Raw genomic sequence first — 576,716 nt, 5'->3', positions numbered from 1 at the left:
TACCTCCAACACCAATTGTGTTCCACAGCTCTCTGCCATGGAGTATGGTGCGACGTAAGTTATATCCCTTTCATGAGTTTTTGATCGACATTACTCGGTTAGTTTTCATTTTCAACTTTACACCTGTCATGGAACTTATTTTATTCCCATGTGAAACACAAGCATGTGAAAGATTAGGTGTTACAAAATGAGCATCACTGTTTTTACTACATGACCGCCACTTCACTTCAAGTATGACTTACGTACGAGTCCAATATATTTTCACTCATTAGTCTTCTTCGTAAAAAGCTGGGTACCACTGTAAGTTATTTAAATACGTCTTTAATCACAAGATAGTAGATGGGCCTTGTTCACACTTTCGCAAACCATCAGCAGTATAATCTGTAACCACCTAAAAGAAAAAAGATGAATAGCATTAGTTTTTGTAAAATAAGCGACTGCAGCCATTTCTAACAGACGCTGTATTGAGATAAAGTACGACTTGCCTTCAGATGTGATGGATCTCCACTTTTCATTCTCTTGTAGTTTGCAGCTGTCACTTGCGGATATATAGCTGCTCTTTTAAACATCAAACCACCACAAGTAGCCTTTTCTTCGTTTCACAAGTCTTTTGGTGTCCATTCGGTATGCAAATGAAAAATGAAAAAAGGGAAATATTAGAATCTACAACCAGATGTCCATTAACGTATTTTTATGAAATACCTGATTTCAAATGTGACCCCCCTGAGTATGGCTATTCTCTTCTGTTTGATCAGCTTTCCATTCCGCTAGAGGGTACATTACACGCTGTACCTGACACCTTAATCCAGACATCAGGAGCAACATCACGGTTTCATGATTCAAATACTACGCTGCCAATGCAACATATATCTGAAAATAGAAAATTAATTATTTAATTTCTAATTCATCATCAACACCAGCGGTGTTTCCTGGGCTACTATCTGTCAAAAATTCGACTTACCTCCAACACCAATTGCGTTCCACAGCTCTCTGCCATGGAGAATGGTGCGACGTATATTATATCCCTTTCACTGAGTTTTTGATCGATATTATTCAGTTAGTTTTCATTTTCAACTTTACACCTGTCATGGACCTTATTTTATTCCCATGTGAATCACAAGCATGCGAAAGATTAGGTGTTACAAAAGTGAGCATCACTGTTTTTACTACATGACCGCCACTTCACTTCAAGTATGACTTACGTACGAGTCCAATATATTTTCACTCATTAGTCTTCTTCGTAAGAAGCTGGGTACCACTGTAAGTTATTTAAATACGTCTTTAATCACAAGATCGAAGATGGGCCTTGTTCTCACTTTCGCAAACCATCAGCAGTCTAATCTGTAACCACCTAAAAGAAAAAAGATGAATAAAATTAGTTTTTGTAAAATAAGCGACTGCAGCCATTTCTAACAGACGCTGTATTGAGATAAAGTACGACTTGCCTTCAGATGTGATGGATCTCCACTTTTCATTCTCTTGTAGTATGCAGCTGTCACTTGCGGATATATAGCTGCTCTTTTAAACATCAAACCACTACAAGTAGCCTTTTCTTCGTTTCACAAGTCTTTTGGTGTCCATTCGGTATGCATCTGAAAAATGAAAAAAGGGAAATATTAGAATCTACAACCAGATGTCCATTAACGTATTTTTATGAAATACCTGATTTCAAATGTGACCCCCCTGAGTATGGCTATTCTCTTCTGTTTGATCAGCTTTCCATTCCGCTAGAGGGTACATTACACGCTGTACCTGACACCTTAATCCAGACATCAGGACCAACATCACGGTTTCATGATTCAAATACTACGCTGCCAATCCAACATATATCTGAAAATAGAAAATTAATTATTTAATTTCTAATTCATCATCAACACCAGCGGTGTTTCCTGGGCTACTATTTGTCAAACATTCGACTTACCTCCAACACCAATTGCGTTCCACAGCTCTCTGCCATGGAGAATGGTGCGACGTATATTATATCCCTTTCACTGAGTTTTTGATCGATATTATTCAGTTAGTTTTCATTTTCAACTTTACACCTGTCATGGACCTTATTTTATTCCCATGTGAAACACAAGCATGCGAAAGATTAGGTGTTACAAAAGTGAGCATCACTGTTTTTACTACATGACCGCCACTTCACTTCAAGTATGGCTTACGTACGAGTCCAATATATTTTCGCTCATTAGGCTTCTTCGTAAGAAGCTGGGTACCACTGTAAGTTATTTAAATACGTCTTTAATCACAAGATAGTAGATGGGCCTTGTTCTCACTTTCGCAAACCATCAGCAGTCTAATCTGTAACCACCTAAAAGAAAAAAGATGAATAGCATTAGTTTTTGTAAAATAAGCGACTGCAGGCTTTTCTAATTGACGCTATTTGAGATAAAGTACGACTTGCCCTCAGATGTGATGGATCTCCACTTTTCATTTTCTTGTAGTATGCAGCTCTCACTTGCGGACATATAGCTGCTCTTATAAACATCAAACCACCACAAGTAGCCTTTTCTTCGTTTCACAAGTCTTTTCGTGTCCACTCGGTATGCATCTGAAAAATGAAAAAAGGGAAATATTAGTATCTACAATCAGATGTCCATTCACGTATTACTATGAAATATCTGATTTCAAATATGACCCCCCTTCAGTATGGCTATTCTCTTCTGTTTGATCAGCTTTCCATTCCGCTAGAGCGTACATTACACGCTGTACCTGACACCTTAATCCAGACATCAGGACCAACATCACGGTTTCATGATTCAAATACTACGCTGCCAATCCAACATATATCTGGAAATAGAAATTTAATTATTTAGTTTCTAATTCATCATCAACACCAGCGGTGTTTCCTGGGCTACTATCTGTCAAACATTCGACTTACCTCCAACACCAATTGCGTTCCACAGCTCTCTGCCATGGAGAATGGTGCGACGTATATCATATCCTTTTCACTGAGTTTTTGATCGATAGTCCTCAGTTAGTTTTCATTTTCAACTTTACACCTGTCATGGACATTATTTTATTCCCATGTGAAACACAAGCATGCGAAATATTAGGTGTTACAAAATGAGCATCTCTGTTTTTACTACATGACCGCCACTTCACTTCAAGTACGACTTACTTACGAGTCCAATATATTTTCACTCATTAGTCTTCTTCGTAAAAAGCTGGGTACCACTGTAAGTTATTTAAATACGTCTTTAATCACAAGATAGTAGATGGGCCTTGTTCTCACTTTCGCAAACCATCAGCAGTCTAATCTGTAACCACCTAAAAGAAAAAAGATGAATAGCATTAGCTTTTGTAAAATAAGCGACTACAGGCTTTTCTAATTGACGCTGTATTGAGATAAAGTACGACTTGCCTTCAGATGTGATGGATCTCCACTTTTCATTCTCTTGTAGTATTCAGCTGTCACTTGCGGATATATAGCTGCTCTTTTAAACATCAAACCACCACAAGTAGCCTTTTCTTCGTTTCACAAGTCTTTTGGTGTCCACTCGGAATGCATCTGAAAAATGAAAAAAGGGAAATATTAGTATCTACAACCAGATGTCCGTTAACGTATTTTTATGAAATACCTGATTTCAAATGTGACCCCCTTCAGTATGGCTAGTCTCTTCTGTTTGATCAGCTTTCCATTCCGCTAGAGGGTACATTACACGCTGTACCTGACACCTTAATCCAGGCATCAGGACCAACATCACGGTTTCATGATTCAAATACTACGCTGCCAATCCAACATATATCTGAAAATAGAAAATTAATTATTTAATTTCTAATTCATCATCAACACCAGTGGTGTTTCCTGGGCTACTATCTGTCAAAAATTCGACTTACCTCCAACATTAATTGCGTTCCACAGCTCTCTGCCATGGAGAATGGTGCGACGTACATTATATCCCTTTCACTGAGTTTTTGATCGATATTACTCAGTTAGTTTTCATTTTCAACTTTACACCTGTCATGGACCTTATTTTATTCCCATGTGAAACACTAGCATGCGAAAGATTAGGTATTACAAAATGAGCATCACTGTTTTTACTACATGTCCACCACTTCACTTCAAGTATGACTTACGTACGAGTCCAATATATTTTCACTCATTAGTCTTCTTCGTAAAAAGCTGGGTACCACTGTAAGTTATTTAAATACGTCTTTAATCACAAGATAGTAGATGGGCCTTGTTCTCACTTTCGCAAACCATCAGCAGTCTAATCTGTAACCACCTAAAAGAAAAAAGATGAATAGCATTAGTTTTTGTAAAATAAGCGACTGCAGGCTTTTCTAATTGACGCTGTTTTGAGATAAAGTACGACTTGCCTTCAGATGTGATGGATCTCCACTTCTCATTCTCTTGTAGTATGCAGTTGTCACTTGCGGATATATAGCAGCTCTTTTAAACATCAAACCACCACAAGTAGCCTTTTCTTCGTTTCACAAGTCTTTTGGTGTCCACTCGGTATGCATCTGAAAAATGAAAAAAGGGAAATATTAGTATCTACAACCAGATGTCCATTAACGTATTTTTATGAAATACCTGATTTCAAATGTGACCCCCTTGAGTATGGCTATTCTCTTCTGTTTGATCTGCTTTCCATTCCGCTAGAGGGTACATTACATGCTGTACCTGACACCTTAATCCAGACATCAGGACCAACATCACGGTTTCATGATTCAAATACTACGCTGCCAATCCAACATATATCTGGAAATAGAAAATTAATTATTTTGTTTCTAATCCATCATCAACACCAGCGGTGTTTCCTGGGCTACTATCTGTCAAACATTACTTACCTCCAACACCAATTGCGTTCCACAGCTCTCTGCCATGCAGAATGGTGCGACGTATATTATATCTTTTCACTGAGTTTTTGATCGGCAGTCCTCAGTTAGCTTTCATTTTCAACTTTACACCTGTCAAGGACCTTATTTTATTCCCAAGGGAAACACAAGCATGCGAAAGATTAGGTGTTACAAAATGAGCATCACTGTTTTTACTACATGACCGCCACTTCACTTCAAGTATGACTTACGTACGAGTCCAATATATTTTCACTCATTAGTCTTCTTCGTAAAAAGCTGGGTACCACTCTAAGTTATTTAAATACGTCTTTAATCAAAAGATAGTAGAAGGGCCTTGTTCTCACTTTCGCAAACCATCAGCAGTCTAATCTGTAACCACCTAAAAGAAAAAAGATGAATAAAATTAGTTTTTGTAAAATAAGCGACTGCAGGCATTTCTAATAGACGCTGTATTGAGATAAAGTACGACTTGCCTTCAGATGTGATGGATCTCCACTTTTCATTCTCTTGTAGTACGCAGCTGTCACTTGCGGATATATAGCTGCTCTTTTAAACATCAAACCACCACAAGTAGCCTTTTCTTCGTTTCACAAATCTTTTGGTGTCCACTCGGTATGCATCTGAAAAATGAAAAAAGGGAAATATTAGTATCTATAATCAGATGTCCATTCACGTATTTCTATGAAATACCTGATTTCAAATTTGACCCCCCTGAGTATGGCTATTCTCTTCTGTTTGATCTGCTTTCCATTCCGCTAGAGGGTACATTACATGCTGTACCTGACACCTTAATCCAGACATCAGGACCAACATCACGGTTTCATGATTCAAATACTACGCTGCCAATCCAACATATATCTGAAAATAGAAAATTAATTATTTAGTTCCTAATTCATCATCAACACCAGCGGTGCTTCCTGGGCTACTATCTGTCAAAAATTCGACTTACCTCCAACACCAATTGTGTTCCACAGCTCTCTGCCATGGAGTATGGTGCGACGTAAGTTATATCCCTTTCATGAGTTTTTGATCGATATTACTCAGTTAGTTTTCATTTTCAACTTTACACCTGTCATGGACCTTATTTTATTCCCATGTGAAACACAAGCATGTGAAAGATTAGGTGTTACGAAATGAGCATCACTGTTTTTACTACATGACCGCCACTTCACTTCAAGTATGACTTACGTACGAGTCCAATATATTTTCACTCATTAGTCTTCTTCGTAAAAAGCTAGGTACCACAGTAAGTTATTTAAATTCGTCTTTAATCACAAGATAGTAGAGGGGCCTTGTTCTCACTTTCGCAAACCATCAGCATTCTAATCTGTAACCACCTAAAAGAAAAAAGATGAATAGTATTAGTTTTTGTAAAGTAAGCGACTGCAGGCATTTCTAATAGACGCTGTATTGAGATAAAGTATGACTTGCCTTCAGATGTGATGGATCTCCACTTCTCATTCTCTTGTAGTATGCAGCTGTCACTTGCGGATATATAGCTGCTCTTTTAAAAATCAAACCACCACAAGTAGCCTTTTCTTCGTTTCACAAGTCTTTTGGTGTCCACTCAGTATGCACCTGAAAAATGAAAAAAGGGAAATATTGGTATCTACAACCCGATGTCCATCAACGTATTTCTATGAAATACCTGATTTCAAATGTGACGCCCCTGAGTATGGCTATTCTCTTCTGTCTGATCAGCTTTCCAATCCGCTAGAGGGTACATAACACGCTGTACCTGACACCTTAATCCAGCCATCAGGACCAACATCACGGTTTCATGACTCAAATACTACGCTGCCAATCCAACATATATCTGTAAATAGAAAATTAATTATTTAGTTTCTAATTCATCATCAACACCAGCGGTGTTTCCTGGGCTACTATCTGTCAAACATTCGACTTACCTCCAACACCAACTGCATTCCACAGCTCTCTGCAATGGAGAATGGTGCGGCGTATATTACATCCCAGTCACAGAGTTTTTGATCGATAGTCCTCAGTCAGTTTTCATTTTCAACTTTACACCTGTCATGGACATTATTTTATTCCCAAGTGAAACACAAGCATGCGAAAGATTAGGTGTTACAAAATGAGCATCACTGTTTTTACTACATGACCGCCACTTCACTTCAAGTATGACTTACGTACGAGTCCAATATATTTTCACTCATTAGTCTTCTTCGTAAAAAGCTGGGTACCACTGTAAGTTATTTAAATACGTCTTTAACCACAAGATAGTAGATGGGACTTGTTCTCACTTTCGCAAACCATCAGCAGTCTAATCTGTAACCACCTAAAAGAAAAAAGATGAATAGCATTAGTTTTTGTAAAATAAGCAACTGCAGGCATTTCTAACAGACGCTGTATTGAGATAAAGTACGACTTGCCCTCAGGTGTGATGGATCTCCACTTTTCATTTTCTTGTAGTATGCAGCTCTCACTTGCGGATATATAGCTGCTCTTTTAAACATCAAACCACCACAAGTAGCCTTTTCCTCGTTTCACAAGTCTTTTCGTGTCCACTAGGTATGCATCTGAAAAATGAAAAAAGGGAAATATTAGTATCTACAATCAGATGTCCATTCACGTATTACTATGAAATACCTGATTTCAAATGTGACCCACTTCAGTATGGCTATTCTCTTCTGTTTGATCAGCTTTCCATTCCGCTAGAGGGTACATTACACGCTGTACCTGACACCTTAATCCAGACATCAGGACCAACATCACGGTTTCATGATTCAAATACTACGCTGCCAATCCAACATATATCTGGAAATAGAAAATTAATTATTTAATTTCTAATTCATCATCAACACCAGCGGTGTTTCCTGGGCAACTATCTGTCAAAAATTCGACATACCTCCAACACCAATTGCGTTCCACAGCTCTCTGCCATGGAGAATGGTGCGACGTATATTATATCCCTTTCACTGAGTTTTTGATCGATATTACTCAGTTAGTTTTCATTTTCAACTTTACACCTGTCATGGACCTTTTTTTATTCCCATGTGAAACACAAGCATGCGAATGATTAGGTGATACAAAATGAGCATCACTGTTTTTACTACATGACCGCCACTTCACTTCAAGTATGACTTACGTACGAGTCCAATATATTTTCACTCATTAGTCTTCTTCGTAAAAAGCTGGGTACCACTGTAAGTTATTTAAATACGTCTTTACTCACAAGATAGTAGATGGGCCTTGTTCTCACTTACGCAAACCATCAGCAGTCTAATCTGTAACCACCTAAAAGAAAAAAGATGAATAGCATTAGTTTTTGTAAAATAAGCGACTGCAGGCTTTTCTAATTGACGCTATTTGAGATAAAGTACGACTTGCCTTCAGATGTGATGGATCTCCACTTTTCATTCTCTTGTAGTTTGCAGCTGTCACTTGCGGATATATAGCTGCTCTTTTAAACATCAAATCACCACAAGTAGCCTTTTCTTCGTTTCACAAGTCTTTTCGTGTCCACTCGGTATGCATCTGAAAAATGAAAAAAGGGAAATATTAGTATCTACAACCAGATGTCCATTAACGTATTTTTATGAAATACCTGATTTCAAATGTGACCCCCTTCAGTATGGCTATTCTCTTCTGTTTCATCAGCTTTCCATTCCGCTAGAGGGTACATTACACGCTGTACCTGACACCTTAATCCAGGCATCAGGACCAACATCACGGTTTCATGATTCAAATACTACGCTGCCAATCCAACATATATCTGAAAATAGAAAATTAATTATTTAATTTCTAATTCATCATCAACACCAGCGGTGTTTCCTGGGCTACTATCTGTCAAAAATTCGACTTACCTCCATTACCAATTGCGTTCCACAGCCCTCTGCCATGGAGAATGGTGCGACGTATATTATATCCCTTTCACTGAGTTTTTGATCGATATTACTCAGTTAGTTTTCATTTTCAACTTTACACCTGTCATGGACCTTATTTTATTCCCATGTGAAACACAAGCATGCGAAAGATTAGGTGTTACAAAATGAGCATCACTGTTTTTACTACATGATCGCCACTTCACTTCAAGTATGACTTACGTACGAGTCTAATATATTTTCACTCATTAGTCTTCTTCGTAAAAAGCTGGGTACCACTGTAAGTTATTTAAATACGTCTTTAATCACAAGATAGAAGATGGGCCTTGTTCTCACTTTCGCAAACCATCAGCAGTCTAATCTGTAACCACCTAAAAGAAAAAAGATGAATAGCATTAGTTTTTGTAAAATAAGCGACTGCAGCCATTTCTAACAGACGCTGTATTGAGATAAAGTACGACTTGCCTTCAGATGTGATGGATCTCCACTTTTCATTCTCTTGTAGTTTGCAGCTGTCACTTGCGGATATATAGCTGCTCTTTTAAACATCAAACCACCACAAGTAGCCTTTTCTTCGTTTCACAAGTCTTTTGGTGTCCATTCGGTATGCAAATGAAAAATGAAAAAAGGGAAATATTAGAATCTACAACCAGATGTCCATTAACGTATTTTTATGAAATACCTGATTTCAAATGTGACCCCCCTGAGTATGGCTATTCTCTTCTGTTTGATCAGCTTTCCATTCCGCTAGAGGGTACAATACACGCTGTACCTGACACCTTAATCCAGACATCAGGACCAACATCACGGTTTCATGATTCAAATACTACGCTGCCAATCCAACATATATCTGGAAATAGAAAATTAATTATTTAGTTTCTAATTCATTATCAACACCAGTGGTGTTTCCTGGACTACTATCTGTCAAAAATTAGACTTACCTCCAACACCAATTGCGTTCCACAGCTCTCAGCCATGGAGAATGGTGCGACGTATGTTATATCCCTTTTACTGAGTTTTTGATCGATATTACTCAGTTAGTTTTCATTTTCAACTTTACACCTGTCATGGACCTTATTTTATTCCCATGTGAAACACAAGCATGCGAAAGATTAGGTGTTACAAAATGAGCATCACTGTTTTTACTACATGATCGCCACTTCACTTCAAGTATGACTTACGTACGAGTCTAATATATTTTCACTCATTAGTCTTCTTCGTAAAAAGCTGGGTACCACTGTAAGTTATTTAAATACGTCTTTAATCACAAGATCGAAGATGGGCCTTGTTCTCACTTTCGCAAACCATCAGCAGTCTAATCTGTAACCACCTAAAACAAAAAAAGATGAATAAAATTAGTTTTTGTAAAATAAGCGACTGCAGCCATTTCTAACAGACGCTGTATTGAGATAAAGTACGACTTGCCTTCAGATGTGATGGATCTCCACATTTCATTCTCTTGTAGTTTGCAGCTGTCACTTGCGGATATATAGCTGCTCTTTTAAACATCAAACCACTACAAGTAGCCTTTTCTTCGTTTCACAAGTCTTTTGGTGTCCATTCGGTATGCATCTGAAAAATGAAAAAAGGGAAATATTAGAATCTACAACCAGATGTCCATTAACGTATTTTTATGAAATACCTGATTTCAAATGTGACCCCCCTGAGTATGGCTATTCTCTTCTGTTTGATCAGCTTTCCATTCCGCTAGAGGGTACATTACACGCTGTACCTGACACCTTAATCCAGACATCAGGACCAACATCACGGTTTCATGATTCAAATACTACGCTGGCAATCCAACATATATCTGAAAATAGAAAATTAATTATTTAATTTCTAATTCATCATCAACACCAGCGGTGTTTCCTGGGCTACTATCTGTCAAACATTCGACTTACCTCCAACACCAATTGCGTTCCACAGCTCTCTGCCATGGAGAATGGTGCGACGTATATTATATCCCTTTCACTGAGTTTTTGATCGATATTATTCAGTAAGTTTTCATTTTCAACTTTACACCTGTCATGGACCTTATTTTATTCCCATGTGAAACACAAGCATGCGAAAGATTAGGTGTTACAAAAGTGAGCATCACTGTTTTTACTACATGACCGCCACTTCACTACAAGTATGGCTTACGTACGAGTCCAATATATTTTCGCTCATTAGGCTTCTTCGTAAGAAGCTGGGTACCACTGTAAGTTATTTAAATACGTCTTTAATCACAAGATAGTAGATGGGCCTTGTTCTCACTTTCGCAAACCATCAGCAGTCTAATCTGTAACCACCTAAAAGAAAAAAGATGAATAGCATTAGTTTTTGTAAAATAAGCGACTGCAGGCTTTTCTAATTGACGCTATTTGAGATAAAGTATGACTTGCCCTCAGATGTGATGGATCTCCACTTTTCATTTTCTTGTAGTATGCAGCTCTCACTTGCGGACATATAGCTGCTCTTATAAACATCAAACCACCACAAGTAGCCTTTTCTTCGTTTCACAAGTCTTTTCGTGTCCACTCGGTATGCATCTGAAAAATGAAAAAAGGGAAATATTAGTATCTACAATCAGATGTCCATTCACGTATTACTATGAAATATCTGATTTCAAATATGACCCCCCTTCAGTATGGCTATTCTCTTCTGTTTGATCTGCTTTCCATTCCGCTAGATGGTACATTACACGCTGTACCTGACACCTTAATCCAGACATCAGGACCAACATCACGGTTTCATGATTCAAATACTACGCTGCCAATCCAACATATATCTGGAAATAGAAATTTAATTATTTAGTTTCTAATTCATCATCAACACCAGCGGTGTTTCCTGGGCTACTATCTGTCAAACATTCGACTTACCTCCAACACCAATTGCGTTCCACAGCTCTCTGCCATGGAGAATGGTGCGACGTATATCATATCCTTTTCACTGAGTTTTTGATCGATAGTCCTCAGTTAGTTTTCATTTGCAACTTTACACCTGTCATGGACATTATTTTATTCCCATGTGAAACACAAGCATGCGAAATATTAGGTGTTACAAAATGAGCATCTCTGTTTTTACTACATGACCGCCACTTCACTTCAAGTACGACTTACTTACGAGTCCAATATATTTTCACTCATTAGTCTTCTTCGTAAAAAGCTGGGTACCACTGTAAGTTATTTAAATACGTCTTTAATCACAAGATAGTAGATGGGCCTTGTTCTCACTTTCGCAAACCATCAGCAGTCTAATCTGTAACCACCTAAAAGAAAAAAGATGAATAGCATTAGCTTTTGTAAAATAAGCGACTACAGGCTTTTCTAATTGACGCTGTATTGAGATAAAGTACGACTTGCCTTCAGATGTGATGGATCTCCACTTTTCATTCTCTTGTAGTATTCAGCTGTCACTTGCGGATATATAGCTGCTCTTTTAAACATCAAACCACCACAAGTAGCCTTTTCTTCGTTTCACAAGTCTTTTGGTGTCCACTCGGAATGCATCTGAAAAATGAAAAAAGGGAAATATTAGTATCTACAACCAGATGTCCGTTAACGTATTTTTATGAAATACCTGATTTCAAATGTGACCCCCTTCAGTATGGCTATTCTCTTCTGTTTGATCAGCTTTCCATTCCGCTAGAGGGTACATTACACGCTGTACCTGACACCTTAATCCAGGCATCAGGACCAACATCACGGTTTCATGATTCAAATACTACGCTGCCAATCCAACATATATCTGAAAATAGAAAATTAATTATTTAATTTCTAATTCATCATCAACACCAGTGGTGTTTCCTGGGCTACTATCTGTCAAAAATTCGACTTACCTCCAACATTAATTGCGTTCCACAGCTCTCTGCCATGGAGAATGGTGCGACGTACATTATATCCCTTTCACTGAGTTTTTGATCGATATTACTCAGCTAGTTTTCATTTTCAACTTTACACCTGTCATGGACCTTATTTTATTCCCATGTGAAACACTAGCATGCGAAAGATTAGGTATTACAAAATGAGCATCACTGTTTTTACTACATGTCCACCACTTCACTTCAAGTATGACTTACGTACGAGTCCAATATATTTTCACTCATTAGTCTTCTTCGTAAAAAGCTGGGTACCACTGTAAGTTATTTAAATACGTCTTTAATCACAAGATAGTAGATGGGCCTTGTTCTCACTTTCGCAAACCATCAGCAGTCTAATCTGTAACCACCTAAAAGAAAAAAGATGAATAGCATTAGTTTTTGTAAAATAAGCGACTGCAGGCTTTTCTAATTGACGCTGTTTTGAGATAAAGTACGACTTGCCTTCAGATGTGATGGATCTCCACTTTTCATTCTCTTGTAGTATGCAGTTGTCACTTGCGGATATATAGCAGCTCTTTTAAACATCAAACCACCACAAGTAGCCTTTTCTTCGTTTCACAAGTCTTTTGGTGTCCACTCGGTATGCATCTGAAAAATGAAAAAAGGGAAATATTAGTATCTACAACCAGATGTCCATTAACGTATTTTTATGAAATACCTGATTTCAAATGTGACCCCCTTGAGTATGGCTATTCTCTTCTGTTTGATCTGCTTTCCATTCCGCTAGAGGGTACATTACATGCTGTACCTGACACCTTAATCCAGACATCAGGACCAACATCACGGTTTCATGATTCAAATACTACGCTGCCAATCCAACATATATCTGGAAATAGAAAATTAATTATTTTGTTTCTAATCCATCATCAACACCAGCGGTGTTTCCTGGGCTACTATCTGTCAAACATTCGACTTACCTCCAACACCAATTGCGTTCCACAGCTCTCTGCCATGCAGAATGGTGCGACGTATATTATATCTTTTCACTGAGTTTTTGATCGGCAGTCCTCAGTTAGCTTTCATTTTCAACTTTACACCTGTCAAGGACCTTATTTTATTCCCAAGGGAAACACAAGCATGCGAAAGATTAGGTGTTACAAAATGAGCATCACTGTTTTTACTACATGACCGCCACTTCACTTCAAGTATGACTTACGTACGAGTCCAATATATTTTCACTCATTAGTCTTCTTCGTAAAAAGCTGGGTACCACTGTAAGTTATTTAAATACGTCTTTAATCACAAGATAGTAGATGGGCCTGGTTCTCACTATCGCAAACCATCAGCAGTCTAATCTGTAACCACCTAAAAGAAAAAAGATGAATAGTATTAGTTTTTGTAAAGTAAGCGACTGCAGGCATTTCTAATAGACGCTGTATTGAGATAAAGTACGACTTGCCTTCAGATGTGATGGATCTCCACTTTTCATTCTCTTGTAGTACGCAGCTGTCACTTGCGGATATATAGCTGCTCTTTTAAACATCAAACCACCACAAGTAGCCTTTTCTTCGTTTCACAAATCTTTTGGTGTCCACTCGGTATGCATCTGAAAAATGAAAAAAGGGAAATATTAGTATCTATAATCAGATGTCCATTCACGTATTTCTATGAAATACCTGATTTCAAATGTGACCCCCCTGAGTATGGCTATTCTCTTCTGTTTGATCTGCTTTCCATTCCGCTAGAGGGTACATTACATGCTGTACCTGACACCTTAATCCAGACATCAGGACCAACATCACGGTTTCATGATTCAAATACTACGCTGCCAATCCAACATATATCTGAAAATAGAAAATTAATTATTTAGTTCCTAATTCATCATCAACACCAGCGGTGCTTCCTGGGCTACTATCTGTCAAAAATTCGACTTACCTCCAACACCAATTGTGTTCCACAGCTCTCTGCCATGGAGTATGGTGCGACGTAAGTTATATCCCTTTCATGAGTTTTTGATCGATATTACTCAGTTAGTTTTCATTTTCAACTTTACACCTGTCATGGACCTTATTTTATTCCCATGTGAAACACAAGCATGTGAAAGATTAGGTGTTACGAAATGAGCATCACTGTTTTTACTACATGACCGCCACTTCACTTCAAGAAGGCCTAAGTACGAGTCCAATATATTTTCGCTCATTAGGCTTCTTCGTAAAAAGCTGGGTACCACTGTAAGTTATTTAAATACGTCTTTAATCACAAGATAGTAGAGCGGCCTTGTTCTCACTTTCGCTAACCATCAGCAGTCTAATCTGTAACCACCTAAAAGAAAAAAGATGAATAGCATTAGTTTTTGTAAAGTAAGCGACTGCAGGCATTTCTAATAGACGCTGTATTGAGATAAAGTATGACTTGCCTTCAGATGTGATGGATCTCCACTTTTCATTCTCTTGTAGTATGCAGCTGTCACTTGCGGATATATAGCTGCTCTTTTAAACATCAAACCACCACAAGTAGCCTTTTCTTCGTTTCACAAGTCTTTTGGTGTCCACTCAGTATGCACCTGAAAAATGAAAAAAGGGAAATATTAGTATCTACAACCAGATGTCCATTAACGTATTTTTATGAAATACCTGATTTCAAATGTGACCCCCTTCAGTATGGCTATTCTCTTCTGTTTGATCAGCTTTCCATTCCGCTAGAGGGTACATTACACGCTGTACCTGACACCTTAATCCAGGCATCCGGACCAACATCATGGTTTCATGATTCAAATACTACGCTGCCAATCCAACATATATCTGAACATAGAAAATTAATTATTTAATTTCTAATTCTTCATCAACACCAGCGGTGTTTCCTGGGCTACTATCTGTCAAAAATTCGACTTACCTCCAACACCAACTGCGTTCCACAGCTCTCTGCCATGGAGAATGGTGCGACGTATATTATATCCCTTTCACTGAGTTTTTGATCGATATTACTCAGTTAGTTTTCATTTTCAACTTTACACCTGTCATGGACCTTATTTTATTCCCATGTGAAACACAAGCATGCGAATGATTAGGTGTTACAAAATGAGCATCACTGTTTTTACTACATGACCGCCACTTCACTTCAAGAAGGCCTAAGTACGAGTCCAATATATTTTCGCTCATTAGGCTTCTTCGTAAAAAGCTGGGTACCACTGTAAGTTATTTAAATACGTCTTTAATCACAAGATAGTAGATGGGCCTGGTTCTCACTATCGCAAACCATCAGCAGTCTAATCTGTAACCACCTAAAAGAAAAAAGATGAATAGTATTAGTTTTTGTAAAGTAAGCGACTGCAGGCATTTCTAATAGACGCTGTATTGAGATAAAGTACGACTTGCCTTCAGATGTGATGGATCTCCACTTTTCATTCTCTTGTAGTATGCAGCTGTCACTTGCGGATATATAGCAGCTCTTTTAAACATCAAACCACCACAAGTAGCCTTTTCTTCGTTTCACAAGTCTTTTGGTGTCCACTCGGTATGCATCTGAAAAATGAAAAAAGGGAAATATTAGTACCTATAATCAGATGTCCATTCACGTATTTCTATGAAATACCTGATTTCAAATGTGACCCCCCTGAGTATGGCTATTCTCTTCTGTTTGATCAGCTTTCCATTCCGCTAGAGCGTACATTACACGCTGTACCTGACACCTTAATCCAGACATCAGGACCAACATCACGGTTTCATGATTCAAATACTACGCTGCCAATCCAACATATATCTGGAAATAGAAAATTAATTATTTAGTTTCTAATCCATCATCAACACCAGCGGTGTTTCCTGGGCTACTATCTGTCAAACATTCGACTTACCTCCAACACCAATTGCGTTCCACAGCTCTCTGCCATGCAGAATTGTGCGACGTATATCATATCCTTGTCACTGAGTTTTAGATCGATAGTCCTCAGTTAGTTTTCATTTTCAACTTTACACCTGTCATGGACCTTTTTTTATTCCCATGTGAAACACAAGCATGTGAAAGATTAGGTCTTACAAAATGAGCATCACTGTTTTTACTACATGACCGCCACTTCACTTCAAGTATGAGTTACGTACGAATCCAATATATTTTCACTCATTAGTCTTCTTCGTAAAAAGCTAGGTACCACAGTAAGTTATTTAAATACGTCTTTAATCACAAGATAGTAGAGCGGCCTTGTTCTCACTTTCGCAAACCATCAGCAGTCTAATCTGTAACCACCTAAAAGAAAAAAGATGAATAGCATTAGTTTTTGTAAAGTAAGCGACTGCAGGCATTTCTAATTGACGCTGTTTTGAGATAAAGTATGACTCGCCTTCAGATGTGATGGATCTCCACTTTCCATTCTCTTGTAGTATGCAGCTGTCACTTGCGGATATATGGCTGCTCTTTTAAACATCAAACCACCACAAGTAGCCTTTTCTTCGTTTCACAAGTCTTTTGTTGTCCACTCAGTATGCACCTGAAAAATGAAAAAAGGGAAATATTAGTATCTACAACCAGATCTCCATTAACGTATTTTTATGAAATACCTGATTTCAAATGTGACCCCCTTCAGTATGGCTATTCTCTTCTGTTTCATCAGCTTTCCATTCCGCTAGAGGGTACATTACACGCTGTACCTGACACCTTAATCCAGACATCAGGACCAACATCACGGTTTCATGATTCAAATACTACGCTGCCAATCCAACATATATCTGGAAATAGAAAATTAATTATTTAATTTCTAATTCATCATCAACACCAGCGGTGTTTCCTGGGCTACTATCTGTCAAAAATTCGACTTACCTCAAACTCCAATTGCGTTCCACAGCTCTCTGCCATGGAGAATGGTGCGACGTATATTATACCCCTTTCACTGAGTTTTTGATCGATATTTCTCAGTTAGTTTTCATTTTCAACTTTGCACCTGTCATGGACATTATTTTATTCCCAAGTGAAACAAAAGCATGCGAAATATTAGGTGTTACAAAATGAGCATCACTGTTTTTACTACATGACCGCCACTTCACTTCAAGTATGACTTACGTACGAGTCCAATATATTTTCACTCATTAGTCTTCTTCGTAAAAAGCTGGGTACCACTGTAAGTTATTTAAATACGTCTTTAATCACAAGATAGTAGATGGGCCTTGTTCTCACTTTCGCAAACCATCAGCAGTCTAATCTGTAACCACCTAAAAGAAAAAAGATGAATAGCATTAGTTTTTGTAAAGTAAGCGACTGCAGGCATTTCTAATAGACGCTGTATTGAGATAAAGTACGACTTGCCTTCAGATGTGATGGATCTCCACTTTTCATTCTCTTGTAGTATCCAGCTGTCACTCGCGGATATTTAGCTGCTCTTTTAAACATCAAACCACCACAAGTAGCCTTTTCTTCGTTTCACAAGTCTTTTGGTGTCCACTCAGTATGCACCTGAAAAATGAAAAAAGGGAAATATTAGTATCTACAACCAGATGTCCATTAACGTATTTCTATGACATACCTGATTTCAAATGTGACCCCCTGAGTAGGGCTATTCTCTTCTGTTTGATCAGCTTTCCATTCCGCTAGAGGGTACATTACACGCTGTACCTGACACCTTAAATCATTCATCAGGACCAACATCAGGGTTTCATGATTCAAATACTACGCTGCCAATCCAACATATATCTGTAAATAGAAAATTAATTATTTAGTTTCTAATTCATCATCAACACCAGCGGTGTTTCCTGGGCAACTATCTGTAAAAAATTCGACTTACCTCCAACACCAATTGCGTTCCACAGCTCTCTGCCATGGAGAATGGTGCGACGTATGTTATATCCCTTTCACTGAGTTTTTGATCGATATTACTCAGTTAGTTTTGAAACACGTATGTTGTGCGGCAGCGATGCTGAGACATTGTAGAATCTCTGACCAGAGCAGTTGCGCTCGACTCGCAGTAGCGAGCAGTCAGTCAGTCTGCAGTAGTCAGTCCTCAGTAGTGCTAGGAGTCGGTTGCTAGCAGTAGCGGAGAGCAGTCGGCGGGCCTCGGCATCGCAATGGTCGAGATTCAGGACGAGGTATAATTTATTTAAATAAATAATCATGCAGCTTTGCGCTCATCAGATAATGTAACGAACAGTCATTGTAATTTAACTTTCAAAAATCGCCCCCAATAATAATTTTGATTTAAAAGCAATTTTAGAGACAATCATTCAAATTTCCTTCCATTTCCTTTTAACAAAGATTTTTAAAAGGTACTTCCAATGCTTTTCATGCAAGCGCCAGAGAACAATAAGAGCAGAATTTTGACATGCAGTTTCACTAAGGTAAGAAATTTATTCTCGTTTCGCACAGGGCAAACACCGACTTTTCGGTTGAATTGAGTTTAGGTTATCATTACAGTTTCATTATCATGGAATTAGCGTTCATTATTTAATGGGAACTTGTACTTGAGTCAGATAGCGAGCTTTCATTTAATTGTCTTTGCCATTAATATTCTTGTGGGGAGTTTACACTTAGCTGTGGCATCATTTCTAATAAATATTATTCTTTTCAAAAATTTTTGCGGGAAGGTTACGCTTGGCTCCATTACTAATAAATATAGTCTTTTTAAAATTTTTGTGGGGAGGTTACACTTGGCGACACCCGGTCCAGGATCGTATTTCGTGAGAATCTTTTGAAAAACAGTCAGATATCTGCTCTTATTTCTTAGATATAATTAGGATTTGGCGCAACGCTTTTACTAATCTTGTGACTTTCTTTCTACAGGTCAACGGCAATTCGTTGCTCTGTTGTATTTGTGTGTTGCTTTTGCATTGTGCTTATTTCTTTTGTGAATATTTGTGTCAATTATGAAAATGCCGCGAAAGACAGTGAATAGTGTATCGCGAGGCATTATGAACGAAATTACCGACTTAAACAACGTGACCAATAGTACTAGTGACACGCAGTGTAATGATGACAATGCTGTGTTCACTAACAGTCAGTGCGTTCCAATCGCGAATGACGACTTTTACCTTAATGATGAACAAACGAACTCGGTTATGTCTTCTGTTGATTTGACGACAATCAATAACGCGGGACGCTCTATTGTAATGAGCGCTGCCCAGCCTAACACAACCGGTTTACTAAATTCACGTGACGAACAGACAAATTTGTCTAATGAAAATGATCAGTGTACGGAAAGTACGCCGGACTTATTTAATTCCGAAATAATGTCTAACAGTGTACATCTGACTGACAAACCTTTTTGTAAAGTACAGAATGACCAGATGGTCACACAAAACGCGACAATTGCAGGTACGCAATCAAATAGCACAGATAATCGAGTAGGTAATATTACTGAGGATGAAATTATAGCATTATTACTACAAATCAAGAAACAACAAGATGACTATTACAAACAACAGAACGAAATTTTCCACAACCATTTCAAACAACTTAGCGAAAGCTTCAAAAAGACGAGTGAAACATACGACAAACTTAATGAAAGTTTCGATAAGCATTTCAAACAACTTAGCGAAACAATTGATGAAAGTTTCGAACTGACGAACAAAAAACAAGACAACATCAACGAACAGAACAAACAAGTTAGTGAACAGATCACAAATGTTACCGTGCAATGTCAGGACACTAAAGAACAATTACGTGTAGATACTAAGGCTTGTGCTAGTAACAGTAATAAAGAAATTGGTACTGTTGCACAAGAATTTAGTACACGTGTAGGCCCAACAGAATCACATAAAGTCGAAATTAATGCAGTCACTGAACAATGTTCAGCAAACGCGACACAGATACACGAAATTAATGCAGTCACTGAACAATGCCCTAAAAACGCAGTACAGATAAGCGACGAGTTTAATTTAGAGTCAGTGGAAGTTTCACACACTCTGAATACGGAAGTCAATAATAAAAGTGAACGTCAGAACAACCAAATTGACGAAGGTATTAAAGTAACAGAAATAACAACTATTTCAGTCACCAATACGTCACAGAATCTGCCACGTTGCGAGCATTTGTCAGAGTCACGCAGCGCGTATAATGTGAGCAATTTACAGAGACTACGCGACTTAAAATCCGAAAAGCTACGCGACTTAAAACCTGAAAAGATACGCAATTTGAAATCCGAAATGACACAGACAAACAGATTCACACACAAAACTGAACGTGCTCTCAAATTTAGTGGCGAGAACGTAGATTACGAGCAATTTTTATCCGTAAGAAAGTGTAAGGAATTTAATAATGACAGAGCACAGATACACGATTTGCACTGTATAAGACAATTTATGTTTGTATTTTCACCGCTATTGCCTGTAATGCGGAAGCTGGCTTTGAACTGGATACGACAATTTATTTTTGTATTTTCATCAACATTGCCTATTTTACAAAAACTGCAATTAGCATGGATACAGCAATTTGCTATTGGATTTTTACCGCTATTGCCTGTAACACAAAAACTAAAATGTATTTGCAGTGCGTAATAGACCTCAGGGGATTCATTACGCTTTAATGAATATGTGCCGTAGCGAGCATAGGGCCCCGAGCTGTAGTAGTGCTGTCTCATCTTTAGTTTTCTGCACTGCTGCCTTCTCTTCTACTATCCTTTATATCTATCAAAACAGCTCTTTAACTTTTGCTCTACCTAGAATTAAGAATATGTACTGAACACCGGATATGACAATTTTACCGAATGTGACAATTTTCATTAGGCACTGCAGAACTACCACCGTAATTTTAATAACATAAAAATCGTAATCATCAGTATATGTAAAATTATTAGTAACAGGAACCACATTTTAGTAACAATAGACGTTTCTCACCACAACAGCATGAAAGTCAGCCGCTTAACATACCTAACCAACAATGCAGTCTACAAGGTCAACATAACTTTAAGGTTTCGCCGCGTGCACGTATAGTCCCAGCTACAACAAATAGTAACGCACGGCAGCAGAGAAATAACTACGTACAGAAAACACAGTATTTCAATTCGTATCGGAATGCGCCGTATAGAAGTGACTATTATGACAGATGTAAAATTAACGAGCACAGTTTTTCAGCGTACATTTCATTACAGTCGATCTTTCCAGCAGCAAGAATGTTAGCAACAACATATAATCATGAATGAAACAGACAATAGGTGTCATCTATAGCGTAACATGTCAGTAAGAAATAACAGAGCAGTTTAAATAGTCAAAATACCACAGCATCGTCCCGTAAATAATAACACGTACGACAGAATTTGACCAGACACAGTACAGGTAGCCTATTCCAGTAACGTAAGCAATACTTATTGACACGCAGAATTTTGTTCACGAGAATGTTATTTGAAATATGCTTTGTTGAATGCTCCACTTTTATCACACCCAGATCTTACCAGAAATTTTTCTATTGCCACCGACAGTTCCAACACAGCTTTAGGCGTACACATTTTTCAGGAAATTGAAGAAGATGGTTCTATAGTAATTAAAAACATCGCATTTGCAAGCCGCATTCTGTCACCTGCTGAACGAAATTATTCCGTCACAGAATTGGAAACATTATGTGTTGTTTGGGCTTTCACAAGATTTCGGCACTTTCTTTATGGCAGACATACCACCGTTTACACAGATCACAGAGCTATACAATTTTTACTTTCAGCTAAATTTACTCACGACAGATTAAGCAGATGGAAACTGTATTTACAGGAATTTAATTTTACGATTGTTCACATTCCCGGCACACAAAATGTTATAGCAGACGCACTTTCTCGTTCTCTCAGCAACAATCAGCAAGACGTAGCAACCAACTTCTGCAAAGCAAATTTCAGCGTCATGTACATTCAACAAGTTGCATTTGAAAATTTTATTTCATCGTCATTACAGGACATAGCACGAGAGCAAAGCAAAGACAATGTGTGGAAAGAAATTAAACACCTTTGGCAAGATAAGAATAATGTTACGATTAGAAACCACTACACTGTACGCAATGACATTCTGTTTCGCCGCTCTCATCCAGACAGTAACAATTGGTTATTATGCATTCCTGTCGAACTGGTTAACAAATTAATCTGGTACACTCATTTAAGTTACGCACATTATGGAGCAAGAAAATGTTTTCTGATACTGAGACAGAACTGTTATTTTTCAAACATGGAAAAACGTATACGACGAGTTTTAGCGTCATGTAAAATTTGCCAGAAAGCTAAGTCTGACACCACTTCACACATTCCTCCATTATATCCCATTGTACCTGTTAAATTAAGACATATGGCCGCAGTAGACATTTTTGGTCCAATTCCGAGAACTAAAAGAGGTTTTTGCTACATCTTTGTCGCTGTTGAACTCACTTCAAAATTTGTTACTTTCACTCCGTTACGTAAAGCTACTGCTAAAACTGTTTCGAAAGCATTTGTAAAGCATTTCTTATTTCATGTAGGGCATGTGATGAAAGTAATTTCTGACAATGGATCACAATTTCGTTCTGTCATATGGACACGCATGTTACGAGCTAGAAACATTTCTCCGATCTATATATCTAAGTACCACGCTTCTTCGAACCCTTGTGAACGACTAATGAAAGAAATTGGCAAACTGTGTAGAATATACTGCCACAAAAGACATGTTAATTGGGACACACACGTACACTCATTTCAAGATGTAATTAATTCCATTCCAAATGAATCCACTATGCTACCTCCGTCTGTTATACTGAAAAACGTTGAACCACCCAACAAAATCAAAGAGTTAATAAATTTTCCTACATCTCGTCGATTACGACACCACGAAATAATTGACATTGCGCTGAACAACATCAAACGTGCCGCAGAGCGCCGGAGAAGACAGCAAAAACAGGTTTGTAGACACCGAGACTTTCACGTTGGACAGAAGATATTAGTACGTACACATTATTTATCCAGCAAATTAAAAGGTAAGTGCAGTAAATTTGAACTTCTATACGCAGGTCCATATCGGATTCGCAGCATTCCTCACCCTAATGTTGTACACGTCGAAACTTTGAGAACCAGGAAAAGTAAGGGGAACCATCATGTGTCAAACATTAAACCCTTTATCGAATGAAACCACTTTACGATGTAACATGCTATGAGGCCGTTTACACATTTTATGACCACTTATGCAATTATATTCACATTACTAATTACTGATGATTATCGTATTTTTTTCTTGGCAAGTGTCCGGCAAGGTAAGGTTAGCAGGTCGCTTTTCTTGTCGTTACACATCAGACCGTGCACATTTTTTCAGATGAACTTACACATTTTATGACCACTTATGCAATTATATTGACATTACTAATTACTGATGATTATCGTATTTTTTCTTGGCAAGTGCCCGGCAAGGTAAGGTTAGCAGGTCGCTCTTCTTGTCGTTACACATCAGACCGTGCATATTTTCCAGATGAACTTACCCATTTCGTGACCACTTATGCAATTACATTTATGTGACTACCTATTGATGATTATCGTATTTTTTTCTTGGCAAGTGCCCGGCAAGGTAAGGTTAGCAGGTCGCTCTTCTTGTCGTTACACACTAGACCGTGCATTTTTTCAGATGAACTTACGCATTTTATGAATAATTATGCAATTCTCTATGATGACGCATTAATTTTATCAAATTCTCTCTCCATTGAAGTCTTTAATTATCGCATCTATTAACTACACTACATATAAGCTGAACACAACGAATGTCACATTTTGTCTTTCTTATGTATGTACGATTGTTTTCATGTTTTGTTTGTATGCATTGTGAACTAGTTAAGGTATAACACACACCATTTGACTTGGACATTTTGCCTTGTGATATCTCAACATCGTGACTGTTTTACATTTTCCTTTTTTGCTGCTGCATTACGATATTCTGTGTACACTTTTTGCCTTTAAACACTGTCTGTGCTTTGAGATGTTACGTTTTCTGTCATGTTATGTTGTATGCTTAATTGAGTCACCATTAACCAGTCACTATTTAATGGGTATATGATTTAAATGCAAGACATTAATCTTTGTTCATCAATTTCAGAAATAAATGATGCGTACAGGAAATGAATTAAACAGAAGTGGGAATTTCACCTATGGAATAAACGAAAGAAGATGCAATAAGCTAATGAAGACGAGTAAATGGATCAGAATTAACAAGCATTAACCAGAATATATTATACACATCACAGAATAGCAGTCTTAACTAATTTTTTCTTTCAGAATACAAAGCGATTGATGCAAGCTGTCAGACAGAACTACACATTTTAGTTTTAAGTGATGAAATATGCTAGGGATAAGGAATAGTTATGTGATGAATAATGAAGTGATTTTTGCAGATGATAATTAATGCTGACGAAGAATAATGATGAAGAATATGGTACTATGAATAATGAAGTTTCTGTTTACAGGTGATGATAATGATGGAGTTATGATGATATGAATAATGAAGTTTTTCTTTACAGATGAGGATAATGTTGAAGTTATGTATTTATGCTATGTAGTTATTTAAGTATTTGTTGCAGTTTACTTTGACAGCAGGTGTTATATTGCGTAGTAGGATGACTGAAGGTTTTGGAAAGGACAGCTATGGAACACATTTTTTATACACATTTCACTACCTGTTAATTCGAAGTTCACTACTTTTCAGCATAGTCTGCGTTTCTTCTTTCAGCTCAATAATCCATTTTGTATTTTTCTTTCAGGAGAAGCTTTTTATGATACTTACTAAACTTGTTACCTATTATACCTGTTCTAGTACTTGCATTTTTTTTACCCACTTGTGTCTATCATTTATAAATGTGATAACCTTGCTACAGCTGACTCATGACGAATGACGTTACACAATCTTTTCATTTATAGGAACAACCTAGAAGCAATTTTTTCTCTTATTTCTTCTTGCTTTCCCTTATAATTACCCAAAGCAATGCATTGCTAGCAGAAAAAACAAAATGTATTAACAGTCCCAGATAATGTCACTAGTTTATGATAATTCTGAATAACACTGATCAGCTCTGAATAGTATGTCACTTGAATAATGACTTCTTAATGATACCAAAACATAATTGCCACTATCTATTGTAATGAGAGTACTTATTATGCCCATGCTTATTAATGCTACTAATGTTTTGTACTATTCAATACGTGCTGGCCACTGAGTGCCAATAATTAATGTAACTTAACGTTTTGTTAGTGTTTTCAATGATGACTTCCCATATTAATACTGAATGATGATAAATATTTTGTACTAATCGAAAGTTGCTAGGCCACTGAGTGTTAATAGTTACTTGTAAATATGTCATTTGAATGAGGAAAAATGTTTTGTAATACTCAATACTTGATGACGATTGATTACCACTCTTGTCTTTAAATTAATTAATGAACATTTTTCTGTAATACTACATTCATGGTACAGAAATGTTCAATGACTAGAGTATGGATACCGCAAACTACTTATGTAATCACTAATCAAGACTTGTGTGTTAGTTAATGTCCTTCACCTTCTGACCTAACTACCTGAAATTATTGTAACATCCATTTGTCTTGTCCATCCTCATTATCATGGAGCACTATATTTGGTTTTTGCACTAATTCTACGTTGGTGTGCCGCCTCTTAAAAGCGTGGTGTTGACACGACATGCTGTCCACCACTGTAGGCGAAGAAACTACTTATGTAATCACTAATCAAGACTTTGTTATGGAGCACTGTGTGCCGCCTCTTAAGAGCGTGGTGTTGACACGACATGCTGTCCACCACCGTAAGCGATGAAGACGTTATTCTGGTCCCACTGTTTGGTGTACCTGGTATACTGCCAAATGATAGTATGGAATACTACTACGACGTTTCACTGTCTTGATACGCTGATAAATACTTCTGGGAACGGAACTGCAGATTGTATCACTTAGTTGTGATTCTGTGGAAAGATATGGACTTTCAGTGCAGCTATGTGCAAACTAAAGTGCTACAACCATGATGCAATCCTTCCTTTCCTATCCTAATAGTGAAAATCATTTTTTTTACTAACACCATTTATGTTCATGGCCTATACATTTTTTCTCGATTTGTTGAACTCTAGTGCGAGTACACTTGTGTCACTTGTCGACATGATTTTTGCCATTTGTTGTCAAAATACTAAAGACATTTTCGATTTGTTCTGAAGTGCAGTATGTGTGCACTCTTGTCATTTATATTGTATATACTTTTGTGATTTGATGTTTTTTTTTGTACACTTGCGTTTATTTCTTATGAAAATGTTCAAAAATTTTCAGTGCATGTGCACTTATGTGAATATGTTTTCAACTGAACTCCAGTGCCTGTGCACTCTTCTCAATTTACGATATGATTTGTGTTCATTCTGTATACCTTTTATGATTTATGTCACTTGTTACTCATTGTATATACATTTCGTCTTTTACTGATATGTTCTCCACTGCAGTGCATGTGCACTCATGACACTTGTCAACATGATTTTTTTTGCCTGTTATGAAACTGCTAAAGAATTTTTCAGTGTGTGTACACTTTGTTATCTGTCAAATAATTTGTATATACATTTTTCCTGATTTGTTTTGTACTTATATTTTGTCTTGTCTGTAATGTTTTGTAATCGGTGCATGCGCACAACATTTAATTCATGTGATACATCTAAATATTTTGTAAATGTTAATTAATTAAAGGAAAAATTTGTTACGATGGCAAGTCCAAATGACTCACCATCGCTGCCAAATTTTTGCCCCCCCAGTGGAGGGTTATGAAACACGTATGTTGTGCGGCAGCGATGCTGAGACATTGTAGAATCTCTGACCAGAGCAGTTGCGCTCGACTCGCAGTAGCGAGCAGTCAGTCAGTCTGCAGTAGTCAGTCCTCAGTAGTGCTAGGAGTCGGTTGCTAGCAGTAGCGGAGAGCAGTCGGCGGGCCTCGGCATCGCAATGGTCGAGATTCAGGACGAGGTATAATTTATTTAAATAAATAATCATGCAGCTTTGCGCTCATCAGATAATGTAACGAACAGTCATTGTAATTTAACTTTCAAAAATCGCCCCCAATAATAATTTTGATTTAAAAGCAATTTTAGAGACAATCATTCAAATTTCCTTCCATTTCCTTTTAACAAAGATTTTTAAAAGGTACTTCCAATGCTTTTCATGCAAGCGCCAGAGAACAATAAGAGCAGAATTTTGACTGTTTTTCAAAAGATTCTCACGAAATACGATCCTGGCAGGGTCGCCAAGTGTAACCTCCCCACAAAAATTTTAAAAAGACTATATTTATTAGTAATGGTGCCACAGCTAAGTGTGACCTTCCCACAGAAATATTAATGGCAAAGACAATTAAATGAAAGCTCGCTATCTGACTCAAGTACAAGTTCCCATTAAATAATGAACGCTAATTCCATGATAATGAAACTGTAATGATAACCTAAACTCAATTCAACCGAAAAGTCGGTGTTTGCCCTGTGCGAAACGAGAATAAATTTCTTACCTTAGTGAAACTGCATGTCAAAATTCTGCTCTTATTGTTCTCTGGCGCTTGCATGAAAAGCATTGGAAGTACCTTTTAAAAATCTTTGTTAAAAGGAAATGGAAGGAAATTTGAATGATTGTCTCTAAAATTGCTTTTAAATCAAAATTATTATTGGGGGCGATTTTTGAAAGTTAAATTACAATGACTGTTCGTTACATTATCTGATGAGCGCAAAGCTGCATGATTATTTATTTAAATAAATTATACCTCGTCCTGAATCTCGACCATTGCGATGCCGAGGCCCGCCGACTGCTCTCCGCTACTGCTAGCAACCGACTCCTAGCACTACTGAGGACTGACTACTGCAGACTGACTGACTGCTCGCTACTGCGAGTCGAGCGCAACTGCTCTGGTCAGAGATTCTACAATGTCTCAGCATCGCTGCCGCACAACATACGTGTTTCAGTTTTCATATTCAACTTTACACCTGTCATGGACGTTATTTTATTCCCAAGTGAAAAACAAGCATGCGAATGATTAGGTGTTACAAAATGAGCATCACTGTTTTATATTACATGACCGCCAATTCACTTCAAGTATGACATACGTACGAGTCCAATATATTTTCACGCATTAGTCTTCATCGTAAAAAGCTGGGTACCACTGTAAGTTATTTAAATTTGTCTTTAATCACAAGACAGTAGATGGGCCTTGTTCTCACTTTCGCAAACCATCAGCAGTCTAATCTGTAACCACCTAAAAGAAAAAAGATGAATAGCATTAGTTTTTGTAAAATAAGCGACTGCAGGCATTTCTAATAGACGCTGTATTGAGATAAAGAACGACTTGCCCTCAGATGTGATGGATCTCCACTTTTCATTTTCTTGTAGTATGCAGCTCTCACTTGCGGACATATAGATGCTCTTATAAACATCAAACCACCACAAGTAGCCTTTTCTTCGTTTCACAAGTCTTTTGGTGTCCACTCGGTATGCATCTGAAAAATGAAAAAAGGGAAATATTAGTATCTACAACCAGATGTCCATTAACGTATTTATATGAAATACCTGATTTCAAATGTGACCCCCTTCAGTATGGCTATTCTCTTCTGTTTGATCAGCTTTCCATTCCGCTAGAGGGTACATTACACGCTGTACCTGACACCTTAATCCAGACATCAGGACCAACATCACGGTTTCATGATTCAAATACTACGCTACCAATCCAACATATATCTGGAAATAGAAAATTAGTTATTTAGTTTCTAATTCATCATCAACACCAGTGGTGTTTCCTGGGCAACTATCTGTCAAAAATTAGACTTACCTCCAACACCAATTGCGTTCCACAGCTCCCTGCCATGGAGAATGGTGCGACGTATATTATATCTTTTCACTGAGTTTTTGATCGATATTACTCAGTTAGTTTTCATTTTCAACTTTACACTTGTCATGGACCTTATTTTATTCCCATGTGAAACACAAGCATGCGAAAGATTAGGTGTTACAAAATGAGCATCACTGTTTTTACTACATGACCGCCACTTCACTTCAAGTATGACTTACGTACGAGTCCAATATATTTTCACTCATTAGTCTTCTTCGTAAAAAGCTGGGTACCACTGTAAGTTATTTAAATACGTCTTTAATCACAAGATAGTAGATGGGCCTTGTTCTCACTTTCGCAAACCATCAGCAGTCTAATCTGTAACCACCTAAATGAAAAAAAATGAATAGCATTAGTTTTTGTAAAATAAGCGACTGCAGGCATTTCTAATAGACGCTGTATTGAGATAAAGTACGACTTGCCCTCAGATGTGATGGATCTCCACTTTTCATTTTCTTGTAGTATGCAGCTGTCACTTGCGGACATATAGCTGCTCTTATAAACATCAAACCACCACAAGTAGCCTTTTCTTCGTTTCACAAGTCTTTTGGTGTCCACTCGGCATGCATCTGAAAAATGAAAAAAGGGAAATATTAGTATTTACAACCAGATGTCCATTAACGTATTTTTATGAAATACCTGATTTCAAATGTGGCCCCCTTGAGGATGGCTATTCTCTTCTGTTTGATCTGCTTTCCATTCCGCTAGAGGGTACATTACACGCTGTACCTGACACCTTAATCCAGACATCAGGACCAACATCACGGTTTCATGATTCAAATACTACGCTACCAATCTAACATATATCTGTAAATAGAAAATTAGTTATTTAGTTTCTAATTCATCATCAACACCAGTGGTGTTTCCTGGGCAACTATCTGTCAAAAATTAGACTTACCTCCAACACCAATTGCGTTCCACAGCTCCCTGCCATGGAGAATGGTGCGACGTATATTATATCTTTTCACTGAGTTTTTGATCGATATTACTCAGTTAGTTTTCATTTTCAACTTTACACCTGTCATGGACCTTATTTTATTCCCATGTGAAACACAAGCATGCGACAGATTAGGTGTTACAAAATGAGCATCACTGTTTTTACTACAGGATCGCCACTTCACTTCAAGTATGACTTACGTACGAGTCTAATATATTTTCACTCATTAGTCTTCTTCGTAAAAAGCTGGGTACCACTGTAAGTTATTTAAATACGTCTTTAATCACAAGATAGAAGATGGGCCTTGTTCTCACTTTCGCAAACCATCAGCAGTCTAATCTGTAACCACCTAAAAGAAAAAAGATGAATAGCATTAGTTTTTGTAAAATAAGCGACTGCAGCCATTTCTAACAGACGCTGTATTGAGATAAGGTACGACTTGCCTTCAGATGTGATGGATCTCCACTTTTCATTCTCTTGTAGTTTGCAGCTGTCACTTGCGGATATATAGCTGCTCTTTTAAACATCAAACCACCACAAGTAGCCTTTTCTTCGTTTCACAAGTCTTTTGTTGTCCACTCGGTATGCACCTGAAAAATGAAAAAAGGGAAATATTAGTATCTACAACCAGATGTCCATTAACGTATTTTGATGAAATACCTGATTTCAAATGTGACCCCCCTGAGTATGGCTATTCTCTTCTGTTTGATCAGCTTTCCATTCCGCTAGAGGGTACATTACACGCTGTACCTGACACCTTAATCCAGACATCAGGACCAACATCACGGTTTCATGATTCAAATACTACGTTGCCAATCCAACATATATCCGGAAATAGAAAATTAATTATTTAATTTCTAATTCATCATCAACACCAGCGGTGTTTCCTGGGCTACTATCTGTCAAAAATTCGACTTACCTCCAACACCAATTGTGTTCCACAGCTCTCTGCCATGGAGGATGGTGCGACGTATATTATAGCCCTTTCATGAGATTTTGATCGATGTTGCTCAGTTAGTTTTCATTTTCAACTTTACACCTGTCATGGACCTTATTTTATTCCCATGTGAAACACAAACATGCGAACGATTAGGTGTTACGAAATGAGCATCACTGTTTTTACTACATGACCGCCACTTCACTTCAAATATGAGTTACGTACGAGTCCAATATATTTTCACTCATTAGTCTTCTTCGTAAAAAGCTGGGTACCACTGTAAGTTATTTAAATACGTCTTTAATCACAAGATAGTAGATGGGCCTTGTTCTCACTTTCGCAAACCATCAGCAGTCTAATCTGTAACCACCTAAAAGAAAAAAGATGAATAGCATTAGTTTTTGTAAAACAAGCGACTGCAGCCATTTCTAATAGACGCTGTATTGAGATAAAGTACGACTTGCCTTCAGATGTGATGGATCTCCACTTTTCATTCTCTTGTAGTTTGCAGCTGTCACTTGCGGATATATAGCTGCTCTTTTAAACATCAAACCACCACAAGTAGCCTTTCCTTCGTTTCACAAGTCTTTTGGTGTCCACTCGGTATGCATCTGAAAAATGAAAAAAGGGGAATATTAGAATCTACAACCAGATGTCCATTAACGTATTTTTATGAAATACCAGATTTCAAATGTGACCCCCTTCAGTATAACTATTCTCTTCTGTTTGATCAGCTTTCCATTCCGCTAGAGGGTACATTACAGGCTGTACCTGACACCTTAATCCAGGCATCAGGACCAACATCACGGTTTCATGATTCAAATACTACGCTGCCAATCCAACATATATCTGTAAATAGAAAATTAATTATTTAGTTTCTAATTCATCATCAACACCAGCGGTGTTTCCTGGGCTACTATCTGTCAAACATTCGACTTACCTCCAACACCAATTGCATTCCACAGCTCTCTGCCATGGAGAATGGTGCGGCGTATATTACATCCCTTTCACTGAGTTTTTGATCGATATTACTCAGTTAGTTTTCATTTTCAACTTTACACCTGTCATGGACCTTATTTTATTCCCATGTGAAACATAGGCATGCGAATGAATAGGTGTTACAAAATGAGCATCACTGTTTTTATTACATGACCGCCAATTCACTTCAAGTATGACATACGTACGAGTCCAATACATTTTCACGCATTAGTCTTCTTCGTAAAAAGCTGGGTACCACTGTAAGTTATTTAAATTCGTCTTTAATCACAAGATAGTAGATGGGCCTTGTTCTCACTTTCGCAAACCATCAGCAGTCTAATCTGTAACCACCTAAAAGAAAAAAGATGAATAGCATTAGTTTTTGTAAAATAAGCGACTGCAGGCATTTCGAATAGACGCTGTATTGAGATAAAGTACGACTTGCCTTCAGATGTGATGGTTCTCCACTTTTCATTCTCTTGTAGTATGCAGCTGTCACTTGCGGATATATAGCTGTCTTTTAAAGATCAAACCAGCACAAGTAGCCTTTTCTTCGTTTCACAAGTCTTTTGGTGTCCACTCGGTATGCATCTGAAAAATGAAAAAATTGAAATATTAGAATCTACAACCAGATGTCCATTAACGTATTTTTATGAAATACCTGATTTCAAATGTGACCCCCCTGAGTATGGCTATTCTCTTCTGTTTGATCAGCTTTCCATTCCGCTAGAGCGTACATTACACGCTGTACCTGACACCTTAATCCAGACATCAGGACCAACATCACGGTTTCATGATTCAAATACTACGCTGCCAATCCAACATATATCTGGAAATAGAAAATTAATTATTTAGTTTCTAATCCATCATCAACACCAGCGGTGTTTCCTGGGCTACTATCTGTCAAACATTCGACTTACCTCCAACACCAATTGCGTTCCACAGCTCTCTGCCATGCAGAATTGTGCGACGTATATCATATCCTTGTCACTGAGTTTTAGATCGATAGTCCTCAGTTAGTTTTCATTTTCAACTTTACACCTGTCATGGACCTTTTTTTATTCCCATGTGAAACACAAGCATGTGAAAGATTAGGTCTTACAAAATGAGCATCACTGTTTTTACTACATGACCGCCACTTCACTTCAAGTATGGGTTACGTACGAATCCAATATATTTTCACTCATTAGTCTTCTTCGTAAAAAGCTAGGTACCACAGTAAGTTATTTAAATACGTCTTTAATCACAAGACAGTAGAGCGGCCTTGTTCTCACTTTCGCAAACCATCAGCAGTCTAATCTGTAACCACCTAAAAGAAAAAAGATGAATAGCATTAGTTTTTGTAAAGTAAGCGACTGCAGGCATTTCTAATTGACGCTGTTTTGAGATAAAGTATGACTTGCCTTCAGATGTGATGGATCTCCACTTTCCATTCTCTTGTAGTATGCAGCTGTCACTTGCGGATATATGGCTGCTCTTTTAAACATCAAACCACCACAAGTAGCCTTTTCTTCGTTTCACAAGTCTTTTGGTGTCCACTCAGTATGCACCTGAAAAATGAAAAAAGGGAAATATTAGTATCTACAACCAGATCTCCATTAACGTATTTTTATGAAATACCTGATTTCAAATGTGACCCCCTTCAGTATGGCTATTCTCTTCTGTTTCATCAGCTTTCCATTCCGCTAGAGGGTACATTACACGCTGTACCTGACACCTTAATCCAGACATCAGGACCAACATCACGGTTTCATGATTCAAATACTACGCTGCCAATCCAACATATATCTGGAAATAGAAAATTAATTATTTAATTTCTAATTCATCATCAACACCAGCGGTGTTTCCTGGGCTACTATCTGTCAAAAATTCGACTTACCTCAAACTCCAATTGCGTTCCACAGCTCTCTGCCATGGAGAATGGTGCGACGTATATTATACCCCTTTCACTGAGTTTTTGATCGATATTTCTCAGTTAGTTTTCATTTTCAACTTTGCACCTGTCATGGACATTATTTTATTCCCAAGTGAAACAAAAGCATGCGAAATATTAGGTGTTACAAAATGAGCATCACTGTTTTTACTACATGACCGCCACTTCACTTCAAGTATGACTTACGTACGAGTCCAATATATTTTCACTCATTAGTCTTCTTCGTAAAAAGCTGGGTACCACTGTAAGTTATTTAAATACGTCTTTAATCACAAGATAGTAGATGGGCCTTGTTCTCACTTTCGCAAACCATCAGCAGTCTAATCTGTAACCACCTAAAAGAAAAAAGATGAATAGCATTAGTTTTTGTAAAGTAAGCGACTGCAGGCATTTCTAATAGACGCTGTATTGAGATAAAGTACGACTTGCCTTCAGATGTGATGGATCTCCACTTTTCATTCTCTTGTAGTATCCAGCTGTCACTTGCGGATATTTAGCTGCTCTTTTAAACATCAAACCACCACAAGTAGCCTTTTCTTCGTTTCACAAGTCTTTTGGTGTCCACTCAGTATGCACCTGAAAAATGAAAAAAGGGAAATATTAGTATCTACAACCAGATGTCCATTAACGTATTTCTATGACATACCTGATTTCAAATGTGACCCCCTGAGTAGGGCTATTCTCTTCTGTTTGATCAGCTTTCCATTCCGCTAGAGGGTACATTACACGCTGTACCTGACACCTTAATCCAGGCATCAGGACCAACATCACGGTTTCATGATTCAAATACTACGCTGCCAATCCAACATATATCTGTAAATAGAAAATTAATTATTTAGTTTCTAATTCATCATCAACACCAGCGGTGTTTCCTGGGCAACTATCTGTACAAAATTCGACTTACCTCCAACACCAATTGCGTTCCACAGCTCTCTGCCATGGAGAATGGTGCGACGTATATTATATCCCTTTCACTGAGTTTTTGATCGATATTACTCAGTTAGTTCTCATTTTCAACTTTACACCTGTCATGGACCTTATTTTATTCCCATGTGAAACACAAGCACGCGAAAGATTAAGTGTTACAAAATGAGCATCACTGATTTTACTACATGACCGCCACTTCACTTCAAGTATGACTTACGTACGAGTCCAATATACTTTCACTCATTAGTCTTCTTCGTAAAAAGCTAGGTACCACTGTAAGTTATTTAAATACGTCTTTAATCACAAGATAGTAGATGGGCCTTGTTCTCACTTTCGCAAACCATCAGCAGTCTAATCTGTAACCACCTAAAAGAAAAAAGATGAATAAAATTAGTTTTTGTAAAATAAGCGACTGCAGGCTTTTCTAATTGACGCTGTTTTGAGATAAAGTACGACTTGCCTTCAGATGTGATGGATCTCCACTTTTCATTCGCTTGTAGTATGCAGCTGTCACTTGCGGATATATAGCTGCTCTTTTAAACATCAAACCACCACAAGTAGCCTTTTCTTCGTTTCACAAGTCTTTTGGTGTCCACTCAGTATGCACCTGTAAAATGAAAAAACGGAAATATTAGTATCTACAACCAGATGTCCATTAACGTATTTTTATGAAATACCTGATTTCAAATGTGACCCCCCTGAGTATGGCTATTCTCTTCTGTTTGATCAGCTTTCCATTCCGCTAGAGCGTACATTACACGCTGTACCTGACACCTTAAATCATTCATCAGGACCAACATCAGGGTTTCATGATTCAAATACTACGCTGCCAATCCAACATATATCTGTAAATAGAAAATTAATTATTTAGTTTCTAATTCATCATCAACACCAGCGGTGTTTCCTGGGCAACTATCTGTAAAAAATTCGACTTACCTCCAACACCAATTGCGTTCCACAGCTCTCTGCCATGGAGAATGGTGCGACGTATGTTATATCCCTTTCACTGAGTTTTTGATCGATATTACTCAGTTAGTTTTCATATTCAACTTTACACCTGTCATGGACGTTATTTTATTCCCAAGTGAAAAACAAGCATGCGAATGATTAGGTGTTACAAAATGAGCATCACTGTTTTATATTACATGACCGCCAATTCACTTCAAGTATGACATACGTACGAGTCCAATATATTTTCACGCATTAGTCTTCATCGTAAAAAGCTGGGTACCACTGTAAGTTATTTAAATACGTCTTTAATCACAAGATAGTAGATGGGCCTTGTTCTCACTTTCGCAAACCATCAGCAGTCTAATCTGTAACCACCTAAATGAAAAAAAATGAATAGCATTAGTTTTTGTAAAATAAGCGACTGCAGGCATTTCTAATAGACGCTGTATTGAGATAAAGTACGACTTGCCCTCAGATGTGATGGATCTCCACTTTTCATTTTCTTGTAGTATGCAGCTGTCACTTGCGGACATATAGCTGCTCTTATAAACATCAAACCACCACAAGTAGCCTTTTCTTCGTTTCACAAGTCTTTTGGTGTCCACTCGGCATGCATCTGAAAAATGAAAAAAGGGAAATATTAGTATTTACAACCAGATGTCCATTAACGTATTTTTATGAAATACCTGATTTCAAATGTGGCCCCCTTGAGGATGGCTATTCTCTTCTGTTTGATCTGCTTTCCATTCCGCTAGAGGGTACATTACACGCTGTACCTGACACCTTAATCCAGACATCAGGACCAACATCACGGTTTCATGATTCAAATACTACGCTACCAATCTAACATATATCTGTAAATAGAAAATTAGTTATTTAGTTTCTAATTCATCATCAACACCAGTGGTGTTTCCTGGGCAACTATCTGTCAAAAATTAGACTTACCTCCAACACCAATTGCGTTCCACAGCTCCCTGCCATGGAGAATGGTGCGACGTATATTATATCTTTTCACTGAGTTTTTGATCGATATTACTCAGTTAGTTTTCATTTTCAACTTTACACCTGTCATGGACCTTATTTTATTCCCATGTGAAACACAAGCATGCGACAGATTAGGTGTTACAAAATGAGCATCACTGTTTTTACTACAGGATCGCCACTTCACTTCAAGTATGACTTACGTACGAGTCTAATATATTTTCACTCATTAGTCTTCTTCGTAAAAAGCTGGGTACCACTGTAAGTTATTTAAATACGTCTTTAATCACAAGATAGAAGATGGGCCTTGTTCTCACTTTCGCAAACCATCAGCAGTCTAATCTGTAACCACCTAAAAGAAAAAAGATGAATAGCATTAGTTTTTGTAAAATAAGCGACTGCAGCCATTTCTAACAGACGCTGTATTGAGATAAGGTACGACTTGCCTTCAGATGTGATGGATCTCCACTTTTCATTCTCTTGTAGTTTGCAGCTGTCACTTGCGGATATATAGCTGCTCTTTTAAACATCAAACCACCACAAGTAGCCTTTTCTTCGTTTCACAAGTCTTTTGTTGTCCACTCGGTATGCACCTGAAAAATGAAAAAAGGGAAATATTAGTATCTACAACCCAGATGTCCATTAACGTATTTTTATGAAATACCTGATTTCAAATGTGACCCCCCTGAGTATGGCTATTCTCTTCTGTTTGATCAGCTTTCCATTCCGCTAGAGGGTACATTACACGCTGTACCTGACACCTTAATCCAGACATCAGGACCAACATCACGGTTTCATGATTCAAATACTACGTTGCCAATCCAACATATATCCGGAAATAGAAAATTAATTATTTAATTTCTAATTCATCATCAACACCAGCGGTGTTTCCTGGGCTACTATCAGTCAAAAATTCGACTTACCTCCAACACCAATTGTGTTCCACAGCTCTCTGCCATGGAGGATGGTGCGACGTATATTATAGCCCTTTCATGAGATTTTGATCGATGTTGCTCAGTTAGTTTTCATTTTCAACTTTACACCTGTCATGGACCTTATTTTATTCCCATGTGAAACACAAACATGCGAACGATTAGGTGTTACGAAATGAGCATCACTGTTTTTACTACATGACCGCCACTTCACTTCAAATATGAGTTACGTACGAGTCCAATATATTTTCACTCATTAGTCTTCTTCGTAAAAAGCTGGGTACCACTGTAAGTTATTTAAATACGTCTTTAATCACAAGATAGTAGATGGGCCTTGTTCTCACTTTCGCAAACCATCAGCAGTCTAATCTGTAACCACCTAAAAGAAAAAAGATGAATAGCATTAGTTTTTGTAAAACAAGCGACTGCAGCCATTTCTAATAGACGCTGTATTGAGATAAAGTACGACTTGCCTTCAGATGTGATGGATCTCCACTTTTCATTCTCTTGTAGTTTGCAGCTGTCACTTGCGGATATATAGCTGCTCTTTTAAACATCAAACCACCACAAGTGGCCTTTCCTTCGTTTCACAAGTCTTTTGGTGTCCACTCGGTATGCATCTGAAAAATGAAAAAAGGGAAATATTAGAATCTACAACCAGATGTCCATTAACGTATTTTTATGAAATACCTGATTTCAAATGTGACCCCCTTCAGTATAACTATTCTCTTCTGTTTGATCAGCTTTCCATTCCGCTAGAGGTTACATTACAGGCTGTACCTGACACCTTAATCCAGGCATCAGGACCAACATCACGGTTTCATGATTCAAATACTACGCTGCCAATCCAACATATATCTGTAAATAGAAAATTAATTATTTAGTTTCTAATTCATCATCAACACCAGCGGTGTTTCCTGGGCTACTATCTGTCAAACATTCGACTTACCTCCAACACCAATTGCATTCCACAGCTCTCTGCCATGGAGAATGGTGCGGCGTATATTACATCCCTTTCACTGAGTTTTTGATCGATATTACTCAGTTAGTTTTCATTTTCAACTTTACACCTGTCATGGACCTTATTTTATTCCCATGTGAAACATAGGCATGCGAATGAATAGGTGTTACAAAATGAGCATCACTGTTTTTATTACATGACCGCCAATTCACTTCAAGTATGACATACGTACGAGTCCAATACATTTTCACGCATTAGTCTTCTTCGTAAAAAGCTGGGTACCACTGTAAGTTATTTAAATTCGTCTTTAATCACAAGATAGTAGATGGGCCTTGTTCTCACTTTCGCAAACCATCAGCAGTCTAATCTGTAACCACCTAAAAGAAAAAAGATGAATAGCATTAGTTTTTGTAAAATAAGCGACTGCAGGCATTTCGAATAGACGCTGTATTGAGATAAAGTACGACTTGCCTTCAGATGTGATGGTTCTCCACTTTTCATTCTCTTGTAGTATGCAGCTGTCACTTGCGGATATATAGCTGTCTTTTAAAGATCAAACCACCACAAGTAGCCTTTTCTTCGTTTCACAAGTCTTTTGGTGTCCACTCGGTATGCATCTGAAAAATGAAAAAATTGAAATATTAGAATCTACAACCAGATGTCCATTAACGTATTTTTATGAAATACCTGATTTCAAATGTGACCCCCCTGAGTATGGCTATTCTCTTCTGTTTGATCAGCTTTCCATTCCGCTAGAGGGTACATTACACGCTGTACCTGACACCTTAATCCAGACATCAGGACCAACATCACGGTTTCATGATTCAAATACTACGCTGCCAATCCAACATATATCTGAAAATAGAAAATTAATTATTTAATTTCTAATTCATCATCAACACCAGCGTTGTTTCCTGGGCTACTATCTGTCAAAAATTCGACTTACCTCTAACACCAATTGCGTTCCACAGCTCTCTGCCATGGAGAATGGCCAGTCACTGAGTTATTGATCGGTATTACTCAATTAGTTTTCATATTCAACTTTACACGTGTCATGGACGTTATTTTATTCCCAAGTGAAACACAAGCATGCGAATGATTAGGTGTTACAAAATGAGCATCACTGTTTTTACTACATGACAGCCACTTCACTTCAAGTATGACATACGTACGAGTCCAATATATTTTCACGCATTAGTCTTCTTCGTAAAAAGCTGGGTACCACTGTAAGTTATTTAAATTTGTCTTTAATCACAAGATAGTAGATGGGCCTTGTTCTCACTTTCGCAAACCATCAGCAGTCTAATCTGTAACCACCTAAAAGAAAAAAGATGAATAGCATTAGTTTTTGTAAAGTAAGCGACTGCAGGCATTTCTAATAGACGCTGTATTGAGATAAAGTACGACTTGCCCTCAGATGTGGTGGATCTCCACTTTTCATTTTCTTGTAGTATGCAGCTCTCACTTGCGGACATATAGCTGCTCTTATAAACATCAAACTACCACAAGTAGCCTTTTCTTCGTTTCACAAGTCTTTTGGTGTCCACTCGGTATGCATCTGAAAAATGAAAAAAGGGAAATATTAGTATCTACAACTAGATGTCCATTAACGTATTTTTATGAAATACCTGATTTCAAATGTGACCCCCTTCAGTATGGCTATTCTCTTCTGTTTGATCGGCTTTCCATTCCGCTAGAGGGTACATTACACGCTGTACCTGACACCTTAATCCAGACATCAGGACCAACATCACGGTTTCATGATTCAAATACTACGCTGCCAATCCAACATATATCTGTAAATAGCAAATTAGTTATTTCGTTTCTAATTCATCATCAACACCAGTGGTGTTTCCTGGGATACTATCTGTCAAAAATTCGACTTACCTCCAACACCAATTGCGTTCCACAGCTCCCTGCAATGGAGAATGGTGCGACGTATATTATATCCCTTTCACTGAGTTTTTGATCGATACTACTCAGTTAGTATTCATTTTCAACTTTACACCTGTCATGGACCTTATTTTATTCCCATGTGAAACACAAGCATGCGAAAGATTAGGTGTTACAAAATGAGCATCACTGTTTTTACTACATGACCGCCACTTCACTTCAAGTATGACTTACGTACGAGTCCAATATATTTTCACTCATTAGTCTTCTTCGTAAAAAGATGGGTACCACTGTAAGTTATTTAAATACGTCTTTAATCACAAGATAGTAGATGGGCCTTGTTCTCACTTTCGCAAACCATCAGCAGTCTAATCTGTAACCACCTAAAAGAAAAAAGGTGAATAGCATTAGTTTTTGTAAAACAAGCGACTGCAGCCATTTCTAATAGACGCTGTATTGAGATAAAGTACGACTTGCCTTCAGATGTGATGGATCTCCACTTTTCATTCTCTTGTAGTTTGCAGCACTCACTTGCGGACATATAGCTGCTCTTATAAACATCAAACCACCACAACTAGCCTTTTCTTCGTTTCACAAGTCTTTTGGTGTCCACTCGGTATGCATCTGAAAAATGAAAAAAGGGAAATATTAGTATCTACAACCAGATGTCCATTAACGTATTTTTATGAAATACCTGATTTCTAATGTGACCCCCTTGAGTATGGCTATTCTCTTCTGTTTGATCAGCTTTCCATTCCGCTAGAGGGTACATTACACGCTGTACCTGACACCTTAATCCAGACATCAGGACCAACATCACGGTTTCATGATTCAAATACTACGCTGCCAATCCAACATATATCTGTAAATAGCAAATTAGTTATTTCGTTTCTAATTCATCATCAACACCAGTGGTGTTTCCTGGGATACTATCTGTCAAAAATTCGACTTACCTCCAACACCAATTGCGTTCCACAGCTCTCTGCCATGGAGAATGGTGCGACGTATATTATAGCCCTTTCATGAGATTTTGATCGATGTTGCTCAGTTAGTTTTCATTTTCAACTTTACACCTGTCATGGACGTTATTTTATTCCCAAGTGAAACACAAGCATGCGAATGATTAGGTGTTACAAAATGAGCATCACTGTTTTTATTACATGACCGCCAATTCACTTCAAGTATCACATACGTGCGAGTCCAATATATTTTCACGCATTAGTCTTCTTCGTAAAAAGCTGGGTAACACTGTAAGTTATTTAAATACGTCTTTAATCACAAGATAGTAGATGGGCCTTGTTCTCACTTTCGCAAACCATCAGCAGTCTAATCTGTAACCACCTAAAAGAAAAAAGATGAATTGCATTAGTTTTTTAAAATAAGCGACTGCAGGCATTTCTAATAGACGCTGTATTGAGATAAAGTACGACTTGCCCTCAGATGTGATGGATCTCCACTTTTCATTTTCTTGTAGTATGCAGCTGTCACTTGCGGACATATAGCTGCTCTTATAAACATCAAACCACCACAAGTAGCCTTTTCTTCGTTTCACAAGTCTTTTGGTGTCCACTCGGTATGCATCTGAAAAATGAAAAAAGGGAAATATTAGTATCTACAACCAGATGTCCATTAACGTATTTTTATGAAATACCTGATTTCAAATGTGACCCCCCTGAGTATAGTTATTCTCTTCTGTTTGATCAGCTTGGCATTCCGCTAGAGGGTACATAACACGCTGTACCTGACACCTTAACCCAGGCAACAGGACCAACATCACGGTTTCATGATTCAAATACTACGACGCCAATCCAACATATCTGGAAACAGAAAATTATTTAATTTCTAATTCATCATCAACATCAGCGGTGTTTCCTGGGCTACTATCTGTCAAAAATTCGACTTACCTCCAACACCAATTGCGTTCCACAGCTCTCTGCCATGGAGAATATTGCGATGTATATTATATCCCTTTCCCTGAGTTTTTGATCGATATTACTCAGTTAGGTTTCATTTTCAACTATACACCTGTCAAGGACCATATTTTGTTCCCATGTGAAACACAAGCATGCGAAAGATTAGATGTTACAAAATAAGCATCACTGTTTTTATTACATGACCGCCACTTCACTTCAAGTATGACTTACGTACGAGTCCAATATATTTTCACTCATTAGTCTTCTTCGTAAAAAGCTGGGTACCACTGTAAGTTATTTAAATACGTCTTTAATCACAAGATAGACGATGGGCCTTGTACTCACTTTCGCAAACCATCAGCAGTCTAATCTGTAACCACCTAAAAGAAAAAAGATGAATAACATTAGTTTTTGTAAAACAAGCGACTGCAGGCATTTCTAATAGACGCTGTATTGAGATAAAGTATGACTTGCCTACAGATGTGATGGATCTCCACTTTTCATTCTCTTGTAGTATGCAGCTCTAACTTACGGATATATAGCTGCCCTTTTAAACATCAAACCACCACAAGTAGCCTTTTCTTCGTTTCACAAGTCTTTTGGTGTACACTCGGTATGCATCTGAAAAATGAAAAAAGGGAAATATTAGGATCTACAACCAGATGTCCATTAACGTATTTTTATGAAATACCTGATTTCAAATGTGACCCCCTTCAGTATGGCTATTCTCTTCTGTTTGATCAGCTTTCCATTCCGCTAGAGGGTACATTACACGCTGTACCTGACACCTTAATCCAGACATCAGGACCAACATCACGGTTTCATGATTCAAATACTACGCTGCCAATCCAACATATATCTGAAAATAGAAAATTAATTATTTAATTTCTAATTCATCATCAACACCAGCGGTGTTTCCTGAGCTACTGTCTGTCAAAAATTCGACTTACCTCCAACACCAACTGCGTTCCATAGCTCTCTGCCATGGAGAATGGTGTGACGTATATTATATCCCTTTCACTGAGTTTTTGATCGATATTACTCAGTTAATTTTCATTTTCAACTTTACACCTGTCATGGACCTTATTTTATTCCCATGTGAAACACAAGCATGCGAAAGATTAGGTGTTACAAAATGAGCATCACTGTTTTTACTACATGACCGCCACTTCACTTCAAGTATGACTTACGTACGAGTCCAATATATTTTCACTCATTAGTCTTCTTCGTAAAAAGCTGGGTACCACTGTAAGTTATTTAAATACGTCTTTAATCACAAAATAGTAGATGGGCCTTGTTCTCACTTTCGCAAACCATCAGCAGTGTAATCTGTAACCACCTAAAAGAAAAAAGGTGAATAGCATTAGTTTTTGTAAAATAAGCGACCGCAGGCTTTTCTAATTGCGCTGTTTTGAGATAAAGTACGACTTGCCTTCAGATGTGATGGATCTCCACTTTTCATTCTCTTGTAGTATGCAGCTGTCACTTGCGGATATATAGCTGCTCTTTTAAACATCAAACCACCACAAGTAGCCTTTTCTTCGTTTCACAAGTCTTTTCGTGTCCACTCGGTATGCATCTGAAAAATGAAAAAAGGGAAATATTAGTATCTACAATCAGATGTCCATTCACGTATTTCTATGAAATACCTGATTTCAAATGTGACCCCCCTGAGTATGGCTATTCTCTTCTGTTTGATCAGCTTACCATTCCGCTAGAGGGTACATTACACGCTCTACCTGACACCTTAATCCAGACATCACGACCAACATCACGGTTTCATGATTCAAATACTACGCTGCCAATCCAACATATATCTGTAAATAGAAAATTAATTATTTAGTTTCTAATTTATCATCAACACCAGCGGTGTTTCCTGGGCTACTATCTGTCAAACATTCGACTTACCTCCAACACCAACTGCGTTCCACAGCTCTCTGCCATGGAGAATGGTGCGACGTATATCATATCCTTTTCACTGAGTTTTTGATCGATAGTCCTCAGTTAGTTTTCATTTAGAACTTTACACCTGTCATGGACCTTATTTTATTCCCAAGTGAAACACAAGCATGCGAAATATTAGGTGTTACATAATGAGCATCACTGTTTTTACTACATGACCGCCACTTCACTTCAAGTATGACTTACGTACGAGTCTAATATATTTTCACTCATTTGTCTTCTTCGTAAAAAGCTGGGTACCACTGTAAGTTATTTAAATACGTCTTTAATCACAAGATAGAAGATGGGCTTTGTTCTCACTTTCGCAAACCATCAGCAATCTAATCTGTAACCAACTAAAAGAAAAAAGATGAATAGCATTAGTTTTTGTAAAATAAGCGACTGCAGGCATTTCTAATAGACGCGGTATTGAGATCAAGTACGACTTGCCCTCAGGTGTGATGGATCTCCACTTTTCATTTTCTTGTAGTATGCAGCTGTCACTTGCGGATATATAGCTGCTCTTTTAAACATCAAACCACCACAAGTAGCCTTTTCTTCGTTTCACATGTCTTTTGGTGTCCACCCGGTATGCATCTGAAAAATGAAAAAAGGGAAATATTAGTATCTACAACCAGATGTCCATTAACGTATTTTTATGAAATACCTGATTTCAAATGTGACCCCCTTCAGTGTGGCTATTCTCTTGTTTGATCAGTTTTCCATTCCGCTAGAGGGTACATTACACGCTCTACCTGACACCTTAATCCAGGCATCAGGACCAACATCACGGTTTCATGATTCAAATACTACGCTGCCAATCCAACATATATCTGGAAATAGAAAATTAATTATTTAATTTCTAATTCATCATCAACACAAGCGGTGTTTCCTGGGCTACTATCTGTCAAAAATTCGACTTACCTCCAACACCGATTGCGTTCCACAGCTCTCTGCCATGGACAATGGTGCGACGTATATTATATCCCTTTCACTGAGTTTTTGATCGATATTACTCAGTTAGTTTTCATTTTCAACATTACACCTGTCATGGACCTTATTTAATTCCCATGTGAAACACAAGCATGCGAAAGATTAGGTGTTACAAAATGGGCATCACTGTTTTTACTACATGACCGCCACTTCACTTCAAGTATGACTTACATACGAGTCCAATATATTTTCACTCATCAGTCTTCTTCGTAAAAAGATGGGTACCACTGTAAGTTACTTGCGGATATATAGCTGCTCTTTTAAACATCAAACCACCACAAGTATCCTTTTCTTCGTTTCACAAGTCTTTTGGTGTCCACTCGGTATGCATCTGAAAAATGAAAAAAGGGAAATATTAGTATCTACAACCAGATGTCCATTAACGTATTTTTATGAAATACCTGATTTCAAATGTGAGCCCCTTGAGTATGGCTATTCTCTTCTGTTTGATCAGCTTTCCATTCCGCTAGAGGGTACATTACACGCTGTACCTGACACCTTAATCCAGACATCAGGACCAACATCACGGTTTCATTATTCAAATACTACGCTGCCAATCCAACATATCTGGAAATAGGAAATTAATTATTTAATTTCTAATTCATCATCAACACCAGTGGTGTTTCCTGGGCTACTATCTGTCAAAAATTCGACTTACCTCCAACACCAATTGCGTTCCACAGCTCTCTGCCATGGAGAATGGTGCGACGTATATCATATCCTTTTCACTGAGTTTTTGATCGATAGTCCACATTTAGTGTTCATTTTCAACTTTACACCTGTCATGGACCTTATTTTATTAGCAAGTTAAACACAAGCATGAGAAATATCAGGTGTTACAAAATGAGCATCACTGTTTTTACTACATGACCGCCACTTCACTTCACGTATGACTTACGTACGAGTCCAATATATTTTCACTCATTAGCCTTCTTCGTAAAAAGCACGGTACCACTGTAAGTTATTTAAATTCGTCTTTAATCACAAGATAGTAGATGGGCCTTGTTCTCACTTTCGCAAACCATCAGCACTCTAATCTGTAACCACCTAAAAGAAAAAAGATGAATAGCATTAGTTTTCGTAAAATAAGCGACTGCAGCCATTTCTAATAGACGCTGTATTGAGATAAAGTACGACTTGCCCTCAGATGTGATGGATCTCCACTTTTCATTTTCTTGTAGTATGCTGCTGCCACTTGCGGATATATAGCTGCTCTTTTAAACATCAAACCACCACAAGTAGCCTTTTCTTCGTTTCACAAGTCTTTTGGTGTCCACTCGGTATGCATCTGAAAAATGAAAAAAGGGAAATATTAGTATCTACAACCAGATGTCCATTAACGTATTTTTATGAAATACCTGATTTCAAATGTGACCCCCTTCAGTATGGCTATTCTCTTCTGTTTGATCAGCTTTCCATTCCGCTAGAGGGTACATTACACGCTCTACCTGACACCTTAATCCAGACATCAGGACCAACATCACGGTTTCATGATTCAAATACTACGCTGCCAATCCAACATATATCTGGAAATAGAAAATTAATTATTTAATTTCTAATTCATCATCAACACCAGCGGTGTTTCCTGGGCTACTGTCTGTCAAAAATTCGACTTACCTCCAACACCAAATGCGTTCCACAGCTCTCTGCTATGGAGAATGGTGCGACGTATATTATATCCTTTTCACTGAGTTTTTGATCGATAGTCCTCAGTTAGTTTTCATTTTCAACTTTACACCTGTCATGGACCTTATTTTATTCCCATGTGAAACACAAGCTTGCGAAAGATTAGGTGTTACAAAATGAGCATCACTGTTTTTACTACATGACCGCCACTTCACTTCAAGTATGACTTACGTACGAGTCCAATATATTTTCACTCATTAGACATCTTCGTAAAAAGCTGGGTACCACTGTAAGGTATTTAAATTCGTTCTTAATCACAAGATAGTAGATGGGCCTAGTTCTCCCTTTCGCAAACCATCAGCAGTCTAATCTGTAACCACCTACAATAAAAGAGACGAATAGCTTTAGTTTTTGTAAAATAAGCGATTGCAGGCATATCTAATACACGCTGTATTGAGATAAAGTACGACTTGCCTTCAGATGTGATGGATCTCCACTTTTCATTCTCTTGTAGTATGCAGCTGTCACTTGCGGATATATAGCTGCTCATTTAAACATCAAACTACCACAAGTAGCTTTTCTTCGTTTCACAAGTCTTTTGGTGTCCACTCGGTATGCATCTGAAAAATTAAAAAAGGGAAATATTAGTATCTACGACCAGATGTTCATTAACATATTTTTATGAAATACCTGTTTTTAAATGTGACCTCCTTGAGTATGGCTATTCTCTTCTGTTTGATCAGCTTTCCATTCCGCTAGAAGGTACATTACACGCTGTACCTGACACCTTAATCCAGACATCAGGACCAACATCACGGTTTCATCATTCAAATACTACGCTGTCAATCCAACATATATCTGGAAATAGAAAATTAATTATTTAATTTCTATTTCATCATCAACACCAGCGGTGTTTCCTGGGCTACTATCTGTCAAAAATTTGACTTACCTCCAACACCAATTGCGTACCATAGCTCTGTGCCATGGAGAATGGTGCGACGAATATTATATCCTTTTCACTGAGTTTTTGATCGATAGTCCTCAGTTAGTTTTCATTTTCAGCTTTACGCCTGTCATGGACCTTATTTTATTCCCATGTGAAACACAAGCATGCGAAAGATTAGGTGTTACAAAATGATCATCACTGTTTTTACTACATGACCGCCACTTCACTTCAGGTATGTCTTACGTACGAGTCCAATATATTTTCACTCATTAGTCTTCTTCGTAAAAAGCTGGGTACCACTGTAAGTTATTTAAATTCGTCTTTAATCACAAGATAGTAGGTGGGCCTTGTTCTCACTTTCGCAAACCATCAGCAGTCTAATCTGTAACCAACTAAAAGAAAAAAGATGAATAGCATTAGTTTTTGTAAAATAAGCGACTGCAGGCATTTCTACTTGACGCTGTATTGAGATCAAGTACGACTTACCTTCACATGTGATGCATCTCCACTTTTCAATTTTCTTTTACTATGCAGCTGTCATTTGCTGGCCTCTCTGCTCCAGCCACACGTGGGGAAGACCGACACATAAATTAAGGACTCAGGACATTTCACTGAGAAGCTGAAGGAACTGAAACTTGCACCAAACGAGATACTGGTCAGCTTTGATGTTGTTTCGTTATTTACGAAAGTGCCACTCAGTGACGCTCTGGAGCACATCGGTTCCACTTTCCCGCAAGACATAAAAAGCTCTTCCATGCATGTCTCACCACGAGCTATTTCACTTGGAATGGTGATTTCTACGAACAGCTGGAAGGCGTCGCCATGGGTAGTCCTCTCAATCCAGTGGTGGCCAACTTCTTCATGGAACAATTCGAAGCACAGGCACTGGACTCGGCGACTTGCAAACCTAAGGTGTGGTACAGGTACGTCGATGATACTTTCGTGGTGTGGAGCCATGGTGAAGAACAGCTCGGTGACTTCCTAAGGCACTTGAACAGCCTCCATGCCAACATAACATTTACCATGGAAGTAGAAAAAGACAAGAAACTGCCATTTGTAGATGTGCTGGTCACAAGGGACGGCGAAAACCTGGGACACAGCGTGTATCGAAAACCTACACACACGGACCGATACCTGCACAAACTGTCAAACCACCACCCGAGCCAGAAAAGAGGCATGATTAGTACGCTCGTAACGAGAGCAGGACGAATATGTGAGCCGCAACACCTCAAACGAGAAATGCAACACCTGGAAACTGTCCTGAGGAGCAATGGGTACTCCACAAATTACATTAGAAGTGTAACAGAGCCAAACACTCGGCGAAGTAAGGAACCAGAAGAAGAAATGTCGGCTACGGCCTTTCTGCCATACATTCCCAGGGTGACGGACAGACTCGGCCGTATATTGCGCAAACATGGCGTAAAGACGATTTTCAAACCGACAAGGAAGATCAAAGAGTGTCTTAGATCGGCGAAGGAGAAAAGAGACCCACTTGCAATGTCGGGAATATACCGTATACCATGCACATGCGGAAAAGTTTATGTCGGAATGACTGGACCATCCATTAACACCAGGATCAAAGAGAAGCCCCCGGACGTCGGCGCGCTAGGTACATATAGTCTGCGGCCGCGAGCTCGGCTCCAGTTCACCACCGGCAATGGAGGGTGAAGCTTTGACAATGCCAGCCACTCGTGCTGGCGAAACGTCGGAAAAATCATTAGATGAACGTCGGCCGAAGAACCCGAGACAGAAGCCAATAGGGAGTTTGTCAACAAGTGGCCACGAAAGCCTTAACAATTTTGTAATTTCTAATTCATCATCAACACCAGCGGTGTTTCCTGGGCTACTACCTGTCAAAAATTCGACTTACCTCCAACACCAATTGCGTTCCAAGGCTCTCTGCCATGGAGAATGGTGCGACGTATATCATATCCTTTTCACTGAGTTTTTGATCGATAGTCCTCAGTTAGTTCTATTTTCAACTTTACACCTGTCATGGACCTTATTTTATTCCCATGTGAAACACAAGCATGCGAAAGATTAGGTGTTACAAAATGGGCATCACTGTTTTTACTACATGACCGCCACTTCACTTCAAGTATGACTGACGTACGAGACCAATATATTTTCACTCATTATTCTTCTTCGTAAAAAGCTGGGTACCACTGTAAGTTATTTAAATTCGACTTTAATCACAAGATAGTAGATGGGCCTTGTTCTTACTTTCGCAAACCATTAGCAGTCTAACCTGTAACCACCTAAAAGAAAAAAGATGAATGTCACTACTTTCTGTAAAATAAGCGACAGCAGGCATTTCTAATTACGCTGTATTGAGATAAAGTACGACTTACCTTCACATGTGATGGATCTACACTTTTCAATGTTCTTGAAGTATGCAGCTGTCACTTGCGGATATATAGCTGCTCCTTTAAACATCAAACCACCACAAGTAGCCTTTTCTTCGTTTCACAAGTCCTTTGGTGTCCACTCGGTATGCACCTGAAAAATGAAAAAAGGGAAATATTAGTATCTACCACCAGATGTTCATTAACATGTGTTGCTGTTGTGGTCTTCAGTCCTGGGACTGGTTTGATGCAGCTCTCCATGCTACTCTATCCTGTGCAAGCTTTTTCATCTCCCAGTACCTACTGCAACCTACATCCTTCTGAATCTGCTTAGTGTATTCATCGTTTGGTCTCCCTCTACGATTTTTACCCTCCACGCTGCCCTCCAATACTAAAATGGTGATCCCTTGATGCCTCAGAGCATGTCCTACCAACCGATCCCTTCTTCTGGTCAAGTTGTGCCTCACACTTCTCTTCTCCCCAAACCTATTCAATACTTCCTCATTGAAACTTCCTGGCAGATTAAAACTGTGTGCCCGACCGAGACTCGAACTCGGGACCTTTGCCTTTCGCGGGCAAGTGCTCTACCACTGAGCTACCGAAGCACGACTCACGACCGGTACTCACAGCTTTACTTCTGCCAGTACCTCGTCTCCTACCTTCCAAACTTTACAGAAGCTCTCCTGCGAACCTTGCAGAACTAGCAAATGGCTCAAATGGCTCTGAGCACTATGGGACTCAACTGCTGTGGTCATAAGTCCCCTAGAACTTAGAACTACTTAAACCTAACTAACCTAAGGACAGCACACAACACCCAGCCATCACGAGGCAGAGAAAATCCCTGACCCCGCCGGGAATCGAACCCGGGAACCCGGGCGTTGGAAGCGAGAACGCTACCGCACGACCACGAGATGCGGGCTCAGAACTAGCACTCCTGAAAGAAAGGATATTGCGGAGACATGGCTTAGCCACAGCCTGGGGGATGTTTCCAGAATGAGATTTTCACTCTGCAGCGGAGTGTGCGCTGATATGAAACTTCCTGGCAGATTAAAACTGTGTGCCCGACCGAGACTCGAACTCGGGACCTTTGCCTTTCGCGGGCAAGTGCTCTACCACTGAGCTACCGAAGCACGACTCACGACCGGTACTCACAGCTTTACTTCTGCCAGTACCTCGTCTCCTACCTTCCAAACTTTACAGAAGCTCTCCTGCGAACCTTGCAGAACTAGCACTCCTGAAAGAAAGGATATTGCGGAGACATGGCTTAGCCACAGCCTGGGGGATGTTTCCAGAATGAGATTTTCACTCTGCAGCGGAGTGTGCGCTGATATGAAACTTCCTGGCAGATTAAAACTGTGTGCCCGACCGAGACTCGAACTCGGGACCTTTGCCTTTCGCGGGCAAGTGCTCTACCACTGAGCTACCGAAGCACGACTCACGACCGGTACTCACAGCTTTACTTCTGCCAGTACCTCGTCTCCTACCTTCCAAACTTTACAGAAGCTCTCCTGCGAACCTTGCAGAACTAGCACTCCTGAAAGAAAGGATATTGCGGAGACATGGCTTAGCCACAGCCTGGGGGATGTTTCCAGAATGAGATTTTCACTCTGCAGCGGAGTGTGCGCTGATATGAAACTTCCTGGCAGATTAAAACTGTGTGCACGACCGAGACTCGAACTCGGGACCTTTGCCTTTCGCGGGCAAGTGCTCTACCACTGAGCTACCGAAGCACGACTCACGACCGGTACTCACAGCTTTACTTCTGCCAGTACCTCGTCTCCTACCTTCCAAACTTTACAGAAGCTCTCCTGCGAACCTTGCAGAACTAGCACTCCTGAAAGAAAGGATATTGCGGAGACATGGCTTAGCCACAGCCTGGGGGATGTTTCCAGAATGAGATTTTCACTCTGCAGCGGAGTGTGCGCTGATATGAAACTTCCTGGCAGATTAAAACTGTGTGCCCGACCGAGACTCGAACTCGGGACCTTTGCCTTTCGCGGGCAAGTGCTCTACCACTGAGCTACCGAAGCACGACTCACGACCGGTACTCACAGCTTTACTTCTGCCAGTACCTCGTCTCCTACCTTCCAAACTTTACAGAAGCTCTCCTGCGAACCTTGCAGAACTAGCACTCCTGAAAGAAAAGATATTGCGGAGACATGGCTTAGCCACAGCCTGGGGGATGTTTCCAGAATGAGATTTTCACTCTGCAGCGGAGTGTGCGCTGATATGAAACTTCCTGGCAGATTAAAACTGTGTGCCCGACCGAGACTCGAATTCGGGACCTTTGCCTTTCGCGGGCAAGTGCTCTACCACTGAGCTACCGAAGCACGACTCACGACCGGTACTCACAGCTTTACTTCTGCCAGTACCTCGTCTCCTACCTTCCAAACTTTACAGAAGCTCTCCTGCGAACCTTGCAGAACTAGCACTCCTGAAAGAAAGGATATTGCGGAGACATGGCTTAGCCACAGCCTGGGGGATGTTTCCAGAATGAGATTTTCACTCTGCAGCGGAGTGTGCGCTGATATGAAACTTCCTGGCAGATTAAAACTGTGTGCACGACCGAGACTCGAACTCGGGACCTTTGCCTTTCGCGGGCAAGTGCTCTACCCCTGAGCTACCGAAGCACGACTCACGACCGGTACTCACAGCTTTACTTCTGCCAGTACCTCATTCTGGAAAAATCCCCCAGGCTGTGGCTAAGCCATGTCTCCACAATATCCTTTCTTTCAGGAGTGCTAGTTCTGCAAGGTTCGCAGGAGAGCTTCTGTAAAGTTTGGAAGGTAGGAGACGAGGTACTGGCAGAAGTAAAGCTGTGAGTACCGGTCGTGAGTCGTGCTTCGGTAGCTCAGTGGTAGAGCACTTGCCCGCGAAAGGCAAAGGTCCCGAGTTAGAGTCTCGGTCGTGCACACAGTTTTAATCTGCCAGGAAGTTTCATATCAGCGCACACTCCGCTGCAGAGTGAAAATCTCATTCTGGAAACTTCCTCATTAGTTATGTGATCTACCCATCTAATCTTCAGCATTCTTCTGTAGCACCACATTTCGAAAGCTTCTATTCTCTTCTTGTCCAAACTATTTATCGTCCATGTTTCACTTCCATACATGGCTACACTCCATACAAATACTTTCAGAAATGACTTCCTGACACTTAAATCTATACTCGATGTTAACAAATTTCTCTTCTTCAGAAACGCTTTCCTTGCCATTGCCAGTCTACATTTTATATCCTCTCTACTTCGACCATCATCAGTTATTTTGCTCCCCAAATAGCAAAACTCCTTTATTACTTTAAGTGTCTCATTTCCTAATCTAATTCCCTCAGCATCACCCGACTTAATTAGACTACATTCCATTATCCTTGTTTTGCTTTTGTTGATGTTCATCTTATATCCTCCTTTCAAGACACTGTCCATTCCATTCAACTGCTCTTCCAAGTCCTTTGCTGTCTCAAACAGGATTACAATGTCATCGGCGAACCTCAAAGTTTTAATTTCTTCTCCATGAATTTTAATACTGTTTTAATACTGTTTTAATACTGTTTTAATACTGTTATTTCACTTCAAGTAGAACTTACCTACGAGTCCAATACATTTTCACTGATTAGTGGCAGAATTGTGAACTAGTTTAAATCCTTTTTTAATCGACAAGGCAGCGGAAATGTGTTCATTTCACTCTCGCAAACCAGCTGCAGTCTAATTTGTAAACATCTACAATACATAACATGAATAAGATCAGTTTTTGCAAAATGAGCAACTAAAGCGATTGTTGTTCACAGTTTTTGAGAAAAAGTACAGCCTAACGTCGGATGCGATTGATTTTCACTTTTTCAATTGTCTTGTAGTTTGTTGGTATCACTTAAGAAAATTCGTCTTTTTTTTTTTTAAAGAAACGAAACAACCACAAATAACTTCTTTTGAGTTTCGCAAGTTTTCTGTTGTCCATTTGGTATCTATCTGAATGGAAAAAAATGGGTGAATTAGTATCTACAGGATTTTCTCCACTACGTGGTTTGCCCACTTGCCTGATTTAAAACGCGACTCCATCGGATAATAGTTCGCTTCTTCCGTTTTGCCGGCCTTACATTCTGCTAGACTGTACTCTGCAGCTGTAGCTGACTCCTTCGTCAACAAATTAGTAACAATATGTCCGCCTGCTTAGGTGGTTGGTAACGTGCTTGCCTCCAAAGCACTGGGCCCGGGTTCAATTCCTGGGCGGGTTAGAGATTTTCTGCGCTCGAGGACTGGGTGTTCCGTTGTCCTGATCATCATTTCATCCTCTTCATCGGCCGCAAGTCGCCCAATGCGTTGCGACTGCAATAAGACTTGCACTTGGCGGCCGAACCCGACTGGGACATCCCGACCAACAATGCCATACGTTCATTTTATTTTTAGTAATAATATCATGTTTTTTTTGGTCAAATAATATGTAGTCAGTTCAAGGAAATGAATAAATTATTTCCTGGTCGATGACCAACGCCAACGGTATTTGCTTGTCAAATATGTGTTACCTTGTACGACTTACCTCTCAGTTCAATTCCTTTGCACATTTCACTTTCGAGCTGCATGGTAGGAGATTTGTAGTTTGAGGTTTTGATCAGAAGTTCACAACATTGAGTTAATTTTCTGCTTTCCACATCTCATGCATTTCATTTTGTACCCATGTGAAACAGAAGCATGAATAAGATTAGTTTTTACTGCATGAGCTTCACGATTTTGTACTACATGATAGTTATATGTTTTGTAGCAGGGCTTACGTACTTTAAGTGCCCAATACATTTTCACTCTTTAATCTGCTTCCCAATGAGCTAGGTAATACTTTAAGATGCATCCATGTACTCGCTATTTAATGGATTTGTGTATTTCTTGCCATTGTTTTCTACAACTATTACTGATGTGTGACTAACCTCTGTTTCCCATTACCATAAGATTAGCATGTACTTGTGTATTTATCTACGCTGGCAAAGGATCCGCATCAGGATGCCTAAATACTCAGCCAGAGTTGATGATGTACCAGACAAAGCTATCAACATAACAGATACTCTCACCCCTGCTAAACATCTCCAATTCGTCACTGTCAAGTGGTATCTTCCCACAGCAGTTAAAAGCTGCAAAAGTGTACCTCTTAACAAGAACGGTGACCGGCAGCAGATGGTCAACTATGGACTTATGTCACTCCTGCAGGCTTTTCAAAAATCAGCGAAAAATTAATTCTGCCACAATTAACCGATTTTCTGAAAAAAAGTATTACCTTGGATGTCATCATGTCTTCAGGCCACGACGCTGTACTGAAACAGTCACTTTCACACACATAAATCGTACTTTAAATGCAGTGGATAGTCGCAGAAAAGTTTCAGGAATTTTCCTAGATTTAACAAATGCCTTTGATCTAATGAAATTCTTCTAAGAAAGTTGGAGTGCTGTATTGTAAGAGGGCTGCCAAGCTAGATGCTGAAATCTTTTTTCGAAAATCGTTCTCTGATAGCAGAGGTCAAAAATATGGAAAAAACCGAACTCCAAGCTTTTCACTCAAAACCATCCACATTAACCCATTGTGAACCATAAGGTTCAATTTTAGATCCTTTTCTCTTCTTAGTTTTCGTAAATGACTTCCCTCAACATGTTTGACACACCCCACCAGTCCTAATTGCAGAGGACACCCACTGGTGTTGATTGAAGGTGAAAATGAAAAAGCTCTTAGTCTGCATGCTAAAGTCACAAATGAAAAGATTTCAGAGTGGACTGTGAGAAATAAGCTACTAATAAACCCTCAAAAAACAGTCGCCATACACTTCCACACACAGCAAAATAAAAACCCATTAAAATCAAATGTGTCCACGGAAAAGCAAAAAGTACCAGTGTCACTGAAACAAACGTTTTTGGCATTTATTTATAAGGCAATCTTAAATGGAACTCCCACATCACTTCCTTAAATTCTAAACTCCCGAAAATGGCCTATGAATTGAGAATTATACAGAACAGCACAAGTGCTGAAACAGTTGGAGTGGTGTATTACGCTCATATACATTCCCTTTAGAGATATGGCATCATATTCTGGGGAAAGTCCCTTTGCAGCGTAACAACTTTCCCGAAGCAAAAAAAAAAAATGTGATGATAGTAAAATGCAAACAGCTGAAAATCATGTAAACCATTCTTTAAAGAACTTAGGGTCCTACCCCTACCACATATATGTACATACTCGAGGTTGTCATGTATGTAAAAAAGAGCATGCTAAGAAAGGAAAATGTATTCATTCAAGGTAAAACTGTACACAGATACTGTACAAGGTCAAGTAGTGACATTCACAGAAATCATTGTTATACCATTCTGCGCAAGAAAAGTGTATACCACTCAGGATCACAACTGCTTAATAAGGTGCCAAGTCGCTTCAAAGCCATCAACAAAGTACTACATATCTTTAAAAAATATGTAACTTTATATCTTCTGGAAAAGTGTATTTTCTCAGTATCAGAGTATCTTCAGAACTGAATTTGTAAATATACTGCACATTTGATGCGAAGAAACTCTCTCCTGGATAATATGCACTTACAAGTACTGTAAAAGGAGAGTACAAAAGTGCCACATTGTGTCAAGTGTTTTTTACTGCATTGTATTAGATGTTAAACATATCCCACTTAACAAAAGAAAATTATGTAAAATGTCCACGTAAAAAAAATTCTCTGTTGCAAATTACGCTTGTACAAACATCATAAAAATGAACGAAGCAAAAATATTCGGTGTAACAACGTTTAAATTAATGAAAGTTTGTCTAACTTCTAAGATATAATACACAAATCAAAAAAAGTTTTGCATCACCTCGGTTCCGAGAGTTCCGGAACCTGCACAGAAAATTGGAATAAAGATCAACATACACATCATTTCCACCATTTTTATTGCTCATGAAAACCTCAAAATGTATGTTGTACCATCATACAGCGAAACCTTCAGAGGTGGTGGTCCAGATTGCTGAATACCTCTAAAATCCTGTACAACGTCCTCTTGCATTGATGTGTGCCTGTGTTCGTTGTGTCATACTATCCACAAGTTCATCAAGGCACTGTTGGCACAGATTGACCCACTCCTCAACGGCGATTCGGCGTACATCCCACAGAGTAGTTCGTGGGTCACGTCGTCCATAAACAGCCCTTTTCAATCTATCCCAGGCATGTTCGATAGGGCTCTTGTCTGGAGAACATGCTGGCCACTAATCGAGCAATGTCGTTATCCTGAAGGAAGTCATTCACAACATGTACACGATGGGGTCGCGAATTGCCGTCCATGAAGACGAATGCCTCTCCAATATGCCGCTGATATGGTTGCACTATCGTTCGGAGGATGGCATTCACGTATCGTACAGCCGTTACGGCGCCTTCCATGACCACCAGCGGAGTACGTCGGCCCCACATAACGCCACCCCAAAACAGCATGGAACCTCCACCTTGCTGCACTCGTTGGACAGTGTGTCTAAGGCGTTCAGCCTGACCGGGTTGCCTCAAAAAATGGTTCAAATGGCTCTGAGCACTATGGGACTTAACATCTATGGTCATCAGTCCCCTAGAACTTAGAACTACTTAAACCTAACTAACCTAGGGACAGCACACAACACCCAGCCATCACGAGGCAGAGAAAATCCCTGACCCCGCCGGGAATCGAACCCGGGAACCCGGGCGTGGGAAGCGAGAACGCTACCGCACGACCACGAGATGCGGGCGGGTTGCCTCGAAACACGACTCAGACGACTGTCTGGTTGTAGGTATATGCGACACTGTTCAGTGAAGGGAACGTGATGCCAATCCTGAGAGGTCCATTCGGCATGTTGTTGGGCCCATTTGTACAGCGCTGCATGATGTCGTGTTTGCAAAGTTGGACCTCGCCACGGACGTCGGGAGTGAAGCTGCGCATCATGCAGCCTATTGTGCACAGTTTGAGTCGTAACACGACGTCCTGTGATTGCACGAAAAGAATTATTCAACATGTTGGCGTTGCTGTCAGGGTTCCTCCGAGCCATAATCCGGAGGTAGCGGTCATCCACTGCAGTAGTAACCCTGGGGCGGCCTCAGCGAGGCATGTCATCGACAGTTACTGTCTCTCTGTATCTCCTCCATGTCCGAACAACGTCGCTTTGGTTCACTCCGAGACGCCTGGACACTTCCCTTGTTGAGAGCCCTTTCTGGCACAAAGTAACAATTCAGACGCGATCGAACCGCGGTATAGTTTAACTACAGACAACACGAGGCGTGTACCTCCTTCCTGGTGGAATGACTGGAACTGATCGGCTGTCAGACCCCCTCCGTCTAATAGGCATTGCTCCTGCACGGTTGTTTACGTCTTTGGGCGGGTTTAGTGACATATCTGAACAATCAAAGGTACTGTGTCTGTGATGCAATACCCACAGTCAACGTCTATCTTCAGGAGTTCTGGGAACTGAGGTAATGCAAAATCTTTTTTGATATGTGTGTTTTGTGGAGGAAGTTGCTTCTTTTGCGGTACTGATTTGATGGTAACACGCGGAGAGGAGAGTCAAAATATTGAGAGAGCCGAAAGTACTTTAGGGAGTTTAGAAAGTAACAGAATGAAGGAAATGCCAGAAATGGGTGATGGCGGCATTGTAATGATTCATTACATTTTACAACGAACATTGATGTTCTGAAGTTTCTAAGGAGGAGAGGACCTGACAAGGGAGAATACGGAATAGAGAAGACAGGAGAGGTAATATTTACCTACACAGGAGCTTTCTCAAAAGAGTCGATGCACAAGATCATCACCAAGAATGAAGAATTCAAGACATGAGCAGAACAGTATTTGTGTGAGTTCACTCAAAGAAGTTTAAGTTTACAGAACAATAGCAGTGACTGTGTGTGGAGAAGGCACCAGCTATTTGTTTTGACTGAGAGAAGTGGATGGGTGGTAAGCTACAGCGGAGAAATGGACTGTATAAATAGAAGTGATTGTTCTACAATCTTTGTGCTAGGAAAAGCAATCTTGAACAGTGAGGTTATTATCATATCATTTATTGTGAGGGACAAGCACAGATTAACTTCGAAAGGGAAAGCTTAAGAAAATGCAGCCACATCACTCAAATACTGTACATTGTTACGTGTGCGTCCACTGTTCTGATTGTAAAACTGCGTGTTCGCGAAATCAATCAGCAAATCCCATTTAAAAATTGTTTGTGTTGCATTTAAAGGTGTTTTAGCAGCAGAAGTGGATGACAAAGCCACAGTTTCAGTCAATCTCATTTTCAACTAGTTCGTCATTTACGAAACTGTTCATCGTCATGGACGTCAGCAATCTATTTCAGATGTCGCCATGAGAGAGAATAACATGTTTATAACAAAAAGACGAATGTTTGTGCATGCGAATTAAACGACTTGCTATTGACAGTATTCCAATAAAGTTCACAGCCAAGTACATTAGAACAATGCTAATTATTGCGAAAGTCGGTAATTTCCAAGAATGATTATCGAATGCCCATGCCCGAATGATTTATATCGAACGTGCGACTACAGTCGACCATGTGGTTGTTTACAGTAGTAACTAAAACAACAACGTTCACTAACTTACAAGCAGTTATAAATAAAAGTAGTTACTTCACTTACTTCACTCATCAGCGACGCTGTCGTCATGGACCAGTCCATCTAAGGTGCAAGCCACCGAAAGCAATCCTTTCTTGCAGTAACGAGGATACACTCTTGCTACGTCACGGAGAAATATCGACACAGTCTCAGCTACATCAACTGTTCCACGCAGCCTGAACTTGTTGTGGAAAGAGAAGTATCGAAACAGTTTGATCTCTATCTTCTGGGCTCTCTCTCTCTCTCTCTCTCTCCTAATCGAAGATCTGACTGATTTCCTCTGGACGTGAACTGACGGGTAGTCCGATGACACATCATCTCCAATTTTTGTACGTCTTCCTCAGTTGCGTGTAATATTACGGTATATTGTTAATTTTTAATTGTTGAGCGTCTAACTAGAACTGAATGAAACCATAACCACCATCCTACAAACATGGAACAAGATATTAAAATAATGAGAATAAACAACCAAAACAAATACCTTATACAAATGCAAGAAAAGTTCCACATCCAGAAATCCATTTCTGGAAACAAACATTTGATCAATGAGCAAACATACATCAGTACAGGTTCCCTATTACACTTACTAAAAAAATAATAAGATAAAAATATCTCTTTTGCACATGCAGCCACATTAAAACAAACACATACCTTCCTCTCTCTCTCTCTCTCTCTCTCTCTCTCCCTCTCCCCTTCCCGCCTTCTGGTCAACCCGCCCCCCCCAAACACACACACACACACACACACACAGAAAAACACCAAAACAAATATCGTTAAACACACACACACACACACACACACAAGCGTACTGAAACAAATACCATTTCACTCGTACACACATACACAAGCATGCACAATCAGATCACAGATATCGCAAACAAAAATAATTACACTCGAAAGTTGGCAATAACATTCGATCTTCCGAATAACATTTGACAGTGGGCAATACAAACTAAAACATAGCATCAAAAGAAGTGTTCAGTTCCTAGTGCTGTGAAGTGTGGAAAACAAAAACCCAAATGGCAGCTATACGAGCGCCAAAAGTGGAACTAAAACACAACATGTAGAAAACCATCCAGGGAACCTGTAATCAGAATTTAAAGTATTACTACGCCATAGGGAAACCAATCACCAGAACTGATTGTAACCTATTTATACATTGTCCCAAAATGTAAACCAAATAGTAAAAATATGTACATATTCCAGGCCTCCGAAGATGCCTTGTAGAGAATAAAGGCGAAACGAAACGCATATGGCACGAATATTGTGTTTCATTCAGTTGTAGTTAGACGGTCAACAAGTAACAATTAACAAAATATCGTAATCGACTGTGCAAATTCCATAGATTGATGAACGAACTTGTGATCAAGTCCTTCCGTCTTCAAGATTTTGTACGGTTTCAACCCGTTTGTAATAACTTTCGTATCTGGCAATATGAGGTGCTTTATAGGACAGACTAAAGTTTGCTTGCCTCTTGAATATACTCACAACGAATCACTTGCTGCACTCTCATTCAACACCGCCCAATACCCAGATATGTTGCACTTCATTTTTTAACGGTTATTCTCTCTGGTTTTTTCTTGTTGCTATTTGCGACTCGTCTAGTTCAACAACCTTGTTTGGTTTACCCATGAGAACACTCTCCCTGGTCGCTATCACGTAACACAATTCTCGCCAGGAGTCGTTGATAGTTGAGTTTCAGAGGCTGTCGCTTGCAGCGTGTAGTCTCTAATCCAGCTAGAAACTAAAAATTATGCTTTTGTCAATTGATAACTTCGAACAGTCTAGCCACGTTGTTTTTTTCTCACGGTTGTTCTTTTTCCATACTTGGTGCACTGAACTTGTAAAGGGATGTCAACGTCAGAACCTTTCTTGCAAAGTTTGACACACTTCACTCCACCGCAATCTACACACTCTTTTCCTCCTCTGGGAAGTAACTCGTATTTCCAACAAAACTGGTAACAACTTTCAATTTTACACAAACTAGAAATTAAATGTCTTCACGACAAAGAATCGGCGGAAGGAACGTCAACGCTATCAACCACTGCTACTCACAAACGAGAACTATTAAATACGTTTCCGTGGCAACGCACTAAACACTTCCGTAATTCGCGCGCCAACAGCTGTGTTGTCTATTTAGAATCGTACGTTCGATATATATCGTTCGTGGCATGCACAGTCGATACGCAATCGTTCTTGGAATTATGCGAAAATCAGTAACAAAAGAAATATTTTATATTAGGTGCATCACAGAGAAACAGAAATATTTCTTGCAGTCGAATATTTTGCATTGCTGTATAAGTCACGTAGGAAAAGATAGCGTGTAATTAGTAAAGTACGTATAGTGTTCCAATATTGTGTGCAATGCAGAAAGTACGATATAATATCGACAGTCGCCGATATTTCAGTAAGTTGCATACGTTGTGATCAAAGCTAAACTGCAGTTGGAATTGAAACCGTCGATTTGCGGAGCACTTCTGTAACATAACCCGAAAACAATGTTTATACCTTATGTTTAAGTTGCATACGTTGTGATCAAAGCTAAACTGCAGTTGGAATTGAAACCGTCGATTTGCGGAGCACTTCTGTAACATAACACGAACACAATGTTTATGCCTTAGTGAAAACTACGATTTATGAATTCGGTCATTCGTTATGTGGTGCGCTAGTGTTTATAATGTGTATTTGTCTTTAATATTCCCTTGCACGATGCTTTCTCGGCGCAGTTTTGTCTAGAAAATGACGGGGTGTGCACCTGTCCCAGAAAATGACGGGTTGTGCACCTGTAGAAACATCGGAGATTGCCGACGACGTCACCCGACTGCTGTACCGTTCAGTTATTTGAGCATTGTATATAGCGGGTGAGATTCAGAAGAAAGATCACACTTGGCATACATAATTATGTACACATCGATAGAAACCTTGTTGTAGGTCTTTCACACCACAGTTTCAGTTCAGTTAAAATTAATTACGCCCATACTGTTTAACTGAGCTTCCATAGATTGACATAGGGCCAAACGTGTATAATTTCGTTGAGAAAAATTTACAACATTAACACTAGTTTTGCCTGAGTAGAGAGGCAGTCAGTTTTACCTACTTAAATGCCGATCATTGTAATATTATAATTGCATCTTTCAATATATGAGTGGTTTTGTGTGTGTGTCAGAGAGAGAGAGACAGAGAAAGAACTTCGCTTCACTTTTTACTTGCTGGTGTAGACGTGAAATATTCCCGCGTATCAGTTCAGTGTAGGCATTTGTTTAATTCTGATTTATTTTGATAAAACAATAGCAAGTATGGATATTACGCATTCGAGTTGTATGTGACGACATTGGTAGTTAGTCCAACATTCTTTCAGTTATAGCGAAAGAACAGTGTTATGAGAAAATCGGGATTAGTCAGGCTTTGGCATCATGCTTCAGGCATATTTTAATCAATTTAAGGCAATTATGTACAATATTCTCTTATATCTAAGAACTTTCTTAATCTATCTCAGCTGATATATTCTACACTATTTATTGATTCATCAAACAGTGTACTTCAGTGGAACGAAAATATTTGCTAAATATTGTGGGCGGGACACAAGCAGCTCCGGAAGGCTAAAAATAGCGCCGATAGTACGACTAACATCCCATCAGGAGTGGTGAGCAAGAAACTATAAGCGCTAGGAGCGTAATGAACCTACAACTACTGTAGTATACGTATATCTAAAGAAAGATTACACTGCCTACACGTTTTCCTTGAAGAATCACTACATAGGTTGTTCGAAATATTTTCGAACTTGTGACCGGGCAAAATTAAGAAAGAGAGGTATAGGGAAGAAAAAAATTTTATGAGAGATCCTCTTGACTAGGATTCGAATATGTATTCTCTCTGCGCGCAGCTGCCTTTAATCGTCATGCATCCGCTTTCTGTGTAAATACTGTAAAGTACTGAAGCAAAATCTAATTTACGATAAACCAAATGAGACTCTGCGGTCGTGAAACAAGATTTCTGCCTCTTGGATTATGTGTTACCACAAATTCTCATCGATCGAGGAAACTACCGTGAGACGTTACCCCGAGCACAGTGTAGCAGTTCTACTCTGATTCTTCATCGGGTTCCGAAGCTTGTAAAATTTCTTGGAAAAAGGAAGATTGAGGTTTAACATCTCGATAATGGCTGTGACATTAGAAACGAGGCACACACTCGACAAGGGAAGGACAGGACAGGGAATCGCCCCCGTCTCTTTTTTTTTTTTTTTTTTTTTTTTTGCAAAGGAATCATCCTGATATTTCCGTTAAGCAAATCTAGTTGTGGGGAAGACAAATTTCACAATGTTAATAGCTGGAAAAGGGAAAAGTATTAAGAATAGAGGTCGCACTTAACATTCTCGTTCTGTCGATTCTAGAGCAAAGGTGTTTTTTTTTTTTTTTTTTTTTTTTTTCAGTATCACTATCACGATTTGTCATAAGATAGCTTAATCAGCCTGAGTGTCACAGAAATATTATACAAGTTCTAATGAGGCACGCAATAGAGCTACAGCATATGACGTAAGACAACCTTAACATTCGGACAGAACGCGTCCCAAAATGAGTCTGTAACGTCTACGCTCGGGCGTACGTTAACTCTTTAAAGCCGGTACTATGGTAAGTTGACGGGCTTCACCTTATAAGAAAGGATTTTAGTAAATATGTTGACCGCGTGTACCTGAATGGAGGCACAATCAGACTTACACCCACTCAGTAACAACAATGATACGTCAAGCATGTCTAAAGTGCAACTACACGTTAGGAAGGGCAAGAAACATACACAGCAGATGCTACCAATTGTTAATAATACGGTCGCCAGCCTAATTAGGCATTAAGTAAGTTTCTTCCTTGTACATGTGGGTGTACGTACAAGCATAACAACACGTAGTAATACTGCATTATATGGAAAATTTTAGAACCAGAAAAATCTACTGAACTAATATTTTCCCTTTCTGTACTAATTTGGACAAGCTATAAATACACAACATTACACTATAATGATTACTACAAACTGCGTTTTGTCTATTGATCCGACTGAAATCGGGCATAGGTTACCCTAGAAATAGCACTTTTGAAACACACATACAATGTCAATTTTAATAAGGTCAAAACACTGACAAATTTAGGTTTTATATTGACTTTAACTTTGCTGGTCAAATCAGTTCAGTACACTTCAGAATTTAAATGAATAGAAAAGAAAAGAGTGGTGGGGGGGGGGGGGACCCTGAAACTGTTATGATCACTGTGTTGAAATTATTAACTATTGGAAGCATTAAGCACTCAAGATTTCCAATATATGAGTTACTACTCTTTCTGTCTTATTACTTCCTCATTTAACTACCATTATTTTTGTCTCAAATTAATTAAGCTTCATTACTAAACCAATTCCAAAATTATCTTCCAACTTTGTCAGACCTTTGTTCTTTGCTTATATTTTCATTAACAATAAAGCTCCTTAAACATCTTTCTAGCATGGATAGGTCTGCAGGTAATTCTTATTAACATAAACTTTAAATCTTCATTTCGGGACACTCGGATTGCACTACATGTAGAAAGGACCCTGTCTAGGTTAGTGATGAGGATAATTAATTGATAGGACAATTCTGGTAAAAGTTAAGTTGTTATTGAACAGTCAGGAACAAAATTAACACTGGTCCACACGAATACAATTCTAAAGATTCAACCTGTTCGTGTCGATGCGGCGGTTGGCGGGCGGCGAGATGGCGAGGCGCACAGCACACATACAATCACAGCTATGGCTCTGGGTGTATCGGCACTTTGCTTCTTCTTAGCGTCGCAATCATTTTCCGTTTAGTGCCTATAGAATATAGCCATGCTGTATAACCCTCGAAAACGGCACATCCGAGGCTCAATGAAATCACGTTTTCCAGGAGAGCCTCCTCGATCCAGAGTCTGCATTTTCCCGCGCTCGCCTGCCATCCACCTTTTACCGCTCCCCTACAGACAGGGTATTCACCAAAGGTTTTACATTCCACATATCCTAATACATTGCCTACGTATGGACCAGGCACACAATTACAATTTTAAACATGTTACAGTAGATTCAACATGGGTTACACTTCAATTCTGTTATAGCATTGCTTGAAATTTGACATAAATATTAATATTCACATCGAAAGTTGCTTACAGCTTCTTTAACATAATGACACGAAAAGAAAAAGAAATGAAATCAAAACATTGCTTACACTAATTTATCGAAAATCAGAAGAAAAAATTATTATATGTACTGTTGTTGTTACACATGCCCCTGTTTCCAGTAAATTTTTACTAAGTATAAATTTAATGGGAACACTAAATTTTACATTTATACAGTGGTTCTGAATCTTTATGTGAATGTCCAAAAAATTTATACCACATACTTCCTTTCACTCACATTATATAGGACTATACTTTTTAACATATCAAGAACATTTACTTGTCATTTACTTAAGTGCCTTTTGCACAGTCCAACCTCCCATCACAACATTATTACACTCCTGGAAATGGAAAAAAGAACACATTGACACCGGTGTGTCAGACCCACCATACTTGCTCCGGACACTGCGAGAGGGCTGTACAAGCAATGATCACACGCACGGCACAGCGGACACACCAGGAACCGCGGTGTTGGCCGTCGAATGGCGCTAGCTGCGCAGCATTTGTGCACCGCCGCCGTCAGTGTCAGCCAGTTTGCCGTGGCATACGGAGCTCCATTCGTCTTTAACACTGGTAGCATGCCGCGACAGCGTGGACGTGAACCGTATGTGCAGTTGACGGACTTTGAGCGAGGGCGTATAGTGGGCATGCGGGAGGCCGGGTGGACGTACCGCCGAATTGCTCAACACGTGGGGCGTGAGGTCTCCACAGTACATCGATGTTGTCGCCAGTGGTCGGCGGAAGGTGCACGTGCCCGTCGACCTGGGACCGGACCGCAGCGACGCACGGATGCACGCCAAGACCGTAGGATCCTACGCAGTGCCGTAGGGGACCGCACCGCCACTTCCCAGCAAATTAGGGACACTTTTGCTCCTGGGGTATCGGCGAGGACCATTCGCAACCGTCTCCATGAAGCTGGGCTACGGTCCCGCACACCGTTAGGCCGTCTTCCGCTCACGCCCCAACATCGTGCAGCCCGCCTCCAGTGGTGTCGCGACAGGCATGAATGGAGGGACGAATGGAGACGTGTCGTCTTCAGCGATGAGAGTCGCTTCTGCCTTGGTGCCAATGATGGTCGTATGCGTGTTTGGCGCCGTGCAGGTGAGCGCCACAATCAGGACTGCATACGACCGAGGCACACAGGGCCAACACCTGGCATCATGGTGTGGGGAGCGATCTCCTACACTGGCCGTACACCACTGGTGATCGTCGAGGGGACACTGAATAGTGCACGGTACATCCAAACCGTCATCGAACCCATCGTTCTACCATTCCTAGACCGGCAAGGGAACTTGCTGTTCCAACAGGACAATGCACGTCCGCATGTATCCCGTGCCACCCAACGTGCTCTAGAAGGTGTAAGTCAACTACCCTGGCCAGCAAGATCTCCGGATCTGTCCCCCATTGAGCATGTTTGGGACTGGATGAAGCGTCGTCTCACGCGGTCTGCACGTCCGGCACGAACGCTGGTCCAACTGAGGCGCCAGGTGGAAATGGCATGGCAAGCCGTTCCACAGGACTACATCCAGCATCTCTACGATCGTCTCCATGAGAGAATAGCAGCCTGCATTGCTGCGAAAGGTGGATATACACTGTACTAGTGCCGACATTGTGCATGCTCTGTTGCCTGTGTCTCTGTGCCTGTGGTTCTGTCAGTGTGATCATGTGATGTATCTGACCCCAGGAATGTGTCAATAAAGTTTCCCCTTCCTGGGACAATGAATTCACGGTGTTCTTATTTCAATTTCCAGGAGTGTAAAATAGCAAATTACTCATTTTTACTAAATTTCTCACAGAAATAATTTCAAAATCTGGAACACAAACATTTAACTACAAAAGCAAATGCAAATATCTATATACACTATAAGACAATTTGTGGCTGCTTGCATTGAATGGCAGTCCATTTCCTTACTTACTAAAAAAAAACACACACAATAATATTTAGAAAATTACTACACTCATTTGCTGCCTATTATTCAGACTTGGGCAGTCCTTTTCACCTCATATTATCACATCTCCTGTATCACACTTATAATTCTCCATTGACTATTTATCTGCCCTCATTAGTGTTTGGCAGTCCTTTATATTATGACTCATATACTGTCCACTTTGGTTTTTGACAGTCCTATCTTTTATCTGGCTAATAGCATTTATCCTTTCTTTTCAGTCCTTTTCTCCATACATTTTTACATTTACAGTACATTTGGTAATCTGAAACTCACATAAGTACATTAGCACACTGATATTGGTACACATATATTTACAAAGATTAGTTACACTTGGAATAACTTAGTTTCAGCATAAGATACAGCATATTTACTGCAAATTGCTTTCTGAGTGTACTTATGTCACTCACTCCTAGGAACATACAGTTTCAGGTCCACAACATTTCTTACACCTAAAGGTTTTTTGGATTTTGGGTAGATCAGGTAGTAAGCATTATCGTGTGGAATGTTCTGTATTATATACGGTCCATTATAAATATATTTAAATTTGGAAATTTCATGGTTTAGTTCACTAGACTTTTCGTGGGTTTTTAAAAGAACATAATCCCCAATTTTAAATTTTGACACTTTCAGATTTTTATCATATATTTTAGATCTAGATTCAGCTTTTTGCTTTGCCCTTTTTCTGACTAATTCTTTCTTTTGACTCAACCCCAAACTTGTACAAGGTGGAAACTCTAGTTTTTCCTCAATTAAACGTTTACTCATGCCGCCTAACAAAATTTCTTCCGGTGGGAATCCAGTAGTTTCATGATGTAATGTGTTCATGACATTCTCAAAATCCTATATAAATCTGCCCCAGACTCTAAATCATGCCCCTTCCTGCTTTTTCCGCAACGCACCTTGGTCGACTGTGACATCGTCCCAAGATACGTTCCTGACCTGTGAACCATTTATATCTGGCGGCTTTTTAGGTTTCTGGAGTTCAAAGTCTTTACTTACTTGAACTCGTTGCAAAATAAACACTGAGTCGTCCGGTGGCTCTTTCTTTCTGTGTTCAGTCTCAACATCTGGATTTTGTTTTGAAACTTCATCATCAATATATACAATATCGCAATTACCTGTATTTCCATTATTTTCACCAGTACCGAAATATTCGTCACTTGAACTATCGTCCGAATCCGACCATTCTGGATCGCTTTCAGGTTCTAAATAAAAGCATTTCTGAGACAGGCACTAAGTTCTTCCTCTGCGTTTTCGTCAGGCTTTAATTTTAACTCGGTATCCTCTTTCGACAAAACGGCCTCATTATCAGCTTTACTCACATCCACTGTTACTTCATATTTAGTGTAATCCTCGTGGACTTCAATCACGTTTAGGTAATCACCTGCCTCTTCCTCACAGTGCCTTTCGGTAGCAGCTTGTACTGTTGGCGGATTGTTAACAGAAGTTACTTCCTCGTCAATGCTAAGGATTTCATCCTCCAATTCCTTCCTATCTTTAACCTTCGACTTATCGGCAGCACGTGTACTTTGCGTGGCGCTATTTACTCTTTCCTCTTTAAACTCGGGCCACGCCACATTATCGACGTCCCTTTTATCTCCTTTTTCACTAATTAACTTCCTGGCCTCATACTCCTTCTTAAAATCCTCCCACTCGCATTGCTTTAGGCCCTTGTACAGATCATCGATCTGCACACGCCAATTACTTACTTCCGCTAATTCATTCTCGCCTTTTACATCATTGCAAACACTGCTATCCGCACCTCTCTGTGTATCCACAGTTTCATATATTATTTCCTTCGCCACGGAATTACCACTCGTAATGTATTCACCAGCCCTTACGGCAACGTTCATATCTAATGCTTCCGTATTGCTAGCGGCTTCTCTCTGAACAGCTGTTCTGCTAGGCTGGGCCGTTGCCCTCTGATGCTCCATTCGCCTGTTAACAAGTATTGCTCTGCGCGGTAAAGATGAGTCATTCGCACTCGCACGTGACGCTTGTCTCGCAACAACACGTTGCGTCGTTCCACGCCTGTCTCTAACCTGTCTCATAACATTACTGTCAGTTCGGTAACTTTTCTTAAATCGGGGCCGGTATATATTGTCCGCTTCCGTTTGGCCCGCAACGTTCGCGGAAATGTTTCCCGCGTCGTTATTATTTTGCGCGGTGTATCTTCTACCGCGACCTGGATAACTTCCTCTTCCTCTGCCTCTACCTCTACCTCTCTGTTTCATATTGACGCGAAACCCTTCGCCGTCATTTCTCTCGTCATTATTACGGTTATTTCGGTTACCAAAATTTTGATAATTGGCACGACTTTCGCGCCAGTGGTTTTCGTCTTCGACCCTTTCGAGAAATGCTTGGAAGCTGCGATGATTGCTTCCCACGAATCTCTTTGAATCTTCTGGAAGCTTTTTATATAGTTCCCAGATGATTTCTGAATCGGAGCTTCTTCCTCTTAAATGCGTTAACTTCCGGTACCAATATTCGCAGAAATCCTTCAAAGAATTCCTGCATCTGTTATCATGAAGCTTGGCCATGATAAACTCGCGCCATAAATGATCCTGTTTTTGTTCGGACCAATATTCTTCCGTAAATTTTTGCTTAAATTCTTCGAACGTCATTCGTTCGGTATTCAGATTAATTCGCCAGCGCTTAGCGTCACCTGCTAAGGCGCTAATTACTACGTTTATCTTTTCCTGATCAGACAAGTGTTCAGGAAATATCCTCTCGCAATTTTTGATGAAATCTAACGGATGCCATCCGTTATGTTTCTTGGCGGGATCGAAGCGTTCCTCACCTTCTAACAGCTTCGTAATTGGTGTGCCATTACAGACAACACCAGGTCTATCTTAAATTTTTCTCTCAAGATCGAAAATTTTGCCTTGAATTTTCGAAGTATTTTGCTCACATTTTTGTACACATCCGGTAATTTTCTCACCTAAATCTCTTTCAGTGTCTGAAACTGCCTTTTTCAACTGTGAGATTCCGTGTTGACATTCGTTTACGATTTCAGTTTTAAGACCGAAAACTTTTTCGTCTACTTTTGTTTCAACCAGAGGCTCTACTTTCTCTTGGATGTTGAGAATTTCAACATCGAACCTACTGTTAATGTTACCAATTTCCCTCTGCATAGTATCCATATTTTTGTTAATGGTGTCAATTTCAAATTTCATATTATTTACCACAGAACTTAAATTACCCACTTTTTGTTCTACCTGTTCTATTTGTTTACTAATTTTAGTTCCTTGATCTTCGACCTATGCTTTAATTTGACCAACTTGTGTTTTAAGCTGCTCGTCAACGTGTGTTTTGAGCTGATTACTTTGTGTTTTGAGCTGCTCGTCAACGTGTGTTTTAAGCTGACTAACCTGACTACCAACTTGTTTTTGAAGCTGATCATTCTGTCCTGCAATTTGTTTGGTTAATTATTCAAATAAATCGTTCATGCTTAAAATTTTCACACTGTTTTGTTCTACGGAATCTGTGTGTTCCGATCCTACTTCAGAAGTTTCTTTCGGTTCTTTCTTTATCTGTGGTGAATCAAACATGTCAGTGGATTCATTCACATACCCACTATCATCTACAAAGTCACCCTCTACTTCCTGTTTTATCCCTTGCTGTGTTCGAGACGATCTCGACATTTCAATCTGTTCGTTAACGTGTTCATGATATTGTATGTACGCCAAATGTCTTCCGCTAACGCCATCTGTTATCTGGCCACGTAAACTCCTGCTACTGCCAGCCGCATTTTCCATTACGCTCGGCACATCTACTGTGTCTACGTTCCTGTCCATACTGAATGCCAATTACACCTCTCCACTGTACTTGACGTTCACTGCTATTTACTTTACTGAATGTTATTACAATTCGTGCAACTGAACATCCACTGTTCGGTATTCACATTAATTTGTGACCGACAACAACTGGATGTCCTGTTACGGTCGCCACTTGTAACGTCTACGCTCGGGCGTACGTTAACTCTTTAAAGCCGGTACTATGGTAAGTTGACGGGCTTCACCTTATAAGAAAGGATTTTAGTAAATATGTTGACCGCGTGTACCTGAATGGAGGCACAATCAGACTTACACCCACTCAGTAACAACAATGATATGTCAAGCAAGTCTAAAGTGCAACTACACGTTAGGTAGGGCAAGAAACATACACAGCAGATGCTACAAATTGTTAATAATACGGTCGCCAGCCTAATTAGGCATTAAGTAAGTTTTTTCCTTGTACAAGTGGGTGTACATACAAGCATAACAACACGTAGTAATACTGCATTATATGGAAAATTTTAGAACCAGAAAAATCTACTGAACTAATATTTTCCCTTTCTGTACTAATTTGGACAAGCTATAAATACACAACATTACACTATAATGATTACTACAAACTGCGTTTTGTCTATTTATCCGACTGAAATCGGGCATAGGTTACCCTAGAAATAGCACTTTTGAAACACACATACAATGTCAATTTTAATAAGGTTAAAACACTGACAAATTTAGGTTTTATATTGACTTTAACTTTGCTGGTCAAATCAGTTCAGTACACTTCAGAATTTAAATGAATAGAAAAGAAAAGAGTGGTGGGGGGGGGGGGGGGGGGACCCTGAAACTGTTATGATCACTATGTTGAAATTATTAACTATTGGAAGCATTAAGCACTCAAGATTTCCAATATATGAGTTACTACTCTTTCTGTCTTATTACTTCCTCATTTAACTACCATTATTTTTGTCTCAAATTAATTAAGCTTCATTACTAAACCAATTCCAAAATTATCTTCCAACTTTGTCAGACCTTTGTTCTTTGCTTATATTTTTATTAACAATAAAGCTCCTTAAACATCTTTCTAGCATGGATAGGTCTGCAGGTAATTCTTATTAACATAAACTTTAAATCTTCATTTCGGGACACTCGGATTGCACAACATGTAGAAAGGACCCCGTCTAGGTTAGTGATGAGGATAATTAATTGATAGGACAATTCTGGTAAAAGTTAAGTTGTTATTGAACAGTCAGGAACAAAATTAACACTGGTCCACACGAATACAATTCTAAAGATTCAACCTGTTCGTGTCGATGCGGCGGTTGGCGGGCGGCGAGATGGCGAGGCGCACAGCACACATACAATCACAGCTATGGCTCTGGGTGTATCGGCACTTTGCTTCTTCTTAGCGTCGCAATCATTTTCCGTTTAGTGCCTATAGAATATAGCCATGCTGTATAATCGTCGAAAACGGCACATCCGAGGCTCAATGAAATCACGTTTTCCAGGAGAGTCTCCTCGATCCAGAGCGTGTTTCTCAGACCGATGCCCAACTCCGATTATTGCTGCTGCTGAGCCCTTTATGCCGTGCCGCGTCCGTGTGCATTTTCCCGCGCTCGCCTGCCATCCACCTTTTACCGCTCCCCTACAGACAGGGTATTCACCAAAGGTTTTACATTCCACATATCCTAATACATTGCCTACGTATGGACCAGGCACACAATTACAATTTTAAACATGTTACAATAGATCCAACATGGGTTACACTTCAATTCTGTTATAGCATTGCTTGAAATTTGACATAAATATTAATATTCACATCGAAAGTTGCTTACAGCTTCTTTAACATAATGACACGAAAAGAAAAAGAAATGAAATCAAAACATTGCTTACACTAATTTGTCGAAAATCAGAAGAAAAAATTATTATATGTACTGTTGTTGTTGTTACAAGTCAAGAAACATACTCCTTCCTCTTACATTCGTAGTATACTTCAAGCAGGTACGATAACGTTAAGTTTAGGGAAATTGAGGTATTCACTGAGTCATACTGACAGTCGTCTATTCCAAGCGCCATCTCCGAATGGTGAAGGAAGTGGCTATAATAGTTTGGATATAATTTTCGCTGTCTGCAACACTTCGTACAGCAGCTTTCAGAGTGCAGAATTCTTTGCTATTATGATTACGCAAGAAAAAAAAATCAGATATATTCACCGAGTGAGGTGGCGCAGTGGTTAGCACACTGGACTCGCATTCGGGAGGACGACGGTTCAATCCCGTCTCCAGCCATCCTGATTTAGGTTTTCCGTGATTTCCCTAAATCGTTTCAGGCAAATGGCGGGATGGTTCCTTTGAAAGGGCACGGCCGATTTCCTTCCCCATCCTTCCCTAACCCGAGCTTGCGCTCCGTCGCTAATGACCTCGTTGTCGACGGGACGTTAAACAACACTAACCTAACCTCAGATGTATTCGTATCATATTTGTAATTTATGTATAAGATAAATTGAAATCAGTGAGAAATATATTTAAAAGAGATAAAGTAGTCATACGAGACTACGGATAATGTAAACTGCAAGTGGGAATGCTTTGTGAAGGAGTGTATTTGATCGTTAGTTTTTGAAAGCGGGTGAGAGTATTAATTCAAATAGAGGAAACATAGGAAAAATAGTAGACTAAGGAAGTGAAGTGTACAAACATTTTATGAAATTAATATTTCTTTCTGGTCCGTTTCTGAATAATGTCTTAATTGCAAAAATTCGTATAAAACTGATGGTACTGCAAATAAGATCAAAACCTGATGACAGTCCGGTAGGTATTGTTCTTAGCCATGTAAGTTTCAATTATTATTTTAGAACAATTTCATCCTAAGACTACAACAACTATTATCAGAACTGTCTAATAGAAGGGCGTTTCCATAAGCGTAACAGACTACCGACCATTTCATTTCATGTGCATCATTTTCTGAAATTTGTAAGGATTTCACGTAGCAAGAAACCGACACTGAAATAATCGCAGTTTGTATTTCAGGGACATCGTTCTGTTAGAGACAGCTACTTATAAAATCACTGATGAATTTTAAAATTTTTAAATAATAAAATACAACCAGTCCCAATCTTAGCCCGGCGGGGTAGCCACGCGGTCTATGGGCCTTGTCACGTTCCGTGTGGAGGTTCGAGTCCTCCCTTGGGCACGGGTGCGCATGTGTTATCCATAGCGTAAGTTAAAGTTAGATTAAGTAGTGTGTAGGCTTAGGGACCGATGACCTCTGCAGTTTGGTCCCATAAGACCTTACCCCAAATTTCCAATTTTTTTCACAATCTTCTGCAATTTATGAAAGGCATGATTTTGTCAACCATAACATCCCGTTATATTTTCTCTATATTTAATGAATTACCATATGACTGATTCAATTCTCATTTATGACACAAGAATGTACAAAGCTATGCTAACTAGTTTGATTAATTCAAAGGGGGACATCAGTTCTCAGTAGCGAGAAATTGCAGGATGTCCATCCATAAAATTCGATTGTGGGCCCCTTCGTGTACTTGCTGTGCATGAGCTTTTATTAAAGTCGGAAGGAGAATGTTATTATTTTGTGGACGATGAAAATACTGATAGTATCTCTTAGCTTCACAAACAAGGAGGTACTAGCGAATGACAATCAAATGGCTCTGAGCACTATGGGACTTAACATCTGAGGTCATCAGTCCCCTAGAACTTAGAACTACTTAAACCTAACTAACCTAAGGACATCACACACATCCATGCCCGAGGCAGGATTCGAACCTGCGACCGTAGCAGTGGCGCGGTTCCGGACTGAAGGGCCTAGAACCGCTCGGCCACCGCGGCCGGCGAATGACAATCCTTTGAATTTCATTAACTTATTCGCGATAAATGGATTTGTTGCACAAGGTGTAAAAGGGTAACTGTTTACAACGTACCACTGTGGTGTAGGTGAAGTGGAAACGAACAACTTCATATGGACACTTAAGGACTGTTAAGCCGGGAAACGACTTAAAAATGGCCCGCAAAACCCACCTAGCCACAGTGCCACATGATCAGTTGGCCTAATTTTTTGAATTTTTTGTTTTGTTTTGTTAACATTAGTAATTTAAACTTCCCCGGGGGTAATGGAAGACAAAATAAATGACTTGTATTCGCAGTTGTGAGTATGAGCGATCATCAGATATATAATGGAATGACGACAATGGAAATTTGTGTCGGATCGGGACTCGAGACCGAATTTCCTGCTTATCGCGAGAAATGGCTCTGAGCACTATGGGACTTAACATCGGAGGTCATCAGTCCCCTAGAACTTAGAACTACCTAAACCTAACTAACCTAAGGACATCACACACATCCATGCCCGAGGCAGGATTCGAACCTGCAACCGGAGCGGTCGCGCGGTTCCAGACTGAAGCGCCTAGAACCGCTCGGCCACTTCGGCCGGCTTATCGCGAGTGGTCGCCTTATCATTTGGCTATTTGAGAAGGACTCACGGCCAGACCCAAACTTCCATCTGTCACCAACCATATGTCCACAACCTGTACTCTGTATATCCAATATGTATATTCCCATACAGGGCAAACATTTTACTTGACAGCCACTTGCCCGGTTTCGGCGGATAAATACGATATTGCAGAGCCTTTATTATTCCGAATTACGATGCAATGTTCCTTCGGACATTCATACATGTCCGAAGGATCAGGCACTCGATGTACGAGTACAGACTGCAAGCACATGGTTGTTGACACAAGGAATTTTCGGTCTGGCTCGGATAGCCTATGGTAAGGTGACCGCTCGCGATGTGCGGGAAATCCGGGTTTGAGTCCCTGTGCGGTGCAAATTTTCACTGTCGTCATTCCGTTATACAGCTGATGGTTGTCCATATTTGCAACTGCGAATACATTTCATGTGTATCATAACGGCTGTAGTCGCCGCAATGCCGCGTTGCGTCGTATTTAGGAATAACACAAGGCACTGCAATATCGTATTTATCCGCCGACACCGGACAAACGACTTTCAAGTGAAATCACTGTCCTATACAGGAACATAAATGGATGTACGAATGCAGGCGGCGAAGTGACGCAAATGGAACAGTTCGCGACCTTGCCACGGAGTGTGCCCAACGGTCGTTTACTTTCATAGCGGTATTCGCACGTGTTACGCCCAACGATAAAATGGCCAACTTCTACCGTAAAACCATACTGAATTTCACCTTTTGGAACGAATACTCGCGACCAAAAGCCCTCGCCATCGAACAGTTCTTACGTGATGAACTGAAGATCCCCCCTGAAGACATGATCGGAATACACCTGTCAGTCATTAGTAGCGTGGTTTGAGCGTAACTGACAAACGAGGGAGCTTGCAACAAAATGTTAGCACGGACGAAAGACGGCCTCAAATTTCAGCTTTGGGATGGCCACATCGGCCCAGTAATTGTTCAACAGGCCGGCCTGGGATTATGCACAGCCCGTATCTTCGAAATTATGTTCGACGTGCCGGCAGAAGAAGTGATGGCAGCACCGCGCCCTTGTGGAACGGTACATGGGCATGTAGCAGAGAAATGGGCACCCTTTACTGCATAGCAAGTTTTGAACAGAGCGCAACAAGTCCACATTGATCTAAAGAAACGTGTCCTGTCCTACCTCTTCATTGGCGGTTGCCGGGGCGCAGTTATATACGGTGGACAGCCAAAGACCTTTTCTGGATGCGATAAAGAAGACATGTGTGAAATGAATTCCTCCAAAGCAGACTTGAAAGCGAACCAGAATGTCAGGAATGGTCACGACCACATGAGAATCCTGTGAAAGACGTATCATACAGTACTCGTCCGTACTCCTGTGGTGAATACAACGTGTAAAGACAGCTGGGTGCAGTGCACTGGTCCAGCATGGCAAGGAACGAATGCAGTTGCACCGAGACAACGGAGATTTTCAACATGATCGTCTGAGACGTTATGGAGCACCCGCCATGCCCAGAACATCTGCTCAAGGTTCACCGTGTCAATGGTAAGATTTCGGCCGTTACTCGGCACTGATTAGGAGGTGTAGTTGTCCAAGCATGATGCCAAGACTGCATCAACGGCGAAACGCTCTCAGTGCATCATGTTGTCACAGATCTCAGGCGCAGTCAACAAGCGCTGATCCATTCTTTAGATTTACCTGTCGGGCGACGACTGGTATCACAGGCAGACATTGCAACAGCCTTCGAAGCTAAGCTATTGTCATTTCTATCTTTAGGAAGACCATAACATTGAGACACTTACAGATATACAACAGACGGTACATTGTACTCTTGATGGCCAGACGATGCACTCGCTCCTAGAGACTCACTTTCAGCAAACATCTCTTCTGAGATATCACTGATGCATTCGCCAAGGAGGCTCTCAACCAATCACCAGAACCATATGGGCTGTCGTTAGAATTTTATAGGACCTTTAAGGACTTCATGCTGATGTGATGGAGGGAAATGTACCAAGAACTTCTGACCTCTACGACACTGCCACCACAGGAATTTCTGGAAGATCTAGTTATTCCAATACCCATACCCTCCGGGGTCATGTGAGCCGACTGCTATTAGCCAATCGCTTTACTGCACTCGGATGTTCAGATTTTTACGTGTTTCCTCCTGTACCAGGTCCTGTCGCCCGCGCGGACGTCCTTTGGAGCAGATACTAACATGCAATCGACGCTAAGTGATTAATAGAGACATTATCACCACTGCAACGTCCATCAACTGCAGGGAGCCATGATTTCTGTGGACTTTGATCAGGCGTTCGACCATGTGAATGACACCTTCGTGGCGCAGGTGATGAAATGTGTGGCTTTCCCACCTGCCTTCATCCTCATAAACATGCGCCCACTTCGTAACGCTTTGTTGGGGATGATGGTAAGTGGACAGATAACGACACCAACATCGATTTCATGGTTAGTCCAACAGGGTTTCCCCCTTTCAATTATCATGTATGCCATCGCACTAGGACCATTTCTCTGCGGCCTTCAACGTCATTTATCAGGGATCACCCTGTGGGGACACATTCAAACGCCGCACTTATGCAGACGACCTCGTCTTCATTGTATGCATCAACGAGAAGGTTCACGAGGCAACACGGTGGGCCAAGCAGTACGACAGTAGAGTGGGCAGCCATTTGAACGTATCCAAATCCTGTGCAATGACAACTGGAAGGGACTCCTGGATGAAAGTGTGGCTCTGTTCGGGGCAGTGGAGACTCTGCACTGTCTAGGAATAGTTTTCACTCGAGGCTTCCGTCGCAATACGGTAATCAACTTTCAGTGTCTTCTCCAGAACACCACGACGGGCGTTCGAAGTCACTTATTGCGAGCAATGGACATTTTACAGAAAGTGCAGCTTATTAAAATTTACATGGCATCCCGCATAACACACATCGCAAAAATTTTACCTTCCTCTTCAGTGCTGGTGGCCTTCTATTATTTTGTCAGTTCCAGTCACATATTCGAAGTCAAGAATGACACCCTGACATTCCCTAAGCGAAGAGGGGGGTCTCGCTCTGGTCAATGTCCGTGCGCGCGCTGTAGCTCTTTACGTACGTACAGTCTTGAGGTTATGGACTCACAAACCCACTGGACTTAAAGTCGACACCTAATTCACTCCAACCGCCGACCGCCCTGGCCCCCATCGCACCAGCGTTATCACATATCAAACTTTTGCTTCTTGCATCCAGTTGTGTCCATGAAGACTTTCCTGGCGCTGGGGCTCCCGCTATGCGAGATATTGATTACCTCTTAAAGCGGACTCACCCCCAGAACGCTGCCGAAGGGCGTCATCCAGAGATCAGGTGGCTGACGGTGTGGCAGGCAGTTCGTCAACCATACTTCACAACATAAGCGAGCGTCACCTGGTACATCGTCGTTAATGGTAAATACCTGACGTGACACAAACTCCACGCGCTCGCCCTGATAGATACCCCCAACTGCCTGAGGTGTAATGTGAACGACAAAGACGCACAACGTCTCACCTGCGGCTCGGCGGCGGACGTAGGGTTCCTTCTCCAGCAGATACTACCCCTTCTTCTCTGGGTGCCAGCGCACGTCATCGTCCGTAATGTCCTCCTCTATTCGGACGACACGTATTTTCCACCATCAAAGATGCATGCTGTCACCTGTATAAAGTGTATGGCCCTCCTTTATCTTTTCAGAAATGGGAGCAAGAACGTCAGCCATTTTTGAACGATTTTGTAACACGACACCATATAATGAGACAACGCGTCAAATACCAGTCCACTTTCGCTAACTACTTAGGGAGCATTTTTTCCAGCCCCTCGTAGATGGAACCTCCCCAGTGAGTGGGATTGATAGGTGCAGCTATGTTCTGATAACCATCAAGGTTGGGCGTTGCTTTCCAAAGCTATGTCCCCAACCGACGTCTTCAAAACGAACGATCGCCGATTTATTTTCGAATATCAGGAACATCTTGGAGTTATTTATTTCCTGTGTCCTATATTAAATAAAGGAGTTTCCTGTTATTCTTTTTACACTGTATGCAAAAGAATAAAAGACCCACACAGAATTATTTCCTTAGTTACCCGAATTCTGTAATTTCTACTCAGTGAATAAAAGTTAATTGTAGAGAAAATACTGTTTCATGAAAAACTAAATAAATGGTAAGGCGACCGTTCGCGATAAGCGGGAAATCCAGGTTCGGTCCCGATTCGAGACAAATTTTAACTTCCATCATTCCGTTATACACCCGATGGTTGTCCACGTTCGCAACTGCGAATATACACTCCTGGAAATTGAAATAAGAACACCGTGAATTCATTGTCCCAGGAAGGGGAAACTTTATTGACACATTCCTGGGGTCAGATACATCACATGATCACACTGACAGAACCACAGGCACATAGACACAGGCAACAGAGCATGCACAATGTCGGCACTAGTACAGTGTATATCCACCTTTCGCAGCAATGCAGGCTGCTATTCTCCCATGGAGACGATCGTAGAGATGCTGGATGTAGTCCTGTGGAACGGCTTGCCATGCCATTTCCACCTGGCGCCTCAGTTGGACCAGCGTTCGTGCCGGACGTGCAGACCGCGTGAGACGACGCTTCATCCAGTCCCAAACATGCTCAATGGGGGACAGATCCGGAGATCTTGCTGGCCAGGGTAGTTGACTTACACCTTCTAGAGCACGTTGGGTGGCCCGGGATACATGCGGACGTGCATTGTCCTGTTGGAACAGCAAGTTCCCTTGCCGATCTAGGAATGGTAGAACGATGGGTTCGATGACGGTTTGGATGTACCGTGCACTATTCAGTGTCCCCTCGACGATCACCAGTGGTGTACGGCCAGTGTAGGAGATCGCTCCCCACACCATGATGCCGGGTGTTGGCCCTGTGTGCCTCGGTCGTACGCAGTCCTGATTGTGGCGCTCACCTGCACGGCGCCAAACACGCATACGACCATCATTGGCACCGAGGCAGAAGCGACTCTCATCGCTGAAGACGACACGTCTCCATTCGTCCCTCCATTCACGCCTATCGCGACACCACTGGAGGCGGGCTGCACGATGTTGGGGCGTGAGCGGAAGACGGCCTAACGGTGTGCGGGACCGTAGCCCAGCTTCATGGAGACGGTTGCGAATGGTGCTCGCCGATACCCCAGGAGCAACAGTGTCCCTAATTTGCTGGGAAGTGGCGGTGCGGTCCCCTACGGCACTGCGTAGGATCCTACGGTCTTGGCGTGCATCCGTGCGTCGCTGCGGTCCGGTCCCAGGTCGACGGGCACGTGCACTTTCCGCCGACCACTGGCGACAACATCGATGTACTGTGGAGACCTCACGCCCCACGTGTTGAGCAATTCGGCGGTACGTCCACCCGGCCTCCCGCATGCCCACTATACGCCCTCGCTCAAAGTCCGTCAACTGCACATACGGTTCACGTCCACGCTGTCGCGGCATGCTACCAGTGTTAAAGACTGCGATGGAGCTCCGTATGCCACGGCAAACTGGCTGACACTGACGGCGGCGGTGAACAAATGCTGCGCAGCTAGCGCCATTCGACGGCCAACACCGCGGTTCCTGGTGTGTCCGCTGTGCCGTGCGTGTGATCATTGCTTGTACAGCCCTCTCGCAGTGTCCGGAGCAAGTATGGTGGGTCTGACACACCGGTGTCAATGTGTTCTTTTTTCCATTTCCAGGAGTGTATTTCATGTATTTCACAACGGCTGTAGTCGCCGCAATGCGTGTTCCTTCACATAAGCATGCAAGTCCGAAGGAGCATTGCATCGTAATTCGGAATAACACTGCCACCGCAATATCGTAAAGACAAAATACATTTGTGACCGTTACGTAAAAATTAATCATCTTTATGAAACTTTTTGGCAGGTTAAAACTGCATTCCAGGTTGAGACTCGAATTAGGGACCTTCGCCTTCCGCGGGAAAGTGCTCTACCGGCCGAGCTACCAAAGCACGACTGACGACAGCTAATGGTAAAAGTAAAGCTATCACGACGGGTGATAGCTCTGAGGTTTGAAAGCTTAGCTGTTAGAGCACTTACCCAAGGAAAGCGAAAGTTCCGAGTTCGAGTCCCCTGCCCAAACACAGCTGTAATCTGTCAGGAAATTAAAGATCAGCGCACGCTCCGCTGCAGCGTTCGAAATTCATTCTATTTACGTTTACAATTTGATCTAAACTTAAGCCTTACTAGATGGTAGTCTAGTAGTAAGAAGGCCAGAGAAACAAAACGATTTATTTGTTAATTTCACTGTTGCTAAAATTCACAAAATTTTCATCTAAAATTTACACAAACGTAGATTTCATAATTTGTAAGTGAAAGAACAAGGTGTGTTTAGTAGTCGAGGACCATTTTGGCGAGGTAAAGAAGTGAGTCTCAAACGGTTAAGACTGACTAAACCGGTGTCGTAAAAGGCAGATAGTATATTCATAATCTGGCGCAGTTCGTCAACTCATACGCGCTAAGCTTAGGTGACTTTTGTTGGCCAATTTGAGGCAGTTCAAAAAATGGTTCAAATGGCTCTGAGCACTATGGGACTCAACATCTTAGGTCATAAGTCCCCTAGAACTTAGAACTACTTAAACCTAACTAACCTAAGGACATCACACACACCCATGCCCGAGGCAGGATTCGAACCTGCGACCGTAGCAGTCCCGCGGTTCCGGACTGCAGCGCCAGAACCGCCAGACCACCGCGGCCGGCTTGAGGCAGTTTCCCCGTTCGATAGACTGCAAGTATCCTGTATCGAACCGTTCTTCTCGACTTCCCATGCACCACTGTGGTGCGTTGTAAATTCGCTGTATACTGTCGAGAGGCACGATTTGCCCAGTTCGTCAATGTAAAAAGTGCAACGCCATAGGTAAATGAAATACGCACACCAACAGAAATTAGTACGGAATACAGTTTAAGAATCTGCTAAAACAATTACGTTTAGAAATTTTCCAGATAGTAATAAAAGCAAATAGAAATAAACCAGTAAGTTAATTTATTTTTCATATTTTCATTCGCTCAGATTCCATGTGTTAGCGTTATTAGGTAATCAAAAATTGTTCCATAATGAAAAGGAAAAAGTTGTAATGCTATGAGAAATACACACAAGTGCATGTTTCATGATTCTCTGTAAGTAGTCGTGCGTACTAGCAGTAGGCTAACAGCACGTTTACTTACATTTCTGTTAAAAATGCACCTCCACAATTTGAAAAATATTGATGTTCACAGACATAGAACTGGAAGGAAAATGATATATAGTGATTTCTGTGGAATCAAATTTCGGCTCAGAAAAAGACAAAAAGCAATGTATAATCCTTTACTCTGAGAATCAGGGAACGGAGAAAACAAATTTACAGATGTGTGACAGCTTCAATGTCATAAATTTCTTGGATAGAAATAAAATGCCGTTTACAGTCGGAACATGATCTCCGAGTATTAATATTTCGATTTCTTATGACACCCAAAATATTATGTAAATTGAAGGTGGAGGGGAGAGAAAGGAAAGAAAGGGGAAGTGGTTACTGATATCAGTTGCACCAGGACTTTGTACGGCATTAGCGGCGGCGAGTGAAAATGTGTGTCAGCCCAGGATTCGAACCTGGGACCTCCTACTTACTAGGCAGCTGCACCACCCGGACTGTCTCGGCCCACCTCTCGTCCGACCCACATTCGTACCTACTGCCTGTCTTTCGGACGTGTCCGACAGAATAGACGTCAAGCGTTCATATAACCCTAAATATTATTGGTGTTTTACTGAACTGGTATTTTATTGTGCGGGCGACATTAGAAATTTCTTATTTATCTAGATATTAGAGCAACAATTGTTTTCAGTGCAATTACAGACTTTTTAATGGAATTTAAAAGTCAGTCAAAATAGTAATTTTGTGTTATAACGCTCATGGAAAGCTATTCGTAAAAACAGTCAGCAAATGCTCTAAATGTGAGGTCTAAGGTATTTCTCCGAATTCCCATATGAGACGTACGCAACGCGGCAGAGATGCGACTTCACTGAGGCGCCTGTTGCAGTAATGGGAGACACTGCTGTCGTAACTTTCATGAGCAGGATATCAAATTAGGGTTGCCTATACGTCGGCATTGATGCTGACGTGTCCGCAGTTTCGACTTTTAATGTAGCGTCCACATATATTTTTACAGCTTCTGCCAATGTCACGTTTTTTTAGTTTTCGTAATCAATTTTTGATGTTGCTGAGCAACAGTCATACAATAATTTTAAATGCACATATCGCCATTTTACTGTATTGTTGTTTATTTAATTACGACCATGGTTTCAGCCTTTCATGTCATTTTCAGGTGGATGAGTTTATGACATTATATGTCATGAGTTTATGTCAATATACGTTGAGGACATAAACTCAATCGCTTGGAAATGGCATGAAAGGTCGAAACTTGGGTCGTAATTAAATAGACAACAATACAGTCAAATGGTGGCGCGTTCCTTTTAATTACATCAGTTGTCATTTGCTTACAATCGATCAGTTATGCTTCTAAATCCGAAAACGGTAATTTATATTGCTTTCAATCGATGTTTCGATCTTTTTAGCTTAGAGATAGCTGTGACGACTTAGCTAGCTCCTCGGCTATGATACTTCCCCTTCTCTACCGTTTTCACTTAACACTTTATTTTTGTGTGGTCCCGGCGGAGGTTCGAGTCCTCCCTCGGGCATGGGTGTGTGTGTTAGTCCTTAGGATAATTTAGGTTAAGTAGTGTGTAAGCCTAGGGACTGCTGACCTTAGCAGTTAAGTCCCATAAGATTTCACACACATTTGAACATTTTTATTTTATTTTTGTGAGATACACGTTTTTTTAGCGAACTAACGTATTCATCCAGCTGCATCTTCTACAAATTACAAATTCCTCATCCCATATATCATCATTAACACAGGCACACTGGACAAAGGAGAGGAAAAGACAGCTGAAACTGTAAAAGGGATTGCAATGGTAAAATTTAATTTGGTCATTTAAATTGCTAAATGCTTTTTAAATATTTGTGTCAACAATAGGAACTTTTAAGAGGGATTTAGTCCAATGCGAAACACACATGGAAAATGGGCTCTAAAGTAATGCAATTATGTGTATAATTTTTTTATTTTGTTTGTTTCATACGTAATATAGTCGTTTGACAACAAAAATTGAAGTAACAGTGTATCACTCGACGGTGCTAAAGAGATTATTCCGGATCTCTAGAGGGGCATGACAGACACTGGTTTACGACAATCTCATTTTCTCATTTAAAAAAATCGAATCTAGCTCCCATTACACGAGCTACGCTACAGATAACGGTATGGCAGTCATACTTTTTCACTTAAACCAAAAAAATTCTAGGACAGCTATATATAATATGACACCAATATTAGCCTTGTTGTGACTTCTTATCGAAATCCAGACGAGAACCGTCCTAAACGCGTATTGACAAATCCCGTTGATGGTGTCCTCAAAAAAAAATGGTTCAAATGGCTCTGAGCACTATGGCACTTAACTTCTGAGGTCATCAGTCCCCTAGAACTTAAAACTACTTAAGCCTAAGTAACCTAAGGACAGCACACACATCCATGCCCGAGGCAGGATTCGAACCTGCGACCGTAGCGGTCGCGCGGTTCCAGACTGTAGCGCCTAGAACCGCTCGGCCACCCTGGCCGGCGATGGTGTCCTCACTGTCGGGTATGACAGTATGGTAATCCTATACCAAATGACTTATTCCAACAGTATATGTCACCCATAGAGTGCGTGTAAGACGTGATTAGGAGACGTACACTTCCATATTAACTTCCAGTCAGAAACATTCGTGAACTGACACAGCACGTGTTTCAGGCATGGCGTGGTGATATTAGGAGGCTGTTTGCTCCAATGACACAACGAATTCGAGGATTTTTCGCTCGCGTGGGGGTCACACCTTATACTGATGCTGGGTAAAGGACATCAGTTTAGAATGACACCAAAGTTTGATCATTCCATGCTTTTTATGTGATGAACGTCGCCACAACGTTTGATAAATGTCGGACTATTTCCGTCAGCGTATGTGCTAACTGTTGTCAAAAACTGTGTCACTAATCTGACCAGCGCATAACGTGAGTAACTCTCCCTATTTGGCAGGATCTCACGTATCATAGCAGTTTCTTTGAAATCTTGCTGGCTCACTTACCGACCGCCAGTTCCTCCCAAAGATTTCGTTAGTGATCAGCGTTATAATTATTAACCCCGCGAAGTACTAACGACGGTTCACATTTCCTGAGGAACAGATCCCCAGAGGTTATCGTATAATAGTCGATATCTGCTAATGATGACATGCACTCTTTTCTCTGTCATTGTGTCTACAAAAGAGGACGGTTTGCCTGAAGGGAATGCGAGGAGCGGAGAAACAATGACGTAGCCTACGCATCTAGAAGGATCGTGAGAGAGGGTCAGTACTGGCAACCTAGGCTGTGCTCGCCTTGTACCAGTTGGCTGCTATGGTATAAATAACACACAAATGTAACAAGACTTGCGAAAGCGGGTTAGAGAAGCATTCATGTTAAAACACAATCGTTACATTATTTATTTTTCAAATGAAATAGACAATGCGACAACGTTTCGCAACCCTTCGAAAGAGATAGATCGCTTAAGTTGGCAGCAATGGAAAACATAGGACGATCAATAGCAAATGTAGCGATTTCTGTAGCCATCTTTCCGTAATCGTACCAACCGTACTGTCAGCGTTCACACGTGTCTACATTTGCTTCTAAAGTGAATCGTTTTCGTCATGCGCTCACGCAGTGAAAATCGAGATGTAAAAACTCTACGAAGCAAGAAGATTAAATACTTACGTTTTTAATTGAATAAATGGGAGGAACAATATTCTTGGTTAAAGGCCCTGTCCTCCAATGTTAACCTAGCTTACTGACTGCTACTTTTGTCAGCAGTTTGTGAAGTTATCCCAAAATATGATAAAAACTAAACTAAAATAAACTCCGCCCGAACAGGTCATGAAGGCCCAACGGTACCAATCGGCCGCCGTGTTATCCTCAGCCCACAGGCGTCATTGGATGGAGATACTGAGGGGCATGTGGTCAGCACACTGCTCTGCCGGCCGTATGTCAGTTTACGAGACCGGAGCCGCTACTTCTCAGTCAAGTAGCTCCTCAGTTTACCTCACAAGGGTTGAGTCAATCCCACTTGCCAACAGCGCTCGGCAGACTGGGTGGTCACCCATCCTAATGCCAGCCCAGCCCGCCAGCGCTTAACTTCGGTGATCCGACGGAACCGGTGTTACTGCTGTGGCAAGGCCATTGACGCAAAAAATGATACTGTATGATGGAGGGTATAAGAAACAAAAGCAAAACGAGGATAATGGAGTGTAGTCGAATTAAGTTGGGTGATGCTAAGGCAATTAGATTAGGAAATGAGACACTTAAAGTAGGAAAGGAGTTTTGCTATTTGGGGAGCAAAATAACTGATGATGGTCGAAGTAGAGAGGATATAAAATGTAGACTAGCAATGGCAAGGAAAGCGTTTCTGAAGAAGAGAAATTTGTTAACATCGAGTATTGATTTAAGTGTCAGGAAGTGGTTTCTGAAAGTATTTGTATGGAGTGTAGCCATGTATGGAAGTGAAACATGGACGATAAATAGTTTGGACAGGAAGAGAATAGAAGCTTTCGAAATGTGGTGCTACAGAAGAATGCTGAAGATTAGATGGGTAGATCACATAACTAATGAGGAGGTATTGAATAGAATTGGGGAGAAGAGGAGTTTGTGGCACAACTTGACTAGAAGAAGGGACAGTTTGGTAGGACATGTTCTGAGGCACCAAGGGATCACCAATTTAGTACTGTAGGGCAGCATGGAGGGTAAGAATCGTAGAGGGAGACCAGGAGATGAATACACTAAGCAGATTCAGAAGAATGTAGGTTGCAGTAGGTACTGGGAGATGAAGAGGCTTGCGCAGGATAGAGTAGCATGGAGAGCTGCATCAAACCAGTCTCAGGACTGAAGACCACAACAACAACAAATGATATAAAACAGTTAAAGGTAGAGAAGTGTGTCTTTTTTTTGTATTTATATCGCCGTTGTCACCCACTCCAAGGCAATGCGATGTAGTCATGCGGTTGAAATTTATTCTGATTGAATCTCCCTTAAACCTCCCTTCAGATCTAAATCACATATCGGCCATCTCCCTCAAAACAATAATGAAATGGTCGCCGTACCTGCGGAACATGTAACTAAGTAATCGCCGTGAAACGCCTGTGTTGCTGAGAGCGTTTATCACGTCACCTTGGAGTTAAGCAATACCAGTTTCGGAGTAATCGCACGCACGGTAACCGCAGCAGTTAGGGCCGGGCGAAGTTTCCGGCGGCGTGCGTTATCGTGGCGAGCGACGCGCGGGGCCGTGCATTTGGCCGAACGACGTCCCGGGGTCGGGGGAAGTGTTGAGGGCGCGCGCGCACCTTCAGCGCCGCTGTTTATCACGGTGCAACCGCCTGCCAGCCAGACGCCACTGCGCGGCGCTTAACACGCGGGCGTTTATCTGCCGAACAGGGCCGCCCAACAAGGGAACGAGCGCCGTAAACCAGCGCCGCTGCCGGGAGAGGCCGTTTTAATTAAACTGCGCGCCCGCTAATAGCGGCGCCATTATGTAAACCCCTGCCGGAGCGGCGCGGCCGCGCTCGCCGGAAATCCCGGGAAGCGCAGAGCGCCCGCTGGCACGCTGACCTCTGCTCTGCGCCGACCGACCACCAGACCACCCGTCCGCACAACAGGACGCCATACGGGAAGAGCGCTTGTCAGTTGTCTGACTAAACCTGCGGCCGACCAAATCATCTCACGCGTAAGCGCACCGGTCAAAGAAGTCAGTCCAGCAGACATAACGTTAGAACCTTGTAACGCCGCCTCTGCTCCTGATAACTGCCTGAATTCGGAAATGAACGGATTTCTCTAGTTTCCTCAGACATGCCATGTCCAGCTGAAACCAATAACTGATGACTAGGACCTGCAGAACCACTGAACAGCGGAATGTTCGCTGTTGTGTTTCACACACTGTTCAAAGTGATCCCCGAGATGTTCTATTGGGACTGAGATCGGGTGATTTAGAGGGCTAGCCGATGTTTCATGGGGTGCCTGCAAGATAACTAGACACTTGCTGGGTGTCTGTCCGACCAGCAACAAACCAGGAACATACGTGTCTGCCCTATCTTGGAGGAAGAGAGTGCCCACAGCATGATCATGAGGAAGATCTGAAAGCGTTCCACAGCGAGAATACTTAAATAAACACCGTGGTTTATGTTCACGGTGCCCTAAATCATGGTCAAAACTCATTGTGCAAAAAACACCCCAAAACATCACGGAATAACATCCGATCTCAACTGCTACACGCTCCGTGAACTGTGGTTTAACCCTTTATTGAATTACTTTCTTTTTAACGCCAAATAATTTTTTATCTGAAATTCTTCAACGATGTCAGAAAAAATGTTCAAAATTATGCTATTATATATATACTCCTGGAAATGGAAAAAAGAACACATTGACACCGGTGTGTCAGACCCACCATACTTGCTCCGGACACTGCGAGAGGGCTGTACAAGCAATGATCACACACACGGCACAGCGGACGCACCAGGAACCGCGGTGTTGGCCGTCGAATGGCGCTAGCTGCGCAGCATTTGTGCACCGCCGCCGTCAGTGTCAGCCAGTTTGCCGTGGCATACGGAGCTCCATCGCAGTCTTTAACACTGGTAGCATGCCGCGACAGCGTGGACGTGAACCGTATGTGCAGTTGACGGACTTTGAGCGAGGGCGTATAGTGGGCATGCGGGAGGCCGGGTGGACGTACCGCCGAATTGCTCAACACGGGGGCGTGAGGTCTCCACAGTACATCGATGTTGTCGCCAGTGGTCGGCGGAAGGTGCACGTGCCCGTCGACCTGGGACCGGACCGCAGCGACGCACGGATGCACGCCAAGACCGTAGGATCCTACGCAGTGCCGTAGGGGACCGCACCGCCACTTCCCAGCAAATTAGGGACACTGTTGCTCCTGGGGTATCGGCGAGGACCATTCGCAACCGTCTCCATGAAGCTGGGCTACGGTCCCGCACACCGTTAGGCCGTCTTCCGCTCACGCCCCAACATCGTGCAGCCCGCCTCCAGTGGTGTCGCGACAGTCGTGAATGGAGGGACGAATGGAGACGTGTCGTCTTCAGCGATGAGAGTCGCTTCTGCCTTGGTTCCAATGATGGTCGTATGCGTGTTTGGCGCCGTGCAGGTGAGCGCCACAATCAGGACTGCATACGACCGAGGCAGACAGGGCCAACACCCGGCATCATGGTGTGGGGAGCGATCTCCTACACTGGCCGTACACCACTGGTGATCGTCGAGGGGACACTGAATAGTGCACGGTACATCCAAACCGTCATCGAACCCATCGTTCTACCATTCCTAGACCGGCAAGGGAACTTGCTGTTCCAACAGGACAATGCACGTCCGCATATATCCCGTGCCACCCAACGTGCTCTAGAAGGTGTAAGTCAACTACCCTGGCCAGCAAGATCTCCGGATCTGTTCCCAATTGAGCATGTTTGGGACTGGATGAAGCGTCGTCTCACGCGGTCTGCACGTCCAGCACGAACGCTGGTCCAACTGAGGCGCCAGGTGGAAATGGCATGGCAAGCCGTTCCACAGGACTACATCCAGCATCTCTACGATCGTCTCCATGGGAGAATAGCAGCCTGCATTGCTGCGAAAGGTGGATATACACTGTACTAGTGCCGACATTGTGCATGCTCTGTTGCCTGTGTCTATGTGCCTGTGGTTCTGTCAGTGTGATCATGTGATGTATCTTACCCCAGGAATGTGTCAATAAAGTTTCCCCTTCCTGGGACAATGAATTCACGGTGTTCTTATTTCAATTTCCAGGAGTATATATATATATATATATATATATATATATATAACTCCGCCAAAGCCGGTCCCAAGCCCGGCTGAAAAAGGTGGAGGGGGGAGGAGTAACACCTCGTTAAAAAAACCTTGGTTTACCCGGCCCGCGTGGTAGAACCTCGCGAGGGTCCCTTGCCAGCGAAACGGTGAAGACCTCAACAGCAGTGAAGGCGGCGATAAAGATCACCAGAACGCAGAACTGGCGGAAGAGGCATGCGTTTTTATAAAGGCAGAAGACTGTAGCGTCTGTTCCCACAGTGGGCGGCTACAAAAGGCGTCTGGCGGCCTCACTTATAATTCTAAGCGAAATGCTTGAATTTTTATCATGGGAAGGTTCTACATCCACATCTACGTGATTACTCTGCTATTCACAATAAGTGCCTGGCTGAGGGTTCAATGAACCACCTTCATGCTGTCTCTCTACCGTTCCACTCCCGAACGGCGCGCGGGAAAAACGAGCACTTAAATTTTTCTGTGCGGGCCCTGATTTCTCTTATTTTATCGTGATGATCATTTCTCCCTATGTAGGTGGGTGCCAACACAATGTTTCCGCAATCGGAGGAAAAACTGGTGATTGAAATTTCATGAGAAATCCCGTCGCAACGAAAAACGCCTTTGTTTTAATGATTGCCACTCCAATTCACGTATCATGTCTGTGGCACTATCTCCCCTATTTCGCGATAATAACTATACTTTAACCTAAGACATGATGGGAAATTTCAAAAGGAAAGCTACTCCAGGAAGTAACAAATCTTCCATCACTATTCATGGCGGTGCAACTACGCCTTTGGATTCTGGAGAGCCTAGACGATCATGTAAGGGAGAGTCGGAGCTTCCTCGAACTTCTTCAAAGATAACATCCAAGTAAAAACACCTACTGAGGACTCTGGACATCAACACACTTACGAAAGTTGGAAAACTGAAACACTTCACAGTCACTCTCAATCAGCGCAACATACGTATTTTAGCACTTCAAGAAACAAGGTATCTGGATGAGAATGCATTTGAGTCAGGTGGATAGAGGATCTACAAAGGGAAATCAGCCATTAAAAAAACCCATAATACGAGTTTATTAGGGACAGCATTTATGGTCAATCAGCAGCTTACGGAATCAATAACTAATTTTAGCTCCGCATCAGAAATAATTTCATTTCTGACGTTCAAGTCAGGCAATAAACGTTACACCATTATAAATGCACACGAACCTATTAACCAACATAACAGAGCAAATGTTGAAAAAGTGGAAAATTTTGGGGAAATGCTAGAATACGAAACATCTATATTACCAAAAGAACATAACAAAATTTTAGTGGAAGACTTAAATGCACAAGTTGGCAAAGAAATTAAATTTAAATCAGTAGTTGGAGATTATCCAGCACCTGAAAGAACCAGCAGAAATTGGGATCGACTCATAGACTTTTGTAAACAATTTAACCTAAAAGTAATGTCGTCATTTTTCAGGAAACTTGCAAGCAAGAAAAAAAAGTGGGTATCACCTAATCCAAATCAAGGTGAATATCAATTAGACCAAGTGGCAATAACGACTCGTAACTACAAGGAAATCTTGGATGTAAGAGTGAGGAAGGGCCTCAACATAGACTCAGACCATTATCTGACTGAAATAAAGACCATGTTCCGACCGAACAAACCTAAAGAAAAACCGAAAACATTTCCAAGAATAAACACTAAATTTCTCATGCAAAATCAGGACAAATTCTGTGATATATTGAACACAAGAAAATGGATGATTGGGAAGAAATTAAAGAAACAATGCTAGAGTCAGTTAAAGAAATGGGACAACCACCAATAATACCAAGACACAGATGGTCGAACGAGCTGTGTGATGAAACAACTTACAATCGACTAAAGCCAAGGAAAAATGGAACAGTAATAAGAAACATGAATACTGGGAAGAGTTTAAGGAAAAAAGGAAAAACACAGGAATAATCATCAGATCAGTGAAAATAAAATATGACACAGACAGATTAAAAAAATGGATCCAGACTTTAAAAGAAACAACACTAGAGACTTCTATAAGACTTTCAAAGAAGTTTTAATAGGATTCCAGCCACCAAGTTTACATTTTAAAGATAAAAATGGTTTTAAGTAATAAAGAGAACTGTCAAATTTTAGCTGAGTACTTTGAAAATCTATTAAATTGTGTGGAGCCTAATGACAGATTACAATTTCAAAAACCACAACATGAAAATGCAGCATCTGAACCACCTACAGTAGAGAAATAGAAAAGATTATCAAAGCATTGAACAATAACAAAGCACCAGGAGATGATGGGACAGTAGCAGAAATGTGGAAACTAGGGAGTTTATCCGCATGGCAGAAAATTCACAAAGCAATTAAAGACATTTTGACAAAAGGAATCGTACCCAGTGACTGGAAACAACCATTGATCCATCCTCTCCATAAAAAAGGAGATAAAACAGACACCAACAACTACAGGGGTATATCCTTGTTTACCAGTAACATACAAAATACTGTCTAAAGCACTTTTAAATAGAATAGAGGAACAACCAGGATCTAGTATAGGAGATTATCAAGCAGGATTTAGAAAAGGTAGATCATTTGGAGAACAGATTCTTAATTAAAAACGATTTTGAGAGTGAGAGCTATACAAAATAAAAATCCAATAGTTACTGTCGTAGACTTCAAGGAGACCTAAGATTCAGTTTACAGACAAAAACTATTCCAGATACTTTATGAATCAGGGATAGGCGAAAACACCAGAAGACTTGTTGAACAAACGCTCACAGATACAAAATCAAGGATTAAGTTTCAAGGCGACATTTCTGAACCACTCAAAATCAAAACATGAGTTCGACAAGGAGATGAACTGTGCCCAATTCTCTTTAACTTGGTTTCAGATAAAATAGTAAAAACATGGGAAAGCACAGCCTTTGCGGATGATATGGCATTGATAACTGAAAACCGAACAGACGCAACAGTTATGCTTGATCTGTTACACGAGATTGCTGAAAAGGCTGGGCTAAAAATGTCCAATGAAACAACTGAGTATATACAACACAAACATAATACGGAAAAGTTTATGAAAACAAAGTATGGAAAAATTAAAAGAGTTGATAAATTCAAATACCTTGGGAAGTGGATCCAAGCCAATGGACTGGATAACACGACAAATAAAGAATAAAAATGTTAGAATTTGCATGTAAATTAACACAAAACTACTGCAATAAGAAATCAATATCCATACAAGCGAAGATTAGACATTACAATTCCCTTATTAGGACACAAGCAACATATGGATCAGAATGCCTAACACTGAATAAGAAAGGCGAATTAAGAGAACTAGAAAAAAGAGAGAGAAAAATACTAAGAAAAATTCTAGTTCCTGAAAACAACAATGAAAATACGTGGAGTAAAAAAGAAATGAAGATTTACACAAAAATACAGAAAAGATCGCGGATACAACGAGGAAGAGACGGCTAAAATTTTATGGACATTTAAAAATAATGGAAGAAACACGGATTACAAACAAAAATTTTAATTATGTTAGTAAGCTGAAAAAAACTATAGGATGGATAGAAGCAGTAAAGAAAGATGCCAACAAAATAAGTGTTTCAGAAGAAATAATATGTGACAGGAATCACTTCGCATTGATAGAAAACGCAAACTATGAAGAAGATGAGCCAAGACCTCGACCCAAGAGAGTGTGGACAGATGAACAGAGACGAGCAGTTGGAAAGAAAATTAAGAACTACTAGGAAGAAAAGAAGAAAAAGAAACACCATAAGTCTTAAGTTGTATGCAGCCCATAGCTGGCTTTACGCAAATATGTGTGAAACTTACCACATTCACTCAAATGTGAAATTTGCACTTATGCAAAACTATGGTAAATTTCTATCATTGATAAACGTTTGTCAAGTATAAAACAATGGTTTTAAACAACAAATGAACAACAGTTATTGTAGAATTAATGGATGGAATACAAGAAAGCAGTTTCAGTCTTTATTTAAACATACATTTACTCTGCACTTCCTGACAAAACTCTACCATGTGGTGAGCAAGATGTATGAGACAGGAGAAATTCCGTCAGACTTCAAGAAGAATATAATAATTCCAATCCCAAAGAAATCAGGTGTTGACAGATGTGAAAATTACGGAACTATCAGTTTAATAAGTCACAGCTACAAAATACTAACGCGAATTCTTTACAGACGACTGGAAAAACTGGTAGAAGCCGACCTCGGGGAAGATCAGTTTGGATTCCGTAGAAACGTTGGAACTCGTGAGGCAATATTGACTCTACGACTTATCTTAGAAGAAAGATTAAGGAAAGGAAAACCTACGTTTCTAGCATTTGTAGACTTAGAGAAAGCTTTTGACAATGTTGACTGGAATACTCTCTTTCAAATTCTGAAGGTGGCAGGGGTAAAATACAGGGAGTGTAAGGCTATTTACAATTTGTGCAGCAACCAGATGGCAGTTATAAGGGTCGAGGGACATGTAAGGGAAGCAGTCGTTGGGAAGGGAGTGATACAGGGTTGTAGCCTCTCCCCGATGCTATTCAATCTGCATATAGAGCAAGCAGTAAAGGAAACAAAAGAAAAATTCGGAGCAGGTATTAAAATCCATGGGGAAGAAATAAAAACTTTAAGGTTCGCCGATGACATTGTAATTCTGTCAGAGACAGCAAAGGACTTGAAAGAGTTGTTGAACGGAATGGACAGTGTCTTGAAAGGAGGGTATAAGATGAACATCAACAAAAGCAAAACGAGGATAATGGAATGTAGTCAAATTAAGTCGGGTGATGCTGAGGGAATTAGATTAGGAAATGAGACACTTAAAGTAGTAAAGGAGTTTTGCTATTTGGGGAGCAAAATAACTGATGATGGTCGAAATAGTGAGGATATAAAATGTAGACTGGCAATGGCAAGGAAAGCGTTTCTGAAGAAGAAAAATTTGTTAACATCGAGTATTGATTTAAGTGTCAGGAAGTCTTTTCTCGAAGTATTTGTATGGAGTGTAGCCATGTAGGGATGTGAAACGTGGACGATAAATAGTTTAGAGAAGAAAAGAATAGAAGCTTTCGAAATGTGGTGCTACATAAGAATGCTGAAGATTAGATGGGTAGATCACATAACTAATGAGGAGGTATTGAATAGAATTGGGGAGAAGAGAAGTTTGTGGCACAACTTGACTACAAGAAGGGATCGGTTGGTAGGACATGTTCTGAGGCATCAAGGGATCACCAATTTAGTACTGGAGGGCAGCATGTAGGGTAAAAATCGTAGAGGGAGACCAAGAGATGAATACACTAAGCAAATTCAGAGGGATGTAGGCTGCAGTAGGTACTGGGAGATGAAGAAGCTTGCACAGGATAGAGCAGCATGGAGAGCTGCATCAAACCAGTCTCAGGAAGGAAGACCGCAACAACAACAACAACAACAACAACATACTCTGCGCTTCTCACACATTACAGAGGTATAGCCAATGCATGTAATATTGTGTATTTTGTTCGTATATTGTGTGCAGCGCTGTTTTTTATTATTTATTTTTTTATTCTGAATGTAATATTGTATACGTTGTCGTTATATTGTTCACAGTACTGTTTGTTTTTCTTCTCTTTTTGCCCATGTAATGTCTTATTGATCACTTATTTCACTTATCCTATTTTACAGTACAATCTTTCTGCAAAACGCAATTTTACAGGGCCAAATAAAAAACATATCAAATCAAATCAGAAAGTGGCAGTTAGGTTGTTTGCACGTTGTTCTCTTCTCATTCCACGCTGGCCAGTGATTAACGAAATCTAATCTTATATCTTTTTGATGTAATTGTGATCCCTTATATTTAAGGCTGTTGATCTGTACTGAGTCTGTGCTAGCTGCTGTTCCTTGCTTTTTTGCTCCAGGATCAGTATGACAAGGGAGATTTAACCAGTTCAGTTCTTAACTTGTTCTGGTTCACTGGTGTGTCTGCTGTTCTTTTTACTGTGAATACCCTTCTGTAGATAATCCACGAACATTTTTACAGTTTTGTCAACCAGATGGAAAAACAAATAAAAATACCATTGTTTTTATTTATCTAATCTTTTTATGATATCTGCTAATGTTGCCATGTAACCAATCTACATTTCCCATATGTGACTTCCAAACAGAAACAACAGCAGAACATAGCATAATTTCGTGTTCCGTCTCCCTTCTTTCAATCCTTTACACATTAGATTTTGGCAGCTCGCCAACAAAAGTAGACAGGAAACTGACAATAGCGTTGTCTGTTTATAAAATGGAGGAAGTGTCCACTTTGTCAATGGTAGTAATTTAGTCTTCAGAAAACCGATGGGATTATTTCTCTATCTCCTTAACATTTTGAAATTTACGAAATGGCTCTGAGCACTATCGGACTTCTGAGGTCAGCAGTCTGAAATTTATAGTTTGGTGTTCCGTTCATTTGGGTTGTTCCTACACACTGAATACCTAGCTTGAATAGGTGTACAGCTAGATCTATAGAGGTATATTATCTGTCAAAATAGATGTTATAGTTTCCGTTACCTTGGTATTTCCCTTACAAAGCGAATCACAACGTTTCCAGAGCTTCAGTGTCTTAGTTATTATCTAACGTGAATTTTCGATTATTCTCTTGTCCACTGTAGATTTCAGTTCTGTGTGCAAAGCCCATTTCTCCACACCGAATGAAAAGTTTATAATCTCATTTGTGTTGTTTGTCTTTATATTCATCTTCATGTAGTGGCTTCCTTTGGATGCACAAATTTGTTCATCAATTGACAAATGCTCACTCATTGCAACTGAAAGACATTTTTTATTCACATGATCAGTAGTAGCAGTTGTTGTTGTGGTCTTCAATCCAAAGACTGGTTTGATGCAGCTCTCCAAGCTGCTCTATCTTTGCAAGCCTCTTCATCTCTGTGTAACTACTGCAACCTACATCCTTCTGAATCTGCTTAGTCTATTCATCTCTTGGTTACCCTCTACGATTTTTAGCCTCCACACTTTTCCTTCAGTACTACATTTGTCATTTCTTGATGCCTCAGAACTTATCCTACCAACTGTCTCCTTCTTCTGGTCAACTTGTGCCACAAATTTCTCTTCTCCCCAATTCTGTTCAATATCTCCTCATTAGTTGTGTGATCTACCCATCTAATCTTCAGCATTCTTCTGTAGCACCACATTTAAAAAGCTTCTATTCTCTTCTTGTCTAAACTGTTTGTCGTCGATGTTTCACATCCATACATGGCTACACTCCATGCAAATACTTTCAGAAAAGACTTAAATATATGATCGATGTTAACAAATTTCTCTTCTTCAGAAACACTTTCCTTGCCATCGCCGGTTTACATTGTTATGTCCTCTCCAATTCGATGATCCTCATTTCTTTTGCTGCCCAAAGAGAAGAACTTATCTACTATTCATTTCCAAATCTAATTCCCTAAGCATCACCTGACTTAATTCGACTACATTCCATTATCCTCGTTTTGCTTTTGTTTATGTTCATCTTATATCCTCCTTTTAAGACACTGCCCATTCCATTAAACTGTTCTTCCAAGTTCTTTTCCGTCTCTGACAGAATTACAATGTCACTGGCAAACCTCAAAGTTTTTATTTCTTCTCTCTGGATTTTAATTCCTACTCCAGACTTTTCTTTGGTTTCCTTTACTGCCTGTTAAATATACAGATTGAATAACATCAGGGACAAGCTACAACCCTGTCTTACTCCCTTCTCAACCACTGCTTCCCTTTCATGCCCCTCGACTCTTTATAACTGCCTTCTGGTTTCTGTACAAATTGTAAATAGCATTTCGCTCCCTGTATTTTACCCCTGCCACCTTCAGAACTTGAAAAGAGAGTATTCCAGTCAACACTGTCAAAAGCTTTCTCTAAGTCTACAAATGCTAGAAATGTAGGCTTGCCTTTCCTTAATCTTTCTTCTGAGATAAGTCGTAGAGTCAGTATTGACTCACGTGTTCCAATATTTCTACGGAATCCAAACTGATCTTCCCCGAGGTCGGCTTCTACCAGTTTTTCCATTCGTTTGTAATGAATTTGTGTTAGTATTTTGCAACCATGACTTATTAAACTGATAGTTCCGCAATTTTCACATTTGTCAGCACTTGCTTACTTTGGAATCAGAATCATTATATTCTTCTTGAAGTCTGAGGGTATTTCGCCTGTCTCATACATGATCAGTTATAGACCTAATTTTGTTATATGTGTTGTGATATCGACCCTCAGGGTCTGGTCGCTTAGTATTGTCGCTGAAACGCAAAGTGGTCATTACACTCTAAAAGTCTCTCTGAGACGCTTTCTGTGTCTACCTCAACTCCAATAATATCAGTCCAGCGATTACGAATAGCGGTAGGAGTAGCCAAAGACAGGGTTGCCATATCTAGATGGGACCGCGTCGGGACACTCTGAGATGATGTGTATAAATGAAGTACAATTTTCATTTAATATAATTACTTTTCGTTTAGAACACAATTACATGGCACCTGTTGTGGCAGAAGTAGTTGCTATACCATATTTTTCGGAAGATTTCATCTTTATCAGCAAGGTTTTTTTCATTTAACGTATTTATAAAACTCCATGTAGTTAAAATGGTACTGTGAGATTGATTCTTCAGTTCCTAGCAGCAACCGATTTCTTGCATCAGGCCACTGGGCCGACATCAGCGAAAATATTGTTTCCACAGTGGCTTTGTATGTGAGAATAGAAAACAAATACTCGCATAATTGTAGCAGTTGGCACTTGCGTTCAGGAGTTTTGGATTCCTTAAGAAAGTAAATCGAACTTTCTTCCATGGAGTGTTTAGACTTCCATTCTTCTGTGTCACTCTTAGTTTCTAAAAAGCCCCTCAGATACATATACTTCTTCTTCTTCTTCTTTAGCTCTACAGCCCTTGGTGAGCCTCGGCTTCTTCAACAATCTTCCTCCACACTTCTCGGTTATTTGCTGCTCTTTTCCACTCCCGGACTCCCATATTGCTGATATCCATTATTACCTCTTCGATCCATCTTCTTCTAGGTCTCCCTTTTCGCCTAACTGAATGGATCATACCTTTCATCATTTTCTTTGGTATTCTGTCCTCTGCCATTCTCTCCAAGTGTCCTAGCCATCGTATTCGCTGTGATTTCACAAATTTTACTATGTCCCTGCCTCGTATTAACTCTTGTAATTCGGCATTGTAGCGTATTCTCCAGCCTTCTTCCTCCCTTATTGGCCCATAGATTTTGCGTAGTATTTTCCGCTCAATGCTTCTTAGAGCATTTTTATCGTGTTCTGTCAACGTCCATACCTCTGAGCCGTATGTGATAACTGGGCGGACTAGGGAATTATATATTAGCAATTTAGTTTTTCTTGTAACAAGGCTACTTTTGAAAAGCTGCATATTTGCAAAGTAAGCTCTGTTTCCTGCTTGTATTCTTTCCCTTATAGCCTTTCCAATACTGTTATCATTTGTTATTAGGGCTCCCAAGTAGTTAAAAGATGACACTCCATTGAAGCATTTCCCATTGATGTTTAGGTTTTTAGGAGTTCTTCTGGCCTCAAATTGTGACATTACCATATATTTTGTTTTGTTTTCATTTACTATGAGGCCAATTTTTAAGGCTTCTGTTTCCATTGCCCGGTATGTTTCTAGGAGTGTATTGGTATTTCTTCCTACAATAGCAATGTCATCAGCATATGCACATATCTGGCTAGTTTGCATAAATATGGTGCCTCTTTTGTTGATTTTATTTACTGCACTATGCAGGGCTATGTTGAATAGGACAGTGGAGAGACTAACCCCTTGCTTCACGCCTTTATTAAAGTCAAAGCTTTCACTTGTTCTGCTAAGCACCTTTACTTTTGCTCTTGTCTCTGTCATTGTTATTCTGATTAGTCTTATTAATTTAGCACATATACCAACTTCTTTCAGTACTCTGTATAGTTCTTGCCGATTTATGCTGTCAAAGGCTTGTTTGAAATCGATGAATAAGAAACGCAGATCTATATCATATTCATAGAACTTTTCCATCATTTGCCTTATCACAAATATTTGATCAGTTGTTCCTCTGCCTGGTCGAAAGCCACACTGATATTCCCCTAGTATGCCTTCTGCACACTTCTGTATCCTTTCGTTTAATATACTTGTGAAGATCTTATAAGCTGTACTTAGGAGTGTTACACCTCTACAGTTTTCACATGCTGTTCTGTCCCCTTTCATATAAATGGGGACTATTATTCCAATTTTCCAATTATCTTGCATAGTTTCTGTTTCCCATATGTCTGATATTAATGTGTGCAGTTCCTTTATTACAGCCTCACCACCAGTTTTTATTAATTCAGCAATTATGCTGTCTTCCCCAGGGGATCGATTGTTTTTTGACTTGTGTACAGCCTGGGAGACCTCTTGTAGTGTTGACTTTCTTGCCTCATTGGTTTCAAAGTCTACTTCCAGCTCCACTCTTCCCTCCTGTGCAGCTGTCTCTTCATCTTCTAGGCTGGTGCTTAGTGTATCTTTGAAATACTCTGCCCATCTTCCCACTATCTGTTCTTCCTCCCTTGTCATTTTCCCATCTTTACTGGAACAGGCCATTGTTTTTGGTTGGAATCTATTCTTCATTTTGCCTATGGCATGATAGAACTTTCTTATTTCACTCTGTTCCTTTAGTTCCAGTTCTTGAAATTTCTTCTTATTCCACTCTCTTTTCATTCTCTTTCTCCTTAATTCTCTATATTGTTCCACATTATTTCTGGTTTCTCTCTGTAGCACTTTTGTTCTTGCCCTGTTCTTTTCCTCTATTGCTGACCAGCAATCTTCATCAAACCACTCCTGGGTTCTTCCTTCTGTGGTCTCTTCATTGCTCAACTTTCTACTTAGTGTTACTTGGTATTTTTTTACTTCATCAGGGATGTTCAGTTTGTCTGTATTCCATTTCATCATCTTTCCCATTCTGTTGCCATTTGTTAGTGACAGTCTCTCTCTCAAGACTGATTTTACCAAAAAGTGGTCTGAATCACAGTTTGGTCCTTTGCAGCTCCGTACATCCGTAACTGACGTGGAGTGGCGTGCAATCACTAAAATATGGTCAATCTGATTGACTACTCCATTGGCTGCAGACTTCCAAGTTCCCAGATGGATCCTTTTATGTGGAAAGCAGGTACTTTTAATAATCATATTATTCCTTGCTGCGAATTGGCATAGTAAGTCTCCATTCTCATTGTTTTCTTCATGTAGTGAATATTTTCCAGAAACTCCATATGGATGTTCATTCCTCCCTATTTTTGCATTAAAATCTCCTATGCTTCAGCCTGGAAAAATGAAAGAAATAGCCAATGAAATTTTAAAATTCAAATATGATATTGTAGGGCTACAGGAAATAAGATGGCAGGGGAATGAGCAGATAGATAAACCTGAGTACTCATTGGTATATAGTGGACCAGAAGAAAGAACAGGCCAACTTGGAACAGGGTTTATAATAACTAGGGAAGTTAGGAAAAGCCTTCTAGAATTTGAACCCATAAATGAAAGGATGTGCAGACTCAGACTAAAAGGTAAATTTAGGAATAGTCGATATTGGTATTGTCTCCACAAAAGTTGAAACAAGGCCTCGGGATTAGACAACATTCCATTAGAACTACTGATAGCCTTGGGAGAGCCAGCCCTGACAAAACTCTACCGTCTGGTGAGCTAGACGTATTAGACAGGCGAAATACCCTCAGACCTCAAGAACAGTATAATAATTCCAATCCAAAAGAAAGCAGGTGTTGACAGGTGTGAAAATTGATGAACTATCAATTTAATAAGTCACGGCAGCAAAATACTGACACGAATTCTTTACAGACGAACGGAAAAATTGGTACAAGCCGACGTCGGGGAAGATCAGTTTGGATTCCGTAGAAATGTTGGAACACGTGAGGCAATACTGACCGTACGACTTATCTTAGAAAGGCAAACCTACATTTCTAGCATTTGTAGACTCAGAGAAAGCTTTTGACAATGTTGACTGGAATAGTCTCTTTCAAGTTCTGAAGGTGGCAGGGATAAAATACAGGGAGTGAAAGGCTATTTACCATTTGTACAGATATCAAAAGACAGTAATCAGAGTCGAGTGGCATGAAATGCAAGCAGTGGTTGAGAAGGGAGTAAGACAGGGTTGTAGCTTATCCCTGATGTTATTCAATCTGTATATTGAGCAGGCAGTAAAGGAAACCAAAGAAAAAACTGGAGTAGGAATTAAAATCCAAGGAGATGAAATAAAGACTTTGAGGTTCGCCAATGACATTGTAATTCTGTCAGAGACGGCAAAGAACTTGGGAGAACAGTTGAATGGAATGGTCAGTGTCTTGAAAGGAGGATATTAGACGAACATCAATAAAAGCTAAACGAGGATAATGGAATGTAGTCGAATTAAATCGGATGATACTGAGGGAATTAGATTAGGAAATGAAACACTTAAGATAGTAGGTGAGTTTTGCTACTTGGGGAGCAAAATACACTCCTGGAAATGGAAAAAAGAACACATTGACACCGGTGTGTCAGACCCACCATACTTGCTCCGGACACTGCGAGAGGGCTGTACAAGCAATGATCACACGCACGGCACAGCGGACACACCAGGAACCGCGGTGTTGGCCGTCGAATGGCGCTAGCTGCGCAGCATTTGTGCACCGCCGCCGTCGGTGTCAGCCAGTTTGCCGTGGCATACGGAGCTCCATCGCAGTTTTTAACACTGGTAGCATGCCGCGACAGCGTGGACGTGAACCGTATGTGCAGTTGACGGACTTTGAGCGAGGGCGTATAGTGGGCACGCGGGAGGCCGGGTGGACGTACCGCCGAATTGCTCAACACGGGGGCGTGAGGTCTCCACAGTACATCGATGTTGTCGCCAGTGGTCGGCGGAAGGTGCACGTGCCCGTCGACCTGGGACCGGACCGCAGCGACGCACGGATGCACGCCAAGACCGTAGGATCCTACGCAGTGCCGTAGGGGACCGCACCGCCACTTCCCAGCAAATTAGGGACACTGTTGCTCCTGGGGTATCGGCGAGGACCCTTCGCAACCGTCTCCATGAAGCTGGGCTACGGTCCCGCACACCGTTAGGCCGTCTTCCGCTCACGCCCCAACATCGTGCAGCCCGCCTCCAGTGGTGTCGCGACAGGCGTGAATGGAGGGACGAATGGAGACGTGTCGTCTTCAGCGATGAGAGTCGCTTCTGCCTTGGTGCCAATGATGGTCGTATGCGTGTTTGGCGCCGTGCAGGTGAGCGCCACAATCAGGACTGCATACGACCGAGGCACACAGGGCCAACACCCGGCATCATGGTGTGGGGAGCGATCTCCTACACTGGCCGTACACCACTGGTGATCGTCGAGGGGACACTGAATAGTGCACGGTACATCCAAACCGTCATCGAACCCATCGTTCTACCATTCCTAGACCGGCAAGGGAACTTGCTGTTCCAACAGGACAATGCACGTCCGCATGTATCCCGTGCCACCCAACGTGCTCTAGAAGGTGTAAGTCAACTACCCTGGCCAGCAAGATCTCCGGATCTGTCCCCCATTGTGCATGTTTGGGACTGGATGAAGTGTCGTCTCACGCGGTCTGCACGTCCAGCACGAACGCTGGTCCAACTGAGGCGCCAGGTGGAAATGGCATGGCAAGCCGTTCCACAGGACTACATCCAGCATCTCTACGATCGTCTCCATGGGAGAATAGCAGCCTGCATTGCTGCGAAAGTGGATATACGCTGTACTAGTGCCGACATTGTGCATGCTCTGTTGCCTGTGTCTATGTGCCTGTGGTTCTGTCAGTGTGATCATGTGATGTATCTGACCCCAGGAATGTGTCAATAAAGTTTCCCCTTCCTGGGACAATGAATTCACGGTGTTCTTATTTCAATTTCCAGGAGTGTAACTGATGATAGTCGAAGTAAGGAGGGTATAAAGTGTAGACTGACAATGGCAAGAAAAGCGTTTCTGAAGAAGAGAAATTTGTTAACATCGAGTATAGATTTAAGTGTCAGGAAGTCTTTTCTCAAAGTATTTGTATGGAGTGTAGCCATGTAGGGATGTGAAACGTGGACAATAAATAGTTTAGAGAAGAAAATAACAGAAACTTTCGAAATGTGGTGCTACAGAAGAATGTTGAAGATTAGATGGGTAGATCGTGAACTGATGAAGAGGTACTGAATAGTATTGGGCAGAAGAGGAATTTGTGGCTCAGTTTGAAGAGAAGACGGGACCGGTTTGGGGGACATGTTCTGAGGTATCAAGAGATCACCAATTTAGTATTGGAGGGCAGTGTGGAGGGTAAAAATCGCAGACAGTGACCAAGAGATGAATACACTAAGCAGATTCAGAAAGACACAGGGTTCACTAGTTGCTTGGAAATGAAGAAGCTAGCACAGGATAGAGCAGCACGGAGAATTGCTTCTAACCAGTCTCTGGACTCAAGACCACAAAAAGCGATTAATTTATCTAATGGAATCTGTCTTAAAGTGTCTAGACAGAACTTTGCAGCCGTTTCCGATGTTTAGTTATTCAGCGAATTCAACTTCCACAACTTCTGTAGGAATCTATCAGTTACAGTAAAGTACTAAATAACTAAAGGAAACATCCTATCAGGGATGTGGTTCGATGCGTCAATGCTGATGCCGTAAAATGAAATGTATTGCGATTGCTTTATGCGTTTGAATACGGAGTGTGGTGCGAAAATATCTTTAACAATCGCTGTAGCTTTGGTCCTGGCTGTAGATTGCTTTGCAGCGATATGGAGTCAGGATACATTGCAGCATTCAGTTTTACGGTACAGTCAGGAGAACTGAAGGACTGATGATGCTTGACAATTTTGTAAGCTGCCTTTAGTTCTGCAGCATCAACGAGCAAGTCTTCCAAGGTATCTTCTTTAATTATGAATACAGAAATGGACTTGATGTCGGTGCTACCGCGAATCTATTTGTATGATTCTTCGTAGAAAGGTGATGCCTCACATCTGCCTTACCTCCGTGAGCTACTGAGATGAAACAGCTACAAATCTCACACAACACTTCCAGATCCGTAAGTCCTTTCTTGATAACAGACCACTCTTTCGTGCAATCATCCGAAAAGGCATTTTCGTAAGGTATGTTAAGTTTATTAGACAGTAAATGCTTCACAATAACACTTTAGTTATCAAAGTACACGTCGCTATACACTTCGCGCCCTATATACCCACTGTAAACATTGCAAACATTGCTGACTCGCACTCGTTCGTATTACGTTTGGAAAGAATCATCTTACCAGATCGCTTTTCAGATGGGAACTGCCAGATTCCTCCGTGTAGCTCTGCTTAAGTAGTTCCAGCCCCATATTGCTGGGGAAGTCTGGTATTTTCTCGAATGATGACGCTAGATCTAGAAGGTGTTGCATCGTCGATACAGGATATGCCACATGCAACGCCATCTGTGAAACGACCTTGTCAGCATAAACTTGTTAATTTAAGTAAAACTAACTGAGGCTGCATTTGTACATTTCGCTAACAGACGGCGTTATTTATAATGGGGACGGTTCCGATATATCGGGATGGATGTCAACCATAGTCAAAGGACTAATAAAGCATATGCCTATAAATTTATCGATGTCATGGACATTGGAATTAATAACTTTGTTTGGGTGCTTCTGTGTGCTGTAAAGATTACTCTCACGTACAATTTTTGCCATTGATTCGTTAGTAAAAAATATTTAACATACTGATACGGCGTAGACAACCCTAGCGTTTATTGGATAAGTGGGGTACTTCCTTTGAGTCTAAAAAGGTCATTTACAATGAAGCACTTTGTTTTTGTCCAAATGATTTGATTTTCTGTATTTTTCGGTGTTTCTTCAGAAGCTTGCAGTACCTGAATATCAGCAACCAGTTCATTATTATCATCCTCCAAACACTTTTTGGATAATGTGTAGTCCCTATCGATAGCTGATTCCAGATCATTTACAGTTATAGTAGGATTTTCATCGGAATCGTCAAAGTTTAACCCATTTCAGCAGTCAGACGGACATTCTAAGGCCACGAAATTTTCGTAAGTCGTCACTTTATGTCGTCCACTTTCAAAATACAAGAATGATTCCATTACAACATTTGAACTAGCACGAGAAACTTGGGGAAGGCAGAATAATGGAGACGTTAATTTGTTATGATTCGAGTATGTGTAAGACCCTCACTACGCACTATTGCACATACGCAAACAAAATTGATTCAAGTAGTACTTACGTATTTTTTAGCAGAATTACAAGCTGAACTGAGCAGCATGCTCTCCAAAGGCTATAAAGCACTTTTTTTTTTTTTTCCTTCACGCGTTCTTGCTTGCAACTACCAACAATCGCCATCAAAAGAGATCAATATGTGCCACACTGACAATGCTACACAGAGCAACACACATTGTCGCGACGTGAACTCAGTAGCGCATTTTATGGGACGTTCATTAATTAGGCGAGGCGCTTACGAAGGGGAGAGAGTCGAGTCGAACCTCACCCAATCTGACGCGGGGTAGAGGGGGTCTCGCCAAATATCACGTAATTTATTTTTTTCCGCAAGAAATGACGTGAAATTGTGAGAAAACTAATTTAAATTAAGTAAAACATGTTTTCCACTAAAATATGGCTTCATCCTACACAATAATATTTATCGCAATTAATGTGAACGCCACAAAGTACCACAGCAGCCTCTCGATTGTTTGGCCGCCGGCCAGCCAAACACGCGACTCGACGAAAGCTCCGGCTTAAGAGCCTGATGGCAGCGACACGCGTACTTGTAAAATAGAAACGCTGCAAAAGTAACTAAACTACGTATTTCTACGATAACTGAAACTGCTACAGAAACTGTTATAAATAAATACGAAAAATATTAAACAGTCTGCTGAGTTTACAACCGTAAATGTTTCGTTATATACATAAATACGAAAAATATTAAACAGTCTGCTGAGTTTACACCCGTATATGTTTCGTTACTCGACGGCTCCAAACATCGTTGTCACTCATTCACAATGAGTTGTTATGATAGTTATGTTACATACGTGAAAAGATACGACTACGAGACCAGTGGCGAAGCGTGGCATTTTTTTTTTTTTTTTTTTTTTTTGTAAGGTAGGTCGAGAATTACGAATTTCGATAAAAGGAAAAACATCTTACAACAAAAACTTGTAAAATAGAAACTCTGCAAAAGTAACTAAGTTACATATTCTAACATAATAACTGAAACTACTACAGAAATTGTTATAAATAAATACATAAAAATATTAAACAGCTACATATTAAAAAAATACAACACATAGTAACTCACTGTTTATCTTTATATAATTAGTTCTATCCTCCTGTCCTTTTTCTGGTCGTAAACACCGATAACGTGAGAAATGGAGTCCTGTCGTTTGGCTGAGATTTCACAGTTCCCTTCTCAATAGCCAAAATCGCAATGTTTTAAAGTCTGTTATGTGTCGCTGTGTTGCGAAGGTAGGTTTTAACGCGTTTTAATGTACTCATGCTTCTTTCACAAGGTGCTGTGTGTTGCTGGAATTGCAAGAACCAGCGACAGTAAATTCATACATTCACAGAAGGTGTTTTTTAATCCATTGTTTATAATGGATTTAAGGGGTTCCTGAGGCTGTAGACGTTTACCTTCACTGCTGTAAATAAACGTTAGTTTCCCTTCAGTTTTTCACTGTTAAAGAAAGGATATATTTTAAAGTAGGTTTTCAACTTCACGTATCGGGATATTTTTGGGTCTACTATACCTGAAAATTTTTCTCATTTACGTGTTCCGTAAAACCTGTTTCACGAAAGTCCTGGAATCTAGTTTCCATGTTTAGTACCACTGTGTCAGTTATTTAGAATCACAGCCTCCATAATTTCTGAATATTTGCTTCTGTTTCGTTAAAATTCATTTCAGATAGTCCAGCTGAATTTATAAGGCTGTTACCTTCCACTACGCGTTTAAGAATAATTTCCTCACATCTTTAGTCTTTCAACAGCCTTAATGCAGTTTCAAGTTTCGAGCTTACAGCGTCTTATGTCCACAGTTTTACTTTGCAAGGTGTAAAACGAGATACTTGTATGCTGGAAAATCTAATTGTACAGCTGCAGTAGAAAAAGAAAAGTGTGATTATCCAGTATACTATTTAGCCCAGTTGTTTGATGTAAAGAATTATCATCCCACCCTTCATTGTTTATCACATTGTTAAATGTTGCTCTCTGGTATGTATAGTGAATAATAATGATTTGTAACAGCACATGAATGAAAATTCCACCTTGTTTCACAAGGACCTGGTATCTTAAATCCACTTTCCCTCAGAAGTTCACTTCTTATACTGGAACAACGAAAAAATGCATGAAATCCTGATAGATTTGCCAAAAAAAATTTTACGTGCGTAATTTACAAGCTTAGAGGAGAACCAAGTTCAACTAATGTGCGTTGTAGTGGATAAAGAGAGCGTGAGCATATGGAATGGACGCCATAATTTTCCCCTGCCATTGCACTGTAGCGACACTAATTTGCTTTTATCAGTATTCCAACTGCTTAGCACTTGCAACAAAACAGTGTCTATGTCTTGTGCACTCCGGTCTTTGGATACGTCATAAAACCCTACGAATCTCTCTTGTATTTCTGCTGATTCGTTATTTGCGAAACGAAAAATTACACTCATTTGACTTCTAGTTGAGACATCCGTTGTTTCGTCGGCTTTTACTGATATAAAAGTACTTGCTTTTAATTTCACTTGAAATTTGTTCTTCAATAACTTCCGTAATACAAGCTATTATTCAACATGTGTGTCAGAGGAAGTGACTTTAAATACTCCATCGGATGCTAAATGATCTTTCATGTATGGTTCTTTTTCTGATAAGAAATCCTTTATTTACTGACTCCCCAGATTCGTCATGAGCTCGAAGACCTAACACTTGCCGTGTTAAAAAGCAGATTGTCAAAATAAGTCTCTTCATATTACTTTTGTTTTGGTCAACTTTCTCATTATGTTTCAAAGCCTCCAGGTGTGTTGCTTCTAAAAGATCATTGCCAGTTCTAACTTCACTGAACTGGTTGTATTTAACAGCTGCTGTGATATGTGAAATGGAACATTCATGCTTTTTAGCTTTCGAAAGGAAATTTTCAAGACTCACTTCGCGTACTCCCCACTTACGCCATTCAAAACCGTCATTAACCATTCCAAACAGTACACAGTAATAATAAAATAGTTTGATCCTTACAACGCTGCCACTTAACCACGGATTTGAACTGTACCATTGTGTTTGGAAGCGTCTTACAAATTTTGGATAAGATTTTCTAATAGACATGGCTTGGCGTCGGCTTTTGTTCTTTCACCAAGAGTTTATCTTCCAAAGAAAGACGAGAGAAGAATGCAGGGTTTTCTATTTAAAAATTCAGTGGATCTTATGATGAAATCAAAGCGTCCATGGCAGTTTGAGGTAGTCAGCAATATCGTGCGTTACAAGATAATGATTTCAATATTAGACAACTTACAGTTTTTCTCTCGACAACATAATGACAAGACAAATTGTCGATAACGCCTCACATGTGACAGGGCACACCGAAATATAGTTCACAATCAGTTAATCACTGCCACTACTTACTACATTTTAAGCACAGGATTCGTGTTCCAGGTTTCACCGTAAGCACGTCTAGTATTGTTGATACGAAAACCTCCAGAACTGGGAATCCCCTTCCGTGTCCGGTAGATTCTTACTGAACTCGACGCTTTCCCTCTACCATCTTTCCTGCAGGTCCACTTACGTACACCTCCATGGTCCATGCCTCGCTCACAGCTTCAACTGAACCTACCGCGAGGCCCAAAAGGCTCAGTTCCACCTGAGGCCCTCCGCCGGCAATTTTTCTCTCTTCTCGGCGAGTTCCAGGGCTCAGATATAGTCTACACCGATGGATCAATGGTCGACGGTCTTGGTGGCTTCGCGCAAGCTCACGTTGGACATACTGAACAGCACGCCTTGCCGGATGGCTGCAGTGTTTTCACTGCAGAGTTGGTAGCCATCTATCGCGCGCTTGAGCATATCCGCTCCTGCGCTGGTGAGTCCATCGACGTCTGTAGTGACTTCTTGGGGAGCCTACAATCTCTCGACTAGTGCTTTCCTCGACATCCCTTGGTAACGACTATCCAGAAGTATGTTTATGCCCTTGACAACAGTGGACCTTCAGTGACCTTTATTTGGATCCCAAGACATGTCGAGATACCGGGTAATGAACTTCCTGTCAAACTAGGTGAGGAGGGAGGAGGGCAGGAGTAATGACCTCGTTAAAAAACCAAGGTTCACCTGCCCCAGGTGATAGTATCTTGTAAGGGCTCCATGCTATGACTACAGTGAAGACCTCAACGGTAGTGAAGGCAGAGGGAATAGTTCTCAGTATGGCGGAACTAGCAGAAGAGGCGACCAAAGACAAAAAATCCACTTGGCATCTGTCTTGAAACAAGCGGCTAAGTGGTCAGCATCTGTCCATCAGTGGTGCGGCTGAAAACCATTCCTCAGAGCTAACAACCTCGAGTAGAACAACCCAACAAACAATCAACAATGGATATGAACCTTGTAAAAGATTTTACCCTAGGGAGTAACCAATCTCCAATTTCTAAGGAAATTAAAAGTAGACATTCGGATTCTGGGGGCCTTCAGCAATGTGAGAAGGATGAGTTGGAGCGTCCCGAAACCTGCCTTAAGCAAGCAACAAATAAAATTAAACACAAAAATATACACTATTTGGCAACTTTCAATGTAAACTCACTTCTAAAAACAGGAAAACCTAAAACGTTAATAAATTTTATAAAACAGAAAAATATAATGATAACAGCACTCCAGGAAACAAGGTATACTGATGAACATTCATTTGATTCAGAGGGTTTCAGAATCTGCAAAAGGAAGCTAGAAAAAAGAATTATGAAGAATGTACTCCAATTTCGAACAGGATTCAACTAAACCAAAATATATTAAACTCGTTGTTGTTGTTGTTGTGGTCTTCAGTCCTGAGACTGGTTTGATGCAGCTCTCCATGCTACTCTATCCTGAGCAAGCTTCTTTATCTCCCAGTACCTACTGCAACCAACATCCTTCTGAATCTGCTTGGTGTATTCATCTCTTGGTCTCCCTCTACGATTTTTACCGTACATACTGCCCTCCAGTACTAAATTGGTGATCCCTTGATGCCTCAGAACATGTCCTACCAACCGATCCCTTCTGCTAGTCAAGTTGTGCCACAAACTTCTCTTCTCCCCAATCCTATTCAATATCTCCTCATTAGTTATATGATCTACCCATCTAATCTTCAGCATTCTTCTGTAGCACCAGAATTTAAATCTATCAATGAAAGACTTTCAAAATTAACCTTCAAATCAGTAAACAAACTGTATATCATTGTAAATACACATGCACCAACAAATGAGAAAAACAGAACACAAAAAGAACAAACAGAATTTTTTTGGCAGGAAGAAGCCCAGAACCAAGCATCAAAAGGCCTTAAAAAGATCAAAGTACAATACATGAAAAACCAACTAGCATCAATAGACTCCAACTTCAAACAGAACAATGCTAGGGACTTTCACAAAACTTTCAGAAGTAACTTAAATAAATACACTCCACCTAGTCTGTTTTTTACGGACCCAAAAACGCAGAAAACTGCATACAATAGCATAGAGAACTGTAGGATACTTGCCGAATACTTTGAAGAACAACATAACTGTGATCCACCGAAATAAAATTTTAATCTCGACATTGTAAATCCAACACCACCGGACTCAAAGCCGCCAACCACAGAAGAAATAAATGAAATCATAAAAGACCTTAAAAATAATAAAGCACCGGGAGAGGATAATATAGTTGCTGAACTATGGAAGTACTCTAGTGACAACATGATACAATGTCTATCAGAAATATTCAAAGACATCTGAAAAACACACAGCTTACCACCAGAATGGACATCTGCACTAATACATCACAACATAAAAAGGGAAGAAAACAGACCCTAGAAATTATAGGGGAATCTCTCTCTTAGCATTGACCTATAAGATTTTGTCTAAGGTGCTTTTAAAAAGAGCAGAAGAAATACTTGAGAAACAGCTAGGAGAATATCAGGCTGGATTTAGGAAGGGAAGGTCATGTGCAGAACAAATATTAAACTTAAATAACATAATAGAGATGAGGAAAACCAGGGACTTAAAATATGTACTTACTTTTGTGGATTTTAAAAAAGCCTATGATTCAATTGACAGAAATACACTGCTTGATATCTTAACTGCTTTTCAGTTGTGTGTTAGAGAAGGTAGTTCAAGAATGGAGTAAGACCATCAATACCAATGGGTTCAACTAGAAAGAAATCCAGACAAGATCACTGTCGGCGGTTTAGCCTTCGCAGATGACATGGCATTGATTGCAGATTCGCTAGATAATGCCCAAGAACAAATAAGAGAACTGCAAAAACAAGCAGCCAAAGTAAGACTACAAATATCTTTTGAAACAACAAAATTCAAGGGAAACGTCTGTGATGCTCCTCAAAATATTGCAGTTGACAACAATACAATACACAAAACTGATTCCTTTAAATACCTAGCAGAGTGGATTACATACAATGCAAGAGAAAAGACATCTATAGAAACTAGAGTGCACAAAATGGAAAGAGTGTTTCATATGACCAAAAACGTTTGTCACAAAAAATCCTTGTCCTGGAACACGAAATGAAGACACTACCGAACAGTGGCCAGACCGGAATTCCTGTATGAGCCAGAAACACTTCAACTAATAAGAAATGGAGATCTTGAGAAACTAGAGAAGGTCGAAAGAAGAATTTTAAGGACAATGCTGAATACAGGTTAAGACCAAACAGAGAGCTATACTTGAAAACTGAAAAACTAACTAATGTAACGAGGAAGAGAAGACTACACTTTTTTGGACATACATTCAGAATGCCGGCCGCGGTGGTCTAGCGGTTCTAGGCGCGCAGTCCGGAACCGCGCGACTGCTACGGTCGCAGGTTCGAATCCTGCCTCGGGCATGGTTGTGTGTGATGTCCATAGGTTAGTTCGGTTTAAGTAGTTCTAAGTTCTAGGGGACTAATGACCACAGTAGTTAAGTCCCATAGTGCTCAGAGCCATACATTCAGAATGGATAACAACAGAATAACCAAGCGGATATTCACATTACTCAATAGCTACAAATCCAAGTCCGCATGGTTCATAGAGACTGAAAACGCTGGAATTACAATAGACGCAATAGAAAACAGAACACATTTCAGAAAGGCAGTTCAAAAGGCAGAATTTCAGGAGAGAAAGAAAACAATTAGAAGAAAGTGGACTCAAGAAGAAAGGGAACAACACTCTAAAAGGATGAAGGAAATTTGGAAACTAAGGAAATCTAATACAATGAAGAGTAGCCAAAGTTGATTCATCGTACCCTCCAAATGGTTTATTCGAAAGAAGAAGAAGAACTTGCTGTCAACCTGGCCAAAAAGGCCACCCGTAAACCAACTCTGGACATCGGCCTTCTGCCGTGAATTTTTCGCGATCTGGAATAATGAAAGGCGTACCTTCAGTACGTCATATAAACTCCATGCCATCAAGCAGACAACAAATGTGTGGCGGTCATCAACGCAAGCCACTCACGGTGACTCTGTTGTCCTTTGCCGGCGTCACATCAGCCATACTCAGCTAACACGTAGTCACCTCCTCCATCGCGAGGACCCACCTCGGTGTCACTGTGGCTCCCACATGACTGTCGTCCACCCCTTGTTGGACTGCCCAATTTTAGCCACTCTGCAGTGAACTTTTAACCTTCCCGACACCCTACGTACGGTGTCGAGCGACGATGCCTCACCGGCTGATTTAGTTTTACGGTTTATTCGTGAGGGAGGAGGGGTTATCATACGACCTAAGGTTGGCCATCTGGCCTTCTCTCCCAGGCATCCATTCTCCCTACATTTTACCTCTTCATCACTCTTTTTGTGCATTTTGTTTGGCTTGGTGATCGTCTTTTCCATATGTGTGTTCATCTCGCATTGTCTTTTAGTCTGGAGGTTTTAGTGTGTTGCAGAGCGGCTGGCTCAGCCTTTCTAGTTTTGCGATCAGCCAACCCAGGCCATTTGCTATATCGTTTTAATACCTTCCACTACTTTTTCCTTTTAGTGCTTGTTTTCTCCTTTGTGTTAGCTTCTGTCGTTTTGCCTTTCATCAGTTTTTTTAAAGTTAGTTTTATGACTTTTATCTTCCCCGACTCCTTTTCGGACTCTTTTTAACTCGATACCTGTTTGAACGAGGAAACAAGAACTGATGACCACGTAGTTTGGTCCCTTTACTCCCCAAACCAACCAGCTAACCTAGAGACATTTTACGGGACTACCAATGTTTGAAATCAGTTATTGTTGTTGTTGTTGTGGTCTTCAGTCCTGAGACTGGTTTGATGCAGCTCTCCATGCTACTCTATCCTGTGCAAGCTTCTTCATCTCCCAGTACCTACTGCAACCTACATCCTTCTGAATCTGCTTAGTGTATTCATCTCTTGGTCTCCCTCTACGATTTTTACCCTCCACGCTGCCCTCCAATGCTAAATTTGTGATCCCTTGATGCCTCAAAACATGTCCTACCAACCGATCCCTTCTTCTTGTCAAGTTGTGCCACAAACTTCTCTTCTCCCCAATCCTATCCAATACCTCCTCATTAGTTACGTGATCTACCCACCTTATCTTCAGCATTCTTCTGTAGCACCACATTTCGAAAGCTTCTATTCTCTTCTTATCCAAACTAGTTATCGTCCATGTCTCACTTCCATACATGGCTACACTCCATACAAATACTTTCAGAAACGACTTCCTGACACCTAAATCTATACTCGATGTTAACAAATTTCTCTTCTTGAGAAACGCTTTCCTTGCCATTGCCAGTCTACATTTTATATCCTCTCTACTTCGACCATCATCGGTTATTTTACTCCCTAAATAGCAAAACTCCTTTACTACTTTAAGTGTCTCATTTCCTAATCTAATTCCCTCAGCATCACCCGACTTAATTTGACTACATTCCATTATCCTCGTTTTGCTTTTGTTGATTTTCATCTTATATCCTCGTTTCAAGACACTGTCCATTCCGTTCAACTGCTCTTCCAAGTCCTTTGCTGTCTCTGACAGAATTACAATGCCATCGGCGAACCTCAAAGTTTTTACTTCTTCTCCATGAATTTTAATACCTACTCCGAATTTTTCTTTTGTTTCCTTTACTGCTTGCTCAATATACAGATTGAATAACATCAGGGAGAGGCTACAACCCTGTCTCACTCCCTTCCCAACCACTGCTTCCCTTTCATGCCCCTCGACTCTTATAACTGCCATCTGGTTTCTGTACAAATTGTAAATAGCCTTTCGCTCCCTGTATTTTATCCCTGCCACCTTTAGAATTTGAAAGAGAGTATTCCAGTCAACATTGTCAAAAGCTTTCTCTAAGTCTACAAATGCTAGAAACGTAGGTTTGCCTTTTCTTAATCTTTGTTCCAAGATAAGTCGTAAGGTCAGTATTGCCTCACGTGTTCCAACATTTCTACGGAATCCAAACTGATCTTCCCCGAGGTCGGCTTCTACCAGTTTTTCCACTCGTCTGTAAAGAATTCGCGTTAGTATTTTGCAGCTGTGACTTATTAAACTGATAGTTCGGTAATTTTCACATCTGTCAACACCTGCTTTCTTTGGGATTTGAATTATTATATTCTTCTTGAAGTCTGAGGGTATTTCGCCTGTCTCATACATCGCGCTCACCAGATGGTAGAGTTTTGTCATGACTGGCTCTCCCGAGGCCATCAGTAGTTCTAATGGAATGTTGTCTACTCCCGGAGCTTGTTTCGACTCAGGTCTTTCAGTGCGCTGTCAAACTCTTCACGCAGTATCTTATCTCCCATTTCGTCTTCATCTACATCCTCTTCCATAATATTGTCCTCAAGTACATCGCCCTTGTATAAACCCTCTATATACTCCTTCCACCTTTCTGCCTTCCCTTCTTTGCTTAGAACTGGGTTGCCATCTGAGCTCTTGATATTCATACAAGTGGTTCTCTTCTCTCCAAAGGTCTCTTTAATTTTCCTGTAGGCAGTATCTATCTTACCCCTAGTGAGACAGGCCTCTACATCCTTACATTTGTCCTCTAGCCATCCCTGCTTAGCCATTTTGCACTTCCTGTCGATTTCATTTTTGAGACGTTTGTATTCCTTTTTGTCTGCTTCATTTACTGCATTTTTATATTTTCTCCTTTCATCAATTAAATTCAATATTTCTTCTGTTACCCAAGGATTTCTATTAGCCCTCGTCTTTTTACCTACTTGATCGTCTGCTGCCTTCACCACTTCATCCCTCAGAGCTACCCATTCTTCTTCTACTGTATTTCTTTCCCCTATTCCTGTCAATTGTTCCCTTATGCTCTCCCTGAAACTCTGTACAACCTCTGGTTCTTTCAGTTTATCCAGGTCCCATCTACTTAAATTCCCACCTTTTTGCAGTTTCTTCAGTTTCAATCTGCAGTTCATAACCAATAGATTGTGGTCAGAATCCACATCTGCCCCAGGAAATGTCTTACAATTTAAAACCTGGTTCCTAAATCTCTGTCTTACCATTATATAATCTATCTGAAACCTGTCAGTATCTCCAGGCTTCTTCCATGTATACAGCCTCCTTTCATGATTCTTGAACCAAGTGTTAGCTATGATTAAGTTATGCTCTGTGAAAAATTCTACAAGGCGGCTTCCTCTTTCATTCCTTCCCCCCAATCCATATTCATATTCAGTAAGGCTACTAAATTTTAATATGAGGAACAAGGAAATGCATCGGCTATTTCCTATCATCTTGTAACAACATCCAATGATGCATTCACATTTATTTTCTATGAATAACGAATGCCTTCTTGTTCTTTGTGTTTTAAGTAAACATTTAAATGAAGTGTTAATGGTTTCTCATTAGGCGTGCTAAACGATGCGAAGTAGGTCTGTCTATTAGGGGAGTGCTGAATAATTTGTCATTCTAAGGTGTGTATCCGCCTGCTGACGATAAGTAGAAACAAATCAAACGCCAGATTTTAAAAACCATATCCATGCTGTGGAAAACCCAGTCCGCCACGTGAAAGAAACGAGCTTACTACGCAAGCTCACAAGAAGCACGGACTTCCGAGCTGCTATTGGCTGCACAGCTAGAGCAGTGATGCCGTGTAATACTGGCTCAAATGGTTCAAATGGCTCTGAGCACTATGCGACTTAACTTCTGAGGTCATCAGTCGCCTAGAACTTAGAACTAATTAAACCTAACTAATCTAAGGATATCACACACATCCACGCCCGAAGCAGGATTCGAACCTGCGACCGTATCGGTCGCTCGGCTCCAGACTGTAACGCCTAGAACCGCACGACCACTCCGGCCGGCCTGTAATACTGGCGAGTACATATACGAAGTTCAAACATAAAATATTTGAAAACATTTACGACCGTACGTGATCAGTTCCTATTCAGTTCAGTTTGAGCGAATTAATTTGTAATTTTTTGGGTAAGTTCAAGAGCCTTAATGGACGCATCGCCACTGGGCGAGACGAAGAAGTGCTACTAGGAAGAAGGGACAAATGTTACGAAAGGCAACGAAGCAGAGTTCTTGGAAAAGGAAGACTTGGTGTTGCACATTCAGCATAAGATCGAACAGCACCTTCGATACCCGGCGGAGATAAAGACCTGGATTACTCTGGCGTTTGTTAATAAGGTAGGCTAAACACATTTCTTTCTATTTTATACAAAGACATCTCGGGAATACTCAAGTACTTTATGTGTGGGTTTTCACCACCAACAATTCCGCTGTGAAAACAGATTTGCACAATACACAGTGCCCACAAAAAATGTCATCTTTAATGGGTCCAATCCAACAACAGAATACTAGATTTTCTTCCCATTCTTTTCGGTACTTCCACTTTCTGTGTAGCGGTTTCGTTAAGCTACCGCCACCCCTCTTTTCTTATTTTCAGGAGTTACGCAGCCTTTTCTCTTGACTATTTCTTCATCATTCTCGCTTCCAGAGTCACACATTTTGGTAAAAAAAATTGCTCAGTCCTAATTTTAAACTGTAATATCCGAACAGAACACATGGTTAGTAACCGAACTGAGAAGTGTTAACGACTAAATTACGTTTTTTTAAAATAAATCTAACGCGGTCAAGCACAGATTTACGTATTTACACCAAAAAATACGCATTTTGAAGAATCTCACGTGAAAGTAGAGGGGGAGGGGGAGGGTCGAACCAGAACCAAGTCTCACGATATCTCGCCCAGGCGCACCCCCCCCCCCCTCCCCTAGTGACAAATTCTTTTTGGTTACCTTCAAAAAGCAACATTGCCCACATGCAAGGCATTTTCCAGTATTAAACTTCAAGGACAACAATAAAAGGAGCACTGAAACTTCTCTTTGCACATTTGCAACTTAGCTCAGTGGAGGGTAAAAGGCCTTATTGGACTGTGGGTGCTTTCAGCATGTTGCATCGTTAAGGTACTCAACTCCAAATGCCCATAGAGTACAGTTCTCTTTGCAATATTCGCTCCTAACCTCGTTGCAATGGACCAACATCACTGAGAGAACCAATTTCTGCAGCGTTTAAAACTGAATGTCACTGATAATGCACGATGAAAACGAAATGTTCTTATGGTGTTACTGTCCGGCAATACCCATGTGACAAAACACACGCATACACATACGCAAGCACGTACGCGCGCGCGCCTGTTCCCCCCCCCCCCCCCCCACACACACACACACACACACAAACACGTACATACCAGTCCCAAGCGAAGAAAATTCCTGACCCGGCCAGGAATTGAACCTGAGACCCTATGTGCTACAGATAGCGCCGCCAATCACTACATCACAGTAAATGAAACTCATCTCCAGCTCCTGTCGTTTAGTATCTTTTATATGACCACTGTTCTTACGCCACGTTACAAGGTTCCAAGACGTACCATTTGGACACTCAATGCTGATACACCAACAAATCGGGAAACTTCATTCGTGCTCTCTGTGATCATGGACGCGTCCAAACATGATAGCTCTTTTCTGTGATTTTAACTCGTCTCCAAGTCGACCCTCCTAAGTACAATGGTTCCATAAAGCGACTGGCATATGTACACTGCCGTGACGTAACCTCAGCGATGGAGGTTCACATGACTGTCTGGCAAAAACTCTACACCGTCTACAGTGCTCAAAAGCGACCAAAATGCTCTTTTAAGGGCGTGACTAATATTTTCTCCGATCAGCTTAGAAGTATCAAAGTATACTGCTAGAAAAGACTAACAGCTCAGCAGTGCACAATCTGCGTATGGACATAACCTACGAGATAACACTAATAATAGTTTCAGTCCACCCAGTGATGATATACTGAATACATTCCTAACTGCTGAGAATGTTGATTGCCTTGTTGGATTTCGCTCAGAGTGCGTTTTTGGAAATTTCTTCATCGCAGATTACTTCATTCACTGTTATGTGTTTCGATACACATGATATTCTGTGAAGCAGGAATGAAGCGTAAAAGGCGCATTCCATATTCCTAGGTTCTCAAAGCATTTGACATGGTGGCACATTGCCGACTGTTAACAAAGGTACAAGCGTATGGAGTAGGTTCCTAGATAAGTCACTGGCTCGAAGACTTCTTAAGTAACAGAGCCCAGTATGTTTGTCCTCAACAGCGGGTGTTCACCAGAGACAAGGGTATCGTCAGGAGTGCCCCAGGGAAATTTAATGGGACCGCTGTTATTTTCTATATACGTTAATGATCTGGCGGACAGGATAAGCAACATTGTGCGTCCGTTTGCTGATAACGCTGTGGTGTATGTGAAGATGTCGCCATTGAGTGACTGTAGGAAGATGCAAGACAAAATTTCTAGTTGGGGTGATGAATGGCAGCTAGTTCTAAATGCGGTAGAATGTAAGTTAATGTGGATGAGTAGGACGAACAAACCCATAATGGTCGAGTACAGAATTAGTAGTTTGCTGCTTGACACAGTCACGTCCATTAAATATCTTGGTATAACGTTTCTAAACAATACGGAACAGAACGAGTACGTGAAGATTGTGGTAGGAAAGGCGAGTTGTCGACTTCGGTTTATTGGGAGAAATTTGGGAAAGTGTGGTTCACCCGTGAAGGAGTCGGCTTATAGGACACTAATGCAACCCATTCTCGAGCACTCCTCAAGTGTTTGTGATGAAGAAATCGAAGCAGTTTACAGGCGGGCTGCTAGATTTGTTGCCGATAGGTTCAAACAACGCGCAAGTATTACGGAGATGCTTCAAGAACTCAAACTGGATTCACTGGAGGGAAGGCGACGTTCATTTCGAGGAGCTCTGTTGAGGATATATAGAGAAGCAGCATTTGAGACACTGCAGAACTTTTCGTGTAGGGACCATGAAGACAAGATTAGAGATATTAGGATTCGTTCCGATGCATATAGCCTGTAGCTTTTTCCCGCGCTCTGTTTGCGAAAGGAATAAGAAAGGAGCCGGCCGCGGTGGGTTCTAGGCGCTTCAGTCCGGAACCGCGCGACTGCTACGGTCCCAGGTTCGAATCTTGCCTCGGGCATGGATGTGTGTGATGTCCTTAGGTTGGTTAGGTTTAAGTAGTTCTAAGTTCTAGGAGACTGATGACCTCAGATGTTAAGTCCCATAGTGCCCAGAGCCAATAAGAAAGGAACTGACCAGTAGTGTTACCGGGTACCCTCCGCCACACACCCTACGGTGGCTTGCGGACTGTAGATGTAGATGTAGATACATTATCATCAGAACACAGCTGTGGCGAGAAGAAGTACAATATAAGAAATTATAATGAAAAATTTTTCATCCACATTATAGCAATTTATATCCATTCTTACTGTAAAATACGAAGCTAAGCTCAGGAAAGTGAGCATGCAAGTCATTGAAAATAAGACCGTTACACCTAAGGAGTCAAGTTCCAAACTACGCACCGATAAGGTATCGATGAAGAAAACATTACAGGCGCCAGATTAACAGATAAACAAAGAAAAAAATGAATATCAAAGAATATGACTACTACGAAAATACTCAAGCAATGCATCGATCAACTGTTACATAAAGTCGCGCCTAAAGAGAAACCATACAGCTGCTGCAACATTTAAAAATGCCGAAGTAACAAAATACAGCATGTCGCAGATTCCAATATTAAGGGAGGAAATATGGCATTATATTCAAGTTGTAGCTAGGAACTGTCCGGGGAAGACAGCGGAAGCGTTGATGCAATCGGTTATTCAAACGGCGACAGGCTACCGACGGATGGCACAGAGACTATACACATACAGGATGTTTCCGTAAGAGCGTGCAACAATTTAACAGGAGACAGAGGATGCTCCAGTGAAAAATCTGAGGTAGGGAACCTGGGGTCGAAGAAGCCAGCTTAAGAAATAAAATCACATTACAGTGTTTTTTTTTTTTTACATTAGTTACCGTTAACTGCAAATACCATCACTGACACAATGAACGTACCATTTGTACTGTGTCTTACAAAACGTGCGGAAACTGACGGCCATCAACCTCAATGCAAGCATGATATCGGCGAACAAGATTCTGACGCACCCTGACAAATGTCCGTTGTGTATTTTGAATCACATCACAGGCAGCTACAATTCCGGCATCTAATTCCATCTTCGTATCCACTGGGGTCTCATACACAAGTGACCTGAGATGTCGCCAAAGCAAACAATCAAGGGTATTCAGATCAGGTGACCTCGCAGGCCGTGGAATAGGACCTCTCCTTCCAATCCAGCGACCAGAAAATACAGCATTTAGATGGTTACAGACATCCACACTGAAGTGAGGCGGTGCATACACACCCTCTCAGCCAAGGGGACATTGTAAATACGATACAACAGAGCCACCTTATGAACAAGTAAAGTAAACTAAACCTGAATCACGATTTCCTAGTAATCAGGCTCAGCCTCCTTGTTTCCCTGCAGGGAATAAAGAATTTACATGTAAATAAACAGCACAGTACGTGTAAACTTGTACCCATGTTACTTGTAAAAAATTTGGAAAACAGTAATGCTAGACAAAGTGGTAGACAAGTTTACTTTTATATCTCCTTAAGCTCTTTGACGCCAGGTTCGCTACCTCAAATTGTTCAGAGGAGCATTCTCTATGTCCTGTTACATCTTTGCATGCTCTTACAGAAACATCCTGTGTGGAAACGGTCTATTGTCAGCCAGTGTGTGAACCAGATCCCGTACATCAGCGTGTCACGTGAAGTAAGTGTATCACGAGTTGCTCCAAATATGGTAATGTACACTCTGTTTTCGTTACTTTTAATATGAGTAAGGGCACTGATTACCTCGCCGTCTAGCGCCCGTAAGCACCAAACACACATAATACACACCGTACACTCTGCCGCCGGCGATGTGCATCAGAGGGAACGTTCCCGCAACTTCGTGAGCACCAGAAAGAGGGGACTCGTCCCGAACCAAAAGGAAAGCACAGCAGGCAGTCATGTGCGACGCCACCCCTATGCCGGTCGTCACCAAGCTGAGGACTTGGAATGTTTAGAGTAGTCTCGGAAACGAGACAGTACTGAGACGATAATCACAGAACGGCGAGATATGAAGCAGCTGAGTGAGCCATATACAGTAGTATCGTGAAATGAACAGATGAGTTAAAGTCAGCAGTGCCACAAGTGAACTGTCATTGACCTTTGTTATTCGGAATTTAATTCAGTGTGTGATTCCTTGAGATTTACACCGAGTTCTGTGTTTCTCTTAGATTGTAGGTTCTTTAGATTGTAGGTTCTCTACAGGGTGGAGTTCTACCTGCTACCCACGCTGAGGTCGCTCTTCGATACGCTCGATCGAAATAAGCCCTTGTAATTAAAACGAGTCCTCCTTACTCCCTCTCGGGACACGACAAGCATTACAAAAGAATTTTCGTCATGTAAATTTTAGCAGTATATATACACACACACATCAAAAAAGTTTTTCATCACCCCAGTTCCCAGAACTCCTGAAGATAGACGTTGACTGTGGATATTGTATCACAGACACAGTCCCTTTGACTCTTCAGAGATGTCACTAAACCTGCCCAAAGATGTATACAAGCACGTATGAGAAGTGCCTATTAGACGGAGGGGGTCCGATAACTGATCAGTTCCAGTCATTCCACCAGGAAGCAGGTACACGGCTCATGTTGTCTGTAGTTCAACCACACCTAGACGGTCAATACCGCGGTTCCATCGCATTCGCATTGTTACTTTGTGCCAGGAAGGGCTCTCAACAAGGGAAGTGTCCAGGTGTCTCAGAGTGAACCAAAGCGATGTTGTTCAAACATGGAGGAGACACAATGAAACAGGAACTATCGATGATTTGCCTCGCTCAGGCCGCCCAAGGGCTATTACTGTAGTGGATGACCGCTACCTATGGGTTATGGCTCGGAGGAACCCTGACAGCAACGACACCACGTTGAATAATGCTTGTTGTGCAGCCACAGGACACCGTGTTACAACTCAAACTGTGCGCAATAGGCTGCATGATCCGCCTTTGCAACCATAACACCATGCAGCGGAGTGCAGATGGTCCCAACAACATGCCGAATAGACCGCTCAGGATTGGCATCACGTTCTCTTCACCAATGAGTGTCGCATATACCTTCAACCAGATAGTCGGCGAAGACGTGTTTGGAAGCAACCTGTTCAGGCTGAATGCCTTAGACAGACTGTCCAGCGAGTGCAGCAAGATAGAGGAGGTTCCCTGCTGTTTTGGGATGGCATTATGTGGGGCCGACGTACGCTGCTGGTGGTCATGGAAGGCGCCGTAATGGCTGTATGATACGTCAATGCCATCCTCCAACCGATAGTGCAACCATATCAGCAGCATATTGGCGAGGCATTCGTCTTCATGGACGACAATTCGTGCACCCATCGTGTACATCTTGTGAATTGCTTCCTTCAGGATAACAATATCGCTCGACTAGAGTGGCCAGAATGTTCTCCAGACATGAACCCTATCGAACATGAATGGGATAGGTACACCAAATCGCCATTGAGGAGTGGAACAATCTGGACCAACAGTGCCTTGATAAACTTGTGGACAGTGTGCCACAATGAATACAGGCATGCATCAATGCAAGAGGATGTGCTACTGTGCTACTGGGTGTTAGAGGTACTGGTGTGTACAGCAATCTGGACCACCACCTCTGAAGGTCTCGCCATATTGTGGTACAACATGCGATGTATGGTTTTCATGAGCAATAAAAAGGGCGGAAATGATGTTTATGTTGATCTCTATTCCAATTTTCTGTACAGGTTCTGGAACTCTTGGAACCGAGGTATTGTAAAACTTTTTTGATGTATGTTGTACAAATGGAGACATCCAAAGAGCATTAGATACAAATTTTACACCATGTAGAGAAACCAAACAATGTACAGTTAATACAAATATAGCAAACATAATTTCTTCCCCTCCTCCCCCCCTCCCCCCAACCAACCTCATACAGTAAAAACGCATTAAAAGCACCACAGTGATAAATTACACCACAGAAACAGAAGAGCGCACTATTATATAAAATGGCAAACACACATCTTTATCGTTTACAATCCAGCTGTGGACAAAGACACCAGGAAATTTTCAACGACGCCAGCTACAACCAAAAACCATGTTGACATATAACATACATATTATGTGACAATAAAACCAATGTGGCTTACTGTGTACATACAGAGTAAAGTGTTGTAGGAAAATGGCACCTAAGATTAGACAAGTACTGAACTGCATATGCCCAGGCCATAGCCAACAAAATAAGCCCCATGTCAAGAAACAAGTAAATGAAATGGTTACAGAATGAAATGTAAAGATGACAGACATGGCACAAAATCAAAAATAAGATAGTAAGAGGATGACCAAGTCCAAATATGGATAGTTATATACTAGTAACCTTAAAGTATCACCCATAGAAGACCAACAAAGATTTATTGGTAGATAAGCACATGAAATGATTCCATCTTTATCAAAAGGGGGAAAGGGACATCAAGGACATAGCCAATTGGGGGAGGGGGTGTCCGTTGGGTCTGGACCCCTCTATCACCCAAATGAAATTACACATGACCTAGTTGCCCTGCTGTGAAAGTGAAAGCTATTTTGATTTTCAGTCACACGACAAGAAAGGGAAATGCACTTTTGATAGTAAACACGGCTGTCGATCATTTCAATTCTTAATTCCGATTCAATTTAATGTTAGTGCTGCTGTTTAAAGTTTTTATGCTCTATGCTGTTGTGATAGTTTGTAAATATTGATATGAAAGAAGAAGAAAACCGGTTTGGATTCGTCCACCAGTGTTATGGTAAGTTAAAAATATGGATCACCTCTCTATAGCAGTGTAATGTTAGCATTGCAGTCTTTATTAGCAGACTAGTAGATCATTGGGGGTTGCAATGTTCCAGTATTTCACAAGGCAGTGAAGCAGCAAACGTCATTGAAAATAAGATTAAATTAGAATTAGAGCATGAAAATAGATGTGTCACTCAAAAATCATGTCAATCAACAAAATTACTGCCCAAATGGCGATGGTTGCAGTTCTTTAAAATATTGTTCATAATTCTGTTATTAGTAACCCAAATGGCAAAATATCACCCAACCTGGGCACGTGAACAGTACTCAATTATGAAAACCATTTCCGATACAGAATAATGGGAAGCAGTCTGTGGAGAGCGGAAGGGGTGAATGATGAAAGCACATTCTATAGTTCGCCCTCTAAGACTATAATAACTGAGCCTGGATTTCCATGCACAATCAAATCTTAAAACATACATGCATTGATGCTCTAACAACTGATAAAACATGCACAATTAAAGGAAAAACATGCAATATTAGAATTCCATCTGTTGTTGTGATGCATTTTATTTTTTAAAAAACAATGTTCAACAACATGCTTTTCCAAAATCGGCACTGACCATTATAGCTCTGCACATTGAGGGCTGTGTTGAGGCAAATCTGTGGATTTGAGAGACGAGGTGTTTTGAATCCATCCATCGTCAAGCTTGAAAATGGTTTTCTGTGGTTTCTTTCTCACTTTCAGTTTAGGAAAGTGTTGGGGTTGATCTCTTACTATAGACCACAGCCAATTCCTTCTGGATACCTTTCTTTTGTCACAGATTCCAATTCCCACAAAGATGCAACCTCTCTGCATAAATGGAAAGAGGTGCATCAAAGGAGAGACAAACATTTCTATGGAGAATTCCAGCACTAAAAGCCACACAATAAATAAATAATAATATAAATTCTCCTCATTTAGGCTTATGAAATGATCTGCTGGAACATTCTTAAATGCAGACAATGAACTTTCCACATTGCTAGAAGTGACAGATGCATACACAAATGAGGAAATTTGGGAAAGTATTCAATAATTTCATATCCTTTTGTATCTTCGCTACCAAAAATTGTTCTAGCATCTCTGTCAAACAGAACAATATCACATCTGTTTATTCCAACAAACTCTGTCAGTAAAATTGACAGTGTCCCAAAAAAATTCGCACTTCCTGTTCCTGGTCACTCCCTTACCTCACGCCCAGGTCGAAAGAAGAAGAATATGGATTGAACTTCGAGGACGAAGGGAAATTGGAGCATGACTGCCAAAACGCAGCCCTTCTAAGAAATGGTGTTAGATTTCTTGTGCAAACTACGAGATCATTATCTAATAAAATGGTTTAGTCTTCTTTGTGGGAATCCCATATTTTATGGAGCAAAAAAAATGCACTGTTATACACAATAGTATAATATTATGCACTAAAGGCAGAAAAGGTGATCAATATGGAGAAGTAAAGTGCAAAATATGTCATATTGCGTATAAAAAATCAAAATTAGTGGTATGCATGCATTTACTACTATAAGGTCAACATATGTAAACACCATCATGAAAACTATGTTTATTTGATATTATTAGGCCATGGAATGGATGATACGAGAGTTTGAGAAGTGTAGCCAACATACACAAAAACATTCATTTGCGTAGAGAGTCTGCTTTTAATACTAACTGTAACCGAAGTGAGTCTGATTGTGGGTTACCCTGTAAATAAGTTAATTTTTTAAATTTATTTACAATCATTTATCATTCAAGAATTTTAATTACTATTTCTGCAATTAAAATACGAGTAGGCAAACAATAATTGACTCAGAGAGGAAAAATAGAGGAGAAAAAAATAATTTCACAAGATATTTGAAAAATCATCAAACTTAGCTAAAGAATTTGTTGAACCTGTTATCGGGGTACCTAGACAAATAAAAAAACAAACTAAAAGAGACACCCCACCATGTCTCCTGAAGTGTATTACAGAAGAGTGAAGACTTACTTGTGCAACACAATGGGCAATGAATGGTTGTCCGGACTAGCGTTAAATGTTAGTATGCTATCCAATTCTTTTTACAGCAGAAGATGTCTTAACTGCTTTGACAAGTGAAGAGACAATTTGACTTTTACTATAGTTATGAAATCAAATTCTGTGGTATGTACAGTCAGACACTTAAGTCTACATACACCCTAAAAATAACACTTGAAGTCAAAATGAATCAAGAAAATCTTATGTATTCACTTTCTGTGACATAAACAAATGTTAGGAACTGCAAAATATATACACTGCATAATTAGTAATAATTCCATATACTGACATCCTGAGCATACAAATGAAACAGGGGTCAGGTACAAAAGTAAACATACACTGTGATGTTCTTCACTTTCAGGCCCAATTTAATATTTTGCATTGCCACCTTCTCCTGTTACAGCTTCCAAACGTCAAGGCATAGATTCCACCAATTTTTTTTGTGTACGCAGGTGTAAAGTTATTCCACTCTTTCACTAAGACTGCTTTTAAATCATATTTGCTTTTGGTGTATTCTTTTATCCTACACTTTAGTTATCCCCAAAGATGGTCAACTGGGTTGATACACTGTAAAGTAGCCATTCTTTTACAACAATGACCGTATGCTTGAGGTCATTGTCTTGCTGAAACACCCAGTCTGTTCTTAGTCCCAGTTTCTCCGCAGATTGCTTCTGATTCTCTTTTAGGATGGTGGGATACTTCCATTTATCCATAATACCTTCAATGAATATAGGGTACGGCAGTCAAACCTGTATTTTTTAAATGAGTGTAAAATAAACACGGATGCAGATATCAAAATTTTACTCATACAATCGTATTCTACATTAAAAAGCATTTAAGAAACAGGAACACTTTTTTTCAATGTTTCAAAATAACATCAGCAATATGGCGTCCTTCTAGAACACAGCATTCTCACAGGTGATTTACGAAGCTGTCCATCACATGACGGAGCATATCCTGAGGAATTCTCTCGATTTCCAGCCGGATTCTTGCTTTGAGATTACCACCATTATGAGGTCTTTCTTCATACACTATGCTCTTACTGTAAGGTCAGGTAAATGGGGGGCGGGGCGGGCAAGCAATCACACATTAGTGCTCGGGTTATGTGACTTGTTCCATCTTGTTGTAGAAATAATTTTTCATCATTCACTGCATATTGACGAAGCTGAGGTGTGAAGAATGACCTTAATAAAATTGTTGAATAGCGCTCAGCTTTCACAGTAACAGGTTGCCCTCTTTCATTCTCAAAAAAATATGGGCCTGTTATTCCCGATGAGGACATTGCATACCAAACTGTTACCTTTGTTGAGTGCAGGGGTTTTTCATGGTGTTGGTGAGGGTTCTGATCGCTCCAATATCTAAAGTTCTGTTTGTTCACATATCCATTGAGGTGAAAATTTGCCTCGTCACTCATCCAGAAGTTGTGAACAAGCTCCTCGTTTTCTTCAATCACTTGCAAAAGACTTTCACAGAAATGCTGTCGGACCACGAAGTCGTTATTATTCAAAGCATTAACCACTTGGATTTTGTATGGGTGGTGATGTAAGTCCAACCTCAAAATCCTTCTGACAGTCCTGTCAGAAATTCCAAGCACAACACTCTGTCTACATGCTGATCTCTGGGGGCTTCTCCCCACATCAGTTCTTACACATTCCACATTCTCGGGAGTATGTACTGTCTTCGCTCTGCCACCTCTTATCCTTGTTGTTTTAGCGACGTTTTTAAAGTTTTTGACCCAAGTTTTTATTGAGTTAACCGAAGGCACTGGTCTTAATTTGAAAATGCGCCTGCAAACGACACTGAGTGAATACATAGCTACCGCTTTGCTAGAACACTTTCACTGCAAATGACTGTTGTTGCTTAGTCCACTGCTCCATGGCTACTGAAATGCTTTATGTTGGGGAACGCAATGGTGACCCTCGTTACTCGCACCCCACTACTTCCAAAGCTTCCATGCACTAATAATTAATGCAGATTTGACTGCCGGACCTTGTACTAAATTCCCAACTCCAGATCCAGACATGCAATCCCACACAAGAATATTTCCACCACTATACTTCACTGATGGGACAAGATTTCTCTTCTTCCAACTTTCATTCATTTTTCGCCACACCTTTTGCTGTCCATCACACTAGAAGATGTTACACTTACTCTCATCCATGAAAAGTACTGTATTCCAAAATTTGAAATCTTTATTTCAGTGCAGAGTTGCAAATTCTAGGCGCTTCTGTTCATTTACCCTGCTTATGAATGGTTTCTTCCTTGCTGTTCTACTTTCAGATCCTTGATTTTGCAGCAGCCTTCGTACTGTTATGGTATGAACATTATTTCCACAAGTATTTGTGACATCTAATGCCAACTTTGTAGCTGTAATACTGGGATCTGCATTCACTTTTCTAATGATGTGTCGGTGCACCCTGTCAGATAATTTTGGCGGTTGTCCACACCTAGCTTTGTTTCCTACATTTCTTCGCTCCCTATAATTTCTTATTACAGTTTGGACACTTGCATGGCCCCTTCTAACAATTTCCCCAATTTTCCGCAATGAAAAGCCAATTTTACTGAGCTCAATAATGTTTTCCCACACCTCCACTGGTATTTCAGTTCTTTCTCAATCCACGTTATGTGATCAAATTACGTATTGCAATACATGTCTGTTATATCAACAAACCACACCACTTGCACTGTGTTCACTGCAACGTCACTCTTGCAACTAACAATTTACTCGAAGTGTATGTTGACTTCTGTACCGCAGTAAACAAACACTGTTGCATCTATCGTGCTTGCAGTGCACGATAGCGGTCTGAAGACCTTGGTTTATGTTATTGCAGACATGGATGCAGGCACAGAGTTGCACGTCTACCACTGTGCATCCAGGCTGTACACAACATGCTACAAAACTGGGTTGTATGTAGACTTTAGTGTCCAGCTGTATACGTGTATAAAGAAAAATTTAGTGTTATTTAAGATAATTAGTGACAAATTTCAATTACAGCAAAAATATTTCTAAATAATTAATTAACCAGTAAGTCCATTTTTCATGTAAATCTTCTATTCTTCAATTAATACTCCAATTTTATAAGACATGTGTGGTGTAAGGAAATAATATTTTCATTTCATTGTACAATATCAAAATATTTTTTTGCTAATTGTTTAACTCAGTTTATAATTTGCTTCTTGCTATCATGTAAAAATAACTGATTTATAAGACATTCACATGATGATTTGTGTGAGTGAAGTACATGTTAAATATTGCTTTAATCTAATTAAAATAATCCAAAATAATTATTTTTACTCATATTCTTTTGTTCAGTAGTTTTTATTCTTTTTCATGTATTCTGTTATCATCATCATCTTCAAACCAATATGTTTTTCAATTACATAAAAAAATAATTTTTTTGTTACTTTCAATCTTGCCTGTCTTTTTCCTTCGCCCGTCTTCCTTGTCCTTCAACTCTTCTGCCAGGAAAAAGAGCCACTGGCTGAAGTGCTCATTAATGGATTTTCCAACAGAAGAAAGGTACTCATTAAAAACATATTTTCTGTGTGCAAACATTTCAAATTCTTTGAGAATATCCTGTATGCACCCGTTAGATGCAATCTGTAGCATTCTCAATTCCTCTGCTGCCAGATATCGCCAACTGTTGTATCAGTTGACTGCTGGAACTGAATGCAGACAGATGCAAAGCTTTTCACCAGCATAGTTCCAGAATCAGTTGTACTTAGCTGCATGGCACTCTATATAGTAATTAGTAAAATAACTAAGGGCTACATCAAATAATTATCAATGTCTGCTATAGGTACACATGCTACTTTCCTAAATAATATATTGAAATTGAATCTCTGGAAAATGTTCTAAAGTATTGTCAGTGACTAAAATTTGGATTTTGTTGTCACTTATGACACAAATACACAAGCACAATTATACAGTCAATTAACAGATTGACAGGCATCTCTCTGAGGTATATAAGGCAATTAAACTCACTTAAAGTGCAGCATTTTAAAATTGCTCATGTCTACATTTTTGTTTCCACATTAAGTAATATAATTTTCCGTTTTTTATGCAGTTTCATTCATTACTAAGAGTAGCTCACCTAAACACAAAAAAAGAATAACAGTGTTTGCAGGCAGCCATGGGCGATCAGTTGGAGCTAACATAAGGCATCAAAGTCATAATAATTTCGTAATCCAAGGAAATGTTATACCAGGTGCACCATTAACTTCAATACTTGAAAGCTGTAACAACTTACAGAATCTCACAATGAATGACACAGTTATAACCTGAGGTGGCACTAATGATGTAGCCAGAAACGAAGCAGACAAGGCATTAAATGCTATAACATCAGCATTAATTAAGCTTCAGCACACAAATGTAATCATAGTAGGGATACGCCATAGATATGATCTTGAAAACTGGTCTTGTGTGAATGATGAAACCAGGTGAACAAATAGGAAAATAGCCAAAATAGTGAAATCTTTCCAGAACACTCAGTTTGTAACAGTCCCTGAGAACAGAGACTGGTACACTTCTCATGGACTACACCTAAATACTAATGGCAAGGAAGAAATGGCCAGAACTTTACTTGCAGTCATCTCTCCAAAAAATCAACTAAAGCCTGCAATACCACTGGAAGGATCCAGATGGAACTGAGCAAATAATACCAGAGCAAGAAAAATTACAGTACCAGAAATCAGCCACAATGTTGTCAAGAGGACATTAACGAACAATGGAGTAGAAAGATCAGTTTGCAGCAACAGGATATTCAAAAGTCCAGAAACACATTGTGCTCCTAGAAGATCCTCAAGACCAATAAAACCCAGAGTTCAAAGTGACATGCTTTTGTGGGAAAGTAAAGCAACTAACAAATTCCCAGGACTGGGTAAAAACAACTTGCCAAGCCAGCTAGTTAAAACAACAGAAGCTGTGGCATCAACTGCAGACTCTTCAGCATCACTTACTCAATCAAATGTGGTGGAGTATACAACTCCAGTTACTGCAACACCAGGCAACTCCTCGGGCTGTACGGAGCAAGAAGGCACCTCAACAGCTACCTTGACAACTACACAGACAGAAGCCAGGTTGGGTAGTAGATCGAGAAATGCAAGATCGCCAAAGAACAGGAACACTTTTAATGCCTGGATCCAGAACTTATGTAAGTGAACCAACTCAGTGCATTTTAAAGGAAGGTAATCAGAGTGACCAGTTAAAAATACCACTAAGGCTCATGCACCTAAACACACAGTACGTCGATAGACACACAAACAAATACAAACATACACACAAAATTCAAGCTTTCGCAACAAACTGTTGCCTCATCAGGAAAGAGGGAAGGAGAGGGAAAGACGAAAAGGATGTGGGTTTTAAGGGAGAGGGTAAGGAGCCATTCCAATCCCGGGAGCGGAAAGACTTACCTTAGGGGGAAAAAAGGACGGGTATACACTCGCACACACACACATATCCATCCACACATATACAGACACAAGCAGACATATTTAAAGACAAAGAGTTTGCCCAAACCTCTTTCTTCTGTACCTTAGGCAGCTTCATCCTGACCCACAACTTCTTCACTTCTGAAGGCCAGACATACCAACAATTAAAGGGAACAGCCATGGGCACCAGGATGGCCCCCTCATACGCCAACCTATTCATGGGTCGCTTAGAGGAAGCCTTCTTGGTTACCCAGGCCTGCCAACCCAAAGTTTGGTACAGATTTATTGATGACATCTTCATGATCTGGACTCACAGTGAAGAAGAACTCCAGAATTTCCTCTCCAACCTCAACTCCTTTGGTTCCATCAGATTCACCTGGTCCTACTCCAAATCCCATGCCACTTTCCTTGACGTTGACCTCCACCTGTCCAATGGCCAGCTTCACACGTCTGTCCACATCAAACCCACCAACAAGCAACAGTACCTCCATTATGACAGCTGCCACCCATTCCACATCAAACGGTCCCTTCCCTACAGCCTAGGTCTTCGTGGCAAACGAATCTGCTCCAGTCCGGAATCCCTGAACCATTACACCAACAACCTGACAACAGCTTTCGCATCCCGTAACTACCCTCCCGACCTGGTACAGAAGCAAATAACCAGAGTCACTTCCTAATCCCCTCAAACCCAGAACCTCCCACAGAAGAACCACAAAAGTGCCCCACTTGTGACAGGATACTTTCCGGGACTGGACCTGACTCTGAATGTGGCTCTCCAGCAGGGATACGACTTCCTCAAATCCTGTCCTGAAATGAGATCCATCCTTCATGAAATCCTCCCCACTCCACCAAGAGTGTCTTTCCGCCATCCACCTAACCTTCGTAACCTGTTAGTTCATCCCTATGAAATCCCCAAACCATCTTCTCTACTCTCTGGCTCCTATCCTTGTAACCGCCCCCGGTGTAAAACCTGTCCCATGCACCCTCCCACCACCACCTACTCCAGTCCTGTAACCCGGAAGGTGTACATGATCAAAGGCAGAGCCACGTGTGAAAGCACCCACATGATTTACCAACTGACCTGCCTACACTGTGATGCATTCTATGTGGGAATGACCAGCAACAAACTGTCCATTCGCATGAATGGACACAGGCAGACAGTGTTTGTTGGTAATGAGGATCACCCTGTGGTTAAACATGCCTTGGTGCACGACCAGCACATCTTGGCACAGTGTTACACCGTCCGGGTTATCTGGATACTTCCCACTAACACCAACCTATCTGAACTCCGGAGATGGGAACTTGCCCTTCAATATATCCTCTCTTCCTGTTGTCCAGCAGGCCTCAATCTCCGCTAATTTCGAGTTGCCGCCACTCATACCTCACCTGTCATTCAACAACATCTTTGCCTCTGCACTTCCGCCTCGACTGACATCTCTGCCCAAACTCTTTGCCTTTGAATATGTCTGCTTGTGTCTGTATATGTGTGGATGGATGTGTGTGTGTGTGTGTGTGTGTGTGTGTGTGTGTGTGTGTGTGTGTGTGTGTGTGTGTGTGTGTGTGTGTGCGAGAGTATACCCGTCCTTTTTTCCCCCTAAGGTAAGTCTTTCCGCTCCCGGGATTGGAATGACTCCTTACCCTCTCCCTTAAAACCCACATCCTTTCGTCTTTCCCTCTCCTTCCCTCTTTCCTGATGAGGCAACAGTTTGTTGCGAAAGCTTGAATTTTGTGTGTATGTTTGTGTTTGTTTGTGTGTCTATCGACCTGCCAGCGCTATCGTTTGGTAAGACACATCATCTTTGTTTTTGGATATATTTTTCCCATGTGGAATGTATCAGATGATGTGACTTACTGAACGAAAGTGCTGGCAGGTCGATAGACACACATAGGCTGTAGGGAAGGGACCGTTTGATGTGGAATGGGTGGCAGCTGTCATAATGCAGGTACTGTTGCTTGTTGGTGGGTTTGATGTGGACGGACGTGTGAAGCTGGCCAATGGTTGTGTAAAATCTGAATATTTGTAATAGGTATGATGTAACACCCAATATTGTGCCTTATTAGGTACAATGGTACATTTGTATCATGTATATGTAAACACATATGTATATATGACTGTAATAAACTTGTAACAAAATGCTATGACATTTGCAAAAGACACCAGTTGGTGTCTCCATGAAAAAAAATACAATAAATAAATAAATGAATCAATAGTTTGTCCTGGAGCAACCAAGACCACCTAAGGTCATCATCAGTTCTTATCTCTAAGATCAAAGGTCTTCCTTATCTTCTAGGTAAAGGTCAGTCTCCTCCCTGACACAAGTGGTCCATTGTTCTCTGAAGGTCTGCCACTTGATCTTATCACTTTTCTTAATGATGCATCATAATTTACAGTCCAACTAGTGTAATTAATTAAATACCACTTTTATCAACATTATTAATAAGCTATCAATTTTATCACAATAATCAATGTCCTGAGGTTCAGTAACATCATTTGGAATCCAGTTGTGATGATTTTTTGTTGTTGTGGTCTTCAGTCCAGAGTCTGGTTTCATGCAGCTCTCCATGCTACTCTATCCTGTGCAGGCTGCTTCATCTCCAAGTAACTGCTGCAACCTACATACTTCTGAATCTGTTTAGTGTATTCATGCCTTGGTCTCCCTCTTCACGTTTTACCCTCCGAGCTTCCCTCCAATACTAAACTGATGATCCCTTGATGCCTCAGAACATGTCCTATCAACCGATCCCTTCTTCTAGTCAACTTGTGCCACAAATTCCTCTTCTCCCCAATTCTACTCAGTACCTCCTCATTAGTTGTGTGATGTGCCCATCTAATCTTCAGCATTTTTCTGTAGCACCACATTTCAAAATCTTCTATTCTCTTCTTGTCTAAACTATTTATCATCCATGTTTCACTTTCATACATGGCTACACTCCATACAAATACACTAGACTCTCACTAATCCGGCACTCAGTAGTCTGGCCTCTGAGTAACCAGCGCACATCCAGAACAACGTGCACAATGAATTATTATATGCATCAATGTTTAGTTAAACAATGCTTTATATACTGTATCTGAAATTGTAGCTTTCTTTACAGTTTGGTGTCATGTCTTCTAAAAGGAAACACATTACGCTAGACCTCAAGCAGAAACTCGAAATTTTAGTTAAGTTAAATCAAGGCTCTTCACAGAAAGCCACTGCTGCTGAGTTGAAAGTTGGATGAGCAACTATTTATGACATCCAAAAGAAAGATCGTATTCGACAGTACTCAACACAAATGGATAGTGAGTTGGGAAACGGAATGTTATGCGAAAGAGTGAGAATGAAGAACTGGACGTAGCTGTTTATAGATGGTTCATACAATAACACAGTGAAGGAATTCCAGACAGTGGCCCAATTATAAACGAAAAAGCAGCTGTATTTAACCTTTAACTGTGGAGATCATTCATAAGATAACTGGGGGCGTGTGGTGTTCACAGCATCCTACATAAATATGATACTCAGGTTTCAATTTTTTCTTAAATTGTTTATTATACTATAAACATTGCATTTAGTCTTTTATTAATTCATGTAAGTACAATTTTAATCACTAAGGTACTCGAATAATCACCCGTAAATGATAAATCAATAACATGTGTGAAATGGTCTCAAAATGTTCGTATACATACTATTTTTCAAATTAATCAAATGAGAAAAGTTTTGACCATTTTAAAATTATAGAGAGATGTTAACAGACATATGTATATAACTTAAAACAATCATTCATGTCAAAAGTCTAGAGAAAAACCACATTTCAACACTGAACATTTTCATCATCACTGGAAGAAGATTCTGAATTGATACATTTACTGTAGATGTTTTTCATATGATTTAAGCACATAAATTGGTTACACTTGCAACAGAAGTACTTGGTTTTTTTTTTGTCAGCATTTCTTGGACAAATTGTGCATTTTCCTGATGTGTGTTTATTACTCTGAACTGCTGGAATAAACTCTTCTGTATTTGAGATCTTAGCTGCCTTCAGCCAGATGGATCTTAGTGCAGTCAACTCTGAAGCTCTTTTTAAAACCTGTGGATGCACAAGCTCCTGCCCCACCTGTCTTACAAATTCCCTTCTTTCCACAGCAAAATTGGGGATGTTGCTCTTCATTATAACTTGAGCATTAATGCAAGCAGTATCTACCATCCACAAGAACACCACTAATGCCCATCGTTTTGTTCTTCTTGCTAAGGTGTATGTTGCACACAACTTGTCAACTGTGTCAACTCTGCCTTTTATCAGGTTGTAGAAGGTCTTGCGGTAGTGTTCTCATTTCCTGTGCGCGGTTCCCCGGTTTTGATTCCCGGAGGGGTCAGGGATTTTTCCTGCCTTGAGATGACTGGGTGATGTTGTGTCATCCGTATCATCATCATTCATCCCCATTACAGTTTGAGGAAGGCAATGGCAAACCACCTCCACTAGGACCTTGCCTAGTATGGCGGTGCGGGTCGCCTGCATTGTCCTCTATGCTCCTTGCAGAATGGGACCTCATCGTCATCAGAAGGTAATGATCTCAGGTTTCTTTCTGTCACCTGTTGTAGTGTCAATACTCTTGGAATTTGGATGCATTGTTGATAGCAGTATAACATTTTTACCTTTTTTAGGTACAAATAAAAGGCAAGTGATGTCCCCTTTATAAGCAAAAATTGTACTTGCAGTTTCTCTCCCTTTTATGACAGTCAATTCAGTAGGAAGCTGAGGCTTATTTTTTCTCATTGTGCCAACAAGTGTTCGCCACTTTTTCAGTAATTCTTCAGCAAGCAAGACACTAGTGTACCAGTTATCTGTTGTTATATTTCACGCAGTTCCTTGAATCCCCACAGTAAGTCTCAAAACAATGTCTTTACCTGAATTGGAAGTTTGGAAAGGCCCTTCAGACTGTTTTCCCACATACGTTTCCATTTGAAATGTTTATCAAGTCCTTGCATCAAATAATGTCTGTATTTTTATTCTGTATTTAGCAGGTTTGCTAGGAATATACATGAAAAAGGGACATTTACCTCTGAAGGGAACCAGTTGGTCATCAGTTGTGATATAACTTCCAAGGCTGTATGCATTTCGTTGAACAAGATGAATACTTCCCATATTTGCAGCCACTTTATCCAGTTCCTTACATTGCCCCCTATCATGCGTATTGTCAAATCTCAAACACCTCATAAGTAACAAAAATCTGTCCAGAGACGTAGTAGTGTGAAACATTTCTATTCCCAGTCCCTGTGAAGAAAACAGATCTTGTAAATTCATTTTAGCTCCTCTATATGAAATAGCAATTATAAGTAGTCCAATGAAAGATTGTATTTCTATTACATCTGTTTTCTGGCATCTATTTTTGTTCTTGTAGAAGGCCTCAGTGCCACCAATATAAGGATTGGTGCACTCTACTATTGAGAAAATTGTTTGCTCTTTTACGAACACATGAAAGCATTCTACAGCAGTCTCGGAGTCTTTAGCTATTATTTTAGTATCAGGAAGCTGAGTTACTATCTTTGCTTCCCTGTTCTGATATTATTAGTTACTTTATCCTTATCAAGCATAAACCTCTCCCTATTTGTTGGAAAGGAGGAAGCCATATCTTCACTAGCAGCATCATCAGATTGATCACTCGCAGTTGCAAGATTGCTTTCTTCACGCTGTTCTTCTTCATTGTCAAATGAATCTTCAAACTCTGGAATCTCTCAGTCTTCATCATCATTAAAAACTTCCTCCAACAGCCTTCTAACACTTTTTGCTCCTCCTCACATGACTAAAAAAAAAAAAAAAAAACGAACAATGGTTTCACAACAATGTGAATCCCTTTGAACAAAGATAAAAAGGCACTGAACAATATTACCAACATGCTTCACTAAATACCAGTAAACTTTTACACCTAGTGTGCTGTGAACACCCCACATCCTCAGTTAATAACAAACAACTTGGCATTAGTAACTTTTTTGCAGTGAGCAAAGTAAGAGTACAGGAAATGCAGGAATTTATTCTATGTAAGAAGTAATGAAGATGTCCCACAAGTTACAGCTTATTTACTGAATTTTACAGAGGACAGAAATAACAAGAGAGACAATTCATAGGGTAGAGCCCACTCAAGATCCTATTGAAAAAATCAGAACAGCTATAGTTAAATAGATGTGAAAGTAAAATTAAAGATAACTTTCTTCAAGTATAGATTTACCACAGGGAAAATTACAGACACGAGATGATTGCAATAGAAGAAGTTATTAGTAACGTAATATGCTGTAAAGGATTCCTTTTGAGCCCTGAGGTAAAAGCATTGGAGTTTTAGAGGCGAGAGTTCCATTTTGCGGCACTCTCCGGATGACACCAAGAGCATACAAGAAGCCTAGAAGCTGCTTTATAGTTCATTCACTCTAAGTCTACTGTAAATAGTGTGTGTCGCTGCCAGTGCTCCACGATGAAAAGTGTTGTGATTTAATCTGCAACCAGGAATGCAAGCCAATGGATGGCTTTGTCCATAAACATTGGAGTGATACCAAGAAATCATAAGATCATGTGTGATTATAGAACTGGTAGAAGTGAGCTTTTGCATGAACTGCAATATTTGAAAAGCTTTTTTTCATTTTGGTCTAACATGAATTTGTGTGCCACCCACCGTATTATCAATCCGTGTGGCAAGTGAAGTAAAGATTTAGCACTTTTAGGCTACCAGTAAGCAGTACTTTGAATTATTAGTTTCAGAACAGTAATTAAAAGGAGATGGAATTTTGAGGAGCTTTAGGCTTTGAACGGTGCCAAGTCAGTACAAAATAATGTGCTTTATAAAAGACTAACTGAGTACTCAAGCAATGCACATGTATGTATTTATTCCAATCTTCTATTAGCCCATCTCCTCCTTCCCCCATTTTAGGTCCATTTCAGCTCTCCCCTCTTTGACCATCTCTTCCTGTCTCCTCTCTCTGTACATCTACTTCTCCCCATCTCTTTGCTCATTTCCTTCTCTTTCCTTTCTATGTCTATATACTCTCTCTCTCTCTATCCATCTCCTCCTCTTCCCATTCTGTCCACTTTCCTCTGCCTCCCCTCTCTGTCCTGCTCCTCGTCCTCTTCTTCTTCCTCCTCCTCCCCCCTCCCCCGACCTCTGTCCATCTCCTCCCTCCCATTCTCCATCTGTCTATCTGCTCCTCACCCCTTCTCTCTCCATATTAACACCCCCACCACTACTGGAGGTTGCCGGTTCTTACCCTGATAGTGGCTTGGCTCACATACACTCGTCACATATATCTAACATATTTCACATGTGTGTACTCTGATAGTATGCCAAAGTAGGAAGTATTAGACACACAATTTTGAACAAAATACACTCTATTAACGGCATCTTTACACAATGCTCATAGTGAACTCAAGAACGACATACAAAACATGGCTGACAAGAACAGACACTGGAAAACAAGTCAAAGACGTTCATCCTCACAGAGGTGGTGCTCGACTCAGACTGAGTTGACTCCCACCATAAAGACCCCCCCCCCTGTTTCACTCCTCCCAGTAGTGTGGAGCATGGTGGAGGTCATTGGGTGAAGGAGCTCCCAATGTGATGAGAGGCGGTGTAACCAGCCCTGTATTAGCTGCCATGAGGGGAAGGCAAGGCTGCGCCAAAGCTCTGCAAGATAGGAGGTGAGGAAAGCCTGTAATCTCAGTGCCAAAAAGTGGGGTGTAGGAGACGACCTGCATGGAATAAGGGAATGTGAGGAGAAGGGGAATAGGTTTAGGACGTGGACAGAAGAGGGATGGCAATAGTAAGCCAGTAAGGTAGTAATGTTGGCCTCAACTGCTGAAGGAGGAATCACTTTTTCTGAGCACAACACTAGGAGTATCACCGTAGCACTTAGGGGGACAAGAGTTGGAAGGGGGTGCAAGAAAAGGCGTGCTTTGAGCAAACAATGAGACATCACACTCCACTGGAGTAGGTTCAGTGGGAGGCAGGTTGTTTGTAGTGGTGTCTTCAATTTTCCAGGCCGCTTTTAACCTGTGCAAGGATAAAGTTTGTGCCATACCATTGAAGAGAATAACAAAGGCCTTGTTAGAGCATGTTAGTATCTCATGAGGGCTCGAAGAAGGGGCTGCAAAGCCGTGTGAACCAATATACCACAGAGATTGACATAGTCACAGGTTGCAAGGTTCTGTGAATAGAGATGCACAGAGTTATATGCACGTGCACAGGGGTCATGTAAATGCATGAGATGTGTGAGCAGATGTGTTTAACGAATGTGGATAAAGAGGAGGGGGGAAGAGGATTGGAGTCCTCAACACACTCTGTGGGAAGGACCAAAGGTTCGCAGTACAGTACCTCAGCCAAAGATGATTGGAGATCCTCTTTGAAGGCAATACGTATTCCAAAAGGACCCATGTTAATGCTTCCATCCAGTCACTCGTGTGACCCATGAGTAGTGCTTTCAGAGTGCAATGCTAGCATTCCCTGTTCCAGCGCAACGACACATGCTGACATGAAGATCAAGAACAATACAGCAGAGAGGGCTATGAGACGATGTTAGCCAATAGCACGCTGTCTAGGACGTAGAAGTGTCACACAACACTGGAGTAGCTGATCCAGGTACAATTCAGGATTCCACTATAAGAGGCTTAGATGAGTCTTGTTACAAGTTCTGTGGCTGCAAGTGAGCCAACTTGTCCAGGTCAAGGGGCGAAGTAATGGAGTTAATTCTTGACATGTAGGCCATGATGATACTGTCACCACATTTGATGTAATGGACATCTGTGGTGTACTGAGAATTGAGTTCCATATGTTGAAAACAACGAGAGAAAGATCGGCAGTAGGGTTATGTAATGTGTCCACAAGGGGGTAATGGTCCATAAAAATCATAACCTCGCGACCTTCAATACTTTGTGGAAGTAGTTGAGCCAACTTGTACAGGTCAAGGGGTGAAGTAATGGAGCTAATTCTTGACACGTAATCCATGATGATATTGTCAGCACATTTGATGTAACAGACACCTGTGGTGTACTGAGAAATGAGGTCCATATGTTGGAAACAACGAGGGAAAGATTGGCAGCAGGATTATGTAATGTGACCGCAAGTAGGCAATGGTCCATAAAAATTGTAACCTCCTGACCTTCAATGTCTTTGTGGAAGTATTTCACTGCCGGTCACTGTGGCCGAGCGGTTCTAGGCGCTTCAGTAAGGAACCGCGCTGCTGCTACAGTCGCAGGTTCGAATCCTGCCTCAGGCATGGCTGTGTGTGATGTCCTTAGGTTATTTAGGTTTATGTAGTTCTAAGTCTAGGGGACTGATGACCCCAGATGTTAAGGCCCATAGTGCTTAGAGCCATTTGAACCATTTTTGAAGTATTTCAATGCCTTGTAAATGGCAAATAGCTCGCTGTCGAAAGCAGACTATTTACCCTGGGATGAGGACAATTATTGGCATAAGAAACGAAGAGTCTGTGAGATGTCGCCTATATGTTGCTGAAGCATGGCACCGGCAGAGGAGTTGCTAGCGTCTGTGGTAAGAGAGATGTGCACAGTGGCGATGGGCTGAACGAATGTGATAACATTTGAAAGAGCGATCTTGAGATTTTCAAAACCTCATAACACAGTGTCAGACGAGTTCACTCTACAGTGTCTACACGATGCAGAAGCGTTCTTGTCTGCTGAAGTGTCCATGAGAGAGGCTTGACGTCAGGTAGCATGGGGTTTATGGTGCCTGAAAAAGTTTACCATAACTAGAAACCTGAAAAGATCACAGTAGGTTTCAGGTAGTGTTAGGTCGGAGATGAAGGTGATGCAATCGGAAGTTGGCCAAACACCATCGGTGGTAACTTCATGACCAAGGAAGGTGATATTATTGTGGAGAAGCTAAGTGTTATCATGATTAATTACGCCACCATTGTTCATGAGGACTTGTTGTTGTTGTTTTGTTGTTGTGGTCTTCAGTCCTGAGACTGGTTTGATGCAGCTTTCCATGCTACTCTATCCTGTGCAAGCTTCTTCATCTCCCAGTATGTACTGCAGCCAACATCCTTCTGAATCTGCTTAGTGTATTCAGCTCTTGGTCTCCCTCTACGATTTTTACTGCCACAAACTCCTCTTCTCCCCAATCCTATTCAATACCTCCTCATTAGTTATGTGATCTACCCATCTAATCCTCACCATTCTTCTGTAGCACCACATTTCAAAAGCTTCTATTCTCTTCTTGTCCAAACTAGTTATCGTCCATGTTTCACTTCCATACATGGCTACACTCCATACAAATACTTTCAGAAACGACTTCCTGACACTTAAATCTATACTCTATGTTAACAAATTTCTCTTCTTCAAACACGCTTTCCTTGCCACTGCCAGTCTACATTTTTTATCCTCTCTACTTCGACTATCATCAGTTATTTTGCTCCCCAAATAGCAAAACTCCTTTACTACTTTAGGTGTCTCATTTCCTAATCTAATTCCCTCAGCATCACCCAACTTAATTCGACTACATCCCATTATCCTCGTTTTGCTTTTGTTGATGTTCATCTTATATCCTCCCTTCAAGATAATGTCCATTCCGTTCAAATGCTCTTCCAAGTCCTTTGCTGTCTCTGACAGAATTACAATGTCATCGGTGAACCTTAAAGTTTTTATTTCTTCCCCATGGATTTTAATACCTACTCCGAATTTTTCTTTTGGTTCCTTTACTGCTTGCTCAATATACAGATTGAATAGCATCGGGGAGAGGCTACAACCCTGTCTCACACCCTTCCCAACCACTGCTTCCCTTTCATGTCCCTCCACTCTTATAACTACCATCTGCTTTCTGTACAAATTGTAAATAGCCTTTCGCTCCATGTATTTTACATCTGCTACCTTCAGAATTTGAAAGAGAGTATTCCAGTCAACATTGTCAAAAGCTTTCTCTAAGTCTACAAATGCTAGAAATGTAGGTTTGCCTTTCCTTAATCTATTTTCTAAGATAAGTCGTAGGGTCTGTATTGCCTCACGTGTTCCCATATTTCTACGGAATCCAAACTGATCTTCCCCGAGGTCGGCTTCTACCAGTTTTTCCATTCGTCTGTAAAGAATACGCGTTAGTATTTTGCAGCCGTGACTTATTAAACTGATAGTTCGGTAATTTTCACATCTGTCAACACCTGCTTTCTTTGGGATTGGAATTATTATATTCTTCTTGAAGTCTGAGGGTATTTCGGCTGTCTCATACATTTTGCTCACCAGATGGTAGAGTTTTGTCAGAACTGGCTCTCCCAAGGCCGTCAGTAGTTCTAATGGAATGTTGTCTACTCCTGGGGCCTTGTTTTGACACAGGTCTTTCAGTGCTCTGTCAAAATCTTCACGCAGTATCGTTTCTCCCATTTCATCTTCATCTACATCCTCTTCCATTTCTATAACATTGTCCTCAAGTACATCGTCCTTGTATAGACCCTCTATATACTCCCAACTTTCTGCTTTCCCTTCTTTGCTTAGAACTGGGCTTCCATCTGAGCTCTTGATATTCATACAAGTGGTTCTCTTTCCTCCAAAGGTCTCTTTAATTTTCCTGTAGGCAGTATCTATCTTACCACTAGTGAGATAAGCCTCTACATTCTTACATTTGTCCTCTAGCCATGTCTGCTTAGCCATTTTGCACTTCCTGTCGATCTCATTTTTGAGACGTTTGTATTCCTTTTTGACTGCTTCACTTACTGCATTTTTGTATTTTCTCCTTTCATCAATTAAATTCAGTATCTCTTCTGTTATCCAAGGATTTCTACTAGCCCTCGTCTTTTTACCTACTTGATCCTCTGCTGCCTTCACTATTTCATTCCTCAAAGCTACCCATTCTTCTTCTACTGTACTTCTTTCCCCCATTCCTATTAATTGTTCCCTTATGCTCTCCCTGAAACTCTCTACAACCTCTGGTTTAGTCAGTTTATCCAGGTCCCATCTCCTTAAATTCCCACCTTTTTGCAGTTTCTTCAGTTTTAATCTACAGTTCATAACCAATAGATTGTGGTCAGTGTCCACATATGCCCTTGGAAATGTCTTACAATTTAAAACCTGGTTCCTAAATCTCTGTCTTACCATTATATAATCTATCTCAAACCTGTCAGTATCTCCAGGCTTCTTCCATGTATACAACCTTCTTTTATGATTCTTGAACCAAGTGTTAGCTATGATTAAGTTATGCTCTGTGCAAAATTCTACCAGGCGGCTTCCCCTTTCATTTCTTCCCCCCAATACATATTCACCTACTACGTTTCCTTCTCTTCCTTTCCTACTATCGAATTCCAGTCACCCATGACTATTAAATTTTCGTCTCCCTTCACTATCTGAATAATTTCTTTTATCATACATTTCTTCAATTTCTTCGTCATCTGCAGAGCTAGTTGGCATATAGACTTGTACTACTGGCATAGGCGTGGGATTCGTGTCTTTATTTGCCACAATAATGCGTTCACTATGTTGTTTGTAGTAGTTTGCCCGAACTCCTATTTTTTTATTCATTATTAAACCTACTCCTGCATTACCCCTATTTGATTTTGTATTTATAACCCTGTATTCACCTGACCAGAAGTCTTGTTCCTCCTGCCACCGAACTTCACTAATTCCCACTATATCTAACTTTAACCTATCCATTTCCCTTTTTAAATTTTCTAACCTACCTGCCCGATTAAGGGATCTGACATTCCACACTCCGATCCATAGAATGTCAGTTTTCTTTCTCCTGGTAACGACATCCTCTTGAATAGTCCCCGCCCGGAGATCCGAATGGGGGACTATTTTACCTCCGGAAAATTTTACACAAGAGGACGCCATCATCATTTATCCATACAGTAAAGCGGCATGCCCTCGGGAAGAATTACGGCCGTAGTTTCCCCTTGCTTTCAGCCGTTCACAGTACCAGCACAGCAAGGCCGTTTTGGTTAGTGTTACAAGGCCAGATCAGTCAATCATCCAGAATGTTGCCCCTGCAACTACTGAAAAGGCTGCTGCCCCTCTTCAGGGGCCATATGTTTGTCTGGCCTCCCAACAGATACCCCTCCGTTGTGGTTGCACCTACGGTACGGCCATCTGTATTGCTGAGGCACGCAAGCCTCCCCACCAACGGCAAGGTCTACGGTTCATGGGGAGGGGGGGTGGGAGGACTTGTAACAGAAGGAATATGTGTTTCTGTGTTTGTCATTAGAAGAGAAAAACATAAGGATGTGATCCAGATATGCATAGCAGAATGGCAACGGGAAAAGTAGAGAATCAATAAAGCGCTGCCAGGTTTCTGTGACATTTTTCAGTCCATAAGGCATGAAACAATACTCAAATGGGTCGAATGATGTAATGGTGGCCATTTTCGGATGTCATCTGCGTGCATAGGTAATTGATGGTAAGCCTTACACACACACACACACACACACACACACACACACACACACACACACACACACACACACACACCATGCAGCTGATGAGCGAAGTCTTGGATGTGAGGAATGGGCTAATTGTCAATTATTACGCACGCTTTCACAGGGTGTATAAGCGGACAAGGAAAAACAATTCCCGAATTATTCCCGGGTAACCCGTTTAAAAAATATACTTTTTCCCGGGCGAAAATACACTTCTTCCATGCAAAGTGACAGTAGGTTTTCTGTAGATTTTTCCCTCGAAACTGTAAAACTTATCAATCCTTTGAATGGTTAACGTTTTATACACTGGCGTAGAACTTAACAAAAAAAAAAAAAAAAAAAAAAGGGGAGAAAAGTTTTGGAAACACTTTTGATGAAAAAAAAAAGGAGAGAAATTTTGGAAAGACCTTTGATGTTCAGTAACATATATGCTGCATATTTTCATATTACGAAAGTATAAATTCGAATTGCACCAAACTCAGCACGTTTGTTTCCGGAGCGTAGAAAACGAGATTGCGGTATCCTTTTGTAAGCCACTCGTATCACATGCCACGTGATCTGGTCAGCCGATGACAGCAGGTATTCAGAGCATGTTGTTGTTGTTGTTGTTGTTGTTGTTGTCTTCAGTCCGAAGACTGGTTTGATGCATAGGACACGTGTTATAGTCAGCCAATAGCAAGATCACTGTTACGTAGCACGCGCACACAAAGAGGAAAAGTTAATGGTTTACATTACTATACCTAGTATACATAACAGTCTAACATAACAGTCGCGACACTTCGCCTCGATTTTGTTGCCTACAGCGCCAGCAGTGCCCCAAGCGGCCGGTAGGTTGAACTGTGAGTTCGTTGCGATCGTGAAAGCGAATACTGATTGTTTATTTTGATTTATACAATGGTTTTTACCATCGGGAGCGTTTGTAGCGCAATAAATTGCAGCAGCAACAGAAAAAAAGACACCACAGCTGTCTTTTTTAGGTTTCCTGAGGATCCTGAGAGGTATATACCATCATGTTACTAAACTGGTGCGTCAGGATTCACTTGCAAACTATATGTGTATAAATGATGAATGTTTCGTTTTAGGAGCAGAAAATGGGTAGTTAATAGCGGACGAGAAGACCTTATGAAGAAAGGCCCAGTTTACCTATGTAATAATATTAGGTTTTGTTCGTTGCATTTCGAACAAAACCAGTTCATGAACGCAGACAATAACAAACTCGCATATTCGGCATATTTCTCCCACTATTTGGTAGTTGCTTGTCCCACTTAGAATAATATAAAGATGAAGGTCGTAGTTGTGGCAACAGGCGACAATGACAAACCCAGTAGGCCTACAGAACGATAAACGATCTGTCGATCGCTTTTGCACGTAGAGGTACATGTCTGTGCTTCTTACAGGTGAATCTGTGTGTTTATATGCTTTTGATGTCAACGTTATAAGCTGCAATTCTGTCCAATGTCACAAGTGTTTCTTTACGAGTGTGTCGTAGCTTGCCACTCTATTCATGGTTTTTGTCCATACTTGTGCTTATTTTAGAATCATTATTAGAAACATATATGCCTTCTGATACTACACAAACTCTTGGAGGCAAGAAAATAACTCGAATAATTCGAAAATTACGTAGGAAATGGATGCAAACAAACATAATGCTTATGACGCGTCTGACGTTCACCTTACCTGCCGCTTGGAGCGCTAGTGTCGTTCCATCTGTCAAACGGCAACAACTTTTACAGCAGTGAGTGTCGCGACTTATGTTAGACTGTGGTACACATATAAGGAAAGCTAACCTTTCACATGTAATATTGATCTTTTTTGCATGTTTTATACTTTTATTTATTTATTTTTATTTATTTATTTATTTATTATCATCCCAATGATCACATTTGTGATATAGGATTTGTCAGGGTACATTTTAACAACTATGTAATATCTTTACAAAATTTGTATCTGTGCTGAAATCATATTAATCTATCTTATGTTTAATACAATATACAACTAATAAGTCTTTTTATAACATAATTTGTTATGCACTGATGTAATTTCATTTTTCACATTAACTTAAACATATATTTTATTCAGTTGCACAGAGATATTCACTTATGCTGTAATAGCATTTGTCAAGCATGTGGTTCTTTAGAACAGTTTTAAATTTATTCTCATTTTCCAGCTCTTTGATATGTTTTGGTAGTGCATTAAAAAGTTTGATGCCTTGATTTCATACATGTTTCTGGCTTCGGGTCCTTGTTACAGCTTGTGTGTGGAGATCTTAACATTGCCGGATATTGTAATTATGGAAGTCTGTATTGGTTTTCATTTTATCCTGATTTCTTTTGATCACAAACAGACATTTCAGAATGTATAATGATGGAATTGTTAAAATTTTCAATGCTTTAAAAAGGGGCCTACAATGTGTTTGAGGTGGGCTGTGGGTCATTATCCGAATAGCACGTTTTTGTAATTTGAAAATCTCATTTAGACGACAATTTGTTTTTCCCCAGAATACTATCCCATAGGATGCAATGGACAGAAAATAGCCAAAATATACTAATCTGGTACAGTCATTACTACAAACTCTTGAAATTATTCGAAGCACAAAACGTGCTGAATTTAGTTTTAGTGCTAAGTTCACCACATGGTCCTTCCAATTAATCTTCTTATCAATGTGCATACCCAGGAATTTTGCACACTGTACTCTTTCAAGTTGTTTGCCCTCCATGGTGGGATTTAGGCCGTTCTGTTCACTTATTTTTCCATATTGCACATAATTAGTTTTTTTTTTTTTTTGCATTCAGTGTTAGCTTGTTAGCACTAAACCATTTTTGTACATCTTGTAGGACATGGTCCACAATACTGTGCAATGACTGCTTCATATCACTAACTATTAAACTAGTATCATCAGCAAATAACATGATTCTAGCTTTTCTCTCTGACACTTGAATATCATTAATGTAAATGAGGAACAGCAAGGGGCGTAATACACTTCCTTGGGGTACTCCTACTGTGATCTCCCTTGGATCTGATCTTAGTTTAATTTTTTGATTAATATTTGGTTCTGTAATTTCAACCACCTGCATCCTCTTTTCCAGATAAGACTCAAACCACTGTTTTACCGGTCCTCTGATACCTATAGCTTCAAGCTTTTTCAAAAGTATGTTGTGGTCAACAGTGTCAAAGGCTTTTGACAAATCTAGATTTATCCCAACTACACTATTTCCCTCTTCCAATTTAGTGATTATTTCTTTTGTGTATTCTAGTACAGCTGTTTTGGTACTTCTCCCAGCTCGAAATCCATGCTGATTACTGTTTATCAGATTGTGCATATTAAGATAATGTGTGACTCTATATTTCATTAGTATCTCTAAAACTTTAGAGAAAGTTGGGAGGAGTGAGACAGGTCTGTAGTTTTCTATTTTATCACCCTTTTTCAACAGGGGAATGACTTTAGAAATTTTCAGTTTTTGTGGAAACATGCCCTCAGCCATTGACAAGTTTGCTATGTGCGCCAATGGTTTCGCTATCTGATTAGCTGTTTTCTTTACTAATATTATTGGCACCTCATCTACTCCAGCTGACATCTTGGACTTCAGACTTTTAATCACTTTTAAAACTTCCTTTTCGTTTGTTGGAACTGCCATCATACTGCTGGCTGCCTTGGGTGCTTTCATCTTAATCTGCTCCCCAAGATTCCTGCTTAATGTCTGGGGTACATTTAAAAAGTAATTATTTATATAATTAGGCGTGGCATATTTATCTACCATTTTATTCTCCTCATCTTTTAGAATAATTTCCTTGTCTTTGGTAGGTACCCTGGTTTCTTTTCTCACAATTTCCCATGCTATTTTAGTTTTATTTCTGGACTGTTTTATTTCCATATTATTACTTAACAACTTTCCATTTGCAATTATTCTGCGGTATATTTTCCTATACCTCTTTACATATTCTATAAAATCAATATTTGTACACTCCCTCAACTCTGAATTCAGTTTTTTCATGTTTTCACATGATTTCTTAATTCCAAGAGTCATCCAAGAACTTGACTTTACGTATCCAGTAGACTTGATTCTGGTCAGTTTCTTTGGAAAACACATCTCAAAGTTCATCATATAAATCGATGCAAATACACTATATGCCTCATCTGTACTTCACTGTTTCATAACATCTAACCAATTTTCATTTTCTAAGATACTTATGAACTGATGACAGCTGTCCACAGAGAAGTTTCTTTTGTAAATATTATTTACACCTTTATCTTCCTTTGACCTGAAAGGGATTTCAATGGTGAGAGCATTGTGGCCAGACAATCCTAAATCTATATTTGTTACCTCTATGTCAGTTTCTGACATATTTGAGAAAATGTTATCTATGAGGCTATTGGAGGTGTTTGTTATTCTAGTTGAATTGTTTATGTGCGGTGACACGTTGAAACTCTTTAATATGTCCAAAAATTGCCTTTTTTGTTGACTTTCAACTAGAAGATTAATATTGAAATCACCACAAAGAATAATCACAGTTTCTTTTTTGTAAATAGTATTTAGCAACAATTCTAATTTATCAAAAAAGACTTCTATGTTTCCACATGGTGACCTATACACTGTTATGACTATGACTTTTTTCATCAGGCCATATAGCTGGACAGCACCTGCTTCAAAAAACTTTTCAATACTTAAGTTCTTTGCTTCACATCTCTTTTTAAATTCTAACTCTTGTCTAAGGTAAATACTGACTCCACCACCTTTTGCAATTTTCCTACTAGAATTATTTGCCAGTTTAAATGGATTAATATGAATACTACTAATTTCTTGGTCCTTACACCAATGTTCAGTAATACACAAGACATCAGGTTGGGTGTTACTTACTGCTATTTCAAGTTCACAATATTTGTTCTTGAGGCACTGAACATTTAGAGTCATAATCTTTAGAACAGGGGAGTGAGCACTGGTGGTATTTCTCCTTTCGTTTAACACTGTTATCTTGGAATTTTCATTATGGCTGGATACCAAAAATCCTGTTGTACCATAGGTTTCTTGTTTCTGTTGCTTTTCCTACTTGAAGTGGATGATGCTGATTGATTGTTTATACTAGCTGTGGCAGCTGATGACATTTTAATATTTACAATAGCAGATGATGATGTTTTTAGTGCTTCAGCAAATGTTGCTCTTGTTACGGTTTTCATTTCTTCTGCTTCTGCCCTCATTTGGAGTGGGATTTTAGGGAACTTTTCTACTGTTATGCGGCTTATTTCTTCTAGTATCTTTTCACCCATCATCTTTTTTCCATAATAGTTCCTGTGCTGTCCATGCCTCGTGAAATGATTTCTCACTGAGCTGTTTGCATCCACAAAAGTTGCACACTTAAAAGCACAGCAGATCTTCCTGAATTTATTATTTGTTGACTTTATTTCTTTGTTTACACATGATTCCTCGATTAGATCATGTCTATGTGGCACACTTACAACAAGAACCTTTAAATTTAGATCTGACAGCTTTTTTAGAGTTGTTTGAAGTGCCCTTGTCGCTAGTTGGCTTTCATTTTTGTATATGTCATTTGCTCCACCTATTAGCACACAGCATGTTCCAGTCTTAACTAAGTTTTCACAATTATTTACTATTTCATTAAGGGGAGCATCAGGTTTGACAATGGCTGTCACTCTGAATTGCGACTGCCGATCATTTATTATTTGTGCCACACCCTTTGCATGACTATCACCTAATACACAGACTTGATATTTGTTGTTCTCCAGGTGCCCTCATTCCGTCGTTTTTATAGTACACTTTGGAGAAACAGTTCTCTCGTTAGAACACACAGATGATCTAGATCCACTTTCACTTGTCTTATTTTTTGAGTTCACATTTCGTCCTGTCGTGTCTTTATTACCCGTTTTTCTTTGCACTCTATTTACTGACGATGTCATACCGCCAGAAAGATTTCGTTTACTACTAGCAGAAGTTTTGTTTGAAACGAAAATTGCCGGTATGTTTTCATTACACTCGTTTTTTTTAAATAGTCATAATTCCGCTGCTTTATCAGTTCCTCTAACTTATTTACGTAACGATTTGCAAGCACAAGGTGTTGCTGAAGCGATGTAGTAACACTTTCTTCTATGCAGTTATCGTATCTTGACAAAGCTACCGTTAGTAGATCGCAGCATTCCATGCCACAGTCACATTTCGCGTCCCATTCTTCCGTTCCCGCGAAACACTTTGTATGAATCCATTTTTGCGACACTGCACATAACTTGATACCTTTCGCGATGTAGTTATTGCACTTTATACAATTTATACTCGACACATCACACAAATGTTCCAGTAAATTTAAAATAATGACATGTCTGGTCTTCCGGGCTCAAAATTCTTGTAAGAGGCTGGCCCTCAAAGTGTTAAGTTTTAAACGCTCTGTGATTTAAGAAATTCGTCTCACTTTCTCACAAATAACATAATTCATCCTGCGTAAAAAGAAATTTACTTTGAAAGTAACGCTTTTCGAACCACCGTTTGCAACACTATCCCGAGACTTAGAAATATGTTCGATTTAGCAGTTGCCAGAGAGCAGGCATTACTGCAAGTACGCAGCTGCGTTGGTGTAGGAAGCCCGCATGTTCGTGTGTATGAAGGACTAAGAGAGCTTACATTACGCCATAAAAGAAACAGGACATCAGGGGATTCTCCAGCAGCATCGGAATTTTGTTAAGCATACTAAAATGCATAATTCGGTTTGAAGTGCACGTTGGTTTTTTTCCAGATTCACAATGAAGTAGGTCCCATCTGATATTTAGCTTTTCGGTGTGGTTTTGGGATGTAAATTTTCTTGGAGTACCAGTACCGTACTATCTCATATTCGGTTCTTTATTATGGCATAATGCCATACATGGCAGAAGATGAAAACGTGCACTTGAAATTCAGCGAACAGTTGGAATTAACCAATACTATGAAATGAAACACTTCGTTTCAAATAAATTGATTGCCTCAGCGGAAAGATTAATAAAGCCAAATTTCTTTAGCAAACTGACAAAAATAACTTCATTGTTCTGCAAGGCGATTAATGCTGGACTGCTAATAACTTGGAAATAAAATAAAACCAGAAAACTGAAACTAATAATATATTTTTTCCCTCCGTAATTATGTGAATGTATTTTAATTCACTTGATAGCTCCCGGCCACAGAAATCCGTTTTGTTTTCATTTGACGTGGGAGCTGTAAACGAAGAGGAAACAGCGAAATCACATAACGCAAACACGGGTCACGTGGAGACTAACCCCTCCCCACTACAACTCGGACAACTCTGCGCATACGCGAATCTGGCAGCTAGGGCGCGCGAGAGAAAATTTTTTCTCGTTAACATCTGGCTGCTTGCTGCTACTGCCGATAGAGCTAACAGCCGCACTTCAAGTAACGGGAAGGGTTAGAACGGAGAAGGTACTAGCTGCTTATACGCGAGTCAACTGCGCATGCGCATGAGCCCGCTGACAACTGGTAAAACAAACAGTTGTGACGTCACCCTTACAGAAAGCAGTTTATTGTTACGAAGTATTACATACTCTTCGCCCTAAGGGCTTTGACATATTTTTGCTGTTTGCAGACGCTTGTGCGTGCACAGTGTTTTGTTGTAAATGGCGCATTTCCTTTGGCACTAAAGTCCCCCCCCCCCCTCGTCTCCTTTATGTTTTATTGCTGCATTAGTAGGATACAGTAACATTCTTAGCTAGAGAATCAATTCTTACCAGTCAAAATTACAAAAATTTAACTGAAAGCTAAAACAATGAAAAATTTCCGAAAAATTCCCCGGTCTTTCCCAGTTGTCCCGGGTCATATACACTCTTGTTTCAATTTACAATAGTCTCCACACAACCCGCAGGTACCGTCTTTTTTAAGGCCCAGGTGGGTAGGCAAGGATCAGTTACCAGAAGAGGGCGAACTACACCTGCATCTAACAGTTCCTGCTAACAGTGGCCTTAGCGTAGTGCAGTTTGTTAGCTATCAGGTGCCTTGCCTTGCCAGATACGGTTCGAAACAGCCATGAGGTGAGAAGACAGGATGGGAGCATGCAACACTGATACAATAAGAGTCATTGACCTTTTGAGTCTGCAGAAAGGCTGTGTGTGTGTGTGTGTGTGTGTGTGTGTGTGTGTGTGTGTGAGAGAGAGAGAGAGAGAGAGAGAGAGAGAGAGAGAGAGAGAGAAAGTATGTAAGTTTGTTGTCAGCCAGAGCTGCAGCAGGCGGTATTGTGGTGGGAAGAGCATCGGCCGCATGACATGTACCTGTCGGGTTGTCGGAAGCATCTGCAACTAGCTGATGGACAGTGTTGTTGCGGATGCGAAGGGCATCTACGTCATGACACTGGAGTAAGAATTTGACGAGGGAGTTGGGCTACAGAAGTACACACTTGGACGCTGGATGGACAAGCATGTCACAGTGAGACATGCTGCTGTAGCCAGTGGAGTGAAGTAACCTGGTATGTGTGTACCAGAAGTACGATGAAACATTACAGCAGATTGGGTGTCCAGTGAGAGGCCAAAGTGCTTAAGGAAGTCAATTCTGAGGACAGGACTCGCAATATCCAGAATATGAAAGCTCCATGGGAACTGCAGATAAGGGGTGAGTTGCAGATGTAGCATGACTGCGCTGAGGACTTTGATGTCTGAATTATGAGCTGCATCGACTAGATCCCGGCATGTCACAACACCTTTGCTATAATACAAGGTGCTCTGCAGTTCAGTGTCTATGGTATATTCCCCAAGGCATTTAGCAGTTTGGAGGTTAGCTGCCTGCTGGGAATTGGAATTTTCCACTAGCAAGGTCCCATTGCGCAAGCGCTTCACTGAATTTAAGGAGCCACAGATTCCCTCCAAACCCTTTTGTATATAGAAGGGTGAAACCTTCTCGAAACTACCCTTCTTCCATTTCACTATGAGAAACACATTCTGAGGACCAGAATGCATTCTATTACTAAAGACTGGACTTGTCAAAGAAGTGCGAGAGTCAGGGGGACTGACCACACTAGCCCTCTTGATAGACTGGGTGTTAGAACCTTTGAGCGGCCCACTCTTTCTGCTGGGAGGAGGAAAAAAAGATTTTGAAGGATCCATTTCAGTCCCACGAGATGCTAGGGAAGTAAAGGTCCACTCAGACAGAGCCCCGCGTGCCTGAGTAAGCCTTATACAACTGAGGTGCGGCAGATTCCCCAGAGGTTGCCTGGTAACGACTGTTTCACCTCAACAGCCATGCATCTCATCAGTGCACAGCACACCTTGAGATTGAGGTTGGTTTTTTTTTACATCCTCGTGATCCGGATGGTCAAGCCAAGATCCTCATTCCCTGAGACACACAATGTTCCACCGCCACACTGCACAGTGGTCGCTGAAGCATGCCCAGAGCTTACAGTGACAGGAGACTGGCAGCCTTACCGGTGCCCAGCTCAGGAACCCCAGGTTGCCAAGCCCATACCCAGAAAATTTCACTTGACAGGACTTACCCCTCTCATTACTTTCTCTTGTGCGCCTTAATGAATAACTGCATTTCAGACTCTAAAAGTGATTAAATTCTCATATCCTATGATACATTTTACTAACATTATATTCATTATTATTCCTACTTCTGCTCCACCTTTATCTGACTGAGTATGAATAATCATTCGATATATATTCCAAAAATATTCCTTTTCTGGCCATTGAATCTCACTGTTTCTAAAATATCTAGCTGCATCCTTGATGTTTCTACCTTACAAATTTTGTATGAGCCATGGACGTTGCCATCAGTGGGGTGGCTTTTGTGCCTCAACAATACAGATAGCTGTACCATAGGTGCAACCACAATGGAGTGGTATCTATTGAGAGATGAGACAAACATGTGGTTCCAGAAGAGGGACAACAGCCTTTTCAGTAGTTGCAGGCACAACAGTCTAGATGATTGACTGATCTGACCTTGTAGCATTGATCAAAACACCCTTGCTGTGATGGTACTGTGAACGGCTGAGAGCGAGGGCGAACTACAGCTGTGATTTTTACCGCAGGTGTGCAGCTTTACTGTATGGTTAAATGATGATGATGTCCTCTTGAGTAAAGTATTCCAGAGGTAAGATAGCCCCCCATTCGCGTCTCTGGGCAGGAACTACTCAGGAGGATGTCCTCATCAGGAGAAACAAAACTGGCACTCTACAGATCAGGCCTTCGAATGATAGCTCCCTTAATTGGTGAGGTAGGTTAGAATATTTAAAAAGAGAAATGGATAGGTTGAAGTTAGATACAGTGGGAATTAGTGAAATTCACTGGCAAGAGGAACAGAACTTCTGGTCAGGAGAATATGGAGTTATAATTGGGGTAATGCAGTAGCAGGTTTAACAATGAATAAGAAAATATGAATGTGGGTAAGCTACTATAAACAGCATAGTGAATACATTATTGTAGCCAAGACAGGCATGAACTCCACACCCAGCACAGTCATGCAAGTTTATAAACCAACTAGCTTCACAATGATGAAGAAATTGAAGAGGACAAGAAAAAATAAATTATTCAGTTAGTTAAAGGAGATGAAAATTTAATAGCGGTTGAAGACTGGAATTCGATAGCAGAGTTTTGCACAGAGAACAATAATTTAATCATTGTTAACACTGGTTCAAGAATCAGAAAAGGTCATATACATGGAAGAGACCTGAGGACATCAGAAGGTTTCAGATAGATTTTGTAATGGTAAGATAGAGATTTGGAAAACAGATTTTAAACTGCAAGACATTTCCAGGGGCAGATGTGGACTCTGATCACAATTTATTGGTTACAAACTGAAGATTAAACCTGAAGAAATTTGAAAAGGGTAGGAAATTAAGGTGGTCAGGCCTGAATAAGTTGAAAGAAGCAGAAGTTGCTGAGAGTTTCAGAGGGAGCATTAAACAACAATGTACTAGAACCAGGGAAAGGAATACAGTAGTAGACGAATGGGTAGCTTCAAGAGATGAAATAGTGAAGGCAGCAGAAGATCAAATAGGCAAAAAGACAAGGCCTAGTATAAATCCTTGCATAGCAAAAGAGATACTGAATTTAACTGATGAAACAAGGAAATATAAAAATGCAGCAAGTGAATCAGGCAAAAGGGAATACAAACATTTTAAAAAATCAATCTGACAAGAAGGGCAAAATGGCTAAGCAGGATTGGCTAGAAGACAAATGTAAGGACTTACAAGCATATTTCACTAGGGGAAATGTAGATACTGCCTACAAGAAAATGAAAGAAGCCTTTGAAGGAAAGAGAGGCAGCCGTAGGAATATCAAGAAACTCAGATGGAAAAACAGCCCTAAGCAAAGAAGGGAAAGCTGAATGGTGGTAGAAGTATATAGAGGGTCTATACAGGGGAGAAGTACTTGAAGGCGATAATAGAGAAAGGGAAGTGAACGTAGATGAAGATGAGATGGGAGATATGATACTGCGAGAAGAATTTGACACAGCTCTGAAAGCTCTTAAGTCCTAACAAGGCCCCGGAAATAGACGATATTCTGTCAGAACTACTGATAGCCTTGGGAGTTCCAATCATGACAAAACTCTTCCATCTGGTGTGCAAGATGTATGAGAGAGACAAAGTACTCTCAGACCAAGAAGAATGTAATAATGCCAAAGAAAGCCATTGCTAACAGGAGTGAAAATTACCAAACTACCAGTTTAATAAGTCATGATTGCAAAATACTAACACAACTATTTACAGAAGAATGGAAAAACTGGTAGAAGCCAACCTTGGGGAAGATCAGTTTGGGTTCCAGTGAAATGTAGGAACATGCAAGACAATACAACTTATCTTAGAAGACAGGTTACGGAAGGAAAGAAAAAACCCACTTTTATAGCATTTGTAGACTTTGAGAAAGCTTTTCACAATTTTGACTGGAATACTCTCTTTGAAATTCTGCAGGTAGCAGGGTAAAATACAGGGAGCGAAAGGCTATTTACAATTTGTATAGAAACCAGACAGCAGTTAATGAGTTGAGTGCATGAAAGGGAAGCAATGTTTGAGAAGGGAGTTATTCAATCTGTACATTGAACATGCAGTAAAGGAAACCAAAGAAAAATTTGGAGGAGGAATTAAAGTTCAGGGAAAAGAAATAAAATCTTTAAGGTTTGCTGACAAAACTCTTCCATCTGGTGTGCAAGATGTATTGTAATTGTAATAAGTTGTATTGTAATTCTGTCAGAGGCAGCAAAGGACTTGGAAGAGCAGCTGAATGGAATGCACAGTGTCTTGAGAGGAGGATACAAGATGAACATCAACAAAAGCAAAACAATAATAATGAAAAGTAGTTGAATTAAATCACGTGAGGCTGAAGGAATCAGATAAGGAAATGAGGCACTTAAAGTAGTAGAGGAGTTTTACTATTTTGGTAGCAAGCTAACTGACATGGCTGAAGTAGAGAGGATATATAAAATGTAGACTAGCAATGTCAAGAAAAGAATTTTTGAAGATAAATTTATTAACATCAAATATGGATTTAAGTGTTAGTAAGTCTTTTCTGAAAGTAAGTGTCTGAAGTGTAACTATGTATGGAAGTGAAACATGGATGATAAACAGTTTAGACAATAAGAAACTTTTGACATGTGGTGCTACAGATGACTGCTGAAGATTAGGTTGGTTGATCATGTAACTAATGAGGAGGGACTGACTGGAATTGAGGAAACAAAAAATTTGTAGCATGTGACTAAAAAAAGGGATCAGTTGACAGGACACATTCTTAGACATCAAGGTATCATGAATTTAGTATTGGATGGAAATGGGGGGGGGGGGGGGGGGAGGAGGGTAGAGTCAGAGTCATCGGAGGAGACCAAGAGATGAACACAGTAAGTAGATTCAGAAGGATGTACGTTCCAGTAGTTATTCAGAGATGAAGAGGCTCACAGGATACAGTGGCATGGAGGGCTGCATCAAATCAGTCTCTGGACTGAAGACGACAACAAGAACAACAGATTTTGCATTGTCCCACACTGTCTTTTTGTCTGCTAGCTCATACAGAGAAGTTCCCACCCACAGATTCTATTGGGGATCTAATTTACCTCGAGAATATTTTACACAGGAGAAAACCATTAGGATTCTTTAGCACAGAGCAGCATGTTCTATACAAATCAATGTGATGGTTTCCCATTACCTTCAACATTGCAGTACTGGAGCTGTATTGAATCCTTCAAAATTCTCTGTGATGTGGCATAGCGTGCAAATTACCAATGAGATTGCCCCACATGGGGTACCAGAAATGTCATGAACTGAGAAATTATCTCCTCTGATATGAAATGACATGTAGTTGGCCAATGAAATCATCCCATGTTGGGTGCCAAAATTGTAGTGAACTGGGAATTCTTTGATCTCTTGCATAAATTGACGTGCAGATTACTTATTATATTCCCCCATGTTGGGAGCCAATAATCAAGTGACATCAATAATTAAGTGAAATCAAAAAATAAAAGATTATGACATTAAGCAATTGATAGGCGAATAGAACTGATTGTTAGGAGAATACAATACAAAATGACTGTATTTATTTCAGTACCTTTTAAATACAAAAAATTACAAATCCCAAGGCCAATTTGACTAGGTGTGGACACGACCCATTTATTAAGGGGAATGAGGAGGGAATGCATCAACTGACCATTCTCCATAGTTATTTGTCATGTGGCAGCAGGTGCTGGGTCGGCACAGCACATCATCTTAGAGCTGTGTGGTGTTGATTCAGTTGCTCTCCTCAGTGACTTGTGGCTGTGCCGCAAGGGCCCTGCATTGACTGCTCGCCATGTGTTGCCATAGTCGAAACAATGAAAGCAGATTTTGGCAGGACAAAATTCTTTAGGCTATACTCTGTCTGGGCCTATAGCATTCAGTGCTGTTGTTATGTGGTGTCACAGTTCACCCAAAGTTGTTGGAAGAGGAGGCACACGGCACATAATAGAGACCCCCACCCCCTCAAAAAACCTGTCAGGTTAGACAACCTAAGGACGACCCATGCAATGCAACATCTGGAGGTGGAGTACCATACTCTGAATGAAAATCATGCCACCTGAATCACACCTGTTGAAACAGAGAACACAAAATTTCTTTTTTGCCATGTTATCACCATCTCAGCTTTATGCATACTGGATAATGAATGGGCGAATAAGCTGCACCAGAGAGACCACTACCAGCAACCACATGAACCAGCAGCTTAAAATGGTGCCAAGTTAAAATTCACAACTTTCTATGTTCACCATGTAGAAGATATAGTGTTCTAAAATTGGATGCATAATCTTTTCAAAACACGCTATCCCCAGTTCATTGTACATCCTGATGGTGCCTTTCAGATGAATGCATATCTTAACAAAGACTTTTGATGTTCTGGTTGAAGAAAAACGAGCAATTTCATCTCCCAAGTGGAGCAAATATAACCAACAAGCTGTTGAGCCAAACAAAAACATTCTCCATAGTTACCATTAATGTGGGCATCATGGTATCACTAACCAGATACGTTCACAAACAGTCACTCCAATAACATGGGGAACTGTTCCATTCTGTTATCAGCAGTATAATCTTCTTTGTTCATTAAAATATATCCTTGGGTACAGCAGTGATGGGATTGTTACCGGATCTGGGTTAAGGCCCAAGTGACTCAAGCCACTGCTTGGGGCACCAAATGTAAAGATTTATGTACAGGACTTATCACAATTAGTAGCTCCTGTTTCGGGCACGTAGCTTTGAGAGGTTCTCAAGAGCAAGATTTGTACACTGCGCATATCAGAATTAGTAACAGAAACTGACATGGTTGAAAGTGTATGATGATAAGTGATTTGTGTGGAAAAATTCTCTCAAACCAACCTGGTTGGTACCATAGTACTAGCACAAAAAATGATGATTCTATCATCTTGCAATTGGTACTTATGGAAATTTTATAGTTGCTTTGTGCTTCTGGATTGATTTGGGTGAGTTAAAACTACATCATCATATAGAAATCACTACTTCCAACATCACATAGGTAAGAGAAGCACACAAAGTAAACTAATTAACATGTGCAAAGAAAAAATTCAAGACACTATTTCAGCCACACACAATTTTTTTCCATTATATTTTACAAAATTACTGACATGTCATAAATTGAAAAGCTCAGTATATATTTCTGCTATCTATGCAGGAATTCACAGAGGAGAGTTCCTTACATACTGCAATACTTATGAAAAAGTTCATGCACAAGATGTAAATGAAGTGTGTCATATAACTACAATTGCCATTGTACCTCTAGTTAAAGATTTCTCTACGTAATTTAATGTCATAATGAAGATGTGTGTCAGAACTGGCAATGGCGGCTGTTCAATCATGGTTTCTGATTCACAGCATAAATATATGATTTTATGAAGACAGCCATTCACATTAAACACTGCTCTTGAGATAACCATTTATTCAAAAACTGCAAAGGTCACCTTTCGTCACAATGCAGTAGCATGAATAACCTAAGTCTTTAGTATTTGCCTAGGCTTCCACAAGAATATAGAGGGTTTTTAAAAAAATCACTTGGTAGAACAGCACACAGTACTTCTAGGGCAATACTTTGCTAAAAGCATGCAGTCCCCTGTACAAGATTCATTGGAGTACAACAGCACAGTGGTATTTGGAAGCCAGGGTCATCAAAGGGCTTTTTGCAGATCTGAAGCCATTATCTCTACCATGGTAAAGGGAATGCATTAGCTTAGTTGTATAAAAATATTTTTTGCTTTTTTCCTTACTTTTTAGAATATAAATTATTATTTTCTTTATCTTTTTTGTATCTTTTTGTACATACAAGGAAAACTGTGTCACTTACTGTTACTTTAAATGTAGAAATGAAACCTTTGAAGAACTCTATAAGGGTAGAACAGACAAAATTTGGATTACTTTCTCTGGAAGTTTTTCTTTGAAGCTAAAGAGATTGCTGAACAAATAAATGCAGAAATGAAAATATTACTCATTTTTTCTTGGCAGATTTACTGAGATAATCACCATATTGTTCAGTCCACTGATTGTCATTTTCATATAACGTTCGTTATCCCACTGTTAGATAACGTTATAGCCGATCTGTAGGAAACTCGCCAAGAACTGACAATCTTCTCAATCTAATGATTCTTCTTATGTGTCCAGCTTATGACAAAAATGATCTTATAGCTGTGTGAGAAGCTGTAGAAGTATACACCAGCTGGATGCTCTGTAGTGCAAGAATTCAGACATTGGATAGCTTGGTGGAAGTGCCTTATCAAGACTCGTTAGAATTTATGAATTTCTTTTCAAGATTATTTTGTCCTTTTATTAACATTGTTCTAAAATTTTACCCAGCAAATGCACACACCCATGGTTGGAGGACAGCAAGATGGTTGTCTGCAGGAGAGTTTTTACTTAAAATGGAAGAAAAATTCTAGCTCAACAGCTGAAGTTTCCATACTGTCACAAATGTAATATATGTAGGTTGGAATTTAAATAGTGGCAACACTGCTGTGGAGACACTATGCAAAGGAATCTACTATTGTTGCTGATATCACACATTGACATACCTACCTTACCTCTGAGCAACTGGACTCGCCCGTCCCACGTCACCGGCGTGTGCACAATTGATGGAAAAACAGTGACTTGTGAGCGAATGGTCTAACGTAATGGTGTCACTGTGTTTTTGAAACAGGAACAACGGAGTTAGATCAAGACTGAATGTGCCAGAGGTCATACAGCACAACAGTGTCATCAAGGTCTTCAGCTTTGCGAAAGAAGCAGCGACACTTTCTGTGCAATCCACCCATCATTTTGCACGACAATGCGCAGGCACATACAGTGCAAGCTGTGGCTGCTCTGTTTGGTCGATGGGACTGGGAAGTACTGTACCATCCAACATACTCCCCAGTCTTAAGTCCTTGTGACTCTGGTTTGATTCTGAAGATGAAGGAACCACTTCATGGCATTCGCTTCAGAATTGTTCCAGAGATTCGACAGGCAGTGGACCGCTCCATTCACACCATCAACAGAACATGCTCTGCTAACGGCATACTACGCCTTCCACATAGCTGGCAACGGGTTCTGCACAATGCTGGTGACTAATTTGAAGGACAGTAACAGATGAAAACATATTACTCTTTTGTATCAGTTCTGAATAAATAGTTGCCACTATTTAAGTTCCAACCCTCATAGTATACATATCTATCCTCACAACAGTGTGCTCAAGCTGAAAAATAATATCTACTTTTCATAAATCTACAGCTCTTTCAAACCAGCAAGCTCATCTACCAAATTACTGCCCTCTGCAATGTTCTCATGAAATAAACTAATTTTTAGCTAACTTGTGAACTAATTTGTATACATGTGTGTTCTGCTGTTTTATTTTGGTCAAAACTGAAATATTACACAAGAGATTGATTTCTGTTTCCAATATTCACAGTAATTTTGCTTAATAGGATAAAGGTCTGTCAAACACTTCCTCTAAGAAGCTCTAGTGATTTGTCTTCCCTTTCTTATTTAGGTGTAGATCATTACTGAGTGGTCCCCATCTCCCAACAGAGCAACAGATATATGCATCCGCAAGGGCAAGAGGGTGGAGGGAGAGGCGGGGGCGGATGGGAGCCACAAGAAGGGACACTTGCCCTCACCTGGAATCTGAGTACAGACTTCTTATTCATTACAAAATTCTCATGTATTTCTTGCAATGAATGTCTGACATCCCACACAACTCACATTCTTCACAGGAAATTATGCTGATTCATTAGAGTGGTGGTGTAGCAACTCCTTCCATTGCCTCCATCTGTAGCAGCAGCTGACAGGCTGCGTAGGCCAGAAACTAGCCCCTAAACATCCTCGCTGGTCACTCTTGCTGGAGGGAAAACTTGGATGGCCACACTTTCTTGATGTGAGGTACACTGAACCATCACTCAAGCAGTGTCTTATTCCGTCCAAACAAGACAACATCCCCAGCTGTGCTTTTGGCAGCTCGCTCACACAATGCCATGTGGCTCATGTCATCGTCTGCCACATTTCGCTGAGGTATGAGCGAACCACAGAATTCTTATTCTGCACTCATTGTTGTTAATCTGTCACAGTCCATTTAACAAGAGAAGTGCTACCATGTTTTTCCATGCTGTCTTCACAAGCTGCATCACCTCAAGGTGCTTCTTTTCACTACGGGTGTTCAAAGCTTGACGCTGGATACCCAGTTTGTCTCCCCAGTATGAGCAATTGGAAAACTGCATGCGATGAAGTGCAAACAGTGCAGCGACGTGCAATGTGTGCCACAACTACCAGGTTGATTTATTATCATTCTATCACCAGTAGTTTTGGCACCCCTTTGCTGACAAGCGGGCCATTAAAGCGGGTTTCCCTGTGCAGCCGGACGCTGCTGAACAAAAGTTGTAAGCAACCCCTGGTACAGAGCCTCCTGGGTTAATAGGTACTAGCTCGTTTTAATTGGAAATAGTCGTTAGATTTTGGGTTAATATGACAGAACCAAGCAGTGTGGCTCTTCCAGCATGCCCTGGCACTTATTGCTGTTTTTCTTAACTAGCACACCGTTTATGCATGTATGCCTTCTACCTGTATAGGAGGGAACATAAATTGTTCCTTCACTTGTGACCCCGTCTAAACCAAAGTACCGAGTCTCATTACTGAAACATGCTGATTTTCCTTTTTTATTATTCAGATTAGCAGAACCCACGTGGTCGTGTAATCAGTTCCTGTTACATTAGCTGGACACATCCTGCTCGCATCCCCCCCCTCCCCCACTCCCACCCCCCGCCATGCATGTATCATCGCACCCCACCCGCATGCCCTCCCTCTGCATATCACCGTTACCATTCCGCACATCTCCCCGTGCCCCTCTGCATATGGTGTCTCACCATGCACACCTTACACAAATGACAGATCCCTGTGCTCCTCCACAAAAGCTGTCTCACCATGCACACCACCACACCCCTCACACAAATGACAGATGTGTGCCTGGACAAGCCGCAGTGTTACCATGCAGCATACTGAACACCCCTTCCCACAACAACACACAGCAGAGATTGTATTGCATGGTCCATGCTGTGTGTGCCCTGCTCACCTTCTTCTCCGCAACACAGCTTGCCCACACCCTCGCGCATAATGCGAAACACTGCCTGCACAGTTAAGTCGCTATGTCTCTGCCACATGTTCCCACCCCTATGGTGGTGAGGCCCAATGGACTCTCCAGCCAGCAGCCCCCTGTTACACCTCCTGCCCCAGCACCTACAAGCACTTTAGAGGTGTCAGAACTCTGCATGCAACTGTCAACACTAATGAACTGTTTGGATCACAAATCTATGTGATCAAGACAGAATTGTGAAAATAAAAGTGCTAAAAATAAAATGATCACAGACTCATATACAGACTTTATGTCTTCAATTGCTAAACTAAAGAACTGCTTGACTCAGCTGACCAACGAGACAGTGCACTCAGTACAAGTCAACTCTGCAGACCTACCAACACTCCCCCCCCCCCCCCCCCTCCCGGTTGCACTGCTGCTCATTTGCATTTGCACCCCATCAACCCACGAGATCCATGCCTGTTGCTTGCTTTCATCAAGGCAGTTTTCACAGGTTGCTCTTTCACGAGCAACGCAACAAAATTTATAATGGCTGTAGGCCACCTCGACCCAACCACCACCGCCCAAGTCCGGGATGTTATTCCACACACACCTCCCTCCAGCAGCTATAGTAAACTAACAGAATGCATCATATCCAGCTTCACACCCTCGGAGCTGCATCCAACATGTAATTTGTATTTATTTGAGCAGTGCGACGACATGCACCCATCCCTACTGTTGGATCACACCCAATCACCAAACCACACATCCTCCCCAAAGGCCTGCTCCTAAACAACTGACTTGTGTGCCTTCCCACCCCCATTCAGGTTGCCCGAGCCTCACATGCCCATTTATTGTTAGGAAACGCATTGATCTTGGCCGATAAACTGTTCAAAACCCCGATCTCCTTTCCCACTGTGGCTACAGCCACTCCGTGGCTCCAGCCGGCTATCCACTTACCCCTACCGCCCCACCCCAAGCCATGACTTGCATGTCGTCACTCATGCCACATGCCGCTAATGACTCTCTGCCCACCCTGGAGGCCCCAGACCTCTACCAGACTCTGGCGCACCTGTGCTCTTACTGCCAGCATTGCCTGCCTGCACCTCATGCACCCACTGCCAGGGGCCAACTGCCTCACAGACGCAGTGCCCAAAACCACTGCAAATTAGGCACAAGTTGCTGATACCATCAGATGTTTGGCAAGAGGGTGACCAACTGCAGACCTCCTTGTTCCTGGTCCCCAAACCCTGACAGCCACCAGCAGTAGGCGCGCCCGGTTGCTGTACCACTTCACAGCGCCTTTTCTTGCGAGATTTGAATGATGCTAGTCCCAACAAGAACTCAGCCATCCTAGTTATGGGTTAGCCATCCTAGTTATGGGTTGCATATCTCCTCACTCGACCTGTGCTTCCAGTGCGAATTCCCATGGACCTTCATGGTCGCACATGTTACCAACCCCATTCTGTGCGCTGACTCCTTGGTCAATACAGCCTATTGACTGTTACAGCGAAGTGCCATTTACTTGACAGCACCTCCAGCAGGATCGTCCACTGCAGCTCCCACCCTGCCATGTGCTTTGGCATGAAACAGCTGGCAGTATCAGGCCCATGTGCTCAGCTCCTTGCAGAATTCCCCCTTGCCATCTACGCAGTGTCCCCAGAATATTAAGCATGATACCATGTATTACATTGCCACTACCCCTGCCCCCCACCCCCCTCCCCCAGTTTTATGCCGTGGCCACTCCCTACCAACTAGCAAGTGCAAAATCTAACAAAAGGAGTTCAAAGAGCTGCTCGCCACCGTCATAGTTCGCCCTTCCAAAAGCTACTGGGCCACAGCCCTTCACCGCACTCCCCCAAGAAGGCTAGCTCCTGGAGCCATTGTGGTGATTACCATAAACTCAATGCCCACATCACTCCTGGCCGTGAGCCAGTCTCACTCCTCTGCACCTACAATGACACCATCTCAGGAGCCACTATCTTCAGTAACATAGATTTCACTAAAGCCTACACACAAATCCCAGCTGCCACAGAGTAATTGACAAAACAGACATAATCACACCTTTCAGCCTGTTCGAGAGTGCATTTATGACATTCAACCTCCACAATGCCGCAAAAATATGGCAGTGATTTTTGGAAACAACCTGCGGGGTGCACCTGGGTCTTTTGCCAACCTAGGCGACCTACTCCAGAGACCCTCTGAGCATCACCAACACCTACACAAAACTTTTTGCCACATACAGAAAGCTGGAATGATCCTCAACATGGCAAAATGTGTTTTTTGGGACAAGCGAAGTCAAATTCTGCGGACACTTAGACTCTGCCCCTGGCTCCCACCCCCTCCCCGAGACAGTACAGGCAGCAGGAGTCTTTCTATGTCCTATTGCCTTCAAAGGCCTTCAGTATTTCATTGGCATGGACAACTTTTTCCATCACCATCTTAAGGATGCCACTGCCACGCAAGAGCCACTACAGCACTCCATGGCAATAAAAACAAAGGGAACAAGCTGGTCCCTTGGATCCAGACCATAATCAAGAGATTCGAAAAAACAAAATGGGACCTAGCTAATGCGGCCCTTCTGGCCCACCCCCACTCCAGATCCCCCCCTCGCAATAGTGGCAGATGTGAGACGACTATTGGAGCTGTCCTATAACAGTACATGGACAATGTCTGGCAACTGCTCGCCTTCTTTTCATCCAAGCTCTCCGATACACAACACTGCTGGGTTGTATATGGCCATGAGCTGCTTGCAGTCCACAAAGCCATCTGCTATTTCTGATCTACAGTCGAGGGATGTGTAGGCTATAGGAGCGTATCACACAACTCACTACCGACATTCAGCACATTGTCGGCATCGACAACATTGTGGCAAATTGTCTTAGAAACTCCTGCACCATCATCCAACTCTTCGACTACAATGCCCTGGCTGCTGCTCTAGAGGGCAACCCAGACCTGGCCCATGCTGACATCCTCCCTTCACAACTTGATGATTCCAGTAATCACCCCCGTCCATTCCTCCTTCCCACCTTCTGAAAGCCGGCATTTGACTCTGTCCATGGCCTCGTACACCTAGGCATCCGTGCTTCTGCCAACTTCATGAAGCAACCCATCACCTGGTTGGTTGGTTGATTTGGTGGAAGGGACCAAATAGTGAGGTCATTGGTCCCATTGGACTGGGAAACAATGGTGAAGGAAGTTGGCTGTGCCCTGTCAAAGGAAACATCCCGGCATTTGCCTGAAACAATTTAGGGAAATCAGGATGGCCAGACACGGGTTTGAACCATAGTCATCCTGAATGCGAAGCCAGTGCACTAACTGCTGAGCCACCTGCTCCGTGCTTCATATGGCCAGGCATCCAATGTGGCTGCAGCAACTGTGCCAGTGCACCAAGGTCAGGGAGCACTTTCATTCCATTGTGGCCACCTCCCTGCCCCCCCTCCCCAAACATCGGAATCGGAACATGCACATTCCCCTCAACATTGTCAGCCCATTACCCTCCTCCAGTGGATACCAATATCTGCTGACAATTACTGACAGGTTTACATGCTGGCCAGAGGCCACCCCTATGCCAGACATTTCAGCCAAAACTGTGGCTGCAGCCTTTGTTCAGACCTGGGTATCCCAACTTCAGTTGCCCACATGACATCAATACAGAACACAGATGCAAGTTCACCTCGGCCCTCGTCTGATCCCTACCAGCCACCTGCGTTCCAATTTTCACCATTGCACCAGCTACCAGCCTGCAGCTAATGGCATAGAGGAACAGTTCCACTGCACACTTAAAGCTGCCCTCACGTTATTCTTCTGCACAGTTTGCTACCCTACCACTGATACTTCTAGGCCTGCATATCACACACAAAACTGACCTGGGAACTTCTGCTGCCGAGCTGGTATACGGACAGCCACTCACCATTCCTGGTGATTTTTTGGAAGTGACCCCCCGCTCCCATCCCAGATTTCGTGCAGCAGCTGCACATAGCCCAACTGTGACCAACATCTCTGTAACGTCACAGTGTGCATCATACCTTCATCCACGTGATCTCACAGTGATAATAACACAAGAAATATGCATATTATTTAGCTATCAAATTTATCTTCCTTACAAATACTAAATGGATAACTATTAATCATTTGAGGTAGTGTTACATTTTGTGGTCTTCTCATCAAATTTTACTCTTGGGCCACAATAGGGTTCCAAACTTGCTTAATCAATTAGTATATAAAAACAAATGTAGATTGTTGGCCCTCTTGGAAAAAATTCTGAGGATCCCTATAGCAACATGTACAAAACTAATTCTCATCTCTGATGTAACAAATCAAACTCCTTGTTCATTGGAAGTTTAAACGTCATCCCTATTCACTCTTAATTGTCATATTTCCCAGTTCCTCTGTTTAACCTGTCAACTTCACTTTTCTAATTCGAACTGGAGAGTACAAAACTGTACCTCCCTAGAAGAAAATTTCTTGTTTCTGTAACACCCCAAATATGGAACCACTAATGAAAGCTCTTTTGTAGTAAAAGAAATAGCAAAATTATTTATCCTGACATTGATGGGAGCCACTGACAACAAAATTAACACTATTGCAAGTTTGACGAACAGGAATACTATGTAACTAATAACATTTATTATAAAGAAAGTTGGTTGACTGGTTGGTTTAGAGGCAGGAGAAGGGTCCAAACTACGAGGTCATCGGTCCCTTGTTCCTAATAAAACAAAGCCACAAGTGTGAGAATAAAATGGGCGAACATATAACACAAAATGGAAAGAAAGGAAAAGCCACAAGAACGAAGTGAAGGCAACGAACACTAAAAGGAACAAAAGAGGACAAGAAAACAACAGAGAGACATAAGTAACAGAAGAGAGTACAACATGAAAGCAGATTACAATGGCTGGCCGACCACGAGAATAAAAAGGGAAAGCCAGAGACTCTGCAATACATTAAAACCTCCACCCTAAAAGCACTAGGGTGGAGAACACAGAGGGACAAAGGACATGCACTAAAACCTACACAGAAGTATAAAACCCACTCTCATGGATGAAACATAAAACTAAAGCTGTTGTGGAAGCACTGTCACCCAACACCAAAGGCAGGGTGCTGGTTAAGTTAAAAGTCTGCCGCAGAGTGGCTAAAAGTGGGCAGTCTAGCAAGAGGTGGACGACTATCATTTGGGAGCCACAGCGAAACTGAGGTGGGTCCTCACGATGGAGTAGGTAACCATGTGTTAGGCAGGTATGGCCAATGCGGAGCTGGCAGAGGACAACTGATTTCCTGCGAGAGGCCTGCATGGAAGACTTCCACACATTCATAGTCTCCTTAATGACACACAGTTTGTTGTGTGTGCTGTTATGCCATTCCGTCTCCCAAAGCCAGAAAACCCTGCGGTGTAAGACAGAATGCTGGTCAGCTTTGGAGATGCCTATCTCCAGAAGTGGTTTCCGCATCGCCTGTTTGGCCAGCCTGTCGGCAAGTTCGTTGCCGGGGATTCCGATGTGTTGGGGTCCACAGAAACACCACAGAACGGCAGGACTGTTTCAGGGCATAGATGGACTCCTGAACAGATGCTACCAGAGAGTGGCAAGGGTAGCACTAGTCGACAGCTTGTATGCTGCTCAATGAGTCAGTACACAGGTGAAATGACTCACCAGAGCATGAGCAGATGTACTCAAGAGCACGAGATATGGCCGCCAGCTCTGCAGCGAAAACACTGCAGCAAACTGGCAAGGAGTACTGCTCAATATGTCCTCCATGAACATATGTAAAGCCTACGTGACCATCAGCCATTGAGCTGTCGGTGTAAACCACTTCAGAATCCCAGATCATGTCAAGAATCGAGAGGAAGTGACAGTGGAGAGCAGCAGGGTTAACAGAGTCCTTAGGGCCATGCAAAAGGTCCAGACAAAGCTGCAGCCGAGGCGTAAACCATGGAGGCAAACATGAACGGACTGCAAGTAGAGGTGGTAAAGGGAAGGACTCCAGTTCGGAGAGTAGGGACCGCACGCGAACCGCAATCATTAGTCCCGATCTGGGCCGCCAATGCGGGAGATGGACTGCCGTGGGCGAGAAAAGAAGATGGGAATTCGGATGCTCAGGGGAACTATGAATGTGTGCTGCGGAACTGGCGAGCAGTTGTGCATGTCTGATCTGCAGTGGAGAGACACCAGCCTCCACCAGTACGCTGGTCACCAGACTCATCCTAAAAGCTCCTGTCACTAATTGAACCCCACAGTGGTGCACAGGGTCGAGTAAATGCAATTCTGAAGGTGCTGCTGAACCATAAACCACACTCCCATAGTCAATTCGGGATTGGACAAGGGCTCTGTAGAGCTGCAGCAGCATACAGTGATCTGCACCCCAATTGGTGTTGCTCAGGCAACAGAGGGAATTGAGGTGCTGCCAGCACTTCTGCTTAAGCTGACGAAGATGAGGGAGTCAAGTCAATCGAGCTCTGAAAATCAGTCCTTGGAACTGATATGTCTCCACTACAGTGAGTGGATCATCATTAAGGTAAAGTGCGGGTTCCGGATGAATGGTACGATGCCAACAGAAGAGCATGACACACGACTTTGTGGCTGAAAACTGGAAGCCGTGGGCTAGAGCCCATGACTGCACCTTGTGGATGGATCCCTGAAGGCGCCGCTCAGCAACAACAGTACTGGAGCAGCAGTACAAAATGCAGAGGTTGTCTGCAAACAGAGAAGGTGAGACGGAGGGCCCGACAGCTGCTGCTAGACCATTAATGGCCCCTAAAAATAGAGACATACTCAATACAGACCCCTGCAGGACTCCATTCTCCTGGATATGGATGGAACTATGGGAGGCAACAACTTGGACACGGAAAGTACAGAGTGACAGGAAGTTTTGGATAAAAATTGGGAGTGGTCCCCGGAGACCCCACTCATACAATGTGGCAAGGATATGATGTCGCCAAGTCATGTTGTATTCTTTATGTAAGTCAAAAAAGATGGTAATCAGGTGTTGCCATCTGAAAAAGGCTGTTCGGATGGCGGACTCTATGGACACAAGATTATCAGTGGTAGAGCGAGCCTGGCAGAAGCTGCCCTGACATGGAGCCAGCAAGCCACGAGACTCCAGGACCCAACCCAATTGCCAACATATCATACGTTCCAGCAGCTTAACAAAGAACATTGGTGAGGCTGATGGGCCGATAGCTATCCACATCAAGTGAGTTTTGACCGGTTTGAGCACCGGAATGATGGTGCTCTCCTGCCATTGAGAAGGAAAGATGCCATCACACCAGATCCAGTTGAAGATGACGAGAAGACGTCGCTTGTAGTCAGATGAGAGAGGTTTTATCATCTGGCTGTGGATGCAATCAGGCCCAGGAGCTGTGTCAGGGCCATGTGTAAGGGCACTGAGGGGCTCCCACTCTGTAAATGGGGCGTTACAGGATTCACTGCAGTGTTTAGTGAATGAGAGGATGTTCCCTTCCAGTCGCCATTTGAGTGTGCAAAAGGCTGGGGGGGGGGGGGGGGGGGTAATTCTCCGACGCAGAGGCTCAAGCAAAGTGCTCAGCAATCGCGTTTGTGTAGGTACATAACTCGCCATTTATGGTAACACCGGGGACAGCTGTTGGGGCCTGGTACCCATAAGACGTTTGAATCTCAATATCGACAAGTATAATGTGCTGCGAATACATAGAAAGAAAGATCCCTTATCATTTAGCGACAATATAGCAGGTCAGCAACTGGAAGCAGTTAATTCCATAATTCCATAAATTATCTGGGAGTACGCATTAGGAGTGATTTAAAATTGAAATGATCATGTAAAGTTGATGGTCGGTAAAGCAGGTGCCAGACTGAGATTCATTGGAGGAATCCTAAGGAAATGCCATCCGAAAACAAAGGAAGTAGGTTACAGTACGCTTGTTTGCCCACTGCTTGAATACTGCTCAGCAGTGTGGGATCCATACCAGATAGGGTTGATAGAAGAGATAGAGAAGATCCAACGGAGAGCAGTGTGCTTCGTTACAGGATCATTTAGTAATCGTGAAAGTGTTACGGAGATGATAGATAAACTCCAGTAGAAGACTCTGCAGGAGAGACGCTCAGTAGCTCGGTACAGGCTTTTGTTTAAGTTTCGAGAACATACCTTCACCGAGGAGTCAAGCGGTATATTGCTCCCTCCTACGTATATCTCGCGAAATGACCATGAGGATAAAATCAGAGAGATTAGAGCCCACACAAAGGCATACCGACAATCTTTCTTTCCACGAACAATATGGGACTGGAATAGAAGGGAGAACCGATAGAGGTACTCAAGGTATCCTCCGCCACACACCATCAGGTGGCTTGCGGAGTATGGATGTAGATGTAGACGTAGATGTAGATCTTTGTCCAGACTTGAGAAGGTGACGTGTGGCACCCAATTGTGGAGACATATCTCTCCCAACACTCCTTCTTCCATTGTTTGACAAGGTAGCAAACACGGGCACGGAGCCATTTCAAGGCTATGAGGTGCTCCAGGGACGGGTGCCACTTATGCCACTGTAGAGCTCGCCATCGCTCCTTAATTGCTTCAGTGATTTCCGGCGACCACCAAGAGACTGCCTTATGCCTCGGGTACCCTAAAGAGCGAGGGATCATGTTTTCTGCCGCAAAAACACTGGGGCAGTGACAGGAAGATGGGGAAGTGGTCACTACCACACAGGTCGTCATGTGCTCTCCAGTGGATAGGTGGAAGAAGTCCTGGGCTGCAAATTGATAAATCAATGGCTGAGTAACTACCATGAGCCACACTGAAATGTGTGGCAGCCCCAGTATTTAAGAGGCAGAGGTCGAACTGCGACAGTAAAATTTCGACATCTCTGCCTTGGCCAGTAAGCACGGTACCACCCCACATGGGGTTATGGGCATTAAAATCTCCCAGAAGTAGGAAAGGTTTAGGAAGTTGATCAATCAGTGCAGCTAATACATTCAGGGGTACTGCACCATCTGAAGGAAGATATACATTGCAGACAGTTATTTCCTGTGTCGTCCTTATTCTGACAGCCACAGCTTCGAGAGGGGTTTGAAGGGGCACATTTTCACTACAGACCGAGTTTAGGCTATAAAGGCAAACTCCACCTGAAACTCGATTACAGTCGCTACGGTTCCTGTAGTTTCCCTTATAGCCGCGGAGGGCAGGGATCCGCATTGCTGGGAACCAGGTTTCCTGGAGGGCAATGCAGATGGCAGGTGTAAAGCTTAACAGTTGCCATAGCTCAGCCAGGCAGTGGGAAAAACTGCCACAATTCCACTGGAGGATGACATCGTGAGACTGGGAAGGCATGGAACAATCAATGAGGCAGTTTACGCCTCAGAGTCACCTGCTGCCACTGATTTATTGCCTAAGCAGTCTATATCCATTGTGTCTGAGGGTCTGGCGAGATCTAAGTCCTCAGCGGATGCCAAAATCTCCACCCCATCCTCAGCCGCAGAGCTTGTAGGTAGCGGTGGTGTGGTTGCACATGGAGTATTGGGATGTGATGGGCGTCAACAATCTCGGCATTTGACGCTGGAAGTACAGCAGGAAGACATATGGCCGAACTTCCAACACTTTTTTAAAGCACCGCATTGGGGGAGGGATATAGGGCTTTACATCACACCGGTAGACCATCACCTTGACCTTCTCAGGCAATGTATCACCCTCAAAGGCCAAGATGAAGGCACCGGTGGCAACCTGATTATCCTTCGGACCCCGGTGGACACGCCGGATGAAATGTACACCTCGCTGCTCTAAATTGGCGCGCAGCTCATCATCGGAGTGCAAAAGAAAGTCTCTGTGAAATATGATACCCTCGACCATATTTAAGCTCTTATGGGTCATGATGGTTACAGAAACATCCCCCAGCTTGTCACAAGTGAGTGACTGGGCAGAGGATGCTGGTTTGATCAAGACTGACCCAGATCTCATTTTGGACAAGTCCTCCACCTCCCAGAACTTGACCTCTACATTCTCAACAAAAAACTGAGGCTTCATCGTCATGAAAGAATTCCCATCAGCTCTTGAACATACAAGGTACTGGGGCGAATAAGATCCACTGCCATCCTTAGCCTGACGTTCCTCCCATGGTGTGGCCAGGGAGGGGAACAATTTGGGGTCACACTTCTGTGCGTTGAATTGGCCTCGTGATCGCTTAGAGACTGCTGGTGTTTCACTACCAGCAAGAGATGATGGACTATACTTCATCTGCCCTGATGCCACCCACTCCGACGACCAGGGGCCCTCCCCATGGGCGCCACCCAGCCGCAGCAAAGGCCACCTGTCAGGATGGCCATTGCCGGGAGTCCCGATGCCCCAGGGGGATGGGCATCTACCCATTGGCATACATGGGGAGTTAATGGCGCAGGCATCAGCAGAGCGATTCCTGTGTGGTCAAGGGGCTACAACCAACACGGTACATGGCAGCCCCACCACAACGGACTGGCTATCGTGCTGGATATCAGGTGCAAAGAAGTCCATTGTCATCGTCAACACAGAAATAGACACTGCATAGTGCATGGTGGAAAACACAGCCAGGAAGGTGTCCTCGCCCAAGATATGGAGAATGGGCAGGACTGCAATGCGACAACGAGAAAGTGGGCTAAAGATCTCAATTCACGATGGACACAATGCATCTTGTAAGGCGCCATTCCCCAATTGGCTCGCTCTTCGGGAAAATTTTTAAGAATGGAGGTCAAACCCTATAGGGGACCATCACATAAAGGCCGAAACATGTGAAACTCCTTTTAGTCGCCTCGTACGACGGGCAGGAATACCTCGGGCCTACTGTAACCCCCATACCCGCTGGGAGGATATAAAGAAAGGACTAAATGAAAGACTATCAGATGCTACATAGCCTGAAACTTTAAATAAGTAATTCAAAATATATTCTTTATGAAGGTTATAAATAGATCAGAGATAACATTTATCTTAGAAGGGAGTTGTAGTCGCATCAAACTGTATGTTCGCTGTGACTACAATGTAACACTGCAATGGAGATTTTAATTCAGTCTCTCTTGTAGACATCGCAAAAGTAGTAAGCCTATTGAACGCTACTAGATTGTTCCATACCGATCTGAAGTTTTAAAAGTTTTACAGTATCGACTTGACGTACTAGTCAGAATTTCGAACTGAAGTAAAATAACATTTACGGTTTAGTCAGACAATGGAGCAGGTATTATATGTGAAAGAAAAGTAAATCGTGTGATACCTGATTAATGCTGGGACTTAGCCTTCATGATCTGTGATTTTCACAAACACCAAAGGACACAGCAATATACCAACCACCGATTTAAACTCTATTATTAGCCTTGAGTAGGGAACAGCTACACAGGATCACGAAGAACTTACAGTTACGCTGTGTTGTTGGAAGCTGCAGTCAATGTCAGAACCGCTGATGCAAATAGATTCAAAACCCTGAATGACAGATCGGTGTGTTTTCAGTGCAGGTTTAAATAATTACGAAGTTCAATAAACACCAATATAACCTTAATGCTTCGTGTTGGCTACATCATTTAATGGATGATTTTGTGATTTTATTAACCGTGAACAGCAAGTTTACACCAAAGTACGAAGTTTTCTGTACTTTGTCAGAAGAGTATTTTATCTCTGGAATTAAGTCATATTAGTTGTTGAATTAACACCATAGCAACGCCTTGACGACTCTATATTAATTAATAAATCAACAGCCTTGCAAAAATATGATGTGGCATTGGCTTGAGTGATGGACTTTATAATTCAAGATATCCTATTATCTGTGTTTGAACACTCATTCGCAAACCGGGCATACGAACTACAGTTATCAAGTTCGCATAAGCTTATCAGCCTGTCTTGAACACGCGAAGTATATTTGGTTAATTGTTTCAGATCGAGGAATTTGTTGCGGTACTGAGTGGTGCAATCGCTGTGGGTTCAAAGTAAAGAAGACCGACAGACTTCGAGCACCAGTGCTTCAATTTTAAACAAGGGCTGCTTACACATTCCGGCGTTCTGCTCCATTGATACACTGATATCAGTCAAAGGGAGATAGTGTCTGAAACTAATCAACCAGGCAAGGAGTTTGTTTTCAACAGTTACAGATTGGAGTCGTCGTAATCGACGGACGCTGTTCCATGTCAACCAGACTGGGGCAACCATCACCATCGAGCCAACACAAATAAAATGCCACATTTCTTTAGAACACTTTGTAGCTTCATGGGAGAGTCTCACTTCAACTTGACTTGCAGTTCATTCAAGAGCCTAAATGTTCTATGTTTACTTATCCATCTCAATCACTGTAGAATCAAATTAATTCACAAACTCCACAAGCTACTCAAAGACTAATTAATCTACAACAACAACACAATTTGTTTCACCATGTAATACAAATCTGGCACTTAGAAGTCAGAAAAAAGTACCTAATGAAAAAATCAGTTCACTTACACTACATTGTATGATTTACATGAATGAAGTTTAGAACTTCAGGCAGAAGGATGTAGTTCAACTGTCGTGTTCCAGATTGGGTCAAATAAGAAATGTAAATTGATATGCAGGTTTCTATAAGCATGAGAGGGATCTAGCGGGTGAAAATACTACGCTGATGCACAAACGCTGTCACACGGCATAATGATGGCATTCCCCCCCCCCCCCCCCTCCCCCAATGGAAACTTGTACTACTAGAGACAGTGTTCTTTTATTCAGAAATTGTTTTATTCAGAAATAGTGCTGTAAAATGTTGAAACTTATTGAAATTTGTTTCATAATGATAGTTCAGTATGGTAGTGTATGTCTGACACAGCAGAAAGTCTGTATATCAAATAGGAAGTTCACAGATAGTGTGGTGACCCTAGCCAACACTCTTCATATGGGTATGAAGATAAGAATTGTGACTCCAGATAACACTGCAGTCATTGAATTCATCGTGATGAACAAAGTCAAGTCTATTATGGCCTTCAATTTTAATTTGGAGATAGTTAACATACTGAGAGCCAAAATGTTGAGAAATTGCACAAAGTTCCACAAATGTTCAGTAAATCTGAGATGTGGTGAGTCTGGAGGCCACCCAAGATGATGAGAAACAAATTATTCCTGGCTGCTCAACTACCTCAATGCCCCCACTGTTTGGGGAAAAAAAGCACTCTCAATGCATCCAATCTACATGATGACCACAAAAAACTGAGCTGTCCCAGTAACTATCAATTTCAGAGAGAAAGTCCCTCAACACAGTGGCAACTAGGAGCCTCTCTGACCCAGAGAAAACTTGAGCAACACCACTCAAGGTAGCTGCAGTGAAAGAAACTAGAAAGAATGCAAATGTCCACAGAGGTCTGTGTTGTGTTTTCTGATGAATGCTGGTTCTGCCTCCATGTGAGTGAGGCCATATATTGGTTGGAAAGAGTCCACTTGAGCACCTGCAACCAACGTGTCTGCATGCTAGATATACTGGACCTACCTTATTTACTCGAATCTAAGCCGCACTCGAATCTAAGCCGCACCTGAAAAATGAGACCCGAAATCCAAGAAAAAAAATTTCCCAAATCTAAGCCGCACCTGAAATCTGAGACTCGAAATTCAAGGGGAGAGAAAAGTTTTAGGCCGCACCTCCAAATCGAAATAAAGTTGGTCTATTGTAATATGAGACACAATTGAGGTCGAATGAATGACGATACAGCTACAGTTTGGTTCGAGTCGTAAGCTTAGCAGTTAAGCTTTACCAGGTAGCCATCACTATGCGTCAGGCGCTCCGTCCGTATTTATACGGATACCAATATAATAGAGGGAAACATTCCACGTGGGAAAAATATATGTAAAAACAAAGATGATGTGACTTACCGAACGAAAGCGCTGGCAGGTTGATAGACACCAAACAAACACAAACACACACACAAAATTCAAGCTTTCGCAACAAACTGTTGCCTCATCAGGAAAGAGGGGAAGGAGAGGGAAAGACGAAAGGATGTGGGTTTTAAGGGAGAGGGTAAGGAGTCATTCCAATCCCGGGAGCGGAAAGACTTACCTTAGGGGGAAAAAAGGACAGGTATACACTCGCACACACGCACATATCCATCCACACATATACAGACACAAGCAGACATATTTAAAGACAAAGGGTACTGCGCACGATACTTATTAAAGCCTGTACTATGGTAAGTTGACGGGCTTCACCTTATAAGAAAGGATTTTGGTATATATGTTGACCGCGTGTACCTGAATGGAGGCAAAATCAGACTTTCACCCACTCAGTAACTTTGTCTTTAAATATGTCTGCTTGTGTCTGTATATGTGTGGATGGATATGTGCGTGTGTGCGAGTGTATACCTGTCCTTTTTTCCCCTAAGGTAAATCTTTCCGCTCCCGGGATTGGAATGACTCCTTACCCTCTCCCTTAAAACCCACATCCTTTCGTCTTTCCCTCTCCTTCCCCTCTTTCCTGATGAGGCAACAGTTTGTTGCGAAAGCTTGAATTTTGTGTGTGTGTTTGTGTTTGTTTGTGTGTCTATCGACCTGCCAGCGCTTTCGTTCGGTAAGTCACATCATCTTTGTTTTTACATATATTTATACGAATACCCTTACTTTTTCAGGTGCTTCGTCTGGTTTGAATCCGTTGCTTTTTTTTCTTTGATCTAATAAGTGCCGTTCTCTTTGTTATAGGTGTTTACGTCACTCTAAGCTGAAAATGCATTATTGTACTGTGTCATGCATTGTTTGACACATTCTGATAATGAGTGTTTACGACCTGTCGCCGCTCACGGCATGGCTTGCTTTTGTGCACACTACCGCCGCTTACAGTAAAAAAAGAGAGGAATTGTCTCATTAGCGAAACAATGGCAAGAGACTGGTATTTGTTGTTGCTTACACTGCTGCTTTCTTTGATAATGATCAACAAGAACCAAATAATAGACTGCGTATGATAGATGTGCTGAACGAGAGTTTAGCTAAAATTTTTCTCCGTTTGAAAATCTTTGCAGACGCGTCTTTTGGTACATTACATTCTGCACAGAAATTAGAGTCATCTTAGATTTAAAAATCTAGTCAATTGCCGTGCTTCATTTCTGATTGTATCACTAAGAGGCATAAGAATAATACGAATATAAACATGAAATGAAATGTATATTCTTCTGCATTTGCTGCTGTCTCACACTAGGTTCGTAGGTTATAAGGCAGACAGGATTTAAATGAGATAGCAGCAAACACAATAGAATACAAGGCAAAATGTTTATATTCACATTATTCTTATGGTTAAGAGAATACTGCATGTGATTCACAATTCATAAAAGTTCCTATTAGCAACCATCTCTTCTCACAGGTAGGAAAAAATTCAGAACGTAGAATTGCCCATATTGACAAACATCGCAAATAGTCTTGCCAGTCGGATTTTCGTAGTACATTGAAATGCTGCTACATTCGAAGATGAACAATATGGAATTTGTATTTACTTCGTTGGATAATGTATGAAAATGCAGTGGTCGAAACTCGGGGCGGCGAAAAAAGCTCGTCTTCCATTTTTTTTTTTTTAATTTATTTACTGACGCAGGGGTTTGGCGCCAGTATTTATCTTTGTGCCTGCAAAGCATGCCTGTGTAGCGCTACATATATTCGATGGCGGAAGTTAGTTGTGGCGGCACCTACCAACATTTTTAAGAACTTCCGCTTACTTTGCACTCGATTCTAAGCCGCAGGCGGTTTTTTGGATTACAAAAACCGGAAAAAAAGTGCGGCTTGGATTTGAGTAAATACGGTATGCCTGGAGGTTTGGTCAGGGATGCGGTTTCGTATGACAGCAGTAGCACTCTCGTGGTTATCCCACTCACCCTGACTGCCAATCTGTAAGTCAGTTGGGTTATTTGACCTGTTGTGCTGCCATTCATGAACAGCATTCCAGGGGGTGTTTTCCAACAGGCTGACTCTCACCCATATACCACTGTTTTAACCCAACATGCTCTACAGAGTGTCAACATGTTACCTTGGCCTGCTCGATCACCCGATATGTCTCCAATCAAGCATATATGGGAGATCATCAAACCTCAACTCCAGACTCATTCACAAACATTAACCGTTCCTGTATTGACCGACCATGTGCAACAGGCATGGAACTCCATCCCACAAACTGACATCTGGCACCTGTACAACACAATGCTTGGGTGTTGTCATGCTTGCATTCAACATTCTGGCAGTTACATCAGTTATTAATGAACTGGCTTTTCACATTTGCAATGGGTAATCTCACACTTACATTAACCTGTGATCTTGCAATGTTAATCACTTAAATATGTTGACTAGATAAAGATATTACTGAAATTTCATTACTCTACGTTAATTATTTTTTGGTATTGCATTTTTTTCCCTTCAGTGTAGAAAACTCTCTGAATCAGTGCCTCAGCTCTGCGGCAAGATGATCTTTGGATCCCATTCGTTCTGAATTTCTGTAGTATGCACATCCATTTTGATGGATTGCTGCCAAGGAATAGAGTGTATTTATTTTATACTTGTAGTCTCAATCATTTTATGTGGCACCCGCACCTGGGTCTTCTCTACAATTCTTTATGAAAACCACATGGCCATAATGCCCGATCTGTAATTGGGTGAGAATATAGTAATTCCAATGTTACTCAGTGCATAACTATGCCACGTAACCAAGAAATAATAAATTCCATATTATAAACAAAATCATGGAAACAATCAATTGAACATGTAACTAATTATAACACTACACAACCATCCAACAGTGATTCCAAATAATATACAGTCCTCTTACTGCTCAGTAATACGTTAAAAGTGTAGAATAAGCATCACAATTCTAGTTACATCACAAATTAAAATCAAGAAAAACCAATCACAAGTATCAAAACAGTCTTCATTTCTCATAGACCATATACAAAAGCAACAAATACTTCCCAGTGCTACTTAATATCAATATAAGTCATAAAATTTTCTGTGCACAGTTGTCAAAAGGTAAATCTGTATTAAAGACAGTATACAATGGCTAGAATTCTTAAAATTGTGATATACCTAATAATCAAAATGATTTGCTTCAACTGCATTATCGTTTCTGAATCCTGTTAATCATATTATCTGGAAAAAAATATCTAAATTCACCTCTAAATTCAATCTGTACACACATCATAAAAAATTCAGTGTAAAAATAAACCACATATAGAAGATTTCCTTTGGAAGAACTGTTAACTCGCAGCACAATCTTAAAACTGCCAGTGCTTATATGAAGATGTCCATGCCACCACTTTGGCATAATCTGGAAATTTACTCAACATATCTCTGAAGATGGGTGATATCTGATGACCAGATGTCATATACTGTCCTGAGAGTGCTAAGTCAAGAATAGTATCATTTGATAATGACTGCACCTGCAAAGAAGTTGTAAACATGTAATCATTATTAATGTTAGAAACTTAACAAAATGACAACAAACATACAATACCTCTACTCAAGTGTGTGACTTCAGGTACAATAAAATATAATATTATATTATATGCAAAAACAGATTAAAAAGTCAGTAACTGAAAATTGCAACAATAGTTTCATCAAGAGTAAATATGACAACTGAAACACTCAGGAAGTATACATAAGTGGCATATAACAACTGAAAATATATTCACATAGTTACAACTCAGTGCATGTAAGCACTCTGTATGAAGTAACTATTGTGATTCCCTGATGACCTCAGTGCTGGTCCCTGTATTGAGGTCCAGGGTAGCATAAAACATATGATTTCAATCGCAAATAGCTCCAGGGAAGCCCCCCACCCCTAATAAAAATCAAAAAGTATGTAACTATCTGTTTTATATCTAAAAACAAAGATGATGTAACTTACCAAACGAAAGCACTGGCAGGTCGATAGACACACAAACAAACACAAACATACACACAAAATTCAAACTTTCGCAACCAACGGTTGCTTCGTCGGGAAGAGGGAAGGAGAGGGAAAGACGAAAGGATGTGGGTTTTAAGGGAGAGGGTAAGGAGTCATTCCAATCCCGGGAGCGGAAAGACTTACCTTAGGGGGAAAAAAGGCCGGGTATACACTCGCACACACACACACATATCCATCCACACATATACAGACACAAGCAGACATATTCAAAGGCAAAGAGTTTGGGCAGAGATGTCAGTCGAGGCGGAAGTGCAGAGGCAAAGATGTTGTTGAATGACAGGTGAGGTATGAGTGGCGGCAACTTGAAATTAGCGGAGATTGAGGCCTGCTGGACAACAGGAAGAGAGGATATATTGAAGGGCAAGTTCCCATCTCCGGAGTTCGGATAGGTTGGTGTTAGTGGGAAGTATCCAGATAACCCGGACGGTGTAACACTGTGCCAAGATGTGCTGGCCATACACCAAGGCATGTTTAGCCACAGGGTGATCCTCATTACCAACAAACACTGTCTGCCTGTGTCCATTCATGCGAATGGACAGTTTGTTGCTGGTCATTCCCACATAGAATGCGTCACAGTGTAGGCAGGTCTGTTGGTAAATCATGTGGGTGCTTTCACACGTGGCTCTGCCTTTGATCGTGTACACCTTCCAGGTTACAGGACTGGAGTAGGTGGTGGTGGGAGGGTGCACGGGACGAAGCAACTGTTGGTTGCGAAAGCTTGAATTTTGTGTGTATGTTTGTGTTTGTTTGTGTGTCTATCGACCTGCCAGCGCTTTCGTTTGGTAAGTCACATCATCTTTGTTTTTAGATATATTTTTCCCACGTGGAATGTTTCCCTCTATTATAACTATCTATTTTGTTTGATAGCTTGAGTAAGCCAATAATACTCTGCAAATATACCTGTTTTACTGCTTTGATTGATTGATTTATTTATTGGTCCGCTCCAACATTTTTGTCCATAGTTACAAACTGATATTGGACAAGTCAATTTTTGATAGATGATGAGATGAGACACCAATTAATGTGATGATTATGAATTGCATATCTACTATGATATAAATAGGTTACATACATAAAACTGTAAGCAAATGTATAAATACAGATTACTGTCTTCATGCCCTTCTCAAGAACTTCCAACAGTCTTCTAGTTAAAAAAGCTAGAGGATTTTTACTATTTTTACATCATTATGTTGACCATCACTTACAATTTTTTTAAAGGAAACAAATTTACATTAAATCATGACACTTTTCTTATAAATTGACAACAATTGATCTTATTAATTAAATTAAAAAAGCAGAGTAATGTTTATAGTTTTGTGGCATCTTCATGACTATAGTTTATAGCTTTTGCATTGGTACAAAAGACACAAATGTAAAGATTAGAAAATATTTACAATTTATATGACATACATTAACAGTGATTATGTTACTGACTGAAGTATTTGACAGAAGCCCACACAGATTTTAGAAGCAGCTAGCTTCTATATATTTAAGATTGTATATGTTCATCAACACTATAATACAGTTTATTTAGATTTTCAGAGTCACTTCAAAATTCCTTAAATTTTTGTGTCTTAATGTGCTGTTGTAACTTTTTCTAAGGTTTTTTCCCTGCTTTAAAGGCTCATCTTGTCTATGTTTTGTTTTTGCATATTCGCTCTGCAGTTCCATTTTTTGTAGAGTATTGTACTCATGAACTGTCATTTTTTTGCGCTAGTTGGTCTTCAGTGTGTGTTATTTTCTTAATGAAACATGTAACTTCCAAAATGTATGAGCAACGTAGTGAGAGAATTTGTAGGTTCTTAAAACAGCGGCCTGCATGAGCTTCTAGTAGTAACATTATGAAAAGATAGGGGTGGGAGATGGTAAAGTGCTGTTTGTGGGAGCATAGAGGGCTGAGGTGGAGAGGGGGTGAGCAGCTACATGCAGCACGGATGTTACACGGTGGGTGAGGAGGGGTGAGGGTGAGGGTGAGGGTGAGGGTGAGGGTGAGGGTGGAGGTGGAGGTGGAGGTGGGGGAAGGGGGTAGCAGAAAAGGAGAGAAGTAAAAAGTCTGTGGATGCATTGGTGGAATAGAGGGCGGTGTAGTGCTGGAAAGAGGACAGGGAAGGAGCTACATGGGTAAGGTCAATATGACTAACGAAGGTTGAGGCCAGAAATATTGTGGGAACATAGGACATATACTACAGAGAGAGTTCCCATCATCACAATTCAGAAAAGGTGTTGCTGGTAGAGAAGATCCAGATGGCAAAGGCTGTGAAGCAGTCATTGAATTGAAGGACGTCGTGCTGGGTAGCATGCTCAACAATGGGGAAGTCTAGTTGTTTCTTGGCCACAGTTTGTTGGTGGGCATTCATGCAAACAGATAGCTCGTTGATCGTGAAGCCCACGTAGAAAGCAGCACAGTAGTTGCAGCTTAGCTTGTAGATCACATAACTAGTTTCACAACTTGCCCTGCCTTTGATGGGATAGGTGATGTTTGTGACTGGACTAAAGTAGATGGTGATGGGAGGATGTATGGGACAACTCTTGCATCTAGGTCTGTTACAGTGATATGGGCCATGTGGCAACAGGTTGGGAGCAGGGGTTGTGTATGGATGGGCGAGGATATTGTGTATGTTCTGTGGTCGGTGGAATACCACTGTGGAAGGTGTGGGAAGGATAGTGGGTAGAACATTCCTCATTTCAGAGCATGGCAAGAGGTAGTCGAAACACTGGTGGAGAATGTGATTCAGTTTCTCCAGTCCTGGGTGGTACTGAATCATGAGAGGAATGGCTCCTCTGTGGCCGGACAGTCAGACACTGGGACGTGGTGGGTGACTGAAGCTATAAAGACACGTGAGATCTGGTTATGTACAAGGTTGAGAGGGTAATTATGGTCTGAAGCCCACAGTGAGACTCACAGTATATTTCAAGAGGAACCACTCGTCACTACAGATGCGATGGCCAGGGGTGGCTAGGCTGTATGGAAAGGACTTTTTGGTATAGAATGGGTGGCAGCTGTCTAAGTGGAGGTATTGCTGGTGGCTGGTGGCTGGTAGGTTTGATATGGATGGAGGTACTGAATTCTGACAGTCTTTTTGTTGCGCCTATCTGTGACTCAGCATCTCTGCTATGTGGTGAGTAGCAACTATCCTTTTCATAATATTGTTATATTCCATATCTTCTAGCAGTTCCATTTGCTATTGTCCTTATAATTCTTTTTTGGACAATAAAATAACTTCTGCTGCCAGGTATGTTCCCCAAAAAATTATGCCATATCTCAACAGTGATTCCACCTGCGTGTAATACATATTTTTTATCATTTGCTGTGTCATACAGCCAGGAAGAATTTTCATGCAATAGCAGGTGGTAGTTAATTTCTTACTGATGATGGTTTTCTTCAATCCACATTCCATGAAATTTAATGCAGTTTACAACTTCTAATTCTTGCCAGATAACACTGTGATAGAGCTTGAAGGGTGTATCCTTTGTGCAGTATGTAAATGAACAGTCACTTCTTTTCTGCATTCATGATAAGAACCAATCAGTTATGTGTAACATGTATGCTACGATTTCATTCTCCAGTTCACCTAAATCTTCCCTTTTATCAGAATGTTGGTGTCTTCCGCAAATTTTATAGAAGTCTGGGAAGGGGTTGCTGACTGTAGGTATTTGTAAACAGCAGGAAGAAAATTGGGCCTAGAATGGAATCTTGGGGCACACCATATTTAACATTCTGTTTCCCAGACTGATACATAAGTTGGTCAATATTGGTGCCTTCTTGATAGTAAATTCCACTACTTGTTGTCTGCTGTTCAGGTATGATTTTATCCATTTCTGTCCCAGTCCCCTGATCTACATGTTCCAATTTTGAGAGTAGTAGTTTATGGCTTATGACATCAAAAGCTTTGGTGACGTCCAAAAATATAGCAGATAAGTGCTGTTTATGGTCTAGTTACATCAGGGTTTCATTTACAAAATCAAAGATGGCAGTTTCTGTGTACCTACATTTACAGAAAACTGATAAAACAGTGTAAACATCACACATCTGGATTTTTATTTATTGTAAAGGAGTACAGAATGATATTTAATGTAAACAAATGTGAGTCCCTGATTACAACTACAAAGAAAGATAGACCAACCAGTGAAATAAGGATTGGAGGTGAACAACTGAAGAAGGGCAGTGTCGAGTACTTGGGAAGTGTGGTAGAGGAAAATGGAAGAAGTCCAAAGAGATCAGTGAATGTGGCAGACATACAGAAACATCCCTGCAAAGTGTTCAGAGTCTGGTTTTGAACAACGAAATCCCACAAAAAAGCAAAGAAGTTATATATGGAAGTTACTACATCCCAATACTGACCAATGCTTGAAAGGAAGTTCCTCAGAAGTAGACTAGGAGTAACAAGTAAAGATATGATGAGAAATAAAAGGATAAGGAAAATCGTGAAAGAGGAACCGTGGCAAAGCAGGACAGAAACATCAGGGGTAAGATGGTATGGGCACTTAATGAGAATGGAAAACAAGAGGATTCCCAACAAGATACATGAAATGGAGATGTGAAGGAAATAACCAAGAGGAAGGCCAAGGAGTACGTGGCTGAAAGGCATGGAGGAGAGTACTGAAAAAGAGAGGTGATGGCCGGAACAGAGTGAACACAAAAAGATGGTGGGAGAACAGGACAAGATGTTGAGGCTTATGTTCCAAACAAACTGAAATTGAAACTGGAAATTGCTCAAGAAGAAGAGGAAGAAGAAGAAGATAACTATGATGATGACGATAATGATTATGTAAGGGAGCATTCACAATTGTGTCATTCAACCATCAAACAAGATTGATCGTTTTTGGCAGGAATTCCAGTCTGCTCATTAATTCTACTCTTTTCACATCTTTAATCTTGTTTCACAGACAACAAAAATAATTCCCTATTTCTATTCCATCTTGCTCATTTTGAATGATAATTTGATTAATTATTTTCAGTATTGTTAATCTTCATTACTTTCCTCTTTAGTATGCTTATTCTTTATCAGAATTCTGTCTTAAGCAGCATTTCCATTCAATGTAATTGTACTAATTGCTATTTGCACTCAGCCAAAGAGATAGCATCCATAGAGAATTTCAATGACGTCAGTTTCCCTTGCTCTTTTATTCTTGTTGTGAATTTTACTTCCACCACTGCCTCTTTGAAACATACTGAACAGCAGATATGATAAACTGAAACCAACTGAAATCACTTTTTCACATTAGTTTCTCATCCTTCATTTCAGACTTTTAAACAGCGTTTCGCAGTTAACCACTGAAATGCTCCTCGGGTTGACATAAGTACCTGTGGAGTTCATAATAGCAGTATGAGAAGAATATAAAGAAAGGGTGTACAAATTCTATAGACTGTAAATTAACAGAAGTTCTAGATAAAGTCTCAAGTACAAAGATCAACATCATTCTGTGTGGGGACATTAACATCAAGACTGATATCGTAAATGAATCCAGCAGCACCTTTCAAAGTTTTGGCATGTCCCTATTGGTCAATAGTGCAACAAGGGTTACTACAATGATGACATCAGTAATTGACCTTGTGGCCACAAATATGGACAGAGAAAAAAGTGATGTAGCTGTAAAAGATCTCAGACTATCAGACCATCTCTGTCAAATAACAACAGTAAAATCAGGCATTGAATCATTCCCTAAACTATAAGCCTTCAAACGACATCCATCAGGAATTAAAATAAAAGATTTTTCAAAAGAATTAGAAAAACAAGACTGAGACGAAGTGTATAAGGAAACCAATGTGAATATGAAGTTCTCTAAATTCTCCACATTGTTTAAATTGAACTTTGAAAAGGCATTTCGAAAAGTATGCATGTCTGTATCAACATCTCACAAAAACAGATAGATAACAGCAGGTATTAAGAAGTCCTCCCAAACACTTAAACACCTCAGTTCCATGAAAAAGATTTGCAATGATCCAGAATTCTTAAATTTCTATCATAGATACAAAAATATCTATGGGAAGGTACTGATTGCTGCAAAAAAGTCGTTTAATGACAAAATAACATGTAATGCAGAGGATAAAAGCAAAGCAGTTTGGGATATTATAAAAAAGGAAACATGGAGAGGCAAACAAACGCAGAATAACATACTGAAAAGGGAAGGGGATAAGGTAATAAATCCACAACACTTAGCAAACTACATAAACGTGCATTTTTTCAAGTATTGCAGAGAAGTTACAGCAAAAATTCCCCAGAACAAACATAACACTTGTAAATAATGTTGCACTAAATACAATGATGTTACATCCAACCACAGAGAATGAAGTCAATAAAACTGTTCAAAAACTAAAAAAATAAAGTCAGTAGGCTTAGATGAAGTACCAAAGTGTGTACTGAAACAATGCATAGGGATTATACAAGGCCCCTTAACAAATATAACAAATGAATCCTTCACATCAGTGATATTTCCAGAGCAGTTAAAACAGGCAAGAGTTGTACCTTTGCTTAAGAAAGGTAATGCAAAAGACACAGAAAACTACCGGCCCTTTTTCCTGCTGTCACCATTGTCAAAAATAATAAAAGCAATTATGAAAGACAGATTAATGAATTTCCTGAATAAATACAATATTTTAAGCAAATCACAGTTTGGTTTCCGAAGTGGCAAAATTACAGAGCAGCCATAGTAGAATTCACAAACGTTGTACTTGATGCTCTTGATAAAGATGAGTGTGTCACAGGCATATTTTTGGATCTTTCTAAGGTCTTTGATACAGTTGACCACAAGATTCTACTAAATAAATTAGAAGAATTGGGAATAAGAGGGGTAGCTAATGACTGGTTTTGATCATACCTAGCAGATAGGGTACAAAGAGTAGAGATAACACATACTTCAAATAGATTCAAACACTTAGTAAAACACTTACCAGAACCAAAATACATTAATATAGGGGTTCCACTGGGTAGCATATTAGGACCAATACTATTTCTGATACACATCAATGACTCTTCCAGAAATGTTACTCATGGTGAAAAAATTCTCTTTGCCAATGACAGCAATATTATAGTCACTGACAAAACAAGAGAACTCCTTGCTGAGAAAGCAAATGAAACTTTCAAGGAAGTTTATGATTGGTGAATAAGCAATAAAGTGACATTGAATAAAGTGAATTTCAGTTTGAAGAGGAAAAATGACAATGTTAAATTAAATGTAGATGACACCTCTACAGACTTTGTAACAAATGCAAAATTTCTAGCAATGAATATTGATTCTCAGTTGAGGTGGTGTCAACACACAAAGGTACTTCCAACCAGAATGTCATCAGCATGTTATGTCCTTTGAATCCCATCATCAGTGTGTAACATGCAGTGTCTTTTAGTTACATATTATTCATATGTACACTCAATTCTTAGCTATGGCGTTCTTTTTTTGGGAACAAATGCACAAACTGTGAACACAATTTTCAAACTCCAGAAAAGAGCCATAAGAATAATCACCAAAAATACTAGTCAAGTTCACTGTAAAGATCTGTTCAAAACACTGGGGATTTTAGCTGCTCCATGTGAATACATTTACCAGTCAGTTGTACACATCAAAAATAACATCGATAATTAATGCTCATTACTGCTCAAACAGCTCTGTTCATGGCCACGCAACTATAGATAGACTCAACTTACATTTACCAAGAAAAAATAAACATAAAACCCAAAACAGCATTTTCTACCAAGGAATAAAACTGTACAATAAATTACCAAGAGAGATTAAAGAAATTGCAAAAATACACTTATTTAAAAAGTCAGATAAAAAGTACCTGTCATGCAATACAGTTTATACATTGAAGGGTTACTTAGATAAAACAGAGTAGGGGTTTGATAAAAAGTTATACAATAAATAATAATAATGATTATATAAAACATCCAACATTCCACATCACACTTTCACTTTATGTTGTTTTTTTCCCTTCTTTTTTCGTTTCTAGGAATACTTACACCCAAGCTATAGCACAATACTAACACCTATTCTCTACCTTCTGAGCTCAACACCTCACTCATAATGGAGGGATGCCGACTCAGCTTTTCAGGATAGCAAATGGGAAGTTGCAGTGAAGAAAATGGCCCAGAGATAACCAGTGTGTGTGTGTGTGTGTGTGTGTGTGTGTGTGTGTGTGTGTGTGTGTGTGTGTGTGTACTGAGTGAGTGAAGTGTTAAGAAACAATGTGTGTACAGTGTGTGCAGTGACTGATAGTGAGATATGAGTGAACAGTGTGGCATTACATTATTTAATAAGTTATCTGTAAAAAAAGTATTGTATACCAGGAGTAAATCTAATGATTGTCTCTAACTAGAAGTCTGTAAATACATGTGTATACGAATTAGCTTATTTTAAATTGGTCTAAACTTGTAAATACTTTGATATGACCTACATCCTTGCAAAATGAGATCTACGGATGAATAAAGCTGCTGCTGCTGGTGGTAGTAGTAGTAGTAGTAGTAGTTGTTGTTGTTGTTGTTGTTGTTGTTGTTGATGTTTTCATACCCAAGAAAACACCACAGAAGACTTGTGCGTGTGCAAAATAATCATTATATTATCACAAAAATGGAAATTCCTGGATGAAATAATACAGGGTGCACATAAAGTCTATGAAAACTTTCAATTATTTATTGCACAACAACCAAACATTGTACAGATATCATACATATGTCATTTTGAAGAGAAACCCTGAAAGATTTTTTTCATGTGTACCGCCACAATGTAATTTGGTAATTTGCCGATAGTCAGCGCTAGTCACAAACACGGTGAGTTCAGATGCGGAGCACGCTGTTTCATGAAATGGCCTCCCCAGTCACCAGATCTCACTCCATGTGACTTTTTTCTGTGGGGACACATTAAAGATCTGGTGTATGTACCACTTCTACCATGTGATGTAGCAGAGCTCCAGGAGAGAATACGGGAAGCAACTGCCACAACTGACGATGCCATGCTGGGACAGAAGAATTCGATTACCATATTGATGTCTGCCGGATCACTCATGGTTCGCACATTGAATGTTTGTAAAACAAACTTTCAGAGCTTCTCTTAAAAATGCAATATGTATGATGTCTGTACAATGTTTAGTTCTTGTGCAATAAATAATTGAAAGTGTCCCCAGGCTTTATGTACACCCTGTATTTCCAAAAAGCACTTGACTTATTACCACACCTATGGTTATTATCAAAAAGTATGATCATGTGGGGTATCAGACAAAATATATGACTGGACTGAGAATTTCTTGGTAGTGAGGACACACCATGTTATTTTGAATGGAGGGTCATCGACAGCTGCAGAAGTAACTTTGAGTGTACCCCAGGAATGCGTATTGGGTCCCTTGCTGTTCATTTTGTACAGTACTCTCCTTGCAAACAATATTGTTAGTAGCCTCGGACTTTCCACAGAGGATGCAGTTATCTACAATGAAGTAATTCACATGAAGCTATATAAGTATTCAGTCAGACCTTGACATGATTTCAAAGTGGGTCAAAGATTGTCAATTTGCTTTAAATTTTCAAAAATGTACACTTGGCACTTCACAAAATGAAGGAAAAAAAGAAAAGAAAAATAACATTGTGTCCTATGAATATAATATTAATGAGTCACAGTTGGAATATGCACATTCATATAAATACTTGGGTTAACACTTAGTAGGGACATGACGTGGAATGATCAGATAGGCTCTATTGTGTGTAAAGCAAGTAGCTGTCTTCGGTTTACTGATAGAGTACTAGCCAAATGCAATCAATCTACAAAGGAGACTGCTTACAAAGCACTCATGAGACCCATCCTGTAATACTGCTCAAGTGTGTGGGACTAGCAGGGGACACTGAACATACACAAAGATGGACAGCACGAATGGTCACAGATTTGTTTGACCTTTGGGAGAATGTGACTGAGATGGAGAAACAACTGAACCGGCAGACTACAAGACAGATGGTAACTAAATCAAGAAAGTCTACTGACAAAGTTTCAAGAACTGGCTTTAAATATTGTCTCAAGGAATATACTACAGTCATCTACATATTGCTCCCATAGGGATCATGAGGATAAAATTAGATTAATTGCAGCACACACAGAGGCATTTAAACTATCATTTCTCCTGTGCTCTGTATGTGCATGGAACGGGAAAATACCCTGACAATTTGTACAATGTGACACTCCCTCTGTCATTCACTTCACAGTGGTTTGCAGAGCATAGCTGTAGATGTGAACTAAACTACCACTGACAGACGTGTGGCATACAGATAAACCTAACAGGAAACAGTATTTATACTAGATTTTGAGCTCTTGCCCTTTCTCTAGTAAAAGTAAGCAAGTTTAAACACACAACCGCACAGACAATCAAATACACAACCTGACAGCGAGATTCTTGCCACGGCTGTGGGTGTGTGAGATTGGGTGTATGTGTGGTTGTGTATGTGTGAGTGTGTGTTCTTTTACTAGAGAAAGAGTAAGAACTCAAAAGCTAGTATAAATGCTGTTTTCTGTTTCGTGTTTCTATGCCCCACACATCAGTCACTTATGGGTGAGTGGACATTATTCTATAAAATACCTCAAACATTTGTGTCTCTATTGCCCTTGGATGGACTGAAGGAAATGTGAAGAACATTTTGACAGAAGATCAACTGATTTCAGAAGCTGTACCTAAGTTACTGCTACCTTCCTTGAACTGATGAGAAAACAGATGAGGAAAGGGAAAGACATCTATACATATTTGTTGACTTAAGAAATGCATGTAGGAAATTGGTGTTAATTGTACCGAAGCATATTCTCAAAACATGTTCAATGCTTGTTTCAATGAAATTAATTTTTCTTCGGGTTTAGTGGCTCATTATTAAAAAAAGATGAGCAAATTTCTTCATCAATAATCCAGACCCATCTCTAACCTCAAAGACAGTTAGACACAAGCTATACAAGCCACCACTTGGGGCACTAAGCTAAGAGGGGCACCAAAGGCACCACAACTGTAAGATTTCTGTACAGTGTACCACAATTAGTAGTGGCAGCTTGGAACGGCAACTGAGTGCAAGATTTGTGTACAGTGTGTTTCACAATTAATTGACAACTAAAAAGGGTAAAAATGTATGCGGAAAAAGGGGCAGGGGGAGGGAGTGGGGTAGGGGCAAATGATAAGTTGTGTGTGTGAAAAACATTCTTTATCCAGTCCTGTCTTGCACAACAGTTCCAGAGTCTCTTAAACACTGTCTGAAATTGGTAAGAGAATGTAAGAAGCATGGAGTTGTATTGGATGCTTTGAACAATGCATTATTAATAGGCCAAAATAGTCAGATAAGTCTAAAATAAAAGCTAGATAAAACAAGATGCTACCAACAAAATAATGCTGTTGCCTGAAAATAAAATTCTCACACAACCAATTGATATGCTACAATGAATTACTGAGATAAAACAATTTTTTTTACCTCAAGATCAAACCAGAACTGCCATGATGAGCTATCAAGCCCACGTCCATAATGAATAAAATATGTTGGACGATCATTCCAATTTGGTTCACCAGATGTAACATCTTGACAAAAACTCCATCCCAGGAGCTTAACTCCAGGTTTAGGTGAAATATGTAGCTGCATATGATCTGGACCTAGGGGAAAAAATGCAAAATATGAAAGAAAACGAAACTAGAAGGATTTGCACCAAGTAAATATAAGTCCTAGGAAAAGTGTGTAACAATTTAGCAAATTATGAAATTCTGAAGCACTGACCAACTCATGTTTAGAAGAAAACAGTTCAAACTCTCTCTGTAGGAGAATTCAATTTCTCAATGTTGATTGAGATAACTAAAATGACCAACAAATTTTAAATGTTTATCAGAAATGCTACCACTCGACCATATACCATACTTAAACTGAATGTTTTCATCATGCAAAATGGCCATTCGTACATTGCAGAAATGTTCAAAACCTCTTAAAAATGTACTTCATCTTAGTTTTATTTCTCCTACCTGTGGCATTGAAAGTTAATCTTCTTACAGATTTTGATAATGATTTTGCAGACAAAAGTTCCAGTTTTGTTGGGTTATGAATAACAGGAGCAGGACTTGGAATCCAAAGTGTATGCTTGCTGTGAACACAGAGATTTTATAATCATGTGGTAAAATACGATATTTCAGAAAGTGTTCAGAAATCACACACTAACAGATGTTTATATGACCATACGGATGTAACAAAAGACACTACAAGGAATCACAAATACCACATGGTTATCATATGTTGACATTTCTAGTTCTTTCAACTATACAAAACAACATTTGGCATAATTCTCTGATAGTTAATAATGTCCTTGTTGTGCAAATATCAGCTGACAATGTTTTGAAAAACTATTGATGAACTGTCACCAATCTGTAATGCACTAAGTAACATTTTTCTCATGAGCTGCCATTTTCACACTCTTTATAATAGATACAACCAAAATTTCCATAAATACTTTACACCAAGTGAATTCAATTTATTTAAATTAACTGGATGGATCCAATGGGGATGAAATCAGTTAAAAGCAATTACATTCAATGATTTCAGTGAAATCCTATTCAGAAGTCCTGAACATACACTGGCACATATTTTCAACAGTCTAACATATGCAATTATTTCATAACCCTTTCAAACAACAATCTGTTTCATAACCTCTCCAATTTTAGTGTACTGAAAAGTACGTACAAAGTAGGACTCTGTGATCATGAATCCAATAAATTAATGTTTTAACATCGTGAAACGTGTTTCAGAAGAAATGAGTGAGACTAGAATTAATTTTTCTCTGGTGAAATTAAATAGATTGTGAGCATATACAGTATTGTTGATATTACAAACTGTAGTTTCCATGGTTTAAATGGAAAGTGTTATTTCATTAATGGAATACACTGATACATGTTACAATGCATACTTCTCTCTATCTGAAATCATTTATAGGGTGTTTGCTTTCAGAATACCGGAAAAATTTCCCTGGTCTTATTTTAATTACTGTGTGATACTGAGCAATGTTGGCATTATTCTTTATTATCTTAAAAATTGTAACTTTTAATTCAGATTTTGGTGTCCAGTTCCCACATGTGATATAATTCTACTGTACTTGCCTTCTTTTCACAAGTTTGAGATTGCTGTGATGACTCAACTTAACATCTAAACAATTGCTTCTGACAAAATTCCTTTGAAAAGTATAACCTAAAATTGTATGTAACAGAAACTGATTCTGATGTAATACAGGGTGTGCCAAAAGTAATAACTTATTGCAACTCATTGAAAATGCTAAGATAATCATGTTTGTTTGTAATGATTATAAATACAGGTGCCAGAGCGCTATGTCATTCTAGGGTTACAAATAACCTAGGATAACTTCAACTCACTTTACTTTCAATATGATGGAGGTCCACCACATCACGCAACAGCTACACAAAACTACATTGATGAGGTATTTAGTGGGAAAGTTATTGGATGGTGAGGGGTAATAGAAATGTGACCCGTATCTCCTGACCCTACAGCACTGGTTTTGTTCTTTTGGGGTTATCTTAAAGATAAAGAGTATGCTACAAAACCACAAACATGAGAAAATGAAAAAAGCAATTTACAACACTTTTTTAAGACACTGCTTGTTTGTAAACAAGTATGCCTCAGTATCCCAGGTCATTTGATGAAATGTATCAACAAAGATGGGAAACACTTCAAGAAAGAATGTTATAAATAATCCTGCAGCTTCAACAAAGTGTTCTGTTCTTTCAGAATTTCAGTTGTTTGCTTTGTATTCAATTAGGTTACTACAGTAGTGCTTTGGGCCTTTGTTGTATTGTTATTGTTATTGTTGTTGTTGCTGTTGTCGTGGTCTTCAGTCTGAAGACTGGTTTGATCCAGCTCTCCATGCTACTCTACTCTGTGCAAACCACTTCATCTGCGAGTAAGTATTGCACCCTACATTCTTCTGAATCTGCTTATTGTAGTCATCTGTTAGCCTCCATCTATATTTTTACCTTCCACACTTCCCTCCAGTGCTAAATTGGCAATCCCTTGATGTCTCAGAATGTGTCTACCAACCAATCCCTTCTTTTAGTAAGGTTGCACCACAAATTTCTTTTCTCGCAAATTCCATTCAGCACCTCCTCATTAGTTACATGATCTACCCATCTTATCTTCAGCATTCTTCTGTAACACCACATTTCAAAAGCTTCTATTCTCTTCTTGTTTAAACTGTTTATCATCCATGTTTCACTTCTGGTTACACTCCAGACAAATACTTTCAGAAAGGATTTACTACACTTAAATCCCTAACACCTAAATCTACATTTGATGTTAATAAATTTATCTTCTTCAAAAATGTGTCTCTTGCCATTGCAAATCTACATTTTATATCATATCTACTTCAACCACATCAGTTATTTTGCTCCCCAAATAGCAAAACTCATCTTCTACTTTGAGTGCCTCATTTCCTAATCTAATTTCCTCGGCATCACCTGATTTCATTTGACTATATTCAGGGTGTGTACGCGCACAAGATAAAAAAATTCCCTGATTTTTCCTGGGTCTCCCGGTTAAAAACTCACTTTTTTCCACATGAAAAAATACATCTTCCAAGGTGAAAATACACTTTTTCCATGATAAGCGACAGTGTACTTTCCCTCAGAGCTTTAAAACCATCAATCCTTTGAATGGTAAAGGTTTTATACACCAGTGAGAACTTCTCTGCACTCTAGAAAACAAAACTCAGCGAGGGGAAAATAAAACACATTTTGGAAAGATCTTTGATGTGCAGCAACATGTACGCTGCGTATTTTCATATTACGAAAGTATAAATTCCAATTCCACGTTAGTTTCCAAAGACTTGAAACAGACATTGCAATGCACTATTGAAAGCCAATCATAGCTCATGTCATGTGATTTCATCAGCCAATCACAGCAGATACTCAGAGCATAGGACACGTGATGTAGTCAGCCAATACAAGAAAAGCTAAGCTTACAAGTATAATATTGGTCTTGAAGATTAATAAAAGAGAAGCTAGGCTTTCACATGCAATATTGGTTTTTCTTTAGTGTTTGACATTATGTCAGATCTTCTGGGCTGAAAATTATTCTAAGTGGCTGGTCATGAAAGTTTTAAGTTTGATTCAAATGCTCTGTGATTTAAGAAATTCATTGCACATTCTCACACACAATATAGTTCACTTTGTGTAAAAGAAAATTTCCTTTGAAAATAATGCTTTTCGAAGAACCATTCGCAATATTTTCCCCAGACTTCTTAGACATGGGTTCATTTCAGCAGCTGCCAGAGAGTGCCGAAAATAGGCGTTACTGTGTGTGGGCAGCTACGATGATATAGGAAGCCCATATGTTCATACACGTACAGCTTTAAGAGATCTTACATGACGTCATAAAAGAAATAAGACATCAGAGGATACTCCAAGAGCATAGGAATTTTGTAAACCATACTAAAATGCATAATTCAGCTTGAAGGACACATTCGTATGTCCAGATTCACGATGAAGTAGGCCCTAACCTGATATTAAGCTTTTCGGTGCACTTTTCGGAATGCAAATTTTCTTGGAGCAGCAGTACTGTATTGTCTCATGTTTGATTCTTTATTATGGCATAATGCCATATGTGGCAGATGATAAAAATGTGCACTTGAATTTCAGTGAACAGTTGAAACTAGTCAATAGTGTGGAATGAAACTCTTTGTTTCTTATAAATTGACTGCATCTGCAGAAAAGATTAATAAAAGCCAAATTTACTTAGCAAATTGATAAAAATAACCTCACTATTGTGCAAGGTGATTAATGCTTGTCTACCAAAACCATGGAAATTAAATAAAATCAGGAAACTGAAACGAATAAACAGCCTTCCATAATTATGTGAATGTATTCACTTGATAGCTCCCAGCCACAGAAATCCCTTTTGTTTTCATTTGACATGTGAATTGTAAATGAAGAGGAAATATGACATCAGGAAACAGCAAAAATCAATAAATGTAAATGCGGGTCACTAGCACCCTCCCCACTAAAACCCAGACTGCTCTGCGCATGTGCAAATCTGGCAGGTCGGGCGCACCACAAAAATTTTCTATGTACCGTGACTGCTTCTTGCTAATGCTGCACCCACACTTCAGGTAGCCAGAAGTGGGAGAAGGCACTGCTCATATGTAACTCAACTTCACATGCGCATGAGCCCACTGGCAACTGCTCAAAACATACTTAATGTGAACAGTTGTGATGTCACGCTCATCGGAAGCAGTTTGCTGTTATGAAGTATTTCACGGCTTTCGTGCTAAAGCCTTTGACACATTTTACTGTTTATCTGTTCTTATCAGTCAAAATTACAAAAAATTAATGAAAGACTAAAACAATGCTAGAAAATGCTCGGATTTTTCCCAGTTTTCTCCCGGATAAAAAAATTAACAAGTTTTTCCTGGATCTCCCGGTTGTCCCAGAGTGTATACATCCTGATATTCCATTACTTTCATTTTGCTTTTGTTGATGTTCATCTTATATCATCCTTTCAAGACAATGTCCATTCCATTCAATTGTTCTTCCAAGTCCTTTGCTGTCTCCTACAGAATGACAATGTCATCGGCAAATCTCATAGATTTTATTTATTTTCTGTGAATTTTAAATCCTACTCCAAATTTTTATTTGGTTTCCTTTACTGCTTCCTCAATATACAGATTCGAATAACACTGGGGATAGGCTACAACACTGTCTCACTCCCTTCTCCATCACTGTTTCCCTGTCGCGCCCATCAACTTTTGTTGCTGATATCTGGTTTCAGTACGAACTGTAAATAGCCTTTCGCTCTCTGTATTTTACCCATATCACCTTTAGAATTTGAAAGAGTATCCCAGTCAACATTGTCATAAGCTTTCCTTAAGTCTACAAATGTTATAAACATAGGTTTGCCATTCTTTAACCTATCTTCTATGAGAAGTCGTGTAGTCAGTATTGCCTCACGTGTTTCTACATTTCTCTGGAATCCAAAGTGATCTCCCCTGAGGTCATCTTCTACCAGTTTTTCCATTCTTCTGTAAAGAATTCATTTTCATATTCTGTAACCATAACTTATTAAACTGGTAGTTTGATAATTTTCACACCTGTCAGCACCTGCTTTCTTTGGAATTTGAATTACGGTATTAAATTCTTCTTGAAGACTAAGGGTATTTTGCCTGTCTCACACATGTTGCTCATGAATGAAATAGTTTAGTCATGGCTGGATCTCCCATGGCTATCAGTAGTTCTAACAGAATTTTATCTACTTCCAGGACTTTTTTTCCACTTTGGCCTACCCTGCATAAAAGACATTTCTGGTTGCAACAGAAGATTGCTTGAAATCTGTCACCTCTATTCATACTAGTCATTTTATTTATATTTATTACTTCAGCTCTCGTTGTAACATGAAAATATTTGCTTTTAGTTTTCTTTTTAGAAATCCTGCCAAACAGTGTTAATATTTTAGCAGAGGTTGAAAACACTGCTTCAGTTGTAATATTCTTTTTATTTTCAGTAGTAAAATCACAATCAGTTTTGGGCTCTTACATGACCATAATCAGATATTATACTGAAAATAAAAAAGAGACTGGAGCTAATAATAGTTTTTACACACAATAGTACACACGAAAAAGCAAAAAAGAAGTTCTATATAACATTTTAGAAAACAGCAGTTGGGCTAGTGACACCAGACAATACAATGGACGACTGTCTGAATAAAAAAATATGCAATGAACACCCGGACACTTACACTTTGTGCTGTGACCCCGAGCACTGCAGTGGACGAGTACAGGACGCAGTGTATCACCAACAAGCCCAGAGCACAGAGTAGTGTACGCAAAGCGGGAAGAAAACTGGTAAACCAGAGTGGCAAAAGTACTGCCATCTGTTGACAGGAAGAACAATGCAGGGCCAACTAGCCTGGCAATTCACAATTTGACTTAGTGATTTATATTCAAAATTAAAACAACCATTACATAGAGAGTTACATGAAAGGCGTTAAAAGTACATTATGAGAGATAATGGAACCTACTGAACAGGGGCAATATAGAGCTGTAGTAAAACTAACTGGAAGCCGGTGATGTAAAATTTGTGTGTAAACCATAAAACGAAATGAAAATTTTTCCCTTTCCATGAATGGCATGCAAGTTTTTAATTTAATAGGGATATATATCACAACATGTAATAATACACCACAGTCATGAATTAAAAGAACATACATTTGCGCCACTCCTATTAAAAAGCATCTTGCTACTGAACAAAATGGAAAGCAACAAAACCTTACAGTCCACACTGTTGAAAACTACTATACCAATTAATAGCTAGCAGCAATAGCACTAAAGGTATGCGTGAACAGCAGGATCAGTTTAAAACCTGTTAACTAAAAGCCAACGACTCAATGAGAGTTATCTACGATAAGACCTGAGACAAATTTTACATCATGAGAGACAGGCAAATTTTAATTTAGTGAGGACACAGATAACAGTGCACAATAATTCATCATAGTCATAGAATAAAGAATGAAGAATGAAAAATATGCAAACTTCTATTGAAAGAGGGCATTTTACAGCTATGTAAAATAAACTGGGTGGACCTTGCAGTCCTCACAATAGGGGATAGACACATGCCATATAGTAGCTATGCCTAATTAAGGGCCATCAAAGCAATGGCGAAAACACTGACCCAGATAAGAAATATACATTTTTGACGTACAATAATCAAAAACCAGAAGGATAAGAAAACAAGGCTGGACGCTGCCTCAAAAAAGAAAAGTTACTCAGCAAGACGGTGTGCTTGAGTGAAGTTTGTTAATTCAAAATGGCCGAAGGATCATGGTTAATTCTGCAGATAATTTCTATTTCCTCTAAAATATGTAAAACTGGGCCCTTACATTGAATATGTAGAATACTGCAATTCATGTTTGTATCTGAAATGGAGTGATTATGAGCCTTCAGGTGCTTACTGAGGGCAGATTTAGGATTGCTAAGGTACTTATGCTCTCTGAACTGTATGCCACGGGAGAGGCCTATGTAGGCGGAAGAACACTCGCTACACTGGATGCTATAGACACCCAATTGTGCATAGCAATTGTCTTCAATAGGTGCCCGACCTTATGGAGAGTGGGTTATAGAATGTGGGTATAATTCTCTCTTTTCTATGCCATTTGATGATCCTATCAGATATAGCACCTATGAATGGGGTCCTGCAAAAAAATTTAATGCCTCGTAGATTATAGGGCAGTACAGTGCCAACTGTTAGAAATGGCTTTCAATTGGACTTGCTGGTGAAGAACATCAACAACATCTGGCTGGTAACCATTAGCATGTGCCATAAATTTAATGATATCCAGCTCATGCTGGTAGTTTTGTTTTGAGAGAGGGACTCTAGCCACATGGTAAAGCACTGAACAAACAGTAGCCATTTTTTGCTGCTTTAGATGAGCTGAAGAACAACTAATATTAGAGTTAGTCATAGTTGGTTTCCTAAATATATTAGACTGAACTTTACTGTCCTGTAATGTAATTTCCAAATCCAAAAATGGGACTGTAAAGCCAGATTGGTATTCTATCATACACTGAATCTTGGGGTGCATTTTGTTAAAGTTATGTTGGAAAGATGCAGCTGGCCATCAGTCTCATTGTACAAATGTATGATGTCATCGACATATCTTTTATAACATAGTACTCATTGAAGGTGTTGGGTGTGTTTAAAAAAACTTATGTTCAATGTGATTGATGTAAATGTTAGCTAATGTACTGGCAGTTGGGGATCCCATGGCTAACCCATCAGTTTGCCCATACATGGTGTCTTTGAAGGCAAAGTAATCAAGGTCCACAACAGTTCTGAGCAAACAAAGGAATTCATTAACTTATTGTGAATCTAGACAAGACTACAGCCGTAAGTTGGATTCAATAATAGGAATCACCTCTTTAATTGGGATATTTGTATACGTGCTTATGATCTCCAGACTTGCTTGATTTGTATCGCTGGTTACAGTCACATGTTTGAGGTGTGTAATGAACTCCTCTCTATTCTTAATGGCATGATGATCTTGGAAAAAAATAATGCTTACTGAGGAAACTTTGCAATTCATAAGCCAATAAGTAATCTGGGGCATTAATAGCGTTCATAATTGGCCTTAAAAACTTGCATGCCACTCGTGGAAAAGGAAAAAAATTTCATTGTGTTTTATGGTTTACACATAAATTTTATGTCAATGGCTTCCCTTTAGTTTGACTATAGTTCTGTACTGCCCCCATTTAGTATGTTCCTTTACCACTCATACTGTACTTTTAAAGCTTTTTATGTAACTTTCTATGTAATGCTTTTTTATTTTGAATGTAAATCACTAATTCAAATTGTGAATGGCCAGGCTAGTTTGCCCCATGTCGCTCTTCTCATCAACAGACAGCAGTGCTTTTGCCACTGTGGTTTACCAGTTTGGTTACCCCTCTGTGTACACTACTCCATGCCCTGCGCTCGCTGGTGATAAACTGCATCCAATGCTAATCCACTGCAGCTCTTGGAGTCACAGCACGAAGTGTAAGTGTCCTGGTGTTCATTGCTTATTTCTTTACCCAGGCAGTCATCCGTAGTATTGTCTTGTGTCACTTTGCCATTGATTTATGTTTTACCACACCTTGCCCAACTGCTGTTTTCTATAATGTTATGTGGAACTTCTTTTTTGCTTTTTTATGAGTACTACTGTGTGTAAAAGCTATTATTTAGCTCCGATTTCTTGTTTATTTTCATTATAATACATGATGATGTGCATGTAAGAGCCAAAAACGGATTGTGTTTTAACTTCTGAAAAATAAAAAGAACCTTACAACTGAAGCAGTATTTTCAATCTCTGCTATAATGCTCAGTTGTATATGTTCCTCAGGCAGGATTGTTAATATTAACATTTATTGGAAGTCTGAGCCACCTCTGTTCGCAGTGATGTAACAGATCTTGTGGGGGCTAATATCCGTGAAACAACCCTGCAAAGCCTGATATGAGAGGATTTCTCATCTTGATTTTTAAACTTTTTCTTAGAAAAATCTTTTGAAACAATTGAGGTATTCAAAGCAAGCATGAGGCCAAATACCTCAATTCTGATGACTGGTTTTACTTAAAAATATGTTTTAATTACTACTAATTAATCCCAAAAATTGATAAAGATACATATAAGCTCTCACCTAGACAAAATCCCATTTCAGTTTTGTAATCCTCTGATAAAATGTAGTCATGGGATAGCAACATTATCACATTCAGATAGCGTTAGTATCACATACACAAGGTATAAAAGGGAAGTGCATTGGCAGAGTTGTCATTTGCACTCGGGTAATTCACATGAAAAGATTTCCAACATGATAACAGCCACACTGCAGGAATTGACAGACTTTGAATTCAGAATGGTAGTTGGAGCTACACACATGGGACATTCTGTATTGGAAATCATTAGGGAATTAAATATTCCGAGATCCACAGTGTCAAGAGTGTGTTGGATTACCTAATCTCATACATTATCTCTCATCATAGACAATGCAGTGGTCGATGTCCTTCATGTAACAACCAAGAGCAGCAGCTTTTGCACAGAGTTGTCAGTGCTAACTTTTGCAAAGAGTTGTCAGTGCTAACATACAAGCAACAGGGAATGCTAAAATCAATGGGGATGTACAATGAATGTATCTGTTAGGACAGTTCAGCTCTTTCAGCCCAGTTCAAACTGTTTGTTGGTTAGTTATGTCTTCCACAGATCATTTGACTGATTCTTTTATTGAAATGATGTGGAACAAGTCAGTTTACAGGATTAGTGTTAACATTAATAAATACATTATAATTTTATTCCCACTCATGCAACTACACTTGAAAACAATTTTTTCTTTTTCTTTTTACTGGCTACCAGTTTTTAAGTAGCAATTTGTCAATGGGATAGAGGGAGTTATCCAGGAGAAATGATTTTAATTTAGATTAAAAACATGTTTCACTACCTGTTAGACATTTTATGTTACTGGGCAAAGGATCAAAATGTATTATAAAAGTTATATGTACGCAACCAGAAACAGTAGTTTGTAAGGGTGTCCACAGGATCATTTAGACACATCATAATTGTGACATAGGGTTTGTTTGACACAAGAATAAAAGAAGCAGCCTCAGCTAAAGGGGGACAAGTTGTAGGGACAGTCCTGGAACAGTATGCTTAGTTAGTTAGTTTCAGGTTCCATGGATCAGTTTGCACAGTAAATTATAACAATGTGAAATGAGTCACTTTTACATTCACATCATAAATGAATTTGTACATTTGATCAAACAATGAAAAATCTAGGATGGATCATAAGAATACTGAGAATGAAAGTTGCTACTCACCATACAGCAGAGATGCTGAGTCACAGATATGCATAATAAAAAGACTGTCACAAATTAAGCTTTCAGCCAGTAAGGCCTTCGTCAAAAGTAGACACCACACACACACACACACACACACACACACACACACACACACACACACACACACACGCACGCGCAAATGCAACTCGCATACACATGACTGCAGTCTCAGGCAACCGAAGTCACACTGCGAGGAGCAACACCAGTGCATGATGGGAGTGGCGATTGGGTGGGTGTAAGGAGGACGCTGGGGTGGGGAGGGGGAGGGATAGTAGGGTAGGGGTGGTGCTCTGTGAAGTGATGAAGGTTACATGGAGGGCAGATGCTCAGCATCTCCACTATATGATGAGTAGCAATTTATGCATATGGTTACATGTTGAACATTTCTAACGTTTTTATTTTATTCGACTTTTTAAGGAAAAGATATACAGGTGTGAGTAAGTAATTCCTACCCACCATCTTTTACACATTACAATACCAGAAATTCTTCTACATGCCAACAAAAAGAGTCAACTTTTGAAAATACAATGTAAATGGAGAGACAAAAAAATCTACTCACCACGCAGCAGCAGGAAAAAAAACATAAAAGGTATTAGAGTTTGCAAGCTTTCGGAGCCAGTGGCACCTTCTTCTGACTCTTGACACTGTGGATCTTGGAAGATTGAATTCCCTGAAGATTTCCAATACAGAATGTCTACCATGTGTTGCTTCAACTACCATTCTGCATTAAAAGTCTGGCAGAAGTGTTAAAGGGGAAGGAAGAGAGGTGGAGGAAATGGACTGATGAGGTTTAGGAAAAGATGTATATTTTGGAAAAGTCACTAAGCACTCTGGGTCATGGGAGGCTAAACAGACAGGCATCTGGTAAGTCTCCTCTGACCCTGGGTTTGCACTGACTTTTCCGAATTCTACCCCCTTCCCTAAACTTCATATCCTTTTCCTTCACCCCAGAAATTCTTCTAATGAATAGATGGAGTTGTCAAACATAAACTTCCTCAGTTTGTTTACAAATTTTACTTAGTTGTCTGTCAGACATTTTATATCACTGAGTTGTTGTCATTGTGGTCTTCAGTCCAGAGACTGGTTTGATGCAGCTCTCCATTCTACTCTATCCTGTGCAAGCTTCTTCATCTCCCAGTACCTACTGCAACCTACATCCTTCTGAATCTGCTTAGTGTATTCATCTCTTAGTCTCCCTCTACGATTTTTACTCTCCACGCTGCCCACCAATGCTAAATTTGTGATCACTTGATGCCTCAGAACATGTAGTACCAACCGGTCCCTTCTTCTTGTCACGGTGTGCCACAAACTCCTCTTCTCCCCAATTCTATTCAATACCTCCTCATTAGTTATGTGATCTACCCATCTAATCTTCAGTATTCTTCTGTAGCACCACATTTTGAAAGCTTCTATTCTCTTCTTGTCTAAACTATTTATCGCCAACGTTTCACTTCCATACATGGCTACACTCCATACAAATACTTCCAGAAACGACTTCCTGATACTTAAATCTATACTCGATGTTAACAAACTTCTCTTCTTCAGAAACACTTTCCTTGCCATTGCCAGTCTACATTTTATATCCTCTCTACTTCGACCATCATCACTGAGTAAGTGATCAAAAATTTTTGTTGCAGCATTGTGTACTAATTTTTGTACTAAAGACTTCTGGTATTGTAATGTACGAGTACATCATTGTCCCTTTTGAACTGTAGTGGATTATTTACAGCAAAATTAATGAGGGAATAAATATACTGTGAAGCAGTAGTCAGAATGCACAGTTCCTTAAACAGATGTCTACAGGATGATCATAAGTAAGCACCACATAATATTCTTACAGGACATTTTTGAGCAACTAACACTTACTTTGTTAATGACAAGTTCCCTCAGAACTTTATTCCATATGACATTATTGAATGAAAATATGCAAAATATGTCAACTTACTGATTTCTCTCTTCCTAAAGGTTTGCAATTATTCTAAGTGCAAATGTGCCTGAACTAAGTTGTTTTAGGAGTTCCAAAATGTGCTTTTTCCAGTTTAAATTCTTATCAATATGGATACCTAAAAATTCTGAAGTTTCAACCATATTTATTATTTCCTCACCATGTGTTACACCTATCATTTGTGTAATACCCCTAGAGGTGCAAAACTGAATATGTCAAGTCTTTTTAAAATCTTGGGCAGAATCAATCACAGAAAAACAGTCAATGACACCTTTAAGAACGTTGTTTACCATTCCTTCTGTTGCTATATGTATGTTTGGATTGATTACAATAGTAGTGTCATCTGCAAAAAGAACTCCTTCTGCTTACTGTATATCACATGGAAGATTGTTTACAGATACGAGAAACAGCAGTGGACCTAAGACTGAGTCTTGGAGAACCCCATGCACGATTCCCCCCCCCCCCCCCCCCCCCCCCGTCAGAATTATGTCCCCGAACTATATTGGCTGGATTCCTAAGTACATTTTTGTGCATTATTTTGGTTAAATATGACATTATTCACTGGTTGGTTACACCATCAATCCCATAAAATTTCAATTTATCTGGGAGAATACTATAATCCAAACAGTCAAATATCATAGATAGGTCACAGAAAATATCAACTGCCACTATTTTATTACTCAATGCTTGTAAAATTTGGTGAGTGAACATGGAAAAGGCATTCTCAGTAGAGCATCTCTCCTGAAACCCAAACTCATTCACATCATCATCATCATCATCATTTAAGACTGATTATGCCTTTCAGCGTTCAGTCTGGAGCATAGCCCCCCTTATAAAATTCCTCCATGATCCCCTATTCAGTGCTAACATTGGTGCCTCTTCTGATGTTAAACCTATTACTTCAAAATCATTCTTAACCGAATCCAGGTACCTTCTCCTTGGTCTGCCCCGACTCCTCCTACCCTCTACTGCTGAACCCATGAGTCTCTTGGGTAACCTTGCTTCTCCCATGCGTGTAACATGACCCCACCATCTAAGCCTGTTCGCCCTGACTGCTACATCTATAGAGTTCATTTCCAGTTTTTCTTTGATTTCCTCATTGTGGACACCCTCCTACCATTGTTCCCATCTACTAGTACCTGCAATCATCCTAGCTACTTTCATATCCGTAACCTCAACCTTGTTGATAAGGTAACCTGAATCCACCCAGCTTTTGCTCCCATACAACAAAGTTGGTCGAAAGATTGAACAGTGCACAGATAACTTAGTCTTGGTACCGACTTCCTTCTTGCAGAAGAGAGTAGATCGTAGCTGAGTGCTCACTGCATTAGCTTTGCTACACCTCGCTTCCAGTTGTTTCACTATGTTGCCATCCTGTGAGAATATGCATCCTAAGTACTTGAAACCGTCCACCTGTCCTAACTTTGTTCCTCCTATTTGGCACTCAATCCGTTTATATTTCTTTCCCACTGACATTACTTTCGTTTTGGAGATGGTAATCTTCATACCATAGTCCTTACATTTCTGATCTAGCTCTGAAATATTACTTTGCAAACTTTCAATCGAATCTGCCATCACAACTAAGTCATCCGCATATGCAAGACTGCTTATTTTGTGTTCACATATCTTAATCTCACCCAGCCAGTCTATTGTTTTCAACATATGATCCATAAATAATATGAACAACAGTGGAGACAGGTTGCAGCCTTGTCTTACCCCTGAAACTACTCTGAACCATGAACTCAATTTACCATCAACTCTAACTGCTGCCTGACTATCCATGTAAAGACCTTTAATTGCTTGCAAAAGTTTGCCTCCTATTCCATAATCTCACAGAACAGACAATAACTTCCTCCTAGGAACCCAGTCATATGCCTTTTCTAGATCTATAAAGCATAGATACAATTCCCTGTTCCACTCATAACACTTCTCCATTATTTGCCGTAAGCTAAAGATCTGGTCCTAACAACCTCTAAGAGGCCTAAACCCACATTGATTTTCATCCAATTGGTCCTCAACTAATACTCGCACTTTCCTTTCAACAATGCCTGAGAAGATTTTACCCACAACGCTGATTAAAGAGATACCTTTGTAGTTGTTACAATCTTTTCTGTTTCCATGTTTAAAGATTGGTGTGATTACTGCTTTTGTCCAGTCTGATGGAACCTGTCCCGACTCCCAGCCCAATTCAATTATCCTGTGTAGCCATTTAAGACCTGACATTCCACTGTATTTGATGAGTTCCGACTTAATTTCATCCACCCCAGCTGCTTTATTGCACTGCAATCTATTGACCATTTTCTCCACTTCCTCAAATGTGATCCTATTTCCATCATCATTCCTATCCCATTCTACCTCAAAATCTGAAACATTACTGATCGTATTTTCACCTACATTGAGCAACTCTTCAAAATATTCCCTCCATCTGCCCAAGGCATCCACAGGATTCACCAGCAGTTTTCCTGACCTGTCCAAAATACTTGTCATTTCCTTCTTACCTCCCTTTCGAAGAGTGCTAATTACACTCCAGAATGGTTTTCCAGCAGCTTGACCCATGGTCTCCAACCTGTTTCCAAAGTCTTCCCAAGATTTCTTCTTGGATGCTGCAATTATCTGTTTGGCTTTGTTTCTTTCTTCAGCATAACTTTCTCTGTCTATCTGAGTTCTAGTATGTAGCCATTTTTGATACGCCTTCTTTTTCCTTTTACAGGCTGCCTTGACTGTGTCATTCCACCAAGCTGTTTGCTTCCTCCTACTTTTACACACTATTGTTCCAAGACATTCTTTAGCCACTTCTAGTACTGCGTCCCTGTACCTTGTCCATTCCTTTTCCAATGACTGTAACTGACCACATTCAACTAACTGGTACCTTTCTGAAATCGCTGTTATGTACTTGTGCCTGATTTCCTTATCATGAAGTTTCTCCACTCTTATCCTCCTACATATGGACCTGACCTCCTGCACTTTCGGCCTCACAATCCCAATTTCACTGCAGATTAAATAATGATCAGTGTCATCAAAGAATCCCCTGAATACACGTGTGTCCCTCACAGCCTTCCTGAATTCCTGATCTGTTATTATATAGTCAATGACAGATCTGGTTCCCCTGCCTTCCCAAGTATGCCGGTGAATGTTTTTATGTTTAAAAAAGGAGTTTGTGATTACTAAGCCCATACTGGCACAGAAATCCAAGAGTTGTTTCCCGTTCCTGTTGGCCTCCATATCCTCTCCAAATTTACCCATAACCTTTTCATACCCTTCTGTTCGATTTCCAATCCTGGCGTTAAAATCACCCATGAGCAGAACACTGTCCTTGTCCTTTACTCTAACAACTACATCACTGAGTGCCTCATAAAAACTATCCATCTTATCTTGATCTGCCCCTTCACAATGTGAATATACTGACACAATCCTAATTTTCTTGCTAGACACTGTCAAATCTATCCAAATCAGTCATTCGTTTACATACCTTATTGCAACTACGCTGGGTTCCATTTCTTTCCTGATGTAAAGCCCTACACCCCATTGTGCTATTCCTGCTTTGACTCCTGACAGGTAGACCTTGTATTCTCCCACTTCCTCTTCTTTCTCACCCCTTACCCGAACGTCACTAACAGCTAAAACGTCCAGCCCCATCTTGCTTGCAGCCTCTGCCAGCTCTGCCTTCTTCCCAGAGTAGCCCCCATTGATATTAATAGCTCCCCATCTCATTACCATTTGTTTGCCAAGTCGTATCTTAGGAGTCCCTGGTTTGTCAGTTAGAGGTGGGACTCCGTCACCTCCAAAGGTCCGAGGCATTTTGCTCTGATTGTTGCCAGCATCATATTTAAAGTACCAGGGAAGCAGGTTGCTAGCCTTACTTGCCCCAAGTCCCATTGAGTTTTACCCCTAACGGCTGAGGGACTAACCGGTGGATTTGGTAGTCTTTGCCGTATGAGCACAAAGGTGACCACGACTCAGAATATGTCCGAGATGCCCAGCCTTATTCCAAAGTAACTGGTATCCCGACTGTCGGGACCACTTACTTAGCCACTCATACGTTGCCCGTGGTTCATGAACTAGGACATGACTACAGGAACCCACACCATGAACCACAAAAACTCATTCACTGAGAACATTATTGATGCTAAGGTGAGATAGTACTCTACAATAGAACACCTTATCCAAAATTTTATAAAATGAAAGGTACATGTATGCATATTTTCAAGATGACTCTGTATTGTTTTTGCCTAGTTCAGAGGTGGCAGCACTGATGCACTAAAACAGGTCAGTATATTTCACTTGTGTTGTTGCTTATGCATGAAAACATACTGCAAAGCTTTCATCTATTACATCCAAACTCAACTACCCTTCCAAACATAATAAAATGGATCTGGGGTCTGCAACCATGGACAAACAATGGCCACAAGATAAGTTAACTCACACAATTAGTGGTTTTGGGATTCTGCACTATCAGTGGGGTCTAACCGACGGGAGGCCCTAGTCACATGACATTCTTTAGTGGGGACTTGTATTAATGCTGTTTCGAATAAACAGAGGTAGAGCTGATACATCAGTGCTTTTGTTTGTGCATATTATGTCATATATTTCAGTTTCACACATACTTGGATGAAGTACTTCCAGATGTGGTTTTGATAAATGGTGTTACAATATTTCCTTTGTTTTATATCGGGAGATGTAAATGTAAAATAAACAGTAATTTATTGTAAGACTTCCAATTCATAAAGAGCAGGGTGAGAACAATGATTGTAAATATTGAAAGTACCACTGAAGTCACGACTTATGCATGTGACCATCTTTAATGATTTTGTAATATGATTCTTAAAAAGCTGACAGGCTACAAAAAGTAGTCATTAGATGTTAATGAAACTCCTTTATTTTCAGGAAGCATTTCAGGTGTAGCCCATCATCTTTTTTTTTTTTTTTTTTTTTTTTTTTTTTTTTTTTTTTTTTACACATACCACGATACAACATAATTACAATGCTGTGAAAAGGAAGTCTTTCAACTTTTAAGACCAGGAAGTTACTATATTCACATAATAACCCGCATCTGATCCTGTATGTGCCTGCATTACTGATTTATCTAATTTTTCATCCATGTAGAAATAAACTAAGTTTTTTCTTTGTACAGAACCCAATCTGCACTTTAGCCCTTCTACAGGCATTTTGTTGCACCAGGGGCAAAAATGTGACATGCAAATATGTGCCACCATGCCTTTAAATGAAATTGTCTGCTTGTCTATTTTATTAAAAATCTTTTTACCCATAACTCAAGTTGTTTTTTCTGTAAAACCTTTAGCTGGGTGACATGAGTCAATTGCAATGCTTAGATCTGCTGCAGTTGACTTATGATGAATGTCTATATTCAGCTTTGAGCCCATCGTTGTGATCTGCAGATCTAGGAAATTTAAAGAACCCTTATTTTCAAATTCTATATAAATTGGATTTTGCTTGCAGGCAATTAAAGGCTTGTGCTAAAACCAGATTTCATCATAATTACACAGATAAATAATCAAAATATTATCAACACACCTGCACTAAAGGATATTTTTTTAGAAAGGTCTTTGTGAGTGTAAAAAAATTATTTTCTAAATTATTAATAAAAATATCTGAAACATCCTATGTCAGTTTCAATAATTATCTTCAAACCTGCTGTAATAGCTCAAAATGTTTGCTAGATTCAAAATTTAAAAAGAAACGATTAATTCTGATCAACACAAAAATGTGAAAATTGCCGTCTCCGGAGGGAAAACGACAAGCAGTGGTACAGGGTACCCTCCACCATGCACAGTGCGGTGGTTTGTAGAGTATCTACGTAGATGTAGATGTAGATGTGGATGTAGAAGCTCCACAAAACAAATCATCCGATCCACCCAGCCATCAGTGCCTGTCAAAGTCCTCACTACTTAGTTAATAGTTTTTATTTATTACCAAGATAAAAGAGTTGTGAACTTCTCATCATTCATACAGCATAAAAAAACAATTACGAAGTGGTGCACATTTTGAAAAGTTTCTAACTTCCAAGTTGTGCAGTACTTGCTTCATTCAGTATCAAGAATCTCTATGCAAATGCTCCCATTTAGAATTTTCTTAAAAACGTTTGTGAAATTCGGAAAAACTGAGTACGCCCAAGCTGTGAGATTGATTAAGCTTACTAGGCTGCCTCTCTCTTTTAACCATTTTACATTCAACCAAAAAATTGTCAGCAGAAAGATTGGTTTGCTATGGGCTATAGCCTTTCCACCATTCTTTCAGATATTTTTTATAATGATTTGGAGAATAAATTTTTTTGGTGCACACAAAGACCTTTGTAAAAAAAAATTCTCCTTTAGTGGAGGTATGTTGATCATTTTTTCATTATTTATCTGTATAATAATGAGAAAGTTCTGGTTTTAGTGTAAGCTTTTAATCTTATGCAAGCAAAATCCAATTTATTGTAGAATTTGAGAATAAGTATTCGTTAAATTTCCCCTATCTGCAGATCACAAGGGATGGCTCAAAGATGAATAGAGACATGTATCTGGTTGAAGAGGTTGATAAGTAATTGCCAAGATGGTTGACATATATTGGGATGTCCTGCTACATACACTGTACAAGAATGAACTGCATTCTTCCTGCACTCTCCACCATGAGCATGTTAGCTTTTTCTGCATTGGGGAATTCCACCATCCACTTATGACCTACTGCTTGGACTGTCACACACTATAACTAGGAAGTCACAGTGCACTCATGGAAGATATAACTGCATTGCAAGCAAACATAACATCATCATACCTAGTAACTATGCGGCAGGATTTCTAAAAAGAACACTAAACATGCACAAGTATCGCAGCCTCCTAACAGACCATCTTCCACAAGTGCTAGAAGATGATCCTCTGAAGACCAGGAGGAACTTGTGGTACTGTTCAGCGTGTAGTGCATGAAGTACTACAGCAAACCTTCACAAATTGTTTACAAATCATTGTATTGGATGCAGAAGACCTGTATCTATACCAGCCCATTCTCCAGATTTTACACCTGTAGACTTCTTTTTGTGGGGAAAGCTAAAAGACCCTGTCTACAATGAAATACTAACTACACCTGATGATATGCAAAGATTTATTATTGTAGCCTGATCGGACATCTTCAATGAAATTCTAGTCCATGTGCACAGTCGTTTCCTACCAGACTGGAAGCATGTATTGCTGCTACCGGTGGTCATTTTGAACACAATCTGTGATGGTCAGTTGTCTCGTAACTGGTCAGAATCCACATAACTAGCGTATGCACTTATGTTGTTCTTTAGTGTGTGCTACCACAGGTATAGTACAAGGGTCAATGCAGGAACTTTTCAAAATACAATATCTCGTAAACGGCTTGTGCTAGAATCCTGCAACAAACACCACTGACTTTATAATTTACCTACATTTAGTTTGTTAATGTCAATAGGCACTGCTCCATTTAAAGAAAGTGTGTGTGTGTGTGCACAAAAAATACACTTCCTAAGTATTACTGCAATCTGTAGATTAGCTAACAAAACAACCCCTGACTACCAACTCATTCTGTGAAAAAAACACACATCAATAGCATTTTCCATTTATGCAATACACACTATGTGATTAAAAGTATCCGGACACCTGGCTGAAAATGACTTACAAGTTCGTGGCACCCTACATCAGTAATGCTGCAATTCAATATGGTGTCGGTCCCCTCTTAGCCCTGATGACAGCTTCCACTCTCACCGGCTCAAGTTCAATCAGGTGCTGGAAGGTTTCTTGGGGAATGGCAGCCCATTCTTCATGGAGTGTTGCACTGAGGAGAGGTATCGATGTTGGATGGTGATGCCTGGCATGAAGTCGGCATTCGAAAACATCCCAAATGTATTCTATAGGATTCAGGTCAGGACTCTATCCAGGTCAGTCCATTGCAGGAATGTTATTGTCATGTAACCACTCCGCCAAAGGCCGTGCATTATGAACAGATGTTCGATCATGCTGAAAGATGCAACTGCCATCCCCAAATTGCTTTTCAACAGTGGGAAGCAAGAAGGTGCTTAAAACATCAATGTAGGCCTGTGCTGTGATAGTTCCATGCTAAACAACAAGGGGTGCAAGCCACCTCCATGAAAAACACAACCACACCGTAACACCACCACCTCCGAATTATACTGTTGGCACCACACATGCTGGCAGATGACGTTCACCCGGCATTTGCCATACCCACACCCTGCCATCGGATCACCACATTGTGTACTGTGATTTGTCACTCCACACAATAATTATGAAAAATCCGCCTCGATTGCACAAACTACCTGGTGTTTACCTAGGTTTCAGTGTGGGTAACCACGCCTTCTTCAGAACAAATATAAAACAGCTTACCTAAATAGGCATAGTCAAAGGCTAAAATCAACACCTACAGCGGTAATATCCCATAAAATTTTTTTACAAATACACGGAACATATGTACCAAGTCAATAACATTACTTATCTCAACACTGTGTATGCTGCCTCGCTCCAGCCAACTTGCGATAGTCACAGACTCTCCACTGAAATGAGGCACCACAGGCTGCTCACATGCACGACTATCGAAATCACTGTGCATGCACGCGGCCAGGAAATGCTCTTCTTATGCATGGGAGCAGGATTACAAAGTTAACACGGATCGGGACCTAACTGATTGCCAAAAGTTGTTGCACAAATAGCAGATTGAGCAAATGATAAAAGTGATGATGTGGTAATTAAGACATATTTAATAGCAACACACGACAAACTTTGTGCACGGATGGTAAATCAGCCACCAGCTAATATGGAGGCCATAGAATTAGGCAGAAATTACAACTAAACTAAAAAGACAGCTATGCTAAGGATGTTATTGTTAATGGATAAAACCGCACTAATAATATCTACAGCAGAAACAACCATAGTCGCTACATCGCCATAATACTAAGTGGCCAACCAGGCCGTAATCAGAAGACGTTAAAGATTTATAACATACCTTGGCTCCATAATCTTATAATTACATAGAAGTCAACGAAGATACATAAAATACCTCCTAAAAGCGCACAGAAATAAGAAAATACAAATGGTGTTCTTCTTGGCTAACCAAACCCACAACACAATAGGAGGGAAAACATACCAAAATGGGGAGGGGGGGGGGGGGGTGTCGTTACCATCTGTGAACAATCAACATCATGCACTTGCATCAACCAACTTCCACGTCATGCAACTTAATGTGAAGAATTAAGTAAGGGACCAAAACCTTCAAAGAAATTTCTGTTTTTTAATTGGAGCTAACCGTTAAAGACATCGTCTTTGGCATACTGCAGGTGTTTAAAAATCTGCATTTTCTCTAAGATGTCCAATTTTGAACCCTTAACTTCAGCATGAAGCAACTCGATATTAGACAGAGGACTCGGTGCATGAGCCATTTGTATAAGGTGTTCTGCATAAGTGGGACCCCTCATGCCATCACCGCTTCTAGTGGGAATGTGCTCTTTATATCTAGTCATGCGAGCTCGGCCTGTCTGACCTATGTAAAATTTTGGGCAGTCACCACAAGTAATTTTATACACTCCAGAATGACATAGGTCAGACAGGCCGAGCTCTCATGACTAGATATAAAGAGCACATCCCCACTAGAAGCGGTGATGGCACGAGGAGTTCCACTTATGCAGATCACCTTATACAAATGACTTAGATTAGATTAGATTAGTTTTCGTTTCATAGATCCGTGCTGAGGAGAACCTCGTGGAGGTGGAACATGTCAATTTTTTTTTAAGCTGAAATAACAATACTAATAGTATGAATATATACAATACATCATTTGTTTTTATTAAAAAATTCGTCAATGGAGTAGAAGGAGTTGGCCACAAGTAAGTCTTTCAGTCTCCTTTTAAACTGATCTTTATTTGTAACTAAATTTTTTATGTTTACTGGCAAATTATTGAAGATGAGTGTTCCTGAGTAGTGGACCCCTTTTTGAACTAAAGTAAGTGCTTTTAAGTCCTTGTGCAGATCATTTTTGTTCCTGGTATTGTATGTATGAACTGAGCTGTTTGTTGGAAAAAGAGATATATTATTTAGAACAAATTTCATTAATGAGTAAATATACTGAGAGGCAGTAGTTAGTATACCCAGTTCTTTGAAGAGGTTTCTACAGGACGTCCGTGAATTTACTCCACAAATAATACGTATTACACGCTTTTGGACTCTGAAAACTTTTGTTTGACTTGAAGAGTTACCCCAAAATATTATACCATATGACATTATGGAATGAAAGTAGGCAAAGTATGCAAGCTTTTTCATTTTAATGTCACCTGTCTGCTAACACTCGAATTGCAAATACAGATTTGTTAAGGCGTTTCTGCAGTTCTGTGGTGTGCTCTTCCCAACTGAATTTATAATCAAGTTGTAATCCCAGGAATTTAAGACTGTCAACCTCTTCTATCTGCTCTTCTTTGTATTTTATGCATATGCTGGGTGGAAACCTCTTACAGGTTCTGAATTGCATATAGTGAGTCTTTTCGAAGTTTAATGTCAGTGAGTTGGCTTTAAACCATTTATTAATATCCATGAAAATATCATTAGCAGATCTTTCTAGAACTACACTTGACATACTATTTATTGCAATACTTGTGTCATCTGCAAACAAAACGAACTCTGCTTCTGGCAGTGTAACTGATGAGAGATCATTAATGTACACAAGAAAAAGCAATGGCCCTACGATGGATCCCTGTGGGACACCACATGTAATTTCTTCCCATTCTGATGATGACTGATGACTTAATTCACTAGTCCCTTGCACTGACACCCTTTGTTTCCTGTTAGTGAGGTATGACTTGAACCATTTTGCAGCACTGCCCATGACACCATAGAATTCTAATTTACTTAAAAGGATGTTGTGGTTCACACAATCAAATGCCTTTGACAAATCACAGAAAATACCTGCTGCTTGTAATTTGTTATTTAATGAATTAAGTACACTTTCACTGTAGGTGTAAATAGCCTTCTCGATATCAGAACCCTTCAGAAATCCAAACTGTGTTCTTGATAATATGTTATTTGTGGTCAGATGGTTGAGCAGCTGCCTGTACATTACTTTTTCTAAAATTTTTGAGAATGCTGGCAAAAGTGAAATCGGTCTGTAGTTTGATGGTATCTCTTTATCCCCTTTCTTGAATAGAGGCTTAACATCTGCATATTTTAGCCAGTCAGGAAATGTCCCAGTTATAATTGACTGGTTACACAAGTAACTTAGAATTGTGCTAAACTCACAAGAACATGCCTTAATTAACTTTGTTGATATTTCATCATACCCACTAGAATGCTTTCTTTTTAAAGATTTTATTATGGACGTTATTTCTTTTGGTGAAGTGAGTGATATATTCATGTACTTGAAGCTATTTGTGAAGGCTAGTTTCAGATAATCATGGGCATTATTTACTGATCCTGAAAGTCCCATTCTATCAGTAACGGATATAAAGTACTTGTTAAATAGATTTGCCACACTATGCCCATCAGTTACTAATGTGTGGTCTACCCTTAGTGCTACTTGCTCCTGCGCCGAGTCCTCTGTCTAATATCGAGTTGCTTCATGCTGAAGTTAAGGGTTCAAAATTGGACATCTTAGAGAAAATGCAGATTTTTAAACACCTGCAGTATGCCAAAGATGACATCCTTAACGATCAGCTCCAATTAAAAAACAGAAATTTCTTTGAAGGTTTCAGTCCCTTACTTAATTCTTCGCAGTAAGTTGCATGACGTGGAAGTTGGTGGATGCAAGTGCACGATGTTGATTGTTCACAGATGGTAACGACACCCCCCCCCCCTCCCCATTTTGGTACGTTTTCCCTCCTGCTGTGTTGAGGGTTTGGTTAGCCAAGAAGAACACCATTTGTATTTTCTTATTACTGCGCGCTTTTAGGAGGTATTTTATGTATCTTCGTTGACTTCTATGTAATTATAAGATTATGGAGCCAAGGTATGTTATAAATCTTTAACGTCTTCTGATTACGGCCTGGTTGGCCGCTTAATATTATGGTGATGTAACAACTATTATTGTTTCTGCTGCAGATATTATTAGTGTGATTTTATCCGTTAACAATAACATCCTTAGCATAGCTATCTTTTTAGTTTAGTTGTAATTTCTACCTAATTCTATGGCCTCCATATTACCTGGTGGCTGATTTACCATCCGTGCACAAAGCTTGTCATGCGTTGCTATTAAATATATCTTAATTACCACATCTTCGCTTTTATCATTTGCTCAATTTGCTGTTTGTGCGACAACTTTTGGCAATCAGTTAGGTCCCGACCTGTGTTAACTTTGTAATCCCGCTCCCATGCATAAGAAGAGCGTTTCCTGGCCGCGTGCATGCGCAATGATTTCGATAGCCGCGCATGTGAGCAGCCTGCGGTGCCTCAGTTCAGTGGAGAGCCTGTGACTATCGTACGTTGGCTGGAGCAAGGCAGCACACACAGCATTCAGATAAGTAATATTATTGATTTGGTACATATGTACTGTGTATTTGTAAAAAAATGTTATGGGGTCTTGCCGCTGTAGGTGTTGATTTTAGCCTTTGACTATGCCTATTTAGGTAAGCTGTTTTATATTTTTTCTGAAGAAGGCGTGGTTACCCACACTGAAACCTAGGTAAACACCAGGTAGTTTGCACAATCGAGGCGGATTTTTCACAATTATTTCGATACTTATGATTGCTGACGCGCTGCAATGCTGAAAGTTCTTACACTCCACACAATGTGTTTCCACTGTTCAATTGTCCAATGTTTATGCTCCTTACACCAAGCGAGACATTGTTTGGCATTTATCAGTGTGATTTGTGGCTTATGAGCAGCCGCTCAACCATGAAATCCAAGTTTTCTCACCTCCTGCCTAACTGTCATAATATTTGCAGTGGATCCTGAAGTAGTTTGGAATTCCTGTGTGATCATCTGGATAGATGTCTGCCTATTATACATTACGACCCTCTTCTTCTGTCGGCGGTCGTTGTCAGTCAACAGACGAGGTTGGCCTGTACGCTTTTGTGCTATACGCGTCCCTTCATGTTTCCACTTCACTATCACATTGTAAATAGTGGACCTAGGGATATTTAGGAGTGTGGAAATCCCGTATACAGACGTATGACACAAGTGACTTCCTATCACCCAAAGATGTTCGAAGTCCGTGAGTTCTGCGGAGCACCCCATTCTGCCCTCTCATGATTTCTAATGACTACTGAGGTCACTGATATGGAATACCTGGCAGTAGGTGGCAGCACAATGCACCTAATATGAAAAATGTATGTTTTTGGGTGTGTCCAGATACTTTTGATCACATAGTGCATGTGGTGCAGGTGTTAGGTGATTCATCCTGTATACAACAGATATACAAAAGTTTCTAATGTATGTAGATTTATGCCTTACGATGACACTGGTCTTCCAAGTTGGCCAATATGACTCAGTTATGTTTTTGCTATCAAGTTTTGATATGCCACTACATCTTCACAATTTGGGAGTCTTTGTACACAATCTAAACCAAGATGTTGTGTTAATACGTTTGATCATATGAAGATAATACTATAAAAACTAGTTATTGAATTAATTAAGTCATACTGCATCTTCCTGGTGGTCATAACTTCCATTTTCAAAGGATTATTTCAGTTACCACCAATTCTTCTAGTCATGTGAATTTCAAATTGGTTCTTTTAATTGTTATTTACCCCGAACAAGCTATAGCAGTTTGTACGATGAAATTTCTCCACAACTTCAGATCAAAACTTGTAACATTTGTGTTGATATCTAAGTTGTACACCTAATAATGCTATTAACAGCCTATTCTGTTAAAATAAATTTTTAGTATGTGTCCATGAAAATTGAAACATGTTATGATTTTTACTCATTTGTCCTGGCTTTTTTCTGCACAATATTTTTAAAATGTCCTATGTTTCTTACAATTAATATGGCAACCCTTTATTAGAGTCAATATGGAACAATCCATGTGGAAAGTATCCTAACTGCAAATATGTCACACACAACTGTTACACTGAAACTTCATGGGAGATTAAAACTATGTGCTGGACCAATACCTTTGTCTTTCATGGGCATGAGTTCTCACAAAGGAACTCCCCAAGCAGAACTCAAGACCTGCCTTCACAGCTCACTTCTGCCAGTACTTCATCTCCTACTGTCCAAACTTCACAGAAGTTCTAAAAAATTTGCAGGAATAGCCCTCCTGGAAGAAAGGATATTACAGACATGGCTTAGCCTGGGATATGTTTCTATAATGCATATTTCACTCTGCAGCAGAGTGTACAATGATATGAAACTTCCTTGCGGAGCTTGGAAGGTACAAGATGAAGCACTGGCAGAAGTAAAGCTGTGAGTACAGGTCTTGAGTCATGCATGGGTAGCTCAGTAGGTGGAGAACTTCCACACGAAGGCAACTTCAAATCACAGTCCTGCACACAAATTTAATGTGCAAGAAAGTTGTATCGGCACACACACTGCTTCAGAGTAAAAAAATCATGCTGAGAACTGTTATACTGCCTACTACCAAAAATGTTAACAGTTTCAGAAACCCACTGGGGGGTTCACTGAAATCTTACATGAAGTACTCGTTATTAATATGAGTAAATTAGCTATAATTTTTATTTTTTTATTTTTCATTTTTTATTTTTACTGGTTTGATGTTATCTACCATAACTTCCTCTCCTGCGCCAATATCTTCATCTCAGAATAGCACTTACATCCAGTGTCCTAAATAATTAATGCCATGGAGGTTATTTGTGATGTCTTAATATGTGTCTTATCAGCTTATCCCTTCTTCTAGTCAAGGTTTTCCATATACACCCAATTCTGCAGAGAAACTTCTCACTTCTTGCCTTGTCAGTTCACTTAATTTTGGGTAAAGCTAAATCTCAAAATACTTCAATTCTCTTCTTTTCCAGCGTTTTTTCTCCTAGAGTGTATGATATTAACACAATGCTAAGCTCCACATATACAATCTCTCAATTTCTTCTTCAAATTAAGGTCTACGTTTGATAATAGTAGACATCTTTTAATCAAGGAATGCCTATGTTTAATAGCAGTAGACTCCTTTCAGCAAGGAATGTTCTCTTTGAATGCACTAGTTTGCTTCCTGTAACCCAATGGCCCTATGAACATGATAATTATATAAGAGAAATACATCCTTGCAGGTCAGGGAGGAAAAAATCTAAACCTGGAATTAGTTACTTGCAACATCTTACAGCAAAATTGTCCAAACACGCTGAATTTTATTCTTGAGTAGGGTTAGTTAATGGAGCATAATTATCCTATAGTCAAAGTATCAGTCACTGAAATACAAGATGATTCAGTAAAGTCTGAAATCCTAATTTTGGCTTCATACTTGTTCCACTGATAAACACACTAAGATTTCCTGTTCGGGTTGTCTAACAAATATGAAAATTACAGAAAAGATATGTGACTGTGGAATCCAAAAGTACCAATAAATGTAGACCAATGCATTTTATGGGGCACCTCTTATGGGGCATCTCAGAATAGCACTTACATCCAATGTTCTAAATAATTAATGTCATGGATGTGATTTGTGGTGTCTTAATATGTGTCTTATCATCCTACATCTATATCTATATGCTGCAAATAATTACTGAATGTCATGATATATTTGTTTCTCATTTCATTCAAAGGGAGCGTGTGGAAAGAACAATAGGCTGAACACCTCTGCAAAGCTGTGATTCATCTAATTTTGTATTCAGAAATTGGATTGTTGTGTAGGGGACTGGAGAATATGTTTGCTTTCCAGTGTGAAAGCCCCTTCTTTAAATTTTCTAAGCAGGTCTTCATGAGATACACAACATTTTTCTTTGAGTGCCTGACAGTTAAGATGTTTCAGATATTCTGTTGAGACCTCCTTGAAGTCAAACAAGACTGCCGCCACTCAATCTTGATGGCATTTCATGTCCCCAGCTTATCTGACCTGATGTGGATCCAATATTCTTGAAAAATGATGTATATAAGCGGACTGAAGCAATGAATGAAAATTTGTAACAAGGCCAGGATGGTTCAAATTTTCATTCATCACTTCAGTATGTATAATATGTCATAGATGTCTGAGACTTGAAAATATCTCTGGAATCACATACTTTCATTTAATACCTGAAAAACATTTCAACAGTGCTAATACAAGTGTTTGTAATCAAAGTTTTTTGTAGTGAAAATTCAGTTTCCCAATATCAATGACGCAAAACTGGGAGCACGTAAGCATTCCACATGACACATATCCACATACTGTTACTCCAAGGCGCTGATGTATACAGTTCTAATAGTCATTCATTAATCATGTGGTCCAATGCTATTACAAATTTAATTATTGCGAACAGCATAACTTTACCTTTCCCTGTGTAAAAAGCTAGTTGCCAGTCTTTGTATCAAGGCGGAGTTTTGTAAAGATTTAGCTCACTATTGATACAACGTTTATCAGATAAAAATCAATGAGAAGTCCAAGGTTGCAACTACACTCCACATCTACATCAATGTCTAATTCACATTTATGTCCACACTCTGAAAACGACTTTATGCAATGTGGCAGAGAGTACTTCTGGTTCCACTAATTTTTTTCCCCATTCCCTGATTCATAATGTGTGGGAAGAATGATTGTCAATAAACCTCCACATAATGCTCTCTAATTTTTTAACTGAAGTCACTTCACGAGATGTGGGGAAGTAAATCTTCCTGCAAAATACTCTCTTGGATTTCATGTCTGAACATGACTGTGATTCAAAATGCCTCTTGTAATGTCTGCAACTACAATTTTTTGAACATGTCCGTATTGCTCTTGCACTGACTAAATGATCCCATTATATAACACAGTGCCCTTTGTTGGATCTTTTCTATCTTGTATATTAACCCACCTTGTTACAGGTCCATACTGATGAGCAATACTCAGGAATTGGTCCTGCAAGTATTTTGTAAGCATGCTTCATGCTACTCTGCATGATGACCATTGGTTGCTCCTTGCTGGAAATGATGAAGTTTCTACTTTTGTTTCATATGTGAATATAATATTTTGATTCAAAATGGTTTGGGATACACAGAAATATTTACAAGACCTCGTGCATATTCAAGTATTTTTTGGAGGGTGTCAACTTTGAACAAACACAGAAACCACACCACATTGTTGTCAACAATCACCTGAACACAGTTTGGATATACAACCCTTCTCTATTTGCCAATGGGTTTTCTTTTTTTTCTATTTAGTTGTTTAACCACAATAATGTCAAATATAAGATGCTGAGTTTACCATCATAGCCATTGCAGGGGAAAAACTCAACTGGAAGGCTTTACTAGTTGCTAATGAATTCTCCCAATGTTTATAAGTGAAGAATTTGTACCACAGTTTCTTTTATGGCTGTAATATATGTGACATTGTGGCCAAGTGTAGTTGACATACCAGTGTGCTGCCACTGTTGAAATGAATGATATGCAACTTTATTTCCACTTTCCAATACAGAATCGCTGCACGTAGGGGACAAGAATCTATCTTTCACAAAGTACTAAAATAGGAAATTGGTGAACATGCAATATACAAGTTGCTCTCAATAAATGAACACTGAAATATATTGTACATTTGCTGCAGTAAATGAAGACTCAAACTGCAATGTGCATTGATTAGCTGGAATAAACTTTTCAGAACAGAATGATGAATTTAAAATACATAAATAAATATGTAAATAAATTTACTAAATAACTTTTGCAGCTGTTTTTGTGGCCATCAACTTAAATCAGCAACAGTTCTACTGCCAAGTGCAAATTTGTTTTAAAGTTTGCGCAGGTGACTCACTGAATTTCTAGACACTCTGAAGTATACTTTGCAGAGTGGAGTGGCACAGCTGTAGAGTATGTTTTATCTTAAAGATCTTGTTCTCTTTAGCCACATTGTTCTCGATAATTACCCCAATAACTTCAATCGCACTGAATTCACAACGTGCCTCAGGCAACCGTACAAGTGCAATATCTTTATCCACTGAGTGTAATACACTCTCCAAATATAATTCTTGTGATGTGAAGTGTGGTTGTACGTGTTCTTGGAGACCTGATTCAGCACATTCCTCAAAATATGTGGCATCAGATAGAAGATTTATGTCACTGTTTTCCATTTTTTCTGTATCAAAATCTATCCATAAATATTTATGAAATAGTGGATTTATCATCATATTATAGGGAGCCTTATTTATAATAATTACAGGTTTATTCGGTATCTTTTTCAGAATCCTCCTGAATTGCAGATAAAAATGGCTATGTACCTTTTTGCCCCCAGTAAAATATAGGTAAGCCTGCAATTTGCACTAATCTATCATTGTTCCCAACACAGCACATTGAAATTCTTATTCCAGAACCAGAAAGTGCCTGACTTCCAATTTTCTAGCTGTTTTTGAAAACTTCCTTTGGGGTAACAACCCAATTTATGATGCATGGGGCACTTTTTGTTGTTGCAATCCAAACATATTGGAGTAATTTGCATCACATCAAGTCTTGTTAATCTAATTAATAGCCCCTCCAGTATTTCACAAGTGTTCCTACTCTCTCACAAAAACCAGTCTTTTCTTTCCTACACTTCGATTATTCTCCATCAGCAAAGGCTTTTTGTTGAATTCTTTGAATCTGAAGCTCAATTTTCAATTAACAGACCAAATGACTAATTCACTTGTATCATTAAAGTCTTCCCCTTCAGTTTCAATGTTGTGCCATTCCATGCCAACAAGTCATTTTTGGAAAAAGTTTCCACTTGACCATCACAGAGTTTGATAAAACTTTGTATGAACATTCTCACATGTTCCCAGTGAACACTGGTACAGAATTACTTTCCCCAATTTAATACTTGCAAAGATATTGTCATCTGTTTGATCGCATAGAGCAGCTTTCAACAGTGCATCGTTGAGTTTTGGCAACTGTGAGCCATAATATCTCTGGCAATAATTTCTTGAAAGAAACAAACCTATGGTATCTTATACAACTTTTTGCAATTTCTTAAGTATAATACTAAAAAAGATTTCATGAGCAATTTTTTTACAGATAATTTATAGCAAAGATGGCCAAAAACATAGCCACTTGAAAAAAAAAAAAGTGAAGTTTAGCTTCTCACATCTCTGTAAGTGACTGCATGATAAACTTGAAACTTTGCATGCAATAACTTACAGCACAAGGCATTCGAATTTAAAATTTAGTTCTTCTACTGCTTTTCAGTAGTTTACAAGTTGGTCGCAAAACTGTCAATTTTTGTACAAACTTTTAAAAAAAAATGGTATTTTCAGCACCCTTTTACGAAAAGATATTTTCTGCAGACTTTTTAGATATATTTTCATTAGAATGACCATGTTCTAAATCACCACCTAAGAAACTACATTTGGTTTGGAAATGCCCTAAAATTAATAATGACAGCAAGGGTGCAGCAAAAATATGCCCTTATTCCACTGGTACTCAAGTCTGACATTTTTGCTATATTTTATAATCGTTTATTAGTGTCTGGGGAAAGTAAAATCAGAAGTCCTAATGTACAATATAAGGACTGAGGGTGAATCAAAAAACTTGAAAAACTTCAATAAAAGCAGTGTTTTTGAGTTTTAAATCTCTCTACAGCATTCAGCTCTATAAAATTTTCTTTATAAAAAATGAAAGGGCATAAAGAATCTAACAATAAGGATACTTTTGTCTTTTTTGTATCTCTAATAATTTGAGGTAATCACCTGAGCTTCTCAGCATGTCAGTTTGGCAATTTAAAAAATGCTTGCTACATAGCTGTGAAAAGTGGCCTGGACAAAAAGCTATAGCATCTGCAGTACACAGCTATTTCATACAAAATAATATATAGGAAATTACTGTGTCCAAGCAATGGATCCATACTGATACGGACACTTTATAAGCAAATCAAATGGCAGTGGATGAATTTATTGAAGAAATAGGAACAGGAATTTCGATTCTGTAATGCCATCATCAAAGTTAAATATGGTCTAAAGGAAGATAATCTTATTGTAGTAAAAGATTTTTTGTGATAATGACAATAGAATTTTTTGATTAATGTCATGGAAAGTTACCTTGGAATGGGATTGGAGATACAACAAAGTGGTTAGCAGCAAGCGCAAGCCCACAACGTCCAGCTGACAGGTAGATTCTTTTACTTATTGATTGTTTTACTTCTGCTCTGAAAGAAATAATGGCATTACATTTGCTTTCATCAGAAAAGAAGAAATTCAAACGCCAAAAGAAGAAAGGCTAAGTATGGGCATACTCTAGCAGGACCTACAGAAAATAATTAAGTTTGGCAACTGATGAAACAACAATTCATGTCAGAAGTGTTTGAAATGATGCACTCTCTTTTCTGGTCAAAATTACTGACATTGGAGGAAGTATATTAACCTCGGACCTCCAACCATGGCAACATAGCCCTGCGAGCACGCCACACATGAGCATGCAAAAAAAGTTAAAACGATTAGGTTTAGCATTTTATGTAGCATTACGAACATAAAAACATAATACCTGTGGAAAGCAACAGCAGACTTTACATTTCCTTTTTCATCTTGTTGATGCAATTCACCATAAGATCAATGGGCAACAATCTACATCTGCCATTATTATGATTAAAGACTAACTGGAAAGCAACATAAATCCAACAGCTAACAGAGAAGGGTTACATTTTCAAACTGTGCACAGGAGATTGTTGACACAAATGCAGCCTGTTATCCACGGTCTTCAAAGTTGACAGATCCAACAAAGAAATGGAGGGTCAGTCATTATAAAATGGATAGCAGTTGAAGGAACTCTTGTTGCATTTCTTGAAGTGTAGCAAAAACTCAAGAAGAATTTAACTCTGTATGTCCAAATGTAGACTTCAATCTAATTCTTTCTAAAAACAACTTCAATGTATTGACCACTGCATTAAGTCGGCAGCAGAATGTTATCACCATTAAATGAAGTGAGACTATGTTCATCTTAATAAATATATATAATAGAGGGAAACATTCCACGCAGGAAAAATATATCTAAAAACAAAGATGATGTGACTTACCATACGAAAGCGCTGGCAGGTTGATAGACACTCTCTGGACCATGTCGATCCATAGGCATCTCGTTTTAATTCTTGTCCTCCCTTTTCATAGAAAACCCGTTCTGTATGCTATAAAGACAGGTGTTTGTGTGTCTAACGACCTGCCAGCGCTTTCGTATGGTAAGTCACATCATCTTTGTTTTTATATATATATATATATATATATATATATATATATATATATATATAACAGAGGGAAACATTCCACGTGGAAAAAATATATCTAAAAAGAAAGATGCTGAGACTTACCAAACAAAAGCGCTGGCAGGTCGATAGACACACAAACAAACACAAATATACACACAAAATTCAAGCTTTCGCAACAAACTGTTGCCTCATCAGGAAAGAGGGAAGGAGAGGGAAAGACGAAAGGATGTGGGTTTTAAGGGAGAGGGTAAGGAGTCATTCCAATCCCAGGAGCGGAAAGACTTACCTTAGGGGGAAAAAAGGAAAAAAGGAGGAAAAAAGGACAGGTATACACTGGCACACACACACATATCCATCCACACATACAGACACAAGCAGACATATTTAAATATGTCTGCTTGTGTCTGTATGTGTGGATGGATATGTGTGTGTGTGCCAGTGTATACCTGTCCTTTTTTCCTCCTTTTTTCCTTTTTTCCCCCTAAGGTAAGTCTTTCCGCTCCTGGGATTGGAATGACTCCTTACCCTCTCCCTTAAAACCCACATCCTTTCGTCTTTCCCTCTCCTTCCCTCTTTCCTGATGAGGCAACAGTTTGTTGCGAAAGCTTGAATTTTGTGTGTATATTTGTGTTTGTTTGTGTGTCTATCGACCTGCCAGCGCTTTTGTTCTATATATATATATATATATATATATATATATATATATATATATATTTTGTCTGCTTGTGTCTGTGTATATGCGGATGGATATGTGTGTGTGTGTGCGAGTGTATACCCGTCCTTTTTTCCCCCTAAGGTAAGTCTTTCCGCTCCCGGGATTGGAATGACTCCTTACCCTCTCCCTTAAAACCCACTTCCTTTCATCTTTCCCTCTCCTTCCCTCTTTCCTGACGAAGCAACCGTTTGTTGCGAAAGCTAGAATTTTGTGTGTATGTTTGTGTTTGTTTGTGTGTCTATCGACCTGCCAGCGCTTTTGTTTGGTAAGTTTCATCACTTTCTTTCTTTTTAATAAATATATAGTTGTTCAAGCTATGCTCTTTACAAGACTACACGAGCATCTTGGATTAATTTGGAAATGTAATGGAATGTCAGTACAACAGACTAATTTAAAAATAAATACTCACCATATTTGCAGTAATCTGACAGTAAAAGCTGGTAAACCACACAGCAATTTATCTTTGCAGTCATTTTCTGTAGTTTGAGCTTCTGGGAATAATGTCTTTATTGTCTCTGGACCATGTCGATCCATAGGCACCATCCAGTAGCCTGCATCTCGTTTTAATTCTTGTCCTCCCTTTTCATAGAAAACCCGTTCTGTATGCTATAAAGACAGATAACTTAGATAGATATTATTTTTTGGGCACATTGTACAATTTGTCATAATGATATCACAACAGGTTTTTGAGCTAACTAATATACAACTTGGGAAACAAAGAACAAGTAGTATTTTAAAGGGGGTAATTAATCATAGTCTAATACATAAACAAAGTTGTGTGAATTATATATTTGCCATTATAAGACGCATTTTGACAGATGAAAGCTTTCCCATTAAGAGATTTTTTTTGTACTTTATTATTCTAGTAACATACATACACATAGGCAGGTACAGTAGGAAAAGGGATAGAAGGAAACATAGTAGGTGAATATGGATTGGGGGGAAGAAATGAAAGAGGAAGCCGCCTTGTAGAATTTTTCACAGAGCATAACTTAATCATAGCTAACACTTGGTTCAAGAATCATAAAAGAAGGTTGTATACCTGGAAGAATCCTGGAGATACTAAAAGGTATCAGATAGATTATATAATGGTAAGACAGAGATTTAGGAACCAGGTTTTAAATTGTAAGACATTTCCAGGGGCAGATGTGGATTCTGACCACAATCTATTGGTTATGAACTGCAGATTGAAACTGAAGAAACTGCAAAAAGATGGGAATTTAAGGAGATGGGACCTGGATAAACTGAAAAAACCAGAAGTTGTAGAGAGTTTCAGGGACAGCATTAGGGTACGATTGACAGGAATGGGGGAAAGAAATACAGTAGAAGAAGAATGGGTAGCTCTGAGGTATGAAGTAGTGAAGGCAGCAGAGGATCAAGTAGGTAAAAAGACGAGGGCTAATAGAAATCCTTGGGTAACAGAAGAAATATTGAATTTAATTGATGAAAGGAGAAAATATAAAAATGCAGTAAATGAAGCAGGCAAAAAGGAATACAAACTTCTCAAAAATGAGATCGACAGGAAGTGCAAAATGGCTAAGCAGGGATGGCTAGAGGACAAATGTAAGGATGTAGAGGCTTGTCTCACTAGGGGTAAGATAGATACTGCCTACAAGAAAATTAAAGAGACCTTTGGAGAGAAGAGAACCACTTGTATGAATATCAAGAGCTCAGATGGCAACCCAGTTCTAAGCAAAGAAGGGAAGGCAGAAAGGTGGAAGGAGTATATAGAGGGTTTATACAAGGGCGATGTACTTGAGGACAATATTATGGAAATGGAAGAGGATGTAGATGAAGATGAAATGGGAGATAAGATACTGCGTGAAGAGTTTGACAGAGCACTGAAAGACCTGAGTCGAAACAAGGCCCCGGGAGTAGACAACATTCCATTAGAACTACTGATGGCCTTGGGAGAGCCAGTCATGACAAAACTCTACCATCTGGTGAGCAAGATGTATGAGACAGGCGAAATACCCACAGACTTCAAGAAGAATATAATAATTCCAATCCCAAAGAAAGCAGGTGTTGACAGATGTGAAAATTACCGAACTATCAGTTTAATAAGTCATGGCTGCAAAATACTAACGCGAATTCTTTACAGACGAATGGAAAAACTAGTAGAAGCAGACCTTGGGGAAGATCAGTTTGGATTCCGTAGAAATGTTGGAACACGTGAGGCAATACTAACCTTACGACTTATCTTAGAAGAAAGATTAAGAAAAGGCAAACCTACATTTCTAGCATTTGTAGACTTATAGAAAGCTTTTGACAATGTTAACTGGAATACTCTCTTTCAAATTCTGAAGGTGGCAGGGGTAAAATACAGGGAGCGAAAGGCTATTTACAATTTGTACAGAAACCAGATGGCAGTTATAAGAGTCGAGGGGCATGAAAGGGAAGCAGTGGTTGGGAAGGGAGTGAGACAGGGTTGTAGCCTCTTCCCGATGTTATTCAATCTGTATATTGAGCAAGCAGTAAAGGAAACAAAAGAAAAATTCGGAGTAGGTATTAAAATTCATGGAGAAGAAGTAAAAACTTTGAGGTTCGCCGATGACATTGTAATTCTGTCAGACACAGCAAAGGACTTGGAAGAGCAATTGAACGGAATGGACAGTGTCTTGAAAGGAGGATATAAGATGAACATCAACAAAAGCAAAACAACGATAATGGAATGTAGTCAAATTAAATCGGGTGATGCTGAGGGAATTAGATTAGGAAATGAGACACTTAAAGTAGTAAAGGAGTTTCGCTATTTAGGGAGTAAAATAACTGATGATGGTCGAAGTAGAGAGGATATAAAATGTAGACTGGCATTGGCAAGGAAAGCGTTTCTGAAGAAGAGAAATTTGTTAACATCGAGTATAGATTTAAGTGTCAGGAAGTCGTTTCTGAAAGTATTTGTATGGAGTGTAGCCATGTATGGAAGTGAAACGTGGACGATAACTAGTTTGGACAAGAAGAGAGTAGAAGCTTTGGAAATGTGGTGCTACAGAAGAATGCTGAAGATAAGGTGGGTAGATCACGTAACTAATGAGGAGGTATTGAATAGGATTGGGGAGAAGAGAAGTTTGTGGCACAACTTGACTAGAAGAAGGGATCGGTTGGTAGGACATGTTTTGAGGCATCAAGGGATCACAAATTTAGCATTGGAGGGCAGCGTGGAAGGTAAAAATCGTAGAGGGAGACCAAGAGATGAATACACTAAGCAGATTCAGAAGGATGTAGGCTGCAGTAGGTACTGGGAGATGAAGAAGCTTGCACAGGATAGAGTAGTATGGAGAGCTGCATCAAACCAGTCTCAGGACTGAAGACCACAACAACAACAACAACAACAACAACAACAACAACATACACATACCATAGAAAACCCAATACCAAATTATCCATTGCTCAAGTTATCATTTCATCCTCCATAAATTCTTCTACTAAATAATAGTATTTCTACCACAAAACCTGTTATAGCCTTAATTTTAGAATTTCTGGTTTCATATTAAATATGTTTTGTCTATTAATTTGTTACACAGGGTGTATAAAAGAATCATCCAGTTTAAAAAAACCATAGCTATTAAGTTAGTTGATACATGTGCATGAACAACATATTGTTGGAAAGAGCAAACTCTTGAGTTTTACGTAGTTCCCGCTAAGTAGCAGCAGTGTGCACTTGCTTCAGTTATAGAAAAAATGGTGTCAGGACAACAGAAAGTGTTTTGTATTCTATGTTTTGCACAGTCCGGGTCAGTAATGACTGTTTAGCATGACTTTCGCACTAATGGTATGGGTCCTGCTACAGCACAGAGCATTAAACAATGGCATGAACAATTCCGAGAAACAGGTCGTTTGTGTAAAGCCAAATTGCTGTGCTGTCCCCAAATGTCTGACACAGACATTGAAACCATCTATCATAGTTTCACGTGGAGTCTGCAGAAATTACAGCTCAACAGCTCAACATGCCCCCAACGTCCGACTGGTGTGTGTTGCGTCAATGTTCACACATGAATCCTACAAAATTCAGCTATTGCAAGCTCTTCATGAGGATGACAAACAACATGTGTAGTTCTGTAATTTCATTCTTGGCAAGATGGAAATGACAGTTTTCTTCCACACTTAGTATTTAGTGACGAGGCAACATTCCATTTAAATGAAAAGGTGAAACACCATAATGTGAGAATATGAGGTATAGAACAACGATATCAAGTTGTACAATGTGAGAGCGAATCTCCAAAATTTAACGTGTTTTGTGCAGTTTCACGGGTAAAGGTGTATGGTCCATTTTTCTTTGCTGAGAACACTGTTACAGGAAGCACATATCTCGATATGCTTGAGAACTTTCTTTTCCCACAGTTGAAGATTGATTTGAATGATTTCATTTACCAACAGAATAGGCCCCACCACACTGGCATCTGGAAATGTGGGAATTTTTAAATCAAAGGACTACTAAACAATGGGTCTATCGCACTGGACCAAATGATTCAGCCTTACATTACTGTCCTCTAAGGTCACCGAACATGACTATATATGATTATTTCTTGTGGAGGTTTACAGAAGGCTATTTATGTGTCTCTGTTACCAACAACAATTAATGAACTGACACATTGTATAGCAGCAGCTTGGAAGCCGTGACTCAAGAGACAGTCACTGCAGTGTGGGAACAATTTGAATACCACACTAACATATGCTGTGCATCTCAAGGGGGGGGCATATTGAGCACAAGTGAAAAGGTATGAAAAACGCTTTTTGGGATTCTTGTTCAACAAAAACAATATTCATTGTATATATTTGTTAGTTTCAGAAATAAAGACATGCCAATATATGTCAAATCAGATGATTCTTTTTCATAAACCCTGTATATTGCCATCCCCATATACCAGAGCTGGCTACAGTGTGCCAAACTTCACAGGGGCCATGTGTGGGCAAAGACTTGGTCTGTACTGGCTTAGCTTGTTCCTTCAAAGAAGTACTCGGCACAGCTGTGGTGCGGCAATTTTCAGTCTATATCTAATATGTATGCATCTATACTCTGCAAGCCATTGTGAGGTGCAAGCAGAGGGTACATTCCATGTGAGTGATATGTAAGGGGTTGTAGTATACTCCTAGAGTAAACATTTAAAGCCGGTTCTTAAAAATTTGTTAACAGACTTTCTCAGTATAGTTAAGTCTATCTTCAAGAGTCTTCCAGTTCAGTTCCTTCAGTATCTCCGTGACATTCTCCCACAGATTAAACAAACCTGTGACCATTCATGCTGTCCTTCCCTGTATATGTTCCATATCCCATGTTAAGCCTATCTCGTACAGGTCCCGCACACATGAGCAATTTTCTACAACCAGTCGCACAAGTGATTCGTAAGCAATCTCCTTTGTAGATTGATTGCAGTACCTCAGTAATCTACTAATAAACCGAAGTCTAACCCTACGCTTTACCCATAACTGAACCTATGTGATCATTCCATTTCATATCCCTACCAAGTGTAACACCCAGGTCAGTGTTATATCCAGGTCCTTGTACGAGTTGGCCAATTCCAACAGTGACTCACTGGCCAATTCCAAAAGTGACTCACTGATACTATAGTCATAGGATACTTCATTTTGTCATTTTGTGAAGCACAAAATTTTACATCTCTGAACATTCAAAGCAAGTTGCCAATCTCTGCACCACTTTGAAATCTTATCAAAATTTGACTGTATACTTTCACATAGTACTTCATTACAGGTAAATGCATCATCTGCAAAAAGCCTGATTTTACTATTAATATTGTTTTCAAGGTCATTTATATACAACATGAACAGCAAGTGTTCTGACACACTACCCTGGGGCACACCCCAAGTTACTTCCACATCTGATGATGACTCTTCATCCAAGATAACATGTTGCATTCTCCCTATCAAAAAGTCCTCAATCCAGTCACAAATTTAATACCCCATATAATCATAGTTTTGGCAATAAGCATAGGTTTGATACTGAGTCAAATGCTTTTCAGAAATCGAGAAATACAGCAGCTACATGATTGCCTCAATCTAAAGCTTTTAGTATGTCATGCAAGAAAAGTGCAAGATGGATTTCACATGATCGATGTTTTCGAAATCCGTGCTGGTTGGCATACAGGAGGTCATTCTGTTCAACATACTTCATTATGTCTGAGCTCAGAATATGTTCCAAGTTTCACAATAAAGCAATATTGGATGGTAGTTTTGTAGATCATTTCTATTACCCTTCTTGTAGAAAGATGTGACCTGTGCCTTTTTCCAAGAACTGGACTTGGTTTTTTGTTTGAAGGCTCTACAACAAATTATAGTTAGAGGAGGGGCCAACTCAGCTGCAAATTCAGTACAGAATCTGACAGGGATTCCTTCGGACCCTGGAGTTTTGTCCAATTTTAATTATTTCAGCTGTTTCTCAATACTACTGACACTAATACTCATCTCATTCATCTTTTCAGTGGTACAAGGATTAAATTGGGGCAATTCTCCTGAGTTTTCCTTCGTGAAGGAACATTTGAAAATGGAGTTAAGCATTTCAGCTTTTGCTTTGGTACCCTCAATTTCAGTTCCTGTCTCATTCACTAGGGATAGGGCACTAACTTTGGTGCCACTAGCAATCTTTGCATATGACAAGAATTTCTTTTGGTTCTGTAAAAGATCATTTGACAGTATTCTGATATGGTACTCACATCACACATTGCTCTCCTGACAGCCAAGCACGTTTCATTGAGTATCTCTCTACCTACAGCCCTATACTTTGTTTTATACCTGTTATGCAGTAATCTCTGTTTCTTTACAGTGACTGTATACCAAGGAGGTTCCCTCTTATTATGAGCTGTTCTACTGGGTACACATATATATAGTGCTTGGCCAACTATTCTTTTAAATCTGAGCCAGAGTTCGCCTACAGCCTCCTGCCCCGTGCTGAAAGTTTCAAGTTCCTCACTGAGATATGACACTATTGATTTTTTTTATCTAGTCTACTGAACATATAGTCTACTGAACATATACATCTTTCTGCTTGTTTTAGTTATCCTTTGTACTTTGGCAACTGTTGTTGCCACAACTGTGTCATGTGGACATCCTCAAAGAGGTCAGTTCTATTTGTTACCATAAGATCAAATACTTTTCCATCATGAGTGGGGTATCTATCTACCTGTTCCAAGTAGTTTTCACATAAAGCATTTAGTAAAGTTTCACAGGATGTCTTTTCATGTCCACCACTAACGAAACTGTAATTTTCCCAATTAATTGTTGGTGATTCCAGTATGATTGGGAAACTTACATACAAGTGAACTGAGGTTTTCTCTAAAGTTTTTGGTTACATCAAGAGATGAGTCTGGTGGGCGATAGAAGCATCCAATTATCATTTTATGTCCACCCCTGATACCGAGTCTTGCCCAAACAATCTCACCTGCTGCTTCAATTTCTACCTCAACGCATCCAAGTTTCTTGTCTACTGCGACAAATACACCACCTCCATTTCATATTTGCCTATCCTTTTGATAGAACCTTAAATTTTCTCCTGAAATCCCACTGCTATCAATTTCAGGTTTCAATAAGCTTTCTGTATTTAGTTTTATGTGAGCTTCACTGCTTTTCATGAGAGCTTCAAACTCTGGCACTTTGTTGTGAATGCTTCGGCAGTTTACCATTAGGATTTTAATACTCTCACCTGTGGGAGGCATATCTTTCGATCTTACACTGATACTTCTGGGTTTCCTATGGCTATTGTTATCTGGATTGGATGGAGAGTTGCCCAATTAGTAAACCCTTGTGTGCACCCCACACACAGTCAGCTACCTGAGTAGCAGCCTCTGAGGGGTAGTGCACAACTGACCCATTTTGGGGGACCCTACAGTTCTCATCCCTAAGGCTGAAGTTAAGGAAGTTGCAGCCCTGTTTGTCACAGAACTTTCAAAGTCTCTGGTTCAGTCCTTCCACTCAACTAAGAACCGATGGTCAATGATCAATTCTGGGGACAATGCTGCAAATTGTGAGCTTCATTGAAACTCCATGTGCAAGACTGATCTCAACTTACCCTGCCAGTCACTGGAATGACCCAAGAATGTCCTCGGAGCCCAGACTACAGGCAATATTTGTTCCAACATGTGCCACAACCTGCAGATGGTTGCATCCTGTTCTCTCAATGGCTGCAGGAATAGCCTCTTGAACACATTGAATGAGGCCCCCATGCATACACACTGAGTGCACCTGCTGTCCATTCCTGTCATTTCCCTCAGGGGTACCATCATTCGCTATAAGTTTGACATGCCGACGATTAACAGACCCCCTAAGCTTTTGTGTTTGCCTCCTCCTGACACCAGAACAAAACAGGTTTCCCCTAGACAAATGAACAAGTTCCTTTGGCTCAGTTTCAGTTTCAGTGAAAGACAGCACCTCAAATTTGTTGATTAGGGGATTGATATAACACTTTGAGTCCTCCCTGATCCCCGTCCTTCCTGTCCAGGACACCTAGATCTACCATTTACACGCCACTCGCAGTCAAGTGGACAATTAATGAGAGTTCCTGTACTTTCTGCAGAGGAGACAGGATCCACGGGATAGTACTTGAAGTACCTCTGATACAAGTATCACAGGTACACGATTCTCGGGAGCTCTTCCAACACAGCAGCTGCCAATCGTTTGACAGTAGTCAGTGTGATTTCCAGTTGCTTACGAAGATCAACCAACTCATCCCTTGTTTGAGAACAGCATTCATAGTGGGGCTGCATTTTGGCTGGTGCATTGTATTTTAAGGCAGTGAATAAATAATTTTAAATTTGTCCGCTGATTATCTTTTACTCTGCTGAGCTGAAAAGTTGCCAAATCCGTATAAGAATTGAAGCAAATACACAAAACACGATTTCTATTAACACAACACAACACCTGGGGTAAAAGCTACGGTTTTGAAGTTAACTGCGTATGTTAGCAAACTCGAAAACAGAGTTAATTTGTGCTAAAAGCAGGCAATATATAGGGCTATTCCTCTTTAAGGGAAAATTAGATGTAACACAATATGTTACTTAGAAAATCTGCTACAGTAATTAAACCACAGACACCAATTTGCTACAAACTGCTCGTAGATTATGCAAAGGAGAATGGCAGCTTCCAAAAATTCTAAAAAACACACGTTTATTTGAAGTTCAGGGGAGATGTATCCTTTGGAGAACTGTGAACCACAAACACTGATCTGCTACAAAACAAATTACATTTCCAAAACACTCGTACCAGTAAGTTACAAAAATACAGTTTTGTAAGTGTCCAAAAATTCTCAAAATAACCCATTTCTCATGTAATTGTACAATGAAATTTGACAACAATTTTTTAAGCAGGATATGCCCACTACCTGGTATTCTCAAAATTTTAAAAGAGAACAATTTAAGTTAAAGCCTATGATTGACAATAACAGTACAAGTTTATCACTGTTCGAAAATTCACAATATATCACAATACAAATGGATATTGACACAATCAATGAAAGATTAGACAGAAAAGATGCAAACAATAAAATATGCTAATCTAGAACTTTAAATCGCACAGAATCTTGTGCACACGGTCTCACACAAAGAAAAATTTCTAAGTTGGCTTTTATATATAAATAAACGAGCATATTGCATGGATTTTTCACTTAGCTGACTCTGCGCACACTTCTACACTGGTGTGCCAAAGAAGAACACTGCAGCATGAGTTTATCTCAGTCAAAACCACTAAAATGTGCAGCACCAACAAAGTATGTCTACTGCATGTTGCAGTTAACAATGTTAGTGGGCACAACTCTTTTCAGTTCAGCAGTATTGTGGTGACAGCACTGTTTACCCTTAGCTATTTGTTTGTGGTAAGGACGTTCATAGTTCCAGTGGCTATTTGTACAAAAAGAGGTAGTCTATTGATCTATCATTAGAAGCCTTTAAAAATGATGGGGAATGGAAGAACAGAGGGGTGAGAATTCTCAATAGATATTACACACTCGCATAAGCAATGCGTACTACAAATTTGTTACGAAACAATATTATAATACCATGCAAGAAGAATTTAAAGATTTAGTCCACATTTAAAGGTCAAAAAATTACAATAATCAACAGATGGGATTCATTTGTCTATACATCAAGAACCATATGTACTGAATTTAGAGGCATCCACCACCTGGAGAAATTATTGGTACCCATCAATAATTTCTGAAGTCACACACATTATTCCTCTGTAAGTTGCAACAGTTTTTGATGGAACTGAAAGGAAAGTATGCAGACTTTATATATTACTGTAAAGTGTGTGGGTTAAATCAAGGGGCAAGCCTGGAACAATTTTTCAATTTAAAAATTGGCATTGTTGAATTTATGAAGGAAAAAAAAAGAGTGCAATAACAAAAAGAATAGACTACCTGCCTTGCATTTTCAGTTGACTGCACACTGTCCACAGTAAGACATTGCAGAGTGAGAAGCAATTTCTTTCTGATTTGATGAGGATACATTTAAAAAGAAAATTGGGTTATAGACGGGACACATTCTGACAAACACAGTCCAGTTTGCTAATCTCACAGTTGTTAATGAAAATGCATGGTTTGAAGAATTCACTGTAGCCTTGAAAGAGCTACAGGAATTGTTTTCTAAACATTTTGAGGGCACTGCCCATCTTAAATCTGTTTTAGAGCTGTTTTCGAAACAATTTGCCATTTCAGTTGAAAATGCCCCTATGTTGAGTAGATGTGATTGACTGACCTGCATGGTAATTCCTGTTTTTATGACAAATCATTTTATGTTAAAGCTGTCAAGGACATCTACATTGCTTTCCTCAAGTACAGTTTCCACATCCCCATCATGAGGTTGTAAAAGTGCTATACTGTCTTTTGTAATTCTTCAGTTGTTATTTACCATGAAGTTTCAAATTGACTGCTGATTCACCACCAGATGGTACATATTTATTGTATGTCTGGAGCCTCATAGATGTCATGTGGGTGTGGCAAGTTGTAAAAATGAAACATGTAAGCAATGAATGTGGCAAAAATTATTTAAATCATGAGATCAATGCTTACATGTTTCATTTGTACATCTTGTCACATCTAAATGACCCCTACAAGGCTCCAAATATTCAATAAATATGTACCATCTGATTATAAATTGCTAGGTGATTCAGAAATGGTCTTGATAAATAAAAACTGAATAATTACAAAAAGCAACTGGTTGCAGCAATTTCTCAAAACTTTTATTCATCAAAGCCACAGTGTCCAACGTCCATAATGGATCAAAGTTTTGAAATGGTATAATATTTTGATCAACAGATTTATGTGAATGACTTTTTTTCACTTGTGAAACTGAATAAGTCATGATTACGTGATAACCCGACTGAAACTGACTGCATCTGTCTGTATGCCAACAGTTTGTAGCAGACAAAAATTATATTATGTCTTCAGCACCCCAAAAATAATTTAGTAATACTGAAAATATGTTTTGTTTGTAGTCCATGTTGTTGAGAAATGTGAAATATAAAACCAAGTTGTGTGCAGTGAGACTGCACTACTATTTAAATGTGGCATGTTCACAGTTTCCCTCTCTTCCCCTCCTCACACTCAGACAGCATGGCATGATGGTGGGTGATGTGTGCAGCGAGGCTAAGCGCTACAGCACTTGGGGAATTCCTGGCCGCTCCTGCCACATACTGTAAAGTCCATGCATATAATTTCAATTCTGAATGGGTAGCATAAAATCCTTTTTATTTCTCGGTTGTATGTGCGGTTAAAATGATTATCCTGAAGTTATTTTTTTCTGCTGTGTAGGGAGATTATAATTTGTAAATGTATATGCAGGGAACAGTTATGACTTGCAGTTTCCAAAATAAGGGCCGACAAAATTCGTTTTCGCTGAGCAGTACATGTGTGTGTTGTGGTGGTCTGGTTTGATGCAGCTCTCCATGCTACTCTATCCTGTGCAAGCTTCTTCATCTCCCAGTACCTACTGCAACCTACATCCTTCTGAATTTGCTTAGTGTATTCATCTCTTGGTCTCCCTCTACGATTTTTACCCTCCACGCTGCCCTCCAATGCAAAATTTGTGATCGCTTGATGCCTCAGAACATGTCCTACCAACCGGTCCCTTCTTCTTGTCAAGTTGTGCCACAAACTTCTCTTCTCCCCAATTCTATTCAGTATCTCCCCATTAGTTATGTGATCTACCCATCTAATCTTCAGCATTCTTCTGTAGCATCACATTTCAAAGGCTTCTATTCTCTTCTTGTCCAAACTGTTTATCGTCCATGTTTCACTTCCATACATGGCTACACTCCATACAAATACTTTCAGAAACGACTTCCTGACACTTAAATCTATACTCGATGTTAACAAATTTCTCTTCTTCAGAAACGGTTTCCTTGCCATTGCCAGTCTACATTTTATATCCTCTCTACTTCGACCATCATCAGTTATTTTGCTCCCCAAATAGCAAAACTCCTTTACTACTTTAAGTGCCTCATTTCCTAATCTAATTCCCTCAGCATCACCCGATTTAATTCGACTACATTCCATTATCCTTGTTTTGCTTCTGTTGATGTTCATCTTATATCCTCCTTTCAGGACACTGTCCATTCCGTTCAACTGCTCTTCCCAGTCATTTGCTGTCTCTGACAGAATTACAATGTCACCGGCAAACCTCAAAGTTTTTATTTCTTCTCCATGGATTTTAATACCAACTCCGAATTTTTCTTTTGTTTCCTTTACTGCTTGCTTATAACTGCCATCTGGTTTCTGTACAAATTGTAAACAGCCTTTTGCTCCCTGTATTTTACCCCTGCCACCTTCAGAATTTGAAATAGAGTATTCCAGTTAACATTGTCAAAAGCTTTCTCTAAGTCTACAAATGCTAGAAATGTAGGTTTGCCTTTCCTTAATCTATTTTCTAAGATAAGTCGTAGGGTCTGTATTGCCTCACGCGTTCCAACATTTCTACGGAATCCAAACTGATCTTCCCCGAGGTCAGCTTCTACCAGTTTTTCCATTCGTCTGTAAAAAATTCGTGTTAGTATTTTGCAGCCATGGATTATTAAACTGATAGTTCAGTAATCTTCACATCTGTCAACACCTGCTGTCTTTGGGATTGGAATTATTATATTCTTCTTGGGGGCATTTCGCCTGTCTCATACATCTTGCTCACCAGATGGTAGAGTTTTGTCAGGGCTGGCTCTCCCAAGGCTATCAGTAGTTCTAATGGAATGTTGTCTACTCCCAGAACCTTGTTTCAGCTTAGGTCTTTCAGTGCTCTGTCAAACTCTTCATGCAATATCATATATCCCATTTCATCTTAATCTACATCCTCCTCCATTTACATAATATTGTCCTCAAGTACATCATCCTTGTACAGACCCTCTATATATTCCTTCCACCTTTCTGCTTTCTCTTCTTTGTTTAGAACTGGGTTTCCATCTGAGCTCTTGATATTCATACAAGTGGTTCTCTTTTCTCCAAAAGTCTCTTTAATTTTCCTGTAGGAAGTATCTATCTTACCCCTAGAGAGAAAAGCCTCTACATCCTTACATTTATCCTCTAGCCATCCCTGCTTAGCCATTTTGCACTTCCTGTCGATCTGTATGTTGAGATGTTTGTATTGCTTTTTGCCTGCTTCATTTACTCTATTTTTATATTTTCTCCTTTCATCAATTAAATTCAATATATATTCTGTTACCCAAGGATTTCTACTGGCCCTCGTCTTTTTACCTACTTGATCCTCTGCTGCCTTCACTATTTCATCCCTCAAAGCTACCCATTCTTCTTCTACAGTATCATTCCCCCATTCCTGTCAATCGTTCCCTAATGTTCTCCCTGAAACTCTCTACAACCTCTGGTTCTGTCAGTTTATCCAGATCCCACCTCCTTAAAGTCCCACCTTTTTGCAATTCCTTCAGTTTTAAAGTATGAAAGTGAAAGTAGGATGGTAAAATAGATGCACAAATGTCAGTGCCAAAAGTTTGTACACTCAGTAAATCACAATAATGAGTAATCTGTGGCAGAACTGAAAATGAAACATAATGACCAGGAACACACAGTTTAACATACACCTTCAGAAATGTGATTCTGCAGTAGCTAGCAATATATTATACGGTTGTTTCACAGTTCCTATTACAGGTTTCAAGGGATTGTAGAGGGGACTTTTTCTACTAAGTTTTGATAAGGATCCCATGTCCAGAAATGGGCAGTTTGGATATAATACAATTCTGAAGACTGGGTCAGTTTCAAATCTCCTGCTTCATAGAATGTGCACAAAAATCACATAACATTTTTGTCCAACTACATTAAGAGCTGCTAGAAACTGGAACATTTGCAACTAGGGTTGACTGTTGTGTTCGAGGGCACACCACATTCTCGAATTTGAAGAGGACATCCTTTGTTATGTACAAGAAAACTCAATGACAAGTACTCGGAACATTGCCCATGTCACAGTACATTTCTGGACATGGGTTCGTTATCAAAACGTTATCTACTAAATTTCCTCTACAATCCCTAGAAGCCTGTAATAGGAATCATGAAATATCCTGAATATGACACCGAGAGGTACAATTTCAATAGGCATAGAAGTATTATCACTTGGCCACACAAAATGGAAATAAATTACATAGTCAGCTTTGTGTTACATTACATCGATGGAAAAAAAAAACACTAAATACCAATTAAATCATAGTTAAAATTATTTATGTCTTTAATCATATATTATACCATCTTCCTTAATTTCACCTAATATAGTACTCTGCATGTAAAGTGAGAGCAAGAAATCAACAACATTAACAAGGTTTTTTCCTTGAAACAAGAAATCAGTTAGCTTTCACTTAGGAATAACTATCAATACTTACAAAAGCATATATCCTCTGTGTTGTGGGAGACAGTACATTGGCACTGTATGGAAATAAGGAAGGAGTGGCAATTGCAGCTAGCAATGCCGCCAAATTCAAGGCTAATAGAACACCGAGAAATGTTCCACCCTTTTTCACCAGCACAATTAGTGGTGTCTGCAAAAGAAATAACATTTTTTTTAATAATGTAAATTTTCATTTATTTGACAACATAAATAGAAATATAAGGCAATACTACTTCTTGCTGCAGCTTTAGTAAGTACTAATAGTACTACGAAAGAGCGTCAAGAATTACCCACACTTTTCTCATAACACTTCTTCATAATTCTAACATTGCCTTCTATGGATGCACACTTATAGTTGGTACCACTGTAGTCATACACATGCCATTTGATTCTGACCACTTTGGCTGCATCCTGTCAGTGACAATGTAAACAAGTCCATTATGCTACCAGTTTGTACCAAGGAGGAACAATGAGCAGTTATTCAATTTCTCTGGTCAGAAGGGGTCAAAGGACCTGAAATTCACTGTAGACTTTCAGCACAGGGGGCAGTGCTACATCATGTTAAAGCATTTATTTGTGGATCAAGATGTCTGAAAGTGGCTGGTTGAGTGTGACATATGAAGACTGATCAGAATGTTCATCCACCAGAGTCCAAAAGATTCAGATGATTTTAGTGGATAAGCAAATTCCTATGACACTGATCATGATTCTGCTTATCATACCTTTCACGAATAACTCAGCTTCCATAAAGTTTCTGCGAGACACCTTACCGAGGAGCTCAACATCAAACATGTGGACAGTTCCATTATTGTAACAGAGAAGGCGAATCATTTCTGACCAGTATAGTCCGGGTTGGTGAAATATGGATTCACCATTATGAGCCAAAATCAACACACCACAGTATGAGTTTTTAACTCTAGATAACCAAAGACAAAAAAATTACAGACACTCTCATTAGCAGGAAAGGTTATGCTAAACATTATTTAGGACACAAATTAGGCCTATAATGGAAAAGTATATGACAAAGGGAACAACCATCAACAATGAGTCTTACAGCAATCTGTTGACAAACACACAAAAGCCAGTAATTTGTAGCAAACAATGAGCTCTGTTGTCAAAGAAACTGTTGCTCTTGCACGACAATGACTGCATGTGACTCACCACACTGTTAAAACTGTCAATAAATTGTGTTCACAGCTGCTACAATGCCCTTCCTACAGCCCACATTTTGCTCCCTCTGACTTTAATTTTTTTTCTTAGGCCACTCAAGGACGTTTTGTGAGGTCATGAATTTTCCTCAGATGCTGTGTGCAGAAAGTATGTCAAAAATGGCTTAATGACCAACAGAAAACCTACTTCTTTACAGGAATATGCAAGCTTATGGACTGCTGGACCAAGTGCATTAAAAAGAAAAGAGAATATGTTGAAAAATAATGTATATGACAAACCAACATTTTTTTGTAAATACATTGTAAAATCAAAAATGTTAATAATATCTGACTCTCCTTCATGCTACAACAACTTCTTCACACAGTAACAGTAAGTCCAAGAGCTTCTGTGTTGTCTCTTGTTTCTCCCCCTCTTTCCACCCTTGTTCCTACCATTTTCTTTTCTTTTCAAGTGTATCATAAGCATCGCATAGAGCTCTTACTTATCAAGTAAGGTAAGTGGCAATGTGATATTTCATTTGTAGTCTAATGTTATTGTTATTGCTGTTATTCTATTATCTCCAAGTAAGTAAAGGTAAGCACTCACTGTATAGCTGAGGTATAGAGCAGATCACAGGCACATAAACATGATTTTAAAGGTTGCTCAACTTCCAAACAACATGCTTATTAAGTGCTGACTGGCAAAAACATAAAACTTTTTGAGTTAACCTGAAGAAGTGCACTGTGCAAAAGCTCACCAATGTTACAGTATTTTTTACTTGCCTGTTCAAAGTCTAAAACCTCAACTACATGGTAAGTAATTTTCTTTACAGATTCTGTTATTTGAATTTCATCCAGGAATTTCCAACATCATATTTGAACTTCGTAAATCAAACAAAACAATAACACATGTGCTGACAGAATCGCTCAAGTAACAGAATGAAGCTTTCATTCTGCAGCACAGTGTGTGCTGTTTTCAAATTTCCTGCCAGATTAAAACTGTGTGCCAGACAGGAATACAAACCCAGAGACTTATCTTCGATGGGTGAAATTCTTTCTAATGGAGCAATTCACTCACAATTCACAGGTGGTCTCCAAGCTTCAATTCTGCCAGTACCACTGTCTTACTATCCAGTTTCTCATAATCTCTCCAGCATCCCTTTTGGACCAGCATTACAAGAAGAAAGGGTACTGCAGAGAAATGGCTCTACCATGGCCTAAGGGTTGCTTCCAGAATGAATCTTTCACTTTGCAATGTAGTGTGTACTGTTTTGAAACTTCCCACCTAGGCTGCCAATAGCCATTTCTCCACAATTAATATGTACACAAACACAGAAAGATAATTTGTTAATGTGAGGGTTTTCTTCCAAATTGAAAAAACATAAATGTTGAATCTCTACATCCAAACATGAGGATATGCGTCAATCTATCTGCAGGCAAGTCACAGGTGGCACATACTCACACATAAAGATTGTAGAAACTCAGCAGTTTTCAAGCAGGGGTAGGTGTGTGTGGTGCCCAATGCATATATATGTATTTATAAACAGTTAAAATTAGAAATAGAGCAGAAGCTGACAAAGTTAATGAGCCTATGTGATCTTTGTGTGTGTCTCTATGTGTCTCCCACCATTCATTGGCAAATGAGAGGTCAGTCATCTTCATTTTGGGACACTATTCCTACCTCTGAGTTTTCATTTTAGCAATGATAAGTGCTTTCCTGTTTTTTCTATGAACCTGGTGGACCTCCACATAGTGGATGAACTATTATTATGAAAGGACAACTACCTTGGCATCACTCAACATATCTAGTCAATGAGAGACTTCACATAGTCGACAAATTGTTATTATGAAAGGACCTGTACTTGGATGTGAGTCAACGTATATGGTTAATGAGAGACTATTAGTTACATGTTCTGTAGACTGCATTCAGTCGCTGAGCTTAGCTGTGGTGCTTCAAAATAGCATAACACATCAGATGAACTCAGCTGCTGCTGAAAAATATATTATTCTTTGTGTTTCACTACTCACACATCAATACAAATCCTTGGACTGAACATTGTGCCACACTAATCTGAGACCAGTCTATTGACTGGGCTCATAAACCTACACTTTCAATTTTTAACCTGTAGTCATAGCTGTAGTAATAACCAAACCAATACTTTTCACTTATTGGTACTAATGTCTAACAAAAAACACCCAATAAGTAATTTTAGCTTGAGATGATACTAAATACTAATTACAAAACAAAACTGGAAATGTCATATGGAAGGATCTAGCAGAATGTAAATGGTTTAAAAGTACAGGAAACGCACGCCTGTGCCCGTGCCCACACACACACACACACACACACACACACACACACACACACACACACCTGTACAGTTACACTGCACTGTCAAAATACACAACACTGAGACTGCAGTTCAGCAGACTGAGCTGATGGGCTCTGACAGATGGAGAAGGCAAGGGGTGAAAAGAGGTAGGGAGAGGAAGGAAGGTGGAGTTAGGGAAGAGTGGCTGGTGGCTTGGAGGGAGGCAGCATGTGTATGAGATAGGAAAATGACACACGGGATGGGGCTCTGCGCCTGCTGCCTCTGCCTCTCGAATTTCTATCTCTACACATCCTGCTTGTGTCTGAGCCATTAGCCACCCTTGGCCAACCTTCTATCCTGTTCCTTTCCTCTTTCCTTCCTTCACCCACTCCATCCGATGCAAACACTTACCACATTCTGCCTGTCAGACTCCAGTCAATGCACTGTTTATTCAGCTGGCACAATGTAGCTGTAATGGTGTGTGAGTGTGTGTGTGTGTGTGTGAGAGAGAGAGAGAGAGAGAGAGAGAGAGAGAGAGAGAGAGATATGAAAGTATTTCTTGTCAGTGATGGAATTTTTGAGAGGATGGGAATGACACATTTGGTAACAGTACAAATTCCAAGAGTATAGTAAGACAAAAAATAATAATTAAGAGGCACTGGTGAAACATGTGAGGAAGAGCTGCAGAATGTAATAAAGATTCAACTAATACTATGAAACTTCTCTTCACAGAACAGGTACAATTTTAGGTGTAACGGATACAATATTAGAGTACTACTTATGAAATCCTGGTCTTACACAAGGAAATATGGTTTCTGGATTCTAGTCCAAACCAGTTTTAAATCACAACATGAAAAAGAAATTTCTCACTAGCGACAGCATTAACAAACCTTCTAAGTTATTATGAAAATATAACAAATAAATTTGTATATAAATATGAGCAATAGTTATAGAACAGAAGAGCAGTGAAGGAAGGAGAAAGAAAATTAAGGTTAGAGGTTAAAACATTTTTGAGTACATCATTAGAGACAGAACACTTGTCCAGTTGTACAACAATGCAGGAGGAAATCCTGCTATTCAGAAGAACCATCATGGCAGTCATATTTAAGTGATAGGACAACACAGAATTTGAATTTGGATGGCTGGATTTGAGCCTCGCCTTCCAAAAATGAGTTCAGTGTCTTACACTCTGTGGTACCTGGTAAAAACAGTGGTGACATTGTCAGTTTATAAATGCGGAGATCTGGACTGGAAATAGAACCTGTTCCTTAAATATGAAGGTTATAAGGGGAGATTTGAAATTCATAAAAATGTATACTTGGACATTTCCCAGTTCACTTCATGTGACAGAAACATAAATATAACACAACAATGGAAATTCCTGGCTGGAGTATGATATTTACATAAGTGGAAGCTCACATTAAGGCAAGCAGTGGCAGCTGCAGGATCACCAAGTGATCAGATAAGTAAAATTTTAAAAATTAAAATTTTAAAAACTAACTGTTGGAAAAAAATTAAGGATTTATATTCAATTACAGTTTCTGAGTGAGAAATCAATGATTATGTTCTGAATTCAACAACTGGAAGCACCTAGCTCATGGAAGCCTCAGGTACAAGTGACCCTGATTCGTGTGAAATAACAGTGATAAAACCAAGCATAGTTTCAGTGACAAGAATGAAAACATAGGTATCTAAGGTAGTATGATCAGATACAGATGACACACACTGACACAAACAGAGGTAACATCAACAAAGTGATGGACATACATAATAGTCTATTTTTAAAGATACTGGATACGTGTCTGGAATGAGGGAATTTCCGAATCCTTTTGGATTATATGTTTTGTGCCTTACAAAAAAATGGTTCAAATGGCTCTGAGCACTATGGGACTCAACTGCTGTGGTCATAAGTCCCCTAGAACTCAGAACTACTTAAACCTAACTAACCTAAGGACAGCACACAACACCCAGCCATCACGAGGCAGAGAAAATCCCTGACCCCGCCGGGAATCGAACCCGGGAACCCGGGCGTGGGAAGCGAGAACGCTACCGCACGACCACGAGATGCGGGCTTTGTGCCTTACAAAGTGCCATGGTCATGTCTTTCTTATTCTTCTCTAGATGACCTAATACCATCAAAATTGTTGCATGTTAAGCACAGCAAACAAATAAAAATGATTGGGTGGGACATGGTGGGATGAATGAACTTTGAAGAATGCTGCAAGCTAAAGATTCAATAAAGGTGCTTTTCAGTCTCTCTCTGTTATAGCAGCTGGCAGATATGTGCTCTTCTTCCATTTCTGATATTATTAATATTCCTACACTGCATTCACTGCACCGGAGTATGTCAGGTAGACATTGCACACCAATAGACAACTAGTTATTCAATATGCTTGCTGTCCAGCGGCACATGGTAATCTCCCGCCCTCCCCCCCCCCTTTCTCTCTCCCCCCCCCTCTCTCTCTCTCTCTCTCTCTCTCTCTCTCTCTCTCTCTCTCTCTCTCTCTCTCACACACACACACACACACACACACACACACACACACACACACACAATACAAAATGCTTAATTTAAATACTATTACTTTTGAACCTCGCAATGTGTTCCACACAAAGGCAGAGAAAACAAAATCTGATTAGAATTATTTTAAAAAATCATAATTTACTATGACTTTTCAACATGTAAATTAAAAAGTTTAACATACCAAATAACTCGTGGCTTGTATGCACATTAAAAAGGATATTCCTCCAATAAATATTTCAGGATTTTTGTCTGGTCCAATTCTTCCAGTTATGGGAATGAATAACTCAAACACAAGCACGGTATACCATAGAACCAAAAATGTCGGGAATGCAAGACTTCCAATCAATGACATCAGCCACACTGACACTGCAAAAAAATAAAGAAACTGTTATAACAGCAAACATTTTAAAAATAGTCTCTAGGTCAAATGTACACTGCATTGTCAAATAGTTTATCATCGATCTTCAAAAGTAAAATGAGGCTCAATAAAGTAAGGTTTAATAAAGGAAAAAGCAGAGAGAGAGACTGGAAAGTCATTTCAAAAGTAAAATTGTGTACTATGAAACAAAAGTATCAGAAAGAGCAAACAAGAATTAGTACAACCAGAAACATTCTGAGATGTATAAAAAAAGGTCATTACTCATTTGATAGAACAGCAATAATATGACAAAACACTTCCAATCCCGAGCCATCGATGGAAACATAGTCATTACATGCACATCAAAAGGATAGTTGCCATATAGAGAAGATGTTGAGTCACAGACAGGCACAATAAAAAAAACTGCAAAACACATGAGTCTGACCCCAGCAGTCAAAGACAGTAATCATATGCATGTGAGTTGTGCTTGCATGAATACGCGTGTATTGTCAATTTTAGAAGGGCTTTTTGTGGCTGTCTGCGACTCAACATCTGCTCTATATGGTGAGTAGCACTCTATCATTTTCATAATATTATGCAAATGGACAGATAAAAAAATCTACTCACCAAGCAGTGACAAGGGAACACACACACAATAGGATTTAACTTTTACGATGTTTTAGTAATAATGTCGTGCATGAGTTAATAAGAGTGAAAAGATGTTTTAGTAGTAATCTCTGTCTTGCATATTACTCTGGTTTCCACCTGTAAGATCTCAGGTTTTTCAAATCTCGTTCGGTGCAGTCCCCTTCTCATCTCAACTGGTAAACCTCCCCTGAACCGGGAGTCCGGGTGACTTTTCTAAACCCCCTAAGACTCTCCAATCCTTTTCCTCCATGCCTCTTCCTTCCCCTTCAGCTCTTCCACAAGAAGAAGGAGCCTCTGGCTCCAAAAGCTTGTAAAAGTTAAATTTGTGTGTGTATGTGTGTGTGTATGTGTGTGTGTGTGTGTGTGTGTGTGTGTGTGTGTGTTTGTTTTCCCCTGTCACTGCTTGGTGAGTAGATTTTTTTTATCTGTCCATTTACATTATATTATCAATAATTGATTCTTTTCATAATATTGTTGTTATTCCATCCTGGATTTTCAGTTGTTTACTTTTCCAAAATAGTCATAAAAATATTAATTAATCAGTAGGAGAAAACAATAGCTATTTAGTGTAAGTGAAGAAGCAGCAGAGTTTTTTTTCCAAAGCAATAGCTTTCCTGTACAATTTTTAGGTTGCATTTAGCTAACATAATTACAAATAGTATCTACAAATACAGTGATATTTAATTGTCAAGACAATGTACAGATTTGACTTCTAAGAGCTGCTACAATTCTTTTAAAGTATACCTTGACTCATTTCATAAATATGAAATGTGATTTATTCATCTTGTAAATGTGATTTATCATCTTGTAACATACAATTCTCAAATCATTTGGTTTTATGTATAGGAAGCATGCCAAGTTTTATGATGATAATGATTTTTATATGAAATACGAAAGTTTATATTATTTTACATACATTTCTGGGATACAGCTTCATAAATATACAGGGCTATTACAAATGACTGAAGCAATTTCATAAATTCACTGTAGCTCCATTCATTGACATATGGTCACAACACACTACAGATACGTAGAAAAACTCATAAAGTTTTGTTCGGCTGAAGCCGCACTTCAGGTTTCTGCCGCCAGAGCGGTCGAGAGCACAGTGAGACAAAATCTCGACAGGAACCGAGAAAGCGTATGTCGTGCTTGAAATGCACGCACATCAGTCAGTCATAACAGTGCAACGACACTTCAGGACGAAGTTCAACAAAGATCCACCAACTGCTAACTCCATTCGGCGATGGTATGCGCAGTTTAAAGCTTCTGGATGCCTCTGTAAGGGGAAATCAACGGGTCGGCCTGCAGTGAGTGAAGAAACGGTTGAACGCGTGCGGGCAAGTTTCACGCGTAGCCCGCGGAAGTCGACGAATAAAGCAAGCAGGGAGCTAAACGTACCACAGCCGACGGTTTGGAAAATCTTACAGAAAAGGCTAAAGCAGAAGCCTTACCGTTTACAATTGCTACAAGCCCTGACACCCGATGACAAAGTCAAACGCTTTGAATTTTCGGCGCGGTTGCAACAGCTCATGGAAGAGGATGCGTTCAGTGCGAAACTTGTTTTCAGTGATGAAGCAAAATTTTTTCTTAATGGTGAAGTGAACAGACACAATGTGTGAATCTGGGCGGTAGAGAATCCTCACACATTCGTGCCAGAACTGCGAGCTCGCATCAACGATGCTTTCGAACTCATTGATGGGGACATGCTGCACCGAGTGTGGGAGGCACTTGATTATCGGCTTGATGTCTGCCGAATCACTAAAGGGGCACATATCGAACATTTGTGAATGCCTAAAAAAACTTTTTGAGTTTTTGTATGTGTGTGCAAAGCATTGTGAAAATATCTCAAATAATAAAGTTATTGTAGAGCTGTGAAATCACTTCAATCATTTGTAATAACCCTGTATATTATAGTTTTCTGAACACAAAAAATTAAAATTTACAATTCACTTTTTCAAACTGTGGAAGTGTTCTCAATAAATTCTTCAACAGAATAATAGCACTTTTCCACCAGAAGGGTGAATAGTAATCTTTTCAGTGAATAACACTCCCTGTTAAATACATTACTGCCTTATATTTTATTGTAAACTTTTAATTTCATCGACTCTGTTGTTTGGGCATAGCATTTTAAACAGTGTGTCAGAAGTTATAAATCCTTCTAATGACAATTGCTGTAGTTGCAATGGAAAGTGTATGTTGCTTTTTGTATCAGAAAATCAACACCTCATACATGTAAAGGGAAGTGATGAATAGTATTTTTAAATTTTTAACAGTAGTTTCCCCTTAGTGATAGGCTCTACATAGCACAATGAACGAATTAGCAATTAGGGACAGCAAATGTAATCATCCTCACTCTTCTCTTTTCTTGCAGCATGTAAGGGTACTACATTGACTGGGGTGGCAAGTTCTTTAATAGGTGGACATCCACTTTGAACTATGAGTAAGAGACAGAGGATACGAGCCAAGGGATGAGCACAGAAGCACAGTGTGACTCGGGATGAGTACAGAAGCATGGTGTGACTGAAGATAGAAATTCATTCAGTGAAGCAAGTACTACTGAACATTGTGATTATAAAAACTGAGATAAATTTCATGAGGATAAGTAGTGAAAGTGTACATTAATTGAAAAATTCAGGGGAAATTAATGTAATAAGATGTTATGAACCAAGTCACGTCAGACATTTTGTGGTTCCAATGTTTAAAACTAACAATTGTTATGTGCATAGTGAGAAATGCTACTTCCCCAAAATGGTGTTCAATTTAAAATTCTGTAAATTTCATGAAAAAATATTCCACACTGATGGTAACCAGAATAAAACGAGTTGTACAGAGGATGACAAGTATGACTGCACAATGAAATATAGTTAGATTGAAACTATGTCTAACAAACATTGTCTTTAATTGGAAATACTTCTTATTACTCATAAGTTACAACCAAGGACATTACATTATTTATTACATTTCAATGCAAAATTTTTCCAGCTATATCAAAAGATCAAGACAGGGACAGGGCACTGGTAACACACACATGGTCACATCTCTTAACATTCCCTTGTTCGTCTGTTTGTAGCATATTCATCCCCTACCATATAAACTCCAACAGCCTTGATTAAATTTGCAACTGCTAAATGGGCATTGTAAATATTGTAAGAAAGGGAGGACTGTTACAAGTGGGGTGTACTTGTATTTAAAGTGCTAAACTCTATGTGTACTTCAGCTGAAGCTTCAAGTATCTGTCAACTTCAGGGGTACTTTGGATTTGGTAATATTAATTGCATCATATGAAGTGGTTACTCCTGGTTTATAATTGAGATTTTTCTTAAACCTACATAAAATACCAACAGCTAAATGTAATGTAGGTTGCTCATACTGCTTAAATATGTGCTCATGTGAAACTGAATTGCAGACTGATCTTCCAATTTCTCTGACTGTTTCAAACACAGTATAAACAATTGCTCCATTTTTGGTGTATCTTCAGTTCCTCTTTTTACACATTCTGGTATTCACCTTTTTTTCCAGCTTGACTGAATTACTAACATGAATGTTGTTCTTATCATGGTGGTCTATCTGAAGACTAGTTTGACACAGCTCTTCACACAAGTCTAATCTCTTCATCTCCGCATAACTATGCAACCCACTTCCTCCTGAATCTGCTTGCTGTAGTCAAGTTTTCATCTCCCTCTGCAGTGCTTACCTCCCACAGTTCTCTCTAATACCATATTAAGTACTGCTTGATGCCTCACAATGTGTATATCAAGCAATAACATCTGTTAGTCCAGTTGTGACACAAATTGTTTCTTTCCAACTTGATTCAGTACCTTTTCTTCATTTTCTGATCTATCCATCCAATCTTCAGTATTCTCCCACAACAACACATTTTAAAAATCTTCTATTGTCTCTGTGACAAAGCAAGCCGGAATATTTTGACTTCCAGTCTTTTTTTGTCATCTACCCCCTTAAAATACATTTTTTTCACTTTTAACTAATTACCATTAACATACATAAGTATAATCTGCATTTTCATAAAAGAGGAAGGTTGGCACTCAGTTTTAAAGAATATAACATCAGATCTAATTTTGCGCTTAGTTTTATGTAATTTTTCTAATTTATTTTGACTATTCCTAGTTAATACCTTTCGTTACAGGGTGAAATCAGTAACTGTTTCATAACTTAAATTCCATTGTTGATGTATAAACAAATATCAATTCTATACTAATCATAAATATTTGGGGGAACAACTAATAGTATCCTTAAAGGATGTATTTGGCTCTAATTGAAAACATGTTAGCAAAGCCAGCCCTTAATTAATTCCAAAGTAATTAATAGTTTTGTCAAAAGTACTGTTTGCATAACGGTAGCTGTTAATTTCATGATTTAAACAAATAATTCGGCCTAACTCATAGTGCATAGTCAATCAATAATTATGGGTTTAGAAACTAAGTTGCCTCAGAAAGTTAGAGAATTGCTTGTACCTGCCCCTAGGGGTAATATTAGGGATTTCTTGAATTATGTTGATAAAGTGGAGAGGGTGAAGCCCTCAGTGGAAGATCATAGGAGGAATTTTGATGACAATTATCAATCAAGGAGAGAATTTCTGGTAAATAGGATGAACAGGGCTAATTACAGTAGAAATTCAAGGAATGGTTGGGTGGTGGATTACCAGAATGGGCATGGAAATGGTGGAAGAAATTCAAGTAAAAGAAATGGAGGAGATGACTTTAATTCTGGATCAAATCATTTAAAGTAGATATTGCCCAAATTTTGGCTTGCACTCCAGCAGGTAGTGATGAAGAGCCACTTGTATATAAATGTGATGTAACCACAGGTAAGGGCAATGAAACTGACAGTAGTAAGATGAGTGTAATTTCTAATTCTAGTGAGATGTTGAATGATGGTGTGGGTAGCAATGTTTATCCCATAGAAGGAGAGGAGGAACTTATAATGAAATCAAGTGATGAAACATAGTGTGTTGCTGTTGCTCAGGATGTCCAAAGTGTCAAAATGTATGTTAAATTTTTAAAAGGACATAAGGAAGTCAGGTGTCTTGCTTTGTGGTCTAACACTGGAAACAAGGATCAACTAACTAGCCAAATATTTGAGGACAGTGAAAGTGACAGTGGGTCTGATTCTGACAGTAATGGTAATGATGATAGCAGTGACGAATCCAGTAGTGATGAGGATAAGGTATTTGAATTTATAATTGATAATGATGGCCATGTGGTAAGTAAAGAAAGAATAAAGGAGGATAATATTAGGCCTAATGAAGAGTTAGAGTGTGAGAGTTGTAGTGAGGACAAGGACCATGCTATCTGTCATTTGACTGTGTGTGATAACCATTTTGGTATGCAGGATGATGGTTTTTCCAGGGAAAGGATTAATGAGGACTTCTTGTATGAAGAAGATCATATGGTAAGTAAAAAGGAAGTGAGGCACCCTGTAATAACAGCAAGGGTACAAGGGATACATGTTAAGTGTTTACTGGACAGTGGTAGTGACGTGACTGGCATTTCACAGGCATTTTTTGAATCTATTAAGAACACTGAGGGTATAGTAGTAATGCATGTTTCTGGAATAAAAATTACACTGAACAACAAATTTGAAGTGAAAGTATGTAAATTGCATGATTTTGAGTCAGTTATGTTTATTTCAGTATAAAATGATACAAAATCATCATCTTCATAAATATTTAGCTCTAGTTTTTTTAAAAATAATTTACATTTTTGTATAAATAAGTCATTAACTAAATATGCATTCATGTTCCAAGATTCAACATAACAAATTTCAAGTGAATAATTACTTGAATTATGTTATGTTTTATGCATTGATAAATTTCAGTGCCATTCTGGAAATGCAGAAGTAAAATATTAAGAAAAAATTAATGAATGAAAATACTTTGTAGTCTACTTTGTACCAGAACTATGTTAAGCACGAAAGAAAATATATAAATTAATTGCTAACAAATGTATATAAAGGATTACAAATGTTAAATGTCCATATGTGCAGTATATACAATTACATATTTTGTTCAGAGATAAATTCAGATGACCGTTTTCACTTGGCTTGATGCTTATACACATACTCGGGAACATCCCTTATGACAGTCCAGCAGTAATCTGCTAAAATAGTAGGGATCCACATTCCGACATACCTCTTCTCAAATGTGGCAACATCTTGAGGAAATCGCTCCCATGTTCATCACTTACCACACCACAATCTTTGGGGAAGAAGTCAAGATGGCTATGTAAGAAATGCTATTTTCAGTGACATGTTGAAACCAAGTTTTTCATAAGACGACAACATGTTATCTACAATCTCCTTGTAATTTGTTGCTTGTTTGTTCCCTAAGAACTGTAAACAGACTGTCATAAAACATTTCCATGCATGCTTCTCATCACATTGTATGTTTCCATCAAAAGTATGGCCTCTAAAAAGCTCTCAAATCTGTGGGCCTACAAAGATGCCCTCCTTTACTTTGGCATCACTTAAGTACAGGAATTTTTGCCCTAATTACTTAAATGTGCCCCCATCTTTGTTGAATCCATTAACAAAGTTTTTCATGAGACCCAACTTGTTGTTGCAAGGGCAGAGGTAGAAACTTTTTAGGGTCTACTAGAGGTTCACTCTTATCCTTTCGTCTTTCCCTCTCCTTCCCTCTTTCCTGACGAAGCAACCTTGGGTTGCGAAAGCTTGAAATTTGTGTGTGTGTGTGTGTGTGTGTGTGTGTGTGTGTGTGTGTGTGTGTGTGGGTTTTTTTTTATTGTCTCCTATCAACATACCAACACTTTCATTCGGTAAGTAACAGCATCTTTATATATATATATATATATATATATATATATATATATATATATATATATATATATATATATATATATATAACAGAGGGAAACATTCCACGTGGAAAAAATATATCTAAAAAGAAAGATGATGAGACTTACCAAACAAAAGCGCTGGCAGGTCGATAGACACACAAACAAACACAAATATACACACAAAATTCAAGCTTTCGCAACAAACTGTTGCCTCATCAGGAAAGAGGGAAGGAGAGGGAAAGACGAAAGGATGTGGGTTTTAAGGGAGAGGGTAAGGAGTCATTCCAATCCCGGGAGCGGAAAGACTTACCTTAGGGGGAAAAAAGGACAGGTATACACTCGCACACACACACATATCCATCCACACATACAGACACAAGCAGACATATTTGTGGATGGATATGTGTGTGTGTGCGAGTGTATACCTGTCCTTTTTTCCCCCTAAGGTAAGTCTTTCCGCTCCCGGGATTGGAATGACTCCTTACCCTCTCCCTTAAAACCCACATCCTTTCGTCTTTCCCTCTCCTTCCCTCTTTCCTGATGAGGCAACAGTTTGTTGCGAAAGCTTGAATTTTGTGTGTATATTTGTGTTTGTTTGTGTGTCTATCGACCTGCCAGCGCTTTTGTTTGGTAAGTCTCATCATCTTTCTTTTTAGATATATATATAATATATATATTTCCCATGTGGAATGTTTCCCTCTATTATATTCATATTCTTTATATCTGGTTGACGAGATTTTCTGGTGGGCCATTCATGTTTACTGCAATGAGATGCACAGACTCGGCTATCCCATTCACAGAGAAAGCAGCAATATTTAGTATACCCTAACTGCATACCTAATAGCAGTGTAGCCACTTTCCAAGTCACCACAAATCTGCCACTGAGAGTCATTTTACTTGATGGCTTCTAGTAAAATTTTCACATTTTGGTATGACTCTTTCACATGCACACTATCCCCAACTGGAATAGAAGTAAGCTCATTGTTGTTGTTGTTGTTGTGGTCTTCAGTCCTGAGACTGGTTTGATGCAGCTCTCCATGCTACTCTATCCTGTGCAAGCTTCTTCATCTCCCAGTACCTACTGCAGCCTACATCCTTCTGAATCTGCTTAGTGTACTCATCTCTTGGTCTCCCTCTACGATTTTTACCCTCCACGCTGCCCTCCAGTATTAAATTGGTGATCCCTTGATGCCTCAGAACATGTCCTACCAACCGATCCCTTCTTCTAGTCAAGTTGTGCCACAAACTCCTCCCCAATTCTATTCAATACCTCCTCATTAGTTGTGTGATCTACCCATCTAATCTTCAGCATTCTTCTGTAACACCACATTTCGAAAGCTTCTATTCACTTCTTGTCTAAACTATTATCGTCCACGTTTCACTTCCATACATGGCTACACTCCATGCAAATACTTTCAGAAATGACTTCCTGACACTTAAATCAATACTCGATGTTAACAAATTTCTCTTCTTCAGAAACGCTTTCCTTGCCATTGCCAGTCTACTTTTTATATCCTCTCTACTTCGACCATCATCAGTTATTTTGCTCCCCAAATAGCAAAACTCCGAATGGGGAACTATTTTACCTCTGGAATATTTTACCCAAGAGGACGCCATCATCATTTAATCATACAGTAAAGCTGCATGCCCTTGAGAAAAATTACGGCTGTAGTTTCCCCTTGCTTTCAGCTGTTCGCAGTACCAGCACAGCAAGGCCGTTTTGGTTAGTGTTACAAGGCCAGATCAGTCAATCATCCAGACTGTTGCCCCAGCAACTACTGAAAAGGCTGCTGCCCCTCTTCAGGAACCACACGTTTGTCTGGCCTCTCAACAGATACCCCTCCGTTGTGGTTGCACCTACGGTACGGCTATCTGTGTCGTTGAGACACGCAAGCCTCCCCACCAACGGCAAGGTCCTTGGTTCATGTGGAGGGGTGAGTGGGAGGGGGGGGAGGGGGCGAGGAGGGGGGGGCGGGAAGCTCATAAGCACTGCTTTTAAGCTCAAATTTGATGAATCAATAAGAGTCTCCACTCATCAGGGTTGTAATTAATTCTGAGAGCCTTCATTAGATCATTTATGTCTACGTATATCACAAGACTATCTTGCATGTTAAAAAAAGAAGTGAATTGTTGCTCTCTTCTGTGGAAGACTGAAACATTTTCATTGATTTCCAGAAAATTGTGCTGCTGCAATCTTGATGCTAAAATCTCAGCCTCAGCTTTAGAGAGCTCCAAATCTCTAATGAGGTCACTTAACTCATTTTGGGACAATTTTTGTGGATCATCAGTTGGTGATATATTTGGAAGAAACTATGGATCTTGTGATGAACATGGTTCAGAACATTCAGAATCCCCATCAGAAGTAATCTCATACTGTGTCAGTGGTTCAGGTATTGGCAATCCTTTCCCATGTAGAACTGGACAGATGGCAGATGGAATGTTTGGATAGATCACTGTCTGCTTCTTCTTCTTCTTCTTCTTAGATATTCCCTTCTTGATATGAGGGACCATACAAAAGTACCAGTCACTGACATGGTTAGTTGGCTCACACCAGATTATGGGTACCAGGCATTGAAAACACACACACACACACACACACACACACACACACACACACACACACACACACATTCTATCTCTCTCTCTGCGCTGCTGTAGCTATGCAAGCGAGTAGGAAAGACCAGTTCCCCCAAGTGACAGATGGTCACACTCTAAGAATCAGGAGTGTGGGAAAGTGATAAGAATAGGCTGAATTGTCCTTGAGCATCAACAGATAGCAACAAGTCCCGTATCAGATTTGGTACCAAGATGCATAGCTTTTCGAGGAACCAATCTAACAGTGCTAAAGACTTTATCCACACTGATGTTTATACAACAATTCCAGCTACTAAAAACTGACCTGCAAAGATTAACAACACAATTAATGTAATGTTACAGATGATTACCAGACTTAACTGACTAACCATGAAAGTGCACCCTTGTGCAGGCAGATTCGAAAGAATTTGAATAGCCCACCCCAGTCTAGTAATGCCAGCCAGAAGATATTGAACAGGTATAGATTACAACTGCTGCATTTCACCTAAAATTTTAGTCTGAAGAGTGTGATGATCTGAACTGTGGAAACAGAAGCAGATTCTGTGCATTGTTTTGTGAATATGATTATGCTTGAAGGTTATCATCAGATTACAGGACTGTTACTGTCATTAATGGGTTCAGACTGGCTCTCATGTAAAATAAATAACTGTACAGACACTTTTTCCACATTTTGGTTTGAATTAATAAATGAGGTGTCCTCATGTGTATCGAGACTTCATTGTAGCACAAAACAGCTTTAGAAGACATGAGGCAATCACACTCCCAATCAAGAGCAGTTTACTAGAATTTACCTTTGTGGTTCATTGAACATAGCCCCTCACATGTAGCCTTCTGCAAAGTACAACTTGTGCGGTTAGTCTGTCATATCGTAATGCATCACAGCAGGAACTACTACTTATTTTAAGAGGGGAAACACTAAAACAGGGCTGGAGGACTGGGATTTTCCTATACAATCTTTGAAAAGTAACTCCTCCTACAAGCCTTTTTTCCCCCACAGACTGAGTGAGTCTTTCATCTTTTAGATGTATGCCTGATCTATCACTGCAACTATACAACAACTCTTATAACTAAAGTAGTGTGTAATAATGTTCTAAATTGGTTCAATGATCATGTAATACTTAGAACAAAAAAATTAAATTAAATATTCTTTAACACCTTCTGAAATACTATTTGCCTTTCCTGTTACTAACAGAATCCAAAGAGGCTAACATAATTTAAGGTCTATTAACTACTTACAGGGTTCACATTTCTTTAACCGCTTGTCAGCTGCAGAATAGCATGATAATTTATTGTACAAAAAATTCATTACTTAGCTGGTATATTCAACATACTTCTTTGGTGGTTCTTGCTCATCATAACGACAAGATTGGCAACTGTGGGAAACAGAACAAAGAGCATGAGCAGAAATGATAGACGCAGTTCGAACATTGTACTCAGCAGCATCAGGAAAGTCCATATGAGCTGCACAAATGTACAATATAGTTGTGCTTGGTGTTCACATGCAAGAAGATTCTGAAAAAAAGAAAGAAAACAAAACTTGAAATGACACTGTCTCACTCTTTTGCACCACATTTTAAAAACTAACAGTTTAGAGATACTACGAGGGTTCAGAAATAATTCAAAATGCAGGAAAAAATAAATATTCCTACCAGAAATTACACGGTTTTGCATGGATACTATCAACCATAGGTGTGGCAGATCACAAGTCTCCCTTCAAAGTCTTAAAAATTCTTGATAACAGTTGCACACAACTTTTGGTCATATGTGCAAGTGTTGGTGCAGTTTGGCTCCTGAAGCATTTCAAATACTAAAGTTTCTGTTCTCACATACTCCTATATTCCTTCATTATTCCCACAAGAGAGCAAACTCCTTGTACATTGAATTGAGGTAGAATGACCCTTCATGCTTTAGGCATAATCCGTATCACTTCAGCAGGGAGGTTACCTTCATAGTCTCAAATGTTATTGAATTTAGCATATATTCAAGAGTAAGTAAGAAACACATATTTTTTTGTTTTCTCCAAAAACATTCCTGCCCTGAGATACAGGCCTCCAAAGATGACACTGCGAACACCATTTTGAAGATGCAAATTTTGTAAAACTTTTTTAAATGCTGTATCTCTGTAACAGTTCTAGATATTTTGTTAGAGTTTTTTATTTGAAAGATAATTGCTTTATGATTACAATTGTATCCTCCATTTGGACTTATCTGTCAAAGTTCTTTTGCTGCCGCCTTTTGAATTTTTTTTGTAATTTACAGAAAAAAATTTTTTTTTCGACACTGCCAATCCAGAAAAGTTAGATATTTTCTGTTGGTTAGTACCATGTAGTACTATATTCTCTGTAAAGGAAAGCTTCCACTTTTAAGTTGAACAGGTGTTTTTTAAAGAGTCATTTTTTTAACTTTTAAGGGTAATTATGTCTTCACTGCAGTTGTTTCTTACTAATTTCTTAGTTATAATGTTTATTTCTTTTGTCTTTTGTGCAATTATTTCTTATCACTTTCTTTGTTGCAGTTATTTCTTCTCACTTTCATTGTTGCAGATATTTCTTACACTTTGTTGTAGTTTCTTGTCTGTTTCTTTGTCATGGTTGTTCATTGCAGGTTTCTGTATTGTAGTTGTTCAGTGCTAATTTGTTTACTGAAGAGGCTTCTAACACATCTGAGACCATCTAGTGAGTTTTGTATTTTCATGAGGAATTTGCCAGTTGACACAGCTGTAGTATATTTTGTGAAAAGGACTGTTTGAAATGTCTTATGACTGCCACAGGAGAGTGAAGTGTGCTGACTATTTGCATATCCATAAAAGAGTGATATATAAGACAAACAAACAAAACAGACTTTGTTGAGGTTGTTTCAAAGTGAAGATGTTTCCAGTGACGACTTTTAGTCTTCTAAATGTTTTGACAGAACAACAACAATGATAGTATCTGAACAAGGTGAAGTCTCCCATGACGCACAATTTTCAACAATAGAGGAAGAATTAAATACGCTGAATCAGTCAACTAGTCCTGTTAACAAACCATGGTCAGTGAAGTGGAGTCATAAGCTCTTTGCATCAAGAATGTACAGAGAAGTTACTAAAGCTATCGATGAATACACTACAGCAAAACTGACCACACTCTTCAAAGTTGAAATGCCATCTTCAAAAGAAAATGAACCAAAGCACTCTTGCATCTCTTGCCAGGAATTTTTCACAAATACCAATTCAGCTGTTGAATATTGTGCATCCTACAGTCAAAATGTACAAGTTTTAACTATTATTCCAGAGACATTTTCAAAGAAAACAATTTTGAACCATGTTCCATCAGTATCAAAGTACATGCTAGACAAACCAAAAAATGTGAGGTCTGACAAAGGAGTCTTTGGAAGACCAGATCCCCATTACAGTCATCCTGTAGAAGCAGCTCGAGTTCAAACAGTGCAGTTATTTTGTCTGGAAGATAAATGGGATTGTTCTCGCCAGAGTGTCAACAAAATAGGCACTATAACTATAACAGCTGAACGTCAAAAAGTTATGAAAGTGAAGAGGTACATGACTCGCAGTATTAAAGAAACTTTTGCAATTTATAAGAGCAACTATACAACTTCACATATTGGAAGATCAAAATTTTATGCACTATGACCTAAGTGGGTAGTTCCACACCCACCTACAGATGTCTGTTTATGGGTGCACTGCATGAATTTTGAACTTTGTGTGGTAACATTGAAGAATTTACTGGAGCACGTGGTTGGGCATGTGAAGTCATTAGTAGTCTGTGATGTAAAGTGAGAGACTTGTTTGTTTCAAGAATGTGGTGACTGCCCTGGAAAGGGAGGACTGTCTTTACAGACACTTGGCCTGGAAGACGTATCAGATAACTCTGCAGAAATTACATATGTGACATGGGAGGAAAATAAACTAATTAAGAAAACTGTTGCCTCTGAAAGTTTCATTGATGAACTTGGTAAATGGTCAGTGAAAGCAGTAACATGCCAGCATCTGAAGAGATTGTAACAACAACACATTGCAGAAGTGAAAGGGTGTGTACAGGCTGAAGAACTATGTTTAGTGCTTCACAGTAATTTTGCTGAGAACTGGTCTGTAATTCTCCCGCAAGAAGTACAAGGGTATCATTGGAGTAATGACCAGGTTTCAGTTTTTACAAGAGACATATTTTCAAAACAAGGCCACAAGCGTTGCAGTTATAAGTGATGACTCAGGACGTGACACAGCACATACTTTGCTAGCAACGCGCATAATTCTTCAACTGCAAACAGGGGCAGAGAATCATTACTTCTGACTGCGCTCCTAGTCATTTTAAAAATCATTACCAGCTGTTTGAATTGAATACGTCGCTAGTGCTAACTGACTGGGTGTACAGTGCTACTAGTCACGGGAAGAGGCCTTGTGGTGATGTAGGAGGCCTTCTGAAGTGCCATGCTACAAAACATTATCTTTCCAGACCAAATACAGCTGTGATTCAGAATGGTGAGGATTTTATGAGAGTCGTGAAATCTTACACATTGACAGCCCTCATTCTTTTGTCCAAAGAGGAAACGAAGAATTCCGTGAGCAGAAAAAAGAAGAATGGTCCAAACTGCTCCTGTGAAAGGAATTCAGAAGACACATTTTTGAACTCAAAGTGATTGGTGAACTCATACTGCACACACTTTAAAGAGCAAGAAAGAAGAAATTTCGTTCATTTGGCCAGCACCTCAGAAACAGCACGATAATATTTAGATTCACAACCTGGGAAGGGGGATGTTTGTGACAATTGTGCATGACTGTGACTGGTGGATTGCAGAGATTATAGACACCAGGTATGTAGTTAAATGAAACTGTAGTGACTTTATGCTGCCGCATGGACTAACTGCTGGATATGGGTTTCCAGCTGAAGGACAGTAACAACTCCTGTGTTCACAATGTTTTGAAGATTTAAGTGCTCCAGTTCATATTGGTTCAACAGAAAGGCATCACTCTATATCAAAGGGAGATTCTGAAGCACAGGAACACATTTTTAGTTCACTGACTGTCTAATTTTAGTACAAAACAGAGTGCACAGAAGTTATGTAAATTGAAACCTTTAAGTCTTTGGACCTTTCACATACATTTTGGAACCATTTAAAATACTTGTAAAATGAGTCTAATTCATCTTTAAAAACTAAAATTATGTTAAATAAGGCTAGGTTTTGATTTGTATGAGCCTGTTATGTGATAATGTGGTAATAAAACAGGTTTTATGTATAGCAAAAATTTCAATTGTTAATAAAACCTGTTCAACCTAAAAGTGAAAGCTCTCCTTTTCAGAGAATGTAGGATTCTATGGTACTAATCAACAGACAAAAATCAAAATCTTATGGATTGGCATTTTTGAAAAAAAAAAAAAAAAAGATTTTTCCATAAATTATAAAAAAAGTTCAAAATGCTATAGTAAAAGGACTTTGACCAATATGTCCAAATGGAGGATTTATTTGTAATAATAAAGCAATTATCTTTAAAATAAAAAAAACAACAACAAAATATCTACAACTGTTCCAGAGATACAGCATTTTAAAATTTTTTCCAAAATTCACATCTTCAAAATGGTATGCTCAGTGTCATCTTTGGAGGGCTGTATCTCAGAGCAGAACTTTTTTTTTTTTTTTTGGAGAAAACAAAAAAAATACATGTTCCTTACTTAGTCCTTCATTTTAACATATGCTAAATTCAATAATATCCAAGACTATAAAGGTAAGATTTTTTTCTAGCCTGTCTCAATTGATATCGACTATGCCTTTAATGTCATCTCTCCATGACATACCACATGATCAAGTCATTCCAAGATACAAAGTATTTCCAGAGAAGCCACCATTTGATGTTTCTTCTCTTAAATGAAACATCTCACAAATAACCTGACACATATATTACCTAGAGAACCTCTCATTGTTTAGCATATACCACAATCCACCAGTACAACCCACTAGTATAAAAGCCTTCATACTCTGTCAAATTTTCATGTTTGAAAACTATAAATACCCACAGTGACATCACAGTATATCTTTACCGACATGTGCTTCACAGTCAAGAACTCCTCATTCTACGTATAAAGCAAATAAGTACTATGGTGACAATAGTGCAATATCCAAAAGTAACTTGCATGCGCGTGCGCGCACACACACACACACACACACACACACACACACACACACACACACACACAAGCATAGAGAAGTAACTTGTGTGCCCCCCCCCCCCCCCACACACACACACACACACACACACACACACACACAGAGAGAGAGAGAGAGAGAGAGAGAGAGAGAGAGAAACCATACTTATGTATGTACCCAAAGTGTATGTTTCCCAAACTTGTCCATCACACATCATGGAAAGTCTTATACATGCAATGGCATTAGCAACAGCAGAAATGGAAAATAAAAGAAATTATAATAATCCTCTTGATAAACCATACTGTTCCCTTATGGTAAGTTTTAACCAAAATATATGACATAAGCATACAAACCCTTAGTATCAAGTTATAAATGAGTTACACCAGCTATCATCTAAGCTCCCATAAACCACGTATATTAGAAAAGGATAGATTTATAACAACAAAAATAATCAATTTTTGACATATAATGTAATTGGATAGATAAGAAATCTACTCACCAAGTGGTGGCAGGAGAACACACACATAAAAGAGGTTTTACTTAAGCAAGCTTTCAGAGCCAGTGGCTCTTTCTTCCGTCAGAAAGGCTGAAGGAGAAGGAAGAGGGGCGAAGGGAGAGGAGCTGGAGAGTTTTAGGACAAGGGGCAAAGATCGGAAAAGTCACCCTGAATACAATGAGAATGAAAAACTGATTGCTGGAAATGCACTGCAAGAGATTTGGAAACCTGAGAGCTCAAAGGTGGAAGACAGAGTAATATGCAGACAGAAATTACTGCTTAAACATCATGCATGTGTTAATACAAGTGAAAAGCTAAGTACATTGTACGTAACAGAGGTGGGAGGGGGGCGGTGAAAAAAATAGACAGGAAAGAGAATGAAAGATGCAGAAAAATTAAACAGGGTGAAGCAAAGAGTAGTTACAGTGAAGAAATGCTGAGACGGAGGAAATTAACGTAAATTAAGGCCAGATAGGTGGCGAGAACCAAGGACATATTGTAGTGCTAGTTCCCACCTGCTGGAGTTCTGAGAAACTGGTGTCTGGGGGAAAGGACGCTGAGGTCATGAATGTCATGTTGTAGAGCATGCTCTGCAACAGGATACTGTGAGTTGCCAATATACTCCCTCTGACTAAGCCCATTTATGCTAACTGATAATTTGGTGGTAGTCATGCCAATGTAGAAGGGAGGACAATGTTTACATAACAGCTGGTATATGACGTGTCATTTTGCAGAGGGCTCTCCCTTTTATAGTATATATTTTGCCAGTTACAGGGCTATTATAGGTGGTGGTAGGCGGGTGCATAGGGCAAGTCTTGCAGTGGGGACAGTCGCAGGGGTAGGAGCCATATGGTTGGGAGACGGGTGCAAAGGAGAACAGGGTCTGACAAGGATATTGTGGAGATTGGGAGGGTGACAAAAAACTATTCTAAGTGTGGTGGGCAAAATCTTAGGCCGAACAGACCTCATTTTAGGGCATGATTTTAGGAAGTCATGGCTTTTGTCAAATTAGCTGATTCATACATTCAAAACCATGATAACATTGAGTGACAAGTGGTGTCCTCCAAAGTTGTTTTTTGAAGTGATCAGCAATGCCAGGATTGGATGTGATGGCTCACAAAATCTGCTTTTGAACTAGGCTGGTGGGGTAGTTCGTGAAGGATGAGGTGAGAATGGTGGTGTATTGCTGTAAAGAGTCTGCACCTAAATAAATATATTTGACTCAAATGCCAAGGCTGCATGGGAGGGAACATTTAACCTGGAAAGGATGGCAACTGTCAAAATGCAAGTACTGTTGTTTCAAACAACGGAAAATGCAGGATGGAATATAACAATACAATGAAAAGGATAGCTGCGATTCATCATATAGTGGAGATGGTGAGTCTCAGATAGGCACAACAAAAAAGACACGTGCACACACACACACACCACACACACACACACACACACACACACACACACACACACACACACTTTCTGGCAGCTGATTTCATCATATAGCGGAGATGGTGAGTCTCAGATAGGCACAACAAAAAAGACACACACACACACACACACACACACTCTAGCAGCTGATGCCAGACTACTAGCAGCAGCGCATGATGGGAGAGGCTTCGGGTGGGAGCAAGTAGGAGGCTGAGGCAGAGAGGCGGAAGGATAGCAGGGTAAGGGTGGGGGATGGTAAAGTGCTGCTAGTGAGAGCGTGCAGGGATGAGGTGGAGAGAGGGTAGGGCAGCTAGGTGAAGTCAGGAGCTTAGACAGAGGGCGGGGAAAAGAAGGAGGCTAGTGGAAAAGGAGAGAAGTAAGAAGACTAGGTGCATTGGTGGAATAGAGGGCAGTGTAGTGCTAGAATGAGAACAGGGAAGCGGCTACATGTGTAAGGACAATGACTAACAAAGGTTGAGGCCAGGAGGGTTATGGGAATGTAGGATATACTTCAGGGAGAGTTCCCACCTGTGACTTCAGAAAAGCTGGTGTTGGTGGGAAGCATTCAGGTGGCACAGGCTGTAAAGCAGTCACTGAAATGAAGAAAATAGTGTTGGGTGGTGTGCTCAACAACAGGGTGGCCCACTGGTTTCTTGGCCACAGTTTGTTGGTGTCCATTCATGTGGACAGACAGGTTGTTGGTTGTCATGTTCACGTAGAATGCAGCACAGAGCTTACTGCTTACTTTGTAGACAACATGACTGGTTGCACAGGTATCCCTGCCTTTGATCGGATAGGTTGTGTAGGAATGGACAAGGATATTGTGTATGTTCAGTGGACAGTGGAATACCACTGTGGAGGAGTAGGAAGGATAATGTGTACGATATTTCTCATTTCAGGGCACGATGAGAGGGGGTAGAAACCCTGGCAGAGAAAGTAATACAGTTGTTCCAGTCCTAGGTGCTCCTCCGTGGGCAGACGGTGGGACATTGGGAGGTGGTGGGTGACTGGAAAGATAAAGCACAGGAGATATGTTTTTGTACAAGGTAAGACCCTCTGTATATTTCGAGAGGGACTGCTCATCACTGCAGATGCAACAGCCATGGGTGGCTAAGCTGTATGGAATGGACTTTTTGGTATGGAATGGGTGGCAGCTGTTGAGATGGAGGTATTGCTGGTGGTTGGTAGGTTTGATGTGGACAGAGGTACTGATGCAGCCATCTTTGAGGTGGAGGTCAACATCATAGAAGGTAGCTTGTTGGGTTGAGTAGGACCAGATGAAGTGAATGGAGGAGAAGGTGTTGAGGTTCTGAAGGAATGGGGATAGAGTGTCCTCATCCTCAATGTATATCATGAAGATGTCATCAATGAATCTGAATCGTGTGAGGGATTCGGGATTCTGGGTGTATACGAAGAGTTCCTCTAGATGGCCCGTGAAAAGGTTGGTACCATGTGAGTGTCCATAGCCATACCCCAGATTTGTTTGTAGGTGATGCCTTCAAAGGGGAAGTAATTGTGGGTGAGGATATAGTTAGTCATGGCAACTGGGAAGGAGGTTGCTGATTTGGAATGTTGTGTTGGGACAGCTAATGTTCAATTCCAGTAAGGCCATGCGCATTAGGGATGTCAGTGTAAAGGGGGATGGCATCAACAGTGAAGAACAGGGCACTGTGTTGTAAAGGAACGGGAATGGTAGAGAGTTAGTGGAGCAAATTTTTGGTATCTTTTATGTAGGACGGTGGGCGGCAGGTGATAGGCTGAAGGTGTCGGTCTACGAGAGCTTCAATGTTTGTTAGCCCTTCCCTGTTCCCATTCCAGCACTACACAGCCCTCTACTCCACCAACAAACTCTTCTTTTTACATCTCTGCTTTTCCGCTAACACCCCCCCCCCCCCACCTCTATCTCTCTCTCTCTTTCCCCCCCCCTCCCCCCCTCGCACTGTGTCTAACCTCCTGACTGCACATATCCGACCTACCCTCTCTCCACCTCATCCCTGCACACTCCCACAAGCAGCAATTTACTGTCCCCCACCCCTACCCTTTTATCTCTTCCCCTTCCCGCCACAGCCTCCTCCTTACCCCCAGCCAGTTGCCTCTCCCATCATGTGCTGCTGTGCATGGTCTGGCTTCAGCTATAAGATACTGTGCTCATGTGGATGTGAGTACCACTTGCATGCACCAAACCAGTGACTGAAGGCTTATGGATGCCAGGAAAGCCCCTTTCAAGAAAACCATGAAAAGGTTGGCTTAGAAAGGAGCCTTGCTGGTTCCAATGGCTGTACCCCTGATCTGTTAGTATGTCTGCACCACGAACGTGAAGTAGTTGTTGGTAAGTATACAGCTGATTAAGATGAGCAGGAAGATGTCATGGGTTTGTAATCAAGTGGGCAATGACTGGAGATATGTTCAGAAGCAGACACACCATGTACATGTAGGATGTTGATATAGAGGGAGATGGCATCAATGGCAACAAGCAAGGTGTGTGTGGGGGGGGTGGGGGGGGGGGAGATGGGTATGGATTTCAGACAATCTAGGAGATGGTTGGTGCCTTTAATATAGGAGGGAAATCTTTGTACTATGGCTTGTAGGTGCTGACCAGTTATGGCAGATATATGTTCAGTAAATGCTTTGAATGCCAGGAGTTATAGGACAGCCAGGACGACTGGATTTGTGGATCTTGGGAAGAAGACAAAAGGTGAGGGTGCCTGTTCTGGGTGGGGTAAAAAGTTCTGTGGATTAAGGTGTCAGTCCTCGTGAGGGGCCTGAGATTTTAAGCAGAAACTTGTGAGTTAATGAGCATTGTGCTCTCATTTAAGTATATGGCTGAAAGAGTCAGCCTTCAGGAATTGTGAAACAAACCCTGTCATCCAGAACCAAATGCCACAAAGGGTGCAGATTAACCGCAAGATGGGGAAACTCACAGGCGTCTATTGTCTATTGAGCCCTAAATGCTGTAGTGCACGAGTGAGACAGACAAGAACCTACGTCATAGGGAAACCCAGTAGAAGGCTTTTGTGGTTGAGGAGACATAGCAGTGTTAAATATGGCAGACCTAAGATCGGCCATAAAGGGAAACATTTATGGAAACTATTTAATTCTGTAGTAGTGTAGGGAATCAAGCCACAGTAATTTTAATCTGCCATACTCCATAAATTTTGATGATGATTCCAATAAAACTTGAATACTGGCCATATCTATAATAGTTTAGGATTTACTGTTAAAGTGAAATTAACAAGTTTTGTAATAAAGACCTGAATGCTAAAATCTAAAGGCTTTGGTTGATCTTAACAATTGACATTTCATATACAAGTGCATCATTAAAATGACAAACCTTGTAAATGTCAACACTGTAACTTTATTTGTTTAAAAGATATAGTAAATTTAAATTACTTGACAGCATGAAACCTTATTGAATCATTAGATAATAGAATATTTGTTGTAACGTTTAGTGCATAATAGTTACTTTTGTTCTTTATTTATTTATCAGAAAGCACCCTGGTGCTAGGCTACTGGCCATGACATTCAAAGCTAAGAAGGAAATTGTATTGGTTTTATGTAAAAGAATTTAACATTTATTATGTAATGGATATTATTGTTACTTTATTTAGAACATGAAAGTGGTCAAGCTTTGATTATTTAAATATGTTAAAGTGCAAAATATTGTAGAATAAGCTATAGCCAATCAGATGGATGGTTTCAGGAAAAAGGGAACTGCCCTAGTCAGTTGAGCGTGCAGGAAACGCAGCTGGGGACGGACAGTTCGGCTGGAGACACCAAAGGGGACAGTACGGATTGAGATGCGAAAGTGGAAAGTCAGTCTTTAGGCAGCTAGGAAGTAAAATGACTTAGAAAATTTCGCGCTGTGTAGTATCGTGGGACTTAGTCTCTGAGCAGTGAGCAGCCACACACCTGGTGTGAACTCTAACTTTTCGCAATGAGATTGTGAATGACCAAACTGTGTCAAATGAATATGCACTCGAGTGTAACAGTAACTCCAAATATGGCCACTTTCTCTATTAGTTTGCTTTCTGAATAAACATTATTCTAACCAAATCGCAAGTGTGTGGCCTACATCATTTATGGGTCATTAATTTAGTTCCCAATATTATTATTACTGTTATTATATGATATGTTAACTTTGTATTTCACAAACTTGCCACCAGCCAGACAATTTAACCAAAGGGTCACAAGTGCCTAATTTAGGGTGTATAATGCAACACGTGCGGTTCAACCCCTAGACAAGTTTGAGCCAAGACATTTCCATGAAGAGGAACCACATGTGAGCCTGACCATCTTGGGATGTTAGCTCACAAACTGCAGGTCAGTCTGAATCACAGTGATGGGATCTTGATGGCAGATGTTGTACAGCCAGTGCAAACCTTCACTAGCATACCCCTGTCATCAAGCACCCACAGTGGTACGTTCTTTCTCTGCTTGGAGGATAATGATGAGTCTTCAGCTTTTAGGGAGCACAGAGCCTGGACTTTTCCTGGAGTTTTGCAGAGGACAGGTTAGGGTCATGTTGTAGGGACCTGAGAAATGGTTGTGAAGCAATGCTGGATGGGAGGAATATTTGGAAGGCTTGTGAGGGATGATTCTGAGATAGTGGTGGTGGGCCAAGATTGGATCATGATCAGAACTGTTCAGGGCAGGGTTCAATGTCAGGTTTGCTGTTGAAAAGGTTTTGGGATTGGGTTGTGAAGTGATATTGCCAGTTGATGTTACATGTGAAGGAAAGTAGGTCCTTCACCAAACCAGTATGATTAAATGCAGGTTTAGGAGATGAGAAAGAAAGTCTTTCCTTCTCATCTGCCCAGTAAGTCTCCCCTGACCTGCGGAGACTTGGCCTCTCCAGTCCTCCTCCTTCACCCCTCTCCCTTTCCCTTCAACTTTTCTGGCAGGATGAGGAGCGACTGGCTCTGAAATCATAAAAAGTTAAACCTTGTTATGTGTGTGTTCTCCTGCCACCATTTGGTGAGTAGACTTTTACCAATCCATTTATATTATACGCACACTCTGCAAGCCACTGTATAGGGCATGGTGGAGGGTATCCTGTACCACTAATAATCATTTCCTTTTCTGTTCCACTCGCAACAAGGGCGAGGGAAAAACAAGTACCTGTAAGCCTCTGTAAAAGCCCTAATCTCTCTGATCTTTTCTTCACGGTCCTTACCTGAAATTTACATTAGCGGCAGTAGAAGCATTCTGGAGTCAGCCTCAAATACCAGTTCTCTAAACTTTCTCAATAGTGCTCTTCGAAAAGAATGTCACCTTTCCTCCAGTGATTTCCACTTGAGTTCCCGTAGCACCTCCATAATACTTGCACATTGTTTGAACCTACTGGTAACAAATCGAGCAGCCCACCTCTGAAATGATCCAATGTCTTCCTTTAGTCTGACCTGGTGTAGATCCCAAACACTTGAGCAGTATTCAAGAATAAGTTGCACTAGTGTTATATATGAAGTCTCCTTTATAGATGAACCACACTTTCATAAAATTCTCCCAATAACCTAAGTCGGCCATTCACCTCCCCTATTACAGACATTACATGCTCATTCAATTTCATATTGCTTTGCAATGTTACACCTAGATACTTAATTGATGTGGCTGTATCAAGCAGCACACTATTTATACTGTATTCAAACATTATGGGTTTGTTTTTCCTTCTCATCTGCATTAACTATTTTTCTACATTTAGGGCTAGCTGCCATTCATTACACTAACAAGAAATTTTGTCTCAGTCATATTGTATCCTCCTAAAGTCACTCAATGACACCTTCTCCTACAACACAGCATGATCAGCAAGCAGCCACCAGCCACAGACTGCTGCTTATCCTGTCTGCCAGGCCATTTATGTATATAGAAAATAACAGCAGTCCTATCATACTTCCATGAGTCACTCCTCACTGTCAAGGGCAACATACTGAGTTCTGTTACTTAAGAAGTCTTTGAACCATTCACCTGCCTGGAAAACTATTCTGTATGCTTCTATCTTCGTTAACAGTTGACAGTGTAGCCCCATGTCAAATGCTTTATGGAAAACTAGGAATATGGAATCCATCTGTTACCCCCTTCATCCATGGTTCCTAGGATCTCATGTGAGAAGTGGGCAAGCTGAGTTTTGCATGAGTGATTCTTTCTAAAACCATGCTGATTTGTGGACAGAAACTTTTCTCTCTCAAGGAAATTTATTATACTCAAAATGAGAATATGTTCAATGATTCTGCAGCAAACTGATGTTAGAGATACTGGTCTGTTATTTTTGCTACTTCTCATTATTTTCATCTTTCTTCAGTTTATTGTCAATCCATATTCTGTACTCATTAGACTGTTCATTCCATGAAACAGCTCCCATAATTCTTCTTCAGTTTCACTGAAGGTAGCAATGTCATCAGCAAACCTTATCATAGATAGCCTTTCATCCTGAATTTTGACCCCACTCTTGAACCATTATTTTATTTCCATCACTGTTTTCGATGTATAGATTGAGTAGTAGAGGTAAAAGACTGCATCACAGTACCCTTTTAAATCCAATCACTTCATTCTTGGTCTTCCTGTCTTAGTGTTCCCTCTTAGTTCCTGCACATAGTGTCTATTAGTTCCCTTTCCCTATAGCTTACCCCATTTTTTCTCAATATTTCAAACATCATTTTACATTGTCTAATGCCTTTTTCAGATCAAAAAATCCTATGAGCTTTTCTTGATTTTTTCTTCACTCTTGCTTCCAGTATCAATCACAATGTCAGAACTGCCTCTCTGGTGCATTTACCTTTTTTAAAGCCAAACTGGTTGTCATGTAATAGATCTCCTTTCCTTTTCCATTCTTCTATACTTTATTCTTGTCACCAACTTGAATGGAGGGGCTGTTAAGCTGACTACACAATAATTCTTGCACTTGTTGGCTCTTGCTATCTTTGGAATTATGTGGATGATGTTTTTCCAAAAGTATGATGGTATATTGCCAGTCCCATACATACTGCACACCAATGTGAACAGTCATTTTGTTGCTACTTCCTCCAATGATTTTATAAATTACAATGGAATGTTAGCCATCCCTTCTGCCTCACCTGATCTTAAGTCTTAGAAAGTTGTTTTAAATTCCGATTTTAGTACTGGATCCCCAACCTCTTTCCTGTCGACAACTGTTTCCTCTTCTATCACTTCATCACATGAATCCTCCACCTTGTAGAGGCCATCAATGTATTTTTTTCCATCTATCCACTCTCTCCTTAGAACTTAACAGTGGAACTCCCACTGCACTCTTAATGTTACCAATCTCGTTTTTAATTTCACTGAAGATTGCTTTGGCATTTCTATATGCTCAGTCAGTCCTTTTACAGTTTCTTCAGATTTTTTGTGTAGCCATTTCACCTTAGCTTCCTCGCATTTCTTATTTATTCCATTCCTAAGTTGACTTGTATTTCTGTACTTCTGAATTTCCCTTAACATTATTGTACTTTCTTTTTTTTTTTGTCAATAAACTGAAGTATTTCTTCTGTTAACCAGGGTTTCTTTCCAAATTCTGTTTAGAGACATCAATTCTTCTCCAACTGAACTACCTACTTTACATACAAGAGAATGAACAGACAAGGATGTTGAGTAGGGTTGGGTTGGGTTGGGTTGATTTGGGGGAGGAGACCAAACAGTGAGGTCATCGGTCTCATCGGATTAGTGAAGGATGGGGAAAGAAGTCTGCCGTGCCCTGTCAAAGGAACCACCCTGTCATTTGCCTGAAGCGATTTAGGGATATCACAGAAAACCTAAATCAGGATGGCTGGACACAGGATTGAACCGTTGTCCTCCTGAATGCGAGTCCAGTGTGCTAACCACTGCACCACCTCACTCAGTGTGTTGAGTAGGTTTGATAGGTTGTAGAAAACTAATGTGGAAGGGGCGGGACAGTACTTGTCATCTCAGGGCACAACAAGGGGTAGTTGACATTGTAGCAGAGAATATGATTCTGTTGCTCCAGTCTTGCTTGGTACTGAGTCACAAGAGGAATTCTCCTTTGGGGCCAGTCAGTGGCTATGTGAAGGATGGTAAGTGACAGGGGAGATAAGGCATAGGAGATTTGTTTCTGTGCTGAGTAATTATAGTTTATAAAGACCTCAATGAGACCCTAATCATATTTTAAGTGGGACTGCTTGTCACTGCAGATGTGACGACCATGGATTGTTAGGCGGCAGCGAAGGTTCTTTTTGATGTGGAATGGGTGGGAGATGTTGAAATTGAGGTGTATGTTGATGGTTGGAAAGATGATGTGGACAAAGGTGCTGACGGAACCATGTGTGAGATGGAGGTTGACATTGAGTAAAGTGGTGTGTTGAGCTTACAGGGACCCTGTGATGTGAATGGGGGAGAAGGTTGAGGTTCTGAAGTCTGTGCAGATAAAGTGTACTCAAGCTTAGTCCAGATCATGAAGGTGTCATCAGTGAATCTGAACCAGATAAGGGATTTGGGATTCTGGGTGGCTAGGAAGGATTCCTCCTGATGGCCCATGAAAAAGTTGACATAGGACGGTGCCATTCAGGTGCCTATGATTTTAACCTAGGTTGGTTTGTAGGCGATGAAGGAGAAGTAATTTTGAGTGACGATATAATCGGTCATGGTGACCAGGAAGGAGGTTGCAGGTTAAGTGTGTGTCGGGTGTTGTAAAAGGTAGTGCTCAATGGCAGCAGTGCAGTGGGCACTGGAGATGTTAGTATGGAGTGGGGTGGCATGACACTGATGGGCAGGGTGCCTTCTGGTAAAGGGACCAGAACTGTGGTGAGTCAAGAGTCAGTAGGGGAAATGGTTAATGACTTAATGTATTTTATTTAGGAGGGTAGAGGTAATACGCTGAAGATGGTGGCCCACAATGACAGTGATTCTCTCTGTGGGAGCAAAGTGTCTACATACAATGGGGTGTCCTGATGGTTGGGTTGATGTATTTTAGGAGGCATGTCAAATGTGGCAGTGTAGGGATTAATGGGGTTGAAGAGGGATACAGACTCAAGGGAGAAGTTCTAGGATGTATCTAGGAATTTAAAGAGGAACTCAGATCACGCTGGTTTTTTGGAATGGAGCCACTGTGGAAAGGATTGTTTTTGGACCTATTTGACAGCTGATGAAGCAAAGTGTCTAAATACAATGGGGTGTCCTGATGGTTGGGTTTATGTATTTTACAAAGCATGTCAAATGTAGCAGTGCAGGGATTGATTGGGTTGAAGAGGGATGCAGATTCAAGGGAGAAGTTCTAGAATGTATCTAGGAATTTAAAGAGGAACTCGGATCATGCTGGTTTCTTTTCTTCTTTTTTTAATGGAGCCACTGTGGAAAGGATTGTTTTTGGACCTATTTGACAGCTGATAGAGCCCATCAGTGAGTTAATCAATATGGTTCTTAAACACAGATGTGTAGTCTTTGTCAGCAGGTAGGACTATAAAGTTGTGATCAGTTTTTAGGTACAATAAGCAATGAGCGAACCAACAGCTGTATTTTCATCTCTGATTTATTCCATAGGCAACTGGTTTCAGCATTTGATTATGTCATCATCAGGCCCTCTATGTTAACATAATGGCCAAGCTTATATGTCAGACAAAATATCATGCAATAGCAAACAAGTACACTGGTGCACTTTTGCGCAATGTTTTGTCTGACCATATAGGCTCAGCCACTGATATTGGTTACTGTCTTATCATACTACCTAGCAAGAATGGATGTACTGAAATCAGTTTTTAGGTGGAGGATTGTTATTCTTTCTGCAGATGAGGGATTCATTTGCATGTTGAGGGATTCGTTTGCATGTTGAGGGATTTGGGGAATGATGGTGAGGCAGTGTTTGAGGCAAGGAAATTCTGAAAAATTATCAGATGATTCCAGGGAAGTGGGGTTGTATGCAGAGGAGCAACTTGATTGACGCAGACTCCAATACTGGTTTTGGATTGGGTAGCAAAAATGTGTTTGCACTGTAGGGACTGGAGATGGTCTAGGTATAGCATCTTTGATTAGTAATAAAAACATCCTCGGTCCTGGGTTCAAAACACGCCATTGCTTAAATTTGGAATAAAAATCGTCAGCAATGATGGCCAAAGACTTCCCACATAAATAATCACCCTTGCTCTGCTAATGACCTTGTCAAAGAGGGCGGAGGAGCTGACAGAGGTTCACGGCACTCTCTTGCCTTTGAAATGGGGAAACTGTTCCTAAAAGGCAGAAGAATCAGCAGTGATCAATGGTGTGAGGATGCAGAAAGCAATGGAAACCACTGCATTAAAGAAACGTAATGTGTGTCCATTGGGCATGTGGCCTGTAATTGAAAAAGTATCATGATGATCTGTCCATTGGCAAAATATTCCAGACTAGTCCCCCATTCAGATCTCTGGGAGGGGACTGCAAAGAGGGAGTTGACCATGAAAAGCAGTCTGAATAACTAACGAAAGGGCAACTGTCTAAGAGCTGGGGCTTGGAATGCCGTAAGTTTAAACATGGTACAGAAGCTAGAAAATGTGGAAAGGAAAATGCTCAGTCTTAGTCTAAATATATAGTGGAGATTAGTGAGGTGAAATGGAAAGAAGAAAAGGATTTCTGGTCAGACAACTATATGGGAATGCAGAACTAGGATTCGTTGTGAATAGAAAGGTAGAATGGAAAGAAGACAAGGATTTCTGGTCAGACAACTATAGGGTAATGTAGAGAGAGACCTACTGTGAACAATTCAGTGAGACGATGTTGTCATCAGAATCAGTATCAAACCAACACCGACAACTGTAGTTCAGATGTTCATTCCGACACAGCAAGCAGAAGATGAAGAGATAGTAAAGGCATTTGAAGATACTGAACAAGTAATTCAGTTTGTAAAGGGAGATGAACAATAGGCATGAGGTATTGGAGTGTGGTTGTAGGGGAAGGAGTAGAAGAAGGGTTCTGGGCAAATATGGGCTTCATAGTAGGGATGAGAGAGGAGGAAGACTAATTGAGTTCTTCAGTAAATTTCAACTTGTAATCGCAAATACTATGTTCAAGTACCACAAGAGGAAGGTGTATACTTGGAAAAGGTCGGGTGGTATAGGAAGATTTCGCATTTGGTGGAGAAAGTTGGAGACTGAAATTTCATGAGAAGATTCCGCCACAATGAAAAATACCTGTTTTATGTCCAGTCCAAATCCTGTATCATTTCAGTGACATTCTCTACCCTATTTCGCAATAATGCAAAACATGCTGCCCTTCTTTGAACTTTTTCAATGTACTCCGAAAATGTAGGCTGCAATAGTTGGGTTACATCATTGACAGAGTACATCAAAATGCCCTGAAATGAGAAATGTCCCGCCCACTATCCTTCCCACCCATCCCACAGTGGCATTCCGCTGTCCACCAAACCTACACAGTATACTCGTCCATCCTTAAACAATTCCAGCTCCCAATTCCTTATCTCATGGCTCATACCACTGTAATAGACCTAGATTCAAGACCTGTACCATACATCCTCCCACCACCACTTACTCCAGTCTGGTCACTAACATCACCTATCCCATCAAAGGCAGGGCTACTTGTGAAACCAGTCTGTCATCTACAAGCTAAGCTGCAACCACTGTGCTGCATACTATGTAGGCATGACAACCAACAAGCTGTCTGTGCGCATTCGTGGCCACCGACAAACTGTGGCCAAGAACCAAGTGGACCACCCTGTTGCTGAACACACTGCCAATGACTGCTTCACAGCCTGTGCCATATGAATCCTTCCCGCCACCACCAGCTTTTCTGAATTGCGCAGGTGGGAACTGTCCCTGCAATACATCCTACATTCCCGTATCCCTCCTGGTCTCAACCTTTTAGCCACTGTCCTCAACCATCCAGCCCCTTCCCTGTTCCCATTCCAGAACTACACAGCCATCATTCCACCACCACACTCAGTCTTTTTATTTCTCTCCTTTTCTGATATTTCCCATCCCCCCACCTCTGCCCTGCCTTCTGTCTAACCTGCAGCATTTCACTGTCCGCCATCCCCGCCATACATCTGTCCCCCTCCCTGCCACAGCCTCCTCCTCATCCCCACCTAGTCGCCACTCCCATCATGCACTTGTGCTGCTGCTCACAGTGTGGTTTCAGTTGCCTGAGACTGCAGCTGTCTGTGTGAGTTGTGTTTGCATGAGCATGTATGCTTGTGTATGTGTGTGTATTGTTGACGAAGGCCTTAATGGCCAAAAGCTTTAAATGTGAAAGTCTTTTTGTTGCGCCTATCTGCGACTGAGCATCTCCACTACATCCGGTAAGTCTCACCGGACCCAGGGTTCTGGGTGACTTTTTTGAACTATACCCCCTTTCCCTTAACCTCTCCAGTCCTTTTCCTTCACCTCTCTTTCTTCCCCGTCAACTCTTCTGCCAGAAGGAAGACCCACTGGCTCCGAAAGCTTGTAAAAGTTAAATCTGTGTGTGTGTGTGTGTGTGTGTGTGTGTGTGTGTGTGTGTGTGTGTGTGTTTTCCCCTGTTGCCACTTGGTGAGTAGATTTTTCATCTATCCATTTACATTATGTTCACTAAAATTAGATTGTAGTTTATTTTGTTTGGGGATTTGAAATGCACTTCCCCACTGGGCCGTAATTACTGAAAAGACTGTTATAGCTGTAGTGGTGGTGGTGGGGGGGGGGGGGGATTTACAAGGCAGAAAGAATGGAAAAACATGTATATCAATCACTTATTACAGAATGGAGTTAGGTATTATACTACTGACTTACACAGTATGCTGTAGGCTGGACAACAAGAAGTTACATTAGAGCTATTTCTTTAACATGTAAGACCATCCTTACTCAATATTCTGTTTATTGAACTTCACTGTGATACATACCTTGAAACCAATACGTGCTTCATTAACGATTAGTGGAAGAAACATGCAGCAGACAAGAACTGGGCAGTAGTAAATAAAGAATATTATGTAAGGACTAGAGTACCAGCTCATACTCTTTCCACAAGCATCCAGCAATGAAGCTATGGCAGCAACAGCACAGCCTGATAAAATCCACCCTAAGAATGGTACAAGTGCTGCCAACAGTATCTGTTTCAGTAGCTGCTTTCGATTCAGTCCTGTAAAATTAACATGCAATTTGAATAAATATAATAAGATCCGAAACTTCCTGAAACATTAAAACCATATATCTGGGTGGAACCCAAACCCGTACCCATACATTTTGTGAGTTACACTCTTAGTGACTGAGCTATTCAGGAATGGCTCATGACCTGCCTCCACATCCTCAGTTCTGTCAGTTGCACTCTCCTGCTTTTCAGACTCCACAAAAATTGTCCTGTATGCCTTATCAGATTTGCTCTCCTGGGAAAAATTTCTAATAATTTTATACATATCTTATATTTTGAAATCCCTGGATAGTCCTCTTTTTCCTTTCACTTATAAGCAACAGTGTAGTATCTGAGTTGTAAGTTAGCTTGTTTTGAATTTCTGCACATAAAGTGAATCAAATTCTGGGTCACTTCTCTGTTTCTGGCAGAACTATTTTTCATTATCATTGTTCTGTGTAGATTTATTTTTCTTTTCCTTTTTCCCTTTTTCTTTTCATCCCACACTTACAGTACATTCATATCTTGAAGGCAAGGGACATTTGGTGGCGAAACCAACAACTGCAACAGTATCAGATAGTTCTCATTATAAATTTGTGTGTTTGATAAGCTGCCAACTTCTGCTTTTTCGCACAGGCAATACAATAGTTGTTAGGAAAGTTCAGCAACACAAACCAATTAAATTTACTCTTTGGAGTACTTTGCACTACACTGCCTGCCTTTCTTCCATCTCTTTGAAAGTTTAACAGTTTTCTCAACAGAATTTTGTGTCTGACACAAAAAAGCAATACTGACAGAGAGGGGAGCAGCAGAGATGCAAATCACACTTGCATCAGGTTAAATTATTCACCACTGTAAACACGACAAGTAGCCTATCAAAACAGAAAGTATTTTTTTTTTTTTTTTCCTTTTTTGTGGGGTTCAAGGGCGCTCAACTACTGAGGTCATTAGCGTCCAGTCACTGTTGTTAGAGCACAGGGAATCTAGTAAAACTCAAGGGGAGGGGGGGACACCAGAAAGACCTAACAAAGATGTAGATAAAATAAGTAAAAAGGTTAGATGTCTTTGGACAAGCCAGTCAAAGTTATAAAACGCAGAACACGAGCAGCTGCTCGAGCGTCATCAGCTAAAATATCCGGTAAAGTAGATGGCAGGGAAAGGACAACACGAGATTGACTAAAGCGGGGACATGACAATAAAACATGGTGCACTGTTAATGCCTGACCACAAGGGCACTGCGGGGCTGGGTCACCGGAGAGCAGGTAGCGGTGGCTAAACCGGCAATGCCCAATCCACAACCTGGTCAGAAGGACCTCCTCTCGCCGAGATGGTCGGGAGGAGATTGTCCAAGCAGTTGGGAGCGGTTTTACTGCCCAGAGCTTGTTTCCTTGGAGGGATGACCAAGCATCCCACCACAACGACACAAGCCTCTTACAAACATCCCCACGAACGTCAGATGATGGGACACAATGGGAGGCTGGCCGAGGCAGGAGGACTGCAGCCTTGGCTGCAGCATCCGCAGCCTCATTCCCAGGCACTCCTACATGTCCGGGAACCCACAGGAAGCTGACAGGAGAACCATTATCAGCGAAAGAATGGAGGGACTGCTGTATCCGTTGAGCCAAGGGATGGACCGGATAGGGAGCTCCAAGGCTCTGAAGAGCACTGAGTGAGTCAGAGCAGAGTACATACGATGAATAGCGGTGGCGGCGGGCATACTGAACGGCCTGATGAAGAGCAAAAAGCTCGGCCGTAAAGCTGGAACATTGGTCGAGGAGCCGGTATTTAAAGGTGGCGGCCCCGACGACAAAGGCACAGCCAACACCATCGTCAGTTTTGGAGCCATTGGTGTAAATAAAGGTGTGACCGGCAAGTCGAGCACAAAGTTCGACAAACCGTGAGCAATACACTGCAGCCGGAGTACCCTCCTTCGGGAGTGAGCTGAGGTCGAGATAAATATGAACCGGAGCCTGGAGCCAAGGTGGTGTCGGGCTCTCACCCTCTCTGAAGGTGGTAGGGAGGGCAAAATCCAATTGTCGAAGCAGGCGACGGAAGCGGACTCCGGGGGGCAGCAGGGCAGACACATACAACCCGTACTGACGGTCGAGAGAATCGGCGAAGAAGGACTCGTAAGAGGGGTGGTCGGGCATAGACAACAGCCGGCAGGCATACCGACACAGCAGTACGTCGCGCCGGTAGGTCAATGGTAATTCGGCAGCTTCAGCATAAAGACTCTCGACAGGACTAGTGTAGAAGGCTCCGGTCGCAAGACGTAACCCTCGATGGTGGATGGAGTTGAGACGGCATAAGAGGGATGGCCGAGCAGACGAGTAGACGAAGCTCCCATAATCCAGCTTCGATCGGACTATGGACCGATACAAGCGAAGCAGGACAGTGCGATCCGCTCCCCAAGATGAACCACTAAGAACTCTGAGGACATTAAGGGAACGTGTACAACGGGCTGCCAAATAAGAGACATGCGGAGACCAACACAGTTTCCTGTCCAACGTGAGCCCTAGAAACTTAGTTGTTTCCACGAATGGGAGAACAACGGGACCCAGATGTAAGGATGGCGGAAGGAAAGCTTTATATCGCCAAAAGTTGATACAAACCGTCTTCTCTTCTGAGAACCGGAAGCCATTTGCCACGCTCCATGAGTATAGGCTGTCTAGACAACGCTGAAGGCAGCGCTCCAGGAGGCATGTTCTCTGGGCACTGCAGTAGATCGCGAAGTCATCGACAAAGAGAGAGCCGGAGACATTAGGTGGAATGCAATCCATAATTGGATTGATCGCGATGGCAAAAAGGGCTACGCTCAAGACGGAGCCCTGAGGCACTCCGTTCTCCTGGAGGAAGACGTCGGACAATACGGAACCCACACGTACCCTAAACTTTCGATCCGTTAAAAAGGAATCAATAAAAAGGGGCAGGCGACCGCATAGGCCCCACCTGTGCATAGTGCAGAGGATACCTCCTCTCCAACAGGTATCATAAGCCTTCTCCAAATCGAAGAACACGGCTACCGTTTGGCGCCTTTGCAAAAAGTTGTTCATGGTGAATGTCGACAAGGTCACAAGGTGGTCAACAGCGGAGCGGCGGCGACGAAAACCGCATTGGACATTGGTAAGTAGCCGTCGAGATTCAAGAATCCAAACTAACCGAGCATTAACCATGCGCTCCATCACCTTACAGACACAGCTTGTAAGAGAAATGGGGCGGTAACTAGAAGGAAGGTGTCTATCCTTCCCGGGTTTGGGTATAGGAACAACGACGGCGTCACGCCAACGCATGGGGACCTGACCTTCGGTCAGGGCGCGATTGTAGGTACGAAGAAGGAAGCTTTTGCCCGCCGGAGAAAGGTGTGCCAGCATCTGAACGTGAATGGCATCTGGCCCCGGAGCAGAGGACCGGGACAGTGCAAGCGCACGTTCGAGTTCCCGCATAGTAAAGGGGGCATTATAAGTTTCCAGAATCAGCGAGTGGAAGGAAGGTCGCCGAGCCTCTTCTGCCTCTTTCCTGGGAAGGAAGGCAGGGTGGTAATGAGCGGAGCTGGAAAACTCCGCGAAAAACCGGCCGAAGGCGTTGGAGACAGCCACAGGATCAACGAGGACCTCATTACCTGAGGTCAGGCCAGGTACCGAGGAGTGGGCCTTAATGTCCGACAGCCGGTGCAGGCCACCCCATACGACAGAAGAGGGAGTAAAAATGTTAAAGGAGCTGGTGAAAGAGGCCCAACAAGCTTTTTTGCTGTCTTTGATGACTCTACGGCATTGCGCTCGGAGTCGTTTGTATCCAATACAATTCGCCAACGTAGGATGGCGGTGAAAGGTGCGTAAAGCACGTCGTCGAGCACGGATAGCGTCTCTACAAGCCTCGTTCCACCAGGGGATGGAAATGCGACGTGAAGGAGAGGTAGTACGAGGAATGGAACGTTCGGCAGCATTGATGATAACAGCTGTGAGGTATTCGACCTGACTATCACAACTGAGAAAATCGTGGTCCGGAAAGGTCGCCAGGGAGGAGTAAAGTCCCCAGTCAGCTTTCGGTATGTTCCAGCTCGAGACGTGGGGATGGGGTGTGGTGCAGGAGACGAACGACACAGGGGAAGTGGTCGCTCGAATAGGTGTCAGAAAGGACATACCACTCGAACCAACGGGCAAGAGTGGTAGAACAGATCGAGAGGTCCAAGTGAGAGTAGGTATGAGTAGAGTCCGAGAGGAAAGTCGGGGCACCAGTATTGAGGCAGACAAGATTGAGATGGTTGAAGACATCCGCCAAGAGTGAGCCTCTTTGACAGGATGCAGGAGAGCCCCAAAGGGGATGATGGGCATTGAAGTCGCCAAACAATAAAAACGGCGGGGGAAGCTGAACGATCAGGTGCATCATGTCAGCCCGACTAACAGCAGATGACGATGGACTGTAGATGGTACAAACTGAAAAAGTAAAAGCAGAAAGAGTAATACGGACAGCTATTGCTTGGAGTGGGGTGGTCAATGGGATGGGATGGTAATAGACATCGTCCCGAACGAGCAACATGACCCCACCATGAGCTGGGATACTGTCCACAGGGGTGAGGTCATACCGCTCCGAGGTATAGTGGGTAAAGGCAATAAGGTCAGTCGGGCGCAACTTGGTTTCCTGGAGACCAAGGATGAGCAGACAGTGCAGGCGGAGGAGCAGTTGTAATTCCTCCCGATTAGATCGAATACCTCTTATGTTCCAATGTAACAAGGCCATCGCTAGTCAAAAAAGAGGGGGAACGAGACGGGGGAAGAGCTGGTCACCTCGACGGCCGCGGAGGGGCAGGTTTAGAGGGAACAACGCTACAACCAGCGGGAGGCGGATCCTGGTCCATCGAGTCGTCGCCAGCTGCGGCCGCTGTCCCTGGTTGTGTAGGAGGGGCAGCATCATTTGCCGATGAGAGGCCAGCTGAGCACCTGGCAGCAGAGCGTCCCGGCAAAACTGAGGACGGCCGGGAGCAGCGACTCACGGATGGAGCGTCAGACGAAACGCGCCGGGGTGGAGAGGGGGATAGAGACTTCTTCTTGGAGGCCTTCTTGGAAGTCCGAGAAGGCGCAGGGATGGTGGGCTGGACCCAAAGAAGGTCCTCACGCGCGGGGTCCGTTTTGGAACGCCGGACCTCGGAAGCTGGGGTCCGGAACGTTTCCCCGATGGACGCCTGAGAAGAGGATCGCTTCTCAGGTGGCGGGGGGGGAGGAGGAGGAGGAGGAAGGGTGGCCCCTGGGGCAGAGGGGGCGGGGGCCACGGGGGAGGAGGATTTGGAAGGGAGGGATTTGGGAGGCGGAGGCAGAGACCCCGGATGGGGGGAGGAGGCGGAAGGAGTGGACACAACTGAGGCAAACGAAGTGGTCAACGGCACGGGATGGAGGCGGTCATACTTCTTCCTGGCCTCAGAATAAGAGAGACGATCCAAAGTTTTGAGTTCTTGTATCTTCTTCTCCTTCTGATATGCGGGGCAGTCTGAGGATCTAGGCGAGTGGATGCCAGGACAATTAACGCACCGAGGTGGTGGGGTGCATGTATGTTCCTCATGAAGAGGACGCCCACAATCGCCACAAAGGGGCTCAGCCTCACACCGTGACGACATGTGCCCAAAGCGCAAACACCGAAAACAGCGCATAGGAGGCGGGACATAAGGTCGCACGTCGCACCGGTAGCACATCACCTTTACCTTCTCCGGGAGAACGTCCCCCTCGAAGGTGAGGATAAAGGCCCCGGTGTCGATGCGACGGTCTTTGGGGCCGCGCTGGACTCGCCGGACGAAATGCACGCCTCGGCGCTCCAGGTTGGCCCTGAGCTCCTCATCAGATTGCAGCAGGAGGTCCCGATAAAAAATAACCCCCTGTGTCCTATTTAGTGCCAGATGCGGGACAATGGACACTGGGATGTCCCCTAGGCGGTCGCACGCCTGGAGCGCCGCCGACTGTGTGGCGGAGGTGGTCTTTATAAGAACGGACCCCGAACGCATCTTACTGAGAGCCTCGATTTCCCCGAAGATGTCCTCAATGCGCTGAACAAAGAACATGGGCTTGGAGGTGGCGAACGTCCCCCCATCAGTTCGAGAACAGACCAAATAGCGGGGGAAGTACTTCGCCCCAAGCCGGCGGGCCTGTCCCTCCTCCCAGGGAGTGGCCAAGGGGGAAAGGGCAGGAGAACCAGAACTAGAAACAGTACCTTTCCTTTTGAAAGACTCGGCCGCAGAGGACCTGATACGTGTTGACGTTTCATCTGCGAAACGTCCGCCCCGATACCACCCACTCCGACCAGGGGCTCTCCCCACGGACGCCACCCAGCCTCAGCAAGGGCCACCTGGCAGGATGACCGTTGCCGGGAGTCCTAATGCCCCAAGGAGACAGGCATCTACTCCTTGGCCGACGTGGGGAGGGTGCAGCTCAGGTATCGGCAGTACGATCCCTGTGTGGTCAGGGGGCTACAACCTAGAGGGTACATGACGACCCCACCACAACGGGCTGGTTACCGTGCTGGATTTCTGGTGCCATGGAAAGTCCATCATGATCGTAGGTGCAGTTGGGGACGCACTATGGGCGTAACGTGTACAACCCATCAGGCGTTTAGGCCCAATTTGAGGAATAATGGGTATGGTTACAACGCCGGTACAATGCTGAGTGCCAAGGTCTTAGTGCACTGACGACCAGTGGTACACCACGTTAAGGCGTCCTTCCCCAAAAGGCTCGTACTTCTGTAGAATTTTGAAAAATGGAGGTCAAACCCCAAGGGGGACCATCACATGGAAGGCCGAAACGGTTGAAACTCCTTTTAGTCGCCTCTTATGACAGGCAGGAATACCGCGGGCCTATTCTAACCCCCGAACCCGCAGGGGGGAAAACAGAAATTAAAGACAAAAACCTAACTCTTTCCAACAGAGAGCAGAAGTACAGTACAGCAAGCAATGCCACCAAAAATGAGTATGTAGTTTCGATCTTTCCAAACTTGAATGAGGTGGCACAGTGGCTAACATACTGGATTTGCAGCTGGAAGACGACCGAGCAAATTCCTGTCCAGCTATCCAGAGACAGGTTGTCTAGAGTTTCCCTTAATCACTTAAGGCAAATATCAAGATGATTCCTTTCAAAAGGATGTAGCTGATTTTCTTCCTCATAATTCTGTACAACGAGCTTATGCTGCTCCTCTTATGGCCATGGTCATTACATCCTAATGTTCCTTACTTCCTTAATCTTTACACACTTCTTGTCCTTCTGAAGAAGGGAAGCATAAAAAACAAGAACAAAAATGTGGATGAGCTAAACAATCTACAAGGAATTAGTGACTTAGAGTATAGGATCCATGAACCATGAAAACGATAATTGGTAATTAGAAAAAATAATGAGAAGAAAATATTAATCAATGACAGGCACAAATCAAAAGGTAACAGTGAAACATGAAAGCATGAAATGAAGTAGAATAACTCCAAATAATATAATGAAGAAAACAAAGAAAGAAGGAAGGAAGAGAAGGGAAAAAGGATGAAACAACCAGTGGAGGAACATGGGGGGAAATGGGAAATAAATTAGAAAGCAAAATAATAAAAAGGAGAACAGCACAGATGATGAAAGGACAGCACATATTAATATAAATGAAGACCAGAATAATGGGAGAAATCTAGCACTTTCTCATTATTTCTTCACTGGAGTTTTTATGTAGATGGCCAAAGTAGTACTGTTGTTACACTGTAAAGGATATTCTACAAACATATGTGAAGGTCATATAGCATGTGACAGGGCACAATAAATCATCAATGCATAGATTCTGGAAGAGCTTCTGACCCAGTTCCAAAAAAAGCTGTACTATCAGTCCTTGTGGAGTAAGGTACTGATTCTATTCTTGTTAGTATACAGAAAAACATGTACAGCTTCCATCAGACTTCAACACAATAGTGTGAAATTCAGAACTGAAAAATGATCAGCCAAGAAATTACATATCGCCACAACTATTCTCAACAGTCCTAGAAGTACTCTTCATGTGCTTAAACTGAGAAAACAAAAAAGAATACATATTATCCGAACATGTCTCAATGACATTTGTTTTGCTTATGACAGTGTAGACCTACTGCTTGCCACTATTACGGGTGAATTTCAGCAACAAATGGAAGAACCTACGAGAAAAAGTTTGCAAGCAGGCTTGAAACTCAATTGTAATAAGACTACAATAACTTCCAACGAAATTGGTACACATTAACAATAAAGTCGTACAATCAATTGATAATCTTTTGCATTTGGGTCAGTTAAGGAGAACTACTGGAAAGACAAGAAAAGAAAGAAACACAAGGGTAAAACTGGCTTGGAGTACTTCAGAGAAACTAAGTAGGATTATCTGAACTAAGCTTCCAATGTGACTGAGAACAAAAGTTTAAAATCACTTTATATTACCACTTTTGACTTGTCGAAGAGAGACAAGGATTTTAATACAAAAACATTCAAAAACTGAGGGCTGCTCAGCAAGTATGGAGACATGCATGCTTGATATTACTGAAATATACAGGAAAACAAAACAGGTATATGCACAGCACTTCATCTAAGTATTCACATATTTACAGAATGAGAAGGTGCACCAATTGGTAAACTGCAGCTGAATAAAATAACTAGAAATGTAGATTTTCTTGAAGCAGCAGCTTTCCTGTGTAAAGAGTGAAGCATTTATGTTGTGGCATTAAAAAATAAATAAACAAAGAAAAGTAAGTGCAACTTATTAATACCACATAAAAACAGTATCCAATACTGACTGTAGTTAGTGTAGTATATAAGCAACACCTGTTACTCTCAATTGATATACCTCATAACTTTTTTTCAAATCATGGGAGGATCTTCTTCCTGTTGGCTGGACAATAATGATGAAATACATACGTAGTACTAATTGTCGGTAGAAGAACACACACTGCGCTAGAACAGTGAAGACTTCCATTTTTGCTTCAGCACTATAATCATCCAGGCATTCCCCCCATACCCAGAGTTACTGTTTATTCTCTTCCTCTAGTCAGTTCTTTCTTTCTTCCTTGTTATTTCTTTTTTATTCCCTTCTTTCATTATTTATCTGTACTCGTCACTAGCCCTCTCATTTCTATACTACTTGACCTCAGGTATTTCAATAGCACAATTTATTTTGAACAAAGCTATATGTCTTCATAACAGGACAATTTCCCAAAATTATTTTGTTCTCTATCACCCATAACCAACATCTAGATTTCTGAAGACAATTTTAAGTAGTTCAGGTCTATTACAACAATTTATGACATAAAAGACTGTATGAACAAAACACACTGATGGAAAAAAATTGCAACATCAAGAAGGAGTTGTACAACACAAACAAAAGTTGGTAGGCACATTTTTACTTCTGAAAGATAATGTCTATTCAAATTTCATGTCATTCACATAAGAGTGGTGCTAGTAGTGCCACTGTGAGGACGGAAATCAGGTTTGCTTTAAACACACACTGTAACAGTGATGAGCATTATATTGGACACGGTGAGTTGTTGTTAGTCGAGAACGCCTGTAAGGCAACCGAGATGTCATTATCAATGCCTTACCGAGTTTGAATGTGGTCACGTAATACGGTTACAAGAAGCTCGATGTTCCTTCTGCGATATTGCAGGAAGACTTGACAGGAATGTAGCCACTGTACATGATTGCTGGCAGTGGTGGCCACGAGAATGGACTGCAGCAAGAAGACTGTGCTCCAGATGGTCACATGGCACTAACAAGAGGGAAGACCACAGTGTTCACTGCATGACTCTGGACCTGTAGCAGCAATCTCAGCAGCAGTTAGCTTCACAGTGATACAATGAACTGTTACAAACTGATTACTTCAAGGACAGCTCTCAACCAGACACCCTGTAGTGTGCATTTCACAGACCCCAAAACACTGCTATTTGTAATTTCAGTGACGTCAAGCGAGAGCTCATTGAAGGGCAGCGTTGAGGTCTGTTGAGTTTTCTGATGGAAGCTGATTTGCCTCGGTGCCAGTGATGGCCGTGTATTGGTTAAAATGGGACCAGCTGAGGGCCTGCAACCAACCTGTCTGCTTGCTAGACACACTGGACCTATACCTGGAGTTATGGTCTGAGGTACAATTTTGTATGACAGCAGGACCACTCTCATGGTTGTCCCACACATCCCAACTGTAAATTTGCACATCAATCTGGTAATTTGACCTGTTGTGCTGCCATTCGTGAACCCATCATGGCAGGGAGTGTTTTCATGCAGGATACTGCTTGCCCGTATACCACAGCTACAAAGTGTCAACATGGCCCTTTGCCTGCTCTATCAGTAAATCTGTCTACGGTCAGCACATAATGGACATCATCGGATGACAGCTCCAGCATCAACCACAAACAGCGTTAACTGTCCCTGTATCGACTGACCGAGTGCTACAGGCACGCAACTCCATCCCACAAACTGACATCCGGCACCTGTACGACACAGATCATGCACATCTGCATGCTTGCATTCACCATTCTGGTGGTTACATTGATAATTAATATACCAGCATTTCACATTTTCAGTTGTTTACCTCACACTTGCAATAAGCATTGGTATGTTGATAGACACACAAATAAACACAAACACACACACAAAATTCAAGCACTGCTTGTGTCTGTATATGTGTGGATGGATATGTGTGTATGCGAGTGTATACCTGTCCTTTTTTCCCCCTAAGGTAAGTCTTTCCGCTTGTGGGATTGGAATGACCCCTTACCCTCTCCCTTAAAACCCACATCCTTTCGTCTTTCCCTCTCCTTCCCTCTTTTCTGATGAAGCAACCGTTGCTTATGAAAGCTTGAATTTTGTGTGTGTGTTTGTGTTTATTTGTGTGTCTATCAACATACCAATGCTTTCGTTCAGTAAGTTACATCATCTTTGTTTTTAGATATATTTTTCCCACGTGGAATGTTTCCTTCTATTATATTCACATATATACACACATATATTAACACTAATGTCCGGCTTACGCTGTAATTGGATGGATAAAAAGTCTACTGACCAAGCAGGGGCAAGAGAATACACGTATAAAAGTTAAAGAAATGTGCAAACTTTTGCAGCCAGTGGCTCCTACTGGTAGAAGGTTTGAAGGAGAAGGGTCTTTCCTTTTCATTCTGTCCAGCAAGTCTTCCCTGACCCGGGGTTCAGGGCAACTTTTCTGTAAACCTCCCCATTTCCTAAACCTTGCCAGCCCTTTTCCTTCATCCCTCTTCCTACCTCTCCAACCCTTTTGCCAGAAGAAGTAGCCACTGGCTCCAATAGCTTGCACATTTCCTTAACTTTTATATGTGTATTCTCTTGATGCCACTTGGTGAGTACATTTTTTTTTATCTATCCAGTTATATTATATTTTCCTAAATTGATTAGTTTCACGGATACAACATTTGAATTAGGAATTTAAATTACTGCCCTTAATGTCACTTGTTACAAAAGATAAAATGACCACCAAAGAAAAAAGAAAGTACTACACAAAATATGTTTGAATGTGGAACATCACTCTTGAACTCCTAATGACAGGTTTATCTACACATTAATTTTCATACGCCATAACTAATTCAACTGTGCTATTTTGAATACTATCAAAAATTATCTTATACTCAACTTAGCCAAGTTAGTAAAATCTCTAGAAATCACAGAGTTATGTGAAACAGAAAGAATAAATAAAAATATAACATGTGCACTGCTAAAAGCCATCAAATTCATAAATAAGTTAATTTTTGAAACAGTTTCAGATGAGAAAAAAAATTGGAAATGCCTGAGAGTTATGTAATAAAAATCCAACAAGGAGACCAGACTGCAAAGACCTACAAAACATGAGTTTATGAAAAAAAAAAAAAAAAAAAAAAAAAAATGGGGTACAACACCTTAAGTGTATATTATTGCAGTGAAAGAGATTGCCAAACTGAGGTAACATTAATAAAAATTCACTATTCCATGTGTGATAGATGAGATATAAGACCACTGAAGTATAAGACTTCTGCTTTATGGCATGTGAAACGTGAAAGAGTTCAAGAAAGAACTGAGACATTACGAAAGTGCTGTCAAGGCATTGCTGAAACAAAAAATAATAATTAAAATTACAGGGATGAAAATTTCAAAAACTTCAGTAAAAAAAAAAAAAAATGCTAAAGGCACATGTAACAAAAGCACCAAAAGCACAGTTTGGGATCCAAACAGGAAGTGTTTCAACTGTGGTACCAAAGCCACAGATCAAATAACTGCAAACACACGAATAAGGGCAATAGACTCTTCAATTGCAACAAGTCTGGCCAAATCTCATATGAATACATCAAGGAAAAGAATTGTAACAATGAAAACAATCAATTACTGATAAAATTATTTAATCAAATAGATAAAAAATCTACTCACGAAGCTGCAGCAGAACACACACATAAACCACTGTTGTGATTGGCGAGCTTTTGAAACCAATGGCTCCTTCTTTAGGCAGAAGGGTTGAAGGGGAAGGAAGAACAGTGAAGGAAAAGGACTGGAGAGGTTTAGCAAAAGGGGTAGATTTTGGGAAAGTCACCCAGAACTGCAGGTCAGGGGAGACGTACTATATGGGATGAGAAGGAAAGACAGATTGTTTGGGACTGCATCAGATGAGATTTGAAAACCTGAGAGCTTAAAGGTGGAAGACAGGGTAAGACAGAGATTACTATTAAAATGTCATGCATGAGTTAATAAGAGTGAGAAGCTAAGAGCATTGTACGAAACAGAGGTGGGTGGGGGCAGAGAAAAATAGACGGGAAAGACAATTAAAGATGTAGAAACTAAAACGGAGTGAAGTAAAGAGTAGTTACAGTGAAGAAAAGCTGAGATGGAAGAAATAAATGTAAATTAAGCACAAGTGGGTGGTGAGAACCAAGGACATGTTGTAGTGCTAGTTCCCACTTGTGGAGTTCTAAGAAACTGGTGTCTGGGGGAAGAATCCAGGTGGCGCGTGTGGTGAAACAGGTTCTGAGGTCACGAATCTCATGTTGTAGAGCGTGCTCTGCAACAGGATATTGTGTATTGCCAGTATATACCCTCTGCCTATGCCCATTTATCGTAATTGATAATTTGGTGGCAGTCATGCTGGTGTAGAAGGTGAACTGTGTACATAATAGCTGGTATATGACAAGTCATTTCGCGCGTGGCTCTCCCTTTACTAGTACATGTTTTGCCAGTTACAGGGCTGTTGTAGGTGGTGGTAGGAGGGTGCATAGGGTAAGTCTTGAAGTGGGGATGGTCACAGGGGTAGGAGCCATAGGGTAGGGAGATGGGTGCAGAAAGAACATAGGGTCTGACAAAAATATTGCAGAGATTGGGAGGGTGATGGAAAACTACTCTAGGCACAGTGGGCAAAATTTCAGACAGTATGGATCTCATTTCAGGGCATAATTTTAGGAAGTCATGGCCATGCTGAAGTAGCTGATTAACACATTCCAGATCAATATAATACTGACTCACCAATGGTGTTCTCCGAAGCTGTTGTGTGGAGGGATCAGCAGTGCCAGGATTTGATATGATGGCCTGGGAAATCTGCTTTTTAACTAGGCTGGTGGGGTAATTACGTGCAGTGAAAGCCGAGGTGAAAATGGTGGTGTATTGCTGTAAAGAGTCTGCACCCAAACAAATACATTTGCCTCACATGCCAAAGCTGTATGGGAGGGAACTGTCAAAATGTAAGTATTGTTGTTTGTTGGTTGGTTTAATGTGGACGCAAGTGTGTAGCTGGCCTTTGGTGAGGACGAGACCAGCATCAACGGAAGTGGCTTGAGAGAACATCATATTTGTTCACATGGATGGTGGTATTTATACATATTTAGTGTTGAAAACTGTGTGGAAATTACTTTTTTAAAATAGTAGTTCTTGAAGAGAGCTGTTGAGATTTTTGGGTATGTCATACAGCGTTGACTAATTTGACCTCCTTCAGAGAAGACAGACACCATTCAAAACTTTGCAGAACTGAAATCTATTGCTAGGACTAACAGGATACTTTAAGTAGTTTATGTCAAGTTAATGTGAAATTACTCAGTGATTGCCAAACCCCTGAGTGGTCTACTCAGAAACAACCAGGAATGCAAGTTTGAAGAACAACAGGAACAAGCTTTGAAGATGCTCAAATACATTCTTTCATTAGATTCAATTTTAAACATCTACAACCAAAAGTATAAAACTAAAAGAGGTTCTTACACCACTGAACTGATTTTAGAATGAAACATGTAGATGCTTTAAGTTGTTGTGTGAATGTAAAGTTTGGTTTTAAGATGGTTTAATAGGCAGAATCAGATAATTGAAATGAAGGACAGTGTTGTGGCAGTGATAAAAACATGCTCAAAGAACGACCTTACAACAACTTTTTAGTAAGAGATGGGCTTCTTTTCAAGTTCAACAACAGAAGAGAAACTTTAGTGATTCCATGCACTATGCAAGGAGATATCATCATCCAGTATATGCTGAAAAAGGACATTACTCTTTCAAGCAAACTGAAGAGAAAATGAAAACGAAATTCTTAAATGGCAAATTTGACTGACAAGATGCGACGAGTGATCTCCAAATGTTTAAAATGCTTAACCACAAATAAGAAGTCAGAAAAGAAGGTAGATTTCCTTCACCATTTATTCAGAGTTTAAAAAGTGATATACACAGATCACTCTGGAACAATTCAGTTGACTCATAAAGGATGTAGACACATCCTAAATATTACTGACACATTTGCCAAGTTTAGTTGGCTGTATCATGTAAAGACAACAACATTTAGTGATGGTAAATTAGTAAGGTGAAATCAGAAAAAAAAATAATTTTCAGAGTCCAACCACGTAATTACTGATAGAGGGACTTGCTTTACTTCTCATGAATTCAAGGAGCACTGCATGGCATAAGTAACTGAACTACAGAGAATGTGCAAATTCAGATGACCTATTTTTCTTTGCCTATGAACATTGCTAAGCTTAGCAAACAATGCAACAACAAATGGTACAAAACAGTACCACGAGTTCATCATTCTACGAATTCATCATAAAACAGAAGCACTGTAACATGCCATTCAAGCTTTCAACGGAAGTAGAGATACATACACAGTATGACCTTCACATCACAAAACAATCTGAAGAACAGATTATTTATTCATATGACGAAGAACACATGCAAATGAGGGAACATATTAAATTAGAAATCAGTAAGTTTCAAGACAAAAATTGGGCTAGCTTCGATCAATGTCTGAAGACGCCTTTTACGTATAAATTTGGTAATCTTGGAGTGCAAAAGCAGCCACAATCTGGACCAAAATTAAAGCTGAAAGCCAAGAATCTTGATCCCTTCTGAGTTAAAAAAGTTTCAAAAAATTATATGTATGATGGTGGCTGAGAAGTGATAACCATAAGGGCACCTGCACTAGGACAACATGTGCCAAATTCATGTAATCCTGGCTGAGAGGCTATTCATCTCTGACTAGAATGATTATCATTATGGTTGACTGTGGGATTTGGATGGGAGATTTAAAGGTTTTCCCACCAAAAAGACTGGTGACGCACCATAAATGCTGAATAATGCAGTGTCTCCAGAGACGGAGAAGAAATAAATATTGCTTATAGAGAAGAAGCAAGTTGGATCATCCTGTTTCTTTGTGTCATTTCATGAACATATGTTTGTAATCTTGGTAATAAATAAATAATATGTGTGGAATATGGAAACTGGGAGAGCTGCATCAAACCAGTCTCAGGACTGAAGACCACAACAACAACAACAACATGGAAACTGGAGATATGTATAAAATAACTTACTTTAAATAAGAGAAATAATAAAAAGAATCTGTTAAATTACAATGGAGAGAGTGGCTGAAGAGTATTAACCTTCAGAAGGCAAAATTTCAAATACTGCTTACAAAAACACTTAAACATAGAATTAACTATTTCTAGTTTCCATGACTTCTACGTTCCTTCCTCAGGGAAGAAACAGGGATTGATAGTGGAAAGAAAGGTTACTCAGATCCCACTTTGACAGGGGGGACCCACCTGTTTCGGGGATGAGAGGAGACCAAGACGAAGGGGAAGGCTTCAGAGAGCATACATAATAAAAAGGAAGGGAAAAGACGAATCTTTCTAATTATAACTGATTTTCCCCTTCCACCTCATAGTTTTGGTCTAACTATGGCTGAGCTCTCAACTTATATTTGTTCCCCCACAAAAACATTTCATTTCAGACAAGTTTCAGTAAAATCAGTACATGCATAACAAATAACCAAAATAAATATAACTTTTATTTAATTTTGAATGTAGTACCTTTCCCAACAAACATTATATTGTACACTGTTGTGTACAGTGACAAAATAAATGCAATCATATTTATTATGGTTCCAGTGAACTCTGAATAATACACCATGAAAAGTCCACCGACATCAGTGTAGACAACACGACCATCTGAGGCCTGACCCGGATTGGTCAGCTCACTAGAAGATGCGATTTTCTTGACGAGGGCAAGCATGTTGTCCCCAGTGTGTTGAAATGTTCCTTCAGGAATGTAGAATATACTGTCAAAGACTGTATGATACACATATCCATTTGATTTATGTGCAAAATCCAATCCTGAAAAAAGAAAGAGTTTATGACAAAAAGTGTGTAGTTCACATCAACAAAAAGAAGAAAAAAGAAACAAACTCTATGGCACTTAAAGGCAGCTCTACCAATAGGCTTTCAGTATGTTCTCTCATGCAACTGTAATGACAATTGAAATCTTGTCACTGTTTTACTTTTGTAATGCATTTAAAAAATCAATATTCCCTTACCTGATATATTACCAAAATCCCTAAACACTCTAAAATCTGTATCAGAAGGAACCAAACCACTCTGGAAAATTTCTTCTCCAACAACTGTACCATGGGGGTGAGGAGCAGAATCAGCATACATCTGTATATCAATAGATGCACAATTACAGTACTAGAAAACAATTTCTGATTTTTCTGATTCAAAAACAAATAATTAATAAAATATTGTACCAATGTGGAAAAGAAAAAAAAGAATTTTACAAAGATATGAAAAGGTGATATGGCCAACAATAGCTGCAGTCATGAAACCACAGCAGCTGCATCCAGAGGATGAGACACTAACTTACATCTACATCTACATCTACATTCATACTCCGCAAGCCACCCAACGGTGTGTGGCGGAGGGCACTTTACGTGCCACTGTCATTACCTCCCTTTCCTGTTCCAGTCGCGTATGGTTCGCGGGAAGAACGACTGTCTGAAAGCCTCCGTGCACGCTCCAATCTCTCTAATTTTACATTCGTGATCTCCTCGGGAGGTATAAGTAGGGGGAAGCAATATACTCGATACCTCATCCAGAAACGTACCATCTCGAACCTGGCGAGCAAGCTACACCGCGATGCAGAGCGCCTCTCTTGCAGAGTCTGCCACTTGAGTTTATTAAACATCTCCGTACCACTATCACGGTTACCAAATAACCCTGTGACGAAACGCGCCGCTCTTCTTTGGATCTTCTCTATCTCCTCCGTCAACCCGATCTGGTACGGATCCCACACTGATGAGCAATACTCAAGTATAGGTCGAACGAGTGTTTTGTAAGCCACCTCCTTTGTTGCTGGACTACATTTTCTAAGCACTCTCCCAATGAATCTCAACCTGGTACCCGCCTTACCAACAATTAATTTTATATGATCATTCCACTTCAAATCGTTCCGCACGCATACTCCCAGATATTTTACAGAAGTAACTGCTACCAGTGTTTGTTCCGCTATCATATAATCATACAATAAAGGATCCTTATTTCTATGTATTCGCAATACATTACATTTGTCTATGTTAAGGGACAGTTGCCACTCCCTGCACCAAGTGCCTATCCGCTGCAGATCTTTCTGCATTTCGCTACAATTTTCTAATGCTGCAACTTCTCTGTATACTACAGCATCATCCGCAAAAAGCCGCATGGAACTTCCGACACTATCTACTAGGTCATTTATATATATTGTGAAAAGCAATGGTCCCATAACACTTCCCTGTGGCACGCCAGAGGTAACCTTAACGTCTGTAGACGTCTCTCCATTGATAACAACATGCTGTGTTCTGTTTGCTAAAAAATCTTCAATCCAGCCACACAGCTGGTCTGATATTCCGTAGGCTCTTACTTTGTTTATCAGGCGACAGTGCGGAACTGTATCGAACGCCTTCCGGAAGTCAAGAAAAATAGCATCTACCTGGGAGCCTGTATCTAATATTTTCTGGGTCTCATGAACAAATGACAGGGACAGCTTGTCTAGTGTCAGTCCAGCAGAGCAATTTCACAAACGGGACATTTCCAAGCTGTAGGTGAATCACAAGTTAGATAATCTGCTTCTGTCAATTACAGCATCAAAGATAGGTTTGGATTCTGTTGAAGTTATTGGCAGTTTGGATTTTATGAGGCATGGCCTACACATCAATAACAATGAGGAAAAAAACTGACTGGGTTAATAGCAGAATTTTTAAGAGGCAACATTGCCATTAATGACAATATCCCTTTAGCAAATGGTATGAAGGTAGAACTTTTTTAAGAGTTAACTCAAATTTCAGGCTGTCAGTATCAAAAGAAGCAGAAAAATTTGAATCTAAAAAACTTTAAGATAAAAAAGAGATCAACACAAACTTATCACATCAAAATATTCTAAAGTTAAATTATAAAACCATAGAACTTCTGATTTCCAGAATGAATTTTTACTTTGCAATGGAATGTGTGTTGATTTGAAACTTGCTAACAGATTAAAACTGTCTGTGAATCAGGATACATACACAGGACCTTTGCCTTTCAAGGAAACACTGGACTCGCATTCGGGAGGACGACGGTTCAATCCCGTCTCCGGCCATCCTGATTTAGGTTTTCCGTGATTTCCCTAAATCGTTTCAGGCAAATGCCGGGATGGTTCCTTTGAAAGGGCACGGCCGATTTCCTTCCCAATCCTTCCCTAACCCGAGCTTGCGCTCCGTCTCTAATGACCTCGTTGTCGACGGGACGTTAAACACTAACCACCACCTTTCAAGGAAAAGTTCTCTACCAATTGAGCTATCCAGACACACCTCATAACTTTACTTCCCCCAGTGCCTCTTTTCTAGCAGGACTAGCAATCCTGCAGGATTGAAGGAAAAAGATACACAAGATGAAGATGGAAGACAAGAGACTAAGGGGAAGGCCAAGAGACAAGTGGCTAAAAGGAGTTGAAGAAAGCATTCAGAAGAATAGTCTGAACCACAGTAGTGACAGAGAGGTGGTGGAAAGACAACAGAAGATGGAGAGGTTTGTGTTCCAAGAGGGTTCTGCCACTGACGGGAAATGTACATGACCATCCATACATCACTTCAGTAACTTTTCAACATCAGGTTACCGCCCCAAGCCAAGTGGAAAAATCCTTTGTTGGTCACATGGCCCCAATCTGAAGCTGCAGAACTTAACAGCTGTTTTCTTTCAATTTAGTAATCTGACAGAATGGATATATTCCTACTCCACCTGTAAATACCAACTGTCACCAACTTTTTTCTGCAGGGGTGCCACATTCTGAGAATTGTCTTTCTTTTTCCTTGAAGATATTCTGCTACTAGAATTCAGCTGTGAGCAGTTTGTAGACTCTTGGGTCTCTTTGGGTGTGACTTACTGGAAATCCAGGCTAGAATAAACAGTAAAATAGCTACAATATGTCCCTTGCTGGAAATTTAACTTCTATACTTATGCTTTAATACATCTACATGCCTATACCTCCCCCTCATCCCAACTGGACAGCAACCACGCTGTGCCAATACAAACAAGAATATTTACTTTCACACAGTAATCCTTAAAAAATTTCCAGTTATGTTATCCATTCTATATAGCAAATTTTTCTTCACCACCAGTATACAAACCTGGTACCTCCTGACTGAGCTCCATCACATGAACATGCATTCATGCCAATGGTTACCGTGCATGAAGTTGAATGGCACAAGCGGTAGAGGCAGAGGTGAATGTAGAGGTGAAAAGGGCAAGTAAAGCAGGACAGTGAAATAGGGCAAGTAAAGCAGGACAGTGAAATAATGTTACATATATATCTACTATCTGTAGTGGTCTTCAGTCTAAAGACTGGTTTGATGCAGCTCTCCATGCTGCTCTACCTTGTGCAAGCCTCTTCATCTGTAAATAACTACTGCAACTTACATCTTTATGAATTTGCTTACTGTGGTCATCTCTTGGTCTCCCTCTACAATTTTTACCACCCACACCTCCTCCAATACTAAATTGGTGATCTCTTGATGTCTCAGAATGTGTCCTATCAACCGATCCCTTCTTTCAGTCAAGTTGCTCCTCAAATTCCTTGTCTCCCCAATTATATTCAGTATCTCTTCATTAGTTAGGGGATTGACCCATTTAATCTTCACCACTCTTCTATAGCACTTCAAAAGCTTCCATTCTCTTTTTATCTAAACTGTTTATCGTCCATATTTCTCTTCCGTACATGGCTACACTCCCTTCACAAAAGACTTCCTAATACTTACATCTATATTCAATGTTAACAAATTCCTCTTCTTCAAAATGCTTTTCTTGCCATTGCCAGTTTACATTTTATATCCTCTCTACTTTAGATAACATCAGTTATTTTGCTAACCAAATAGCAAAACTCATCTACTACTTTAAGTGTCTCGTTTCCTAATCTAATTCACTTAGCATCATCTGCTTTAATTTGACTACAATCCATTGTCATCGTTTTGCTTTTGTTGATGTTCATGTTACATCCTCATTTCAAGACACTGTCCATTCCATTCAACTGCTCTTCTAATTCCTCTGATGTCTCTGACATAATTACAACGTTGTTGGCAAGCCTCAAAGTTTTTATTTCTTCTCCCTGGACTTTAAATCCTACTCCAAATTTTTCTTTCCTTTCCTTTACTGCTTGCTCAATATACAGATTGAATAACATCAGGTTAGGCTACAGCCCTGTCTCACTCCCCTCTCAACTACACTGCTTCCCTTGCATACCCCTCAACTCATAACTGCCATCTGGTTTCTGTACAAATTGTAAATAGTCTTTCAGTCCCTGTGTTTTACCCCTGCCACATTTAGAATTTGAAAGAGTCTTCCAGTCAGCATTGTCAAAAGCTTTCTCTAAGTCTACAAATGCTATAAATGTACGTTTGCCTTTCCTTAACCTATCTTCTATGAGAAGTTGTAGAGTCAGTATTGCCTCACGGGTTTCTACATTTCTCTGGAATCCAAACTGACATTTCCCAAGGTCATCTTCTACCAATTTTTCTATTCTTCTGTAAAGAATTCGTTTTCATATATTGCAACCAAGACTTGTTATTAAACTCACTGTTCAGTAATTTTTACATCAATCACGAACTGCTTTCTTTGGAATTGGAATTACTACATTCTTCTTGAAGTCTGAGGGTATTTCGCCTGCCTCATACACCTTGCATACCAGATAGAAGAGTTTTGTCATGGCTGGATCTTCCAAAGCTATCAGTAGTTCTAACAGAATATAATCTATTCCCGGGACCTTGTTTCGACATAGATCTTTCACGACTTCTCACAGTATCATATCTCCCATCTCATCTTCATCTACGTCCACTTCCCTGTCTATACTATTGCTTTCAAATTTACCTCCCTTGTATAGACCCTCTATATACTCCTTCCATCCTTCAGCTTTCCCTTCTCTGCTTAGGACTGGTTTCCCATCTGAACTCTCGTTGTTCATACAGCAGCTTCTCTTTTCCCCAAAGGCCTCTTTAATTTTCCTACAGGTGGTCTCTATCTCTTCCTTGGTGAAATATGGTTCTAAGTCCTTACATTTGTCCTCTAGCCATTACTTCTTAGCAATTTTGCATTTCCTGTCAATCTCATTTTTTAAACATTTGTATTCCCTTTCGCCTGCTTCATTTGCTGTATTTTTAAATTTTTCTCCTTTCATCAATTAAATTCAATATCACTTGGGTTATGCACAAAGATTCCTACTGGGCCTTGTCTTTTTACATATTTGATTCTCTTCTGTCTTCACTGTTTCATCTCTTGCAGCTAGCCATTCATCTTCTACTGTATTCCTTTCCCCTGTTCTAGTGAACCATTGTACAATGTTCCTTCTGAATCTCTCAATAACCTCTGCTTCTTTCAACTTATCCAGGTGCCATCTCCTTCACTTCCTAACCTTTTTCCAATTTATTCAATTTTAATCTACAGTTCACAACCAATAAACTATTGTCAGAGACTACATCTGCCCCTGCATCCTACAATTTAAATCCTAGTTCATAAATCTCTGCCTAATCATTATATAATCAATCTGAAACCTTCTGGTGTCTCCAGGTCTCTTCCACATATACAACCATCTTTTATGATTCTTAAACCAAGTGTTAGTGATGATTAAAGTACACTGTGTGCAAAATTCTACCAGGTGGCCTCCTCTTTCATTCCTTTCACCGAGTCCATATTCATCTACAATTTTTCCTTGTCTTCCTTTCCCTACTGTCGAATTCCAGTCCCCCATCACAATTAAATTTTAGTCTCCTTTAACTATCTAAATATTTTCTTTTATCTCATCATACATTTCTTTGGTATGCCCATCGTCTGCGGCGCAAGTTGGCACATAAACTTGTATTACTGTGATAGGCATAGGCTTTGTGTCTACCTTGACTCTGATAAAGCATTCACTATTCGGTTCATAGTAGCTTTCCTGCATTACTATTTTCATACTCATTATTAAACCTACTCCTGCATTATTCCCATTTCATTTTGTGTTTATAACGCTGTATTCACCTGACCAGAAGTCCTGTTCCTCCTGCCATTGAACTTTACTAATTCTCACTATATCTAATTTCAAACCGACCTATTTTGCTTTTTATATTTTCTAATCTACCTGTCTGGTTAAGGGATCCAACATTCCATCCTCCAATCCGTAGAATGTTTCTCCTGATGATGACATCCTCCTGAGTAGTCCCTGCCCGAAGATCCGAATGGGGGACTATTTTACCTCCAGAATATTTTACCCAAGAAAACACCATCATCATTTAACCACACAGTACAGCTGCATGTCCTTGGGAAAAATTACAGCTGTAATTTCTCCTTGCTTTCAGTGGTTCACAGTACCAGCACAGCAAGGCCGCTTTGGTTGATGTTACAAGGCCAGATCAGTCAATCATAAGGTGTTGCCCTTGCAACTACTGAAAAGGCTGCTGCTCCTTTCCAGGAACCACACATTTGTCTGGTCTCTCAACAGATACCCCTCTGTTGTAAGTGTACCTGCAGTACAGTTATCTGTATTGCTCAGGCACACAATCCACCCCACTGATGGCAAGGTCTGTGGTTCATTTATTTATTTTACTTAAATAATTTAGGACAAAAGGAGATCATTCACTGAATAGTAATGTTGAATTGTAAACAGAAACACAAAAAGAAAGAGAACTTTTCTAGCTTTTGGACACCCCTGTCTGCTGCTGCCCCCCCCCCCCCCTTTTCGCTCCACACCCACAAACAGGAACGCTGTGCCAGGCGAACCCACAATGCCAGGACTGCTAAGCAAGTAGACTGGGGTTAGGTGTGGCCTCAAGTGGGGTGTATAGAGAGAGAAAGAGGAGGAGGAGATGTTGGGGAGGGGTAGTTGATGGCTCGAAGGGAAGCAGAGGGTGTATGCGATAGGAATGTCGGAGGGAGAGGCAGCAAGTGTACAGGACAAGAATGCGACAGAGGGACCAGAACCTGCGAGTTTGTGCACTGCACAATGGTGATGACTTGGAGATGTGGATTAGGAAGGGAGACTGTTGAGTAGAGGGTGTGAATGCAGTGGGTTAGCAGAGATTGAGGACAGGAGGATTACAGGAGCATAGGATGTGTTACAAAAATGATTTCCCATCTGTGTAGTTTAGGAAAGCAGGGGCTGGGGAAGGATCCAGATGGCACAGGCTGTGAAGCAGCCACTGAACTCAAGCATGTTGTGCTCGTCAGCATATTCCACCACTGAGTGGTCAACTCTGCTCTTGGCCTCAGATTGGCAGCGGCCATTCATTCTGGTAGGCAGATGGTTGGTGGCCATGCCTATTTAAAATGCTTTGCACTGTCTCAGATGAGATAGGGAAAACATCTGACAAGACTAGAGCAGGATGTGCTGGGTGAGTAAACCAGGCAGGGCTTGTGCCTGGATCTTGCACAGGTTGGTTGGTTGGTTTGGGGAAGACCAGGCAGCTTGGTCATCGGTCTCATCGGATTAGGGAAGGATGGGGAAGGAAGTCGGCCGTGCCCTTTCAGAGGAACCATCCCGGCATTTGCCTGGAGTGATTTAGGGAAATCACGATCTTGCACAGGGATATGACCCTTGTGGTAAGGGGCTGGGAATGGGAGTGGTATAGTGATCGATCACAATGTAGTATAGGTTGGGTGGGTGGCAGAATGGGGAGGATCATGGATAGTATGTCCCTCATTTCTGGGCATGATGATACACTAACGATCAAAAGCATCCAGACACCCCTAAAAACATATGTTTTTCATATTAGGTACATTGTGCTGCCACCTACTGCCAGGTACTCCATATTAGTGAGCTGAGCAGTCATTAGAAATTGTGAGAGAAGAGAATCGGGCTCTCTGCGGAATGCACGGACTTTGAACATGGTCAGGTGATTGGGTGTCACTTGTGTCATAAGTCTGTACATGAGATTTCCACACTCCTAAACATCCCTAGGTCCTCTGCTTCTGATGTGATACTGAAGTGGAAATGTGAAGGGACATGTAGAGCACAAAAGCGTACAGGCTGACCTCGTCTGTTGACTGACAGAGGCCGCTGATGGAAGAAGAGGGTCATAATGTATAATAGGCAGACATCTATCCAGACCATCACACAGGAATTCCAAACTACATCAGGATCCACTGCAAGTACTATGACAGTTAGGCGGGAGGTAAGAAAACTTGGATTTCATGGTTGAGCGGCTGCTCATAAGCCACAAATCACGCCGGTAAATGCCAAATGATGCCTCGCTTGGTGTAAGGAGTGTAAATAATGGATGACTGAACAGTGGAAAAAAGTTGTGTGGAGTGATGAATCATGGTACACAATGTGGTGATCCAATGGCAGAGTGTGGGTATGAAAAATGCCTGGTGAACGTCATCTTCCAGAATGTGTAGTGTCAACTGCAGTGTCCTGCAGTTGGCAGGAAAGAACTAACAGGCAATTTGAACACACCTTATTATAATTAAAGAAAAACACCTTGTTGTCATACACTAAGTGTCACACACAAGAACAAACAGAAAAAAGCCCACAACTCTTGTGATGGCAAACCAGATAAGAAAACAAGACAATGGAAGAAATTACTGACCAAAAGCTACACTGCACAATACAAAATACAATGTGCTACTACAATGTTACGGTGAGTGAATACAATGCTAGGGCCACTGTAAGTACTGGCAGGAGTTGTTCTGGCAGGAGGGTGAGAAGCCTCGGGAACCAGAACAGATAAGGGAGAGCGGAAAGGTTGATCATGAAGTATTTCCGCTGGACTTTTACCGGCATGGGGGGCAGCGCGGTATGTAGCAAAAAAACCAAGTACTGCATCGTCCAGCAGGTGATGGCTCAGTAGCTTATCGAGCTGGGTCTTGAACGTCCACACAAAACGTTCTGCCCAGCCGTTTGATGCAGGGTGCAATGGGGTGGTATGGATGAGGGAAATTCCACTGGCAGTACAGAATCGCTTAAGCTCGGTCAAAGTGAACTGTGGACCATTATCCGTAACAATTGTTTTGTGGAGGCCCTCAACAGCAAAGAGGTGCCGGAGAATTTTGATAGTTTCTGCAGAAGTGGTGTTCATCATGCAAGAGTCATAAGGCTATCCCGACCCGGAGTTGATCAGTATGAGCTACTGGGAACCATGAAACAGCCCTGCAAAATCCAAATGGAGACGTTCCCACAGAGCAGCTGCATCCAGCCACAAAAAATACTGGCACAGCGGTGCTGCCTGATGTGTTTGACACGTGGTGCAGGTGGACACAAGGAAGGCAATGTCTTTATCCAAACCGTGCCAATAAAGGTGCTGGTGAGCCAACTGTTTGGTGAGAACGATGCCCCAAAGGCCTGCATGGAGGAGGTCGAGGACACGGCAGTATGACCACCCGGGAATCACAACGCAAAAGGATGATGCCACTGCAGAAAAAAAGAGTGTGTGTTGATGATCCCAAAAATGCTGAATCCCTTTATCATGGACGCTACAACTGGTCGGCCAACCTGCAGCAATTTGGCGGTGGAGAGCTTGCAGCGTCTGATCCTGAGCAGTGGCCCGCCGGACCACAGTGGCATCCAACAGCAGCACGTCCAGAGCTGTGTCTACATGGAAACAAGCCAAGGGGGAGGCGCTAAACTCATGGTCCACCCCAGCAGGCAGCTGGGACAGAAAATCAGCACTTGTGTGCCTTTCAGAGGTGCGGTAGACAATATCAAAGTCGAACATCGCCAGGAAGAGTGCCAACGCTGGAGGCGTCGCGCCATCTGGGTGGACACAGAAGCACCCACCAGGTGAAACAAAGAAACCAAAGGTTTGTGGTCGGTCTGCAGTGTGAAATGATGACCATACATGAAACTAGAATTTCACCAGGGTGAAAACCAGTGCCAAAGCTTCCTTTTCAATTTCATTGTATTTGGTTTGAGTGTCGGTCAATTTTTTGGATGGGAAAGCCACCGGCTTCTCAACACCGTCGACCACTTGGAAGAGGCCACACTCAGGCCATAGTTCGAGACATCGGCGGTGACGATTAACAGCCAAGGAAGGATTGCAAGTGGCCAGACAAGGAGTGCTGGAGAGAGCTGACTTGAGAAGTGTGAAAGTCTTCTCCCATGCTGTGTCCCAAACCCAACACACACCCTTGCACAATAACCCGGTCAGGGGCGCTGAAATCTCGGTGTCGTGGGGTATAAAATGCCGTTAATAGTTGATTTGACCAAGAATGGATTGCAGATGCTTCACATTGGTGGAGCGACGCAGGTTTTGAATCACCTCGAAATACTCCTTAGACATGTGTAGGCCACGGGCATCAATCGTGAACCCAAGATAGCTGACCTCTTGCGCAAAAAAGTCACACTTTTCTTTCCAGCAATGCAGGTTAGCCTCAGAAAAAAACCAAAACAACTGATCCAGCTTGTCTGCAAGGTTCACCACGGACGAGCCACCAACGATACCATCGTCCAGATAACTGGCCGCCCCGGGCACCTGGCTTGTTAGATGTTCCAAATAACGTTGGAAAATGGCAGGGGCACTGGCAATGCCAAATGGGAGGCGGCTGTACTGGAAAAGGCCACACAGGGTATTAATGATGAGGATCTGCTGCAATTCTTCGTCCAATGGCAGCTGCAAATAAGCATCACGCAAATCAATTTTGGCGAAAACAGCTGAGCCCACAAGACGTGTGAGTGTGTATTCCACCGATGGGACAGGATATGCATCAATGACGGAATGAGAATTGACCATGACCTTAAAATCACCCCAGATGCATAAAGCACCATTCGGCTTCTCGACTATCACGATAGGCATCACCCAGTAACTGTGGACGATGGGAGAAAGGATGCCTTCATCTTGTAAGCAGCAAAGTTCCACCTGGAGCCTGTCTCAGAGAGCAAAGGGGACTGGGCAGGCCTAAAAAAAAAATGAGGGAAGAAGTTGAACATGCTCAGTGAAACCCTTCACCTCCGGTGTGTAGGATGCGAACAACGTTTCATATTTGCTGAGCAATGGGGTGAGGAGGGTATCTGATGAGGGAATCAACACTGTCTGTACCACATCCTGCACTGATAAACTCAGATGACCAGAAATGTCCGCACCCAGAAGGTTAGTAGTGCCGGGGGATCCAAGCACCAAAAACTGAGTGGTGAAGGAATGACCGTTGTAAGAGATTGGTGTGGAAAAAATGCCTTCGACTGATATATATTGATTACCGTATTTACTCGAATCTAAGCCGCACTTTTTTTCCGGTTTTTGTAATCCAAAAAACCGCCTGCGGCTTAGAATCAAGTGCAAAGCAAGCGGAAGTTCTGAAAAATGTTGATAGGTGCCGCCACAACTAACTTCTGCCGTCGAATATATGTAGCGCTACACAAGCATGCTTTTTGGGCACAAAGATAAATACTGGCGCCAAAACCTCTGCATCAGTAAATAAATTTAAAAAAAGGTAGAAGATGAGCTTTTTTTTTCTCCGCCCCGAGTTTCAACCACTGCATTTTCATACATTATCCAACGAAGTAAATACAAATTCCGTATTGTTCATCTTCGAATGTAGCAGAATTTCAATGTACTACGAAAATCCGACTGGCAAGACTGTTAGGGATGTTTGTCAATATGGCCAACTCTACGTTCCGAGTTTTTTCCTACCTGTGAGAAGAGATGGTTGCTAATAGGAACCTGATGAAATGTGAATCACATACAGTATTCTCTTCACCATAAGAATAATACGAATATAAACATTTTGCCATGTATTCTTTCGTGTTTGTTGCTATCTCATTTAAATCCTGTCTGCCTAATAAACTACGAAACTAGAGTGAGACAACAGCAAACGCGGAAGAATATACGTATCGTGTCATGTTTATATTCGTATTATTCTTATGCCTAATAGTGATACAGTCAGAAATGAAGCACGGCAACTGACTAGATTTTAAATGTAAGATGACTAATTTCTGTGCAGAATTTGATGTACTAAAGAAGCGGCCGCAAAGATTTTCAAACGGAGGAAAATTTTCACAAAACTCTCGTTCAGAACATGTTCTATCATACGGATGTTCTATCATACACATTTGGTTCTTGTTGATCATTATCAAAGAAAGCAGCAGTGTAAGTAACAACAAATAGCAGTCTCTTGCCATTGTTTCGCTAATGAGACGATTCCTCTTTTTTTTTTAAGCGGCGGCAGCATGCACAAAAGCAAGTCATGCCACGAGCGGCGACAGGCCGTAAACACGCACTATCAAAATGCGACAAACAATGCATTACACAGTACAGTAATGCATTTTCAGCTTAGAGTGACGTAAACACCTATAACAAAGAAAACGGCACTTATCAGATCAAAGCAAAATAAGCAATCGATTCAAACCAGACGAAGCACGTGAAAAAGGAAGGGTACCCGTATAAATACGGACAGAGAGCCTGACGCATAGCAATGGCTACCTGGTAAAGCTTAACTGCTAAGCTTACGACTCGAACCAAACTACTGTAGCTGTATCGTCTTTCATTCGACCTAAATTGTGTCTCATATTACAATGGACCAACTTTGTTTCGATTTGGAGGTGCGGCCTAAAACTTTTCTCTCCCCCTGAATTTCGAGTCTCAAATTTCAGGTGCGGCTTAGATTCGGGAAATTTTTTTTTTCCTTTATTTCGAGTCTCATTTTTCAGGTGCGGCTTAGATTGGAGTGCGGCTTAGATTCGAGTAAATACGGTACTGAAACTGCACAAGGTGCAAGTGTACAGGGACGAAGCTGGCAAGCCCAAAGTTTGGTATGTGGGACCATCCACATTAGAAACAGATGGCACCAAGCTAATTTGGAAGATCACCAGAATATGCATGACCTCCAAGGTTAGGAGAAAACAGGCACCCGAGTGGGGAGTGATGGAGAATACTTAGCCGTCAATGGAATGTGAGGCTTCCAAGTCCTGAGGTGACAATTCGTGACGAGCCTGTGCGTCCGCATGAAGCATAGCATCTATGCGATGTTTTTGTGAAGCCTGACACACCATGGCAATATGGCCCACTCGGCTGCAAGCTGTACATCTCGCTCACCGCTGGGGGCGCTCCGACCATTGGTGAGTCCGGAAACAGTCTGGACAGGATGGAATCTGAGTGAAAGACTTCCTGTCACGGAGTGGACGAACGAATCAATAAGGCTCCCGCTTGGCACTAGGCAACTGGACAGCTGTGAAAACAGTGGGATCAAGACGCAGTGGTTGTAGCCGGCGAGACTGTTCAAACGCACGAATGATCAGCAGACAGGTGTCAAGGGACAGATCCTGTAACTTCAAAATATCAGCCCAAAGACCCTCGTCGACCAGGGGACTTACGACAAGAAAAGAAAGTCTGATGTGCGGAGGTGACATGTATTTGTGCATCAAAGAACTCCAAACGGCAACCCCTAATGTGAGTAAATGAGAGATCTCGAGGGGACTGCTCAGGGTTCAATTGTCGAATTAGATGATACATCTGTGGACCGACTGTGGCTAAAAGAAAAGCTCAGCTTCAGTTTTTCTCATGGATCCCAGTGCCAGTAAATGTTGTTCCAACCGTTTGACATTATTTGATCATGGTTCAATGGGCCTATTGAAAGCCAGAAATGTCAGTGGAGCCATGGGGAAAAGTATTCAATTTTCCTGTGATGGAATCAACCCTATGAGCTATCTCCCGCAATGCTGGCAAGTTAGAGCACATTTCTGAATGCATGCGTGTTGCCTGAATCTGCTGTAGAGTTTCCACCAAGGACTGACAAAACTCCTTGAAGGAGGCCATTCCGTTCAAAAATGAAAATTGCATCTTCGTCACCAATAACGCAATAACAAACAGATAAAAAGCCCATGACTGTTGAGATGGCATACCAGATAAGGAAACAAGACAATGGAAGAAATTACTGACCAAAGTTACATCGCCACTTACTAAGTTTTCTCTTCTTCCACAGAATGACCACAGCATTTATGAAAAGTTTATGTAACATCAGTATGACCTTATTGTAAAGTTGTTTTTGTAATTCCCTTTTTAAGCCTTAAGATGAGGTATTCCCTTGAAACATGTTGCTAAATAAATAAGTAATACAATAGTCAACAAAGTTTGTGACTGGTAGCAGTAATTTAAAAAAAAACCTTTACATGTTTCTTGAGACAGTCACGGCCGAAAAATAGTCAAAATGGCTTCAAATGGGGAATTTGGATGATGCGACGATCACTTACGAGAGTCAGCTACATTCCCAGCAACTGTGGGCTTTGAGAGAAACTGAAAGATGGCTTTTTACAGCTCTTTGAGAGTCTATAATAATTTATAGTCAGATAATAATGGGAGTCTGAATGCATCTGTGATCTCACACAAATGTGAGGTACCCAGAGATGCAACAATTTTTCAATATCCTTAAAACTGTAATAGTTACTATTTCACAGTGAATAAACATTTACACAATAAACATCTGAAACAACAAACCTTAATCACTTCATGCAATTTCAACAAATGTTATCTCAAATTATAGCATTGCACTATAGCTATCATTACTGAAAGCTAAGTGTGTGTATCTACAGTATTTTATTTATTGATTTACAATGTCTTTTATATCTGTTTTATTATGCAAACATTTGTCAGAACAACGCATCCACCACAATTACACATCAAATGAATACAGCATGAATACTTATATTTTGTCATACTTCTGAATTTACTTAATGAACAGTTTACTATTTTGCCAGTAACTTAAGTGCTATTAAAAAACTGTGCTAATTTAAAAGTGGTCAGTTTCATGTGTTAGCGGATACCACAATTAAAAAAGAGAACCACAGGCTGCTTCTGCTAAGCATACATAAATAACTGTTTAAATAATATTTAATGGTAAACTGCAGTCATTTAGTGCGAGCACACACACACAAGAATACTGGCTTATTTATTTATGAACCAACTATTACCTATATTTGTTATCAATGAATGTAACTGAATGTTTATAACATTTAATTTATTTAAATATTGTTATAATAGGTTAGTTAGTGCGGAAAAGTGGTAAAGATGAGTCAAATCATGCCTGTAGCATGTAAGAATGATGTATTTTTGGTGGGGATGGCCTTCAGCTGAACACTACAGGAGTCAAGTAGAGACTGGAACTTTTCGAGTGAAGAGCCCAAGGATGTGATTCTAAACACTTTGTGTCGAGTGCTGGAAGAAGGCAGACTTGCCTATTGTAACATCTGTGATTCAGTCATATAGGTGTTTAATTCTGGGCAGTGAACAGCCACTACCATACTTTAACATCTGACGGGATTTTATATTTCAAGGGGCCTGAATGTGCTTCATAGTAGGACTCTCTAACATTTTCTGCTTAAATCATGCAACTGAGGATAGACAAAGAATGAGTAACTATTCTTTGTATCGCAGGTGATAATTTGTAAATTATGATGTTGAACTCTGAACTGTTTTGAACTGATGAATATTTCATATATTGTGATTATGAAATGGACTTGATTTTCACATATCTTCTATGACTATTTTGTTTGAGGATTTTGCTACCATTCGCTTAACGACCTCAACATAACTTAACTACTTGAGGTAGCTATGAATAGTGCAAAAATTGACTGCATGTGCATTGTGGAGCATTGGTGCAGAAGTTTTGAACTAAGTAGCATTAATATTCATCCGTTTAAGTTGGCAAGCCAATATTGTAGAAAAAATACCAAAAATGGAGGTGTATGTATATTTACCAAACCAAGTATCAGCTATTAAAGAAGGTGTGAAGCTGAATCATTGAGTGTGGAATATCATTTTGAAGCAGCAGCTGTGCAGTTGAATGAAATACAGGGAAAGTCATAGTCATAGCAATATACAGACCACCTACTGGTGATGCAGACATATTCTTTAACCAATCAGAAATATTGCTTAACATGTTCACTGATAGAGCCACTGTAGTTGTGTGTGGTGACTTCAATATTAATCTTATGAGTGAAAGTAGGCTAAAAGACCAGTTCCGAAATCTGTTATGTAGTTTCAACCTGCTTCCACACACACACACACACACACACACACACACAAGAATAACAAATAATACAGTCAGTCTTATTGATAATATATTTTCAAATGTAGGATGCACATAAGTTGTAACAGATACTGATTTGGGATTATCAGACCACAATGCTCTTGTCCTCAAAATTCCTTCAAGGCCAATGAAAGAGAAAAAAAACACACTTCATGTATAAAAGAAATTTTTCTACAGAAAACTATGTAGAATTCATAAATACGCTAACTAATGAGGCTTGGGCAGAAGTACTATCCCTAACAAATACAAATGATGCATATAACACATTTTCTTCCATTTTCATGGGATATTCTGAAATGTGTTTTCCAAAAAATCTGTCAAAAAATCAGGTCACATGGCAATACAAAGCCAAGTTCTTGGATCACAGCTGGCATCAAAACTTCCTGTGGAACTCTAAAGAGACTAATGTCTAAAATGAAAACATCCACAGACCCACAATTCATAGAATATGTCAGGAATTACAAGAGGGTATATAGAAAAGTAATTGCTAAAGCAAAATTCATGAGTAATGATAGTTTTATAAGACAGTCTGAAAACAAACCAAAAGCCATATGGGGTATTGTGAAGACTGAAACGGGGAAGAGTTGTGAAAACCAGAACATTAGCCTCAAAAATTTAAAAAATGTCAATATTAATAAACAAGATTTGCCAAATTATATTAACAATTATTTCATAAATGCAACAACTTCATTAAGCTTAAAATTTACAAATGAAGAAAAACCTGAATATCCAAAAACAGCTTGTAGGATGAGGGTAGAGCCAACAAATGAGGGTGAAGTGTTGAAAGTGATACAAAGCTTGAAACCCAAAATGTCGGCTGGCATAGATGAGGTGCCTGTGTCAATCATATCAAGGACAGCACCACAAATTGCAAAGCCCTTTGCACACATAGCCAATTTATCATTCAGTGAAGGAGCTTTCCCAGAAAGGCTGAAAATTTCAAAAGTGAAGCCATTATTTAAAAACGGCGACAAGCATAAGGTAAAAAACTATCACCCAATATCTCTCCTCCGAGCATTTTCAAAAATATTAGAAAAACTGATGAAGCACCGAATCAACAAATATCTAAATGACCATAATTTACTAAACAGAAATCAGCATGGCTTCCAAGCACGTAAAAATACCGAAACAGCAGTAATGTGCTACACTGAACAAATAATCAAAAATCTAGAAAAAGATTATAGTGTAGTAGGAGTAAATTTAGACCTCTCCAAAGCTTTTGACACTGTGAACAGGACATTCTTTTAGAAAAATTGGAAGCATTGGGTATACATGGGATAGGAAAAAAATGGTTTGAATCATACCTAAAAAACAGAACACAGGTTGTAGGACTGACATCAACTTACTCCAACCACAAAATAAATTCAGTATCAGAGGCAAAAAATGTAGAAATAGGAGTACCACAAGGCAGCATCCTAGGGCCCATATTGTTTCTTGTCTATATAAATGATTTTCACACCTCAGATGATGCAGCCAAAGCAATAATATTTGCAGATAATACTAGTGTGATAATAAGTGCACCAAAGCAATTGCTACCAACAACTGCTGATAAAGTTCTAAATTACATCCACTCTTGGTTCAATGCAACCAGGTTGACACTGAATGTAAATAAAACAAATTACCTGCAGTTTGGGAAAAGATGTCAAAATGTAAATCTCGATCTGGTGTGGGGTGACAAAGCCTTAGACAGAGTGACATCCACAAAATTGCTGGGGATTCATGTGATGAAAACTTAAATTTTAATGACCACGCAATAAAACTTGCACAGAAACTTAATTCAGCCTGTTTTTCCCTCAGAATTATTGCAAATGTTTGTACCTCAGAGGGTGCCATAATGGCATATTTCAGCTATTTTCAATCTCTTGCCACATACAGAATAATATTTTGGGGTTCCACAACAGGGCGCCTAAAACAAATTTTTTTGTTGCAGAAGAGGGCCATCCGAATAATAACTCACAGTCATCCACAGACACACTGCAAACCCATATTCAAAAAGCTTAGAATACTTACTATACCATCATTATACATATACAAATGTGTATTGTATGTCAGGACCCACATTGCAGATTTTCAGACAAATGCCGACTTTCATAACTACAATACCCGTAATAGCACAGCACTCCATACTCAGCGAACAAAAAGAACGAATACACAAAGGCATGTGAGCCACATCGGTGCAAAACTGTACAATGCACTGCCAGTCAACATCAGACAGTTAGAAGATGATAACAAATTTAAAACAGAATTTTAAAAAATTCTAGTAGAACAATGTTTTTATTTTGTAAATGACTATGTAGGTCAATAAATTTTTTCTGGTGATATTTATAAAGGCAATGGAAAATACTCTATCTGTACCTAATCATTCATTACCTAATCATTCATTACATTTACATACTTAAAGGACAGCTGTTGTGTGATGTAAATATATACTTAAGCAGTGTTGTGTATACAAGGACTTGCCGTTTAGGGAGGACAAAACTAAAGCCTTATGAAAAACAGACTATGCATTTAAAATAACAAGCAGGGATGTATATAGGCTATATTAATTTCATTGTATTATTATTAACTTCATTGTATTATTTTGTTTTGTACGTTTTTACGTATATATTGTGTGTGTCCCATTTCTTTGAAATGGCTTACATGTACCCTTGACAACATCCATACAATATTTATTGTCAACGGATGGATAAATAAAATAAAAATAAAAATAAATAATAATAAACTACATTTGATACAGGTATTTTCTGTCTGTATTTTAAATGAATATCATAGGGCCACTTTCTATTTATATGAGATGTCCTTTACTGAACAAACATTCTTCAACATAATTTTCTGTCACCTATATCAATTACAGATGTTAGAATATAAGCCTTGTTATTAAGATGTTGATTTAACTTTTATTTTGTATTTCCGTGTATTTTATTAACTCACAATTCTAGCTAGTGCATAGACTATTTGACAGCAGGGTCTCAGCTACAGGTATTATTTTGCAGTGAATTCGCTGCTGCACATGAAAGCAGACATGCGCAGCTCGACCCCAGGACTACATCGAGCTATTCTTTTTAACATACAGGTAAAAATGCACCTGGTTTGTCGTATGGGATGCTTTTTAGAAAAGCAGCTACTCAGCAGTAACCATTAGGTACCATCACAATTCTCATTTGAGGATAAATTTGCACATAAGGCAAAAAAACACAGGTCAGGAGTAATAACACCTGTTTATTAATTTTAACATTTACAGGAGGCAATTACCTCAACATCTCATAATCAATGTGCTTGTTTGCAAAGAGAAAAATGAACAGCCGCCAGCACTAGCTCTACTGAACGACGCAGATGGTAGCTATCCTTGCACTCTTTCCCTTTGCTTCCATAATCCTCCTGATATCATAACATAAACAGCAGCAGTTGTACCTTAAATCAATGATTCATGCATGTGCAGAATGAGATAATCAATCTCTAGTTCCTGACATACAGTAACAGAAAACACAAGGCAGTTTTAGCTGAGATGCATGGATGTTTGAAAGTCTAGAGGGACATAAAATTCTAAATATGGGAACAATATAACACTCAAAAAAATCTGGCAGCAGGTAAAGACACAATGGAACATCTCTGTTGAAATGAAGAAATAAAAAAAGGAGGTGGAGCCAATAAATACTGGTTTAAGGCATCTTTCTTAGCAATCACATACAACTGTTCACTTGACGAAGGGTCTGTTCCTAAAGACTAGAAAGTAGCACAGGTCACACCAATATTCACAAAAGGAAATAGGAGTAACCCATTGAATTACAGACCCGTATCACTGACCTCAATTTGTAGTAGGATTTTGGAGCATATACTATACTCAAACATTATTAATCTCATTAAAGAAAATGACTTATTGATACATAACCAACACGGATTCAGAAAATATTGTTCTTGTGCAACACAGCTAGCTCTTTATTCCCACGAAGTAATGAGTGCTGTCAACAAGGGATCTCAGATTCCTAGATTTCCGTTCCTCACAAGCGACTATTAATTAAATTGCATGCATATGGAGTATCGTCTCAGTTGTGTGACTGGATTCGTGATTTCCTCTCAGAGAGGTCACAGTTTGTAGTGATAGACGGTAAATCATCAAGTAGTACAGAAGTGATATCTGGCGTTCTGCAAGGTAGTGTAATAGCTCCTCTGCTGTTCCTGATTTGTATAAATGACCTAGGTGATAATCTGAGCAGCCCCCTTAGATTGATTGCAGATGACACTGTAATTTACTGTTTACTAAAATCATCAGATGATCAATTCCAATTACAAAATGATCTAGGGAGAATTTCTGTATGGTGTGAAAAGTGGCAATTAGCGCTAAACAAAGAAAAGTGTGAGGTCATCCACTTGGGTACTAAAAGAAATCCGATAAATTTTGGGTATACGATAAATCACACAAATCTAAGGGCTGCCAATTCGACCAAATACCTAGGAATTACAATTATGATCAACTTAAATTGGAAAGACCACATAGATAATATTGTGGGGAAGGCGAAACAAAGACTGTGCTTTGTTGGCAAAACACTTAGAAGATGCGACAAACCCACTAAAGAGATAGCCTACATTACACTTGTCCGTCCTCTGCTGGAATATTGCTGCACAGTATGGGATCTTTACCAGGTAGAATTGACGGAGGACATCAAAAAAGTGCAAAGAAGGGCAGCTCATTTCGTGTTATTGCGCAATAGGGGTGACAGTATCACTGATATGATACGCGAGTTGGGGTGGCTGTCACTGAAACAACGGCGGTTTTCTTTGTGGCAAGAGCTATTTATGAAATTTCAGTCACCAACTTTCTCTTCCGAATGCGAAAATATTTTGTTGACACCCACCTATGTAGGGAAGAAACGATAATCATAATAAAATAAGAGAAATCAGAGCTTCAACGGGAAGATTTAGGTGTTCCTTTTTCCCATGTGCCATTCGAGAGTGGAATGCTAGAGGAGTAGTATGAAAATGGTTTGATGAACCCTCTGACAGGCACTTACATGTGAATTGCAGAGTAACCATGTAGATGTAGATGTAGATGAAGATGAAAGGCCACATCATCAATCTGCATCTCAGAACTATTATAATGCTTTATGCAAGGAACACAGATGACAATAGATTAGTATGTGGTGTGGATGACGGTAATCTAGCACATGTTGCATTGCTACAGTGGAGAAGTGTCTTTTTTGACTAATTAAAGTGGCTTTTGATTAGATTTGCATATAACTGGTTTTTAGTGGCCAATTGTTATGTTGCCAACAAAATTGGAGCTATCAGCTTATAATGAATAATCATCCTCTAACATTATCTTTTTTTATAGAGATAACCGATACCATGTATAGTATCAATTCTTGCATAGGTTAAAATTATCTCAGCTGTTTCATTAAATAATTCATATCATATCATATACGATGTATTATATTTCACGCTAAAATGTATAAAAATGAAATTAATGTGTTACAATCGATATGTACTACCACTTAAAATTACTCTTCTTTTAAGAATAACTGAAATTACCAAATTTCTAGCCTACTTAAAATTCGTATTATTAATTGCACAATCTAATGTGAATTATTAAATTTACTTCTGCATTAATTTATAAAATAATGATATATTTTAGTGATGATTCATCTTTCGTTTTGTAAACCCTTTTGCTTTGTAAACTCTTTGGAAATTGTGAGAAAGGCAGACTGTAAGTTGTTGTGGGCATGCCTCAGATGGAAGCAGACATTTTTATAAGTTTGTCACCAACAATGTAACTATTGGTTTTTTTAATGTAGAAATTACAATGTTGGTGGGACTTAGAAGAATGAGATAAAATTAAAAGATATTCATTGCAACAGGCAACTCTTCATCAGTTATTTCATCTTCAAGAACCTGCTATATTAAATCAAAATTTTCAGCAGCAAGAATGTACTCCTAAACACAGCAAGATTTTAAACCAGCAACAACAACAACAAGTAAAAAAGTTATTCTTTTGTAATCCTACTCCTCTTGAAGTTTTCAAAACTTGTGCAAAGAATGAAAACTTTATGGTGATGTGTGGGAGGGTAAGATTACAAGCTGATGTGTCTCTCTGAGGTTTTTAATCTGACCTCCTCCCCCCCCCCCCCCTACTGTCTTTGAACTTCTCTTGGTTAACTGGTTGTTAATTTTGTGACATTTGGCCATTAAATTTTTCTTCATTCTAAGAAATCACAACTAATTACCTTCGTATGGATACAAAAGAATATATCAAATTGTTCAATGAATCAGACTCTTTAAAATTGTGTACTGTGAGTTTCTGATCTAGTATGCTTGCTACAGAATAAACATATAATGATATTACAAAGCACAGGTGGCCCAAAGTCATGAACAGTTGTTCCATAACTTCGACTGGCAGCCAGTTTTGACAGGAGGAAGAAGAGCTGAAATTGTCCACTTCACTGGATGCACAAACCAAACAGCTAAACTTCGAACTTTTAGAGGACATCATGTTTTCATGAAAACAGTCTTTTACCAGTCAGCTTCAATGACTTCACCTGCCAGTATCAGTCTGTATATCCTCAGTGAACAAATATTTTGTGTTCATCAGACAGTTCAAGGTGTCATTAATTCATGGCATTGGAGATACATCATTATTAACAATTTTGTACAGCCACTGGTAACTGACACAGAAATGCCTTGTGCCTTCCTTTTTCTTCATGAGGATCACAGCTAAGGTTCAAAGACTTTTGATGGCAGAATGTCATTGTCTCATAGCAACTTCTTCACCTCTTGTTGAATCATCCAGCATTCAGTTGGGGATACCCAACATGAGAGGTGACTGACAGGGGAGGGGAGGCAGGGGTGAGGGTAGTGATCCACAGTATTTATGTGATGTTTCACACTGGATCTGGTCTGCCATGTCTGCACTACTGACTTGAATTCACCTAAAAATTGACACAGGATGGTCAATACTCACAGACATTCTTACTCAGTGAAACCAGGACCTGTTGGCAAGTGAAGAGTCAAGTCTACCATATAGTAAAGCAAGATTCTCCAGCGATGGTACTGAGCTATCTGCTTGGGCTCATTCATCTCTATATACATACATACCCTTAGCAAAATAGTTGCAGATATTTATGAGAACTGGTAACCCAGAGCTCTCGCCTTGTCCACTTGTAATGGCTGTGATCATCATTGGCATATAGATTACTTTTGTGAGGATAAGTACCTTTTTGCACTCAACTACAGCTTCATAGTTTAACCACATATACATATTATTCACTAGAACTTGACTTGCTGATGCCAGTGGTGAAAGTGTGTCTTCAGTCATAGATAACAGTCCAGAACACTCCGTTTCTTGAACTTGTAGGAGGAGCTTCTTCAATCTGGATATCAAATCTTCCGTAGGCTATTATCATCACTGGATTCAGACACTGATATAGAGATGCATGCACCAGAGCATCCAGAACTGAATAGTTTCTTGGCTGCACCGCAGACTGCATGGGCACTGTGTCACATGGCATGACTCCCTGGCAGCACAAGCCACAAGGAAAGAGCATACACATTCCTCGAGCAGTTGTGATGATGTATCTGAAACTTTCCAGTTGGCAACATTATTTGCACATAGTGACATGCTTGCTCTTAGTTATTTACCTCAGTTTGCTATTCAGGTTTTGTTTGTATGCTATTGACAATTGTTGGTTTCATGTTTGAATGCCTACTGGTTTATCTTTTCGGATTTGTGTACAGTTAGCCATCATTCACTCTTCTCGGCCACTTATCATTTTTCAGAGAAACCGCCTAGTGGAGTACCACTCCTGGTAAAGGGGTGCCAAGGTCGACTCTCACGTGCAAAATAGTTTGTAATGATGGATCAAGAGTTTCTGGGGATTTCACAGAATCGAATAACAGCAGGAATGGGTGTGGTTGACATCATCCCCTGCAGCAGCAGCAGCAGCAGCAGCAGCAGGTGCAGAAGTTGATCAAGCAGAATGCAGAGCTAATACAAAACATGAGAGTGCAGCCTGTGGGTCAAGCACCTGTGGCGAAACCTCCACCCCCGCCCTTGGTGTTTGCCACACTTGACCTCACTGTAGACTAGCAACACAGCATAAATCAACAGTGGTAGTTTTCCCTGTGTTCATTAATGCTGTACTGCTAGTTAAGGAAGATATCAGATCCCACAGTCCAGAGGCCTCTATTACTTACAACTAGTAGCAGTCTCTATAAAACAGTTCAAAAGCTGTGTCTGCAGACTGACCCTGAAGTGTTAGAATTTACAGAATTGTGCAAATCCGCATAGTGAGCATCTCCACCATCAAACTGATATTGTTGCAGCACAGCTGCAGTTTAACCAATACGGGAAGTGTAGTGATCAGTTTCATACATCCTGGATAACGTGTTTGCAAGGCATCACCTGCAAATGCTAGTTTGAATGTACGAGCTGCTGTGTCTCATATGGTGATTTTGTAATCACAGATGTAGTTGTCTGATTAGCACTGGACAAGAAGTTCTAGATTAGAGCTTTGGAATCATCCAACCAGGAGCTAAGCGCAATCGCAAATAATGATAAAATGTCTGTGTCAGCAACAGCTCAAAATGCATTTTCAGGTAGTTGGCAAATAGATCAGATTTCTACCAAGTGCTGACATGTTAGTCCTCTGGATGGAACTAAGGGTGTAGTCCTGCACAATGAAACATTTCTTGCTCCCAAGTAGATTTCAGTGAACTTAGTAGCCAGATGCAACCCAGTCACGTGTTTCGATGTAGATCATGTTCCTTATATAATGACAGAAGATCCCCTCAGTGTTGGATTCACACCCCCCCCCCCCCCCCCCCCTTTGATGCTTAAGTCTTGTCCTGACTGCTGCATGCGCCACGAGCATCACCGGTGTCCAGAACCTGACGAAATGTTGGCGTTCACTTTAACGCCAGTCTTGGCACAAACTGACCATGCGCTTGATAAAATCCTGAATGAGTTGGATATCAATGGTATTAAGTTCCAATCTCAGGAAGCTATGTGCACAGTAGTTTCTCTTATCAACCAGGAAATCTGTTGGTGTTTGGGCTCCCCAAGGCTGCAGCCACTGCTGCCGCAAATTATTTCATGTAACTTGCCAAAGATCCCTCTGTGCAGGCAAATTACTGTACAGGCAAAATACAAGAATACAGAAAGGCAAATCACTTTGTTGGTCACAAGTTTGCCATCGGCTTTAAATATTGTGTGCTTAAATATGTTTGCTGCAATTGGTTTGGATGCGATGAACCTGGTGATCAGCTCTATACTATTCCATGGTTTAAAATCATTATTAGATAATTATAAGCAGTTATTTAAGTCAATGTTGGGTACAACCAAAGAGTTTGAAACACACATTTCACTCAAGCAGTCCATGGCCAGTTCTGGGGGCAATGCGTAGCACAGCAAAACCAAGTTATATAGGTTACAGAATTTGGGGTAATTGCACCAATCTCAGCTAGTCAGTGGGTAACTCCCAAGGTCGTTGTAAAGAAGGCAAATGAGCTCATCAGCATTTTGGTGATTATAAGGCCACAATTAAGGCGCAAAGTGAGATCGTCCTTCAGCCAAAGGAACTTTCAGGCATGCATACTTGTAGTTACCACTAGACACAGACATGCAGATAATCCTAGCACTAAAGACACCTTTTGTAATGTATCGATACAAGAGGTTGGGGATCACGTCAGTGTCAGGGATTTTCTAAAGATAAGTAGAGCAACTAATTCACGGCATTTCAGTTTGTGTAAACAATTTGGATGACATGTGGGTGAAAGCAGCTATTAGGGAAGAGCACATTCAAAATGTTAATTTCAGTGGCTGCTGGAGAACAGGCTTCATTGTAACCTAGACAAATGCAAGTTATTTGCACCATCTGTGCAGTATTTGGGGCAAATTTTACATAGCAAACGGATCACGATGATAGCAGAGCACACAAACATAAACAAGAAACTACCGGACCCCAAAAGCTTAAAAGAATTACAGTCTTTTCTTGAGGAAAGTGAACTACTATACAAGGTTCATTCCCCATGAAGTTCACTTGCACTGAACAATTTGAGGAAGAAAGGCATTCTTGGTTTTGCTGTCTGCTGAGTGTCACAAGGCACTCTTACAGTTGAAAACACTCTTGCGGTCGGCCCCGTACTAGACAACATTCCCACCAGACAAGCTCCTCACCCTTACAAATGATGCATCACAAAACAGGTTTGGAGCCTTCCTCCCTCATAAGAATGCAGATGGTATCAATCAACTATTACGTTTCACATCTAAGACACTCTCACAGGTGCAGCAAAATTATTCACAAATTGAGAAGGAAGTTATGGGCACTGCGTATTGTGTTAAGAATTCCACATTTTCCTACATGGTGTAGTGGGTGGGTGCCAGGAGGTAGAATGTGCCGTATTAAAATTCAGCGAGAACTTTCCCAGTGATTTATTTGTTTCCAACTACAGTTCCCTCATACACCTCAGTCTGCATCATAGGGCCCCGCAATGCTGAGGAACCACCACAGCAGCCCATGCAATGCAATGCTGTGTCGAGCCAGCCTTGTATGCCAGTGGAGTTGCAGCAATGTCAGAATTCCCCAGCTACCGACTCAGCTGTCCCAATCCTCGTTGCCTCCACGCCGCTCCAAGGAGCTGCCAAGTGGCCCGCTGACAACTGCAAGATGGTCCGTGCCGTTTTCCCTCGCCGGTGCTGCTTAGGACACGGCGATGACAAGCAGCCACGATCCGCAGCCGAGTCTGCGACCCTCGCCCCAGTTGTCATCGGTGTGTGTTGGAAGCCAGGACGGCTGCCTGCGGTAGTGAGCCATGGAGTGCCCCACCACTGGCTGGCTGGCTGGCTACAGACCTTGCGTCGGCCTCAGGGGGTCGAACCAATGACCCGCCATGGACTGGAACACTGGTGCCCCATCTGCTGCTGTGTGTAGCCAGTGGTGTGACACTCCCCACCATCCAGGAGAGCTGTCACACTTGAATGAATTTCGTTAGAAAATGGCACCTATTTATACTTGGCTGTGTGCCTCTGTTTTGCCAACGCGCCGCTTTGCATCACGTACACATAACACTTAGGTTGGCCAGTGGCCCCCTTCTGCCTGTGACTTGTGCCATGAAAACTGCTGTGTGTGCCCTCTCCAGCAGTTCTACGGCCCTGTTGCCTCTATTTGCCTTCACAACTCACTGTAATCTGGCCCACACCTAGCTATAACTTGTGCTCAGAATATCACACAAAACTGACTTTCCCTACCCTAAATGTTTGTGCCACTACATTATTCCCCAATTCCGAAAGACCTATCCAATCCACTGGGACTTGGGCTACCCTTGGTTCCCTTTTTCAATTAGCTCTCTGCCTGATCAGAAAGAAAACGACGCATAACAAAGTTAAGGCTGCAATGACACTTGGCACAGAGGTGCTCAAAATGATCGTTATTTGCGGTTGCCTTTCCCGATACTGAACAACATGTTGAAAAAGCTGTTCAGCTGATATGCGCCCCCTCTTGCTCTAAAATGAACTGGTTTACAGAGCTCAACAAGCCTGGCTCCAGTGTTTGATTTAACAAGGTCAGATTCTGCCATGGCAAAAACTCTAAAGTGGCTTCTGGCCAGTACAGCTGTGGCTGCGTAACATTCAGTTGCATGACTCCTGAAACTGACGCTGGCAGGTGGAAGGTCGGTCCTATTATGTTACACTTAGTTCCATTGATTAAAACTCTGCTCCCCTCGAGCTCTATACATTTTGCTTCTGCAGATACTACCTGCTCAAAACAAATTGCTACTACTACCAAATTCTCGTAGGTGGAGAAGATCCAATGCATCCCGACTCATTGCAAGTTCAATTTTTGCTCCACGATGTCCCTTGGACAGTCTATTCCTTTCCCCCTGGCTAAAAATAACTGCACCATGCATGTGTGACATATTTGTAGCTTCACAGCTTTTCCTCCAACATTCACTATTTTTTATCCAAACTGAACACCGCTTGTGTGACAACTTTCATCCTTAAATTTACATTATATGAACTGGTGCTATAAACATGACTTTCCTGAACCAGCACTGTCTATAACTAAAAATTTAAACAGGAAATCATATGGCTCTCTTATTGTTCAACACATATTTATTACAGCTTTGCCACAAAATTTACTCCGACACATTTACTCCTCCAGAACTACGTTTGATATCTCCTCCAACAACACTCCACATACGTCAGACGCTACACTTCCCTTTTCAGTGACCTGAGGACAGGGAATACCATAACCCTTCCTCCCTCTTCAAAAAGACTGCTGCCCCAGCAGGCCCACAATACTCAAAAACACATATAAAATACAATGCCTAATTGATCTATGTAGACCCAATGATTCATAACCAGAAAAACAATAAAAACTACAAATACTCTACTACTGTCTGGATCTCAAAGCATACGGTACTTCATGCTGTCTCTATCTTCCTGGTTTTCTCTGTGCTTAGCACCTCTCTTCACTCTCTCTTTCTTCCTCTTTCCTTCCTATAACATGCCTGGAATCACATCTGGGCAACCCTTAAATGGCCGTAACCACCCAACATTTACTATCATCATTCTAGATGGCAGCTAAAGCTTAACATTAATGGGAGATGTGGTTTCAACAACTTGGTATGACCCTTGATACCTCGTGAGGAACTTCTTTGTTTTCCCTTTTTGTGTGTATGGGCTGGACAGCATTACCCATTGCCCCACTCTATACTGCATTCAACTTCTTTTCTGCTTTACTGCATCTTCCTGCCTTTCCAAAGCCTTCATATTCGCCTTTTGAACCCATTTCCAAACATCCCAAATTGTCCTTGCGAATTGATGTACAGATTCACCAGCCCTTCCTTTTTGTAGCTTCGCTAAATCAAAACGGTGATGGCATTTTTCACCCGTACACTACTTCATATGGAGACAAACCAGTATTTGTATGGACTTTTGCATTGTATGCGCATACAATATGCTTCAAATACTCATCTCTCTGACGGTGATGAGAATCCACATAAAAACTCAGCATCTTCCCGATTGTTCTGTGTACCCGTTCTGTCCTTTCGTTGGCCAGTGGATGCAACGTGCTCGTCCTCAACTTCTTTATGTCCAACAATTTACACAGTTCCTTTATTAAATCTGACATGAAGTTGGTCCCTTGGTCAGTAATTATTGTCTCCGGTACACCAAACTTCAAAATCCAATGTTTACTAACACTTGCATGACCATTGCGGCCTGTTGATTTGGCATAGCCACCATCTCCACATACCTTGAAAAATGGTCTATTATTGTCGGGATATATCTGTTATCCGATGGTGTTCGCCTAAAAGGTCATAAGACATCAAACCCCAGCAAAGAGAATGGACATGTTCCTTCTGGTAATTGTTGTAGCTGTATCTGTTCCCAACTCAAACCTGCTCTCTGCGCACATGGTATATAATTCTTGACATACTGATCCACATCTCCTTTCCTACCTCTCCACCAATACCTCTCCGCCACTCTCCTATTCATCGCTCTACACCCTCCATGACCAGATAACACATGATCATGTGCTTCCTTTAAAACCTCATCCCTCAACTTCACTGGCACTACTACCCTTGGCCATAACTTAGTTTCCCTGCACTGAAGACAGTCGTAAATATTAAACTGTGGTTGTGTCCGGTACAATTTACAATCATTGTCCACATCCTGTAATTTTTGCCATACCGCTAGGTCATAACCTATGACTTCTACTTTTGCCACGTTCCTCCTTAGTGCATCTCCATTACCGTGCTTCTTCCCAGGCTTGTGCACCAGCTCACAGTCGAATTCACTAAGCCTCACAGCCCATCTGGCGAGTCTAGTGGACGGATCCCAAAAACCACTTCAATGCAGCATGATCTGTTACTACCCAAAATCTCCCATATAAATAACATTTAAAATATGTGATTCCATAGATTACGTGAAGCATCTCCCTTTCCATTGTTGAGTAATTCCTTTCTGGTGCATTCAACTGCCTAGAAGCATAGGTTACAGGATGTTCTTTCCCATCAATTTCCTGACTAAGAACACACCCTAATGCTTGATTCAATGCATTGCATGCTAGTATAAACTCCTTTTCAAAATCTGGAAACACAAGAACCGGACTTGATTTTAACACTTCTTTCGGTTTTTCAAATGCTTTCTGACACTCTTCTGTCCAAATAAATTTCACGCCTTTCCGTAACAAACGTGTCAACGGCTGTGCCAAATCTGCAAAACCCTTCATGAACTTTCAATAGAAATTGCAAAGTCCAATGAATGACTGCACTTCCTTAACTGTTTTCAGTTCCTGAATATCGCTTACAGCCTGTACCAACCTCAGATCTGTTCGCACTCCGTCCTTACTGATAATAAGACCCAAATATTTTACTTCTTAAAATGCAAAATGACACTTTGCCAAGCTCAACATCAAACGAGCTGCTCTTAACCTCATAAAGACTTCCCTTAATCACTGTCTATGTTGCTCCATACTACTTGAAAACACTATAATGTTATCCAAATAGACCAGACACTGCCATGGTTTCAAACCCCTCAAGACACTGTCTAGCAACCTCTGAAACATTGCCACAGCATTTTTTAAACTGAATGGCATTCTAATGTACTGGTAATGGCCTCCCGGAGTAGAGAAATCTGTTTTTGGATGATCCTCTGGAGCCACCTCTAACTGATGATAACCACTTGTCAAATCCATCGCAGAAAAGTACTGGCACTGTCCGAAGTGATCCAAAGTCTCCGACATGTTTGGAATGGGGTATGCATCCATTACTGTCTTATTATTGAGGTATCGGTAGTCACAACAGAACCTGTATTCCTTAGTTCCATCCGTAAATTTTTTAGGCACAATGACAATGCCCGCTCCCCAGCAACTATTACTATGCTCTATAATACCATCTGCAAGCTGCTGATCAATGAAATCCTCCACAATCAGCTGCAAATATCTCAGTATTCTGTATGGTTTACGGTAAACAGGTGCTTCATTCCCTGTTGGTATCCTATGTTGAACTAATGGAGTTGCTGGTAACAGCCCGTGTGGAAAAAATAAATCCTTAAATTCCCACAATAATTATTCCATATGCTCACTTTCTCCTTCTTTCAAATGCTTAATTTTGTCACACAATGCAGTTCTATCAGCAGTTAGTGGTTGATTGCTTCGCCTACCTCTCGAACACCAGACTTTGTCATCTGGCACATCCAAATTTGCTACTAAAACTCCTTTCCTGAAATTCGCATCTACAACCCTAAAATTTTCCACGTTCACGGGAACTACTCGCCTGTCATTCCCCTCCTGTATGCGTACAAAACTACGTTTCACAAAACAACCCAATGAACCCAAAACTTCGTTATCCTCCAATGGTTCAATAACACACACTGTACCCACAGGTAGATTTGACTCCGCACTTGACCAAAGCAACTTCCTCGTGCACTAGACACACACTCATGTGAATTAAGCCTTAATGTTAATGTACGCGGTCCAATTGGTTTGTTCATTATGTTGAATGCCCCTCGTGACAGCTCTGCATTCTGTTTCCCCTAGCTGAAATAACATTCCATCAAGTTCCACAGTTCGTTGTCCAAGGTCAATTTTGTCATGATGTTGATGCAAGAAATCTACTCCTAGAATCATGTCATAGCCCTCACTTACCCATGGTACTAACTCCATGCATGCATTAAATCAGACTTTCTCTATTCGAAAGTCAACTGTCACTGACCCCAAAGGAGTGACCACCTCATCCCCCACTCCATGCAACCTAACTTCCTTCATCCCATTATATTCTTAGTAGCCAATGACACTTGCGCCCCTGTGTCCAACAAAATCTTAAGCTTTTTAGTTCCTATGGATCCTACCACTGAACATTCCACCTCTGCATATGTATTCGTATCATTGAAATTAAACAGGAGCTCCCTTAGGTGGGTCTTGGGCCCCCTCTGCCGTTTAACAATTGTCCACCTCTCCTATCTCCATTTCTCCATCCTCCATGCTGCTGATCTCCACCTCTTCTTCTATTCCTTGGTGACTAGGTACATTGCCTCTGCACATGTCCTGTATGACCACACTTATAACATTTTATACCTGCTGTAAACACTGTTTGCCTCTCGCATGTTCCTGCTGCCACGTCTATTTCCTCACAATGAATTGCCAGCTGAATGGCTGAATACAAATCTTTCGGATTCCCTCCATGCACTTTCCATGACATGTGCGCCGGTAACCCTCTCAAAAATACATCAAGTGCCCTTTTCTCGGCCTCCTGCAACAGAACACTATTCGCTTCATCGCTCTGACCCAACTCGTAAGTATATTCATTAATTTCCCTTATCCTGTCTGCAAATTTCTCCATCGTCTTCCCCGTCTCTTTGTATTGTACTTAACCTCTCTCTAAAGTACTGAGCGCTATTCTATTTCTTGTTCCCTCGTAAAAGCCCCTCCTTCAACTGCTTAAAATGTCCTGCCTTCCTTAAGGCCTCAGAACACCTTACATACATTTTCGCTTCACCCGTTAATCTAATATTAGCTACATGTAACAACTGTTCATCAGACCAACCATTCATCACAGCTGAAATTTCCAAGTCCTCCACAAATGAATGCACATCCTCAGATGCCTTGCCAGAAAATGGAGTAATCAAACTCGCGGCAGCTGGATCAATCTCCTACTGCGGCATCCTACGCAACAACGACTGATCCGATGTGGTTTCCTGCTCACATCTACATGTTAATTCACTTCTCAACTGCATATTGTCCGCTGTCAATTGTGCTATCTTTTCCATCAAAATCCACACCGCTTCTGGTTTCGACACTCCTTGCGTCCTTGACTCTTTGTGTTGCTTTCGTTCCCAGTTAGTCCCGGAACGAAACATTTATGTACAAGAACAACCTGACTTCCTACAGTTCCGTGTCATCACACTCAGTATCATGAAAAACCAATACAAAAGTAGTCAAATGCCACGAAAAATAAATAAATAAATATTACTACCTAAAATACACTAATACTTACTCTGACAACAAAAAAATACTATGCCCATGCAGAACATCTACAATGTGGCTGCCAGGAGCCATACTCGAAAAAACAAAACAAAAAAGGCAAGAAAACGTCCAATACTCAAAAGAAAACTGGTCAAAATCACCAAATCTAGTGACCGTAATGCAGGCGGTGGGCTTGAATGTCATACTGAACAGACGACGTCTGCTATTCTGACACCATATGTAGTGGGTGGGGGCCAGGAGGTAGAATGAGCCGTATTAAAACTCGGCAAGAACTTTCCAAGTGATTTATTTGTTTCCAACTACAGTGCCCTCATACATCTCCGTCTGTGACACAGAGCCCCGCAATGCTGAGGAAGCACCGAAGCGGCCCGTGCAGTGCAATGCTGTGCCAAGCCGGCCTTGTACGCCAGCGGAGTTGCGGCATTGTCAGAATGCCACGTCTGCCAACTCAGCTGTCCTCATCCTCATTGCCTCCACGCCGCTCCAAGGAGCCGCTGAGCAGCCCGCTGACAACTGCAAGATGGTCCGCGCCGTGTTCCCTCGTGGGCACTGCTTAGGATGTGGCGATGACAAGCGGCTGCAATACACAGCTGAGTCTGCGACCCCCGGTTGTCACCAACGTGTTTTGGAAGCCAGGATGGCTGCCTACGGTAGTGAGCCGTAGAGTGGCCCACTGCTGGCTGGCTGGCTACAGACCCCACGTTGGCCTCAGGGGGTTGAACCAACGACCCACCGTGGACTGGAATGCTGGCGCCCCATCTGCTGCCGTGCGTAGCCAATGGTGTGACATGCCCCACCGTCCAGGAGAGCTGCCACACTTGAATGAATTTCGTTAGAAAACGGCACCTATTTAGACTTGGCTGTGTGCCTCTGCTTTGCCAATGTGCCGCTTTGTGTCACGTACACATAACACTTAGGTTGACCAGTGGCCCCCTTCTGCCTGTGACTTGGGCCATGAAAACTTCTGTGTGTGCCCTCTCCGGCAATTCTATGCCCTATGGCCTCTATTTGCCTTCACAACTGCTGGTATACATAACTCACTGCAATCTGGCCCACACCTGGCTATAAGTTGTGCTCAGAATATCGCACAAAACTGACTTTCCCTATCCCAAACAGTGGTGCCGCTACAATGGGAATAATTTCCAATTACTTACAGACTCCTCTTTTCTCTTTTTGGTCCACACTCTCACCTTCCAGACAAAAAGGCACAGTGTTTGCAACATTGGGCTCTGTTTTTAAACAATTACTATTATGTCATTCATTTTTGCCCCACTGCACAGCATACAAATGCCGATGTATTATCACACCTCCTCAATTGCTCCAATGTTGAGTTTGACCAAACGGAAAATGTGTTTCTTGCTCTGGACAGGACTATTCACCATGGCTTGCAAGATTTCCCTATCACCGTTCACAAAATGGCACTGGCTACCAGCCAGGAGCCCCCTCCTGTGCAGTGTCTTGTCCAAAGTGCAAATTTATAGGCCACAGAGTCTCCTAAAACAATCAGGCCCATTGTTGCAAAATTATTTTGCTATGAAACATAGACTTAATGTTGTTCAGAGATTAATGTTGTTCTCAACAGAGGGTGCCGAATGTCACATAGTTGTTCCACCTCCACTCCGTGGTCACATCCTTCAGCTGCAACAGACATTCCACTGGAGCATGTCAAGGATGAAAGCTATACCTCTGTGCCACATTTATTGGCTAGGGACGGATGGTACAATTGAGGATACAGTGCATATATGTCAGGCTTGCACTTGCAACCAAGCCTACCCAGCCCAATGTTTTTCTTCATGACCCCACACTGAGCTCCTTCAGGAGAGGGTGCACATCGACTCTGCTGGTCCTTTTCAGAGTGCAGTGTGGTTTTCTGGTGAAGGATGTCCACAATTATTTTTCTTATGTGGCATAAAGCACTTCTACAGCTGCACATGCTACAATCAGAGCACTAGCTACCTTTTACGACATACAGGGAAGCCCCCCTCACACCTTAGTATTCTACAACAGACCTCAGTTTGCTTCAACAGAATTTGAGGCTTTCTGCCAACACAATGGAATACAACACCTGGCACTGCCCCTTTCCATCCAGCATGAAACTGGAAGCAAAATGGCTGGCAAGGCATAACTGAGGAAGACACTGGTATCAATTCCCACTGATGAGGCCCTAACAGTTTCTTGCGACTTATCAGTCAACCCTAGTCAAGGGAAGTCCAGCTGAAGTACCACATATGGCACAGCCAGTACACGCTCCACTGTCTGCTGTCTTACCCTGAGAGCTTAGAGCCCAAGTTACATGCCCTACTATTAGCAGGGTGCCATCATGTGGGCTCGCGCATTCGGCCAGAAGCCAGGTTGGGCACCTGGCGCCATTCTAGGCCACAAGGGGCATCAAATGTTCCTTGCTGCAGCCAGCCAGGAGCACCTGAACTTGATTCATCAACGGATCAAGTTCCAGCCACGACAAATGCAGAAGCCATCTCCACTCCTCAAGCCAGCACAGGACACTTTCAGTACCATCATTCTTAGCAACCATCCTTTCACACCATCCCTGCCAATTGCCGGTGCTCTTAGATTCATACCATGAACATGACCACAGCTCCATTAAATACTGCACCCATGTCATCATTACCAGCAGCAGCAGCAGTCATCAACCAAACCAGCACAGGGTTGGAAACACATGGAGGTTGAGTCACGTCCTCCAACAGTGCATCATCAACACTCTCAACTCCTCAGCAGTAACTGCAGCCTCTAATGAACCAAGTAGCAAGCAAAGAAGGTGCCACAGGGAAGGAAATACCAGAAATTGTGATGCTGCTGGAGCCACTGACGGGGCTGCCTACAAAGCACTCATCATTGCCAAAGAGGGTAAAATACAGATCTGGTCATTTCCAGCTCTACATGTGTATTAAAGGGGAGAGGGATTTAGAACTGTCATCAGATTGAGACATTGAATGAACACACCAGCATTGGCCGTCCAAAGTTGTACAGTTTCATGGATGCACTACAGGTAGCATGGATGAGAGCTTCTGCTGGAATTTGGAACAAAGAAAGTGCATGTGCATTCCACAGGCAAATGTGTTGATGTACAAAAATCTTTCTGGTCATTGACATTACTATTTGGACACAATGAGATGTTTGTTCTTTGTTATGTATTTCAGTCTGCTACTCCAGTTTTGTTTGTGCGCTGTTGGGGATTCTTGGCTTCACGTTTGAATTAATCTGGGTTCTCCCTTTTTGGCTTTGTGTATGGTTAGCAATCACCCGCTTGGTCTTTCCAACCACTTACAGTTTTCCAATGCAACTGCCTAGTGGCCCTACCCCATCTGGATAGTATGTTACGGAGGAAGTCTCACTCAAGGTCAACATCATGACTGCATCCTGGTAATATGTCAAAAATCCAATGAGCTGTCACTAATAGTTATTCTAATTACTTTCATAATGCAAGTTTGTGTCCATTTTCTGTCTTCAGTACAACAGCCTATGAATCTTGGAAAGTAATATATCTGAGATGCCATTGATATGCGTATGATATCAGAGAAAACAGTGCCCCAGAACTGATTAGTGCCTGTATACGTCAGGAAGAGTATGTAAAAAGTAATGGTAATTTTTTTTTAAATTTCACATATTGTATTTCTACATCTACATCTACATCTGTACTCTGCAAACCACCGTGGCAGGGAGTACATCTCACTGTACCAGTTATTAGGGTTTCTTCCCATTCCATTTACATATGGAGTGTGGGAAGAATGACTGGTTGAATGCCTCTGTGCATGCAGTAATTATTCTAGTCTTATCCTTTCTATCCATATGTGAGCAATATACAGGGGGTTGTAGTATATCCCTAGAGTAATCATTTAAAGCCGGTTCTTGAAACTTTATAAAAAGACTTTCTTGGAATAGTTAACATCTATCTTCAAGACTCTTGCAGTTCAGTTCCTTCAGTATCTCTGTGACACTCCCCAAGCGATCAAACAAACCTATGACCACTCATGCTGCCTTTCTCTTTATACATTCAATATCCCATTAGCCCTATTTGTTGTGGCTCCCACACATCTGAGCAATTTCCAGAAATGGTTTCATGAGTGACTTGTAAGCAATCTTCTTTGTAGACTAGTTGCACTTCCCCAGTATGCCACAAATAAACCAAAATCTATCATCAGTTTTACCCATGATGACGACGATGACTTATGGCGGAGGGCACTAAACAGCTAGGTCATCAGTTCCCACCACGGGCACGGCTTTACCCATGACTGAGAATATGTGAACATTCTATTTCACATCCCTACAAAATGTTACACCCAGGTATTTGTATGAGTTTGCCGATTCCAACAGTGACTCATTGGAATTATAGTCATAGGATACTACATTTTTTCATTTTACATTTCTGAACATTTAAAGCAAGTTGCCAGTCTATGCACCACTTTGATACCTTACCAAGATCTGACTGAATATGTTGTTGTTGTTGTTGTTGTGGTCTTCAGTCCTGAGACTGGTTTGATGCAGCTCTCCATACTACTCTATCCTGTGCAAGCTTCTTCATCTCCCAGTACCTACTGCAACCTACATCCTTCTGAATCTGCTTAGTGTATTCATCTCTTGGTCTCCCTCTACGATTTTTACCCTCCACACTGCCCTCCAATGCTAAATTTGTGATCCCTTGATGCCTCAAAACATGTCCTACCAACCGATCCCTTCTTCTAGTCAAATTGTGCCACAAACTTCTCTTCTCCCCAATCCTACTCAATACTTCCTCATTAGTTACGTGATCTACCCACGTTATCTTCAGCATTCTTCTGTAGCACCACATTTCGAAAGCTTCTATTCTCTTCTTGTCCAAACTAGTTATCGTCCATGTTTCACTTCCATACATGGCTACACTCCATACAAATACTTTCAGAAACGACTTCCTGACACTTAAATCTATACTCGATGTTAACAAATTTCTCTTCTTCAGAAACGATTTCCTTGCCATTGCCAGTCTACATTTTATATCCTCTCTACTTCGACCATCAGCAGTTATTTTACTCCCTAAATAGCAAAACTCCTTTACTACTTTAAGTGTCTCATTTCCTAATCTAATTCCCTCAGCATCACCCGATTTAATTTGACTACATTCCATTATCCTTGTTTTGCTTTTGTTGATGTTCATCTTATATCCTCCTTTCAAGACACTGTCCATTCCGTTCAATTGCTCTTCCAAGTCCTTTGCTGTCTCTGACGCAATTACAATGTCATCGGCGAACCTCAAAGTTTTTACTTCTTCTCCATGAATTTTAATACCTACTCCGAATTTTTCTTTTGTTTCCTTTACTGCTTACTCAATATACAGATTGAATAACATCGGGAAGAGGCTACAACCCTGTCTCACTCCCTTCCCAACCACTGCTTCCCTTTCATGCCCCTCGACTCTTATAACTGCCATCTGGTTTCTGTACAAATTGTAAATAGCCTTTCGCTCCCTGTATTTTACCCCTGCCACCTTCAGAATTTGAAAGAGAGTATTCCAGCTAACGTTGTCAAAAGCTTTCTGTAAGTCTACAAATGCTAGAAACGTAGGTTTGCCTTTTCTTAATCTTTCTTCTAAGATAAGTCGTAAGGTTAGTATTGCCACACGTGTTCCAACATTTCTACGGAATCCAAACTGATCTTCCCCAAGGTCCGCTTCTACCAGTTTTTCCATTCGTCTGTAAAGAATTCGCGTTAGTATTTTGCAGCCGTGACTTACTAAACTGATAGTTCGGTAATTTTCACATCTGTCAACACCTGCTTTCTTTGGGATTGGAATTATTATATTCTTCTTGAAGTCTGAGGGTATTTTGCCTGTCTCATACATCTTGCTCACCAGATGGTAGAGTTTTGTCAGGACTGGCTCTCCCAAGGCCATCAGTAGTTCTAATGGAATGTTGTCTACTCCCAGGGCCTTGTTTCGACTCAGGTCTTTCAGTGCTCTGTCAAACTCATCACACAGTATCGTATCTCCCATTTCGTCTTCATCTACATCCTCTTCCATTTCCATAATAGTGTCCTCAAGTACATCGCCCTTGTATAAACCCTCTATATACTCCTTCCACCTTTCTGCCTTCCCTTCTTTGCTTAGATCTGGGTTGCCATCTGAGCTCTTGATATTCATACAAGTGGTTCTCTTCTCTCCAAAGGTCTCTTTAATTCTTCTGTAGGCAGTATCTATATTACCCCTAGTGAGACAAGCCTCTACATCCTTACATTTGTCCTCTAGCCATCCCTGCTTAGTCATTTTTCACTTCCTGTCAATCTCATTTTTGAGACGTTTGTATTCCTTTTTGCCTGCTTTATTTACTGCATTTTTATATTTTCTCCTTTCATCAATTAAATTCAATATTTCTTCTGTTACCCAAGGATTTCTATTAGCCCTCGTCTTTTTACCTGCTTGATCCTCTGCTGCCTTCACTACTTCATCCCTCAGAGCTACCTATTCTTCTTCTACTGTATTTCTTTCGCCCATTCCTGTCAATTGTTCCCTTATGCTCTCCCTCAAAATCTCTAAAACCTCTGGTTCTTTCAGTTTATCCAGGTCCCATCTCCTTAAATTCCCACCTTTTTGCAGTTTCTTCAGTTTCAATCTGCAGTTCATAACCAATAGATTGTGTTCAGAATCCACATCTGCCCCTGGAAATGTCTTACAATTTAAAACCTGGTTCCTAAATCTCTGTCTTACCATTATATAATCTATCTGATACCTTTTAGTATCTCCAGGATTCTTCCAGGTATACAACCTTCTTTTATGATTCTTGAACCAAGTGTTAGCTATGATTAAGTTATGCTCTGTGCAAAATTCTACAAGGCGGTTTCCTCTTTCATTTCTTCCCCCCAATCCATATTCACCTACTATGTTCCCTTCTCTCCCTTTTCCTACTGACGAATTCCAGTCACCCATGACTATTAAATTTTCGCCTCCCTTCACTACCTGAATAATTTCTTTTATCTCGTCATACATTTCATCTATTTCTTCATCATCTGCAGAGCTAGTTGGCATACAAACTTGTGCTACTGTAGTAGGCATGGGCTTTGTGGCTATCTTGGCCACATTAATGCGTTCACTATGCTGTTTGTAGTAGCTAACCCGCACTCCTATTTTTTTATTCATTATTAAACCTACTCCTGCATTACCCCTATTTGATTTTGTATTTATAACCCTGTAATCACCTGACCAAAAAGTCTTGTTCCTCCTGCCACCGAACTTCACTAATTCCCATGATATCTAACTTTAACCTATCCATTTCCCTTTTTAAATTTTCTAACCTACCTGCCCGATTAAGGGATCTGACATTCCATGCTCCGATCCGTACAACGCCAGTTTTCTTTCTCCTGATAACGACGTCCTCTTGAGTAGTTCCCGCCCGGAGATCCGGGCGGGGACTATTTTACCTCCAGAATATTTTACCCAAGAGGACGCCATCATCACTTAATCATACAGTAAAGCTGCATGTCCTCGGAAAAAATTACGGCTGTAGTTTCCCCTTGCTTTCAGCCGTTCGCAGTACCAGCACAGCAAGGCCGTTTTGGTTAATGTTACAAGGCCAGATCAGTCAATCATCCAGACTGTTGCCCCTGCAACTACTGAAAAGGCTGCTGCCCCTCTTCAGGAACCACATGTTTGTCTGGCCTCTCAACAGATACCCCTCTGTTGTGGTTGCACCTACGGTACGGCCATCTGTATTGCTGAGGCACACAAGCCTCCCCACCAACGACAAGGTCCATGGTTCATGGGGGGGGGGGGGGGGGTTACTGAATATATACACAGCTTATTTCACATAGTACTTCTTTATAGATAACGGCATCATCTGCAAAAAGTCTGAGGTTACAGTTAGTACTGTCTGCAAGGTGATTACTGCACAACATGAACAACAAAGATCCCATCTCACGTCCCTCGGACAAACGCAAAGTTACTTCTACATCTGCCATGACTCTTCACTCCAAATAACATGCTGCATCCTGCCAAGCAAAAGGTTCTCAATCCAGTCACAAATTTCACTTGATACCCCATATGATCATATTTTTGACGATAAATGTAGGTGTGATACTGAGTTAAATGCTTTTTGGAAATCAAGAAATACTGCAACTACCTGGTTGCCTTGATCGAAAGTTTTCAGTATGTCATGTGAGAAAAGTGCAATTTGGGTTTCACATGATCGATGTCTTTGAAATCCATACTGGCTGGTGTTGAGGTGGTTCATTCTGTTCAGGACCTCTCATTATGTATGAGCTCAGAATATGGTCTAAGATTCTACAGCTAAGTGACGTCAAGGATATTGAACGGTAGTCTTCTGGACCACTTCTACTACCCTTCTTGTAGACAGGTGTGACCTGAGCTTTCTTTCCAAGAACTGAGCACGGTTTTTTGTTCAAGGGATCTACGATAGATTATAGTCAGAAAAGGTGATAACTCAGCCACAAATTCAATATAGAATTTGACAGGGATTCCATTGGGTGCTGGAGCTTTGTTCAATTTTAATCATTTCAGCTGTTTATCAATACCACTGACACTTAATACTTATTTCATTCATCTTTTCAGTAGTACAGGGATTAAATTAGGAAAAATCTCTTGATTTGTCCTTTATAAAGGAACATTTGAAAACAGAGTTTATCATTTCAGCTTTTGCTTTCCTACCCCCAATTTCAGTTCATATCAGAAACCACTATAGCCCTTACATATGACCAGAATTGGGTTTAGTGAAATATCATTTGACAATATTCTGATATGGCAGTCACTGAAGTCATCATGCATTTCTCTCTTGACAGCCAAATGCATTTCATTCAGCATCTGTATCTCATTAGTGCAATTTTCATGTTTTTTTTCTGTTGGTGAAAATGTCTGAAAATTAGCTGAGAATGTTAGTCATATTGGATATTTAGCATGCTGTCAGCTGTCTAAAAGTTGCATGTGCTTTGGTAGTACTGGTGATTACTTATTTTGTATAAAATTGGACCAGAGAATCAGTATTAAATTTTGCTATAAGTATGGAATGAAGAACAGCCAAGTTTCATAAATGTTAAATATTGCTTTTGGTGAGTGTGTTACAAGTAAAACAAGGATTTATAAGTGGTAGAAACATTTAGGAGGAGACCATGAAGGTGTTGAAGACAAGGAGTACCCTGGAAGCCCTGGCACATCATTAAATGATGAAATCATGGAGAAATGAAATAAATTATTATGAATGATAAATAAATTTGCCATATCAATGAGCACATTTCATGAAACTTTTTGAATGCTTTTGATATGAAACATGTGACAGCAAAAATTATTCCAAAATTGTTGAATCCCGAATGAGAAAATCAGTGAATGGAAGTTGCAAAGTTGTTCAGAGTCACAAGGTGAATTCAACAGTAATGCAGAACTACTGAAACATTTCAAAACTGGGTGATGAAACATGGATTCACAGATCTGCCATCAAAATTATGGCTGTCTAATACCAGTGGATGCATTCTGGATTGCCAAGACCAAATAAAGCTCAACAACTGCTGTAAAATGTGTAGGTTAAGCTGATTGTGTTCTTCAGTTTTAACAGCACATTATACCTTGACTTCTTGCCACAGTAAGGAACCTAACCTAAATTTCAATGCTGTTTGCATGAAGCAATCCGGAAAAAAAGTCTGGATTTGTCATTAAACAATTCATGTCCTTTGCACCACAATAATATATATGCTCACACTTCATTGCTAGTTGATGAATTATGCCCCAACCTCCATATTCACTAGACATGGCCCTCCAAAACTTTTTTTCTATTTTCCAAAAAAAAAAAAAGAGGGGGAGGGGGGGGGGCTCTCATTTCAAAAGTGTATATGTTACTATGTTATTGAAGACACATTGCTGTAAGAGAGGTAAAGGCTACCCCTAAAGTGTGTTGGGATTAGGGGTAACATTAACACAGATGAATAAATAAAATTCTTTCCATAAAACAAAACTTCATGTTATCTTTTGAACACGCCTCCCATCTTCTCTTCTACAAGGAGTACCCAAAAAACTGGAACTATTATTTAAAACCTGTATAATTTCAAACTTTTCACAAAACAACCTATTCCCCTTCAAAATACCCTCCATTAAAAATAATATATTTGTCCCACCACTGTTGACAACATTTTTGTAGTAATTTTTAGAAATGGCTGACAGCTCCTCTCTCATTTTTTTCTTGTCTTCTTCAATGTTGTCATATCAGTGTCCTTTCATGTCCCTTCCCAGGCGCGGAAATAAGAAAAAGTCGCACGGAGACAGGTCCGACAAGTAACGTGCTTGGGGTAGCAGAACCAAGCCATTTTTAGCCAAACATTGTCGAACAGAGATGGCTGTATGTGCAGGTGTTGTCATAGTGGAATAAATGGTCTCCTGTCTGCCACAAATCATGTCGTTTTTGACAAACACTGTTGCGCAGATTTCTTAAAAATTCCAAATAAAAGGTCTGATTGATGGTCTGACCTGGGGGAACAAAGTCTGAATGAACTATGCCCTTGGCATCAAAAAAATCAAATCAGCATTGTTTTGATGTTTGATTTGACTTGACTACATTTTTTTTTAAAGGAATTGAAGATCACATCTCCCATTGGCTTGACTGTTGCTTTGTTTCTGGGTCTTAACCATAGCACCATGACTCATCGCCAGTAATGAATGACCTTTGACAGAAATTTTGGATCAGTTTCAAGCTATTGTTTCAAAGCACAACATGTTTCAACTCAACGCACTTTGTTATTGTCAGTTAGAGCCTAAGGAACAAACTTGCCAGCAACCCTTTCCATTCCCAAATCTTCCGTTAAAATTCGCTGAACTGAGCTCCAAGATAACCCACTAATCTCTGACAGTTGATCAATTGTCTGTTGATGGTCTGTGTGCACAAGCTCCCAAATTTTTTCAATATTTTCATCGATTCAGGCAATTGATGGACGTCCAGAATGAGGTTTGCCATCAATTGACATGTCACCATTTTTAAATCAAGAAAACCCTTCGTACATTTGGGTTTTTCCCATAGCATCATATTGGCACGCCGTTTTCAATGTTAAAACAGTTTTAGCAGAATTTTTACTGAGTAGAAAGCAAAATTTCACAGATGCACATTGCTCACTTAAACTTGCCATCAAAAAAAAACGAAACAAGAACAACACAGCACTAGCAAAAACAATCAATGCAGATGAACAGAACAAGCCAGGTTGACAACAGAGGCGGCACTGAACTGGCAATGAGTTGTGCTGTACATGCCTAGCAGCAAAAATGTGTACTACACAAGCTTTGCCCATGGGTTACCCTCTCATATGAACCCTGATGACAGCTGCACCAATGGGCTTTCTCATAGTATTTGACACAGCAAACCCCACTGGGTCGAGAGTTAGTAGTGAGACCTATACAGACAAGCTCCACCCAGAACCATAAGTTGGAAATGTGGGGTATAAGTCCATCTTAAGTCAGTTCATCAAAACAGCACTTTGAACTACTTGTTAAATAAATAACATGGTGTCTGCATGATGGCCAGGTTGAAGTGATTTATGAAATTCATGTAGAAGATAACAGAGTGTGGCAGAATTGTCAGATTGTGAAATGCATGCAACACATAGACATTTAAACAGAAGACTTTCAGTAAGATGACAAACCACAATAATGAGAGAGATTGGCAGAAAAGTGGCACACGTCCTTGTCAAAAAGGTTCCAGGTGATCAACACAATATTGAGGTCAGTGTAGTTGTAATGGGAAGAGCAACTGCTGTTAGATCAACATTACTTGTGATGAATGTGGCATTCCCCCTCCCCCACTTAGGCTGTTATTTATTTAAACATTGCTTTCATTTTAAAACTGGTTTGGGCTTTTTATAAGCTACTGACCAGTGAACACCTGTACAGAAATGCACATTATATTACTGTTATGAAATGGCGTTGCTTGTAGTACTGACCCAAGTGCTGTTGGATAATGGGCAAGTAGTGCTTGGCACACTGTGGTCTCCCATCTCCATGAAGTGCAGTCAGGCAGATCATCATTAAACAAACATGAGTTTGACTCAAAGACCATGTCTTTGAACTGATGACAGCACAGGAAACCTGTGAGAGTTCTGTAAAGCTAATGACCTTTACACATGGGGCTAAATACAGGTACCTGTGTCCCTCAATGTTGGGTCTCACTGATTACTCTACTCACTGTATCATGCTGGCAGGCACTTGCTCCTGTATTTGATGTTCCATTTTTCATTGAAGTGATAAAGTTTTATCTTGAATCACCTACTACAACTGTCCACATAACTGATTCAGTTCTGAAATAAGTTGACTGCAAAAAGATCCTATTCTTGAACGAAAATAGTATGGTGTGATTACAGCAAGATCTAGCCAGCTGCAGTATCTTCAGCATCCTCACCTCTATAGATCGTTACATCATTTAGTTTTCTTAATTTTGACTGCCACGAGAGCAGCTGGAGACTCTAAGCTAAAATGGGGATGACTGTGGCATATTGGAGAGTGATCTCGCCAAGGGTACAGCAATGGGTTTCATCCCACAGGTAAGCTGTAGTCATCTGCAGTCACCTAGTGTACATAAAATGGCCCTATTGTCTGAAGATTTGAAGCATTATATTTGGCAAAAATTCTCCTTCTTTCTTTACAGTAGCATAAGACATTCCCAGATGTCCACAATGGAAACATACCTGCATGTTGCCCTCAGTTCTCTAAATGTCCATTTTTGTGGATGGCAACTGAATTGGCATGGAAGATGGTTGCATCTTGTAATGGTACTTGAATTACGTAACCATTATGGTACCTCACCTGAACCTCTCGATACCAGCTATATTCTACTGTGTTTCTGTTAACTACTTAACATATTTCTAAGACAATATTCAGATTTGATTTCATTTGTGACACATATTGATGTATCACAAATGAAATCAAATCTGAATATTGTCTCAGAAATATGTTAAGTAGTTAACAGAAACACAGTAGAATATAGCTGGTATCGAGAGGTTCAGGTGAGGTACCATAATGGTTACGTAATTCAAGTACCATTACAATCTGTATCATCAAGAACTTTGGATGTTGCCTGATAGTTGCAGCATAAAACTGAGATTTATATTCCTCAATGTAAGCCTGTCTTGCAGAGATCAGTGCCAATGACCAATGAACCTCTTATTGAATTAGCAATGTTACTCCCATCTGGCTGAGCTCATCATTCAACACTGATACTTCTGACCCTCTGGATTCAACATTAAGAGATGTCATAAACGCTCCTCTCTTTTCTCTGACTTATTACTGTATTAACAATGTGAAGTACATATAGGATTCCATGACAGTGGTTGCATTCAGAAGATTGTCAGATATGTTTCAGCATACTCTTTCTGGTGCATTGTCTCAATGTGCTGGCACTATCTGATGAAGTGCACTGTGGAGTTGATACACTTCAAAAGAAGCATTTGAAGATGAGCTCAGTCACATCCTTCATTAGTTGTGAAACTCTGTCAATTTTCATCATATTTCAGTTCATTGTATGACAAAGCACTAGAATTCCTGGTGTTAGGCTCTGTTCTTTAGTTGTTTTTTGTCTATGCTGACCCGCTGCTGATAATCACCTTATGTTTCAATGTTTTCTAAATTTCTGTCTGAAATTTGTCCTGTCTCTTGAACTCTTTTTCATTGTTCTCAACCACTGTTGGGCTATGCTGTCCAAGTCTAAGGACAGATTGAAAAGACACACCATTTTACCCTAACAATTTTATTTAAGCAACACAGTCAACTCCTTTTAGTCACTTCATCGAATCCTGGCCAGTGTCTCCCAAAAACCATGCTGTATGCATGATATGCATCTTATTTATGTATAAGGTTTGTAAAAATACATAAAAAATAAAAGAAATATGGTCATCATGCTACAATTTAAGCACCGTCCCTCCTCAAAGTAGTCCCCTCCACTGGCAATACACCATTCCCAACAATTTTTCCATCTTTGGAAGCCTCTCAGATTGCACTTTGTGAGATGTTACGTAGATCTCATCACACTGCCCTGAATCTCCTCTAGGGTTTGGAAATGATGTGCTTTCAATGTGATTTTATGTTTGCCAAACAGGAAAATCTGCTGGATCTGTGTCCACAGAATAGGGAAGACAGTCACAATGGGAGTAGGATGGTTAGGCAGATAGTATGGACAAAGAGTGGTGCATGGACCAGCAGATAGTTGTGAGTCTGGTTTTTGCACACAATTCAACCCTCTTCCTGTGCACATATTCCACAAATGTGCTAAAATTTCCTGGTTGACTTCCTTGTTTACCATCTGACTAGGTGGTACAAATTGCTGATGGACAGTGCCTTTGTAGTCAAAAAACACAGCCAACCTCACCTTGACCTTTGACCAACTCATATGTGCTTTTTTTTGGATGAGGAAGCCCTTTGCCCTCTCACTGCAATGGCTGCATCTTCATTTCAACATCATAGCCATAAACCCTTTTCTCAAGTTATGATGTTCTCAAGGATGTTTTCACTGTCATTTGCAGTGGCAAGCAGTTCCTGGCTAATTTCAACATGGATCTGTTTCTAATTGCCAGTCAACAAACATGGCATTAATTTTGCACTGACATGATACATCACATATTTTTCACTCACAATTTGATGGCATGATCCTATGCTGATGCCCACTTATCCACCAGCTTCTTGAACAGTTAAACAACAATTTCAAAGAATCACAGCACAATCTTTCTCAACATGGTCATCATCTGTTGATGTGGAAGATCGTATAGGCCTGTGATCCTCAATTACCAGCATTCTGCCTTGTGCAAAATGCTTAAAATACTCATAGCTCTGCGTGCAACTAATACGGTGCTGACCATATGCTTGCAAACCAGTCAAAATGTATCTGTAAAAGTTGCAGCAAGTTTGTAGTAAAATTTCACACACACATGCTGTCCTTCAAACTCTTTCATTGATGCTTTGTCACTAATCTGACAAAGAGTTTGTGCGTGTGCTCACTTCAGCAGTTGTAGCAACAACCAACAGTCACAGCGAAACAAGGCTAACAGCAGTTTGTTGTGCAGACTTGCCACTAGGCGTGCATAGTAACCGCAGTGCACCACCTCTGCTAGTCAGCACGCTATTTCAAAAGTTCAGTCTTTCTTTGAACACAAGTTGCATGGTTTTGTACCATTCACTGACAATGCAAGCCACATGCAGAATGCATTGTTTGTACTTGGATTTCTGTTTGTGAAGGCTACAGTGTTTGCATAGCCTTATTGCAGCAACAGTAGCATTGATGTCAGAGATACCTAGCCTCTCCACAAAACTGCATCATGTAGAATCCGAAATAAAGTACTAGTTGTAAGAACAGACCCATCAACAAAACTAAGACTTCACACTGAAAGAGTGTTTATTGAGCACACACAAAAGTACATGTGGAACTGAACTTCCTGCATCTGGAGAAACTTGGAATGTCCTAGCTAATTAAACTATACCATGAATAAGTAATCCCAGAACTTCCAAAAACTACAAATTTAAATGATAAATACTTGCAAAAGATGGGAACTGAACTGGTGATTTGCATAGCACAGCCTGTAATTATTCATTATGTGTCAGTGGCTGACAAAGGGTCTGGGGAAATATTAACCTCTCACTTAAGTCTATCGCATAAGGTAACACATTTTTAAACAGATGCTGAGGTGTGATAATTATTTTACAATAAGAGAATTTAGTCTGTACTTGTATATCAGCTTCAATTTAATAACAGAGAAATTTAATCAAGTCTAGCACATAGGGTTAAAAACATTAAGAGAAATAACTATTCAAATAATCAAATAAGAGCTACCTTCTTAGATTGACAGTAGTGTAAATTAATGAGAGTAACAGATAACACTATTAAGACAGTAGAGTTCTTGCCTTCATTAATATCATAGAAGTAAGAAGCCACCCTCAATGTCCCACAAACACTCAAGAAGACATCAATAAAACTGTAGTTTCCTAATAACCATCCAAACATCAATCACTGCAATAACAAAAAATACAAAAGGTAGAACAAAATCTGAGGGTTAAAGGTGTGGTTATAAAGTGTACTCTTACCTTTAGAAGCCAAGGATTCTTTGGTCCAGTCTGGAATAAAATTTCCTTTCCTCCTGAACCTGCTGCTTCCAAGTTTATAAATGCTTTGACTTCAGAAGCCCACTGATGCTGACTGATAAATCCATGGGCTCCCTGGAAATATGCAAATGCCCAAGTATATTTCCAAACAGATAGGTAAGACATTACTGGTAAATCATTGCCCATTTGGAAGACAACTGAGAAGCAAGAACTTAGCCTATTTAATTAACAGTTTAAACATGTCATTTTCAATCTAAGGCTTTCAGACAGTGTGAAGAATGTTGGTGTTGTTAACAGGGCAATGGAAAAGATGACTATTTGCAGTACTGAATATAAAATATATCTGGGTTCTCTGATTTGGATTAAAGTGAGGGGTCTCAACTACAACTCATATAATTCAGTGATGTTCTTAGCTCTGGATTTCTTGACTTTTCACTTTATTGGTCAGGGACACAATGCAGAAGGCAGCAACTTTGGTAGTGAAGGACTCTTCATATTTGGATGGTAGACATAAATAAAGAACATATTAACTCCATATAATGAAATTTCTATCACATATCTGTCAAGTTTCCTTATGAACACTGGTTCTCATAAATCATGGAAGAGTAACAAACATACTTAGCCAAAGAATATAATACACAAACTGGCATAAATAGAGAAAAACACACTTCTAGACAAGCAATTTAGTTTAAATTTTGAAAAATGTTGAAAGATATGAAACTGGATGTATCAGCAGGTCCATGTAAAGTAACACATTATGATTACTTATGTAGCAATACAACAATGTGTAAGGCTGTTAACAATGCGGTCCAGAAGCTCTATGGCAATTGAATACCTCTCTCCTTGTAGAACTGCTGCCAGCCCAGTACAGGTAGAGTGAGGACTGCAAGAGGTAACACAATTCTCAAGAGTGTGCCATGCATGCTATGTAGAATTCAGTTCAGGAGGCTGAGCTAGTGAATTTACAGCAACCATACATTGTTGATAATTCTATTTGTTAGAACAAATAGTGCCATTATGGTTTCGAGTTCAGGCTCACATTTGTAATTTTGTTATGCTGTATACCTAATTTTTACAGCATAATGTAATTTTAAATGTGTCTGGGGATGAACTCGTTAGTTCTAAACAGGCAATGGTGCTATTTCTTCCTAATAAATAGAATAATGAACAGGGGCTGCTTGCTGTTTTTATTTTACTGTAAGAATTAACCTGTATTTTCACACATCCCAAGTCTTACCATATCGATTTTTTGACAAAGTAACAAACAATGAAATGTTTCCTGTTGAATATTTTTATTCATAACATTTGCTCTGTGGTGTGGGAGATGTCATTTTGTACAATGCACTTACCATCTACTCAATTTCGTATGGAGAGGCATGGCAGTCTGTGTGTCTATCTTAAGTGCTCAACCTTCCCCCCCCCCCCCCCCCCTCACCAAACACACACACACACACACACACACACACACACACACACACACACTCTCTCTCTCTCTCTCTCTCTCTCTCTCTCTCTAGCTGTATTGATTTTCATAATCATCCAGTCCAATAATACCCTCGTTTATGCATGAGTGGTGTGAGCTGTCAGTTGTAAATATTAGCATCTGGGATTTATTTGCATTGACCTTTAATCCTTGTGCAGGAAAATATGAATTTAACTGTAGTATCCCATTACTTGCTGAGAATTTCAGTTCCTCACAGTCTTTGCCATGAAATAAAACTGAGGAGTCATCAGCATAATTTACAATGTGCGAGTTAATGGGGTGTACAATGTCATTAATATACGCTAAAAAGAGGAAAGGTCCAATAATTAAGCCTTGAGGGACTCCCTGTGTCACTGTTCACTTATGGATTTAAAGGTGAAGACCTTATTGTCAATTTGATGTGTAAGTTTGGTACACTGTTTCTGATTCACCAAATAGGTGAATAGAAGTTTCATTGATGCATCACTGATATTGTACGCGCGCAGTTTTTTTTTTTTTTTTAAGAGAAGCTCATGGTTTACTGATTCAAAAGCTTTGCTCAGGTCAAGGAATATTCTGGCTGTATGCATACCGCATTCTATATTGCTATATACTTCATGGAAGAAACTGGTAACAGCAGTGGTCGTGCTTGGGTCTTTCCTAAACCCATGCTGCGATTCGGTAAGCATTTTGTGTCTTGAGAAAAATGTTGTGAGTTGTGATAGGATTACTGTTTCAAATATTTTACTGAAGGTAGGGATTAGCAATATCGGTCTATAATTTGATACTACTTCTTTACTTCCATTCTTATGGATTGGCTGAATTACACTTATTTTTAAGGCATTTATATATATGCTTTCACTAATACTACAGTTGAAAAGATAGGTAAGGGGTTTAGTTATTTCATTGGTACATTTCTTTAGCACCACAATTGAGATACCCCATCCAATCCGGATGAATGCTTGTTCTTTAGCTTTTGCATTGGGTTAAATATTTCCTGTTGATTCAGCTCCATAAATTCGAGCTCTATACCATCCGTGACCTCATTTGGTGTGCCAGCCTGCAGATCTACAATAGGTGCTGATTGGTCAAAAAGGAGAGATAAAACGCTTATTGAATAAATGACATACTTCATTTGGAAACCGCCTGCGGCTTAGAATCGAATGCAAAGTAATCGGAAGTTCTGAAAAATGTTGGTAGGTGCTGCCCCAACTAACTTATTCCGTCAAATATATGTATTGATACACAGGCATGCTTTGCAGGCACGAAGATAAATATTGGCGAAAAACCTCTGCGTCAGTAAATAAATTTAAAAAAAAAAAGGTAGAAGATGAGCTTTTTTTTCTCTGCCTCAAGTTTTGACTACTGCATTTCCATATATCATCCAAAGAAGTAAATAGAAATTCCGTATTGTTCATCTTCGAATGTAGCAGCCTTTCAAATTCGTAGCTACAATAATAAATTTCTTTAAACAAAAATACCAACAATGCACAATGCTTTAGGATTGTTGCACGAGTTGATATGCTGGGGCTCATTAAGATTTCAAGTTGATGTTGTTGTTGTTGTTGTTGTTGTTGTTGTCTTCAGTCCTGAGACTGGTTTGATGCAGCTCTCCATGCTACTCTATCCTGTGCAAGCTTCATCATCTCCCAGTACCCACTGCAGCCTACATCCTTCTGAATCTGCTCAGTCTATTCATTTCTTGGTCTCCCTCTATGATTTTTACCCTCCACGCTGCCCTCCAGTACTAAATTGGAGATCCCTTGATGCCTCAGAACATGTCCTACCAACTGATCCCTTCATCTAGTCAAGTTGTGCGACAAACTCCTCTTCTCCCCAATTCTATTCAATACCTCCTCATTAGTTATGTGATCTACCCATCTAATCTTCATCATTCTTCTCTAGCACCACATTTCGAAAGCTTCTATTCTCTTCTTGTCTAAACTATTTATCGTCCATGTTTCACTTCCATACATAGCTACGCTCTATACAAATACTTTCAGAAACGACTTCCTGACACTTAAATCAATACTCGATGTTAAGAAATTTCTCTTCTTCAGAAACGCTTTCCTTGCCATTGCCAGTCTACATTTTATATCCTCTCTACTTTGACCATCATCAGTTATTTTGCTCCCCAAATAGCAAAACTCCTTTACTACTTTAAGTGTCTCATTTCCTAATCTAATTCCCACAGCATCACCCGACTTAATTCGACTACATTCCATTATCCTCGTTTTGCTTTTGTTGCTGTTCATCTTATACCCTCCTTTCAAAGACACTGTCCATTCTGTTCAACTGCTCTTGCAAGTCCTTTGCTGTCTCTGACAGAATTACAATGTCATCAGCGAACATCAAAGCTTTTATTTCTTCTCCATGGATTTTAATGCCTACTTCGAACTTTTCTTTTGGTTCCTTTACTGATTGCTCAATATACAGATTGAATAGCTTCGGAGAGAGGCTACAACACTGTCTCACTCCCTTCCCAACCACTGCTTCCCTTTCATGTTCTTCGACTCTTATAATTTCCATTTGGTTTCTGTACAAATTGTAAATAGCCTTTCGCTCCCTGTATTTTTCCCCTGCCACCACCAGAATTTGAAAGAGAGTATTCCAGTCAACATTGTCAAAAGCTTTCTCCAAGTCTACAAATGCTAGAAACATAGGTTTGCCTTTCCTTAATCTTTCTTCTAAGATAAGTCATAGGGTCACTGTTGCCTCACGTGTTCCCATATTTCTACGGAATCCAAACTGATCTTCCCCAAGGTCCGCTTCTACCAGTTTTTCCATTTGTCTGTAAAGAATTCACATTAGTATTTTGCAGCTGTGACTTATTAAACTGGTGGTTCGGTAATTTTCACATCTGTCAACACTTGCTTTCTTTAGTATTGGAATTATTATATTCTTCTTGAAGTCTGAGGGAATTTAGCCTGTCTCATACATCTTCCTCACCGGATGGTAGAGTTTTGTCAGGACTGGCTCTCCCAAGGCTGTCAGTAATTCTAATTGTTGTCTACTCCCGGGGCCTTGTTTCGACTTAGGTCTTTCAGTGCTCTGTCAAACTCTTCACGCAGTATCATATCTCCCATTTCATTTTCATCTACATCCTCTTCCATTTCCATAATATTGTCCTCAAGAACATCGCCCCTGTATAGTAGCGGCACGTATTGCTTCATGAAAGTTTGTGAAGTGCTTGTTGGTGTTAGTGAACCATAACGAAGCGATTTCATTATAGTGCGAAATTCAAGAGGGGAGTTATTTTTTTTTTTTTTTTTGGATCGTGCTGCAGGTCTGCGATACGGGATTGATGAGAGCAATGTCAGGCGATGGCAACTGCAGAGAGACAAATTATTTGAATGTTCAAGTAGCAGGAAAGCATTTAGTGAGCCAAAGTACAGCCGATATCTTGCACTGGACGTGATTTTAAATGAATTTGTTAAGCAACAGCGTCAGAAATTCCTGCCCGTGAATTAAAAATTAAGGTACATGAAATTGCTAGAAAGCAAAATATCGAAAATTTTAAGGCTAGTCACAGCTTTATTTGTCTGTTGAAACGCTGGGGTTTTTCACTTCGGAGGCGAACTTCAGTTGTACAGAAGCTGCCGAAAAAAGGAAAACTTGTGGAATTTCAGCACTTCATAATCAGGCGGCGCACAGAAAAGCAATGCAGTACCTTCTTGGTCAGATAGGAAATGATGACCAAACTCCCTTATATTTTGACATGCTGTCATATTATACGGTTGACGCCAAAGGAAAGAAAGACAAGTGTTCTTACATCAGGGGGTGAAAAACAGCAGATGTCCGTAATGCTGGCTTGCACAGAAGGTGGACGTAAATTAACCCCATTCATAGTTTTCAAGCGAAAAACTTTACCGAAATCGGAAGTGTTTCCAAAAACTGTAATTGTACGAGTAAACGAAACTGCGTGGTTTTTGGAGGACATGATGCTGGAATAAATTAGGCGTGTGTGGAATCGTCGTCCTGGCACAATGCTTGGTTTACGCAGTATGTTGGTATTAGATGCGTAAGCAGGCCATACAACATCTGCAGTAAAACGAAAATTAGGGGAAAGCAAAACGGACTTAGCAGTAATTCCAGGCAGGATGATGTCAATTCTGCAACCACTTGACGTCTGTTTGAATAAACCATTTAAGGACAAGCATAAACGCATGTAAACAGACTGGCTTTCGAAAAGCGACAGACAACTGACACTAACAGGACGTGTAAAACGCGCAAGTGCGCCAATGGATTTATGATGCATGGAAGTGTGTTCCAAATCAGACTGTGCAACAAGTATTTTAAAAATGTTCAATATCCAATGCACTAAATGCTACGGAGGACGATGCTCTGTATGAAGAAATGAGCAATAAAGAATGGAGTGATAGTGATTCAGAATCATGACTGATATTTTAAACATTTCGTATAAGATGTATCACAAACCTAATAAAATTTTGTTTTAAATTTCAGTGTTTAACTTCTAAGTTATTTTCATTCTTTTTTTATAAGGGTTGCTACTCTGCACTGCACAGGATAGAAAAGTGTGGAGAGCTGCATCAAACCAGTCTATGGACAACAACAACACAAACATTGCATTTGAAGTCATCACTAAAAATCTGCTACGAAAATCCAACTGGCAATACTGTTTGTGATGCCAACTCTATGTTCAGAATTTTTTCCTACCTGTGACAAGAGATGATTGCTAATAGGAACTTTTATGAATTGTGAATCCCATGCAGTATTCTCTTCACCATAAGAATGATACAAATGTAAACATTATGCCATGTATTCTTTTGTGTTTGCTGCTATCTCACTTAAATCCTGTCTGCCTAATAAACTACGAAACTAGAGTGAGACAACCGCAAATGTGGTAGAATATACGTATCATGTCATGTTTATATCCATATTATTCTTATGCTGAATAGTGGTACAGTCAGAAATTAAGCATGGCAACTGACTAGATTTTTAAAGCTAAGATAACTAATTTCTGTGCAGAATGTAATGTACTAAAGAGGAGTATGCAAACATTTCAAACAGAGAAAAATTTTCTCTAAACTCTTGTTCAGAACATCATCTATCATACGCAGTCTATTAAATAGCAGAGTCTTGCCATTATTTTGCTAATGACACAATTCCTCTCTTTTTTTTTTAATTGTAAGCGGCAGTAGCGCGCATAAAAGCAAGCCATGCTGCAAGCGGCGACAGATCGTCAACACTCATTATCAGAATGCGACAAACAATGCATGACACAGTACAATAACGCATTTTCAGCTTAGAGTGACGCAAACACCTATATGGAAGAGAACGGCACGTATCAAATCGAAGCAAAATAAGCAATCGATTCAAACCGGATGAAGCACGTGAAAAATATACGGATGGAGCGCCTGACACATAGCAATGCCTACCTGGTAAAGCTTAAATGCTAAGCTTACAACTCGAACCAAACTACTGTAGCTGTATCTTCATCCATTCGACCTAAATTGTGTCTCATGTTACAATGGACCAACTTCGTTTCGATTTGGAGGTGAGGTCTAAAACTTTTCTCTCCCCCTGAATTTCGAGTCTCCACTTTCAGGTGCAGTGTAGATTGGGGAACATTTTTTTCCTTGATTTCAAGTCTCATTTTTCAAGTGCAGCTTAGATTCGAGTAACTACGGTACTCTAGTGTCAGAGTTCACTATACTTGTGAGATTATATGCGTTTAATATACCTGTTATTTTCAGATAGGTTATACTACAGGAGTTTGCATCAATATTTAAGTCTCCAACTACACTAAGGTCAGTGGGGCCCGTTTGTCTAATTGCCCTGTTAAGTCTATCAAGATAGCACAGCACATCTGTATTTGGTGGGTGGTACATATCAATAACTTTATGTTTAGCAAACCTGCTTGAATGAGTGTTTATCTGGACCACAACACCAGCCTTTTCAATGGTTCCTTCTTTGCAGTATTGTTCAACAAATGAGATTTCCTTAAATGAATGATGTTCATTTACAAATATTGCCACCCCACCCCCTTTGTGTTGTTGTCGTCTGCAGTAACTATCTGCTAACACATAACCATCTAATTTGTGATACTCAATTTCATTGTCTTTTAGTCCATGTTCTGTAATTACTAACAGGTGTGGTGAATTCTCATCCACAAATACTTGCAGAAAACTAAGTTTATTCCTAGATGCATTATCCTAAAGGGCACTGATATTTTACAACACTTTGTGATACGGTATTCTGAATCAGTCGAATTATTACACAAGTCTTTAACACTGCACTGTAATGATAATTTACTCACTTCCAAGTCGGTTTCTGCGGCATGTGAACAGGGTTCTTTCCAATCCAAGGGGTCTAGTTCAGCAAAATCATGTTGCTTGAAACTGAGCCTAAAAAAACTTGAGATTATAATCTAAGATGATTGGGTGCATGGTTTCATGCAGCTCCTTACAATGTTTCATTATCTGGTTCACTAACTTGAGCTTTCCATTTCTGTTTAAGTGAAGTCCGTGACTGGTATGTTTTGACGTTTCAGTTTGCTTATGTCTAGCAAGTGCACATGATTTAGTTTTTTTACATAGTTTCTGCAGTTCTAAATTACAGCACTCAATTTCTGTATTAATACACGACCACTGCGGGAGATCATGTCGCACTGGTAGGTTTATTAGGCAATAACTTCTTGTAAACTGCGAGTGCTGACTTGCTCTCATTTTTGTTAAAACCATTGGCACCGCCAATGATTACAACTTGCTCATCTTTTTTTAGACTGTTTGTTTCTGATAAATTCTCAACTACAGCACTTAATGTAGCTCCAGGTTTAACTATTGCGAATACAGGATAGTCATTGTGTATAGCTTGATGAAGGGGAGCTGAAAGGCTTTTTCTGTAGCTGTAATAACTTTTTTGTGCTTCCAGGCATTAGACTTTTATTGTTTCGGCCTTTATCAGAGGATTTGTTATATTTACTTTTGTTTACACTATTCACTGTTTCACTGGCTGAGTCTAGTGCTGAAAACTTATTCGATGTAATTGGTGCACCGTTTCTAGTGCTCTGTTTTGGTTTTTTACTTACTTGATGGTTTCGTATTCTGTTTTTGGGCTTTACTGTAGTCCACGTAAATTTATTAGTAGTGTCGACATATTCCGAGTTCGATATTATGTTTGTTTCATCATAAAGAACTCTTTTTTTGGTTTGCAAATCATGTTTAACAATATCGACTGTTTTTGTGGCTATTTTCCACCACTGTTTCACTGTTTTCACTAGACACAAACATTTTCCACTTAAAGAGTTTTTGGTTTTCTTGTTTCAGGAACGTTGTTTCTTTCTTGAGGGTTTCAATATCACTATTTAATAACTTGGTAATTTCGTTTTTTGTGTGTCCCATGTTGAGAAGATCTTCATGTTCGTCACGCACACAATCACCATAGGTCCAACAAATATTGTCATTTACGAACTTCAGGTTTATGTTTGCACACCTCTCATGTAACCAGAAGTTGCACTTCACACACAGGATGCCCTTCATCAAATGTTTTTTACACAACGTGTTATTATAAAACTGCTTTTCTACTGGGAGTGATGCAGCTCTGCACTGACCTACCAGCGCAATCTTGCTTGTATTTTAAATTACAAACATAGTACACCCCCTCCAATTTTAGTTAAAACAAAATTGCAAATTTATGTCTCCTACAGTGTGTGGCATCAAACAGTCACACTTCCACAATACTGCATGTGGATATAAATTCTGTTAGTAAAAGCAGAAGCAGCTATCAAACTGAAGAAAAATGTAGACCAAGTCACAGTCACCATGACTGCCCACACCACAAAGTATTACTCTTGTAACGTGCACATTGTTTATAACAGTCAGTCAAAAGACTTCACCTCAGTGCAGCAACACACTTCATATCATCAGAGATGTGCCAGCAGCCAAAAACAGAAATCCAATCAAACTGATGATCTCACTGGCTTTACATAGAATAGCTCAGCAGTGGTTTGAGAACAATGAAAAACAGTTCAACAATGAGAAAGAGTTCAAGAGAACACACAAAGTTCAGACAGAAATTAAGAGAACATTAAAACATATGTTCAGCATAGTCGAAAAACAACTGAAGGACAGAGTCCAACACCAGGGAGAAACAATATAGTCATATGCACGGTGTGTTTTAATGCTTTATCACTCAGTGAACCCAAATATGATGGAAACTGATAAAGTTCTGTAACTAATGAAGGACATGGCTGAGCTCATTGTCATCTGTTTCTTTTGAAGGATGTCATCACGACATTGTTGAGCTCGAATTCCATATGGTTTTTTGGCTTACTACTATTGAAAACAACAAAATAACATGTCAACATACACTGACCAGCATATTGCATTTGGCTTGTTGGATCAATAGTTATCAGGCAGACTCTGATAAAAGTGTTTGGGGTTCAGTCCCCTTGGTCAATACTAGAATTTTTTGATCCTCCACTAATAATGGACCTCGCTGAAGTGAGGTGACTTGTGTTCCTCACTGACACTACTTGCAATACCATAGTGGGTGCAACCTCACCAGAGAGCTACCTATGGAGAGGCCACTCTATCTAGGAGAGCGGGGAGGGGTGGGGGGTGGGGGGTGGGGGGGGGAGCAAACCTTTTCAGTAGTTGCAGGGAAAACAGCCTGTTTGATTGATTTGGCCTTATAAGATCAGCCAACAAGGCCTTGTTATGTTGGTACTGCGAACAGCAGAAAGCAAGAGGAAACTACACCTATAGTATTTAAATATAATGAAACGGATAGTTGATACTCATCATATAGCGGAGATGCTGAGTCGTAGAAATGAACAACAAAAGCACTGTTGGAAATACGTTTAATGTTTTCTTAATTTGTCTGAAAATTGTCCGCTCTCTTGAGTCTGACTCCAGTTGCCAGAGACTGTGCTCATGTGTATGTGAGTTGCGTTTGCGTGAGCATGTGTATGCTGTCTATTTTTGACAAAAGCCTTGTTGGCAAAAAGTTAACTTTCCAACAGTCTTTTTGTTGTACCTTACCATGATTCAGCATCTCAAAAACAGAACTGACAATATTATGAAAAGCATACACTACTAATCACCATATAGTGGAGATGTTGAGTCGTAGAACAAAAGATGGCCAAACAAGTAAGTTTTTTTGCCAAATGGCGTTCTGAATTCAATAAAACACGCACACACACACACAAACAAACGCAACTCAAAAACATGTGATCACTGTCTCCAGCTGCCGAGACCAAACTGGCCAGTCTCGCCTCGGAAGCCACAGACAGTGATCACATGTTCTTGAGTTATGTTTGCATGAATGTGTGCGATTGTATGTTGTCTAAATCAAAAGAATGTCTTTTGGCCGAAAGCTTACTTGCTATATAAATCTGTGTGTGTGTGTGTGTGTGTGTGTGTGTGTGTGTGTGTGTGTGTTTTATTGAATTCAGAAGGCCATTTTGCAAAAAACTTACTTGTTTAGCCATCTTTTGTTCTGTGACTCAACATATCCACTGTATGTCTTGTCTATGTCAGAAGAAGGGCTTTTGACCAAAAGCTTGTTTGTTTAGCAGTCTTTTTATTGGGCCTGCTGTGACTCCGCTATATGGTGAGTAGCAACCAATCCTTTTCATAATATTCTAATTATTCCATCTTGGATTTTACACTGTTTGCCAAGACAAAACTGATGTTCTTGAAGTTAGAATATGAGGCATTGGATCCCTTAATTTGGTACGTAGGTTAAAGAATTTAAAAAGAAAAATGGATAGGCTGAAGTTCACAGTTATCACCACAATATCAAATAAGGGTAACACAGAAGTAGGTCTAAAAATGAAAATAAAAATAGGAATTTGGCAAGTTCATATGAACAACACAGCAACAAGCTCCTATAAACAATGAGTGACACTGTGACTGTGTTACTGTAGCCAAGACACATAAAAAGAAAGCACCTACCACAGTACAAGTTTATATGTTAACTAGCTCTGGGGATATTGAAGAGGGTAAAAGGATGTATGGTGAGAAAAAGAAATTATCCCAAAAGTTAAAGAAGACAAAAATACACTGTGAAGCAGTAGACAAAACATCCAACTACTTAAACATATCAATGAAAACAATAATTTTTTTTTGAAAATACAGTCAGTCTTTCCTTCTCATCCTATTCGGTAAGTCTCCACTGACTCAGGGTTCTGGGCAACTTTCTCAACTCTAGCCCTTTTCTTAAACCTCACCAGTCTTTTTCCTTCATCCCTCTTCCTTCCCTTCAATCCTTCTGCCAGATGAAGGGGCCAATGGCTCCAAAAGCTTGCAAACAGTAATACTTTTTATATGTGTGTTCTCCTGCCACTGGTTGGTGAGTAGATTTTTTTATCTATTGAATTACAACTTCTTAAACAGATGTCTACAAGATGATCATGGGTGAGCACCACTTATTATTCTTACAGCATGTTTTTGACCAATGGAGACTTCCTTTCTTAAAGATGAGATAACCCTGAACATTATTTCACATTACATTGTTGAATGAAAACATGAAAAATATGTCAACTTACTGATTTGTCTCTCCCCACGACTTGCAATGCTTCTAAGTGAAAATGTGGCTGAAGTAAGTTGTTTTTGGAGTTCGAATGGTTCAAATGGCTCTGAGCACTATGGGACTTAACATCTGTGGTCATCAGTCCCCTAGAACTTAGAACTACTTAAACCTAACTAACCTAAGGACATCACACACATCCATGCCCGAGGCAGGATTTGAACCTGCGACCGTAGCAGTCGCGCGGTTCCGGACTGAGCGCCTTAACCGCGAGACCACCGTGGCCGGCCTTTTGGAGTTCAAAGACATGCTTTTTCCAGTTTAAATTCTCACCAATATGGATACCTTTTTTTGAAGTTTCCACCCTGTTTCCTGCTTCCTCACAATGATTTACACTCATAATTTGCGAAGTACCTGTGGATGAGCAGAACTGTATATGTTACGTCTTTTTAAAATCCAGTGAGGCCATTCACAGAAAACCAGCGAAGGCAGTTTTAAGAACATAGTTTACTATTTCTTCAATTACCGTATGTGTGTTTGGATTGATTCCAATATCAGTGTCATCTGCAAAAAGAACTAATTCTGTTTGCTGCATATTAGGAAGATCATTTACATGCATAAGGAGCAATAGTGGATCAAGCTTGAGTCTTGGGGAACCCCATAAATGATTTCTCCCCCTGGTCAGAATTACATTCCCAGATTATATTGGTCAACTTACTCAGTACAACTTTCTACATTCTTTTGGTTAGATGTGACATCCATTGTTTGGCTGTACCATCAATTCCATAAAAAATCAGTTTACCCATGAGAATATAGTGATTCACACAGTCAAATGGCTTATACAGGTCACAGTAAATATGAACTGCTGCTGTTTTGTGTAATTTAATGCTTGTAAAATTTGGTGAGTCTATGCAACACCTTCTCAGAAATTTTGGAAAATGATGTCAGTAGTCAAAAAGATCAGTACCGTCAAACGGGGTGATTTCGGACACCGGGGCGAATTTGGACAGTATGGCTTATTTGCTCTTTGCCACTGCATAGAAACAAAGAGTTACTTATTTTAATGTTAGTTATTTTAAGCGCAAGATTGCATTTATCACTTTCCACAACTTTTATTTTGTGTCAATTGTTTCCCTAGGTGAATAATTGACAAACAGTCTCAGTGTTAAAAATCCATGCATTATCGTAAAGTGGAAACATTCTATTGTTGCACCGAGCAGGAAGTTATTGTAACCATTATTGTCGACGCGCTCAGTAGCTAACAGCATTGAGACAAGTTCTGTACAAGTTTGTCGAGTTTCTCATGCAAGGTTATAAAATAACGATGGTTTTTGTAAAACTGTGTACTGTGTGGAGTGATTTCAGACGATGTCAAGAATGTATAAGAGCAGGAGAGGTGCTACAGTACGGTGTAATTATGACCCGGAACTTTTAGATAAAGCTGTTCGTGATATTCAGAGTGGTAAATTATTGTACAGAAAAGTGTGTGATTTGTATGGTATACCTAAATCAACCCTACAAAATAAAGTGCAGGAAGCACATCCGAAAAAAAAAAAAAATAAAAAAAAAAAATGGGAGGGCAGCCAGTGCTAAATAAAGAAGAAGAAGAAGAAGAAGAATTGTTGAAGCAAGGTATCTTGAGGGCTGCACAATGGGGATTTCCCTTCACTAAATTGGATATTAGGTATTAAGTTAAAAGCTACCTTGATAAATCTGGCCGAAAAGAGAAGAAATTTCATAATAATTTGCCAGGAGAAGAATGGGTGCATTTATTCCTCAAATGACAGTCACAACATCTTTCCATTCGCTTAAGTGAAAATATTAAACGAGCTCGTGCAGAAGTGAACAAAGAGACTGTTAAGATGTTTTTCTCCAATATCAAGGCAAAGCTGGAAAATCTCCCTCCTAGCAACATGATCAACTATGATGAAACCAACATTTCAGATGATCCAGGCAAGCAGCAGATAATTACGAAACAAGGGAGTAAGCATGCTGAAAAAGTGATGGACTCATCAAAATCTAGTGTCTCAATAATGATGGCAACTAGTGCTGATGGTAAACTGCTTCCTCTGTATGTTCTTTACAAATCAGAGCATTTGTGGGACACGTGGCAAGAAGGTGGACCAAAAGGAACCCGTTTCAATAGGAACAAAAGTGTATCGTTTGACCTGCCGGTATTTGAGGACTGGTTCTTAACAATCGCTTTGCCCTATTTGAAGAGGCAAAACGGGCCAACAGTCTTGATTGGAGACAACTTATCTAGTCACGTGTCTTTACATGTTATTGAAGAGTGTGAGCAGAACAATAGTTCATTCATTCTCCTTCGCCCCAATAGCACACACCTCCTCCAACCACTCGATGTAAGCTTCTTCAGGCCAATGAAAGCAGCGTGGCGAGCTGTATTAGCTGATTGGAAGAAACACACTCATGGGACCGTTTCCAAAGATGCCTTCCCATCTCTTCTGAAGCAGACACTGACTAAGAGTTCAGCAAACTACAAGGAAAACATAAAGGGTGAATTTCGCGCCACGGGCCTAATCCCTTTTGATCCAGATCATGTCTTACAAAAATTGCCTGATAATAAGGAGAGCCAGCAAAGCAACACAGACGCATGGTCTTCCACTTCTGAAGAAATGCTCAAAGAAATTCGTTATCCTCCAAATAAGCTCGGTAGCTCCCGCTGCTGTCGCCGCCGCAAACTAGACGTTCAACCTGGAAAATCAATCACTGGCCGAGACTTTCAAGGAAACGAAAACAGAGCTGAAACAAGTGACAGTGCTTCTAGCAGTAGTGAAAGTGAAAACGACATATCATCCAATGAAGTTTTACTGCTGAAAGAAGAGGCTTTTCTTGTTGCAGAGTACAAATATAAACGTGGAAACAGGGAGCAAACAAGGCAGGATGTTGGAGTGTCCACAAATGTTGGTGCTACGGAAGTAAGTGTGAAATTTTTGCACCGACATGAGAACAGTAAAAACATATTTGTGTTTCCTAATGTCCTCGATGAAGACACAATACAAAAATTGCAAATTTCAAGAATACTTCCCACACCAGTTGAGAAAGGAGGAATGTTCATTTTTCGAGAAGATGTTCTTTAGACTCGAAGACAATTGTTTATTTAAAGTGTTTGCAGCTTAATTTAGAATGATGAGTGAGAAAAATTATTTTGACCTTTTAGTTAAATTACTTTGTTTGTTTCTGTCTAATATTTCAGTTAAGAACTGTAAAAAAATTTTATTTAAATTCTTGCAAAATAAAAACTTATCTGTAATACATAAAATTCATTATATCATCCATATCACTTATTCGTAACAAAGAGCTACCTTAAAATGTGTAAAATGTCACCAAAATCAAATGAAAAGCATGTAGAATTTTAAAAAAAAGGCAGTAACTGTCCAAATTCGCCCTCTGTATACTGTAACTTCACACAGAGATTTAAAACACACATGTCCGAAATCACCCCAGTCAATGGGGTGACTTCGGACACTTTATTTAACTTCCTCAGATAAATATACCTACACATACACTTTCTGGTTCTGGGATATTTTATTCGTTACACATATACCCTACCACTTCCATAACAATAAATTTAATCTAACAATATATATGAAAGTTACAATCAAAATAATGACAAAACTGTCCGAAATCACCCCGTTTGATGGTAGTTATTGATATCACTTATGACGTATTTCAATCTCTTATGAAAAATACCTTAGGTTTTTAAATATGTCTGCTTGTGTCTGTATATGTGTGGATGGATATGTGTGTGTGTGTGCGAGTGTATACCCGTCCTTTTTTCCCCCTAAGGTAAGTCTTTCTGCTCCCGGGATTGGAATGACTCCTTACCCTCTCCCTTAAAACCCACATCCTTTCGTCTTTCCCTCTCCTTCCCTCTTTCCTGATGAGGCAACAGTTTGTTGCGAAAGCTTGAATTTTGTGTGTATGTTTGTGTTTGTTTGTGTGTCTATCGACGTGCCAGCGCTTTCGTTTGGTAAGTCACATCATCTTTGTTTTTAGAAAAATACCTTGAGTTAGAGATGTACTATACAGGGTATTTCAAAAAGAATATACCTATTACAAAGTATTATTTTGTTCAAACTATCGATCGCTGTGCCTCGGTTCAGTTATTGGAGAAACGAATACATAGTCTGGTTTATATTAATAGCTAGACGTCAGTTGTCTTCTGTTTTGCTTGGTAACTATAATACATTTAAAATGGCTACTCCACTGCAGAAATTATTTTGTGATCTCGAGTTTGCGAAATGCAATTCCGTGATTACAGTGCAAAGATGTTTCAGACTGAGGTACCAAATTGATCCTCTGAATCGGTGGAACATTTGCAGATGGTAACCACAGTTTCTAGATACAGGATGTGTATGTAAAGGAAAAAGTCCTGGCCACCCTCGTGTTCATGAAGAAAATGTTGCATGAATTCAAACTGCTTTCCAATGTAGTCCAAAATCAACTCATCATGCCAGTTGGGAGTTACAACTGCCTGCAACAACAATTGGCACGTGAGACATCGGTTGGTTATGAAGCCGTACAAGTTACAGCTGTTACAAGCTCTGCATCCTGATAACAAACGCAAATGTGTGGCATTTTGTAACGAGAGTCTTGATGCTATTAGCAAAGATAACACTTTCGCACAATGCATTGTGTTCAGTGATGAAGTGACTTTCCAGGTAAAAAAATACAATGTTCGAATTTGGAGCCTACAGAATCCACTTGCAGCCATTGAACATGTACAACATTCACCCCAAGTCAAAGTGTTTAGTGCGATACCCCGATCATCTGTTTACAGCCCATTCTTCTTTGATGGAAACATGGTTAACGGTCAGCAGTATCTCGGTATGTTACAAAACTGCATGAAGACAACTCCATTTTTCAACAAGACGGGGTACCCCCTCACTGAAGTCGCCAAGTGCATGAATACCTGAATGAAACTCTACCGAACTGTTGGATTGGTTGTCAAGGAGCTGGTGATTTAGCATGTCTCAGCTGGGCTTCACAGTCACCGGATTTGACACCCTCTGACTTCTTCCTGTGGGGTTTTGTTAAAGACAACATTTATGTACCACCACTCCCAGAGAACCTGGAAGAGTTGAAGAACCAGATCCGTACTGCCATAACATCAGTGACAAAGGACATGCTTGCCCGAGCTTGGGAGGAATTTGAGTATCATTGTGATATTGTTTGCATCGCTGATGGAGGACACATTGAACATCTGTAATCTGAACTTGAGAGGTTCGTAAATATGTGTGTAAAGTTTCATATTCACACGTCTTAAAGTTTAAGAAATATATGCATTCAAAATACATATATTCTTTTTGAAACACCCTGTATATTTCAGATAAGACAATGGGAACAAATCTTTAGTAGTACTCTGCTGGTACACCATCAAATCCAGAGGAAATTTTATTTTTGAGAGAATATTTGTTATTATTATTATTACTATTGTTGTTGTTATTGTTGTTGTTGTGGTCTTCAGGTGTCTGGTGTGATGCAGCTCTCCATGCTACTCTATCCTTTGCAAGCTTCTTCATCTCCGAGTTACTACTACAGCCTACATCCTTCTGAATCTGCTCACAGTATACATTTCTTCGTCTCCTTCTATGATTTTTACCCTCCACGCTTCCCTCCAATACTAAATTGATGATCTCTTGTTGCCTCAGAACATATCCTACCAATTGATCCCTTCTTCTAGTCAAGTTGTGCCACAAATTCCTCTTCTCCCCATTTCTATTCAGTACCTCCTCATTAGTTGTGATCTACCTATCTAATCTTCAGCATTCTTCTGTAGCACCACATTTCGAAAGTTTCTATTCTCTTCTTGTCTAAACTGTTTATCGTCCACGTTGCACTTCCGTAGCACTCCACTGCAAGCTAACATTTTATATCCTTACTATTTCCACCATCATCAGTTATTTTGCTCCCCAAATAGATAAACTCGTCTATTATTTTAAGTATTTCATTTCCTAAGCTAATTAACTCAGCATCACCTGATTTAATTCGACTACATCCATTATTCTCATTTTGCTTTTGTTGATGTTCATCTTGTATCCTTCTTTCAAGACACTGTACATTCCATTCAACTGCTCATCCAGGTCTTTTGATGTCTCTGACAGAATCACAATATCATTGGCAAACCTCATGGATTTCAATTCCTACTCCAAATTTTTCTTTTGTTTCCTTTTCTGCTTGCACAATATACAGATTGAATGACATTGGGGATTGGCTACAACCCTGCCTCACTCCCTTCTTAACCACAGCTTCCCTTTCATGTCACTCAGCTCCTATAACTGCCGCCTGCTTTCTGTAAAAATTGTAAATAGTCTTTTGCTCCCTGTATTTTACCCCTGCCACCTTCAGAATTTGAAAGAGAGTATTCCAGTCAACATTGTCAAAAGCTTAATTTCAGAGGGAGAATTTAGTGATACATTCATATGATTGAATTTTATGGGATTTGCTTTGTCAGCATACTGCTATGGTTCTTCTCTATATTTTCTACTATATTTAAGAACTGACATTATATAAGAACTTTGCAAAGAATTCAAAGAAAGCAGATACCGGTGTGCAAACAATTTCAAAGGCCATATTGCCATACAACCAACCACAATGCCAAACTTTTTCAGTGCACAGCCAGTACTAATTCCACATAAAGCAGCAACAGAGGAAGAAATAGACCAACTTTAGAATTTCCGGTGCTATTGAACCTATAAATGTGAGCAACTGGGCCACATCCATAGTACATATCAAAAAACAAAGCAAAGCACTTTGATTAGCATAATTAGCTGATTGGGAGCAATTTTCTAAGGTAGATTTATTGGACACCTGTTTGCAATTACGAAATGAAAATTAAAATACCTGTACCCATGCCTTTTGCATTTAATTTATTTATGCAACCTGTTTTTGTGTTCCATTAGACCATCTTCAGGCCCCTTGCTCAACACAAATTGGGAGGAATACTGTGGTGTCACCGCCAGACACCACACTTGCTAGGTGGTAGCCTTTAAATCGGCCGCGGTCCGTTAGTATACGTCGGACCCGCGTGTCGCCACTGTCAGTGATTGCAGACCGAGCACCGCCACACGGCAGGTCTAGAGAGACTTCCTAGCACTCGCCCCAGTTGTACAGCAGACTTTGCCAGAGATGGATCAATGACAAATATGCTCTCATTTGCCGAGACGATAGTTAGCATAGCCTTCAGCTACGTCATTTGCTACGACCTAGCAAGGCGCCATTACCAGTTTATATTGAGATTGTAATTATGTATCATCAAGAGCAATGTTCTCCAATTATGGATTAAAGTTAAGTATTCCAGCAACTACGTTCTTTTCTTACTAGACTCAACTACTTTACCTTGTTTCAGACCTCACGCCAGTCTGCGTGAGCTTAAATGCATGCATTTCGGCCTCCTCTAGCAACACGGTGTTGGCTCTTCTGCCAACACATCAAATACAACATTGTGAGCAGTCATAACAGGAACCAACTGCACACGAGATTGGATTCCTTCTAATTTACATTGGTCAAGGAGCCTCAAGAGTTGTAATGGAACACTGAAATTGGTTGCATAAATAAAACAAGTGCAAATGAGATGGGTGCAGGTGTTTTAATTTTTATTTCATATTGAACAGTCAAAGTCCTTGTAACCATTTATTACAAGGATGGACAAACAAGGATTACATCATGATGAGACAGAGATATCAAAATCAGATAATGGTTTGTAAAGCATACCAAGAGGCAAATATATAGACACTGGCCGCCGCAATGAAGTAACAATGAAGAGTAAGATGAAGTTTAAGAGAATTGTCAGGAAGAACAATGAGCAAAGAAGTGAATACAGTAGCAATGAAGAATAATGGTGTGTGTTTGAAGTTCTACAAGGCTGTAAATACTGCAATAATGAATACCACAGCAATCAGTTCTGTTCAACAGGAACAGACATCTCTAAACAGCGCCTTCACAGAGGTTGGACAGAAAAATACAAACACAAGCAAGGCACCTATGAATAAGCTTTGGGTAACAGGAGAAATATTCAACTGATCGGCTAAAGAATGAAGTATAATATCTCAAGGAAAAAATACGATCACAGCAACATAGGTCACTCAGAAATGAAAATAATTGGAAGTGCGAGGAAGCTAAGGCAAAATGGCTACAAGAAAAATATTAAGAAACTGATAGAGAAATGGTTATCAGAGGGACAAATTCTGCATACAGAAGAGTCAAAACAGCCTCTGGTGAAATTAAAAGCAAGCATGTCAACATTAAGAATGAAGGAGGAATTCCGTTGTTAAAAAATACAGGAGAGACCAGATAGGTAGGAAGAGTACATTGAAGGCTTTTACTAGGAGGTGGAACTGTCTAGTGATGAGATAGAAGAAGAAATAGGAGTTAATATGGATGATATAGAGGATCCCGTGTTGGAGTCTAAGTTCAGAACTTTGGAAGATTTAAGATCAAATAAAACAGAAGATATAGATAACATTCATTCCGAATTTTTAATGTCACTGGAGGAAACAGCAACCAAACAACTATTCATGTTGTGTGTAGAATCTACAAGAATGGAGACATATCCTCAGACTTTTGAATATCATCCATCCAGTTCCGATGATACCAATGGCAGAATATGTGTGAATTGCTGGACAATACATTTTTGACACTAATAGTATACACAAGAATGGAAAAGAAAATTGAGTATCTCTTAGGTGATGATCATTTGGGTTTTAGGAAAGGCAAAGGTACCAGAGAGGCAGTTGATGCACTTGACAATGGAAGCAAGGCTTAAGAAAAATAAAGATACTTTCATAGGATTTGTCAAACTGAAAACTATGTTTGACAATGTACAGTGGTGGAAGATATTCAAAATTCTTGGAAAAATAGATGTATACTATAGTGAAACACAGGTAATATAAAATATGTACAAGTACCAGGAGGGAATAATAAGACTGGAAGGCCAAGACCAAGGTGCTCAGGTTAAAATGGGTGTAAGGCAAGGAAGCAATCTCTCCCCCTACTTTCCAGTCTGTACACTGAAGAAGCAAACATGAAAATGTAAGATAAGTTCACGAATGGGTTTAAAATTTGAGGTGAAAGAATATCAATGATTAGATTTGATGACACTGCTATTCTCAAAGTGACAAAGAATTACAGGACAGTCTAATGAGTACAGAATGTGGACTGAGAGTAAACCAAAGAAAGGCAAAAGTAATGAGAAGTAGCAGAAATGAGAATAGTGAGCAACTTAACATCAGAATTGGGGATCACAAAGTAAACAAAGTGAAGAAATTCTGATACCCTTGTCAGCAAAATAACACTTGACAAATGAAGCAAGGAAGAGATAAAAAGCACACTACAGCACAGGCACTTCCTATCAAAAGAAGTCTGTTAGTATCAAACATTAGCTTTAACTTGAGGAAGAGATATCTGAGAACGTATGTCTAGAGTACAGCATTACATGGATGTGAATCATGCACCATGGGGAAACCAGATAAGGAGAGAACCTAAGTACACTCCTGGAAATTGAAATAAGAACACCGTGAATTCATTGTCCCAGGAAGGGGAAACTTTATTGACACATTCCTGGGGTCAGATACATCACATGATCACACTGACAGAACCACAGGCACATAGACACAGGCAACAGAGCATGCACAATGTCGGCACTAGTACAGTGTATATCCACCTTTCGCAGCAATGCAGGCTGCTATTCTCCCATGGAGACGATCGTAGAAATGCTGGATGTAGTCCTGTGGAACGGCTTGCCATGCCATTTCCACCTGGCGCCTCAGTTGGACCAGCGTTCGTGCTGGACGTGCAGACCGCGTGAGACGACGCTTCATCCAGTCCCAAACATGCTCAATGGGGGACAGATCCGGAGATCTTGCTGGCCAGGGTAGTTGACTTACACCTTCTAGAGCACGTTGGGTGGCACGGGATACATGCGGACGTGCATTGTCCTGTTGGAACAGCAAGTTCCCTTGCCGGTCTAGGAATGGTAGAACAATGGGTTCGATGACGGTTTGGATGTACCGTGCACTATTCAGTGTCCCCTCGACAATCACCAGTGGCGTACGGCCAGTGTAGGAGATCGCTCCCCACACCATGATGCCGGATGTTGGCCCTGTGTGCCTCGGTCGTATGCAGTCCTGATTGTGGCGCTCACCTGCATGGCGCCAAACACGCATACGACCATCATTGGCACCAAGGCAGAAGCGACTCTCATCGCTGAAGATGACACGTCTCCATTCGTCCCTCCATTCACGCCTGTCGCGACACCACTGGAGGCGGGCTGCACGATGTTGAGGCGTGATCGGAAGACGGCCTAACGGTGTGCGGGACCGTAGCCCAGCTTCATGGAGACGGTTGCGAATGGTCCTCGCCGATACCCCAGGAGCAACAGTGTCCCTAATTTGCTGGGAAATGGCGGTGTGGTCCCGTATGGCACTGCGTAGGATCCTACGGTCTTGGCGTGCATCCGTGCGTCGCTGCGGTCCGGTCCCAGGTCAACGGGCACGTGCACCTTCCGCCGACCACTGGCGACAACATCGATGTACTGTGGAGACCTCACGCCCCACGTGTTGAGCAATTCGGCGGTACGTCCACCCGGCCTCCCGCATGCCCACTATACGCCCTCGCTCAAAGTCCGTCAACTGCACATACGGTTCACGTCCACGCTGTCGCGGCATGCTACCAGTGTTAAAGACTGCAATGGAGCTCCGTATGCCACGGCAAACTGGCTGACACTGACGGCGGCGGTGCACAAATGCTGCGCAGCTAGCGCCATTCGACAGCCAACACCGCGGTTCCTGGTGTGTCCGCTGTGCCGTGCGTGTGATCATTGCTTGTACAGCCCTCTCGCAGTGTCGGGAGCAAGTATGGTGGGTCTGACACACCGGTGTCAATGTGTTCTTTTTTCCATTTCCAGGAGTGTATTTTAAATGTGGTGCTGTAAAAGGATGTTGAAAATTAAGTGGCCTGCTAACATAAGAAATGAAGAGGACCTTTGCAGAATCAGTAAGGAAAGGAAAATGTTGTCATACTTGAAAAGAAGAAGGGAGGGACAATAGGACATGTGTTAAGACATCAGAGAATAACTTCCATGGCACCAGAGGTAGCTGTTGAGTGCAAGAACTGCAAGGGAAGACAGAGACTGGAAGATATCCAACAAATAATTGAGGATGTTAAGTGTTAAGTGGCAACTCTGAGGAGAAAAGATTGGCACAGGAGAGGAATTTGTGGTGGGCCACATCATACCAGTCAGAAGACATGCAACACATTCAGCCAACTGCACAGCAAGAAAAAGGCACATTTTTTGAAGAAGAAGTTGAGTACTTAGATCACATCCTCAGCACAACAAGTACATAATCTACAGAAAAGCACTTAACAGAAATCAGTGCCTTGCCACACAATCTGAGAAAGAGACAGGGTTTCTTTTTCCCCAAAAATAAGTTATTATGCCAAATTTATTCCAAAAACTGCTGATATAACACATCCCCTAAACTTGTTACATCCAAAGAACATCACATTCACAGGTTCAAAGGCATTTGCAAATGTATTTTAAACATTAAATAAAAAACTATGATTAGTGCCATAAACATGGAGACAAATTAGTAGTAGCAATGGACAACTTTGAAGTATGGACTTGGAACAGTGTTGGTACACACGAATGTACATGGATTGGTATAGCCAATCTCATCTGCATCTAATACATCAACAGCAGCTCAAAGGAATTAATCCCCAATTGAAAAGAAGGTTACAGGAATGCTTTATGCTGTAAAGAAACTCCAAATGTACTTATACAGAACAATTCTGACCATAAACTGCTTCACGCAGTGTTCGGCCAAAAAGCTAATATTTCACAAAAAATATGCAGCTTACTCAACAAGGGACAAGATCTGGCATTTGATAGAGATGAAAGAACCTATTTCAATCTAGACTCAGAGTTGCAGGAACCAATAAATAATTTTCCACTAACAACACTAACCATAACTCAGGCAACACGCTAATGATACCTAGTCCAAAGTGGCTAAGAGGTAAGAATAATCTGATCACAGAAAATGCTAATACACGTGCAAGTTTACATTTTTTATTGGATGCAACAACTAATGTTGTTAATAAACAGTGTCCTACTGTGGAGTCCAAACAAGGACCACCACTTAATTATCATCCCCAAAGTGATCAGAAATTACATTCAGCATGCCCCCTCAGCATTGTGTCACACACACAAGAGTAGTGAGGCAGAGAGGATGGTCTGCGCATTTAAGCATCAAACAACAAAGCAATAGAGGAGGTCCCCACACATGCATCCCAAACTTTGTTTTTTAGCATTTACAGGACAACACCTGTCAACAAGAAATCCTACACGGCTGCCATCTACTTGCTGGGCCAGAAACGAGACCGCCACTAGCATTGCATTCAGTGCACTTCCAACCTGGCTACATGGTATCTACATCTACATCTACAGTGATACTCTGCAAATCACATTTAAGTGCCTGGCAGAGGGTTCATCAAACCACCTTCACAATTCTCTATTATTCCAATCTTGTACGAGGTGTGGCTAGAAAAAAACCGGACTAGTACTGGTGAAACAATAAAACGAATGCAATAAGGCTGAAAGTCGCGTGGCCTGTCACGTGACTCTCGCTCCGCCTACTGCTCGAGTTTCATCTGCCTCCTGCACTCAGTCTGCCCGTGGCGTCTGCTTTAAGTAGTTGACATTTTGTCTGTGTGTCGGAAAATGTTGAGTGTACAGAAAGAACAGCGTGTTAACATCAAATTTTGTTTCAAACTAGGAAAATCTGCAAGTGAAACGTTTGTAATGTTACAACAAGTGTACGGCGATGATTGTTTATCGCGAACACAAGTGTTTGAGTGGTTTAAACGATTTAAAGATGGCCGCGAAGACACCAGTGATGACACTCGCACTGGCAGAACATTGTCAGCAAAAACTGATGCAAACATTGAAAAAATCGGCAAACTTGTTCGACAAGATCGCCGTTTAACAATCAGAGCAGTGTCTGAGTTAACAGGAGTTGACAAGGAAAGTGTCGAACAAGTTTACCGATTTTTTCAATGTTTGCATCAGTTTTTGCTGACAATGGTCTGCCAGTGCGAGTGTCATCACTGGTGTCTTCGCGGCCACCTTTAAATCGTTTAAACCACTCAAACACTTGTGTTCGCGATAAACAATCATTGCCGTACACTTGTTGTAACATTACAAACGTTTCACTTGCAGATTTTCCTAGTTTGAAACAAAATTTGATGTTAACACGCTGTTCTTTCTGTACACTCAACATTTTCCGACGCACAGACAAAACGTCAACTACTTAAAACAGACGCCACGGGCAGACTGAGTGCAGGAGGCAGATGAAACTCGAGCAGTAGGCGGAGCGAGAGTCACGTGACAGGCCACGCGACTTTCAGCCTTATTGCATTTGTTTTATTGTTTCACCAGTACTAGTCCGGTTTTTTTCTAGCCACACCTCGTATAGTGCGCGGAAAGAATGAACACCTATATCTTTCCGTACAAGCTCTGATTTCCCTTATTTTATTATGGTGATCGTTCTGCCCTATGTAGGTTGGTGTCAACAAAATATTTTCGCATTCGGAGGAGAAAGTTGGTGATTGGAATTTCGTGAGAAGATTCCGTCACAACGAAAAATGCCTTTCTTTTAATGATTTCCAGCCCAAATCCTGTATCATTTCTGTGACACTCTCCCATATTTCACGATAATACAAACCGTGTTGCCATTCTTTGAACTTTTTCGGTGTATTCCGTCAGTCCTATCTGGTAAGGATCCCACACTGCACAGCAGTATTCTAAAAGAGGACAGACAAGCATAGTGTAGGCAGTCACCTTAGCAGGTCTGTTACATTTTCTGTGTCCTGCCAATAATTGCAGCCTTTGGTTAGCCTCCCCCACAACATTTTCTATGTGTTCTTTCCAATTTAAGTTGTTCGTAATTTTAACACCTAGGTATTTAGTTGAATTTACAGCTTTTAGATTATACTGATTTATCGTGTAACTGTAAAAGTTTAATGAGTTCCTTTTAGTACTCATGTGGATGACCTCACACGTTTTGTTATTTAGGGCAACTGCCACTTTTCGTAACATTCAGATATTTTTTCTAAATCGTTTTGCAGTTTGTTTTAATCTTTATTAGTCGATAAACAACGGATTGATAAACGATGATGTCATCTGCAAACAACCGAAGACAGCTGCTCAGATTGTCTCCCAAAACGTTTATATAGATAAGGAACAGCAAAGGGCCTATAACACTACCTTGGGAAACGCCTGAAATCACTTCTGTTTTACTTGATGACTTTCTGTCAATTACTACGAACTGTGACCTTTCTGACAGGAAATCACAAATCCAGTCACATAACTGAGACGATATTCCATAAGTACACAATTTTACTACGAGCCGCTTGTGTGGTACAGTGTCAAAAGCTTTCCTGAAATCCAGGAATACAAAATCGATCTGAAATCTCTTGTCAATAGCACTCAGCACTTCATGTGAATAAAGAGCTAGTTGTGTTTCACAGGAACGATTTTTTCTAAACCAATGTTGACTATGTGTCAATAGACCATTTCCTTCAAGGTAATTCAGAATGTTCGAACACAATATATAATTTAGTGGATTACTCCTACTAGCTTTCTTGAATATTGGTGTGACCTGTGCAACTTTCCAGTCTTTGGGTACGGATCTTTCGTCGAGCGAACGATTGTGTATGACTGTTAAGTATGGAGCAAATGCATTAGCATACTCCGAAAGGAACCTAATTGTTATACGGTCTGGACCAGAAGACTTTTCTTTTATTAAGTGATTTGAGTTGCTTCACTACTCCGAGGATATTCACTTCTACGTTACTCATGCTGGCAGCTGTTTTCGATTCGAATTCTGGAATATTTACTTCGTCGTCTTTTGTAAAGGCATTTCAGAAGGCTGTGTTTAGTAAATCTGCTTTGGCAGCACTGTCTTCGATAGTATCTCCATTATTATCGCGCAGAGAAGGCATTGATTGTTTCTTGCCACTAACATATTGCACATACGACCAGAATCTCTTTGGATTTTCTACCAGGTTTCGAGACAAAGTTACGTTGTGGAAACTGTTATAGGCATCTCGCATTGAAATCCACGCTAAGTTTTGAGCTTCTGTAAAGAATCGCCAATCTTGAGGATTTTGCATCTGTTTAAATTTGGCATGTTTGTTTCGTTGTTTCTACAACAATGTTCTAACCCATTTTGTTTACCAAGGAGGATCAGCTCTGTCATTTATTAGTTTATTTGGTATAAACCTCTCAATTGCTGGCGCTACTATTTCTTTGAATTTAAGCCACATCTAGTCTACACTTATTAATTTGGAATGAGTGAAGATTCTCTCTCAGGAAGGCGTCAAGTGAATTTTTATCTGCTTTTTTGAATAGGTATATTTTTTGCTTATTTTTCGAGGATTTGGGGATTACAATATTCAATCTCACTACGACAGCACTGTGTTAACTAATCCCTATATCGGTTTTGATGCTGGTTATTATCTCAGGATTATTTGTTGCTAAGAGGTCAAGTGTGTTTTCACAACTGTTTACTATTCGCGTGGGCTCATGAACTAACTGTTCGAAATAATTTTCAGAGAATGCATTTAGCACAATTTTGGATGATATTTTATGTGTACCTCCGGAATTAAAAATGTAGTTTCGCCAACGTATCGAGGGTAAATTAAAGTCACCATCAACTATTATCATATGAGTCGGGTACGCGTTTGAAATCACACTCAAGTTTTCTTTGAACCTTTCAGCAACTGTATCATCTGAACTGGGAGGTCAGTAAAAGGATCCAATTATTATTTTATTCTGGTTGCCAACAATGACCTCTGCCCATACTAACTCACAGGAAGTATCTACTTCAATTTCGCGACAAGTTAAACTACTTCTAACAGCAACAAACACGCCACCGCCAACCATGTTTAGCCTATCTTTTCGGAACACTCTTAAGTTCTTCACAAACATTTGGCTGAGCTTATATCTGGCTTTAGCCAGCTTTCAGTGCATATAACGATTTGAGCATCAGTGCTTTCTATTAACGCTTGGAGCTCTGGTACTTTCCCAACACAGCTACGACAATTCACAACTGTTATACCAATGGTTCCTGTATCTATGTTCTTTCTGTGTTCAGCCTGCACCCTTTGTGACTGAAAGCCCATCTTGTGTTTTCCCCGAGACCCTCTAACCTACAAAACCACCCAGTCCATGCCACACAGCCCCTGCTACTCGTGTAGCCGCCTCCTGCATATAATGGACACCTGACCTATTCAGTGGAACCCGAAACCCAACCACCCTTTGACACAAGTCAAGGAATCTGCAGCCCACATGGTCACAAAACCGCCTGAGCCTCTGATTCAGACCCTCACTCGACTCTGTACCAGAGGTATGGGTGCCTGTCTTTAAGAACTCACAGCTGCAGATGCCCACTATGCTGGTAATCTCCCTGGCACATCTCATGTACGAGGTCACCACCAGGTAAGGCTTACAATGGCGGCATCAGAACCAGCTGTGGTCACAACTGCTTCCATGACTATCACTGCCACCACTGCATACTGAGCAGGTAAATGCACTGCAGCCACTATCTCCAGCCTCAGCTGGGATCAGCAACAGAGTGGCTACAAAGTGATGTCACACCTCACTGGCCCCAGAATCACACAGACTGAGCCCAGACTTGGACAAGCCGGGTACCGAGGCAAGTGGATGCCACATCCAACATAGCTCTTTCATAGTCGATGCCACATCCGACATAGCTTTCTCCTCACCTTCAACATCTCCACAGGACATCACGAGGGGTGAGCCATCGCCCTGTTCCCCAGCCCCTTTATACTACCAGATGCCAGGGCTAAAACTCTTCCTCCTCATCGGACCAGAAGGTGTTGTTCAAGTCTAAGCACCAACCTCGTGGAAATTGGGATATGGTATCATATAGCAATATCAGTAATCGCTTTACATGGTGTACTTTCCTTTGTGGGAAAGAATCTATTACCCCAACAAAGTTTGTCAAACGTTTTGCTACATGGAAAAACAAAATGTGGTTTCTCAATCTGTTTATGTGTATTTTGTCAATGTCTCAAAACAAAGATGATGTGACTTACCAAACGAAAGCGCTGGCATGACGATACACACACCAACAAACACAAACATACACACAAAATTCAAGCTTTCGCAACAAACTGTTGCCTCATCAGGAAAGAGGGAAGGAGAGGGAAAGACGAAAGGATGTGGGTTTTAAGGGAGAGGGTAAGGAGTCATTCCAATCCCGGGAGTGGAAAGACTTACCTTAGGGGGAAAAAAGGACGGGTATACACTCGCACACACACACATATCCATCCACACATATACAGACACAAGCAGACATATTTAAAGACAAAGAGTTTGGGCAGAGATGTCAGTCAAGGCAGAAGCGCAGAGGCAAAGATGTTGTTGAATGACAGGTGAGGTATGAGTGGCGGCAACTTGAAATTAGCGGAGATTGAGGCCTGGTGAATAACGGGAAGAGAGGATGAAGAGCAAGTTCCCATCTCCGGAGTTTGGATAGGTTGGTGTTAGTGGGAAGTATCCAGATAACCCGGACGGTGTAACACTGCGCCAAGATGTGCTGGCCGTGCACCAAGGCATGTTTAGCCACAGGGTGATCCTCATTACCAACAAACACTGTCTGCCTGTGTCCATTCATGCGAATGGACAGTTTGTTGCTGGTCATTCCCACATAGAATGCATCACAGTGTAGGCAGGTCAGTTGGTAGATCACGTGGGTGCTTTCACACGTGGCTCTGCCTTTGATCGTGCACACCTTCCGGGTTACAGGACTGGAGTAGGTGGTGGTGGGAGGGTGCATGGGACAGGTTTTACACCGGGGGGCGGTTACAAGGGTAGGAGCCAGAGGGTAGGGAAGGTGGTTTGGGGATTTCATAGGGATGAACTAAGAGGTTACGAAGGTTAGGTGGACGGCGGAAAGACACTCTTGGTGGAGTGGGGAGGATTTCATGAAGGATGGATCTCCTTTCAGGGCAGGATTTGAGGAAGTCGTATCCCTGCTGGAGAGCCACATTCAGAATCTGATCCAGTCCCGGAAAGTATCCTGTCACAAGTGGGGCACTTTTGTGGTTCTTCTGTGGGAGGTTCTGGGTTTGAGAGGATGAGGAAGTGGCTCTGGTTATTTGCTTCTGTACCAGGTCAGGAGGGTAGTTGCGGGATGCGAAAGCTGTTGTCAGGTTGTTGGTGTAATGCTTCAGGGATTCCGGACTGGAGCACACTCGTTTGCCACGAAGACCTAGGCTGTAGGAAAGGGACCGTTTGATGTGGAATGGGTGGCAGCTGTCGTAATGGAGGTACTGCTGCTTGTTGGTGGGTTTGATGTGGACGGACGTGTGAAGCTGGCCATTGGACAGGTGGAGGTCAACATCAAGGAAAGTGGCATGGGATTTGGAGTAGGACCAGGTGAATCTGATGGAACCAAAGGAGTTGAGGTCGGAGAGGAAATTCTGGAGTTCTTCTTCACTGTGAGTTCAGATCATGAAGATGTCATCAATAAATCTGTACCAAACTTTGGGATGGCAGGCTTGGGTCACCAAGAAGGCTTCCTCTAAGCGACCCATGAATAGGTTGGTGTATGAGGGGGCCATCCTGGTACCCATGGCTGTTCCCTTTAATTGTTGGTATGTCTGGCCTTCAAAAGTGAAGAAGTTGTGGGTCAGGATGAAGCTGGCTAAGGTAATGAGGAAAGAGGTTTTAGGTAGGGTGGCAGGTGATCGGCGTGAAAGGAAGTGCTCCATCGCAGCGAGGCCCTGGACGTGCGGGATATTTGTGTATAAGGAAGTGGCATCAATGGTTACAAGGATGGTTTCCGGGGGTAACGGATTGGGTAAGGATTCCAGGCGTTCGAGGAAGTGGTTGGTGTCTTTGATGAAGGATGGGAGACTGCATGTAATGGGTTGAACACCGTCCGGGTTATCTGGATACTTCCCACTAACACCAACCTATCCAAACTCCGGAGATGGGAACTTGCTCTTCAATATATCCTCTCTTCCCGTTATCCACCAGGCCTCAATCTCCGCTAATTTCAAGTTGCCGCCACTCATACCTCACCTGTCATTCAACAACATCTTTGCCTCTGCACTTCTGCCTCGACTGACATCTCTGCCCAAACTCTTTGTCTTTAAATATGTCTGCTTGAGTCTGTATATGTGTGGATGGATATGTGTGTGTGTGCGCGAGTGTATACCCGTCCTTTTTTCCCCCTAAGGTAAGTCTTTCCGCTCCCGGGATTGGAATGACTCCTTACCCTCTCCCTTAAAACCCACATCCTTTCGTCTTTCCCTCTCCTTCCCTGTTTCCTGATGAGGCAACAGTTTGTTGCGAAAGCTTGAATTTTGTGTGTATGTTTGTTTGTGTGTCTATCGACGTGCCAGCGCTTTCGTTTGGTAAGTCACATCATCTTTGTTTTTAGATATATTTTTCCCAAGTGGAATGTTTCCCTCTATTAATTTTTGTCAATGTCTGCTATATAAAACAACATAGGCCTTGCTAATATTGCAGAAATTGCAACATACACCAAATAAACAAAACTGTTATGGTACAAATGGTCATTTTTATAACACAACGGAATATAATTCATGAAGTACCAATATCAAATGCCTGTTACGCTTACTACAAGCCAAACTTTTATGTTAGGAAATAGTTTCACTTTTCATTCATACATTCTAGCTTCTGAAGCATGAGATAGAAAAGTAGTAGTACAAAATATTTATGTAAATTTAGAATCGTCATATTCTTTCATAAATTGTGTGATGTCCCCATTTCTTCTCCTCACTCGTTCTAACGAACAATCTTGTCAACACTAATTCTGTAACTATTCCTACCAGCGTCAAAACTTATTCTCCGGTTAACTTCACTAATCCTTCCACAGTCACCGGTTTAGTTACCTGCATTTATTCTCTGGTTAGGTGTTATTACACGTTCCTACAATACATTTCCTGCACTACTCCCAGAATAGAACTCTAGTGGCTGCTACCCGGGAACTGTTCAACTGGCCTTTACTAGTGTAGCAGTCTGGCAAAAAATTTTCTTTCAAAATTTCATTTTCTTGGATACACCGACAAGATAATATGTAATGTTTCTTACTTGTTATTTCTGTTAGTCATTTATTTCCACTCTGGTAGTCTGAATCTATGGATTTCGCTAGTAATTGTAACAACGCTGGTCACTCGCAAACCCAGACAACCACATGAACAGCGATTGGTATTCACCCATTTGGCTTTATTCCACTTAGCTCGCATAGCCCCATCCCTTTCTGTGTGCCTGTGTGCAGGAAAGTTAATTTCTACATGCAACGGGGATTCTGCTGGCAGAGACATAATGTACACCATGCACACATTCAAAAATCAACTTATGATTCATTCAGAAATCAACTTAGAACTTGGTCAAAAATTCAAAAACCAACAGGGATGCATTTCAAAATTGTATGAATAATCACTAGACCAATGTGCACTGGATGCTAGGCGGTTTGCGAGGCAAGGTCCTACTCCTCATGAATATGAATTTGGCACCCCCTGAAAATGCCACCCGGGGCAGATACCCCGGTTTTCCCCCCACCCCCTAGATCAGGGCCTGTTGCACACTCGTGAATCTGGCAGCTTAGGCAGGCGCCAGTAAAATTTTTCCGGGTGCATCTGTCTGCTTGCTGCTGTTGCTTATACAGCTAACTGCCATACTTCTGCAGCCAGAAGTGGGAGAAGGTACTACTCATACGCGACTCAACTGCGCATGTGCATGAGCTTGCTCGCAACTGCTCAAACTAATCTAATGTAAGCAATTGTGATGTCACGCTCATCAGAGGCAATTTGTTGTTATGACACATTGCATAGTCTTCCTAAAGCCTTTGATACATTTTGCAGTTGGCAGACGCTTCTATGAGCACTGTGTTTTGTTGTTACATATGGCGTATTTCTTTTCCTTTTCTTTTTTTTCCCTCTTGTTCAGGTTTTATTGCTGCAGTATTATTCTGCAGTAGTGAGGTACTTTGTTAGATTATTGGTTCTTACCAGTCAAAGTTACAAAAATTTAACTGAAAACTAAAACAATGAAAAATTCCTGGGATTCTCAAAAATTCCCGGGTTTTTCCCGATTTCCTCCCAGATGAAAAAATTCCTGGGTTTTTCCCAGATCTCCTGGTTGTCCCGGGTCATATACACCATGTGTATAGTTCATTCTATGCAGCTTCTAGGACATTCCTGGAAGGCATACAGACATGAGATTTTGTGTTCAGTTCTCTATTATTTCTACGGCTGAAAATCATGGATAGAACACAAATGACAAGCTTCAGATTTTAGCACAATTTAGAACAATCTAGATGGAATTACTTGTAAAGGTCATTTGATCATGGACTCATATTAAGAATTTATTGTCTTTACCACTAAACTTTAGAATGCCTATAATGGCCACTCTTGCCCAAAAAATGCTAAAATTAGTACTCAACTTCTGTCACACTTATCAAAAAATTATTTTTCATAGTGCCATACATATCCATTCCATTTCTAGTTAAAGTATTTTTTATAACACATTTTGCTCTGCCTTAATAAACCAAATACTGTCCATATATAATTTTTAACCTTCTTTTTATAATGTCTAATATTATATGAGACTCAGTCCTTTTCAGGTTGATTTAAGTTGTCTTAAGATTTCCATTTGCCACTACAAATTTTAGGGTTTGATACAACCATTTTTTTAACATCTGTTATCCAACCCGCATGGTCTCCTTACTCAAGGAAATGCTCTTGCACATTATTATAGAGCTGCCTCTGGTGTATAAAACATAGAAGTCACTTTTAGGTATGGGACACAAGTGAAATTATAGGGACACTGTCATAGACTGTGAATTTTATCAACATTCATGAACATGGCATTCTAGATCTTCTCTGCCAGTCACATGTAGAACAAACTATGTTGCTACTATTGTGTGTGTGTAATAAAGGTACAAATTTACTACCTGACCATGATATTTTTGCACTTGGTCTCTCACGGCTGTTATCAGAAACAAGCAGTGGCCTTACAGTAAACAAGCACAGCAATGACTAAGGAAAATGCATCGCACTATGAATGATTTCAAGACAATTATGCATGTACTATCTAGTGGTCAGCATCCACTTGTGGAATATCACAATACCAACGCACAACAATCTGACCAAAGTGCACTCACTCCCAGGTGCAATAATATTGTGGTCAACTGTTACATATAAAGAAGGGAGCATGGATCAAGGCAAGCTATAGCATGCTAACAGCAACTGGAAGCAGTATATTTTTATAAAATAATACTTGAGGTCCACATTACAGTAATGCTGCACTGTTCATGTTCTTCCTTGATTTACCTGCAAGGGGTTTTCCTCAGCACCATTAAACAAGAAAATTACATTATGCTTCAGAGGCACATCCGTCTGAGACAGTACTCTTAGTACTTCAAGCATGACTGCACAATTGATGCCATCATCACTGGCACCTGCAACACAAGCATAACCAAATAAGCAGCAATGTCATATGAAAGTGGGTGTTTTACAAAAGATTATAAAAAGGCTGTAATGAACTCCAGTACCCAGCACAAACTTGACAACAAAAGAAAACTATGCAGTGCTTTTTAATAGTCGACATATGTGAGCATCAAAAGAAAATATGCCTTTTCACATTGCTCATTGCTTGCCTACAACAGCTCACACATTTATGATAGGCAGATCAAGTGAACAGTCTCAAAATGAACCATCTGGCAATAGATGAACCACAACCAAGAAAGTAAACATGTAAGGGAATACAACAAAGCCCAGTTTTGTTTTTCTGCCCTTCACGCTAAAATTACTAATATTTCATGTAAATAGAGGATAATTTTTTAATGCAGAGATGAAGCTGCACTGGTGCAGATCAGTAGTGCACTGCCTGTTTTAGCAAGATGCAAATGGCTGAAACAAGTGATTTTTTTCTTATTCATTCAACATACTGTAAGTGATTTTTCTTATTTGTTCAACATACTATAAAATTCTAACAAGTGCAATCAAGAAGGCCAAACAGTTGCACTATGTACAAAAAATTTGCAACTCAAACAATAAAATAAAAACCATATGGCACAACATAAAAGTGAGACAAATAGGAATATAAAACCTGACAATAATAAACACAAAGTTGCAGCCTCAGATTTCAACATTTTTTTTCTCACTATAGCTGAAAAAACAGTGAACCATAATAAACAGTCTCACATAGAAGCTATTGAACTACTTAACCACATGCAAATAACATCTAAAGTACAACCCCTAAAGAAATTGAAAAAAACCATAAAATTACTCAAAAACTCAGATTCCTGTAGATACGATGGCATATCAAGTAGGATTTTAAAATCATGTGCAGAACTAATCAGTTATATATTGTGCTATTTGTGTAACCAATCTATGGAAACTGGTGTGTTCCCAGATAGATTAAAACATGCAGTAGTGGTGCCAATCCACAAAAGTGGAGCAAGGGATGAAATATCCAACTATTGGCCCATCTCTCTGCTGCCACTGTTCTCAAAGGTATTTGAGAGAATAGTGGATGATAGGATTTATAGTCACACTACACAAAATGGCTTACTGGTGCCTACACAGTTCGGCTTTCGTAACGGCTCCTCCACAGACAGAGCTATATTTAACCTAACATATGAAATTTTAGGTGAACTAAATTACAAAAGGTATGCAATGGGGATATTTTGTGACCTCGCCAAGGCATTTGATTGTGTAGATCACAGCACACTCTTAAGAAAGCTTCCATATTATGGCATTAAAGACAAATCTCAGTTATGCACAGAGTCTACTGTTATTATTAGGACAAACAACAGTAAAGTAGTTAAAGGGAGTGTTAAAATGCTCTGAAGGGATATGAATAGAGAACACAGAGTGACAACAAGAGATTATTTCAGCCAGAGGTTGAAAATACTGCTTCAGTTGTAAAATTCTTTTATTATCACATGACCGGTTTCGGGGCTCTTATATGCCCATCTTCAGGTGTCGTAACTTGGTGCTGTGGTCCCCACGCACTGCAGTGGATGTGTACTAGACGCAGTGTGCTACCTATGAGTGCAGAACTGAGAGATTATTGATTGAACTCAAGCATTCCATGAAAATATGTAGGCTATGTACGTTTTCAGTGAATGTAGTCATTAATAATGGCACAAAAACATATTTCAGACAGAGGACAGCTCCACAATAGTCCATAATTCTTCAAGCACTTCAATTATTTCAAAAGTAAGTATTTATAACAAATTACCACTGTCCAGAAATTCATCACATTACTGACTTGATTCTCAGTCTCCTGTTTTCTTAAGACAAGTTAAGGCATCAATTCCACCCTGTCCTACATTTAAGGGGATATTGCAGCTCAAAGTCCAGTGTGGAAAAACTGAATTTCATTTATCTGCGTGTGTTTATTGTCAAATGCATGCAAACCTCTTCCTATGTGTCTAGTACTTTTACAGTACTCAACTCCTATTTATGAAAGTAATACATTGTGCAATTTCAAAAAGTCTAACTTACCTGGGCTTGTAGGAACTGAATCAAAATGACAGTTGAACATAACCGCTGACGAGGACCAATTTCCAGCTGAGGATAACTTCACAACAACATTCTGTATATTTTCATAACAATTTACAAAACCATATGGCCTGAAAGCCAGTATATAGCAGCCAGTTGGCTTTTGCAGATCAAGAGTAAGCAGATGCTGTGGTTTAGCTCGCTGCATTATAAAACCTATTTCTCTCTTCAAAAAGTCAACAGCGAAAATTTCATTCTCATAACTGCCAACAACTCTTGGACCCATACTTGTCAAATGTTGAAGATGATGAATAGCATTTTCTGCTACAAACATTCCTTGCTTTGCATCCTTGATATAAACTGGTTTTGGCAGCTGATTATTTAACATTGTGCATCCAAGAAAAAGTATTACACCAATCACCAAAATCAGGACAGCAGAATACCAAGGATATGTGCCATTTTGATGGAATGGTCTTGTACTTTCTGGGAAAAATTCGGTTCTTTCATCTGTACTTTCTCCAAAGCGAGACCTTAAACGGATATTTCCAGTCTTCTGAAAAAAAAGAAATGAGAAAAACATGTAACTGGATATGTGTGAAAAAGAAATAAATACAATCATGATATCATACTAATATTATCTACTATAGAGGGGGAAGCATAATCATTAGCACCCAAAATAGGAAGAACTGAAATATCAGTGATAGACGTAAGTTTAAAAGCATAACTGCATCTATAACTATTGGAATTTTCTAACATTGCTTCACTACACTGTGACAGGAAACAAGGGAAGGAAAGAGTGTACGTACAGAAGGTATAAGGAAGCGAAAGGCCAACAGATTACTCCTCATTAACTGTTACTTTCAGATAATTTCCTGTAATTTTTGCCTTTTCACATTTAGATTGTGGAACAGCTGATTTATTCCCTTTACCCCAGCTGCTCCAGTGCCCCTCAATATTCCACATAAAAGTTGTTTTGAGGCACCAAAGCTAGTGTCCAATCCCTAGAGAATTAGACAGGAACTGAAATTAGTGATACGATGGTAATCCCAAAAGTAAGGTCTCCTATTTTGTTATAAGTACATAGACCTGTTTATTTCTACAATGGTTTACATCAGTTTACAGCTTGAACATTTAGCTATTTTTCAACATACTCACCATTTCTGTCAATGTATTTTTGTTGACACTGTGGGAGTTTTTGTATGCTCATGCCATACCAGCTCACCGCTATGCTGTTCAGAAAGTTATGATCCTCCTCTTTCACCTCGTCATCGGAGCTGAACCGCTGGGACCACAATTAATGTTGACAGGTACTGAGAGACTCTGTAAAAACTCAAACGGTCAATTCAGAATGTTGAGAAAGGGTGTACACATTCTCCATGACAATGCTTGCCCACACATTGCTCGGCAAACCGTTGCTCTCCTGCAACAGTTTCAGTGGAACATAATCACCCACCCGCCCTATAGTCCTGACTTGGCACCCAGTGGCTATCACTTGTTCCCTAGGTTAAAAGAACATCTGGCTGGAAAATGATTCAGCTCCAACGATGAGGTGAAAGAAGAGGTTCATAACTCTCTGGACAGCATGGCGGTGAGCTGGTAGGACATGGGCATACAAAAACTGCCAAAGCATCTTCAAAAATGCATCAACAAAATGGTGATTATGTCAAAAAAATAGCTAAATGTTCAAGCTGTAAACTGATGTAAATCATTGTAGATATAAACTGGTCTATGTACTTACAAAAAAAAATAGGAGACCTTACTTTTGGGATTGCTGAAATGCTTAATTCTGTTTTCAAATGTTCCTTTACATGAGAAACCCCAGAAGGACTGGCCCAATTTAATCCTGAAACCACTGAAAAAATGAGTGAAATAAATAGTGTCATTGGTGTTGACAAACAGCTGAAATAAATTAAATTGAAAAAAGCTCTAGGGCCAAATGGAATCCCTATCAGATTCTATATTGGATCTATGGTTGAGTTAGACCCTTCTCTAACTATAATCTATTGTAGATCGTTCAAACAAAAAAGCATGCCCCCTAACCCAAGAAACCACAGGTCACATCCATCTACAAGTAGGCTAATAGAAGTGATCCACAAAAATACTGTCCTATATCCTTAACACTGATTAGTTATAGAATCCTGGAACATATTCTGAGCTCAAACATAATGACCTCCTCCATGCCAACCAGCATGGATTCTAAAACATCAATCATGTGAAGCCCAACTCATGCTTTTGTCACATGGCATACTGAAAGCTCTGGATTAAGGCAATCAAGTAGATACAGTATTTCTTGATTTCTGAAAAGAATTTGACTCAGTACCACACTGTACCAAGTATAATCATATGGGATATCAAGTGAAATCTGTGACTGGATTGAGGACGTCACAGTAGGGAGGATGCAGCATGTTATCTTGGGTGGAAAGTCATTGTCATCTGTAGAAGTAACTTCGGGTGTGCTCCAGAGAAGTGGTTGGCACACTTGGTATTCATGTTGTATATTCATAAGACAATTGCAGACAATATTAATAGTAACCTCAGGCTTTTTGCACATGATGCAGTTATCTATAATGAAGTACTGACTGACACAAGCTGCATAAATATTCAGTCAGATCTTGATAAGATTTCAAAGTGGTGCAAAGATTGGTGAATTGCTTTAAATATGCAGAAATGTAAAACTGTGCACATCTCAAAATGAAAAAAAAAAAAAAACAACAACATTGTATCCTATGACTATAATATTAATGAGTCACTGCTGGAATCGGCCAACTCATAATACCTAGGTGTAATATTTTATAGGGATATGAAATTGAATGATCACATAGGCCCAGTCATTGGTAAAGTAGGTGGTAGACTTTGTTTATTGGTAGAATATTAGAGAAATACAACAGTCTACAAAGGAGACTGCTTATAAATAACTTGTGTGACCTATTCTAGAATACTGCCAAAGTGTGTGAGATTCGTACCACATAGGGCTAGCAGAGGATATTGAATGTATACAGAGAAGGCAGTATGAGTGGTCTTAGGTTTGTTTGACCCATTTGAGAGTGTCACAGAGATGCTAAGGAAACTGAACTGGCTGAATCTTGGAGATAATCATAAATTATCATGAGAAAATCTACTAACAGAGTTTCATGAGAAAATCTACTAACAGAGTTTCCAGAACCTGCTTTAAATGGTAACCCTAGGAATATACTACAACCCCCTGCTTATCGCTCACATAGGTATCACAAGGATTTGATTCAAATAATTGCAGCATGCATAGAGGCACTCCATAAGTGAATGGAAAGAGAAGAAACCCTAGTAACTGGTACAATGAGATGTACCGTCTGCCCAGCACTTCATGGTGTCTTGCAGAGTATAGAAGTAGATGTAGATAACTCAGTATCAGACACATTAAATTCAATTGATGGACTCGTTAGGGAATGATACTAGAAAAACACAAAGCATCAAAGGGAATCATTCTACACAGACTCAACAATGAACATTGCCATAGCAATTTACTGTCAGAAGTCTAGGAATTGTGTAGTGTTAATCAAATTAAGAATACATCCCAAATAGAATAAGCACTGAGCAGCAAAGAGGTATGAAGAATTAACAACAAATTGTTCAGCTGGTCACTAGAGGAAGAATCAGATCTCAATGCTATGAGATACCTGTTGATCATAATTAGGTAGTGACCATTCATCAGGGTGGTAATTTGTTATGGGTCATAGCCAAATAGAATTGAAGGTAACTGTTCCCTCATATATGAACTAGTGATCAGCAAGAAAGATTATTAAGCTGTCTGTAATTTTAAGAAAGAAAGCTGTGCGGGAGGCAGTAACAACACTTACTACTGATGACAAGTGTACACATGTATACCTTACGATGAAAGCAATACCAGCAGTAAAGAAAAGGCCTGGTTAGGAAGTAGATAACTTAATAAATTTTGTTCGTAAATAGAATTACGGTAGTAGTTAAGGAATTAGCTGATAAAATTAACTGAGAAAATTCCAATGTAGCAAACACATAAATATCACCAACAAATAAATAAATTACTTAAATCAGTTACAGTAACCAAATATCTAGAGGTACTTGTGCAGCATAAATTTAAGGTGGAACCACAATGTTAATCTAGCTGTGAAGAGGCAGATGTCGTAGAGATAAACTGGAAGATTCCAAAGGAAGCACATAATAACATTTAAGACAAAGACCAATTTAGAAGACTTTTATTTAATACATAGATTCTTGAGTATTGTATATCAGTCTAACACTCTTACTAATAGAATTAACGAAAGAGATATAATGAATTTTAAAAAAGGAGGTGTACTATTTGTCACATGTTTGTTGAACAAGTGTGAAAGTGTCAAAAAAATGGCTCTGAGCACTATGGGACTCAACTGCTGTGGTCATAAGTCCCCTAGAACTTAGAACTACTTAAACCTAACTAACCTAAGGACAGCACACAACACCCAGCCATCACGAAGCAGAGAAAATCCCTGACCCCGCCGGGAATCGAACCCGGGAACCCGGGCGTGGGAAGCGAGAACGCTACCGCACGACCACGAGATGCGGGCTGTGAAAGTGTCACTGAAATGCTCCCAGACTTCACTGGAAGACATTACATGTATTGTGTTACATACAACAAAAAGGTGTACTCCTAAACTTCAGATGGCATGTGTTACAAGATCAGTCTAGAAAATTATTATTTCTTCCACAAGTACTATTTTATCATCCTTATATTCAATTTACAGACAACGTTGAGCAAAATGACTGCTGGTGTTGGAATACCATCATGCAAGGCTGCATTTATCTTACTTTACTGTCAGTCATTTCACAACATGTATGTTGGTTGAACAGACAGTTTGCAGTATTTGCAGTAGAATGGCCTGTAAAGTTTATATACTTCCATCCAATTGAGCATGTTTGGGCACTAATGATTCAAAACTGGCTACTGTGTCATGAACATTCTCAAGAACAAGAGATACTTCAGAATGATGTTTTTGCCATGTGGGATAGCATTAGTTGACATCATCATATTTGTAGCTCCCTTGTCATCTCCATCTCTCAAAAACTCAAAACAATGCTGAACAATGAAGGATGGCAGACTGTGGATTAAAAATGAAAGAAGTAACTTTTACTGAAAACTAGCTTCCTATCCATAGTTTCGGCCATGTACACATGTCACATATATTGCACACTTGCCTGAATCTTTGCTGTTTCATAAAAATAATAATAAAAATTTTAATCCCTCCTCTACTCTACCATCCACACCTCTCTTTTCTCTCTTCCACTTGCTTCAATCACACCCTGGCCCTGATCCACCTACTTCCACACCTACATCCTGTATCTCATTCACCTGCCTCCTCAAACCCTGTACCTCGTCCTCCTGACTCCGCACAACCTGTCTCTCTTCCACCTGATTCCTCGAGCCTGTCCAACTTCCACCTGCTTCCACACACTCTCTCCCTCTTCCATCTCTCCCCTCCACCCCATACCCTTCCCCTCTTCTACCTACCCCCTCACCCCCTCATACACTCTTTCTTTCCCAGCTGCCCACTATCCTTTTCCATCTTCCACCTGCCTCCTCCCCCTCTCCCTGACAATCTCATCCTTCCACCGCTATCTGTCAATCGTCTAGTCCCATCTCCATCTATCCCCTATTCCCCCGTCTGTCCATCCACTCTCCCACTCTCTTTGTAAAGCTCCTCCTTTCCCCTTTCTATGTTCATCTCTTCCTTCCTACTTTCTCTGTCCATCTCCTCCTCCCCCTCTCTGTCTGTCAATCTCCTCCCTCCTATGCCTTCCTCTGCTCAGCCATGTCCATCTGCATGTATACCCCGTGGAACACATTCCGCACAGCACATCATGTATATGGGAAATACAGTATGTAATTTAATTTCAGTTTCACATTTTCGAATTTTATTATTTTTTATTTTCATTTCACAATGACAGGTCATCAAATCCCACTAAAAACACTATTTTCTATGATCATATTTGCTATAACGCTGTATGTAATATTTGGATACTAGCCACAGCACAGTACACTTCAAATATTCCGCCAACAGCATCTGCATGGGCCAGCCACCGGAGACTGCCTGCAGTAGGCCACTTGACTTGTGCACAAGGCACAGCACCCACCATGCCGCTTACCAGAGCCCTCCTCCGTGCACAACATGGCACGGCACCCATCATGCCGCTTACCAGAGACCACCTCTTTATAAGCACAGTGCTGCAGGCACTCACCGAGCGAGGTGGCGCAGTGGTTAGACACTGGACTCGCATTCGGGAGGACGACGGTTCAATCCCGCATCCGGCCATCCTGATTTAGGTTTTCCGTGATTTCCCTAAATCGCTCCAGGCAAATGCCGGGATGGTTCCTTTCAAAGGGCACGGCCGACTTCCTTCCCCGTCCTTCCCTAATCCGATGAGACCGATGACCTCGCTGTCTGGTCTCCTTCCCCAAACCAACCAACCAACAGGCACTCACTCTCATATTGTATTCACACTTATTGTCAGCAACTGTAACTGAATTGTTTCTTTGTTTGTGTATCTTCTGTCAACTGTTGTTCACTTCTAAGTGGAAGAAGAATAAACTTTGGTTCATTGTGGCCAAGCTGTTATTTGTGTCTGGCGATGAGAGTGGAGTTTACTTCTGCCTCTGTTTACTTCTGCCTATTTGGTTGTTCCTTCAGTTCTTCTGTCCATGGAGGCAGTGCTCCTGTCCATCCTCGAGCAGCAGGCTCCTATGGTTGCTGTACGAACTTTTCAGCCACAGTGACTGTATAGGCTTCCATGTTGTCAGCATACCTGCCAACCTCCCCCTACGACAATGCAGCTGAAGACTGGGGGGCTAACAAGAAGTGACTTCGGCAACACTTTCTCGCCTTTGATGTCACTGTTGGAAACTTGTAAAGCTTCATTCATTTCTTGGATTTCTCTTAGGTGCTATAAGGTGTTTTGCCAGTTAGCCCCACTCCATGAACCTGCACTGCTTTCGTTCAATGGAAAGTGTATGTTGTCAAATTATCATGGTAAATGATAATGATGATGATGATCCTTCAATCTCAATAACATCGTTCTGATGGGTGATCCACAGAAGAGCATTCATGTAACATGTACATTGTTCATGGTGATACATACTGCAAGGTTGAAATGCAATGTGGCCAAGTAACACTTTTTTCAGCCATCCATTGCGTATGATGATCATCATCATCATCATCATGTTTGGTTTGCAGGGCATTCAATTGCGCAGTCATCAGAGCCCATACAAAGTCCAAATTTTTACACAGTCCAATTTTTTTTTTTTTACACAGTCCAATCTAGCCACTGTCACAAATGATGATGATGATGAAGTGATGAGGACAACACAAACACCCAGTCTCCGGGCAGAGAAAATCCCCAATCTGGCCAGGAATCGAACCCGGGATCCTGTGATCCACGGGCAGCAATGCTAGCCACTAGACCACGAACTGTGGACATCAAAGTAAACACACGTATGTCATTGCAATGCATGTAGAATTCTATCACTGTCATAAAAAGCCCTACCAGTCTTGATCAGCCAGACTCCAAAGCGTATGTCAGTTTGTTACCAATGTACATCATGATTCCTATGCTGATTCCATAGTCCATGATGCTATCATTCGGTTGGCTCCTGACGAGGAAGTTCGTCAACACGCACTGTAGAGGGCGACAATCCATCTTTCGCCGAAGTGTTAAATATTGCTCAAACTTTAGAGATATGTAGTGCTGCTGGTGATCAGACTGAGGCTTGATGTGATATCACCTCCATGCTGCACTAGACAGCAACACAGCGAACAACAACAACCACAGCAAATGCAACACTCCGCACTCCCATCTTAGCCATACCGTTTCGTGCAATATGTCAGGGCCGTGTGCACTAAGCACTGGGCATCTTGCAACAAGTGTAGAAAAAAAACTACATACAGTGTCTGCATGTTGTTCCCAGCCCCCTCCTGTGGGCATGGACATGGATGTTAATTGTGTATTTTCAGTGCTTATGAGTAGTTATGAATCGTAACAAACAGTTTATGGAAGTGCAAGTGATGGACAAAATGCTGAGACTATAAGGGAACATGGCTGCAGCCGTGACTTTATTGACCTCAAAAACTTATGTGGATGTGTGATCTCTGGTGTCGTCTCAGTTACTCGATGTTTGGTGAATTACAATAAGCAGCATATTCCAATTTCGGGGTAATTTACGGCTCCCACTGTGTATAAATCTGTGATTCATTCCGTGACTTTACTGTCACAGCAATTTTCTTCATTTTATATGCTTTCAGTGCTTTAGGATTTTCCATTTTGGATACAGTGCACCTCATTTCCAATCAAGTGCCTTACCAGTAGTTAGAGTCTCTGCATTCCAAGTTCTCGTCTCTTTTCTCAGATGGGTTAGGTTGTGCCACTAATTGTGCAGCCCACATTACCCTGAAACCCATGGTGCGACTGTGCTTTTTTTGTGCACACCCTATTCTAGTGGCTTTGCATGATCAAGTGAAATCAGAATTGGACAGGCTGATGTCGCTGGGGATCATAAAACCTATTGCACTGAGTGACTGGCCTACCCTCCTCATGATTGTTAAAAAAACTGACTAGTCAGCTTCACTCTTGCAGTGACTTCAAAGTTTCAATCAATTCTCAATCTCTCATTAATACTTACCCTTTGCCATGTCTGAACAAGTTATTGGCTAAACTCACCGGGGGCCAGCTTTTTCTCCAAAACTGATTTATCTGAACCCTATTTACAGGATCCATGGGATGACAATTCTGAATGGCTCTTTGTTACTAAGAAGACCTTTAAGTTGTAGCAGTATCACTGCCTACCTTTCTGTGTCCCTAGTGCCTCAACAATGTTTCAGCTTTTTTTTTTTTTTTTTTTTTTTTTTTTTGGGGGGGGGGGGGGGGGGAATAACTGATGATGTCCATGTGCATCAACTATCTCAATAACATCATTCTGATGAGTGATCCACAGAAGAGCATTCATGTAACATGTACATTGTTCGTGGTGATACATACTGCAAGGTTGAGATGCAATGTGGCCAAGTAACACTTTTTTCAGCCATCCACCGCGTATTGGTGGTTTGAGGTTTCTCTGGATGGCGTTAAGCCTTTACGTCATCATGTTGCCACAGTCATAGCTTTGTTTATAGCTCTGTGTTGTCCAACAAGTCAAAGAATTCCCGGCATTTTTAGGCAAAATTGCTTACTATCACAAATTTATTCCAGGTGCAGCCATGCTGGCCAGCCCCTCTGTGAGCTGCTCAATAAACTAGACCTGCTAGTGTGCGTCACACTTTTAAATCTAATTACATTCTGCTCCTTGGTTGGTCATTTTCCATCCTGGTCACCGCCTGGTTCAGGTTACAGATGCTTCTCAGTATGGACTTGGGGTCATTCTCACAGATCAGTATGAGGAAGGTTCCAAATGACTGATGGCTTATGGATGAAAAATGTTCAATTCCACTCAGCAGCATGAATCCCACGTTGAAAAGGAAGCACTTGCTCTCGTCTACACCCACAAAAGTTTCAGGTGTTCATGTAGCTCAATACTGACTGCAAACCCTTGGTTTTGTTGTTTAATCCTTTTGCTTCATTGCTCAACAAAGCAGCACATCAGCTCCAGTGTTGAGCCCTGTTTCTGTCTCAACTATGAAAAACTTTTTCGGCCTACCACGCAGCTTGTCCACACTGATGCGCTGTCCCAGCTTCTGATGGGGCTGTATCCGTTTTGAACATCATGAACTACCTTGTTTTCACTTAGATGTTGAGGCACAATGTGCAGTGGGAGGGTTACCTTTTATGGGCTCCTGTCACTGCTGATCCGGTTTGGTGTCAAGTTGTTCACCTCATTCAGCACAGTTGGCCAGATAGGTCTCCTGTCACAGCTTCTGATCCTTTGCGAAACTATTTCACCATCCAAATCTGCTTTTCATTACTTGATGATGCGCTCTTAGCTATGGATGTGCTGTCGCCTGGGGTTGTGATCCTGGCCACCCTGCAGTGGAATGTGCATCAGCTCCTAAATCAAGAGCATTGGGGTCTCACACACCAAGTTCTGGCCCATTGACATGTGTTTTGGCCCAGTATCGACAGTGAAGTTGTACATTTGCTCACAGTCTGCTCTTAATGCACTACCCAACAGGTAGCCAACCTAAATTCTTACTGGCTGTTGGTTGTCAATGATTTCTCAAAATTTCCATATGTTATCCACTGTCCTTCAACATCAGCCACAGCCATGATTCTAGCAATCACCAAGATTTTTTTTATTGATGGATCACCTTACATGCTTATGACAGATAATGGTCCAAAGTTTGTGTCTCAGGCCTTCTATGATTTCTGTGCCCATCAAGGCATTTGTCACATGAGTGCTCCTCTTTTTCACCCACAATCTAATGACGAGGCACAATGTCTCATCTGCACATTCAAGGTTCAAATGAAGAAGTACTTCATGGACTCCTCCACGGGCGACATGCTGACACACTTCTTGAGTTCCTACAGGTTTATGCCACTAGGATCAGAATCCAACCAAGATACTGCATTTCTCCCAGCCATGCACTCTCCTGCATATGCTCATGTCAGCCCACCAACACCCATCAGTTCACTAATGGCTTGCAGTCTGGGCTCAGGGGTTTGGTAGCAACCAATGTAGTTTCTGGCCACAGGCCACATCTGCCGAGGCCGCCGCCTCTGTATGGTGCACACCAGTGATGGGCTGGTGGCACACCACCATGACCAGTTGCATCGTCGAGCCATGGCGAGGGCTGTGGATATGCTGCCGCGACCTGCACCTCCTCCCTCAGCACCTGTCCCAGCCTCACAGGGCAGCTCTGCTGGGGGGGGGGGGGGGGACAATTATTTTTGTAGATGACACCACCTTCTGTCTCCTCTGGACTCCAGCCTCCCTGCAACTGCTACTGAGTCTTCTCACAATGCTTCATTGCACCCAGCAATTCTGACACTGGATGCGCTGCTGTCTTCACGTACTTCACCACTGGTGTCCCTGACCGAGCGACTGGTGCTTTCACATGCTACCAGCACCCTAGTCATCAGTCCTCTCTTATGGTACTTTGCAGTGGAGCGGCTGCCACGCGTGTCCACAACTATGCCACTTTTGCCAATATTCATCGGTTCTCGGCAAAAATCTCCCTCTGCCACTGCCATAATCATCTTCAGTATCCATTGAACAGGCCACGGATGTTTCAACAATCACCCAAATGTCTGCATCAACGAAGTATCTTTTACCCAAGGGGGAAGAAGTGCTGTAACCCTGTACGTAACCCCTGGATACGCACCACAGCATGAGGCCACTGGCACACTATACTTAGAATATTCCGCCAAGAGCATCTCTCTATGTCGGCCATGAGAGGCCACCTGCAACGGGCCACATGACTTGTGCACAAGGCATGGCATCCATTGTGCCGTCTACAGAGGCCTCTTCTTTATAAGTGCAGTGCAGCAGGCACTCAGTCTCATATCGTGTTCATACTTGTCAGCAACTGCTTGTATCAGTGCCTGGATTATTTCTAGGTTTGAATCTATGTTCTCAACTGTTGTTTGCTTGTATGTGGAAGAAGAATAAACTTTGGTTCATTGTGGCCTTGCTGTGGTTCTGTCTTACAGTATTATACAATATTCTGACACACTTGTCAACAATAAAAAAAGCATTGCTCATTTTTACTATGCAACTACACATATCCTCACACTATAATCCTACCAATGCCGGAAACATTCTCATACAACTGGTAGAGTGTTCTCCCCTTGTCTGCACTGTTCATCGCCCACTTTTCGTTCCCATGTCATCCTGCACTCCAGACAAATGGTTTCAGAAAACTCTTTCCAAGAATTAAATTCATACTCGGTGTTAGCAAATTTCTCTTTTTAAGAGAAACTTTTCTTGCTATTACTTGTTGAAGTTTGACATTGTCTTCACTACGTACATTGTCAGTTATTTTGCTTCCCACAGTTCATCTACAACTTTTAATGTCTCATTTCCTAACCTAATTTCTTCCACAATGCCCAATTCAAAATGTGATGTGGTATGTGTATGTGGTTTATTCAACTCATTATGTACAATTTTCAAATCATTTGATTTGATGTACAGGAGACATGTCAAGGTTTACAAAAGCAACTTTTTTCACTTTTTTAAGAGAAATACAAAAGTTTACATTATATTTTACATTTCTAAGTTACAGCTACACATGTACATAAAATAATACATGTAATACAATCCCTGTGTTCAGACTGTGAAGCTGTCCTCAATGAATTCATCGACAGAATAATAACACTTTTCCACCAGAAGAGTAAAGAGCAATCTTTTCAGTGAACCAATCTCCATTTTAAATATATTACTGCCTTTTATTTTATTGAAAATTTTTAACCCCATATATACTGGCGTTTGGCCATAAAGTTTTAAACGATGTGTTGGAAGTTTGAAGTTATCTCTGTGGTGAGTGCTGTAGTTGTGGTCAAAACAGAAAGTCTCTAGTGTATGTTGATTTCTATATAGGATCACCACCATCTCATATATGTAAAGTGAGGGGATAGATAGTATTTTTAAATTTTTTAATAGTGGTCGACAGGATTCCCGTTTTTTTGCAACACACGTGTTTCTAATTACTTTCTTTTGTAATACTAGGAGCCTAGTGACATTTGCTGAATTCCCCCAGAAGATTATGCCATAACGAATAACTGACTCAAAATAGCAGTGATAAACTATCTTTCTGGTATCCATGTTTGTGGCACCTGACAAAATACACATTGCAAATGCTAAGTTGTTCAGTTTATTTGCTAAGTAATCTATGTGTACCTTCCAATTTAAATTTTTGTCAAGATTTAGGCCTAAGAACTTCACGTGGTTTGTGATATCCTGATCATTGCAAGTTATCTTTATTTCACTCCTTTCTACTGATTTAGCTTCAAATTGCATCATTTTGGTTTTAGTTACATTTAGTTTTAGTCCATTTTGATAGAACCAAGATTCGAGTTTTTCTAAAGTATTTTTGGCTTTTTCTGGAATATTTTCAGATACCTCATTTTCAATCAGAACTGATGTATCATCAGCAAATAAGACTGAATGAACATCAATAGCAAGTGGTAGGTCATTTACGTAAAAAAGAAACAGATAGGGACCCAATATCGAACCTTGTGGGACTCCTTGGGGAACTGTTTTCCAGTCTGATGAATAATTGGTTCCATTTGAAGTTAAAATTACTCTTTGTTTCCTACCCGACAGGTAAGAGCTAAACCATTTTAAAGCAGTGTCTGTGATTCCATAGATCTGTAATTTGTGGAGGAGTAATGCATGGTTCACTGAATCAAAAGCTTTGGTCATATCACAGAATATACCTGTGACCTTTCTACCTTTATCTAATGTGGAGCATATTTTTTGGATAAACTCATTTATAGCATTCACAGTGCTTTCACCCTGTTGGAATCCAAACAGGTTTTTAAAAATTATATCATTTACAGTAAGAAAGTTATTAATTTGTTTTGCCGCAATCTTTTCAAACACTTTAGAGAAGACAGGCAAGAGAGAGATAGGGCGGTAATTCCCCATATCTTCTCTCGATCCTTTCTTGAATAGAGGTTTGATCTCACCATATTTCAATACATCTGGAAAGCATCCCTGTTCAAAAGATTGATTTATAATAGTTGACAGTGGTTGAGAAATAATATTGTACACATACTTGATTACAGATGTTGTTATTTCATCCCGCCCGTATGAGGTTTTGTTTTTTAGAGACAATATTTCCTTTTCCACATCCCTTTGGGTGATTTTTTCAAATTGTTTAAAAGATGTTTTCTGGCTGTTTTCCAAATTTGTGATGCCCTGAGAGAATGTCATATCCACATCCGATCTTACTACATTTAGGAAGAATTCATTCAAACAACTTGACATCTGAACAGGGTTTACTATAATTTCATTTTCATGTCTAATTTTCAAAATTTCATGAATGTTTACTTTGGCTCCTAATTCAGACTGAACAACTGACCACACTGCTTTTGTCTTATTTCTGTGTTCTCGTATGAATTTATTATTTGCCATTTTTTTAGCTGCCACTACAACTTTCCTAAATACAGCTTTATATTGTTTGACATAAATAACAAAATCCGTATTTCTGTTTGATTTTAACTCAATGTGGAGCTCTCTCTTTCTGGCACTAAAGATTTTTATTTCTGTTGTAATCCATTTGAGTTTACCATTAACTTTCTTTTGCTTATATCTACAAGGAAATGATTCATTAAATACCTCTAAGAAACAATTTAAGAATTTGTCATACTTTATCGAGCTTGAACTATTGTAGTCTACAGGCCAGCTTATTATACTTAATTTACTGCGGAATAAATCCATTTTACTTTTACTGAGATCCCTTTTTATACACACTTCTGGAGGCTTTAGGTTATTTGCTTTTGGGAGCTCGTGAAGATAAAGATTAAAAGTGGATCACACATGGTTAGCCAATGCTTTTATAGGCTCCTGCCTCAGGAGCAAAGTGGCAGAGCATTTGAGGAAAAACTTGGAGAATATTCCCTTGTCAAGTTATGGTATTAAGTGGACATTTCGACTTGGCAGATATAGGCTGTGAAACACAAGTGATTAAGACATGTAGTAGGGACAGGGAAAATTGTGAAATCGTTCTACATGTCTTAGAAAATTACCCTCAGCAGATAATTAGTGAACTGATGTATGATAATAGTGTATTAGATTTGGTTAACACCAGACTCAACCGAACTTTTCGAATCGGTTAGCACAGAACACAGAATAAGTGATCATAAGACCATTACAGCTTCCCTGAATGTGGCTATACATTGGAATATAAAGAAGGGTAGGAAGATATTTCTAAGTAGCAAGAGTGACAAGAGAAAAATTGCAGATTACCTCACCAGTCAACATGAAAATTTCATGTCTAGCACTTACAATGGTGAGCATCAATGAACAAAGTTCAAGAAAATTCTACAATATGCTTTAGAAAGGTACGTGCTGGGCACAGTTTGAGGAATGCAAAGAACGGGTTGGTTTGACAGGCATATTAGAAAGCTGCCACAAATGCAAGACAGCTGCACTGTAAATTTAAATGTAGTGAAACAAAAACAGAATGAAGCCAAAATTAGCACAAGGAGAGCCATGGACAATGCGATCAACGAGTTTGGAAATAAAATTCTGTCTATCAATTTGACTGAAAATCCTAAGCAGTTTGGTCTTAAGTTAAATCCGTAAACACTTTGAAGCCATTGTCCAAGTACTGAGGAAGATTGCATTAGTTCCTAGTTTCAGTGACACTTTCACAACCAATGCCAATGTTATGAACCCCAAATTTACAGAACTTTGGTGGCAACAGCTGTCACTACAACAGCAACAGCACAAAGAATGACAGGCCATTCTCCCATAGCTTGCAGCTCTCAGCAGCAACAAAAAAGTCATCGGTAGCCACAGCTGCGTCCCCATCACCATTCGCTGCCTGATGAGTCTTCAGGCAGCTGGGAAGTCCATGTCTGCCATTTTAAACTGTTTTGTTTATGACATTTCTGGTAGGCAGCAAAGTGCTTTTTGCTTTTGTTTGCATTTACCTACAGTCCATTTTCAAGAACTGTCGCCAAACAAACAAACAAAACTGAAGGTCTATATATCTGATGTCGATCTGTTGTAGAATTATGGAACATGTTTTATGCTTGTGTGTTATGATATTTCTGGGGACCAAACATATCCTCTGTAGGAGTCAACATGGACGTGAAAACAATTGTGAGAAACCCATCTGGCTCTGTTCATCCACAAGACAAAGAAAGCAGTAGATACCAGTGCCCAGTTTGACCTCAAGTTTCTAGACTTCCAGAAGGCATTCAATGAAGTTCCACACTGCCACCTTATGAACAAAATATGAGCAAACAGAGCATCAACCAGATGTGTGAATGGACTGAAGAATTTCCAGCAAACAGAACACAGAGTGTCATTCTGATAGTGAGAAATCTTCAAAAGCAAAAGTAACTTCTCGCACACCCCAACAGTGTGTTATAGGACCATTAATTTTTGCAATATATATAAATGATCTTGTGGGTAAGTTTGGAAGTTCCATGAGACTTTTTGAAGATGATGCTGTTGTACACAGAGAAGTCGCAATGTTACAAAATTGTAGCAAAATGCAGGAAGATATACATAGGATCAACACTTGGTGCTAGGATTGACAATTGACCCTCAAGATAAACAAATGTAACATATGCATTTCCATAGACAAAACACCATTATTGTACAGTTACGTTATTTTTGCAGAAAATGACTGGAAGCAAGTACTTCTAGGAGTAAGCGGAACGACCACATAAACTTAATCGCACATAAGGCAGATGCCAGACTGAGATTCATTGGGCAATAAATGTAGCCCAACAAAAAAGAAAGTAGCTTACAAAATCCTCGTGTGACCGATACTTGAATACTGCTTGTAAGTCTCGGCTCTGTCCTAGATGGGATCAATAGTGGAAACAGAGAAGATCCATAGAAGAGCAGCGTGTTTCATTAAAGGTTCAATTAGTAAGTTCGAAAGCATCATGGAGATGTTCAGCCAACTCCAGTGGCAGATGCTGCAAGAGATGCATCCTGCATCACAGTGCAGCTTACTATTAAAGACCAAAGAGCATAATTTCATAGAAGAATCTACCAATATATTGCTTCCTCCTACTACATCTTGGGTGAGAAGTGTATGAAGGTAAAATTAGGAAGATTCAGGGTGACATGGAGGACTATTGGCAGTAATGCTAATTTGTAATATAAGAAATTCTGATTTTGAATTATTGCTCTGACTCTTACCTGCAGAAAAATTCAATTTGTGGGCTACGAAAGTAATAATTAAGTATGGATCACTTATTAACGAACAATATTTCACTCTTTGCAACAGAGGTACAGTAGAGCGTCGATTATCCGAAGTAATTGGGGGACATGGGTGTTCGGAAAACTGGTTTGTTCGGATAATCGAACTGTACATGTTTATTTGCCAAAAAGAAGTACTGTACAGTAAATTTATTCATAAAAACGGGCATCTCTTTTAGAAAGGACAACACGTTTACGTTTAAGCATTTTGTATCGTCAAGTTCACTTCTTCACGCAGCAGCACACAAGTGGTCATAACAGAGAACAGAAGGTGACTGTTTGCACCGTGAGAAGCTCTTCTTGGGGGCGCGCAATCCTTCAAACTGTGCGGAGCAGCACGCCTCAGCTCTAAGCTGGCGCAGCTGATGCTGTGAACAGCTTTGATACTGCCGCTACTTCTACTGCCAGTGCCAGGCCGACAGAAGTGTGCTGATTGTTGAAACACAGCGACTGGCGGCTTGGCCGGTCAGCAGCGCTTCGTGAAGGCCCCAGCAGAAGCAATGTTCCGCCAGCGGTGGCCCAGTGCGGCGACTAGTGTGGGAAACTTGGTTTGGGAGTGAGGGGGATGATGGACGGTAGGGTGGGAGAGCAACAGGTGCGAGCGAGTACACAGTTCAGTTAAGCGGTCGTTCAGTTGACCGACGTTCGGATAATCGACGCTCTACTGTACTTCGAAACCCTTGCAATACAGATTTATTTCATTAAAACAATTCTGGCTATGTGAGGACATGTTCCACAGGCACAGGTGTTCATTAAACTATGAAAGAAAGAAATAAACTGAATCACTAATATCATAAAATATTAAAATGCATCTCCTAATCTCCCAACCACTCCCAAGAACCAGATGCAAAGAAGCATCCCCCTTATCACCCCTGATTGGAACAACATAACCACATCCTGCACCAGTGGGACTACTTATCACTGAATGTGGAAATCAAGGACATCCAACCAAAATCCTTCCTGTCCCTCCCAAAGTTGTATTCTAAAATATGCTCGACTATCACAACCACCTGACACAGGCTCATACCTTGTGGAAGACCCATTTGTGTGATGTGTCCTATGTTTAACATCCCCACCAGCAGAGGACATCAATACCGGTTCACAGGCACTGCAGTTCATTAGAGAGGAGTGCCACCACAGTTCTGGAAGGCAGGTCACATGGAATGAGCTATTGCCAATCAGAGGCTAAGCAGGCTGCCACGGCTCAGTCCACAACAGTACACCTTATGTATAGTTACAAATCAAGCCTAGCTTCTATACGTATACTGACCCTGCTCTGGACCCTTTACTTGACAGCTATCATTCTTGGTGTTTATTCAATGCTCTGAACTTGGCTTTGATCACAGATTACAAGTGCATAACAGGCACACATACTTCACTGGTGACAAAGACTTCTCCTATTGTGTTTTTGGTTTTTTGGTGACACGACAATGTTATGGACCACAAGTTTATGGAACTTTTGCAGCAATTGCTGCCACAACTACGGCAACAGCATGAAGAACAGCTGGCCAATCTCCTGCAGCTTGTAACTCAGCAGCAATAACCACCTCTATCGGTGGCCACAGCTATGTGCTCACTGCCATTTGCTGCTGACAAATCTTTGGAAAGCTGTTAAGTCTACCTTCCTATTTTGAGCTGTACTGTTTTGGTTACAGCATTTCTGGTAGACAACACAGTGCCTTATTTTTGTCTTCTAGTAGTCATTTACATGAAGTGGTACAGAAATTGCAGCCACTCTCAGACTCTAGCGAACTGTCTTTCAATGACCTCCGTGCATTGTTAAGTGAATATCATGGTCAGCAGATGCACCGTGTTGTGTCATAACCAACATGGACATTCATATGCAGCTTTGGCTGCCAACTCGCAGCATCTCACACACTATTGCAATTTCACATGCCAGAACATTAAAGTTTTGAGCGTGGAATCAATGATTCGTGATGTGATTGTGAGACTTGAATCTGACAGGAAGGCCACAGCTAAAGCTTTGTTTAAGCCCGATCCTAGTATTGGTGAAATCTTTAAAATTGCTACACCTTTTGAGGTTGCTTCAGCAGCTCAGCATGATTTTACAAATGAAATTCACATTTCCTAAGTTGTTAGTTGTCACAGGAAGCAGCGGTCATCTTACAATTCAGACTCATCATCCTCTAATTCTGCCTCTGAGTCTCACTCGAGTTCAGGGTGTCTGGATTGCCAGCATTTCATAAGAGATTTAACTATGTCAGTTATTCTGTTTCCTCCTCACCCAGATGACCTTTTTCTTAATGTTACTCTGTTGGGTCAGAAACACCCTCCATCCTCAGCATTGAGAGGTACGTCACACACATTCAAGAAACTTCAGTCCTGTCCTGACTGCAGTAATCGGCATATCATAAGCCACTGCCTGCATCATGCAGTAGGCTGCTGGGCCTGTTGGCTGCTTGTTCAGCTGCAGCCCACACACTTACGACTGATGAGCAGGTGTATACCCTGCCACTGTGAAAGATCACTTTGGACTTGATGCTGTTCAGCCAATTTGTGGAATTCCAACTGGGCACTAGTGCTGCCATGTCTAGAATCAATGAGGACATGTCACCAGCTCAGTTACCCTCTGCTACGGCAGACCTGGCACCGGGCTGTTTCCTACAGCCTCTCCTGTGAGAACTGTCATTGGCAGCAAAGTACAAATATGTGGAACACATACTAATCTTCTTAGTTGTGCATGTTCCTACACTAATAGCAATTTCAGCTTAGATACCTTTACCAGTTTTGGATTCAGAGTAGAGGACCAAGTTAATTTAGTGCAAGACACAAAGTCTTCTTATGATCTTGTAGAACTTTGCATGACATGTAGCGAGATTTTTTAACCAAAACTTGGGTGTGCACATAACTTTATGGTTCACATTTCTCTGAGGCCTTCTGCAGTATCTAAATCTTACTGAGTTTGCCTGCTTCCATTTGGGGTTTTTGAGGCTGTTCAAGCTGAATTTGCATGGCTTCACGACCAAGCCGTTGTCTCTTCGACTTCTTTCAGTCAATGGGCAAGACCTATGACAGTCATTAAAATACCAAACATGTCGTTACATATCCACTATTAACTCCCATTGCTATACTGATGTTTACCCACCGCCTCAGCCAGAGGAGCCGTTGACTTAACTGGCAGGGGTCATTATTATTTGATTATTGATTTAAAGAATGTGTATCTCCAACTGCTGCTTGATGATGCATCACATCAGTTGTTAGTTTTAAATATTTCATTCAGCTTGTAAATACACAGCTGTTTACTGTTTGGGGTTGCAACTGCACCCACCATTTTCCAAAACTATTTAAAACAACCGATTCAAGGTATTCTGCACTAAATCAATTATTTGGATAACAATACAGTCATGGGGTTGACATATTCAGAACATCACCCTTTAAACAGTTCCATGGAAGTGGTTTATGCTGTCAGTTGAAAAGTGCTGCTTCTTTGACCCCTGCATTAAATACTCGGGGCACTTAATCACAAAGATATCTCACCTATGGGCGACCATGTCAATGCAATCATGGACATGCCAGCCATAGCTAACCTTAAACAATTGTAGTCATTTCTGGGTAAAATCACATTTTGTTGTTGTTGTTGTGGTCTTCAGTCCTGAGACTGGTTTGATACAGCTCTCCATGCTACTCTATCCTGTGCAAGCTTCTCCCAGTACCTACTGCAGCCTACATCCTTCTGAATCTGCTTAGTGTATTCACCTCTTGGTCTCCCTCTATGATTTTTACCCCCCATGCTGCCCTCCAGTACCAAATTGGTGATCCCTTGATGCCTCAGAACATGTCCTACCAACCGATCCCTTCTTCTAGTCAAGTTGTGCCACAAACTCCTCGTCTCCCCAATTCTATTCAATACCTCCTCATTAGTTATGTGATCTACCCATCTAATCTTCAGTATTCTTCTGTAGCACCACATTTTAAAAGCTTCTATTCTCTTCTTTTCTAAACTATTTATTGTCCATGTTTCACTTCCATACATGGCTACACTCCATACAAATACTCTCAGAAACGACTTCCTTACACTTAAATCTATACTCGATGTTAACAAATTTCTCTTCTTCAGAAACGCTTTTCTTGGCATTGCCAGTCTACATTTTATATCCTCTCTACTTCGACCATCAGCAGTTATTTTGCTCCCCAAATAGTTAAACTCCTTTACTACTTTAAGTGTCTCATTTCCTAATCTAATTCCCTCAGCATCACCCGACTTAATTCGACTACATTCCATTATCCTCGTTTTGCTTTTGTTGATGTTCATCTTATACCCTCCTTTCAAGACACTGTCCATTCCATTCAACTGCTCTTCCAAGTCCTTTGCTGTCTCTGACAGAATTACAATGTCATCGGCGAACCTCGAAGTTTTTCTTTCTTCTCCATGGATTTTAATAACTACTCCGAACTTTTCTTTTGCTTCCTTTACTGCTTGCTCAATATACAGATCGAATAGCATCGGGGACAGGCTACAACCCTGTCTCACTCCCTTCTCAACCGCTGCTTCCCTTTCATGTCCTCGACTCTTGTAACTGCCATCTGGTTTCTGTACAAATTGAAAATAGCCTTTCACTCCCTGTATTTTACCCCTGCCACCTTCAGAATTTGAAAGAGAATATTCTAGTCAACATCGTCAAAACCTTTCTCTAAGTCTACAAATGCTATAAACATAGGTTTGCCTTTCCTTAATCTTTCTTCTAAGTCGTAGGGTCAGTATTGCCTCACGCGTTCCAACATATCTACGGAATCCAAACTGATCTTCCCCGAGGTCCGCTTCTACCAGTTTTTCGATTCGCCTGTAAAGAATTCGCATTAGTATTTTGCAGCTGTGACTTATTAAACTGATAGTTTGGTAATTTTCACATCTGTCAACACCTGCTTTCTTTGGGATTGGAATTATTATATTCTTCTTGAAGTCTGAGGGAATTTTGCCTGTCTCATACATCTTGCTTACCAGATGGTAGAGCTTTGTCAGGACTGGCTCTCCCAAGGCTGTCAGTAGTTCTAATGGAATGTTGTCTACTCCCAGGGGCTTGTTTTGACTAAGGTCTTTCAGTGCTCTGTCAAACTCTTCACACAGTATCATATCTTCCATTTCATCTTCATCTACCTCCTCTTCCATTTCCATGATATTGTCCTCAAGAACATCGCCCCTGTATAGACCCTCTGTATACTCCTTCCACCTTTCTGCTTTCCCTTCTTTGCTTAGAACTGGGTTTCCATCTGAGATCTTGATATTCATGTGAGTGGTTCTCTTTCTCGAATGGTCTCTTTAATTTTCCTGTAGGCAGTATCTATCTTACCCCTAGTGAGACAAGCCTCTACATCCTTAGATTTGTCCTCTAGCCATCCCTGCTTAGCCATTTTGCACTTCCTGTCGATCTCATTTTTAAGACATTTGTATTCCTTTTTGCCTGCTTCACTTACTGCATTTTTGTATTTTCTCCTTTCATCAATTAAATTCAGTATCTCTTCTGTTACCCAAAGATTTCTACTAGCCCTCGTCTTTTTACCTACTTGATCCTCTACTGCCTTCACTATTTCATTCCTCAAAGCTACCCATTCTTCTTCTACCGTATTTATTTCCCCCATTCCTGTCAATTGTTCCCTTATGCTCTCCCTGAAACTCTGTACAACCTCTGGTTTAGTCAGTTTATCCAGGTCCCATCTCCTTAAATTCCCACCTTTTTGTTGTTTCTTCAGTTGTAATCTACAGTTCATAACCAATAGATTTTGGTCAGAGTCCACATCTGCCTCTGGAAATGTCTTACGATTTAAAATCTGGTTCCTAAATATCTGTCTTACCATTATATAATCTATCTGAAACCTTCTAGTATCTTCAGGGTTCTTCCATGTATACAACCTTCTTTCATGATTCTTGAACCAAATGTTAGCTACGATTAAGTTAGGCACTGTACAAAATTCTACCAGGCGGCTTCCTCTTTCATTTCTTAGCCCCAATCCATATTCACCTACTACGTTTCCTTCTCTTCCTTTTCCTACTGTCAAATTCCAGTCACCCATGACTATTAAATTTTCGTCTCCCTTCACTACCTGAATAATTTCTTTTCTCTCATCATACATCAACTTTATCCCCCAAGTGGCACAAATCACACACCCTCTCAACCAGCTGCACAAAAGGGGTCTCAACTCTGTGTCATCGGTCACCTGTCAACAGGCTTTTCAATTCCTTGAGGTCAGTCTGAAAATGGTGCCATGTCTGATGGCATACAAGCTGGTCCTGTCATTGACACTGGTAACGAACACATACAAGTACACCATAGTGGCAGTTTTCTCCCACAAGCTGTCAGATGGTTTTGAGCACCCAATAGCCTTCGCCACCTAAGTGCTGAATGCTGCGCAACTTATCTATTCCCACACATTTTGGGGCCAAGAAATTTCAAGTGTATTTGCATGATAGCTAACTCCAACTGCTGACTGACAACAAACCTTTGATTTCCTTATTTTAACGTCATCTCAGGTTCCGGACAAAACGGTGCAGCATCTGCAGTTCTTGAATGTTTTCACCCATTGCCCAACACACCACTGCAGAAGCCCTGTCCTGCCGCACAAATTCTCCTCAACAAATTCTCCAATGTCAAGTGAGGTGCATCAGCATTGTCCCACAATGAACTCCTACGGAAGGTTTCGTTGGTGGTCCAGAAAGGGTAGCAGAGTAGGTTTCCCATCAGGTCGACCAGGTTTTTTGAAATTATTTCGCACTGTGCTACCAGCTCAATGCCACACAGAACATCTTAACATTGCCTATGATGGATTCTGACAGCTGGGCCATCATACTGCTGTTTCTCTGGGCTCACATCTTCCAGCTACTTCAAGATCATTGGGGTAATATGCCCACGAAGGCATTGGCCTGACAGTACGCCTACTGGTCCGCACCAGTGCCAGCAACGGAAGCTGCTCCTGCTCCCTCAATCAAGGCATCCTCAGCACAACTATTTTCGGCACGGCTCCATCCTGATCACCCACTGGTGAGGGTTCACATTGATTTTGCCAGGCTATTCAGGGAGTTAAATGGCTGCTTGTGGTGGTGGTGGTGGTGGATGCCTTCTTGTTTTTGGTGTGTACACTACCACCACCTCTGCTATCAACATGCCCTTAAGAGGATTTTCACTGTTGAGAAGCACCTTGTACCCTGGAGCTGAACAATTGGCCCCAATTTACATCCCCTCTGTTCCAGGCCTTCTGTTGCCATAACAGCATCAAACATTTGAGTGCAGCCTCCTTTCACCCTGCCTCCAATGCTGAGACTTATGGCTGGTTCACATATTCAAGACACAGATGCAAAATACTTTACAGGTGTCAGTTTTACACAGCTTCCTTGTGACGTATAGGCCAACACCCATAAATGTGGGTCTGTCAAATCAAAATATACAGGTGCCGGCATCACATCCTGTTAGCCTGTGTCCTGTGCAGTGTCCCCATCCTGTATACAGGTCCACTTACGAATGGGGGTGCCTATGTCTGGGCACACACATCTGGCCAACCTCCAGGATGGACCAAAGCAGAAGCTGTCAGCTGTTTGACAATGCAGCTGGCCACGTCCACCAAACTTGTCACCTGTCAGTTTTGGCTGTGACCCCAGTTGCATTTGGTGCCTCTGGTCTTGCCTCTACCTCCAATCCCCAGACTGGACACCAGGAAAATGCAGCCAGGTCTCTGACATTCTCCTCACGGTTTGGGATTCTATGGGGCCAGAACCACTATCTTCATACCTTCATCTCAACTGTCCCTCACCCCAGTGGCACCTGAGCAGTCCACTGCCACGGATGTGCTGCCACCTTCACCACCTCTTATGTCCTCAGCTAGGCCTCCTGATGGATCAGCCCCAAGCTGATGATACTGGATTCATTGGTGGAGAGTTCTTCCATTCAACCCATCCAACCACCTGTCCCCCACTGCTGCTGAAAACAGCATCAATGAGAACATTTATGTAAGGGAAGGAGGGGGACATTAGTATTCCCACCAGTGGATAATACTGATAGTCGATCAGAGGTGTTGCACTCACGTGCAAGGAATGTCGCCAGAAGTGTGGAATGCAGGGAATGAGGGCTGAGCCACTGACAGCTATAGGCTAAGCAAATCAATACAGCTAAGCCTACTATAACACACCAGACATGTAGTTACAAATCACACCTAGTTTCTGTATGTATACAAACCCTGCTCTGGGCCTTGACTTGCTGGTTGTCGTTCTTGGTGTTTATTACGTGCTCCACTTATGACAAACTTGGATTTGGTTACAGATTACACGTCCATAGTAGGTGCAGACATTTTACTATACACCCATGCATAACTTTCTATTCTAGTCCCCTCTTATGCATAACTTATTCTAGAGTTGGGCCACCTGTGAGAGCCGTCATATCGTACATTAGTTGCATTCTAATCTTTCGACAGATTTTTATGTGGACAGACCACTAAGCAGCTTTCATCCTGAATGAATGGACTACATGAAACCGGGCCCTAGTAGTAGAATAAGCTGCTGGACACAACATCCCTGACTTCAATGGTTGCTTCATCATCCTTGTCATCTGAATCGTCTGCCATCCAACCTCTCTAAATTACGTAGATGGGAATTTTCCTTGCATCCTGTGCTCCAGTCTTGCAAATCCTTGTTGCTTCAATCTCTGTTACCCTCTGTCCCCCCACTTCAGTTATTCTACCATTGCATTATCCTCTCTGCAGTATCCCTCTTTCTCTGTTCTATCTCCCACCCAATTTGCTCCACCATGTCACTCTTTGCCACATGCAACTCCCTTGCCTGTGGCAGAGCGAGCTCACCTGTGCCAAACTCGATCTTCCTCCCTGGTGTCAGATACCGTTCCCTCCAACCCTCCCACTGGTTACCTGCATCCTTTCTCTCCTGTACCATCAAAGGCAGGGCTACCTGTAAATGCAGCCATGTAATCTACAAATTAAGCTGCAACCATTGTGCTACCTTCTATGTGGGCATGACAACTAACAAGCTGTCTGTCCACATGAATGGCCACCAACAAACAGTGGCCAAAAGGCAGTTGGACCACCACTTGCTAAACATGCTGCCCAAAACAATGTGCTTCACTTCTATACCTGCTTCACAGCCTGCGTCATCTGGACCCTTCTTATCAACACCAGCTTTTTGGAACTGCAGGTGTGGGAACTCTCCCTGCATTGTTTCTTTCATTCCCATAACCCCCCTGGTCTCAACCTTCGCTAGTCCCTGTCCACCACCTTACCAATCTTCTTGCCTGCTCCCACTCCAGCACTACACAGCCTTCTACCTCCCCCCTACTCCTCTCCTTTTCCAATTCCCTTTTCCCCCTCACCAAACCCAAACCTTCCAACTGCACCTAGTGGCCCCACCTTGTCCCGACCATGTCCCTGCCTGCTCCCACAAGCAGCACTACATCTTCCCCAACCCCTACCCTATTATACCTCCCCCTCCCTGCCCCATGCCCCCTCTTCATCCACATCACCTACACCAGATTACTGTTACCATGAGGCACAACTGCTGTCCACAGTCCAGCTACAGCACCCAGAGACAGTGGTCATGTATGTGTGAAGATGTGCATGTTATCTTACCTTTTGTAGTATGTTTCCAACTATCATTGGCATTAGCTTTATGGGAAATGGGAATATGGATAACTGTATACGCAACAAACTGTTCCCATAAATGTCTATACATACATATATTTCAGCACAAAGAAAGATACACGTGTACACTGTACAAGGTACAAAGGCTGACGGGAACATAAACATGGCGGCTCATCAGAGCAGTTAAGAGTTCAAAGATCATGCTTTACATGGTCAATGTGACCTATCGACGCCACAGCTTCAATAGGTTCTTCAGAATCCAGAAGTAGTTCTTAGCAGTGAATATTTACAAGAGCAATGCAAGGGATATCATGGAGAAAATGTGCTACTAGGTTCCATTTTAAAGAATAAGGGATTATTACTTGAACAGCAAGTCTACAGCATTTAAAATAAGGAAAAGGCAGTCACTCGCCTATAACAGATAGACAAGTAGTGCATAGATGCACAGAATAGAAAACAGTATTCACACTAGCTTTTGAGCTCGTGCTTTTTTCTAGTAAAATACACACATTCACACCAATCACAGAGACTTGCCAATGAAAATACCCCTGCTGCAGTCAAGTATTATTATACATGTACAGTATTAATTTCTAAATCTATCCTCATGTCTACATATGGTTTTCCACTACAGAGCTATACATATGAAACATTGTGAGAATTTGTCAGTTATGCACTGCACAAAATGACCAATACACGACACATCCTTGAGCCACCGGATGAGAACTAAATATTTCCAATAAAAATAATTAGAGACTATATTCTTCCAGCATTACCACACAAAATTCTATCAGCAAGTCAATAGGCATTCTCAATAGTCAAAATATGTTAGCTTTAGCATAGCACGATCTGCCCAGGTCTGGAGCTATTTCATGAGGAACATTGTATGTGGCTAATAGCCAAAAGGCTAGCCCCACAGTTTAAAAAATATGTTTGAGCCACAGCCTCCCACTGGTAATATGACAGACAGCGGGTCTTGCCTCTCCTGCTTCAGCAGTGGATTTCTGTACTCTCATGCTCAGGACACCCACAGAGGAAAAAGAAGGGGCTGTCAGCAGAAGGCAGTTCCAATGTTAGACATGTGATGGCTTCTCTCAGGGAATTGGTATCACATAATGGAAACAAACCAAATGTCCAATCAGTGTGTATGCCAGGAGGGATAGTCTCTCAAGTGGAAGACGTCATCCCAGAAGCAACTGAAAGCACAGGTTGCAGTCAGCTGTAGACTCACATCGGCATCAACAGCATCTGTCACCCAAGTTCTGAGATCGTTACCAGTTGTTTACATAGTCTGGTGGGAGAGGTGAAGACAGCTAGCCTCACTTGTGAGGTCTCTTGGCACCTGTCAACTCACAGCACCATTCTGAGAACTGATTGGGGCTCCTGTGGCCTGGAGCCGAGTGGCGGGTCTAAATCAGAGGCTTCACCTTTCTTCAACCTACATTAAATAGTGAAACGTTTGTAAAGTTGTGAAGTCACCATCAGTAGCTCTGGTGAAAAATATACACCAGAAATGGCCACTCACGTGGCAGACTACAGAAACATTTTTTTCTTTTTTTCTTTTTTAATTAGATAAAACTTCAAGCACCCCAGCAGAAAAACAATCATCAGATAAACCAATTATTGCAACAGACAATGTAGGAAATACAGAAAGTGACATTTTCAAAACATTAGTTGCTAACTGGCATAGTACTTACAGTACAGTCCCAGAGTTCACATCCCTCCTTGAAAGCTGGCACCCACATATTACATTACAAGTTGAGAAACGGTTGACATCCTAGGTAGAATGTAGATAATTTTTCAACACTGCATGGAACATACAAGGGAAAGATTGATTAGACTCTCTGGGAGTAAGAGTGTTTATAGTGACGAGCAGAAGAATTAGGTCTACTGAAGCCCAAAATGAATCTGACTGGGACAGCTGGGGTTTGTGAACTTAAATTAACAAATCTGATCCTTCTACTGACCACTAGATTCAGACACAAAAGTCCTAGGATCATTCAAAGGTAGCCTAAATTTGGTAGCACAGAATACTCACAGCATATGGTCGTAGCAGGTGACGAAACCTGCCCAACATTGACTGGGAAAACAATGAGTATGTTAACAGCAATAACGCACATAGACTTACACAATAACATTGAAAACACTATCTGACAATTTATTCAACCAACTAGTCCAACAACCCACCATAAAAGAGTAATTTATGGCCACCTCATTTACAGAATGTCAACAATGAGGGGATTAAAGACCATGATGCTATTACAAGAAGATTGGCCACCAGAGGCAAAAATGTCATAGAGAAAGCTAGGAGAATATTTGTGTTTGGTTGAACTGCTAGTGCATCACTGAAAACTTGTTCAAAGGATGAAGTGACAATACATAGTTCATGTTTGGCAAATGCACAACAAATGTGGCTGATACTGAAAGCCATTATAAAATGGAGTATAGGTAAGTACATTCTACATAAAACAATAAAAGAAGGCAAAAATGCAAGAGAGAGACACCCATTCACACTCACAAGCAAGCACACCTCATGCACACACAACCACCAACTCCAGCATCGTGGGCCGGCATTTAGGCCCAAGACACTGGAGTTGGTAGTCATGTGTGAATGAGGTGTGCCTGCTTGTGTATGTGAATGGTGTGTGTGTCTCTTTCACTGATGAAGCCTGTAGCCAAAAGCTTTATGTAACTATCTTTTAATTGTATATCTAAAAACAAAGATGATGTGACTTACCAAACAAAAGCGTTGGCACGTCGATAGACACACAAACAAACACAAACATACACACAAAATTCAAGCTTTCGCAACAAACTGTTGCCTCATCAGGAAAGAGGGAAGGAGAGGGAAAGATGAAAGGATGTGGGTTTTAAGGGAGAGGGTAAGGAGTCATTCAAATCCCGGGAGCGGAAAGACTTACCTTAGGGGGAAAAAAAGACGGGTATACACTCGCACACACACACATATCCATCCACACATATACAGACACAAGCAGACATATTTAAAGACAAAAAGTTTGGGCAGAGATGTCAGTCGAGGCAGAAGTGCAGAGGCAAAGATGTTGTTGAATGACAGGTGAGGTATGAGTGGCGGCAACTTGAAATTAGCGGAGATTGAGGCCTGGTGGATAACGGGAAGAGAGGATATATTGAAGAGCAAGTTTCCATCTCCGAAGTTCGGATAGGTTGGTGTTAGTGGGAAGTATCCAGATAACCCGGACGGTGTAACACTGCGCCAAGATGTGCTGACCGTGCACCAAGGCATGTTTAGCCACAGGGTGATCCTCATCCCGGCCGCCCCATTGTAGCTGGTTACCAAGCCCCCACAGAACGTATCTCCGCCTACGTAGATCAACACCTTCAACCCATTACATGCAGTCTCCCATCCTTCATCAAAGACACCAACCACTTCCTCGAATGCCTGGAATCCTTACCCAATCCGTTACCCCTGGAAACCATCCTTGTAACCATTGATGCCACTTCCTTATACACAAATATCCCGCACGTCCAGGGCCTCGCTGCGATGGAGCACTTCCTTTCACGCCGATCACCTGCCACCCTACTTAAAACCTCTTTCCTCATTACCTTAGCCAGCTTCATCCTGACCCACAACTTCTTCACTTTTGAAGGCCAGACATACCAACAATTAAAGGGAACAGCCATGGGTACCAGGATGGCCCCCTCATACGCCAACCTATTCATGGGTCGCTTAGAGGAAGCCTTCTTGGTTACCCAAGCCTGCCAACCCAAAGTTTGGTACAGATTTATTGATGACATCTTCATGATCTGGACTCACAGTGAAGAAGAACTCCAGAATTTCCTCTCCAACCTCAACTCCTTTGGTTCCATCAGATTCACCTATTCCTACTCCAAATTCCATGCCACTTTCCTTGATGTTGACCTCCACCTGTCCAATGGCCAGCTTCAAACGTCCATCCACATCAAACCCACCAACAAGCAACAGTACCTCCATTACGACAGCTGCCACCCATTCCACATCAAACGGTCCCTTCCCTACAGCCTAGGTCTTCGTGGCAAACGAATCTGCTCCAGTCCGGAATCCCTGAAGCATTACACCAACAACCTGACAACAGCTTTCGCATCCCGCAACTACCCTCCCGACCTGGTACAGAAGCAAATAACCAGAGCCACTTCCTCATCCTCTCAGACCCAGAACCTCCCACAGAAGAACCACAAAAGTGCCCCAATTGTGACAGGATACTTTCCGGGACTGGATCAGATTCTGAATGTGGCTCTCCAGCAGGGATACGACTTCCTCAAATCCTGCCCTGAAATGAGATCCATCCTTCATGAAATCCTCCCCACTCCACCAAGAGTGTCTTTCCGCCGTCCACCTAACCTTCGTAACCTCTTAGTTCATCCCTATGAAATCCCCAAACCACCTTCCCTACCCTCTGGCTCCTACCCTTGTAACCGCCCCCGGTGTAAAACCTGTCCCATGCACCCTCCCACCACCACCAACTCCAGTCCTGTAACCCGGAAGGTGTGCACGATCAAAGGCAGAGCCACGTGTGAAAGCACCCACGTGATCTACCAACTGACCTGCCTACACTGTGATGCATTCTATGTGGGAATGACCAGCAACAAACTGTCCATTCGCATGAATGGACACAGGCAGACAGTGTTTGTTGGTAATGAGGATCACCCTGTGGCTAAACATGCCTTGGTGCACGGCCAGCACATCTTGGCGCAGTGTTACACCGTCCGGGTTATCTGGATACTTCCCACTAACACCAACCTATCCGAACTCCGGAGATGGGAATTTGCTCTTCAATATATCCTCTCTTCCCGTTATCCACCAGGCCTCAATCTCCGCTAATTTCAAGTTGCCGCCACTCATACCTCACCTGTCATTCAACAACATCTTTGCCTCTGCACTTCTGCCTCGACTGACATCTCTGCCCAAACTCTTTGTCTTTAAATATGTCTGCTTGTGTCTGTATATGTGTGGATGGATATGTGTGTGTGTGCGAGTGTATACCCATCCTTTTTTCCCCCTAAGGTAAGTCTTTCCGCTCCCGGGATTGGAATGACTCCTTACCCTCTCCCTTAAAACCCACATCCTTTCGTCTTTCCCTCTCCTTCCCTGTTTCCTGATGAGGCAACAGTTTGTTGCGAAAGCTTGAATTTTGTGTGTATGTTTGTGTTTGTTTGTGTGTCTATCGACGTGCCAGCGCTTTCGTTTGGTAAGTCACATCATCTTTGTTTTTAGATATATTTTTCCCACGTGGAATGTTTCCCTCTATTAATTTATATCTTTTAATTGTGCCGTGTCTGCAACTTGAATGAGTGTTAGTAACATTTATACAATAATTTACATAGCATGATGCAAATTGCGATATGGAAATAACAATAAGAAAACAAAACACTCACATGCAGCTAATTGAAGTATGATGTGTAAACACAAGAACAGTTCAGAGACCTTCTAACTTCCCATCTGCTGCTTTTTTGTTGGTCTAAATATGGTGTTACAGTAGAATACTGAAGACAGGCGCGTAGAAATGGTTAATTAATAAAGAGGTTCTGAATCGAACCGTAGAGACAAGAACTTTATGGTGCAACTTGGCTAAAAGAGGGGTAGATTGTCAAGACACCCCTGAGGCTTCAAAGAAATGTTAATTTGATAACAAAGGGAAATGAGTATGGTGGGTAGGAGCAGACTTAAAAAAAAAGGTCATAAGTACTCCCCAACGTGTATTTTCCACAAGCTTTCTGAAGACTTCAAAGCTGTTAGTGGCAAGGTGCAAATTTCCTAGTACAAGTTGGAAGGCTTTTCTGTAGATATTGTCTGCAGAAACACATTAATTCCATTTAGTTGTTGACTTTAAATACAGCTCCTGAAATTATTTACCAAAGGATTCTGTAATGCCAAATTCAGTTCTTCAGAAAATTTGGAGGGAGTATGTTACCAATTTACTGTGAATACAGCAGTATTTCCAGTTTTCTGCCTTATACCAGTAGTCAGGTTGCCTAAGAGTTTTGCACCATAATACAGGACTCCACTCAGAAACAAAAGCTTGATTTTCAGCAGAGCACACACAAGCAAACAAGCACCAATGAACAGAGCATTCTCTTAGGTGTAAATGGAAGGTAAGAGTGGGAGAGCAGCATTCAGTCATATCCAGTTCCACACTTACCCATGCTTGCTTGTGTTCCGCTGGTTGTCAATCTTTCAGTTTTCATGTTCTCCATTTTAACAATCACCTATGTGTGAAGAGCACAGACAGCATTTACTTTCAAATTCTGTTGTTTTTCTTGCACAAATTACTTTTTTTAATGAATGTGATTGTTTGGGATCGAGTGGTCAGTGGGAAATGTAATATTACTACTAGAACATAAGTGTTACAAGTGCTTATGGGTCCACAAAATCCACAGGACAAAAATAAAAACTGACAACATAAAGTTTGACCAGAAGCTGCCAAAGGAATAAAAAGGACACAAGTTTGGGACTGGGTTAAGTAACAGACTTGCATAACTGTCTCAGTTGCTTGGAATTGGAGACTACGTGTTAACTGTTCTTCAGTTAATGTTGTTTGTCTGTAGTTATTGCCTGGTTTTGCAACTTTACCCTCAATCACAGTCAGTCAAAACCTAGCCAATAAACATGTAATGTAATGTTTTGGAACAATACTAACAAGGCTGCAGATGTAGTTGGGGGAAGGTACACCACTAACATACTTGGGGGGGGGGGGGGGGGGGGAATCCATAACATTTTTCTTTTTATTTCGCGTACTTCCTTACCAACAGCATGCTAGAGGAATCCTGCCTGGGCTTAGTTCTGAAGAAGAAAATGGGGGAGGGTGAGAGGGTGGGAGAGGGAGGGGGTGGAGGGAAGGAGGGAGGGAAAGAGGGAGGGAGGGAGAGAGAGAAGTGTTTGAATGCTTCAAAGCTCATTCTTTTGTATTCTCTTTCATTCTCCCAAGTGTAAACACTTCTTCATAGGTACAAGGAAAGCGTAGTGAACACTGGGGAATTATTCTGTAAATCCTTGTTCACACCTATTTACTTTAGTGTAAACTGGAATTAAAGGAATGATTTAAAGTCAATGAGGATATTATTTATATTCTGATGTTGCAGTTGCGCATAGCACAGTTCTTGTGGCTTTGCGGCTAGGTGCCAATCACAAATCAAGAGGCTCCAGATTATTGCCCTAGTTGGTTCTTAACCACTTCTGACTTCTTTCGCCTGCAGTAACACAAACATTTCAAGCTCCACTGAGATTTGGAACATATGTTAAACTGTGTGTGCCTTTTATATAACAGTGTCAGTTAGTTCAAACGTTAGAGGAAGAAAAAGGCATACCATCTCCATTAGGACCATGCCTTGTAAAATACTGCAGTCCACAAATCAACTTTTGGCTTGTGTGCTGGTTTACTTTTCTTTTAGTATCACAATTTACTGCATTTTTAGTAGAATTGCTGATAGTGAGTGAATAAACAAGAGGAACTTTCAAACATTGTCTCTCGTGTCTCCCATTATTGACCTGGCATAATATTTTTATAGCTGGTTTTGCACATTTTTATCCTTTCTTGGCACTTGCTGTAAGTGTACTTCTGAAATTTTCTTGGTGTTCATTTTGACAGTGGGTTGGACTGGAAAAGTCACATTGCCCAGAAAGTAAAACAGTTGTCATCAGCAATGTTTATTCTAAGAGATATCTCCTATTTTGGTTACTACAGTATCTCCGTGTTAACATATCCTTGCTACTTTCATCCCATAACATGTTACAGCATAATATTCAGAGGTAACATGCCAACATAAAATTTAAAAAAAGTCTCCTGAGATCATAAAAGAGCAATTAGAATTATGTTTGAGGTATGTCCCTGAACCTCATACCATAATCTTTTCAAACGACTTGTTATAATGACTATAACATCTCAGTACATTTACTGTCTCATGTGTTTTTGTCATTAATAACCATGCTTAGTTTGAAATAAGTTGTTAATATTATGATCACAGCATTAGAAGGAAAGACAAATTCCTCTCTGGGCTGAAGTGTTTGTACTCACACAAAAGGGGATAAAGCAGGATGGCAGTAAAATATGCAGTTCATTGCCTAATAACATCAAAGGAATGAGAAGTAACACCTCTTTCATTAAAAATAGTCTAAAAAGTATCTGTGTGACACATCAGTTTACTCTATTCAAGAATTATTCTAAAATAATAAATAAAACATTTTATGTAAAGCTCTCTGTGCAAATAAAATTAAAGGGAAGACCTAGCATGTAATTTCAAGTTAAGTAAATGCCTATCAATTTTTTCCTTGTTTTAAATAATCTTGCTATTACTGCATCCCTCCATTATTCAATCATTCATTCATTCACACATTCTATAGTTCCCATTAAGAATGTGTCACACTACACAGCCAAATAAGAGAAAAGACTATCAAACCGTAAGTTTCTTCAACAATAAACTATCAAAGACGCTTCTTAATACAATTTGCGCGAATGCCAGCTACATTATAAATTAACAGGAACACTGCTATTTTGAGAAAAAATGCTGCTTCCTTAGTTATGCCCACAGGACACCTTATACTTGTTTTTGTGTGTGTGTGTGTGTGTGTGTGTGTGTGTGTGTGTGTGTGTGTTGGTCTCAGTTCTCTGTGTGTATTGCTACAGTTCTTTGCCTACATAATTGGTTCCTGCGGAATGTTAGTTAAATAATGTGTTCAAGTTGTCAAGGCTTCCAGGGAATAAAGTTGTGTTCAGTCTACTGGTCATGTTGTACTTACACCTAATTACAACACGTCTCACGGAGGCTGTGGCCCTGTTCTCCAAGTAAATTTCTACTCTGGTTCATTCTCCATTTATTCTCACAGTGGCTGATGGTGTTACGGAGGACATTTTACGTCGGTTGGTCGAAAAGCAAGAATCATTCACCATGGCATTGCACCACCAATCGTAGGTGCTGGACAGTCAAACTCAGGTACTTCAATCATTGTCCCCCTCCCCTTTCCTTTTTTCCTCAGTCTGTATCACCTTTTGTTGCCCTCCGCAGCCCCCATGGTTCATCAACCTCGCCTTTTCTACTTACGATGAGTCTGTTGAGGAATGGGTCGCATACAAGAAACATCTGCAACAACACTTCCAAGCCTTTGGGATTACTGTTGCTATTTTGTGTCATGCCTTGATCTTTTCATGGATATCGCCAAGACTGTATCAAACCCTATGTCTACCTGCCCCTTTGTAGGATCCATCTTCTTCAGTTTTTGACCAAATGTGTGATCGTCTTTCATGATAGTGCACCCACGTTATTACATCCTGGGTTGAGTTTTACGGCTGTAACAAGCAACTACAACAATCTTATCAAGCATATGTGGCTGAACTCCACGGGTTAAGGTATCGTCATCATTTTGTGACTGATGTGCATAAAGAGCCGTATGCTGAACAGATGGTGAGAGATGCTATCATTTGTGAGGAGTGACAGCATGCCCTCCAGTATGAAAATCCATCCCTCTGAGGTTTTAGCTACTGCACAGTCGTTCGAGGTGTCACGAGCTGCGGTTAATGGCATGAAGTATTAGTAATCCAACCCTCTCCTCCACACCAAGCTTCTGATAGTTCGCAGGGGAAAGACAAGGTCATGGTGGTCCACACACATCACAGCATCAAGGCGGCCAGCCTCGCTCCCAGCAGCAGCCATACCACCAAAGTAAAAAGGTCAATCAACAGCAACATACACATTCCATGCTCCCATCCTGCCCTTATTGTTACATTAACCAGAGCAACCAGACTGCCCAAAATGCTGAGCTACCTGTCATAATTGCAACAAAGAAGGTCACATTGGTTTTGTTTGTAACAAAAAAATTCACAACAACCACCCTGATGCAGATATAGACATAAACATTGTACCAGCTATTTATGTTGCGCCAAACCAACTTTTCACTGATGTTATGGTTTTTCATAAAGTTTTGCACACACAAGTGAATACAGGAGCTGCAGTAACATTGTTAAACTCATACTAAAATGTAGACTTTCACGGCCGGAAATATCATGTCCATTATAATTATCCGGGCTGTTATGCCGTGGTCGGTTGATGAATTCTGTGTCGATTCCCAACGTTTCGTTTCCGACTGCGGGAGACATCTTCAAGGGGTTCCGTAGCTCGATGGAAGGTCCAACACACCCACTGGCTCGCTACTGAGCTACTGAGCCAGTGGGTGTGTTGGACCTTCCATCGAGCTACGGACCCCCTTGAAGATGTCTCCCGCAGTCAGAGACGAAACGTTGGGAATCGACACAGAATTCATCAACTGACCACAGCATAACAGCCCGGATAATTATAATGGACATGATTGTTAAACTCTCAAACTTATAATGACTTGGACTACCCTCTGCTTCTCCCTGTATCACGAAAGTTAGTAAATTACAATAAACAGATTGTTCCTATTCTTGGCCAATTGTCTGCCCCAGTGATCTACACATCTGTAGTCCGTCCACTTACATTTCTTGTTGTAGATAATACCTGTACAGAGGATCTTTTTGCATTATATGCTTTTAAGCTGTTTAGAGTTACCATTTCAGGTAAAGTGAAAAATTGACTTGTCGGATGCCTATTTACAAGCTCCTTTAGATACAAAGTCACAACATATGCTAGTTGTCAATAACCCTTTTGGACTGCACCAATATTTGCAGTTGCCTTTTGGAGTCGCCAGCACACCCGCTATTTTCCAATGTTTTTTGGAACAACTTACAGCATCTATGCCGGGTTGTGCAAAATCTATTTGGATGACACTGTATTTTCTGGTGCCTCCACAGAGGAACATTTGCAAAATCTCTGTAATATTTTTTTCTGTCTTCCAGGTTGAGGGTTGAAGTGCAATTCAGAAAAATATAAAATTTTTCAACCTTCTATCATTTATCTTGGGTTTGAAAGTTCTCGCTAGAGTCTCAAACCTCTGCATCAATATGTTTCTACTAGTGTGTGGTTTCCACATCCTACGACAATCAAAGAACTTCAGGTTTTCCTAGGCAAAGTCACTTACTATCATAAATTTTTTCCAGGGGTAGCGACAATTGCACAGCGAGTACAAGCGTTGATGTGCAAAGGGACTCAGTTTCACTGGTCACTGGCTCGTGAAACCATGTTTCCACCCTTAAGACCATGCTGCAGTCTGTACCCAGCTTAATGACGTACCACCCAGGCCTTCACACGGTACCTGCGACGTACACTTCAGAGTATAGGTTAGGGGAGTGATACTGGTTCACAGATATCCTGATGGCTCCAAACAGCCTATTTCTTGTGCCTCAAACATTAACTCCTGCTCAAACTAGGTACTATCAGATAGAAAAGGAAGTTTTGGGCATTGTATATGTTTGAAGAAATTCCACTGGTCACAAACCATTGGTTTCCTTATTCAGCCCTTCTGTGTCATTACCGGATAAAACGGCACATCACATTCAATGTTGGGCTCTTTTCCTTTTGCATTACAATTACAAGACTCATTTTCGCCCTGTGACTCAAACCACAAACGCCGATGCTTTGACCCACCTGCTGGCTTGTCCGGACCCAGGATTTCGTCAAGAGGAATTACTTCGCTTCCACATTATTGTTGCCGCACAGCACAAGATTGATGGCTTTCCCATAATCAGCACATGGGTCGCAAAGGCTGTAGCTTTGGGTCCCGTTTTGCACAAGTTCATACCATTTGTACAACATGTTTGTCCAAATTCACCACCTTATCATGCATCTGACCCTCTCCGTAATTATAAAATCAACTGACATAAATTCTCTGTTGTGGGTGGTGTTCTGCTTTTAGACACAGATCACACAGGCCCTTGGGTAGTGGTCCCCTCAGTGCTTCATTCGGTGGTTCTCCTTTTATTACATACAGGTCATTGGGGTGTATCACACACAAAAGCATTGGCCCACCAACATGTGTTTTGACCTGGTTTGAACAGTGATGTTACCTGCCTTGCAGCCTCTTGTTCACAGGCTGCAACACACCAAGCAGCTCCCCGGGTGTAGCATGTATGGGACTGCATATGTGTGGATTTCACTGGCCCCTTTCTCACTGCTGCTTGTTGACGCACATTCTCATTTTCTGTATGTCATTCATTGTGTTTCCACATCCAGAACTGGCAACATCACAGCCTTGTCCAAACTGATTTTCACTTGTAGGCTTGCCCACAATGTTAGCGTTCAATAACAGTGCACATTTTTCATCGTAAGAGTCTGCAACTTTCCGATTACCGTGACTTCTGTCATGTCCTCACCCCACAGTTCGATCCACAGCCTATCGGTGAGGTGGAAGGCCTTGTGCGAATGTTCAAAACTCAGACGAAAAAGTACGTTGCTCATTCTTCATCCAACGTTGACTTAAGATTGGCTTCTTTCCTCGTACCGTTTCAAGCCATTAAGCAAGAAGAGCCCAGCAGAGCTACCCCATGGGTGTCAACCAAGGACACTGCTACACCTCCTGCGTCCTCACCTGGACCCACCCATGCAGCTGCCACACCTCTTCTGGCCGGGAGTGGCTGTCTGGGAGTGCTGTTTCAGATACCGCCCTAAATGGATTTCAGCTGTCATCATTAGATGTTGAGGGCAGTGTCTGCACAAAGGGCAGCCACTGCTCGAGCACAATGATCAGCTTCACCTTTGCATGGACAACCGGGCGCCCCCTGATGGCACACCATTGCCTCCAAGCCCGTCCACACTGAGCGTCACATCAGCTGCTGTTGTCAGTTCTCCACTCCCGTGTGGGCAAGGGCATCTGTCCTCGGTAGCCAAACCGGCAGTTCTTCTATTGCTTCTAACACCGTAGGGATTCCGCCACCTATTCCTGAGCAATCGCTGATACCAGTATCGTCAGCACCATGAGCACCGTCACCATAGTCGATGCCTGAGGTTGACATGGAAACAGCCTCAGCGACGCTGGTGTTGCCATATGGTTTGACACGGGAAGGTGGGCACAGAATGCATCCACACGTGAAGCAATTCACTTCAGACCTACACTGCCATTGCACCACACCACCTTAGCCAGAGCCCAGTGGATGAGGGGGACAGCAAGGACGTCTCAAGAATCTGTGGCTGTGGTCTCCTTAAGAGAGGAAGAATGCGGCAATGTGCGCACATACTTTCAAAAGCCCACGCTAGCAGCAGTGCTAGTCGTCCCTCTGACCGTACCATGTTCAAGTTGATAAGGCCTCCGGGAAATAAAATTGTGTTCAATGTACTGCTTGTACTAATTACATCAAGTTGTATTAGACAACTGCTGTTTCTCTCCTATTGGCACCTTAATATTTACATGAAGACATTCGTATCATCAAAGAAAAAACTGCCCACACTTGTAACAAGAGGTCATTCTACAGTGAACTCGTGTCAGTGACAGGATCGTTGTTTTCTAGTAGCTTGCATTTGTGATTTTAAGAACACTGGTAGTGCAAATTTGTGTCTAAAATACAACAGGGTCATTTTCAGGGTTCCATAAATCAAAAGGTAAAAACGGAACCCTTATAGGATCACTTGGTTGCCTGTCTTTCTGAATGTTAAAAATCCTGTTTCTCAGGAGTGGGTAGACATATCATGTTGAAATTTATGTCACATACTAGTAAGGTTTACAGTCCCTTGAGTTCCTAAGTCAGAACAATCAAAATACATGGCCATTTATATCACATATTTTGATACTCGCAGACTCACTCATCGAAACCTATGGAATGTCTCCCACTGGCCTAGAATCATGACCCTCGCAAGAAGAAAAGTTTCAAACTGCAAAAGTAAAGGGAAAAATCCAATGTCATTAATTTGTAATTATATCATAGAAAAAAAAGTTTTTTTGTCATCTGTTATTCGACAGTCTATCTGTTCATCCACCTGTTAAAATGACTGTAATGAAAGGGTAGATGAATAAAGTTGAAATTTACATCACATACTAAGGTCGACATTCCATTGGTGGTATAAAAAGTTGAGCTTTCAAGCCAATGCAATCAAAAGATCCACCCATTTATGTCACATATTTTGACACTCACAAACTCACTAACTAAAACCTATAGCCTAGAATTTGGCAAGAAGTGAGGTTTCACAGTACAAGTAAAGGGAAAAATGCAGAAAATTGTTCACTTGTAATTTTAACACATGAAAAAAATATTTCTTTTATCATTTGTTGCCTGATTTCAAAATTAAAATTAAAAAATACTCAAAAGTCTTGGAATTCCTGGGACTGATATCTAGCCACTGTCAACATCAATAACAGGCCAAAACAGTTGATATTTTTTATTCCCGAAACAGATGAACTGTCAACATACAAATATAAGTTTGTACAGAGACCTCAGAGTGCAAGTCCTACTCACATCTGGCCAATTTTTATTTGTTGCTTTCATTGAAATCCATTTATTAAGGTGGATATGGAGTATGTTTGCTGTGTGTGGATACAGGAGCTGTCTGCAGATCATGAACAGCACAAAATGCTGTTGGCCATAGTCTGCTGTCTGCAGGCTGCTGCCTCAAGATGTGGTCGCAATGGAGAAACTGGGTCACTGCTTCGGATGAGTGGCTGGTTGTAACCCATTTGTGCCACTAGAGATGGAGGGTGAATGATTGGACTGACCATCTGGCCTTGCCCAATCACCCTATGAGTAAGCAAGTGGCCACTCCTTCAGCATGGTCCAAGCAGTCGCATAGTGGGTGGGAGAGGAGCTTTGCTAGTTATCAGGAGCTGGATCCCCGCATGGAAATAGTGTCCAAGGCTGGAAAAAAGTTTGACGTGCATTCAGTATGTCTGCTGGAGGGAGAGGGGGAAAGGGGGGGGGGGGGGGGGGTGACAGCATAGATGTCAGGAAGGCCCCGACCTGCAGCTATCGAGGGTGCAGTCAATCATCCGCAAGTTGTGATACGTGTTGGCATCAATTACTCCTGTTGCTCGAGTTCTGAGGTCATTCTCATATCTAACACGTGACTGGTAGATGGGGTGAAGACTACTGGCCTTGCATAAGGGGTACAAGTAAAGCTTACAATTTGCAGTATTGTACCCAGAATTGATATATGTCCTTTGTTCCAGAGGTTCAGTAGATTCTGCAATGGTATTGGCTGCAGATTTCTGGACCTGCAGTATGTGGTGGAGAATTGTAGGTTAGGGGGCGCACTACACAGAGGAAGCAGTTACTGGAGTACATGTCAAGTGCACATGGTTTTCATTATGCTAGGTGACAGTTCGCAGTCCTATGATGAACACTCATCAGTCAATATGCAGAGACTGAAATCAGATTGCGTTCTAAGTAACAACACTTTGAATATCAATATTTTAATGATAATTTTCCAAAGCATTTGTAACAAAATCCCTCAATTTACCACCACCAGGAATGCTGTTGCACCCAAATAACACTAGGAATCAAGAGGTGGATGAAACCCGAGGTAGAAAGCTTTGAAATTCGTAATGAGGCACGGAACACATATCGTAAAGGCAGATTAGACATCACAGGATGGAGAGCGTTCATTTTAATTGACAAACATATTATGCATGCCACGGTCAAGACTGAATCTGAGTAACCAGCCTAGGTGAATTCAAATTAATCCTTGGGTTTTTATACTGGCCAACCGATTCTGTTTTAGTAGTTGCAGGGTCATTCAAAGAAAGTCTACAGTCAGTAGTGTAGAAATATTACGATAATACAATATTAAATGAAAAAAACTTTACCCCAGTGAGTGTCGATGAAGATTTCTATGGATTCATCACAGATTATATGAACTGACAGTCTTGGAAAGTACTTGTGAATGCTTCCTCAAAAACTATCTTGAACAAACAGTTTGACAACCCTAATGCTATGGAAATATTTTAAACCCTATGCCTACAAACAGGTCTGACCTCACCAACAATATCAGTATAGAAACACAGATCAGTAGTCACATTGTCATCAAAGCCAGAACTGTTACTAAAGTTAATATAGAAAAGCAGACAATCATTTGTTACCTTTCTACTTAAACAATAACACCATGTAGTTCCACTTTGGAGAAGCGTGTACCAAATAAACAGATTTGAAAAGACCCTCTGCAGTTTAATAACAACATTTGGAAATTGCTGAGAAAACGTATTGTTGTATTCTTGGAACGAAAGAGAGTGCAGAAATGTTGACAGGCAAAGATAGCAGAAATATTTATGTCTATAAAAAGATCAAAGTGTGAAGCAAACAACTACTCCACCATCAGGCGTTAGCAAAAGATCCCGCTCAGAGTCCTCATTAACCTGTCTGGTATAGCAACAGAAGACAGCAAAGGAAAAACTGATGTTTTACGTGTTTAAAAAGTATCTGTTTGGGAGGATTGCATTAATTCCCACATGGAGAACACAGAACCAGGTACCCATGGCGTTGAAAAGCAACAGAAATAGGTGAAAACAAATTAGTCAGCAGGTCTGGATGAAACCCCAAGTGAGGCTTACAGAGAGCATTATTGGGCAACGGCCCCTTATTTGGCTTGCACTTATTACAAATCTGTCATCCAATGCAAAATCCCAATACTGCAAAAAAGCATAGATGACTCGTGTCTGTAAGAAGGGTAAAGGAATGGACATGCAAACTACAGACCAACATCCTTAGCGTCAGATTGCTGCAGAATTCTTGAGCATATTCTGAGTTTGAATAAAATATAAATTCCCTCGAAAGGGCAAAGTTTCTGTGCACAAAACAGAATGGATTTAGAAATCGCCGCTTGTGTGAAACTTGGCTCGCACTTTTCTCCCATGACAGTTGGCGAACCACTGATGAAGGGCAACAGGCAGATTCCATATTCCTACATTTATGGAAAGCATTTGACACAATGTGACACTCCAGACTTTCAAGAAAGATCCAAGCATACAGAATAGGTATTCAAACATGTGAATGTCTCAAAGACTTTTTAAGTAAGTATGCTGTCCTGGATAGCGAGTGTCATCAGAGACAAAAGTATTGTCAGGGGTGTCCCACAGAAAAGTAATAGGAATTCTCTTGTTCTCTACATACATAAACAACCTGATAAATATGGTGAACAGGAATCTTCAACCATTTGCCGATGACACCAAAGTGTGGGAAAGTCTCTTTGTTCAGTGACTGTAGGATGATATAGTATGACCTGGACAAAATTTCTGTTTGGTGCGATGAGCAGTAGCTTGCTCTACATGTGTTAAAATGTAGTTTAATGCTGACCTGTAGGAAAAATAATCCTTTAATGTCTCAATACAGTAGAGGTGTTAAGCTGCTATACACAGTCAATTAAATATCTAGGTATAATATGAAATGGAACAGGCACATAAGGTCAGTTATAGGGAATGTGAATGGTCAACTTCCATTTATTGGGAGAATTCTAGGAATGTATAGCTCATGTATAAAGTATGTCATGTACAAAACACTTGTGCAACCCATTCTTGAGTACTGCTCGAGAATCAGGGATTCCCACCAGTACGGATTAAAGCAAAAAATCAAAGCAATTCAGAGGCATACAGCTAGATTTGTTACAGTAGGTTAAATCAATAGAAATGCTCCCTGAACTTAAATGGGAATCCCTGGAGGGAAGATAATGCCCATTTTGCAAAACACTAATGGGAAAGTTTAGAGAATTGGCATTTGCGATGGACTCTACAACGATTATACTGCCAGCAACGTAAGGATCCCGAACAGAAGAGAAAACAGGGCTTGTAGTTAAGCATACACACAGTCATTTCTCCCTCGATCCATTTGTGAGTGGAACAGGCTGGTTGGTTTAAAAGAGGGAGGGGAAGGGACGAAACTGTGAGGTCATCAGTCCCTTGTTCCTGGTAAAATAATAACACAAGTGAAAGAAGAAAAGAAACGAGATGTACAGCACAATAACAAGAAAAAGGAAGAACCAGAAGAATGACAGAAGGACAATCAACGCTACCATGGACAAAACAGGAAAAGAAAACCACAGAGAGAAGCAAGGAACAGGTAGAAGGGGTAAAAACAAGAGAGCAGATGACCGTGGCTGGCCGACCAAGAGAATAAAAAAGAAAAGCCAGCCAATCTGCGACACATTAAAACATCCACCCTAAAAGCATTAGAATGGAGAACACAAAGGAACAAAGGACATGCGCGAAAACTTATATAGAATTATAAAACTCACCATCTTCTATAAAACATAAAACTAAATTAGCTGATGAGGCGCTGTCAGCTAAAATTAATGGCAATGAGTCCGGTAACTGAAGGCTCCATCGCAAGGCGGCTAAAGGACAACTCACCAAGATATGGGCCACTGTAAGCCAGGTGCTGCACCAACACTGAGGTGGGTCATCACGTCACAGGAGGTAGCCGTGCGTCACCCAAGAATGGCCAATGCAGAGTCAACAGAGAACCACAGAGTCCCTGCAAGAGGCCCACATGGAGGACTGCCACACATTCATAGTCTCCTTAATGGCACGCAGTTTGTTGTGTGTGCTGAGGTTATGCCATTTCATCTCCCAAAGCCGCAAAACCTTCCAGCACAGTACTATACGCAGGTCAGTTGCAGAGAAGCCGATCACCATAAGCAGTTTCCGCGTAGTCTGTTTGGCTAGCCTGTCGGCAAGTGCGTTGCCTGGGATTCCGACATGACCTGGGGTCTAGACAAACACCACTGAACAACTGGACCATTCCAGGGCATAGATGGACTCCTGGACGGTCGCTACCAAAGGATGACAAGGGTAACACTGGTTGATGGCTTGTAGGCTGCTCAAGGAGTCAGTACACACAAGAAACGACTCCCCAGGGCATGAACGAATGTGCTCAAGAGCATAAGATACAGCCACCAGCTCGGCAGTGAAAACACTGCAGGCTTCGGGCAAAGAATGCTGTTCAATATATCCTTCATGGACATAGCGAAGCTGATGTGAGCATCAGCAAACGGTGTAAACCACTTCGTGGCCTCTTTACTTGTCAAGAATCGAGAGGAAGTGGCAGCGGAGAGCCGTGGGGTTGACTGAGTCCTTAGGGCCATTTGAAAGGACCAGGCGAAGCCGCAGCCTAGGTGTACACCACAGATGTGTACGTGAATGGACCTCAAGTATAGGTGGTAAAGGCAAGGACTCCAGTTTGGAAAGAAGGGATCGGACACGAATTGCAATTGGAAGCCCTGACCTGGACCGCATGGAACAATTAATGAGGCAGTTTACGCCTCAGGGTCACCTGCTGCCACTGACTTTTTGCCTGAGCAGTATATATCCATTGTGTCTGAGGGTCCATCAAGATTTAGGTTCTCAGCAGACGCCAGAATCTCCACCTCATCTGCAGACACAGACCTTGTTGGTAGTGGTGGTGTGGGTGCCACGACAATTCCCTTGGTCTTGGGGACCTTCTTCTTGGATTTCTCTTGCTGCTCCTTGGGTTTCCCTGGCTGGGAGGACTTCACTTCACTGTTTCAGTCTCCGGGACTGAGGATATGTGTGAAGCCCTACGACCAGCTGCTTTTCGGCTCTTCAGCCACTGGTGGGTGTTACCTTTCCCACTTACACTTCTCCGGCTCAGAAGTGGGGATTGATATCCCTGATGGTTGTGGTGGTGGTAGGGGTGTTGAATCCGAAGTAGGTGGTGCGGGAGCAACAGGGAGGGAAGTGCCCCCCCACCGTCACAGGGACAGGTGTAGTCTTCTGGTTCTGAGAGGCGACAGGAATGCGAGGAACTGATGGGGCGACAACTGTTCTCATGGTAGTGGCGTAAGAGGTGGTCAGGTCATAGCATTAGGATATAGGTGCTCAAATTTCCTTTTGGCCTCAGTGTAGGTCAATCAGTCCAGGGTCTTATATTCCATGATTTTCCTCTCTTTCTGTAAAATCCTGCAGTCTGGCGAGCAAGGTGAATGATGCTCTCCGCAGTTGACACAGATAGGAGGCGGGGCACATGGAGTATTGGGATGTGATGGACGTCCACAATCTCGACATGTGATGATGGAAGTACAGCGAGAATACATATGGCCAAACTTCCATCACTTAAAGGACCACATTGGGGAGGGATATATGGCTTGATGCCACAGCAGTAGACCATCACCTTGACCTTCTCGCGCAATTTGTCACCCTCAAAGGCCAAGATGAAGGCACAGGTGACAACCTGATTATCCCTTGGACCCCGATGGATGCGCTGGAAGAAATGAACACCTCGCTGCTCTAAATTGGCGTGCAGCTCATCGTCAGACTGCAAAAGAATGTCCCTGTGGAATGTAATAACCTGGACCATATTTACGCTCTTATGGGGTGTGATGGTAACAGAAACATCCCCCAACTTGTCACAAGTGAGTAATGCCCAAGACTGGGCAGAGGATGCTGTTTTTATGAAGACTGACCCACAGCGCATTTTGGACAAGCCCTCCACCTCCCCAAACTTGTCATCTAAATGCTCCACAAAAAACTGAGGCTTCATGGACATGAAAGATTCCCCATCAACTCTCATACATACAAGGTACTGGGGTGAATAAGCTTCACTGCCATCCTTAACCTGGTGTTCCTCCCATGGTGTGGCCAGGGAGGAAAACAATTTGGGGTCATACTTCTTAGCATTGAAGTTAGACTTTGCCCACTTAGAGACTGCTGGCGGCAGACCACCAGCAAGAGATGATGTACTACGCTTCATTATGTGTCATCTGCCTTGATGCCACCAACTCCGACCAGGGGGCATCCCCACGGGCGCCACCCAGCCTCAGCAAGGGCCACCTAGCAGGATGGCCATTGCTGGGAGTCCCAATGCCCGAGGGAGATGGGCATCTACTCCATGTGGGGAGTTAATAGCACAGGCATCAGCAGAGTGATCCCTGTGTTGTCATGGGGCTACAACCAACAGGGTACATGGCAGCCCCACCACAACGGACTGGCTATCATGCTAGATATGAGATCTACATCTATATCTACATTTATACTCCGCAAGCCACCCAACGGTGTGTGGCGGATAGATGCTAACAAGTCCATGGTCATCGTCAGCGCAGAAAGCGACACTGCATAATGCATGGTGGAAAATGCACCCAGGAAGGTGTCCTCGCCCAAGAGATGGAGAATGAGCGAGGCTGCAATGCGAGAACAAGAAAGTGGGCTTAAGATCTCAATGCATGATGGACACGATGCACCATGCAGAGTGTGATAGAAACATCAAGGCTAAGATGGATGGCAGTAAGCACTGAAACAACTGGTTTTCAGTTATATTGTTTTTTCCCATGCCAGTTTAACTTCACTGTTACAACTGCTCAGAATAACCGGTTTCTGAAATAACTGATTTTCGGTTTTTTATTCCTATTATTTCCTGTAATACATGTAGAAATTGGACAGAGATTGAAAATTATATAAGCAAATAAAACAAAACTTTGCCTGTCTACAGTTCACTGCTTTTCTTGAAAAATGAGGAGTTGTTGAATATTAAAAAAAAATCACGAGTCACCTACTGATTCTAATTTTTTGAAACTCCACTCAAAAATCATGTTGCAATCAGTGATTAAACAACTGTTTGGTTATTAGAGAATTTCAGTACTAAAGGGTGAAAACTAAGGTTAAAGAACTCTATTTTTCATGTTCATTTGTCCATTTTCAATCACTACAAGTAGATAAAGCATATCATGTAGACACAGGCAGCAGATAAGTTACTTCCTGTTTTTATTGTAAACTAAGAATGAAATGTTAAGTTTATAATTTATTGCAGTTACCATAATTTCCTTGCTCTTTTGATATGTCAAATAAATGACAGATCAAGGTTAATCTTTTAAAGCAAATTAAGCATTTTACTTCATTGCTACATCACTTTCTACAATATTTCGAGACTAAGGGTGGCACCCCTCTGACATACTGTGCATGTCCAGTGATGACAGTGAGAAAATACCATACACACCAGAAGGGGGGCAAGTCTTGCACACTGCACACATAAGCGTACCCTAAGCCGCAGCAGACAGCAACAGGGACATTATCGTTGCAGCAATGCTGTACCTATTCTTATGTCATGCATCTGTTGTTAATATAGCTCGAAACGTTCAGATGTGTGCGAATTCCAAAGGGACCAAACTGCCAAGGTCATCGGTCTCTAACACTTACACAATACTTAAACTAACTTATGCTAACAACAACAACAACACACACACACACACGAGGAAGGACACAAACCTCCAGTGGGAGGGGCCGCGCAGTCCATGGCATGATGCCTCAAACCGTGCGGCATTATATAGCGCTGATAGCTTTCTTGTTTTTTATGAAAACACAATATTTCAAAACAATGAAAATTTTATGAATGAAAATTGCCCTTTTGTTATAAAAGGTTAATTTAAAAAACAAAAAGATTTAGTATAGCTGCTATGGATAATTGATATTTCAGTTTCTTATCCACTTTTTAGTAAAAAAAACTCCTGTTAAAACTGACACCAAATAAATTCCAAAAAATACCAGTTACTCAGAACTAATATACCGGTATCACTTTTAACCTGTCAGTTTTCCCATCCCTATGGTATGGGTACTGAAAGAGAATGGAAAACAGTATTTTCAATAAGATATATGAAATGGAGATGCAAAGGAAATGACCAACAGGATGACCAAGGGACAGATGGTTGAAAGGTGTGGAGGAGTTCGTTGAAAGAGAGAGGTGAAGGCTGACCAGAGTGAACACAAAAGGTTGTGGTAGAAAACAGGACTAAATGGCAAGCCTTATGTTCCAAACAAACCCAGCCTGGAGCCAGAAACCGTTCAAGATGAAGATGATGCGTACATAGTACACTACTAACTGTCATGCAATTTCATAATGAACATTGCTACTTGCCATGCAAATAACAGAAATTTTCAATTCTTAAATTTATATAATTATTTGTAAAATTGGCCAACGATGCTATAGAGCGCCAAAGTTACAGGTGCTGGGGCCTGTAAATGTATGTACATACAGGGTGATTCCATGATGATGTTACAAACTTTCAGAGACAATGGAGATGGATAAATGTATCGATTTGCGGTAAGGGTTCTGGATCAGAAATGAACAAGTTGAAAGTGACACGTGAAAATCATTATGATACCTCTGACAGTGGAATACAAGTACCAGTACTATTGTTGCTAAGAACGTAGAGTACGCAAATTTCAAAGCTGGTAGTATGGACCAAGACAAGAAAAAAAAGTCAAGTAAACAAGGGCGCTCAAATGCATAACGTAGCAACTATGAGCTCTTGCTCATCTTCGCTAGTGTGTAACGCACCTCCTCTGTTGAACAAGTGCTCATAGCTCTTTAAAGTATTTACTTGCCACTTTTTGCTTGTTTTGTTCCATACTACCACTTTTGAACATTGCCTGCCCTACAATTTTCACAACAACAGTGCTGAACATATATTCCACAGTCAGAGGCATCAGAACGGTTTGCACCTATAAATTTCGACTCATCCATTTCTGGTAAAGGAGCCCTTACCTCAAATTCATACATTTATCCTTCTCCATCATCCCTGAAAGTTTGTATCATCATCACAGAATCATCGTGTATATACATATATTTACAGGTGCCAGCACCTATGGCTTTGACAATGTTTAGTGTCATTGGATGATGTTTACGGAAATGCGTTCCTACGTAAAACTAAATCTACTAAGTTCCCTCTACAATCTTGAGAAGTGTGTAACACGACTTGATATATCCATTCTGAACCATATTCCTGAAGGCAAAGTCTACAGGCAAATTATTTTTGTATCTCGTCTTGCGATTGTGTCTTGTCTTCTGATTCACGATTCAGTTGAAAATGATTTTTATTAACAGAAACAACCTCCACTAAAGAGTAAACAGAGTCAGAAGTGACAGTTAGACTGTGTAGTTTGTTAAACAGGCCTCTTACAAGTTGTTTTGTTATCTACTTTATGCAATATTCTTACTACTCACTTCCACTGAACAAGTATCTCACTCAAACTATGTGCACTACCACAGATGCTGATCCTATAAGGCAACAGGCAATTAAACATGCAAAATAAGCAAGCATCCTACTCCTTTGGTAAACACAATGAGAACACATATCACATTGAAGTAAGCTTCTTAGTTAGTTCGCTCATTCATCTATGTGTCGACTTCATTTACAGCTGCTATCCAACTGATTAGCTAGGAATTTTGTGCACAGTGTTTCATTTCCTGTATGACCATTAATGTCTACATCTGCATTACACTATTTGAAGTGTAAATTACAGATTTTGAACCATTCTTTAAAGTCAGTGGAACACGATTTAAGTAGGCCAAGAAGACAAGCAGTGCCAGTTGCAACCTTTACAGGAGCCTTTGCTCTGAGCTTAGCTTCTATGACACAGTCTATCAATATCACTACCTGCTGTCTGTTATGAAGTTAAGACTCCAGCCATGCAAGAGAGAGGAAATTAATGACATGACATTTCAGATTCCCAGCTAACAGTATTGTGGTCCATACAGTTAAAACTTATTACAAGAATCAGAATGAACCCACAGGATAAATTTACTTCTTTAGGTCTTCCAGGACTTCATTTGTTTGTTGTTGCAAGATTTTTCAGTGGTGAATCCTATACAAAAACCCAACCAAGTGCATAACAAGTGCTGCTTAGAAAAATGTGTATTCTATCACAGGTCACTGTCCCAAATCTTCTTTAAAAAAATAAATACATACAATGGAATGGCTCTGTAATTAGTGGCAATTTGCTTATCTACCATTTTATATGTGGGTGTTAGTACATCATCTTAAAGCTGTCAGAAAATATAACCAGCTATTGACTGATCACAAACATAGCTCAAGGGTAGTCATAATCAATTCTGCAGGGGAAACATTACCATACCCAAAAATATTACCATTTTTAGTGACTAATGAATTCTGTAATGTCCACGGCAGTTGTACATTTTTAAAACTATAAGTATGTTGGTTGTGCAAATAGCCTTTATTGAGGTCAACATAATGCCTCTAAATTCCAACGTTTATTAGTAGATACAATGTTTGACGTCACTGTCAGGATGTCATTATTGAACTTGTTGCTCAATAATTTCAATGTGTAATCTTTTCTGTCATAGTTATTTTCTGAGAATTGAATATTATTTAAATCATTGTTTTTGTTTGCTTCTTGTTCACAATGGTCCACACCGTTTTTACTTTATTCTAGGAATGCCTATTTTTTGAGATTTGTGGATGTTATTCACTTGTTTTAAGAACTGTGAGGAGGGTTTTACAATTTGATAGTAATGAAGTTTCATAGGCCTATAGCTTGCCATCTGAGTTAGATAGAACACACTACCTATCACATGACTCCCAAGAGTTATTCATACTGAAAGGAACACTCAACTGATTTGAACATACAGAGATATTGAAATGATGGTAACATTCACTTAATGTTCAATTTCCCACGTTAGCTGTTTCATTGCAGTCGCTCAGAGACTGGTACAACTGGTTTCGAACCATGCACTTACATCCTCTCGTGTATTTATGGTCTAACGTCTCACGTCATCTACATGGCATAACGCCTGCCCCGCGGTGCAAAATGTGAATGTATGCTTAACAGACTTGTTTGCAACATAAAGATGATTCTTCTGTTTTGTGTTCATTGGATGGATGGGGATATTTTTTTTAAATAAATTCACGTCGTCAATCACAAATCTCAAAGGCGGTTCGACGTACGGCGATACCACTGTAACAATGCATAGTGATTTAAATAAAGGCCTCAAAGTAGATTCATTCTACTATATTAATACGGAGAAACATAAGGGCGTGCGGTCAATTATATGTTGAGCTTCTTCCTTGAAAATCACTATTTCTAACTGTTTCGTAATTTCCAGTGGTAAACGTCTATTCCCCCAAGCAATTTCTGAAACTTTGATTTATCTAAAGTTTCCCAAAAATCGTATGTTTTTACGGCTAACATAATGATGATCATGGGTATACGATTTATTGCGTTAAATGTTTATGATTTATTGCTTTAAATGTTTACAGACTTATTATAAATACGAGTTACTACACAAATATAAACACTATTGCTGCACCAGCTATATTCAAATCAACACACACTAGTTGAGACGCGAGTAATCACGTAACAAAATCGTACCATTTCTTGGGGTAAAGCCTCTCAGCTGACAAGCGAAAACACTTCTGCACTTTGATTCACTCATTCACTTCGCATTGCTGCACTTAAGAACACTCCTATCAGATACTGTAAAAAAAGAGACAAAAATGTTTGTCACGCCCTCTTGATTAAAAGTAAACAAACAGCAGGTCGACCTTCACTGTGCGAAGCTCTGCGATTCCTCAACTGTACGATGAGTATCGAAGTCGAAGCAGAAGAAAAATATATTCCTAGTACTTTTCTGCAAACACAGACTGTAATTTCATTTGGAGTCGTTCTAAGAAGTTTATTTTACCATATATAACAATAAGTTTAATTTCTACTGGATTATAGGGTCATTATTAACACAAATAGTGGAAAAAATTCACAGTTTACACTTGTATTTAAGTACGAAAAGGTTCACCTGTCGTATAGAGACTTACAAAATTTGTGAACATATTTTCTTTAGATATTACGTATGTAATGCTTTCGCACTGCCGTGAATAGAACTTCCTTTCAAGAATTTCTGCAAACTTCCCATTAGAACCTACACAGAAACTGTTGATAATTTGTGCATATACATCCTGAAGAAAAAAACGAAAGTGCTTAGAAGATTTACATACTTCTCGAAATATCAATCTCTATATTCAGTCCATTATTTTCCAAAACCACATCATCATAATTTATTTGTATGTTTTGATTCATTACATGCTGTAACAGGACACTGGATATGAACGACCCAAATTCAAGAGAGGGGTGGAGCAGAGACAGTACAAATTTAAGTTTACACATAATAAACAATGAAATTTAAATTATACAAATTTCTAACGGTATGAATTTGTGTTTGCAATAGTTGTGGTTTATAATTCAATAAATTTTACAGAATAAAAGCAATCTTCTATTATAAATTACTTAGAATACTTTTTAAATGAATTTTATTGTATTGTTGTTTTAACATACTGGGTAAGTTATTAAATAATTTAACTGCTATGCATGAATCACTTTTCTGACAGAATACTATTTTCGATGGGAACATGTGGATATCACAGATACTCTTCACGTTACGGTTGTCCTATGTTTTTTTACAGGACCCCAGTTCTGTTTAAAAGATACTAACACGAAGAAGTGATAGAAATGTGCATGTAAATAATGGGCGAGCTCAATATTTTTAGCTATAGTACATGAATTACGGACTACATGAATCAAGTTCCTAGAAATGACAAATATCACTGACTGCTTTTCTCTGCATCCTAAAGACATTTTTATCAAGGGCATAGTTTCCACAGATGAACATCCTATGCAAGATAATGATTGGATTGCATGTATTCTACTTGCAGGGCTACTGGACGAACGTAAACCCTTTGATTATGATCTTTAAAACTAAAAAAGATTTGAAAAGATGTATTGTATGCTGTAAAGTATGGTTCAGACATTTCAATTGTTTCTGTTCAGTAGATGGTACGCTAATTTTCTGTAACAATCCACAAGAGAAAGACAACTCTTACTTGATGTTATAGTTGCAGGCTTGGGTTCAATTTCTGATAGATCAGTGGTTGTTATTTCATTCTGTCACTATTATGCAAATGTAATGGACGGTCGACGTGCTTTTCAGTGCCTTCTTTGGTCACATGTTAATTAGGAGACGACAGTGGTGACTGTTTCTGTCCAAAATTCATTTGGCATATTTGATTCGAATCAACTTTCCTAATATTGTGCAGTTACAGTGCTTAGCCACTCCGTTTTGTGCTGGGTAGGTGGTGTAGTCCGATATCAGATCCCTTCTTGTCTGAAAAAGTTTATCAGATTATTGTTCACACTCCCTCCATTATCTGTGCCTACAGTGTAGATGCTTTGTACAATTTGCTTTTCAATCAAGTTTACAAAGACAGGAAGTAGTTGTGATACTAGGTTTTTTCTGAGAGTATATACAGTTACTTTCCTGAAATAGTCGTCGGTTAAAGTAAAAAATTATTTGGTCACACCAACTGACCTAGTTTGCATTGGTCTTCATAAGTCTAAGCGTACTACCTCGAAAATTCTCACTGCTGTAGAGCTAGATCTTGAAAGAGCAATTCTTGTTTCTATGTCCTGTGAGCAAATTGCTCATGAAGTATTAACTGCCCCCTCATACAAAATGACACTAGGCAGACATTTACATAGCGCATGGATTGCTTCACATTGCAGATAACCTAGTCTTTAACGTTAAAAGTCTCCACAATTCGACAATACTGATTTTGTTTCAAACTTCTGGTTAAATAATTGGTCTAGTAAGTAAGTTCCATTTGCTAATGTCGCACTAGGACTCTCATTTTTTGATATGCCATAAATACAACTGTCTTGCCTGTCAAATAAAATTAAATGGCCTCTTCCCACTATTTTACTAACAGACAGTATATACGTGTTACCTGTGAGAACATTTACATATGAAGTTTTTCTTGTTTTCACAGGTGAAAGCCGATTCACACGAGATACCAACAGAACGTCACGTCACGTCAGGGTGTAATCACACTGTATGTCACATCAAGTCACGTCATTCTACTGGTCCCAGTACCGAACAGTGAAAGGGAAGTTATGAGATACCATCTATGATACAAAAAGTCGGAATATGACTATAGTACTGGAATTGAGGCACTAACAACGATTGAGTTTATGAATGGCCAAAGCAGACTTCATAATGTGGTTCTTGACCAGTTTTATGTTGTAAAGTGCTGAGAAGTGAAACGACATTTCAAGACATCGACATTTATTAGTTAGCGCAAATATATGTAATCAAACACATCGAACAATATTAATAAGACAATAAACAGGGCCTATTTAACTTATCCATTATATTTTTTATTTAACCAATAGAACAATAAACAACTGTATTTTTATCTTTCATTAGGGATGACTTTTTTAATTAAAATGTTATTTAATGAAAATGGCTTTACCAGCTTATGTGCTTATTTATACACAATGCAGGCATCAGCTCTGTTCTGTTACTGTAAAATCTAAATAACGTTTCGCTGCCATAAATCTGATCTAGCTCATGGAATAACAGTTAATGGAAAAACATCCAAGTCGTCATGGAACATTTGTAATTTTTCACGAAAACAAAGCAAATTAATCAAATGAAGATGCAGAACACAAAAGAAGCACAAAATCCACTACTAAAAAAGAGTGAGAGTGGCGGAAATAGAATAATTCTGCTGTCAGCAGATGCCAACATCGTCCAAACTTCCTTGTCGATAAACCTTGACGGTGACAAGGTGGGATTGGCTGTGACAGTCCATTGACAGTAAGTGTGAAAGTGAAATGATGAGACGTGGTGCCAAGTGTTAATTGGCCTTAAGCTGTCAATATTTGCTGTTACAACTTGCGAATCTATCAGTGTTTTAACAATGTTTTAACTCAAAAGTACATTTGCACATGTGTGCTGACATGCCTCAGTCTACATGCGATTCCATCTGTGTACTTTACTATAGACGTGTTTGAAAAGAATGTGTAGCAGTTTGCTGTGTTAGTTGAAAGTTTGTCATCTTTTCTGCTTTTGCTGCAACAATTTTTTGCCAGATGCCTGTACTTGGACCCTTTTTTAACACACAGAATCATACTGTTTTTATGTGTTCATAGGTTTTACCAGTAAATATGCAGATTGAAAGTCTCTAGACAAGCAATTGGATTGACTGTTCGTTGTACAACGAATTTGCCATGGCGTAATGTGGCATCATCGTCAGGTTACTCTTGCTGACTGACATCAGGGACCTGTGGATGCAATATATACAGGTGTTGTCTCCCCATTCCTTGACCCCATCTGTGCCGGCTGGAGCGGTCGTCCGGTTGTAGGCGCAACAGTCTGGAGCCGAGCGTCCGCTCCGGTCGCAGGTTCGAATCCTGCCTCGGGCATGGATGTGTGTGATGTCCTTAGGCTAGTTAGGTTTAATTAGTTCTAAGTTCTAGGCGGATTATGACCTCAGAAGTTAAGTCGCATAGTGCTCAGAGCCATTTGAACCATTTGACCCCATCTGTCGACCGCAGGACGTGCCGGCCGCGGTGGTGGGGGTAGCTCGGCCTTGGGAGTCAACTGGCAGGCCTCACTCTGTGCGCCATCTTTCCCATGCTCGGTGTTCAGTTCCACTGCGTTTCGGGGAACTCTCATTGCCAGAGTCGATGCTTGACTAACTTGACATCCATTGTCCTTGTTAATGAGGTTCTCATGTAGCCAGATTTCGATAACAACCTTGTATACACAATACCAGTAGTGAGATGTGTTGGGCAAGGTTTTTGTATCTTCGTATTTCATTTTGTGGTTGGTTCCAAGGCAGTGTTTAGGAACAGCTGATTTTGTGGGCTGCTGGGGGTGAATGTGGCATTTGTGTTCCATGCACCTTTTCCCAATTGTGTGAATGATTTGTCTGACATATGCATCACCACACTCCAATGGTATGTAATATATGTAATACATTGTAGGTTTCTGGAGCCCCAGGTCGACGTCGACTCTTACTGTCCGTAAAAGAGATTTGGTGTTTGCCGGGGGTTCTACCTATTTTTCTAGACACATTGTCTGCATATGGAATGTAGGATATCTTTTTTGGTTGGTCATCATCAAGTGTTGGCTCTTGTATGATCTTTAGCTTGAAGGAGCGTCGAATTTAGCGGTCGCTATCGACGCTTTTCTGGAACACGTCCCTGAGATAGTCCAGTTCCAGTTTTAGACTTTGCCCACTGGACATCACATGAGCTCTGTGGACCAGTGTGTTTAGCACTCCTTCCCTTTGTGACAGGTGATGACAGTTAGAGACAAGTTAGAGACATGAAGGTAGTATTCCATGTGGGTTTTCTTCTAGTAGACGCTGTGTCCTAGTGTTCTGTCTGGCTTTCTCCACATCAGAAAATCAAAGAATGGCAGCTCCACCTCCATGGTGAATTTAATTTGAGTCTGGATAAAGTTCAAGTGTTGAATCTCATCTTTCCACGAGGCAAAATGACAAAAATATGGCAGACTTTGAGGACAAGGCACTAGGCTCAGCATCATTAAAATCGACAGTCTTTTATAGATATAATTACGATACATTTGTCATTTGGCCTCACTGGAAAGATGAGCTTCAAGTTTTCTTGCAATTTCTGAAGTGCATCCACAACCAAATTCAGTTAACCATGACAGTGCAGAAAAACTGTCAGCTGCCGTTCTTGAAAGTTCTGATATAGTGAAATTGGGTGGGACACTAGGATACAGCGTCTATTGGCAGAAAAATCAGACAGACTAGTACCTTCATACATGTCATCACCTATCACAAAGGGAAGGATTGCTATACATGTTGGTTCACAGAGATCATGTGACCTCCAGTTAAGAAAGCCTAAAACTGAAACTGAACCACTTCAGGTTCATGTTTTAGAAAGTGGCTATAGCGACTTCCAAATTCGATGCACCTCCAAGCAAAAGGTCACACCACAGCCATGACCCAATGAAAACCAACCAATAAAGATAGCTGACATCACATACATGGGCAGTGTATCTGGAAAAATCGACAGAATTTTATGACAACAAAATATCAAATGTGTGTACCGCCCACCAGCAAAGACCAGATCCCATTTAGAGACAGTAAGAGATGAACTGGAACTCCAAAAATCTGGAGTGTATTACATACCATGTGAGTACAGGAATGTAAATGTCAGACAAACTATTCATACAATTGAAAAAGGATGCTTGTAACACAAATGACACATCAACACCCATCAGCCCACAAAATCAGATGTTACTGAAAGTTGCCTAGAATCAATCATAAAATGAAATACAAAATTACCATTTGACTACCCCCACCACTGTGGCTGGCAATCCTGCAGGCGATACGGAGTGGCAGTGGAGGGGGCAGACGACCAAGATATATATATATATATATATATATATATATATATATATATATATATATATACATATACATATATATATATATATTCAAGTATAGTGTCTTCAGTAACTCTGTTCCTCAGAATACATGAAGATCTTTGATCTTTGTAGACTTCCTGTAACTTGTCCCACACTTCTTTAGCTGTAGAGATAACTTGCAGATGAATACGCATCGACAGATGGATGGAGAGTATAATTTTTCCCCTTGCTGTGCAAAATTTATTTATTCATAATTTTTCCATTGACATGATCCCACGATTGTCCATGTTCAGTGCTCAAAGCTAATTACCACATACTATAGTTTTCTCTTCCCACCATATATTCAGTCATAGGCAGTGGAATGGTATTTAGAGAAAGCATAGTACCTGCAATTACATTGTTCCATATTGCTGTGTGCTGTCACTAATTTCTGCTAACCAATGATTTTGTATTTTTAAGATTGTTACCATGAAGTATACAGCCTTAGTCCATAATCTGGTAGCAAAGTAATTTACAAGCGTTATCTGATTGAAACAAATGCATTTATTGCTCACACATTTAAGATGAAGTATAGTACAATATATTGCATGGAGTAAAAACAAAAAGAGGGCCCACAGTTGCACCACGTTTGAGAACCCTATATATGTACTGGTTACTCTCTTTGTGATATTTCGTTGTAAACTTATCGACTTGCTTCATCACAGATTATGTGTTATATTACTGCAACTACTACTCATTTAACTGAGTCCAGCATTTGCACACTGACAATGCATTTTGAAGTAGTGTTTGTCGTTGCTTGATGTGAGTTCTTGGCGTGGCCGAGTTCCATATAGACTCTATGTGTGAGCTGGGTAAGTTGGAGGTGCTCGATAATATGTTCTTGGGATAATTATTTGAGCCATGTTCTGACGGATGTAAAGTCTCAGTGTGAAATGACTAATGTTGTATAGTGGCATGTGATATTTTGGTAAAATTGATGTAATTTAAGTGTTTAAAAGGAGAAACATTGTCGGTAATAAGCTGTACAGTTTATGATTCTCTAATAACTATTTGCAGTTGAACCCATCATTGTCCTCTTCCTCAAATTACCAGTAAATGAAATACACATATCATTAGCTCCTTGAACTGGAGTGAGGTAGCAACATCATTGACTGCAGCACACTGATGTGTCATGTTATATATGGAGACCAGTGGTAAAGATGTTGCATCCTGTAACAATCTTTGAATATGTAGCCTGATTGCCAATATCAACATACAGTGAGTGACATCGCAGTTTACTGTGGCACCTCGATTTTTCAGTCAACATTGGACAGGAAAAAGGATACAGAAGGTGAACTGTTACATTGATTACAAATTGTGTGTGCAGTGTTAAATGGTCAGTCAATGGTATTGTAATTAATGGACTGTAATTAATGGAGAGGTCAGTATCAATTAGGACAGTGTTGGTATGAATCTTATTAACTAATTAATGAATTGGGGCTAATTAAAGAAATCAAGTTGTAGAGGCAACTGAAAACGAAAATTCAAACTTCAGCATAAACGTTGAAGCACATGAGTCAGTGATGAATAACAATCATGTTGAGAATGTAGGAAGGGTGGATATATTTAAGCAATTTTTACAAAAACAGACAAAACATTTGACTACTTTGACAAAAAGTAGATGATAATAAGTGCAGTCTTAATTTAAAAAACTTGATCATGCTAAGAAAGAACTGAACAAAAATTTGATTATTGTAGTTGTAAGTAGCCTGTTTGTATGTTGGTGGCGCTATAGACTGTGTTAATATCGCTGACAGCGCTCTGCAATCTCAGCAAGAGATTGTGTGGTTGGATGAACGAGCAGTTAGCGAGTGGGTAGACAAGTGTAAGGGCACGTTTTTCTTAGTGAAGACTCTGTGTTGGTAGGACACGCAATGTAAAGTGAGATGAAATTTCTATGCTAATGGGTGTATGGTTGATAATGTTTGGGTAGTCGAATTATTGACAACTATATAATTTTTGGAACTGGATGTCACATGAATAAGGTAAAACTTTCTAAATACATTGTTTGCTCTTCAACAAAATATTTCTTTTGCTAACCATATGCCTCCTAGTAGTTTGTGTCTATAGTAGTAAGATTCTTTTTATTTAGCTGGCTGTTGTTACTACCTGCTATAATTGCTGGAGTTCGTTTTATGAAGTTTTTCTGAGAGGTAAGTGACATTTGAAAAAGAATGAGGTTCCCACTATTGAGATTCATGACGGAAATGAGTTTAGGAAATTTGCAGAGCTGGAGGTAGTTTCATATTTCTTTAATTTCATATTTTTTGAAGTTGCATTATTGTTAGGATTTCTTGCAATTCAGGGCCATTATTTTGTGTCAATTATTGAAAGTCATATTGTCAATGAATAGCAGTCAGATTGCGTTGGTCTTGTATATTGTGGTTAATAAATGAATAGGTTAAGTTTGAGTGGTCTTTGTCAGGGAAAATTCTGTTGGTCAGTGATTAAAAAAAATAATTGAAGAGTTAGCTTCATCTGTCGACCCTTAGCTAAGGATACTTCACTGTAATTTTCTGATTTCCTTGTAGTTTGAATAATTAGTGTATGATTAGTTATTGTTTACTGCTAGCACATAATTGTATATATGGAATTTCCTTTGTAGCTGTAGTTTCATATTTTTGTACTGTATTGTCATGAGCAAAGTAGATATAGCATGCATGTGTGTTTGCACTAAGTATCTCGTAGTCGCTCTTGCAACTAATTAGATATTTATTATTTTCATTGCTATTTTAGTGTTTCTTCTTATTTTTGCTTTCCAAATTGTTTTCTGTGTGTTATTGTGTAAAATAGTGCGATAATCATTGCGAGTGAAAAGCATAACACTAGGCAGCAAAGCAAACTGAGAAATGAAAGTGATGACGAATGTAGCTTGTTAGCACCACCTAGTAATGAACTGACAAATGTTCAAGACAATAATTTGGTAATAATGCATAGGGACATGGACCAGATAGTAAATAACGGGGTAAAAATTGAAACAATCAGTGAACAGGGAACTATTCATGATCGATCGGTCAGTAACATTCTGCCTCAGGAATGCGAAATAACAGAACAAAATCTCGCAAATAGCGTAAATTCATGTTCTGTATCACCACACTTTCCTCAATTAAGTCAACACACACTCTCTGCTTTCCAAATAGGAAATATTGCCGATGCAAAGGCACTGACGAAAAACACAGAGGAACATGTTTCAGTCAATAATGCATTGTTATTGCAATTAATTCAAAATTTTGATGAAACAGACCAAAAGCTTCAAAAGTTAGACACAACTGATGAAATTAAACAAACACTTGAACAAACATGTGAAGATTTAACTGCTGAGATGCACTAAATCAAATCGAAATATCAAAACATTTCTGAAGATGTAAAAACACAAATTTTTGAGCATTTTCAGCCTGCTTTTCACGACGTGAAGAAACATTACAGGACCATGAAGCAGCAATAAAAGAACTGCAGACCACTGTACACGAAAAACACCATAACTTGCAGGGTAAAACTGATCCTGCTGCATCTACCGATACGGTTGCACAACTTATAAAAAATGAGGAAAATTTAAAGGGTACAGTAGTTATCATTACGACACAAATGGACACTAAAACTTGGCTCATAAAATCACATGGAGGAAATCAGCACACTGTAGAAAAATAGCCGAACTTTCGGATCAGTTAACAAATTTATCTACAAAGGTAGATGATGATTTGAATGATACAAGACCGGTAGCCTTTACTGACACAGAGGAGTATGAGGAAATCAGGAAATTTAAACACAGTCAGAAACAAATTAATACGCAACACAAAAGAGAAATATGGGAAGTACAAGGTCAGTGGATTACATATTTAAGAGGATACTCCCGCTCTGACATGGGAAGGGGAATTTAGAAATATGGAAAAGTCACATGATAATAATACATGGTGTTTCGGAGATCTTGAAAGGAGTTGTCAGGGTGCACCGAACCTCGAGATGGAACCGCCGATACCACGTAACAATGACCGATTTGCGACACCCCAACACAATGACTTTGACGATAAGCTCTTCATCACAGCACGTAAATTTAAAACATTCAAGAATTCTAGTAATTACATACATCCACAAGCTTGGCTTCCGCAATTTTCTCATTGTTTTCCTCCTAATTGGAGGAGTATAGAATAGAATTGATGAGTAGCTGTTTAGAAAATGAACCAAATGTAAGAATGGGATCAGTTATTCGCGACTGTCAGGGTGATGAGATTTTTATCATGCCTTCCTTTCTGCATATTGGTCTCAGGCTACAGAAGATCGAGTAAAACACACTATTACATTGATGAAGCATTTCGAACAGTCTTAATTTTCCAGCCGTGTAAAATATTTTGAAGAAATGTTACACAAGAAACAGTATTTGTCAAACACGTACAGTCCCTTGTATCTTATTCACATTTGCTTAATTAAATTGCCTGAACACTTAACACATATTATTTTGGCTAGACGTTGCAAAGATGATATCAAAGCTTTCCAGGGACTTTTGCAAGAACTGGAAATCGAGATGGACAATCTCATGATGTGAAAACAGAAAAACAACAACAATTACAGGTCACATCCATCACAATTTCGTGATGACAGAAACAATAACCATACACGACAAGTCTACCGTTATAACGAAAATCGTGACCAAAACAGACACCATATATGACAACAGTTGGCAAAATAACAATAATTACAGAGAGATTACATTTCCATGATAATGACTACAACAGAGACATCTGTAGCAATAGACAATATGGGAACCAGAATAATTATTATCAAGGGAGACAAAATTACTTTAAATGCAAAAGTTCACCTCGTAATTACGGTTCTGAGAGAAATTCTCTACCACTTAAAAGACAAGTAAGAAACTGCAGAAATTGCCGACAAGACGACAGACGCTATAGTCACGACAACAGACCTGAATTTAGTCAGAACTGGCGTGATTCAAATAGGGAAAGGCCCTTTTGGCAAGTTGAAATTGTAGAAAGTACACCTCCAAATCCCAGTAACAATGCGCGAGGACAAAGAGATAATAGACAATGACTTGCACTGCAGGCTGACCAGTGGCTACCATAACTACCAATTATGTGAAAATGAAAGACATTAGGGACATTTTACTTCAGGAACATGACATGCAACAGAAAAATATCGCATATCCTGTAATTCACATCACAACAAATTAGATAAAATTTATGGCAGTACTTGTCTCTGGCAGTTCTATTTCAGTAATTAGTGAACCAACTGTCAGTAAATGCAAGAAACCGAACGATTGCCCCACACTTCCTTTACATAAAATTAAATTACAAGGTGCAATTTTTGGAAAAAGTGTAGATGTATGCCAACAAACTAACTTAGAATTCTCTAGTCAAAGCCACAGAATTATTATGAATTTTCTTATTGTTCCGTTATTGTCGTCAGAGATTATATTAGGCATAGATTTTTTGAATGACTATAAAGCAATTTTAAACTTTCACGATGCTGAAATAATTTTAGAGAAAGAATATAAGTCAACAGCTTTGAAATTTGAACATTGGCATTCAAACCATCATGAGGAAATCAATCGGCTTTACCTTATGTCAGATCACAGTTTGGAACTTTCGACAGAATTTGACACTAATAATCACTCTGCAAGTACTGGCAGGGATGATATGGATGATGTAATAGATAATAACGTTATAATTTAGAAAAAAATCAAACACTTGGGAACTGTAATGACATTGATAGGCAGGACCTTTCTGACATCTTACATATTCCACAGTTTTTACTCACAAAACAGGAACAATTAAAGGATATCAGTACAAATCTCGTGAGCATACAAAATTTTGCATCAGACCATACATAATTCCAACACATTATACAGACCATGTTAGAACGGAAAGACAATCTATGCATGACAAGGGCATTATTGAACCAGAGGTAAGCTCATAAAATAATCCATTACATGTTATTCAGAAGAAAAATGGATCGATCAGGCTTGTTCTAGATTTCAGACAAATAAATACCACAATCATTCCTGAAACAGACAGGCTGCAAACGCTGGAAGAGCTTCTTCAAAATTTCATTGGCGTTAAAGTGTTGTCTTCTATTGATCTTGGATCCAGCTTTTGGCACATTGAACTTCATCCAGAATGTAGAAAATGTACGGCTTTTGTTTGTTTCGGCGTTTGTTATCAATTTCGGAAACTTCCTTTTGGTTTGAACATTTCTTCACCAGCATTCTTTCGTAGGCTAAATTCCATATTACCTGAGTTTTTAAACCAACACATCACATCATACGTGGACGACATTTTAATAGCAGAAGTCTCTTGGGAACAACATAAATGCACCATCAACAGTTTGTTACATATTTTTGCTGAATCTGGAATTCAGTTCATTTGGAAAAATCTGAATTTGGTAGGACAAAAGTGAAGGTTTTCAGTCACATTTGTAACGTCTCTTAGCAAAAGACATATTATGTAATAAAGAGAAAGCATTATGTGTCATGTTTTGTTCTTGTATAGAATTATGTACTGTTTTTTTTTATTTAGGTAATATCTGTGTCGGCGAGTACTGAAACCGCCACAGACGAAACTTATTAAACATCAAACAAAGATGAGAATATGTGACTAGTATAAATAGTACAAAACGAACATTAATTTCTCTGTCGTCTTCTTGTAGTTACGTGAGTAGGAAGAGCCTGTGACGTTATATTGTACACTTGCGTAGCATTCTTTTGTCAAGATTGTGAGAGGGACGCCATTAGACATAGCTTTGGAAAGGTGTGTAATAACTTGATTTGTTTAAATGTTTTGAATAGCGTTACTTAGTGAAGCCTTGCATTATGATTTGTAATAAGCTTGGCTGGTATTTTATCCCATCCCTTTAAGACATTTCAGTTAATTATATATTATTTGTGGTGCAGAGCTGCGTTACGAACGTACGAGCCGCTGCCGCGGCGCATTCAAACTGCATTAAATGAAATCAATCATACCGCAAAGAAGCGGGCAGGTAATAGTGAACTAAAATTATTTCTTTCAGCTTTCGGAATTGCAGAGCAGAGCAGCATATTTTATGATGTGTTTTACAGGTTGACACGGGCTGCTGATAATATATTATTAACAGTGCAAACAGATAATTTACCTTCATACATAAAAGAAATCTTGCTGTGCGTAGTTCTGGTTTGGTAAACCTTATAGCAAAAACACCTTTTTCTATGACAATAGTCTCATGTTCTCGTGTTAGTCGTGGTACTTATTGGTGTTTTACTGTTAACAAAAATCCACTGCAAAATTTTGATGTTGAACAATCACTGCGTACTGTAACATCAGTATTGATAACAAAGTAATTTTCATTAACCTTTTCAATAACTATAAAGTAAGGAAGATATGTTGAACTTTATGGCGCGTTACAGTAACGAAAAAATGTTCCTTTAATAGAAAGCCAGATCCAGAATAATAAGAACATAATATATTTTGTTTTGTTGAAAATTAATGATCCAAAGATAGTCATAGCACAGCATCACTAAAAGGGTATTTCGGGGCTCTTTTCGTAGCAACCTATTTTTTCTCATATATAAGTTGTTACGCGAGTAATAGTAAAACAACGCAAATAGTAGAGAGCCAGCAAAACAATGTTTCGACTGAGGGCATTCAGCCGGGTCCTGAAACGTTGGGTGCAATCAGCGCTATTCCTGCTCCATCCACAAAAAGACAAGTTCCAAGTTTGCTAGGTCTCGTGAATATCTACTGTCGTTTCCTGAATATGCAAATTCTAGTAATTCCAAAACTTTGTTGTCTCACTCGATGGAACTGGGATGAACAGGCACAGTCGGAATTTGATTCTTTGAAAGAAGCACTACTTAATGGGCTCAATCTTAGCTTACCCAGATCTGTCACAGGATTTGTGTCTTAGCAGCGAATTCTTCTAAAGTTGGTCTTGGTGACATTACTGCTCAAAAAACCACGTGCTAACAAAATCTGAGAAAAACTATTCTTCTTCTTCAGTAGCTCTACAGCCCTTGGTGAGCCTTGGCTTCTCAACAATCTTCCTCCACACTTCTCGGTGAATTGGAAGCTTTAGCTATCGTTTGGGCATTTGAGATATTTCGTTTCTTTCTTTCTGACAAACATATAAAACTTTATAGTGATCATCGAGTATTGCAATTTCTTATGTCTTCAAAATTAAATAATGACAGGTTGAAACGTTGGGCATTATTTCTGGAAGAATTCCGCTTCACAATAGTCTACATTGCTGTCACGGAAAACATTTTTGCGGGCGCTTTTACGTGCACCAGCTGGCTTTGAGAAAAGCAACACAGAAAAATTTCAGTATTCTTTACATTCAAAAAGTAGCTTTTGAAAACTTTGCCACTGCATCTTTCAAGGACGTTGCTCAAGAGCAAGACAAGTACCCGATTTGAAAGGTATTAAAAGTGAATGGCATGAAAAGACACAGATGCAGATTCGTCATTATTATCTGGTTAGAAATAACACACTCTTTAAAAGTTGCACTGTTGTTGACAAGCTATGGCTACTTTGTATTGCTGACAATTTTGTTAATAAGCTCATCTGGTATATTTATCTCAGCTGCGCACAATTAGGTCCATGAAAATGTTATCATTTACTTTGGTCGACTTGTTATTTTGACAACATGGAAAAAAGAATTAAAACAGTTCTGTCTACTTGCAAACTTTGTGAAAAACCTAAACTGTATACCATCTCACATAGGGCTCCATAGTTTCCTATTATTCCTACTACATTAAAAGAATTAGCTGCAGTTGATCTTCTGTGACCTCTTGTTAATACATTTAATGGATTTTCGTACGTTTTCGTCGCTGTTAAACTTACTTCAAAATTGTTTCTTTCATACTGTTATGCAAAGCCACTGGACGTTCTGTATCAAACGCCTTTGCTAAAAATTTCTTACGTGAAGTTGTTCACTTTGACAAGTTCATTTCAGATATTGGGCCACAATTCAAATCTGCTATTTGGTCACGCATGCTCTGGAATCATAAAATCAAATCTGTTTTTATTTCATTGTACTCTCGGCATTGTAACCCATCTGAAAGCATTGTGAAAGAAATTAATAAGCTTTGCAGACTTTATTGTCACAAGAAGTATCAGCACTGGGACAGATACTTACACTTATTTCAAAATGTACTGAATGAAATGCCTCATGACTCCACTGCTGTATCACATACTCTTGTACTGAAGGAGGAGGAACCATCAAACAGAATCAGTGAGCTAGTACCTTTTCCGAGTACATGTAAACTTCGACATAAAGATATAATTGATTTCGCTATTAAAAATATAAATTCTTCTGCAGAAAAAAGGAGAAAACTACACAGTAAGACAAATTCAAAGAAACAACACAATGGTAAAAAAGTTCTCGTCAGAGCCCATTCATTGTCACATAAGAAGAAACATTTAAGTCACAAATTCTTTCTGATTTGGAATGGACCTTACAGGATCCGATGTATACCGCATAATAATTGCGTTGATTTTGAAACACTGCGTACTAAGAAATGTTAAGGATTACACAACATTTCTCATGTAAAACCGTTTATGGAGAAATAATTTGCTTTCTGACATAGTCTTTGCTATAAAATTTTTCACTTCAAGTAGCTATTGTGCTTTGTCACATTTAAAAACTGTTAACATGCAGCAATGTTTTGAAGTTACTATACAGTCAAGAACCTATGGAGCATATTAAGACAGTAATTTTACAAGTACACTTTTTTAGGGAACAGACGACACAGCCTTACTGTGAGTACATTTTCGCTTGTCAGTTGCACGACTATATCACGACTATAATGTTCACATTCTTGGAACACATACTGCTATTGAGGTTTTACTCCAACATTTTGGTTTACATGAAAATGCATTTTTAATTAAAGTACTTTCTGAGAGGTCACAGATGACACAGTATTTGTTTTGTTTGACAGTTACACGATTATATTACGATGCTACTAATGAGTACACAATGTTCATTATTGCTTTTATGCTGTATATGTTTTACGTCTGCACAGTTTTTCTACGTTCTTCTGGAAAGTAAAACACGTTTTGGTAATGACCATTGTGGCATGGCTACAATGAGACAGTTATTTTCGTTACGCAATACTACGTTACAGTACAGTAGTTTCAAGATCACGGCAGTGAATGTAACAACTACAACATTTATACTCATAGCACTTTTGTATAAGACAAGGTAAGTACATTGATTTTTGGAGAACTTTGCTTATGAACGACGATAACTACGACACCTCGGACATATTTATCGTTAAGCAATGACAGAAAGTTTCTTACAGCAAGAAGTACAGTTCAGTGCTACATGACACACATGTGAGTGATTACTTTTTGTACTTGAAACATTAAAAACTGGTTCAAATGGCTCTGAGCACTATGGGACTTAACTTCTGAGGTCATCAGTCCCCTAGAACTTAGAACTACTTAAACCTAACAAACCTAAGGACATCACACACAGCCATGCCCGAGGCAGGATTCGAACCTGAGACTGTAGCGGTCGCGCGGTTCCAGGCTGTACCGCCTAGAACCACTCGGCCACCCCAGCCGGCCTTGAAACATATTAAAAATATTTTTGAACTACAATGATACATAGAAGATTTTCGGTAACACATTTCATTCTGCAGTTTTAATCTGTACGATCTGAGGTAAAATTACATTATTCCTCAGGGGGGTACACCTACTATGTGTACCATGCATGTGGCAAATGCAAGGGGCCCTCACTAATATGGTATTTGCTTATACAGTTTTATACGTTGGTACCACATTTCTTTAACACAGAATTACACAACAATCTGGCCATTTAACACAGAGAAATGAACACCTTTACTACATCTCTAACACATGTCTAGGTAATTACACAGTTGAATTACTTTGTATTTATGAAATTGTACTTTGTCTGTTGTGAACTGTTCCCATATATTTTCGGAACCATTGTGATACTGCGAGAGCTTTGAGTGATATATATAATATGGATAATGATTTCTGGAGTACGTTTGAGGTAGATGACGCTATTGAAGCGAAAAGAGAGCATTTTTAGAGGTTTTGAGATTATCGAAGGAAGATTTGATGGATGTGTAATAATGATATTATTACGACAGTGAAGAGTATTATGACGTCTAGATATGGTTATGATCAATATGAAAAGTGAGTATATATGTGAATGTGAGTACAAGAATGCCGACATAAATTTTTCGACACTGTTATTGATGAGATTTCGTTTCTACATACTTCTGTAATTTTTCAACCAGTGAAATTGTTTTATTTCTTCGAAACTCTCACTGTAGCTGAAACTGTTGACGTAAATATTTTGGTAAAGAGTATATGTGACCTTGACATAATGCTCTGCTGTGCTGGGCTGTGGACTAGTCATCTTGAAATATATCCATTGTTGGGTTGCATTTCAACTTGACTGGCACTACTTCAGACGCTTTGAGGCTTGTTGCACTCCCTCTGGTGCTCGCATAGCGGTAGAAAAGAGAGGCCGTTGACCTCGCTATTGACATTTCTTTGCAGAACACACCACAAACACGACATACACTAGTACTTGTAAACATATGATTACACTTTGGAGGTTGAACTTCGTGCTACTAACTGAAATGCTTACGAATTAATGAGAAATATTCTTACATTTACACAACTGATTATGACAAGTGTCTCTCTACGAGAGATGAGAGAATTTCTACTGACTTATGAAATGTCACATACTATTGAATGTTGTTTTTATGCATTTCTTTGTAGATATTTGCTCATTTAATTTTATAACTGGTTTCTAGCTGCGCTGCAGCATTTGTTTTATAACATAAAATTTAATTCATACGCTAATGTGAACACTTTCTGTCAACACATTCGTTAAATAATAATTTTATGATCCACATAATTAAAATAAAGGAGCACTAGGAAAGGAAAGAACAATAAGAAGGTGAAGGGACTAGTAACAGGAACGACATACATAATTTTCTCTTCAAGAACTTGATAACTGTTTTTTTAGAGTAAGTTCTTGTGGTGCAACACTTAAGTGTTAAGATGTGACATAGAATCATTGCATTTCACATGGGAGATAGTATAGATCTTGTTCCTTGTGCTGGCGATTTGCATAGTTTTGATGATCACAGATGCACACATATTTCCCTTATCTGCATTGCTGTCTTTACTGTAATATTTTTTCTTCTAGTGCTTTGTCATGTTTAAGTACAAGTTATTGCATTTGCTGCTGCTATTTGTCAGGCAACGTCCCACTAAATTTTCTTTGTATTAATGTGCTAAGCCAGTTTTACCACTGATTTACTTTTCTTGTTTGCTGCCTATTGCCTTATATTATCTGTAATGTTGCATTTGCTTTGCTAATTTAGATATGCTGCTGTTTGATTTGCCAATTTGCACTTTTGTCATTGTTGCTTGTGTTAATTTTGTGTGCTGCTGCATTGACCCATTCTCTAGTTCATGTATCTGAGCTCAGTAGATTTAAGTTAGCTTAAGAAGGGGCATGCTATATAAGAAAATGAGTTGTGATGAGTTGGGAAGAGATGCATTGAGAAGCTATAAGGAGAAGGTCTGGCCAAAGAGTATTGTATAATGAGGGACAATTTTTTTGAAAGAGCAAATGAACATATACAGGGTGATTCAAAAAGAATACCACAACTTTAGGAATTTAAAACTCTGCAACGACAAAAGGCAGAGCTATGCACTATCTGTCGGCGAATTAAGGGAGCTATAAAGTTTCATTTAGTTGTACATTTGTTCGCTTGAGGCGCTGTTGACTAGGCGTGAGCATCAGTTGATGCTAAGATGGCGACCGCTCAACAGAAAGCTTTTTGTGTTATTGAGTACGGCAGAAGTGAATCGACGACAGTTGTTCAGCGTGCATTTCGAACGAAGTATGGTGTTAAACTTCCTGATAGGTGGTGTATTAAACGTTGGTATAAACAGTTTACAGAGAATGGGTGTTTGTGCAAAGGGAAAAGTTCTGGACGGCCGAGAACGAGTGATGAAAATGTAGCACGCATCCAGCAAGCATTTGTTCGCAGCCCAGGAAAATCGACTCGCAGAGCTAGCAGAGAGCTGCAAATTCCACAATCAACTGTATGGAGAGTCCTACGAAAAAGGTTAGTTATGAAACCTTATCGTCTGAATGTGGTTCAAGCACTGTCTGCAGCTGATAAGATTAAAAGAATCCATTTCTGCGATTTTATCCTTGCTCAAATGGAAACAGATGAATCTTTCGTTTCAAAGATTGTGTTTAGTGATGAAGCAACTTTCCACACTAACAGGAAAGTCAACCGTCACAATGTCTGTATATGGGGCACTGAGAATCCGCGGGAAACAACTCAGTATGAACGTGACTCGCCTAAGGTGAACGTTTTCTGTGCCATTTCAGCCAATAAAGTTTTTGGTCCCTTTTTCTTCGAAGGGGCTACCGTAACTGGACTACAGTATCTGGAGATGTTAGAGAATTGGCTGTTCCCTCAGCTCGAACAAGAAGCACAACAATTCATATTTCAGCAGGATGGAGCGCCACCACATTGGCACTTATCTGTCCGTAACTACCTGAACGTCAACTACCCGAGGCGATGGATCGGCCGCCAGGCAGCCCGTGACAGAGCACTTCATCACTGGCCTCCAAGAAGCCCTGATCTTACCCCCTGCGATTTTTTCTTATGGGGGTATGTTAAGCATATGGTGTTTCGGCCACCTCTCCCAGCCACCATTGATGATTTGAAACGAGAAATAACAGCAGCTATCCAAACTCTTACGCCTGATATGCTACAGAGAGTGTGGAACGAGATGGAGTATGAGGTTGATATTGCTCGTGTGTCTGGAGGGGGCCATATTGAACATCTCTGAACTTGTTTTTGAGTGAAAAAAAACCTTTTTAAATACTCTTTGTAATTATGTATAACAAAAGGTTATATTATGTTTTTTTCATTAAATACACATTTTTAAAGTTGTGGTATTCTTTTTGAATCACCCTGTATAATTGGGATATAGTGACAACAGGTTTAGGTCGATCTTCTTGGAAACGAATGATGATGCAAGAAAAATGTGGAAGTATAAGCACTGGTTGAAAGTGTAAATACAGATGGCATCCTTAGATTGGATTTTTCGTGGAAACATATGTTAAAGTAAGAGAGGTCTGCGAGAATAAAATGACATTTTGGTTGGAAATAAGGTAGTTTTGGTTGAAAGTAAAGGAAATATGAGCATTAAAGATATTCTTGAAACGACAAAAATTAAACAGAGGTATAAAATGCACACCACAAGTCCTGCAGAATCAAATGTTACACTTTCACTGACACATTGACACATTTACACTTGGAAACAGATCCTGTCCTTTCCTTTGTGTTAATCTGATATATTTATGTGTACCCTTGTGTCTCTGTGTTCTTCCTACTTCTTTGTGTCTACCTGATAAGTTTGGTAGAATTTTTTTCCTTCTAATACTAAGTTGCATTCACTATGATGAGGAATACTGCTATCCTCAACCCGAATCCCTGTTTTTGTACCATGTTCTTTACTGTAGGAAGATGTTCAGACATTATTTATTCTGTTACCTTTTCTTTTAATATTTATGTTCCAAGTTAATGTTTCTACTGATATTCTCATTTTTCATTTATTTATATATGTCATAATTCCTATAATACCCATATATACACTTATTTCTATTCTTTTTGTAAAGTTTGTATTACTACAAATATTATTTATATTATCATGTTCTTTACTTTAGTGATATTTTCTTTGCATTTGTAATTGTATTCTTGTGCTGTAAAATTGTAATTGTATAAACGCCAGTTCTTCAAGTTAGATGAATAGTAGGAATTCTTTTTACTGTACACATTCGTCTGTTGGTCATACTATATGTAGTAAATCTCAGATATTATATGACTGTGTTAGTGCTTGCACATGTGTTGATAATTCAGCAAGGGACTGGGTAAAAGCATTGCTGTTTGAAAGGACATTGCAAAGAAAAATTAGTGAGTGCATAAGTGGTGGCTCAGAAACTTGTAATATGCACCAATACTGACTACACAATGGTAGGTCATGGACTTGCTATATTATCCTCAAGTCTCTTCAATTGTGATTGTGCACCTGCACAGTCCCAGCAGATGGCTGCTGGCTATCTCTACAAGGACTACAGTGGGTCTGCACCTTTGGTGGGCCACCACTGTCATAATCTCTTTGAAGGTTCTAGTGGATCTGCCCTGTGATGACACCAATTCTACCAATACCCTTCAAGACTTCGACTGATACTGCTGTGGGTCTGCTCTGTTGTGGCTCATTACCAATCTCATGATACCAACTGAAAACTTCATGTCAAGCGTTAGCACTGTGTTTCTGTGTGGAGGGCAACACCGCTTCTTCAAAACTGCGTGGTTGTCCATTACTTACTTGTGCATTTTCATATACTGCTGGGCATTTGTGTGTAAAATTGAAGTAGACTTCCTTCTGACGAATTATTAGGACTGTCTTTAGGGACTGTGAGGAGAATTTTTACTTTATTTACCAACAGCATATTACTTAACCTTTGTGTACATCTGCTTTATTTGATATTGTTAATATATAATTTTTAACAACTTAGTCTTGGCCACTTCCCAATACACTTTGTAAAATTTGTTGGCGGTAACAGGGGCACTATGTAAGTAGCCTGTTTTTACATTGACAGCTGCTCTGCAACCTCAGCAAGAGATTCTGTGGTTGGATGTTCTAGCAGTTGGCGACTGGGTAGACAAGTGTATGGATATGTTTTTCTTAGTGGAGACTCTGTGTTGGTAGGACACGCAATGTAAAGTGAGATGAAATTTCTTATAGGAAAATATGCAAGGGAAGGTGTGCTAATGGATGTGTGGTTGATAATGTTTGGGTAGTGGAATTATTGACAACTATATAATTTTTGGAACTGGATGTGACATGAATAAGGTAAAACTTTCTAAATACATTGTTTGCTCTTCAACAAAATTTTCTTTTGCTAATCATGAGCCTCCTGGTAGTTAGAATCAATAGTATTTGGAATCCTTTTATTTAGGTTGCTTTTGTTGCTACCTGCTGTAATTACTGTAGTTCATGTTATGAAGATTTTATGTGAGATAAGTGACTTATGAAACAGAATGGGGTTCCCACTATAGGAATCGTGATGGAAATGAGTTTAGGCAATTAACTGAGCTGGAGGTAGTTTCATATTTCTTTAATTTCATTTTTTGAGTTGTATTATTGTTAGGATTTCTTGCAATTCAGGGCCATTCTTTTGTGTTAGTTATTGAAAGTCACATTGTCAATGTATAGCAGTCAGATTGCGTTGGGCTTGTATATTGTGGTTAATAAATGAACAGGCTAAGTTTGAGTTATCTTTGTCAGGGAAAATTCTGTTGGTCAGTGATTTAAAAAAATAATTAAAGAGTTAGTTTCATAGTAAATAATTGAAAATAGATTTAATCTGTATGTTGGATCAAATAGGGGCAGATATTAGTAACGAGGTGCAGGATCAGTTCCGTAAACTTACTAAGGAATATAGCAAATTGCTCGATGTGCAAAAATCTGAATTCATGCGAGAAGTTAACACACACTACCAACACATAGAAGAGGATGTAACTTAAATACAAGCCCAAGTAAACTGACAATAGGAAATTGTGAAACAAGTTTTACTGGACTGTGCAGTAATGAATAATGAGATCATTCATGCTAAAGATGCATTTGAACAAAATAAAAAAAATCTGTTTTTAAAATAGTGTCAAGTACGCAACAACAATATTCCAATTTAGAATCAAAAGAACAGGAACTTAAAGATAAATGAATAAGTTAGAAATATGCAACATGCAGGTTAAAACAAACTTAATCAGACAGGAAAAAAATACTAACGTAAGAAAATCATAGTGCAGGTTGCTGTATATATGTTATTGTGGATAATGTGCTTGTGCAAGGACAGTTTAAGGAGTTTGAGCATGATAAACAGTTACATTTAAATGATTTCATGAGACAATTTAGTGTTCTTTCACACAAATTCAAAATGAGTCTCAAAAGAGTTGTGTGTTCGACATAGGACTGTAAGGGCTAGAACATGGGGAAACTGTGTATCTGATCAATACACTACACTTGCAAACTTTTAAAATGTGTTTCTCTGCACTAGCGGATCAACAAAAGTACTAAAGAAAATTATTTTAAATGCACAGATACAAATGCAATGAAGGGTCAATGCATAACTTTCTTCAAAAACACTGAGAACTGAATAGTTATCTAGACTAATGTTCTGCAACCTTTTATTACTCACCAGAAGGGCCTAGACTCAACACGGCGCACCAAACGTCTTTCCTCTCAAAATCATGTGTATCATAATATAATGATATTATGTAATCAATTATTAGTATTGTTATTGTTATTTTTATAAAACAAAAATAGCAATATGCATGTATTAACAACTTACTATCTTTAATTCACTGTAGAAAATAGATATCTCTAATATGAATTTACAGTAAATAACTCTACTCACACCTTCAATGTTATAACTGAGCCTGCTTCAATGCACACAGATGGGTGGATTGCGGCGCCATCGTTGATAAAGCATGCCCTGTTTCTTCATTGAGTGATATGGGTTTCTCTCTCTCATTTCAATGTGTTAACTTCAGTCAAAGTTGAGAGGCTCAGTTTACACAAATATTTAGTCGAAAGTGGTAATAACACATTAACTGCCACCTTGGAGATAGCCAAGTATTCACTGCTTACTAACAATCACAATGAATTGAAGGACAATTCAATTTCAGTGTTCTGTCTGCTTTCAAATGTGCCAGTTGCTCTTGTAAGGCCAAACCTAAGTTATTTAGAAGATATTTCTGATCTGTGAATGGATCAATAACTCACTCCAAATCTACAACACACTCTCCAAAATATTTATTTGAAACTCTCCTGTAAGTAAGTCCTTCAAAAGCTTATCGCCATCAGTAAGGTCCCATAGTTGGAAACAGTTCACACAATTCATTTTCATGTGTCTGTATACAGAAATTCAACTTACTAACAAATTCTTAAATATTATCCATACAGGTCAGAATATTTTCGTTTCTATCTTGAGCTTTTCTGTTTAGTTCATGTATGTGTGCAAAAATATCGAAAACATATACCTACTTAGATACTCATTAGCCATCTTCAAATAAATCTGTATACTTATGCCCCTCAATAGTAAAAAATGCAAGTATCTCATTTCCAAGTTCAAACATTCACATTAATGCTTTATCTAGAGATAACCTTCATACTGCTGTATGTTATGAAAGATTAATGTGCTGTGATCCCATTTCTTGAGACAAGTTAATAAGCCGCATGTTTAGGGGCAGTGATTTGATGAATCTCACGATTTTTAGTACTTTGTCCATCACAATTTTTGGAATGAAAGGTAAAGACTTAGCACCAATGTCTTCAAGGTGAGTGAGACAATGGTCAGTTCATAAATTAGTATTTACTTTGTGCACTTTATCCATGAATCATTTCACTCAGTCTGTCGTAGAAGTGATTTACAAACACTAACACCACCCTTTCACATTAATTCATTATGGTCCAAATATTCATTAGTCACATGAAATACTTCTTCACCAGTTTCTTGTTTGAGTAGTTCTTTGCAAAAAAAAGAAAGAAAGAAAGAAAGAAAATAAGTACTTGCAATTGCATCCTCATCAACATACCTTATGTGGAAAAGAAGTTACCTGTGACTAATAATATTAGTACACTCATCCATCTGAAGGAGAACTTATGACTCCCCTTTATTTCCTTCTGCTAAAAGTCTTCAGTGTCACTGGACATGTCACTAACTCAGTTGCTGATTGTTTCAGTAGAGAGAGGAATGTTTGAAATTTCAGTAGCAACTTCTGAACCTTTCTCCATTACTTTACATGAGGACATTAACAACGTTTCTGCTATTGTGTGTGGTTTTTAGGCTTTTACGATAAGTTTGGTTTCTTTATATCTAGCTGCCTGTACATTTTTTCCAAAATATGTACAGATGCAATCATAAGCTTCCCTTGCTTTTTCTTTACTTAACAGAGATGAATGTTTTGCTTACAAACGTAATTTCAGTTTACTGGGAATCACAGCATTACTGAGTTTTCAGCACACACAAGACATTTGGGGATTGGAAATGCTTTGTCACCACACAAAAAAAGCCATACGATAAATAATTATCACTACATTGTCTTTGAACTACTTTCTGTTTTTTTTTTCAGACTCAATGGTTTCACTACTTGTATTGTGGGACAGACCATTCCAGACGATGAACTTATCCATATGAAAAGAAAATAGTTTGATAACACTTTAAGATAGGATACTGATGTGGCAGTTACAATATTCACATTACTATGGAGCATGGCAGTGTTAAAAGTTAACTGAAATACCCAAATAGTAGAAAGTAGAGGATGGAATAAAAACAGTATTGTTGAATTGATGGAGTAACAACAATACTGTTGAATTGAAGCAGTATATTGTCATGAGAACGTGTGGGTCTTTTGGCGACAAACTAAAAGAGCAATAAAATTTGAGAAGCAGCTACAAACTGGAACAAATAGCAAAACAAGGCAAGAAACATAATAAGGGAAGGGCTCTTTTCCAGTCCCCAGAATTTTAGGAAAAGGACATACAGCCAGCTGTACACAAAAGATGCACTGTTACAAAGGACTCTCAACCTAGGAGCACAGCCAGTGCAGTGGTACATGCGGGAATACAATTAACTTAAGATAATCAAAGTATAACAATAATATTGGGTAAATAAATTTATTTCAATGATAATGTAAGTTATCACCATGTATTAAACAATTAAAGAGTAAACAAGAGCCTTCTTACTTAAAATCGAAGGAAATAAATCACATTTAATTTCTTTAAAAACATGAAAATTGTCGGTATGTGTAAAATCGAAATCTCGTAATTTCTTACAAAAATATCTAAATGTTAGTCTCACACCCTTCACTTTGTGGCAGTTCACCAGTGTGTTATGGCACACCAGATCCAAAACACTGATCTAGACGACCTCATGAGTGATGATGATAAAATTATAATTTTGATAAACATTTACTGTTGAAGTAAGAAAACTGTTAGCTTCGTGAACATTCGGTAATTTGGGTGAGTTGTTGTGGACTGTTGATCGTTTAGAAGAGACTGAGAATGAAGGAACACCAGGTAAATTGAAACAAGGCATAACACGTCACAACCAACATTTTCAGTGAATCAAAGCACTGCCACAAGATAAGTTTGGGTCCCCACCGAGGACAATCGGTCAAGGTACAATGATGCATGAAGAGATGACCACCTGCGGAATCACACAAGCAGTGATGATCGTTTTCGAAATGGCGAGAGAAGGGGAAATGATTTTGATAGACAGAACCAGTAGGTGGTACAAACAGAAGATTTCATGATCATTCACAGCTCCAAGAAATGGATGACAGACACCGTCAAAACAAGCGAAGTCGAAAATTAAATTTAATTTCAGACGAGACACTTCTTTAATATAGGATAAGGTTCCTCCACGCCTACACCGACGTGGTGACCAAAACAAAAGTTTTACTGTCACCTCTGTATAACATGATAGTTTTCGAATCAGAACTCACAGGATGCAGACTGTGATGTTGTGCATGCGTCTGGGTAGGATTACTAATTGGCATGATCCATCAGGAGACAGAAAGTGGACGAAAGCGATCGAAGGGTAGCGGTTTGTAAGGGCAGAGGAAAAAAAGTGCCAAGGCAAGCGCCAAGGGAAAAAACCTCTGCATCAGGAGGACGGGTAGTAAGGGCAGTAGCGGCTTGCTAGCTGCAACAGTGCATGCAAGGTGAGGTTATGTTAGTGTGAGGTATCGTGCATCGTTACCTTTGTCGTTGCGCGTTCTCGTTGTAGGGTCTGCTGCAGCGGTTGCGTCCCTGTAACAGTCCGAGATCGTCATACATTAGTGGGCGATCGGCCATAGATCAGCTTACAGTGTAAGGGGTGTATGTGGCTGGTTTGCGTGTTGTGTACAGTATGGCTTGCCTGCAGTTGCCTGTTTTTTAGCGGGTCGAACATCAATTCAATACAAGTGAACAATTTAATGGTTCAGCTCTGAGGATTCAAATAATTAGATGTGATACTGAAGACATTAAAGATGAGCTACTGAGGAAGAACTGCTAACTACAGATGATGCTTTAACTTCAGTGTTTGAATTTGGTGTAAATGGTCATAAAATTGCAGTAGTCCTGGTTTCTTGAAGTGATGCTACTACTATCTCCAAGAACTTATATGAACAGCTTTGTGCAACAGAAGAGGTTCCTGTATATCATATAAATAGCGTGCACATATTTACAGTAACTGGTTATAGAATTTATACTGTTTCTAAGCAAGTGCTCATTAGGTGCAAGATTTTAGAAAGATATTTGGACATGACTGTTTTGATTACTGTTTCTTTGACTGTGGATTGGAGTTTTGGCAATGATTTGTAAACTGAAAGAAGGTGTAAGATAGATTTTGTAAGAGGATGTTTAAACAGCTGGGATAAGAATAAAGAATTGGAGGTTAATTTCGTCAGATTCGTCAGAGAAAAAGAAGAAATTTCTGCAAGGAGAAGTTTAGGTAATCAAGTCAAAAATTAAGGAAAAAATCAATGACGCGCGTAATTTGCCCAGATACTATAGGGAAAAACTGCAAGAAGTGTTAAATATGCATGCAGAGATATTTCAAGTAAACAGGGATTGAGGAAGAAATGTCAATGTTAAATTGAGGTGCAACTGCACGAAGCATTCAAGATGAAATCATATTCACTAGTGCTAGCTAGAAGAAACACTGTAGAAAAAATACCAAATGTATAATAGAAAATTATACAACAGAGAGGCCAGTCAACAAATATTGTAATCTGATATGTACCACAATTAAAAAATATGGCTCAGCCAGATTTGTTTTGGGTGCTTGAGGTATTAATCGCGTGTTTCTGTCTCAGTAATATCAGTCCAAATATACAGGAGATTTTGCAGAACTTTGATGGTATTTATTACCATAGTAGTTTGGTTATGACAAGTAGTTATTGGCAGCTGGAGCTAGAGGAGAGAAGCTGAAAGTTCACCACATTCTTGTGCAATGGATGTTGCTACTGTTTCAAATGGATGCTCAGAACAGTCTCTGTCATTCTTGCATCACATAGCTGGATCAGACACTGGACAGTACATATAAGTAACAATGTGACAGATTTCGTCTTCTCAAATGACTGAGTTCCACACTACACAACGAAATTGCGGTCCATCATTCGTCAGTATATGTAGTGGCTAAATAGCATTCAGTAAATAATTTTCCTTTAATTTTCTAACTATGATTTTGCTATTAGTTTTCTCAGCAGAAACAATGTAATATATTTTGATAATGATTCTACTGCTACTAAAATCTGCGAGAATTTCTACGATACTTCGAAATGGTGGTCGTAGAGGTCCAAACCGATAATTTCGTCTATTGTTTGTTTGAGGCTATAGTGCATTTAACTCTTATGTTGCATTGTAGACACCTTGGTACTGTAATGACACATTCCTATGCAGAGACATACAATATCTTAAAAGCTGCGCCAAAGATAAATTGAGAGGCATGTTATATTATAATCTTTGTAAAGTTCAGATTGGATTCTCTTTTGTTTGATACTCCAAGGAGCTAAGGGACACTTTCGATTGTTGCCTTGTGGAGGATGGACGTGATTTTTGGACTGTGCGGAAAGGCAGCCATGTAGTTAGTAATTATGGTTTGTGCGACGAGCACAGTAAGTCTTATTGTGTTGTGAATAAAAAATAGTGAGAAGTATCGAAGTGTTACGAAAATTATTTATAGCGACGTAGCATTGTATTCCTTGGTTTCCACCGTCTTCGTGAAGTGAACCGATGCCGACTCATGATGGTACACACGGTCAACAAAGAGAAGAACATCGATGGCGACTGATGAATTAATATTGTGGCAGAAGGACTAATTATACGTCTAAGGTGAGAACTCTGATTAAATCAACAATGACGTGGAATTTAAAATATAAAATGTTTTTTACTTATTTCGCCACACTGGCGACTGTGACAGGACAGTGCTGGTGGAACAAAGAGTAAGTACTTCATTGTTGTACTACAAATGTACTTGTACTAATTACTGTTTCTCTGTTACATGACGCACATGGAAAATGACGAATAAGGTGAAACAATATTAACTGTATAAACGGATGGCACAATAACCAGAAGGAACAAGGACAAGGATTTACAAACCTAACGTAATCGTGAGTGACGCAGCTTAGCCGTAATTAAGGTAGGAAAGCGCAAACGCATGCAGCGGCTGCACCTGGCTTAGCTCCACTTAAAGCAGAACCTTTTCCTTTCCATATTAAAATTCTGGTAGTGTTTGTGGCAACACACAATTACACTTTGATAATTACTTTTTTATGTTCAAAAATCTCAGAATTAGAAGACGTAGTGCGCCATCTTGTAAATTTCCTATGCACTACAAATAACAATCGCGAGATATTTTTATTAATTCAACTGCGAGAGAGTTTAAAGATTTAGATTCAGTAAAGTACAGATAAAAACAATATCTTCACAATGGAATCGGAGAATTTTAATTTGACAAATGTTCATGGACACGTCACCGATTCTGACAATAGTGACGTAAATGATGACGCAATTAGTTTTTCAGCACAACATAATGTAGAAGTAAATACAATTCAATTGCACTACACAGGGATTAACAATAACGAACCACTTGCAAATGAAACCTTGTACACAGTCGATGAAGCATCGATTACCAGATCAGATGAAAATATTTCGCGTGAAATCAGTGAAACTAGCCCGATTTCGATTCAATCAGACCGTGGCAGAGAAACAATGGCAACAAAAAATGGCATAAATACAAACACACAAGCTTCGTCAGTTACGCTCGAGGCATTATATAGTCTGATGTCAAACGTGTGCGAGCAATTATCTGATTTAAAGATCAGTCACAACACAACGAACACAAAACTGGCGAATCTAGAGATCAGTCACAACACAACAAACACAAACATGGAAATTGGGTTCCAACAGCAGTTTTCAAGTGTAAACACGCAATTTGAAAATATGCACAAACATTTTGATCAACGCTTAAATAAACTCACCAATGAAATCGATCAAAAGATCGAAGACAAAGTCATCAAAACAGTCAATAGTGTATACAATGTATTGGCAAATGATTTAGAAAAGAAATTCTCAGAGCTTACAAACAAACAGGAACAGGAACTGTCAGAAATAGTAGAAACACACAATCAAACACAAACCGTACAAAAAGAAATACATGAAAACGTACAGGTTATTCAATTAAATTTAACAAGAGTACAGTCCACATGTGAAGAAATACCTGACCAGGTTAATAAAGTTAACGAAGAAGTCGGTTTTCTGAAACAGGAGACTCGACGTATCAAGGCGGACATTATCAAAATAAATGAAACTTTAGAAACCGTTAATGTAAATGAATCAATAACTGACCGGGAAACAAAACTTTTTGAAAAATTAGGTAATGAAATCAAAGTAGCCGAGGACAGAATACGCAAGGAAATTGCTGGTAGACTGAATGTTTCAAATGACTTGCCTACGTCAAGCAACAGGCAGCGCGACACTTATTCGCCCGTGCCAGATTACGATGTCAATAACGCAAAACATCACGCGCCCAGTCCGGCGTATGTGCACGCACCGGCAGAGGCAAACAATGGCTATTCGCGAAACGCGGTGCTGCAACAGGCAGTAGGCGTGTCGCCTTGCATCTCGACGATTCTAGTGGATGAGAGCCTGTTGAAACATAGACAGTTTCCAGTTTTCTCCACAGAATCCAGAAAAACTCATCCAGTCGTATTTGTAAGAGCATTTAAAAATGTCTTACCAAGAAACTGGACTGAGGCACAGAAGATTAGATATGTAGTAGGCTTCACACAAGGCGACGCACTTTTGTGGGCCACAGACATGGCTGAACAGTGCGTCACCTACGAACAATTTGAACGAGCTTTCTTGGAGAAATATTGGTCTGCTGGGGTCCAAGAAAGACTGCGACGTGAGGTATTCAACCCACAACAGTTCAACCTCAAAAACGGCGGGTTGAGAAAGTATTTCGAAAAGTATTTGAATAAGACGCGCTATTGGAACAATCCAATACCGCACGTAGATGTTCTCAAAATTCTGAAAAACAGACTACCCGCGAACTTACGCGAAAAATTGGTAACCATACCGGAGAACGACCTTGAATACTTTCTTTCCGTGCTTGACTCAATTGATCTAATATACGAAGAAGAGCCGAGCACAAGTAATCGGAATGAACATTCCGGAACCAATCAAAACAACGGTAACGGATATCATTTTAATGGCAGTGGACAAAACCCACACAGTTGGCATCCGTATGCGACAAGGCCAAATAATGGAACCTGGAATTACGGAAATCGGAGGAATTCGGCGCCACAGAGACGTGAAGACCGAAGGTATAGTACAGATCACGGTCCACGCCGGTATGGAAATGATAGAAATCACGTGAATGATTGGTCAGGCCCGCGTGATGAAAGGCGGCACACAAATGAAAATTACAATAGTTACGGTAATAGGAATGACAGACCAAGGAGGAATAGCGACGGCCGGTCGCAAGAAAATGTTGCACGCAGCGGTCCGGAAACTAATTGGCGGCAGAATAACCACTCAGTACACTTCGTAGAGGAAACGGACAGTAATGAAGCGACGCCGTTGTCTCCCCCGGTAAACAACAATCGGTCGCAATGAGCCCCCACCGGCCGACCGATTTGACAACAGGGGGCACAAACAAGCACACATTACATCTTGAACAATTATTTTTAAGATATGATCAGGATGCTACCGTAGAAGATGATCTATGTGAAGAAGAGGTGAAAGCACCGGACAAGGTAAGTGACCTCGTGCAGGCTGTAATAACAGCAAAGATAGGAACTATAATTACCAACGTAATTTTAGATACAGGCGCATCTACGAATATTATTTCTAACAGTTTATTTAAAGAAGTTGCGAAAGCATTAAAAGTACCAGTGTTGCCAACGGAAAATTGTAAAATCTTGACAGCTGTAGGTAACAAGTCAAAAAGTATTAAGTGGCAGACGCGAGTACCTGTTACCATTAGCGATGTCACGATAAACTGTACATTCTTAATCGTTGAGAAATTAATCGTCAACTGTATTTTAGGTATGGAAGTTTTCCGGCAGCATAAAGTAAACATCGACATAGGCAGTGGAGTTTGCTATTTCCGAGTGGGCAGTCGTAGTGTGAAGGTCAATCTTGTAAAGTCAACAATAGAGCGTAATGGCCAATTACAGAAACAAGATGAAGTAAAATTAGTTTACCCACAAGTGTTATTGATAGATATTCCTTACCCCGAACAATTAGACACGGAAATAATTAACGAACAGGCCGCCCACGAGAAGGTAGGAAAATCCACTTGTCTTTCAAAAACTCAACAAGATGAACTAGCAGATCTTATTTATGAATACCGAGACATTTTTAGAAAACAGCCGACAGTAATAAAAAATTATGAATACAAAATGGAAGTCTACCCACATAAAACGTACTGCCATAAATCATATGCGATACCATGGGCAAAGAAGGAAGCGGTTCGCAAAGAAATAGATAGAATGGTTCTGTGGAAGGTGATAGAACCTTCGCATTCACCGTACTGCAGTCCCATTCTAGCCGTCAGCAAACCTGACGGGTCAGTCAGATTAGTACTTGATGCGCGGGAAATTAATAAGATCATCGTACCAATACGCACTAGGCCGGAGAACTTAGATGAGCAATTGCTTAAATTTCATGGAGTGAAGTATTTAACATCCGTTGACATGAAGGCTTCGTATTGGCAAATAGCCCTACATAGTGATAGCAGAAAATATACTGCGTTCATTCATGCTGGCAGAAGCTATCAATTCCAAGTACTGCCATTTGGACTCAACGTGAGTGCTGGGGTGTTTATAGAGGCTTTAGACAGAGTATTGGGTCCAGAACTGATTAGCAAAGTGACGTTGTATGTAGACGATCTCTTGATAGCTACGGAGACCTGGCAAGAGCATGTAGAATTGGTACACAAAGTGTTCCAAAAATTACGAGAATATGACGTCACAGCAAATTTTAAGAAGTCCGAATTCGGAAGGGATCGAATAAAATTTTTAGGCCACATTATTTCACCAGGCGGAATTTTACCGGATCCAAAAAAGCTTGATGCCATAAAATATTTCCCCTCACCACAAACACGTAAACAATTGAAAGCTTTTCTGGGGGTCACGTCATTTTTTCGAAAATTCGTGCCCAAACAGTTACTGAATAGTGATTCCCTACTCAACCTTTTAAGGAAGAACCACACATGGTTGTGGACAGAAAAATGTGAGGAAGATTTCGTAAAAATCAAACAGGCACTCATAAACGCACCTATTTTGAAGCATCCTAACATGAACTACAACTTTTGTTTGAGCACGGACGCATCATGTCAGGGATTAGGCTCTTGTCTGTTCCAATTAGTAATTGATAATGGAGAACAGAAAGTAAACATAATTAGTTTTGCCAGTAGAACGTTAACGGAATGTGAAAGAGCCTATTCGGCAACTGAACTTGAAGCGTTAGCTGTAGTGTGGGCGTTCCGCAAGTTCCAATATTATCTCTGGGGAAGGCATACACGAGTGTTTTGTGACCATCAAGCATTATCGTTTTTACTCACATGCAAATTGTTGCACAAACGGATTGCACGTTGGTGTTTATTCCTCCAGGAATTTGATTTCGAGATAGTTTATATCAAGGGTGAACAGAATGTAATTGCCGACGCATTATCGCGCTTGCCACAAGGTTTGAGCGAGTTCAATGAATTGATCGAACAGACTTCCGATTTTAAAGTTTTTCTGATGCATGATGGCACATTTCAACCATATTACAGAAAGATGTGTAAAGACATGAGCAAACTACAAAAGGAAGACAATAGATGGAGACAAGTTATACAAAAACTGCAGGCAGATGACAATAATACACTGAAACAATTTTACACAATGTCAAACGATGTTCTTTTCTACAGGCGCAATCCACAATCCAACACCTGGTGTGTCTGCATCCCGGAAGAATACATAGACAATTTGATAAGACACACACATAGAGTATGGGGACACTATGGGGTATCAAAATGTACAGCGAAAATATCAACGTATTGTTACTTCCCGAACCTCAGACGCAGGATTGAACAAATAATAAAAAAGTGTACAATATGTCAGAAGGTTAAACATCTTAATAGATCTTGTTTGGACGTATTACACACTATCATTCCAACTAGACCAAGAGAACTAGTTTCCGTGGACGCAGCAGGACCATATCCACGAGCTAGGGGAGGAGTCAGATATGTGATCGCATTTTATGATGTCTTCACAAAGCACTTAAAATTGTATGCTATAAAAGCAGTACTGTCGGGATCAATAATCAAACGCATGATAGAAGACTACATACCACTAGTGGGAAAACCGAAAATTATATTAACTGATAATGCAACAAACTTCACTAGTAATAAATGGAAAACATTTCTCGAATCTCAAAACATAAAACATTTATTGGTATCCAAATTTCACCCAGAATCGAGCCCGGTTGAGAGAAATTTTAAAGAATTTAATCGCTTTATAAGAACTTATATACCAAATAAACAAAGTGGGTGGAATACATAGCCCCCTTTCAGCATATTGTAAATAATTTAATTCATACTTCAACAGGCTTTACACCTACAGAGTTAATGTTTCAAGGCACAGAACTTGACGAATGGGCTAAACCTTTACCTAAATTAGCCACAAAGCAAATAAAACTAGATGAAAAGGTACATCAAGCATTACTACAGATGGAAGAACAAGCAGAAATAAGGAGAAAGCAGTTCAACAAAAAGATAAGAAAGGTTACAGAATTTAACATTGGACAGGAAGTACTATTACGTACCCACCCAAAATCCTCTAAAATTAAGGCATTAAACAAAAAGTGGCAGTTGTTGTATGATGGCCCTTTCATTATAATAGACAAACCTCACCCAGGATGTTATCTGTTAGGTAACACACAAACGGGCAAGGTGAAAGGGTTATACCCCCACAAGGATATCAGGGAATTTTTTCATTAAAGGTTATATGTTATTTTAGCAAAATTGAAATTGTACAACCTTGGATCACATGGTAAAATTGCTGTCATTAACCTAAGAAACTTGCGAACAACTGGGGGCATATGGCAGCTTAAAAACGCATATTTAACCAAACCTAATGAAACATGTGTTACTGTGAGTCTTCACACTATAAAATAAACCATACGGTACTTTTGTAGTCTAACTCAGTTATTTAAGAGAGGGGAACAAAGACAAATTAGCGCGAAGGTCAGAGTTTGTTCGCTTGAGACGAGCAACAAACCACACGTCGAAGTTGCAATCCAACGCTCAGCTAATGAGCACGTGATAGCTGCATGTCAAGACGAGGTCATTGGCCGCGCTGTAGGCAGCAAGCCGGGGGGAAATCTTCCCCCTTCCCTGTCCGATCAGCTGAGCGTATACAAAGCGCGAAGGCGCATGCGCAGTCGAGTCCAGACGACACGGGGCTCATATTACACGATGGCGGCTATCACGAATAATGTTCACCAACAATGCAGACTTTTCCCCGCGCCTACAGTCCAGTCGTGATACATAAGCGCGTATGCGCGGAACGTTTAAAAGTTTTGAGACCATGCTTACTATGAGACACAGAGACGAAATCCATTCAAAAACAAGAAAGAAAACGGTACACAAGTCTTGTAAATAGTAACTTAGAAAATTTAATTATAAGCTGGTATTACGTAATAAAAGTGAACATACAAGTACATACTGGTCATGGACGGTATTGTAATATTATATTATACTGAGTAAAAATCTTAGCTTGTACGGAAGGAGAAAGAAAATAGAACAAAAAAAATGCAGATATATAATTAGAAGAAAGGCTATGTACACGAGAACAACACACAATTACATATAGGGAAAAAGCAGCAAAGAGGAAATCAAAGAGATAACGCATACATTTACATTACACAGTAGCTAGCGATTTTCAGAATGAACAACAAGGTAAACTTGGGAATTTTTGTGACTAAGGAAAAGAATGACAAGCTTTAAAATAGGAAAATAATAAACAGATCTATGCAACGTGAGTAACGAACTGAATCGCCCTCAAAACAAATACCTAGGCTTTTTAGAGGGAGAAACACATTAACGTTAGAAAACACCTAAAGCACTCAGCAAACAACTTTGTAGAATATGTAAGCTATACACGAGGGTACATGTACGAAAGCGAAAGTTAAAGTGTAAAGGAGGAAAACATGGAATGATTGACTGCGTATCAATGGACCGTAAGGCAGTTATGTATGTAAGAAGAAATATTTAGTTGTAAGTATTATTAATATGAGGGGACGATGCTCAGCACACCCTGAATTATTTTGGAATATTGAAGGAATGGTGCAGGGTACCGAAAAACGGGCCCCACCAGCAAAGTGTATATTGTAGTGGTAGATGTTTTTTGTGTGTATAAACGTATGTATGAATGTGTGGAAGGCGAAAGAAGCTCTGTACATGTACGAAACCTAAACAACATAGAAGTGTTTAAGGAAAATTAAACTGTAAGACAACCTCGTATAAACATGTATACCTAACGTCAAGAAATAACTTAATTAAAACCGTAAGACTCTACGAGTTTACGAGAAAATACGAAAAACCTGATACCCAGTGCAACATTAGCGATTCTTCACTCATATATGCAGAAGGAAGGTATGAATTACTTTACACACTTGAAATATGAAATGATAAATCATGTCAAAATTATATCTTTCATACATATAAATATTAACAGTCACAAAGAATGAAAATGATATCGCCGCTATACGAGAAACAGGTAAGTAGCGTGATCGACGACCTGTAAGCAAAGGAATCGTCTATAAAATGAATTATGAACAAAAAACGTCATACAGATTATCATGCCGCACTGAAGCTATGAAAGTCGGATTATTCGTGTACATAGATTTTCATGACAACCGATGCATTAAAATGTCTGTATTTTTCTCCCATGATAACACAAGACGCCTATAAGCGCACTTTAATTGAAGATGATACACGCACACAAGGGCGTGCCGCTATTATGAAACACTGTACATATTAATAGTAGCTACACCCTGAACTTCAAGATTTTATGTTTATATGTCTATGTTAATGTAGGAAATTTTATTAGAGGTAATGATTTACAAGCACACCAGAACGTGCTTAAGCACAAAACACTGTACATATTAGGTTATTCTGCATATAAATAATTATTTCGTGCATTTCAGATTTTATAGGTAAAAACCGTAGTATACACGTAGTCGTTGCCATTACCCTAAGTAGAAGGTAGAAAATTCCCTTCCCGAGCTGTAGTGGGGCGGCTACAGGTAGGTGTATTCTCTGCATGCTGATGCATGTCATTGCGTATGAAGAATACGTAACGGAGGTAAACCTTAACATATACTCGAGTTCAAGAAGGAAAACAAAGGACTTGTTCCTTCTAACTGATTAATGGAAAAAGGTGTGTGTGTCAGTAAAATCCAAGACGAAGAAGCCACTTCGAGTGGTCAAAAATTTTTCAATTCTCGTCGGTAGTTTTTTCCTGTAATTAAGGTAACCAATGTATTGTATGTGTTATATGTTATTCCATTGTATGTGATGTATTTTGTATTTCATGCCAAGTCCCGTGACTTACAAATTTGTGAATACTTACGTACATTGACCAGAAGTATTGAGGGGAATGAATCTCAGTACAATAGGTAAAAGGGGTTAATGCGAAAAAAAAGGGTGAAGTGAAAAGAAAGTTTCGATCGCAATACTCGCGGTTAAAGTGGTGTGTGTAGAAATTAAAATTGTGCAAAGTAGTGCTACATTGCAAGTGTCAGCGAGCCTAAGCAAGTGACATCGAAAATTGAAGTCTGTATCGTCAAACGACCCATGGCGTCACAATAAGAAAAGACAATGCCAAACAAGTTTGACATGGTACGCTTCTTACCAGGAGCTGCATCGACGGGATCGTCCTCCGCCTCGCACATAGATAGTGTGGTGTGTTCTTTGGGGCACATATTCCAATGTACCTCGTCGTATCCAGTCTAAGTACTGGAAGGAACTACAAAAAGCACACGCATACTGAGGTTCGGACGTCTCGACGGTACCCGCACGTCGGTGTATATTCAGTGCACTGGCGCGCGCATTCAACCAACGTCGCCTGCTAACGGACGACCAAACAATCAGGCGCGCGTATCACACGCCCATATTCAACACTGCGGATAGCGAACAAAGCTCGTCGTCCCAGAATAAATACAGAAAGCAAGACAAGGACTTAATTTTCACCTCTGATGAGGAAGGAAACATTTGTATGTAACGTTGTATTCATTGTATATTTTATTGTACAAACTTTACTACATGGTGTCATTTTCTCAGTATTAACCAAAACTTTGTATATTAGGATTAAGGTTTGTAAATATTAGCATAAGTATACCAAAAAACTGACACACACTCAGAAATAGCAAAGAATTCACAGTGCCATGAAAATGAGACAAGAAAAATGAAGTTTGTAAATAAAAGAACCCCAACCTATCAATTGCAAGGTCGACTACTGTATCCTGTCAATCAAATAAAATTTTCTAGTGACAGTATACAGTAGGGGGGCAGTTGTAATGACACATTCCTATGCAGAGACATACAATATCTTAAAAGCTGCGCCAAAGATAAATTGAGAGGCATGTTATATTATAATCTTTGTAAAGTTCAGATTGGATTCTCTTTTGTTTGATACTCCAAGGAGCTAAGGGACACTTTCGATTGTTGCCTTGTGGAGGATGGACGTGATTTTTGGACTGTGCGGAAAGGCAGCCATGTAGTTAGTAATTATGGTTTGTGCGACGAGCACAGTAAGTCTTATTGTGTTGTGAATAAAAAATAGTGAGAAGTATCGAAGTGTTACGAAAATTATTTATAGCGACGTAGCATTGTATTCCTTGGTTTCCACCGTCTTCGTGAAGTGAACCGATGCCGACTCATGATGGTACACACGGTCAACAAAGAGAAGAACATCGATGGCGACTGATGAATTAATATTGTGGCAGAAGGACTAATTATACGTCTAAGGTGAGAACTCTGATTAAATCAACAATGACGTGGAATTTAAAATGTAAAATGTTTTTTTATTTATTTCGCCACAGTACACTGAAAAGAGTCACATTCTTTTACAATTATTCATACTCACTGAGACATACTACCAAAGTATGCCTGTTTCTCAAGTTGTTATAAGCATTTCTTTGGACGATAACGTGTGAAACTGGTATCGATATATTTAATAAGATCATCAATATTATGTTTTGGTATGCAAAGCCTTCACGATTCTGAGTTTAAGTCAATTCTTCAATACAAGGTATCATCATGAATTAAGTAATATTGCCAAATTCTAGTCTCTGCTTCTTCTTGATACATTGTTATGATAATTTTTATGCTCTCATCTTCTTGCTTTGCTTTTGTGTCACATAGAAACATGCGAATTTTTTGCTCCACATCCACACTTCTCATAAAATTAATCTTGATCTCTTTTACATGTGGTGTCTTTGTGCAGAGATATGTTAAATTAGATTAGATTCAGACCAAAAAAATGAGATGATTCTCGTGGGTGTGGAACATGTCAGAAAATATAATGTAAAACATTTGAATATAATACTTACTACCCTGATCATTTGTCAGGAGATTGTCAAAAAGAGGTGAATACAATGCGGTAAACTGGAACAGCTAATATTTGCAGAGTTAACACACTGTCAGAGTGAAACACTGTTATGCACTATTAATAAATTTATCATACACAAGATACCTAATCTTGACTGTTGTGACCAAGTGCTATCAAAATAGAAAGCTAACAGATATTTTTACTTAAGCTGGTTTGCCAGTCTCTATTAAGATATTCATCTATAGAGTAGAAAGAGTTGCCTATCAAAAAGTGTTTCAAACTCAGTTTAAACCGTGCTTTATCTGAAACCAAGTTTTTAATTGTTAATGTTGTGGAAGACATGACAAAGCATCAGGTACCACATTCGTTGCAGCAGGAATATCTTGCATCTCAAAACTGAGTTCCTGAAGGGAAGGCTATTATTGTTAATTTGCACTTAAGGAGGAAAGATAATCCCTTATGATATGTCCATATAATAGTGTTATCAGTCAAAGCCCCAAACAATTGCAAGTGCTCTGCACACTGTCAAGATTTTTTTTCCTTTTCCATGTTGACAAAACGTAAGCTGCAAACACAATCATGTTATGTTTTCAAGACTATTTTCATTGACCATTGGTATAAATGTGTTCCAAGTTCAAGAGAGCTGGAACAAGTCCCAAGATGAAATGGTTTATTAAGATCTGGCTGGTGCAACAGTGGATCTTCTAGGAATTACTTCTTGATCTCACCAAAGGCTTCCTATTGATCAATCCTCCATCACCAAACAAAATTTCTTAATTAATTGAAATAAATCAAGCGATGGCAAGCAATGTCCATTCAGAAAACGTCGGAAGTAGCAGCAAATACCAAGGTATTATTGAAGTTGTTTTTTACAGGCTGATGCTGGAAAATTTTGGATTGCTTCTAATTTCTTTGGATCTAGCTCAATTCCTGTTGACGGGTTGACATATTCCAATCACTGTATCTTCTCCCTCGCGAATTCCGATTCTTGCAGACTGAGTGAGAGTCCAGATGATTTAAATGTATTCAAAACTTTACCTTGTGTGTCTATGTGCTCTTCCCACGATTCAGACATAATCAAAATATGACTGATATATTCTATTACGTTCTCGAAAAGTTTCTCCTCAAGAACCTTGCCCAAAGCTTGAAAAAATGCTGCAGAAAATGTTTAAACCGAATATTTTCGAGGAGATCATTAATTTCCAATCACAAAAGGAATTGACCACCAACGAGAAACAGTGAGTGGCATTACAGCAGATGGAAATGATGGCACTGGCAATGAAATTAAAACACAACTATTTAGTGAACTCCATTGTGTATTAGTCAGAGATTATGTGCTGATATTACCACATTTCAATTAATCAATGGTAAAAGATGAAATCAAAAAAATTCTGCCTTGTTGTTAGTGACCATTTAGAATTTGAAAAAAATAGTGCAACCAAACTCTATCACATTGGAGAGACTTAATGGCAAAAAATATTTTGGACTTTATCATGTGGAGAATATTAAATTGTACCATTGATGTATGGAAGAGAATGTAAATGAATAGTTTTGTAGAAATAATATCGCCATACGAGGATGTGACAGACTGGTTGAATATCTTTGCTAGTGATGTAGCATAAGGAACTGATTGAGCATGTTCCCTGTGATTGATTTAATGAGTTTGGTATCACTACCAGTGAAGAACCAATACAGAAATATATTTTATGTACAAAAAAGTTTCTTTAGGGATGACTATTTAGTAAGCTTGGTTGCATCTTTGCACAAGGTCAAACTAATTTGTGTGTGACTATTATTTATGTATTTTATGATGTGGCATCATGAGTTTCGTGTTTGGTATGATACTGCTGTTTGTCCTCTTTCTGTGTTTATGAGACAATGCGACGCCACCTCACTGCAACCTCATTTAGTGCAGACAAGTGATTCTTGGGAGCAGTACTACGTCATTTCATGTAATACCTGCATTTCACATACCTTATGCAAATCGGCTTTCCCAGTCTACACTGCACAGATTGGCTGCACATTTGTCTGCCCACAGCAAATGTCATGGAAGGGGTCTGTTTTTCAACAAATTCACAGGGAGTGGAGTGTGATGTGAGTCTTCATTTACATGTGATGCATTTACAGTGCCCATCTGGTCCTAGGGTACCCACCAGTGCAGTGAGTGAGTAAGACAAACTAGTGCAACATAAAGTGTATTTACATTTCAATATTTCATATTGTGAGGTATTTATGTAGTTAGCTATGTAAACTAGATGCTATAAACCTAGCTGTGCCCACATCTATTTTCTTTTTCCGTTTCTGAATCTTCAATTAGCATTTGTGCATTGAACTTGGGAATATTATGCATCTTGTGTGTACATTTTATTAATGGTATGATTATTCTTGTTACTTGAGTATGTAATAAGTTCATATTTGTCTAAAATAACAACACAAATTGGGAAGTTTGTTCTCATCAGTATTGACTCTTTTAAAAGTAATGAAGCTTACTTACATTCAATGTCTTGGATTGTATGCTGAGGCTGTTTCAAACAAGCATCCTTCACTGTATTTTAATGGCCTATGTCAATGGATGGTTTAAGAATGTACACCATGTCCGAAACTAGTCTCCACCAATAAATAAAGGATACTTATTAATGCAAATTACGATGGAATTCCAACCATTTACTGCAATAAAGAAAAATTTGTGGTACTATTTCACCCTCAGTATGCTGGAAGTCCATAACAGCACTTTTCCAAATTAAATTAAGTTGCAGAGACGAGATGCCGTGTGAAATCAAAGTTTTCAGCAATCTAAACATAATTGTATCACAAACTTCTTGTGCAGCAACAGTGTTTGGAATTTCGTTTCCTTGTTTCTGTTTTTCACAAGATATCGTGGCTTGCTGCACGTGGTACCCCTGCTGTTTTCTAAAAAGACAGTCCTTTCTGTCTTGGTTGTGCTGTTTAAGTTTCTGAAATGGTTCCTGCGCTTCCTTAATCCGTATTTTTATTTCCTAATGGTTTTGTATGGACTTTCTGTGTTGTGAGCTTTTGACGCGCTATTTTGGACAGCTGGCTAACTGCAGAAGCGGGTCAGACCACCTAGTCACACTCAGCCTGCAAGAATCGGAATTGGCGTCTGTAGTTTCCCAGACTCGAAATTAGCCTATTTTAGGCTGCCGCAACGTCTCGCAGAGCCGTTGGGTAATCTGTTTTATACGGGCCCTAATCATGGATATACCCATTTTTTCATGCAAGGGCCTAGTTGGGCAGTCTCGCGGAGATGCAAGGCGACTCGCAGGTTTCTACTTTACATGCCTTGAAACCGACTTATGTGGCAATCTGTTGCAATTTCCCATACTTGGACACACATTCTAACACTGGTCAGATCAGTGACAGATACAGCATCACGCCACAGTGTGGCGGAAGCGTCGTTTCTGGGTTAAGTAAGAGGCAAAGAGCCTTTAAGTGGGCATGTGCATTCCCTTACACCTCTCGTATATGCAGCTTCCATGTGATATGCCTATCAAGTGTTATCTCGAGGTATCTGTGCGACACCAAGTTCTTTTTCTGCCGCATGTACTCGCGGGGCGAAATTTTGTGTCAGACTTTTTTTTTATCGCTGGCATGTGAGGAGTCGAGCTGTGAAGTCTGAGTGCGCGAATTTCGCTTCACCTTGTACATCGTCTGCATACAGGTTTTATCCTCTCGGAGTGAGGTACATCGGCAGTACACAGGGAGTACGACAGTGGACCGGAAACAGACCCCTGCAGAGCTCCCACTCCTATAGGCCTTGCAGTTGTTAAACTGTCATCAGAATGTTCATTGAGAGATCAGCCATATAGGTAGGACGCGATGAGTCTGATATGTGGTGTCACAATCCCCAGAAAACAGAGTTTGTATAGAGGTGGCCCTCATGCTGCACACAGTCAGAGGCCTTGGAGATATCATGCAGTACCTCTACTCTGTACTGCCAGTGCCCCAAGGTTCCCATCGCGTCCTCAACAACATGCAATAGATAGATGGTGTTGTGTGCTATGGCTGCGCTGGAAATCGAATTTCTGTGGAGGTACAGAACAGGAGTAGACTTATCGGGCGGTAATTTTGTGGAAGCGTAGTGTCTTCTCCTTGTTTCGGAATGGGAACTACCTCTGTATGTTTCCACGCAGAGGGGTAGCTGCCGATCCTCAGGACATGGTTAAAAGCGTCCATAAATGACCGGAGTGCGTCAGGCGGGAGTTGTTTGAGCGTGACAGCCTCTACCTAGTCACAGTCATCGACCTTCCTGGCATTAAGAGAGGAAAGTTGTACATCTGCATCCTCCTCAGTGATAGGTGTGATAACATCTGCGTCGTCTGCAAGGGCGTGGTAACAGTGTCAGTGATACTACTGTATCTTGAATATACAATATGGATCTTTTAAAATGTTCGACCCCTTCTTGTAGGGTCTTTGGGTCAACTGCACATATTTGTTATTGACCGCATAACATGTCAACGAGTGCGTACAGACAACCGAACTTGAAATGCAGGGTGCTCTAATTTCGGGTGGAGCACTGTTGCTTGAGTAATTGTAGAAGTTTGCTGAGACGTAAGCTCAATTTGCTCCAGGCATTCTTGATTTAAAATTCCCTTGTTGCTAAGATGGGTTACTTTTCTGTTCACTAAGTCAATTGATATAACAGTTTGCTATGAAGAACTACTGAAAAACTAGGAATCTCACTAGTGATAGTAAAAATATTCTGTATTCTGGTTTGTTGCTTGGTTTTAAATCTGATTTAGTTTATGGGAATAACAATGAACAAGAAAGGGATGTTTAAAATGATTTTTCAGAAGAGTCTGTACACCCGAAAGACGACCACTCATAACAGCTGCAGAAATAACTTTATCTGAACTATCCACAGTATAGAGTAAAGATGCTGTAAGCGATCATATTCACGAGGAGTGAAGAAATACCAAAACCTTTCTACAAAATTTACCCTAAGACGAAACAAATCTGATAACCATGACAAACTGAGATATTGTCGAAATATCAGTTGTCTCGTCTGTGGTAACTGACACAAAATCAGCAGCTGCAATTTTGTTTTTTACAAGCTTCAGCATGTAGGGAAGTAAATCATTGTGAAATGTTTAGAAGAGCCTTTGAAAACAGTAGCCTTCGAAAGGTGGTCGCTCAGCACAGCGTCGAGTTCAGCAGTGCAGTTTATAAGGCTGATAATAATTCCTGAATTTGATGTCACTGAGCTCATGATGTCCATGAAGTGCGAGCTCAAAAGCACCACAAAATTTAATGCAGTCCAAAATTTTAGAGAGTATGTAACCACTTTTGTGAATATGATCATTGAATCTTTCAATTGATTGCCTATAAGCACCGTTCAGTTGTTGTCTAATACAGTGTTTCCATAAAAGATTGTGCTCTAGCTGCACAGTCGCAAGTGATTTATACCGTTCATGTCCCTTTACCTTGCGAGATAAAAGTGCGAGATCGTAAACGCCTCTTAGCGTCCAAATCAGAGCTTATCTTCAAGAGACAGGGAGAGACATTCGTTTTCATAAGCCTCTGCACTGTATTGTCACACACAGTATCTTCACACCGTAGACGGTGCACACCTGAGAAATCATGTCCTCAAATTCGCAACTGCACTTCATATCGAATCTTCACGTGTGACAAAGAGTAAAAGCTTTGGTAACTTACCTGGAGCAAACAAGAGAAATCTTCTGCCTATCGTCTCTGGCTGGATTCTTGTTGTTATTGCAGTTTCAGAAGTATAGTAGCTCGCAGGTATCAACGACACATCAGATATTATAAGTTACATAACAGTGTAGATACGAATTACGTTCACAATCATGTTTGCAGAACGCCTTGGGAGCAAGAAAACCGCCTTTTGGCCAGTTTCAACACAGGGGCGGAAGAGGCTGTATGGAAGATACAGTCTGGAGCGTTGCTCCAATGCTCGGGATAGGAGACAGGTCCTTCCCTCACTCCCTCGCCGACAAATTCAGTGGTTGGAATATGGTATTACGGGATGCATAACTGGATTTTGTGCACGAATCGAACCGTAGGCATAAGAGCTTACTGCCATTTCCAGACATGACTGTAGTTAATTACCTGTAACAGAGATAGAAGAACAAATTATTCGAAGTTTAAAATCTTTACACATTATAAGATTTTCTCAGGCACGAATATTTCTATGAGGGTTCTTGCTCCCTTGCGCCGTGGGACAAATCGCCACTGCAGCCAGCACTAACTGGGAGAGTTGAGGTCAGCTGCCCGTTGCAAAATGGTTGTGAGTGGTTTAAGACACGTGATTATAGTGAAATGTTGAGCTTCAGTGGACTATCTGATGTGTTTGATTGCCAGGTAAATGGAAAGCAAATTCCTGTCGATTGCATACAACTTTTGTTGTCCAGAGAAATTATTAAAAAAATAATGCAAGTGACAAAAGAAGATACTACCAAAGAGCCAAGCTAGCACAAGAACGATAGCTCAGACTTGAACTACACCATGACACGAAACAAAATTAAGAAAAACAACTAAACAAATCAAGACAAAACCATTGGGGCAACTTTGTTAAAACACAACATAACAACATATCGAGAGAACCGCTTAAGTTACATAAGGAACGAATTAAGACCCCAACAGTGGTGTCAGCTTTAAACAGGCAGATGATACGATGACACAGGGCTGGAGATGCTCGGCACAGTTTCCGCCGAGCAAGCTCCTCCCTGATGGAATAGAAGCTCATTACTAGCAACACCATAACGACTTACGTGAACAAATGAGCAATATTTACGAAAATGGCGGTGTTACCATCCCTTTCGTTCGAAAAGATGTAGCGCTAGTGATGTTGTTGTTGTTGTCTTCAGTCCTGAGACTGGTTTGATGCAGCTCTCCATGCTACTCTATCCTGTGCAAGCCTCTTCATCTCCCAGTACTTACCGCAACCTACGTCGCGCTAGTGATAGGTAGACTTAAAAATGGAAAGGCATTCGATCCAGCTGGCATATTTCGAAAAACCTTAAAAATACTGTCAAACATATCAGCCCCTTTCTAATGTACATCCTAAACAAGGAAAAGTCCCTGCTCTTTGAAAAACCGTTAATGCGGCCATTATTAAGAAACTACAGGACAGGGACCCAACTGACACGAAAACCCACAGGCCAATCTGCTTCCTAGACACATTGGCTAAGGAACAGAAGCATCCCCTTTGTGATTGGCTACAATCATACAGGCAGCTCTTTGGCCTAAGTCCACACTACCACGGTTTTAGGGCAGAGAAATCAATAGATAATGCCGTCAGCTGCACTTTAGAAATAACACACGCAACAAACGATGAATATTCAGTTACAGTTTTAATCGACACTGCAGATGCTTTTGATAACCTTTGGTGGACTATGATGTTCCCTAGGTTGATGGAGATGCAACTACCAACTGTCCTTTATATTGCGAAAACAGGAAAGCATAGTGGGTTGCAGGACAACAAAAAGCAGTCAAGGAAATAACGAAAGGGCACCCTCGAGGCTCAATCTGTCGACCAATATTTTGGCACATTGCTATCAAGCCACTTACAAACAGTTTGGATTTGGATGACAGACTAAATGACATATTCGCATATGCAGATGACTTTTTAGCTGTCATATCAGACAACTCACGAGTACACCTAGAATACAAAACTACACAACTCCTCATAAGTGACAGGTGTAGACAAAACAAACTCAAAAGAGATGTAGACAATACAACATATCTATTATTCAACAGGGCACTGAAACAGAACCCTATTATTAAATTGTATAACGTTAAAATAAAGAGGAAACATATAGCATGATGAAACTTCCTGGCAGATTAAAACTGTGTGCCTGAGCGACACTCGAATTCGGACGGGGCGTGAGTCGTGCTTGGGTAGCTCAGTTGGTAGAGCACTTGCCCGCGAAAGGCATAGGTTCCGAGTTTGAGTCTCGGTCCGGCACACAGTTTTAATCTGCCAGGAAGCTTCATATCAGCGCACACTCCGCTGCAGAGTGAAAATCTCATTCTGGATATAGCATGATGTTTAAGAATACATATTGACATATGACTAACTTTCAATGTGCATGCAAGACTTGCAATTAACAAAGTGAAGAAACTGACGTACAAACTTGCAATGCTAAATACCACACAATACATACTATCTTTGAAGACACTATGGACGTATCACACAACTCTCCTCAAAACCATAATATACTTTGCAGCAAGTGATTGGTGCACTGTCTGTGTCTAGTAACCTATAGGAACTCAGTGAGGTGAGGAAAGAGGAGCACACAACTCAAAATGTCAGGTTCTTTTGGCACCACATCAGTAGAAGTCTTGAGTGTGGTTCTGAGGACTTGCCCCATTAACGTCACTATACATCAGAGAGCAGCAATACACTGGCTGAAGAGGGGTAGACCTGAAAAAGTACAAGGAATAACAAGGGAAAACATCGTAGACATGCATCAATTAAGCAGATGGCGCCTTGACTCGTGGAAGTGGGAGTGGGAGACGACTGACAGAGGCTGTCACATTTCCTCCTTCTTCCCCAATGTGTGGAAAAGGCTAAAGCTGAAGTTTGCAGATCCAAACCATGGCTTGGTACACTCTTTGACGGGCCATAACGCGTATCCAACACATTTGAACCATGTGGGCCTTCGGCAGAGCTCTACATGCTCATGTGGGGCATATGGGTCTCCTGAACATGTGGCATTATCTTGCAACATGCTCATACACATAGGACCTGTAACAGAATATAATGACATTAAAAATATTATGTGACCTACACAAATGATGTGCTCTAGACAACATCACTGATAAGAATTCAAGGACACTGCTTGACATCTATAGACAAGAAAGTCCACAGAGAAGAACTCCAACAGACATGCAACAAACATGACAACAGAATCATTGGGGTGACAAAAACTTAGACACAGCCACAATCATTGCTGTAGATACAGACACAGAACACAACAACATTAGATACAGACTCCTAAAACAAGGAGTATAACCCCTAAAATAGATACATAAGATAATAATAAGAAGAGCAGAGATATCATGTGATTGGTTCATGTATCCAAACAGCAGTTTAAAATACGATAACTGAATAATGTAAAGAAAAATGACTAATACAAGTAAAGAGACAATAATTACTTCTAAGGAATATGTCATATGAGGTGGTGAGGTTTGAAGTTTAAGTTCCAATGCTTTTCTCGCACCTATGGCATTGGTCAAGGGAAACAGCAATATGCAAAGAAACATACATCATAACAGCTCACATACAACATATAGGACTATGTCTAGGTATGATAACACAAATGGTGCAATAGGTATGCTCTAAAAGAGTAATTAGAAGTACCAGTCCTTAGACAGTAGAAACAAATATACACATAGTAACTCATGATGTATTTCATCTAATGAAATAAGAAGATATAATTGTGTATGCTACTTCAGGTGGGACAGGCTCGATGTTTCTGCTGAGTCCTTTCTACCTGAAATAGCAACAACATGAACCATAATGTATATGTTTTTTAACAGAAAGAGAAAATTTGTAGATCATCCCTTTCCTATCTTCCTATTATTTACTACTAAATTTTTAAGATCTATTGTTTAACCCTCTGCTTCTCACAACTTATTTAATTTTATTTGTATCTCATTGTTATTATCCTCGTTTTATTCCTCAAAACAAATTTTGCTAGTAATGTGGAACAATGTACTGTTACATATAAAAGTATACAGGGTGAAGCGAAATTGGCACACTCAGGCTTCGCAGCCCGACACCTCGCATGCCAGCGATAAAAAAATGTCTGTGACAAAATTTCGTCCGGCGAGTATATCCGGAAGAAAAAGGATGTTAAAGAGTGACAATCTGGCAACATTGTAATCACATGTAGGGTTAGTACCTCTGAAGCAAATATTAGTTGTGCTGCACTTTGGTGCAGTAGCTAGAGTTTTTTGTTAGCATGCAGGTGGTTGAGGGTTCGATCCTAGTTTGAGGCGTATTTTTTTAATTTTTCTAATTCCATTCTGACATTTCATACTGTAATATACACCGTTTCTTAGGTCACATGTATCCTAAATTTATAAAATTTAGTAATGCTGAACATAACAAATACATGGTCAGCAAACAAAAAGTAGACAGTTGAAACAAATGACCTGTCATAGGACAGAATAACTACAAAACCAATATCAATTTCGAGATGCTAAAGATGATAGCACAGTACAACAACACAACATCTACTTGTCATTTATACTACATGTAATATGAGTGCTCAGATGTCACGCCTTAGCAACCAGTGACAATAATAATGTCCATATTAATGTACACATGACCTTCACAACAGAATTCGTTGTTCTCAGAATAACATTCTCAAAGCGACCTCCTTGCATGTGCAAACATTGTGCAATCCACCGGTTCATACAGCTCTGGACCATTCGCAGCAAAGCTTCGTCGACAGTAGCAAGAGCAACATGAATACACGCTAACAATCCTTCCACATTCGTCGGTTCCTTCAGCTGTCCCCACAGGAAGAAATCCAGGGGATTTAGGTCAGGTGAACGCGGTGGCCATACAACTGGGCCTCCATACCTAAGCCACTTCCCTGGAAATTTTCTGTCCAATACTGTCGCACATTCCAGAGTGTCGAGATGCACCATCATGTTGGAATCATATCCTCTGCTGAACAGGTAGGTAATGGGACATCATGCAGCGCACCAGGCAGATAGTTTGAGGGAAATGCATGATACCTTCGTGCAGTCAACTGGTCAGGCAACATGCAGGAGCCCAAGCACATGTCACCCAGAATTCCAGCCCAGACGTTGGTACTGTAACGCCGGAAATGCATATCCTCCTATTTCCATCTATTGTACTATAATTTTTTTCCTCAAGATATGACATTTCTGTGTCTTTATATATTGTAATTGCTTTACTATTTGTATATATATATATATATATAAATATAAATATATATATATATATTTATATATATATATATATATATATATATATGAATTTATGTCGATATATAATTGGTTTGTATGTATTCTATGCAATTAATAATTAATTTGCGTATTTGATATACCTGTTTTTTATGACCATGTACTCTGATTAATTTTGTAAATAGTATTCCATTTCTTGATACTGTTAGGAATTTAGACGATTTTAGAATAGCTAGACCATTTTCTATGTTTTCTATGAATTTTAATATGTCGACAAACTGTTTTATTTTGTGCAAGACGACAGAGTGGAATAAGATTAGGAGTGTCTCCACTCAATTATTATGGTCTAAAAATTGATTTATGCTTAATTAGACGAATGTTAAATTTTGTTGATATTTTGAGCATATGCATTTCCGCTGTTTCTTTTTTGGGACATTTTCTGAGTCTGTTTAGGTTACACGAACATCCTCAGACAATGTGGGGCACGTGTAACGCCGGAAATGCATATCCTCCTATTTCCATCTATTGTACTATAATTTTTTTCCTTGTTTTGTTACCTCAAGATATGACATTTCTGTGTCTTTATATATTGTAATTGTTTTATGAATTTATGTCGATGTATAATTGGTTTGTTCTGTAAATATTATTTGTATTTTACGCTGGGTCTTGCCTAGGGAAAACTATGCTATCGAACGAATACATCGATAGGTTGTGTGGAGAACGAAAGTGTTTAGGATCTTTGGTAGTGTTAACTCGGCCGCGTGGAGCACAGGCAGAGCAGAGAGAGTCTGGCTGGGGTAGTGCAGTGGAGCAGGTGTGTTGTGTGACACTTCCGCGAGTTGCCGCGCTTTCGGGGTTTGGCAGCATGTAATTGCGCTCGACTTGCTATGATAGTTTCTGACACGGTGTGGCGGACGGGAAGCATTAGCTGGCACACATCAAGAGCCCGTTTCGCCTGGTGACCGTGTCGAGAAGGAGGCGCGCCAACATCCAGCTTCTGCAACAGCGACAGCCGACAATGAGTGACTGTCGCCACCTCCTCAATCGACGGCTTCAAACCTTCAATCAACCAACACGGAAGACTGGAAGCACGTAAAGTTTTAGAACTGTATGGCAGACCTCAGCTTTTAAAACTGTTCAAATCACAAAATTACGGCAACGTAGCATGAACCTTTGTTGCTCATTGTCCCAATTGTATTACCAAGCAGGGTCCCTTCCTTTTCCGGAATGAACCCGAGTGTCGTTGAAATTCAAATGCCAGCATTAAAGCAATATTATTCTATTTCACTGCTTTAATTTCAAAGTTCAGTTAAGGTATTCATAGCTGGCTACAATATTTAGATTACACAAGCACAAATTATGATTGTGAGGTTTGCTACCATATTTTAGCTTACCTGTGACTACAGCTCAGCTTGGTACGTACTAAATTTTACTATTGTTAATTGTTCAGAATCATTAAATTCAAGTTCAAAGTTAAATCTCTTATTTCTAAATTGCGTAGATTCAAGTAGCTTTTGAAATGATTGTTGAGGTAGCCCAAGACTAACCGTATTTTACTGAATTTCGATGTGCTTCAGAAACAAAGCTCACTATTAATTTCAGTCACCAAATTAACTTTCAATTTTCCAGTTTTATTAATTCTTTTGCTAAATTAAGTCAGAGTGTAGCGAAATTTATTACTTCTGATTAACTTTCAGTTTTCACACTACACGTGTCAACCTTCAGTTGCCACGCTTCTAGTGCTAATTATATGTGTAATAACCTTTCTTTTTCAGTTACTATAGTAATTGTCCTTAGGACTGGCGACCATAATTTCCCCCAAATCTCAAATATCTAATTACCGCTAGTTAATTCTTAACGTAACGGCCGCACATTTACTTTCTTTATTAAGTTTACCCCTTTTCAAAATTAATTTCCACCAGTTTCATTTGCATTTTTCCTTTCATTTAGATGTAACCCTTTCCTCCCTCTTTACCGACAAATTAACTTCGGTGACGATTGCTTTTCCCAAATTTCCATTAGGTACACGCGGTTTAAATTTTCAGTGTCATTAAGGTCGATAAGTGAGGGGGAGGTTACACGTGGCGACCTGGTGACAGGACAATCTTCGGATTTGAGGTTGTTCTGGACACGAATTTTGTATTGTGCAAATCTCGTAACAAAGTACTGGCTACGAAATGGTCGATACGTCAGCGAGAATATTAGTGTGAGGAATCCTAATTAGATTTGAGATTTGGCATTTATATTGAAAATTATTAAAATGAGTGAAGGCAACAATTACCAAAATTTGGTAGACTTGGATACGGAACAATCGGTCGAACAGTGGGAAACGCGCACCGCGGTACCCATTGTTCAGGGGCAGGCGCCTAGCATGAAAGACGCGACCGCCGAAACGCAACAAAGAGCAGAAATGGAATTCCGAACTTTAGAAAATGTTTCGGAATCGGATGTGAAAATCAAATGTGAATCCCTTGATGACGAATACGGGGGGACAATTAAAGAGGAAGCCGCTACGGAAGTAAAACCGTTAGTTTCCGGGAATTTAACTGATTTATTGAATGTTTTGATTAACGAAATCACGAGTCAGTCTGAAAAAATTGAACGGAAGCTAGACAATCAGAACAAAGCTATTAATGTTGTTAACAACAATGTTGGAGTTGTTAACACAAAATTTGATAAAATCAAAGAAGATATTGTTGTAATTAATACCGAAATCGGTAATCTTAAACAGGAAATGATAGGCGTTCAGTCGGAAATTGCGAGCATAAATACTCGTTTTAATTCCGAAATAAGCAGAATCGAGAAAAGTGTAGGAGAGGCAGTTGCTCCGATCATCGAGAATAAGGTGACGGAACAAATTCAATTAGTGAAAAAAGATGATCAAAAGAAGGTGGAAACTTTAAAGGCTTTAGTAACCGAAGTAGATACCAAAGTGAGGAAGCAGGCTAATACCTGCGAAGAGAAAAAGAGGGAAGTGGAAACGCTTGCGACAACCACTTGCCAAGTAATTACGAGAGTTTCGGAATTAGAAAAGAAACTTGACGAAAAACAGAGCTATGTGCCAATCTGTGCACATAGTTCGGAATTTTTGACGAAAGAGGAGCGGTTCGACCCCTTGAAAAAAGGCGGTATACATCCGACGGATTTCATTAAAAATTGTGAAAGAGTTTTACCCAGATCATGGACTAATGAGAGAAAAATTAATGTGGTTATTGATGTGTTGGCTGGTGATGCCAAGCGTTGGGGCTTAAACCTCAACATTACGAACCTGACTTTTGACGAGTTTAAAAATTTGTTTCTGGCTGAATACTGGTCAGAGCAAAAACAGCAAAGCATCTGGCGCGAATTTGTCGTATCGAGCCGTTTCGATGCGAATTCGCGCGGCTCGATGAAGGAGTTTTGTGAGGGCTGGATCCGCAAGTTGGAATATTTGCGTGATCGCCGCACGGAATCCGAAATAGTCTGGGAACTCTACAAGAAGCTTCCACATGATACAAAACGCTACATAGGAAGCAATTACAGGACAATCAATGATTTCTTGGAAAGAGTTGAGGACGAGGACAATTGGCGCAATAATCGCGATAGTGGTAGAGGCCGTGGTAACAACAACGGGTACCACAGCAACCACAACAACGATAACCATGGGAATAATGCATACCGCAACCATAGCAGCAATAACAATAATGGTTCGGACCGTAATAACAATCGGTACAATGCAAATAATAACAGGAATGACGGAAACCAGTACCATACTAACGTGATACGGGCTTCACAGGATAGTAGTAACGCCAGAGGGTGCGATAAGCCGCCTCAGCAGCATCCGGGGAGCAGATCTGCTGGGACGAGACAGGGAAACCATTAGCCGCGACGGTGAGGGGCCCACCGGGCGTGGAGAAATTTTGGAGGCCCAATAACAGGAGAAAACTCAGGTGTCGTCGTTATGAAAATTCCATATGGAATATTCAACGGCGGGAGAGTGTGCCAGTGTTAGGAGAAAGGAGTGCGCCCACAAGTAGTAGATCAGCTGTAGACACGGCGGTAGAAAATACATTCACTGTCAGTTAGAACAAGTTAAGTAGTGTTCCGGAAAACGATTATAAAGTGGCAGCTGTAACACCCAAAGCGGAAATGGAGATTGGGTTTAAGAAGGATTCGCAGTTGTTGAGAGAAGATCAGATGTCGGATAACACGTCCGTCATCGAGCGAGGGGATGCAGAGAGGGATGATGTCTGGTTAAGGCAGTTCGGTCGCTTATACGACGAACTAAGAGATTATAGGGGCCTGTACGGGAGAAGTGTTTATGGGGACCGCGGGCAGGATTTGCCGCGTCTCGTCCCGCAGGAAGATAGTATTTGTGAAGTGATAGAAAGTTCTGGCCCAAACCGGCAGACTTTACCAGAAATAGTTGATGTTAATAGGGAGCACGAGCAAGATTCGTCGTGCTTCGTCCCGCAAGAGTTGGATGTTGAAGTAGTAACGGAAAGTTCTGGCCCTGACCGGCAGACTTTACCGAAAGTTATAGTGGTAGAAGTAGCCGACCCATCCGACGCAAAACTCCAGTTTAAACATTGCGAATGTATTGAGGAGAAAGATTACGAAAATTTTAGTGATAGCTGGGAACGATTGGTAGAAAAACACGTAGATTACAGCGTGTATGAGGTTAGAGCTGACGTTATACGGTCAGACGGTAGCAGTGTGGGTTGCGCAGAACCAGAGGAAGTAATTTCAGATGCTACTTGGCACATTCCTCCAGGTAGATTGGCAGATGAGATCAATCTGACCAAAGTGGAATCAACGAAGGTGACAATTAGTGAATTGATAGCAAAGCAACACTCACTAGTTGACGAGTTGCAGGAAAAGGTTTCGGTATTGGAGGCGAAGCTACAGACTAAGCCTCAGGACAAACGTGTTGAAATTAAAACTGTATGTGAACAGAGGCTGAAAAGGCCGCCAGATAAGCCGGATTTAGGATCAAAGCCGGATGGTTTTTTCTGGAATGACCTGGATATAGACGAAGATTTACTGTGGGAAAATAAAGAAACAGTCGAGGACAAGTGTAGACAGATAGTAGTGTCTGTTAATATGCACGACCTACAACTAAACGTGTTGATTGACACCGGTGTGCCGGCCGGGGTGGCCAAGCGGTTAAAGGCGCTACAGTCTGGAACAGCGAGCCCGCTACGGTCGCAGGTTCGAATCCTGCCTCGGGCATGGATGTGTGTGATGTCCTTAGGTTAGTTAGGTTTAAGTAGTTCTAAGTTCTAGGGGACTGATGACCTTAGGAGTTAAGTCCCATAGTGCTCAGAGCCATTTGAACCATTTAGCCAACACCGGTGCAGAATTGAGTGCTGTATCTGGGAAAATATTTGAGTTACTGAAAGACAGACCAGGCATCGTAGTTATGCCAGTAACAGGAGTGAAAATTATCGGTGCTACTGGGAAGGCCAGTAAACCGGTCACAAAACAGATTTTTGTCTACTTCGAGATATGTGGGGCACGATTTGAACAAGAGTTTGTCGTCGTGCTAGACTTAACTACGGAATTAATTATCGGGTTAGATTGGCCATTAAAGTACCGTGCAGTTATTAATTGCGAAAGCAAAATTTTGACATGTACGTCACAAGATAAAGCAATAGTAGTTAGTTTTGACGAGGCAGGAGACGGTGTGCATAGGCAATACCAGCCTATACGCATTGTTAACTGGCCGGATGCCATTGACAGTATTGGTGTGAAAAAAGATCGTTTGCGAGAAATAATGAAGCTAAAAGCCGATGCTCGCATACGTCGTCATGACGCTAAAGCGCGTTTTGCTAAGTTTGCAATCGGAGACTTAGTACTTGTAAAAGCTCATGAGAAATCGAGCGAGATAGACAATGAAATCTCTAAATTTAAGTTTGTTTATAATGGACCATATAAAGTCATTGGTATACCTCACACAAATGCTTATTGCTTAGAGTATCCAAGCTCAGGAAAACTATTAGGTATACGGAACATTGTAGACTTGAAATTGTACCAACCTAGGATCGATTAATGCAACACAATGGGTAATTTGTACAGTATGTAAATAGAGAGTGTAATATTTAACGATTTGCTAGATTGCCATGCTTTTGCCTGACCAAGAGGACATTAAAGAAGTTGTAATTAATAAGTAATTAATTTTGACAAAATGATTTAAGAGGAGTTGATTAATAATCAACTGAAGAATCCAAGCTGCTATTTTAAGTTTTCAGCTGAGTCACAGTAGATTAAGGAATGTAAATATGATTTTGTAACTAGCTGTAAGATTTCATAAATATGTGATTTACTAGTCATTGCCGATGTACTTAGACGCTGTTTTAAGTTTCAGGCTAGTACATGCGTGTGATGATGGACAGTGTTGAGTTATCCACTGTGATAGTGTTAATGGACTCCTTGAGATTACTCGGGAGTAAGTTTTTCCGAAAGAATTCAGTGAAACGGACGTTCTGGAAATGCCGCTACACAAGCGAGTGAGATCAAGCGTGCCGCACAGGCGGGCGCAACAATACTGGCGAGGCGGAGCCGCTGTCGGCTCTTGTGCCGCTGTCGGCTCTCGAGCCGCGGTCGGCATTCTTTGTACTTGCGAGTACGGAAGGCGGAGTTCTTTTTCTTCCCAGACAGCTGATGTGAAAGAATTCTGCGGTCAATATTTATGTTTTTTTCGATCTGCTGTATATTATTTTCTTGTTTAGCATTAAGTGGACTCTCATGACGAGAATATTAATTATGAAAAGGTTACATAAAGTATGTATTCTATGCAATTAATAATTAATTTGCGTATTTGATATACCTGTTTTTTATGACCATGTACTCTGATTAATTTTGTAAATAGTATTCCATTTCTTGATACTGTTAGGAATTTAGACGATTTTAGAATAGCTAGACCATTTTCTATGTTTTCTATGAATTTTAATATGTCGACAAACTGTTTTATTTTGTGCAAGACGACAGAGTGGAATAAGATTAGGAGTGTCTCCACTCAATTATTATGGTCTAAAAATTGATTTATGCTTAATTAGACGAATGTTAAATTTTGTTGATATTTTGAGCATATGCATTTCCGCTGTTTCTTTTTTGGGACATTTTCTGAGTCTGTTTAGGTTACACGAACATCCTCAGACAATGTGGGGCACGTGTAACGCCGGAAATGCATATCCTCCTATTTCCATCTATTGTACTATAATTTTTTTCCTTGTTTTGTTACCTCAAGATATGACATTTCTGTGTCTTTATATATTGTAATTGTTTTATGAATTTATGTCGATGTATAATTGGTTTGTTCTGTAAATATTATTTGTATTTTACGCTGGGTCTTGCCTAGGGAAAACTATGCTATCGAACGAATACATCGATAGGTTGTGTGGAGAACGAAAGTGTTTAGGATCTTTGGTATTGTTAACTCGGCCGCGTGGAGCATGGGCAGAGCAGAGAGAGTCTGGCTGGGGTAGTGCAGTGGAGCAGGTGTGCTGTGTGACGCTCCCGCGAGTTGCCGCGCTTTCGGGATTTGGCAGCATGTAATTGCGCTCGACTTGCTATGATAGTTTCTGACACGGTGTGGCGGACGGGAAGCATTAGCTGGCACACATCAAGAGCCCGTTTCGCCTGGTGACCGTGTCGAGAAGGAGGCGCGCCAACATCCAGCTTCTGCAACAGCGACAGCCGACAATGAGTGACTGTCGCCACCTCCTCAATCGACGGCTTCAAACCTTCAATCAACCAACACGGAAGACTGGAAGCACGTAAAGTTTTAGAACTGTATGGCAGACCTCAGCTTTTAAAACTGTTCAAATCACAAAATTACGGCAACGTAGCATGAACCTTTGTTGCTCATTGTCCCAATTGTATTACCAAGCAGGGTCCCTTCCTTTTCCGGAATGAACCCGAGTGTCGTTGAAATTCAAACACCAGCATTAAAGCAATATTATTCTATTTCACTGCTTTAATTTCAAAGTTCAGTTAAGGTATTCATAGCTGGCTACAATATTTAGATCACACAAGCACAAATTATGAGTGCGAGTTTTGCTACCATATTTTAGCTTACCTGTGACTACAGCTCAGCTTGGTACGTACTAAATTTTACTATTGTTAATTGTTCAGAATCATTAAATTCAAGTTCAAAGTTAAATCTCTTATTTCTAAATTGCGTAGATTCAAGTAGCTTTTGAAATGATTGTTGAGGTAGCCCAAGACTAACCGTATTTTACTGAATTTCGATGTGCTTCAGAAACAAAGCTCACTATTAATTTCAGTCACCAAATTAACTTTCAATTTTCCGGTTTTATTAATTCTTTTGCTAAATTAAGTCAGAGTGTAGCGAAATTTATTACTTCTGATTAACTTTCAGTTTTCACACTACACGTGTCAACCTTCAGTTGCCACGCTTCTAGTGCTAATTATATGTGTAATAACCTTTCTTTTTCAGTTACTATAGTAATTGTCCTTAGGACTGGCGACCATAATTTCCCCCAAATCTCAAATATCTAATTACCGCTAGTTAATTCTTAACGTAACGGCCGAACATTTACTTTCTTTATTAAGTTTACCCCTTTTCAAAATTAATTTCCACCAGTTTCATTTGCATTTTTCCTTTCATTTAGATGTAACCCTTTCCTCCCTCTTTACCGACAAATTAACTTCGGTGACGATTGCTTTTCCCAAATTGCCATTAGGTACACGCGGTTTAATTTTTCATTGTCATTAAGGTCGATAAGTGAGGGGGAGGTTACAGTACCAAAGCGAACTTTATATCTACAGCCACGGGTGATGTTTGGGTTAACCTCACACCAATGGTGAACATTGTGCATATTGAAAACATCCTCATGAGTGAATGCTGCTTCACCCAACCATATTACGGTGTTCACGAAGTTATCGCTGGCTTCCTGTTGTTGGTGGGACCACTGACAGAATTGCATCCGCTGATGTCGAGCTGCAGGATACAGGTGTTGCATGGAAGCATAATGATAGGGGTGCAGCCCATACTCGTGCAGCACGTTAACGACTGCGCGTTGCAAGACACACAGCTGCCTTGCTATGCTACGTTCACCTCGCTGAGGTTCTTGGTGTATGACCTCCAGAATAGCTTCCTTTGTAGCTGGAGTATGGCGAGTCCGTGGATGTTCTCTGTCATGCGATGGTGGAAGGAGAGAACGAGACTCCTGAAGGCGCAGCTCCAGACAATCTGGAACGCGTCAACAAGGATATCTAGTAGCATATTCACGAGCGGCAACACCAGCCCGGTTATCAGATGCACCATGGACCAGAAGCATATCCACATATTCAGCGTTTGTCTATGCCATACGTCTGCCACACTGGTTTAGAGGTTTACAACGAGAAAATTCGACACATGTACGCATGTATATTGGAGCCTGTCATAGGCGCATTACTCCGCTCACAACTCGTCCCTGTCTGGTGAACAGCACATACGGTATAAACACGTCATCAGTCCTACGCTCTGTTCCACCTAACGCGCATTTTCCCTCTGACAGATATTGTTCTGCATGATTCATCTCGACACCGCTAATTGTGAAATGTTCGGTTTCGAATCACACTATTTCCCTAACGGTAATAGACGTAATGTTTCCACAACCCCATTGATAGAATAATAATAATAATAATGGATTGAGATACATGCTAAAAAGCATGTGGTTGCCAGACTCAGTGTTGAAAGGCATAATTAGTGGGACCATGTTGATAACACATACTAACAGTAACTGAGTTTGGACATCATTCGTAAAGCACATTGCTAGTCCTACTGGTAATGTAAGGCTCTAAGGAAATGTAATGGATCTGAACGAGGCAAGAATAATAGTTGGTACAAATCTATTGGGCCATCGGAGGAGGGTAGAAAGACAACATATTTCGCATCTAGTAGGTGAAGTGATGTGAATAAATTCACGCACACGACGTGGAAAGGGCTTCTTTCAAAGCTGACCAATCTTCCATTTCTATGACTGTAGTATGTAAGTGCAAATGTTTTCTAGAGGACCCGCTGCAATCGCTGTTGACGATTAAGATGCCAGATACCAACCACGTTGACTACATTTGCCAAATAAAAAACATATGCCTCAACCCAGGATGCTAACCCAAAACTCTATCCTCTGCACCAGCTGTACAGGACGAGGAACGTATGCTGGCAGAGGTTGTCACCACACATGTGGTTACAGTGTTGGCAGATTTCCACTCTTTAACGTCCATTTTCTGCCAGACGTACTCGCTGGACGAAATTTTGTAGCAGATGTTTTTTTTATCGCTGGCATGTGAGGAGTCGTGCTGCGAAGCCCGAGTGCGCGAATTTCGCTTCACCCTGGATAATGTACGATCTGATTTTAAAATAACAGGCAGCAGATCTTTAAATATGCGATAAATGAAAACGTAAGCTTCGATTGACCTGTTGTTCCAAAGCAGTACTGACTGCTGACTGGCTTGCATCGACCATAAGGGCTAAATGTACCCTTGTTCTGGAGAGGGGAGGTTGGGCAGTGGAGCCTGCACCAGTGCCTTCTTGATATCTTGAAAGGCGGATTCTGCTTCAGGTGCCCATGGATGGTGGTGGTTGGTGGTGGTGGTTAGTGTTTAACATCCCGTCGACAACGAGGTCATTAGAGACGGAGCACAAGCTCGGGTTAGGGAAGGTTTGGGAAGGAAATCGGCCGTGCCCTTTTCAAAGGAACCATCCTGGCATTTGCCTGAAACGATTTAGGGAAATCACGGAAAACCTAAATCAGGATGGCCAGAGACGGGATTGAACCATCGTCCTCCCGAATGCGAGTCCAGTGTGCTAACCACTGCGCCACCTCGCTCGGTGCGTGTCCATGGAACCTCCCAGTTGCTCAACATGTCTTTTTTCCATTAAGCAGCTTATTGAGGAGGCCCTTTGCAGTTGCTAAGCGGGGTGAGGGCCTGCAATAGTAATTAACCATCCAAATGTATCTGTGGAGTCCTTTGTAGATTGGAACAAGTGGCACCTTTTAGACAGCTTCTACACACACAGGAACAGGAGCCAGGCCTTCACGTGGAACAGAGAATCCCAGGAATTGGATTTTGGCTTTGGCCAACACAAAAATGCAATACTCATCTAATTGATGAAAGAGTTATAGTATGTATTCCAGACGCAGCTCTTACGATGCTGAGAATGCAAAAATACCATCAACATAACAACAACAAAAATGAAAAGTAAGTCCCATAGCACTCCACGCATGGAGCGCTGCCAGGTTTGTGCTGCGTTTTTCGGACCAAACAGTAGAAATTTAAACTGAGGCAAACCAACTGGAGTGATAACAGCTGTTTCTTGCATGTCAGCTTGAGTCACTGTATCTGTGAAAACGCTTTAGCACAATCAGTCACAATGAATATGTGACCATTCACACTGTTACTATTATGTCCGCTACATTACGAAATGGATATCGACTATACACTCTGTGTGACCATTTCATGCCCTGTAATAGGCACAGAGCCTCTATGTTCGTCCTTTCTCCGCACCATGTGCAGCGTAAGAGCTGTCAGATGTCGTTACAATACCTTATTTAAGCTTTTTGTCGAAATCGGCTACTGTTGTCAAACACTTGTCCGGTGGTAACCAGTTGGGGCGTGCAGTGATTGGCTGTCCAGGCCTCATGTGAATATGCCACTTCGTTGAATTCTGATGCTTTTGTTAACAGTGGCTTGGTCAGTAAGTGCAGGGCATTCCTGAAGTAGTCTTTGAAAAAATGCATCCTCAGATGGTGTTACAGCTTCGTCTGTCACAGACATTACCTTGTAATTCTCTCTAGATACTAACTGATGATTGAGTTCCTCTTTTAATCTTTCAGTTTCCACTTTAGCCTATTCAAGTTCCTTTATTCTGGCAGAGAATTGTGGTTTTATGTATTTGTTTTTATTATGTAAGTTCTACCTACTTTGTCTTGCAGTTAGATGCATTTGTTGCATAACATTCATTTTAGCTTTCAGGGCACTGCATGTATTTGAATGCTAAAAGTTCATTTGGCTTACTTTCAGATATGCTGTTGTAGATGATGGAATCTTGTGTGTGTGTGACACATACATGTACGATTTACCTGCTGTTGGACACAGCATCAAATCTGGTAGAACCAATGTGATTCATGCAACAGTACCAGCCATATTCATGGGGGCAGGTACATGCACATCACACATCAGGTGAACCGACACAGAATGGGTGACAGGCAACGTTCTTTCTGAGGAAATATGCAGTAGTCACCAGTTCAATATATCTGGCATGAGTTGGAAATGCTTAAGGAAATCGGCAACTATTATTGGTCCACTCACCATCAGCTACCCCCAGAGTTCATGTTGGATGAAAACCACCATTCAGATACAACATTAACCACCTTACTATGTAGGTGAAAATGTTGGTACCATTGGCGGCCATCAATGTATGATATGTAGCAGTCACAGGTTGTTTGTTATGTCTCTAAGGGTAAACACTGATTTCTGAGCTTAAGTCAGCAAGGAATACTTCGCCAGAGATTCGGTCCTGGATGGAAAACAACTGGGAGTGATTGATCATTGTCATTGCAGCATTTGCATAGTGGCATTGTATGGTGTCTGCGAAGTTTGGGTAATTACAAGGCCTTGTACACTGCCAAGCAGCATGCTCAAACCATCTTTGGTAGCAGCACCACCTGAGCACTTCACTGTCGTCAGATTTTGTGGCGCCATTTGTATGTCTCCTTCTGTTATGGTCATTCTGTGGTTCTTTTCTCTCTAGCTTTGCACTAATACAAGACAACTCTACAGCTAGCTGGCTGACAGAGAGCTCGCTGTTAGTCTACCATTGTTTTGAAGTTACTAGGCATATTTTGGGGCTACCAGTGTTGGCATGTGTCATACATTTTCTGGGGCCAATTGGGTTGGTGCATGTGCTTATGTGTGTTCCAGGGCCATGGGCATTGGCTGCCATAGTCCTGCACATTGCATAGCCAGTGTCTCCCCTCTGCTGGATTTATTCGCAAAAAGTCAAATCATTGAGAGCAATGATCATGGCACCTGCCCCACATTCCAAGTCTTGAAACAGTATATCTGCATAAGCAGCAAAAATTGTTCGAATATTGCCTGGTAACCTACGTAATCAAAAGATGCATAGTGATTCCTCCAGTTCAGATCCAGCCAAAGCACATACGGTTTGCAGCATTTGCAATGGTGATGTGTTCCCAGAGTATTCTCCCGACAGTACTTTTGTAAACGTATTTCTGGTGGCTCTTTGAGAGAGATGTAACAATATCGTTATAGAGCGTCTGCAGTTTCTTGAATCACTTCTGAGCCCAAACGTTTTACAATGACCGTAATCCTACCAGAGTCACTATACATATTCGTTTTGTTGCAAAACACCGTGTTGGAGGGCCAGAATGTGAGAAGCTTGATGTTACTCATGTTTAAGAAAGTACTTACATTTTACTGGTTACTGACATTCGCTGTCTTTGACAGAAAGACCATTTTAATGAAACGAACCTGATTGCAGCGGTGGGTCTTCTTGCTTGACTGAAATGTTTGGGGGGAAACGGTTCTATCCATTTTGACAAAAAGCACACGTAACTAAACCCAGTTTTATACGTGCAAAATGAGGTCACTGCTATAGGATTACGAGATCTGGAGACGAATCCAAATAAACATCATGACATGTACATGTTATTTATTACCCTTTAGTTCTCTATAAAAATGAGTCATTGTTTAAAGTTCTTACTAAAACTCTCGAAAAGGACTTGATCGATTTATTTTACAATTTTATGGGATCCAGTCATGAACATTTTGATGGATACGATCTATATGTTTTTGATACATAAATGTATATGTAATATGAAGCATGTCCAGAATGTAAATACCGTTTTTTAAAAGACTCATAAAAACCTTTTTGCAAACTGAAATTTATTTTTACAAGAACGAGCCTTTCTTAAACTATTTTTCTACATTGTTACTACCATTGACTGGACATTTCTCCCAGCAGGAAACCAACTTTTTAGTGCCCTCTTTATAGAAAGATGCTGCCAGTGAATACAGTCACTACTGAACACCCTTTTTTTTGCATTGTCATCTCTATCAAAATTCCTTCCACCAAAATCGCAGTCCAGGTTCAAGAATAAGTGGTAGTCAGAAGGTGCGAGATCATGGCCATACGGTGATTGGTGGAGCTGCTCCCAACTGAATTGTTGCAGTAGATCTTGAGTGACAGCGGCAGAATGGGGGCATGCATTGTCGTGAGCAAAACAATGCCTTGAGTGAGCATTCCATTTTTTTTATTCTGAATTGTGTTTCACAGTATCGTACTGCATTTATGGTTTCACCTCTGGGAAGGAACTCAACAAGCAGAATGCCATGCCTGTCCCAGAACAATGTGCACAAGGTTCTTTTTGTGCTGGCAATGTCGTTTTGATTTTTTTTGTGTGATGGTGAGTGTCTCCACTCCATCGACTGTTGTTTTGATTCTGGAGTTCTATGACAAACACAGGTTTCTTGAGGGGTTACAGTTATGTTAACGAATTCATCTCCCTCATCACTGTATCAGGTAAGAAATATCAAATAGCTTCCAAGTCATTTTGCGGTGTTGGCATCCATAACCATTTACAGAAAGCAATGGGAACAGAGTTTGTGAACAATTAACCGATTTGAGAAAGTCTCATGCAAAAATTTGAAATTTGTGAAAACTCATCACAAAGCATGCTTATTGTGAACAGTTTGTTTTCATGAATTTTCTCATTCACTTTCTCAACCAAACTTTCAATGAGAACAAAAGGCTGCTCATTTCATGTTTAATCATGAAAAATTGTTTGTTATCATTGAACTGTCTCACTCATTTTCTTACCATTCCATCACTCATTACATTTTCACCATAAATCTCTACAAGCTGATTATGAATTTCAGCTGGCTTAACATTCTTTGCATTCAAAAGCGTTATTACAGATACATATCGCAGTCAGCGGGTTTAGAGATGGTCTTAACCCTTCTACTACCGACTATTTTTTGTTACACTGAGTACCCAATGGGTCTTTAGTGACCCCAACGGAATTTATTTTTTATTAAGGATAATTTTAATAATGGTAGAATGAAATCACATTCCTTATTGTTTCCACAATCTAAACCATAATGTCAGTGACATTACATTAAATTAAAATGCATATTTTTTTAAATTATTTATTTCTGTAAAATTCACAAACGATTCTCATGAGACTACAAACATTTTTCATTAAATTCAGAGTTGACATTTATGACGCATTACACTTACAGCAATAAATTTCAGAGTGGTTTTTACACGCAGAACATCCACATTTTTAACAGTTATCGGTGAATTTTCTATCCTCACACCTTTTACAAAACGGACACATTCCTCTTTTTTTGTCTGTACTGTTTATGGAAGTACTGGGGAAATAATTTTGTCTGGTTTTCTTCCGACGAGCTACTTTCCTAATTCTATGAGAAATGCCCATCTCTTGTAGTTGGTCCTTTCTGCCCAGGCTGGTGTAAGATGTAGCCATATGATAAATGCATTCAGTGCACTGATATCAATCATGTTGTAAAATAATACCATTGGCCACCTTCTGCTCATCCTCTTTGCAATGTATGTTCTTACCAGCTTGTGGTATCTACTCCTGATTTTGTTTTATTATAATCCAGAATCATTACTGGATTGCATTCTTCATGATCTTCCACTTCCTTCCTTGAATGCATTGTATTTTTTTATTTTTATTTTGTGTAGGTTGATGTAATTCTAAAGTGAACTAACAAAGAGGGTAGTCTTGTTTACGGTAGTAAATGTAAACCAGTAGATGCTATTGAACGGAAGTGCTTTATCGGTGTCTTGATCCTAGCCGGTGCTTACAAGGCCCATAATGAAGCAGTTACACATCTGTGGAACAAAGTTACAACTTTTCCCTTTTTCGGACAATATGAAACAATTGAAGCATGCTCGTGGAATCCAAAAATAGATGAATATTTGACTCGCCCTTTGGTCTGAGTGAAAGCTTGTGGTAGTTCTCCTTTATTTTTTCTAATTGTTCCTAAGAGTGTGAGATTGATTTTCAGAAGTTCTCTCGCCAAACTAAGGCTAGTGAACTTGCCTTGACCAACTTCAAGAGATTCATTTTCTTGTTGACCTGTGTAAACTTGGAGATTGAGAACGTAAGACGTTGTACTATCGCATACAGCCCATATTTTCAACCCATATTTTCCTGGTTCTCAAGGAATATATTGCCGAAATGGACATCTACCACGAAATACCACAAGTTGTTTATCAATTGTTACGTTGCTGTGAGGAACATATGCGAAATGTTTGTACCCACATTTCAGATTTTTCTCTAGTGGGAGCCAGCTTGTCAGGAGCACGGTTGCGATGTCTCACATCTGAGTCATCAAAACGGATGCACCTTGAAATTTGCGTAAAGCGATTTCTAGCCATTGCTTCACTAGACATGGGTCTACCATCCTCTTTGTTCCACAGATGTGTAACTGCTTCATTATGGGCCTTGTAAGGACCTGCTAGGATCAAGACACTGATAAAGCACTTCCGTTCAATAGCATCTACTGGTTTACATTTACTACCGTAAACAAGACTACCCTCTTTGTTAGTTCACTTTAGAATTACATCAACCTACACAAAATAAAAATAAAAAATACAAAGGGTATATCTTGGCGCTAAACCCTAACGCACATTTACAAAAATACCATGTGTACTTACATATCACAGTCAGAAATATGTGTTACTTCCTGTTCAGGCTGGAAGTCTGCGCTGTCCAAATCTTCTTCTGAACTTCCGTCTGATTGAGGAATATTCTGTTCTAAACGTCAGTTTCTCCATCACTGCATGAGACATCAGAAACTATATCACTGATATCACTATTTGATTCTCCAGATAGCGGATTACCCTGCAGTAATATTTCAAGCACTTCGTCTTCGGAAAGGTGACGAGACATTTTCCACTAAATGCAACACACACAATAGTAGACTCCACTTGTAAGGAACAAATAACTGTCGGCTTATAAAGTGTTGGCGACAATTAAATGTTACAACAATATTTACAAGAATAAAACAAAGGAAATACAGTAACAGTTACGGATTCAATGCAGCATTATTCGGTAATAATACCGCAAGAGAGAAATGGGGTCGCATTTAACCCCAATGGTATTCGGTGGTTCTCTCTTCATTTTCAGCAAAACTAAATATTTTCAAAAAGTTATATTAATATATTACGAACCCATTACTTAATTCAGGAAAAGTCCGAATTTTTCATAATTTTTAGGAATAGGAAATAAGGTATATTTTACAGAAAATTACGGCCTGGGGTCATTATAGACCCCACGGTATTAGGAGGGTTAAACATTTCGAATGATCACCAGAAAATCTAAACACGACAAAATACGGCTGTAATGGCGTCAGTGGAAAGACAATGACCGAGAGAGACGAACACGAATGTGCAGACCTGTGACATCATAGTTGGAGTCACGAACGTTGGGGTTCGCCTGGTCAAGTATAGGCTCGTTCTATGCACATACACCACCTATTCCCTGACAGCCAATGAGCCTTCAGTAGTGCTCCGAGCGCTCTGCTAGTTGTCATCATTGATTGCGGTGGTAAGTAATAAATTCTGCATATGAAAGCGAGAGACATAGTTTTCAGGATATATGCTTTCTTCAAGCGGAAAGGACACACTTGCACATTCCGCAACTATTGCTTGGAATGGTCAACAATGCAATCCCCATCCGTGCCTCGACATGCGTGAACCGTCATCTTTCTTGTGTATTGGACTATAGTGTTGCAGTAGTGGATACTTTCTGGACTTATCTTGAGTATACAGTGGTGACATTGTCACCAAAAATCGCAAAAAGCTCTTGTCCAATTTATTTCGAATTTTTACACAAGTATATATAAGATGGGAAATGTTACCAAAAATACCAAAAAGTTGTTCACCGATTTAACTCAGATTTTTACAAGATACTCTCATGAAAATTTGAACAGACATAGGCTACATATTTTTTCTATATACATAAATATGAAATATATGAAAGGAAAACGTTTTACCAAAAATCTCAATACGTTCTTGACTTATTTAATTCAAATTTATACACAAAACGCTAATAAATATTCAGACAGACATAAGCTACATATTTTTTAAACAACAGTGTACAGTTTTTCTGTTAAAAACCGTCTACTAGAAAGAAAATGCTGTGCTGTCCTCTACTGTGAAAATGTGTATTTTGTTTTCGTTCTCACAGTAAGTTCTAACATTTATAGCAGCACACATCAAGCATGAGACAAACATTTCCTCCCTTGTATATTGTTTCCCCATTATAAATATTTTCAAATAAAAAATGAAACAATGTACTGTTTTGCTTTCTTCCTGGCAGTCGTTTTCACAGAAAAAAGTGAAGTTGTGTTTAAGGGCTATTTGCTTATGATTGAAACACTATTACAGAATTTAAATTTGAGATAACAATAAACAAGGCTCAGGGTCAGAAAGAGGGGAAAGAGAAGAAGAACAGAGATAGGGCTGGGAGAGAAACTGAGAGAGGGGAAGGACAAGATCGATGGAAAGAGGGGGAGTAGATGATAGACAGAGAGAGGGGAGGAGGAGATGGAAAAAGGGAGGGGCAGGAGATGATGGACAGAGATGGGAGGAAGAGAAGGGTGGGTATGGACAAAGTCAGGGAGGTGGAGACTGACAAAGAGAGGGGAGAGAAGGAGATTAGGATGTATATCCAGTTCTCTTATATATTCAGCAATTGTGAAGCAGTGCCAGGTTCACTGGTACATGATACATACACTTAATCAAACGAATACCTTACATTGTTTACTCCTTTCATGAGCTGCAAAGACAATCCTTTAGGTATCAGCGCTGTTTACAGTAGCAGTAAGGGGCTGATGCATTCCCGTCACAAAGTGGCACATATTTTTTCGCTGATGGCCTAAGCCGTATCTGTCTCTTCCACACATAAAGTAGAAGGATCTCTGGAATGAGCTTTCAGGTGTGCAGAATAGATTTTGTGTTGTTGGCTGGGTCACATGATCTCAGGATGCTGTAGGTTTGTTCATAAAGCGCAATGTATGTTTGAAATGTCATTACATCACTAGTACAGAAAGATTCTCTTCGTAGCTGGCGTGTGTTTCCATAGATGTTTCGTAAATATCATAAAAATTTGTATGTGATACCTGGAATAAACCGGTTTGAAGAGAAATTATGGATATCAAAAACCTAAAACTTTGAAGAGCTTCTTTGCGACAAGTTTCGTAGCTCAGACACACCCATTTTTTGGTTTCTGGATCTGCAACCGCGATTATTCAGTATTACACAGCACTTAATCGTATCACAGAGTCTGCTGTGACAGTATTCCAAAACGATTTAATAGCAAGCTAATGTCTTGAAACTGTCCGAAAAGCACCGATTTTGCTGCATATACCACTTGCTTCATCGGATTTTTCCCAATTTTTATGGATTTATTTTCCTCTTTTTTGTAGGCTAGCGCACAGTTTAGCTTACTGGTCACACTTTGACATATATATTTAGCGCATTTACTCCCACTACGTTAGAGACGTAAGTAAGATATGAATAAAAAACACAATCGCTGGTTAAATTGGCAGCACTGGCGCAGATCGCACATGCTTGAATATGAAGCTCGTGAAGATAAGTAATTAATTTTATAATAACTGTCAGTTAATAGTACGCCGTGACGAAGTTAATTAGAGGATGTTTTATATTATCTATTGAAGGTTTCTTTCGTTTCAAAGTATTTCTCGAAAAAAACAACAAAAAAAGCGTAATGTAAGGGCCGGTTTCCGCGAACTTTAAACGTAGGTTTACATACATTTTAAGACATTTCTTTAAATATTAAGAGAAGAATTTAGGTTGTTTTATTACACATACACTCCTGGAAATTGAAATAAGAACACCGTGAATTCATTCTCCCAGGAAGGGGAAACTTTATTGACACATTCCTGGGGTCAGATACATCACATGATCACACTGACAGAACCACAGGCACATAGACACAGGCAACAGAGCATGCACAATGTCGGCACTAGTACAGTGTATATCCACCTTTCGCAGCAATGCAGGCTGCTATTCTCCCATGGAGACGATCGTAGAGATGCTGGATGTAGTCCTGTGGAACGGCTTGCCATGCCATTTCCACCTGGCGCCTCAGTTGGACCAGCGTTCGTGCTGGACGTGCAGATCGCGTGAGACGACGCTTCATCCAGTCCCAAACATGCTCAATGGGGGACAGATCCGGAGATCTTGCTGGCCAGGGTAGTTGACTTATACCTTCTAGAGCACGTTGGGTGGCACAGGATACATGCGGACGTGCATTGTCCTGTTGGAACAGCAAGTTCCCTTGCCGGTCTAGGAATGGTAGAACGATGGGTTCGATGACGGTTTGGATGTACCGTGCACTATTCAGTGTCCCCTCGACGATCACCAGTGGTGTACGGCCAGTGTAGGAGATCGCTCCCCACACCATGATGCCGGGTGTTGGCCCTGTGTGCCTCGGTCGTATGCAGTCCTGATTGTGGCGCTCACCTGCACGGCGCCAAACACGCATACGACCATCATTGGCACCAAGGCAGAAGCGACTCTCATCGCTGAAGACGACACGTCTCGATTCGTCCCTCCATTCACGCCTGTCGCGACACCACTGGAGGCGGGCTGCACGATGTTGGGGCGTGAGCGGAAGACGGCCTAACGGTGTGCGGGACCGTAGCCCAGCTTTATGGAGACGGTTGCGAATGGTCCTCGCCGATACCCCAGGAGCCACAGTGTCCCTAATTTGCTGGGAAGTGGCGGTGCGGTCCCCTACGGCACTGCGTAGGATCCTACGGTCTTGGCGTGCATCCGTGCGTCGCTGCGGTCCGGTCCCAGGTCGACGGGCACGTGCACCTTCCGCCGACCACTGGCGACAACATCGATGTACTGTGGAGACCTCACGCCCCACGTGTTGAGCAATTCGGCGGTACGTCCACCCGGCCTCCCGCATGCCCACTATACGCCCTCGCTCAAAGTCCGTCAACTGCACATACGGTTCACGTCCACGCTGTCGCGGCATGCTACCAGTGTTAAAGACTGCGATGGAGCTCCGTATGCCACGGCAAACTGGCTGACACTGACGGCGGCGGTGCACAAATGCTGCGCAGCTAGCGCCATTCGACGGCCAACACCGCGGTTCCTGGTGTGTCCGCTGTGCCGTGCGTGTGATCATTGCTTGTACAGCCCTCTCGCAGTGTCCGGAGCAAGTATGGTGGGTCTGACACACCGGTGTCAATGTGTTCTTTTTTCCATTTCCAGGAGTGTATATTTAGTAGTCCCGTATCTACTCGGGGGACTAAAGGTTTTAAGTTCTATCTTTTATTTCCTTTCGAAACGTGTGAAGCAAGCATCGCGCATACACGATCTTAGGCCTAATTTTTCTGGTATACAAGTTTTGATTTTTAACGTTAGTTTAATTGTATTAGTTACTATATTAATAGTATACGCGTATATTAGTGTTCCACGTAACTTTAGTGACTTTCGTGATCTTTAGTTAATTAAATATTACTATTATTACCTAGATAAATTTTGTAAAAAGTATTGTAAAGAACCATGAGCAATAATTGTTTGAGCTGCCGTAGGCAGATGGTTACATTTGGGTGAAAGTAGTGGCATGGGAATCGGGGAAGTAAATGGGTCTCTTCTATGGTATTGCAGAATATTTTCAAGGGATAGGAAAAGAGAGGAACGGGAAGGGAAGATTAGAGCTCTTCAGGCTGAACTGTATATTGCTAGGATGGAACTGATGAGGTTAAGGGGGGAAGAGGGTGAAAACAGGTAGGAAGTGGTAGCAAGGAACAGGGGCCACAGAAAGAAAACAGTATCAAACAGTTTCATCATTGGCACAAACAATAGATTTGCCTTGCTACCTCAGTCAGCTGAGGAAGAGGTACAAGTAGATGTAAGTGTAGTCAGCACTCATCAGACTTTCACTAGGAAACCAAGTGTTGCAAAAAAAAAAAGTAGGAAGTAGGAGGGAAGTTCCGTTATTAGGTAGTAGGCATGGAGGAGATGTGGGCCAGATCTTGCAGAAAAAAGTAGGTGACAAGTAACAGGTCACAAGTATTTTCAAGCCCAGTACGTGACTTAGTCAAGTGATAGAGGATGTAGCATCATTGTGCACGGGTTTTACAAAGCACGGTCATTTTGTGGTAGTGGGCGGAGCGGGAAATACTAATGATCGGGATCAGGGCTACAATATTGAGTGTGACCAGGTAAAAATAGCATATGCAACGAACCATACAAATGTTGGCTTGGTTCCTGTTTTCATGCAGTATGACCGGCCCCAATTGAACAGCTCTTTCAGGAAGGTTAATGAAATGAAATGAAATGTCGTGTGGCTAGGGCCTCCCGTCGGGAAGACTGTTCACCTAGTGCAAGTCTTTCGATTTGACGCCACTTCGGCGACTTGCGCGTCGATGGGGATGAAATGATGATGATTAGGACAACACAACACCCAGTCCCTGAGCGGAGAAAATCTCCGACCCAGCCGGGAATCGAACCCAGGCCCTTAGGATTGACAGTCCGTCGCACTGACCACTCAGCTACCGGGGGCGGACAGGAAGGTTAATATGGAGCTAGATCAGGCGCTTCAGGTGGCTACTTTGTCAGGCATAGGTTTGGTTCCTGTTGATGATATTGGTAGGTGGGAGTTTACAAGACATGGCCTACATCTCAATAGGAAAGGGAAGGGTAAACTGGCTGGGATGATTCCAAAATCTTTGAGGGGGGGGGTCATTGAAACTCATGGGAATACTTTTTTAGGCTAAGATCAGTGTCCAATCATCCTACATTGATTGGAATCAAGTTTAATGAAAAATTCAGACAGGCAGGTACTAGATATGTGAAAATATTACAAGATTCTCATAACAGCACAGTGAAAAATAATGTTAGTATGTCACAAGATTCACATAAAAGCACAATGAAAAATAATGTTAATACATTGCATCAGAATACGAGGGGATTAAAAAACAAAGTAGAAGAGCTTCTTGTTTGTTTAGAAGATTTAGAAACTGAGGGTGGAACAGATGTACTATGCCTGTCTGAACATTATGCAGTCACAGGTATGGAAATGGTGGGTGGATATAAATTTTCAGCGCATGGAAGTAGAGACATTATGGAGAGGAGAGGAGCTGCCATATATGTTAAAAACAGTCATAATGTGAAAAATTCAGAAACTAAAAAATTTTGCATAGAGCAACACACAGAAGCATGTGCATGTGAGCTTAAACTAAATAATGGCACTATTATAATTGTAGCCGTGTATAGGTCCCCATTGGGAAATTTTCAACTACTTTTGAAAAACTTGAATTCTTTGTTGTGCTATGTGTCAGACAAAGGAAAGCAAATTATTGTTTGTAGGGATTCCAATGTAGATTTTCTGAAACAGTCCAATAGAAAGCTTGAACTTGAAGTATTACTTGGTTCTTTCAATTTTACATCAGTTATTGATTTTCCTACTCGGATTGTACAGGAAAGCAATACACTGACAAATAATGTTTTCATAGACCAAGAAAAATTTAATCAAATAAAAACTTTTCCTGTTAAGAATGGTCTGTCTGATCATGATGCATAGCTAGTTACAGTATATGATATAACTCCATAAAGTAATGCAAAATAGTCCTCCAAAATAGTGCACTGCACTAACGATTTAACAATTCAAAATTTTAGGGAAAGCTTGCAACAGTTAGACTGCGATGAGGTGTACAGGGAACATGATACTAATTTAAAATTTAGCCTAATTCATGATACCTTTGTGAGTATATTTGAAAACAGATTCCCTAAGAAAATAGTGAAATATAATTGTAAGAAACCACGTAAAAAGCCATGGCTTACTACAGGGATAAAAATATCTTGTAAACAGAAAAGGAGAAATTTATCTTATAGCTAGGAGGAGTAATGATCCCAAACAATGAAATATTATAAAAACTATTGCACTGTATTAAGAAAAATTATTAAAAAGTCCTGAAGTATGTTCATTATGTCTGAGATTAGCACATTTAATAATAAAATTAAAACAATTTGGAATATTGTGAAAAGGGAAACTGGGCAACTGAGAGCGCAGGAAGACTGTATTTATATCAAACACAATGAAAAGTTCAACAAGGAGTCAGAAGTAGACAACATTTTTAGTAATTATTTTTAAATATTGTAGAGAAAATAGGATCCAGCTATTCACGAGAAAATGCAAAGCAGTATACAGAAGAGGCAGTGCCTGTGCAATCTGATAAAATTGAAATTCAACCCACCTCTCCTACTGAAATTAGGAAAATAATAAATTCACTCAAAAGTGAAACCTCACATGGAATTGATAGTATTTTCAACAGGGTACTAAAAGCTTGTTCCCAACAAATAAGTAGGATTCTCAGCCACATATGTAGTAGCTCACTGAAACAGGGCATTTTTCCTGATAGACTGAAATATGCTATTGTTAAACCATTGCATAAAAGGGGATAGATCTGATGCTAACAACTACTGCCCAGTCTCACTTCTGACAGCTTTATCCAAATTTCTTGAAAAAGTAATGTATTCAAGACTAAAATCACATATTTGTAGAAATGAAGCACTAACAAAATGTCAGTTTGGTTTTCAGAAAGGCTTTTCAACAGAGAATGCTATATATGCTTTCACTAATTAAATATTAAATGCATTGAATAACTGAACATCATTCATTGGGATATTTTGTGACCTCTCAAAGGCTTTTGATTGTGTGCATCATGAAATTCTTCTAGATAAGCTTAAGTATTGTGGTATGAGTGGGACAGTGCACAAATGGTTTGATTCATACTTAAGTGAAGGAATGCAGAAGCTTGAAATTAACAGTACAGATATCCTGCAAAAACCAGCAGAGTCCTTTAACTGGGGACATATCAAGAATGGTCCCCCAGGGTTCAGTCTTGGGTCCCTTATTGTTCTTAATATCTATTAACGACTTGCAATACCATGTTCATGAAAATGCAAAGCTAGTTCTTTTTGCTGATGATACAAGTATAGTAATCAAAACTGAGAAGCAAGAATCAGCTGAGGAAGTTGCAAATAATGTCTTTCAGAAAATTATTAAGTGGTTCTCTGCAAATGGACTCTCACTAAATTTTGAGAAAACACCGATTATAGAATTCTGTACAGTAAATGGCATAACACCATTGATAAATATAGACTATGAACGGAAGTCTATTGCTAAGGCAGAATACTCAAAATTCTTGGGTGTGTGCATTAATGCGAAATTGAATTGGAAGAAACATCAATGATCTGCTGAAATGGTTAGGTTCAGCTACTTATGCTATTAGGGTTATTGCAAATTTTGGTGACAAACGTATCAGTAAATTAATATACTACACCGGTATCCATTCACTACTTTCGTATGGCACCACATTTTGGGGCAATTCGACATTAAGAGAGAAAGTATTCATTGCACAAAAGTATGTAATCAGAATAATAGCTGGTGCCCACCCAAAATCACCTTGCAGGCATTTATTTAAGGAACTCAGCATTTTCACAGTAACTTCGCAATACATACATTCACTTTGAAATTTGTTATCTCAGTTCAAAAATAACAGCAAAGTGCGAAGCTACAGCACTAGAAGAATGGACAATATTCACTATTCTGGAAGAAATCTCACTTTGGCACAGAATGGGGTGAATTATGCTGCCGCAAAAATCTTTGATCATTTGCCAAATAGTTTTTAAAGTCTGACAGATAGCCAACCACCATTTAAAAGCAAATTGAAAAAATTTCTGAATGACAACTTCTACACAATAGATGACTTCTTACATATGAAGTAGTAACTGTAAAAGGAAACAAAGTTCAATTATTTTGTATAAAGAAAACTTAAGTTAGACTGACATGTTCCAAATCATTACGATATGTCATATTCATGATCTATGGAACAAGGATTAATGTATGTATGTATGTAAATGCATTACCAAGCCAGATGTATCCAACATATTACAATACTATTATTCCTGTAACATTTATTTCTGCTCTTCATTGTAAGATCATTTGACAGCTTCAAGGAAAGTGGACAACACACATGGGTGGTATCTTATGTAACAATATTTTATGCTTGTTCATCAAATGGAAAAGACAATAAATTGAAAGTAACATCCAACAAACTAAGCTGATATTGTACTTTGGTTATACTGTATGCTTCTTTTTGTTGGCTTTTGTTCCCCATAGGTATGATTCACGTTCAATCTTTAGATTTCTTAGCGAGTTACTTCCAAAGCTGAATATACAGCCTAGGTGTAAAGATGCCAGTATTGTGACAAAAACAAAAAAAGCAATTGTTCTGTACAAGACTATGCAGAAAATGTCTTTAAGATAAATGCTGAAATGTAAACCAATGCAACATGTCATATTTCCCAGCTTTTGTGTATCTTTAGTTCACATTCATATTAGCATATATGTAACTTCCCGTTCACTTTCGGTTTTACATACTGCAGTCTAAAAAGTTGTCTCTCTCTCTCTCTCTCTCTCTCTCTCTCTCTCTCACACACACACACACACACACACACACACACACACACACACACACACAAACACACACACATGCAGAAAATCAATTTTTCTTCTCTATTTTGCAAAACATCCTATCCAACCAAAACTGGAAAATTTAATGAGCATTTTGCTTTTGAATAAAACATGGAACTGTTTCTTAATGTTACACAGTACTGCTTGGGATGTATACTTCAGTTTAAAACAAACAAAATGGCCACAAATTTTGCAGCTGGAGTTATCATAAATGTACAGAGTGAATAAAGTGCCAATTTTTGCATCTTTTCTCAGGTTTACCACTATCAAAAGAAAAGGCCAGTTTTCTAGCTGTAAATCTAAATAGCCTTTTATACAAATCACTAACAAGAAATGACACATATTTTTCACAGACAGCAAGAGAGGTAAAACCTTTATACAAACTGTAACCATAACAGCACAGTACATCAAAGTCAGGAAGTCTTTTCTAAAAGTATTTGTATGGAGTGTAGCCATGTACGGAAGTGTAACATGGACAATAAATAGTTTGGACAAGAAGAGAGTAGAAGCTTTCGAAATGTGGCGCTACAGAAGAATGCTGAAGGTTAGATGGGTAAATAACATAACTAATGAGGAGGTATTGAACAGAATTGGGGAGACGAGGAGTTTGTGGCACAACTTGACAAGAAGAAGGGACCGGTTGGTAGGACATGTTCTGAGGCATCAGAGGATCACAAATTTAGCATTGGAGGGCAGCGTGGAGGGTAAAAATCGTAGAGGGAGACCAAGAGATGAATACACTATGCAGATTCAGAAGGATGTAGGTTGGAGTGAGTACTGGGAGATGAAGAAGCTTGCACAGGATAGAGTAGCATGGAGAGCTGCATCCAAACAGTCTCAGGACTGAAGACCACAACAACAACAACAGTTGAGTCTAACAAACACAGCGTAGAATCGTGTTATGAGGAGAGCATCAAGTTACATATTAACACATTAAAACTGGCCTACAGTTTTCATAAGAACAGTCACATGAATAAAGACACTTTTTTTATTTATTTTCATCAGTCTTCTGACTGGTTTGAATGCGGTATGCCACGAATTCCACTCCTGTGCTAACCTATTCATCGCGGAGTAGCACTTGAAACTTATGTCCTCAATTATTTACTGGATGTATTATAATCTCTGTCTTTCTCTACAGTTTTTGCCCTGTACAGCTCCCTCTAGTACCATGGAAGTTATTCCGTCTTGTCTTAACAGATGTCCTATCATCCGGTCCCTTCTCCTTATCGGTGTTTTCCACATATTCCTTTCCTCTCCGATTACGTGCAGAACCTCCTCATTCCTTACCTTATCAGCTCACACTTATTATCAACGACAAATAGCACGTTCTACTTACAGGAGCACTTTCATAGCGAGACTACTATTCGAAGAAAAGCTGAAGTTGATCACAACTGTTAAAAGCATATCATTACGCTACATCTGTTAATAATACTTTACTAAACCCCATAAAATATACATAAATTATTTAAATAGTGTCGGTATTTCCGATAAGACAAAATGTGATGTAATTATTTAGGCTTACGTACAGTACAAAAGCAAAAATACGTAAGATGTTTCTAGTTATGTTTGCAATGAGACATGTCCCTTTCTTTGTATCTTCTGTCTGTTCTATGAAAAATTACAGCAAAACACAACATATGTATTGACCATTATCTCAAAACTGTAAAGGTGCTGTAGTTATATCAATTTATTCCCATTTCTTATGAGTGTTTAATCAGTAAAAAACAGTTATGTACATGTCCTTTGCGCTCGCCTCCATATTGCTGACCTAAATTGCAGGCTTCAGTGACAGCAATGATACTGCACACAGTATTGCCAGTCTAGTAATGTATGTCTGTGGCAGAATGCAACACTCACTCCACAGATATTTCTGCTCTATGCTTGCATGCCATATTACGTATTGTGTACAGTTTGGTGTTAGCGTTAATGTGAGATACAGTGCCCACTGCTAAAATTTAATGAGTTCTTAACAGAAATAGCAGGAAGCAAAATATGCACTAGCGAAGCGATGTAGATAATGTAAGTGAGATCCAAATTCTACAGTGAATGGATTTCGGTAATTGAGATAGAAAATAATTGCTTGTTTGCTAACTGCAAGTATTCAAGTGTGCTATCATATTACTTTAATTGTAGGTTAGGTCATTTGGTTTACTTGGAAAAGTAACTTCAAAAGCAGAAGGAAGTGCAGAGAAGTGAAAGGGAAACAGAGCATAAACTCCATAAGGAAACTTTTGTTCTATGTAATCTCCAGGATCTGGGCCCTACATGTATCCCAGAACAAGAAAACAAATTAAATCAGATGCATGAAAAATGTAAATGAAGCCACTAGAGCAGTAAAAGCTTAAATAAGTACTGTGTAGAAACTCTAATAAAATATTGACTATGTAAGTTAAACACATATGTAAATGATAATTACAAATGAATGCTTCCTGAGTGTACATGTGGTCACTACTGATGGACTGGAGTTAAATGTAGTTTACTTGTCCAGTGTATCATGTGGGCCAGATGTGCTGCATAATAGTTACGATAAAACACAGTGTGCCTATGTTGTCCATAAATTTTTTACCATACATCTACCCACTATTAAAAAAAGTGCAGTAATCCAATTCCAGAAGACTGCAGTAGTAGAAAGATGATATCTGGGAAAGAGTAATTAACTCATATTGTATTTATAATAATAATAATGTCACATACCAGGTTTAAAAATGTAAGGTGATGCTGGAATCATTAAGAGCACAAATTAAACTGTGAGGAAACCAAAGTATTAAATGAGCTTATAATCTAACTACAGCATTAAAAACATTTCAACCTGTCACCTGCAAAAATAATGAAAATTTATCAGATTACTAGTGTATCAACAGTTTGTTGCAGTAAGCTATTTTAATGGGTTCTGTCCGTCAAAATGAAGTGCAAATGTAAACAAACACCCTTATTTGCTAGCAAATTATGATACAACCATAGCATTACAAGCATTAAGAGAAAATGTGTATGACAAGTGAGAAAAGAAACAAAACATGCACACTAGGGAAGTTATGCACAATTTCCTTATATGTATAAGGTTAAACTCTCTTAAGATATCAAAAAGGCAGAGTGAGTCATGAGAACAGGAAGTATTAAACAACTTACTACAGTACATGAGATATACAATATTAACAGTATCTTCATGTGTGTATAGAGGAATTAAATTTTTTTATGGAAGTACTGTGTCTGTGAACTGACAGACTATGGTCTTATAATCATCTGTTTACAAAGGTTCTTACACATATGAGACTGGTTCTGATCTGTCTTCCCACCATAGTTGCGCTAGGATGCTCTGTGAGTGTTTTAGGAATTTAGTGTTGAACCTATGGCCTGCAAGGTAGGAAGATACAATCTCGCACATGCAAGAGTTCAGAAGGGTGGAGCAGTAGGGACACGGATGTAATCAGACAATGATCTCAATGTTGGTTCCATTACACTCCATGTAAAGGAAATGTTACCTCTAACAGAAATTAGTATACAGGTTCAGGCATAAATACACTCCTGGAAATGGAAAAAAGAACACATTGACACCGGTGTGTCAGACCCACCATACTTGCTCCGGACACTGCGAGAGGGCTGTACAAGCAATGATCACACGCACGGCACAGCGGACACACCAGGAACCGCGGTGTTGGCCGTCGAATGGCGCTAGCTGCGAAGCATTTGTGCACCGCCGCCGTCAGTGTCAGCCAGTTTGCCGTGGCATACGGAGCTCCATCGCAGTCTTTAACACTGGTAGCATGCCGCGACAGCGTGGACGTGAACCGTATGTGCAGTTGACGGACTTTGAGCGAGGGCGTATAGTGGGCATGCGGGAGGCCGGGTGGACGTACCGCCGAATTGCTCAACACGTGGGGCGTGAGGTCTCCACAGTACATCGATGTTGTCGCCAGTGGTCGGCGGAAGGTGCACGTGCCCGTCGACCTGGGACCGGACCGCAGCGACGCACGGATGCACGCCAAGACCGTAGGATCCTACGCAGTGCCGTAGGGGACCGCACCGCCACTTCCCAGCAAATTAGGGACACTGTTGCTCCTGGGGTATCGGCGAGGACCATTCGCAACCGTCTCCATAAAGCTGGGCTACGGTCCCGCACACCGTTAGGCCGTCTTCCGCTCACGCCCCAACATCGTGCAGCCCGCCTCCAGTGGTGTCGCGACAGGCGTGAATGGAGGGACGAATCGAGACGTGTCGTCTTCAGCGATGAGAGTCGCTTCTGCCTTGGTGCCAATGATGGTCGTATGCGTGTTTGGCGCCGTGCAGGTGAGCGCCACAATCAGGACTGCATACGACCGAGGCACACAGGGCCAACACCCGGCATCATGGTGTGGGGAGCGATCTCCTACACTGGCCGTACACCACTGGTGATCGTCGAGGGGACACTGAATAGTGCACGGTACATCCAAACCGTCATCGAACCCATCGTTCTACCATTCCTAGACCGGCAAGGGAACTTGCTGTTCCAACAGGACAATGCACGTCCGCATGTATCCTGTGCCACCCAACGTGCTCTAGAAGGTATAAGTCAACTACCCTGGCCAGCAAGATCTCCGGATCTGTCCCCCATTGAGCATGTTTGGGACTGGATGAAGCGTCGTCTCACGCGATCTGCACGTCCAGCACGAACGCTGGTCCAACTGAGGCGCCAGGTGGAAATGGCATGGCAAGCCGTTCCACAGGACTACATCCAGCATCTCTACGATCGTCTCCATGGGAGAATAGCAGCCTGCATTGCTGCGAAAGGTGGATATACACTGTACTAGTGCCGACATTGTGCATGCTCTGTTGCCTGTGTCTATGTGCCTGTGGTTCTGTCAGTGTGATCATGTGATGTATCTGACCCCAGGAATGTGTCAATAAAGTTTCCCCTTCCTGGGAGAATGAATTCACGGTGTTCTTATTTCAATTTCCAGGAGTGTATATGTTAGCAAAAATGAAAATCTTAAATTTTCGTTATTAATGTTTATTTTTACTCTACGTATGACTTCATGACATAGCAATGTTATCAAAATTATGTACAGGATGATAAAATATTGATATTGGATGTTCACAACTGTGAAGCGAAATTCCTAACTATATAAGATTCTTCAAGTTAAGACTGTTGATGACCATGTCCGGGGGTATGGGGGGGTGGCAAAAAATGCAAACCATTTAAATACAATTGGGGCCAGAGATATCAATTACGCTAAAATGCACAAGGAAAATACCCAAATTGAATGGGGGTCGGTAAAGAGCAATCAAAAAGAAGTACAGAATTAAAACAATTCAGCAATGCATGGTATAAAACACTCTACACTGGCTGATCAGTCCCTTTCGTTAGATCGGATATCTCGCGTTTCTGCTTCAATTAAGCCTGACAATCGTGAATATGTTTAACTACAGGTCATGATTGAATGTATAAAAAAATAGGAGAGACGGAGGTGACAGTAGTTCTGAGTGTCAACCGAATATCACTTGCTGGCGTAGCAAGATCGCTGTGATTGCCTTGCGTCGGTGGTGGCAGTGGTGGCTGTGGGCACGAGCTGTGAATTTGAGAATCTATTCTAAATCTCTCTCGACTGTTAAACACCAGTCTGATACATTTCATATGTCTCTGGTGAAGCCGATACTCCTATTTATTCCCTAGCTAAGTTAATTGGCATGGTACACTTTATTTGGCTGGAGTAGTGCATACGTTGTTGCCCTCAAATCGCTTGCAAGCATTAACTGTCAGCGGTCCGTGCGATTCTCCGTACTAGGAGACTTTGCAGTTTAACTCCTTTCGAGTTAAGAGGAGCCTGTGGACAATGGCTCTTGCAATCTTCCCAGTGAGGTGTGCATTGCCTTGCTCAAACACTCCACGATTTTCTGCAAGAGAAGAAGCCAATTACTCTGTCTACAATTTGCCTATATCAAAGCTGGTGGTCACGCATTTTCTTACTGGCCAATCAAGGCGTTCGTACATGTTATAACTTCATCCACTAGAGTTTTTGTACGCTGTGACAAGTGTCGTTCCTTTCGTAAGGCAGAGTTTATATTCTGCTAAGTAATACTGAGATAAATAGCTTTTCTATCATGCGAGTTTTAACGCAGGTGTCTAGTGTGAGTCACTAATTTTATGAGTTGGATTTCTCTGGACGTTTATCTGTGATCTCCGGCTATGTTCCTGTAGAAAGACTTTCCAAAGGTCGTTGTTAAAAGCAGGAACAAGGGTTGCTTTTGCCAGAGGTTCACACAGTGGCTGCAGCGTCTCATTGTGTCTGCTAGGTATCCCATGGCGAGGGCTCCAGCCGCTCGGGACAGCGTGCTGTCGTAAAATTTTCCTTTCTCTCAGAACTGCATCTCGTAGCTCGGGTCAGGAATATTACTCGTGTGCAATTACTAGTGTGAATGTTAGTGGTTTATATCCACGTAATGTTGCTTTGGTTATGCACTTTACTGGGCCTATCAATAAAATTCGTACATTTTCACATAACTATGTCCTGTGACATATCGAGTTAATCAGAATTGTTTCAGGAATTCAATTTAAGGTGTGTCATTTGTTTTACGCCTTACAATGTGACCCTCTGGAAATATTTCCTTATTTTTTTTTAAATATAGAGGATCTAATGAATGAATTGAGAAACACAGGGCTACCTGCGAAACCAGCCAAGTGATCTACAAGCTAAGCTGCAACCATTGTGTTGCATTCTATGTGGGTAAGACAACCAACAAGCTGTCTGTCTGCATGAATGGCCACTGACGAACTGTGGCAGAATAACAAGTGGACCAACTAGTTTCTGAGCACAATGCCAAACATGACTTCCTTCAGTTAAATGACTGCTTCACAGCCTGTGCCGTATGGATCCTTCCTGCCAACACCAACTTTTCTGGAAATTGCGCAGGTGGGAACTTTCCCTGCAATATATTCTATGTTCCCATAACCCTCCTGGCCTTAACCTTCGTTAGTCTTTGACCTCAACCATCAAGCCTCCCTGTTCTCATTGCAGGACTATACAGCCCTCATTCCACTATTGCACCCAATCTTTTTACTCTTCTCCTTTTCCATTAACCCTCCCTTCATACCTCTTCCATGCCCTCTATCTAACCTCCCAACAGCACAAAGCTGCCATACCCTCTCTCCACCTCGTCCCTGTGTGCTCCCCAGTAGCACTGCACTGTCTGCCACCCCTACCCTACTATCCATCCCTCTCCTTGCCTCAGCCTCCTCCTTACCTGCACCCAGTCTCCATTTGCATCATGCACTGCTGCTGTTGCTTGCAGTGTGGCTACAGTTGCCTGAGACTGCACTCATGTGTGTGTGACTTGCGTTTGCGTGAGTGAGTGAGTGAGTGAGTGTGTGTGTGTGTGTGTGTGTGTGTGTGTGTGTGTGTGTGTGTGTGTGACATATTTCTGACAAACGCCTTATAGGCCAAAAGCTTTATTTGTGGCAGTCTTTTTGCTGTGGCTCTCTGCGACTGAGCATCTCTGCTATATGGTGAGTGGCAACTTTCTTTTTCATAATACTGATACTAAATATGATCCATTTTTCACAGGATACAAATACTGCCTTGATGTTGCCTTCCCCCATAGAAAAATGGAAAATGACCCTCAAATTTAATTCATGGCTAACAGAGAGAATTAAGAAATCTGCAGGCACTCTTAAAAATCTCAGCAGGTTAACAAACCATAATGCAACACTAAAGCCACATTTTAGAAGCAACAGAATAGTTCATAGAAAGGTTACACATGCAGCAAAAAAGCTGAACAGTGGCTTAAAAATCAGAAAAGGCAGCAATAAAATCTGCTCCATTTGGAATGACATAAGCTATAACATATGTAGATCCAAAACGACTAACAAAAATCCTCTTATAAAAAAGGAAAGAAAACTTGCTGAAGACCCTAAAAATAATGCTAATATATTTAATGACTATGTATTAATATTACACAAAATCTTAGGTACCAATGACCATGCTGTTTGGTCCCCTCCTCCCTCCCCTCCAAACCAACCAACCAACGAACCAAAATCTTACCAAGAACTTGGGAAACCCGAAAAATTACAAACATAAAAACTCCCAGAAATAAAAGAACAATCTTTTTGTATCATTCAGAAGTAAGAAATGCAATTAATAAGCTGAAAAATAAAATATCTTGTAGATGTAATCATAAAAAATAATTCAGCAAAATAATAAGTGAACTAACCAAATTATAAATACATTCTTTAAAACTGGTGAATTCCTTTCTGCACTTACAGAATCAATAATAAAGGTTTATAATTTATATAAAAACAGCTACCAGCCACATGTATGGTTTAAAAAGGTTTATTATCTTCAGACGATGACCGGTTTCGGATTTTTCTTTACAAATCCATCTTCAGATGGCAGTTACAAGCATTCTTAGTTGGACCTAGTTTTGTTTGTGTTATTCGTTTGCTGCACTGGGAAAGAAAAGAAATATTTTTGTTGTCATATCGGTAATGGTATTTTAACGAAAGATTTACTTCTTTTACAAAATCTAATTGCTCATGAGATGGTTTTTATAAACATTAGTAAACTTGCGGGTTAGTGTACAGCAGCAACAATAGGAAGAAGACACCACAGCTGTCTTTTTTAGGCTTCCTGAGGATCCTGAGAGGTATATATCATCATGTTACTAAACTGTATCGTCAGGATTCACTTGCAAACTATATCTGTATAAATGATGAATGTTTCGTTTTAGGAGCAGAACATGGCTAGTTAATAACAGACGAGAAGACCTTATGAAGAAAGACCCAGTTTACTTGTATAATAATATTATGTTTTGTTTGCTACATTTCGAACAAAACCAGTTCATGAACGCAGACAATAACAAACTCGTGTGGAATGCAGTACCCACACTGTTTGACATTCCAAATAAGCCACCTCAACTGACGATGAAGAGGAAACTGCCACAAAGATTCGACAGTCAATCTAAAGCTGTAAAACAGTCCAATGACACAGAAGCAGCCAGTTCAACTCTCTATGCCAGATTCGTGTGAATCATCGACACAGACCTGCTTTGACTATGAAGTAGTTAGATTACGTGCAGCTGTACGTGTCTTACAAAAGCTTGTGAAGTGTCAGAATTTGCAGATCGCTAGACTTGGGGCGAAACTATTACGGGACAAGGAAAGTGCCAACAGACAACGACAGAAACTGTATCACAAGGATCAACGAATGTTGAAGACTATAGGATCCCGATATTTAAAAAGAGATGCCCTTGACTTGTTGTTAAGCCAGATTAGCATGCCATTGAAAGAGAAGAGAAACGTGCTGTAAGATGGAAACTGTTGATCAAGATATTTGTTAAAGTGAGACACGTTTATCGGCTCAATCATTGGAATCAAGACTTAGTTTCTAATAACAAGAAAGCAAATAAGAAACTGAAGAAGTTGGCTCATTTGGGCTACAGATTTCTTTGATATGTATTTCATTCACATTTATTGTTAGTCACTTAATTTTCCTTGCTTCTTTCGTGTGATGACATTATTTTGTTAGCACCTTGTTCACTGACAGATTGTTTGAAAATTATTCAAATATTTGGTTTTTCGTGAAACTTAATGTAATCAGCTCATAATGTTTTCAGCATATTTCTCCCACTATTTGGCAGTTGCTTGTCCCACTTAGAATAATATAAAGACGAAGGTCGTACTTCTGGCAACAGGCGACAATGACAAGCACAGTAGTCCTGCAGAACGATAAACGAGCTGTCGATCGCTTTTGCATGTAGAGGTACATGTCTGTGTTTCTTACATGTGAGTCTGTGTGTTTATATTCTTTTGATATCAACGTGGTAAGCTGCAATTCTGTCCAATGTCACAAGTGTTTCTTCACGAATGTGTTGTAGTTTGCCACTCTATTCACGGTTTTTGTCCATACTTGCGCTTATTTTAGAATCATTTTTAGAAACATATATGCCTTCTGATACTACACAAACTCTTGGAGGCAAGAAAATAACTCAAATAATTCGGAAATTACATAGGAAATAGATGAAAACAAACATTATGCTTACGATGCGTCTGACGTTCACCTTACCTGCCGCTTGGAAAGCTAGTGTCGCTCCATCTGCCAAACGGCAACAACTTTTACAGCAGTGAGTGTCGCGATTGTTATGTTAGACTGTGCTTTCAACCTCATCATCTTAATTACACACGCAGCACACACGAATAACGTTTACAAAACGTGGCCCAGCTTCACATTACAAACGAGAACAATATTTGCAAAGAGCTTACAGTCATAACGATGTTAACTTACAGGTGCTGTATAGTCTATATTGGTACAGTAAAATATCTCTTTGCTATTGTATGAAATTAATCTAAAACGGAATCAATAAAATTACATACAAATAAGATTACAAACATTACATGTAGTACAGAATTACTGTGTGTTACTAATTAGTTGTTACAATAGTAGGAGATAAATTCTAATATATGACATAATAAGCAATGCACAGGTTTTTATTATGCAATTTTTCAATGACACATAAGCAGTTTTTGGGGCCTGTATACTGAATGTTTTTGATGGAATATTAGGCTTAAGTTATTTTAAAAAAGTAAAAGCTTCTTCAAAGTTATTTAGGAAGGGGGTGTTAACTGACTGTCTGTTCATTCAAAATGAGATCAGGGAACCTGTTTTTATGTGTATGAATCTCAATCTCCTCTAGGAGATTCAATGTGAAACCTTTGTCTTTGAGGTGTAATATTTGCAGGTTGTTTTCTATATTCTCAACTGTATGATTGTTTTCTGCAAGATGGGTGGCAAAAGCAGATTTGCTTAGGTTTTTCAGACGTAGGGCATCAAGGTGTTCCTTGAATCTTGTTTCAAAAGTTCTGCCTGTTTGGCCAATGTAGAATTTAGGACAGTTGTTACACTTGAGTTTATAAATTCCAGATCTTTTATGGGGTATGCTATTGTGTGGGAGTGAGTGTATGACTCTTTGCTGGAGTTTGTTATTGGTAGAGAAACTGATTTTGACATTCTTCTTCTTGAATAAGTTGGAAATTTTATATGAAAGTGGGCCTATATATGGTAGGGCTACATATTTTACTGATTTTTTGTCTTTCATAGTTATTGTGGCTGTTGCCTGTTGAAAAGACTTATTGCTAGCAATTTTTTCTTTAGTTTATTGAGAGAGTGTGTCTATGATTGAAGCATCATAGCCATTATTTTGGGCAATTGATTTGATTATGCTGATTTCTTTGTGCTGTTCAGTGGGGGTGAGGGGGACTTTATGCATACGATGTAGCATTGACCGGAAATTAACCATCTTATGTTGGTTCGGGTGGCAGGATGTGTTACTGATGGTAACATCTGTGGTTGTTGGTTTTCGAAAGATACCAAAATGGTATTTGTTATTTATGTTTGATATTTTGAGATCCAGAAAATTGATGCTATTATTTATTCCATGCTCCACTGTGAATTTGATGTTGTTGTGTAATTTGCTCAGATCTTCAGCTAAGGCATCAATTTCGCTGCTGTTACCATCGAAAAGTAATAGAGTGTCATCTACGTATCTCTTGTAGAAAATTATTTTACTGTTCATTTGGTTATTGGATGAGAAGAACTTTTGCTCAAGATGGTTAATGTAAATATCGGCTAATAATCCAGCAAGCCTGCTACCCATTGCAAGGCCATCATTTTGTTTATAGACTTTATTATTGAAGGTGAAGTAATTATTAGGCAAAATGAGTGTGTGGATCTCTATTAACTCATATATTTCTGGTAGATTGATCTTTTTGTGTTTTAAAAGGTTACTTTTTATTATGTTAATTGTTTCATCTACTGGGATGTTAGTGTATAGGTTTACAATATCTAGTGAGGCAAATCTAGCTGTTGGTGGTATGTGGATGTCTTTGATATGTTCTATAAGGTCCACTGTGTTTTTATAACTATGCTCGAACATGTAGTAAGTGGTAAGGAGATCCTTCAATTTTCTGCTTATGTAGTATGCTGGGCTGTTTCTTGAGTTCACAACAGGATGTATGGGGGAATTTTCTTTGTGGATCTCAGGCTGTGATGGAAGTTTTGGTGCAGTTGGATTCATGGTAATGCAGTCCCGAATTTCATATTAATTTAAAAAGGATTCAAAACTGTTGAGTAATTTACGAAGTTTAGCTTGAAATTTTGCTGTGGGGTCTGATTCCAGTTCTGTGAAGTTATTGGACTGGAAAATTCAAGAGTTTTTTCAATGTATTCTGATTCATACAAAACAACAACTGAATTTCCTTTATCAGCCTTTACCATGAGAGCTTTGTTAGCAGTAAGTTTATCATTGGTATCTTTAAGAATTTTTTGTTCATTATTAATTATATTATTTTTGGAAAGCATGTGTTTAGTGATGAGTTTGTTGGCTTCATATGCCAACGCATTTTTCTCATTAGACTTAAGTTTTGGCAGTGTCCCATGCCAGTTTTGTAGCTGCTATTAGGTCTTTTATGTTCTTATTAGTTAATCTTGGGGCAATGTTATGCTTGAAGCCTTTATCTAAGAGGTTAATTTCATTGGGATTGAAAGAAATATCTGTTGTGTTTACCACTCTGTTATAGAATATGTGCTTCTGCTGTTCACCAATGTTAAGTGGTTCCTTTAATTTGAGTTGAATGAGGGACTTTAACTTCTTCTTGTGCCTAGAGGAGATTTGTTGTTGTTCTCTGCTAAGAGCATGATTAATAAGGTGTGTTACATATATGAACTGTAGAGGTGTGAGACTAAAAATGTAAAATTTTTACCAATGCAAAGAATGGTTTCAGGAAAAACGGAGCTACTGATACAGCTGTGTATCACTTCCTAGAACAGGTTTTAATCACAGTAAATAATGATGAATTAAGCTGTGGAATATTTTTAGTTCTATCCAAGGCATACGATCTCATTAACCGTGACCCATTCCTAGAGAAGCTGTATTGCTATGGAATCCATAGAAAAGCATGCTGTTTGTTTAAATCGTATCTGTGTGATATGTGTGAAAGTGTTGAAATAGCTCACAATGGCAGAAAATGTTATTCAACATACAAGAACGTTAGCTGTTTTGTACCACAAGGTTCTGTTTTTGGCCCCCTGTTCTCCTTGGTTTTTATTAATGACTTATCAACTCATCTAATAAGAGCTGAATCAGTACTTTTTGCAGATGATACAACCCTCTTCATCCAATGACAGAGTGTAGTTGACATACAAGATGAAACAGCTGTAACAACAAATGAGGCAGCAGAAGGATTGAGGGGCAACTGTTTAGTTTTAAATGACAATAAACAACATGGATGAATTTTAGGTACATAAGGAACAAAGTAAAAAATAACATATGAGTGGAGATAGGGAACTGTATAATAGAAGAAATATTTTTCACAAAATTTTCAAGTTTGTGGTTGAACACAATTTAAGATAGGAAAAACATGTTAAATTATTGAATAATAAACCTAGTAAATACTGTTGTATATCAAGCAAACTTAAAGAATAGTGCAGTTTTGAAACAGTATTATGTGCCTACTACTCTTATATACATAGCCTTATAAAGTATGGCATTATATTCTGGGAGAATCCAGCATTTACGAAAAATTGTTTTAAGCTCCAAAAGAAAGTAATTAGAATTCCCAAGGGTGTTGTCCGCAGAGAGCCATGTGGATAACTCTTTAAGGAATTAAAAATTTTGATCCTCCCTCGTTTATTCATTCATGAATCTATACGTTTTCTTATGTCACATCTGGATTCTCTACTCTGAATAGTGCAGTATGTAACTATGAAACCAGTAACAGGCAAGATTTTCACAGACAATCATTCGAAAGCCCTGTACCAAAAAAAGTAATGTTCAATGCCCTGCCTAAAAAATAAAACAACTACAAAACTTAGAAAAATTTAAAAAGAATTAAAGAGATTACTGTGAAGTAAAAGTTACTGTAGTGTTGATGAATATCTTTGTCATCAAAAGAGATAGGTCTTATCGCTTGATTTATTCCTATGAACTATTGTTATTTAAACTACATATGTAAGGAAGACAACAAATTTGTGCAAATATGTAAAACGTAATTAAAAATAACATTAATTCCTTTAATTGTTAGAAATACAAATCACTCTCTCTCTCTCTCTTTCTATACGACCAATCGTGTACCATGTATATTATAAAATGAATAATAATAGATTGAACTGAATTGTTCACCAGTAAGTGTATGATTGCAAAACATTGTGTAAAAACAATTACTTAGAAGGGGAAGGGCTTCAAATCAGGGACAAAGATCTTTCAGTAAGCTGTATTGTATCATGAATAAAACTACTGAACAGAAATTCTCATTCAGAGGTAGGCTGAAGCAGTGGGGCCTACTTTTTGTTAACTTAACTGTACAGACCATTATGATTAAGAATTTGGGGCACCCAGATTTAAATAGGCTGAGATAATTAGGCTAAAATGAAAAATTTTAGACTAGGCTGTGGTTGTTGCTACCACGTAAACTTCAACCTTAAAAAAATTGTTACTTGTGACAAGGAAGAATATAAATGCCATTCGTTTCAGTCACAGACATTTGTAACATTAATACTAGCATTCTACACTCCATCACATAACGCAAAGATTTTTTAAAAAATGCCTGTATGCGATTTGAACTTTTTTCGCACTTCCTTCCACGTCGGACAGCTATCACTTTAACTGCAAGACTACCATCAGACAAGGGGTGCCCCAGTGCGTGTAACAGTGTCAAATTTTTAGGGCTACAAATTGAACACAACCTAAATTGGAAAACTCACATTCTAGACTTAATGAAACGATATAGTTCAGCTATATTTGCAGTTCGTATGATAGCAGAAATAGATGATTTAAAAATGAAGAAGTTAGTTTACTCGGCCTACTTCCATTCACTAATCAGTTAGTGAATCATCTTTTGGGGAAACTCCTCTCACAAAGAGAACATTTTCAAAATTCAGAAATGAGTCATTAGAATTATATCTGGTGTCAGTCCTAAATCATCATGCAGAGACCTATTTAAGAAACTTAGTATTCTAACTACTACTTCTCAGTACATATACTGATTTATGTCCTTTGTCATTTCCAACATGTCTCTTTTTACACAAAATAGTGCAAAACACGATTATAATACTATAACCAAAAACAATCTGTATAAGGACTATAAAAGGTTAACATTAGTACAAAAAGGAGTCAAATACATGGGTACTCATATATTAAATAACTTACCAGAGCATATCAAAGGTCTTGTAAGTGATAAAGATCTGTTCAGTGTGAATGAAAGAACTTCGTGTTGGCCAACTCCTTCTACTCCATCAATGAATATCTTCACAAGGATTATAGCTCATAACCCTGTCTGCATTAGAATTGTACAATATTCATGTATCTGAGTAAAAAAATTGACTCTTTCTACATCTCAAGAGACTCCTTTCCAAGGGATCCATGGAAAATGATAAATGTAATGTAACATTGAATTCATGTCCATTGGGACATTATTCTTGTGCATATTGCTTCTCCTAAGGGCTTTCACCACCGCTGTGTCTTTAAGTGACATTTAATGTAACAAGATAATGTGTCTGAGATAAATCTTCAGTGCCCCATTGTTCTCAAATGGCACACTAGTTGCTAGTAGACGTTGGGGTCTTTGAAGCAGACATCAGTATGGCATTTTCAAAGTTGATGATACAAGTATGACAAAGATTATCAGTGGAAATTTACTCCACTTTTTGTGAGGAATACATCAGACCCAAATGTCAAGTCTGTTTTCTGCTCGCTGTGTGTGTAGTTTGATTTACTATCGACTTGACACCACATAATTTTCGTTAGAAGTGGAGGAAGAGACTACCACCAGCCCAAAGGGCGAAGGCTACAAAAACACTGTGGTTCTGAAATCCATAGTGAAGTGCTTTCTCTTGCTGCCAACACCCTCTCACACTGTTTGACAGAAAAACCTGATGCGGCATCAATGGTAGAGAAAGACCATGAGAGAGATATGAGTTTTCTATTTACAAAAGATGAAGAAGTCTGTTTTCTGCTCGCTGTGTGTGTAGTTTGATTTACTATCGACTTGACACCACATAGTTTTCGTTAGAAGTGGAGGAAGAGACTACCACCAGCCCAAAGGGCGAAGGCTACAAAAACACTGTGGTTCTGAAATCCATAGTGAAGTGCTTTCTCTTGCTGCCAACACCCTCTCACACTGTTTGACAGAAAAACGTGATGCAGCATCAATGGTAGAGAAAGACCATGAGATATATATATATATATATATTCCTACAATACATTCAATAAGTGGATTAAAACTGGTTAATTTTAACGTCAAATCACCCACTACATTCAGTGTATACATGTACCTATTTAAAGAACAAACTACAGTTGAAAAGACCATGAAGTGTCTCACTGAAAAATAACTCAGCAATATCTTCATGGGGAATGAGCAGAGGTGTGTACTGACTGACACCCTCAAGTAACATTCAAGAAACCTGAGTTCAGTTCTTGGGTCCACTATCCAGATATCGGTTTTCTGCAGTCATCCCAGTCACTCAGTGAAAAGGCTGGGATAGTTGCTTCCTCCTCCTCCAGTAGTAAGAAATCCAAGTAAGGCTCTGTTTCTCATAATCTTAGCTATGGATGGGACATAAAACAGCAACCCTTCTTCCTTCTTCTTGTGTTAGGGTATTAAATGAGCAAAATTCAAGCAAGTCGTTCTTGTGAACAGTTGAGTCCAAGAATCTACCAACTCTACAAATTATTATCAAATTGTGGCCTGTAATATGTTTACACCATGAGCAGCCAGCCAAGGCCATATGACAGCCTTGTAGAGCAATCTGTAGGGGTGTAGACTTCCAGATGCCTTGTGGCACACGATGTTGGTTATGTTCAACACTAAAAAATCTACTATGATGACTGACAAGTCAAACACCTGAAGCTCCCAATAATTTTTATCTTGTCTTGGAGTCCCAACTGGCGCTCAAGGCTCACTGGCACACTGCCAATTGTCCAAAAGTCGGCTACAGTCAATGGTTTGGGAACCGTTGCAGTTACTGTAGTTTTACAGTGTTTATGTGTGTGATTTTCCTGCATACAGTACACATGTCTTTTCAGTTCTGAATGTACGGACATTGACTGCAATTTACAATGTATTCCATCTTGCAGAATAAACATAAAGCACAAAAAATTTCAAATGTATCAATAAAATTATAAACTGTGTAAAGTAAAAGTCCATAATGATTCATAACTACTGTTTTAAGGCTGATTTGGAGAGTCATTTACTTTTATTTCTAAATAATAAAAAAATAATATTGTCAAAACATGTTCACCACTTTCTTTCTCTATATTTAGCATCAGTCTTACCAATAGCTTGACATAAAAGTTGCTAAAATGTAACTGATCATTTCTAAAGCCTAGTAGACAATAATTGTGTAAGTGGAATTTGCCTTAGATATAGTTTCAACAGTTGGCACTGCAGTTTGTTTTACAAATGTGTACTGTGGTTGATTTTAATCTGCTAGGTCTTACATCATACATATATGGGCTAACAAAGAATACGTCGATAAATTTTCCTGCAAACATGAACATTAAAAATGTTGTGCAAATGTGTAGAAAGAATAAAATTTAACAAATAAGAATCAGTAGTAGTAAGGAAAGAAGCACTGCTTTTGAAGTTCAGGTTTCATCAGCCACTGACATTAATACAGTGAAAGAGGATATAAATGTATTATGGCAACAGCCTTTTTACGTCTTATACTTCTTTTCTTGATTATTATTCAAAATGTATAACAAAAATTTAGAAGAAATACTTTGTATTTATTGACCAAACACGAATTTAAAATAAAAAACTAAAAATACCTTCATGACACAATATTATTCACGGAAGCATTGTATCTTTTAGTACTTAAAACAACTGTTGCCTTTACATCACATAAATTAAGAACAAAAATCAATCGTAAGCAGTAGTCTGCTAATGTTTAAGGCCATCTAACATGGAGGCAAGCTACACTGACCGACTGCCAAGTAACACCATCTCGATTTAGATGTAGGTGAAGTTAACACCTACTTGTAATGATAATAACTTTTGTTTAGTAAATCAATAGTAACGCAACTTGACAGGAATAAACATATTATACAGTAAACAACAACACTTCCTAAGAAAAAGTATCGGACTCTATGTATCTAGACGGATCCCCATCCCACCACCTATAAAGTTCAAAACACCTAGTATATAGGGGTATTTGAACCTAACTTGTCGTCCAGCTCTTGTGCAGATGATTGGTTGTGGCACCATTGCTGTCAAAGGTTTGGTAGAATTCATATCCAGTGTTTGGTGGCTAGGCTTTGAACCTGTAGTGGAGGCCTGCGTAGATGTGTCTGGGCTTTGCATAATCATGGTTATCAGTGTGCTGTTCAAAGGTGACGACAGTACACCTCATGCTGATTTCACTCTCTTGATTGAGACTTTGCTGTATCTGCCATTTTGCAAAATATCTATTGTGTGGTCCCCAGATACAACACTTGGTAAGGTCCAGTGTATGGGAACTGAAGAGGGGCTTGAACTGATTTGTTGCATATCACATGGGAGCAGTTTGAGAATGCCTTGTGTAAAAGAATAGGGCATTTGTCGTGGTACAAATCCACCGGCTGTCAAATTTTTGCCACATGCTTCCAAATCTGCTGTGCTAACAGTGGCAGTGCTGTTTGGTCTGACAGTGGTGTAGATTTGAGGTAGTCTACCGCAATCCTCAATGGTTCCCCATAAACCATGTTCTCCACCATTGCAGCAATGCTGTATTTTATAGGATTAGTTCTAAAAGGACCAGACGTAATGCTGCTGTCCACTTCTGTTGCTGACACATGAGGGGGGCCTTTAAAGTTCTATGTCGCCTTTCAGCTATTCCATCGCTATTAGGATGGCACTTGTAACGGGGTACCATTGGAAGCCACACAGTTTAGACAGTTCATTGAATGGACTGTACGAAAATTACTGGCCCTGGTCTGTTGTAATATGTAGAAGGCAGCTGCAGCGTGCTAACGAGTTTGTGATGAACGTTTTTGTAGTAGTTTTGGGGCATACGTCTGTGATTGGTATAGCTTCTGGCCACCTCATTTATATGTCAGGTGCCACGATAAGGTACTTGTGGCCTACCGAAGGCGGTAGAGTGCCAACAGATTGATGTGTATGTGACTGAACCCTCCTTGCTGGAAACCCAGGGAAATGTCCGATTTCTACATGAACATAGTGTTCCACCTTGAAGTGCTGGCACTGAGGGTAAACATGAGCATATGTCCAAGAATCTTTGTTTACTAATGCCAAATAAAATGACTTGTTAATAATTTGCTCGTGGTATTTGCTCCTGAAATTGCTAGGTTGTAGACACTGTTGAATTGTCATGTTGCATTGAAATCTAGGACCATGGCTTCCATCATAAGATGTCGCACCATATTTTGGAACAACTAGCTGGAACCTTGATTTGCATCAGCCGCAATCCTGTTGAATGAACATTTAGTAAAATCTGCAGTGGTTGCTCCATCACTTACGGCATGGCGAGATTACTGTTGTGCAAAACGTTAACTAAACTGCAAATGCAACATAAGTAGTTGGCAACTATGTTTTCTGTTTTCTATGACTTCAATATGCTGTACGTCCTTGGTAAATTGACTGATAAAGTCTACATGCCAAATGTGTAGAGGGGAACATGTAGTGCTTGCGGTTTGAAAGGCCAATACGATTAGTTCGTCGTCTGTATAGATTATCACTGTTCGTGCTTCTGTTTGAGTATGAAAATGTCTCACGATCTCTTATAACGCCAATAGCCCTGTATCATAATCTCTAAATTTTGTTTGCCATAGCTGTAATTTTTTGGAAAAAAACTTAACGATAACCAGTGATTGCTGACGTTTTGGTGGACAGTAGCACCAATAGTTCTTTGGCTGTCGTCCAGAACAGTGGCTAATCGCGCAGATGATGCAAGGAGGGCATCCCAGAGATGCTTGAATGGAAGCTGATACTAGAAGGTAAGGGTAGGAAAAAATTCACCATCGTCGGGATAACATCTTAATTGTTGGTAAATGAGAGATTTATACATTAAATGAAATAGTAGTAAAACACAGTTTGTTAGGTATGTTAACACCTGATGCATCTTTGAATGAAAATACAACGAAAATTAACAGTTTATTCGGAATGTTGCTACTTTAAACACCTTAGCATGCTGAACACATGAGTGATACATACTTTGATTTCCAGAGGTTCCATTATTGACTAGAGGGTATGCAAGTAAGTAGGTAACAGTCAAGTACAACGACCTATATAAACAACATAGACTGGCTATAGCACCGCCATCTTTGAAGCAACTTGAAAACTGAGCCGCCATGTCTTGTAACGTCAAGGTGCAGCCTACTCGTCGTCTGCTAATACCGAATGTTGTTATTATTTACTATGCATGGCGTCTGCACTGACATTGTGATTTCTCTACTGTAAATCATATAGTGATGAACGCTAAGAGAAATGAAACACACTTCTGACATCGATTAATTGAAAAGCTTATTACGAAATGTTGCAGTTCATTTCGCTGCAATGGCATATAGATTAGGTCAAAAACAATTTTAAATAGTTCAGTAGGTCCAAAAACGATCAATTGACAGTGCAGGACGTTTCATTGTCCCTTGAACAATATAAGTTTGTATATATTTGTCGCTCTTTATTCCATTGGCCTGGTTTTTACACAAATGATGTAACTTACAATTAAAATACTATTTTAACGGCATCCTGACTAGAAAAGAGTAATGTGACTCTTCTCTAAATTCAGCTGGCACCATTGGATAGTCAGAATCGAGTAAATAAATTTGGCCTGTCACCCAACATTCTGAACACTTCCACATACAATTGCAAATGAAAGTTCTTCTTCCATATTAAGTTTTGACAGTTCCTGAAGACCCTTTCTGCCACTGTCAACAATCTGATTACTGTGGTGTCACCGCCAGACACCTCACTTGCTAGGTGGTAGCCTTTAAATCGGCCGCGGTCCGTTAGTATACATCGGACCTGCGTGTCGCCACTATCAGTGATTGCAGACCGAGCGCCGCCACACGGCAGGTCTAGTCTAGAGAGACTCCCTAGCACTCGCCCCAGTTGTACAGCCGACTTTTCTAGCGATGGTTCACCGTCTACATCCGTTCTCATTAGCAGAGACGACAGTTTAGCATAGCCTTCAACTACATCATATGCTACGACCTAGCAAGGCGCCATATTCCATTACTATAATCTGAACAGATAATATTGTGAATTATGTACCGTCAAGAGCGACATTCATCATTAATGGATTAAAGTTAAGTATCAAACTTATTACGTCCGCTTTCTGAATTCAAATTCCTTGTCATGTTCCAGACCTCACGTCAGTATAGTTCTTCCCTCCTCACGCCAGCCTGCGTGAGATAAAACGCGTGCATTTCGGCCTCCTCTAGTAACACGGTGTTGGCTCTTCTGCCAACACAACAATTACATCCTTAGGAGCAGTATACAAACTATTGTTGATATCTTTTAGTGCAATTAAACCTATTTTCCTTCAGTTTGGGCAGAAAGGAGAACCTGTAAGCAACCTACACATTTAACCTTTTTACAAACTTGCCTGACAACACTTCCAGAAATGTACTCTACCACCCTTTCCGAATATAGAGTTAACCTTTCGTACTCTGGAATGCAGTAATCATGGTCAACACCATGTGAATTCACTACAGGATTTGATATTGGCACCAAAAGTGTCTCCAAATCTCCTCCAGTGCTATTAGAAACTTTTGAGGGCTCTATTTGTGTTATTAAGCACTTTCTGTATGCTGATCTAAACTGCAAGGCATTGGGATTATTCCTATTGCCCCCACTTCTGCGAATGCTAGAGAAGAATTGTTCTAAGCGATCTTGGCTCATCCTCCTTGTCAAAATAAACTTAAGCGCTGGAGATTCATTCCACACATACATTTCAGCCACTTGTGTATAAGCTTAAGAGATCTAACACCATTCCAGAAACACCCATTTTTCTACCTGAAAAATATAGTAGATCACCATTACAAAGTTTCAATTTCATAAAATACTGAATCGATTTTTCAATAATTTTACAGACTGTTATTTTATTACCTTTAAACACTGGTGTTTTGGTGCCTTTGTTCATAAGGTTGCACGAATTAAGTAAATCAAAAGCAGTATCCACCATTTTTATGAACTTAACAGTGCCCTCACAATTGATAAACTATGGTAATTGTAAGTCTCTGCAAAAAATCGTTGGATCAGCAACAGAATTACTCAGAGTCTGGGCAGCCAATGATACCTTCATTTTCTGAGATTCAAACTGAATATGTGTCCTCCTCATTTTATTTGCCACATGCAACGCTTCCTGTTCTTGCAATTGAACTAGAAATATTCCCACTTAATTACTTGACCATCCCCATATAGTATTTTTTTCACATAAAGTATTCCTCATTAATTTCAACATGTGAGCAACATAAAAAAAATACTCTTTTGTCATCATTTGAGGGACGAGGAAACCAGAATTGGGAGTTAATTACACCTACCTTAATTCCTAATTTGTCCATAACACATCTGTTAGCTGCAGCACCATCACAAACAACACCAACTATATGCACGCCTGTTTACTCCAATTTATAGAGGTACTGCTGGAGTAAATTAAGTTTCACACTTGCTGTTAAACCATTAAGAAAACAATAGCCAATAGGAATTTTCCAACTCCTATTAATCCCAGTGACCATAAACACTAGTGCCGCTTTTGCTACTTGGCTATCATCACTTTCCTCACATCCTTGCCCTAAGTCAACATAACCCCAGACCTTATTACCATCCCATATTAAGTCTTTTTTAATAGCCATCTCATCGAACATAAGTGCAACTAAAATAGGTCCTGAACTACGTTGAACCTCATCCGCTAATTTTTTAAAGCTTTCTTCTGTTAATCCAGGACTGCCATTTACTGTAGTTGCCCACCTGCGGAGTGTTCGAGGACGGGGTAATTTAACAAACTTCTTCAAATAATTATAAGCTTTGGAGGAGTAAAAATTGAGTGTAAGGGCAAACTGTCTTATTTCTTTAGGATATTCAGGAATTGAACATTTGTTTTGCATTGCAAAAAGTTGCTTCAGAATATCACTATTTTTGTCACATCCTATCACTTCAGAAGTCTCTTATTTAGGCCTGCAATCACTGTTTTATATGTCACAATTTGTTTCTTCTTTGTTGAAACACTTTGCCTTGCATGTTTCGCTTGCTTCCTCAGCTTCTCGGTCCTTTTCTGTAGTGCCTCATAATTCTGTTCCAATTTTTTGGGGCTCAGCTAACAGTAAGAAGGATCTGTATGAACATTCTGATTCACTCATTCACCTACAAAAATGAAGTATTCTCATTAAGCTTTATTTTTCTTTACATTGATTAATAGTAAAATTCACACACAACCCATATAGCAAATAAATAACAGGAAAACTATTTTACCTGGTTCATTTGATAAGGAAGCTTATTCTTCACTGACAGGCCGTTTCCTTGGTTGTCTCTCTACTATAGTTGTTTTCTGCAGATGGTCAGGAAACGTAAATATTGTCGATACTGCATTTGCCAGAAGCCGCCTTTTCTCGTTTGTAGTATACATGTACCTATCTTCAAAATGAAACGAGCATATGTAGCTATACTGAGTTGGCTGCCACTTATCTCGCCTCATATTGGCTACCCACCGACTTAACAGCTCTTTCTTTTTCAGAGGAAATCTAAAAATAAAGAGACGTGTAGCCTATACAGTAGCTTATTTACATTTTGTAAAACACGAAAATGATGGACAGCTTATTTACATTTTGTAAAACACGAAAATGATAGACAAGACGCTAAGAGCAACAAGCATTCAGATACTCACATGAAATATGATATTCCAGTTGTTTTATCACTTCTACTAGCGCAATTGTACGCTGCATATACACTGGGCATGATTCGCGATCGGTCACTAAGAGTTTTAAAACAAATTACAAGCGGAAAACAGTGATTTTCTAACACCAGTACTATACACCAAATGTAAATATACTGACATGTAGACGTTCCAAAAAATGGGGGCCGGAGTTGCTTTTTGCTGCCGCTGGGAGCGCTGTTACCTCACAGATAGCCACTCTATGTAGTTTATATACCTCCTTGGTCAAGTACAGTTGCAGCCTTCTGCGGTATTAGTTGTTGAGTCATGGGTAGAGAGTGTTGTATCATGGCAGAATGAACAGCTAGGACAGAGGATGTGCCACACAAAGATTTCTTTTTGAGGTGTTCCATGGGGTGTAACCTGAGAATGAACGACGATTTTTAAGATGACTGTATAAAGAGACACCACTTTAAAAAACGTAATTTATTTTGAGTTTGTTAGCTGAAAGTGCAAGTTCAGTAATTCTTGTGTACAAATATTACATTGTGCCTAATAATAGCTGTTGTGTTGTGGTCTTCAGTCCTGAGACTGGTTTGATGCAGCTCTCCATGCTACTCTATCCTGTGCAAGCTTCTTCATCTCCCAGTACTAAATTGGTGATCCCGTGATGCCTCAGAACATGTCCTACCAACCGATCCCTTCTTCTAGTCGAGTTGTGCCACAAACACCTCCCCAATTCTATTCAATACCTCCTCATTAGTTATGTGATCTACCCATCTAATCTTCAGCATTCTTCTGTAGCACCACATTTCGAAAGCTTCTATTATCTTCTTGTCCAAACTATTTATCGCCCATGTTTCACTTCCATACATGGCTACACTCCATACAAATACTTTCAGAAACGACTTCCTGACACTTAAATCTATACTCGATGTTAACAAATTTCTCTTCTTCAGAAACGCTTTCCTTGTCATTGCCAGTCTATATTTTATATCCTCTATACTTCGACCATCATCAGTTATTTTGCTCCCCAAATAGCAAAACTCCTTTACTACTTTAAGTGTCTCATTTCCTAATCTAATTCCCTCAGCACTTAATTCGACTACATTCCATTATCCTCATTTTGCTTTTGTTGATGTTCATCTTATACCCTCCTTTCAAGACACTGTCCATTCCGTTCAGCTGCTCTTCCAGGTCATTTGCTGTCACTGACAGAATTACAATGTCATCAGCGAACCTCAAAGTTTTTATTTCTTCTCCATGGATTTTAATTCCTGTAACCTCCCACAATAATTTTAAAGGTCAATAATAGTGAAACTGTAACCTCGCAGCAAGAATATGAAAGTCAATGTTAAGTGAAATGTTGTCTTCCCACAAAACTGAATAATAAAAATGAGCCAAGCGTAACCTCCTTGCAAAATTAAAGAATAAAAATTGCGCAAATGTAAACTCCCCACAAAATATCGTTAAGGGATGAAGATTGATCACAAACCCACAATAACATTAATTAAATAATGAACCATGAACAGAATGTAACAACTCAACAGCAATAATCAAACCTGACAAATTTTATAGGGACAGCAGCGCTGACCTACGGCCCTGTGAACTAATTAAACCTGAATAGAAAAACTAAAATTCTTACCTCAGTAAAATAAATGCATCCATATCTGCTCTTATTTTTTGGCGTAGCTCCGTGCAATGCTCGCCTGTATTTAATTTTGGTTCTTGGAGGAAATGCATAGGAAATATTCTTTAAATTGAAATGAATGCTTTTTCTTCAAAAGAGTGGAAAAATTCTTTAAACTGAAATGATTACTTTTCTTTAAAAGATTTACTTTATAAAAAATTATTATTGGGGCATATTTTTTGAACAAATTAATTACAATTAACATACGTTATTAGCTGAGCGCAATGCTGCTTCATTACCTTCTACAATAATATACATATCGTCCACCACATTCCTGACCAGATTCGGAAGAACAGCACACCACGGACGCATGCCGACTCGCCGCACACAACTGTATCCGACTTCTACTACAGACAGAGTGCAACTCGCAACTGTTCCTCGCGACTTGGTACACACAACTGAACTCTCGCACGGTCAAGCGCAGACTAGCAACAATAAATAACTCTCTGGTCAGAGATTCTGTCATGCCTCACCATCGCTGGTAATGAATACATATGAAATGTACGCGTTTCATAACCCTCCACTGGGGAGGCAAAAATTTGGCAGCGATGGTGAGTCATTTGGACTTGCCATGAGCAACAAATTTTTTCTTAACTAATTAACTTTACAATTACAGAATATACAGATATATAGATGTAGAACATGAAGTAAATATAGTGCACATGCACTGAGTACAGAACATATCAGGCAAAGACAAAATATATACAATGAGTACAAAACATATTCAGAAATGGCAAAAGTGCACACGCACAGTAGTACAGAACATATCAGGTAATGACAAAATATATATACAATGAGCACAAAACATATTCACGATTGGCAAAAGTGCACACGCACAGTAGTACAGAATATATCAGGTAATGACAAAATATATATACAATGAGTACAGAACATATCAGTAAATCACAAAAAATGTATATGCAATGAGTAGAAATCATGTTAACAAAATGACAGAAGTGCACATGCACTGTAGTTCAGAACATATTTGCAAATCACAAAATGTATAGACCATAAATACAAATCATGATAACAAAAAGATTTTTTTTTACTATGTCACAAGAATTAGGATAGCAAAGGGAAGGATTGCGTCATGGCTGTAGCCTTTAGGTTGCACGCAGCTGCACTGAAAGTCCATAACTTTCTACAGAAGCACAACACCAAGTGAGGCAATCTAAAGTTCTTTTCCCAGAAGTATTAATCAACGTAGCCAAGACACTGAAATGCCGTAGTAATATTCCATGTTATCCTTTTGGTAGTACATTAGGTACACCAAACAGTGGGACCATAATAGCATCTTCATCGCTCATGGTGGTGGACAGCATGTCATGTCAACACCACTGTCTTGTCTGTTACAACAACGTAGAATTAGTGCAAAAATCAAATATAGTGCTCCATGATCATGAAGATATACAGGACAAACGGATATTGCAGTAATTCCAGGTAATTAGGTTAGAAGGTGAAGGACATTAAGTCACATACTAGTCTTCATTGAGAATTACACTAGTAATGGGTGGCACTCATTGCCCAGTCATTGAACATTTCTGTACCACTTACGTAGTATTACAGAATAATGTTCATGAGTAACTTTACAGAGAACATTGGCACTCATTGCCTAATTACAAACCATCAGAAGTCATTTGCAGAGAACATTGGCACTCATTGCCTAATTACAAACCATCAGAAATCATTTACAGAGAACATTGGCACTCATTGACTAATTACAAATCATCAAAAGTCATTTACAGAGAACATTGGCACTCATTGCCTAATTACAAGCCATGAGAAATCATTTACAGAGAACATTGGCATTCATTGCCCGATTACAAACCATCAGAAATCATTTACAAAGAACATTGGCACTCATTGACTAATTACAAATCATCAAAAGTCATTTACAGAGAACATTGGCATTCATTGCCTAATTACAAGCCATGAGAAATCATTTACAGAGAACATTGGCATTCATTGCCTAATTACAAACCATCAGAAGTCATCTTAGAAAATGAGTTAATAAATAGCATAATTAATCTAATTATAGTAAACATTGTCTTCATAGTTCATCTTATTACATTAATCAGTGGCATTCATTTTTCAGTTACAAAGCATTTTTTTGTGCTAGCAATGCATTGCGTTGGGTTCGATAATTAATAACAATAGTTGCTTTTGAGTTATTACTGCAAATGAAGATGTGTAACGTCATTCGTCATGAGTCAGCTGTATCAAGATTATGAAACAAGTAGAGTATATGTAATCACATTCATAAATGACATGGGTTTAAAGAACAACTGCTTATAGTACATTAATTTCATGAATAATTACTCCTGCAAAATACACTAAAATGGATTATTAGACTGAAAGAAGAAACGCATTTTATGCTGAAAAGTAGTGAACTTCGAATTAACAGGTAGTGAAATGTGTATACAATGTGTTCCCTAGCTGTCCTTTCCAAAACCTTCAGTCATCATACTTTGCAATACAACACATACTGTCAAAACGAACTGCAACAAATACTTAAATAACTACAGAGCATAAATACATAAACTTCAACATCATCTTCATCTGTAAAGAAAAAAACTTCATTATCCATCACTTCATTATCATAACTCCATTATTATCATCACCTGTAAAGAAAAACTTCATTATTCATAGCTGCATATTCTTCATCATTATTCATCACCATTCATTATCATCTGCAAAAAAAATCACGTCATTATTCATTACACAACTATTCCTTATTTCTAGCATATTTCCTCACTAAAACTAAGATGTGTAGTTCTGTCTGACAGCCTGCATCAATCGCTTCGTATTCTGAAAGAAAAAATTAGTTAAGACTGCTATTCTACGATGTATAGTATATTCTTGTTAATGCTTGTTAATTCTGATCCATTTACTCTTCCTCATAAGGTTTTTGTATCTTCTTTCGTCTATTCCCATTTCTGTTTAATTTATTTCCTTTACACGTTATTTCTTTCTGAAAATGATGAACAAAGATTAATGCCTTGCATTTACATCATATACTCACTAAATAATGACTGGTTTATGGTAACATAATTAAGCATACAGCATAACATGACAGAAAACGTAATATGTCAAAAGCATAGACAGTGTTCAAAGGCAAAAATGTACACAGAATATCACAATGCAGCAGCAAAAAAAAAAAAAATGTAAAATAGTCACGATGTTGAGATATCATAAGGCAAAAATGTCAAAGTCAACTGGTGTTTGTTATATCGTAAATATTTCATAGTGCATACAAACAAAACAGGAAAACAATCATACACACATAAAAAATGGAAAATGTGCACGGTCTGATGTGTAACATCAAGAAAAGCGACCTGCTAACCTTACCTTGCCGGACACTTGCCAAAAAAAATACGACAATCATCAGTAAGTAGTCACATAAATATAATTACATAAGTGGTCATAAAAATGTGTAAGTTCATCTGGAAAATATGCACGGTCTAATGTGTGACGACAAGAAGAGCGACCTGCTAATCTTACCTTGCTGGGCACTTGCCAAGAAAAAAAAATACGATAATCATCAATAAGTGCTCATGTGAATGTAATTGCATAAGTGGTCATAAAAAAAATTAGGAAATGGCATTACAGTGTGATAAATCATAAAGTATGTTCATTCAATAAAGGGTCTGATGTTGGAGACGTGGTGCTTTCCTTTCGATTTCCTGGTTCTCAAAGTATCGATGTGTACAACATTGGGGTGAGGAATGCTGCGAATTCGATATGGACCTGCGTATAGAAGTTCAAATTTATTGCACCTACCTTTTATTTTGTTGGATAAATAGTGTGTACGTACTAACATCTTCTGTCCAACGTGAAAGTCACGGCGTATACAAACCTGTTTTTGTTGTCTTCTCCGGCGCTCGGCGGCACGTTTGATGTTGTTCAGCGCAATGTCAATTATTTCATGGTGTCGTAGTCGACGAGATGTAGGAAATGTTACTAATTCTTTAATTTTGTTAGGTGGTTCAACATTTTTCAGTATAACAGACGGAGATAGCATAGTGGATTCATTTGGTATGGAATTAATTACATCCTGGAATGAGTGTATGTGTGTGTCCCAATCAATATGTTTTTTATGGCAGTAAATTCTACACAGTTTACCGATTTCTTTCATTATTCGTTCACAAGGGTTCGAAGAAGCATGGTACCTGGATATATAGATCGGAGAAATGTTTCTAGCTCGTAACATACGTGTCCATATAGCAGATCGAAACTGTGATCCATTGTCGGAAATTACTTTCAACACATGCCCTACATGAAATAGAAAATGTTTTACAAATGCTTTCGAAACAGTTTTAGCAGTAGCTTTGCGTAACGGAGTGAAGGTAACAAATTTTGAAGTGAGTTCAACAGCGACAAAGATGTAGCAAAAACCTCTATTAGTTCTGGGAATCGGACAAAAAATGTCTACAGCGGCCATATGTCTCAATTTAACAGGTACAATGGGATATAATGGAGGAATATGTGAAGTCGTATCTGATTTAGCTTTCTGGAAGATTTTACATGACGCTAAAACTCGTCGTATACGTTTCTCCATATTCGTAAAATGACAGTTCTGTCTCAGTATCAGAAAACATTTTCTGGCTCCGTAATGTGCGTAACTTAAATGAGTATACCAGATTAATTTGTTAACAAGTTCGTCAGGAATGCATAATAACCAATTGTTGTTGTCAGGATGAGAGCGGCGAAACAGAATGTAATTGCGTACAGTGTAATGGTTTCTAATGGTAACATTTTTCCTATCTTGCCAAAGGTGTTTAATCTCTTTCCATACGTTATCTTTATTCTGTTCTTGTGCTATGTCTTGTAATGACGACGAAATGAAATTTTCAAATGCAACTTGTTGAATGTACATGACGCTGAAATTTGCTTTGCAGAAGTTGGTTGCGATGTCTTTCTGATTGTCGCCGAGAGAACGAGATAGTGCGACTGCTACAACATTTTGTGTGCCGGGAATGTGAACTATTGTAAAATTAAATTCCTGTAGATAAAGTTTCCATCTGCTTAATCTATCGTGTGTAAATTTAGCCGAAAGTAAAAATTGTATCGCTCTGTGGTCTGTGTAAACGGTGGTGTGTCTTCCATAAAGAAAATGCCTAAATCTGGTAAAAGCCCATACAACACATAATGTTTCCAGTTCTGTAACAGAATAATTACGTTCAGCCGGTGATAGAATGCGACTTGCAAATGCTATGTTTTTAATTACAGTACAGATATCTTCTTCAATTTCCTGAAAAATATGTACGCCAAAAGCGGTGTTAGAACTGTCGGTGTTTCACGTAACACTCGTGAATTGTAAATTATTGCTCTTTATTTATTTATTTTGGTTTTGTTTTTGTTATTGCTCGCGTAGTAACGCATGTATGAAAAGAGTTACGTGAAATGCTTTTATTAATGCTGTGCTTTGAAATTCTTTATCGTCATTACCTTTAAAAAAAAATTATATTTATATTGAGATCTTATTGTTCTGTATCTGGCCTACACTAAAAGGAATGTTTTTTCGTAACTGTAACTCATGCTAAAACTCAATATATCTTCCCTACTTTATAGCTATTGAAAATTGAAATTACTTTGTCAGGAACACTGATGTTACAGTTTGTATGATCGTTCAACAACAAAAGTTTGCAGTGGATTTTGTTTCTCGGTAAAACACCATTCAATACCACGACTAGCACAAGAACATGAGACTCTTATTAAAATAATACGTTTTCACTATAAAGTTTGCCAGACCAGAACAGAGCACAGCAAGATTCTTATTAAATTTTGGAGGTACATTAACTTATTTGTACTGTGAATTATATACTATCAGCAGCCTGCGTCAACCTGCAACACATTATAAAATCTGCTGATCTTCACTGCAAGTCTGGAAGCTAAAAAAAATAATATTGGAAGTAGTTTGAATACGCCGCGGCAGCGGCTCTTTCGTTCGTCGCGCAGCTAAGCACCACAGATAATATTTATATATAACTGAAAAATGTCTCAACAGGATGGGATAATAGGCAAGCAAGCTTTAACAATTAATAATGCAAGTTTTCATTTAAACAACTCTATTAAAACATTTAAATATCTCAATGATTACAGACCTTTATGAATTCACACGTAATGGCGTACATCTCTTAGCCTCGACAAAAGAAAGCTACATTAGCGTTCGCTACTACAATACAGGAGATCTTACTCGCACGACTCTCAGATTAAGAAGACAAAGAAATTAATGTTTATCCCGTATTATATACTAGATACATTTTTAATCTTTGTTCAACATTTATTGTCTGTGGCGTTTTCATTATTCGCCGACTCAGATATTCTCAAATATAAATAATAAAAAAAATACATAATTTTATACAATGACACAATATGATACATCTAATTTTCTAATTCCTACGTAATATGTTGTTTTTTCTACTAGACGTTACAATGCCCCCTGGCAGCAATTGACTAACGTTAAAATGTTCGGCAATATGCTGCCACTAACGTCTGTTTGGTTATTGTCTGTTACATTGGTTGGAACATTCACTTTACATTTCTTAGTTCTTTTACACTGTAGGTTTAATTACACTTTTTATATTATTTTTACACTTTGCGAGGTGACCGTAAACCTAGTCCCAGGGTCATTACATTTATCTGGCTCCCCCATTCGGGCTACGTGCGATCAGAAAACCTGGGAAAACTGCGCCGGAGCCATGGTCATCTCGCCTGGTTTGTTTTAATACCCAGTTTGATCACAAAAAGTTCAGACTCTATCCAATGTTCACATATAACAAAGGCTTTTGTGAGAGCATGTTAAACCTTTAGTCTCTTTATTACCAATATACTTTCTACCCTTTTTCATATTTGTGTTCTCTATTGTAATGAAAGTCACTTATTACAGATTTTTACAGTAGTATAATGAATCGTCTCTGCACCTACTCACGACAATTGTTTTAAAATGTTCTAGCATTCGTGCAAGTATACTTCATTAACATGACGGAAACATATTATATCTATACATCACTGAACCAATGAATACTTTGAGTCTGCATTGAGTAACTCAAGAAAAAAACAAATGTTTGTCACGTCATTTCGTGTCCAATAAACCCTATTCATATTAGTGCATTAAACACATAGTTGATAGTTCATTTGAATGACAACAATGTTGTACGGAGCTGGCGGCGCGAAGCAATTGTTGAGTAGCGTCGTCTGGAACGCGGCGTGCCGACGGCCGCTGGGTTCGACGACCGACTCTCAGTAACAGCGACGTAGTGCTGACGTGGCGCCCAAGCAGTCGCGAACCGCGCCGACCCATTCGCTGGTGTCGGCGAGTTGTGGTTTACCGCGACCGGCTGGCTTGCGGCACTGCACTCGTCTCTGCTTCTCCGCATGGCTCCCCGTCGTAGTGCATGAAACAAACATTCCACACCGGTGTACTGTCTTTAAGGACACAGATTACTCGCTGTGGAAGAAAGTGCAATTTGTTAAAAGCGTTTATTGTTCAGTAAGCCGTCGCTTCACTGGTATGCACAGGATGTTTTGGCGTGATAACAAGTTTCTTGTGGCATTGTGACACTGGTATTCAGGGTTCGTCACACGCACATTGTACTACACACTTTCACTCACTCTCACGGTTGATACACTGCCATAGCGTCTTTCAACACGCGAAAATGTTTCGGTACACACATACTAAATGTCTCCGTCGAGCGATGTTTATTTGAATCGACTCCGAACGGATCAATAACTACTGTTTTTATACACTGTCTATTGTTAGTTGAGCACTGCACTAGGACAGTCTGTCACTCAACACTTGACTTATCGACGTATATATATTGGTGCAGATACAACCGTCATTTTCTGTCCCTACTACACACAATATTCCGTCCCTTCCTCAATTATTTATGCACACAGTTTATTGTTCATACCTTTTAACTGTTCTTCGCATAATCACTCTCATCTCCATTGCGTCTATTTGTTTTTACCCTGTCACAACACACTTTTAATATTGTTACTAGGCGTATATGGCCCTTTTGTAAATTTTTTAAAGGTGTGTGATTTTTTTGTACATAGTTTTCCTTTCCTTCTTTCTGTGTAGCTTGCCTGGTTATCACCCATCTAGCAAACAGATTTTACCATGTGCATGACAGTTTGACTTGGGCATATTGCTCAATAAATACTTTATTTAGCACTAGCAGTATTTTTAATGATTTTTACTACATGACTACAGTGTAGGTTCTGCATTGGTTGACTTAATTCGCGTATCGCGTAATGAATATTCAAGGGCGTGTACCAAGTACACAGGCTTCAATTGAAGCATAGCTACATACAAAGCGGAGTTTACTCGGAACAGGCTTGTTTTTAATTAGCTTCTGCTCCAGTGTCGTTCTCAAATCACTACTGGCAGCAAACATCACATCACATAATTGTTCCATATTACAAAGTCAATTTTTGGCTAGTAAAGACTCTCTCTCTCAGGGTTCCTTATTCTAATACAATTACAACTGTTACCTTACACTATAAGATTGCATCATTAATTGTACTCACATACTACACATAGAAAATGATTCACGAAATTAATCCTTTGTAAAATGATTCAAGAAATTAATCCTCACTTTATCAACAAGAAGATTGTTCGTTGCTTGATGAGCATATAATATTTTAATGGCTCTAATTGTCTTTAAACAAAATCTTTCCTGTGTAAGCTATTGTTCACTTTCTGATTCCACTTCCTCCAAGTTTAATTACACACAAATTTTTCTCTTAATACTAACATACTTATACTCTAAAACATAATTAACATCTTCTTACAACTATTGCTCTTTATATGTGAGATGTCACTGAATAAATAACTTCACATCTTTACGTGGATACAATCCTTTGATCTTCCCCGTATGGGGATGTGCTAACAAATAGCTACATTCGTGTGGCACGCTTATTACTTCAAAGGGCCCTGAATATAGCAATTGCCACTTACTATTCTGTTTTAAGGTGGCTGAGGATTTAGGGTGGTTCCGAATAAGTACCAGATCCCCTACATTATATTTCTGTTCGTTATTATACCTCGATCGTACATCTTTTTTCTCTTTGGCCACTACTTCCCTCCTCGACCAAGGGATGGAGTAAGTTGCGCGACAGTATGTTTTGTGGGGCATCACCTCTATGTGATAGTGGTACCCTTTGACTATTCCTGGTCGGTCGGTAAATACCATAGTATATTCCGATAGCAGCTGCGTCAACTGTTGCTTTTGTGTATCATTTAAACCTTCGGATTCCTGCACTTTGGTTTGAAATGCCTGAACATTTGTTTCAAAATTTCGATCCTCTAAATTCGGGTAATAGAGGTCTGCTACATGTGAAAAATCATCGAGTTGTAGTACCCAAGGGTTCCTACCTTTGATATTAATTCGATTACAACACGGCACAAGTACCTCCTTCGATTTCATCATAGATAACTCAATCCTCCTACCTCTATTAACTATGCTTAATTTCCCCAAGGAGAGGTCGATCACTGCGTCCCTCTCACGGAGAAAATCTACTCCCAGAATGCAGGCCACCTTTAATCCCTTGACAACGAGGAACGAGCTCACTATGGCTTCGCCCTCCTTACAAATCTCCACCTGCACCTGGTACCTAACTAATTGGCTCTGTGCACTAATGGCTCCAGACACCTTACAATTATTAACCGGGAAAGTCGGAATGCTACGTCCTTTCCCCAGTGCTTTAAACAACTCCATACTCATTACACTTACTGAGGCACCTGTGTCGATGATTATATTCACTGCAACATCATTGATTTTCGCTTCTATTAAGGCTTGCACATTTTCGTTATTATCTTTCTTACATTCGTGCGGTTCGTTCAGTAGATCTTTATCCATACTGACACCGTCGTTGTATCGCAGCATACATATTCCAGGTACATTATCACTCGTATTGCTCTCACTCCACCCCTCGGCCATCGATGGAGAGCGTATCGAGGCCGATTCTAGTTTGTTGAATTGCTTACTTGTGAGGTACTTGGACGGCTATTGTCCGCGACCTCCACTATATGTACACTCTGATTTGTAGGCCGCCACGGCTGCGCAATAGGCGCGTTTTGCGGTGGTGGTCTATTGTTGTCATATCGGTCATTACCCTGTCGCTCTGGGCTTGTTCGCTGATTCTGCTGCCAATTTCGATTACTATCACTATAATTGCTATGCCACTGTCCTCTCGCATTTTTCCAGCGGTTGGTCCCTGACATTCCAGATTCGTACCGGTCGTCAAATCGACGCTTTTTGTTATAAGTTGGTTGTCCATACCCGTTCTGGTTTCTACCATTACTACAATTTTGTGAATGTTCTTGCCGCTTGTTACCACCCCCACCATTTCCATGGTTGTGGTTTTGTGTACTATTGTTTCTGTCATGTTTACACCCTGATCCATTATTCCGCGAGTGATCGCACGCTGATTTTGCGTCTTCCTGGATCAAGTCTATTGAATCTAGCACAGACAGGAAGTTTTCCATGTCGCTTTCTGGTACGTGTATTAATTTTTCTTTGATATGAAGGGGTAAATGTGATTTTAGTAGTCTTATTATGTCTCTTGGTGATATAGGCTCGTCCCAGTAGCGCGTTTTGTTTATATACTTTTCAAAATACCGTCTCAAATTCTCAAGACGGAGTGAGTACGGTTCGGGATTATATACTTCTTTTCTTAGCCGCTCTTGTATACAAGGCGACCAATATTTCGACAGAAATGCCCTTTCAAATTGTTCATATGTCATGCAGCTGCCTGCTACTTCTGTAGCCCACAACGCTGCGTCACCTTGAATGTATGACATGACGTATTGAATTTTCTGTGTTTCATTCCACACACTAGGCAAGATATTTTTAAAGCTCTTTATGAATACTACTGGGTGTACTGACTTCCGTTCAGTAGTAAACGTTTGGAACTGCCTATTTTTGATTAGACTTTCTCCAACTAATATTTTTGAACTACATGGGTTTGCTGCTGGGACATATGCTGTGTGCTCCGAACCGAAGCTACAGCTCTTCGCATTATCGACTACAGATTCCCCATTGTTGTATCGCGTATAAGTTTGTGTGTTGCCAAAACCATGGGCTGTTGGCGACATAGGTTCCTGTTCCACATGTTTTCTGCCTTGTGCTAAACCTTTTTCCAGGTCGGATATCCGTTTGTTAATATTCACTTGCCACTGCGGAATATCCTCACTGAGTATGTGTTTGATAGTTTGCACATCGTTCTGTACCTGATTATTTACTGCGGCACTGAACGATTCGGAATCTCTATCTGCTATGGCTGCTTCTACTTTAGAATTAATATTTTTGTCAATCTCACTCTCCTTCACTTCTAGCCATGAGTTGAATTCTGTTTCAATTTTAGTTGCTTGTTCGTTCCACTTCAGCTCTACGAGCTGCGTGGAATCTATTTCTAGCTTTTCTACTCGGTTGGCTAATACACCTATTTCGTCTACCCTGTTAGCGTTTGCTACTTGCAGGTTGTTGACCTGTTCAGTCAGCTCCTGCACAGCCTTAGGTATCGACTCATAATTCTGTTTCATATCTGCAATCTCTTTTTTCATATTTTCTAACGATTGCACAAGTTGCTGGTTCCGCTCAGCTTGCTGGCGATCTCGCTCAGCTTGCTGGCGATCTCGCTCGGCTTGTTGGGCAAGTAGATTTTCCTCTAGCCTGCGATCTCGCTCAGCTTGCTGGGCAAGTAAATTTTCCTCTAACTGGCGATCTCGCTCAGCTTGCTGGCGATCCCTCTCAGCCTGCTGGCGATCTCGCTCGGCTTGCTGTTGCGCAAATTTTGCCTGGTAATCCAGCACGCGCTCTAATATCGCCTGAAGTGAATATCCACCAGGCAGATTACCGCTCTCTGGTTCCTGCTTTTCTGGTGGTGGTACAATTTCTTTATCTGCATCTCCTTGAGCACTAGTGGGCGGTGGCACCACTTCCTGTGCCCCTGCCCCCATATTTTCGCATGTTATATCCTCAAAGAGAGTACTTGTACTGCTTAAGGTACCCGGTTCTACATTTCCTGCACTAACTAATTGTTGTTCCTCAGTATCCATATTGCTCGGACGTTGACTACGCAACTTAACCATATTCCTAAATTGCTTATTTGAACACAAAATCTGACAGTTTTGCCACTTGCACACAAAATACGTTAATTCATCTACACTACACTGCACACTAAAAATTACTATCTACCATCAACTTTGTCCTGTCATAACACTAACATCAAACTACGCACAATATGCACACCACTAGCGATATGAGATCACTTCACTGGAGCTCAACTTCTACAGACAGGACAACTACACTGTAGTCTTACCTTTATTTTATCTGATCTCTGGGTTCGGCTGCCCCCAGATTACGTAGTCGTTACAGTTTCTCAGTACTATCAGGATCGTCTTCTCTGATTCCCTTGCAGTAGTACGTTTTTCATGAAAGAGTGGTTGCACATTCATTAATACATGGCATTAATCATGATATACATACATACAATTATCACTAAATATATATATATATACACTCCTGGAAATTGAAATAAGAACACCATGAATTTATTGTCTCAGGAAGGGGAAACTTTATTGACACATTCCTGGGGTCAGATACATCACATGATCACACTGACAGAACCACAGGCACATAGACACAGGCAACAGAGCATGCACAATGTCGGCACTAGTACAGTGTATATCCACCTTTCGCAGCAATGCAGGCTGCTATTCTCCCATGTAGACGATCGTAGAGATGCTGGATGTAGTCCTGTGGAACGGCTTGCCATGCCATTTCCACCTGGCGCCTCAGTTCGACCAGCGTTCGTGCTGGACGTGCAGACCGCGTGAGACGACGCTTCATCCAGTCCCAAACATGCTCAATGGGGGACAGATCCGGAGATCTTGCTGGCCAGGGTAGTTGACTTACACCTTCTAGAGCACGTTGGGTGGCACGGGATACATGCGGACGTGCATTGTCCTGTTGGAACAGCGAGTTCCCTTGCCGGTCTAGGAATGGTAGAACGATGGGTTCGATGACGGTTTGGATGTACCGTGCACTATTCAGTGTCCCCTCGACGATCACCAGTGGTGTACGGCCAGTGTAGGAGATCGCTCCCCACACCATGATGCCGGGTGTTGGCCCTGTGTGCCTCGGTCGTATGCAGTCCTGATTGTGGCGCTCACCTGCACTGCGCCAAACACGCATACGACCATCATTGGCACCAAGGCAGAAGCGACTCTCATCGCTGAAGACGACACGTCTCCATTCGTCCCTCCATTCACGCCTGTCGCGATACCACTGGAGGCGGGCTGCACGATGTTGGGGCGTGAGCGGAAGATGGCCTAACGGTGTGCGGGACCGTAGCCCAGCTTCATGGAGACGGTTGCGAATGGTCCTCGCCGATACCCCAGGAGCAACAGTGTCCCTAATTTGCTGGGAAGTGGCGGTGCGGTCCCCTACGGCACTGCGTAGGATCCTACGGTCTTGGCGTGCATCCGTGCGTCGCTGCGGTCCGGTCCCAGGTCGACGGGCACGTGCACCTTCCGCCGATCACTGGCGACAACATCGATGTACTGTGGAGACCGCACGCCCCACGTGTTGAGCAATTCGGCGGTACGTCCACCCGGCCTCCCGCATGCCCACTATACGCCCTCGCTCAAAGTCCGTCAACTGCACATACGGTTCACGTCCACGCTGTCGCGGCATGCTACCAGTGTTAAAGCCTGCGATGGAGCTCCGTATGCCACGGCAAACTGGCTGACACTGACGGCGGCGGTGCACAAATGCTGCGCAGGTAGCGCCATTCGACGGCCAACACCGCGGTTCCTGGTGTGTCCACTGTGCCGTGCGTGTGATCATTGCTTGTACAGCCCTCTCGCAGTGTCCGGAGCAAGTATGGTGGGTCTGACACACCGGTGTCAATGTGTTCTTTTTTCCATTTCCAGGAGTGTGTATATATATATATATATATATATATATATATATATATATATATATATATATATATATATAACAATCAACACTGAAAGAAAACTACATAAAGTTTTATATTTGTGGCCACTGCAAATTCGGGTCCCACGTTTTTGGGCGACAGTTTCACGTAACACTCGTGAATTGTAAATTATTGCTCTTTATTTATTTATTTTGGTTTCGTTTTTGTTATTGCTCGCGTAGTAACGCATGTATGAAAAGAGTTATGTGAAATGCTTTTATTAATGCTGTGCTTTGAAATTCTTTATAGTCATTACCTTTAAAAAAAAATTATATTTATATTGAGATCTTATTGTTCTGTATCTGGCCTACACTAAAAGGAACGTTTTTTCGTAACTGTAACTCATGCTAAAACTCAATATATCTTCCCTACTTTATAGCTATTGAAAATTGAAATTACTTTGTCAGGAACACTGATGTTACAGTTTGTATGATCGTTCAACAACAAAAGTTTGCAGTGGATTTTGTTTCTCGGTAAAACACCATTCAATACCACGACTAGCACAAGAACATGAGACTCTTATTAAAATAATACGTTTTCACTATAAAGTTTGCCAGACCAGAACAGAGCACAGCAAGATTCTTATTAAATTTTGGAGGTACATTAACTTATTTGTACTGTGAATTATATACTATCAGCAGCCTGCGTCAACCTGCAACACATTATAAAATCTGCTGATCTTCACTGCAAGTCTGGAAGCTAAAAAAAATAATATTGGAAGTAGTTTGAATACGCCGCGGCAGCGGCTCTTTCGTTCGTCGCGCAGCTCAGCACCACAGATAATATTTATATATAACTGAAAAATGTCTCAACAGGATGGGATAATAGGCAAGCAAGCTTTAACAATTAATAATGCAAGTTTTCATTTAAACAACTCTATTAAAACATTTAAATATCTCAATGATTACAGACCTTTATGAATTCACACGTAATGGCGTACATCTCTTAGCCTCGACAAAAGAAAGCTACATTAGCGTTCGCTACTACAATACAGGAGATCTTACTCGCACGACTCTCAGATTAAGAAGACAAAGAAATTAATGTTTATCCCGTATTATATACTAGATACATTTTTAATCTTTGTTCAACATTTATTGTCTGTGGCGTTTTCATTATTCGCCGACTCAGATATTCTCAAATATAAATAATAAAAAAAATACATAATTTTATACAATGACACAATATGATACATCTAATTTTCTAATTCCTACGTAATATGTTGTTTTTTCTACTAGACGTTACAGGTGGCAATGGAAAAATTTCTAGTATGATCTGGGTGCGATAAAAGTGGTGCATTCAACAAAGCGTGTTTCAGGTTCATAAATTCAGAATGTGCTTGCTTATCCCAGGACCAAATAGTGTTTTTACCTGTCAACTGACATAATCTAGGGGTGTCTAAAGCAGAGTAATGAATAAATGTACGAAAAAAGTTAATTAAACCCAAAAAGCTGCGTAGTTGTTTTTTCGTCGTAGGAACAGTAATGTCACGTAAAGCTTGAAGTTTTTCCGGGTCAGGCGTAATGCCTTCTGCTGAAATTACATGTCCCAGAAATTTTATAGAAGTTTTGCCAAAATGCGATTTACTGAGATTAACTGTGAGTCCTTGTGCACGAAAAGTTTGCAACAGTCGTTCAAGAATCAGATTGTGTTCAGACCAGTTAGCTTCTGCAATAAGAATGTCGTCTACGTACGTTGTGATTCTGTCTTTAAGTTCTGTCGGAAGTATTGTGTTCAAACCGCTAATAAAAGCTGCAGAAGAAATAGTTAAACCGAATGGTAATTTATAAAATTGATAACAGTCACCAAAACAGAGAAATGCTGTGTACTTTCTGCAGTTCGGATGGAGCTGAATTTGCCAAAATCCCGATTTCAGATCTATTGTGGAATAAATAGCAGTACCTTGAAATTTCTGTAGTAGTTCTTCTAGTGACTGTGGTCGATCTGTTTCATTAATAATTATGTCATTGATGTGACGCGAATCAAGTAGGAGACGAAGTGAACCATCTTTTTTCTTAACAATATGGAGCGGGTTTATGTAGGGACTAACTGCCGGTTCAATAATTCCTTGCTCGAGCATATCTTGCAATTCTTTCTTAACTTGCTCTCTATGAATATACGGAATAGAATAATGTTTGGCTTAAATGTGTCGTGCTGTTTGACTTGAAATTCATACATGAAACCAGACATAGTACCAGGAATGTTGTCGAAAACTAGAGCTTGCTGTAAAAGAATTTTGTGTAGTTGCGTGCGTTCGTCGTCAGTATTTGCACTGCTCTGTTTAACTTTATCAGAAATCATCTGCATAATATCATAGTCAGCTTCGTCTGGAGTATTATAGTTATGTACGTACGTATCTGTAAACAATGTAGAATTACAGTCTATGCTACGTGATACAGAAATGACCACAGTACAATTAATTGTTTGTTCTTCCGCAGGTAAAGAGTGCTGAAATTCTAAAGCCAATTGTACATTTTCATCCTTCAACATTAAATAGGAATTTTGAAAATCAATAACTGCGTCGTGTTGTACCAGAAAATTAGTACCTAAAATAACGTCTGTTGTTAATAAAGGAACAATCCAAAAATTTGCGTGAAATGTGTGACCTGCAATACAAAATTATAAATGTGTCTGTAATTTAACGTCTACCCCTTTACTAGATACTGCTCCTTTTACTTTCGTTTTGCCTAATGGTAGTGTAGGATAGGTATTCTCTTTGTTACACTCGTTGAAAGTTTCTTCATTTATTACTGACATAGGTGATCCAGAATCGATTACTGCTGAAAATTTCGATGATCCAATTTTAATTTCGATGACAGGATGTGAAATGGTTTTCTGAACAACTGGTCTTTCCTGCAAAAGAGTGTCTCTGATGTCGTCAAAAGTAATTACATTCTCGTGAACAACATTCTGCGTGTCTAAAGTAGTGCATGTGTTACTGGAAGATGCGACCTGTATAGTATCTAGTCAAATTCTATCTGACGTATTATTATTTTCGGGAGGATGCTGTGGCATTTCCACTATTTGAACTGTTCTGTTATTTCTTCCAGACGTATTACGCTCTGGATGATATCTACTGTCGGGTTCATTAATGAGAATATGTTGTTGCTGATCATTTTGCTGCTGGTAAGATCGACTGTTATTAAACGTATGTTGATAATTGTGCTCATTGTTTTTACGTCTGTCGTGATAGTCATTCTTATACGGTGCATTGCGATAGGAATTGAAGTACTGTGTTTTCTGCACGTAGTTATTTCCTTGCTGCCGTGTGTTACTACTTGTTGGAGCTGAGACTATATGTGCACACGGCGTAACATTAGAGTTTGGTTGACCTTGTGCATTACATTGTTGGTTAGGTATGCTAACCGGTTGGTTTTGTTGCTGTTGTTGGGAAAAACGTCTATTGTTACCGAAATGTGGTTCCTGTTGCTGATAATTTTGACGATATTGATAATTAAAATTGTGTCTGTTATTAAAGTTCTGGTGGTTGTCGTTCCTAAAGCGTCTATTAGCTTTGCTATTGAAATTGCGTGCCTGATCATAATTGCTGAATGTTTGTTGCCCTTGGTTATTATATGAAAAATTTTTGTTTATAAAGGAATAATCTGATTGCTGTACTTCCAAAAGCTGTAACAGATCTCTAAATGCCGAAATATTTTCCTTCTGCTGACCTGTTAAAAGTGACACTCTTAATGACCATGGTAATTTAGAGATACATAATTGAATAAGTGCAGATTCCCTATATGGTTCACTTAAGTACTGGTTTTGTTGGACCATATGCTCAAAAAATTGCGCGACGCTGGGAAAATTTGAGTTCTCATAATTCGGTAAACTAATTAGTTGATCTTTAATTCCGCGCTGTGTCGTTTTCGACCAATACGCTGACAGAAAAGCATTCTGAAACTCTTCTACCGAATAGCATTGTCTCGCGATCGGTCTCATACGTGTTGCCGGTTCGCCTTCCAAAAAACTGCAAATAAATTGAAGTTTATGTGTTACGGGCCAAGTCGGTGGAAAAGCAAAGCTGAATTGTTGTATCCAATCCAGCGGGTGAATCTGTGTTCTGTCATTTTTAAATACTTTAAATTTTCTCACTGATAGAAAATGTTTGTAATCGAAATTATCGTCTCTGTATGTCGGAACCGGTTCAGGATTGAATGAAAATCTATTTGACTGGGACCATTCGGAATCTAACTCACGTACTCTTTGTAGATTACCTAAATTATACTGGCTGTGTGAGTGTGAGAAATGTTCGGAATTCGTCGTATGCTGTGACGTGTTATTAACTGAAATATTTTTTATCTCTGTTACCTCTTGCTGTAAACTTGACAATTTTCTACGCAATGTGTTATTAGACGAATCGATCTCATTGATTGTCTGCTGTAAACTTTAGAATTCAGGTGTTTGGTTAAACGAAATCGGCGCAGTATCGTCTGATTTACTGTCATTATTACTTTCAATAACATCAATACGACTGGCCAATTCATCACATTTTTCAGTCAGTATTTTTACCTGATCATCGTTTTTAGTGTCAGAAGCATTAATTTGTTTTTGTATTTTACGTGTAGCTTCGCTCAATTTTTTAACGTCAGCTTTGATAACATCAGAATTCTGTGTTAGTTCTAATTGTTCCAGTCTGTCTGTCACTGTCTGAAAGTCTGCTGTGTGTGTGTCTGTTTTCGATTTAAGATTGCAAATTTCATCACGTAATTCTGTGTTCAACTGTTTTATGGTATTAATTTCGTCTGATACTGTAGCAATATTGTTGTCTACGTATGTTTTTGCCTTCGCAAACAATTTACGTTTATCATCCTGTCTCTGTGCAGTGATTGTTTCCATGACTTGTCGTTTTACTTTATTCTGATCCTGTATAATTTTACAGAAACGCGTATCACTGTTTTGTAGGTGAAGATTAAAACGCACGTCAATTTGCCTGTTGTTCAAATTTCGCGTCTATCTTTGCATCCATTGTGTGCGAAAGTTCTGCTGTCATTAACTTAAACTCGTCGCGTAATTGTGTAGCCTTTTCAGAGCATTGTTTACCGACTGCACTAATTTCGTCTCTAAGCGATTCTGTTGCAGTTGTTTGCATATCTCGTAATTCTTGCGCGACAGATCTAATTTCTTCGCTACTTTTCCTAGCACAAGCCTCAATTTCCTCGCGTAATTGTTCCTTAGTATCATGACACTGTGCAGCAACGGCTCTAATCTGTTCACTAAGCTGTCTGGAATTGTGGTCTAATTTTTCATTTAACTGTCTGGAATTGTTGTCTAGTTTTTCATTAATTTGTTTGTTATTTTCCTTAAGGTAGTCTTGTTTTTCATTAATTTCAGTAACTCATTGTAGCAATAGTGCCATAATTTGATCCAAGCCAACATTACCTACTCTATTTTCTGTGCTGTTTGATGGCGTATCTGCATTTGTCACGTTTTGTGAAACCATTTGGTCATTCTGCGATTCTTGAAAATTTTTGCTAATCGGATGTATACTGTTGGTCAATAAATCGGAATTAAATAAATCCGACGCATTCTGATTACACTGTTCATTTTCATTAGACAAATTTGTCTGTTCATTACTTAAATTTTGCAAACCGGTTGTGTTGAGCTGGGCAGTGCTCATTGCAACAGAACACCCCGCGTCATCAATTGTCGTTAGATTAACAGACGACACAATTGAATTTGTCTGTTCATCACTAGGATCAAAATCAACATTAGTGGTCGGTACGCACTGATTGTCAGTAAACGGAGGATTGTCATCATTACACTGTGTGTCACAAGTACTATCGGTCAAGTGTTTAAGTCGGTTATTTCATTCATTATACCTCGCGATGTAGTATTAACAGTTTTTTGCGGCATTTTTACACAAATCACAATTATTCAATAATGAAACAATGACAAAACAAAATGCAACAAACACAAATACAACAAAGAGCAACAAATTGCCGATGATCTGTGAAAGAAAGTGACAAGATTAGTAAATGCGTTGCGCCAAATGCTAATTATATTTAAGTAAATAAGAGCAGATATGCGACTACTTATCAGAAGATTCTCAAAGAAATACGATCCTGGTCCGGATGTCGCCAAGTGTAACCTCCCACAATAATTTTAAAGGTCAATAATAGAGAAATTGTAACCTCACAGCAAGAATATGAAAGTCAATGTTAAGTGAAATGTTGTCTTCCCACAAAACTGAATAATATAAATGAGCCAAGCGTAACCTCCTTGCAAAATTAAAGAATAAAAATTGCGCAAATGTAAACTCCCCACAAAATATCGTTAAGGGATGAAGATGGATCACAAACCCACAATAACATTAATTAAATAATGAACCATGAACAGAATGTAACAACTCAACAGCAATAATTAAACCTGACAAATTTTATAAGGACAGCAGCGCTGACCTACAGCCCTCTGAAATAATTAAACCTGAGTAGAAAAACCAAAATTCTTATCTCAGTAAAAAAAATGCATCCATATCTGCTCTTATTTTTCGGCGCAGCTCCGTGCAATGCTCGCCTGTATTTAATTTTGATTCTTGGAGGAAATGCATAGGAAATATTCTTTAAATTGAAATGAATGCTTTTTCTTCAAAAGAGTGGAAAAATTCTTTAAATTGAAATGATTACTTTTCTTTAAAAGATTTACTTTATAAAAAATTATTATTGGGGCATATTTTTTGAACAAATTAATTACAATTAACATATGTTATTAGCTGAGTGCAATGCTGCTTCATTACCTTCTACAATAATATACATATCGTCCACCACATTCCTGACCAGATTCGGAAGAACAGCACGCCGCGGACGCATGCCGACTCGCCACACACAAAAATGGTTCAAATGGCTCTGAGCAATATGGGACTCAACTGCTGTGGTCATTAGTCCCTTAGAACTTAGAACTACTTAAACCTAACTAACCTAAGGGCATCACACACATCCATGCCCGAGGCAGGATTCGAACCTGCGACCGTAGCAGTCGCACGGTTCCGGACTGCGCGCCTAGAACCGCGAGACCACCGTGGCCGGCCGCCACACACAACTGTATCCGACTTCTACTACAGACAGAGTGCAACTCGCAACTGTTCCTCGCGACTCGGTACACGCAACTGAACTCTCGCGCGGTCAAGCGCAGACTAGCAACGATAAATAACTCTCTGGTCAGAGATTCTGTCATGCCTGGCCATCGCTGGTAATGAATACATATGAAACGTACACGTTTCATTCGTACTCCAAATTTTTCTTTTGTTTCCTTTACTGCTTGCTCAATATACAGATTGAATAGCATCAGGGAGAGGGTACAACCCTGTCTCACTCCCTTCTCAACCGCTGCTTCCTTTTCATGTCTGTTGACTCTTATAACTGCCATCTGCTTTCTGTACAAATTGTAAATAGCCTTTCGCTCCCTGTATTTTACCCCTGCCACCTTCAGAATTTGAAAGAGAGTATTCCAGTCAACATTGTCAAAAGCTTTCTCTAAGTCTACAAATGCTAGAAACGTAGGTTTGCCTTTCCTTAACCTTTCTTCTAAGATAAGTCGTAGGGTCAGTACTGTCTCATGTGTTCCAACATTTCTACGGAATCCAAACTGATCTTCCCCGAGGTTGGCTTCTACCAGTTTTTCCATTCGTCTGTAAAGAATTCGCGTTAGTATTTTGCAGCTGTGACTTATTAAACTACATGTTGGTAATCAAGGATAACTATCAATAATGCATTCAGTATTCTAATTAGCTTTCCCCCATTTAGATGTCTGCACTGGTAGTTGAGTGGTCAGTATGACGGAATGTCATACCTAACGGCCCGGGTTCGATTCCCGGCTGCATCGGAGATTTTCTCTGCTCAGGAATGGGTGTTGTGTTGTCCTTATCATCATCATTTCTTCCTCATTATCATATATACAAACAAAGGCTGAAAAGAAACAACTACAAAATGACCAAGTAAATATGACTAACAACTCGCTGTTTACACTGATTGATCATATAACAGACAGAAATCCCAACAAATGATTACACATCTGATTCCTCTCATGAGTATATATAGAAAAGCATAATAATAGTAATAATTAATATTATTTTTGAGAATAAATAAATGAATAAAAACAGTAATAAAATAAAATAAATAATTTTTATTTTATTAAAAAATCTCTCTCCCTCTCTAATACACACACACACACACACACACACACACTCACAAAACAGTTGCATGCAGAAAACTGATAATGTTGGTAACACTTAGAAAAACAAATGAAACTCTGTATTAAAAAGATGGCAGCTACAGTGATGTGTAATGTAAACAGTGAACTGTAAGACGTCCACCTGGTTGCCAGATGAGAAAAGCAGTTTGCTTAGATGCAATGAATTAGAAGTTACCCGTAAGTACCTTTCCATTTCATAAAAAACGTTAAGGAACTGTTTTTTAAATCTATAATGTAGATGTGAAACCATAACCTTTGTGTAAAAATGGACAAATCATGTAATATTTCAGGATACTCATTGAAGATGCCTTGTAACAAAGGCGAAACGCATCTGGGTGCATTAATAAAAATAAAAATTTCAATGTGCAGCATGCAAAAAAGGCATTTTCTTTGAAACAAATGCAATTTATATACAGCTGCTGCGAAAATGGCCACTACAAGAAACGTGTTACACAACATTTAGTGGTGAACCCGACGTGATAGCGCCACTAACGAGTTAAACGACCATGTCGCCTACAGTATATTCGGAAACATTCCATGCCATGATGTAAGTAGTAGGACAAAGTTCGTATGGCCCCACTCTCCATTTTTGCCAAATTTATTCAGGGTGGAGGTGACAGATATGGCAATGTCGTAATGTCATGGCGGGAAGTTAAAGTTTTGTCGGGCAAATAGGTAAATTGGGCTACCTCCACTAATCTAACCCACTAATGGTTATGTAAATAAGAACCAAGTCACCCTCTGGACGCGCACATGTTTACTGTTGCTGGCATGATGACTCTCTATCTGCACTCCAGCAGAGACCTAACTGCCGAGTGACTCACCCTCACAGATGCAGCTAAAAGGTTCTCAATGTTATACTGACGTAACAGGTCGCGCTGTAGAAATCTGTTCGAATGCTTCCAGGATATCACATGGTGCTTTGTGCCTAGCGATCCCAACAGAACATGCGAGATGTCTCCGGCAGTGCATGTGGCTGTGGCTGTGTGGCCGTGGCAGGCACATAGCTGTGAAATGTTTGTGTAGTGGCTCACCATCGCAGGCGCATCTAAAAAGTTTTCAATGTTGTACTGATGTCTCATGTCTATGTAAATAACAACCAATGTTACCTCTTGAAAATCGTAAAGCACCTTAGAAATAGTTATTGGTTGCTTTTGTAGGAGCTTTCATAATGTCTCAGCTTGTCTGCATGGAAATTCTTGATCTAACAGAACCATTTTACATAAATAGCCCGGAATAACGCTGAATGCATTCCTCCTGATGGTCCTAACGTGGCATCCCGTCGAATCATGTGTTACCCTTCCAGGAAATCGTTAAGTCATGCTTTCAACAAACATCTCTTAAACCCAAACGTTCTCACCGCTATGTAGAGGCTCCTATGTCCCGGCACAGAGGATGTCTTGTGAATGAATGGCGCATTATGATTGGCTCTTACTGAATTTACCGGCTAAATCACTGATGCCTCCGGTGTGGAAGCACTGTCCACCTTTTTTTTTATTCTGCAGACGAGAATTACAGCGCCAAAACTATTTTGTACAGATCGCCATATTACACTGACAGTTAAACACTGAAAAAGTGTCCTACAGATCGTCAAATACAGAAAGACTCTTGCTCAATTACACTGCTCTGCCACTGAGGATAGACGCTTGAATATTTCAGCATGAAATCGATCTCCAACCCAGCAATATGTCGCCGCATACGATGTCGATGTAGTAAACACACAATTCGTATCCTGCGCCATACAAAATCACCCCTTTTGCATCATTCTTATAGCTATCGACCGCCAGACAATTGTACCTATACCGTTAAGACAGAGAGCATAAGCATATGCACCGTAGGTATACTCCTTGCAGATATTTCTGTTTCCAGGTCCACAGCCGTCAGGGTGTATTTCCGATACTTCGCTCATTGTCAAATGTCATCCAATTGAGACCGTGATCGTAATATTTTAATGTAAGCATAACGATAAAATATGTACGTGGCTCGTTTCCTAGGACGATTCTGTCTATGCATGCTTGGCGGGAGTGATTCACGTTTCCGACTAACGGCAGGAGCTGTCGAAATGGAGAGGCCTGTTGCGATGCAGGAATGCAATTGACTTAACCATGTCATCCTCTAGACGGCTGAATAGCGGACTGATACTTAGTATGAGTTGGATATCTTTCGTGACTGCGTGGAAATTTGGGAAGATTCAATATGGACGTGTGTTTGCGCTGGACCATTATTCCATCCCATTAAAATTGTCCGATTCACTGCTTCTTCACATTTCCTGTCTTTATTTGGTTGAGAGAACATCGATTGTGATGTTGCATCTACCAGGCGAAAAACGGCTTGAGGACACGTTTGCTGGCTCTCTAGACATGAGAAACGCCTTAGTTGACTTTGTAAATTGTAAGGATGATTTGGAATCTGTTATATCACAGACATCAGTATTTGCGAGTGGAAATATCAGTTTCCTCTATTTCTTTCGAGTTCTCACGTAAAAGTCTTCGCAGACGGGATAAGGTTCTAGTTACTCAGTGGTTTACAGCACGCTGCACCTCGCTAAAGTTTCGAGTTTCTACAGAAATAATTTCCAGTCTATATCTTTGGAATTATACTGTGCGAGCGATACTGCTATGCAAGCAATATTGCTGTGTGCCTAATATCGAGAAGTATCACGTAAGTGGTATGAAATTCCGGCAAACCATGTGAAATTACATATGTTCTTGTAATCTCAGAGTCTGGAGATGCATTTAGAAAGCAAGCGAGCATGCAGGTCGGGGCCAGAAACAGTAACGCCATTGCGCTGAGGGGAAACGAGCCCGCCTTTGTACAACGGATCAGACAGTGACTTCGGTCTGCTGAGGGCGCTCTGGTCACGCGTTGGGACTGGATGACTTGTGACTGTCGGCTGTGGTCAATGACCGCCCGACCTTGCGGGAAAATATCTAGTGCTGCGAGGAGTATGTCTACATCTACATCCATACTCCGCAAGCCACCTGACGGTGTGTGGCGGAAGGTACCTTGAGTACCTCTAGCAGTTCTCCCTTCTATTCCAGTCTCGTATTGGTCGTGGAAAGAAAGATTGTCGCTATACCTCTGTGTGGGCTCTAATCTCTCCGATTTTATCCTTATAGTCTCTTCGCGAGATATATGTAGGAGAGAGCAATATACTGCTTGACTCCTCGGTGCAGGTATGTTCTCGAAACTTCAATAAATGCCCATACCGAGCTACTGAGCGTTTCTCTTGCAGAGTCTTCCACTGGAGTTTATCTATCATCTCTGTAACGCTTTCACGATTACTAAATGATCCTGTAACGAAGCGCGCTGCTCTCTGTTGGATCTTCTCTATCTCTTCTATGAACCCTATCTGGTATAGATCCCACACCGGTGAGCAGTATTCAAACAGTGGGCGAAAAAAGTGTACTGCAACCTACTTCCTTTGTTTTCGGACTACATTTCCTTAGGATTCTTCGAATGAATCTCAGTCAGGCATCTGCTTTACCGGCGATTAATTTTATATGGTCATTCAATTTAAATCACTCCTAATGCCTACTCCCATATAATTTATGGAATTAACAGCTTCCATTTGCTGACCTGCTATATTGTAGCTAAATGATAAAGGATCTTTCTTTCTATGTATTCGCAGCACATTACACTTATCTACATTGAGATTCAATTGCCACTCCCTGCACCATGCGTCAATTCGTTGCTGATCCTCCTGCATTTGAGTACAATTTTCCATTGTTACAACCTCCCGATATACTATAGCATCATCCGCAAAAGGCCTCAGTGAACTTCTGATGTTATCCACAAGGTCATTTATATATATTGTGAATTGCAACAGTCCTACGACACTCCCCTGCGGCACACCTGAAATCACCGGCACACCTGAAATCACTCTTATAGGCTAAATTTACACTGCCCGCGATGCGATGCGATGCGATGCCGAGCCGAGCGGAGCGATGAAGCGCTGAAATCGCGTGACAATGGGCAGGCTTGGTTTAACAGTGGCAACAGAGCGGTGCCCGTTTAGACAGCAGGCTGGGCCGAGCGATGTGATGCGGTGCGATGCGATGACTCCTCTGTAGTCGCAACCGAGTTTGCGTTTCGCGCGAGTGTTTGGAGCGATTGCTTGTTTGCGCTTGCGTCTGAAGTAATTGCTTGCTTGCAATGGACATCGAAAGACTAATTAACAGTGTGCGTGAACGCTCCGTGTTGTGGGAGCAGAAAAATAAATATTACCACAATAGGGATTTTGTTCGTCAAGCATGGAATGAAATAGCTGAAGATTGTGGAACAGACAGTAAGTACAAAAAAGTAAAATAAATAGCTACAAGACTCCAAGAAATAAGTAACACAAACAGCTTCGTTTATTTTATAATTTTAATTGTGTATAGATACTATTACAGTATTTTGATAATGAAATGACGTTCACAATAGTTACAGTATTTGATAATTTCGACATGAAATATATTTGCGTTAGTGACTGTTGACATAGTTTTTGAAGGCCTCTCTGACACTCCTCGCTCTTCTTGAAGCACTACTGTTTGCTCTGTCATTTTGGAATTTCACGTCTATGTTTTCAGGCGAGGTACTGAAGAATAAATGGAAGAACCTACGTGACACTTTCCGCTCTGAACTCAAAAAAACTCGTGCTGAACGTTCAGGAGACGAAGGTGGCATGCCGCATTTCCAATCCAATTGGCCGTGGTACGAGCTAATGACCTTCCTGACTGACATAATGACGCCACGGGAGACCAAGACTAATGTTCATCACAGTAAAAGAACAGCATCACAACACAACGACGCACACGACGACGTACCATTTTCACCAGCTCTTACAGAGAAAGAGAGTGTTTCACCTGATGAAACCAACCAAGCCAGGTCTTCAAGACTGTAAGTTCAGAGGGTAGCGTTTCGATGCCTCCTCCCTCACCCACCCTACACACAAACCAAAACAAGAGATCCAAGAAATCGACAAACTCTGAGTTGCTAAATATCGAGAACCAAAAGTTGAAGCTAATTGAGCAACAAATGTCGAAATCAGAAACGCAAGATGACAGCTATCATTTTGCAGTGAGTTTGCTGCCAGCAATGCGAAAACTAGCACCAGCAGCTCAGTTGAGAGCCAGGATAAAAATTCAGCAGGTTCTTTTGGAAGAAGTGGAACAATCAACCACTTCCACTGCACATTCGTTGATGTCACCCTATGCACCTGAAAATCCAGTTGAAATCGTAATTGCTGGAAATCCGCTGAATGAAATAGTCATTTCTGAAATTGAACCTGATGACATTGTTATTTCAAGCCACCAAGATTCTGAAAACTTTGATACTTAAGTGAGTGAACTGTGATGTATTTTACTTCTCATTGTCGACTATGTCAAAATTTATTAAAAGAAAGTTTGAATCTATCACAATTTGTAAATCTTTCATAATAAAATGATTGCTGTAAACTTAATATTGTACTTACCTAATGGTGATCATAACTTTTTCAAGGGTAATAGCCATTCTGAAATTTGTGTTTTGCTTCTGTAATCTATTTGAAACAGACGACACTATATAATCAAATGTCTCTGTACTCATTCTGGATAACTCCAAAATTTATCCTCATCTTTTCTCAAGTCACTGTACAAATGATGAAATTCTCCTAAAGCCCTCCTCTCCTTGCTGATTTCATGCACCCATTCACGACTGCGTTGAATTCTCAGAGCACTGTTTTCTAATAAAAAAGAATTTACTGGGTCGAGGAAACACGACATCGTGCCGAGATTGCTCAATTGCTGGCCAGATCGCGCGCGTGCTATATCGTGTGCAATGTGAACGCTCCATCGTATTGCATCGTTTTGGCCATTATGCTTCGCATCGCGTCGCGTCGCATCGCATCGCAGGCAGTGTAAACGTACACTTACTTCGGAAGACTTCTCTCCATTGAGAATGACCTGCTGCGTTCTGCTATCTAGGAACTCTTCAATCCAATCACATAATTGATCTGATAGTCCATATGCTCTTACTTTGGTCATTAAACGACTGTGGGGGAACTGTATCAAACGCCTTGCGGAAGTCAAGAAACACGGCACCTACCTGGGAACCCGTGTCTATGGCCCTCTGAGTCTCGTGGACGAATAGCGCGAGCTGGGTTTTACACGATCATCTCTTTCTAAACCCATGCTGATTCCTACAGAGTAGATTTCTAGTCTCCAGAAAAGTCATTATACTCGAACATAATACATTTTCCAAAATTCTACAACTGATCGACGTTAGAGATATATAGTTCTGCACATCTGTTTGACGTCCCTTCTTGAAAACGGGGATGACCTGTGCCCTTTTCCAATCTTTTGAAACGCTACGCTCTTCTAGAGACCTACGGTACACAGTTGCAAAAAGGGGAGCAAGTTCCTTCGCGCACTCTGTGTAAAATCGAACTGGTATCCCATCAGGTCCAGCGGCCTTTCCTCTTTTTGAGCGATTTTAATTGTTTTTCTATCCCTTCTTGAAAACGGGGATGACCTGTGCCCTTTTCCAATCTTTTGAAACGCTACGCTCTTCTAGAGACCTACGGTACACAGTTGCAAAAACGGGAGCAAGTTCCTTCGCGCACTCTGTGTAAAATCGAACTGGTATCCCATCAGGTCCAGCGGCCTTTCCTCTTTTTGAGCGATTTTTATTGTTTTTCTATCCCTATGTCATCTATTTCGATATCTACGATTTTGTCATCTGTGCGACAGTCTAGAGGAGGAACTACAGTGCAGTCTTCCTCTGTGAAACAGCTTTGGAAAAAGACATTTAGTATTTCGGCCTTTAGTCTGTCATCCTCTGTTTCAGTACCATTTTGGTCACAGAGTGTCTGGACATTTTGTTTTGATCCACCTACCGCTTTGACATAAGACCAGAATTTCTTAGGATTTTCTGCCAAGTCAGTACATAGAACTTTACTTTCGAATTCATTGAACGCCTCTCGCATAGCACTCCTCACACTACATTTCGCTTCATGTAATTTTTGTTTGTCTGAAAGGCTTTGGCTATGTTTATGTTTTTTGTGAAGTTCTATTTGCTTCTGTAGCAGTTTTATAAGTCGGTTGTTGTACCATGGTGGCTCTTTTCCATCTCTTACGATCTTGCTTGGCACATACTCATCTAACGCATATTGTACAATGGTTTTGAACTTCGTCCATTGATCCTCAACACTATATGTACTTGAGATAAAACTTTTGTGTTGAGCCGTCAAGTACTCTGAAATCTGCTTTTTGTCACTTTTGCCAAATAGAAAAATCTTCCCACCTTTTTTAATATTTCTATTTACGGCTGAAATCATTGATGCAGTAACCGCTTTATGATCGCTGATTCCCTGTTCTGCATTAACTGTTTCAAATAGTTCGGGTCTGTTTGTCACCAGAAGGTCTAACATGTTATCGCCATGAGTCAGTTCTCTGTTTAACTGCCCAAGGTAGTTTTCAGATAATGCACTTAAAAAAATTGACTGGCTGCTTAGTCCCTGCCACCCACTATAAACGTTTGAGTCTCCCAGTCTATATCTGGTAAATTAAAATAACCACTCAAAACTATAACATGGTCGGGAAATCTACTCGAAATATTTTCCAGATTTTCCTTCAGGTGTTCAGCCACAACAGCTGCTGAGCCAGGGGGCCTATAGAGACATCCAATTACTATGTTTGAACCTGCTTTAACCGTGACCTTTACCCAGATTATTTCACATTTCGGATCTCTGTCAATGTCCTTCGATACTATTGCACTTTTTATTGCTATAAACACGCCTCCCCCTTCACTGTCCTGCCTGTCTCTGCAGTATACATTTCAATCTGAGTTTAGAATTTCATTACTGTTTACATCTGGTTTCAGTACTATGTGGGCATTGTGACCGTTTATTAATGAGAGCAGTTCTGGGACCTTTCTATAGACGCTACTGCAGTTTACTATTACCACATTAATATTGTCATCCCCTGTTGCATTTTGCCTATTGCTACCTTGTCGTTTCTCAGGAGGCGTCTTGTTGGGCCTAGGGAGGGAATTCTCTAACCTAAAAAACCCACATGTGCACTCCACACGTACTCTGCTAGCCTTGTAGCCGCGTCCTGCGTGTAGTGCACGCCTGACCTATTCAGGGGGACCCTACATTTCTCCACGGGATAGCGGAGGTCGAGAAATTTGCCCCCCAGATCTCCGCAGAAACGTCTGAGCCTCTACAGTGTATGTCTTTCTGCTGTCTTCACGATAGGTGTACAAGTGTCTGGCGGTCGATAGCAACATGAATGATTCAAAAGGCGTGATTTTGCATGGAAGAGGATATGAACTGTGTGTTTACTACATCGACATGGAACGTGGTGATAAATTGTCGGGTTGGAGCTCAGTTTCACGCTCTAATATTCAAGCTTCTGTCCTCAGTGGCAGAGCAGTGTAATTGAGTCCTATGGTGCATGTGCTTATGCTGTCTGTCTTCACGATATATGTACAAGTGTCTGGCGATCGACAACTATATGAATGGTGCAAAAAGGGCGGTTTCGTATTGCAAAGGATACGAATAGTATGTTTACTACAACGACACAGTACCTGACGATATATTACTGGGCTGGAGATCTGTTCACACTGAAATATTCAAATTTGTGTCCACAGTGGCAGAGCAGTGTAATTGACCAAGTGTCTTTCCATATTTGATGATCTGTAGGCCACTTTTGCACAGTTTAACTGTCAGTGCAATATGTCAATCTGTACAAAACAGTTTTGCCACTGAAAGTCTCGTCTACAGAAAGAAAAAATGGCAAACAATGATTCCACACTGGCGGCATCAGGAATTCAGAGGGTAAATTCAATAAGAGCTAATCATAATGCCCCATTCATTCACAAGACATCCTTTGTCCCGGGACGTAGGAGCCTCTACATGTTTTTTGAAAGCAGGACTTAATGATTTCCAGGAAAGGTAACACGTGATGGACATGATGCCACGTTGGTACCATCAGGAGGAATGAATTTGGCGCTATTCTGGGCTATTTTCGTAAACTGGTTCTGTTAGGACAAAAATTTCCATCCAGACAAAATGAGACATCACGAATGCTCCTACGAAAGTGACTGTTAACTATTTCTAAGGTGCTTTACAATATCCAAGAGGTATACTTGGCTGTTATTTACATAGACATGAGACATCAGTACAACAATGAGAACCTTTTAGATGCGCCTGTGATGGTGACTCGCTACGCAAACATATCACTGCTATGCGTCAGCCACAGCAAACATGTGCATGGCTGGAGGCGTCTCACATGTCCCATTAGGATCGCTAGGCAGAATGGACCCTGTGCTATTCTGGGAAGCATTCAAACAGATTTCTATAGTGCGACCTGTGACGTCAGTATAATACTGAGAACCTGTTAGCTGTATCTGCAAGGTTGAGTCACTCGGCAATTAGGTCTTGGCTGAACCGCAGGTAGAGAGGTATTGCACCAGCAATGGTTAACACGTGCGCGGCCAGAGAGTCACTTGGCTCTTACTTACATGGTCACATAACACTCGAAGAATTCTAAATGTATATCCGAAAATAGATGCGACTTCCACCTGCTGGCTGTAGGCGACAGCGGCCTGAGAGCAATGGCTTGGGCCCCTGCGTTAGTCTGTCCAGCAGTGCCTCGCGGCAGCGTTGGCATGTGCATGTTTTGGAGCCTCTGATACATTGCAGTTGACAATAGTTCGCATGCGTTTTTTACTTGCAATGAGTGTTCGTGCACTGTATTATTTTCGGCTGCTTAAGCGTTGTGAGCGTGTTGGCAGAGCGTTATACAGCATTATTTCGGTGATTTGCGAGTAGTTTGCAGGTCTGCAGGCTATGTACTGCATTATTTCGACAGTTTTACATGCATTATTTTGACAGTTTACGAGTTGTTTCCGTGTCTGCAGAGCTGTGTACTGCATTATTTCGGTGATTTACGAATATTTTGCAGGTCTGTGGGCTGTACAATGCATTATTTCGGCAGTTTATTATTAATGAGAGTGTCTGCAGAGCGTTTTACATGTATTATTTCGGTGATCTACTAGTAATTTGCAGGTATTTAGGGCCTGCAATGCATATTTGGGTAATTTATGGGGTGTTTGCGTGTCTGTACATCAGTGTATTGCATTATTTCGATAATTTACGAGTAGTTTGCAAGTCTGTAGGCCATGTACACTCCTGGAAATTGAAATAAGAACACCGTGAATTCATTGTCCCAGGAAGGGCAAACTTTATTGACACATTCCTGGGGTCAGATACATCACATGATCGCACTGACAGAACCACAGGCACATAGACACAGGCAACAGAGCATGCACAATGTCGGCACTAGTACAGTGTATATCCACCTTTCGCAGCAATGCAGGCTGCTATTCTCCCATGTAGACGATCGTAGAGATGCTGGATGTAGTCCTGTGGAACGGCTTGTCATGCCATTTCCACCTGGCGCCTCAGTTGGACCAGCGTTCGTGCTGGACGTGCAGACCGCGTGAGACGACGCTTCATCCAGTCCCAAACATGCTCAATGGGGGACAGATCCGGAGATCTTGCTGGCCAGGGTAGTTGACTTACACCTTCTAGAGCACGTTGGGTGGCACGGGATACATGCGGACGTGCATTGTCCTGTTGGAACAGCAAGTTCCCTTGCCGGTCTAGGAATGGTAGAACGATGGGTTCGATGACGGTTTGGATGTACCGTGCACTATTCAGTGTCCCCTCGACGATCACCAGTGGTGTACGGCCAGTGTAGGAGATCGCTCCCCACACCATGATGCCGGGTGTTGGCCCTGTGTGCCTCAGTCGTATGCAGTCTTGATTGTGGCGCTCACCTGCACGGCGCCAAACACGCATACGACCATCATTGGCACCAAGGCAGAAGCGACTCTCATCGCTGAAGACGAGACGTCTCCATTCGTCCCTCCATTCACGCCTGTCGCGACACCACTGGAGGCGGGCTGCACGATGTTGGGGCGTGAGCGGAAGACGGCCTAACGGTGTGCGGGACCGTAGCCCAGCTTCATGGAGACGGTTGCGAATGGTCCTCGCCGATACCCCAGGAGCAACAGTGTCCCTAATTTGCTGGGAAGTGGCGGTGCGGTCCCCTACGGCACTGCGTAGGATCCTACGGTCTTGGCGTGCATCCGTGCGTCGCTGCGGTCCGGTCCCAGGTCGACGGGCACGTGCACCTTCCGCCGACCACTGGCGACAACATCGATGTACTGTGGAGACCTCACGCCCCACGTGTTGAGCAATTCGGCGGTACGTCCACCCGGCCTCCCGCATGCCCACTATACGCCCCCGCTCAAAGTCCGTCAACTGCACATACGGTTCACGTCCACGCTGTCGCGGCCATGCTACCAGTGTTAAAGACTGCGATGGAGCTCCGTATGCCACGGCAAACTGGCTGACACTGACGGCGGCGGTGCACAAATGCTGCGCAGGTAGCGCCATTCGACGGCCAACACCGCGGTTCCTGGTGTGTCCGCTGTGCCATGCGTGTGATCATTGCTTGTACAGCCCTCTCGCAGTGTCCGGAGCAAGTATGGTGGGTCTGACACACCGGTGTCAATGTGTTCTTTTTTCCATTTCCAGGAGTGTATTTTGACCCCAAGCATGTCAGAGCGAATTTTTTGTATCAGTGTAATAAATGGACTAAGTGAAATCTGTTCCTAAATAAATTGTTCCAAAATAAATAAAGTACACTCCTTCCCATCCAGAAGCCCAGAACATGCTGAGTTCTTTTCCCGCCATGTTTCCCTCAACCCTCTCGTGGCGGTACTGTCACTAGGTCGGTTGGACTCCAGACCTCATGGTGAACACACTGGATGGAACTACTGCCTCAAATTGTTTAAATAAACACTGCCTGCAAAATAAAGACTTATGTCCATCCTTTCCAGCAGTCCGGCACAGACTGAGTACTTTTCCCGCCAGTTCCAAGGAAGAGGGGGTGGTCGGATGACTTAGGTTAGTGGAGGTAACCAAAGTGACCATTTTTCCTGCCATTTTCTTAGGTTAGTGGAGGTAGCCCAAGCTACCTTGTTCCCAGCAAAATTTGAACTTCCCGCCATGACGTCATTGAGACATTGTCATAACTATCGCCGCCATTTTGTATCCGCCATGTTGAATAAATTTGGCAACAGTGGAGAATGGGGCCACACGAACTTCGTCCTGCTACTGATGTACACTCGTTACGACCGCGTCAGCCGTATCATGTACTTCTCCCACAACTTACAGAGGAGCCTAGACTACACTCATATATGAGCCAGCAGCCATAAGCAAGACGCCAGCAATCCCGGCAGTCAGCCGCATATCCTTCAAACCACCTCCCTTTTGCTAACAAAGCCCAGTGCTGTGGTTTGCTCGATTGGCGAACCAGTTTGTGCTGATGCATCCAATGAGATGAAGTACCACTACATCGGTGTGGCACTAAATGAAGAGATGGCCAGGGAAGTACAGAATATGCTACCCGCGCCCTGAGCTATACAATGGATGCAACAATTAAAAGCACTCTAATGAAATGTCTGTCACAGTCAGAGACTGGGAGACTGGAGAAATTGCTGTGCAAGTAAAAGCTAGGTGCTCACACTCCATCATAATTCCTACATCATCTGCGCACTTTGGCAAATATATCTGTATATCATGCCTGCACAAAAGATACTTACAGTGTGTGTGGTAGATTTAGATGCGCTCGCGGAGATGGCCGACCATATAGTGGAAATGTATCCATCTGCAAGTGCGGCAGCTGTCGCACCACAACCAGAGAGTCCCACCACAGCGACGTTTGCATCGCTAGAGGCACAACTGACAAAGATTATAGCAAGCTCGTGGCTCTGCATACAAGTACCAACTGACGTCAGCATCTTAGCTCAATACGGGGTCATAGCCACTCGCCATCAACCACGAGGGTATGTTGGTACCACATACGATTCGGTACAGAAGCCAAGAAGTGTAACCTGCCATGTGAAATGAGAAGCAACGACAAGGGCTCAGTGATGACAGCAACTGACTCAACAGATAAAAGCCGTCGCCTTTTCGTCACCGAGCAAAACACGAATCAGTCGTTCTTGGTAGGTAGCAGAACAGATGTGTCAGTTTACCTGGACAAATGTCTACCTCGTCATAGTCGTGAACATTGTCACCTGTTTGCCGCCAATGGCTCCACCATTCAAACATGTGGACAGGTAACATTACCTCTCAAACTGGGTCTCCGACGTCGATTCGAATGGCAGTTCATAGTAGCCAACGTAGTGCATCCAATGTTAGGGGTAGACTTAATGTCATACTTTGGACTACTTCCAGACCTCAGACACCGCCATCTTCTACATCTACCTCTACGTGATTACTCTGATATTCATATTAAAGAGCCTGGCAGAGCGTTCAATTAACGACGATCAAACGGTCTCTCTACTGTTCCAGTCTCGAAAGGCATGCGGGAAAAAATAGCACTTAAATTTTTCTGTGCGAGCCCCGATTTCTCTTATTTTATCGTGATGATCGTTTCTCCCTATGTAGGTGGGTGCCAAAAGAATGTTTTCGCAGTCGGAGGATAAACTGGTGACTGAAATTTCATGAGAAGATCCCGTCGCAACGAAATATACCTTTGTTTCAAAGACTGCCACTCCAATTCACGTATCATGTCTGTGGCACTATTTCACGATAGTGCCAGCCACCCCTCTTTGAACTTTTTGATGTCATCTGTCAGTCCCACCAGATGCGGATCCCAGACCACACAGCAATACTCCAGAATAGGGCAAAGTAGCACGATAGAAGCAGTCTCTTTCGTAGACCTGTTGCACCTTCTAAGTGTTCTGCCAATTAATCGCAGTCTTTGGTTTGCTCTACCCACAACATTATCTATGTGATCATTCCAGTTTAGGTTGTTTGTAATTGTAATCCCTAAGTATTTAGTTGAATTTACACCCATCAGATTTGTGTGACTTATCGAGTAATCGAAATTTACCGGATTTATTTTAGTACTCATGTGAATAACTTCACACTTTTCTTTATTCGAGGTCAATTGCCACTTTTCGCACTACACAGGTATCTTATCTAAATCATTTTGCAATTCGTTTTGGTCGTCTGGTGACTTTACAATGCGGTAAGTGACAGCATCATCTGCAAACAATCTAAGACGGCTCCTCAGATTGTCTCCTATGTCGTTAATGTAGATCAGGAACAATAGGGGGCCTATAACACTTCCTTGGGGAACGTGGGATATGACTTCTGTTTTACTCGACGACTTTCCGTCAGTTACTACGAACTGTGACCTTTCTGACAGGAAATCACGAATTCAGTCGCACAACTGAGGCGATATTCCATAGGCATGCAGTTTG

At 40.2% G+C, this 576,716-nt stretch overlaps 1 protein-coding gene across 4 annotated transcripts; it reads right to left on the bottom strand.

Moving 5' to 3' along the window:
- Positions 1-183,316: 183,316 nt before the first annotated feature.
- Positions 183,317-437,771, bottom strand: LOC126262474 (endoplasmic reticulum metallopeptidase 1-like). 4 transcript variants are annotated; one of them, XM_049959136.1, is made up of 15 exons: positions 437,609-437,770; positions 413,355-413,463; positions 385,215-385,764; positions 383,034-383,161; positions 348,653-348,784; positions 299,695-299,815; positions 299,192-299,494; positions 282,689-282,924; positions 263,144-263,324; positions 251,581-251,765; positions 245,411-245,566; positions 231,012-231,208; positions 196,332-196,450; positions 195,796-195,971; positions 183,317-183,851 (listed from the first exon to the last, which is right to left on the bottom strand). In XM_049959136.1, exons 2-15 carry the CDS (start codon positions 413,400-413,402, stop codon positions 183,687-183,689), a joined length of 2,697 nt encoding a protein of 898 aa, XP_049815093.1. In that variant the 5' UTR covers positions 413,403-413,463; positions 437,609-437,770; the 3' UTR covers positions 183,317-183,686. The 4 variants fall into 4 exon arrangements, 3 of the variants coding, with proteins under 3 accessions (XP_049815093.1, XP_049815094.1, XP_049815095.1); XR_007546733.1 differs by lacking the exon at positions 183,317-183,851 and adding an exon at positions 225,551-225,656 and having other exon boundaries at positions 195,835-195,971; positions 437,609-437,771; XM_049959137.1 differs by lacking the exon at positions 413,355-413,463.
- Between the last annotated feature and the right edge of the window lie 138,945 nt (positions 437,772-576,716).

This window comes from Schistocerca nitens, chromosome 6 (genome assembly GCF_023898315.1).
Source record: "Schistocerca nitens isolate TAMUIC-IGC-003100 chromosome 6, iqSchNite1.1, whole genome shotgun sequence".
NCBI classification, from domain to species: domain Eukaryota; kingdom Metazoa; phylum Arthropoda; class Insecta; order Orthoptera; family Acrididae; genus Schistocerca; species Schistocerca nitens.
This window is presented reverse-complemented; position numbering and strand designations above follow the sequence as displayed.

Excerpts from the sequence above, each read along its gene's own strand:
- LOC126262474 (XM_049959136.1), bottom strand. The coding sequence starts at position 413,402 with ATGTGGGTGCCAGCTTTCAAGGAGGGATGTGAACTCTGGGACTGTACT. Across the intron at positions 245,567-251,580 it reads TACAAGCCACGAGTTATTTG|ACACCACTAATTGTGCTGGT; the intron begins GTATGTTAAACT and ends TTTCTTTTGCAG. Across the intron at positions 231,209-245,410 it reads CACAGAGGATATATGCTTTT|CATACAGAACGGGTTTTCTA; the intron begins GTAAGTATTGAT and ends CTGTCTTTATAG.